The sequence below is a fragment of the Neofelis nebulosa genome, chromosome 17, assembly GCF_028018385.1.
Source record: "Neofelis nebulosa isolate mNeoNeb1 chromosome 17, mNeoNeb1.pri, whole genome shotgun sequence".
Lineage (NCBI taxonomy): Eukaryota > Metazoa > Chordata > Mammalia > Carnivora > Felidae > Neofelis > Neofelis nebulosa.
Window position 1 is genome coordinate 46,657,664 of NC_080798.1, and position 414,068 is coordinate 47,071,731.

Genomic DNA, 414,068 nt, shown 5'->3' on the forward strand with positions numbered 1-414,068 from the left:
ATAATTATATATGTTAAAATAATTTTTAGATACACATATATGTGTGTGTAGATAGATAGATAGATAGATAGATAGATAGATATAGACAGATAGATAGATAGATGATAGACACTTCCTGACAAATCCTAAAACCAGATGGTCAAAATGAAAAAAAATCCATGAAAGCTATAAATAGGCAATGAAATAAATGGAAGGTAGAAAAGAAAGTAAGCATCCATCTCAGAACTATTCATTTCAAACTGTCTCAGAACGAAATACATTATCTTCCCTTTGCCTGGGCTTCCCCTACAGATGTGGGCGTTTGTTTGCAGCACATACCTGTGGCTGCATTTCGAGACCTCATCTCCTGCATTTGGGGCCGAGTCCCCCTCTGAACCAACACACCTGACGTGAAATGGGCTCTAAAAGCAAGCTTGCTCTCGAACACACTCCTGCTTTCAAGAGGAGTCTGAACACAACGTCCCATTCCCTGCCTTCTCCCGCCCTGTTTCCCTTCCGCCATCTGACCATCTATCGACCATCATTCCCACTGTACGAGGACCTGTTTGCTTTCACTGGTTTAAGAAACATGAAGGACTACTGTAAGAGAGCCCGTGGAATGTGGGGAGGTCTCTTAACCTCCCCGTCCATGAAAGACCTTCCCACCTCTCAGCCTCTAGCTCCTACTTGCTGTCCTGAGAAGAAAAAGCTACTTTCTAGCACCGTAATGGGAGCCCAAACCCAGAGCCAGCAGCAGGAGCAAAGTCTCAAAACCCCCGGGACATGTAATCATGTTCTCCAACCTGGTGCTGGAAGTAGGCTTGTGGCTTCCAACCTTCTTGGCCTGAGGCCAGACTTTCCAGGCCTCCCTCCACCCTTCGGCTCCTTCCCCTCATCTTCTGAACCAGAAGCTTGTTAACTGTTTTCCTGTGCTTTTATTTCGATTTCAAGGCACCCTCTGTGTGTTAAACTTCAAAGAAAGTTTGCTCCATTGAGTGCAGTGCTGTGACAAGTGGAAGCTCCAAAGAGCCCTGTTGAAAATGGTTTTGTTAAAATGAATGGTGTTGGGACTCTCTCCCCCTCTGCCCCAACCTTTCTCTCAAATGAAATTGCATTTGTGCCTGGCTTAAGTTGCCCAATATCAATCCTGAAATTCTTAAAGATGAAAAGCAGAACAGCCACACAATATTTAAAATGTGAAATGATTACAAAATGGCACCAGGCCAATGTTTATGAATCATTGAATATGATCATAAAATCATAAAAAATAATCACCAAAAGGTAAATAAATTACCCAGCTTACTGCTTATTTTCACATAGGGTCTGACACAAAAGCTGCAGCCATGAATGATTTATACCTGTTTTAACAATAATACTCATTTTACTGAAAGATGGTCAGCACTTGGGCTGCTGTGGGCAACATGCCAGTTGTCGAAAGGTTAATGTTTCAGCAGCAATACATTAAATTATGAATAATACCGGTCCCAAAATGGAAGGTTATTAGCTCAGTATGCTTAATTAGCTCAGCTAGAACTTTGCCATCAAGTAGCAGTGCCCATTACGGCAGCTGTAGCAATGATGAGGGATGGCAGCATTGGGATTCTAATGCCAGAAGTGGGGGCAGGTAGAGGGGTAGGAGGGGAGCGAGGTGTGTCCTTTATTTTCATTTCATTCAGTGTAGCACTAAGAGAAGCGTCTCAGAAGCTGGTTTCCAGGATTTGAACTCTCCCATAGTTTCTCTGTGAAGACGTCCCGGAAAAAAAAAAAAAAGCAGGAATTACTTGAAATAGGAAAGGCACGGGGCTTGGTGTTGTTGACCCACCATGATCTGCTTCTCCACATCTGCTTGCTGCTTCTTAGCTTGAGACCTAACCTACCACTGTAACATAAGGTACCGCTCACAGGCTGGGCCCATCCATCAGCACCCATCCAACACAGACATTTGTTCAACAGCTACTATGTACCAGGCACGTACAAAGCAGTTAACGAGACGAGACCTAAGGGAGGAGACAGCCCTTAAACAGCCAACGATGTAACTGGTGCATTAATTACAGCCATGTGATTGTCACGAAGGAAAGGTTTTTAGAACGCCAACGCCTAGACTGGAATTGGGGTAGAGGTTCTTGGAGAAGGCTTCCTGAAGAAGTGCCGTTTGCTCTGATATCTAAAGGGTGAGTAACAATTAGCTAGATGGGTCTCTAGGAAAACTTCTAGGCAGAGAATATCTAAACCATGCATGAGTGTCCAGAAAGAAAGATGCTAGAAAAAGATGCCAGTGTTGCTTAAAAGGAGTAGAGGAAGAACATTGGTCTGCCAGGGCCGTAACAGTGCCATTGGGCACCTAGCTTTGTGTGGGTACGTGTGCTTGTGCGTGTGTGTCCACACCTGTCCCCACAACCCTCTCTGGTTTTTCCTTGCCCTTTCCTGGCTTTGCCCTGCCAGGTGCTCTGGTTTGAAACTCTGAGTTTCCAACTGGGAGCAAGGCCGGGACTCACCCATGATACCATGCCGGCTACACCCCGACTGTCTGCACCACGGCCCAGCTCTACTTAGTACTATTAGTAGCTTGTTTTTCTAAGCCCTAAAATTCATTTTCTTTTCCCGCCTTGCTTCCAGAAAAATAAATAAAAGTGAACACATCACTCATTTAAGACGAGGAATGGAATTTAGGTTGAGTTTTTCTTTCTATTTTTATGATTAGTTAGAATTTTCCTGGGAACGCCGCCAGGAGGGCATTATGGTGAGATAATGTCCTGTATTTAATCAGTGTTGCAATGGCGAACTGCCTTCTGCGGGGAGAGGCCGAGTTAACGCATCCTCCTCTGTCTTGTCTGCTTTCAGGATGCGGTGGGCTAGCCCACAATGAAGACGGCACTGAGAGGTGGCAGGGCTCCAGGCTTGCGTGATGGCCCGCGGGTGGACAGGATGCAGCCGTGACTCCTTCTCTTCACCCAGGACCCATCAGCTCTGAGAGCCCTGAAGCCCCCAAAGTAGCTGAGTCAAAGGGCCCCAAATCTGACCAAAGTGATTAACCTTGGTCCTGCATCCAGTGGACACTCCTGGCATCTTCCCCTGCGGCTTTCAGACGTCTGTTGGCCTGGACACTCTTCTTGCTTTCAAATGTGCATCTCGCCCCTTTGCATCTCAAACACAATGTGTGCAGGGGAAGCGCAAGGCTTCTAAGTGAACCTGAAGTCAGCAACAGGTAGGACCGGATCAGCCCCTTAACTCTGCATGTGCGCGGTTGTCCAGAGAGCCCCAGAAACGCTGCTGGAGGCGACGGCTGGTGGTTTGCAGTTTTCCGAGTTGTTCTTGTTTTCCTAGATGGTTGATCCATCACAGAAGAATGAAAGTCCCTGGCGGTGGTAAAATAGAAAAGGATATCTTTGAAAGATGTCTTAGAGAGATGTCTGAAAGGAAGGAAGAAAATGAGAACCCAGGGAAAAAGGAGAACAGATTTAACCTCAAGGAAGGGAGCACAGAGAATAGGTAAATGGATGCAGATTGACCTTTCTCCGCAATTAGCACAGTGGCCAGGAAAACAGGAGCGTGTGGGGCACACAGAGCCTTTCACATTTACTGTTGTCCCTATGAAGTGTGGGGTCTGCGGGAGCCGTCTGTTCAGGTAAGGGCAGTGGAGAGAACAGGATGCCCCAAGCAACCCATAAATAGCAGGGTGAAGACAAAGTGTTTATTACTTAGCCTCATGAAGCCCATATAAGTGCTCTCCCAGGGTGCGAGAGAGCAAGAGCATGTGTGAGCTGGCCCGCGTATGTCCCGGGAGTGGGAGTCCCAGAGCCCATGTTCGCGCTTGGCTTGATTCTATGAAGGCGTCTATTTGATGGAACGTACTGGAACAGTTCATAGCCAGCCCAGCAAACCTTGTGTAGAGACAGAGCTTTCTTTTTCTCTTCCCTTTTCCTGTTTGCAGTGAGAATGAGGCCTTTCTCTTCTCGGCCCTTTGCTCTCCCCAAAGTTGTCTCACGAGGTCATTGCCAGCTGACAGGCTTCCTTTCAGGGCAAGGTTTGGATGGAAACAATACTCTGTTTTCTAGGGGGCTGGTGAGGCTCTGGGCCTATTCCCGACTAGGCTGCCCTAAATTGAAATGGGTTATTGTTTCAGTAGGGCTCTCGGTTTCTACAGACAGCTCGATCTATGTGATGCAGGAATTTATCCTTGTATGTGTGTGCATGTGTGTGTGTAGGGACTACCATATATATACATACCATCAATATCGAACAATAGAAAGGTGTTGTTTTTTTTTTTTTTTTTTTTTTTTTTAATTTTTTTTAACGTTTTTTATTTATTTTTGAGACAGAGAGAGACAGAGCATGAACAGGGGAGGGTCAGCGAGAGGGAGACACAGAATCCGAAACAGGCTCCAGGCTCTGAGCGGTCAGCACAGAGCCCAACGCGGGGCTCGAACTCACGGACTGTGAGATCATGACCTGAGCCGAAGTCGGCCGCCCAACCAACTGAGCCACCCAGGCGCCCCTAGAAAGGTGTTTTAAGATCATCGTGTTTGGCTTCAAGCCAGGTTCAGCCACTCACTAGCTGTGTGTCCTTGGGCAAGTTACTTCCCTCTCCTTTCAGGCATTAGCATCCTCAGTTCAGACTTTCTGTAAGGTATCTTCTCGTTCATTTGTTGACTCTGTGATTGCACAATACTCTATTACCATGTTCGACAATGAGCTTAAAACCACTTTTTTAAAATAGCTTATACATCAACAGAACCAGTTTTCTAACAGCCGTCAAGGATATGTGCTGAATGTTCCACTGAATCTCCTGAATACTGAATTTACTGGTTTGCAAAGGTGAATGGAAAGTAGAAGAGATCTGTGTTGTCAAGTTCTAGGGTCTTGAAAAATCTTTATTGATGTACTCAGGGTTATCATCTATAATAATCTTTGTCACCAGTGGATAATGTTTTGAGAATTAAGAAACACTTTCAAAAACTATACACTGGGAATTTCTGAATGAGACACTCCCCCCCATCCCCCTGTGCCGCTAGCTCTGCAAACTCTTTCATCTGATGAGGAACAGCAAATAGATCAAAGCAATTCACCGACACTAAGTTTGACTGTTTTTTATCATTATTAGTAATGATCAAATATCATAATATCAAATCTCAGAGGCCTCAGAGGAAATGGTAGGATAGTGACAAGACTTTGCAAGGCCCAGCCTCTAGGATGCGGGGAACCTTCTGGCATAGCCAACCTTGTGCTGGCTGACTTTGCAGAAGTGTCGCCAGCACAGAACTATGTGCTGGCCTTCCAGGAAGGTAAGTCAGTGGCTTAGCCAACAAAGAGGGATTCCCTGGGATTCTGCCAATAAGTGCAGTGGGAATCACAGCCCTACAGCCACCAGATGCCATTGCCAACTCCTTTGTAGATCTCCATGAGGTGGTCTCTCCCAGGCTGGCTGGCCAATATCTTTTTGGAAGAGCTTGACACTGTTGCCTGCCTGGTTAGTGGCCTTACTGCTTTTTAAACATTCCTACCTTGGGGGGCCTAGGTGGCTCAGTCGGTTAAGCATCTGACTTCAGCTTAAGTCATGATCTCACAGTTCATGAGTTCAAGCCCCACATTGGGCTCTGCACTGACAATGCAGAGCCTGGATGTAATATTCTCTCTCCTCTCTCTCTCTCTCTGAAAATAAATAAATAAACTTTAAAAAGAATTATAAAAAATAAACCTTCCTACCAACTTTCTTTCCTTCCTTCCTTCCATAAACATTTATTGAATATATACTTTGTGTCAGATGCTGTTCAAGGTACACAGTACTCATATACTAAAACAAATAGTCCCTGGGCTCAAAGTACTTTCAGCTTCATGAAAGAGATAATCAAGTAGACAAGTAATCACCAATAGAGTTTATTTAAATAAAGTTATATACACTGAACTTGGAGAGCACAGAGTAGAAAGGCCTAACTTGGCCTAGAGGGGGTCCTAGAAAAGATGTTCCTGATAGATATCATTCCCAGCAGAGGAAACACGGCTTATTTGGGAATCATGTGTAGACATTTTATGAATCATATTTAGGATTTGGGGAGGAATCGGGGCTGAAGATGAGTTTGGGCACCCCCAGCCTCAAAGCAACCACAGCTGAGGCTCAGGAATGCTTCTTCATCCTTCTGCCCTGCAGACAACTCCCCAGGCCTGGACATTGTTGGGAGGAATCTCCACATCTTGCCAGTCATTCATAAAAGACATGATGATCATTGTTAAGACCTGCAGGTCAGTCTCCCAGAGTGACATCCCACCTCAGGTTCAGTGACTACAAGGATCGAGAGCCCTGCCTGGCATATTCATCCTATCTAGAAATGAATCTTGATTCACTGGGCTTCTACTGTCAGAGACTATACCTGATTTATGACAGCTAGTGCAGTGTCGATGGATAGTGCAGTCACTACATCCATGATTTAATCACAGTGGAGCCCTTGATGTTTCTTATATTAGACCCTTTGTTCAATGATACAAGTGGTTTCATGTTGGGCAGACTCTCTCCTGTTTAATTTCTCCTTGTTAAAAGATGTGCATTTGTTAAAGAGATGCAAGTGTATTATGTGAAGACGTAGTGCCACGTTTGCCTTTGGAAGTAGATGTATGGTTGTGCAGACTACTGAAATCTGGCCCCAGGGGTACGTTATGTCCATATGCAAAGGCCCTACCCAGCCCAAAGCCTTCCAATGAGCCTTACTTTTCTGCTTCTGGCTCTCTCTGGCTACTCCCCACCCTCATACTCCTACCAAGGAGATTAAATAGTATGACCTCCCTTAGAACCCACATAGGGCCAAGATTCTTCAATGACTAGCCAACATAACCAACAGTGTAGGGATAGGGAAACCGATGTCTTAATATCCTTGATCTCCTCAGTCAATGTATTTGACTGCCTTGACCCTCAACACCTTCTTAATGATGCTTTAAACCTCATTTGATTACCTGGATTTGTGACCCCACAATCTGCTCTGACTTGCCATACCTGCCTGGTCCCTAAAGCCCTTAGTATGGAGCCAGAATTTTCATTTGCTCCAGTAATACCTCCCTTGTTCTTCTCCACACTTGGATTTGATACAAAGACAGACTTCATTTAGGTGATTCTTGTGGTGTTCTAGGCTATATTTAATCTTAGAGATGGTGAGTACAGGTATATGAAAGAAAAAAAAATGAAAGTCCAGCTTAGCTGATAAACTTTTTTGTTCCTTACAGTTTAAAACATTCCCCGATCTTTGAACCACATTAAATCTCATAATGTATTAGAATTTGGTGACACTATCTTTTACTACTGGAAAGAGTCCAGACTTACATGAACAAAGTAATCTTTTCCATGAAAGAAGACATATGAATGCCACTTGCTTATAGAGTCCCATGGGATTCTCGTCTGTCATCCTCCATTTTTAATTAGAGTTGTAATCATCTCTCAAGAGGCATCTGGAGGCTTCATTAAATCTATCAGCTTCACTATGATATATAAAACTGGTGGTGTTTAAAATCTTGGTCAAATAAAAAATAGCAGGAAGTGGGGCAAAATGTATCTGTCATCTAGGAAGTTCAGGTAAAGTGAGTTTCTCTTTCACTCTACAGGACTCTGACTTTTATGTAGTCAGCACCAAAACAGCACCCTTTCCAGTTGGTACATTTGCTTCGTGTCCACCTCACATTCCTGGAGGCTTAAGTCTCCAGTTACATCATTAGCAGCTGTGGTTCAGGGCTTTTTTTATGACCATGAACATGGCTCACTGATGCTTCTTGCATGATTCTACTGAGCATGCATTCCTTCATGTGTTGAGAAGGAGGCTGCCTTCTGAGCAGAGTTCACTAAGAGCCTTCCCAGTAAGCCACTCTGAAGTAAAACCCATAGCAACTAGGAGTGTTCCAGAACCTTTCTTCTTCCATTCAGCCCGCTGGGTGGGTCTTTCAGCCTTGATACCCTCCCCTCACTGTAGAACTGCAAAGTATCTGATAGTGTTTGTCACTCTTGAGTTACTTCACATGCACAACAGGTAGTCCCGTGACCCTTTGAGATGGATCAGTCTTTCCAGGTTTGGCACTACAACCATAGCCCTAGACCAGGGGTTTTCATTAATGGCACTGAGTATTTTTAACTGAAAATTGTTTTATTTTTTTTTTTTGAGAGAGAATGCATGTGAGCAAGGAAGGGGCAGAGGGAGAGAGAAAGAACTGTAAGCAGGATCTGTACCCAGCATAGAGCCTGACACGGGGTTCGATTCCATGGGGATTCGATTCCATGATCCTGTGGGATCATGACCTGAGGTGAAATCAAGAGTCGAATGCTCAACTGACTGAGCCACCCAGTGCCCCTCATTGAAAATTTTCATTGATATAATTACTATTGGCATTTTGAACCAGATAATTCTTTGTTAGTGGAGGGAGGCATTCCTGGACTCTACCCACCCGATGCCAGTAGCACCTGTTCCTCAGTTGTAATGAGCAAACGTGTCTCCAGGCGTTGACAAATATCCCTTGAACAGGAGGTAAAGTCACCCCGTAGTTGAGAATCACTGCCCTATACCTCATGTGGAACAAGTAAGTAGATGTGGGGCTATCTGGCTTTCCTAGTAGAGGAATATTCTGGAGTATTTGTGGAATCTTCCCTGGCCTCCAAAAAATAGGAAAGACAAAATGTGACCATGAAGAAAGTCACATGAGCCGTAGAAACCACAGGACTTTTCATCATTCGTTTACAGTTGTTCACTCTGCTATTTTATGTATCAGAGAATTACTCAGATGTGTTAGCAGTTGTGATGTAGAGGGATATCTAGCTATCTCATATCCTATTGATCTACTTGGTGCCATCATGGGGGGTCTCGTTAGAATGAAGCCCGTAATATGTTTGCATGTTATGCTCACTTAGGTGGCTCCGTTAATCCAGGGTTTTCCTGAAATGCACTTTCCTGTGTCTCATTTGGTCATTGCCACACATTCTAGTAAAGTTGTGATGTTTTAGAAACTGTGTCATCATTTCTCAGTGTTTTCATTACCTTTCGTTTCAAAGAATGCCTTTATTCTAACAAGCTCATTTGAATGGGCAGTGACTAAAAGAAATAATTGGGCCTGTGGAGATCTGTCCAGGCATACCACTTCCTTCGTGCCTAAGAAGCCTAGTCTCCTAGTATTCACGGCAGAGTCTGCTTTCATCTTGTACAAAGAGGTAAAGTAAGTTAGTGGGAATGAAATGTAAAATTCATTCATTCATTCAAAGAAAAGTTTTCAAAGTAGGACATTGTGCTAGTTACCATGAGATATTTAGAGACACATAAGACACAACTTCAGAGTTCAAGAGCTCTTTTTCTAGCAGTAGAGTCAAAATGTGGACAAGAACATTTGTAATACAATGCCTAAGTGCCATAGGCATTCAGAACAAGGTCACAGACAAAGGTGGCTTCTGCACACTACACTCTATTGTCTGGCCACAGATTCTAGAAGGCATGTGTAAATGGCCCTTGAGAATACTTCACTTTCTTCTTCGACATGACAGTGGATCAGGAAAATATGGGAGACAAAGAACAGTTGGGCTTTACCCAGGCATTTGGCAACATGGTAAATGACAATTTGTCCGTTTATCTTATGGGGAATAAGGTGAAGTAGGAGTTTCTTAGTAACCAGTTGACCATTGTTGGTGTCACTGTAGAGGGAGATTCTGAGTGCTGCGATATAAGGCTTTTCATCTTAATCCATGTGTGATTGTCATGAGGTCATACGTTGCAGAATAAATATTTCAACAGATTTTGATAGGCCAAGGCAATGAACCAAATCTAACAGGACAAAATATAACGCAAGAAAATGGAAAGTTTTGTCTTGGATCCAAAAATCCATCTGCACAAATATGGGGGCCAGGTGCAAGCTTGGCAACAGATGTTGAGGAAGCATTCCCCCCCACCCCAGATTTGGGGTACATTAAGAATCATCTGGCATTCTTGTTTAAAATGTGGATTCCAAAAAAATAATAAAAATAAAGTGAAATGTGGATTCCCAGATGTCACCCTGAGATTGCCAGATTCAACAAGTTTGAGGTGGTACCCAAGAATCTGCATTTATCAAGGATCCTGGGTCATTCTGAAATAGAAGCTTCAGTGGGCCACACTCTGTGAGCCACTATCTTAGAGCTTTAAGTTGATAGCAGGAGGATTCAACCATTGTATTGAGCAAAGTGTAATTAGGAGAACAAAGGAGGTGATGACCTTGCTCTCCTGTACTAGGTGGAGGAGCAGATATAGATAGTTTACATTTAATCTTGGGACATGACCCTTTAAGAAGAGAGTCAAACTGAAAAGGAGGAGGTGAAAGAACTCAGAATCAGGTCTTGTAAAGAGCAGCTGCAGGAACTGGCAGTGCCTAGCTCAGAAAGGTCACAGAGAAGAGGACAGGACAGGACAGGAGAAAGGTTGTCTGTGTCGGGAATTAAACATGCTCTATGTCAGCAAGTGCCTCACAAGGTGACACAAGGACCAGTAGGCAAGAGCTACAGGAAAATCACTTTATGCTCAAAATAATGGCCATCCTTCTCCATGCTGTCCACAAGGCTGGGGGTGTTCAATCGTGGACCGCGGAATGTGATTCAATGATTCTTTTAAGAAGTTGAGGGGCGCCTGGGTGGCTCAGTCGGTTGAGTGACCGACTGGCTTAGGTCATGATCTTGCAGTTTGTGAGTTTGAGCCCCACGTCCGGCTCTGTGCTGATGGCTCAGAGCCTGGAACCTGCTTCAGATTCTGTGTCTCCCTCTGTCTGCCCCTTCCCCACTCATGCTGTGTCTCTCTCTGTCTCTCAAAAATGAATAAACATCAAAAAATTTAAAAAAAAGAAGTAGTGAATAGGAGGGTTGAATCTGTGGTAGAATCAGGGGAAGTTTGGTTTGTTTTATTATTTTCTTTAGTAGGAGAGAATAGAGCATGTGTAGGTTTTCAAATATAAATGGATTGATTAAACAAAGATAGGAGAGTGGTGGGGGCAGGCATGCCATGGTGACAGGAGTAGGGAGAGATAAATAAAGAGTAGGGGAGTGGGGTGCCTGGGTAGCTCAGTTGGTTAAGCATCCAACATTGGCTCAGGTCATGATCTTGTGGTTGGTGAGCCTGAGCCCCGGGTGGGGTTCTGTGCTGACAGCACAGAGCCTACTTCACATTCTCTCTCTCTCTCTCTCTCTCTCTCTCTCTCTCTGCAGACCAAGGCACTGTAAGGTAACATAATGCACACGTTGATGAAATTCATTCCAATTCCAATCATGGTTTCAAGAAACAAGGGTTTGAAATCTGTTACCCAGAGTTAAGAAAGAGTGCCATTGGCGGGGGCTTGAGGAGTGTGGAAAAGGTGTGGAGCAACAGCTTCAGGGAATTTGTTCAGCGGTCAGCAAGCATCCGTGGCTGGCTGTTGCACTGTAGAATGTTGTACAGAGTACAGTCCACTCGAGGTCCTTACGCCCCCCGCCGTGTTGAGCAGTCTGGAGGCTACAGTGAAGAGCAGGAAGCTCTTGGACCGGGAATCAGCAGAGTGTACCCCAGAAGGACAAAGGAACTTGAATTTCAGGTTCACAAAGATTGGTAAATACCAAGCTGTATTTGTCAAGAGGCCACTTCAGAGTTTAAACAAGCATCTATCTCCATTAAACTTAGAAACCCCCAAACCTGGAGATACCCAGAAGTACCCAAGATATCTGAATTTCGTTTCATTGTGCTTTGTGCTTCCATCTTGGTCTTCACAGAGTTGGAGCTCTGCTGACTTAAGGTTGTGTACATGCAGTGTGTGTTCTAGAAGTGTTGAGTTTTTATGAAACTCTGAGATTTTAGGAAGTGTGAAGACCGCATGGCCACTATAACTTACGTGAAAAGGTGTAAAACTATGAAGTTTTTTACGTACTTTCTCCCATTTTTCCCATTTACTTCCTAGCAGATTTTCAATGGATTTCTGGAAAATAATGGCTTTGACTTGTAGAGACATACAAGATAGACACAATCTAAAAGTTTACCATACCTGTCTTTGGCCTTGAACCCATTGAATTTAGAAATCCATTCAGATCATATCTACATCCATGGGAGAGATCTGGAAACAGGCCTGTCGAAGCAGAGGTCTAAGCTTTGACTGTTTGCTTCCTCATTGTTTTCTCATGATCAACTTTTAAATATTCCTTAACTACTTGTAGAAACACCTCTCCTTTAAGTAGACTTTTTGCAGGGCCAAGTTTTTGTAAGGAAATCTGTTATTGTTGGCTAAAATCATGGGAGAGTAACTTCATTTTTAAGAACTTGGAAAGACTGAAAAGAAGCAAGATTAATGCCTCTATTTTTAAAAAGCAAAGAGGAAGTTCGTAATGTCCTAATCTGGAACTTTACCTGGAAAAAATGATTGCCAAATCACTTCTAGAATAATCTGCAGCGAATACAGTGTTGGGAACTTATATCACTTGACAGAGCAGTCCTGTCAGACTGATTCATTTCCTTCCATGAAAAAGTAACAAGATTTTAGTAGATTGAGGGGAAATGATAAATGTAATCTATATTTTATTTAGCAAGATGCTTGAACCTGCTCCATCCAACATTTCGGTAGATAAATTCAAAAAATTGGGGCATTGGCATTAGCTGTCTAGGGGGCAATTGAGTTCCTATCTTGGGGTCTGGATTTAATAGCACATCCTTTTTGTAACAGAGGAAAAGTTACCTGATCTGCTTTAAGAGGAAGAAATAGAAATGTTAGTAACTTACCCCAAAAGGATCCTTTATGCTCTGAAAAATGTATATCTGATATGTTTGTCATTCATGGTTTTGATTATTTAGATATGCTCAGACGATGGGTTACGAATACATGTTTTTTATAAAATGAAATAGATGCTTGCTCACAGTCATTCATATACCCTGCTTGTACGTCCTCCTGAAAATTCCCCGAGAACTTCCTGACAGAATCGGTTCTCAGGCCTCTCTATCACCAAAGAAGGGGGAAAAAAATAAGAGGAAACAATAACTCTGAAAGCAAGTGAGATGTGTGGAAATAAATCTGTCATACTCTGTAATTCCAAAAGGGAAAGATACTTCTGGAAATTCTATTCTGGCCTCGGAAAGAATCTGTTTCTAGAAATGGTGGTAGTATTATGTTGATGATTATTCCTTGGATTTACATATCTCCTGTGCTGCAGGGAGCCCACGCACCTTGATAACTTGTGTCATTTTTAACTATTAATCTTCACAAAACCCTCCCTGAGGAAATCTGGTGGTTTCTTGCATTCCTCATTTCAGTAACCATATGCCCCAAATTAGATATATCAGATACCTGGATATGGAGAAAATTTGTCCTTGATAATATATCTTTATCTCTGCCCCATTTCCCAGTATTGGTTTTCCCCGCTAAGGGAAAGTAAAACGGTCCTACGGAAACTTTCATAAGCCAAAATGGCATAAAGCGAAGCAGCAATTACCATTAATTTATATGGAAACATCTTTGAATGTTTCCAGACCCCCAAACAACCTCTCTTAGGCTTTTCTGTTACCTTAGGACACATCATGGTAACGGACGCCCAAAATAAATTGAGATAAAGCACAGATGCTCACAGACACAGTTCAAATCTCTGGCAGCTGGTGCTGAAATGCCGGGTGTGGTTCTGGAAGGGGCTTGGTGGCTGCTTGGGGTGTGCGTGGTCTCTGTAATGGCTCACTGCAAAGCAAATGCTGAATGCTATTTTCACTTTTTGCCCTGTTTTTTTGTTTTGTTTTTTTTTTTTTTGTAAAACAAACTTGTCTTCGGATTTCTTTCCATTCATAAAAATAGGTAGTAATGTAGGCTTTTGTGAAAGTGATGTGGAGTAATGTGAACTTTTGAGAAGCGGGGAATACCTGCACCAATGGAGTGAGCCCAGATCCCGTAATACCTAGAAAGAATGTGTTGGATTTGTGCAAGGCTATCTAGTTTGTATAGCCTTTTTCATAATAGCTTGTTCTTCACGCTCCAACCTCACCTGTGCGGACAGGTGAGCAGTGGCAGGATAATATTCACCAGTCTGCCATGTATTAAACACCTGCCAGGTGCCAGGCATCATGAAAGACACTTTATATTAACCATCTCACTTGATCTGCCACCAACCCTGTAGGGTGTGTATTGTTATCTCCATTCTCCATTTTACAAGGAGAAAGCACAGTCCAGCATTAAATGACTTACTGGAAGCCATCGGGCTCTTGGTGGCAGAGCTGGGACCAGAAGCCAAGTCTTTGAAGATCTTTACACATTCTAAGTTTTAAGAAAAGACTTTGATTCCTCTAGGTAGTTACACAGTTCTTTTTTATTTAATTTCCTACATGTTAAAAACATTTTTTTAACATTTTACTTTTATTTTTGAAGGAGAGACAGACAGAGTGTAAGTGCAGGGGGAGCAGAGAGAGAGGGAGACACAGAATCTGAATCAGGCACCAGGCTCTTAGCTGTCAGCACAGAGCCTGACAAGGGCTTGAACCTACAAACTGTGAGATCATGACCTGAGCGGAAGTCAGATGCTTAACCAACTGCACCAACCAGATGCCCCCCGCCAAATTTTTAAACATATTTATTTATTTTGAGAGAAAGAGGACATGTGCAAGTGGGGTACAGGGCAGAGAGCGAGGAGAATCCCCAGCAGGCTCCACGATGTCAGCGCAGAGCCGGTCTTGGGGCTCAGTCCCATGGACCTGTGAGATCATGACCTGAGCCAAAATCAAGAGTCAGATGCTTAACTGACTGAGACATCAAGGCACCCCTACTTTCCTACGTGTTTTAAAAACTGTGGGTTGATTTGTATATTGTGTATCACTGCAAGGTGTGTCCATCTCTGGCTTGTGGTCCTTCATGCTTGGCTGTAAGGCGTGTCTTTCCTGTGCTACCAGTGTCATCTCTCTGACATCCCTCCCAGAGCAGATTAGGAGAGTGGTTCTGTTCTCTAAGTACCAGCAAAAAACTTTTGTTTTCTGTGGTCATTTGCCATGAAAGAGATAAGTGTTAGGTATCTCAATCAGATTTTTAAAAGTACACTGATGATGAAAAGTGATTGTCAATCCACCTTGTGTTATTGTTATACCACTTTGGCCCAGCCCACAGGCTCAGCAGTTGAGATTACTTCCTTTAATAAATAATCATGGAGTAAATGCTTAGAAAGAAAAGAAAGGAAGGAAGGAAGGAAGGAAGGAAGGAAGGAAGGAAGGAAGGAAGGAAGGAAGGAAGAAAGAAAGAAAGAAAGAAAGAAAGAAAGAAAGAAAGAAAGAAAGAAAGAAAGAAAGAAAGAAAGAAAGAAAGAAAGAAAGAAAGAAAGAAAGAAAGAACCGGATCTCGGAAAAACACTCAGTGAAAGTCCTAACTGTATTCATTCATTCTGAGTTTGTGGAGCATATCTCTATACCCACAACTGTTTTCATCCTGGAATCATTATTAGCAATTTAGTGTCATCATCATTGTCATCCTCCTCATCGTCAACATTATCATTATCCTCCTCTTCACCACGGGCACATCACTGAGTAGCAATTAGCACTGTGGGCATTTATGGAGATGTGTACAGAGTATACTCCATATGGTGCCTATCCTTGGGGAAGCAGGTGGGGTAACACATAACATGAATCCAAATATATTCATAAATGCATGTGTGTTTCCACATCATCACAGGTATTGAATAGCGAAACAAATGGATCTTATCAAACATTATTTTGGTGTCTGCTAACTAATCCAAGAAACCTCCCCAGAGAGCTGAATATGAGAAGCTAGGTGAGGTCACTTCCAGCATTGGGCCTCCTCAGGAGGAGGTGAGCCTGAGCTAGACTCAGGGACGGGGAAAAGAACTTCCTGCACACCCTTTCCCAGATCCCTCCAAGGTTGAAAGGCAGCATATCAAAAGACCTCAACTCCTTCTATGGTTTTGTGTGTGTGTGTGTGCGCGCACGTATGTTTTGTTTTGTTTTTTGTCTTGTTTTTTTGTTTGTTTGCACGATTCCCACCACCCTGTATCTCATCCTGGCTTTAGTTTGACAAACAATGATAATAACTGGATAGTGTAGAATTCTTAACAGAGGCATCTCAAACCCACAGCTGGGAGTTTGGAACCTGTGCTCCACCCTATTCTTTTGTGCTTTTACTTGGGCCAGGGCCCCATAAATATTCATGGAGATGGTAAGAATGACATTGAGACTCTCCTTACCACTTTATTTGGGTTCTAAAACCACAAAAATCATTTAATTGACCAACAGAACTATCTACCTAATTGACAACTCAAAACAGCGAGTCCTTGGCCTATAACATTTGGAAGTTTAAAATTAGAACTTGCACAAAATATTTAAAGCCAGGAGAAAGTTCTCGATTCCCAGCATGTCTAAAGAGGATTTAGATCTTGACATGCCTGAAGAGACATGTCTGTGACTGGAGCTTCGCAAAAGCCCCCCACCCCGACCCCTGGCTGGCTGTGTACATTGACCTATGAAAAGGTCTCTCTATAAGGTGACTTCATAATATCTGAATTCTCTCCTTCCTGGCTGCCAGGGCCATTTAAATGTGCACTGGAAATGTTTTTCAAGAAGTAGGAATGCATGTGAACATTGAAGAACTATTATTTTAATGTTGAAGGTCCTATTCTTAGATTTTACTAGGGTCTTCCAACAGGATGCTATATTCCTGATTTTCAACATAACCCAATGATAAATATGCCCATTAAAACACTCTTGTCATGGGACACCTGAGTGGCTCAGTTGGTTAAGCGTCTGGCTCTTGATTTCAGCTCAGGTCATGATCTCAGGGTTTGTGAGATCAAACCCCATATCAGGCTCTGAGCTGACAGCATGGAACCTACTTAGGATTCTCTTTCTCTCTCTTTCTCCCTCTTTCTCTGCTCCTCCCTCACTTGTGCTTTCTGTCTGTCTCATAATTAAGGGAAAAAACACGCATGTCCTCCTCGTAGAGTTCTACCTTTATGAGTGTTAGGGACTATGAGTTCACATGTAAGTAATGATTAGTTACTGATCTCACTCTTTTTAAAAATGTTTTTATTTTAATTCCAGTTAGTTAACATACAGGGTTATACCGGCTTCAAGTATGCAATATAGTGATTCAACACTTCCATACATTACCTTGTATTCATCACAAGTGCACTCCTTAATCCCCATCACCTGTTTCACCCAACCCCCAATTCCCCCACCCTCTGGTAACCACCAGTTTGTTCTCTATAGTTAAGAGTGTTTATTGATCTCTCACTCTCTTTCTCTCTCATACTCCCCCCTTGTTTGTTTGCTTTCTTCAGTTCCACATATGAGTGAAATCATATGGTATTTGTCTTTTTCTGACTGACTCATCTCATGTTATACTCTGTAGCTCCAGCCATGTTGTTGCAAATGGCAAGATTTCATTCTTTTTTAGGGCTGAATAATGTTCCATTGTATATATTAATGACCTCACTCTTGCATGACTTCACATGCCTCCCTCTGCCTCCCTGCCCTACCCCAAACTAAAAGGTGTAGGAGCCCAGGAGATGACGGCCTGGGTGGGAGATGGGAGCAAAAGAGCTCTGAGAGCCTGCTTTCTGCCCCTTTGCCCGGGCCAGTCAGTTCCCTTTGAAGGCACCCGTTGGTTTACCCTCTGGCCTCACAACCTTGCAGGCCACTTCTGAGGCAGTTTCCAGGGACATCGTATCTCCACCTTTCCATTAGGATAAATAAACTGTTTGGGACTCCCGTGTCTTTATTAAACATTTCCTCTAAACTGCATGCTTTGGCTCTGAGCCCACGTGCACCAAGCAAGCTGTCCGGGAGCAGCCGGACCCCAGAGCCCTGCCACTTGGTTCCTCCTATAAATAGCCCTCCGAACAGGCAGCAGGCACCTGCGCTGACCACTGCCCCCTCCTCTCTGCCTCCATGGTCTTCCCAGCTCTCCAGGTTGGGAAGACGCCGAGACGCCCCCTCAGCCCCAGACGGAAGGAGTAGCGGCAACTGCAGCGAGGTGCGTGTGCTCGGTGGCCCCGCCAAGGCCAAGAGCCGCTGGGACCCTGTGGACCGGCCATGGGGAAGGGAAGGCACCCCATCCTGCAGCCGTGAGGAAGCGTGGGAGGGAAGCTGGAAGAACGAAAGCTGCAAACAAATAAATAAAGAAGGCATGTTTGACCATACCCCCAACACCTAAATCTCCAAGTCCACTGGAGCAGGAAATTGAGTGGCTGAACGGAGCGGCCTTGCTCTGCCCTCCCCCCACCCTTGGCCTGGAAGGTTTTCCAGGCCTTCCAGAGGTTTTTGCTTTGTTTTCTTTTTCTTTTTTTTTTTTTTAAATAAATCTCCAATCTATACAGAAAGAGGAAGTTTGTTTTTAAAACAGCGAAGATTCAGTGGCCACGGACGTGAAAGAGATTGAAAGAGGAAGAAAAAGGCTTGTTGAAGAGAAGGAAAAAGGGTTCCCAGAAGTCTGCGTGTGTGTGCGCGCGTGTGCGTGCGCGCCCGAGACGGTCTAAGAGGCGGCCTAGAAGGAGAAAGAAAACAAAGGAAAGTGTGACAGAGAAAGACAGAGAAATAAGTGGGAGAAGGCGCGAGTGCGGGGGGAGGGGCCGGGCGCCGCACGAGGCGCAGAGGCTGGACGCCGGAACGCAGGCACGGCCGGCGGGAGGGAGGGAGGCGCACATGTGTGAGAGAGAGACAGTGATGTCAGCATTTCCTTCTGGATTGGTCACGTGGGCCTTGCCAGGTAAACAGACTGGAAATAGACTCCATAAAGGCAGAGCCTGCTGGGGGAGGGTGGAGGCGCTGGCGCTTCACCCTTTCCTCTCTGCTGCGCCCTGACGGAGCTGGTTTTCGTGTTTGCGACAAGGTGGTCTCCGAGTGGAATTGCCTTTTTATGAGCCAAGGACTATGACTCAGGGAGGGAAAGCTATTTGCTTTTATAATTAGCTCTAGGACTTTTGAGACGCTTTGATTTCAAAAGAGAATGGAGGTGGGGATGTGTGCACGTCTAAGCTCAGATGCTGTGAGAGTGTCTTGGGTAGGGGATTGCTTATCCTCATTTGTCTCCTTCCAAGGGGGTGGGGGTCAGATGGGTCTAGATCCAGGATGGCTTGGAAGGCCGCCGCCCGCCGTTTACAATAAAAGGATCGGATGCTGTGATGATCCATATTAGGAAAAAGGAAATGCTAACAGGCCCTAGGTGAATATATTCTCCTAGGATACAGCTCCGAATGTGACCCTGGTACCACAGGGAGGAATGGAGACCCAGGAAAGTGATGAGGTGACAAAAAGTCCTACCTGTGACTCAAGCAGTTTTTTCAAAGGGATATAAAACCAATCCCCATCCAAACCGTGGCAGGAGTTCAGGGCATTGTAGAATGGTGGAAGCATGTCTGGAAACTTTATCTGAAAAGCAGAGTAGATGGAACAGGTGATTTTTCCACCTGGAAAGCTCTAGAGTCCAAAATGGTGAGAGGCTTTTTCTTCAAATTTCCTGGAAATGGGGCCTTTGCCTCTCTGATGAAATAGCTTCTTTAGGTTGTTCTTTGAAGGATTCGGAATTGAAATGAACTACCTCATTTTGGTCATAATTTTCTACGTCCTTGTGGAAATTTGGCCAAACCTGTGAGGAGAGTGACGAACTATCCCAGTTTCTAGAGCTGAGGGGATTCCTGGGATGCAGTTTTAAATCTGGAACAGTCTTGGGCAAAGTGGGGCTAGTTGGTCAACTGTAGTGGGAGGCCCAGTCTAGTTATAATAAGATAACTCATGTCCATCCTGTTCCACCAACAAACAGAGCAGCAAACCCCTTTCATTCCCTATCATCTTTCTTCCACGGTTCCCCCACCCTCATTTCTTTCTCTTAACTGTCCCTGAGCCGTTTATAGCAGAGATGACTGCAAGACAAATTTGAGTGGATGTGACTCTGTACATGGACTTGGGAGCTGGCAGAATACAGCGGAAACTGAAGAGTTGGCTTTTGTTGCACCTGGGGAAAAAAGAGGAGGGGGAGGGGACTGGGCATCCTTGCCTCCTGTCCCTCCCCGCCCCCAACCTTCCTTGGGCCCTGGGAGGAGGAGGAGCCCATCAGCACCACAAGTGTACTTTCAGCCCTTGGATTGAAAGATAGATATTTGATACCCCTCTCTGCTAACAAAATACGTCACTCTGACAAGATCCCAGCCCAGAGTTATTTTTGTGGCATTATGTAATTGGATTGCCTGGTCAGGAGCACTTCCTTAACAAGGCTTCGGCAACCCCTCGGTGTGGGCCTGGCCAGTCCTGCCCGGTTACCCACTCTGCTTCAGCCCAAGACGAGACAGCTAACCGCAGCAAAGAGATGTCAGCCTATGCCACTGACCTAACTGCCCCATCCCCTCGCTGCAGAAGCCCCGGAAGGAGGACTTCAGTACCTGGTCACACATGCCATGGCCAGAGTTGGCTGAAGACTCTCCCATAGCCAAACCTCAGTACCACAAACCGGGCATTTTTGTTCTGAGGGGGCTGCGGGCCTGCTGCTGCAATTCATGCCACACAGGCAGTCGGAACCTGAGAGCTCCAGGAGCAAGCCCCAGCGTGACCAGGCGCCCCTCCGCAGGCCTGCCATCTGGATGTCACTCCCCTCTCTTCTTCCCCAGCTTTCTGAATTTCCTCACATTTATTCCTGAGTAATTGGTCATCTGATCATCCCTTCCTGTTAGCCTGCTGACTCACAGAAGTTAGGAACTTGTCTGAGCTTCAGACACAGTAAGAAAATTGACAAAGAAAAACAACAAGAAAAAGGCCTGGTGCCATCTTGCCCTGGTATGGCCCATTGCGGGCCCACCATCGCAAGGGTACACTGGCAGTCGTTTCGGGGTGATATTATGTTGCTGTCACCCTGGGGTGGGGGCTTGTTCATCTTTTTTCATTGTCATTTCTGTCTGTGGCCTTTAGAGAACATCCTCCATGACTTTCTGTGATGTGTCTCCCAGCCCGGAATCCATATCTAAACCAGAGAAACTTTCCCGGAATATTTTTCTTTCCCCCTTCTCAGCCCATGTGCACTACATCTCTCCTCTTATTTTTCCTTGAGCCCCTGCTTCTCCTGACCTTGACAAGAAGCAGACGGTGTAATAGAAATAGCTTTAAAGCCAAATGGTGCCGCGTTCGAATTCAAGCTGAGCCACTTAAATGGCTGTGTGATCTCAGTCTCTCTGAATCTGATATTCCTCATCTATAAAATGGGACTAATAATACCAGTTTCCCAAGGCTACTGGGAGTATTAAATGTGATTCATGTAAAGTGTCTGCCAAGGGACTAACACATGGTGGGTGCTCACCAAATGTAGGGTTTTCAACAAAGGTAAGGAGGAAGAGAAAAGGGCGAATTTGCCAGGCTCCTAAGAGCTAACCTCCGTCCCCCTTAAGACACCACTGGTCTCCTCCTGGAATGCCCTCGTTAAGGGTGCAGAACTGAATCTCACCATCATTGGGGGGATGGGGTCAGGAGGGAAAGGGAAAGGGTTCCTGCCATAGAGACCCCCATGGGTGTTCTTTCTGGGGAAGCTTCCCAGTCTGAAAATCTCTCCTCTACCTGCCTCCTTACAGTCAGGGTCTCCCTGTACGCCCTTCCAATGCTGGCCACTAAGTTGAGTGTATTAGCTCTGGTTTCGCCTGCACCAAGTTGCAGGGGCCACCAAGTACCCAGAACAAAGGAACGAGGGACAAGTGTGGTTTCTCTCAAAGTGCCCACATGTGTGAACCTTGCATGCCTGTTGCAATGTAGATAGAGGTCATTCCAACTCCACAGTAGGAACTAGTTGGAACCCATAAGTCAGGGATCCCTAGACCAAAGTGAGGTCCAAATAGCCACAGGCAAAATGATGGGGGAGAGAAGGAAGGAGACGTTCCCTGGAGATGGGTGGAGGTGAGAAGACCAGCGCCCCGGGGCACCTCTCACTGAAGTGCACAATCTGTGAGGGGCTCTGACGTCAGCTGTACCTGCAGGGGCGAGGGCGAGGTGGGGGAGAGCCTGTGGCAGAGTGCATTTGTTCCACTTGGCAGGAAGCCCTTCCCTGAAGGCTGTGAGTTTAACCTTTAGCATTCAAGTGTCGGGGCTGAAGTGTTGTTCGGAGCACTTCTTCCTGCTGCAGCGCTCCCAAACCAAAGAGAGGGAGGGAGGTCTGCAGAACTAAACACGCAGACACGGCACTCCTCAAGCCAGGCCCTCGCTAACTCTAAGTATCCAGTCCCACCTTCTTGGCTAGCCCAGTGTCTGGTCAGCCTTAGTGGTGAGCAGGGCCCCAGGTCGGGGCAGGGGGGGGGGGTGACTCCCCATTCCCAACTCTCCCTGGGCTGGCCTGAGCTGGAAGCGGCCCCCAACTGCCCCCTGTGGTCGCTGCTGCTTGCCCACTTTGGCGCCCCACAGGTACCTGTGTCCTGAAAGAAGCTGGGAAGCCCAATGAGGGCAGTGGACAGGGAATCAAACCACCAGCTGCCAGGGGTGGGGAGGAGGATCAAAGCCGGAGGCAGGCACTGGGCTTGGGCAGCTCAGCTCAGGCCTGAGCTGCACCTTCGACTTTCCTTCTTCTTCCCGGGCCTGCGGGTTTTTCTGGGGGTGCCCCGCAGGGGCGTAATGGAATGCTCAAATTGTTCCATGGGGGCCAGTTGAAGGGGTGAGGGGCCTTGCTAAGCACGTACCTGTGCTGGCTTAAGCTCCCCAGCTGGCCTCTCCGGGGGCCTGAGAGCCCAGGCTTCCTCTCAGGAGCCCAAAACGGCAGAAGAATAAAGATTTCCCAAAATGGGGCTGGGTGTGCCAGACATTAAGGACATATGCCCTGGCTAAGTGAGCTGTGGTCAGAGTCTCAGGAAAACTCGCGATCTTTGAGGTCATGGTTCCTGGGGAGGTGGGAACAGCGCCTGGTGTCCATGATGCTGAGCCCAGGGGGCAGGAGACTAGATGTAAAAAGGGCGTGTCCCATGCCAGGACCAGAGGAAACTGGCATCGAATATTCCCGCTGGCCCGCTGAGCCCTGGAATTAAACAGGGAGGTGGCCATGCTCACAGGGGACCACTGCCCTGTGTACGGTCCTGGCACAGGTTGGTCCCGCTGGACATCTGTGGGGAACCCAGCTGGCCAGAGCCCCAGCCCGCGCACCCCCGGGGTTGGCACCCACTGGATTTCTCCAAGACTGCGGGGCTGCACCCTGCCCTCCACCCCCAGCCCTCACCAAGCGCTGGCCCCAAATTTCGTGTCATCCGCGTGCAGGAAGATCGAGTTTGCCTTTTTCTCTATTTCTAAGAATTGGAAACAAACGAATTGGAAAAATTTTGCCTTGGAAAAATATCTGTTCGATGTCGTTTGGTGTTTAAATTGTCCTTGGAATTTTTTTCAGCTTCATTTGAAAAAGAAAAGGAAAGTTGATGCGTGCCCCAAACCTTGTTTCTCTTTAAACCATCCCCCTTAGACGTGCAGTCTGTTCCTGCAGATGTTTTCTGGGGCGAAGAGAGTGAAATGGAATGGGAGGGAGGATGAGAACTGGGAATCTCTGATTTTAAATCCCATTACTGGCTTTGAGGAGAGGCACAGAAAAAAAAAAAATCAGGAAAAGATAGTTCGTCCCCCACTGATTTTCTTCACTTCAAAGATTTCCCTCGCCCCTTAAATCAGAAATATTATGGTGCTAGGTATTTCTCAAGAAAAAAAAATGCACATGTTTCTTCAGAATACATACACGGTATAGGTCCCTTTTTACATTTCTCAGCAAAAAAAAAAAGGGGGGGGGGGGAAGGCACTCAATTCCCTGGCTATTAAACAAGCCATGCCTGCAAAAAATGCAGGCATCGGGGACTGCTCAGCCGCGCATCCCTCCATTAGCGCACGCCTGCGTGTCTGCGTGTCAACAATGCACGTGCTACCACGGCACGGACTCCCCACGCCAGCCCTCATGGGCGCCACGCAAATGGGCACCCGGTCTCATTTTCCCGCTGTCAGCCCTACCCCCAAGCCCGCTGCCCGTGCCTCTCCAGGATCCCTTTTTTTCTGCCTCTGGCTGGCAAGTCAGAAACCTCGATCTTTTCCCCCCAAGTTATGCCCTTGGAAATCCCCAAAGCGAACACAGCCCGACTGGGGGGCTCTTGCCCTCAAGTTGTTCACTTTGTTGTGTAGAGATAAGCCTAGTTCTCTTCTTCACCTGCCCCAGGCTGTAGATGTAGTGCAAACTTCTGGTACCAGGTCACCAAAAGGCAAGCCAGTGCTTGCCAGTAGTACAGGCTGTGTGGAACCCAAGAGAGCCACCAACTCAGAGGCGACTCCTGCCCCAAGGTTGGATTCTCAGATTTCCATTGCAAAGGAGCCGAGGAAACTGGAAATCTGACTCAAACCTTGGAACTAATTGCCCTGCATTTTCACAGTGCACCATGTATTGGAAATGAAGGGCAGGCTTCATCACTTGGAACTCTTTCAGTGACCTGAGCGCTCTAAGTTTGGGGCTAATTCTTTAAAGGTTTTACTTCTGAGATATAGGGAAGGAAGAATGAAAGAATGAAACATACCCACAATCCTTGTATTGGGGATGACACTCAAGAGTAGGTTGTGGTCTCTTTTGAATCGGGAGTTCAAAAGAAAAAAATAAATAAAAAGGCTTGTTCCCTCCCCCTTGCCCCAGGGATGAAACCTCTCTAGATTCGAGCAGCCAATTTGGTTTGATATCCGTGGTTTGGAGGCTGTGGCGGGGTTAGGGGTGCAGGGGCTAGGAAGACAGACCTCAGCTGCCTACTGGACCAGCAGGTCTACTCTTGGCCCTGGAAGCAGAAGCGGAAATCGGGGTGATTCGCCCTCGCTCTGACAGCTGGAGGGAGCGTCTGGGGCGCGCGTCACCGAGCCTCCGCGCAGCCGTGCCCAACATGCCTTGTATGTGGACCTCCTTGCTCGCTCAGCTCCCTATCTACTCTTAGCATCCCCCACCTGCCTCGCGTCCCCCAGGGATCTAATTCTCCGTTCTCTCTGTCATCTCCAGCCAGTTCTTTTCCCACCAAAAACTCCTTTTTCTTGGAGTAACTTTCCAAAAGAGCTGTCGTTGTCCTAAAGTCCAACCTCGTGGGGTGAATTTGGGAAGCTCTTTCTCAGTTGAAGCCCCTTTAGTGGACACCACATATACGCCCCCAGGGTCCCCAGGACATCACCTGGGCACTGAGCCCCACAACCTGGTGCTTCCGTGCAGCGCCAAAACAAAAGGGGACTTCAGACGCTTTGCTCTTTGCCAGTGAAACATCTCACAAGCAAATCTGAATTTGGGTGTTGGTTATCTTTCAGGCTTGAAAAATATTTTGACAAAAGTATTCTCCGGGCTGCCCAAGTTGGGGGAAAGAAAGCTTTTGACCGAGAATATGGGCAGAAAGCAAGAAGCTGCATGTAATGGATACCACTGTGTACATCCGCTCAGGACGATGAGGGACTATGAGGAGCATGACCCGAGTCTGCGAGGCTGGCGCCAACATCCCAACTCCCCCCACCCTGCCAAGGGCACCCCTGTTTTCCACAAACGGGGAGCAGTTTTTGCCCAGACCCATCTGCTCCCCCTCTGGTGCATTAAGAGCAAACTTTCTGAGGCTTGGATAACAGTGGCTGAGCCCTAGGATACAGCTGGGGATGGAACAGTTCTGGATGCTCAGAAGAACCTCACCCCGCACCCTTAGGAGAAAGGGGAACTGTTCGATTTGTCTGGGGGTCACAAGGTGGGCTGGTAGGTTCGGGGAGGGAACGGATGGATGGAGCGCCAAGTGCCGCGCCTGGCTGCCTCTGTCTCCACTTTCTCCCTCCCTACCTCATCTTCTGCCATTTCCAGAGGCAGGAGAAAGGTGATCTCGGACTTGACCCCTAAATCACAGCTGCTGGTGGCTGCACCTCGCTCCGGGATGAACGCTGCCCCTTCCCAGAGCTCGGGCAGCTTAACCCTTTCGTTCCCTGGCGCTCAGGGGCCGGCGGCAGCGGCGCCTCTGACCCCGGAACCGAAGCAGCCCTCCTCCACGGGCGCGGTACCTTGGATCCCACCAGGAGACCACAAAAGGGCGAGACTGCAGGGTGCTGCGAGCCTGGGGCAAGGGCCGGCCAGCCCGGAGCGCTGCCAGGGAACCCGAGGAAGAGCCAGAGTTAGCGGAACGAAGAGGGATGTGTGGATCGTGTTAACTACCCAGACAGATGCACTTCAGCATGTCTGCATTTATGGAATCCATATGTTGTCGTGGCAAATGAAAGGACAGTAACACATACATACAATAGACTTAGAATAACAGTACACATTCAGAAAGGGACCCGCACATTCTTCACCCTGCAACCCCTCTCTTAGATCTAGCTCTAGAGTTGTGCGCAGAGGCGTCCTTTCAACCTCCCCCTGCCTCCTCACGGGCTTGCTTTTTTTTTTTTTTTTCCTTCTCTTCCTCTTCCTTTTTTTGTTTTTGTTTTTGTTGTTGTGTCCCCCCAACCCCCCAGCAGAAGAAAACCCAGGGTCCAGAATCTAGGCTCTTTGGAAGTGAGATCTCCTAAGATCCCCTTCACCTCTCTTCCCCCTTAAGAATGGCCCACGGCATCTTTAACCCTTGGACCAAATAATAGCTGCTCACATTGTAACCCCAGATTCTGAAAATTGCAGGGAAGCAAACTCTTACTCAAATTCACCATTCACATCTTCATCATTAAACCAACACTTCTATGTTATATTTGCAAAAAAGTAGCTTCCAACAGATCTGGAAACAAAAACGCCTAGCGAGAGAGCACACACAGCATAGCTCTGTATAGTACCTGCATTGATGTATACCTTGTATATTTGTGTGCACATATATTCACAGCACACACAGAGACGCAAAGACATCTAAAGCCATTCAAATGTATATTTATGTACCCATTTATGCATATATCTTTGTGTTTCTATCCATTCATTTGGGCGAGAGGCAGAGAAATACATACATCAATGCAATATTTAGCCTACATTCTACTTTCTCTCCCTACTGTAAATGTCTTAAAAACAGATTGGTCTAAAATTTTCTGCCCTCTTGCCAGCTAAATGAAGGATTTAGATTCTGAATTTCTTGGTCCCTTTTTTCATTTTGTACATAAAATAATCCATACAGATGCTGGATTATCGCCTAAGCATTATTCAATCATACAAGCTTGGTACCTCTCCTCCTTATAACGAATTCACTGAGTAAAATTAGCATAAGTATTTACCAGATTAAGCTGACATTTTCCTATATTGCAACATGAAATACATTTATATCCAGAATTTCCCCCAAATAGCCTATACCAGTGGAGATACTGACTTCCTCCGCACTGTTTTGTGTAACAAGCTACAAGTTCGCTCCTTGTATCATTTACATTTTTAAGAGAAAATAAATACATAGCATTTAAGTGAGTTTTCAAGATCTACAAGGAGAAATTAAAATTTGCTGCATATTAAAAAAAAACCCCAACAATTATGAAGATTCGTGAAGACAGATAAATTAGAGATAAATATACTCCTGAAGGTCTGAACAATTTTCCTTACCTGATATATTATGGAAAAATTCAGAATTTACCAGTCTTCTTTTAGTCAGCTACATTTTACACTGACCTGCACTTTGGACTGAAAGGGAAAAAAAAAAAGATTAACTGTTGCCAATGAAAAATTTAAAATAATAATCAGAAACCGGACAAACTGAAGTTAAAAATATACAATGGTTACAATAAAGATAAATATTTATTTAATCAAAGTAGAAGTTGTGTTTGGACTGTAGGAATGTTTCATCCTTCCCTTAAAAAAAAAAAAATCAAGAAAGAAAAAAGCCAGAGTCTTTGCAGGCTCCTGGAGAGTTCCCATTGTCCAGGGCTATCGAGAGCCCAGAATGGCATTAACCTCACAAAAGACACATTGTGCAGGGGACAAAAAAAAGCCCCTTCTTCTACAATAACTTTTAGCTTTTTTATTTTTAGAAAATGACAAAGGTTTTGCAAGCACTGACTGGTGAAACCTGTAGCAAGGCAGGCTGGGCTTGGCTTTATTGATCAACTGTCCCGCATGGAAAAGCAGCCAGGAAAAGTTTGAATGGCAATCCAGATTTGGCTCATAGAGAGGAAACCCCCGATTTTTCTAAATGTATTTTCTTTTTTTCTCTCTAAATAAAACAGCATTATTCCCAGAGTGAATTCACAAGGATTAGATGAGGTAACCCTGCAAAATCCTAAACCGGTTTTCTCCCCCTAGTCTTCACTAAGAACCTGCATGCTCTTAAGAGCATTGGAAAATCTCTCAAAATGAAGAATTCCTTTCTAATCAAATACATTTCCCGATTAATTCCCAAATTCTTTCTAAAATAAATAATCCAGCGAGGCTGGTAAAAAAATCTTTTTTCTAAGAAAAATAAGTTTTGGTGCGCGCTGTCTACCTGATGTTACAGGGTTCACTTCTAAAGCCTTCAGAGACATAAATGTTGTTTTTGCATTTGTTTGCAGATCACTTAAAGTGCAAATTGCATTTTATTTTATTCCAGACATTGTAATTTCAATGGTACTAGTTCATATTTAGAACTTACATAAATACATACTTGTCATTAAAAAAAAATCTATTGCATTAGCAGTGACGCTAGGCTAGGATTTGAAAGAGGGGGTAGAGAAAGAGAGAGAGAGAGAGAGAGTGGGAGAGAGACTGAGACTCTTGTTCTTCCTGCGTTTGTTTGCTTCCTTTTTGGAGGTACCGTACACCCGCCTAAGTGATGGCTTTGATGTACTGGGAATCGGTACAGTAGCAGGGTCCCTGGCTGCTGTCTTTGATTCCAGGGATCTCCTTTGGGCTCTGGTGGGATGTACTGCTCCTAGTCTTTATCTGAAATCCATCCTCTCATTTCAAGCCCTTTGGCTTCGAGACTCTGCTCCAAACTCTTGGAGGAAGCTGTAAGACTTTTTTTTTTTTTTTTTTTTTTTGGCATTAGGGAAGGGGTATGTAATTTCCCCCCTTTCTCCGCTCTAGACCTTTCCTCGCTATTTAAATATATTGGCTTTCTTTCTTACGAATTTAGTCTGAAATTATTTTTCACTGCCTTTATTACATCCCTGCTTTTGATGGCAAAATAGCTTCCTGTGTTTTGAAAACATCTGCTTTCCAGGTTTTACACGAGAAAATTGATTTTACTTTTCTCTTAGGTCCAGAAAGGTAGAAAGTTGACTTGTTTCCAAGTGCAACTTTTCCTTTTCTTGTCTTTCCTTAAGTTACCCCCCTTTCAGTTCTGTTTCACTTTCCCCCTTCTATTCCTTCTAATCATCACTCCTGCTTCCCTTCTTCTTCTAAAGAACCAGAGAAGATTGATGGCATCTTATTTCAGAAGACAAAATTAACATATCATATATATATTTTTGTCTAGTCTATGGTACGTGCTAAAGTTTTCTCCATATTTTCTTTATTTGTCTTCTGATTTGGGGGAGGTAATTTTCCTCCTTTAAAAAAAATCTCAGATTTGCAATTTAAAGTGGCCTCTATTTTGTCTCTGCTGCTTCTCTGCCTTTCACTTAAATCTTTGCTTTAAGCTGTCCCACTCCATTATTAACCCCCCCCCGCTCCCCTCCTCTTTGAAGATGCTCTCTTCCTATTTAATTTAAACACTGCTGCATTTGCCAAAAAAAAAAAAAAAAAGAAAGAAAAAGAAAGGGAAGAGGGAAAAAAAATAAGAAACAAAAAAAAAAGAATGAAAAAAAAAGGAAAGAAAAAAAATCTTTAAAAAAATCTTAGCCAGGTTCCTATTGTTGCTTCTCTGGATTTCACTTCTCGGTGTATGTGTGTGTGTGCGTGTGTGTCGTGTGTGTGTGTGTGTGTGTGCGTGTGTGTATGTGTTTTTAATACATGCATAAACTTTTGGTGCCTCTCTCCCTCTTCCTGGGCTCTTCTCCCATCCTCTCTTCCTGCTCTCCTTGCCCTGCTCATCACTTTCCCCCGGTTTTTTTTTTTTCCTCCCTTCCTCCCCTCTGCCTCCCTCCACCTCCCCCTTTTCTTTTTTGCTGAATCTTATTGATCCAGAAGGTGGCTAATTAGCCCTTCCCGTCGTGCCTGGGTAATGAAGCACATGCGCACTGAATTAATCACAGCCATTTTTTGCAGGAAACTAATTAGCAGAATAAAGATCCAAAGACTTTTTTTTCTTTTCACTCATCAGCTCCCACTTCCAGCGCGTCCCCTCCGACCGCTGCAGCCGCCGCCGCCGCCGCCTCCTCCTCCTCCTCCTCCCGGCCGCAGCCGCCGCCGCCACCGCCTGCTTTGCATCCCAATTACAGCCTAGAGCCGCTGCCGCCGCCGCCGCCGCTTCTCCTCCGTGGCCCCTGCCCGCTCCGGGGGCTGTAAACTCCCCGCCAACCATGCTGCTCGGCGGCAGCGGCGGCGGCGGCTCCGGCTCCCCGGCTGCGGCCGCCTCCCGCCCCGGGCTCCGCCGAGCGCGCTCCAGCTCCGCCGCCGCCGCCGCCGCCGCCGCCGCCAGCAGCGCGTCCTCCGCCGCCGCCGACCCCCGCCAGCCGCCGCTGCTGCCTTGATGGGCTCCGCGGCCCGAGCGCCTCTTTTCGGGATTAAAAGCGCCGCCAGCTCCCGCCGCCGCCGCCGCCGCCAGCAGCGCCGCTGCAGCCGCCGCCGCCGGAGAAGCAACCGCGTAAGTGGCAACTTTTCCCTCTTTTTTTTTTTCCCGCCGCCGCCGCCGCCGCCGCCTGCTCCTCCTCCTCCTCCCGCCGCCACCGCCCGGACGCGGGGCTCCTCGGGGCGCCCGGGCTGCTTTGCATGGGGCTCGTCCTGCCCCCTCCCGGCTCCCGCGCCCGGCCGCCGCCGCCCGCGCTCCCCGCGCCCGCGCCCTGCTCGCTCGCTGCGTCCCGCTCGCCTTCCCCCTGCGCCAAACTTTCTCTTTCTCTTCTTCTTCCTCCTCCTCCCGCCGCCGCCGCCGCCGCCGCCGCCGCCGCCGAGCCCGGGCCGCCCCCTCCTCCCCGGCCCCCGCGCCGCAGCCGCCGGCCGCCAGCGACCCCCGGGAGGGTGGAGGCGCCCGGGGCGAGGCCCGCGCGCCGAGTTTGGAGGCGCCGCGGGGCAGGGCCGGCCGGGGCGCGGGGCCGAGGGCGGGAGGGCGGCCGGGGTCCGGGCGCCGAGACAAAGGCGGCGGCCGGCGGGGGGGGGGGGGGTCCGCGGTGCCGAGCGCCCCCGCCCCCGCCGCCCCCGGCCCCCAACTTTGCCCCACCCCGAGAGGCGTCGGGGCCCCGGGCTGAGCCACCGCGCGGAGCGCGCACCCGGCCCCGAGCAGTCGCCGCGGCTGCTGCTGCCGCCGCCACCGCTGGCCGGCCGGGCGGCCGCCTTCCTCGCCGGGGCTCGACTTGCGGGGGATGTGGCCGCCCGGCGGGAGCCCCGGGTCGGAGAGGGGGCAAGGGGGCGAGGCGGCCGCCCGACCCCGTACCTGCGCGCTCTCCGCCCTGCCCCACTGGCAGCGCCGCGAGCGCCCAGAGGGGGCTCTGCCCTGGACACTAGGGGCTCCCGGGGACTCGGGGCTGCGCCGCCGGCCAGGACTAGATCTAGCCTGGCCGGCCTCTCTTTGACCAGCTGAGTTGAGAGACATTGGAGTGTTCCTTTTTTATTTTTTTTCTCTCTTCTCTTCTCTTCTCTTCTCTTCTCTTCTCTTCTCTTCTCTTCTCTTCTCTTCTCTTCTCTTCTCTTCTCACGAATCTGGGATTGTTTACGTTCCATTCTTTGCTCTCACCCCTAGTCCTGCTTCACTCTTTTCCATTAATGTATTTTCGTGTACGTCTTTTTGCATATCTCTTGGAGAGTAGATGTGAGTGTATTTTATGCAGTGTATTTAAATTGTGTATGGATTCGTGGGTTTCTTGTGGAGCTATTACATTAAAAAATACATTTTACTTTACAAATTAATCTGTTGCTCAAAATCTGAGTTTTGCAGAATGTTGTGCAATTCCTTCGACTGTGGCAAATTCTTTGATTACAAGTGCTTTCAAAAATCACCCACTCTTAACTTTTTCCCCTTGTTGCTTCCAAGTAAGGCAAATATGACAATCTTTATTGGTCTCAATTATTGAAACTTGATCTAAGGACTATATGGAAGAAGGAGGCTGATTGCCTTTTTCTGGCCTCCAGTTCTAGTGACTTTTAAAAGGGGGTTTGTTAAGCACCTTTGAAGAATATGACATACGGTGATCGCTTAGCTATAATGCAAATTGCAGAGCATAAATTTACTTTGGAATTAAAGGAAAAAAGACCCAAGCCCTTTCAGTGGGGACACTTGAGGATTTATTATGTTTTTTAAAAAATTACTTTTCCCCCCCTACTTTGGGAGAATGGCTAGTTACAGACCAACTTATTTGGAGGTCTTCAGAAAGAGGCTTGGGAAACGGAGAGGGGAGAAGATTGATCACAATCTGCATAATCAATAGGGCAGCGTGCTGCAATCGTGTACCTACATTTACTGTAAATTTCTACAATATCTGCAGCGTGGGTGCTCCACTGCCTTGGTTGGCTCCTTAGAGCAGATTTAGAGGCAGTACAAACAGAATTTAGTGTCAGCCTCCGGAACAATATAGGGGAAGTCCAGTCGATAGTGGCTCATTTAAAAACTCCTTCATTTTGCTGTACATTTTTGAGGGGAAAATCTGTTTACATATGTGGGTTTCAGGTACTGAACCCCTAAGGTGTAGGTATCCTGTAGGTTGAGGGGAGTGGAAAGTATTGGTGGGGGAGTAGGGGGTGGGTATTCGATCATTGAATTATCACCTTGGGGGCCCTCTTCTCATCGTATAATGTTGGGTATCTTTAGTGCAAATAATTCAGGAATATGAATACAGTAGAGAGTAATACACCAGAGATTGAAGCAGTGTCAAAAGTAAGAATTGCTGTGTGTGCATTTGAGAGAGAGAGAGAGAGAGAATACAGACTCTTATAGTCAGGCTTGAAAGCTTGGTGGTAGGTAAATCCATATTTGGAGATGATTTTGAAATAGTCTAGCAAATGGTGCACGAACAGGATTTCGTAAAAAGTGTACATGGAGTCAGTTTTGAAAGGATTGTGGTTTGGGGAGATGAGGTGTAGGCAGGAAAACCCACTCTAGGCCTGCAGCCTTCTGTCTGTGTATCCCTCCCTTCCCCCTCCCTGAGTTTTAGTTTTTAATTACTTAATGCTGAAACGCACAGGGCTTATATAAATATTTGCAAATGCTCTTTCCTATTGATTTCTCTGAATAAACTGCCCTGCTCAGGTCCAGAGAGGAGGCAATTCAGATCTGTGGACTTTTTAAACATATAAAGTCTCTGGAGGAGTGTTCGCCTGTGCATGTGCATGCATGTGTTTATGGGTAGAGTTATAGATATGAAGATTTTGGGGGGCTTTAGGGAGAGTTCAGGCTGTGGTTAGTGTTAACTGAGAAAGCTGGGCTGGAGCTGGCCCCATGGCCTGGCATTCCTGACAGATGTGTGTGTGTGTGTGTAAGTACATAGTGCGTGGGTGTCTACACTGGGGAAGTCTGAATGTGGATGCACTTATACTCCCCCATCCCCCCCCCCATTACATGCGGAGAGTTTTCCAGGGCTCGGTGACTGCCTTCTCCTCAGGGTCACATTGAGTTCGAATCTGACCCAAGGTGCAGGAATCCTGCAATGGGGAAATAAAAGAATATACAGAATGGGGTCAGGTCAGCTGCTCAGAGGCCAAAACCCCTACAGCTGCTTTGATTTTATTTTTTTGTGTATATTTTAGGCTCCTCCTGCCAGGTTACAAATTGTGCCTCCCCCTCTCAGGTGTTTGCTCTGTAGCTTAAAGGCACCAGAGCCTATTCCTGGGTTGCTGTCTGCTCCCAGCAAGAACAGAAACCCCACAACACCGAATCCAAAACAAAACAAGAAGGGGGGTGTGGGGGGGGCAAGAAGAAAAACCCTATTGAGTTCAGGCAAATAAGGTTGGGTCTCCAGATCCGATTACAGAGCTGCTTTGAATATGCAAGACAGCACACAAGACCAGTCATTCCAGTTACAACAAACTATTAAAAGAGGGAGAGAGAGAGAGAGAGAGTGAAAAGAAAAGGCATGTTTAGGTCGTAATTTGTTAGTACAAGGAAAAGAATCCCACATAAAGCTCCCCTTTCCCCCCCTCCCTTTGCTGGCTTCACATAGAATTCACTCACCCTTTTCCGATTCGTCTACTATATAGGTTCTTTTATTAAAATCTTTTGGGTTTAGGAAGATCGCTGCAAGCAACACATTTTCTGTATTTTTTTTTCTCTTTATCTTCGAGGAGAGTTGGCAGGGGTTCTGTGGTTTGCAGTTACACAATATGTTATCATGTTTTTAATCACTAAATCATTGCAGTGGTTATAGATTTACAGTCTTGGGGTATTACAGAGAGGAGCAACGGCGGCTATATATATGCTTTTAAATTACACCAATGTAAACTGCGTGCAGTAGCTGCGAATATGGTTGGCCGACTTCAGCACCCCCCCACCCCCCCAAGCATCTTAGTACTTTTCCCTCTGTGATTTTTTTTTTTTTTGTATTGTTTGGCTTTCGTAAAGTAAGCTATCCCCCACTCCTGTATTCCTTGTCTTTCAGCCTCCCCCAATTTTCACTGCAGGCTTCTAACCCCAGATAGGCTAGAATTCAAACTCTTTGAAATATACTTTGGATCACAGATTATAATAATAGCAATAATAATAAAAAGAGTGGATTTCCTAAGAAATCCTCTTGGTTTCCATACCGACCTCCTGTGTAGGGATGGAGAGCTGATCGGGAGACAGGGGTGGGCGAGAGAGGGAAGGGAAGGCAGGCTTGGAGCTGCTTGCCTGCCTGGAACCTCCAGTGTCCTGTCACTGTGAGCCCACTTTCAGCTTCTGTTTTTCATATTATTATGTAACAGAATCCTTGGCAGCATTAAAAATTCAGTATTACAAGCTGATTGTAATGCTGCCTCATTAGACAGCACTGTCTGGCCTTGTATTAAGTGAAACACAGAGCATGGCTTTTAGATTATAAACACCAATAAATATTAAGGATCAGCAGAGGGGGGAACTAGTCAGCTGGGTTTTTGGCCCCTTCTGGTTTTCTATCTCCTCCCATCTTCTTTCCTTCATCCCCCTTCCTCCTCCCTGTCCACCCTCCCCCTTTGGTAACTGTCATCTGTTTTCTTGGGATGCTGATGTGTCGACCCTGGTGACATTTTAGGAGGGCTTTTTATAGAGTTATCTTGTATACACAAAAGGTTTGGAAGTTTGTTTTGTTTTGATCTGCAATAAACAGGCCCTTCACTTTGCTGATGTCATTTCCGTTCATATTTGAGTTGTTTATTGTGTTTCTTCGCAGGGCCCTCTCATCCCTACCCCCACCTCGCTTTTTCAGCCAGAGCCTGCGACTGCCTGGGGAAGGGGGGGACGCGTTCCTAAGCTGCCAGGTCTGGGTTCAAAGGCTGAGGGTTGCGTGTCACTGCCTCGTCCTAGGGTTCGCCCGCTGGGGAAGATGTTTCCAGCTTAGAATCTGGTTAAACACTCCGACATCCACTTGCCCTGGTATTTCCATGGCATGCAGTGATTCATCCCAGCTTCCTTTCTTTGAAGTGCCCCCCCTCCTCACACCCACACACCTTGTCTCTGTCTTTAATACATCCTTATTGTCCACTTCTCCATGCACCCCCCACCCACCCCCCCCCAAAAAAAAACACCAACCTTGTAGTGATGACTTTGATTCAGTCGCAAATCTGAAGCTGGCATTAGCGACTTCATGCTGTGAAAAAAGAAAATGTTTTCAGGCGGTGCCCCACAGCCTCCCGACCATCACCTAGCCCTGATCAGTCTTTTTTTCCCCCTTTTGCGTTTATTTTTCTGCTCCCTGCCTTTTTGTAGACATAAAGGCAGTTCTGGTGTTACTAAAAACGGCCACAATGTCCAGTGTCTCTTATTTCCATGTGATCTACAATTGGAATCCCCCCTCCCCCCCCCAAAAAAAAGTAGGGTGGGGAAAGGAAGGAGGGAAAACTTTGTAGGTCCCTAAGGCTTTCCTCTAATAGGATGATGGGTTTTAGGTTTAAAAAAATATTATTGTTTTGTTCTTTTAGGTTTAGAAATAATAAGGGGAGAGGGAAAAGCAGTCATTAGGAAGTTCACTGAGCTGCTTTCCAACTAAGACGGGTGAAAAATGAACCTGCATTGACACTTGGCTCCATGTGAAAGCCCCAGTAACCTCTCCCCCCTTCCGTGGCCCTGGCCTTTTGTTCCTGGAGAACGGAGCTAAGGTGCTTTTTCTCCCAGACCAAAGGCAGCAGGCAAGGAGTCCCCTTGTGTGCGCATCGCCTTTAGATGGCCTTCTCATGGTTATTGTCAATGCAGACTCCTGCAAACAATTGCTCCAGGGAGACACAAAAGCAAAAACATTTGTCCTATTTTTTTAACCTCTTTGTTTTAGATTTTTTTTTTATCCATTCTTTAAATTTCACAGTTTCTATTTGTCTGCAGAGAGACAATCGAAACAGCATGAAGCACATTTTACCGTAGGCCTCGCTGACGATTGGAACAGCCTCAATAGAAATCCAGATTCTAAAACACTGGCTGACTTGGAGGATATGTGAAATTTCAGCCCGGGCTCTTAAGTCAGATTAGCACAGATTGCAGACAAAAACGCACTAAAATGGCAAGATAAGAAAATGGGATTCTAGAATCATTTGGGGGGGGGGGGCGGGGGAGTGTGAACAGGGTTGTCTTTTGTTTATCCCTTAGTGTCCTGCCCCAAGAAGTGGTTGCTTCATAGGAAGGAATGGCCAACCCAAATGAAATTCTTCACTGAAACAAAAATCTGATCTTGGTTTGTGTGCTCCTGGCATATTGTTTAATTGATTGTTTTAACACATGTGTAGGGAAGCTGTTGGTACATACTATGGAATTGAGGCTGTGCTGAGATTTTGTGGTTTTTATTTTTTCAAACTCCAATTTATAGAAAGAGACCTTATTTCCGCCCCCTCCCCTTTCCTCTCCTGTTTCCCTTTTCCTTTCTTCTCCCTCCAACCTGCTTCCCTCCAAGAATTCAGTGGTTTGTATCAGAGTGCAAAGGGATGAGTCCAACAGTGGGAATGGCCCCTGAAAAAAATAGGAGTCCACCTCGTTTTCCTAGCCCCCAAACAAAGCACTTCTCTACCGTAATGTATGGACCCTGATTGCGATGCTGTCCTTAAGCATCTGTCTGCCTTTTCATTAAAATTCTCAATTTCAAGGTTTAGAAACACAAATGTAAGAATTCCCTTGGGTATAAAAGTCTTGCATGGCAAATTCTCTTTGCCCTTTTAGAAATAATATTTTTGTTAACAAAAAAAAGGGAAGAAAGAGAGCAAGCACTTCACCTAATGCTTTAAAGCTGTTGTAAGGCAAGTCTTTTATTTTTGGCTTTCTTAAAACTTGGGCTTTATAACTTAAAATTAATTTGGAAAAGCTCCTTCCAATCACGGTTTTTAAAACATGGTTACTCGTTTGTGTCTTTCTTATGTGTGTGTTTGACAGATGTAGGGTCTGAGTTGGGGAGGGTGGGTAAGTTAACTAGATAATGTTCCACCCCTGATTTGGGGGTAAAAATTTAATCTCTGGAATTAGCATTGTAGCGATAGTTGGAGGCCTTGAGGTACGTGTCAGAGAAATGTGAATCAAATGATCTGTGTAGGCCTTGGCACGCCAGCCTCCCGTGGTTATGAAGGTGAGTGTGGCTGTTCTGAGGAAAGCCTGCATTCTCTGTCGCACCCAGGAGGGCCTGGTCACCTGGTGGGTACCTGGCCCCTGAATATAACTGCCTAGAAACGATGGGGTGAATTCAGGGCATGGGGTGCAATTTAACTTCAAATATTCTATTGTTTGTGTCAGGGATTTTTGTTTTTGCCCTCTCCTGGCTTTTTCTTTGTTAAAACCTCAAGGTTATTGAAGCAGTAATTTTAAAATCAGTGTGTCTCTATATTTTAATAAAAATACAGCGATCTGGAAAAATACACAAATCTCCCCTAAATCCAGTGTGCTGTGAAAATAGAGGCTAGGTTTAGCTGGAAGTCAAAATGCTGACATTCACTGTATCTTAGCTCAGAGATCATATTTACTTTCGCTGAAGTGTATGTAGAGACAGGGAGAGAGGGAGAGAGGGAGAGAGAGAGAAAGAGACAAGCCAGTTTGGCTCAGTTGGGATCACTGTAATTTACCAGCCAGCTAAGTGTTAGGGGGCTGGCCTCTGGCTTGGAGAGTGGGTAAGGGGAGGAGTGGGGAAGAGGTTAGCATTCCCTGATTTATTTTTAAATATTTATCCTTTTGGCTGTTGCCAATTACGGTTTGCAGATGAGATGAGACTAGTTACAGAGAACTGCCTTTTCTGAGAGCGGGTTTATTTGTCAGCAGTGTCCAAGAGCCATGAGAGTGCCAGATTGTCTCTGCTGGGTAGGTTAACTACAGATACCTGCCCTCAGAAGAGCCAGGGCCTTTCGGAGCCAGAGGACTGAGTTTGCAACCTGTCTTTCAGGGAAACAGTTGATTGCATAGACAAGTGCAAAAGTTTCAGACTCCCTCTGAAGAGGTATTGTTTTGTTAATGATGAAAATCAGTTCTGGTGGAGGTAATGCCCCCAGCTTTTTTGGTAACCCTTTATCTTGATGCTCCAGAGGCCCTAGATTCCCTGCCTGTGGACTAACCTGTTACAATTTTGCCTGTAACAAAGGCAAGCTTGACCAGCTCTTACCATGTTTGTAGCTGGTGTTGGATTAAGATAAAGGAAAGGGACCCAGGGTTACTCCCAGTTCCACTTGTCAGGCCTCTGAGGTGCAGGAGGGCACATTGCCCCGTGTGCCCCTTGGGATGCTGGTAGTATCCTTCAGATCCCCCCAGGGCCTTCTGCCCAGCACCTCCACATCCTTCCAGATTACTTTATAGCTGGTTCTTTGGCATTCTCGCTTTTCTTTTATTGAAGATATTTATCTGTCGGCCCACCAGGTTCATGATGTCACCAGATTATGAGGTCGTCCCCTGTTAATAAAAGTTAAGATAAAGGAGCAAAATTAGATTTTCGGGGAGTGTAAACATTTTCTTACTGTCTTCAGCTCACGGGCTCCGGGTTGCTCCCAGGTAGGACATAGGGGCCTGGAGTGCTTGTGTTCCTGGAGACATTTCCAGAGACATCTCTCTGTTGTGAGTGCCACATTACTTGCGTTATTGCTAGCATCATCATCTTCATGTATTATTCATAGTCACTTTTTCAATTAAATTATTAATTGGTTTTCTTTAAGGTGTTCTCAACTCATGTGGCTAATATAAATAATAGTGTGTTTTGAAAACACCACCTGTTCTTGGGGCTTAAGTCAGGTGGTCTGGCAACAGCTCGGCCATGATCATATCCCGGTTTGCAAAATCATCCTCCACTTTCCTTTTTTGCTCTCCAGCACCCTCCCCCCCCCACCCCCATACTCTCTCATGTGTGACAGAATTTGGCCTGTGCTCTCCTTTGTGCCTAATCGGACATGATTCCCTAGAGGCAGTCTTTTCTCCCAGGGCCCTGGCAGACAAAAAAAAAAATTTTTTTTTGGAGTCTTTTTTTCTGGACTAAAATGTAAAATGTAGAGGGGGGTTGTCTGTCCCCAACAGGTTGGCTATTTACGTTAATTTGAACTCAAATTACATTGTGTAAAATGCCTTGTGCGTGGAGACCTGATAGTTTCAATCAGCCGAGCATCCTTTTCCTCCTGCATCAGTGTGCTTAATGCTAATACAATTCCATACATACAGCTCTTTGCCTCCTGAGCTTATTATATTTCTCACACTTGCATGGTTCATTATTGTGCAGTTGGGGAAAGGACTCTTAAGGTTGTGGGGCCAGCCTGGGTGGGTGGCTTTCAGAAAGGGAAAAATAGGTGCCCTTCTGTGCTGGGGGAATCAGGAATTAAATCAGACTGAGCGCGGGATTCTGACAGGGAGGACGATGACTTCCGGTGAGATTTCTCTGGTGCTGCCTTTGCATATGAGAATGGCAAAGGCGAACCTGGGGAGAAAAGTGTCCAGTGGTTGCTCTGACCAACTGGGGTGTCCCCATTAAATTTGACCTGGCAGTTGAATCTCCCTGTGAAGGGCATGATGTATGCCTTATCTGAAATTGTGTGTGTGTGTGTGTGTGTGTGTGTGTGTGTGTGTTTTAAGGCAAGTCTTGTAAAAAGACTGTAAGCTTAATTGCAAGCTGTGACTTCTTTTCCTGACCCCCCCCTCCCTTTCTTTCTCTCCCATGAAAAACTCTATCCTTCAACTCTCAATGGAGATCAGGGGATGTTTTTCTAAGTTTCTGCAGCTGAAAAACAGAAGTGCCCTGTAAAGCAGTTAATAGGATGGGTGTGTGTTTCAAATAAATTCCTGTCCACATTGGCTAATGTCCCCATGCTAGAGTGGCCTGGCTGTGACGTGGATGGGGCCCAGAGACCCATGGCTCCGGTTCTGAGGCCTCAGGCTCTCTTTTGTGGCCGAGGGCGCGCCCCTTTCTTCTCGCCCGATTCTAGGCCAGCCCCTGACTTTTGATGAGAGAGAGGGGTCAGCGCCTGGGAAGGACCGGGCTTTGTTCCCGCCGGGCCCATTCCCAAGGCGGCGCAGGCCCAGCCGCCCAGGGCTCCCGTCCCAGGCGCGCGGCCCGGCCTGCCCAGAAGCCAGTACCCGGAGCGCGACCGAGCGCTCGGGCCTCGCGCGCCCGGGCGTCCCCGTGTCCCTGCGGGCGCGGCCGCCGCCGAGTACCCGGCCTGCGCCCGGCACGACTGTAGATGTCAGGCTTTGCCCGGGGAGCCGAGCGGCGGCGGGGCTGTGAGTTTCAAATTAACCTTCCGCTTTGTTGCTGTGTAATGTGGATCCCCGAAGGCCCCCCGCCCCGCCCGCCCCCCTTCCCCGGGCGGTGAGCCTGCAAACTGCGAGTTGAGCTTCATTTACATAAAGCGATTCCGGGCGGGCGGTGAGCCGGCGGCGGGCAGGCCGGGGACCCGGACGCGAGCGCCGCGCCCCGTGGGTGAATCCCCGCCGCGCGACCGGGGGACCCTCCCTCCCGGGGAGGGGCGACCGCCAGCCCCCCGCCGCCACCATGCGCCCCCCTGCCCTGCCTGCGGCCCCCGTGCACCTAGACAGAGCCACCTCGGAGTCCCGGGGGCGGCGGGAGGTGGGGAGAATGCCGCCTGGGGTGGGTAAGTTCGGGGCTCCGGTGCCGCTGGAATTTCCCATTGTCGAGCGCGCCGCGGCCCCCGGACCTGCGAGTGCCTCCTCCCTCCGGAGGTGTGCGGAGCCTTTGTGTGCCAGGTGAGTGGAGCCTCCCTCCCCAGCCCGCCAGCCGCCCGGTTCGCACCGCCGGCCTAGAGCGGCGGGCAGGTGCTGCAAGTCTTGGCTGAACTTCCCATTCTCTTGGGGCATGTGGGGGAAGGGCAGGCTGGATGCACTTGAACTCGTAGATTCCAATTAGAACCTACCTGGCGTGAGAGTGTCTAAATTCTGCTGGGTACAGAGTGAAGCCCTTCCTCCTTCCATCTTTCCTCCTCTCTCTCCCTCCCTTCTTCCCTCTTTATTTTGCTTTTGGATTAGTTCCTGCCTTCTGAATACTTGCGGTACTAGTGTCATTTAAAAGTTTGGGTTCCTCCGCGTTAAAATGCGCCCTTTTCAGGCACAAGGGAAGTCACTGGTCAGTTTGAAACAACGTGAAGAATGTGCTTATTGTGGAGTAATTAAAGGGAGAATCAGAGGTTTGGAGCTGGAAGGTACCTTTGGGGATCCACTTGCCCACCCTCTAATTTTAGTTTGTTCGCACTCTGGAAAAACATTTCCGTGGGGGAGAGGGGTGGAGGAGAGGGAGAGCTGTGATGTTTGTCCTGTTAAAGGAGAAAGATTGCCCAAGTTAGGTCAATAGCAGGGGAAAAAAAAGTAATCATTGTAGACTAATAGAGGGAAAAGAACTTTCTGGAAAATAGTCTTTTCAGCTTTGGACATACCTGTGTTATAAGAATGGTAAAACACCTGGAGGGCAAAGACCATCACTCGTGGCTGGTGTATTATAGGAGTGCATTGCCTGGCTTAGTAGTGCACAGTATGTAAACTGGTTTAAATGAAACACATGAGCAGGTGAATCCAGGAGGGTCCTTACTGCTCCCACCCCCTGTTTGTGTCATTTAACAGGCCTGGAAGACTCTGAAAGCTACTGACAGATAAGCTCAGAGAGATTAGACAGCCCCACTTGGGCACTAGGAGAAGGCCTCCCCACCCCTCGTGGGGGGGTGGGGGCTGGGGCCTGCTTCGTGGAATCTATCAAGGCAAAGCAAGAAAAACAAACTTAAGCCTTGAAGGTAGATAGTGGGAAAGTTACACGTCATCTTATTTCATCCCATGCTTTGAGATCCTTGGAGACAAGTCACTAAATAAATAGAGTATAATTTAAAGCTTGCTCCTGCTAGCTGGGGAACTTTGTTTCTTTGCCATCAAGCAGCAGGTGCGAGTTTGCAGAGTTAGCCCCTTGAGTCCCCTCATTCCTAAATTCAGGAGGTGTCAAACCTTCATGTTCTTTTAATGGCTGTGGTTTCTGGATAGGTTTCAAGGGGAAACCCTAAAAATCATGAGTTCCAGGAGGCTGGGCTGGAGAAGGAAGCCCAAGTGCTGGGGCAGAGACTGCATTTGAGAGGAAAACAGACACCTTCCAAGGTATCCTGATTGAGAGAGGCCAAGGCTAGAACGTGGCCTGTTCCTAGTTTTCAGAACAGCTGCTGGCGGCCTGATATTCTGAATCCTTCTTTTTACCTAACCCAAACATGAAAAGCAGTTAGGGGACAGAGGTAGGATATGTGGGAAGTCAGGAGCCCACTGTTCTAAATAATTCAAGGGTTTCAGGAAATGAGTCATTGGAGAGAGAGAGGTACATACCTGGATGTTTGTGCACCTGTATTTTTGTGCATTCTATTTTGCAGAGACCTCGAAAGCCCCATTTCAGAGGGTATATGGCTTTGAAGGCCAAGAGAAACTTTTCCTGTCTCCCGTCCTTAAATTACAGGACTAAGGAGATTGTCTGCACTTCGTTTCTAGCATGTGTTCAGAGAGCGTGTGAGTGCCTCTCAGAATGGGCTGGGGTCACACTTTGCTCTTTTATTTAATTGCCCGAGTGTTATTTAACAACACGGGGCAGAGGCAGAAGCAAGCACTTTTACACTTTAAAATCAGCCCTTTTGGAATCACAAGGAATTAAATGACTTGGAGACCTTCTGTCTTTATGACATGGGTCACCTCCCTCTCCCAGCTCTCTTTTGAAATGGCTGCACTTTCTGTGGGATAGAGCTGCTGTTTTCCAGTTCTCCTGAAAACAGTTTTGATGGACAGGGAACTATTGAGAAACTCGTGGTAACTCTTCCAAAAAAAAAAAAAAAATCTGAGCTGCTTCCCCAACCACCTGAAACTTTAATTTTGGTTTCTTCCCTTCCGTCTTTTATTTGCACAAATGAATACTCAGGGAGGGTGGAAAGGACCCAAATAAAACAGCACTCTCAGCAGGCCTCTGTTTGGCTCGTCCCAACAGGACAGTGAAGTGCCTTCCTTCTTGCTGCTTTGGGATTGGATTTAACTGCCGTGTAACCTCTGTGCCAATGGACTGCCCAGTGGCAAGGAGCTAAAATAAGCGAGATTTCAGTTTTCATCATTATGACTTTAAATGATGATTACTAGACACTCCCAGGACAGGCCTGGCTCACCTTGGATGACCCACAGGTTGTTAGTTCATTAGAATAAATCTGTGATTGCAGAATACTAGCAAAGTATTACCTGGGGCTGGTGATGATTTAGGTTGGTTCTTTCAGTTCTGGTCACGAGCGGTATCCATGGAGCGTGTCCTTATTGTTGCTGTGTGCTGTTGGACAGCAGTGGAGCCTTCTTTTTTTTTTTTTTTTTTTTTGTGCTTCTCAAATGTTAATGTGAGATCTTGGAAATACTAGAAGGACCAAAACAGACCCTTACCTAAGAAATTGCTTGTATTGTAGATTTACAACAGCCTCATTAACACGAACACATAAATATTTAGGTGACGAAGCAGCATTTTGTAAAAGTGTAGGTAACTGCTCTATCCCTAGAAGGGAAAGTGACTTGTTACACCCACTTTTTAGAGTATCCAGTTTGCTTCTTAACCTGAAAGGCTTAGCTTTATCTTACAGAGGAGACAACAGTGACAGTGATTCTGGCCTAAAGAAACTTGGAAGCTTCGTCTCACACTTGCCAGTATTACAGGGATAATGCACCTGACTCTGTACCCTCCACAAGAACAGTATGTGCTGTGATTCATACTCTCATTTGTTACTAGAGTGGTTGCTCGCTCTTAGCCCCTGTTCCTGTAATGCTTGGGCCTGTTGGCCTACTCTGGTTCCCAAGGCTGGTCTAATTAACCAGGATGGGGGCGGTACCATTGAAAACACAACAGGAAGGCAGATTCCATTACAGTGAACTTCATAGGGGTATCCACATGCTCTGGTATGAGAATTTGGTTGTGATAGTGATTGCTAGAAATCACAGCCCAGCTCAGAACGAACATCCTGGGCCTGGGGATGCAGCTTCTAAAAGCTACAGTCAAGGAAATCGGGACCCAGTTTTAATCGAATCCAGACAAGGGAATGCCTTTGCAGGAGCTAGTCTCAATCAGATTTTAAAGGGTGCCTTTTCTGTCCAAAGCACAGCGTCCTGAGTCCATAGGCCGCTCAAATTGAGAAATATACAGAAGCTAAGATTGAGTCAGATTGCCCCGAGAGAGGAAGTGTGGCAAAAATCTTGGCTCATTGGCAAGCCTCTGACAAAGTTCAGATTAAGGAGAAAAACTACAAAATCAACAACTGTCAGCTTTCTTTTCTATGTGATTTAAAGTTGGCTGCCGGATTGTCGGATTGTCGCTTTGCACATATTCGAAGAGAGCCATCGGATGTTAGAGGGTCCCCTCCCCCAACGTGGTAAATGACTCCTGTATGGACAGGAGCTGGGGAATTGACAGCAGCTTTGTGTTTCACAAGCAGTGAGACAACTCCAGTGTTTTGTGTGTGTGTGTGTGTGTGTGTGTGTGTGTGTGTGTTTTTCCCTGGTTTTCATTCTTTGGGGCAGGGGATAGGATGGTGAGGACGAGGCAGTGAGTGGTCTAGCAGTGATGGGTGTGTTTCTAGAGAGTTCTTTGCCCAAGGAAGGTGCCTTTGATTCTTATTTGTAACTTTTAAAGGTGATTTTTTTTTTCCGTTGATGTTTCTTCCCCTCTTTGACTGTTAATTGCTTGGAGTTTCTTGCTTTTGCAAGGATATGGATGTGAATAAAAATGGGAAAAGAGACAGAGTTTGCTAGGTGACAAATTTGGCTTCATTTCAGAGTAAGACTTCTGTTTTGTTGGTTTTAACCTCAGACAGGGCCTCATAGCAAAATGCCTGGGCTTAATCTGTCTTTTGGGTGAGCCCTTCTCCCTTCCCACGGGAGGGCCATCACGCAGTCATGTCAACACGGGGATTAATGCATAGGAGTTTTGGTGTGCCCTTCCAGAGAGGTCTTAGCCGGCCTCCTGTGTCCTGGGGGTGGGGGATGGGGGGCTTTAGGTGGTTCAGTTGCTCATGCTTTGAATTTTGTGCCACCTCCAAGGTGTTTCCATCCTCTTCTCTCCCTGAAGTGGGACTGAGGCTTCTGTAGAAGGGAGGAGTCGGGTGGGCTCCCCTCACACCCCCTGCTCTCTTTGGGTGTTGCTGGTTTGGGACTGAGGGCATCAAAACCCCTTTGCAGACCACTCTTTGTGAAGATGGGGAGGGGCCGGCATCCCTCTCCCCATCTCTTCTGCTAATCACATAATGGCCTTAAAGGCTTTCTGAAATGATTATCTTGTCTTTAATTTTAAGTGGCTCTTTTGGGGCAACATTTGGGAGTTCATGGAGTATCTTCAGTCATCTGTAGGGAGACTCTGAACTGGGAAAACTGGCTCTGTTGGGCTCTGTGAAAAGACAGTGGAATTTTCATCTGCTGCCGATTTCACGCACTGTCCTGAAAGTGATTTTGGCCACAAACCTTTGATCTGGGAGTGAGACAGCCCCCACCTCCTGCTTCTGGAGGCAGGAGTTGGTGACTGCTCAGGCCTCCCTGCTCTGTGTATGTGAGAAAGTGTGTGTGTGTGTGCGCGCGTGCGTGTGCGTGTGCGTGTGTGTGTGGGGGGGGGGAGCAGTAGCTAAAGAGAAGGGCCGAGTAGTGGGGTGATTGGGGCCTAAGGCATGGTGAGGGCTTGTAGACTGGGAAGGAACAATGTGTAGACTTCCGGAGGGGTAAGAAGTGTGGAACAACTTGGAGATTTTGGTGGGCGGGGGTGGGGGTGGGGGAAGTGGACAAAAAACAATTTTGCTGGTTTCTTGGTTGTGCCCAATTTCATCCACGAATGTGGCTGGAGAAAAATGTTTCTGAGTGTGTTGGTTGTGCTAGGTTTTGAGTGAGAGCTGTAGCCTGTTCATGTGTCTGTTGCGGGCTGTGCGTTTCAGTACGAAACTTCCAGTTGACAGGCACCTGTACACCTTCTCACTTGAATCTCCTTAGTGGAGAAGCTGGAGCCAGATTAGCTCAGGGAAGAAAAGACCAAGGGGCTTAATTTGATACTTGATTTCAGCCCTGCAGCCCCCGCCCCCTCCCAAAGTCATATAAGTGCCTGTTCAAATATGGAAGTCTCCCTTCAGTGTATAAAAAAGCTCTTTTCAAAAGAGTTTTGACTCCCGTAAGTCTATAAAAAGTACATATGTGTAGACGTGAACTAACTTGCTTCCCACGCTTACGGTCTCTGAGTGGCCCGTTTTGGACAACTTTCTCTTCCTGACGTTTGTGTCCAGTGAAAATGTGCTAAAAAACACGTGTGTGCTTTTTTTCTCCTTCTCAGCAACTTTTCTTTCTTCTTCTTCTTCTTCTTTTTCTTTTAAACAGTTTTTCTTAACTGCTCAAGAAACAATGCAAGCCTCTTCCACCATTTCAGACCCTGCTTCCTAAAATGCTCTTTGGCGCAGGGCCTTGGTTCTTAATGTACATTTGGCTTGTAGGGGGAGTGGTTTTTGCTTTCCTTGTAACAGCTCTGTATTTCTCTGTGGAACATCTGCATCCTTGCTAAAGCGTCAAGTCAACTTTTGGACACTCCAGAAGCCTGGATTCAGTGTGTATTAGGAGGTTGATCTCACTGCAGAAGTGACTGTTTTTAAAATATCACCTCTGTCCTGCCAGATTCTTGAACGGTGTCACTTTTATATTTGATACATAATTATTGCCAGGGGACAGGCATTGATAGAGACTGTCCGACTGTATACCTGACTGTACACACACTTGTTACCTGGGCCTACCTGGCTTTTAAAATATAGCTCCAGGCAGAGGATGGCAGTAGTGAAAATAACAGGGGTTTCCCGCCCCCACCCCCCACGTTTTCAGAGGGGGGTGGTTGAGGCTGGTTTTTCCTCCGAAACTATGAAACCCAAAGGTAGAGGGGTGTTTAGGGAAAGCGGAGAGTCATACATTTTGGGAAAGGACAGTCAGTTAATTTTGCCCTTGCTGGGAAAGCTGTAGCAGTTATCTAGACAGTGGAGAAATTGGCTGATACAGACTCCAGAGTGTCTGCTTGGAGAGAGGCGCACTCTTTCTCACTGGTTGAGAGAATTCTAAAAGGAAACCGGGGAGAGGTCAGTTTAGGATAAGAGAGTGGCTTAGGAACCAGCCCTTAAAATGGGGGTTCTGTTCACGCTCAGTGTTGTGGGAGAAGCAGAGATGAAGCAAATGAGCCTGCTCTTTGGGAAGCTGGCTCTTGTTCATCTGTCTCCTCGAGCCTGGACCCCTCTGCTGGGGTCATAGACTGGGGGGCCCAGTTCTGGTCTGGCACCTCTCTGTGACTGTGGACCAATCAGGTAACCTCTCTGAGCCTTGCCTCCTTCACCTACCGCCTTACCTGTAAAATGGGCACGATACACACTTCACATTTATAGTGGGAATTCAATTCAATAAAAACAGGCTTCACAGCGCTTAGCCTGTTGCATAGCCTCCCCGCAAATGATAGTTCCCATCCCCACGTCCTCTTCCTTTGTATTTCTTTTGTTGCTGCTGCTGGCCTCTGCTACCTTTTGTTTCCCAGCACCCTGGAAGAAATAAACTCAAAGGTCCAGCATTCCTTCGGGCGCTCCCCTTATGGGCTGGGAATAAGGCCAACTCTTTTTGACATCGTGCAACTAACTGCATTTAGGAGTGAAATAGACATAGTGTCCTCATCCTCCCCAGCCCTCCCCTCACGGGCCCCCCCACCCTGCCCCCTGAAGCTGGCAGGCGGCCTTCTAAGTGAGCAGCCCACTCAATGACCCACCTAGAGAGGCCTTCCCGGGCTGGCTTGTATATGCTAATAGGCCTGACTTGTCCTGGCTTGTTTGTAGTGATTTGTGGAGGCATTTATATGCAAATACTATCAACTTGCTGAGTTAATTATCATGTGCCGAGCCCCCACCCCCCCTTCCTGCTATGCCTCCCAGCCTGGCTCTGCAAAAGGGGCTGTTCTCATTCATCCCTGCGCTCTTCCTGTCTCGGCCTCTGCTGTCGTTTGCCCTGTCCCCTTCCTGTCCCTGCAGACCCGATCACAGCTCTTTGCTGCCCTGTCGCCCATCCCTGGAACCTCTGTAGCCAAGGGTGGGCATGTAAGTGGCTGGCCCAATTGGAATCCTCCATGAATGGTGTCACTTTGCATGCAGGGCAGTCTGGTTTACATTGCTCAGAGCTATATTTTTATTATTTTTTTAAAGTTTATTTGTTTATTTTGAGAGGGACAGAGACAGTATGAGTGGCAGAAGGGCGGAGAGAGAAAGGGGGAGAGAATCCCAAGCAGGCTCCGTGCTGTGAGCGCAGAGCCCGACATGAGGCTCAAACCCATGAAACCGTGAGCGAAAACCCATGAAACCTGAGCGAAAAACCAAGAGTCGACGCTTAACTGGCTGAGCCACCAGGCGCCCCCTGCTCTGAACTTTAAACCCCATTTTTACCTACTAGCTTGAAAAACAGACCTACCCAGGCCTATCAACTCTTGACCCTCAGTCCTCAGTCTGGTGAGACAGTGACTGTTTTTTTTAACATTATTATCATTATTATTTTCATTTGCCCACATTGTTGATACCACTAAATCTTGTTACCACTTCTGAGCCTCCAGAGAAACCATTTTGTGAAGGGGTGCCCCTCCGGCCCCCTATCCCTGGAAATCTGAGTATTTTGAGAGAGACAGAGTTGACCTCTGTCAACTTGAGATGACCTCAGTTGTGGTTGCTTCCTGCTTGTACGTGGGCAGTGTTGACACTTGGGGTTGGCTCATTCTTTATTGGGTGAGCTGGGGGGTGTCCCTGACTTCTCTCCACTGGTGTTATACCCATCCCAACCCCTAAAACAAAAGTGTCTCCAGGAATTGCCCACTGTCGCCTGGGAAGGCAGAATCACCCCAGGTTGAGAATCACTGGGACAGAGATTGCATTCATTTCTCTTAGATAAAAAGATGGCGGGGGCGCCTGGGTGGCTCAGTCGGTTAAGCTTCCGACTTCGGCTCAGGTCACGATCTCGTGGTCCTTGAGTTCAAGCCCCGCGTCGGGCTCTGGGCTGATGGCTCAGAGCCTGGAGCCTGTTTCCGATTCTGTGTCTCCCTCTCTCTCTGCCCCTCCCCCGTTCATGCTCTGTCTCTCTCTGTCTCAAAAATAAATAAACGTTAAAAAAAAATTAAAAAAAAAAAAAAAAAAGATGGCGGATTCTGGCTTCTTCCTCCAAGGCAGACATGTTGGCCAGCCTCTGAGCTTGGACTTTGACTCGGTGGATGTCAGATGTTGCCATTTGCTTAATTTTATGGTCTTCTCAGCATTTAAAAATTAAGGCCCTTTCTTTTTAGGGCATGGTAATGGGCTCGTGTTTGAGGCTTTGTCATTTTCACCCTGTAGAGATAGAACTCAAGCCCCACAGGTAGTTGTACATTTTCTAGTAGTCGCATTAAGAAAAAGTAAAAAGGGGTGCCTGGGTGGCTTAGTTGGTTAAGCTTCTGACTACGGCTCAGGTCTTGATCTCACGGTTTGTGAGTTTGAGCCCCTCATCAGGCTCTGTGCTGACAGCTCAGAGCCTGGAACGTGGTTTGGATTCTGTGTCTCCCCTTCTCTCTACCCCTTTCCTGCTTGCGCTCTGTCTCTCTCTTGCTCACTCTCTCTCAAAGATAAATAAACACTTAAAAAAAAAAAGTAAAACAAATAAAAAGTAAAAACAAGCAGATGGAATTAAGTTTAAAATATATTTTGTGCGATGCACAATATTGCCATGATCTTCTTGTTTCAGCAGTTGGGACTCGCCATATTTTCAGTGCTCAAGAGGGAGTCCTATGTGGCTGGTGGCTACCCTGTTGGACAGCTCATCTTTGGCAGGATTCTGGTGGTGGCCACCATATTGGACAGCTCAGCAATATCTAGGATGATTGCAGCCCTTTTCATCCCTGAAATAAAGCCATTTTCTACTGAGTCTGGGAGAAAGTTTTTTTTTTTCTTTTTTCTTAAAAAAAAAAAGGCTTTATGTTTATTCTCTGAAAAGTAGGGCCTTGACTGCACAGCTGTAGCCGTGCATCGAGGCAGAGGGATCTGGGCCTCTAATCTCTGGGGGAAGCTCGCTTGGTCTCCGTGGGGGAGGCCCTCTGGGCAGTACCCTGGGCCCTGGAAGGAGGGTAAATATTCCGAGGGCTCAATGTACTCTCTCACACCGCAAAGACTAATGGTTCGGGTTAATTTTGTGTACAAGGTCCCTTTTGTTGGAGAAGGGGGTGAAAGTCCGCAGCTGTGACCGGAAACAGGGCAAGGGCCTACTGGGATGACCTTGTTTTAGAAAGTCTAAATGGAACCCTAATGGCAGAGATCTAAGACGGGTGATGTATGTGTGTGTTTGACTGGGCCTAAAGATAAGGTGAAGAGTATTCTAAAAGTTACTTTAGTGCAACCTCCCAGATAATCGTAGGCCTGGGGCCAGTTACAATTTATGGTGAGCTAGTAGTCAGGCCTGTGTGTTGGCCTCGTTTTATCTTTTGAGTCCAGGCTCTGTCGCTTAACTGGTGGTGCTCTGTTTGTTTATTTTATCATTTTTGGGGGGGGAGGGGGCAGTGGGGGCTGATCAGGTTTTTCAGTGAAGTGTAGGGATATGTTATAATGCACCAAGAGCTGTTTGTATTTGTGCTGCTGAGTGCCCTGGGATGCCTCACGCCTCGCTGTCCCTAATAATACTGTGTGCTGGGGTGTTGTACTGTAGAGTCTCCAGAAGCCTGGCCTGCAGGGCCACACCTCCCACAGTGCCACAAGCCTGCCAAAAGCGTGAGCTGGGGAGGAGGGTGTGGAGGCCTTAATATAGCTCCAACCCGTAGGTTTCTTTCATCTCTGAGGTCAGCCTTTTCCTATTGCCTCTCCAGTTAGTGCAACGGCGTCTCTGGGCTGTCCAGCGCACTCAGAGCACTTTCCCACTAGGCAGGACAGATGTCGGGGGGGTGGGGGGTGGTGGTGAGATGAGTAGTGGTTGTCTTCTCTCATCCCTGGTATCCTTATGGCTCTACATTGAGCCGGTCCCTAAACACTGCCCTTCTTCCGGTTTAAAGAGATCCCGAAGTTTACAAAGTCACCACTGATTGGATTGGTGCGTTTGCACAGCGACGGGATGCTCACCTTCCTACCCCTGTATTCCGTAGGAAGCACCTTGCACCACAGAATACTCCCAAGCTTTGTTCTTGAAAAAATATGTTCTTCAGCTCCTGGGGACTTTGCTTTTAATACTACATTTTAAAACCGGGTTGTGGCATTTGGCTGTTGTTAAATATTGCATGGTTTCTTGTTTGCACTTTGACAAGGTATAGTTTTTTTTTTGGGGGGGGGGTGTCTTTTTTTGAGGGATGGTAAAGGATAAAATGGGAAGTTTTTCTGAGTTGTGGACTTCCTCTACAAAAATAACTTCTTTATTGATAGATGGGAGTAGGTTTACAGATACCCTTTTTTCTTGTCTTGAGAATGGGACATGTGGTCTAAGGTTATTCAGACTTTTCACTTTACCTATCCCGTAAGCCACTGCCATCTGCTTTTAAAAAATTTATTTTTTCATTTTAAATCCTCAAAGACAAAGGGACCTGGAGGCTCAGACCTGTCCTGCCACATTCCTGAGTAATTTGGTTTTGATTAACCCAAGGAGAAAAGTTGGTTTCTCCTAGCGACCGAGGGGATCAAAGCACGGGGGTGGGGGCAGTTCCCCTAATACACACAGCCCCCCTCCCTCCTGCCTCCTGCCGCCTGCTCCCCCTCCCTGGCCTTTTCAACCTCCCCCTCTTTAGAAAGCCTGAGCAAGAGTTATTTCCACTTTCTGACTCTCATAGAGGTGGAAGTGTATCATAGAGCTTTGGATGGACAGACCAGGGAGAAATACCACCCCCCCATTCCTTTCTTCCTAAACTCCTTTTCCCCCCACAAAGCTGCAAAGCACATTCCTGTGCTAATCCTGCTGCTGAAGGAATGCAAATGGCTGTAATTGTGTGCCCCAGGACAGGCCTTCCGCGTCTGTGCTGCTTTTCTTCTTTGAGGAGGTGGCTGAAAAGTTCATTTACATGGAGAAATGAGACTGGCCTGTGATCCCTAGTGGTGGGTTGGGCACTTTCTAATAGGAAAGGGGCCGTGTCTGTGTTCTCTGTTCCTCCTCCTCCTCCTCTCCTCATTTTAAAGTGTGTGTATATTGGGGAGGGGTGTAGGTACCAGGCTCCTGCTGGGCATATTTCATGGGGAGGGCAATTAGAAGGGGGACTCTGCTCTTGACAGTAAGAAATCAGGCTGGAGTATTAGGCAGGGCTTGTGATAGGCACCACGACAAATAACTGCTTATTTTTTAAAGCACACTTTTGGTCTCAGAGATAAATTGATGGTCTTTTGGAAGAGGTGCACCATGCCACTGACCTTGTCTAGCTTCTGATACACACCTGACCCTTCCTTTTTTTTTTTTTTTTTCTCCTTACACTTGCAGCCTGGCAGTGGGTTATTTGGATACTAAGAATTTTGGGGACAATTAGAAGTTTCACTTTGGGAGTCAGTGCATTGTAGCTTTAGGGGGATGTTCAAAATAGACCAAAATATTCTGTCTCAGTCATATTCAATAACGTTGAGCTTTTGGCTGAATCTGAAGCTGAAAAGCAGGCTGAGGTTCTAGAACAGTACTGTTCTACATAGAAACACAGTAGGGGTCACACATGTAATTTCAATTTTTCCAGTAGCCCCATTTAAAAAAATAGAAACTGGTAAAATTAATTTTGTTGTTTTATTTAGCCTGGTATACCTGAAATGTGGTCATTTTAACATATGATCAATGTTGGGGGGCCTGGCTGGCTTAGTTGGTGGAGCGTGTGAGTCTTGATCTTGGGCTTGTAAGTTTGAGTCCCGTGTTGGGTGTAGAGATTACTTAAAAAAAAAAAAAAAAAAAAAAACCCAAACCGATTGTCAACATAAAACCATTAATGAGACATTTTGCATACTTAAAAAAAAAAATCCTGTGTGTGTTTTCTACTAAGTGCTTCTCAGTTAGGATTAGCCACATTTTATAGGTTCACTAGGCAAAAGGGGCTAGTAGCTAGCTACCTATTGGACTGGGCAGGGCTAACATAAAAGGATGCTGTCCCCAGCTCCTCCGAGGCATTCCACTGATGGAGCTGAGTCACCCATTGTCTCTTGTGACCAGCTGCTTCCATTTACTGGAGTTTAGGGGTATAGGCCTCAATTGTACACAGTTCCTTCTGTAAAAACTGCCCGGCTTTCCTGATGTCAGTGTGATGCTGCTGTGCGAACATTTTGTAAACTGATTCCCAGTGTACCGGTGGGAAGTGGAGGAACCCGCCTGGTTTTGAAGGTCTTTCCAAACAAAGAATACCAGCAGTGGCAGTGAGGTGGGCCAGACCCCGGTGGGAGAGGGGGCGCAGCAGAAGAGCTCTCAGGGGTGTGCATTCTGGTATGTTTATTACAACACTCTTACGGCTTTGTACGTCATCCCCTCTTTATTCGTGAGATCACAGACTGGCAGGACTGCAGGGAGCTCTGGAAACCACCTGTTTCACCGTTTCCACGGTGACTTCCTAGCTCGGGGCAGGACCGGATGTGAATGTGGGACCTCCGACGTGCGGGTGACCGGTGCACTGTGCTCTCTGACATCACGCAGGCTTCCTGGTTAGTTTGCCTGATAGATGTGGCTTGTTGCTTGGAGGGGTCTTCCTTTTGGGGGTTCCAGTGCTGCCCCAGTGTGAGGTGCAGGAACTATCAATCCCAACCAGAGTGCACTCCTCCTTTTCTTCCCTTAGTGTTTATTTTGGATTTCTGATTTCTCACATCATCTTAATGCCATGCACAGAACCCTCTTTTCTCTAGTCTAGGGCCACTGGGCATCTCCAGGTGCAGGAGGAGAAGGGGAAGGACAGAGAGTGATAAAGAAAAATCAGAAACCACCTTGCCTGTGAGGATAAGGGATAGGATAGAGACAACAAACCCCAGCCTAGACTTTTTTTTTCCTAGATAAGAACAGAGCTGCTTTTTAAAAAGGATTATTTATGTATTTACTCAGTCAGTCAGTCAGTCAGTCAGTAGGTTCCCTGCCTAACATGGGGCTTGAACTCACGACCCTGAGATCAAGAGTTGCATGTTCTACCAGCTGGGCCAGACAGGCACTCATAGACCTTTTTTTTTTTTTTTTTTTTTTTTTTGAATACTAGGCTGTTAATATTTTTGTCTTGTTCATTTATGAAGTGACTTCTTCTCAAAGCTAGGTGACCCAGGGGCGCCTGGGTGGCGCAGTCGGTTAAGCGTCCGACTTCAGCCAGGTCACGATCTCGCGGTCCGTGAGTTCGAGCCCCGCGTCAGGCTCTGGGCTGATGGCTCGGAGCCTGGAGCCTGTTTCCGATTCTGTGTCTCCCTCTCTCTCTGCCCCTCCCCCGTTCATGCTCTGTCTCTCTCTGTCCCAAAAATAAATAAAAAAACGTTGAAAAAAAAATTAAAAAAAAAAAAAAGCTAGGTGACCCTTCTAACATAGCTTTGTTATGTCCTTAACATCTGTCCATATGTCCATAACATATGTCCTTCTAACATAGCTCTTAAGAGTAAAACAGCAAAACCTGGCTTCTGCTGGTAGAAAGAGCAGTGGTAAAGCATGTCCCACAGAGGATGTGCCTTCTCTCCGAGCGGGGTTTTCTCACTATTGATCTTAGCATTCCTTAGTCGATGCATTTGATAAGAACAATTTCCCTTCACCATGGCCGTGCCTGGGGCACGCAGCCAGCTTCTGCCGATTGCACAGCCTCCTGGGGGAGGACAGTGGGATTGGTGCCCCTGGTAAGCTGAGAGGCGGGTGTGGGTTTGGGTTTTAGGGAGGGAGGTATCTGATTCCTTCCACAGGCAGGAAAAAAAACTGGAAGTGTGAGGCTGAGTGGCCCCCGGCGCCGGCCTCTGCTGGGGACGGAGTAGCGCAGCTGTCTGACCCTGGGTGAAAAGTTCAAATCTGCATTTAAAAAGAGTGCCAGGACCCACCCCCCTCCTTCCCCAGTCAAGTTGAAACCGTTCCTGTTTTAGAGGCTCTGGTTGGGCCTTGCGCTGGGATATCAAGCAGCTCCTAGTTCCCGTCTGCCCTGACCCCATGGTGCTAGAAGCCATGGAGGGAGGGGGGCGGCTTCCCCTGGGGCGGACTTCTTGGACAACAATGGTTGCTGCACACCAGGCTCACCCCCCTCCTGGAAGGAGAGGGAAGTTTCTTCTTCCGTCTGACAAGGGGCGTTTAACCCCTTTCTCTGCACTCTCTTGGCATGCCCTTTCCTCTTCCACTGTCCTCCCTCCAAGGCTACCACAGACTGTGTAAAGGTGCTGGCAGGGCTCCAAGGGGACCCTGTGTGTGTGTGTGGGGGGGGGCCAAAGTGATGTCTGGTGGCTGAGGGCCCCGCTCCATGGAGGGGATGCTCCCCTGTCTTGAGCTTGTGGTTTAAAATGCTGTGCTGGGCTTGTTTTGGCGGAGTCTGCCAGCCCCCTTCCCTCTGTGGCCCATCCCTCTGTCGTGAGCTTTTCTCCAACCTTCCACGGCCTTGAATCAATCAAGATGAGCTGCAAGGGGTCAGGGGTGGGGGTGGGGGGACTCAGGCTTGCGGGAGTTGGGGGGTGCAACATGTGGGGGGTGGGGTGGGCAGGAGAGCCTGGCTCTCTCATCTTCAGAAGTGACCTTGTTAGCCTTGTTCTCCCTGCCTCCAGGCCACAGCCCTGCCCCGAAGCCCCTCCACTCGGACTCTGATTAGTTTACTTGAGCATTTAGGTGAATGTAAACAGTTCAGCCTCTCCGATTTTATATCCCTAAAGGGTCTGAGTGTGAATACAAACGGGTATTAGGCCCCTGCGGTTTCAGTGACTTTCTCCACCCTCTCGCATTGCTAATGGACAGGTTAGAGACCTGCCCGGAGGAAGATACAGTCCTCTGCATGCTCTGGGACTAGGGGCTGCCTCCTTTTCCTTTCCTTTGGTTTTGGATGCTGAGATTTAAAAAGTGATGTCGGGAGGTATCTGTTAGGACTGAAAGTTTAAGAGAGCAGAGAGGAAGTCTTCTCTTAAGGAGAAGTCTGGCTGTTTTCACCACTTGTTCGGTGGGCGGGGGAGAGAAGTTTCCTCTTCTGTTCTGTTCTGTGCTTGTGCATTTTGACTCTTGGGGTACACTAATACTTCAGCGCTGACCAGGTGCTTTGTTTAATTTTCCCGAATCCGTCTTCTTGCTTAAAAGATAATTAGGAACTTAAACTTCTGGCTCTTCCTATAAGTAGTGTGGTGAAGGATCTTGTTTGATCAGTGGGACATATCTCATTGCTTTCTCTCTAACCAGGGTAGGACGTTTGTATTTGTTTTTTTCCTCAGGGGAACACGGGGACTCAGAGTTTTGAGGGCCACACTGGGGTCACTTTCTCCACAAGGCTCCAGAATGTACATTCCGTTAAGGGAGCTGGCGTTCCCTTTGAAATCCCAGGGCCCTTCACTTCTCCACACTTCCCCCAGCCAGTTCCAGTAAAGGGCTTCCTTCTTTATACCCAGAGGACCTTCCTGACCTGCAGGGGAAGGAGTGGAACATTCTCCCTCTCAGCCCCTGCCCTGTACATTTGCGTTCTGGTTCATGCATTCAAGGCTTGGACAGTTCTTTCTGTTCGCTGTGGTGACTCTGAGTCCAGTCATGCCATCACAGGGGCATTTTAATTAGCAGTGCCTTAGTCATTAGTGAGTTATTGTTTTTGTCTGGAAACACTTAAGTACTGTTTACTCGATGTCTCAACGAAATGCAAAACAGCAATTAAGCAGAAATTTGTTGTATGAGGCAGGAACCAAAATGGATTGTCAAAAGCAGGTTGTGGTTCCTCCCAACTGAGTAAAAATCGCTTTTTCCCTTTGGCCTCCTGATAACTGGAATGCTCCACATCCCCTGTCTTCCTGACCTGCCCCCTAGAGTTATCTGATAGAAATACTCGTGAACTTTATGTCTTCCTGTGTCCTTCCTTCTTTGGTGTGGACATGTGGGTTTGGTGAAGTGTTAATGTTTACTTTTTTCTTCTCTGGGTTTTTTTGGTTTTTTTTGTTTTTGTTTTCTTTTGGTGTTTTTTTTTTTTTTTAATTTTGGGGTTTTTTTGTTTTTTGTTTTTTGTTTTTTTGGTCTGCTACCTGGGATATTTCAAAACCCTCTTCAAATGAACATTAATTATTTGTGAAAACTCTCACATAGCTTTCCAGTTTTATAGAACTTGAACGTATTTTCTTTATGATTCTTGGGATCGGGTGCCGTTTTTAGTCTGATAAAACCTTTGTGATCTCCTGAGAGCTTTGAGACACTATTTTTACTTGAAATCTTGTATGGATTCATGCAAGAGAGGCACAGACTCTTAGACTTCTGGCTGAGGGGGAGCTGGAGAGGCATAGAGGACAGAACAACAACAACAACAAAACAACAACAACAACAACAACAACAACAAAAAGGTGGGGGGATGTGCATGTGCACTACCTACAACTTTGACAAGAACCCGAAGGAAGGAGCTGCTCCTTTGTCGAAACAAGCAAGCAGCCCCTGTTTTGGTGGGGTTCTCATCCCCCAGAACGCCAGATTTATGGATAATGGGATCACAGGAGAAGGCTGGGGAGGCTGTGGAATGGGGGGGGGGGGGGACAAGTGAACTCTGAATTCTATCATGTCGGCCTCCTTTCCGGGAGACATGTCTCTATAAAACTCTCCTCACCACATTCGTCATTGGGGACCCCGGGTTCTCACTGCCTGGGCTCTGGTCTCACGTTTCCTGTCTCTTCCTCCTCTTCTTCTTCTTCTTCTTTTTTTTTTTTCTCTTTTCCTTTCAAACAATATCTTCTGACTTCCAGATTTCTGATAAATTGATAAGAGGCATTGCGTGAGTCAATAGAGCTGTAGACACTTTGCCAATATAACCCCGGCTTTATTGATCTTCCAGTAAATTAAAGTCTTACTTAGAGGCTGCCGATATTTCTAATCTCCTGCCTCACCAATTACATCCTTCCAGCTACCTGGAAGGGGGACTGGAGCCTTAGACCCTTTTTCTGTTGTTGTTGCTGCAAGTGGACTGTTGGCCTTTCATGGAGCTGGGGGCACGTGTCTTGCTTACCCGGTAGGAGAAAGGGGAGCGTGGAGAAAAGTGAACCAGCTTAACTCCTTGTGTGCAATCTGTTTTCATGCTACAGGTTCATTACTAAAAACTTCTGGAAAGCAAATCCCATCAAGATGGTTGTGTACGTTTTAAAGCGAGTCTGTAGGCCACTCTTAAGCCTTGGGTGTGCTCTGAATTTGGAGGTCAAGTTGAGAGTAGCTGATTTTGGAGATTACCCTGGCATATTATTCTCTTACTTTTTCTTTTTTCTTTAGGAATATTTTATTATTTTTTAAAGTAATCTCTACACCCAACATGGGGCTTGAACTCACAACCCTCAGATCAAGAGTAGGATGCTCTTCTGACCGAGCCAGCCAGGTGCCCCAACTGTCTGTCAGTTTGAAAAATTGTTGATAGTTTTTCTCTTACACTGGGAGAGTATGGGAGGCTTTTTTTTTTCTTCTTTTTTTAAGAAGTGGGGTTGTGTTTGTCACTTAAAAAAAAAATGCCTCGAGAGTTTGTGGAAAAGAAGAGAACAGAAGGCGTGCCCAAGAGAGGAAAGACTGGAGACATGCACATGTACTTGCTGCTTTTTGAGGTTTTGTTTTGTCATTTTGCGTTCTTATTGGAGCATAAGAAAGAGAAAGAGAATCCCATTTCATTGTCCGTTGTAACTTTTGCCCGTGGTGCCTCCACTGTCCCTCTGTCTCTTCTGCTCACTTGTTTGAAGTTCAGTCACAGTAACAACAGCTTAAAGATGCCCCTGCAGGAACAATGGGGCTCATAGAGTTCTCTACCGCGATGCCCACTTTGTGCCATGGTGGTTGGTCTGGGCAGATCCTTCATCTGATAAGCTCCTTTCAAGTCCTGTTTATATGGCTGGCTTTGAGAAGAAATCTCCAGATGAATGCTGTGTTCCCTCTAATACTCTAGAGCAAAAAAAAATCAGTGGGAGGGATAATTCTTTCTCTTGTCTAAGACACACTTCTCACATGTTTCTATCTTGAGCAGCACTCAAATTTTTTTTTTTGAAGTAGGCTTTACCCCCATCATGGGGCTTGATCTCACAACCCTGAAATTAGGGCTTGTGTGCTCTACCGACTGAGCCAGGCAAATGACCCTCAAAAGTTTTTTGAATGAAAAATGCAGTCCTGGAGTCCTGTGTTTCTCTAGCATTCTGAGAAAGGAAGCATTGGGAAGTGCCTGTGTCCCAGTTAGTAAGAAGAACAGTGTAGACCCTGTGCCTTCCCTAGGAGTATTTCTTGTCTTCCTCTGTCTTACCTGTCAAGTGGGAGAGATGGATGGTGAGCTGGGGCCAGGTAATGTGGGAAGCTTGCCAGGGGGTTCATCGGCTGGCTCAGTTAGAAAGGGGAATGGAAGGTTCATAGGGGCCCAAGACCAGGTGTGAGGCTTTGAACGACCTCCCCTTCTTAGCCAAGGCATTGCAGAGCTTGCGAGAGGGCGGCTAAGATGGCGGCCTGCCTGAGGCAGTGAAGGAAAGCTGCTTTGGGATGGGTTAGGTCTTCGTATACCTGGGCCTGGAGACCGCCTCTCCAGGCTTCCCTTGTCTCCCTTGGGCTGAGTGAGTGAAGGAGATGTTAGACAAGGAGAAACCCCAGGAGGCTGGGATCGACTTTCCCCTTTGTTTGAATTGCATTGTGTTGTAGGAGGTGTTTAAATCTTGTTCACACCTGTCAAGGCTGAGGCCTGGCTTTGAGAGCAGTTTGTAACAAGACTTCTGTTGTTGTTGCCGAAAAGGTTTCTAGCTCACAACAGAGGAACTTTATTGTAGCAACTTGTTAATGTTCAATTAGGCAAATTCTGGGTGCCCCAGGGCAGTGGAAGGGCGTGCTGACTTTTCCTGGGTGCCCCTGCCCCTGTTCACAGGGATGGGGCTGGGCAGAGCAGGTCTGTCCATTGGCTCCTCCAGGGGCAACAGGTGGGGTCTCCATTGAGGGCGAGAGCCCCTCTGAGGCGTGGGACGTCACAGACGGTGCAGACAGCAGGTCTGATGCCAGCCCGGCACCTTCCCCTGTGTGCTGGCACTTGCTGGCTCTTGGCCCGTGGGTGGGGCGCAGGCTGAACCTCATTCACAGTTTTCATGTGGGTTGGGAGGAGGAGGGAAGGACCCCAAAACCCGTTTGTGGCAATTTCAGCATCACACTGTTCCAGGTCCTGGAGCCCTCTTATCTCTGGGAATCTGAGTCTGACTGGCCACACCTGGGTATGGTCTCTGGCCTTCCTTCGAGCACGATTCTTCTTGAATGACTGTCCAGCACCTCGATGGACAGTGTTTTCCACCTTCTAGTCGACTGAGGTCTTGGCGCTGTGGAAAGGGAAAACAGGAAGCTCATTTCTCTAATAGGAGGTTTGACTCAGAGGTACTTTCATTCTGCCACATGAACGTATTTGGCTGACATTTGTCTTCTCATGGTAGCAAGGTGGGGGGCGGGGCTTAGAGGAGGAATCGGGGGAAAAAGAAGGAGAACCTCAGGGGGACCAGGCTCCATCTGTCCTCCCCTGGCCCACTGTCAAGGTGCGAGTGGGACCCGCAGTCAGAAGGCAGCGGGAAGTGGGTATTCCCCTCCCCACCGTCTCAGGGAACCTTCTGTCCTGGCAAGGCCTGGCTGTAAAATATTGCCCCCCGTGGCAGGCTCGCTCCATAGTGTTGAGCGATGAGGAGTGCGGGGCACCCGGCAGTGTATTAAACACTAGTTGAGCACAGGAGGGGCAGTATATCACCGGAGAGAGATAAGCAAAGTTCTCTGATAGTGGATCAATAAAGGTTAGTGACATCATATCTCAAAGTGAGGGAACCTGCTTTCTGCACAGCCATTTATCAGATCACAGCCCTGGAAGGGCATTAACCCCTTTCTGGCCAGATTTTTTTTTTTTTTTTTTTTAAAGCACCTACCCAAACTCCTCCTCAGTGAGGGAGGGGCAAGGTGTCATGGCCCCAGACAATGTATTTCTGGATTATTCCTGTGCTGGTTTTGAGAATGCCTTTTGCAGTTAGCATATTACCAGCGGTGGCTTGGGCATGCACCGTGTGTTGATGGAAAGTTTCTTAACTTTGAAATTTGTGCAAACATTCTAATAAAAAGGCAGCATTTCTAACTGAAGCCCAGACCGTGCCAGCCTGTTATGGGTGTGCAGTGGTATTGCTGTTGGACATCTGGGGGCTGGGGTTTATGTTTGGTGTTTGGTGGCAAGCAGTGGGGCTGGACTAGATTATTAAAATTGCAATAAGCCGGAGAATGGTCCTGATTTGCCTTTTTTGGCCTTGTGGTACTCTAGATATTTACAAGTTGCCCAGTGGAATGGCATTGGCAGACTGTAGCCTGTAGGCCTGTTTTTGTATGGTCTGTGAGCTAAGAATGGTTTTTGCATTTTTATTTATTTTTTTAAAAATTTTTTAAACTTTTTTCTTTATTTATTTATTTTTGAGACAGAGAGACAGAGCATGAACAGGGGAGGGTCAGCGAGAGGGAGACACAGAATCTGAAAAGGCTCCAGGCTCTGAGCGGTCAGCACAGAGCCTGACGCGGGGCTCGAACTCACGGACCACGAGATCATGACAGTGACGGAGCTGAGTAGTGGCCACAGAGACTGTGTGGGCCACAAAGCCCAAAAAGTTTACCTGCCTCTTTAGGGGAAAAGTTTGCCAACCCCTAGTCTAGCTTCTTACTGCAAATCCACTGCTGGGGAGCCAGGGTGGCTTAGTCAGTTAAGCGTCTGACTCTTGATTTCCTCTTAGGTCATGATCTTAGGGTTCGTGAGTTCGAGCCCTACATTAGGCTCCGTGCTGACAGTGCAGAGCCTGTTTGGGATTCTCTCCCTCTCCCTCTCTCTCCCTGTTCTTGCCCCACTTGTGTGCTCTTGCGCTCTAAGTAAATAGACTTTAAAAGTTTAATTCAAATCTGCTGCTAACCGGCTGTGTAACCTTGGGTAAGTCACTTTCTTTGTTTCACTGGTCTGTGTGATAAAATTTTGTCTCTTGCCTGTTCCAGGGTGTTGTGAAAATCAGATGACAGTGGATGAAACATGGGTTTGCAGGATGGCTAGTGTTTGCCCAGTGCTTATTATTAAATCAGCAGACCCTCCAGTATGTAAGCCCCCCTGGGACTGCTAGGGCATGGGTCTTCCTCCTAGAGACTTGGGGCCCAGTGTGACCACCGATGCTTTCTAAGGGTTGTGTACCTTGTCTCCTTCCTGTGTCGGGTTGGGTGAAATTTCAGTTTCTTTGACTGTCTGAAAACTTAAAGGCATGCGTCTTCCCAGAGTGAACATCTTTTGCTTTGTGAGGGGCCATCAGTTGTCCTCCGCGACTGCTGAGATTTTTATCCTTAAAGAGTTGGATCATTTTCTTTCCCTCCCAATGGGTGATTTATAGATGGAGAGTCCAGGCCTTTTCCTTGACTGTTTATCTTTTTGGTTGGGCCCTGACAATATGCTGGCTGGGATATTCACATTGGCCAGGGTGTTCAGGGGCGAGATGCCAGTTCCAGGGCCCAGGGGTGGTTGGGGGAGGAGGGAGGCCGGAGATTCCAGTCCAAAGCTAATGGGCTGATGTCCAAGTGGAAAGTGTATTTTCATTGAGGAAGTGTAGGTATTAGTGGAGCCTGGATTACTGTGTGATTGTGCTGTCAATACTGCAGTATTGAGTCCGTGAGAGCCCGCACAATACAGGGAAACACTTAGCTCACTACTGCTGCTTATTGAGAAGCCAATAGCAATTTACTTGCTGACACTTGACATCAAATCCATTCCCAGAGGTGGAGCTCCTGCACAGTATCAGGGGAGCTCTCTCCCTTCCTGGGGCTCTCTCCTACCTTGGGGGTCTACCGGCGTGTGGCCTGCAGGGCCAGTGGCTGCCTCCCAGTTGGGGGAGGGAGAGAGGTGGGGTGGCAATGGGGGAGACAGTCTTGTTTAACTTTCTTAGTCGACAAGACGTTTTCTTCTCTTCCTAATCGTTTTTGTACTTGTCTTCTTTCAACAAGTGCTAAATGACCCTCTCTTCGTTCCTCCCCGGGGTGTGAATTTTCTGCATGTGGGAACTTTCTCCTCCTCTTTCCATAAAAAGGTTTGTTCCTTAAAATGGATACATGAGGAAATCATATGTGGGAGAGAGAGGCGAGGAGTGTCTCATCTCCAGGAGATGGGCGGCTGTCTGAGGGAACCGTGAAGGCTGGGAATGTGCTGTGTTGGGGGGCAGAGTTTCCCGCCCCCCATCCCCTGCCATGGAACCTAGGGCAGGGGAGCAGGGCCTTCTCATGCCCACGTTCTGGGGGCACGTGTGACTCCAGGGGTTTGGGGTTTGGGCACAGCCAACATTGTTCCTTCTGTAGCTACTCATGTGGAGTCTGTCTGCAAAGTGTCTGGCTGCTTGATTTACAGTGTTTTCACATGGCCAAGTCATTTAGATGCCTTTAGACCCTAGAGTCTTCTCCAAATAATCAGCTCACAAATCAGGGTAACCCGATTCTGGGAGGCAGAACCCAACACAGAGAGATTTGGGGGTGACCAGTCCATAGCTCCCATTGGTTCCTTGGCCTCCCTGAATGCTGGTATCATTTGAGTTTTGTCTCTGTGTTCCCATGCCTTGGGACCCAGTCCAAGCCATTTTTTAGTGTGTCTTACATAGGCCTGTTTGTGACCAGTACTTGGAGATTGGGTGAAAGGAGAATCAGACTTGGTTGGGAAGGTTCGATGATCTCAAACCCAGTCACCATGGATGGTGCTGTTGCCTGTGGGTGGGAGAGGGAAGGCGGAGGAGGAAGCCTTGTCTGTGGGATATCACGAGGCTCCATGGAGACTTACCATGAGTTCCCTGGAGTCTGCTGCCTCCAGTGTCCACCTTATTCTTCGCTTTTTCCTCCCTCCCCCTACTTTTCCCTTCCCATCCAGGTGGCTCCTTCCTCAGCCAAAGACTCGGTTATTTCATTCATGTCCAGCAAAATAGAGCTGTGTGGCAGTGGGATTAGGGGGCTCTGACTATTTTACCTTTTATCCAGTGACCTTGACTGTGTCCAGAATTTGATGGAAATATGTGGGCAGCGGCCTGTCTGTCTGTTGTTGATGGAGCACTAAACTGGGGACGGTGTTACTTGATTACGATAGTGTACATGCTTTGTTTGTAGGACAGCTTTCTCTGGGAAGAGGACAGTGCTCAAAGGAAGTCATTCTACCCTGTTTACAGGTGGGGCAGTGAAAGCTGGTGTCACCTCCAGCAAGCCTGTCCACAAGTGGAGGTGTCGCTCGAGCTTTTGTTGCTTTTTGTTAATGGTCTACCATTAGATGGGGTCACATTGCCCTTGCACCAACACCGCAGTGTACGTCATTGGAGCGTCCTTCTCCCGGTTACACCAGCTCTGAGATGGTGGGTGGTGTTAAGACTACACAAAGCACGCCTGGTGGGTTTGAGGTCTCGGACCTATCTGAGCTCTGATTCCAGCTGGCTTCAAGATGTTCACATTAACCCTTTCCAGGCCCCAGGTTTCTGTATCACAGAGGGACCTACTTGAAGGATGCCTTAGGGGTCCTTCTAGCTCTAGATGATCACAGGTAGGAGTCTGGAGGTGACTGGTCCTGTTTGCACAGCCAGAAGTGCTCTCATTTAAGTACAGTGACATTGCCCAATTTCTGGGAGAAGTTGATCACGTTCTGGCTGCTCCTTGAATGGATTGAATGATGGGGGAAAGTCTCCCATGGGGGCTGGGCTGGTTGCTGACCGTTGTAAAGATGTAGAGGCCTTGGCTATGTCCAGGACAGGTTGCAGACTTAGGATCATGTGGGTACAGGCTCATATGCCTTCTAGAATTAAGGAAGGGACTTTCTGGACTTATTTTCACCTTTGACAGACTCTCCAAATTCTGTGGCCATTACTGTGGCACTAGTGGGATAGGCCTGCATTTTAGTAAAATCTGGGGAGTTGTCCTACTTTGTTTATCTGATTTCTCAAGTTTCTGGGCTTTGGCCCTTTGTTTATCCCCACATTCACAGGCTTAGTTTGGGCCCCTGTCCCCTTGTGGTTGAATTCGTGCAACAGGTTCCTAAGGAATCTCTCATCCACCCATTTCTGTGCCAGAGATTGCAAAGTTGTGGCCCTGTAGGCAAACCCTGGCCCATGGGTGTGTTTTGTTCAGCACAGACTATATCTTAAAGTTTATTGTTTATTTTGAGAGAGAGAACGAGTCGTGGAGAGGGGCAGAGAGAGAAAATCCCAAGCTGTCCCGTGCTGTCAGTGCAGGGCCCATTGCGGGGCTCAAACCCATGAGCCCTGAGACCATGACCTGAGCTAAAATAAAGAGTTACACTCTTAACCGACTGAGCCACCCAGGCGCCCCAGCACATAGTGTGTTGTAAAATTTGGCATATTTCAGTGTAAAAATTGGGATTGGCTGCAAAAAAAGGGGAGATTTGGCACTTGTCGTTCTCAAGGGCAATGGCTGTCTAGAGCAGGATAGTGGCTGCCCCTCCTTGAAGGACCATGTGCTTTTCAGAGCACCAGGGTGGGTCCCTGTCATTCCATCCCCTTGCCCCTGGCCACCTCCTTCACGGTTGTTACCTGCCTGGCACTTATAGGTCTGTGCCTTCTGCGATGACCCTGCATACTGCCGCCGAAGCTCTATGTTGCTGTGGTTCTCTGTGGAGACGATTTTGCCTCCCTCCTGCACTGGAGACATTTGGCAATGTCTGGAGACTTTTGTGGTGGTCACAAGTGGAGGGGGGAGATGCTAGTGACATCTGGTGGGCGGAGGCCAGGGTTGCTGGTAAACCTCCTAGAGTGCATGGGATAGCTGCACCCCCCCAGCCCTCCGCCCACGAGAACTGTACAGACTGTCCAGCCGCAAACGGCAGTAATCCTGAGGTCAAGGGATCCTGCTTCTCTTCTTTTCTTGATCAGGGGCCTGCAGTGCTTCCTTGACGGCTAGCATTTTCCACCTGCCTGCCAGGACTTGTAAACCCTGCGGCCACGAGGCTGACTCTTCCCGCTCAGCTGGCTTACCCCGCTCAAGTTCCTGGGATCCGTGCTTTTGTCAGGGCCTGCGCTCCGTGCTCCTGCTCCCCTGGGTGTCCGGCTCCTCTCCTGCCCTTGACCTTTTGTCCCATCCTTCATCAGATGTTTGGGCACACTTCCTGTGTGCCCGGCTGTTCTAGGTGCCGGTGATAGATAACTCAATGGAGGGAGGGGAAAAACTCAATGGAGGGAGGTGAAAGATAACTCAATGGAGGGAAGGCAAGAAAAACCCTTGCCTTCAAGAAGCTTGCACTCCCCTCTCTCCCTCAATATGCGTAGTTAGTAAGTAAAATGCATGCTTTTACAACATGCTAAATGCTGTGGAGGAAAAGCTAAGGAAAGGAAGAGGGAGTGCTGTGGAGGATGTGGTTTGCAGGTTAAGTGACGCTGTGAAGGTTGCGTGAGAAGGGTGACGTTTGAGCCAGAACTGGAGGGCCCAAGTGATGGGGAGGCTTCTGGACAGAGGGAAGAATCCTTCAGAAACCCTGAGTAGGGGGGGTGCCCGGCATGTCTGAAGAGCAGTGGGCAGCCTGCTTGGGGCGCAGGGGTGCAGATTATCCCCTGCCCTGAGCTAGGCGGCCGTTTCAAGAGGGATTGTGTCTGCAGGATGGTGTGGCCAGACTGGAGGTGGACAGGCTCTCTCCAGCAGCTGTGCTGGGCTGAGAGCAGAAGCAAGGAGACCAGGAAGGGATGATTGCCCCAGCCCGGCCGGCGGTAGCTGCGGCCAGGGCCCTTGCGGACCTGGGGTGAGAAGTGCTGTGTTAGTTTCTGAGTTGTAAAATGTGTCTTGAAACAATAGAAATTCGTTCTTTCAGTTCTGGAGGCTAGACATTGGTGTAGCAAGACCAATGCTCCTTCTTTTTTTTTTTTTTTTTTTTTTTAAATTTTTTTTTTTCAACGTTTTTTATTTATTTTTGGGACAGAGAGAGACAGAGCATGAACGGGGGAGGGGCAGAGAGAGAGGGAGACACAGAATCGGAAACAGGCTCCAGGCTCCGAGCCATCAGCCCAGAGCCTGACGCGGGGCTCGAACTCACAGACCGCGAGATCGTGACCTGACTGAAGTCGGATGCTTAACCGACTGCGCCACCCAGGCGCCCCTAATGCTCCTTCTGAAGGCTCTAGGCAAGCATCCTTCCTAGCTCCCAGCAGCTGCTGGCAATCCTCGGCATTCCTTGGTGTATGGCTGAATCCCTCCAATCTCTGCCCGTCTTCCCTGTGTGTACCTTGGTGTGCCCACTCCGATTCTAAGGGCCCACCCAATCGAGCATGACCTCACCTTAACTTACTTGTACCTGCAAAGGCCATATTTTCCAAATAGGGTCATGTTCTGAGGTTCTAGGTGTACCAGAAATTTGTGGGGGGGACACTTTAAAACCCATTCTAAATGGTCACCCTCTGGATATATCTTAAAGGTGGGATATTGGGTGGGAGGGAAAGAAGAGTCAAGGATGCCTGAGATGACCGGAAGGGTAGGATCCTCGTGAACTTGGCAGAGCTGGCCTCCTCAGAGGCCCTCCCTCCCTTGCCCCAGAGCCACCAGCCCCACATCTTCAGTTATGACTTGTTGCACCCAGCTAAGCTCCATCGATCTTTTATTGAGTTACTCCGTGTCTACTCAATATTACTATTTAGGCCTCTGAGTCACTCAAAGATATAACTGTTTAATTCTAAACAGAAAGGAGAGGTACCATATCTGTCAGAGGAAAACTGGAAAGGAATTTAGAAGCTTCATTTTCAAAGGCCTGGAGCCTGTGTCCTTTGAAGTCATCCTCACAAGTGTTCTATAAGGTAGGCAGAGTGGGGACATGTCCTTGTCTTTAGATGAGGAAAAGTTAGAGGCTAAGTGTCTTAAGAGAATCACCTAGCAGTTGGTTTAAATCTGAATTTGACCTCCAGTAGACAGGCAAGGTACTGCTACAGACAAGTGTTAGCTTGGTGTGCCCACTCCGATTCTAAGGGCCCACCCAATCGAGCATGACCTCACCTTAACTTACTTGTACCTGCAAAGGCCCTATTTTCCAAATAGGGTCATGTTCTGAGCATGGGAACCCATGTTCCCACACAAGTGGGACAGGGGTAGATTATAGGGAGACATTGTCTACTCATCCTCCCCTGCCACCCACCTACTCACAGCCCATGATGTCTGAGAATCAGACCGAGGGAGGCCTCAGAACCACCTGCGTGCATGTTATGGGGGGCTTGACTTTTGAGGGCCTGTACAAGGGAAGGAATGGGCTACACGCCTCCTCCTGGCTTGGGCAGACGTTTCCCTATAGTTTTAAGAGTGTGTAGAGAAGAGGGACAAATTGAGTTGAGCTGCTTGGCAGGAACTCTTTCATATATGAACCCGAACCTGCAGTCACTGCTCCTGATTAGTTTATTGGCCGGTGTATTGACTACATTACCTAGAAGAATGTCTACAGGTCCTTATGCTGCCAGAGATTCTGGTGACCAAAAAACCAGGGACTGGATTTTTGCTCTGATATTTCCTAGCTTTGTGACCTTGGGAAAACTACTTGGACTCTCTGGGGCTCACTTTTCCTTGTGGGCAAAATCGAATTGCTACTGGTACCCATCTCCTGGGTTGTCAGGAGAATGAGGCCAAGAGAGAAGGTAGAATGTTTACTACCTGCTGCCTAATTGGGCAGGTGTTAATTTGGCAGTTACGCTTAATGCTTTTGTAAGTTTCCTCCCACTTCAGCTAGATTTGAATAGAAGAAGACAGAAAAAAGACTAATGACCATGCTTGTAATTTCCTGGCCTTCCCTTAAACCAGTAAGTACTTGAGTGGGAAAATATCCAGGACACATAGGGCATTGAGGAATCATTGAGTCGGACTCAACTCTGGAGGTCTGAACTGATCACTTCCACTTGATTTCAGTCTCGATAACTTTATTGCCGAGTCATGGCTGACAGGCGGTGCCAAAGTCAATACGATGGGTCTGGCTGGGACAGCTGGTTTCACAGCGGTTTGTCCCATGTGCCCTACATTTCCCATTTTCTGTGTATTTCAGAAGCTGTCCCATATGCTGAGGCCATTCTTGGCCTGTACAGGCTGTGTGGGGGTGGTTTTGCTTTCCGAATTTAAGAGGCAGACCTTTTGTTTTCAAACTTCCTGTAAGAAGTCAGAACTGCATCTTGACTTTTTGATAGAGTGATAGCAGTGTTAGCTCTCTCCATGGTTTCTCTGGACAATCTGCCTTTGATCTGATCTGAAATTTGATCTTGATTGCTAGGAAAGTGTTCTTCCAATGTAAAGCTTTGGTATGTGGTTCGTTACATTTATTTTTGAAGCACTCTAAATGAAGTATCCCGGTATCTCGGTAGAGTAATTGGTGTTGATGCCTCGTGTACTGGTAACAGTGGCCTTTCCCACGTTCTTGGTATATCCTCTCTTTCCTTACACGCTCAGCTCCCAGACCAAGAATGTGAAGGATCCATGTGAGACGTTGCAGGGTAAAGTGGATTTTGTCTTTCAGCAATGATAAGGAGTGGTGATAGTCCATTCCCATGGAATGTCTGCAGTTCTTTCGAAAGGCTAAAGGGCTCAGTACAGGACCCAAGCAAAGTCAGAACATACATTTTTAAAAAAAGTGTATGTGCCCTGCCAGGAATGGGAGACAGCGCTCTCACTTTCCTTACCAGTAGGCTAAACAAATCAACAGTCCTAGTTGTGGGTAGATGGAAGAAGAGAGCTTGAAAAGGCTATAGAGAAAGGGCATGGGGGTGGGTAAGCCGAGCACATTATGAGATGGCCTGGAGAGAGACCAGAGAAGTCTCTTCAGGAACTGGCTCACGTTCGGGTTTGAGGAGTTGCTTCCTGTGAGTATTGAAGATTCACACTCTCCAGGTTCATGCCCATTATAGCAGGAAAGTCTCCGCAGGAAAAAGTGGTCATGTGAGGGTACAGAGACAAGCAGTGTGCAGCCACCTAGGGTTGGCTCACGTTTGGACAGGAGAGTGTTGTTCCCTCCCATCGCAGTGAGGCCGGGAGCGGTGTGGGATGATGGTGGCCTTCAGTGGGCGCATTGGTAAGGAGGGCAGATGTGTGTTCAGATGCTGTGGGAGGGTGGCAGTGTCCTGTACATCACATAACGCATGTATATGCACACACACATACATGCATGTTGGTGCTGATAGACGATTCGGAGGCCCCTCCGGGACTTAGTGTTGTGCCTGAGGGCCATTTTCCTGGGCCTTAAAGATAAAGTGGAGTGAGCAGACATTTATTTGCTTGCTGTTGGCAGCTTCTGCAGCATTGGGCTGCTTCCCAAGATGAACTGGCCACAGGGTCTTTGCCTCAGAGAGCTCTTTGGAGACAGGATGAGAAAGTGCCAGATGTATTGCTGTTTTACTCTCCTGGCCAGTGACAGCTCTCAGGACTCCCGCATGATGCGTCTAAGGAAACGTAATTATGGGAATGTGATAGAATGGAGTGCTTTGTGTCTTGGGTGCCTGTTCTTAGAAAGCTAGGTCAAAGTCTTTGTGGGATTCGGAAGCAGGCACCGATACTAGGGCACTAGCACAACTGGATACTGAGTTCCTGAGGGTTGGCTTGAGGGAGGATAGCCTTTGAATGAGAAGAATTAGAGCTTTGGGGATAAAGTCATGGCAGACAAGGATTGGGGAGATGGTTTGACCGCTGAGTTTAGCATTTGGAAGTTACGGAGGGGCACCTGGGTGGCTCAGTCAGTTAAGCTTCTGACTTCAGCTCAGGTTATGATCTTGTGGCGTGTGGGTTCAAGCCCCTCATCGGGCTCTGTGCTGACAGCTCAGAGCCTGGAGTCTGCTTTGGATTCTGTGTCTCCCTTGCTCTCTGCCCCTCCCCTGCCCGTTCGTGTTCGTTCTCTCTCTCTCTCTCTCTCTCTCTCTCTCTCTCTCTCTCTTTCTCTCTCTCTCTCTCTCTCTCAAATAAATAAACATTAAAAAAATAGTTTTGGAGACAGGCTTCAGTCTCCAAGTGAAAGAAAGACTTCAGATTCTCAAGATTAAGAGAATATGGCAGCATACACCAAACATGAGTTGATTTAGTTCAGGAGCCCCTGAAAACTTCAATTAAGAAAAATTTATTGGCCATTTTTTGCCTAAAGTCAATTTTTAAAATAAGATCAAAACCCATGAAAACATAGGTCTTCCTACCTCCCTCAGCAAAAAATCCTAGAATGGTCCAACTAAAATGGAGAAGTCCTTCCCAAAGGAGGCAAGAGGAGGATCTGAAGACCTGGTAATGGGGGCCGACCCAGTGGTCATGCCTATCGAGGCGTGAGCTCTGTGCAGGCAGCGGCAGGAGGCTTGGCCTGTTTGGTTCACTGCTCATCACTATCCCTAGCCTTAGGACAGTCCCTGTCATGCTGTAGCCACTCAGATATTTGAATACATGGATGGACAAGTCCCCAGGCAGGCTCCAACTGTGGGGTGCTAAGACTCTGTGTGCAGGACCGTGTTTTCTAGCACCCTAGAATTAGAGAAGTCAGCTGATAGGTTGTACCACAGATCAGAAAGGCTAGGGTAGCCTTGTAGAAGAGAAGGCAGTATTTAGGTGTCAAGGCAGCTAATACCAGGGCAGGGAGCCCAGGGACGCGTGGCAGAGAAGGGTGTTGGTAAGGCTTTGATGGCTTGGCGAGGGGAAACTTTGGGATGGGGTGGTGGGGTGGGGGAGGGTTGAGAAAAAACTTGGAGTACTTTCAGATATCCCCTTGAAGTATTCCTTATCCTATGGCCAGTGGAGGGTGTGTTCTGGGACATCTTCCCATGCTCACTTCCCTGAATAAGAAATTAAGATCCCTACTCCCCTTAATTCGAGCATGTATGTAAACCCCAATCATGTCTTAGGATTACAAGCTGATTGCCAACCCAGCCCATGGCATTCCTTTGCCTTTTTTAAAGGCTCATTAAAGCAAAACGAGTCTTCAAGTAACTCTCTGGGGATATACAGCTGAACTTGGGGAGGGTCCCAAGTGAGCTTCCACTGTAATGGAGAGACTGTGCTCCAGAGCCACCCAGCTCTCACCAGGGCGTGATCCCACATCCGTGGGAGGCATGGAGAATATTCTCGGTTCACGCAGAGGTTAGAGAGTGGCTGTAAATGGACATTCATATAGAAGAAGAGGAAATTACTGTAGTCAGAGCTCTGGAGCAAGGGCTTTAAAAGAAGGCCATAAATTAGTCATAAGCACGAAGGAAGATGGGATTCTATTTCTAGGGCTCGTTTATTTTGAGGAGGGCATCAGAAGAGCCATAGGTAAAGAGAAGCTGGTCAGGTAGCATAAAGATTTTGACTCCTGGGCAGATTAGCTGCCTATTTTGCCAGGATTCACCTTCTTTGGGACTTTGAATATTCAAAATTGTACGTTTGTTAAGCAGGAGGCTGAACAAGAGCCCTTTGTGGAAGGTCGGCTTGTTTATTTTTTAACTACTTCACCCTGTTTACAATAGTGCTTTCTATGTGTATGCTGACATTGCGTGTTTAGATCCATTGAGTGGTCCCAGTCGCTCCTACCTAAAACATTATCGTATAATACTTCAAGTTGATTTTTAATGTAAAGGAGACGGGCCAGACTGGGAGCCTGTAGGCACACTGGTAGGTTGGTAGGCTTGGGAGAAAAGAAATAGATGGGTGTGGCAGGTTCTGAGGATGGGAGGCCTGACCTGCGATTGAAAGAAAACTGTCAAGTTAGGAAGAAGACCCCAGAGGGATCCTCCTTTGCATAGTAAGTGAGAAGAATATTCTTTGCCTAGAGGCAAATGTGAAGCACCAATGCATTCATTGGCCCTGCCACAGGACATCCTCCCCTCTCCCCCTGGCCAGTCCTTATGCTGGATGTTCTTCAAGGCGCCATGCCTTGGTTTGGTCAACAGTGGCCTATACCTGTGTGGTTTGTAAAACCTAGTCCTGGAAAGCTGGCTCCTGTGGAGGTGTTGGGCAATTGGGGCCGGCCGGCAGCCAGCTTCTGATGTGGTTGGCTGCCTGGCTCACACCTCTTAGGTGCTGGCGAGATGGCAAGATCCAATGGCCCCAGGCTACTATGGAGGTGGGCAGGATGCCACCATCTTCCAGAGCCTTCCTCCTCTCTTTGTCTTCAGGAGCCCAATGGGCACAGGCCCTGGCTTCCCATTGCCTTAGGCCGGCTGCCATCATGGCGAGGCATTGGGCAGGCCCACCCGTGGGAGCCATTGGGCAAGGTTGGCCTGGCCTGGCTCTGTCCATCTGATAAAAGGAGCTATGGATCTAGGGATTCTTCCCTTTAGATATTTTTTAAGGCCGAGTATCTCCTGTTAGAGAAGATATACATGTCGTACATGTACGTTCTTTGTACTGTTTCTCTGTTGTTTCCGTGGCTTATTGTGCATACTTGTGCATCTCAAACGTAGTAAGCTAGTGTGGGAGGCTTTTTCAGTCTACTGCTAAGAGGTCCTGCTGAGCACTACCCACAAGCCATAACTTACTTATGGTATCGAGGACCTTTGGTTCTAATTTTTGATGACAGGGAAAGAGGGCTCAGCTGGCTCATAGAGTCTAGAGGGGAGGGTTGTGTGGACCCTAATGAGGACAACTCATCCTGAAGTTCAGGAACATTCCTGCTCCTGTGTGTTCATTGCCACACTCTTCTCTTCTCCAGAGGGGTTGAATTCATTTTCTATTGATGCCGAAATACATTGCATTGAACCTGGTGGCTTAAAACAACGTAGATTCGTTGTCTAACAGTTTTGGAGCCCAGCAGTTTGAAATCACGTTCACTAAGCTGAAGTTAAGGTGTTGCCAGGGCTCATTCCTTCTGGAAGCTCTGAGGAGAGGATCTGTTTCCTTGCATTCTCTAGATTCTGGCACCCACCCATACTCCTTGGCTCACGATCACTTCCTCCATTACACCACCTCTTGTTCCCATCATCATATCTACGTCTGTCTGACGGTTCTCTTGCATCCTTGTAATAGGGACCCTTGTAGTTACATCAGGCCCACCTGATAATTCTGTCTCAAGATCCTTTGCTTGATCCCATATGCAAAGTCTCATTTGCCAGTCTTACTGTGACACATTCACGAGTTCCGGACATTAGGACATGGACATCTTGGGTGGCTGTTGGGCAGCCCACCACAAGGGTCCTGTGGAGGAATTAGTGCAGTTGGCCTAAAAGGAAGGCCCCACGTGGGCCTGGAGTCAGGTGGCTGGGGAAACTAATGCTAAAAGCTGAACCGAGCATTCTTCTGAAAGCTGGAAGCAGTGTACCTGTTCTGGCAAAGGATTTTTCCTTGGGAAGGAGGGGAAGACTTTGAGCGGAAATTTGGTAGCCTCTCTCCTCCCCAAACCGTTCAATACTGTTTTGTTAAATTGTAATGTGGTGTGGTGAGGCACCAAGAGTTGTCCTTGAGAGAGTAAGAGAGTGTAAAGGATTCCCGAGGAAGAACCCAGGCATTGTAAGACTAAGAGCAAAGTTTCAGGGAAGTCTGACAGCATTTGAGAGGTCAACCACAGGGTGCAGATGGGCAGCCCACGATGGTAGGGGGGATGGCAGCCTCCTCAGCGTTCCTTATATAGTCTCAGAGACAGGTTCTTACCCCCAAGAGTGACAGGTCTGTGACATGTTGTCAGAAATGGTTCCTGTGTGGCCTGGTGGTGTGTCCAGTCACTGGGTAATGACCTTTTGGCAGCCTCAGAGGAGAGCCTGTTCATAGAATGGGGATATGTTTCTAGAACCATCATGGATGCATTTTCTACCAGAAGGGATATTGTGAATGATACTTCATTCCTTGACCAGACCCTGGTATTAGTCTGAACTCTGGAATTGCCCTTTTTTTGGATGACGGTAATTAAATAACATTATGGAGGCATGTGTTAGGTTCAAGGTAAGGATCTTAAAGCCACAATTTTTGGAACAAGTGTAGGTAATTGGTTGCCCAGCTCATATCATACATGCCAGGATCCCAAAACTTGAGAGAGAAATGGTTTATAGCACATTCCTCTTTTTTTTTTTTTTACATCCAGTTGCCAAGATTATGAAAAAAGAGGTTCCAAGGAGAACTTGTGGGATGGAGGTTAGTTGGTGCCCTAGGGCCTATGGCCCCTGTTGGCCACGGGCTTGCGACCCTGTCACAGTGCAGAGGGGGACTGAAATGCTAACATGAATGCATTGTGGAATTGAACAGGGGTATGAGGCACTCTGCCTACTATTAGTGAGATGGGGTGCTGTTGGAGAACTGACATCAAGTTCTTGGTCAGCCCTGCCTGCAAAGCATGGTCCAGAAGTCTGCTTCTTCACGTGCAATGTTTGTAAGTGGCTTTGGCATTGGTTGTAGCTCGCATGTGCTTTGTGCTCAATGAGCGGATCGCACTTCTTTCCCTAAAGACAGTATTCAGTATTGGTGGAAGAGGCTTCCTCCTCCTTGGGCCTCCAAGGCAGCAATTGGCTTCTACTTGGTGATAGAAACCTACCCGGTGCCCCCAGGATTTATATGAATCACCCAGGGAACACCAAAAAAAAAGGGCATCCCAACAAATTGAGTTAAAAGCCACCTTAATTCTCCTTGTGTTATCCCACATTATCTTGGGAGGTTAGCTTCCGTCTTAAAAATCTGTTGGGGGGGACTTGTGATATTAACATGTTCTGTGTTAGCCACTTGATTTGAATGCTCCTTAATTTGAGTAGAGCCTGTGTGCCGGACAGTCTGGCCTTGGAGGGGGTGGTTTCCGAAGATGGACACGGAACACATCAGCCGACTGGAGACTTCTGGCTGCCAGCTCAGTTCTTTTATGAGGTGTCCAGAGTCAGCTCCCCTGAGAGGATGAGGCTGAGATGAGGTAACCTGGTTCCACAGGTCAGCAGGGAAGGTTCTGCCTTGGGGCGATGGGCCGAGTGCTCTGATAATGCAGCATCTCCCCTTTAATGCATCTTCAGTGTGGATTATACTATTAATTACTGCTGGACAAAAAGGGATTAGTGCAGCTGGCCTGCTTTCCCCTCTGCACTTTTACACTTCCCCTTTGCTAGGGAATGGCCAAAGGGCAGTAGGCTTTCCTGTCATCTGTCTTTTGTTTCAGCAGCAGTGGCTGCTGAACCTTCTGTGCTCACTAGGACAGGAATGAATGGGGCACCGTGCAGAGTCTTGAACTCCGTTTGGCACATGGGCAGTCTGTGGAAGTGGGGCTGTTTCCTTCCTCAGAGTTGGGCATTCTTCGCCAGGCTGCGCGGTGTCTGAATGCCTCTTCCCAGCAGGGAGAGTAACCCTGCAGCCTTTCAGCTATCAGAATGCTTTGCAGAGTGCTTCTTTTTCCAAGGGGCCGCTCCTCCATGGGTGCTTTCTGTGAACGTCCCAAGGTGCTTTGTCCCTTTAAGAGTTTCCTAAATGTTCAGGTTAAGGGCAAAGGATGGTTCTGCCTTCTGCTGTGGGTCACCTCTAGCCCCAGTGCCAGGGTGGGATTTTGGTAACTGTCACTGAACTCATACCTTGTAATTTGAGACCTTCTGAGTTCCTAAGCTTTACTACCCTTATCCTTGCATAGTATGGCAAAGATCTTAAGCAGTTACATTTTCTATTATGTATTATGTATGTTTTATATATTATATTAGTGATGATTTTTTTATATCTTCCCCATATTTGGGCTAGTACACTAATTTTTCATCCATATGGAATAACATTTTTTTTTTTAAACAGGTGAGGCCTTAAGTAACAACACCTCAGTAATAATCCTCCTAGGAGTCCATAACTTGGTAGCGTTTGCAGTTACATACGGTGTAATCTGTTGTGTGCGCAGGCGTGTGGCTGTTTATTGACATCCTTCATTATATGGTAACGTAATATACAGAATTTCCCAGCTGCAGAAATTAGAAAGCGGGAAACCGATTTCTTCAACATGAATTGGAAAACTGATTGAGTTTGTTTTTTCTTTTCTTTTTTTAAAAAAGTTGACATTGCATAATTGGTGGGAAGGACAGTGGCATAATGCTTATAATCACAAGTTAATTGAGTTAATTTGGGATTTATGTTCATTTTAAGTCATAATGGAGAAGTCTCTGACAGCGGAGATGCCTAATGTGGAACATTTCTGAAATGGGAGAGGCTAGTTGAGGGCGAACCTGGGAATTTCTCCTATCTTCTCAGCGGTACATTCATGAATTCAGGTTTTACCACGGTAGTCTGGTGGAAACCTGATGAAACTTCATTGTTTTGGATACTTCATTTTCCTTGAAGCTCCTTAGTTCTCTTCTGAACTAGGACATTACAGAATTAGAAATTATTTTTCCCTCCTCCCTTCTCCAGCCACAGATGTTTATCATCTTGGAGCCAAGTCTTGCTCAATGAAACTAATCTCTAAATTTCATCAAAGAAAGTATGGAAATTTACTTGGTTATATACTTACACAGTCTATCTGGGATGGGTTTAATTCCATTTATTGAGAGATGGCTTTGCTTTTTAAATTAATTTTTAAAGAGGCAATACATGCCCATAATAAAATTTTCAGAAGGTACAGAAGAGACTTCCTTTCCCTCTTTCCTGTGCAGTGTGCCCCACAATCACTCAGTTCCCCAGAATCACCTGCTGTTACATCCCTTCTAGGAGGTATATATTTGGAATAGGGCTGTCACGGCATCATAAAATACTCTTTTCACTACTTAAGTAGTGTTTTCTGCCTAAAAGATTTTTTCCCCTTTGTCAGAGTTTCTTCGTCTTCTATCAGAGATGTTTTTATCCTCTTTAGAATACTTAATATTAAAAACACTAATGAAATCCAGCTACTTGGAAATTTAAAAATATTCTCCTGAATCACTTGGGGGGAAGAGGAGATGAAATTATTGTTATGGAATCACTGAGAAATACTAAGAATTCAGCATACTTAAATGTATGGGTTATTGCCAGAGTTATATTCCGGGGCACATCCATAGCTCTGAATCTTTTTGTTATTATATAAGAAGAAATGAAAGTAATTGAATTAAGTCTTCAACTCAAAGTTGGAAAGAATAAAACAAGCCGAGTAAGATGTAGCTAATGTTAATGAATTAGAAAACAGGCAAAAATACTGAAGTGGTAAACCTAAGAGCTATGTATTTGGGGGGAAAAAATCAAAGACATACAGCGAAGCACCCTCATGCTTCGTTAACCCAAATAAACACACAAAACTAAAAATGAGTTGATGTGATGGAAAAAAAAGGAGTAACAAATTATGAATTCTATTTGAGGTAATTATTTTATAACATAAAAATAAAGTAATTTTGAAATACAGCAATTTTGAAAATCTCCCTTGACATGGCTGTTCTAGGGAGATGACTCAGAAGTCTGAATCTTGACACAAGGAACTAGAGAAGCTGAACATTAGAAAAAAAATTTCCAAAAAGAACTCTGGATGCAAGTAGTTTCATGGAGGAGTTCTTTTAAACTTTGAGGGGCAAAATAATTACCTGCTGAGTAAACTGCTTCAGAGCAGAGAAAAAGAGCGTTCCAGTTGGTTTTTACAAAGCTAGCATAACTCTAGAAACCTAAAATCATTAGAAAGATGACACAAGAAGACGAAGGACTGAGCTCAGACAGGAATATACATGCAAAAACAACATATAAAACAATTGTAGATTGAATTCAGTGGCATTTTGAAAGAATCATGACCACATAGGATTTATCCCCGAATTATAAGAAGGTCTGTTACTCGGTACATCACCTACGTAGAACAAAGAAGAAAAACACTGTATCTATACGTGTGTGTGTATACATACATACATACATACATACATACATACATACATACATACATATAGACAGAGTGGGTCAGACAGAGATAGAGACACTTGCTAAATTTCTACTCTTATTTCTAGTTTGCTTAGATTAAAAAAAATAAAAAACCTGTGAAGAGATTGCATTAATTTGATGAAGAAACCAGTAGCCCAACCCTCCCAGCTAGAAACTTACTGATGAACCAGGAGAGGCAGCAGAATGAAATTGGGAACAAAACATGGATTGCCCAGTGTACTCATTTCTTTTTTCCTGCCTTATTGAATTGGCCAGAACTTACAAACCAAAGTCAGATCATGGTTAAAAAGAAACAAAAATCATTTTCACATGTCGTTGTCTTCCTAGAATACCCATTACACGCTTAAATGGAATTAAACATAGAGTTCAGTTACAAAATAAAATTTCAGAAATCACTAGCTTTCTCACATAGCAGGACAGCTCAGAAGATATTACAGAGCCCACTCAATGGAATGGAATCAAACAGAAATGTGTTCGGTAAAGGTAGCATTTCAAATAAGAGGAATTAAAATAATAAAAATTCACTTTTTTCAGTATTTCTGAGTGATAAGCGTTATGCTCAACACTGTCACCTGAACTTAGGTCACTGGATGTGGTAGACACCACGAATGGTTCCATTCTCTCAGGTTCAGAAAGTTGAAGTAAGTTGCTCAGAGTCCCTCAGACTTGAACACTGGTCTGACTGACAGCAAAACCAGTGGTCTCTGACATTATGCTTTACCACCTGTAGTGCTATGCAGTATTGTACATGATGCAACAAATTGTTGGAGCATAGTTAGCTAACCAAGTAGGGGGAAAAGTTAAGTTCAAGCCATTCCCCACAGCATACGTTACCATAAATCCCAGAGAAATTAGGTAAAAGGAAAACTGAAATCAAGAAAGGGCTACCAGAAAGTATAGGTTAATATTGCTCTTAATATGGGACAGGGAGGGATATTAGGCCTAATTTTTCTAGCGAAAAAATTGTAAAACAGAAAAGATTGATTTACTACATTGAAAAAATTCTGTACACTGGGCACTAAATACAAAATTTGAAAGGCATTTGACAAATTGGGAAAAGATGTCGAAAGCACATATATTTGACAGTTTGCCCTAAAAATATTCAATATAGAAAGAGTCTTAGAATCAACGATAGACAAAGATAGTAGAAAAATGAGCAAAGAATATTAATGGGTAACTCCTCGAAGGATAAATTCAGATTGCCCATTCCATTCGAAGGGTCCACTGGAGAGCTCCTTGTTTTAACTTATTTGATTGCTAGAGAGATCAAGCTTTTTGTGTGTTTTTCAATGAAGAATTCGTTATAAAGCAAATACCCTGTTATGGCGAAGGGGTGCACACTTTCTGCAGAGTAGTTTGGTAGTATGTGTTAAGAAACTTTAAAATAAAGTGTGTTTAAATTTGTAGGTTTTCTCACCATAAACTTCTGATTCTCTTTACTCTGTCCTGCCTTTCCTTTTTTACCTTAGCCTATGTTACCTAATAAAATACTACATAATTTAACCTCTAATATCTTGATTGTCTCCCCTGCTAGAATAAGTTTCACAAGGGCAGGGGTTTTTGTGTTTTCGCTAATTGTTCACTAATTTCTAGAGTAGGGCTGGTAACACAGCACCTTCATTTATAGTAAAGAAATCATCTGTTGTACAAAAGAAATTTATAAATAGGCATTTATTATAGGCATTTATAATAGTGAAAATTGGAAACCGTCTAAACCTCTCACAGGGGATTGATTTAAGCTGTGGTGCATCCATATGGCAGATTCTTATGTGGCTATTTAAAACTCCTGTCTCCTGGTTATGATGTGGGAAAACAGTGATGTTAAATTAAATTAAAGGAGGCTGTGTGCATCATAGAACTTCAGTTTAATTTTTAAAATACGGGGTGGCTAAAGAATTCATATAATAGAGGATTAACCGAGTGGTTATTTCCAGGTGGCAGAAGTCAGGCCACTGTTAATATTGTGTTTTCTGAACTCTGAATAGTGAACGTCTGTTACATCCATAATAAAAGTTGGTGAGAGTGTAGCATCACTTGAATAGCTCTGGTCTGTGGCCGTGTCTGGAAGACTTTTGGAGATTATTCAATCTCAAGGATTAGCAAGAGCCGAGTTAAAAAAAAAAAATCAGCAAAAATGCTTCAGAAAATGTCCTTAGGTTACGTCGTCTTAAATATTTATCATCTTTACTGTAAGTGTCCAGAGTCTATGTGTGTGTGTACACATAATGGAAGTGTTGGTCAGTGATGTGCAAGCTTGTGGAATCCTGGAGATGTGAGAACACCTCTTCCCCGTGTAGATTTCTTGATGGAAACGCTGAGTGCTCTTCCTGGTAGGTCATAGAATTTGAGAATAAACTGAGGTTGTGCCTCAGCAAAAGCTGGGAACCAGGATTTTCCATTCTCAGATTAACCAAGAGGCACACTCTACTGCGTGTGACCCATCCTTGTGTGGAAGGACTTAGGTGGACAGGTGTAGGATAAGGTGCCAAGTTAGAGGGTGAAATGCAAGGGGATGACGGCCCGCTGCAGGACGTTAATCAGCAGCGTTGTGCCAAAAAGAAGGTCGGACTTACTGAGGGGATTTTCTTGGCCAGCAAATCAGAAGTATGTTCAGCATGCTTGGGCTGAAATTTCCCAGATCCCTAGAGTCATGTGGCATCTTGGCCAGCATTTAAATTCTGTCTCTGCTGCTTTCGGACTACGGCCCTCAGTTTCTTTTTCCGTAAAAGGGGGAAGTTAGACTAGATGGTCTCCCAGCTCTTCTTTCAGGTTTGACTTTTTTTCTAAAGGAATCTGATGTCTTTTTATTTTAAGGGATGCATTTTATTTTATTTTCAAAGTTTACTTATTTATTAAGTAATCTCTACACCTACCATGGGCTCGAACTCACAACTCCAAGATGAAGAGTCGCATGCTCTTCTGACTGAGCCAGGTAGGCGCCCCATTAGGGCATGCATTTCACATGTCTCTATGTTATCTGTGGTGATGCAGAAGCCCAGGGGTAGGGTCACTTCATAGCTCTGTGAACCAAAACCTAAGCTGGATAGCTGAAGTCACATGATGGGGGAAAAGCAGCTGTGATGGGTGTGTCTGGACTCAGCCTCAGCAAGAATCTCAGCCCTGCCTTTGACTGGCCCAAACCTTCTCCTTTTCATTTGTGAAACGGAGGGGGAAGTGTTAGTTTTCCCTTGCTGCATGACACATTATCCCTAAATGTAGTGGCTTAGTATGGCAGACGTTTATTATCCCATAGTTTCTGTGGGTCAGGAATCTGGATGTGACTTCGCTGGGCCCTTTTTCTCAGGATCTGTCATGAGGGCCTTGGCCAGGGCTGCACTCTGACCCGAGGGCTCGGCTGGGGAAGGACCTGATCTGAACTCATTCACACGGTCACGGTTGGCAGGGTTCAGTCCCTCCGGGACTGCGGGATTGAGGGCCTCTGCACCTTGTTGGCAGGATGCTGCCTTTAGTTTCCTGCCACGAGGGCTTCTCCTTAGAGCAAGCAGCAGACAATATGGCATGTAGCCTCTGTGAGGCAGAGGGGGACAGGGTACAGAAAACAGAGACTTAGTGTCTTTGTAGCCTCCTCTCAGAAGTGACCTGTTCTATTCGTAGCCTCTGAGTTAGAAGTGAGTCACTGTGCAGAGCTCACGCTGAAGGGGAGGGGTTATTACACCCCCCTGTGAATACCAGGAGGTGGAGTCAGAGGGGCCTGCCCATCAGGGTTGGTAAGGAGTGAGAGAGGAGGTGGTTTGTTAGTGTTGGGAACCTTCTAGATGCTCCGTGTTAGCTCCTACCCCCCTGCCTTCCCCTGGTTACAGCTGCTTTGCTTAAGGATGGTCTGTGGGGTGAAGATTCCAGCAGTGGGTGGAGGTGTGTGTGTGTGTGGGGAGGGTCTCACTGCCTGATCTGATTGTCCATTCACTGTCTTACACACTTAAGCCTGGAAGTGCGTGTTGGCTGGCCCGTTAGACTCCAGCTCCTCGCCCCGTGTCTGCTGGGTGTGGTGTGTCTAGCGTAACTTGAGAGGGAAATGGGCGTTTGGCTGATGACAATGTCCAGTGAGTGTTTCCGTGGGTCGGACAGCTATTTAGGGAGACGCCCGGGAGCTCTTTGGGAGCCGGCGGGTTGAAACCGCACAGCCTCCTGAAGTTGCCCCCTTTTGGTTTCTGAACGCCACCACCTGTACCTGGAGGTGTGCCTGGTGCAGCCTCTGGTTGGGGACACTCCGGTGGATAGAGCTGGGTGCCAGACATTGCCACAACCCTCGGAAATGAGTAAGAAAAAAACTGAAAGCAGCGACCTCCCCGTAGAACAAGCCGAGCTTTGTGCAGAACAGGCTCCAAATATGAAAAGACCATTGTTCCCGGATGGCTTTTTAATTAATGCTCACCACTCACACCCATCAGCCCGCCAAGAAGAGCCGCCTCCTTCCTTCCTCTCTCCGCTTGCTCTCTTCGCCTCCTGCTCCTCTCCCTCTTGCCTTGGGGACAGGTCGAGGGACCCTCGGGGATGGGAGGGTGCCAGGAAACAGTGTTGACTGGCCAGCCGACTCCGTGTGGGGAGCCCTTCACCTGCTGGGGAGCGGGCTTCTGCATTTGCAGGCTCAAGAGACAGGCCTCTGCCCTGGGCGGGCAGGGGGCGGCTCTTGGAGCAAATCCTGTCCTCAGCCCGTCGTTCTTCCTCACGGGCGATGTGTGCACTTTGTCTTGCCTATGCCAGAATTATGAACTGCTTTCTGTGCCTTTTAGTTTCCTCTTGGATGTACTCCTCTTCGAGCTCAAACCGGATGGATGAGCTTATAAGCGGTACCTGGTTTTCTAGTGTCCTCTAGACCAAATCTTGTGCTCCTCTGGATGGGGCCGATGTAACCATAGGGAGAGGGGCTGACGTGAGAGCTGCCGCCTGGGTGATGTGTCTGGTGGGTTCAGCGGGACCCTGTCCTGGCACGGGAGGCGTGCTGCCCCACACCTGACTCATATCACGTGTGCTGTTCTTGCACAATGGGGGTCTTGCGAGGGCCCAGTGCTCAGGACAGATGCACCCTCCCTGAGCTGTGGTACATCAAGTGCCCCTCCTGCCAGATCAAGGCTGAGAGTTTTCTGGTTAACTGCTGCTGAGAACATGGCCTCAACATTTTTTCCTCCATGGAAAAATTTTTCTTCCGTTTATAGCAACTCCCAGACTGGTGGATTTGTCCCGAGTCTGTTTGTGTCTCAGGATCCCGTAGGCACAGCCTCAGTGGATTATTCTGTGTAACTTTGTGTGTATAGTGCATGACATCTTGTGTGGCCAGGGCAGGAAAAATTCAACATGACCTTGAGTTTGAAATGGAGTCTGTTGTAGCTGAGAACATACCAGCATGGAGGACGTTTATATGGCTGCCACCGAGTGAACAATGTATTGTCCTGAAGATGCTGAGTTTTCAAGTTAGAAGGTTGTGAGGATTTTAAATTCAGAAACCCCCAGGGATCGAGTTGACTGGTGGACAAGCCCCGGAGAGAAGATCTGATTGAGCAGATAAGTTGTCCAGGATTCCTTGAAAATCTGTTCATTCCAAGCCCAGCCAGCTTAACTTCTTGACACATCACCCAAATAGAATCGTAAATGCCGTGGGAAAGAATCTGGAAGTAGGGGTGGGTTCTGTGAAGTCTGTGAGTGGGAAAAACAAGCATGAATTATTACAGTGAGGCCAGATTAGAGTTACGTTTTAGGTTCTCATGAGCAGAGGAGGCCACTGCTTTAGATCGCCGTGATCTGGTGGCCACCAGCCCCCTGTGGCTGCAGAGCACCTGAAATGTGGCTGGTCCGCGTAGAACCACGCTGTCAGTACAACACACACCAGGCATCTGGGGCTTAGTAGGAAAACAAGGGGGAAATATCCTAAGAAAATTTAGATGGGTTACATTGTAAAGAAGACTTTAGTCATATTGGATTAAGTAAAATATTTTATAATTTCACCTGTTGCCCCCTCTACCTTTTTTTAAAATGTGGCTACTGAGAGAATTTAAGATTATATATGTGACTCCCACTTGAAAGATTCTATTTTTATTTATTTATTTTTATTAGCGCACGAGCGGGGTCGAGTAGAGGGACAGAGAATCTCAAGCAGGCCCCACGCCCAGCATGGGGCCTGACGTGGGGCCTGACATGGGGCTTGATTCCACAACCCTGGGGTCATGATCTGAGCCGAAATCGAGAGTCAGACACTGAACTGACTGAGCCACCTGGGTGACCCTAGTTAGTTAGTATTAAATAATCTCTGTGCCCAAGGCGGGGCTCAAACTCAACAGCCCCGACATCAAGAGTCACACACTGCATCGACTGTGTGGCTCCCATTTTAGATGAAGGATGGCTAAACACCCCAAGATGTGTTCACTGTTGCTCTGGGTCAGTGAACTTTCTGGAAAGTCTAGCTAGGCTCCGAGAGTCCTGTAATGAATGCTGCAGGAGACAATCTGTGTTTGCTTTTCAGATTCACCCACCCTGGACAGAAATGGGTCAGACAGTGTCCCTCCAGCCATGGTCAGACTGTAAAATGATGGGACAGTTGCCATGGCTGGGAGAACGAGTCGCCCCACATTCTTGGGAGGCACGAGTGCCATTAGATGCGCAGGGCTGTGGGCCTCGCCATGGCAAGCCTGGGGGGCGGGCGGTAAGTGCTATTGCTCAAGTTCTGGCATAGTCCTCCCGGGTAAAGGACTCTTACCCAATGGAAGGACCTTCAGGGAAGATTTCTGTTGCTTAAATGGGCCTCTGGACCCGCTCAGTCCAATCATTCCAGGCACACAGGCCCATGGGCAAGAGAGCACCCTTGAATTCTTCAGTGGGATTGAGACTTTGCCCTACAGTCATCGATGGGAGCTACAGAGCAGTTTCACACGGAACCTGTTTGTGAAGAAGGTGTGCCTTTATATAAAGTAAAGTTAGATTTATGTTGGTGATTTCCTTTCCCAGGTTGGTGTGGGAGGATCCCTTTTTGAGCAGGGCCCAATTGTTCCCTTGCAAGAGCGCTGGATCTTGCCCTTGTGTGCCGAGAGAGGTGGGGAGGCTTTCTTGGCAACACAGAACATCTACCCTCACTCTTGGCTTTTTCACTATCAAAGGGTCAAGGGGTCACCATACCAGTTGTGAGTAATACTATCTAGAGGGCTAGCAAAATGAGGCTGACCCCAAGTGGCTTTTCAGGGTGTCTTTCTTGCGATCCTGCGTCCAGAGTACTGGTTAAACCAGTCCATATCTGGCTGATTATTATCAGTAAAGTAAACTTAACTCTCTGGCCAGAAACAGTCTCTGGCAGCCAGTAGCTTAGGTTTATCAGGTGAAACTGCCTTAGTGACTATGGTTTGCTTTTCAAAGAGGGCAGTGGCTCTTAATGTGAGAAATTGGGGCTGATTCTGCACTGGGGATGGGGGGACCCGAGCGCCCACTCCTTTTGCATACTCACAGCGAGTAATGAGTAGTGTTATGAGGCTGATCTCTTTCCACAGAGAGCTGGTGAGTGGTTAGTAGCACATTGGTGCTTAAGAATGAATGGGTAACTGCATGGGTTGTAGACTCTGACCCTTTGTTGAGAACCTGCTGGGTGGTGGCCAGTGGTCTGCACGTACTGGTTGACCAAAGATAAAAAGCCACAGCCTCTCCCCTGCATGTAAGGAAGCCATGGCTAGTTGGACTAGTAATTACCCACACCAATAACTACCTACATTTAGGGGCTTAGGAAAAGCAGGAGAACCTATGAATAAATATTCACAGTTAAGTGGAAGGCAGGGATAGCGCTGTGCCTCTTGAACAGAAAATTGAAAAATTCTGGAGCTTAAGGGCTTCAGTGGCGGGAATAATACAAATGTTTATTTGCATTTTCAGTTTGCACTGTTCTCATTTGTGCTTCTCTGACCCTCTTGACAATCTCAGAGGTAGTTTGCCCAGACCAAGACCTTTCCTGGGCTCATGGTGAGATGCCAAGGTCCTGTGAATGTATGCGATTCTCCCAAGGTCCTGCAGCGAGGGAGTGGCTGGACTCAACATGGGGTTCTTCCTGCACACCGTGCCACATCCCATGGCTACAGTTTCTGCCGTAGCTTGGAGAGTTCCGAAGACTGACGTAGCCTTTGTAGGTTTCATCCCAGAGGAGTTTGGGGGCTGGCTTTGGGGAGAAGAAGATGACAGCTGTAGTTGTGGATGTGATTGGAGGGACAAAAAAGGTGTCCATCTGAGAGGTTTGTGCCAGAGGCTTAATTTCCTTTATTTCAGGACTGGAAGTTATTTAAATTACTTTATAGACTTCCTGTTTCCTTGCAAGAGCTCATTAAGTCCACGCTGAACGGCAGCATTTGCCATAACGGAGCCACTAGATGTGCACTTCCCATTTCATCCTCTAGGACCCCCAGATTAGAGAGGTATGTGCTGAGAATAGAGAAGTGTTTGGTAAGCTGATTTATGGTGACCCTTTTCATAGACTTCCAGTTAGGATTGGACATCGATGGTCTTCCTCAAGGGTGAGGAATTTCCCAATGCTCTGGACTCTGGAGACTGTTTTCTAGGCTCGTGAGTTTCACCAATATGTAATGGGGATGAGGCAGGCTCGTCTCATCCGGCCACAGGACCAGGAACCCTGCCTATGTTTTTGGCAATTGGAGCACAGCCTTGTGCCTCTAGATGTGGCAGTAGAAGCTGATGTGTAGGCTCTGAGGACCGAGGATTTCCCAGTGATTAGGAATGTGTGTTGTATAAGTGTGGATTACCTTAACCCTGTCTTTTACTCGCTGGGAAGGCTTTTAGAGAGTGATTCCAGAATTGCATTACAGCTTTTTCAACTGTGCCCAAAGGCAGCTCTTGAAGCGATAAGTGTTTGGACGGTTTACCTTTAAACTTGCCCAGAAAATAATTTTAGGTGACCAGGAAACACCCAGCCCCACGCGCATCTATAATTGTTCCATCGGGGCAAACCTGTCCCTGCGCTCAGACCCGAATTTGTTGCAGAGTGCTAATTAGGAACAATAGCAACAACAAACAGGTGTTATGAGGGAACATGAATGATGTCGCATCAGGAGGCTGTCGCTGGCTCTGTGTGGATGTGTGGGCCAGCTTTGATGCAGGGAAGCCATGGTGTTTACCTGCTGCTCACCTGGGGAAAGGTAGAAATCGGATGGGCTACCACCTCCAGGCTTTCCTTGACTCAGTGGCTTTTATTCCTTGGTTTAAAGTTCTGTGACACACCATATATCCCTTGGGTACTCAGTACATACTCCATTTCAGCTGGTCTAGTAGGTCTTGGGGGACTCCCAGTACCTGGGAGTTGGGGGGCAGGGCATCATTCCTTACTAATGGGCAGACAAGAATCTTTCTGAAGATGGAGGTAATACGGCGACTTAAACGTAACCTGAGTCAGACCTGCCTGTCCAAGTGAATGCTGAGTCTTAAATACTCATTTACAACGTTAAAGTCTGTAATTTCTTTGTAAAGAATTCTAAAATAATAAAGATGACCTGGTTGGTGTCAATTCACTTATATTTTCTAAAAGCTTTTGAGAAGGTCCCTCATAAAAGATTAAGAGAGAACAGAACCCCAGCATGGTGTAAAGTCCCTGTTGTGGATCAAAAAATGATGAAGTGATAGGGAACGGAAGAATCCTGGCGGAGACCCCCTGTTTGTGGTGGGCACCAGTTAATAGAGGGGTGTCTGAAGAGTCTGTAGTTGGGGCTGCAGTTATTAAGTGTATTAATTGTTGGGAGAAGGAAATGGAGGGTCAGAGGGTGCAGTCGGCAGCTGTTAACCTGGTTTTAGTCCCTGGATTCGGCCCAGAGTGTCTGTACTGCCTTGAATATACACTGGGGATTGGGCGGTGCAGGGGCAGAGGAAATGAAGTTTGAGAAAGTCTAGAGTGTAATTCAGGTTGGTAGAAAATCTAGTCCACGCAGGAAAGCTACAGTGACCCCTGAACTTGCTGCCTCTCTTGAGGAAAGAGGTTCAGCACTTAGCATGGGCATCAGCCGTTCAGTGAAATGCTTTTGTAGGACCAAGCAGATAGAGGAAATTGGGATGGGGTGGGGTCAAAAAACGAAGGGTTTCCTTAGGAAGGAGGGGACGTGCCGTTATGCTGTTGGGTTCTTACTGTCCTGCTGTATAGGAAGGAGGGACGGTTCCTGAGTCTTTCCGTCCATGTTCTCTTTCGTGAAGCTGTATTTATTTTTAGAGTCCTGATGAGGGCAGCCTGTTGTACCTGGAAATGCCCGCCTCTTTCTCTGTGGGGACTCAAAACACGTTACATATGTGTTCCCAGAAGATAAGCATACAGACCCCTTAGGGTAGACCACACTTGAATTTTCTAAGTACACGGTGGGGCAGCCAAGCTGTTTGCGGAGGCAGATGATCTTGAGTTGCGCGGGCGAGGGCCGTGTATGTACTGGGGGGTGGGTGCAGGCCAAGCCGCAGTCCAGCAGCCTTCCTGCCTGTTGGTGTTTCTTTTTGCTGCCTCCTCCGTGGCTGAGATGAGAGTTCCTTGGGCACAACCGTCTGCCTCAAGAGTGTGTACTTTCCTGAATGGGCTCTTCCAGGCAAGCGATGGATTTCTTTCTTAGTTACCCTCCTTTGTTTACTAATTTCCTTTTGTAGCTGTCTCCTTACCCGGGTCCCACTTTAATTAAAACCTGGAAAGTGCTGGCCTCCCACAGAAATGTTGCTGAGTCCCTCCTTTTGGCTGTAAGCAGATGCCTCCATGTGGGTTGGGGTCCCCAGAAGGCCCCCCACCCCCAGGGAATTTTTGCAATCTTGGTCCCCCGTAGTTAGAAGCTGCAATTACTACTTGGTCGCTAATTACCCTGCCTAACATTAGATCAGTTTACAGAGGGAGCTTGGAGCCTGTCAGCAAAGGTCAGCCTGAGGTCCTCTCACTAAACAGCCCTCTTGTGATAGCTGCTCAAGGAAGAAGGCATTAGCAGGGAAGGCTGGGGAGCCCGGCTGCAGGCCGCAGGGTCCTTGCAGGGGGGATGGGAGGAGGAGAAGGGCCACTGATGACTCAAAGGGTCAGGGAGGCTGATAACCCTTCTCATGAGCTTTCTCAGAAAGCCTGGAGGGAGGTGAAGCCCTTTCTTTCAACGAGAGGCGAGAGGCGTTGCTTGAGAGAGGGCACGATAGATACGAAGAGGAAACCACGATGTGCCGGTTGGTGACTTATTGGTCGACTCTATTAGAAGGGACAGTTCAGCCGCGGCCCCTCAGAGGGGCAGCAGGGCCTATGAGAGAGCTCCTCAGGCCTGTTATATCTTCTTACCAGCTGGACTGTGTTGTTGGCTCTTTTTTCTTCTTTTCATGGGCTCTCCTAGTAAAGCCATGAACACCTGCGCTGGCATCGTCCCAGGCAGCCATCCCGGACGAATCACAATCTGGGCCTAGTTGCGTTGGTTTACATATTAAACAGGTAACGATTCCAATTTAAAATGTTCATCCACATATTGTCCGCCATCACCAGCCTAGGCTACTGGTGCTGGTAGTCCATGCTGGAAAATAACAATGGAAGAAGCGAGACTGGCAGCCTGGGTGTTTGCTCACAAGCCTGGCATTGCCGTCTTGTGGCCTGTGGGACTGTGTGGGTGAGTCTCCCTGCTTCTCTGAGCCTTAAGAGTGAGGCTTATGAGGATCTCATGTGCTAAATGCTTCACTGTCTTGTTAACCCTTATAGCCGTATGGGGCACATGGTCTCTTAAATCCATTATATGTCTCATGAACCCAACGTAGGTTAAGAACTTGCAGAAATGGTCTCTGTGCTGGGATGCCAGCTGAAGGCACACGGCTCTTGGCCTGTATTATGTCTTTCTTTTTTTTTTTTTAATCGTTATTGACTCACCTCAGAGTGCCTCTCCTGTGTCTGCCTGTTGGGCACAGTGTTAGAAAACAGTCAGTTGAAGTGGGAAGGACTGGAAAGGAAAGAACACGCGGTTTCTCTCGGGTGGATCTCTGATCTCTGGAAGCGGCCGTGGCACCGTCCTAAGCGCCCAGTTCCAGTTGTCTGTCTGGCCTGTCACTGGTTGGGACAGGCCTGGAATTCACCAGGGTGCTCCCCCTTCCCATCAGGGCGAGATCAGTATGCAGTCAATGGGGCTCCAGGGGCAGGGTTACAACGTGTAAAGTTCTTGCAGCTTCAGAGCAGTTTGGGGATTCCTTATCTGATCTTGTCACAGGTACAGTGTGTCTCCCCGCATCAGAGGCTCTGGCACCGCCACGACCCAGGAGGACACTGTGCCGTCCTGCCTGTCCGAAGTGGCTGAGGGACAGCACAGAGTGGTTTAGCATTTGTCCCTCCATCATCTTATGTGGGAGTGCTGTTCCCCACACTGCCTTTATTGACTGAGTCCGAAATGGTTGGCCCAGACCTAACACTTTGATTAGTATGACAAATGCATAGAAAGGAAAAGGACCCTGTGGTACTTGACAAGTTAGGAGGATTTGGCCAGAGGGGTCTAGTGAATGGGCTACGGGAGGTTGTCAGGGAAAGGTTTGCAGCTAGAACCTGGGCCTCTGTGTCATCCTGGGTTCCTGGCCCAGAGGAGCCCCAGGCCCGTGTATCAAAGATGCATCACCAAATTATTTTACTGAACTTCCCACCCTCTGGGTGCCGACAAAAACCCCACTCCCCCCACATAACTTCACGTTCTTGTAATTGACATATCATCTGATACCAGAAATTCATGCTGGGCGGAGCTGGAAAGGATTACTCAGCTTTTAGCCATTTAGACTCTTGGGTTATAGAACTCGATGTGCTATGTCCTGGCTCTCCCATTACCGCTAACTTGTTTTGCCAGTATCCTCGCTACTTGTTTCTTCCTTCTGTCCTGTGCAGATGAGTGACATGGTGATAGGGTGTGTTTTCTCATTTAAAACAACTAAAGGGTTGTTGACTTTTTACACGTGGACTGCCTGCTTCTCCACCGTGAGTGCTCTCAGCGCTCCGCTCTCACTGGCTGGTGGACTTCTGTTGGCGCCATAGTTTATTTCCCTTGCTACTTCTTCGTCGAGGCAGTGCCATCAGTATTAAAAAATGCAGGAAGTAATTATCAGGGGAGAATCAAGATGAAAAATTAGGATGATTTTGCAATTTAAATTTATTTAGAGTCAATGCTGATGGTTATAAGTTTTGTGGGAGAGATTATTTATTGTGTTGACACATGTATTAATGTAGGGGGTAGGAATCCTGGTTCTTAATATACATGATACCTGCCCATTTAAAGATAGACTAGGCGAACTCTGACCCGGAGCTGAGAATCAGCATAGTTGAAATCCCATCAGCATATCATGAAAATAAATCTGAAGGTCCCCATGCTTTGGAAGAAGACATTTTGAGCATTGCAGATGGGAAGTTGCATATCATGTAAACTCAGAGGAAAGGAAAAGAATGAATGCCTTACACCACGATGGTAAGTGGCGTCTGACCTGCAGGTCGTCTCTCCAGTCTTGATGGTCACAGCTTCCTGATCCAGTGGGTTGAGGAGGATCCTGAGTCCTGGTTCCAGATGAGCATGCTCTCGTTATTCAGCTGTAGGGAAGGTACGGGTCTGGAGTGTAGGTCAGAGGCTGGCCATTTGTTTCCTGCGAGGGACTGTGCTTTGTGAATCTTCAGGGTTTGAGAACTTGACTTTGGAAAGCTTCTAAATTTGTTCTTAGTGGGTTGATTTATTTTGTTGAGGTCAAATTAGAGCTAATGGCCCTAATGGTTTACAGTGCTCCTAAATGGTTCTTAGCACTTAGGCAGGCTTGGCTGGCCATTTTGGGCGGGTTTCCAAGTGTGGACCATATCATTCAGAGGGTATATTTTTTATTGAAGTTATTATTGAGAGTACAACTTATATGTGTAAGGGAGGTTCAGGGTAACAGCAAAATTAGTTGCACTCAATATTCAACTTTCTCTTGGTATCAAATGCAGGGATGTGTCTGTTCACATGGGCAGCATGGGCATATGGTGAGTGAGCATGACGTCCAGCTGAGAGCTCAGTAGTTGGTGATTGTTCTCTGCCACTTTGCCTAGGAGTATATTGTTTATGAAATGCAGTAATAGAAAGGCTTGGATTTTCTCTGACTGTTCCTGGTTGCCAAGTAGTTCTTGTAAGAGCAGGTAACCAGGTTAAACTACTCTTGGTGCATCCCTTCCAGCCATGGTGTGATATCTGTGAGTTCATGGCAAGGTCTTTGGCAAGAGGATTTTGCTTTGCATAAAACTGGCTCCTGTCTCCTGATTTCTGTGTGATTGAGAGTAGGCAGGGCAGACAGGTGTCTGCAAAGGAGCTGCGAGTCTCTACTGGTCCACAGAATTAAACCATGCATATGTATGCATTGTCAGGTTCTGTGGGCAATGATCTCCCAGGACTGTGGGGTACTGCTGAAAGGGAAGAGAATCAGGAGGTTAGGGGCTTTGCTTCCTAAACTGAGGTGGTAGATCAAGGTAGAGACAGGAGCATTGGTTAATGGTTTCTCCAGACTTTGAAAAACAAAACAAAACAAAAACACTTCCTTTAGATTCCTTCAAATCATCTTTCTTTGGCCTGTGAACTTAGAGTAGTGCCCCCTAAGTGGCTTTGAAGGCCAGGTCCAGTTAGATTGTAGGGTAGGTAAAATCTTATTGGTCACTATGGAATGAGCCACAGCTGTTATCAAAGGTTGAGTGAAGGATGGGGGGTTTTGCCTTCTGATTGCTAACGGAGCGGCTACTGGGTTGTTCTCAGAACTTGGGTTCCATTTTTCCCCTCTTGCATGCTCTGGAAACACACTTTCCATGTGTTTGCAAGCTTTGAGGTCCTGAAGCTACCTCACTTACTCTCAAGACGGAATAGGTTTTCCCTTGAGCACTTTGAAGAACGTAACACTGTGAGATGCCTCCTTCTGCTGAGAAAAATCTCCACATTCATCTTGTTCACCTTGAAAATCTCATAATCCTCAACAGTGCTGTTCATCTAAAAGCACTGGGTCCCAAGGCAGATGGCTGTGTTGGTGAGCAAGAACGAGTTAATTTCCCCTATTATTAGTAAAACTAAGCCATTGCATTGGGCATGATAGAACTTGAGCCCAGGGTAGCAGCCAAAGTCACCACTGGGTTGCGTCTGTGGAATTGCGTTCTCAAATCGGCATTTGACTGTGTTCAGTGAGTTCCATGGCCACCAAGTTCTCCAGAGAAGTTTTAATTACAAACCAAGGTGATGTGGTTTCTTAAATGTGTTGTAACAAATGGATGTTAGTCCAAGTAGCCCTGAACAGCCCCCTCCATCAATAAAACCCCGTAATTATCACATGGCGGGCTCTAAGGAGGAAATCTCAATGCCCTGAGTGTCTAGTCGGCTGTGTTTCCGGCCTCCCTTTCCTGAAGTTGGGGGCAGGGCGAGGAGGGTGTTGAAGGAGAGCCCTCTCCTCGGAGGCCCCAAGAGGGATGACAAAACCCAGGACAGCCAGGGATGCTGTCCCAGAGAGGAACATGTTAATAGCCTGGGGGTAAGGGTGGCTTTTTTTTGGTGGTGGGCCAGGGGTAGATGTTTGGGGGAGGGAGGGTGGTGAAAATGGAAGACCTTGAAATGGCAAATCTTTATTAGTTTTGTAAACAGCTTTAGGAAGCACTGGGAGCATCTTGCAGGGACCCTGCAATTATCATAATAAACAGTTTTATCATCTGCTTGGCAATCAATATTGTGGCTTATGCTGCTTTAGTATCTCAGTGGTATTGATTACCTTAACAACTGTGCTGCGGTCAGCTTCCATTAACCCTTGCTCTGCCGGCTGGACCTGGGCCTTCCATGGTTGGAAGGAAGACTGCTCTGGTCCCAGCCCAGGCGAGTGCTGGAATTTTGACAGCTGACCAGAAAGACAAACAAAGCTTTTATCTCGAGGTGCACAACAGAAGGAAGGGTTTTAAACGGAATCCTGAGGCTAATGCAACTTTTCAAAGGCATCTTTCTTACTTTCTTTTTTTAGTTTTTGGAGACAGTGTATGAAACAGTTACAGTAGTGGGTTTCAGCTGTGACTCAGGAGTTTGAATGCTAAGAGTAAGGATTGTGATCCTGCCCTGCCTCGGCTCTGTCCCGTGTTCCTCTCCACTCCACCTGCACGCTCCTCAGGGGTAGACGGACAAGTGTGGAGGTGAATTGAGAACTGTAGCATTGATGCCCTTATGCAACAGGCATTCTGGGACTCTGAGCATTTGTTTTATGATCCATATTTTAGAGAGAAACCACTTTTTTCGGGACATCTAGTTCTAGGATTCAGGTTCCACTGGTCCAGTGAGTGTCTGAAGTGCAGTGCTCAATCATAAAATGACAGAATGCCAGAGATAGAGTTTGGTGCCACTTGAGATTGTATCACTGTCACTGCCTGTGCCCCGTCTCTGGTCTGATTAATATTTATGTTCCCTTTTCTTCTGATGGAACAAAGGCAACAAGGACACTTGGCTCTAGGAAGCACCTGGGATGGAGTCCCCAGACCAAGCCAGTGCTTAGGGACTAGGAAATAGTAAGTGACAGTCATCCAGAAGCTTTTGGGACAGGATCTTGCCAGCAGTAGGGGTGGTGGTGTGTGTGTTTGTGTTGACTTCCTGTGTTGTTGTTGTTTTCTTTTCACTTCTCTGTTGTGTTTGAAATATGTATTTGTATGTGTGTACATGTGTATCTGTAAGTATGTATGAAGCTGGGCGTGAGCTTGCACACCATTTCCAGTGGCTCAACCCCTTTGGCCTAACGTTAGTGAAGTCTATCCTAGGGATCTTCAGCATTGCACACCCACCAACACAGATGCTGTTGAACCTGAGTGACACTGACCTCTAATGAGAAGCCAGCTACCACATCTAGGAGTCTGTTTGTAAAGCTGTTGAGTTTCACAGTGTTGCTGGGAAGTGGAGAAGGGGGAAACAGCGGCAGGACTTGGACTAGGAGGAGAGCGAATTGTGTTAGTTGCTGCCACCTTCCTGCCTTTCTAGCCAGGCTTCTGCCTGTGGCTTCCTTATCCTTCGTGGCTGCCCAAGAAAACCGGGAGTGGACATTGAGCGGATGGGGAGAAAGCCAGTGGGTATGTGATGAAGGTGAGGGTTGTGAGCTACGCTTGGGAAGTACAGGTAGGCACAGGCAAGGGGGTCTCAGGTGTATGGAATTCCCGGCCATGGGATAAGAGTCCATAAGAGTAAGGCAGCCAGGCCACAGAGCCTGGGCAGCAAAAAAGTAAGGCTGTAGGCTTTATCTGGTAAGGTCCAGGGTAGTAATAGCAAGACTTGATCTTCGTACCAAGCCACAGGCTTGATGAGCTGGGCTGAGCTCACAGACGGTGTGAGTGGATAGACATACACAGGGGAGGAAGGGGTCCCAGGAGTAACAGTGAGTCTTTTGTGTCCAGAGGGGAAGCTGGTGGGATTGTTTCTCCATTCGTGGTTGGAGAGTCTGCCCACGGTCATGGCTTGAGCCTTCCCATCTGACCTTACCTGTCACCAAGGGATCACTGTCATTCTCTTGTATTCTGGACCCACCCACTTCTCTCCTTATTCTCCTTCTGCCCAGGCTCCATTAGTTCCACACATCGCAAAGTTTTATTTTAAGCAAAATGGTCTTCCTAAAAATGTCCCCTAGATCAATTAGGCTTAGAGGGTGGGTAGTACTTACTACATTGACCACAGTTCCATTGCTTTCCCTTCGGATAGGGACTGTAGCTCAGAGGGCTCCACCATGATGGCAGAAGGTGGACTAGACTGCTCATAACTAGATAGTATGCAACATTCACGATAGGAATGAAGCCAGTTCCCTAGATTTTGGTTTTATGTAGGTTTGTGCACTTATGAGTTGTGGAGATGGGTCACGAAGCAGTAATACTGTGGCCACCATCACTCTTTAGATTACCCCACTGGGTCTTAACTTGAACTCTGTGTTGGTACTAGCTCTTCTAAATCTGAACTCATTTGTGAGGATCTCTTAGACATTGACAGCATTTTACTTTCTTCTTTTCACAAATAGCTTTGGGAGCTGAGTGGTCAGACTACTTCATGCAGGAGTATAGTCTGTGGGGTCGAGAGCATTTTAGAGGGAGTTGTGCACTGCCTGCTGTCTTACATTTTGTTATGGCCAGAGATCCTTGCTTCAGCATTTGGCACTTTACTAGGTGCTTTTCCAAGCCCTATAACACTCTGATCTATGTAAAATTTTGAGACTTGATGTCTTCCATCAAGGTTCTTGGCTCTGTGGAGCAACCTGGTGTTTGGCATTATTTATAACTCTGTTTTTTAGGTATGAGCAGTGAAATAATGTTTGGAGGGGGTAGGTGTATTCAGATTTTTTTTTTTTTAATTTAGAAGATGAATTGTGATTTTGAAGGGTTTGGAAAGGTGATTCTCTTTCAGGAAGTGATGTCTTCATGGAGAAAAGAACACTGGTGTAGAAACCTAGAGATGGAGTCCTGGTCCCTGATTGGCTAGTAACCAGCTAGTGACCTTGGGAAAGAGTGACTCATAGTAGTTACTGTAATGTTTGATGAATCTCTTTAAACCTATAAGATGTGAATTGTGATTCCCATTCTGTCTACTTAACAAGATTGTTGGAGGTCAAATGAGAAATGAATATAAGAGTGTTTGAAAATGTATCGAACATCATGTAAATTGCCTGAGCGGAGTTCTTTGTTCCTGGGAAGGTTGGTGCTGGGTGTGACTGTTTTCTTGGTCAAATACTTACTTACAAATACTGTGGAAAAGTCCATTGCAAGGAGTGTTTCCCAGAAACCGCATCACAGTAATAGGTGTGTATGGGCCCACATGTGGCAAGAAGCCCACTTGTCATTGGGCCATCCAACTTGCAGATGAGCCCAAGAGAGCCAGCCCAGCGGGAAGCAGTTCAGTTCAGACTTTACAAAGCAATTAAGGTGACTTATAAAACATTCATACTGAGATGAAAGACAATGAGCTCAAAAACAGTGGTTGGCAAATATTGCCTTATTTTGTAAACTCACTGAAAGTGTTTAAAATTATTTTTTAACCCATTAAATCTGTAAGTGGAGGCTTTTAACTATTAGTGGATGTGGTTTTCTTAGAGTTTAGCTTCAAGCTCTTATGTAATCTTGGGCTGTGAATTGGGACCCGTTTTGCTCAGTGATGATAGTGATAATTACCACATATGAACGTGGCTAGTACTGAGCCCAGAGTGTGAGGTTGTCTCCTTTGGTAATGGCATGGCAGTGCTTGGTACCTTCTAAGGTTAAGAGCAGGGGTGGGGTCAGCAGATGGTGATTTTAAAAGCAAAATACAGAGATAGAAAGTGGTAAAAGGACTTCTTAGGAAGTCCTTCAGCTCTTCTAAGGAAAGGAGAACCCATATTTCTTTGGAAAAAAGGCTTAGCTTGCCATGAATGTGTCAACTCAAGGCTGAGAAGCTTGGTTCCAGCCAATGCTGTGCTCTCTTTAGAAGTTGTTCCCAAACTGGGTAGACCGAGTTTCTTTCTTTTCTTTCCTTTTCTTTTCTTCTCTTCTCTTCTCTTCTCTTCTCTTCTCTTCTCTTCTCTTCTCTTCTCTTTTCTTTTCTTTTCTTTTCCTTTTCTCTCTTCTCTCCTCTCCTCCCCTCCCCTCCCCTCCTCTTTTCTTTTTTCTTCTTCTTCTTTTTTTTTTTATTTTTTTATTTTTTATTTTTTATTTATTTTTGGGACAGAGAGAGACAGAGCATGAACGGGGGAGGGGCAGAGAGAGAGGGAGACACAGAATCGGAAACAGGCTCCAGGCTCCGAGCCATCAGCCCAGAGCCTGACGCGGGGCTCGAACTCACGGGCCGCGAGACCGTGACCTGGCTGAAGTCGGACGCTTAACCGACTGCGCCACCCAGGCGCCCCATCTTCTTCTTTTTTTTAATGTTTATTTATTTTGGAGAGAGAGGGCAAGCAAGGGAGGGACAAAGAGAGAGGGAGACAGAGGATCCAAAGCAGGCTCCGTGCTGACAGCAGAGAGCCCGACTCAGGGCCTGAACCCATGAACCGTGACATCATGACCTGAGTTGAAGTCAGACACTCAACCAACTGAGCCACCCAGGCATCCCTGGAGCTTCTTTCTTTTAAAGAAAAGAAAAATGTGTTCTGAAAAAAGGAATAATACAATGAACCCATCATCTAGATTTAACAACAATACACTTTTTGTTAGATACGTTTAATCTTTTTGTTCGCTGGCTTTGATTTTAAGGCCCATTAAAGACACCGTGAGGCTTTATCATTTTTAAGGTGATTATAATATTGAATTTATATAACAAAATTAACAACCTCGTGACATCATCCAATCCCATATCACCTTTCAGAATGATCGGATTGTCCGTGGAATAGCTTTTTACAGTTGTTTGTTAAAATTAGTATCCATAGGAGGTCTGTGTAGTATATTTAGTTGTTGTCTAGGTCTCTTTATCTAGGACAGCACCCCCACCTCGAACTCCAGCCTCCGTATGCCCCCGCTTCCCCTGCCTGACCAGCCCATACATTTTGAAGGATAATGGAGGATAGCTATGTGTGGTCGCAACACCACTGTAAGTATCATATGAAGATACACCCAGGCCCCCCTCCTAGCTCTGCCACTGATGAGCTCGCTGACTTCGGGCAAACCCCCAGCACCCTCTGGGGTCATTCTTCTTGCCCATCAAAGGAGGCCATGAGACTGGTCTCCAACTCTAGCAGAGGGAAACAGGGTTATGGGTACCTCTTGCTACCAGTCCTTATCCTAGTTTTTGAAATTGAGAATTTGTTGGTACTAAATACCAAGCAGTTGGCTTGCTCTTTGTCTCTTGGCCGCTGTGAGTGGTATACCTAAAACAAGGCTATTATGTGTGTGTTTTTTTTTTCTAGACTTTTAGGAAGTTTAGAGCCAAATTTATTGCTCACTGTGTTGATTATGACTGTATCCATACATTTAAGCTTCAATTTTGGCTCAAATTTTCCTACGCTCTTGGTTTTTTTTCCCCCCTTCTTTCTTTCCTCTTTTGCCCTGGCCTCAATTTAGGCTCTGATGTTGTATTGTGCATTCTCACAAGCAGGATAAATAAGTGACTGCGTGCTGGGTATTCTTGTGTGAATCTGATTTAGTTTGTAAGCTCACGGAGGCCAGGGGTCCCCTTCTTATGTGTTCTCTGCTTTGTTGAGCCTTAGGTTAGGTGCTCAGAAAAAGCTTACTGACAGATTTTGGTTTGACCTGTTGTCATCGCTTATGCACTTAGAAGTTTTCTATTTTAGTGTTTGGAGCAGTGTTAATTCTGTGACCGTGGCCTGGTTCTGCTCTGATTCACGTTTTATATGGCAAAACAGCCAAACGAAATCTGTTGAGCCATTCAGATGGCAATGTATTTTGTTTTTGTTTTCTGTAGAAGTTGTCTTCCCGAGTAGCTTTTGCTATTTTCTTCTTTTTCTTCTTTTTTCCCCCCTGTCAGGTCTTTGGTGAGTGAAGCTGTATTTGCTGGGCCAACAGTTTGGGCATGGGGGCGGGGTGGGGGTGGGCGGAGATCTTAACTGCTATAAAACAGTAGCCAATCCATGCATTCCAAAGTTCACTTCTGGTTGTAGCCCTGGACACAGGCTGTGTTGTTGGGATGCCTGGGACGATGGAGATGGATGAATCAGAATCTGTCTACTGCCATCTCTGGAAAAACGTAGACCAGACAGTCAGACGTGCTGCATCTTAAGACCCAAGTGTGAGTGAGCAAGTTTTCTCATGGGCTCTCACTCAGCCTGCCTTCGCTGTTGGTAAGAGTCTTGCAAACCCCCAGTGAGGCATTGGTCCCAGTTGGCTCTCTCCCTCACCTCCCTGGAACTCTGCCTCCTCCACTGCCCAAGAGAGAAGACGGATAAATGTTCATCCTGGAGTGTTAGGGGAGGATCCGAGTTTGTGCGTGTGGACCGCCTAGCACAGTGTCTGGCACACAGTAGGTGCTCAAAAATGGTAGGTGCCTTCAGGATAATTTCTACGAGTGGTTGGGGGATATATGTACAAGGATTACTTAGTGGCCGTCTCTCTTCTTAGGGGTTGACCCTGGGGAAGGGATCCTTTAAGTGTTGATTTGAAGAGCTTTGGAGCTTGATTCTGAGCACTCCTATTCTGGATCCCTGGAAAACTTCTCCATAATTGACAGACAAGAGCTGAGATGCCCCTGTGGGTTGAAGGAGTCCCGTTGTTGCTCTCGCAAGCCAGCAGCGTGGAACTTCTTTTCCCGTTGCCATGTTGAGGAGAGCATTTCCCATCCTCTGCTCTGTGCGGACTTTGTCCAGAGGAAGGCGAGACCCCGGGGGTGGGGGGGGTGGGGGGGCACTTGGGTGTGGCGAGGAAGTTGAGGCTCATGGCTTGCAAGTTCTCTTCTAATGGAATTTCCCATCACTTACTGCCCTGCTGATTTCTGATCAATGAAAATGAAATTGCATCACCTCCTCAGAGGCTCCACGTATGCCTGCTGCTTCCAGCTGTGTCAGTTCCGGTAAAATAATCTCATCAGGCGTGCGAGAGGGTAATAGGAAATAAAAATAAAAACCCACAATTAGCAAGAGGCCTTGCAGCTGAGTAACACTTTCCATCCCGCAGGCGGAAAGGGCTGGGTAGTGAATGCTTGGGAAAGATTCCTTTAAAAAGAGATAGAAAGAAGGAAAGAAAGGAAGGAAAGAGGAAGGAAGGAAGGGAGGGAGGAAGGAAGGAAGGAAAGAGAAAATTCTCAGTCCATTTTCTTCGCCCCCTTTATTCCCCACTCACTTCCCCTGAACTGTCTCTCCAGAGACCCCTTACGTGTGGATGATTCAAAATTACGCACACGATTTTCCTGCCCTACTTCCCAGGTCAGTAGAATTGTTGTGTGATAGGCATATATACCCCGGGTGGTATCTGCTTTTCTTTCTCCTGCGTCGCCCACAGTTAGACACCAGAGGAATTACAGAAACCACAGCTTCTCCTATGGCCTGTGACAAGGAACCAGATGGCTGGGGGTGGGGGATAGCTGGAAGCCGAGGGAACGTTGCTGAATAGACTTTGCAGAGCTGGTTCATTTGAATTCGCACACTTGATGCTTCTGTTTATCAGCCCATTGAGAACAAGACCTCCCCCCCCCCCTTGCTCCCCGTGTTTGTCCCGGAAACTCCCAGTACTGTGTCAGGAACACGATGCTCCATGAAAGGGCATTGTTTGGTCACGTGGAAGCTGGGCCGAGCCACCTCCCTGAGGTGTCCAGTGAACCTGGGCACATGCCAACCCCAGGAGCTCTCGATAAGACTGGGGGAGACCAGACTCTGCCTCCAGAATATTCTGCCACTTAGGTGTGTGGAGCCTGTAAAGTCACCTAGTCCATCCTAAAGAGGAACTGAGGCCAAAGAAACCAGGATGGGGAATATTAAGGGCAGGCGAGGAGGTGGGGAACGTGTTGGATCACCTGCGAGGAGCCAGTAGACATGGAATCAGCTCATTTCTTGTCAACTTGACAGCATCAGAGGGAAATAAATGCTTGTGTGAAGGCTGTTTCGTGGATTCTGTCAGTTTCTCATGCCCTTCATCCCAGGATGGGAAAAATTCTGGGCTGTTGGGAGATGGTTGATCTCAAACATCCTTAATGTTCCTACAGTCCTTCACCTCCATGGGGATTGAGGGCGAGACCTCCCGAGAGGGATTAGTACAGCTGGGGAATGTCGAAGGGATACATTGAAGTGCGGGGGCAGCGATGTCCCCAGCACCGTAGGGTCTCAGGGCAGTGGCACAACTTGGCAAACCAGGTGTTGGAATAGTCAAACCATGTTTTTAAGTGTAGTGGACCTCAGAGGTCATCACTGAGTACATCTGGTCAGGAGCAGGACAGATTGTGGCAGGAGAGCAGGAAGACTCTGGAATGGTGGGGAGCAGTACCCTGGATCGGTGTTACTACAGTGAATCCAGTGGCCATGGGAAGTGTTGAGTCTGTCCTTTGCGGTGCCCCGATTGTCACTGTCCATATTCTTATTTGACACATCTGGACTCTAATGAGAGCAAGCTAGTAGGTCTCTGTATTGCTAAGAAGGATGCTGTATATGTTTTAAGGTGCTCAGTCAATATTTGTTGTGTGAATGAATAAAAATCATTAGAGCAGCTACTGAGTTTTGGGCTTAGTATTCTGCAGAGGAGCTTAAAACTAAGACAAATAGGACCAGAACCCCAGGAGCCTCTGTGTTATTGTGGCTCATTAACTGCCAGGTTGGATTGCCCTGATGTTAGCCTGACTTCATGTGGGAATCTTCTGGAGATGCAGGAACAGTATCCATAGCGTTCTCTGGTTCTGGTGCTGTCCAAGATCAGGATGGCTGGCTGGAAGTTGTGGAGGGATGAGCAGAGCTCTAGGGGCCAAAGGAGAAGCTGGTGCCTGCTCAGAACGGAAGCTGAAGTTCTTTATGTTAACATGCATTTTTCATATGTTTGTACAAATACGTTTCTCCTCTCCTCTTAGACACTTAGCACAGGGTCTTGATCTACATTGATCACATTTTATGACTCGAACTGGCAATTCGCCCCCAGGGATCAGACCTAACCAGGGTGTTCAGGAAGCCATTAAGGAAAAATATGTAACCACACTCGTTCCCAAACTCAATCATTGGGTCTTAGCAGTGCTTGGATAAGAGACTTTCAAGCATAATTAATCCAAGTACTATTTAACGTGGACCTTGGTGAGGTTTCACAGTAGCTATTGACCCAAAAGCAGCATTTGGAACAGCAAGAGGAGAAAGACCATCTGGGCCTTTTTTTTTTTTTTTTTTTTTTTTTGCTGTGTTTGAGAGGGTATAATTATTACCCACAGTCACTTAGTTCTTGGGGCAGCTTCCAGAGGGTTGAGGAAGTGCGAACTATTGGATCCTTGCACTTGAAGAAGAAATTTTCCTTTGTTGTTTTGCCTAATTCCCAGGGCCACTCTTTGAAGTGGCCAATGGTAACTGTGTCTCATTCTGTTTTTCTTGATGAAAAGTAACAGTGCACATGATGGATTTCCTAAATGCCACGTGGGATGGGGAAGGGGCTGTGAAGAATAGGACATGGCATTCAGTTTCATACCCACCCCGCTGTGTTTTAAAGCTTTGGAATTTGGAAGTGCTTGAAGTACACTCGGGGCAAACAGACTCTGCACCTCTTCAGGCTGTCTTGAGGTCCTTCAAGGTCCTGATGACTGTTCTTGCGGCTCTCCCACTTTGTACTAGGGAAGGGCATTGGCGTTTGAAAGAGCTCCTTTTACGCCCCTGGGATGTAAGGACTACCCAGTATGAAATAGGCGCCTCTCAGATCTTCAGTTGAGTAAAAACAAAGCTCTTGAGGAGGAAATTATGTGACAGAGTTAGTTGCTGGCTACAGTCTAGCCAAATACGAAGTTGGGAGAATGCTTGGCAAGTTCAGCCCAGAGGGGCATCTGAGGGCCTCCAGCCACAACACACCCTTCCTGAGCAACCCTTTGGGGTGGTTTCGCTTTTGCATGGTGATCCTTTCTTCATGCCCTTGGCAGTAGCCCCGGGCCTCAGAGCTTCCATTCCTGCTCTATTTAGTGGTCCCTCTTGCTCCCTGCTGCTCAAAAAGCTGCTTATGCTAATGAGCCAGGGGAGATGTGAAGAGCTTCTGTGCCTGCACTGGTGAGCGACCCTGTGTGGGTGCGTGCGCGCGTGCCTTCGAGAGAGAGAGAGAGAGAGAGAGAGAGAGAGAGAGAGAGTGTGTGTGTGTGTGTGTGTGTGTGTTGCCCCATTAATGAACCTTGGAAGGGCAACCCTTGCTTGTTTGCTCGTGGTGCCATTTCTGGAGCCTTGTGCCAGTGCCCACTGCCACCAGAGAGCCCACCAGTGGCTTTCTTCCTGCCGAAAGGGAAAGACACCCCTCTTTCAGAGCCATTTTGGAGATGCCAGTGGAGGGAGAATTTCCTCCCCCGAGGCCACCACTCACCTCACCTTTACTGGGCTTCCCGATCATCCCCTTTACAACAGGTGGGAGAGTTACTGGAGAGCATACAATCTCCTCTCTCCAGGAAAGTTGGATGGGGTTTTCCAGATGGTGCCGCAGACCAGAGAACAGCAGCCGTAACATGTTATTCATCTGTTCCCATGTAGATCAGATCGGCATAAAAGGAGGGTTAAGGCCTGGGCTGCTTCTACCTGCATTCCTTTCCGAGACTGCAAGTGCAGACAGAGAGTCTGCCCAAGTTGAGTTTGTCATGGGCTTGTGCAGCCGTGAACTGCAACAGGTCCTCCTGCTACTCAAAATCAGTGCTCTGCGAAGAACTCCCTAATAAGAATTCAGGAACCCTAGTAGGCTCATCATCCTATGAAACTCGTGAGCATGGCTCTGATAACACTTGCAATAGGGCAGAAATCTTGTGTGCAGTCATTAGTGTATAGCCCGTGCCTGACTCCCCTCCCCCCAAAAACAGAATTGTACTTAGGGATTTGCTTGGCTTCCTGATTTATGTTTCATGGACCAGTTATTTAAAATGGCTGGAATGAGGGCTGCCTCTGTAGACTTCAAGCCTTCTGTAATTTTGGAAAAGGAAACGAACACTATAAACCACAGAATGCTGAAATATTCAAGTATTGTACCTGAGCCTCAGAATTAGGATGATTGGGTCTTTGGTGATTAATTACAGGTCATGTTGAGATGAACACACTCCCACTGTTATTTAAGGTGTTTCCTCGAAAGAGAAGTGTGCTGTTAATCAAGTTTTTGTCTGTACCACTTGTTCAGCTTTGTGGTAGGAGATGAGCAGAAACAGAAGCCAGTTTTTGCCCTCAAGCAGCTTAAAGTCAGTTGTAGAACTAAAAGTGACCAGGTGAAATGAGCGATAGTTTAGTGGCCGTGTGGTGATGATCGGTAGGACCAATCTCTGTGTGGTAGGAAAGAGAGGAGGCAGATCTTTGTGGGCTTGAGTGATCAGAGGGGTTTTCTTGCCTGCGTGGGACTTAAAGGATGTCCAAGATTTGGATAAATCTTGGGGAAGAGGACATCCGAAGGGCTTGGGACTGCAGGAACAGAGGCAAAAATGAAGCGGAAAGACCCTTTTATTAGAGGGAGGTTAGAGAGGTGACTGAGTAGTAGCACAGGAGGAGATTCCAGAGTGTTTTAAAATCAGTGCAGAGAGGGGCGCCTGGGTGGCTCAGTCGGTTAAGTGTCCAACTGCAGCTCAGGTCAAGATCTCACGTTTTGTGGGTTCCAACCCCGCATCATGGTCTGTGCTGACAACTCAGAGCCTGGAGCCTGTTTCAGATTCTGTGTCTCCCTCTCTCTCTACCCCTTCCCCATTCCCACTCCGTCTCTCTCTCGCTCTCTCAAAAATAAGTAAATGTTAAAAAAAAAAAAAAAAACAACAACAGTGTGGAGAGTGTAAGTTTGAATATTTTGGCAGTTCGCTCTATTGGGAAAAAGCATGAGATGAATATGACATTGGGAAGGCTAGACTGATGTATCCTTTCTGTTTTCTGGAATCAAAGATGGCACCAGGAGTTCCATTCAGAGAGATGAGGGTGGTCAGTGAGGGGCACTTCCATTCAGTCTTGTTGAGCCGTGCTGAGTGTTGAGTGAGGGAAGGCTAGCCATTTACAGACATCTTGTGGTCTTCTGAAAGTATGAGGCCCATATGCAAGTGATAAGTTAGGAATGGATATTTTTGTTTTGGGAGTCAACACATAATTTCAGTAATTGAAACCACAGAAGTAGTTAAGGTAGTTGATGTACAGAGATAAGAGCGGAGTGCCAAGGGGGAGAATATGCTGGTTAAATACTGTAGAAGAACAGAGAGGAGAGGTTTCTGTGGGTTAAAGCAAGAGGGAGTCTTATGAAATAAGTGGAAAAGTGCATCCATGGAGAACTGTGGGAACAGGAAGAGGGCAGGCAACGCAGAGACCAGAGATCAGAGAGGTAGGAGGAGAGCCGAAGGAGGATGCCAGAGAAATGAAGGGGAAATCTCAGGGTGCGGTGGTTGGCAGTTTGAATTGCAGAGGAGAGTGAGGAAGTTGAAAATAGAAGAGGAAAAAACTACTGGCTGCTGAGGGGGACACTGGTGACCTTGTAGGGATACCAAATCTTGGAGACGTAGGGCCTTCTCACTCATCTGAAGTGATGTCCAGAGAACCTGACCCTGCATTCTGGGATGGGGCCTGGCATCTGTATGTGTCGTCACTGAGCCCCACAGCTGCTTCTGCTGCACAGTAGAACTGGAGAAATGCGGTAGAGCTCTCATTGAACTCCTCGCGGAGGAGGAGAAGCTCACCTGGCTTTAGGAGATCAGCGTTGGGGAAGTGAAGCAGAGGCCAGAGTCTGCTTGCTTGAAGGTGCTGAGGACAGGTTGTTGGAAGGAAGGACAGCAGTGCTGTCTGACGATGCGAGTGGGTCAGACTCTGATCCAGGAGCTCAAGGGTAGTGGAATGTGGTAGAGAGTTGAGCAAGAGATAGCCCCAGTAAAATCCTACACAGCCCTCTGACTAATCATCAAGGAAAGGACAACACATCCCTGCAATAGAAATAACAGGCAATTCACACGAGAAATATAAATTGCCAATAAGTATCTGCAGATGGTCCCTGTCTTATTAGCAAGAAGTATAAGTCAAAATGAGATACCATTTCTTGCCTGCCAAATTGACATTTTTTTAAAGGAAAATAATACCCACTAATGATGAAGGTGCAGGAAAGTTGATGCTCATATACCACTGGGCATGAGTTGGAAGGGCTTTTTTGGAATATGCCAGGGAGCCTAACCCATTGTTAGCTTTTAGGCCAGCAAGTCCACTTGCGGAAGTATGTCCTAAGGAAACAGAGATGTAACGTCTTGGGTAAGATCCTAGGCTTTACAATAGGAAGGAAGGCTTCCCTAGTTTCAAAGACCCACTTAGCTGGCATGTGACTTATATGTAAGATACTTAACCTTCTAAGCCTCAGTTTCCTCATCTATAAAATGGGCTGTTCTGAGGATCAAATGAAATGAGGTATATTTAAAAAGTGCTGAGAACTATGCCTGGCCCTACTAAGTGTGTTAGCAATGGAGCCGCTCCTTATTTATGTTAGTGATTTCATTAGCATATATACAAAGATTTACAAGAGTTTATTGTAGCATTGACAGCAAAATATTAGAAATTGCCTAAAGGTCCAGTAATAGAATTTAGTGAAATTTTATGCTATGTCCAAGGCATACAATATCTATGTAGCTATTAGTTCTGACTTAGGAAGAATATTCCATGTCCTGGGAAACTCTCATGCTAGATTCATTTAAAAGGGCGGCTCACATAAGGAGCAGTGCGATCTGAGTTTGGTCAAAGAAGATCAGTATCTCTAGACGTGCGGAGGAAAAAAATAAAAACCACCTAAAAACTGTCCTGCCTGCCAGTGACTCTCTGGCTGGTGGAATTATAGGTGATTTTTATTTTAGCTGGTGAGTCGTTCTGCCCATATCCATTTTTTTTTTATAATGAACTCACACTGCTTTAATCAGGAGAAATTATTTAAAATAAATTTAACATCATGAGATGCCAGATTGAAACTGTAATGGGCCAGATGGCACAGTTTTACCTCGTCTCCTAGCTTTTACTCTGCAGCCCAACAGCAAGAACGGAGAGATCAGAAATAGGATCTTTGGAGAGGGATTTTGAGGAAATTGGGAGGAGATGAAAAGTTGTGGGTGCTGGCAAAGAAAACACTGAAGTAATTGGTTACAGTGAGGGTGGGAAGGGATCCCGTTTAGCTGGGAAGGCAGCAGGGGCTGAGTAGAGATGGGGTGGGGGAGCTCTGCCCACATCGCAGGGGCAGTTGATGCGGTAAGGTGGTTAAAGCGGCTGTGTATGGTGAAAGGAGGTGTTGCTTGACATCTGGGATGGGGGCAGTGCTTCACGGTTTGAATCTAGGTCAGGAGAGAACTTATGAGGCCAGTGATGGCCAAAGATGCTGGTCGTCTGCCTTCAGGATATGGTGGGAAGCTGCGGCGTGAGCACTTCAGTATTTACCTAAGTTACTTGATACAGTTACTTGAACAGCTGGTTCAGTTGCCCCAGCGACACTTTTTCAGAACAAGGCAGAGCCTAAGGAATCTTTGGGAGAGTTTGACTTTTTATTACTGCAGTCATGGCTTTGGTCTTTGTTGAAATGTGTGTGCATCCACATGGTTAATAAAAAATTCTATTCCTCCAATCCCAGCTCATCTTTCCCAGAGCACACAGACTGGGCTCCTTGCCTGGCTCTCCTTCAGATCGTGTGACACGCTCTTCCTCCCCTCCATGACTCGACTGTGACCAGAATATCGCGGTAGTTACGGATTCCCTGCAGAATGGACTGAGCTAGCAGTTTTCCCTTCCAGGCTGATTTATGTTCACACTGGAAAGAGCACAGATGCACTCATTAGCAAACATGAAGTCCAGAGCCTGGATGATTCTCTGGGCCTTCCAGGCAGTGGACCTCCTGCAACACGAAGGACCGTTCAAACGTGTGTGTGCTCTGACCTTGCCATAGTTACAGAATCATTCTTAAAGCTACTGGGAAATTGCTACCAAGCGATGGAATCCCACCTTTTTAGGCTTTCACACTTCTGACTTCCACACAGTAGCAATATACAAATTGTGTTATTGTAGAAGGCATAGAATGGAATTGGATATGGTTCTTCAGTGGATTCTAAGCTACACAGATGAGCGTATTATTTATTTGCCCCTTGAATGAGTTTTCTACTTACCTCAGAATCTGGGTTGCCTTTGGGTGTTGCGGGGAGATGTGGGGATGGTTTTTCATTGCCATGTATTTGTCTGTGTTTTACTCTAGATTTAGCAGTGCTCCCCCTGTGTAGCTCCTGGGATTCTTCTTTTTTTATGGTGGCTGCCCTTGTCCTTATATTTAGAACTGCATTCACCAGGTTTGGGAAATCTGTCCCGATCCAGGATCATGCATGTCTTGGGTGAATGTCTTTCAGTGATGTGTTACTGGACATTCTGCCCAAGTTAGAATGGTCATGTGACTTCTCCAGTTAGAGAGCTCTGTCTAGAACCTCTCATCTAGGCGTAGGGAAGCTCAGTTTTCTGTTTTTATCTGTCTACCCCTCACTGTCCAGCTTTGCAGCCCGCTTCTTTCCTGAAGCTGTGCCAGCAGTGCAGTTCATAGGGGAAAAAAAGGAGATGGGGATCAGGGTGGGTTGGCTGTTCATGTGTATTTTTGGCATTGCAATGTGGGGAGTTCTTATACCTGATAGTTACTCTTTTCTCTTTGTTTTGACATAATCCTAGGTGTACAGGAGAGTTGTAATAATAGAACAAAGGATTCTCGTATACTCATTAGTCAGACCTCCTCACGTTAACATCATCTCAGATTCTGTCTATATGTATGGATGTGTGTAGGTACACACACACTCTACTACAGGTTTTTTCCTAAGCCACTTGAAAATTGAAACATCATCTGTAAATAGATCAGTGTATTTTTCCTGAAAAAAAAAAAAGATGTCCTTGTATATAACCACACCATAGTTACCAAATTCGAAAATTAACATAGTTATCAAAATTAGAAAATTAATCTATGACTATTACTGACCTCCAGACCTTATTCACATTTTGCCAATTGTCCCAGTTTTGCCCTTTAAAGGAAAAAAAAATCCAGATTAGGTGTGATGTTCATTTGTCATGTCTCTTTAATCTCCTTTAATCTGAAACAGTTCTTCAGTCTTTCTGTTTCATGACGCTGACATATCTGAAGAGCATAGGACATTTTGTAGACTGTCCTCAATTTGGATTTGTCTGATGTTCCCTCATGATTAGCTTCAGGTTTTGCATTTTTTTGTCAGGAATGTCAGGGAAGGGATGTTGTGTTCTTCTCGGTATAACCTCTCAGGAGGCACATGATGTCTATTTGTCTCATTCCTGGTGATGTTAACTTTGATCATGCGGTGAAGGTGGTATTGCCAGGTGTCTCTACTGTAAAGTTACTGTTTTTCCTCCTGTAATTAGTAAGTATCTTATGGGGAGATACTTGGAGACTGTGTAAATATCTTGTTACAGTTCAGACTCTCATCCACCAGTTTCAGTATCCATTGATTCCTTCCTGAATGGATTGTAATTATGATAGTTACCAAATGGTGATCTTCTAACTCCATGATTCCCTCTGCATTTATTAGTTGGATTTCTGTTCCAAGCAAGAACTTTCCCTAATCCTACATTTTTTTACAAAGTGCACAATTAAGGACTCTTATTTTATACGTTGAGTTGTAAACCTTTACTCTCATGTAATTTTCTTGCTCAGATTGTCCCAGTTTGAGCAAATGGGAGCCCCTGCAGCCTGCTCCTGTTTCCTTTCAGCACACTGCCTCCATTCTGAGAGCACCTTCTTACGTTTTGGCTCAGAAAGATGCTTCAGACCCATCTTGGGCTCTTCCTTGCCCCAGCCCAAGAATTGGCTATTTCTTCAAGGAGCCCTGGTTCCATTGAGTAGAGGAAGGTTACACTAGACATTTCTTCAACCGAGAGAAAAAGAAACAGAACATGTTCAGGGGTCATCTTCCCCCCCCCCCCCCCCGCCTTCAAGTATTATTTCTCCCAATACCTTAATTTTCCCTACAGTTTCATTCACCACCTATCACATCTTGGATGGGGAAGATACTGAGACATGGAACAGACTAATGGCAGAGGTAGACCAGTCAACAGATGATTATAGCAGTGCGGTAACCCCAGAATTGCAATGTGTTTCCATCTGCAAAACGCTACTGCGGGATCACAGAGAAGGAGGTTAAAGTTGACTGAGTGACCCGATTGACAAGTGGGGCATCTTCACCCTTCATGGGACCTTCATAGACTGCCTGATGGAACCTTCTGGCCACAGCAAAATCCCTTTCTCCATTCATGGAACCGGGGAGCAGTATTTCACAAAGTCAACATTCCATTTGAGAACTTTGATAATCTTGAGAAAGACTTTCATTCGTATGAAACCGAACTCGAATTCCTATTAAGTTCCCTGCGTTACTCGTAGTTAAACCCTGAAGCTAGGTAGACCACATGTAACTAATTCCCATTGTACATAACAGGCATCGTTGAGGAGAGTTGGCTTGCCTTGCATTGGGAGTTCTCTCTTCTCTTTCAGGCGGTTCCTGGTCTGCCATCTGACCATGCTCTGGTTTGTCAGGACCCCTCATGTGAGATTCTCTTGAGTGGATTGTAGCATTCTTCATGCAGAGAAAGAAAATGATGGGCCTGTGAACCCTACTGAGTTTCACCAGGTGTGGTGTAGTCCTATAGCTAGAGATCACATTTCCATATTTGGCCGCCATGTCAGCTTTGTGCTTGCACTGAATCTGTAGTGCAGTAACACCCCCGGGTATTTTTTGCATGAACTCTTGTTAATCAAGTCTCTTCCAGTGTCTGTTGGTTTTACTGATTGCGTGAACTTAAAATACAGGGCTTCAAACTTCATCTTTCAAAATATCATCTTGTTTGTTTGGGCCTGTCCCTCCTACTAGCTGAGATCGTATTTTTAGTCGTGACATCACCATCTGGCATAGGAGTTAGTCCTCTTAGCTCTATGTCCTTCACAGAGCGTTGGGTGTGCCTGGTCTCATCCCTCAAACTGGTGATGGGAGCGAAGGGAACCGGGCACAAGACAGAATGTTGAGGCACGTCACTAGACACACTGACCTTTGAGTGGATACTTCAAGTCACAGCATCTGCCAGCTGTAGAATCAGCCTGACTTTGTTATCTGCAAGACATTTTCTGTCCTGGATACAAAGATATGATAAACTTTGGTATACCTTATTAAAATCAAAAAGTACTTTGGTGCACCTGGGGGGCTTGGTTTCAGCTCAAGCTGATTGATTTCACAGTTCATGGGTTGGAGCCCTGCATCGGGCCCCATGCTAATAGCATGGAGTCTGTTTGGGATTCTCTCTCTATCTCTGTCTTATCCCTCCCCTGTTCTCTGTCTCTCTCTCTCTCTCTCTCTCTCTCTCTCTCAAAAATAAATAAATAAACTTTAAAAAAAAAACAAATCAAAAAGTGCTCTCTAATGCATTTCTCAGATCTGTGAACTTAAGTGAAGCTACTTTTCAGTTTATTTTATGTGAATGTTTTTACTGAACCTACAGCTAATTGTTAATTTCTCAGGACCTCCTTTATGAAAAAAAATTTTTTTTCCTCCTAGATGCTATCCAGTAACTGTTGAATCTGTTCTAAAACTATGGGGAACTTGCAATATGCAATCTCCAGCATATCTTTTTTAAATCTAGTATCATTATCCAAAATGATATACACACACATTACTTTTCCCCCTTTTCTTGCTTTATATTATTTCTAAGTGTTTTCTACCACTTAAAGTTCTGTTTCTTTGTGGTCTCTCCCCCACGAGAATGTACACTGAGACCTGTTGATCATTAATTCCCTAGCATCTGACACATACTGGGTACACAGTAAATAATGAATGAGTGAGTGAATGAATGAATACATTTTTTTGTTTTACAGTCTCTGGAATCTGCCTTTTTTCCTCTTCTTTTTTAAACATTTATTTATTTTTGAGAGAGAGTGCAAGCAGGGAAGGGGCAGAGAGAAAGGAGGGGCAGAGGATCTGAAGTGAGCTCTGTGTTGGCAGCAGTGAGCCTGATGTGGGGCTTGAACTCACAAACCGTGAGATCATGACCTGAGCCAAAGTCAGACGTTCAACCAATTGAGCCACCCAGGTGTTCCTGCCGTTTTGTCTTAAAAAAAAAAAAGGTCAGGATAATGAGCTGCCTGTCATTTCCTTGTAATACCTCCCCCAATTCTCATTACCCTTTCTCCTGTGTAGAGATATCCAAGTAGCTTCCACCCACTCCAAAAAAAAGGGGCATGTGTGTGAATGGGCATAGTTGTTTTTTAAATGTTTATTTGAGAGAGTGCAAGCAGGAGAGGGGCAGAGAGAGAGAGACAGAGACAGAGAGAGGGAGAGGGAGAAGAGAGAGAAAGGGAGAGAATCCCAAGCAGACTCTGTGCTAATAGAACCGTGAGATCATGACCTGAGCTGAAATTATGAGCCAGATGCTTAACTGACTGAGCCACCCAGGGGCCTCAAAGGGGCATGTTTTTTCACATAACAATCTTGGATTCCCATGATCTTAGAACAGTCCTCGGTTACATATAAAGATTGAATTTGAATGTCGGATATTTCTGGAGTTGTCTTTGGGAAATAGACATTAAAGAAAACTGTAGGAGAGTGGCTAAGGAGACAGACTTCACAGCCAGATGATGGATTTATCATTTGGGCTGTAAAACGTGCACAACTCAGTTTTCCCATCCTAAAGACAGGGATATAAAGAACATCCGTCTCACACAGTGGTTATGAGGGTGGTGTGGTATCTGTAGGCCTTCCTAGGACGCCTAATTCTAGAAGCGATGGCTTCCCTTAGGATGGTTTTAATTTTTAAAAGCTTTGGGAAAGAAAGGCACAGAGGAGGAAAGGAAGTCACCCATAACCTCATCCCCTAGCAATTACCATTTAAAAAGTTCTGATACAAATCTCCTGTATTTTCCATGTGCAGACCTATAGATACTTCATTCACTCAATATCCTCTGTGATCATTTTCCCACTCCTATAAGTAGTTTCTTTAAACAGTGATACTTTATATTGTCTTACGGAACTCTATGCAGTATCATTTATTTAGAGAGCCCCTTCTTTTACCGGATTATTTCCATCTTCTTTTTTTTTTTTTTTCCTGTTGAAAATGTTGTGATGAATAATACTGTATCTCCACCGTGTATCTTGGGTTGTTTCCTAGAATTGGGGAATTGCTGAGTCAAAGGGCATGTGTGTTTTTTGAGGCTTTTGATACCTATTGCCAGATTGCCTTCAGGAAAATGGTGCTCCGTTACTGGCCTTCCAGGAGAGCAAGCAGGCTGCTCCTGGCAGATGGTGCTCCCTGACTAGCCCTCCAATAGAGCAGGCTGCTCCTGGAGGATAGTGCTCCCTGGCCGGCGGTCCAGCAGAGCAAGCAGGCTGCTCGTGGAGGATGGTTTGCCTGCTACTTCACTTCTCTCTGGCATGCAGCATGGATTACTCGCAGAGGCAACAGTTTCTCGCAGTCTGGATTCTCCGTTTTTCTCTTCTTCCCCTTTGTTTCTTTTCTTGGTTTTCTGCCAAACAGCCTCTTGTGAAAGGACCGCCTAATTAACCCTGTGCTAATTAACAATTTAAAATTACACAGTGTGACTGTTCATGTTTAATTCTCTGGGAGCTGGAGCAACAGCAGGAACCCCTCCCCTCCCTAACAACTATATCCTGCCCCCCGCCCAGCTTCCCAGTAACTGTTGCATTGTACCAGTCCTGTCTCCTTAAAGCAGTGTCAGAAAATTGTCCTAGCACATCTTCTTGGTTGAAAGAGGGAGATGAATGACCTTGTTAGTGGTGGGGCCCGGGGTAATACGGAGACTTATCATTTTAAACAATCTTTGGTAAATAAAGGCTGATACAGGGGAGCTTCCCAGGTAGGTTCCAGGGGGACTCTAACTTGTGACAGGAGCAGGGGTGGGGGCTTTTGATGATGATGTTGGAACTTTCTGTACAAGACTACTTCTCACATGGCAGATTTAAACACTAAGAGAGAATGAGTGTGAGAGAACCAGATCACTCCTATATCTGCCATTGAACGTCTTACTGGAAAGATGTGCTCTTTTGAAATCTAACCGATGTCTGAAAACCATGCACAGACCATGTTGAGTACCATACTGGGAGGTCAGGAGTAGAGTGTGTCTGTGTTTGAAAGGGAACTTGGGGTCACAAGCAGCAGAAGACAAGCAGGCTGCAGGAAGGGTTGTAAGTTGGTGTGCGTGAGCTGGCCCTGGCACGAGTGAAGGGTGAGGGGATGGGGTGCAGAGCTGGGGGTGGGGTGTGAGGGTCTCAACGGAGGCTGCTGGTGGGCCTGCGTGTGAGTGCGTGGGGACCTGCTGGGTTCCCAGGCTGCCCTCTGTAACTGAAGATCATTGATTTTACGGGAAACCGTGTTTACAGACAGAGTGCTGATCGACCTGCCGAGTTGACTTCTGCCTCCTTAAGTAAGAACTACCTTTTTCTTATTGACTGGCTGATAAACAGAGCGAGAGGGACAGCCGGCCGGGTGGGAGAGTTCTGGAGAGCCTGAGGTCCTTGAGCTGAAGGATTGGGCAGGTTTAAGGGATTGCTTCATCTCTACCCTCAGGTTCCTTCTCTGCACCTCCCACCCCATCCCTGCACCTCCCCGGAACCGGTGGGGGAATCCAAGACCAACCCTGCCTGGCTACCTAGCAGTCCAGGCATCAAGCATGGAAAAGATGGCAATCTGGTGAAGATGTTGTGAAGCAGAGAGTGTCTCAAGCTTTAATGCCTGTCCCCAGGGGATCATGTTAAAATGCAGATCCTGATCTGGAGTGGGGCCTGAGAGACTGCATTTCACAGGCGCCCTGGTGAAGAATGACGCTACTTGTCCCGGAAGCACACCTCACTTAGCAAGGTAGAAATGGTTCTGCCTGTTGTGGCCAGCATGCATTGAAAGGAAGCCCAGAGTCTCGATCCTGAAATGGACCCTTCTATCCCACTGGTGTCTTCATGGGCTGTCGTCACTCTCTGTGAATGAGTGGTATTCCACGTGTCCTCCCTGATGGGGCAGGTGGCGCCACCACGGGGTCATCTGTCTTTTATAGGTGGCTACAGTGTCATCCTTGCTGGACACCTTTTGCTTGGGAACAGAAAAGTTAGGCAAGTTTTTGTAGGTCCCGACTGCCTAGCTGGATAGTTTGTGGAGGAGGAGGTAAGAGAGAGCTGAACAAGAAAAGCCCACCAATTAATTGGTAAACGCTTGCAGGTTTCTCTGGCCTAGCCCAGGCTGGAGAGGAGATTGGCTTTGCTGTCGATACTCAAGTCCCTAGTGAAGCATCAAAGCTGTTCTCCTTTATCAATCGTGGCCTCCCCTTCCAGCATGTTCCTGTAACTTACCAAGCATTTATGACATTGATTTTACAATCGGGCTGTTAACCCTCCCGCCCCTTCAGCCTGCCAACCTTTTTGGCCTGAGCTGTCAATCAGATGTCGTCCAGCCAATCAGGCGCATCCTTAAGAAGAGCCACCCTGGATTCTCACCTGTATCCCAGCTAAGCCTTCTGAAGTCCCATCGCATTTGCTGTGTGGTTTGGTTTCATGTAGTTATCTCTGTTTAAAATCAATGTGCCTTTTCTAAGGCACACGGAACTTTGTTGTAATGGAATTTGAGGTTATAAGCTTGAGAGATGCTGTGTGTGTGTGTGTGTGTGTGTGTGTGTGTGTGTGTGTGTGTGTGTTGAACAAAACAGGACACGTTTTTCCAAAGCTATTTCTCCAGAGACTTCGGGTAAACCTGCCTTCCCTGTCTTTTCCCGAGGGGGAGCTGTTGGCTTACTGTGCAGTCAAGAATCAAGAAATGAAAAAGAATGGGAACATAGGGGTGGGGTGGGGAAGGAGAGAGACCAAACCCGGCCAAAACCTTCCTCCGATGTGTATGAATGAGATGTTGGGTGGAGAAGCAGCCAAATGTTCTCCAGGAAGGAGGTGTAGGGGGGAGTGTGGCCTGGGATTTGCAGCTGAACAATCGGGGCCGTCCAAGAGGCTGAGTCGACTGTAGGATCCATGCCGGGATGGAAGAAATGCCCCTGTGATGATGTGGCCACAGGGGCAGAGCGATGGCGGGGGATCTGATGCCTCCCTCCCCAGGGATGCGAAGTCTCAGAGGGCAAATTCAGCTCTGTGGCACTCCAGTCGGAAGCGGAAAAGCCCCGGGGCTGAAGGACAGCTGCTTGAGCAGCTACTAATAACTACGAGGCAGGTGTGGAATGGGGGCCGGTGGAGCCCAGCTGCCGTCTCGGCTTGCCGCTAGGATCCCTGACAGCAGAAACCGCCACACCAGTGGTGACCGGGCTCCATCCAGACAGGGCAAGATCGACGCTGCCAGAGGGGGAGCCGGCCAGTTGAGAGTCTTCCCAGATACGTCAAGCTCAGATTTTGCACCATCACGTTTTTAGTCTGAAGCCAGCTCACTCACAAGCAGGCGTGCTCAGTGGGTTCAGGGGGGCGGGGTTGGAGACGGGATTTTGGAGATCTGCCATCCACTTCACAGTGTTGGGGCGGCATTGGGCCTGTTTGTAGATTTAGCTCCTCAGTGTTACTGTTTGTACAATGGGATGATGCTTCCCAGACGCACAGAGGATGAAAGCAGGCATAGGCCCTGTCGAGGGCCTGCAGAGCGTGTCTAGGCCCTGCAGGCTCGCTCTCTGAGCCCTGCAGCCCTCCATCACTTTCCTTTGAACTTCTCAAACTAGACGTTTGGCCAGTAAGAGCAACAGCATCAGCTTCACCTCTAAATCAGCTAGTGTATCCTCTTGCAGGTTTACCAGCCTTTCTCTGGGGGTGCAAAACCTTTCTCCTCTCGTCCATCCTTCCCCGTTGGTGTCCCCTTGCCCCACAGACAGCGTGGGCAGCTGGCAGTGACTTTGAGCTGGCCATCTCTATTCGGTAGGGCCGCCATTCTGCGTCCTTGGTGGGGCCTGGCGAGATAATGTGGCCCTCTTCCTCTGCTGTGGCTCGAGGCCCAGCCCCGACTCTCACACTGTGCTCGCAAAGAACAGAAATTCGAACCGGTCTCCAGGGGGAGAGGAGCCGACAGTCCGAAGACAAGGAGGGAGTCTCCTGTCTGCCCCCCCCCCCCCCCCCGTCCTCATGCTCCCCACTCATGCCACGGACCCTGGCCGTCATGCCTCGGGCTCCCACCCACCCTCTGCGCGTTCATTGGACGACGTGGGGGAGATGGCCGGGGTCCCTGCTGCCCTGGCGGTCTCTGTTGTGGGTGTGGACAGAAGCCTGTTAGAGTGCTCTGTGCGGGACCTAGCCTCGGCCCTCCTAACCTCTTTCCTTTCTCTCTCTCTTCCCCCTCTCTCCCTCCTCTCCCCCCCTTGCCTCCGCTCTTCAGGTCCGATCCGTACTGGGTGCAATGAAAGCTCTACGCAGGCCTTACCATGGAAGGCTGTGACTCGCCCGTCGTCTCGGGGAAGGACAATGGGTGCGGTATCCCTCAGCACCAGCAATGGACTGAACTCAACAGCACCCACCTCCCCGACAAACCCAGTAGCATGGAGCAGTCCACAAGCGAGAACCATGGGCCCCTGGACAGCCTGAGGGCCCCCTTCAATGAGCGCCTCGCGGAGAGCTCCGCCTCGGCCGGCCCCACCGCCGAGCCCGCCGGCAAGGAGGTCAGCTGCAACGGGTGCTCGGCCTCCTTCGCCAGCCTGCAGACCTACATGGAGCACCACTGTCCCAGCGCGCGCCCCCCGCTGCCCCTGAGGGAGGAGAGTGGGAGCGACACCAGTGAGGAGGGGGACGAGGAGAGTGATGTGGAGAACCTGGCTGGGGAGATAGTCTACCAGCCCGACGGCTCGGCCTACATTGTCGAGAGCCTGAGCCAGCTGACCCAAAGCGGGGGCGCCTGTGGCAGCGGCAGCGGGCCCCCCCCCTCGCTCTTCCTGAACTCTCTCCCCGGGGCGGGGGGCAAACAAGGGGACCCTTCTTGTGCTGCACCAGTCTACCCACAGATCATCAACACTTTCCACATAGCCTCATCCTTCGGGAAATGGTTTGAGGGCCCAGACCAGGCTTTCCCGAATACCTCAGCCCTGACGGGGCTCAGCCCCGTCCTGCACAGCTTCCGCGTGTTTGACGTGCGACACAAAAGCAACAAGGATTACCTGAACAGCGACGGCTCCGCCAAAAGCTCCTGCGTATCCAAAGATGTTCCCAACAACGTGGACCTGTCCAAATTCGATGGCTTTGTGCTCTACGGCAAGAGGAAGCCCATCCTGATGTGCTTCCTGTGCAAACTCTCCTTCGGGTACGTCCGTTCGTTTGTGACCCACGCGGTGCACGACCATCGAATGACCCTGAGTGAAGACGAGCGGAAAATTCTTAGCAATAAGAACATCTCCGCTATCATCCAAGGGATTGGCAAAGACAAGGAACCCCTTGTGAGTTTTTTGGAACCAAAAAACAAAAACTTTCAACACCCTTTAGTTTCTACGGCTAACCTCATAGGCCCCGGACACAGTTTTTATGGGAAATTTAGTGGCATTCGGATGGAAGGGGAGGAGGCTCTCCCAGCCGGCTCTGCTGCCGGCCCCGAGCAGCCCCAGGCTGGTATCTTGACCCCCAGCACCCTCTTGAACCTTGGCGGGCTCACCAGCTCGGTCCTGAAGACCCCCATTACCTCAGTCCCCCTGGGGCCTCTGGCCTCCAGTCCTACCAAATCCTCAGAGGGCAAGGACTCTGGGGCGGCAGAAGGAGAGAAGCAAGAAGTAGGCGATCCGGATTGTTTCTCCGAGAAAGCAGAGCCAGCCGAGGAGGAGGCAGAGGAGGAAGAGGAGGAAGAAGAGGCAGAGGAGGAGGAGGAAGAAGAAGAGGAGGAAGAAGAGGAGGAGGAAGACGAGGGTTGCAAAGGACTCTTTCCAAGCGAGTTGGACGACGAACTGGAGGACAGGCCCCACGAGGAGGCTGGGGCCGTGGCAGGTAGCAGCAGCAAAAAGGACCTTGCTCTCTCAAACCAAAGCATTTCTAACTCCCCCTTAATGCCTAATGTGCTCCAGACCCTGTCGAGGGGCACAGCTTCTACTAGTTCTAATTCTGCTTCTTCCTTTGTTGTCTTTGATGGTGCGAACAGGAGGAATCGTTTAAGCTTTAACAGTGAGGGCGTCAGGGCCAATGTGGCAGAGGGCGGCAGGAGGCTGGACTTTGCTGACGAAAGTGCCAATAAAGACAATGCCACAGCACCAGAACCAAATGAAAGCACAGAGGGCGACGATGGGGGCTTTGTCCCCCATCACCAGCACGCTGGCTCCCTCTGCGAGCTTGGGGTTGGGGAATGCCCCTCGGGGAGCGGCGTGGAGTGCCCCAAATGCGACACGGTCCTGGGCTCCTCCCGCTCGCTGGGCGGCCACATGACCATGATGCATTCTCGTAACTCATGTAAGACACTTAAGTGCCCCAAGTGCAACTGGCACTACAAGTACCAGCAGACACTGGAGGCTCACATGAAGGAGAAGCACCCGGAGCCGGGGGGCTCCTGTGTCTACTGCAAAAGCGGGCAGCCCCACCCTCGGTTGGCACGAGGTGAGAGCTACACGTGTGGTTACAAGCCTTTCCGCTGTGAGGTGTGTAACTACTCCACAACTACCAAAGGCAACCTCAGTATTCATATGCAGTCCGACAAGCATCTCAACAACATGCAGAACCTGCAGAACGGAGGGGGGGAGCAGGTGTTCAGCCACTCGGCCGGGGCGGCGGCGGCGGCGGCGGCCGCGGCCGCGGCGGCCAACATCGGCAGCTCCTGCGGGGCCCCCTCGCCCACCAAACCAAAAACCAAACCCACCTGGCGGTGCGAGGTGTGCGATTACGAGACCAATGTGGCCAGGAACCTGCGCATCCACATGACCAGCGAGAAGCACATGCATAACATGATGCTGCTGCAGCAGAACATGTCCCAGATTCAACACAACCGCCACCTGGGCCTCGGCAGCCTGCCCTCGCCCGCCGAGGCCGAGCTTTACCAATACTACCTGGCCCAGAACATGAACCTGCCCAACCTGAAAATGGACAACACTGCCTCGGACGCCCAGTTCATGATGAGTGGATTCCAGCTGGATCCCACCGGGCCCATGGCCGCCATGACGCCTGCTCTAGGTGAGGCTGACTCCGTGTTTGTTTGTTCTGGTGACTTGAGTTTAACTGGGGAGAACCAAGAATAGACTGAGGTCCTGTGGATTCGGCTGATGCTGATTTTCTCCAGAGTGGTGGTGTATACCCTCGAGTGTCTGACTTTCAGGTGTTTTTCTCAAGGACCCCTTGTGTGCCTGTGGGGGGTCGTATGTATTCAGCACCCACACGTGGTAATACTCCGGCTGCACAGGCTGGGATTAAAGTTGAAGGGTTTCCTCTAGTTTTTGGCTTCCGGTCAACTTCCCTCTCTCTTCCCATCTTCTCTTTCTTCATCTTTCTCAATTTGAAAAATCGCCCCAATTATCTGAAACTTCTGGGTTCCGTTAGATATTTACTGTAATCTACAGGAAACTGCCGTTCAAGTTGTAAACAGGGACAGTCCTCTCCATAAGAGCGACTCGAAATCACAGTGTACCTTATTCAGATAACCGAACGCTGGGTTCTGTGCCGAGCAGGGAGCCATCCAGATAAGTGCTCAAAGTTCTCGGGTGTGTTCACGGGGATCTCCATGAAAGAGACGCGTTCTTTTCTTTTTTGTTTTGCGTGAGTTGTCGCTGATAAGTATAGATGGGAATTAAATTGCCCCGGGGCACCATAAAGAGTGGTGTGCTAGACAAAAAATGAATACAGTCTAAAATTGTACATCAAAGAAAGCTGAATTCTAATATCCATTAGATGATGGTTAATGGAGCCTTTGTCGACCGTGAAAAAACAACCCATGTTGGAGAAGGTGAGTTGGCCGTGTCTGGACAGCAAGTCTTACCAACTGGCTTAATTGACCTAGAATCGGATCAAGAGGATAGGATTTGGATGCCAAAAGTCATCGGTCTTTGCATCAAAAGAATCACAATCATTTTTAGGGTAGAGCCTCTATAGCGAGAGATGTACAAATCACTTTTACAAGGACTAGTATGATGGGGGCTGTTGCTGCTCCCACCACCTGTGCCTCAGACAGGCACTGCCTGGTCTCTGTCCCCTGACCCGGCTAACCTCTTGGGACCAAGGTGGTGGCCTGGATTAAGCAGTATTCCTTTACTGACACAGGAATAAGTTGTTCTCAGCAACAAAGTGTGAGCAGATTACTTTTAATCTGACATGGTTTAAGTTTATGCCAGGGGCCAAGCCTCCCCAGTTGGCACGTCTTTGTATGGTGTTTTAGTGCTAATTGCTGCTGATGAGTTATATTTCATAGCATTTAATTTGTTTTTCCTGCGAATTCTTACTACTTTAATCTTATTTTCTGTTTTGGAATATTGACCTGTGGATCCTTTATTACCAAACGATTTGAAGATGTTTTACCAACTGGTTAATAATGGATGCACAGAAATCATTTATTTTATTTGTCCCCAGAGTGAACCATAGGGTTTGCACACCAAGGGATGGCATCATACTGTAAGCCTTTTTTTTTTTTTTTTTTTAAAGCCTATGGGAATTGAGGTTTTCTCATCTGGAGATTTAAAATCTTGGGGAGGCAGATCTTGGAGTAAATCAAATATAATGTAGGTAGAATGAAGACACAGAAAATGGATAGGTTCATACTGGGTCAAAGTGAGATCTTTTTAATTACCTTGAAAACCAGTAATTCTGACTAAGACTTGAATTAAGTGGTAGAAAAATATTTTGCTTTTACGCAAGTGTCTGTGAGTCTGCGGGGCATCATGCATTATGGGCATATGGCAGATGGAAAAGAAATGGTAGAATAAATCCCTGTGTTCTGGACATGTATAGCAGATCCATACTTTATTTCTTAAAGAGAATAGAGCTTTTCCTTCTAAGGGCTTTTCCCAGGTCAGCCAAGCAAAGGTCCTTGAATTTTCAGGGTTACTGCTTATCAGCCAAGGTAAGTCTCTGGAAACCTTCTGTGCTCTTAGTGCACAAGAACAGCTGAGATGGAGCTAGAGTCCCAGATCCTTTATCCTGGAAGCCTGAGTGGGTGTGGGTATGAGAGCATGTGTCCAGAGGTCCTGTAGAGTAAGTCATAGGACCTCGGTAGAAGCGGGTGTATGCAAATGTGAAAGAGCCAAAACATTAAGTCCTATATGCAACTCTGCCGATCTTTCTTGAGGCCATTTGTGAGCAGGCTGTAGGTGTTACTGGGTATTCCTGGGCTCTGCAGGGGAAAAATGTTTTTGTGAAATACATTTCTGCTTACGAAGTTATTATTCTCATACTTCTTTTGACAGAGCCTTCTTTCTTGTGATACCAAACAGATGCTGCTTCTGGGAAGGCTTTCTTTCTGGAGGGCTTTAAGGAGAGGGCTGGCACCCTTTGGTCTGGTCTGGTTGGATTTTGCTGCCATTTGTAGATAAGATATTAGACTCGAAGCCATCTGAATATCCTTCCAGACATCGCTTTTGATGATCAAGTTTAGCACAGCACTGAGAAACAGCTGGCGGGGTATCTGCTTTTCCAGGTAGCCGCCTAGCTACAGGACATCTGCATGAGGTTTTCGAGGTCCTCTGCTTCTGCCTTTGGGTCTAGAAGGTGTCTTTTAATGCACGTGCCTCTCTGACAATGTGCTCATGGGTGGGCTCTTGTGCCAGGGTGTAAATTCTAAGTATTAGACTTGGGTGCGTGTGGGGAGGTGGGGTCCCCCCCTCACAGAAGATGTTACCTCCGGTGTAGCTTCAAGAGTAAACACCGGCTGAGTTCTCACAGGGGCTCTCTTCCTAACTTCCTGAGAAATGGGTGAGGTTCTGCCACTTCCTGGAGGCTGAATTAGTTCCTTCTAGCTCTACAGATTTGTAGGATTCTGAGCCCTGTGTTCATTCCTCCAAGGTAGAGTTCTCGGAGGGAGTTTTGGCTTTCCTGTCGCCTTCGTTTCACTGCTTCTCTGTGTCTTCGATTTGCAATTTGGAATGGGAATAGGGACTTACTTCCTCTGTGTGTGTGAGGATTTCTCATTTTTACTCAGGCATCCAGCAAGTGACAGCTGAATTTCTCTGTAGAGCAATATTGATGTGCTGAGGTTAAATTTAAAAAGTGGAGAAGATTTGATGCTTCAGGTGGTTGGCATCAGAAACAAATATATGTTTGCTCCTTGTCTTACCCTCTGGGCAATTTCTGCTTTTACTGAACACAGCGTATGTTTCATGGATGCTACCTGGCCTATGTCCCCATTAAGGGATGGAGCTTTTAGGCTTCCCCCCCCCCCTCCTCTTTTTCTCTCCCGTCCTAAAAAGAATGTCTTAGTTAAGGCTCCTCTCACCAGGGGAGATGGCAGGGGAGAAGACACGCAGAAAGCTTCCTGAGCCTTCTGGAATGCACGTGCAAAAGATTTCTGCGGCTTGCTAGATTGTCCACAGGCTTCATATGCAGCCAGTCAGCTCGGTAGAACCTTGTAACTGATCTTCTCACTAGAGGTGCCTCATGTAGCATAAATAAGAAAATCATTAAAAAAAAATCTTTTATTTGATTAGCCGCTAACTTGGATTGTAATCAGTCATTAAAACAAAACAAAATAAAACAAAACCTCAGGCCAACCACATGTAAAAGGTCAAGTCTGAGTATCAGTTGGGGAGGGGCAGGGGCAGACATAATAGCTCAAGTGTGCGTGTGTTTGGGGGGAGAGGCAAAAAATAGAAGCCAGTGCTCAGCGTTCTGCTGGACTTTATGCTGCTAGGTAATGCAGAGAAGGCTGCTGTTTCCAAGCCTATTTTGTGGTATAAGTAAGAGCTTGCAGTATTAATTTACCACTGGTGAGTGAGAGCCCATCCCCAGTTTGTGCAGGGCACTGTAGAGCTGAAAAACAACCAGGGCGAGAAGGGCAGAGAAGAGCTTTCTCAGACCCTTTTGGGGGGACTCTGAGCTGACCTTTGCATTTCACTGCCCATCTGGATCCACTTCCTGAACCTGTAACATTCTGGTTCCCCTTTAGCCTTGTCCTGCACAGCATCTGTGTAGGGGGCTGGGCGGTCTCTAGAGGTTCAGCCAGGAGAAGCCTGGACCCCTGCCTTAAAGAGGCTGTACCCTGATGGGGACACCGGGCAGCACGTGGCTCTGCATGTGGTTGATGACAAAGGAGAATGTGACATGGCCCATAGCAGACCTAACATTTCATGCACCGTGGGGGCTCAGAAAAGGGGAGTGATTATATTCTTGGGGACATGTTGGAGGAGCTGGCACCGTTGACAGGCAGGTAGACTATTGACCCGCGGGGCGTGATGAGGAATAGGGAGACCGTCCCCTAAATCTCAGATTTAGAGCTGCACTCTCCACTGCGGGAGCCACTAGCCACATGTGGCTATCTAAATTAAATGAATTAAAAAGAAATACAATAAAAAATTCAGTCGCTTGGCTGCAACTTTGCCGTATTTCAAGTGTTCACCAGCCACACGTGGTTAGTGACTAGCACACCAGACCGTGCAGGTACAACATGTTTCCATCATTGTAGAAAGTCCTGCTGGGCAGTGCTGCTTTAGATAAATTCTGGGCCCGATTCTCATTTACCTTGAAGGCTTCATATCTTAGATTACAGCTGTAACTCATTTCCAACTTTGAGGGGTCTCGAGTTTCAGATTCTGTTATGTCTAGTGGATGATGCTTATTCCCATCTTTTCTTGGATTAGAGTGAGGGGCCGAACTGAAATATTCAAGAAACTGTGCTTCTAGGTATTCTTTTCCAAAGTGGGGCAAAAAACATGAAACCTTTTACAAATTTCAAAAAGTCCACAGGAAAAGATCTGAACACATAAAGACGCATAAAGTTGATTTTTTGGGGAGGAGGGTGGTGTTTCCAGGTCGTAGCACCTTGCAACACTTGAAATGGGATCTTTTTTCTCCTGGAACCTAGGCTGAGGGTCAGGGAGGCTGGGGGGTGCCTCAGCTGCATCTGTGAGCCCGGCCGCTGATTCTCTTCCCCTCTCCTTCCCCACAGTGGGCGGTGAGATCCCCCTAGACATGCGCCTCGGGGGCGGGCAACTGGTGTCGGAGGAGCTGATGAACCTGGGCGAGAGCTTCATCCAGACCAACGACCCATCTCTGAAGCTCTTCCAGTGTGCCGTGTGCAACAAGTTCACCACGGACAACCTGGACATGCTGGGGCTGCACATGAACGTGGAGCGCAGCCTCCCGGAGGACGAGTGGAAGGCCGTGATGGGGGACTCGTACCAGTGCAAACTCTGCCGCTACAACACCCAGCTCAAGGCCAACTTCCAGCTGCACTGTAAGACCGACAAGCATGTGCAGAAGTACCAGCTGGTGGCCCACATCAAGGAGGGTGGCAAAGCCAATGAGTGGCGGCTCAAGTGTGTGGCCATCGGCAACCCTGTCCACCTCAAGTGCAATGCATGTGACTACTACACCAACAGCCTGGAGAAGCTGCGGCTGCACACGGTCAACTCCAGACACGAGGCCAGCCTGAAGCTGTACAAGGTGAGCCCCGGGCTGCTTCTGGAAGGCCTGCCTCGGATCCCTGGGTGCTGGGTGCTGGGGACAGGGGACGGGCTGTGTCGCGGCGGGGCTGGTGGCTGGACGGTAACCTGGTGTTGGAAGGGGTGTTGGCATCCGCTTCCTGGTGAAGCTGCAGTGCGGTGGCAGCTTCTGCCACCTGAAGGTTGTTTTTGAGAGGCGCCCGTTTCGGAGGGCGGGTTCCGTTGACAGCAGCCCGATACTTCCCCATCGACAGTGTCTTTACAGTTGGCTTTTTCCCCCTTGAGTTGTTAGTTCTGGCTTTTGTGTACCCTCGTGCTCCTGTGTTGTCCCTTTCTCATACATGCTTCATGTTCTCCCTTTCCATCTCGTCCCCACCCCGCGCCCCTTAATCTCTTCTCTCCTAAATGCCTCTGGAGGACTTAGTTCGTTTGTGCCTTGGTTCATTCCTTCATCCATTCGTTCATTCATCCATTCATTAGGTACGTATTGAGCACCTACTGTATAGCAGGTGCTGTTCTGGACACATGCCCACCTCCATGCACAAAACAGACAAAAAAAATTCCTGCCCTCATGGCGCTTCCATTCTTTTGCAGGGAGGTGGGTGATAAATACAGTGCATAGTTGACTAGAAGGTGGCACGTACTATTGGGAAAATTGGGATCAGTTAAGGGGGCTCCTCTGTTCTTTGTTCTGTGCTCCTTTCCCTATCTCATGTTTGCATTTCCCCTATTCCCCCCTGGGCTTCTTCCATCCTCTTCCTCTCCCTCTGTCTCCCCTCCCCTCCCTTCCCCTCCTCTCCCCTCCTGGCCCCTCCTCTCCTTCACTCCCTCCTTTCTTTCCTTCTTCCCTCCCTCCCTTCTTCCCTTCCTTCCTTCCTTCCTTCCTTCCTTCCTTCCTTCCTTCCTTCCTTTCTCTCTCCCTCCCCTCCCCTTCCTTCCTCCCACCCCCTCCAGTCTTTCTCTCAATCCATAGACTGTAACAACGGTGAGGAGGAGGTGCTCAGATACTGTAAATAGTCCTTTCACTTGCGAGGCAGAATTGCTCCAGACGTTTCTATTGATTTTCACTGGACTTAAAGCCTCACCTTTTTCTCTAATCATCCCATAATGGCTTTAGTATGAACAATCAGGTACAAATCGCCATAAATCTGCCCAGCCTCCTCCCACATACCTTCCACACCCTCACTCTCTCTTTGCATTTTCCTCCCTTTTATTATCAACCTCCCCTCTTTCCTTTCATGCCATTTCCCACATCTTCTTTGGGGCCAGGGAGCGCTTCTTTTGACCCTGAGCTAGTTTTAATCCCCTTTCTACTCCTGGCGATTTTAAAGGGAGACTTCAAATAAGGAAGACCTCAGGTCCTTTCCCCATGTCCGTCTCTGTTGAGATTGATAACTGTAATTCATTTTACAATTGCTCATTTTCAGCTTGGCAAGAGTCCTGGGTAGAGTGGGTGAGAAACCATTTTAAGGAAAGGAAGAGAAAGCAGAAGTGAGGCAGTAGAAATAGAGGGTTCTAGAATCGCCTGCCGACTCCGGCACAGACGGGCTGGCGTGGTGCAGTGGGGAAGGTCTGGACGCCAAGCAGCTGACCCCCTTGTGTTATAAGTCAGCAAGAACCTCACTGGATGGCTTAGTTTTGTGTCACCATTAACAGAAGAGGCTCCTGGCAGTCGCTTTAAGTTAGAGGTCTCGCGTGGCCATAGCGCGGTACTGATTGTGGTCAAGAAAACCTGACGGGAAACCCATAGGAAAACTATTTCCAAAGGACCTGACTGAGAAAAATTAGTTTGGAGCACTCCCCATGGTCATGGAAGACTGTCTACCACTTTGACGAAGGCTATTTAGAGTTGGCAAGCAACTATCCTCTTCCATCTGAGGGGGGAAAGGCCCTTTAGATTCATTATAAAACCTACATGGTGGTGATGAACTTTCCACACTACATTCTCCAGTAAGAGTATATCAGGCCCTTGACTTTGCTTCTGAGGGGCCTGGAGCCCGGAGGATTCTCTGAGATTATACCTTTTTTTGGTCCCCAGGACACCTTCACGCATCACACTTAGCAAGTCAGGTTGAGGTAGTTTCCTGGATGGATGTAAGGGAGCCATTTGTGTGTCTCCGTTTGTGTTTTGCTGAACTGTGGACACTCATCCTCCTTGGCCTTATTTTCTCTCTCTCTGTCTCTCTTTTGAATTTAAAAGATGGAGAAGACTCCTCGTCAAAAAAGGCAGTGCAGGTGGGCCACAGATGTTGGGGTGTGGGATAGAACTGGGGAACCAGTGTCTAAAGAAGTCTCCAAACAGTGCACTTGGCTGACACAACCCCTGGGGTGAACGTTCCCCACATTCAGAGCAGAATTCTGTGTGTCAGGAGCCGTAGGTCATGAGTCTGGTCTCATTAGTCCTTGGGTAATGAATGTCCCTCTGCTTGCTGTGGCTCTGCTGTGGGGGCGGGGAGCTCTCTCACCCACCCCTGAGTGACACGGAGATGGGCTTCTTCCAACGCGTGCGCCAAGCCTTTCTGTCCTGCGGTGTGATTAAGACAGACTTGCTTTGCCGCTGAGGGGGCTCACTGTCGTAGGGTGTCACGAGTCCATAGATTTGGGGTGGGGCCTGGAGGTGGTTGAGAGTCAGTTTTTCTCTAGGCCCTGGTGTGGCCTGTAGTAAATGGAGATTGATTGCATGTGATTTTTCCTCTTGCTAATGTAATCCATTAGCCCAGCACATGCATAATCAGTTTAGAGCACAGTTAACTGGATGTAATCGAGTTCTTTACTGTCCGCTAGAGAAACAGCTCCAGATGCTGCTGACCTGGGGAGGGCACCAGGCTTCTCACACACAGCCCTCTTTACTCACCCCTTCCTCATTTCCCACCCTGCCCCCCAACCTGTCCTGGCCCCCACCCTGCCCCATCCCCGTGCCTTGGCAAATTAGACATCATTTGGTCAGGAAAAGTCCCAACTTGCTTTGTGCTGCACCTGCTCGAGCAGCCATGGTGTACTGGACTTCCTAATGGGTCTCTCAACCCTCTCTTTCAACTGAGGTCTTTATTCCCTCCTCTTCCTTTTTCATGTTGGAGGAGCTAGAACAGCCATCTCAGGAGATGCAAGCAGAGGCGTAGCTTTCTGGGTTGTCGTTTGACCTCACACCGGTCCAGGGTCCCTTCTCTTGGTGTCATAAGTGCTGGGACATACGTTGCTGTATTAACACTGAGCTGTCTGAAAGCGTGAGAGGATTTCCAATCTGGACTGAGAGAGGGTTTCTTAATCCACTACCCCAACCCCACCTCCCTAGAGAAGGGCAGAAACAAACAAAAAACCCTGCTGATATTATCACCCTTGCTTGCATGGGATTGTCAAATTGTGATTGTGTGAGAGCAGTTTTTCAATGGAGATTAACGTTCGGTGAATTCTTCCTCCCTACCTCCTAGGAGTGGAGGGGAGTTTTGGGTGGGGGGTGAGCTAGAGAGCCCCGGGCATCAGATAAGGCTCTTCCCTTTCTCTGGGCCTCCAGGTCACTTAGTGAAACACTTAGGACTGAATTCCTTCAGTGGTTTTTTGTGTGTGTCTTAAAGAGTTGTGGGCTCTGGTCTAGCCCCTAGAGGTCCTCCGCCCATATGCTCACACCTGCCGTGATGGGGCACTGTGGTTGATCCACCCGGTGGGAAGGGCCAGCAGCCCCAGTCCAGCTTAGAGGCTGGGTCCTTGGTTTCTGTCTGTAGCGATTCATCTGAGCCAGAATGGAAGCGTGTTGTGGGTGGGAAAGGTACTTGTCTCTCATCGGGGCTTGAGCTCCAGAACTTGAATTCCGCCCCTTTCTGCTTTCCCTCATAAATGGATCACTCTTGTCTTTGGGGACCTGGCCACTCCCCCACTCCTTCCACCTGTAGAGCTGTAGAGATGCGGGGTGCCTTTGCTTACCTTAAACAAGGGAGTGGCAGGTACTGACAGATGCCTGCCCTCTGCTCTTCCCCAAGCTAGCATAGGTCCTGAGTCCACTGTGTGTGCGTTCACAGCTAGTGTGGGCCCTTACGTGTTTACCTGGACTTCCCTGCTATGTGGCATCCATAGTGAGCTCCCTAAAATTTGTGGCATCTTCTGCTTGAGGGAGGAGAGTGCAGAGAGGACAGATAGAGATCGGTGTACACTTGTCAGCTGTTAGGATCTGCTTTTTCTTTTGATATTTTTCTTCACCTGAGAGTCATTGGACTGGAAATCCATCAACTTTAGCAGATGGATTAAGAACCGCCCCCTCCTGCCACCTCCCCCCCCCCCTCCAATAGTAACTCTATTACTCAGAGTTCCCAGCTGAGGTGCCTTTGATTAGACCAAGCCTGATGGTTTCATATTAACCTTAAATTATACACAGAGGAGGTCATCTCCCATGGAGTTGGGTCTGGGCCCCATGTGAGCTACCTTGGGCCAACAGGCAGACGGTGAAACACCAGCTCTACTTGGCTTAAAGTAGAGGTAAAGGATGGCACCAGTTGACTGAAAACACACACCCACATTCTCCACATAGTGGACTTTAACACTTGCCACCCTATTGGGATTCTTTGTGGTGGGAGGAAGTAGGAAACCCTCTGTCAGACTCTGAGAATCCACCTTCTCAGTTCTTCCCCAGACTCATAAACTCACTGGGGCTGTCTCCCAGCAGGGCCATAAATTCATCACAGGGTGGTCGGACAAATCAGAAGACGTAGAACAAATCTGACAAAGATTTCCTCTTCAGTCTGCATTCTTCGTGCTCCTTTATGGGTACACTTGGGGGACAGACTGTCTTAGGAAGACAGCTGCATGTTGCATGCTTCATGCTTCAAAGACTGGTAGCCTTTGTCTTGCTTGGAAAGCAGATAGTGTGGATCCTCTGGTGAGCCCTGCCTCCCTCCCTGTCCTCTCCTCCCTGGTGCGGCTACCATGTTTGAAGCACTTGGTCTAGTGTCATCTGCTTTATATCGTCACTCTGGAACTAGTGTCCTCAAACCTTGTTTTCTCATTAGGTTGACTTCTTCTTCTTCTTCTTTTTTTTTTTTTTTTGTTAAGGGCATTCTTTTGCCTTCTTCTTTCCATACCTTGGTGCCTTCATGCGAAAATGAAAGGAGGGGAATGTTTTTGTTTCCTGTGGTTGATTCAGAAGGTGTGAAAAGCCAGATGTTAGGGCAAATTTTAGCCCATTTAGTTCTCCATGCCCTCTGTCTCCTAGAGCAGCAGGGCATTTGAAGTTCATTTCCCTCACTTGATTGTTGGGCTCACAGATGTGGGCCTCCTGGAGCAGGGCTGGGAGACTACATGTGGGCCCTGTGGTCATTCCTGCAGAGCCCGGGTTGGCTCTGGTGAAATTTGTGACCACGAGTAACTTAAAGGAGACTCTAGGAAGATTGAAAGGCCACATCTTTTTAGGAGGGAGTGTTTATGCCATGACATAGTTAATCCTTCACTGCCGTAGTAATTGTGGGCAGTGTATGATGGAGGAACATACATGGAAAGTATATTGCCAGTGTGTGCGTTGTGAATGGTAGACATCTCTCTGCACAGGTTCCTTGCCCTCCCTTCCGGTCAGAACTGTCCCACCCACCTTGATCTGAATCCACCCCCCCCCACCCCCGTGAGTGTTATTTCATTCAAAACATTCATTCAGCTGATTGGCTGGCTTTATGCACAAACTTTGCCTGGATACCTGTGGTTATAGTATTATACACACCCTCATGTCAATAAGGTGAGGTCAGTGTTCTCTTTTGCCTTTTGCCTTAACAAAACTGAGATCTTATTAGATGTGGCTAGTTTTAAAAAGTCCATGCTACCATTGAACAACCATAACACTCACTGTAGCACTTTCTTTTTTTTTAAATGATATTAATATTTTTGTTTTGTCTTTATTTTTCCCTTTTTAAATCTTTTTTTGTGCATGGTAAAGAGCTGGTAAGACCCTTTTAGAATATTATTCTGAATTATTTCTTACTAGACTAGCATTCCATGTTTGTCTCAGTGTAAACTACTGATAAAATGTAGATTCCTTATTTTTATGGTAAAATAATTAATATGAGTAATCTATGTTCACTGTGGAAAATTTGAAAAATTCAGGAAAATACAAGTGAAAATAACTATCAACCTGATCCTCCTGTGCAACAGTGTATTTTTATTTCCTTCCTTTTGTGTATAACAAGCATTCTACAAAATTGGAATGGGCGTGTGTACAGTATTGTACCTGTATATTCTAATGTCTTTAAGTGTTTTTTAATAATTAAAAAAATTTTTAATGTTTATTTATTAGAGTCTTACTGATGTACAGACAGGTTGTCTGCCATGGTTCGGTATTAGAGACAGTGAGGTAGGGAACAGGTGTGTGCATCTATGTCTCTATGCTTGTGCTGTCCCAGGAAGTGGGATTGCTGGATTCCAGGATGTGATTAATGCCAACAGATACCTTTTCCTGCCTCTTCGGACAGAAGGTGACAGTTTTAACCCCTCCCTCTTAGGTAATGCTCAGATGCCCCTGCAGTGACCGCCATGATATTCTGTTTTCCTCAGATTGGCAAAGTTGTTGCAGCCTGGGTCTCTCTAATTATTACAGAGGGCGAACATTCTTTCATGTGTTTATTGGCCGTTTGTATTTCTTTGGCAGATTTCCCGTTCACAGCCTTTGCCCTTTGATTGTCTTGGTTCGTTCCTTTTCCTGATTGATCGGCAAGAGCTCCTGGTTTATCAGGACTGACGTCCTGATTGTGCTGTGGATGTTGTAGTAGTTTCTCCTGGTCCTTTGTCCCTCTGTACCTTGGTTTATGGTACAGATGTGGGGTGTCGCCGGTGGCCGTGGAGCTCAAGCCGGCACTCTGTGCTAACAGAAGTGGACTGGTTCCCTGTGGGGGTGGAGGTACCTGCCCAAGGCCATGTTGACTGAGTCTCTTTGCATTTTAACATGTAGGAAATTTTCATTTGCATGATGTCCAGTCTGTGCATCTTTTTCTTTACGTTTCTAGCTTTTCTCTTTTCCCAGGGAGACTTTCTCTTTCACATATTATGAAAGTATAAAAGTAATAACACCTACACAACGTTTATTACAAGCCGGGTACTGTCATACTAGCTTTCCATACATTAATTGATTTAATCGTCTATGGATTAGCCTGTTTTCAAGCGGGGAAAGCAAGCCAGAGGGAGGTTACAAGGGTCAAAGTTAGTGAGTGTTGCTGGAGTGAGTGTTCAAACCCAAACGGGTTGGCACTACTTAACCAATATTTTCTTCAATACTTTTTCCTTCCATTTAAGTTTTTAATCTGTAAGGAAAGTATTTTGTGTGTGGGGCATTGGGGGACTCTGTTTTTCTGTATTGTGATTTAGGACTGTATTTTCTTTCAAAGTGGACGGTTGATCGTCCAACAGTTTTTTCAATCACCGTCCTGTCCTAGCTGATGTGAAAGGCCATTTTTATCGTCCCTATTTCTCTAAATCTTACAGTCGGAACATATTCACAGAGTAGTGTTTGTCGAAAGCATTGTGGAAGGAGAAGAGGGAACAGAGAGAGACAGTTCTCTTTTCAAGGCATGGAAAGTCCTGTGGATGAAGTTTCTTCCTCAGACCTTTTCCTGTCTCTGTCCCGAATTTTCCCCAGTGTGAAATTTCTTGGTTTAATTACCTTTGTCAAATTCACTAGGTTGAAGGAGCCTCCAGGAGAGACGAAGGTTTGGGAGAGGAGCTGAGTTTCTTTTTGTTCCTTAATGGAGACTGGGTCTCACCAGTTGTCTTAAAAAAAAAAAAAAAAAAAAGACAGAGAACAAACACTGAAACTTCTAGAAGTTCCCCTTTCTGAAGTTCTTATTCAGATAACGAGGAGACAGTGTGGCTCTGTCCACATGTTTCTAGTATAAACTGTTCTCTACTGGTGGTGATAAGTCTCCTTTTGGATTCCAAAGGTGTAAGGTGTGCTGGTTTGCTGGCTCAGCCGGAGGGGCAGGGAGGCCTAATTTCAGATAATCTAGTAACTACCACTTTGTCAAAATATTTGAAAGCCTCCACCCGCCCGCTGTCAGTCCTCAAGACAAAAGCCCTAGATCTTATGAGAGGAAAATCTCAAACCATCAGCCCCCTGCAGCCACTTAGAGGAAGAAGTCACACTTGGGGAATGCTTTCTGCGAATGCCATCTGGTGTCCTAGGGGTTCTCTGTAACCCTGAGGAGGATTTTGCCGCAAAGATTCCATTGCCTCCACATTCCAGCACAATTCCATGCGGTACGATTGTTCTATAGGTAAGCCCAGTCTGGCAGGAACTCAGCGCCATAGAATGGGACAAAGGTGCGAACCCCATTTCTAGTCCCTTCAACTTGCTGCAGACCTGGTCTAAAAGGGCAAATTTGAATACGGTTAGTCCCAACAGGTGTTTCTGGTTTTGTTTTGGTGTGGTTTGTTTTGTTTTGAAAGGGAAATCGTAAAGGAACAATTAAGCATTGTCAGGAACGCTGTGAGGAGTAGGCAAGAGTTTTTAAGTAATTACATAATATGCCTGAACCGTGGTCTTTATTCTGTTCTCTACATAACTTGAAACTACAGATGTCATGTGAGTGTAGGGTGGGAAAGACTGTTAATCTGAAAAACGCTTGAGTCATTTCATATTTTAATATTTAGTTAAATTAGGTTTCCAGCCGTTTTTTTTTAAAAAGTAACCAGTATATAGAGTGAAAGGTAAAAACGTTGGACAGAGAATGTGTTGCTCACAGAAGTGGTGGAGGTTATTGCAACCAGGGGGACATTAGGATGGTGACCCTGGGGAGTACTGAAGCAATCACAATGGAAGCCTCCACATAAAGTCACCAGATTTAGCAAATAAAAATGTGGAATCGCCAGTTACATGTAAATTTCAAATAGCAAGTAATGTTTTAGCATAAGTATGTCCCATAAAATATAATTGCATATACTTACTTGAAATTCACATTTTTTATATGTTTATTTTGCGGGGGGGAAATGAATGAATAAATGAATGAATGAATGAATGAATGAATATGAATGAATCCCAAGCTGGTCCCACACTGTCAGTGTGGAGCCTGATGTGGGGCTCGAACTCATGAACCAGGAGATCATGACCTGAGCTGAAGCTGGATGCTTAACCGACTGAGCTACCCAGGCTCCCCTGGACTTCACATTTAACTGGGCATCCTGTCTTTTATCTGGCAACCCTACCTCTGGATGGAGAAAAAAATTCTCTTAGGGTGTTCTGCCAACAGGCTCAACCAGAGCATAAAGAGAGAGAGAGAAGTGGCTTCCTTGTTGGTAAACCTCTTTTTTTTTAAAGCCATTCCCAACAAAAGAGGAAAATTACAAATGCCTCTAATGATGATTTCCAATTTTTGTTATTTATAGAAAACTGTCATATCAGATTTTCACATTTTCTACATTAAATAAAGTGCTTTTCCTATAACGAAATCTGAAATTTTCTCCAGAGCTGTTTGTTAAAATTTGCTTTTCAACAATTTTTTCATTATTTCCTTTTACTGGAGTGCTTTCATGTCACGTGGCCAGACAGACGTCAGAGTGCCCGGCTAAGCCTCCCACAGCTATGCCAGATGCTTCGAGTATCATTGCTCACGCTGGTCTGGCCTCCCTCTGCACTTGATCTTTATATGGAGGTGATAGAAATTCACGGCCCTTGAGCGTGGGCTGTTGTACACAGAAGACCCCAAGTGCTTACCTTGGATAGGATGCTAATAGGAATTTTCTCAAGTAGATTTGAACTTGGACTAATCATCAAGAATAATCAGGGAACTTTCTCTAGGGCCCACGTCCTCATCCTATAAAAGGCAAACTAGTTAGAAGGTTAGAAATGTTTATCTACTGATAGTGTTTGGTTTGCCGCCTGTTAATTAGCGGGGCAGGTTCTCAGACCCAGAATGAGGGCCTCCAAAGCATATCTGGTCTCTTAGGTCAATAGTTTTATTCATCGTCTCGTTTGCCAGGACAGTCTGTGCGTTGAACTTGTGGAAGGACTTTCCCATCCACTCGCTGTGCCTGTTGAGTCTTGCCCTCTCCGGTGACAGGCTCCTTCTTGAGGATTGTTGGGTCTTGTGACCACTCCTGAGGTGACCAGGTAGTCTTTGTTTCCCTGCCCCTCGGAAGGAGGCGGAAGACTGGGCACAGGCACCGGGGCTTCTGGGATGGGAGGCGTCCCTGGACCTGTCATTTTCAGGGGCTTTCCTCTTGCTGGTTCAGATGTCAGCACTTAGGACAGCATTCCCCTGTCCAGAGTGCACAAACAAATGGGAAGAGAATTTCTCCCTCTGTGTCAGCATTTATTGAACGCCAGTTTAGTGCTGAGCTCTGGTAGGATTTTGTGTAGATTCAGGTTAATGAATCTTTAGCATGTTTTGTGAAAACCCATTTTGTGTGGGGCACCCTCTGTGAGCAGCACTGCCCGGAGTGTGGTTCACCCTCAGTGTCTGTGCTCTGGGATGGCTTCTGTTTGTGGTCCATGCTGCCTGCTTCAGAATCTTCACGTGGTCCAGAGAGATGAGCAGATAGCGGGTGTGGTTCTGAATTAGAAGATTATTCTTCCAAAAAGGTGGGGCAGACAAGTTCTATCTTTGTGGGGCTGGAACTTTTTTCCAAGGTATTCTCTTTCCTTTATATCTTCTTCCAGCCCCAAAGCTGGAAAGATGTCATAACCCACCACAGCCTGGTGCTGTCTGTCTTCTTTGACACCTGAGGAGGATGGAGTCTCGAATGACCTCAGGGCTTTTCTAACAGGATTCTGTCGCCCTTCACTGTTGGAGGAGCCCGGGCATCACCAGGCTGGTAGTTGGTGGCGTGGCCGTGATGCACACACGGAGGTTTCCCTTAGTTCGTCTTTGACTTTTATGCACATGCACCACAGGGGTCTTTGGGACAGTGGGAACGATGATGTCGGGGTTTTGTGTTTGTCCCCTGGTTCCCTTCAGCCCTTCTGAAGCCTGTGGAGGGAGCTCATGTCACTACAGAGGTCCTGCAGATGAGTTGTTGGTGCTCCTGAAGATCTAGGAAAGGCTCTGATTTTATTTCCAGCAGAGACTGTCCTACTGGAATGATCCTGTCGAGCTTTAGAACTCATATTGCTGATTTAAACTAGGGCTCATGTGGGGTGCCTGGGTGGCTCAGTCAGTAAAGCAGCCAATTTTGGCTCAGGTCATGATCTCACAGTCTGTGAGTTCGAGCCCCGTGTCGGGCTCTGTGCTGACACCTCAGAGCCTGGAGCCTGCTTTGGAGTCTGTGTCTCCCTTTCTTTCTGACCCTCCCCGGCTTACTTTGTCTCTGTCTCTCTTTCTCAAAAATAAGTAAACATTAAAAAAAGAATTTTTAAACTAGGGCTCATGTGAGCTGAATGCTTCATGTCTCAGTCTCTTTATGAACCATTGACTCATGGGCCAGGAAGGTTCTCTGAGCATCATCACGTGTTTTTCCTACATTTAGGGCACTATGTGCATATGTGTGGGGGATATAAAGGGCCACCCCAAACGCTCACCCACGGCTCTGGAGCACCCCCCACCCCAACTCCAAGGTCAGTGTCGTCTTCTCACCTCTGCTGTGCCTTCATGTTTCTGTATTACCTTCTACTACCACATTTCTTGTTTTTGAAAATGATTAAAGATAGAAGGAACTGGGGGAACATTCCTAGGCTCCTCCATTCAGCCAAGTCAGGAGGCTTGAGTCCCGAGGACTGCCATTTCCTCAGTGTCCTAGATTTTAGTCAGTGAGTTTGACTGTAGCCACCTGTGGTTTAGGAAGCGCCGTGAGGGGTGATTAGCTGCAGGCATCTGCTTGTGTGTTTGTTCACTTTCTGATTCTCAGATTAGGATCTGGCCATTGTTGGTGTTGGTGTTGTTATTATTATTTTTGCCCAAACTGGGTTCCCATTAGTAGCGATGGCCACAGCCGCCAGTATAGGAAGACCAAACAGTTTGTCCAGGGGTAAGAAGTCTGAACTTTGTCCAGTAATGTGTCCGTGCCCCGCTCTGTGCATCTCCATTATCCTGCCGTGGTAATTTGCACCTCTGGACGTTTGGTGCTTTGAGTTTATCCAAAATTCAGACTTTTCCACGCTGACGTTCTGGCGCCCAAAGGACCCCAAAAGCTCCCCAGATGCTCCTTCTGCCTTCCCACTGCTTCCCACAAACACGTCACATGCTTTTCTTCTTTGCCTGGCCTGTTCTTTATTCCTCTCGAAGTGTGGCATTTGGAATAAAATCTCACCTGGAGAAGTCTCAGCAGTGACAAAGCCCAGCTCCGCTGAGGGGAGACTAATTACACAGCTAATTAAGCCAACAGATGTCATTGCAAGTGCTCATTTCTTTGTAACGTGGATGTACACGCCCCGCATTGCCGAGATGGGCTCCTGGCCTATTGCAAGATGTCTTGTTATTTGTTGGACTTTAAGGACTGGTATCTTTCCTGCCCCGCCTTTACGCGTTAGTGACACGGCCCTGCTTTTCCAGAAAGCTCTCTCCTGCTACTGCAGCCACAGGTGGTATCTCTGCCCTGAGAGCATGTCACACCATTTGGTACCAGGCTGGTCTCTGTGTCATGTGGTAGGTAGTCCGTTTCCCCAACAGATTTTGAAGGCTCTTCCGCACATGAGCTGCCTCTACCATCATGCGGATCTCGACAGGTAGACCCCAGGAGAGGGTGCAGATTTCCTTCACTGCCTTGCCTGCCGGAAATCGAGTTCTTTGGCAATAAAAGTAGCAAAGGAGTGTTTGAAAGGTGCAGTTTTGATAAGAGTGTAGAGCAACCATGATTTTGTCAGCAAAATTGAACAACTCCTGTGTTGTGGGACACATCAAGTGTTCTCGGGAGTGGAGGGAGGGGTGTCAGGAAGCAGGAGGGAGATGGTGTTTTCATACCCACTCCCTACAGCATTAGGAAAGGGACAGACAGGTTGGAAGGATGCAGGGGGCCTGGGGGAGGCTGTGGGGTGTCGCCGGTGGCCGTGGAGCTCAAGCCGGCACTCTGTGCTAACAGAAGTGGACTGGTTCCCTGTGGGGGTGGTGGTACCTGCCCAAGGCCATGTTGACTGAGTCTCTGCTAACAACCGCTTGCCCTCAATCATGCCTGCTCCATGAGTGGATTCAGTGTCCCTTCCTAGTTGCTGGATCTGGAAGTGACATATTTCACCACTGCTGTGACGCATCACCAGTGGCTCCCATGTTGCCACATCCGTTGGCCCTGTTTGAACCCCATGTGACAGTTCAGCAGCCTCTGCCACGCTTTCTCTTCCTCCTCCTCCCTCTTGCTTGTGTGACACCAGGCTCATGGTTCGTCTAGGCCCTTCTCTGGCCCTTCTTGGCCTCCTTGCTGGTTTCTTTTCTCTTAGTGAATGTAAATACTGGTTTCCAGGGCTTGGCCCAGGTGCCCTCCTTTTTCCTACATGTGACTCCTCCTGAGTGCCTTGTTTAATCCATTGCTTTTAAACTGTCACCTTCTGGTGACACTTGAATTTAGATCTCGAGCCCTGAGCTCTCCCTTTATCTACCTCCCTACAAGATATTTCCATTCGAATGTCTGATAATCGACTCCTCAGACTAAGCATGGTCTAGAGAGAAGTCTTGATGACTGTGACCCCCAGCACCTTTCTCCTCTAGGCTCCCCCATTTTGGCAAGGGCCCCTGCCAGTCTACCATTAACTCAGGCCAATAAGCCAGAAATTGTTTGTGGACCACTCTTTCTTTCGCTCCCCAGTAGCCAGACCATCAGTAAGTCCTACTGACTCTGCCTTCAGACACCGCCCACCCCATTGCTTCTCACTGTGTCAATTCCCTCCCTGCTTCTACTTTTGCCCCTTGTAACTCACTGTACACATAGTGATTTTATGAAGAGGAAAACCAGATCATAGCACTCCTCTGCTCTGACCCGACAGCGGCCCTCCATCCCGCATAAAATAAAAGCCAAACTCGTTGCTCTGGCTTACAAACTCCTTTGCGATGTGCACTCCATGCACCGTGCCAGCTTCGTCTTGTACCACCCTTCCCTCTGCCCACTACACTTGAGCCACACTGGCCTCCTTTCTCTACATGCAGTATGCCATGCTTGTGCCTGCCACCGGGCCTTTGCACCTGCTGTTGCACTGCCCAGAATGTGCTTTCCTGACCAGCTCTCTTTAAATGTCTGGTTCTCCGAGAGGCTTTCCTGCCCACCTACTCTCAAGTCACCATGTCTTCACTTTATCTGAGTTTACTTGTCTGCATTGACAGTTACTACCTACTTTTCTTGCTTGTTGATATATTTGTCTCCCAGAAGATCAAGGACCTTGGTTGTCTTCTTAATGGCTGTATCCTTAGTGTTTAGAAAGTGTCTGACACCAGCCCAATAAACGTTCACTGGAGTGACAGAAGTACTAACAGAATGTGCCCGTGGTTTCTCCCTGACTCCAGGATGCGGTAAAACAGCCCTGTCTGAACACTTGGCTATTACAGTTGAGAGTCCAAAAGCATATGTTGGAGTGAACTGAGGGTGTTTCAAAGCTGTTCATAGCCGTGTCATGTAGCTCTGTGCAGTTACACTCCTGTATTGACCCACTGAGAAACAGTTCTGGTACGGCTCACGTCCAGATATTTTGAAAATTCCCACGTGCAGCTGGCTTTGGCCCAGGATCCCAGAATTCTGCCAGTCCGAAATCACAGCTCTTTCTACTCAACAGTCCTAGAGATTCATGTCCTGGTAGAAAAATTAATGGTGCTTTGCTCCTTCTACTTCATATTATGGTCCATTTTTGTAGTAGTCTTTCTCCTCGAATCAGTTATAAGACTCTCAACATCAGGATCCATTTATTCCCATCCAACTTTGTGTGTTTCCCAGTGTCTTGAAGATGTTGGATAGAATGTAAGTGTCAGTGGAAGAGTTAATACCCAAAGATGGCATCTTGAACATAGAAATGTAAAGACTAGGTTCAGCCCTGAAAAGCCTACTCTGGTTTCTTTAGAATCTCCTCTGCTCTGTTTACTCCCCCTCTCCCTGGGCAAATGTCCGTGTCTAAATGATGCTAATTAGTCCCAGATCTGGTTGTCCCCAAGAGAACTACGAGCCTGGTGGCAGAATATATTCCCAGTAAGAGAGGAACTCCAGTCCCCTTCTCGCTTCTCTCCTCCCACCCGCTCCGTGTTGAAGCCACACACTTTTGACCACCTTCTGTGAGCAGGACTGTGTATCACCTTCTTCGGGGCTGTGGTCCTAAGCTTTGTAAACTTGGCTGACTGTGATTCCAAAAGAGAGACATTTTACATTGATGACTCAGCTCACTATACACAGAGAGAGATTTTGTCTATATTATTGAAACAAATTTTTAGAGTTCAATTTTATCCTTCTTACATGTGCTGCATATGGATACTTCCTATTTTGTTCTGTTTCATTTACATAAAGGTTCTACTCACTGCATTGATTTCGAGATCCACTGAGGCAGTGACTCTCAACCCAGGGAGCTTTAAAAACACACGTGCAGGCCTGGCCCATCCCAGCCCATGGAGGTTCTGATGTCATTCACTGTGGGCTTCTAGTGTGCAGCCCTAGGCTTAACACCATTGCACCCATGGATTACCACGCGCAATTTAGAAAACATTGCTGGGTAAGATACAAACAGGAGTTGATCATTCAGCAGGAGCAGTGAAATGTACACACGAGAGTTATCCAAGTGTGGAGGGAGGTAGGGGGAGGGAGAAATCCCATCCACTTGGTTCGCTCAGAAATGACCTCCTGAAAGAGAGGGACGCTGGACTTGGGTAAGATTTGAAGAGGGAGAGCTTTCATAGATGGACAGAGGATAAAGGTAGATTCTTTTCTCCGTATCAAGCCTGAGACCATGTTACTAAACTGATTGGAGTAACCAGAGTTTCCTTTCTTGCACTTCTGGTTATGGTACCTTCTCAAAGAAAGTCAGCTATGGGCTAAACATTTCAGACTAATAACTCACAGGAATTGGGACCTTTTCGCGTGCTGCTAGGAAGGCGTTCTGCTCAAATGATCTGTTGAAATAGTAGAAATACTAAAAAAAATACCCCATAAACAAATACTGAACTATAGTTAATGCTAAATATGTTGAAGTATTTAGGGCTGTGATATGTACTGATGTCTGTAGTTTACTTTGAAATACCATAAAAAGGTAAGCTGCATTGATAGATGGATAAAAGAATGGATAGATATACAGCAGAATATTAGTTTTAGCATCTGGGTGGTGGATATATAGAGGTCTACTAAATGATTTTTTCCAACTCTTCTCTGTAACTGAAAGTCTTCCTAATACAGTATGGGGGTAACATACTAAAATGGTTAGGTCTTCTTTTGCTGTGAACTTGACCATGTAGAAGCTTTGTGTTCATCAGGAGTTCTCTTCTCCACCCCACCCTCTTCCTCTTTGCCTTTCCATGCTCTGGAAAGAATAACATTGATGTTTTGTCGTGTCTCTGAAGACCAGGCTCAGGTGAGTTATTTCCATTTTTTTTTTTTTCCAGACAAGGGCATGCATTTCATTGGAGGCAGGAGCATGCCCAATTGAGAGCCCTCAGACCAGGGCAAGAAGAGCAGGGGTGGTAGGGTGGGGTGGGGCGGGGGGAGTCCAGGAGGCTCTTGGTCATTCCAGAAATTTGAGATGCCCGCCAGATGACAAGCATTAGAAAGCTTCAAGATAAGATGCCCGAATGTGTGAAGGAAAACCCAGGCAGTTTTTTGAGTTTATTTTAGAGACCGCTCACGAGCTGGGAAGGGGGGCAGAAAGAGACAGAGAGAAAATGAGAGAGAGAGAGAGAGAGAGAGAGAGAGAGAGAGAGAGAGCGCGAATGAAAGAAAAGAAAAGAAAAGAAAAGAAAAGAAAAGAAAAGAAAAGAAAAGAAAAGAAAAGAAAAGACAGAAAGAAAGAAAAAAAGAAAGAATATCTTAAGCCCCAGTGCGGGGCTTGATCTCATGACCTGAGCCGAAATCAAGAGTCAGATGCTTCACCAACTGAGCCACCCAGGTATCCCCAGTGCTTGGGAGTTTTAAAGAGAGAAAGTCACTCTGGTGTCAGGCTGCCTGGGTGTGCATTCCAGCCTATCTTTCACAGCTGTGTGCCTTTGGACACAAAGCTTATTCCCTGTGCACCCTTCGCTGTAAAATGAGCTAGTAAAACAACATGCCTGATAGGACTGTTGAGTGAGTTAAATGAGATAATACATGCGATGTGTGTCTACAGTGTAGTCAGTGTATGGTGCAAAACAATGTGTTAGTCTTTATGAATACTATTTTTCGGCATCAGGTTTTCCACTCTTATGCAGACCACATAATTGAAGTTACTTTATTATTTGTCTTTCATTAACTTTGAACTTGACACACTTTGGATTTAGAGGACAGGAAGGCTAGTGTGTGTCTTTTTTTTTTTTTGTTTTTTGGTTTGGAGGAGGATGAAAGAATTACCTTTTTTTTTTTTATTTTTTTTTCAACGTTATTTTTTTATTTATTTTTGGGACAGAGAGAGACAGAGCATGAACGGGGGAGGGGCAGAGACAGAGGGAGACGCAGAATCGGAAACAGGCTCCAGGCTCCGAGCCATCAGCCCAGAGCCTGACGCGGGGCTCGAACTCACAGACAGCGAGATCGTGACCTGGCTGAAGTCAGACGCTTAACCGACTGCGCCACCCAGGCGCCCCAAGAATTACCTTTGAGAGAAGAGTGACCAGTGTGTAGGGAAATGACTTGGGCCAGTAATTAATCTTGGCCAGTCATTCATGGTCTGATCTCAAGAATGGGGGGCTTAGAGAGATCACGGAGTTGTCTTCAAGCCCCAAGTATGTTCACAGGCCTTTGTGGTCCTTGTCCTTGTTTTTAGGGAATACTTCTGTCTCTTCTCCTAAGTAGTGGAGCCAGAAGTCGTCTAGTGAGGTACTTGGGAAAACTAGAAAGTAACCCCTGTCCAGCTTTATTTCTGCTACAGTTCTCTGATCCCTTCTCTGAGAAGTACTTACAAGATCTTCAGTTGTGAGAAGACTGAGCAGTGAAGTTACTTTTACTGACATAATTTTATAATAATTGCCCTGCCTAATCTGGGGGACTTTACTGTTTGATTTAAAAATTTTTTTATTTTATCTGATCTTATTTTATCTTATTTTTTATTTTAGAGAGAGAGAGAATGTGCAAGTGGGGGAAGGGGCAGAGAGAGAGAGAGAGAGAGAGAGAGAGAGAGAGAGAGAATATATCTTAACCAGGCTCCACACTCAGTGTGGAGCCTGATGTGGGGCTCAATCTCATGACCCTGGGATCATGACCTGAGCCAAAATCAAGAGTCAGATGCTCAACCAACTGAGCCAGCCAAGGGCCCCAATTTTTTTTAATAGGACTTCCCTGCAAGCCAGCAGCACACCCATATTCCCCTTGTGTGACCAAAATTAGATGCAAGTAAGAATTTAAGCTTGGAAATTGGTTCAGAGTACACAGCACACTCAGAGAACTTTCTTTTTTTTTCTCTTATATTTCAGAAATAAGTATATATTTCTGATAAAAGCTAATGTATATTCACTGCCCCCCCCAAAGAAATTATAATCCAAATGCACAACATGGAGGGCAAAGGTGGAAAAGTGAAGGCTATGTTCAAGTTAGCCTAGAGTACATTTGGCTTCCGTGTCTCTTGGTGTTCTGTTTTTGTGTCTGTTTATGTTTGGTCACCTTGGCAATACCACAGAATATCGTAAAGGGGGAGCAGCCTCTGAACCCGAGTGAAGCTTTAACTAGTGCTGCAAAACTAGCCATACCCACCTGGCCTAAGTGAGTTCATTTATGCTGAAAACCACAGTGTTGGAGACTCGGATGACTTAACATTGCCTTAGGAGTCTTCCTTCAGTGTTTACGTCTGTGTCCCTGCTTGTGGCGGGTACCATCCCAGTCTCCATTCACAGTAGCAAACACCTTCAGTCAAGTATGCAAAACTGTTTCCATGGCAATCCTTTGTTACCCATTAATTTAGAATATTCCACAATTTTTCTTCAGCTGAAACTTTTGTTTTTTTAAACCGTGCATGGCTCCTCTTCCCTTATTTGTACATTTCAAGTTCATCTCCTTGGCTACTCAAGTTCTGGATGTTTTCCTCCCTGCCCCACCTCTTTTGAGGGCTGTTTTTTTGGGGAATGGGGCCGGGGGAGAGTTTAATGAAATAAATGGCAAAACCTGGGATCTCTGATTACAGCTGTGAGTCAGTAAGTGGGAGGAGACGCCTCCCTCTTTGATTTGAGGGAAGCAAAACTTAATGTGAAACAATCTTTAACATCTGAAATGATGTGCAAAGTATGTGCAACAGAAAAATCTCACCAAGTTCATTGCCTGCCTAATGATTAGATCAGCATGAGCGGATCTGGAAAGTATTCTTGAGAAACAGAGCAGCTCTTTGTCATTTGAATGGTGAATTTAATGGCCACTATGATGACTGAGTTTTGGCAGTGTAAGTTTCATGCCGATGTCAAGGGGTGTGTAGGCATCGTGTCCATGGCTTATGTTTGGAAACACCTATGTAATGAAATGCAAATCGATGGCCATAACATGCTAAAGTTGCAAATTGGAACACAAATGAGAAAATGCAAAACGAAAGCTTTGCATAGAAACACTCATTTCTCATATGTGGTAATTATCACTACCAAATACGATATTCTTGTGTCCAGGATCTGGGACATCATTACGTCCTACAATTACGAGTCCTTGGGCAAATTTTTACAACCATTGTATGCAAGTCTTTTGCATTTTTGACACATTCAGATGAAGGGAGTGATTCTGTCATTGACTGTGTCCATATAATCAAAACCTTTGTTATATTTAGCACTGTACAGACTTTATCTTTGTTTTCTTCCCTAGTCGGTTTTATGGGTATTTCTAAGCGTGTTGATTCTGAGCTGCCACTTGGCAGTAGCAGGTGAAGTCAGGTGCTAGTTTGGTTTGATTATCGAATAGCCGGAATTACTATGGTTTTCCTAGCTCTTTGGTCTTTGTACTGTTCTTGCTATAGTCCATGTGCAGCTTGTGTTCTGGTCATTTTGGGTGTTAGGACAAAGGACTTTTGTTGCCCTCACCGTACTTTGGACTTAGAAAGCCTGTCTGTGAGACCAGACCACACAGAGTTCATCTCTTCTTCTGCCCCACCCCTTTTAAGAATAAATTTAATTTTCCTTTTTTCCCCATAACTCCAGATAGTTTGGCAAAGATTTTTTATATGCAGAAGAATCTCAAAGGAGTAGTTTATCAGATGCCACGCCACTCCCATGGGGTGATAGAAAGAATGGGCAGGAAGCTATTTTTAATGGGACTGGGGTGTACGTGTGAAGTATGCTACATGTATACCTTTCTTGTGGAGCCTGTTTCCTTTCCTCTCTTCCCCCTTCTCGTGTTGGGGGCCCGGGAGCCCAGCGCATCCCTGTGACTACACTTGATTCAGCATAATTGATGTGGTCTCATTTCCCACAGCTGATGAGGATTATATCAGCTTGGTTTAACAGTCTCATTTTCTGCTCCCAGTGCACACTTGTTTTAATGTGTTTCAGTTAATGAGGTAGAAGAGAGAACGAGGTGTTACTGTTTATACACAGACAGTGAGCTTGTGCAGAGAGAGGCCCTGCCACAGCCCACGTGGCCCTGGGTGTCCTCAGGGGCAAGTCCCACAGAGCGAAGCCACCTTTTCGGAACATGGGCTTTTCAGGGCTAATGCAGATAACGATCATTACCCATAAGCTTTGCCAAATCGTCTTATTAATACCATTTCTCCTTTTTTGATGTGTCTTTCCTAAGCCATGATTAAAAGATGGTAACTTGGCTTAGAACTTGGGGTATCGTTGAAGGGGTTGGTTCACCTTCTCCCAAAAGACTTTGCCAACTCTGCCTGCCTTTCACCAGCCCATACCCCTAGACGGGGCCCTCCCCGAGGAAGGGTCTGGGCATTTAAAACAGCACAAGCGAAACTAATTTCAGGAGTCCCAAGGGGAACCATACCCTTGTGTGGGGGATACTGAGAGTCTGAAATAGGCACTAAGAATGTGTATTTCCGTGTTCCCTGGGTCCGAGCAGTGCTGCTGGTAGGGATGGTCAAGGAGCCAGAAGAAACTTCCAGGGGTGATTTTCTATGAAGGGGGTTCTGGTTTGGGCCATGACTTGGCTCTTGCTCCTGTGGGGTTGGAGGGCACTATAATGGAGGTGCCCATAATGCCTCTCCTTCCTAGACCTGCATAGGGTGGCCAGGAAACCAGGGCTGGGCAGGCCTTTTGCATGTATTCAAATCTTTAGCTCCTAGACATGTGAACAATAAAGGGAGTTCCAGGGGCACAACAACAAAGGAGACCTTTCCCTCTTTGGGACCAACCTGAACCGTCTTGTCAGCCACATCCACACTTGGGGAACCTTGCCAACCTCGCCCCCTCTCCTGCCATGTTCACTTAAGCTCTCTCATTTTCTTCCTTCTCTCTCTCAACATGGATTGCCCTCAATGGTTAAACCCAGTGCTTGGCTTTGGCACGGTGCCAGCCCCGTGGGGTGTTGCGCAGGCCAGAGGCCCCCAGTGCATCCCAGTTTCCCGAAGGCACAGCAGCCGTGGGTTTCAGCAGGAATTAAACAATTACTAAGTCTTACTCCTCCCCACCTTCCGTGGATTGACTCCATAAATTGTCAGCCTGTTGACATTTTAATGCGAATTATGTCATGTGGTATCCCCTTTGATTTCGACATGCCTCAGTTTGTAAATACATGAGCCACTCAAAGGCTTGTGGTTAGCATACACTCCGGAGGCCTCGGGGTTTTTGGTGGGGGAGAGAGCGCTGGAGAGTGCACAATGCTGGGAGTGTGCCTGGCCTGGAAAGCCTTTTTCAGTTACCCAGGGTGGCTGTGAGGGCGGGCTGGCCTCGCAGGGGGCCTGCTGGGAGCCCCAGTGCCGAGCCATTCACCTTCCTGTCCCTCCCAGGGCACCGGGAAGGCCACCGCCTTTGGATCTGAGTTACAGGATATTTTTACTGAATGCATCGACGGCTGAGCATTTCCCCAAAATCACTGTGCAGCTCTTTTCCTCCTGTTGTAGAGCATGATGTCACCTCCCCCATCACCAGCACCTGGAGAACAGCCGACTGACTCTAGATTTCAAAGCAAACCTGGAGGCCAAGGGAGCGTGACCTTGGAGCAGGTGTTTCCTTCCACAGGGCTCAGCCATCCCCGCGGGAAAATGAATGGGAAAGGATTCTGAAGGGTGTGCTGGGTACAGAATGAGAAGTTGCACAAGAATGGTAGAGTAAGGATGGTTAAGATGTATGGAGGAAAGGGGCACCCGGGTGGCTCAGTTTAGCATCAGACTCTTGATTTCAGGCTCAGGTCACGATCTCACGGTTCCTGAGATCGAGCCCCATGTCAGGCTCTGTGTTGACAGTGTGGAGCCTGTTTGGGATTCTCTCTTTTCTCTTTCTGCCCCTCTCCCCCTCAAAATAAGTAAACATTAAAAAAGAGAGATGTATGGAGGAAAAGGGAGAGGTTTGATATTTGCATGGGAGAGGAAGAAAGAGTGGAACCTTGAAGGTTCTGCATGTTCAGATTCTCAAAGTGAAATTCCAGGGAGGAGATTTTGAAGTAGATTTTAGGAAGCAGTTCTGTAGTGAGAACAGCTGAGAAACCCCTGTGCCAGGACCCAGCTCCAGAACCCTGTTTTCTAGCTTTTCATTTCCTTATTTGAGACTTTGCTTCAAAATGAATAATCCGAGAGGACCTGGCTTCTTGGTGATCCTTTGGGTATAGAAGGTCAGTGCCCAAAAAAGTTAGAATTAGCCGTCTTGAGATTCGATGTGTTGTGCCCTGAGGAGCTTGGCCAGGATGACCTCATCAGTAGACAGTTAAGAATGGACCAGACGAAGGAAAGTTGCTTCCTGCTTTGCACAGAAGGAGCACATGCTTTTCCCTCTTCTGAATACAGCAACTGCTGGGCCTACTGTCTGTGCTGGAATTTGGCTGACTTACAAAAATGTCATGGGATCTTTAATGGCCATGGGTGGTCGGGACCTCTTTCCCACGTGCTGAGTAATTTCAGTTTCATGTGTGAATAATGCCCATATTAAAGCAATTAGAGCTGCACATAATCTGAAAAGGAAGAAGGGACCCAGATTCGTGTTGGTCAGAGACACTTCCAGCTCGTTGATTTCTCTGGTAACTTCCATAAGTGCTTGAAAAAGTTCTTCAGTGGACTGTATAACTTAATTTATTTGGAAAAAGTGGTGATACAAACAAGTGTGTTTGAAAACTGGGGTCACTGCAGATGACTCTTGCCTCTTCTGTGGATTTATCTGGCTTTTATTACTAGTGGGAGGAAGTGAGTGGGCCGGTGGGGCCAAATAAGAGAGAGAGACAGACACAGACACAAACAGAATGCACAGTGCTTGGAGCACTGTGAAGCTGGCTACTATGAGAAATTATACTTGGTTCCTCTTCAGCATCTAGTTAGAGTTTAGTTGTAAGGGTATACATGAAATAAAATGGTAAGACGTTAAAACAGTTGAGGGTCATAACAACATAAGTCTTTGTTAATTAAAAAAAAAATTTCCAATTGATATTTTTCCAAATTAAAACTAACATTGACTGCCATGGTAGAAAATGAGTCCTAAAAAAGAAAAAAAAAAAAAAACTGAGTCCTGTGCTTTTTTAAAAAAAAATCATAAAATGCTGTTGACAACACATAAATAGGCCTCAGTTGCCTAATTCCTCATTATTGTAGTGAATAGAAGTTAACTGTTGGAAACATGATTTCAGACATAAATGTATGGTCCCTTTCAATAAATTGTAATGTATTTCTCTAACTTGCTAAAGAGTGGGGAGGAGCAGACTGTGTCTCTTTTCACTCATGTCTTCCAGAGGCCAGCCTTTGGCTGATGCCCATTCTGCCTCCCTGGACAGTTGGTCAGAAGGTGACACTTGGTTTTTCAGCCCCATAAATGAGAATTCTGGAGGATTGTAGAGTCGAAGGTGGGGGGAATCAGTGAATTTGCTTTCATTCCTTTCTTCCTTCTTCTTCAACCTTATTCCTTCAATAATAAAGGCAACTCAGGGGTGGCTGGTTGGCTGGCTCAGTTGGTAGAGCATGTGACTCTTGATCTTGGGGTCATGTGTTGGAGCCCCGTATTGGATGTAGAGATTACTAAAAATAAAAATAAAAATAAAGGCACTCAGTGTGTAATTAAAGGTAATGGAGAGACACAGGAATGGGTTAAGTGGCTACAGGTGTGGTCTGTGTTTTGGCATACCTGGGGAGTGTCATCATCAGAATTACCCTTTCCTGACCAGTGGCATGTGAACTTGACATTTGCTACTATGGTTGGGGGTGTTGAATCTGTGTTCTTACTTCTGGGGTCTGGAAGTAGATTTATATAAAGGGTAGGAGGAGATGGGATTGAAATCCCATCGGAGAGAAGGGCCCCGAGGAAGAAAACCCCGGAGATTCATTTAATAAGAAAAGAAAAATGGGAGAAGTTGGAGGGACATTAGTTGGGGGGGGTAGAGTGAATGAGAGAGTGAATGAGAAGGGTTTCTGACAATTAACTAATTCTCCTTGCTCCAACCCATGACAGAATTAATCACACATTAACACACTGACAGCAAAATTAATGTCATATGCAAATTAATAGTGCGGGCTTGGCATTCAACAGCCTGTTGGCTTTTTAAGGCTGGCGTTGTGGTGACAGCCCCAGCCCATAGATGGCTGTATTGGCGCCACCCCACCCTCTTTCTGCCTGAGAAGACCCACTGCCACTCTGGAACAGAGCGACATCCCCTCTGCTGGCTTGAAACAACTTACGTCAAAACCTGTAAGCGATCGTGCCAAGTCGGGAGTAGGAAGTGCTGGTTAGGAACCCTTTGGGCTCTAATACTTTCTTACCTCCACCATATCATCAGCGGCCATCCTTCCAGGAGAGTGGGGGAAACATTCCTAGGAAACCACGACGCTGTTGCTTCCCAGGTGTGGTCGTTAAGAGACACGTGGGGTCCGAGGGAAGGAGTGTTGAGTATACAGCGGTCAAATCTAAAGTCATTCTAGTTTTTGTTACCAACTACAGAGTGGAAATTGTTTTATGTGGCTTCCAAGAGGTTTAACTATTGAAACCAACCCTGAAAGAGAAAATGTGAGTCTCTCCTTGATGCTAGAAAATAAATAAATAACCAGAAGAAAGAATAGTCTGTTTTTGAATATTGTGATGGCTGATCTTTCGTGCCTGGGGCAAGTGCGAGCTAGCCCCGTTACAGCCCATGACTAACCCGCTTGTGAATTCTGCATCCGGGATAATTATTATTTTGACACTTAATAAGTAACAGCGTTGTGAAGCAGGCGTTACACAGAACATGAAGACGTGATCATGCCCTGGAGGCCCTTCAGGAAGGACGAAAGCAATTCAGAGTAGGATAAAAACAGTCCACTGTTTATGTTGATTTCGAATGAGTATTGGCATTTTCTTAGTGGTGCTGATTTCCTTAGCTTTTTCATTAGCTCCCACTTCATCTTCTACCAAAGCGAAGAGACTTGAGACTGATGAGGTCAGGACAGAGACCTGGGAAGCAGTGTTGCCTGCTGTGGAAGAGTTTTAATTCTGGGGTGTGCTGGTTCTTCTTTGCATTGTGTGTCTAAAACAGCCGTGGAGACCAAGTCCCTGGCCTAAATCGGGCCATGGACATTGAGACCCTGGAAAATCATTAACGTAATATTTTGATTTTATAAATGAAGTGAGGAGTTCTAATGTATCTAAGATACAAGTACCTCTGTCTGCCTGTAGCTTTTATCCTTGACATACAGACAGAGATATGCACGCACATGCATAAATACACACACATGTATAAATATACACATATCTGTATGTATATATATTTTTTCTATAATTTTGTAGATGGTGGAGTGTCTTAGATACTGCTTTTTCCATCAGTCCTTATAGTCTTCATATCTGCACAGGGACCCTGGTGTGGACAGAGTAGGGAGATACACTGGAGGGTAGGATTCAGTTCTGTTCTTTCTCTGTAGTGTACCAGCCCCAGACCCTCAACCCATGCCTTAAATACCATCTGTAAAATGGAGCCTGTTTGCCTCCCAGAGTTAACAGCATTGGGTGTTCTGATAGAGGTACAGGAGTTATAAAAACTGTACAGCACATAGTAATTGAAAGTGAATATCTTATTTTTTTCTTTTACTCACTATTTTATTCTTTACTCGCTTTTAATGTTCAACTACATTTTGTTTTTTTTAATATATGAAATTTATTATCACATTGTTTCCATACAACACCCAATGCTGAAAGTGATTATCTTATGATTAATATCTGATCGCCCAAGACAATTTCATAGGTGAAAAGCAGGTAGTGGGCAAGTGCCTGGAGTGACCTAGAATGTGCTTGGCCACACTCATGTTTCTCTGGTGCTCATTTTTACTCTAGTCCCTGCGTTGAAGGTGGCAAGTTAGATGGATGTCCTTGCCGTGACTTGGTGTGACTTGGGCCGGCCTTGATGTTGGCCCCTTCCCATACGTGCCATAAGATAAGGAGAAGTTCTCATCTCAGTTCTCACCTCCCACTTGGTGTCATTGGCATCGTGGATTGAATAGGATGTGATGGATTCAGGCTGAGAGAGAAGGAACAAGGGACAGTGGTGAAAGGGAAGGTCATTTGTCTGGAACAGGTGGGCCTGAGCTGGCAGCATGGCCTCGAAGTCCTGTTGGAAGAGATGGGAGAGGATGTGGAGCTAAAACCTGCCGAGAAGCAGGTGTTACCAAATGGGAGTGGGCTTGTGGAAATAATTGCAGAGAGAAGAACTTGGGTACAGAGAGAGTGGTTAAGATAGAGTGCTTTGGTGTCCTTGCCTGGGGTCTGAGCTCTCAGAAGGACAGTGACATGTGCACATTTGGTTATTACACCCTTGCACTGGGGAACCTAGTCTGCTGTTTGTGTCCCGTGGGGGCGGGGCCGGAGCTCCCAGGTGTGGCTGTGTTCTGCAAAGCGCAGGGCTGAGGAGAAGGAAGTGTGGCTGCCGTCATAGCCAGTCCCCACCCCACCCCCACCCCCCACACGCCTTTTGGGTGCAGCTTGGTTTTGGAGCTGGCTCCCAAATGGGAGTTGGGCCTGCTTGGGTTTTGCATCTGTGCATGTGGCCGTTTAAAATTTTCCCTAGATGGCCTTGCCTCTGACCATGCCTGAGAGGGTTGCTAGGAAACTGGCAGAGGCCTGTCTTCTTGCTCAGGACAAGGCCCCAGCCAGCTTCCTGGGGCCTGGAACCAGCCAGCATCACAGGAACACGAGAACAGAGCCAAATGCACCACCCCCTCCCTCTTTGCTCTCTGCCCCAGGGCCTCTTCCTCAGGACACCTTGACTCCTTTCTGCACGTTCAGTGACCATTTGCCACATGGAGCATTCAGGGGAGACCACACGTTGTCAGCCCTCTGCTATGCCTGTCCTGTTGGTAGTCACATGACTTTATCAGGGAATGGGGGTAGCCCACGATCCAAATGAAAATGAGATTCCCTCTAATTTTTTCTCCCAGGGCCTTGGTTAGGTCATACCTTTCAATCTCCTTCCTTCTCTCTACTACCTGTCCCACGTGTCTCCTGTTTCCCCGAGCAGGACCTCACGCCTTTTGAAGAAAACAAAAGCTGGATGTATTTTTGGCCATGGCCTCCTGGAAGAAAGTAACCCTGGTTGCATTTCTGTGAAGAAGTTGTCCGAGTTGCTAACAGCTGCATCTCCCAGAAGCCTTCTTGATCTGTTGCCCTGTTACCTTCCTGCCTTCCAAGCCCGGTGGTGGGGTGTGGCAGGAGAGTGAGAACAAGGGCTCTAATTCATGATTGGGCTCCGGAGTTAAAGAGGCCAAAGAATGCTCATGTGTTCTGCAAGGAGGGTCCTCTGACTTTTGTTGGATTTGCTTTATACCCTAAGAAAGTTGTCCTCTTTTTCTTGGGGAAAGTACTTTGCAGGTTACACCCAGACTGACACTTGTTCCCTGGAGGTTTATTTTACAGGGATTATATTCCTAATCATGAGGGAATTGATACACTTGTTCATGTGTCCTGTTGGTGAACAGGGAACTTACTGTAGTTTTTGCCAGTGCCTGTCCAGTTGTGAAGTGGGCTTGCTCTTTGATGAGACACCCCCAGGCATTGATAGGTCTGAAATGTTCTTCATCAGAGCATTGTTCCTCCTCCCTGCCTCCCTTCCTCCCTCTCTCCCTCCCTCCCTCCCTCTCTCCCTCTCTTCCTTCCTTCCTTCCTTCCTTCCTTCCTTCCTTCCTTCCTTCCTTCCTTCCTTCCTTCCTTCCTTCCTTCCAGTTTGTAAATCGGTCACTTGGACTGGTTAAAATCATTATAGCAAGTCCTTGCTGTGCATTACTATGCAGCTATTAAAAACGATGGTGTGGGGCGCCTGGGTGGCTCAGTCGGTTAAGCGTCCGACTTCAGCTCAGGTCACGATCTCACGGTCCGTGAGTTCGAGCCCCGCGTCGGGCTCTGGGCTGATGGCCCAGAGCCTGGAGCCTGCTTCCGGTTCTGTGTCTCCCTCTCTCTCTGCCCCTCCCCCGTTCATGCTCTGTCTCTCTCTGTCTCAAAAATAAACGTTAAAAAAAAAAAATTAAAAAAAAAAAACAAAAAAAAAACAAAAAAAAAAAACGATGGTGCATGTGTACTTTCTAGTTGGAAAGAAGGCTTTAACATCGTATAAAATGTTACATATTCAGATTATTCCATTTATGTCAAGTTGTGATATACTGTATGTGTAGGTAAGAAGTGTCAAGATGGTTGTTGGCCAAAAGTGTTTATCTCGGTGATAAAATTTAGTGATGCTTTTTTTGTTCCTTTCTGTGTTGCCTTAAAAAAAAAAAAGGTACCACTTCTTAAAATCTGCTAAAGATGTCATCTTCCCAAGGGTTCCCAAATCTTATTGTGTATCAGAATCATCTGGTGAACCCTATAAAGTACAGATTCTGAGGTTCTGGCCATGATTTGATTCTATGAATCTGGGCTGGGGAAATACAAGGGGTCTGTGTTTCTAGCAAGCTCCTGACTCACGTGGTCCTTGAAGGGGACTTAGAAAATACTGATGAACGAATATCTTAAAAAAATATGTGTAAGCAACGGTCTTTCACTTTCTCTGAATGTTTCTAGTTTCTTTACATAAATGAGTCTAGGGTTACTTCTAACTGGTAAAAATGCTCTCTGTTGAGGTATTGTCTGTTTCCTTCTCTGCAAAGGTGGAGACCGTTGTTTCCTGTTTCCCTCAGATAGCAGAATCTTCCTTACGATATTGCTGTTTTGTAGAATGTAAATGGTACCGTATGTATTTTGTGAATGGCTTCTTGGAACTTTGCTGAGTGTGCTTTTCTGATGCCACTAAATATTTTATACCATGTGATTTTTACCAGCTGCACAGTATACCCAGGTGTGAAGGTGCCATAGTTTATTTCGCCAAGTGCCCCTCCTCTTTTTGTCACTTGTTAGTGTGCAGGCACCTTCTCTGTTCTACGGAGTACACATCCCTAACATTTGTAACTAGTTGTTGGTATGAAGTGGCTTCTAAACTCCTTACCATCCCCATCACCTGCTTCTAACCTGCGTGTCTCCTCGGTGACCATGCTCATTATGGGATGGGGTGCTCCTCATGGGATGGGGAGACCTCACTGATTACAGGGAGTCTTTCTCCTTCCTTGATAAAGACCCTGAATCATTAAACTTCTATTCTTTTATTAAGCAGGCACATCAGACCCTTGGCTCCTATGGAACTTGTGTTCCCCTGAAACGATGAGGGTTTGGCTCGTGCCTTTGTTTTCATAGAACTGACTATTAAAGCACGTCTCCCTGTCCTCCCAGACCTGAGGAGAGGACTTAATGTAAATTGCCGTTTTTCTTTATCCTGTTTCTTCCACTGTTTCAGAGTACCTGGCAGCCCTTTCAAATGTTTCATATCTGGAAATGGAATAGTAAAGTTGTCATATGTATGCATATTTTTTTCATTTTTATTTTTGAGTTCAGAAGTAGTTCTTGTCCATTGTAAAAACAAACAAACAAAACTTCTGGGAATGTAGAGAAACTCAAAAAAGAGAATCATCCCTAACCTCACTCCCCAAAGATGGTTTTAATTTTAAACATTTTAGCATTTGTGCTTTCAGCCTTGTGACATTATTTAGTAGAATTTAAATGGTGTTGTGTATATATCTCGTAAGTGGTCCCCTTTTTTTAAGGTTTATTTATTTTTGAAAGAGAGCATGAGTGAGGGATGGGCAGAAAGAGAGAAGGGGACAGAGGATCTGAAGTGGGCTCTGCACTGACAGCACAACGCGGGGCTGGAACTCATGAACCATGAGATCATGACCTGAGCTGAAGTTGGACCCTCCACCCGCTGAGCCACCCAGGTGCCCTGAAACAGCGCACACCTGTCTTGTAAATGGCTTTTAAGGACTTTACGGTGTTTGGTTTTCTTGGGAATCCCTAAATATTTCCCTACCACGTAATTTTTCTTAGCTGCACAGCATGCCATTGTGGGAAGGTGCCATGATTATTTACCTCCTTCTCTGTTTAGTCATCAGGGTTTTTTTTTTCCTCCAGTTTTCCACTATTAAAAATAAGATTTTAGAAAGTACATAATAGAAACAAATAGGTTAAAAGTGCTCTTTTGATATCAAAGACGTGAAACACGGATTTGCTCTCTGTTACAGTTCCATGGCCTCCTCTTTTCATCATTATCTTTTATTATTGATGGTATGTTTTGAGATTCCAAAGCTTAACATTTTTGTATCATCAGATCTTTTCATTTCTGTTTCCTTCCCTTTCGTTAAGCTTAGAATTCCCTTTACCCTACCAAGATCAGGTTCACTTATATCCCCATTTAGTTCTTTTATGGTTTAATGTTTTGACATTAAACTCCATAATCCATCTGGAGTTTATTTTGGTATATATTGCGAGGCATGGATTCTTCCGTGTTTATTTTTTCTCAATTAGTTGTCCATCCCAGCCCCATTTACTAAGCAATCCACCCATCCTTGCCTGTAGTGCTTAGAAATGCCACCATATCACGCACTAAATTCATATTTGGATCTGGTCCTAGACTTTCTCTTGTTCCATTAATTTGCCCTGACTTGGGACCATACAGAACTGTCTTAGTTCTTTTAGTTTTGTACTGTTTTGTGTTAAAGTGTGATAATTCTGCTCAGTCTCCCTTTTAAAATGTTTTCTAATATCCTCTCTGTGGCTTTTAAGAGTTTTGTTTTTATTTATGTTTCTTTGTTTTGGTTTGGTTTGGTTTTTTGTTTCTTTTTTTTTTTTTTTTTTTTGGAGTGTTGATGGGTATGACTCCTGTCTCTATGTACATCTCATTAGAAATGTTAGACCAGAGAAGTCCACCTGATAATGATGATCCCCTGTAGACCTTTTCCTCCAGATTGACTTTGACACATGATCACTGTTTCTGGGTCAGCATTCCTAAGTGCAGAGACACCTTGCTATCCTAGAATCACAAATGGCAATCTTGAAATTGCTGAATCTTGTTCTGTACTTGGTGAAGTTGTGTTTACTTCTAGTGATTCATTGCTTTTGTAGGTGCTTAGAAATATCTACTCAAAGACTTCAGATTTTTGCTACATACAATGCTCCAGGCCATAATTCTCAGGGTTTGGCTCCATTAAAAATCGGGAAATGTGTCCCTCTTGAATGCTATTTTATTTTTTCTGGATGATGTAAAACATTGAAGTAGTGCATGGAAGAGAATACACTGACACGTTAAGGAGTTACCTTTATGGTGGTTGGTGCCAAGTCTATTTCTTCTTAGAACAGCCCTTAGATAGAACTGTGCTTGGCAGGCAGTAAGCACTCAGACACCAGCTGCTGCTAACAAGTCTCCTCTGTATTTAATAAAGGGAGTATATTGCTTTTAAAATTTGCACTGAGACCCTGTCTTGAGAGGAGGCAGTTCTGTGTTCCTTGAGATCTAGCTTGGTGGATAAGTTTAAACAGAGGCCGACTGTATTGACTAGGTCCACTTGTATCCAGAGGAAAGCCAGGGACCATCTCTGCTCCTCTCCTCTTCTGTGACGCTGGGTATTTATGGATGATCTGCTCTCTGCCCACTTGTGAGGTGGGATCAGCATGGTGGTAGAATAATTTGTGTGATGTGCTTCGTCAGTGCCATTTTCAAGGCAAATTTTTGCAATTGAAACAATCAGAGAACAAAGCAAGGCAGGGTTACATGGAGAAGAAATGAATGCCAGATATTTGGAGAAGACGGTGTGGGGTGGGTATCCAGGAAGGAAGCACGTATTGCTTTCTGCTCACTTCTTCATCATTTTGTTTCTGTATGCAAAGGATGATGGTTAGGACCAGTGTGAGAACTGAATCATGTGGGTACTTGGGGCGGGAGGCAGCAGCTCTTCTCCACACTTGCCTGTTTTGTTTTTTTTTTTTAAATTTTTTCCCAACGTTTTTTATTTATTTTTGGGACAGAGAGAGACAGAGCATGAACGGGGGAGGGGCAGAGAGAGAGGGAGACACAGAATCGGAAACAGGCTCCAGGCTCCGAGCCTTCAGCCCAGAGCCTGACGCGGGGCTCCAACTCACGGACCGCGAGATCGTGACCTGGCTGAAGTCGGACGCTTAACCGACTGCGCCACCCAGGCGCCCCCACACTTGCCTGTTTTTATAGAAGCAACTCATTTCTTTGTTTCTTTTTGATGTCAGAGTATGAAATCATTAGCAGTTGGGATTAAACAAGCCCATGTTATAGATCTTGGGGTCTTGGGCCAAGTTTCCCCACGCTGTCTGGGCTGTTGGTCTCTTTCTGTCTTGGCATCTGCTCTCTCTCCACAGCCAGACAGATCTGCTCCAATCCTGACCTATACTTTATTGCTGTCTGTGCCACAGTGAACCTCAGAAGAGTCGGAGAAGTAAAAGAGTAGGAGACAGTTCCCGGCTTGTCTCCATGACAGACGGGGGCTGGGCTATCCATAAGCGTCATGGTCCTTAGATTCTGAGCATCTTGCATACTTGTCGATGGGGAGGTCCTTTGAGCTGCTCAGGTGCTCTGTGTTCCTTGCCGCCCTATTAAGGTGGAGGACAGCTGCCTTCTGTTGGAAACCCCTTTGGAGCGTGTCGATTTTGTTGACCCTCTGAATGCCCCCACGAGGGTGCTTGTCTCCAGAGAAGCCTCTGTCCCATTTGGTTTTTGACATCTTGCCCCACGTCACTCTTCTCTCTCAATTATATTTCGCTGCTCCATGTAACTAGCTTGAAATTTTTGAGTTGTATATGGTGGAGCAGGAGAGCTTCGTAGACAGCATCATCTCTAGAGCCAGGAGGCATGAGTTTGAGTCCTGCCCTGCCACGTAGTAATTGTGTTAACGTGAGCAAGAGATTTCACCTCTTTGTAATTTGGGGTTGACTGTTGTCACATTGCAGCATCCCCTTCACCGGGCTGTTGTGAGGATTAAATAAGTTCACATATGCAAGTGTGCAGAATGCAGCCTGGCCTGTAGAGCAGGGTCTCTGCAGCTGTGGGCATTCATTCATCTGTGTTGTTGAGAATCCAAGTGTTTGAAACAACAACAGCAACTCTCAAGACCTTGTAGACAGACATTTTCACCAGATACTTCTTTTTGCATGGAGAAGCTTATATCTGTGACAAGATATTTTATTTAACGGCATAATAACCAGAAGCTGGAGCTTCATTCCCCTCCTCTCGACTGAGGGCTGGACTAAGTGATTCACTTCTAATGGTTACAGCATAGAATGGGAGAAGGGGTAGCTTGTCAGTAGGGAAGCCTGGCAGAAAGGGGCCCTCCTTCACTAAGTGATGGACAGTCACCTCTGATAAGGGATAAGTCCGGTTGATGTCACATACCCCTGAGATGATGCACTGGGAAGGGTACTTTCCAAAAGATCTAGAACCTCACTGTAATCCTAAGAAAACATCAGACAAACCCAGATCGAGGGGTGTTTTTACAGATGTCTGGCCAGAGCTCTTGGGAAGCGTCCAGGTCACAGAAGACGGAGGAATTGTCACAGATTGGAGGAGCGCAGCAAGTAGGTGCAATATGGGGTCCTGGTCTGGATCCTGAAACAGAGAAGGGGCACGAATGTCAACATGGGTGGGATCTGAGTCAAGTTTGTGCTTTAATGATAGTATTGTACCAGTGTCAGTTTTTTGGTTTGGATAGGTGTGCCAGATGGTAAGATGTAGGATGTAAACAGTAGGGAAGCTGAGTGGAGGGCACGTGGAGCTCTTTGCCCATCTTCTGTACATCTAAAATTATTTCAAACCAAAAAGCTTAAAAAACCAAAGAAAGACAGCTAAAAACCTCACAGTGTGTGCTAGTTTGAAAGATGTTTCATCAGTTTAAAAAGAACATGAAGAAAACAGTGGAAGCCCCATCCCCATGTCCCCTTGTCCGTGACCACGCCTCCTGAGGGCAATGACCTTTACCGGGTGGTGTTCCTTCCAGACCTTTTTCTAAGTGCACATAAACACTTTTACTAAAAAGCCTTTTTTTTTTTTGCTCCCCTTCTGATTATATGCCTCAGACGTTGCAAAACTTTTCATTTTAGCACAACTATTTTCCAAATAAATTCGTTTGTGGACGTATTTTGGCTCTTCCCTAAGACTTATTTCAAACGGTGTTTGTTGAGCCAGTGCTTAATTTTATTTTCCACTCCTTCTTCTAACCCATCAGGTCCCATTTATATTGCCTCTGCCCTTGCCAGTCTTTCTAAAGCCTCCCAAATTAGCATCATCGGAGAATTTAATTAACTTGCTGTTTACTAACCCTCTCCTTTCAAGATAATTAATGAGGATGTGAAGTGCCACTGGGCCTGACACCACCCCCGGTGGCACCTGAGCAGCCCCCTGCAGCGTGGGCCCCTTGTGGCCGGCGGGGGGTGGGGGGAGAGCTGCCTTCCCTCCCTTGTTTACCTATAGCGGGCACCCAGGCCGCGTGGCCACACGAGGTGCGGGTAACGATATGGCACATGTTTGCTTAGAATCAGGCTTTCCTGCCTTGCCTTTTATCCACTCGTTTTCTGCTTTGTTAATTAAAAAGCTTCATTTTACTTGGAATGGAATGCGTATTTTTTGTGCTATTCCCTGGACGAAGTCTACATTGCAGGGCTTGAAATTAAACTAGCTGAACGAGTCAGGTGTTCCAATTCCCTTTTGTTTCTAAAGAAGGTGGCAGTATAGCATCCCCTGCATTCCTCTGCTCCCGACCTGTCACACAGCTTTCTACTTAATCCAGGAAACTAGAGGTCACCATGGACCTCTAGTCACTGCTGTCCGAGAAGTCACTGCTGTCCACTAGAACTTGGTGATGATGGAGATGTTTTGTATCTCTGCTGTCCACTAGTGGCTGAGAGCCCCTAGTCACATGTGTTTCTGGAGCACTTGAAACATGGCATGTGTCGTAACAGAACTTCTTATTTAGCTAAACATGTGGCTCGTGGCCACCACGTTAGACAACCATTGTGGATGATCTTTTCTTTGCCTTGGGTTATCTGTGGCAGGTCTGAAGCCCCTGGTGGTTTCTGTACCCTCCCCAGCAGCTTTTTGCTTTGGCACAGAAGGTAAACTGATTTCACCCTCATATTCAGCAAGCTGTAATTAGGAAGGTAAGTTTTCCGAAGGAAAAAGATGTTACTTTCTAAATCCAAATGTAAATGACTTGGATTATCCGTGTCACTAAGCGCTTCATTCATGCAGATAATTGAGAATTGACAGTGTCCTTTTCCCTCAATTACTTCCTGATAGTTCCATGTGTTACAATGGGAGAAAGAGGGAGCTGTTTTTAAATAGCTATGTTAATGTCCTCATTAATTTTACCTTTTTCTACCAATTAGCAAATATTAACTCCTTGGCAGAATTAAGTTGGCTTCCCTTACAAAGCCACATTCGTTCTGAAGTCCCTTACCGCTTGAGCCTATGGTAGCTCAGCTCTGGCTTTGTGCTCTGTGGCATGCTCCTCAAGTGGGCACTGTGTTTCAGGAGAGTCTTTGTACTGGCTTATTCATGGGTAGCACAGTGTGGTGTGTGACCAACGCTGAAGCAGGACCCGAAGGTGTAGGCCCAACTTCCATGGCCTTCCCTCACGAGCCACATCGTCTGGTACACGTGGCATGGCCCAGGCGCCTGCAGGGGTGACACATCTGTCGTAGATGGGCACCAGTGCTGGCTTGGGAAGTGCCTGCCCCATCTTAACTAGGTAATTGTTGAGCTGAGGGAATGTGCAGCCAGCACAGCCAGATAGTCATTCATTCATTCATTCATTCATTCATTCATTCATTCTTGGCTGTGTGGGAAATTCACAGGTTTTATTTAAAATTTTTTTTAACGTTTATTTATTTTTGAGAGAGAGATAGGACATTTATTTTTGAGAGAGCAGGGGAGGGGCCAAGAGAGGGGGAGAGGCTCTGAGCTGTCAGCACAGAGTCCGATGTGGGGCTCGAACTCATGAAATGCGAGATCACGACCTGAGCCAAAGTCGGACGCTTCACCGACTGAGCCACCCAGGTGCCGTGTAAATTCACAGTGTTAACCGTTAGTGAAGAATTTTTTAAAACTTGCAGAGTTCCGTGATTCATACCTGCAGGCTCCCCCAGCTGCCACCCGTTTGCCATCTGTGACTTAAGTCTCTTCTCTATGCACTGGATGGCGAAGAAAGGCATCTGCCGCCACTGAAGTTCGCAAGGCAGTTGTGAGAATCATTTGAACTAATGAAGGCCAAACCTTTTGACATCTATGCAGGACTGGATACATGGAGACGGTGTTATTGAGAAAACATTCAGATATTTTCTTTTTCTAAATCCAGACTTCCTGACCACTCGTTGTTGGATGTCAAGGTCATTGCTAGCATTCTCCTTTCCAGAGATGCTCAGAAAGTAAGCGGATGTGTAGGAAGGTATACAGGGATGAAAGTGACCTAATTTTTCCCCTTTTCGTTTTTGCTCCCTTGGTTTTCACATCTGCATTATTTTCAGCTACTCGAGGGCATAGAAGAAGCTTATACTCTTTTGTTGTTGTTAGTAACTCCATCATCAGATTAGTTAAAAGTTGACTCAGTTACAGGTATTGTTTCGTTCTGAATAAATGTATAACCCTAACTTACTCATGCGGCATTATTCACTGTGTTTATAGGAGGAGAATGGCAGCAGTAGAGAAGGAGTGCCATGGGTAGAAAGCACACAACGCAAGTTCTTACGTTCAAAAGCATGAAAACAAGTAGTGAAGTTTAATTGTTCTGGAGTCATTTCATAATTCCCAGTTAAATGGTACTTGAGTTACTGTTGATCTTCACTTTGAAACTGCTTATTTTGATATCAAGTTTGCAAACCTTGGTCTTACTGTGTTTTGACAAGTTGGAAGGAACTTTGCTCAACAAACGTGTGTGTGTGTGTGTGTGTGTGTGTTCGTTTTCTCTTCATACTGCAAATGAGTAAATTTTACACAAATTTTTTCATCAGGAGTCAGCACATCACTGTCAGAGGGGTAATCCTACCAGTCTTTGCCTTTTATGTAAAGTTTTATTGGAACACGGTTATGCATGTTATTTTAACAATTGCCCAGCGTCACTTTTGTGCAGTGATAGCAGAGTTCAGCAGTTGCAACAGAGGCTGTATGGCCCTTCAAGGCCTAAAATAGTTACCATCCAGATACTTACAGACTCCTGGTCTAGATGGTAGAAACATATCTTTTAATAGATTGTATTTTTATGGAAACTATGGACCAAGAAATCATTCTATCCAAATGCAATTGTTGTCAGCTCGGTTGGCCCTGGTTTATTTCTGTGATCTTAAGAATTTGCTTATTAGATGTTGAATGCAATGACCCTGGTTTCATGGTAACTACACCTGCATCAGCTTCTGGCTAATGTACTGCTAGTCATTTTATTCAGTAGACTGAGTAGCTTTCAGTGTTTCTATGGGAAGGACACTGCTCATTAGTGGATATGTTCAGCCTTCAGTTTAGCTAAAATCTGAATGCTTTCTCAACCTGAAACAGTGGGTATTATTCTAAATGTTAAGTAACATAGCTCTCTACAAAGACACAGTGCTTCCTGGTCATTATTAGCTGTGCGCCATCGTCATTCCTCGCGATCATGCCACGAAGGAGGTTCTTAGTATTACCATCCAGATTTTTATCACTGAAGCAGGAAAGAAGGGTGACTTGTTGAAGGTCACGTAATAACAAAGCCCACTGGCGATTTGTGTCATCTCGTGAGTCATGTTGGCGCGGGGGAATGAGCTGGCACCGGCAGTCCCCACACCCAGAGGCGAGCCAGTCCTCCTAACAGGTTCTTTCCCTGAAACACCCATGATTTCATTAGCGAGGTAAGTGAACAGGCCATCAAGTAATTAATTCGTCTTTGTGTAGACTTAGGACCCCATTGAAATCAGATGGTGGGAGGGTTTTCTGAGTCTTCCAAGTGCCCCTTCCAACCAGTTCTCATCATCTGACCACTTTGTTAAAAATTTTTTTGCTTGGCCGTTTAAGAAGTACATTCATACCGTTTTACTCACTGGAGTCTTATGGCCCCTCAGTGTGAGGTGGTGGTGTTCACAGTTGAGGAGAGAGCCTGGTGTCAGAGACCCTCTCCTGCGTGACTCCTGATTTATGCCCGTGTTCTTTATACAGAATAACCTGACTTTTGGGTGTCCAGTAGGAGGGCACATAACCTCTGTCTTCAGGAACATTCCGGTCTCACAGGAGAATATGCCACCTATGTAATGCTGATAACCAGCACCTAAAGTGTCAGTGGGAAAAGATACGCTGAGAGGTGAAGTCTTTAATTTCAGAGAAGGAATTCCTAGAGACAGAAATCGGAAGGGAGATGGGGTGTTCAGAAAGGGGAGCAGAATTTGGCTGAGCTGGAATGGAAGTACGTACAGGATGGAATGGCATGAACTGACGACAGAACACACGCGCAAACACACACACACACGCCAGAGAGGGAGAGAGACTGCAGAGGGACTGAGAAGGAGACAAGGGTGGTACAAGGCACTGGTGGGTGAAAACCATTTTAGTAGGTGACTTTTCTTATGTACACAGAATGGTGAAAATAATGTTCATGGCGTGCCTGGGTGGCTCACTCAGTTAAGTGTCCTACTCTTGTTCTCCGCTCAGGTCACAATCTCAGCGTTAGTGAGTTCGAGCCCCACATCTGGCTCTGCGCTGACCGTGCAGAGCCTGCTTGGGATTCTCTGTCTTCCCCTTCCCTGCTCACGTGTGCGCTTTATCTCTCTCCCTCTCTCTCAAATAAATAAATAAACATTAAAAAAAAATAGTGTTCAGAGATAAATCATCCCTTCATTGCTTTGTGAGGAAACCAGAAACAAGAATATGGAGAGACAGATGGGAAATGAATGAATCCAAAGCTGAAAGAAAGACCGCTAAAGACTGTAAAAATAAAGGTTTTCTCAGAAACTGGGAATGACTGTTGGTTCCTTTTGGCTTCCTGTCATTGTGATGCAATCGGGAAAGGTCATTGAGAGATTGGTGTTTTAAGACTGAGCCCTTTAAAATGCCCACTAAAATAGTATCTGTAGTTTGTGTTAATACCTGCAGAACATGTTACTAGGTTTGAGATTTTAAAGACGTCACCTGCCAGTTGCTGTGGTGGTGAGCGATTGGCTTCGTCTTCGTACCGTGTCCCCAGGAAGAGAGCCCTGGCAGGTCTATATCCAGATGTCACTGTGCACCAGGAACACAGTAACTGCTAATGGGCAAAATGCATGCCCGCAGCATCCCGGCGCCCCAGAGCTGGAAATCGTAGCAATCTCCTTGCTCACCCTACCTCCAGCTCCGAAGCCTGCCATTTTGTTCAAAGAAATCTTCCCGCTTGCAAGCTTTTTAGATGCTGTTTTCTGGAACTTGAATTTTACTGCAGTTCTCTAGAAGGATTTGTAAATGATCATCTTTCTGGAATGAAATTGTGCCCCCTGGAAAATCTTCTACTGGGCCCTTCCCATCTCCTCACTGTTGGTTGGGCCTTCTGAAACAGAATGAACTTGGAGACTGTGAGGAGAGGATGATTTGGTCAATGTAGACTGGCTGGTGAAAAAACAAACAAAAGCCTCCCTTTTTACCATTTAAAATAAGGTTGGAGGAAAAAAAAAAAAACACAAAACCTCTCGCTGACTAGCCTCACAGCCACATTCCATTGGGAGCTTGAGAACAGAACCAGGAGGCTATGTCATTAGACCGTGTTGCTTAGAACCTCTGGGGGAGGGTCTGGTGGCCAGTGAGCAGCTGGGGGGCCTAGAGTTTGGTCATAAGCCAGGAAGGGAAAGCAGCCCATCTAAACCCAGGTGGAGAACGTTCCCTTCTTCACAGGTCTCAGAGTTTGGAAACATATGAAGGTAGATGTAACCAGTTGCTTAGGGAGTGGCAAGAATCGAGGGTCCAGGCCACAGCTGCTCAGTTGTGGAAGAAGACAAAAAGTTTGGGAAGAAAAGAAAGATAAGTGTGTGTGCATGGTTTTTTGTTTTTTGGGTTTTTGTTTTTTGTTTTTTTGTTTGTTTGTTTGTTTGTTTTATGTCCTTAGCCTGGCTTTTCCAACCTGGAGATGAACAGATGTCTCAGAAATACCCAGTCAGCCATCTCCTTTCGGGTGTCTGTGTATGGTCATGCCTCTCCATTGGATCTTGGAGACACTGTGTGTTTAGAACTAAAATTTGTACTAAATTGTTTTTGTCTGTAAAGGTGTGGTAGTGGACTTGTCAACTCGTTGTCGGAGTCCTGATGGCTTGAGTCACTCCCCACCGAGAGGCATCTGCTGGAGTTTGCTCTCTGTCCCTGTCTTCTGTGGTCTTCTTCTAGATGTTTCTCAACACATCTCACAGTCTCGCAGTATTTGTCCGTTGAATAGGAAACAAGCTTTCGTGAAAGAGAATAGCGATATTAAAGCTCTGTAAATACGTAGACCGAAATGGAAGAATACACTGATGGTGACGAGCTAAGTTGTTTTCTGGCTGGGGGACATTTTGGTGGATTCAGAGTGGGGAAGGAGAAGGGCTTCTACGATTCATATACTGAGAAATGAAGTCATTGAGTACAGCCATTTACAGTAATGATATCCTGCTGTAAAATCTTATCCAAGCGAACGGTAAATCTTAGAATAAACATGTTTATTCTCAGTCCCAGCCTCCTGTCTCGGTCATCAAGGAATGTAGAGCCCACGTGGAAGCCAAGTGAAGGCTGTGCCCAATACTAGTACCCACAGGTGGGGCTCACCTCCTGCCACAGGACCCCAGAGGCATGGAGACAAGAGTGCTAGCTCGGTGTGAGGGGGGAGGACGTCCAGGTAGGGGCGCCATTCAGCAGGTGGAGGGGGGTGTTTGGGAGGGTTTGCGCTTAGGAAGAGCCGCCGTGACCAGAAAGAGCAGGGTTGGTAGGTGAGGTGGAAAGGGCCAGGAGGCTGCTTTTATGTCAAGTGTGGAATGGAGTAGAGGGTTGAAAGCGGAGGAGGAGAGAGGGAGTCTGGTCTAGATTAGAAAGGTCGGCAAGCTGAAGACCAAGAGTAAGAGTGAAGCGTGGGAGGTTTGCTCAGACTTTCAGCCAACCATTTTCAAGAACCTGCTGTGGATCAGGAGCTGTGCTGAGGCAGAGAGGCGCAGCTTGGTCTCCGGGCCTGGGACTTGCTGTTCACAGGGCAGCAGTGAGGCAGGCAGGGGTTTGTAAGCCAGCAAGATGAGTCCGGCATGGAAGTTGCTCCCAATGGGCTTGGGGGCCCAGAGTGGGGGAGAGAGGTGCAATCTGGGCATTAGGGAAGGCTTCAGAGAGGGAGTGGCCGGTGAGCTGGGCCTTTTGCACAAAAGAGGGATCTCATCTTTCCAGCTCTTTATTTGTTTTCGTATATTCTGCTCATCCTGACACCCTTACAAAGACCCGGTTATTCTCATTTTACTTCAGTCACATAATGAGACTGTTGCCCTTTTGTAATTCAGTGGTGTGGCCCACTCTGTGATCTTAGCCCACTAATAAAATGGGCTTTTCACACAAGGGCCTCATTCCTTTGGTGTCATTTCTTCCAGAGGCTTTGCGTTCTGAAGCAGGTGGGTGGTGGGCTCTGATCCAAACCTCAGGGAAAATATGGGTTTCTAGCTACATCTTAGACACGGAACTGTTTCTGATTTAGAAAGGACCAGAAACACCGTGATTTTCTAGATCCTCCCTCCTCTAAGCTGCTTTATGTAATTCCCCCTCTAAGACGGTGACCCTTAAACGGGCTTGTGTGGGAATCATCTGGAGAGCTTGTTAAAACTCAGATTGCTGGGCCAGACCCCTGTAGGTCTGGATGGGGTCTGAAGGGGTTTCTAGGGAGTGCTGATGCTGTTGGTCCGGGATCCAAACTTTGAGAAGGTTCTGGGAAACCCAGACTCTGGGAGAAGGAACTGTCATACTCTGGGTGAGACCTTCCCTTAGCGTGGTCTTTCTCACAGACTTCCACAGGGAGGTGCTCTCCCAGCCAGGCAGCAGGAGCAGAGGCAACGCTGCGCATTGGCCTCGGGGAGGGAAGCTAGCCCTTCAGCCTCCCCATGAAGCCCTCCAGGGTATCCTTTTAAGAACCCAGGGTCCCTCAATGCGTGTGCGGCTTGCCGAGGGTGCTGGGCCACGTGAAATGGGATTCTAGACTCCTGACTTTCCACCTCTTCTCCTGTGAGGCAGTAACCATTCTCAAGACCAAGACTTGATCTCAGAAACAGATGTCAGCTATGAGGAGTAGCAGCTTTGTTCTCGTCCATCTTCAGTTCTTGGCCCCTCCAGTAGGGCTGTGAGACTTCAGCCACGTCTTCCTTCTCTCCTGCTGATTGGTGTGGGGCCCCTTCTGTGAGGGGCCCCCCTTGTGATCTGGAAACGGTGTTGAGGTGAGGGCACTCATACTGAGTGGCAGCCAGAGGAGGCTGGGAGAAACCCGGAGATCCTCCAGCCCAACGGTACTCCCATTCTTTGAGCTCATGCCCATTGGAATGATTAATTGATGTCCTCCACTCTGCTGGACAATTAAGGAAAGCAGTAGAAGGAGGGAAAAGTCTTCAGTTAGACCTAATTTGGCACCATATTGTTTTCTGTTAATCTATTTTGTTTTGTGTCCGTCTGTCCCAAGGGATGGATGTCTTGCTGCTTGCTGAAGCATGCATAACTAATGTCCTCATTAAGGGCTGATCTGTTTATCAGGGCCATGTGAGGAAGCCGGCCTGCCAAACCTAGGCGCAAGCTGGGGGCAGTTACCTCCCTCTGGGCCTTAGCCCCACCTCATTAAGCTGGTCCCGGCTATTGATTGGGAGCCTGTGTTTGGAAGAGTCTTACTTACTCCATGCATTATCTTGACAGATTGATCAGACCTGATTGAGAACCTCTTAAAGGAACGAACAGCTGTAATGGGAAAGTTGGACTCTGTCATCCGTTAGGATGATTCTGGGAGCAAGAAGAACAAGGCTGACATCTTGGAGCAATTGTATTTACAATTAACATGGCTGAAAAACGATTGCCTCTATTGATCCCCCCTTCCTGCAATTACGGCCCCATTGTTTACATTCCAGCACTTCAGTTATAAAAAGGAAATTCAATAATTATTGCATTATTTAAAGTTAAAGTGCCACAGAGTTTGCTGGCTACGCTTGCTGGTTGATTTAACGTTCAGTAAAATCCATGCTGAGCTCTCCATCTTGAGGCCGAACAATATCGGCTTTTAATGAGACCTACAGGGGGGGGGGAAGGAGAGCAAAACCCAGTGCACGGGGTGTTTGTCTGGGTTATTTATGGGGGGAACCCGAAAGCAGGGCAGAGAAAGTAGCCGTGTCATCGTTTGCAAAACCGTGTCCCCTCTTGCTGTGTGGCCGTCCCCTCTGCAGCCGGCCATCTCCTGGCCTCTTGGCTCAGACTCTACTCTCCTTCCCCGGAGAAGCTTCTTTATTCTGTCACTCGCTTGTCCCTGTCCCCCTCCCACAAGTGTCACCATCTTCTTCGACTTCCCACAAAATCCAGGGAATTTAAGGAGAAAAGGCCCAGTGCCTTAGCAGCTACAATGACCAGCATCAGAGACGTTTGTTCAGAGAGAATTTGTATCTCCTGCTTTTTCACCTTCCCATTTTCCCTTTCAAGGGAAGAATGAAATGAAAATGAAGCACCTCAGGGTGCCTGGATGGTTCAGTCGGTTAAGCGTCTGATTTTGGCTCAGGCCATGATCTCACAGTTTGTGAGTTTGAGCCCCACGTTGGGCTCTGTGCTGACAGCTGGGAGCCTGGAGCCTGCTTCAGATTCCGTGTCTCCCTCTCTCTGCCCCTCCCCCGCTCATGCTCGCTCGCGCTCTCTCTCTCCCTCAAATAAACATAAAAAAATTTTTTTTTAAATGAAGGACCTCTTCTAAGGGAGAAGTCAGCCTGTGTGTGCTCACTGCCTGCCCACCCCAGGCCCATCTCACCCTGGCTGCCCGTCGTCTTCTCTCATAATGGAGGTGATGAGGGTATTTGTCAGCAAATCATGGGAGCTTAAGAGAAGCCTCCAGGTTTGAGCACCAAATTCATGCTCTCAGCAGCAACAGCCAGAAAGTTCAGGAGCGTGGGAGGAATTTTAAAGACCATTTTATTTTTTCTGGTATTTGGTTGAAATTCTTTCGTGGGCTCCATTCCAGCAAGACATCTGGACAGGTGTGCTCAGCAGGATCCAGAGCTTACGAGGAAAAAGTGATGCCTCATGCCTTGCCATCAAGAGTCACGCTTTCAGCGACAGCCCCAGGAAATTTTAGACTGCAGGTGCAGAAGGGGGGAGAGAGATGAATAGGGCCGATTTCTACTTTTATGAAGTATCTGGAGCAGGCTGGTAGCAGGCGGCTGCTTCCGTGTGACTTGTTCATTAAAGAGGTGACTTCTTGTGCCGGCATCACATGATTTATCTAGTGCAGTTGGCTAGAATCGGAAATACTCTTTGGGGAAAGGCGGGTGCAGAGATTTTAGACTCTGGAAAATTTTCTCCTTACAGGGGAATCTCTCCAAGTATTTATTCTGATTCAGGTTTCTGTTCCATGGCAGTTGCCCCCAAGATCAGCGGTTCTCAAAATGTGGTCCCAGACCAGCAGCATCAGCGTCTCCCTGGAGATTGTTAGAAATGCAGATTCTTGGTCCCCATCCCAGACCAGGTGAATCAGAAACCCCTGGGGTGGGCCGACAGTCCAGGCATAACACACCCTCGGGTGTTCCTGGTGCACGCTCCAGTTAGAGAACTGCTCAGCTAGAACACCATCTGATCGTTAACAACCCAGCCCATGGTGTTGCACCTGCCAGTCAGAAGTGAGGAAGCAAAATCTGGGCTCAGGATAGAAAGATGATGACTGTGCCAAATACCTGGGGAGTCCTTCATATCCTTTGGAGGATTTCACATTTGTTTTCTCACGTGGTTTAGAAGATTGCCCCCGAGGAAGACAGGGCAAGTATAAACATCTTCATTTTACAGATGAAGTAATGCACCTGTTTTGACCACCGGGCACATGTTTTTTTCTGCCATATTGACTGCCATGGGATTGGAGACAGAAATAAGCAAATCCTTCAGAGCAAATCTAGGGAATCTGGGAGGTGCCTACCAGCCGTTTCAGCTGAGCCCTCCTTCCTTCACCTGGTCTACACCTGGGGATGTTGGCAGACGCGATAAAGAACATGGTTCTTGATTTTCAGTATATTGGCACCGCCATGGGCAAAGAGACCCAGTAAAACAGATCTGGTTTGGGGGCAAGGACGTGGGCTTGGGGTATGGATCCCAGCTGTGCCTGCGTCAGCAGCATGACTTTGGGCAAGTGACTGAAAATTAAGCACCTCTTACAAGGAAGAAGTCGGTCCTCTGTGTGTTCGTTATCCCTTCCATGTTACAGTTCCTATAGATTACGGTTTCTTTGCAGTCAACTGGGGATTCCTCTTTGGGGCTGAGAGGGTGGGAGGGGAGGTCCTAGGGAGTGGGGCTGGCAAGGTTGGTTGTAAGGAGGGAAATACCAAATAGGTAAATTCAGTAGACATTTATTTCGATCCCTAATCCCAAACTGTAACTAATTTGAGAAACCATGATAGTAACAGTAATAGCCTTATCACAGAGGCTTGCTCTGCGTCAGGCGCTGTGTTAAGCCCTTTGTGTTCATTATCCCATAGACTCCTCCCTACAGTGCTCTGCAGCGGTTCTCCTACTGTCGCCCCATTGTGTGCGGGAGACCCAACAGTGTATATAACTTGCCTGAAGTAGCACAGAGTTAGGCTTTTCCATCAGGCTACCTTAATCTACGGTGCACCTTAAACAACCATTATTGGCGACATTTTGGCGTGGAGTTGAAGGGAGACGTGCTGGAGTAAATGGCAGCCTTTACTTTTACTTGAGAGTTGATAACTGCAAGAGGTGGAAAGTAGTGTAGAGAAGAAATGCATCTTGATGGATGAGTGGGGAAAGGGACCATCACTGGTAGGTTAACCTAGTGAAGGGCTAATCTTCAGATATTTAAGCTTTTGGTCGGTTCTGGAGGGTGGTCAGTTTGATGTTAGCCTTGTGGGACCCACTTTGTGGTTTCACCCACCACATCCCTCTTGGAAGCTTCCGAGCTCGATGTGTAGATGCTTGTTTGACCGTCATGGAAACTCGCCCTCATTTGGCTTGTGACCTCATGCTCTGATGGGCCCCTTCCTTCGGGAAAACCCCTACATACCTGGTAAGCTTCCTCTCCTTTCTGGAGTTTCCCTAACAGAGAAATGATTTCTGTTATGTGAAGGTATCAGCATTCTGCAAGACACCATATTGTGGATTTCTTGTTGTTAGTTTCCTTCGAGGATATACTGTATGTCTCTCAAGGAAATGCTCATATTGAGACTTTTGAACCAGGAGATGTCATTCAGGTAAGGGAAGTGACACAGGCATGGGAAGTCTCGCCTTCAGCTTTGGAGCTCAAATACTGAGAATGAACACTCATGGCTTGTCCAGGGCACAAGGACTCTGGCCTAGAAACCAGAAAATAGGTCAGAGTAACGTAAACGGATTGATCTAAGGGAACATTTTTACTTCCTTTCACTTGCTCTTATAAATGATGGTTGAAGCTTGTATCTTATGGTGTCTGCAGGGCTCCTACAGTGAAATAGGACTAAATTAGCATGTGCCAAGGATGAGGGCATGAGTGGGTGAAAAGCCAACATTAAACAGAAAATACCTATATATTTAGGTTGACCTTCTGGAAGCCTTCCTGAGCATGTGACATGAGGTTTGAAACTGTAACACAACCACTGATTAAAAAATTAACTGCCTCCATTCCCAATTGCATTACACCTGCAATAATTTATCTTTTAGGCCTTCAAGGCGAATACCTGGGTATGGGGAATCTGCTGTTCCAGAATGAGCCCTGTGGTCAGTGCAGAGTAGCTGGACTGCTGTGGACTTGGCATCAAGCCCCAGGTTCCAGTCCTGTTTCTTTCATACTTTGTGAGACCTTGAGGGGAGTCACATGACCTCCCTGAGTTTTGGGTTTGTCCACGTCCAGGAGCCAAATGCTACCCACCCCGTGGGGCAGGCCCTCATGAGATGAAAAGTGTCTGTGGGTGTTTGCTCAGCAGTAGATGCTGTGAATGGGTACAACACCCACTTATATGTGAGGAATTAGTAAACTGATTCTCATCTTCCCATTCCTTCTCCCTGGAAGTGCTCATGACTTTATATCCCCTGCCCAGAGGGGAAAACTGGAGCCCTGGCCAGGCACACTGTGGTTAGTAGTTCCAGAAGCCCTTCCATCCGCCCTGCCTAGATGACATTCCGTGTTCCTCAGCAGGTGTCTTGGGGTTTGTTCTGTGTACCCGCCGTGGGGATTCTCCTCTGCTCAGCAAGAGGTGTGTGGTCTCCCCTAGGGGAGCCCGTTTGCTCAGAGGGATGCCTGGGAGCTGCTTTTCCTCATCCATCAGAGTTTCAGTTGCTCAAGGAGTAGAGGTGCACTGTGTGCGTGGAAGAGGGGTGGGCGAGCGTGTGTTTCTAGTAACAGGTGTTGCTCCCCTGAGGAAGCTTCATTAGGAGTCCTGTGTGTTTTCATTTGTGAATGTGTATGCGTGTGTGAATGTACTTTCTCCATTTCTACTTTAAAGGGGAGGCTTTGACAAAACCTGATCAATATTTTGCATTCCATGCATGAAGAACCAGATGTTAGAAGTTTCTATCACTGGGGAGGAGGAAGGAGCGGGGCCCCTCCAGATTTACAGAAATCAATGTTCTCTGACAGAAGTTGGTTAGTTTTCCTGGGAAACAAGTTACAGGAACACACTTTTTTGATTTTCACGATGAATTATTTTCTAACAAGAGTCCTCTTTTCGTCTCTTTGACTTGCAGTTGTTGGCCAGGGTGAACGAGCACCACATATTAATGGGGTAGAATCCCACAAAGTAACACGGGCTGGCCTCCTTTCTCTCCCATCTTTTTTAATTATTAATTTTCCTTTTGCGCTTGGATTTATGTGCCAGGTTCATTATCGAGGTGCTTCTGATTGCAGCGATGGCTTTTTCTTTCCGAGCCCTGCCCCCACCCCCACCCCAAGCTGGACCCACAGGGGAAGATGTGGGGCATTCGATGTTTCCATGTCCAGGGCACAGGAGTGTCGCCTTCCAGCTAAACCGAGATGGGACAGGCATTTTATTTTATTTTTTATTTTATTTTACTCATTTTGGGGGGGATGAGCATCTTAAAAGAGCTCCACCAAGATCAGAAAGTGGTTTAGGAAAAGGTCCCTGAGCAGTACGAGTGAGCCCACACTCCCCCGTTGTCAGTTTAAAGCACTGACCACCAGTGCAAGTCACATTCCTGATGGCTGTCAGTGAGGACAGTCATGCCTGCTGCATAGCGGTAATTTCAAGAAGTTGGAGATCATTGGGCTCTTCTACTTCCGTTTATGAGTCAAACTGGATACTTGTTAGAGGTCATTGTAGTTCTTTGAGCTTTCAGAAATAAATCATATTGAAAGTTTCTTAGGAAATGACTGTACATTTACAGTTCATATAACTCAGTGTTGTGTGCGCACTTTTTAAACCAGCCAGTGACATTGAGGGAAATCAAGGAAACCCTTAGGCAGGTCCAAGGCTATAGGTCACTGGTCCGAGTGAGTTGGGGTAGACCTCAGTTACCACTATTCTTTAGCTAGTTGATCTTGGTTTCTTGGTTTATTAGTTGGTCACGCTTCTTCATCATTATTAGTTTGTGGATAGATGGCAGTTTTTCTTGAGTAAGCCAGTGATTTTCACTGTTGGAGCTGGCGTGTTTTCACGATGATATTCAAGCCAAAGGGATGTTTTTCTCATGTCCCTCTTGGCGTGTTCTCCAAGTCACCACTGTCACTGTCTTAATCAATTGCAGGTTAAGGCCTGGGGTAGGGCATGTTCTGTGTGTGTGTGCATGTGCGTGCGTGTGTGTGCGTGTGCATAGTGTCTAATGTGTTGTAGACGTTTAGAAGTGAATCAGATTCAAACCTTGTCCAGTGGGCAGAGCAGCCGGTTTTCTCTGGGTCCATGTGTAGCGTGCACGCCTGAGAGCCTACTAGCCACAGCTGAAGTTGTTGTTTTGTTTTCTTTTTTAAATTGTACAACTGACCTGGGGTGGCTAGGTGACTCGGTCGGTTGAGCGTTCGACTCTTGGTTTCAGCTCAGGTCATGATCTCACAGCTTGTGGGTTTGAGCCCCGCAACTGGCTCTGTGCTGTCAGGGTGGATTCTCTCTCTCTCCCTCTCTCTCTGCCCCTCCTCTGCCTTCTGTCTCAAAATAAAAAATAAACTTAAAAATTTTAAATAAACTCTACACCTGACCTCATAGAGGTAAGAAGTTAAGATCAAATGCAGAGTAAAGTGGAAAAAGTAAAGCAAAACCTACATTCCCCTCCCCAAGGATGGGAGGACATCTGATAGAGTTGAGGGAGAGGGTTGGAGCGTTGAGGATTTGTGGGGGAGAAAAATTCCCTCCCTGTCAAGAAGAGCAAGAATTCTGAACAGGGGCAGATCCTTTATTGAGTGTTCCCCTGAGATTTGTGCCTTGGTGGATTCTTCATATATTACAGTGAATTTAATTAAATACATTGGGATCCCAGTTGAGGGTATTCTAATTAGCTGGGCCAGGAACAAATTATTCTCTCTCCTCCAAATGAAAACATCTAGTCTTTTCTGCAGGGGAAGCATGTCCGTGGGTGACGGCTTGCTCTCCTGGAGTCCTCATTGGTCTCTCCAGCCCCACCCCCTCCCACTGCTTCATATTAGGCAGGTTCCAAGGGTAGAATCCTGGGGACACAACCAGTGCCACTTGGGATGGAGAGGGCATCTGGCCAACAGGTCAGGGCATTGACCCGCTCAAGACCTGGGAAATGACCCCATGGTGTGGAGAAGGTCTTACAGGGCGGGAGGCCCTGTTGCTAGCTTTGGATCCCTGTTTGCTCCAGGTTGGACAGCTGGAGAAGTACTGAGTGAGAACTTATAAAATCTGGTAAGAACAGGATCTTTGACCTGCAGGTAGACTCAGGTTGTGATCAGAAGTTTGGGTTGTGGGACGCCTGGGTAGCTCAATCAGTTAAGCATCCGACTTTGGCTCAGGTCATGATCTTGAGGTTCATGAGTTTGAGCCTCGCAAAGGGCTCTCTGCTGTCAGTGCAGAGCTTGCTTCAGGCCCTCTGTCCCCCTCTCTCGGCCCCTCCTTCCCATCAAAAATAAATAAAAATTAAAAATAGTTTTTAAAAAGTTTGGGTTGGGATGTAACCTTTATAAGCAGGTGTTTCCTGGCAACCAATAAATAGTTTATTCTGCAGTTTTTTCAGTGTGTTGGAGAATGAACCCAGACTACAAATGCCGGCTTGGAATTTTGAATTAAGTTTTTGTACAAGCCTCTAAGAGAAGACCCTAAATATTCTCTAGACCAGGATCAAGGGGAGAGGCCATAGACCTGTTTACCTTGTTTCCTCTTATTCTTTTCTCTACCATTTGTAGCGTGTGTCCATTTCCTTTCCAAAATGGCTCCCAAATGGTAGATGGAAGAACTCCTGGTGGCACAAGAGGTTGCCATTTACCCCCAGGAGATTGAGTATAGAGTGTTTTTGGAACATTTTTATCATATTGGTTATTTTTAAAGCAGGAATTCCCAGTGTGATGTTTATGTCAATTCAGGATTTATATAGTTCTATCACCCAAGGGCCTATGGATTTAAGGACAAAAGACATTTGACATCTCAACTCCCATCCAACTCTTTTTGGCCACGTTGTCCTCTCTTCTGGCTCAGAGGTTGGAAACACCAGCCATTTGGAAAAGAGCCTTTATATCCATATTACAATTTTATGTTAAGGATTCAGTGCCTTATTGCAAGGAAATCCTGTCTCACGGGAGGGTAATGGGAATTTTGGGGTAAGGCTTTAATGATTCTTGTTCTGAGTTCATACTATATGATCTTACCAAAATCCCTCGATAAAATTCATTGCTTTGGATTCCATGGTTATTTTCCCTGTTATCTTTTATTTCATCAGTTGTTGAAGCTTTAATAAATATAATTCTTTTGGCCTTAGTGACCCAAGACAGCAGTACACGTTTCCCCATGCTGGCTCTCATACAAGTTTCCTGCTCCTTAATCCCAAGCCAGACCCCTTGCTCCCAGAAATATCTTAGTCCAATTTTTGACTTTTGGGGGGTGGGAGGACTCTATGGGGAAGCTGGGGACAATGAACGTGGGCAAGCTAATCCTTTTCCCTTTATATCTAGCCCATCAGGCCCTCCTTCTCCCCAGGGTTGTAGCCTCCAAAAAAGATAGCTTTGGTGAATTCCACCCTCCTGAAATCCTCTTCAAGGACCCTGTCTCAGAGGCACATTGAAGATAAACCATTAAAGAGGAAATCAGCTCAAATTTATTTCCAGAAAGTAGCTTTTTATTATAAGTTGTTGTCATTGCCTTAACAGTTAACATTGAGTTCGCCAGTTCTGCCGACTCCTTCTGGTTGTGAAATTGCTGTAGGATGGCTGTTACTAGTGGGGATATTGTTTTGTTCCAAAGCTCTGCACCTGAGTGTGTCAAATCGTCCATTTTGGGGGAAAGAAGGGATTGTTCTTTTGGTACCTATGAAGCCCTTCCCATTTTTGCCTATACCTTGGCCTCAGAGCAACAGTTAGGTATGGGGTGGTTTAGCCAATTTACATGATTGAAGGCCTGGGCCTCCCTTTCATCCCCCACAAAGATTTTTCTGCAACAGTCCATTGGCACGTTCATCCTTCCCTCTTCCAATAAAGCTCAAACATGCTTCTGGGATTTTCATAGTTTTCTATAGAACAAAGAATGTGTACATGTGAGCACCTGAGCCTGGAGTGTGTCATTCAGTGGGAAGTGCTGGTAGGGCCGCTCGGGTATTTTTAATGGAGCGCAGGGCATTCTAACTGCTCTGCCTTCTCAGTGTCTCAAGCTATAATCTAGAGAAGAAGGCTGTTGAAGCAGGATGAGCAAGAGTTAGCATGGCATTGGCGTGTGCACATGCAGGTCAGAAAGGAGAGGAACAGCACAAAGTGGGTTCCGAGGCATTTTTTGTGTCTTCCCTGTGTCTTCTTGAGCCAGGCTCTGGGGTCTGGAGATGGGGGTGGGGAGAAGGAGGAAAGGGCAGGTAATAACACAAGCACATAAAACACATTATCTGAGTTTGCTCCTCCTCAGGGATGCTGGAGGAACATGAGACCCTGGTCCTAGTTCCCTCTCTCCCACTAAGTAGCTGGGTGACCTTGGGTCATTCACTTAAGTTTATTGGAGTTGTTTGCCCTGCTTTATAAAGGGCAGCCAGTAGAAAAATTCCCTCTTCTCCTAAAATGAGATCATTTGAAATGAAGGAGATTATCCTCTCTATACCAGGAGCTTGTTACTTCCTCAGCTGTTAGTGAGAAGGGCCCATACCTTTCACCGTTTTCTCAAAGAGGCACACAGAGTTTGTGAGTTTTGTCCTTGGATAATCTTCACATCTTTTACAGTACACAGAAGTCTGGGGTCTGCTAACTGTTCCCATGACCTCTCCTGTTCTTGCACCTCTCACTTTAATCCTGTGTGTGTCTGCTTTCTGCCACGTTTTGGGCTTCCTTGTTCTAGAATCAGAACACACAAATACAATCAAGAGTGTAATTTTGACCATCTGATGCACTAAGCCAAGTGACCTTCAGATGTTGACAGGCAACCAGTCTGGAGAAATTTATTTTTCTGTGTTTTTTTTTTTTGTTTGTTTTTAATCCGAAGGAAAACCTAATTTTAGGTTCTCCTAATAGACTGTGGTTCTAAATATAAAAACTTGACCTGTCATTCTTGCGGAAAAGCCAGACAACAGCTTTGGCTCTGCGTTACTGACCTAGGATTCTATGCAGGGAGTGTGACCATATAGGCTATCACCTAAAGCAGAGGTTGGCTAACTTTTTCTGTAAAGAGCCAGGTAGTAATATTTGAGGCTTTGAGGCCCATGCTGTCTCTGTTGCAACTACTCAACTCTGGTGCTTGGAAAGGAGCCATCGTTAATATGCAGATCCGTGGATGTGGCTGTGTTCTGTTAAAACTTTATTTACAAAATTAGGCAGCAGGTTGGAGTGGGCCCACAGGCCATTGTTTGCAAACCCTGATCTAAATAAAGTGGGGCATTCTGGAGCATCTGAGGAAGAACCTTGGATTATTGTGCCCGGAAGACCCAGGTCACCTGGGGAGGGTCGGCACTGTCAGCATCAGCAGCCGCGTGGAAAGCCGCCGGGGAAGGGACGTTCGGGGGAGTTGGGGAGGGGAGTCTGCTGGCTGCTGGCCCTCGAAGCACTGTTGGAGAAGAAGGTACGTTGGGGAAGACAGAACAGCCCCTCCCAGGAATCTCCGCCCCGGGCTGCGGCCAGGAACGGGTGGGCTCGTGGCGGTGGTGGCTTCCAGTGGCTTACCCACGACGTGTCCCTCTCCTCTGCCCCTCGCAGCACCTGCAGCAGCACGAGAGCGGAGTGGAGGGCGAAAGTTGCTATTACCACTGCGTCCTGTGCAACTACTCCACCAAGGCCAAGCTGAACCTCATCCAGCACGTGCGCTCCATGAAGCACCAGCGCAGCGAGAGCCTGCGCAAGCTGCAGCGGCTGCAGAAGGGCCTTCCCGAGGAGGACGAGGACCTGGGGCAGATCTTCACCATCCGCAGGTGCCCCTCCACCGATCCGGGTGAGTGGTCTCACGGGCCCGTTGGTGAGTGGTTTCTGGTGGGGGCCTGGTGTGGACCTCCCGAGGGCTTTGGTTTGCTGCTGCTCGTCCTCGTGTCCCATCACTGACCGCACAGGTGGCCATCGTATTCTGGTAGGAACATTGTGTGCCTTCTTGCCTTTCTTTCTTTTTCTTTTTTTTAACTGAAGGAACTTCGCCTCACTTTCTTCAGGTGTCACAGGCCACTGCCCAATGAGCAGGACAACTGGAGATGTTGTGTCTCCCATCCCCAGATTCCTCCGGTGCTTACTCTGGATTCACTTTATTGGTCCAGATGGACATAAAGCAAGTGCTAAATTATGGCCTGCTCGCTGGTAGGGATAAGAGTTTGTGGCCTCAAGTCCAGTGTGTGAGAATGAACTTCAGAGAGGATCAGAACAGCCCGTGCTTGTTCTAAACATTTTCCCGTTGGGTTTGAGGGTGCCTCTGCGAGTCATGGCCTGGTGCTGCCTGCTTCTCCACAGGGTCGGGGCCTCCAGCAGAACCTCGCCAGCTCCTGGCTCCCACCACAGTCCCCTTTTTCCGTCACTCCCTTCCACTTCTTTGTGGTTCTCTTTCCCACCAGGACCTCACTGGTAGAATCCTCCTTCTGTGTTTTCAGCCCTTCCACTCCCTTTCTCTCACTGTGGAATCACAGGGCATCAGCGCCTCTTTAAAAACAGCAGAACAAGAGCTCTCCCACAATCCTGTGTCCTGCTTCTCTCTCTGCAATAGAATCTTCAAGGTTCTTGAAAGAATAGCCTGTATCTGTCATCTCCAGTCGGTGCCTCAGCTTACCATAGCCTGTCTCGCTGCATCAGCAAACCACCCTTGAGAGGTCACCATTGACCTTGGTTTTACCCAACCCTGTAGCTACCTGCTGGGCCTTCTTCTATTCTTTCTGTGGTCTCTGAAAGTATTGCATGGCCCCACGCCGAAGCTCCCTTCCTTGAGCTTCCAGGTTGTGTTTCTGTCCTGTCCTGGTGTTTCTCTTGGCCATCCTTCCCAGCCTGGCCCCTGGTTCGTGGTCCTCGGCCTGCCCCACCTTCTGGCATCATCTGGGAGTTAGGCCCCATTCCTTGGCTCCCAGTCCTTTAAAGCTTGATTTCTGTGGAGTTTTTAATCTTAATTTTATCTAATTTCACATTTTTATAGTTCTTAAAGGCAATAAGTTATGTAAACCTTAAGAAAAATGGCATGACCCTCCCTGTCCCCCATCCCCTTGCCCAGAGCCATGGCTTTCAACTTTTAGTTGTTTGTTTTGTTACATATTTCCATCTTTCTTAATGTGCTTTGATTTCTTTTTTTTTTTTTTTTTATGTTTTAGACATTATCTATTGGCTTTCTTCTCTAAACGGTGAGACTTTCACGAGCATTCCATTCTACAAACCACACACTCCTACTGACACACACCCATCCACAAACTCACACGTGGACACCTCAGACTCCATACACTCCCCTGCACACCACCCCTGGACCCCCTACATCACACTCCCCAGCCCCCGCTGTATACCCAGTCTTCTCTCCCCTCATCTTCCATGATGATTAAATAATAATTTGGGGTTATATTAATATTCAGTGTTTTCATTATTCTAACTCTATAAATATTAATCACAGCTGAGCCATGTAGAGTTTTATAATTTCATTTACCTTCTTGTACAACTTTTTATTTTCCCTGGTTTGCTAGGTATCTATGATTAATTCATGGCTAGCCTTCTGCCAGAGTAGACATTTCCTGGTCTCTGAAGGCCCTGCCAGATCAGTTGTTCCGTCAGCTTCGTTTCTTCATGGAGATGTCCCTCCTGAGCCCCTCCAGACCTCTCTGCTCCCTGCCCCTGTCCCTACCCCCTCGCTGCTTTTTTGGTCTCTTTACGTAAATGGAGTGAGCTGCTATATGAAAGGGGGAGCATGCGCCCTCCCTGCTGGAGTAGCTGAGGTTTCATTCTCAAAATGGAGAGGCCAGTTTCTTTCTTCAGGAACCAGGGTCATTTCTTGGGTGCCAGCATAACTTGTCACCTCTGCGTCACTGCAAGACTGTTCTTTCCCCTGTGTTTTTCAGATGTCTCTTCTGGTTCAAGTTCAAATACCGTGATCTCAGGGGCTTCCTTTTGGTGCCTGACCCTGTCCCTCCACCTTTATGCGCTTAGGAATGAGGGGCGAGGCCGATACCCCAGACTCATCTGTGCCCGAACACAGCCTGTTGAGCAATCTGCCCGTGGGGGTCCCCGTTTTCCGCCTTTTGGCCTCTGTTTGATCCTGCCACTTGGCATTATTTTGCTGTGGAGCCATTTTACAGGATTCTCCTGTCCCATCCATAAATGCAGACCTATTTATTTCAGGGTTGTTTTTTTTTCTCCCCCAGCTCTGCATACGTCATTGTTTTAATCTTCTGTTAAAAGCTGGTCCCTTTCGCCCTTCAATTCTTTCTTTCACTCTCCTCAGAATTCCCTTTTTATTAATGAGGTGCCCCAAACTAAATAGTGTACAGCTGCCATTTCACCCGGGGTCTATGGACTGGAACAAACAGTTCCCTGTTTTATAATGTAATACTTCTATTTATGCAGTCCGCTCTGGAATTGCTTTCTTACACCATTGCCTTCTGGGTTTCTCTCATTTAATGCGTATTAAGAGTTATTTTTCCCCCTGAAGTGTATGAGCAACTTTAGTCTAGATGATAGACTTCCTTTCTGTATTTCAAAATCCTTTTGTATTGTCTTTGGCCTGGAGTCATGTTTTTTGCTCTCTACCCTCTCCCTCTCCACCCTGCGCCCTCCTCCCTCACACATTCAGGCTGAGCCCATACTCTTCACTAAAGACAAAAGGGCAAATTCTTAGGTAATGTTCACGTTGACAGTAAAAGTAACTTGGTGCCATTTTAGAAACCCCTTTAAGACAACTCCTTTTAAAATATGTCCTCCTTCCCCATAGGGATTGGCTCCTAACTTCTTGAGAGAATATTTTCAAGAAAAGGTGAATTTAAGGCACTCAAAGTCATCAACTTCAAATTTATCAACAGAGACTTTATCAAATATTCCCAAACTTCTCTTCTCTCAAGTAGGGGTTAGGACATTAGTGTTCAGCTGGAACCGTCATTCGTGTAGCATAAGGAAGCCACGGGGAGGTCTTCGAGCACCTTTCGGGGACCCCTGCTTGTTCTAACTATAAACTGCGTGTAAATGGTGTGCTGTCTAGAGTTTTCTACTCTGGCCTTCTGTCAACAGCTAGTTAAATGATGGTGTTCTTTCTTCTTTCCTTTCTGCCTCTGCTGTCCACACACCGGAAAGTTGTCCAAAAGAAATAACTTCCTCCTCTGAACTCAGGACCTCCAACCCCAGTCCCCCAACACCTTCTTTCCACAGGTATCCAGACTCCCCTTGCTGCAGCTGATGGAGAGAATTCTAGAATAGTTTCTTCCCTGTGGTTGACAAAAAAAAATCTCTTCAGATTTTCCTTGTTAACTTAAAGCCAATATGTTTTCCAGTCAGTCAAGTTCGCCATGTAGCCTTCCAACCCACATGAATTTGTAAGTATGGAGAAGGACACACGGTGAAGCTCTCCTCCGCCCTTCAGAACTTTGTGGTAGCGGCCAGGATTCACACCTGTCACTGATCGCATAAGCCCTTGAGAGGCCTCGTGGCCGAACATAAAACACCTAGGCCCTGCCCTGCACCAGAGGGCTAAGTGTCAGCTGCTGGAGGTGTGCTGATAGTACACCACTGCCCCCTGCGTGGTCCTGCTTGTGCGAGGCTTTACCCTTATGCTCGTGGGCAAGCCAGGCCCTGTATCATATTGTCTTTAACCTAGTGTGATAGTTGTGTGCTTATGCTTGCCACGTCACCCCCACACTAGACAGGCAGGCAGGCACACACATGCACGTGCGCACACACTCACACTCACACACACGCGCGCGCACACACACACACACACACAATGGGACTTCCCATTTAAAAAATGGCTTGGAAATATACAGCTCAGAGAAAAGGAAGTAATTTAAACAGGTGAAGTTTCCCCTCTGCCTTCCTGCCCAGTTTTTTGGTAATGGGCTTGAGTGCATTTTCTGCAAGACCAAGTGTTCTCTGGACTTTCTTGGGATTTGGTCTTTTCATTTCATGCCCACAACCAGGTAGAGGTAGAGGTAGAGAAGGCCCGTTGTTAAGCGCTGACACACTGAGTTCTAGCTCTTCGTTATTGGCACTGGCTGTTTACTTCCCCTTAGTTGACTGGAAGCTCATGGATGATTGAAAGCTCTCATAGGTGGGTCATGTGAAGGACCACTTCCCCGTTTGCTTATTAAAAAGGCATTTCTGGCTCCCGGGTGAAGCTGTAGTTAATTTCACTATATCATTGCCCTGGGCTTCTGGAAGACAAGAGGCCCTTTGTGTTCCTCCTGTCTGCCTGCCTCTCCTCCTCCTCCTCTTCTTCCTTTTTTCTGTCTTACCCTTGCCTTAACTATTTTCTCTTGCACATAGTCCTAGAGCTCCAGACTTTGCACAGATGTAATTTAACGGTTCTCGATTGCACGCCGACTATGTTCAAGACTTTTTATGAGTCAGGAGACGCCTCTGACATTTCCTCTCCTCTCTTGATGTGGATACCCTGGTGGATATGCCAGCCCAGGCATTCGAGGCAACCAGATGATGACTCAGTTTACAGAGGGCACAGCTCTTTGGAGTTTAAGAGAATATTTTGTTTGGAGCGGAAGCTGGCATCCCCCTTCACTGACACGTCTTTGGCGCTCGAGGTCGTGAATTCCTGGGGTTGGGAGGCAGAGGCTTGCCAAGTGATAATGTGGATTTGGTGACAACCTATTCTGAAACACTCACTGGCTTCTCTTGATGGATCATTTTTTCATACCATGTTTCAGGGAGTTTTTGCTTTTAACTTCTGCAGCTTAAAAGAGTAAGAAAATGTTCTCTTTTCAAAACTTTCTCATTTTGTCCTGTTTTTATTTTTCAAAATTGGTATGAGGCTGCCTTCTAACTATGAAGTACATCTCTTTTTTCTATAAGTAGCTAAATTATATGCAATTTTAGAGTAATTTTTCTCATAGCACTGAAATATGTTAAGGCCAGTTCTGTAATTCCAAAACATTGTTTTTGTAAAACCAAACAGCTGTGTTCTTTTTTTTTTTTTTTCGCCTTTTTATGGTATGTCATGTTGTTGGGACTTGGGAAAAGGTATAGGGATAAAAATATTTCCAACTAAAGACATTACACGTAAAAGAAATCACAACAGATTGGAGTGAGTGAAATTTTATGTATTACAGAGGAGCGGAAAAATATGACTGTGTGTTAAATATATTCTCTGATAAGGACTGTTTGGACAATAGGATTATAAACCTCAGTGTGCTTTTTGGAAAGATGCACGGATAAAGAGAGATCATTATGTGTCAACGTGAAAGAGGGCATAATACCGTTAAAGGAAAAATGGAGTTTATAGAATAACATGATTTGGTTCTGTTAGTTTGATTAATTTGATTCTATTTTGTAAAAGTATTTTTCTTAAAGCTTTTAAAATAACCATTCTCAGCAAAGTTTGTAATTGGTGTCTCTGGCTGTTTCATGGGTGGGATCTACTTAACGTGGAATCTAAGAGAGTGTCAGGCACATGGCAGGACTCAGATATTGATGGCACGTATACACACAGATACTAACTCAATTGCTAAGAACGTACCAAAGAGTAAATCTTGGTTGTCTTTTGTCGTAGAGACACTTTTCTGTTTGTCACTGTAAAGCATACATAGTTTGATTACTGTCTGATTCTCTTGCATTTTGCATCTACATGGCGAGGACAGGAGTAGTTCTTAGGGTATATACACCGTCTTGTTTTTCTGTTGGAACAGATTTTCTGATTTGCCTTAATTAGTCCTCTAACAATCTACAAAGGTCAGCGCCAATTGCCTGTTCATTTACATTTGTAATTGTGATGGCTTCTGATTACATATTCCTTGTCTTAGTCCTTCCTGTAAGTATATGCTAGTGTGCCCTCCCCTTCCCTCCTCCCACATCCCGCACATGCATCAGCCCAGTGTGGACGCCGAGGATCTGACTCTTCATACAAGAAACCTTTGTGGGGATGGTCCAGCCTTCCCTTGAATTTCAGCGTCTGTTATGGAAAGGCATCTTGGAGAGGCCGTCGCTTCTAAGTTAGGAATATAATGAAGCCAGAGTCAGGGAAATTATGTCGATGCCAGGCAAGAAATCTGAGAGCCATTATCTAGGAGCCTTCTCGAACTGGGTAATTAAGGGCAATTAAACTTTCCTGCTTGCTCTCTGCAAAATATGCTAATGATCTGGTCTTTTGGAAGGTGGACACGTCTAAATGTGGTTTTATTGCCGTCCCATGTTCTGGTCTGGAAGGGTCTCTCCGAAGAGGGTGAGATGTCATGACACCAGTGGCTTGGGCAGTGGGTCCAGAGTCTCCAACCTCGCATGTAATCTCTTTCCTCTCTGTCTTTTGCAGGAGAGGCTAACATCCACATCCAGACATGGACCTTTCAGATATTATCCAAAACCTGGCTGCAGTAGCCTGAGTTGCAGTGATGCTTATTCATTCGCCCTTTCATATTCTAGATCTGCCATTCACTAGTTGATTTATTTTTATGAGCTGATCAAAGCTACCAGGGATTTGTTTGTCTGTTTGTTTTATTTTACTATATAAATCTGGAGCATATGTTGCCCTGTACAATGGGCTATACGTGTGGCTACACATTGTGGGCCACTTAGCCTTGTTCTTGGTTGGGGGCTCTAGGTTGTCTTCCATACTGTCCTCTGGGGTAGGTAGTAGTGTGTGTCCTCATGGCCACCTAGTGCTGCCCACTCTGGGAGGCAGCAATACCATGGCCACTCTCTTCTAGGGAGGGTGGTAACAAGGAGCACTGCAAAAAGGAAAAAAAAACAGGGACCTGCTGGTGGTTACTGGAATTAGGAGGGGTGTGTGTGTGTGTGTGTGTGTGTGTGTGTGTGTGTTAAGTCAGTATTGGATGGTGCCCTATTGAGGGATATGAGCATGCTAGAGAGCCCAGAAACACAGGAACCCCCGGGGGAAACTTAGAATATCATATCACACCAAGTGTTATTTTAGCGAAACCTTTATGCCAAGTCACCTTTGAAAAGGGGTATCTAAGGAACTTGAAAGTTTGAAACTTGACCTTCAGGTGAACAAGGATTGTTAGCCAGTGAGTGGGTGTTCTTGCTGGGTCGGTTGGGGTTTGGGGATTTCACTGGAAGGGAGGGGCCTGGTGATGACCACTGTAGCAGGACACAGTGGCCCTGTGTGTGCGTCCCTCACCCCAGCCTCGGCACTTAGTACCTCTTGTATTGCTCAGATGTAGTTTTCAAGAGAAGTAATGGCTTGTGTTTGCTTTGCCTTTAGAAATGTGCAAAGGATCCATATCTTGGGTTACTTATATTCTATATTAAACTTGTTCCTGACCTTGGTTGGGGGCCAGGGAGGAAAATAGAACATGCATCTCTTTGCTTACAGAAATAGCTCAAAGGCTTCTCAGACTTACAGATGTTAAGGAACCCCCTTCAAACTGTGACCCAATTATGAGAATTATAGTTTCATATGATTTTTTTTTACACATTGACTAGAAATGAAAAGTGTTGTGTCTTTCCAGATCAGTATAAGCACTGTCCTTAGTTCCGTGGTCGTTGGGTTTCTAGATCCCTTGAGAGCAAAGTGAACGTCTCCAGATCCATGCCTGCCCATCTAGTATGGTAGTCATGGCCATATGTGGCTATTTAAGTTTAAATTAATTAAAGTTACATAAAAATTTTAAATTCAGTTTTTTGGGGCACCTGAGTGGGTCAGCGGGTTAGGCAGCCAACTGGATCTCAGCTCAGGTCATGATCTCATCATTCGTGAGTTCGAGTCCTGCATCAGGTTCTGCATTGATGATGTGAAGCCTGCTTGGGATTCTGCCTCTCCTTCTCTCTGCCCCTCCCTCGCTTGTACACGTGCACGTTCTCTCTCTCTCTCTCTCTCTCCCTCTCTCTCCCTCTCTCCCCCCCCCCCCCACACACACTAAATAAACTTAAAAAAATTCAGTGTCTCTGTCATACTAGCCAAATTTCAAGTGCTTGGTATGACATGTGGCTCATGGCTAACTCATTGGACAGTATAGATTTATAGAACAGTTGAGAAAGTTCTTTTTACATAACTTATATTTATAGAATAGTTGACAAAGTGTTGAGGTCCTCACTGGGATTCCTTAGAATTATGGCAGGCCCAGGCTGGGTTTGGGCTGCACTTTTTATGAAGTTCTTTGGCTTCCATTTTAAAGAATATGGTACCCACCCACCACCTGCTTTCTGCCAATTCTGGATGGGGTATAGTCTTTATTGCTCTTTCTCTCTCTCTTTTTGCTTCCTTTTCTTGGTTTTTCTCAGTGTGAGAGGTATGCTTCAAATAAGCATGTAATAAGCCTATTAGCAGTGTTGAGGGAGTTTGATCGGACTTTCTAAAGATGCGTCTTGCAGAGTGCATGTTAAAGGGCTTTTTATAGTTCATATCTCAAGACTATCTTGAGACCTTGGGTGTATATGTTAACAAAAGGAGCTATTGATTGCTTTTAAAAGATCCTTGACCTTTGCTCTAATTAGAATATTAAAAATTGGACAGTGTGTGATTTTTCTTGGAACAGACCTGTTGTTTTAACTTAAAATTTGATCCCAAACTGTCGTCTTCTCATGAAGTCAAAAAAAGAATCTGTGTTCTTTTCTTCCACTGTTTCCATTGGTTTAAAGTCCTGAGCTCAGGACAGAGTTTTTCTTTCTGGACTGCCTTACTTGGCTTAGGGCTGCCATGACAAAATATCATAGACTGGTTGGCTTACCCAAGAGAAATGTGTTTCCCCCAGTTCTGGAGGCTGAAAGTCCCAAGATCAAGTCATCGGCAGGTTTGGTTTCTCCTGAGGCCTCTCTCCTTGGCTTATAGATGGCTGCCTCCTGTCCTCATGTGGCCTGTCCTCTGTGTGCACCTCCCTGCTATCTGTCTGTCTGGATTTAAAAGGACACCAGTCAGATTGGTTTAGGGCTCCTTTTACTCAAAGAGCCTCCTTTTATATGATCAGTGTTTCAAGGGCCCTGTCTTCAAACACAGACACACCTGAGGAACTGGGGGTTAGGGCTTCCATGTATGAATTTTGGGGGAACACAATTCAGTCTGTAACATGGGCTTTCTGAGGACATTTGAAGTCTGTTTCATGTTCCTTCTTTGACATGGTCCTTTTGGGTGTGGGGGGAAGGGTGGGATGTGGAGGTGGACGCAGAGGTGACCCGATGTTGGGGAGACCCTCCACAGCTCCCATCCTCTGTCCTTGTTGAGGCCCCTGGCAGGTGAAACAGGGCCAGCTCCTTGGAAGGGGACTCCAGAGGAAGGCAGAGGTGCTGGAGGCAACTCGTCAGGACAGAGTCGGGTCAGAACACCATGCCCGCTGAGCTCATCTCTCCGTGATTTTTTTCTCACCAGTCCTGACACAGCCTCCACTCACACCTCCTCCTGGGAAACCCCAGGGAACAACCAGCCAGCCCTGTGTAGGGACATTTTCGTGCCTGTGAAACGTGACACTCTCAGCATCAATAGAACTTGCCCTTGTTGGGCGCTCCAGCAGGCCAGTTGTGTAGAAGGTGTAGAAGGTTTGTGTGAGAGGGATTTATAGCCATACTGACTCCTTACTGTTGCCCACTGGTACTTTCATGGACAAGCAGAACTCACCGGATTTGTGGATAGTGTTGGGTAGCCCTGGTTTTTTGTTTTTGTTTTTGTTTTTTGCTTTTGTTTTGTTTTGTTTCTCTGGTTGGGGTAAATGCCCCCAGATCCAGAGCCTTACCATATTCCACATCCTGTTACAGTAGAGAATTCTGTGTGGTGTAAATTGGTTGGGCTTCCATCCAAAGGTTTTGGGTTGCTGGAAGTACCTGAAGGAACTTTTATTCTTTGATTTTGCCTTACTCTGTATTGAATGCTCCATGCTTGACATTATCTAAAGGTCCCAGGGCAGACGTTTTCACCCTTAATAACTTCCGCTGAGGGCCTATTCCCATGTGTCTCTAGGGCTGGCACATCCTCAGTCCCAACCCTGATCTTTCTGAATGTGAGCCTGGGATGCAGGCCTCAAAGCCACCTTCCAGATGGGCCTTCCTTGACTGCAGGAGCATAAAGCAGAGACCGGTCACCAGTTCACAGCCAAGTGTAGATGTCTCACGTCTCTAGGTTTGCAGTGTTCTGGACTATTTGTGCTTAGTGCCACATGTGACTTGTGGCTGCCATATTGGATCCTGCAGATAGTAGATATTTCCTTCCCTGATGAAAGTTCTCATGGACACTGTAGCTCTAGACAGCAGCAAAGCTGGGAGTTGGAGCAGAGGCTCAGGGCAATACTCTTCCCACTGTGCCTGCCTTCCTTGCTGTGGGTTGACTGGCTCATCCAGGGGATAAGTAGCTCTTTGGCCCCAGGACAGGGCTTTTCATACCTAGAAAGGAATGTGGTTCATTGCTTAATTCTCAGTATAGAAGTGGAGAAACCCATGAGACTGAGGTGAGAAAAGGGACAGCAGTTATTTGTGACATCAGAGTGCAAGCCTTGGTCTTCTCTGAGACTTGGCAGTGGTTTGCATGGCTTTGCTAACACTCACGGTCTTCTGTGCTTCTCTTTTCTGAGTCAGTCCCCAAAGCAGTGAGAAACCCCAGAGAGTGGAAAGGGCAGCTTTGACCCAGTCACCTGGGCCAGGGGTCTTTATTTGAACGGGTTCTAGCCTGTCACCAGTACAGGAACCTTGTGAGGCACTGCTGAGATGAGGATGTGGTCTGGCCATCAGCCATGCAAACTTGTGTCCACCCTGGACGTTTTTATGGTCATAGCTGGAATTTTGTAGTATACATTAGCTGGAATGGGGGTTGGTAGGTCTGGAATTATTAACAGAGCAACAACAAAGACTATATTGGCAGTAAAAATCAGAACAAAATAAAAATGGGGCCATGATTCTTGAAAAAGGGTGGGATAGGGAAGTACAAAGAGGCTGGGCAGGTGCTAACGACTTTGGAACTGAAGAGGTAAAGATAAGGCATCCATAGAGGAAAGACCATGTTTGACCTTTCTTGCTTTGAAAAGAACGTTGGCTGGCTGGTGAAGATGTCACTGATTTGAGTCCAGAGGTGGAGCTCTTTAGTCCTGCAAAGATGGACATGTCCTTAGCATGGCCAGGCACCACTCTAGGCTCTGGGGAATCTGCCAGCAGGAGGAGAACACGGATTCTGGACTTCTCCCTCTAGTTGCGGGGTGGGGGGTGGGGGTTGTGGTGGTCAGACACCAAATAAACAAATACAGAATGTCAGGTGTGCAAGGTTCTATACAAATAAATAGAGCAAGGCAGGGTGGGGTGAGTTGGTGGAGTTGTTTTATATAAGATGCCCCGGAAAAAGTCTCTCTGGGGAGGCGACATTGGAGCTGAGCAGAGGACAGCGAATGTGAGCAGTCCTGGCAGAGGTCCAGCAAGTGCAAAGCCCCTGGGCTGAGGGTGGGCAGAGGGCTGGGGAGGAGGCAGAGGGCTGGGAGGTGTGGTTCAAGCAGCCCAGTCCCCTGGGGGCCTTGGCATTGTGTGGGGGGATTTGAATTTTCCTCCCCTCAAGATGGGAAGTCATTGGCAAGGTGTGAGCAGCGGAGGGGACAGTATGACTTACACTAATCAGGTTGTTGTGGAAATTTGCATGTCCACCATAGTCCAGATGTAGGGTGTCTCCCTCTCCATCACCCCCAAGTAGAGTTGTCCCTCCAGGCAGGGAGGAGAGGGGTGACTGCAGTTATCAGGGGGCGCCACTGACCCCTGAACTGCTTGCTTCAAGGCTTCTGCCTACCACATAGCACTGTGGAGTCCTCTGCTTTAGCCCAGGGGTCAGCAGCTTTTTTTCCAAAAACAAAATCCTTTCCTGGTGACTCATTGCCTAAGTGTGAAGCACAGGAAAGACTTGTCCTTTTGACTTGAGGATGCGTTGTCTCTACTACAATGTAAACACCACACGCAGGAATGAGAAACTGTCTCTGGTCAGGGTATGTGTTAGGATGACCAAGGCAGAGCACCCGAGTCTTTCGTCTCCTCCTGTCCTGCACCTTCTTCTGATGGGCGTTCACATTCCACAGGACTTGTTGTATAAGATTGCGATGTGTATCTCTAGGACAGGAATTTCATTGCATTGCCTACCACTGTAACCCAAAAAGAGCTCAGTGCCCTAACACCTTTGATCCTCAGTGTCCCCAGTGCTGCGTGTCCAGAGGTCATTATCCCATTCTGGAAGGGCCGGTGACCCAGCTCTGACTTGCGTGTCTAGCCAGCCTTTGACAGACAGGCCTGATCTAATTCTGCAACCATTTTATTCTCCACGGACATGTGCCCAGATCTCAGGCGGATCTGAAGACTTTCTTCCAACACATCAGAGCAGGGAGATTTGCACTATGGTGTACTGTTTTCTCTGGGCTTTATTTTAATCAGGAATGTGGACTGGGGTGTGTGTGTGTGTGTGTGTGTGTTTCCCGTAGATGGTGTACAAACACAGGGCTTTTAGTCCCTTTTGTAAGACAGGTTTTACATAGCTAATTGGGAAATAGTCTTTTTCCTTAATCGTTTTAGGGCCACTCCAACCCCCTCAGGGTCTCTCTCCCCTCAGGATTGTCAGGCTCATGTTGAAAGACCTCTGGCGGTGGGGAAGGATGTTGGTATATATCACGGATATTCGGAAAGAATTTTTCAGCCACACCTGGCTGCCGTGTGTGAGGACAAATTTAATTTATTTTAAAAATCTGGCCACAGGCAGCCTTTTCTGTTTGTTTCCTTTGGTTGGGGTAGGGGATGGATTGGATTGCATTTGCTTTCTTCCAGATTTGACCAGCCGGCACAAGAGAGATTATCTCTAAAGGATATGAAAGGTTTAATCATTTTAATTTTGTTTTTATTAAAGTTTATCATAACTTTTTTTTCCCAACGTGCCCTGCTAGGACAGAAGGGAGAGAAGAGGAGGTGACATAAATAGACAGAAACCCTCAAGCATTTGGTTAATAAAACTCTCTAATGGGTGGCATCACGTGGGGAGGAAGTGGTTGGAAGTCAGGGGACAACGGGCTGACCAGGGAGTGCTGTGACAGCTCTGACATGTGGCTGGCATCTCATGAGCTCCCCTCCACCTCTAGTGCTCCCTTACCATGGGCAGCTCATGGCTTTCATGAAACAGAAAGAGAGCACGCGGCCACTGTTATCTCACCCCACTTGGTTCCCAAGTGGACTGGATCCCCAAGCCAGAAATCTAAATTTATAGAGAACGATAGAATTTTCTTCTGTTAGACTCTTCGAACCCCTTATCAAAGCAGTGCAATATTTGAACCCAGATAATCTGAAGACTCACTTTAGGCCAAAACCTCTGAGGTTGTGCCACATGCGCTTTATGAAATATCCCTCATCTTTAGTGTTTGAACAGGAACACTGTCCCATAAATGAGTAGGTAGGACCCCAGTTTAACAGGACTTTTGGCCCATTTTCCCTTTGGGGCAGTAAAGTAAGCTTGTTTCAAAGTGAATTCATTTGTCTGGCATCCCCTGGATGTGGGCTGGAGGCACCCCAGAGTCAGCGCAGTCTACCCTGTCCTCCATGGCTACGAAACTCTGCAGAGGCATGAGTGCTGGGTATCCTGGTGCCAAGACCAGTCAGGCCGGGGCACCCCCTGAGAATGGTGAAATTGCATTCACCGTTCTGTTCTCACGAAGGCCGGAAACTTGCCTTGCACACTTCAGCCATTTCTTTAAGCATCGGGATTAAAGCATTGTCATCTCGTTAAACCTGACTTAAGCAGGTAGTTCCCTGAGCCCTAATACATCCCAGGCTTGAAGTTTTGGATACGTGAGGGTTTATAGTACTTTGTCTGCTGTTTTTATGGGGCAAGTGGGTTGGTCATCAGTACAGAAGCAGCTTTTCTAGGGGCAGCTGTGATTCTAGTTCTTTGAACCAAGCAGAAATTGCATCAAGGCTTTGACCCAGCTGGTTGTGTGAGTGAATGTCCTGGTCCCTAGCAGGCCGTGTAGTCGGTCATGTATTACATCAAGGCTCCTTTGGGGCCTGGGGACCCCCTGGGCTTCTGGGCTATGGTTGGTAGTGCTGGGGCTTCCAGCAGGAGCTGTGTTGGGTGAGGGCTGAGCTCAGACCCAGCCAGGTTTCTCCTAAAGAGACTGGGAGCCCAGACCACGTTCCAAGCTTGCAGGCATCTGCCCCGCCCTGCTGGCTGAGTTCCAGGTGGGAGAATGTGCCAAGCCGACAAGCAGCCTGTAACTTTGGAATTCTTTTATGGGAGTTACTTGAGCCAGTGAGGGGCAGCTTTCTTGGTCACTCTCAGTTGCAGGAACAGTAGAAACGAACAAACGCCCACATCATTCTGAGTGAGCTTCTTGAGTAGGGCTTGTTATCCACAGGTTAGGCAACCCTTGGTGCCAGTCCCTTCTGCCGGACTGCTGTCTCACGTTGCTCACACAATCTGGATTGTGTCGGAGGGCTTGGTCCTGTATTTTTTCAAGTTATGTAGACGATGAAGATAGTAGAAGGCGGGGAAACAGACAAAAATATTATTTTATCGCACAGCATTAAGCTGCGACTTACGGAGAGATACGCCAAGAGTGGATTAAACGAATGAGTTTTCATTTTCCTTGACATAACTGACTTGAGAGTAGGGCAGTTGAATGCAGGAGGGAAGGCATCCACTGCACCTTCCTTCCCTCTCTCCACGCAGCCATCCTCACCGGCTCCACGTGGCTGTTCCATCACGTTCTTTAAAGAGGTTGGCACAAAACCACACCCACTTGCCTCCTCTTGCATCTCATTGGCTGGAACTTGGTCACATGACCCTCCCAGTACTGTAGAGACTGGGTGATGCCGTTCTTAACAGGGCTATTGCCACTCCAAATTATGAGTGTTCGGTTAACCCAGGAAGAGCAGTTATTATGAAGGCAATTAGGAGTCTCTGCCACACATCTTTTAAAAGATAAAGAGGGGATGAAGTAAACTGTTATGATTATGTGGTGGAAATCTGGGTAGCCATTAGGAATAATGTTCTTGATTAATATTTAAGGATATGGATGAAACTCACTAGGGAAGCAAGACACAAAATTGTATGTAATTGTCCTCATTCCCTTTAAAATGTATATAAATATACTAAGATGTTACCACTGATTGTGGGTGATTTTTATTTCCTTCATACTTCTTTGTATTTTCAAGATTATCAACAATAGGCACTTACTGCCTTTATAATCGGGGGAAAATGGCAAACTTTAAGTGTAAGGAGTGGAGAACTTGGTAATTACTACCTCATATCTGAAATATGCTTGATGGAAAAAATAAAATGAGTAATAAAGGGGAAAATCTATAAACATGTAATGATAATGGAATGATGATAACCATAGTACTATGGATTCATCAAGAACAGATCCCATCATACTAATAAGATAAAATGAAATAACGTACATGAATTCTCATTGAAAAAAGAAGTTGTATTGTACAAATGCAAACTTATATTCTGGGGACTGTAAATGTACTTCAGAAACATTCACCGCTCTCCCTAAGCATTCTTTCAATGTTACTCAGTGGTAACTATTTCCTCCATTCTTGCATTGGAAACACTGGGGCATGTGGAGCTTTGCAGCTGTTTGTTAAGCACCTGTTAGTTGTAAATGCTCATTTCTGGGAGAGATTATAAAAGAGTAGAAGAAATGATCCCTGCCTGTGATCTTTTTTGGGGATATGAGACACACACCCACATACAAGATTAACAGGATTCAAGATGACCTTCTGTAATTACGAGGTAGTAGGGCAGGGCAATAAATATCCTGGACAGTCCAAGGTGTGAGGAATTCTTGAGCTGAATAACTGGGGAAGCTCCAAGGAGTAGACCTACCTGTTCCTGGAAGGATGGATGGTAGGAGCAGGCTGAAGAAGAGGACCCAGGGGTGTTGGAGTTCAGGAGTTTGGTTGAGGAGTTCAAGGGGCAGTGAGCAGGTCATTGTAGCTAGCGAAAGGATGTTGGGCCAAGATCAACAGTTGTAGTCCCATTTTCTTCCATCTTTTGTATCTAGCTTTCTCTGCTTTCCCATCTACCATGCCAGTCTACTTTTTTAAAAGAAAGACAGAATTACAAGTGTGAATATCATAGATTTATTAAAAACAAAAACACAGAAACTCCTGTGTTCCTAGGACCTAATCAAATTTAGAGCCTCAAGAGAAATTTTTGCATGTGTTAAACCTTCACATGTGCTGAATCTTGACTAAAACAAAGACTAATAAATAGGAATAATACATTGATTTCTGAGCTGTTTGTGTTGAGGGGAACTCCAAATGCTGGTGAGAGCTCTGTTTTTATTTAATATTTTCATTAGTAGCGTGAAAACAACAAATAGTAAATGAAATTTCCATGGAATCTAAAATATTTATGTAGTAATGTGTATAATTGGAAATACTTAACAATAGAAAAATTATATAATTGCACTAGAGGTGTTAGGAATCTTAGTGTATTTCATTTTAAATTTGTACTTTCAAAAATATTTTATTGTGAAAGAATTTTAGGCTTACAGTAAAGACTAAAAAGAATTCTTACATGCCTTTATCCAGATTTCCAAATTTTAACTTTTACTACATTTGCTTTATCAAACTCTCTGTTTCACACCCTTTCACTCCCTACTTGTGTAACGGAGAGATGCAGATACGCACATTGTTGTTCTGTACCATTTCAGAGTAGATTTCAGACATGGTGCTCTTTGGTCTCTCAATAGGTTAGTGTATATCTTCTAAGAACAGGAACACCATCTTAAGCAAGCACGCAGAGATTACCCAAATCAGAAAATAGCATTGATACCAAACTTTTTGATAATCTACAGATCTTGCTCAAATTTTCCCAGTAACGCTATTTCCATGAAAGAAGATCCCAGATCACTAGCAGTATTCATCTGCCCTTTCTAACATCCTTGAATCTGGAATAGTTCCTCAGTCTTTTGTTTTTCTTTTACAACCTCAAAATATTTGATGAGTACAGATTCATTATTTTGTAGGTGTCCTTCACTGTAGGTTCGTCTGGTGTTTCCTTATCATTAGAATCTGGTTTTGTGTTATGGTAGAAATTCCAGAAAAATGACATGTTCTTCCTAGAGCCATTCTATCAGGAGGGACATGCTACTGATTTGTCTCTTCATTGATTACTTACTTTTAGTGATATTTGATAGTTGATGGTGAACCTCATGTAAGGTAAAAGATGAGGGAGGATCTGGGCTGGTGGAAGGGTTGAGATACTTGCTGCTGTGGATGTGGTTCCATGTGGAAGAAATAGGGAGAAAGCAGCTAAGGTGTCTAATGTGGGTACCGAGGTGGGTCCTGATGCTCTAAATGGGAGACAGCAAGTTGAGAAGCCAGTGTGGGTAAGAAAGGAGCAAGAAGAGGATGTTACCATTAAAACCACAAATTCTTCCCTCATCTCCCACTCTTCTAAGTGAATATAACGCTTAACTAGTACCACAGAGTCTTGCACATAATTATAATTAAGTGCTGTTTATCTCTTACTGTTCAGAAAGGTTTGACAGCCTTGTTTGGCTGTTTAATACTTTCTTACTGTTCATCCCTGGAATCTTAAACCTCTGTGGAGCAGCGACCGTGTGTTATGCTACTTCTTTCACCAGTACCTGATCCTGGATCTCTCCTGTCGATTAGTAGCTCAACCAGTGAGCTACTTGGGTGCCATCTTGCTGGATTCCTATGGATGCTGCAGTGGGCTCTGAGCCTTCTGTCCCACACACTTACTCTGCTCTGTTCTTGTTGCTATTGTTGTCTTTTTCCTGCCACCACAGTCATCCAACCCTTTTGATGATTAGTGAGCACTAGCCCAGAAAAACCACCTTGAACAAGTCGGTGCATGGACCTGGGTTATGGTTGGGAGAGCTGCTGCCTTGAGAAGAAAGTGCCTGGTCATGTACAATGTCACTTCTCTTTGGTTTCTTTTTCTTTTTTAATGTTCACTTATTTGTTTTGAGAGAGAGAGCGTGAGCACGAGCAGGGGAGGGTCAGAGAGAGGCAGAATCCCAAGCAGGCTCCGTGCCCAGTATAGAGCCTGACGCAGGGCTCCGTCCCATCAACCGTGAGATCATGACCTGAGCTGAAACCAAGAGTCAGAGGCTCAACCAACGGAGGTACCAGGCGCCCCCCCTTCTCTTTTGTTTCTGCAAAAGATCCTACTCTTCCTGGATCTGTTACTTTTTACCTTGGCCACAAAGTTGACAGGAAGTGACCACATGAGCAAAAACAGATATGCCACCTAAATACATGCGGATTCCAGGTTTAAACAGGTGTGTCAGCAATAAATAGAAGAAGAGTCCAAATGCTTATTGACTTCAGAGGGCACTAGCTCGTGGGGTCCTGGTATATCTCCTGACAGCCTTCAGGCTTGGGCGTGTTTTGTCTTCCAAAAGGTGTTTCCTGTGTCCTTCTGTCCCCTGCATGGAAAAGGTGTGGGCACACACAATGTACAAATACCACTTTGTCTTCCTACTCTGAATTACACCAAGTACACCTCTTTATTTGATAAGGTGCACATTTCTAGGGTTCTTTTATCTGGGTGATGCCATTCTAGACTTTGCCCTTACTCTGCTTAAAATTGCTGGTTTTTCTGCATTTAGTGTAAGTACCCAGGGTAATCACATAATAGGCTACTCTGCCATCATTTTCTATGCAGAGTAGAATTACTCCTCTCAGCAAGGTCACAGATGATAGACTTCAGATATGTTCCAGGCTGGTGCTGAGAAGGCCAACTGGATGGTCTCATGCTGGGTTAGTGAGACTCAACCCTGGATCCTCCAGGTCATTTCTGTTCAGCCCATTGCTGGGAAAAATTCATGTCAATGAAGTGCATTTTTAATTAGTGTATGTGCAGCGCTCCTCCAAAATTGAGAAATCAGTAAATGCTTATGACGTTTAAAAATGCCATGTTGTATGGGCGGGGGTGGGTTGGGAAATCGCACAACCCTGAGGATAAGATATTCCCCTCTGCAGAGATAATGACCTTTCATGTTTTTGGAGAACTTCCTTCCAGAAAGACTAATTTAGGGAATGTGGATATTTACTGCTTCTTCTGTCATTCCCAGGTCATTTTTTGGCATCAGCTAGAGCTGTGACTGTAGGTTAATGTGTCTGTGCCTGTGTCAGTGATGGGTAGGGCTGCCCCGTTGGGTTCCATGAAAAAAACGTCACTTCTGTGACTTTGAATGTGTTCAAAGAGGTGAAATTGCTTTGAACATCCTCTAGAATAAAATGGAAAGGCCCATGAATGTCTTCATACATTGTTCTGTGACCCAGTGTCCGTCCCATTTCCTTCTGCGGCTCCTGAAACTCTGAGGATAACCTTCTCTGGTTCTTTTCCTTCCTTTCACATGCCAGTGAACATTGGAAACTCTCAGATCAGTCCTGTTTGCAAGAGCTTTTATTTATTTGTTTTAATTTTTTTTTTCTTTTAGAGAGAGAGCACACAAGCAGGGGTGAGGGGTGGTTGGGGGGGGGTGGGGAGAGAGGAGACAGAGAGAATCTTAAGTAGGCTCCATACTCAGTGTAAAGCCCAATGTGGGGCTCAATCCCATGACCCTGGGATCATGACCTGAGCCGAAATCAAGAGTTGGATGCTCAACCAACTGAGCCACCCAGGCACCCTGAGCTTTTTAAAAGTTACATAGGAATTTAGGGGCACCTGGGTGGCTCAGTTGGTTAAGCATCCAACTTCAGCTCAAGTCTTGATCTCATGGTTTGTGGGTTTGAGCCCCGTGTTGGGCTCTGTGCTGACAGCTCAGAGCCTGGAACCTGCCTCAGATTCTGTGTCTCCCTGTCTCTGCCCCTTGCCTGCTTGTGCACGTTCTCTCTCTCTCTCTCTCTCTCTCTCTCTCTCTCTCTCTCTCTCTCTCTCAATAAATAATGTTTATAAATAAATAAACATTAATAAAAAAGTTACATGAGAAATTAGATCCCAGCCTTTCTGAACTGGCTGACCTTGGTCAAGTTACATAACCCCGAGATTCATGACCTTTTCAGGTAACCTGATGAATGAAATGATCCTTCGCCCGAGAAAAAAATGCATACATATGACAGATTTTGCATGTTTACTTCAGGATCCCAACTGCACACCTCTAAAGTATTAGATCTTTCATCTGTGGAAGGAGATGGCCGTGCACATCTTGGAGGTCTGTCTCATTAATTCTCCTGTGGCAGTTAAGTGAGAGAATGTACGTTAGCATGACACCTGGCACATTCTTTCTGAACCTTGGTCTCTCTCCTTCCATTTCTTTCCCTCCTCGGTTCTCTCTCTTCCAGGCACTGTGCCTTGACCTACAGTACATTTGCCAAGGGAGAAAAGTTAGTCTCAGTTCACTTTTGGATCATTTGTTAGGACAGAGCCCTGCCAGATTTTCATTTTATCTGTCCACAATGATTTCTTTGTTCCTTTTTTTCCCCTCTCGCCACTTTGGGCTTCTCATGGCCGGAAGCATCGCATTATCTTTCTGGTCTGAAGTTTCAGTACACCCATTTCCTTCCTGTGGGAGGGGTCTCATGTTGGTTGTGCTTGGGGAAGCCCTGGGTCTGCCTCTCCCACTCATGGCCACCCTGGGGTTTTGCACAATCTTCAAGGTGGCATTTCCTCTATCCTTGAGGGCAAGGGAAGCCGCACTCCAGCTTTCAGGCTTCAAACAAGCATGTCCTTGGCCCACAGCCACACAGCTCCACAGAGGGCCTTTCCGGCACATATCAGGGCCTTCATCAGTGGTGGATTTGGGAAGAGCCAGCCCTGATGGTGGAAGACTTTGTTGTGGGTCGGAGGTAACCCTGATCACAGTGGTGACCTGCCTCCTTGGCCAGTCAGAGGCAGTGAGAGGCCCCTTCCACCTCAGCATCGAAAAGCCTGCCCTCTCGCTGTTCCTTGGACCCCATCCTATAGACTCTGGGTCTTGGCTCCTGCCCTCGGCACATTGGGTGGGGGCAAGGCCTGAGGTCATTTTTAACACTCATTAGAGAGCAATCAATGCAGCAGTGCTCACAAAGGTTTGTCACAGCCCAGGTGGCAGACATGACCCGGAATGGAGCCACCTTCAAGGGGAAGGCTTATCTGAAGCACCCATGGCCTAACTCAGGACCTAGTGTGCTTGTTTGTGGGGTGAGCACCCACCTGGATTACAGTGATAGGAACTCAGTGAGATTCTGCCACAAATGCCTTCTTCCCCTTGGCCTCTTCGCCTTTTGGCCTGCCTGGTCCATGGCCCGGTCCTTGGTCTTGTCATTCGATTCCAGCCCTGCTTGGATACAGGTAGTCACCTGAGAATACCTGGTGGTAGGAGGCCTTCAAGTCATGGGTTCATTTTGAGAATGTAAAAACTTTTAGGTTCTTATGCTAATGTTCCATTTGCTATTTAATATAGTTGATTAAGGTCATTCAGCTGGCTTTCACTGGCCTGAGGGTAGGAAAGAATGCAGAATCCACTTTTTAAAATAATCTGATAGGCAGACAAATGTTGGCCTCACCTGATGCCTGCTCAGACTCTCCCAGCTGGGAATACACTGACCCCCCCCCCCCCCGCCCCCCACCATCGTCATTCACATCCGCCATGATTCCGGAGACTGTCATTCTTCAGCGAACATCATCACGGCCCACAAACTGAACACCACTTCCACTGGGTCCCCGTAGGCTCCATCTTCAAACTCTAGCTGGATGTTTCCAAATAGCTTGTTGCCGTGTGGATGATTGATGGCTTTCATTCTTGGTACGGATGCTGACTTAGGCCACAGGTGTTGGAACTGGGGTTTGGTAGCCCTAATGTGCACCGTCAGTGTGACTTAGGAGCAATTGTTGGCCAAGAAGAGAGGGTCAAGGGAACACGGGCCACCTGAGAGGTAAATGCCTTGCTACCCACACGATTCGGCACTTCATTCACAAGTTTATAGGAAGCTTTCAGAGTATTAAGTACATGCCTTTTGATACGTGACAACCCATTTCCAAGATCTAATGCTTAAACTATCGGAGTGGCACAGGAATACTTTGCATCTTCCTAAGACAGGGGGTAAGCACACCTTCACAACTGCTTACAAGTACACTGCATACAAATACAATAGGAATTTGAGTTGCTACTAAATAATGTTGTGGTTGTGTCTGTACATATGCCTGTATATTTTCTAGTGTGTATTTAATGAAGCTTCCTCTGTGCCAGGCATCTTCAGAGCCGTGCAGACGTGGTGGTGAGCATGGGGTGGCAGACTGAGGGCCTCGCTGGTGCAAGGGCCCTGGGGCAGGAGAAAGGCCGGTGTAGCTGGCATGTCCTGGGGAAGAGGAGGCAGGTAGCATAGTTCACTAGACCTACCTCTGTCAGCAGGCCCAGGGTTGGGGGTTTGGATGCTCTGAGACGAGGAGTGGCCTGACATGGCTGGATTCACCTGTGGGAAGCACAGTTTACACCTTGTCCGCGTAGAGGTTTCTCTCTCAGGAAGTGAAGACACAGAAACTGAGTCAGAAAATAGTTACCTCTATTCCTGTGTGAAATCTTTAAATCATAAAGGACTTTCACATTCCTGTATCTTTTGCATCTTGGTGATTTCACTTTTTCAGAGAGAATTTTCTTCCAGTCCTGGACTCTGGTTTGCAGCAAACATCTGGAGCTGCCGTAGGCCTGGATTGTCCTCCTGCTCTCCTGGGACTGAAATTCCTGAGGGTGTAAGGGATTCACTGGTCTAGTGAAATGTATGTGTGAGTGGGGAAAGTTCTCTCTTTTTACAGATTTTGAGGACTGGTCTGAGATCCAGGGAACGACCTGTTCTTGCATCGGGGGCCTCAGGGATGCCCATGTGGCAGCGCTTGAGCTCACCCACAATAGGGTGTCCGCCCTCATCCTGGGGATTCGGTTTACTCTGTGCTGTTACTTATGTGAGAGTTTCCGCGAAATGCTTAGAGGAAAGATCTAGAGCCCCTTTATCTTGGCTGATGTTATTCTTTATAGAGAGACTTAACTGTACAGAAGGGGGGCATGCTGTATGACACCTGCAACAGGACAGCCCTGTGGCTGCAGGGCATCTTAGGTACCAGGGTGCTTCCAGAAGAGCAGTGTAGACATACAGAGCGAAGAGTGTCCCACGTCTGCCAGCTGGACAGCTGGTGGGTTGGCAGAAGGGAAGGTACGAGAGCAAGGCAGAAGCGGACTAGTTGCCATAGGCCAGGGAGAACAACAAGGTGGAGAAAAGTGGAGAAGGTAGTGTTTGTAACTTGGGGGAACTCTGAGAGCCCGTAAAGCCAATTTCATGCAAAAAATAAAATTCATGATCTTTAGACATTAGACAAGGGGTGAACTTTCGAGAGGCGGTAGGGGAACAGCCAGGCTCGGGTAAAGATCTGGAGAGAAAGGGTGGTTGAGGGTTTAGCCAAATCCTTGCCCTGCATTTTGGAAGAAAATTCTCTCTGAAAAAGTGAAAGGGAGGGAGGAACACGGGGTAGCAGCTCCAAAGGTGATCCAGGAGTTTGTAAATTATGAAGGCGGCAGAGAGACAGATACTTGTTAAATGATGAAACGAAAAGTGTACTTTGCAAGTTTTTTTTTTTAATAGCTGATAAACATGTGGATCAGCAGCTTCCCATGGGAAAATGGAGACATTCAAAATGATTCCTGATGGAACAGGAAAGGGGTGTCTGTGCACCATCCTGCACCTGCTCCTTCAGGGGCGACCCACTAGAACGGGCTCCATGTTTTCCTCCCTGCTCTCAACAGAAAGGAGTTTTCCTGGATGGGGGAATCTGAATGTATTGAAAACACTGGGCAATGAGAGCAGTGTTCTGTACTTGAGCTTGACCCCCTGGGAGGGAGGATCTGGTCCAGAGAGAAGGCAGTGCAGGGCTGCAGCTGCCGGGGAGTGTTGCCTCCCAGCCACGCATGGGGCCACAGACATCCATCACCCCAAGAGGCACCCAGGTAGGAACTCTCCACCCCTTCAGAGACACCCAAGTCATGGTCTTTAAAACAAGCTCTTCTTGGAGGTGAGTCAGTTGAACGTCTCATTTTTGATTTCAGCTCAGGTCATGATCCCAGGGTTGTGGGATCAAGTCCCACATTGGGCTCTGTGCAGAGCGTAGAACCTGCATGAGGAGTCTGTCTCTCTTTCTCTCTCTCTCTCTCTCTCTCTCTCTCCCTCTCTCCCTCTCCCTCCCTCTCCCTCCCTCTCCCTCCCTCTCTCTCCCTCTCTCTCCCTCTCTCTCCCTCTCTCTCCCTCTTTCCCTCTCTCCCTCTCTCTCCCTCTCCCTCTCTCCCCCTCCCTCCCTCCCTCTCTCCCCCTCCCCCTCTCCCTCTCCCTCTCCCTCTCCCTCTCTCCCTCCCTCCCTTCCTCCCTCTGACCCTCTCCCTCCTTGCACTCTCTCTCTCCCTAAAAAAAAAAAGAAGAAGAAAAAAAAAACAAGCCCCTCTTCTCCCTGTTTTTGTTTATCACCTATTTCTGGAAACCGGCCTTGGGATCTCATGGCCCGGCAGCACAGCTGCTTTGGAAAACGTTGTTGGAGTAGGCTCCTCCCTAAACAGACTACCCTGGCTTCAGGAATATGAACCGGGATCGGCCAGACAGGTGTATCCTTATGTTCATAACCAGAAGTGGCTACAACCAAACTGTTACATTTTGTCTAACTGGTGCCCTGCTGGGCAACTCTGTAGACCAAGGAATGCTGTTGGCAAAACTTGTTGCTGCCCAGAACTCTGCCTAAAGATTGAGCTTGAGCCTTTGTTTTTATTCTGTTGTAACTTGGAGGAATTTAAAGCTGTATTCTAAGTTCCGGGATGTCTTTTTTCTCCCTCTATGTCTATGTCAGGCAGAAATAAGTAAGGTCTTGTGACCTTACTGTCTTGAAACCAACAGATTTCCAGAGATTTTGACCATAGGGAAGCTGGGGAGAAAGCTGAGGGGCAATGAAAAGTAGGATTTTGTGCCTTGCCTCCCTTTGGCCTCACTGAGACGATCATGGTTGTTGCAGAAACCCACACCCATGGACAGCCCTTTGACCCATTTCCACCCACATAGAAGGGAATCCAGAGAACTTTCCTGCCTTCTGGACGTGAAGAGAACAGCTGAGTTGGTAAGAGGGGAAAAGAACGAGAATTGGCTTAACCGTTTATTTATCTGAGCTGGTTATTTCTAGAAAGAGTAAGTCAACATCATCCTTTCGGTAGAAATGCCCTTCTGTGGATTGCTGAAAAAAAGGAAAACAGCTGAAAGATGGAAGTTCTGTTCCCTTTTTGGAAACATGCAGTTGTGTTGCCTCGTTGGAGAAGCCCAGTCGACGCGGGGAGGGCTTGCAGACACAGGCGGAAGCCAGCGGGGAGAGGATGCGGAGGTGGCCCGGGGAAGCCCCTGCAGTGGCCAGCCTGGCCCGCCTGCCAGCTCGGTGGACACAGGAGCCGAGTGTGAGAAGCAGGCAGAAGCTGAGGCCGAGCCGGGCACGGCTTTCTAGATTAGCTCTCTGCAGCTTCCCTGTTTGGATTGGCCCGAAGCTGGCACAGGAGGCCTAGCCAGCTTTCCGAGGGGAAGCCGGTCTGCCAGCCGGGCAGGGACGGTGCCTCCCAGCGCCTCTGCCCTCCTACCTTGCCCAGGTTGCGGCAGCTCGTGCATAAATGGGGCAGCGCGTCCACGTCTCTCCTTCCCTCTGCACAAATTGGAAATGACTAACCTTGCCATATTTAGTGCAGCGCTAACGGCCACTCGCCTCTGAGGGGTAATCATGCAGGCATAAATTCGGAAAGTTGCTAAGCTATGAGCAGTCTTATGAGCATTAAAAGTGTCCTCTTTGCCAGAAAGGTCATTCATAACTTGGCTACCCTGCTGATGTACAGTCAGTGATATTGATTGATTAATGTATGAAAGCACTGGATCCATTTGCTTCTATGAAAGAGAATAAAGTGCAGTCGACTCTCTCTTTATTTTCACCTCATCCTTTTGTTTGAAGGACATTTTTCCCCTTCTTTTTGTTTTGCCGGCTAGGTTTAAGGGGGTTACAAAAAGCCAGTTTCTGCCAAGTAATGTGTTCACAAAGAGAACATTGATTCACATCAGTGTCGCTTGAATTACCCTTAAAGGTTTGCCAAGGAGTTGCTCTTATATTAACCTTCTGTTCGTGGAGGAAGAAATAAATAAATAAGTCATAAAGTCAAACTCGTTGCTTTGGATTTCATTCGGGGCCTGATCTCAAATAATTCCTCCCGTGGCTGACTGTGGTGAAGGACATTGCCCAGAAGGTCCCCGGTTAGGTTTTGGGGTGTGAGGTGCAGGACGCCAAGGGAGGGGAGCCCACCCCCACCCCCCGCCACCCCCTGCCGCCTGTGCCCTCCTGGGGACCAGATCATGGAACCGACTGAATTTACTTCCAGCACAGAGATTAGTTCTGACTGGCTGCCTCGCATTCAGGCTGAGAAGCTGCAGTCCCTTTTCTTGCTCTCTTAGGCAGTTCACACAATCAGGTGGTGGAAAGGGCAAGGGAAACCTTTCTTTGTCTGAGAGATGAAGGATTCTGGTGGGGAAGGCAACTTTGTTTTTCAGCTCCGATGGAACGAATTCGTTATACAGTCTTCTGAGTCCTTAAATCTCCCAGTTCTCTACAAACTTAGCAAGGCCATAGCCTGAGGATGGGGAAGAAGGACTCCTTTGCATTTTCAAAGCTCAAATGAAGTTTGTTTAGTTGTTGCTGTTTTAACTTTTCTGTGAGCAGATAGTCTGAAGACTTTCCTGTTGAAAACCCAAAATGGTGTTGGTGGTCTATGAAACCTAGAGTGTATTGATTACCCTGTGATTTGGTAAGCCTTGAGTATTCTCTGAGTTGGAGCATTTTGCAGACTAATGGCATTCTGTTACTAAGGTTTTCTCTTCAGTGATTTTCTTTTCCGGAAGATAGCTCAGTGCTAGGCACATACGAGGTCATTGGTCAGTGTTAGCTGACTGGCCATCTTGGATTCTTCAGCATTTGACACATGGCAACTTTCAGAGTCCGAAGCATTTGGAAACAGTGTCCCTAGCGTGCTGGGAAGCTAGGGCAATGTGGACTTATGGCGCCCAAAGCTGTGCTTAGCTCCTGGGGGGCACAGCCTGCACATACCAGTGGGGAGGTCTCCAGGTTGGCTGTCCCAGGTGTGGAATGCCCTTGGGAGCCTTGGAATGAAAACTGGTCGCCCTGCCTGTCTTTTCCTATAAGCCGGACCCCATGCACCTGGCAAAAGCTATTTGACCTGGGTGTGAAGGTGGCCCAAGCTGTTCATTCAGCAGCGTCCAGCAGAAGGCCAACACACAACACAGTTCCTGTAACAACCAGTTTCATATCAGTTCACAGCTCATGAACAGGGAGGGTGTTGATGGCTGAGAGTCCCAGAGGAATCTGTGCTTTGGAAGCATTGTTGTCTGTCTTCCTGGGAGTCTGGGCTGTCAGAGCCTTGTGTACCTCCTGTCTGCCCATGGCCCAGGGGGTATAAAAGCAGCAGGTGAGGAAGTAGGTTGGTTTTTCCCCCTCCCATGGAAGCTGGCAGGTGTCTAAGCTCCTATGAATTCTTCTTGGTTAAAAGGGGCTCTCGGTAAACTGGTTGCACCTGGCCGATGCTTTGATGGAGAAGCAGCTTTAATTGGGAGACACAGGAAGCCCCCTATGCCACACCCCTGGCTTTTGCACAGCACTTTGAATAATATCTTGTGTTTGGCTGCGAACAGTACAGGGTTACTGGTGGCTTATGGTCTGACCACAGCGCCATTGCTCCCGGCAGCCTCACTGGCTTCTTCTTAGTTCTCGGACATGCCAGGGGAGCCACAGACAGGTAGAGTGTCCAGCTTTGCAGTTATATGTGTACCACATCACCAGTTGCCCTCCCTCCACACCAGCTGGAGCTCATTGCCCAGCTAACCCTGAGACACAGGTGACATGTTGGCCCATATGGGGAGCCAAACAGCTTTATGTGATTGTTTAATTAAAACCTTGGTTTTCTAATTGCAGTCTCAACACAGGTGCCTTTTGTTAATGAAAGACAATCTCCGTGCTTGGTGCTCTGGCTCAAGGCATTTCTTTCCCCTTTTTCCCAACTTGAAAAGTGCCATTTTTGTTCCCACCATCGGGCAAGGGGCGCGTCTTGCCGTTGGGGGAGACGTCCCACTATTCCTTTTCCTTTTGTCAGCCCGTGTCCGTGTCTTATCTCGGCTGTGGTCGCCTCTCTGATTTCATATTGCAGGGAGTCAAATTTGTAAGCCCCTCCACCTGCTGGAGTAATCAGAAAGCCCGAAGAAAACCACCATGTTTCTCCGACGTAAGCATTATTTTCCAGATTCCTGGCGCAAGAGGTGAAATGGATATAATGTTCACTTTGAAAGGGGGAAACGTCCCCTGATTTCCACATGAACCCCGGCACCTCCATCTCCTCCGCCTCCCTCTGCTGAGGCGATAGGAGTCAGCTCAAAGGAGATGCTGAGAGTGAATCCATTTTCTCTTCCTCTGTCTCCACAGAATAAATGAGAATTTGCCCGATTTAATAAAACGGCTTCGTCTCTCTGCCATCTTCCCCATCTCCAGAGTATTCCCTCCGTAGCGGCCTGCTCTCCTATAATGGATCTCCGTGCCGTATCTCCTCCTTACAGGCTGGTGGCTTCACAGGCGATGCTCTCACTCGCTCCCACGCACACGCTGTTTCACACATGTGCGTGCGTGCCACCTTTGGGGGATCCTGAGGACTGAAGGTGCAAAAATTTGTCACCAGATCTCATTTTCCCCATTGTCAGGCGTGATGGTTGTAATTGATGTAGAGGTTGGTGCGGCTTGCCGTCCGTCTGCCATCAACTCAGCCTCCCGGAGTTGACGCAACCACAAGGTGGAATATATTTTGGGGAGAAGGGGGAGAAGTAGATGGTGGCACTCGCTCTGCCCCAGCCCTTTCTCTGTGTAATTGGAACATAGTTATCACTGGGTATGGAGGAGCATTTTGCTGTCTCCCCATTGCTCCCGGTTGGACTGATGGGGGTTTGTTGTTTGAATTTGGAATGGTTTTTCCTTTTGAAACACCACCCCCCCTCCTAAATTTGTGTTTTAATTTCTATTTCCTGGTTGATTTTTTCCCCCTTTCCATTCTGACACTAATTATGCCAGCCGCGTTGGGAGCCCTCACTGCTGGGAGGTACCCAGATAAGGGTTAAGAAGGGTTTTAAAAACAGGCTGAACTCCTTCTTAATGAGGCTCAATCGGGCTCTCCTCCGGGTGGTTTTGTTTTGCTGATCTGTCAGTTTTTCAAGGATTTAATTGCACTTTTTTCGTGTTAGTCTTTGAAATTGGCCTATACAATCTTGCTATAAAATAACATTAAAAAAAAAAAAAGAAAAAAGTTAGTGGCTTTTGTCCCCTCCCCCCTTTATTGTCATTGGGGGATTTTATTTTTCACTTTCTCTTTCCAGGACCATCTTTTTCCAGTCACTCTTGGGAGCTGGCCGTAGTGAGGAGCCCAGGGTGAGTGGCAGGAGGGGCCTCGGAGAGCCTGGATCTCCCCGTTTCTGAAGCCCTTCCGTCTCTCTGGGGCTTCAGTAACACAGCTCCTCGTCTTATGGCTCCTCTTCTGGGTCTGCCCTTGGCCAGGGGTGGGGAGGGACCGGTCCGTGAGGACAAGCTCCGATTTGTGCTTTAGGCCTGGAAGCAACCGATTCCGTCAAGCAGTGCCAGACCCGCTAAGCAGCGTCTTGAGTCCTCAACCATGGGAGGTGAGGAAAAGAAAGAGTCTACAAGACAGAAGGCAGAAGTTGCCAGGCAGGGGAGGGGGAGGGAAGCAAGGCCATATCCTTTATGCTATTATCTTTATGGCATAGAAAAACATGCTCGAAGCAATCAGCATGAAATTCTTAATTGCTTCGCTTACTCCTGCTCCCCTCATGGGACAGATTGTGCAAGTGCTGGAGCTGCCAGGACCCTCACGTTAGCACACTGTCCCTGCTGCACACACTATTTTTAACCAGTGCTTTGTTTTGCAAAGACGCACAAAGCTTTCTCTCTCTCTCTCTCTCTCTCTCTCTCTCTCTCTCTCTCTCTTTTTTCCTTCCCAAGGATGCTAATAAACAGCAGAGGCAATAAAGAGCTTCTCTAGCCACCCTGGCAGCAGCCACGCTTGGTGAGACTGTGAGCCTCTCTCTCTCCCCCTACCTCCCTGCCTTCTGCTTCCTCTCTTTGGATTTCGTCATTCCTTCTTCCCCTTTCGGCAAAAGTTTTGGCTTAAAAAAATTTTTTTTTTTTTAAATTTCTGTCTCTGCATTTATCCTGTGAACAAACAAAGTTCCCTTTTCCCCTTCCCCTCTCTCCTGATTCTGATTTACATCCCTCTCCTCCTCTCTGTTCTGATGAGTATCTTCCTCTTGGAGATTTCCAGTCCCCTCTCATGAGGGTGTAAAATCCAAGAACCAGATCTCAGAGATTTCAAAATAAAATAAAAGTAAACTCTGCTTAAAAAACACTTTAGCAGGAAAGCCAGGCTAATTGTAAATCAATGGGTCTTAAAATGCAGCATCGATCTCCAGTTAGAAGTTTGAAGGGGAAAGCAGTAATTACTGCACCAGAAGGTAGTTTTTTCCTCTTAGTAAGTTCTGGGCAGAAAGAAGGCTCATTAGGGCCGCTCTTCGGAATCCGAGTAATTAGTTTAAAAAGTACTTTTGTGGTGTTATTCCCTTGGCTAGAAATTATTGGAGTCTTCACAGATTTATAGTTCAATTCTGATAAGATTTGATTTATTACCGTGTTTGGTTTGGTGTGGACGAACCTTGATACGTAATCACCCAGGTGAAGACTCAGGGAAGCGTGGACCGGAGCTTTGCGAAGGAAGAGTCTTTTTAGAGTAGACAGGGTTTGATTCTCTAATGATTTTTACTGCCCTGGATAGTGTTGAGTGGGACCGACTTAGAACCCTAGCATGGCATGGATGTTAGAACATCCAAGGCCAACCTTGTTATCCCTCAGATGAGCAAAAGGAGACCTAGTAGAAGAGGCGACGTTCTTGTCCAAGTGCATGTCGACGTGATGGTTCAGTGGCAAGATTGGACATCTCTCAGCCATCTTGTGTCACCCAAGGTGGGTCTGCTAGAGAATAGGTCCCATGAAGGCAGGAATGTGTCCTCCTTGTCCAGTTGGATTCCCAAAGCCTAGAACCTAGTAGGTGTAACTTAATGGGTATGTTTAATGAGTTGGTGAATTCAAAGATGAACAAATTAGACAACCCCTCTTTTCTGTCTTGGAGAGAGAGCTTGCAAGCTCTTGTCTTTGGGAGAGACTATCATGGGAGCTTTCTGTCTGGTTAGAGCATCAAGACAAGGACAACCGCCATTCCGAGCACTCGCCTTTGCACCAGAATCAGGCAACCCTTTCTTAAAGGGACTTGATTTTTGCTTGAAGAGCTCATTCTCCCGCTTCACTTTTTATTGTAAAGCAAATACACAACCTAAAAGAGTACTTTTAGGTTCGCTGTCATCTTACCATGATAGAACCCTCTCCATACCGGCATGCTATCTTCCGTGTGCCATGTAATATCAATAGTGAATTAGATGTGTGTGAGGATGCTTGGTCAGCTTAGGCTGTGAGTTTTTACTTTCTTACTCGAAACTTTAAATTATCCACATTGCTTCTAAGAGAGGCTCTCCAAAGAGGGCGCTCTGCTTTTCATCTAGAGCAGTGCGTCAGGCAAACAGTGCTTTGTAAACTTTATTAGCAGAGCTCTCCTTTCTAAACAAATGAGATCTAATTTTCACCCAGTATCTGAATAATTTTCTGGAAAAGCTTTATAACTATAGTTAATTTAGGAGTTCAGAGTTGTCACATTTGTATATTTAAAAATGAGAATAAAGCAGAGTTGATCAACATTTTGATCCAAATTAAGAGTTCTGGGGGTGCCTGGGTGGCTCATTTGGTTAAGCATCTGACTTAGGCTCACGTCAGGATCTCACAGGTCGTGGATTCGAGCCCGACGCCGAGCTCTGTGCTAACAGCTCAGAGCCTGGAGCCTGCTTCAGATTCTGTGTCTCCCTCTCTCTCTGCCCCTCCCCTGCTTGCACGCTGTCTCTCTCTCTCTGTCTCTCTCAAAAATAAAATTAAAAAACATTAAAAAAATTTTTAGAAATTAAGAGTTACAGAAGGTAGTTCAATAGGATCAGCTAAACTTCTGTTTTGTGTTCTGTTTCGGTTCGGTTCCACTATTATGCAGATCCTTGTTCGCGCGGAAGTAGTTCCAGAGGGTACCTGTTTTTATAGTGTTGTGTCTCAAGTCTCAGAAGAAGTGTCTGTGTCTCAGTCTCAGAAGAATCTTGAACTAAGTAGGGATGGCAGAAACTTTTACTCTGAGGTCTGCACAGAATCTAGTTAACTTGGCCGTAGAGTCCACGGCCTGTCCTCCAGTGTGTTACTTGGACTTAGGTTTTCATTATTACAACATTTGGTAATCACCCGGAATTTTATAAGCAACTTAAAAGAAAACTGGAATCAAACTTTGCAGGACCCCTGCAAGTGTTATGGGGCTCCTGAGGGAGCGGTTCAGACACCATTACCCTGTGAGAGCTGCACCTTACGAGTGCCCTGGGACTCCTGTCGTCGGAAGACCCTGTGGCTGCTCTTGCTGAAAAAACCACTGTGGTGCCGAGTGGCTGGCGGAGGGCCCCTCGTCTGGGTATCTCCCTGTCACCTGTGTTGGATGACCACTGCGTGGTATGCAGCCTTGCACATGACTTTACGGGTTGAGGAGGCCTTGGCTTCCCCCGTGAGGCCTCTTGCCGCATCCTGAGAGGGTGACCCCCGGCTGCGGCGGGCCTCTCTGGCCCCTGCCTTGGTCTGTTCAGGACTTGCCTCTGCCCTGTGACTGTGGAAGTACTGATGTGGTCCGCATGGAAAGACGTCACTTTTTATTTCTAAATGAGAGGAAATACTTCTGTTTATCACAGGAGCCCCGAGCTGTGCTTCCACATGCTGAGAGTTATGTCCCTGAGCCATGGCCTTGGTCACCCTCCTGTGCTCCGTCATCGCTCTGCCAAAAGCAGCTTGTGTTCCCTCCCTGTCTGCTTTTCGCCAGTTCTGTTGCTTCTCCCCTCTCTCCTTGAATCAAATGTTTGGGCTTGCAACGTTTATTAATAGCACCAGCACTGCTGAGTAGAGTAGTGATTTTCTTCCCTTTTTACATTTAATTTATTTTTGGCTTTTAGAAACAAATCTGAAATAATATTTGAAGCTTCTCCCTTTGGGGGCCACCTCCAGGTAATCCTTTGAAAGCATGTCTTGGGGTCAGGCATTCCCCACTTACCCTCCCAAAGCCACAGGGCCATCAGCTCACCCCCTTTGCCATAGCGCTAATGCCCTGGTGTTTGCTGCTCGTCGGTCAAGTCCAGCTGTAAATCCTTGGTCCTCTGGATCCACCCACACACCCAGTCCCTCAGCCTTTTTTAAAACAACTTAACTAAAGACATGTTGCTGCCTAGAGAAATTTTTCCCAAACTGTGCCTTTATAGGGATATAAGTGCTGTTGAAGAGATTTATTGTATGCATTTCAACAAACATTAGCCCCTGTTTGCACAGATTTACTGGGCACATGATGGTCCCTAATGTGAAAAGTCCTTTTTGGTACTGGAGCTTGGGATTTCAGATGAGCAAGTGATGTTTTCATATAGGACCTGTCAGAGGCATTGAGTGAGGCGGATGCCATTAGGCGTGGTCAGCAGATGTGAGGGTGCATTGAGGAGGTTGGCAGGGTCTGGGAGGCAGAGGGCTAATAATGCCTGTGGCTTGTGTTTTCAGGCTTGTGTGGTTATTGTCCAGGGGCCAGTCTGGGGACTGAAAAGGTTCACCTGTTGCCTCCACCTCTCCTGTTTGCTTTAACAGCCCCCAGGCCCCTCCTGTCTTCCTTCTAGCTTCTGTATCCTGATAGGGTAGCATTTTTGTCACTGGCAGAACATGGAAAGGTGATTTTCAAATGGAAGGGTGGGTGTGATTTTTTTTTTTTTTTTTTTTTTGATGAGTCCCAAGTGGCAGAGAGACCACCTGGAGGTCAGTTGAGAACTGGGGACTCTAAGTAAAGGCACGCTTGACATGGCTCTGTCTCCTACCCCTGAACAACTAGGGAAGCGAATGGCAGCCTCTGGCCAGGAATTGATTGCATTAATTGATATGCCAATAAGAGAGCTTGTTATATCAGCCATTGGTTAGGAGGCCAGCTAACAAGTCCGCTGATCAATGGCACCAATAAAGATTTCATCCATTAATGAGCAACATGGTAATTAATGTTATCCATAAACCAATTAGCCTGGCTAGCTAATGTGCCAGCCTGCACGATGAGCGGCAGTGCCGAAAGTGGGCAGGCCACTACCCATCTGGCATGGAGTTGGGTCTTCAGGTGGCTTCATGGGGTAATGAGAGAGCCTGAGACTCTGGAAGGTTTATTCCACTGGAGAATGTGAAGAAAACTTGGAGCATTCAGAGCCCCTGGCAGAGACAGAAGAAGACAGAGTCCTTGCCGGGCCCCGGGCTGGAGCACAGCTGTGCCCTGCTTGTCCCCAACACCTGCTGGGAGGACAGAGCAGGACACACTTTTCTCTTCCAACTCCTGTCTGCCCAGCTTTCCCACGCAAGCCTCTCAGGGGCTGTTAGGGGGCCGTAATGGAATGACTGAGTTCCCGGGTCACTCTGGTCCCAGCTGGGCATGCTTTCCCTGGGGACACCCCCATCGATGGCTCACATGAACTGCCTTGTGCGCTCCTGGAGGGCGGGCCGTGGCCTCTTCTGGGAACCATGAACGAGTGGTAAAGTAATTAATATCCCTCCAGCCCCCTGTCCCCATGTTTCATTTAGGAAGAAAAAATTTGTTGGAGGAAAGAAAGAAGGAGAAACAGATGATTTGAAGCTGTGCCTTTTTCCTCCCCCCCCCCCCCCCCACCAACCCTGCTGGTTTTTTTGAAATGACATCAGTGGGTTGTTTGCCAAGCATAACCTGGCAGCCTGGCGGCTCTGCCTGACTGCCTGAGATTTCTGGGGACCGTGCAGCTCGCCAGCTCCAGCCGTGGCAGCGTGCCAAGGTGACGTTCCGTGACTAAGCAGAAACGAGGGAGAGGGAGAGAGGGAGGAAAAAGGTATGTGTGTTTGGGGAGCTGGGGGAGAGAGTGGTCCCGGGTCTGGGTGTGGCATGGGGAGACATGGAGGCATGGCCTGGGGCATCGGATCAAGAGGGCGGGTGTCAGGGGACCGGACTTGGCAGGCCAGGGAGTGGCCCTGTGTCCCTGGGTAGGGGAGGTCGGCGGTGGGGGGAGTTCCAGGGCAACAGCCACAGATCCAGCCTGAGAGATTGCTGACCGAAGGGGTCTGACTTAGGAGGGAACAAAATGAGCCAAAGTGAAGGTGACAGCCCCGAGGGCCTGGAACTATTGAGAAGGAGGCTTAGGGAAGCTTTTTTCAGCACCAGGCCCGATACTCCTCAACGGAGTTTCCTTTGCATTGTTAGGTATTGACCCTCAGAGACCCCTTGTGGATTCCCTAATTGAAAATTAATACTAGATCAATGCCATGGGCAATTTGCATATTGATCATAAACAACTTTGAAGGCACCGAGTGTGCGGCAGATCAATAGGGCTCCTGAATAGGGCTGCAGAGGGAGCACCTCCCAGTACAATGCACTCCGAGAAAGGTTAATGATTTGGGAAGTTCCTAACTGCTCGGCGCTGGGAATGGCCCCCACGCCGCACAGCATCCGCAAGAGCAATTAGTACGGGCGGGCGGAGCCACCTCCCCCCACGGCCCCCACCCCTGCCCACCCCCCACCACTGCAGGGGAGGGCGCCTGCTGGTGTGTGGGAAGGGGCCGGCCATGAGTGTTTTTACAGTTGCCTTTTTTGGTGATGGATGAAGTCTTGGGGCAGTTTATTCTGGGAAGTGTACTGTAAAAGGGAGCAACGAGGTGAAGGCTCCGGTAATTGCTCTGGCCCCTTCCCCAAAACACAGTTCTCCTGATGATTGGAGTGGAATGACCTGGAGAAGGGGCGACAGCTCCTCAGGCTCCTGGTCACTGTGGAAACCTGAATTCATGGGCGCTTTAAGCTGTGCTGGGTTTGGCCCATTGTGCATCCTGTCCCATTCAGCTCCTGGTTTTCTGGATTTTGCTTCCTCGCTCATCACCTGCACTCCCCTGCTTGGTGCCTTCTTGTCTCTCTCTGGCTTTTAGCCTTACCTCTCTGGGCAGTCCTGGCCGCTCCTGTGGATCCCCAGCAAGCCCAGAAGGGCCTCCTCCTCCTGGCCCCCTTCCTGGCCCCTCCTGGCTTCTTTGTGTTTTCTTCGGGGCCCCTCCCTCTCTCCCTTCTGGCTGAGATCCAGCTCCTCTTGTCTCCTGGCCAGAGAAACAGCGCCCAGAGCAGCTGACCCATGGGTGCTCCGGATTTACCCGTTAATGTTTAATAACAGAACCCAGAACACTTGAGGGCTCACCCACTTACTCTGCCTTGGAGGCCCCAGGGTACTCTGAGACAGCTGGTTTGCGGCACGGGGCCAAGTGCTGCCTGAGGAGACCTGTGATGCCAGTCTACCTGTACCTCGCTACCTGGCTGCACCCCGAGACAGCCCAGGGTGGCGGTGCGGCAGCTGGGAACGTGTGTGTGCGCGCACGCGCGCGCGCGCGTGTGTGTGTGTGTGTGTGTGTGTGAGACTAGGGGGAGACCCCTCTTCTCTTGTGGCCAACGGAGTGGACTTCTTTCCACAGTGGCCCATTTAAGAAAAGTAAAGCCTCCTCCCCCACCCTCCAGATCCATCTTGCACTAGGAAGAGCTGGCATCGAAATAGCAGCCCTGCTGAGCTTACGTAGCTTTATATGATTATTAAGTTTGCAGAGTGCGTTGAAGTTCATTTATGTGGAAAGGCAATAAAGTTTCCAAGAAGGGTTGTGTGGAATGGTGGGTGACAAATTTCTGAGTTGGAGCTGTAGCCCTGCTGAACCAGGAGTTCCTCACCCCAGCTTCTCAGGGAGGGGCTTGGGAGCACAGTGGTGGGGCGGGTCCTTCTGGTGCATGGGTGTCAAGGCCGGCCACTTGCTGCAGTATGGCCAGTGGCAGAGGATGCTCAGGGTTCCCCTGCCTGTCTTTGCATTTGTTCAACTCAAGGTCAGCTCCTGCCCACCCCCTAGTAAAGGAAAAGGCACAAGGAAGTTTTATACACCATACACACGCAGATTTGGGGAAGTACCGTAGCCTCCGTACTGGAAAGCTCTTCGAGCCTAACTGTGTGAAGCTGAGCAGGATGTCTCACCCACGCAGCTCTCTGCTAAGGGTGGGAATCCATCCCAGCCTCTACTTACCAGGCAGGATGGGGAGTCTGAGGCCACATTTGCCCAGAGGAGGGGCTGCTGAACTGAAGCACATTGTTCTGATTTTCATAGAGGTTCTTTAGGTGTTAGCAGTGCCTCTGGCCTGACAGTAGCCAGTAAGGCCTGCAGGAACTCGTCCACGTGACCTGTCTGACTCATCTCCTGGCCCTCCTTTCTGTCTTTGCTCCCACCTTGGGCTTTGGCACATGCGGTTCCTCTGTGCCTGGAAGGCCCTTGTAGCTCACACCCTCACTCCTTCGGGTCTGTGTTCAAATGTTGCCCTCTCCAAGCTTCCCACAGAAAATGACTCCTAGGGGCGCCTGGGTGGCTCAGTCGGTTGAGCGGCCAACTTCGGCTCAGGTCACGATCTCACGGTCCGTGAGTTCGAGCCCCGCATCGGGCTCTGGGCTGATGGCTCAGAGCCTGGAGCCTGCTTCCGATTCTGTGTCTCCCTCTCTCTCTGACCCTCCCCCGTTCATGCTCTGTCTCTCTCTGTCTCAAAAATAAATACATGTTAAAAAAAAAAAATTAAAAAAAAAAAAAAGAAAGAAAATGACTCCTAGCATTGCCTTTTTCCTTTTCCCTACTTTACCGTCCTTCTCTATCAGCATCTGACTTACAGTATGGTCATTTGTTCAGCAGCTTTTTGTCTTTCTTACTCCCCCACCTTCTTTCCTTCTTCTCCACCTTCTTCTTTACCCCTGCACTTTGAGAGCAGGGACTCTTCCTGTCTTGTTCCCAGCTGTATTGTCATTGTCTAGAACAGGTGCTCCGTGAACATGTGGTAGGTGGATGGGTGGGTAGGTACATGGATGGGTAGATGGATGGATTGATGGGTGGATGGGTGGGTAGATGGATGGATAGCATGAGAAGAAGTTTAAGTTCTCTTGGGAAGGCCATGCAGTAGCTCTTAAGGTGTTCGTGAAGAACATGGGCCTTGGCTTTGTTCTGCCACTTCTAGGCTGTGTGACCTTTGTCACTAATTTAACCTCTCAGAGCCTCAGTTTTCTCATCTGTGAAATGGGAATAATAATAGAATTTACTTCTGTTGTGTGACAGTTGTATTCCACAGTTACTATTATTACATAGTAATAATTTAGACAAATGGCATCTTTCTAAGCACACGGTACTGGTTTTTATGATCAGACTCTTTGCAGTGAAGATTTCCCAGGCAGCAAAAAAGGGAAGTATAACACGTTTTCTACTGACCAGTCCCACTTTGCTAGACCCTTCCTTCTCCTCCTTGCAATCAGGGCCTTTGTGATTGGGTCAAGAAAATGGCACCCAGGTTTCGAGGCTCCTGGGGCAGGACGGGGGTGACCTGACATGGATCATAGGCGCACACGGGGTTGGGGGGATTGGAGAGCCAATGTCAGCTTGATTCAGGGCCCAGCAGGCAGGTGCGGGGCCATCCCCATGCATGTGATTACTTCATTATGGAGCCTTTCATTGACTTGGCTGCACTGTGCTGATGAACTGAGACTGGGGACAAGAGCTCATAATTGAGGGAAATAAATTCCCATCACAGGCCTGGCTGCAGCCAGGAGTCAGCATCCCCCCCTCTGTGTGTGTGATGGGGGTGGGGGTGCGTGCAGGTGTTCACGCCTTCCCTGCACGCTTCTCCCCTTCTGTCCTTCTCTTCAGAACCTCACGGGCTTTGGCTGTAGGCCCACTGAGCAGTCTCTTTGCAGACCTGCCTCTGTTTCCCCTGCGTGGAGCTGCTCTTCCAGTAGCAGGCCTCTTGCACTTGGACGTTAACCCTCTTTTCATGCTCTCCCCGGGACTGGAACCACTGAACCTCCATCAGTCCCGTCACACACCTGTTCTACCTCTCACTTAGTCGTCACCCTTGTGCATTTGTTTGTTCACCTTCATCTCTGTGCTCTCCGTTAGATCTCTGTGAAGGCAGAGGAGGGCAGGCCCTGCTGCTGCCCTTCTTAATTGACATCCCGTTTCATTCATCTGGGAGATGAGGCAGGGGAGGGGGTGGGGCAGAGTTTTCCCAGGCAGGTCCCCTTGCAGCCCGTCCGCCAGACACGAAGCCAGACCTGATACCAGCGCCATGAGTGCGCAGCAGCATCTCAAGGAGCAAATTCAGCAACCAGAGTCCTTTGCATTCCACTAAACCAAAAACCACACAACCAGCCACATGGTTTAACCACCACACACACACACAAATGTTGTACTGCGATGCATTTTCTCGAAACCAGGAAATGAGTGGCTCGGGTCACCAGAGCATCTGAAGTTGGTCATTACTAATCAGTTGTTTACAGCAAAGAGATTTGTTTTCTCTCCCCCAGTGTTTTCTAGGCCTTCAAAACATTTCCTGGAATCTTGACTGAAGTCCGTGTGTGCTGTGGGCTGGTGATACACATAATGGCTGGGCTGGGGAGGCAGGTTGCCTCAGTTACAAAGAAGCATGGGTGGAGTGAAGGCAGAGTAGAAAAGAAGTAGAGAGCCCTCACTTGACACCTTCTGACCTCAGCCGGTGGAGCTGAATGCTAGAGAGCCAGGACTGAAATTGCAGTCACTTTAGATTATTTGGAGCGAGGAGAGGCAGGGAAAAAAGGGTCTGTTGACTACAGGAAGCTGAATTCTTCCTCCACTGAAAAGCTTATTAGTGGAAGGGGAAAAAGCAATTACTTGGCTTTTGCTGGTTCTCTGCAGCAGGGACCAGGGGCTGCACCGGCCCCTTGGACCTCACCCTGATCTAGAAGCTCTCTGATGGGCTCTGCTCCCAGCCATTCGGGAGGAATCCTTTTGGGACACCCCCTTTCCAGAAAGAGCAAGAAGGGAGAGAGGGAGAAAGCAGGAACGAGAGAGCATACGTGTGTTTATGTGTGTAAGGATGAAAGAGCGAGGTGGGCGGGCTGCATTGCGCCAGAGCCATGGCTCGTTCTGTCTTTAAACGTGACGGTTTTATTTTGGGTACCACGTTGCCACTGGGCAGGAAGTTAACAGGATACCACTTGCCTAAATACACGGATATCTGGGTTCTTAGGAGATGGTTTTCGGTTTGTTGAGGTCTTGGCGAGCCCATTTTTATCCTTGCTATTATGTCTTTTGTCTCAGAATGTCAAGAAAAACTAGGTCTTGCTCTGAGCAGCTGTACCACTTGCCTCAACGTCAGAGCTTTTCCATGGGACTTTGTTGGTTTCTTTGCCCGGCTGGCCATTGGAGCAGCATGTGACCACCTGTCCCCTTCATCCTCCTTTGGATTTCCTCGCCCTGGGGACATCCAGCCCCCCACCCCTCTCCAGGTCCTGGTCTCCTGGTCTACAGAATCAAAGTGCTTGTTGTCCGCTCCCCCAAATCCCTCAAAACAAAGGCCGGTCCCTCTGATGACTGAGTTTCTGCAAACAGCCAGTATCTCTCTCTCCTAAATCTGTTTGCGTGCTTCTCTTCCATACTTGTCACCAGAATTTTCCAGTAGGTGAGTCAATTCATAGACTCTCTTCAGACAGAAATTGACCTTTCCCCCACCTGCCATCGTAGATGCTGAATTTAAAGATGCAAACTTTTTTTTTTTTTTTTTGGAAAGTTGCTCTTTGATGACTGTCTAAATCCTCTTATTTCCCCTCCTCTTCTTACTTTTTGTATTTAAAATTGTTGCTTGGTAAGTGAGAACTCATTCACTTTTTCTCTTCCTAATCATTGGGCAGTCTCATCTTCAAGATTGTATTGCCTTTTAACTAGTTTTTTCATTGCTTCTTACCTTCCTTGCCATCATTCTTGGCCTTACAAAGTGAAGCAAAACCATTGACTTGTTGCAGGCTTTACTTCCATATTCTGTCTCTGCCCGGGGTTCATATTCCCTTAGAAAGAGTTGTCTGCTTCTGGAAGTGTGGGGACAGTTCCGACGTAAGGTATTCCCTGACAAGAGCTTCTAGTAATTTTTCCAGGTGCAGCATGTACACAGAACAGTGTAGACATCCAAAATTATTTCCATAAAGTATGACTGTGTGCTGTCAGTTTCTCCAGATCCCTTATTCCTAACTGTCCCAAGTACCAGTTACTTTCTGCTCAGATCCTTGATGACCTTCTCATCTCATGGAGATGTTTTCTTTCTCTTTAGTTTCACGTATTGGTTGTTTTCAATTGTTCCCGCTATTAAAGAGTCTAGAATTTAAGTTCTTTTATTGAATCGTTTGTCTTGATGATTATGACTGCATTTTTGGGCTTTAAGATGCATTACACGGGGTGCCTGGGTGGCTTAGTCGTTTGAGTATCCGACTTCAGCTCAGGTCATGGTCTAGCGGTTCAGCCCTGCGTCGGGCTCTGTGCTGACAACTAAGAGCTTGGAGCCTCCTTCGGATTCTGTGTCTCCCTCTCTCTCTGCTCCTCCTCCGCTCATGCTCTGTCTCTCTCTGTCTCAAAAATAACAAATATAAACATTCAAAAAAATTTTTAAAGATACCATTACAGTGTTAACTTGGAGTGCGTAATGGACTGCATTCCCTTTCGGGGATACTAGCCTGTTCTTAGGTGGAAGACACCTCTCACAGGAGGGAAGGCTGAGTAGAGGGACCCAATCCTGAGACTGAGGGTAAAACACAGTTAGTAGCTCTGAAGATTTGGAGATGGGTTACCATAGCCAAAATCACCATGAAAGGGCTGGTGTGCTGCTGGTGGGGGTATTTTGTAATATCCAAAGTTTAAAAATGCAGAGGTTTTGTATTCAACCACTGGCATAACTTTGGAAGTTACTCAAAAAGAGGAGGAAGATCCAAGAATTTTCTTTCTCCCTTTGGGCACAGAAGAGCTGTGCAAGGTGCATGTTAAAAATGACAACTTAGCAGTCCCATCTGCTTTTTCTCACGTGGATGCAGGAAAGCTTTTGAACATAAACCCTTGGATTTTCTCTGTACCTCAGCTTCCTGCTTCACTTTCCTTGCAGTTTCCGAGGAAATGTTAGCACAAACATGCTGCTGCTGCTGCCTGGTTGTTTCAGACTGAAGTGTGCTTGGGGACTTGATGGTTTTGGAGAATGGCCCAGTTTTTTACTTTCCAAGTGTAGACACATCCTTAAATGTCTCAGGTGTGACCGTAAATGCTTCTGGCAGAGGCAGGCCCTTCTCCACTTGTACCAGGCAATGTATGCGTGGTAGGCACCTAAAGACCCAGGCCTGGGCCATCTCCAGGGTTCATAAGTGTCGGTAGCATTAGACTCTGCAGCTGGCAGTGCCGTTAACACCTGCGGTGACCTTTGTGCACGTGCAGGTCTGTCCAAGGAAGAACAGGTTTAGCCGGTGCTTTCTTGGGTGCCGGGTTGCCTGAAGTTGGCCTGACGTCTGTTTCCTGCATTTGGTTTGGAAAGTGTCAGCCTTTGTTTGTGCTTTATTTTTATGAATCAGCTTGTTTTACCAGCTGTGCACATAAGTGGCTGATGATCATGCAAAGTGAAGTTCACTGACAGGCAGTCCATCACTCTCCTGTCCTCGGGTGGGAGCACACTACTATTTCTGCAAGCACCCTGTGCTTCACAGGGGCCAAGGCTGATTTCTCAATAGGCTGCAGGCCCTTTGGACACTGTGAGCATTAAGATTGAGGCCATCAACAGGCTGGGAATTCAGCCCCTCATTCGTTTTGGTCTGTGACTTAGACTCCTGGAGTCATGGCTTCGTATTGTCTTGATGGTGTGCTGTTTGTTTTGATGGCCAGGAACAAGATACTTACCTGTTTGTCTTTCAGTTTTCTTTTTTGCATATCTTCGCCCCAAATATTCCATCATTCCTTTGGACACTGTCAAATCACATCTCCCCACTGTCATAAACACCTTGGGCCTGTCCAGCCACCCTTCTGCCTTTCGTTTCCTTGCTGTCATTCCTGTACAGATAGCATCCTTCAGCGTTTGACATTCCCAGTACAAGAGCCATCCCACAAGGTCTCACTTACACCCATTAGGTTCTAATCACCATCATCTAATACCACTCCTGGTACATCCTGTTCGTTTCCCACACACCTTCATTTGTATATAGATGCTTAAGTACACTTACAAGCCTTCCTTGACATTTTTTTCACTCGTGTATTTCCAACATTTTCCAATTAAAAATAAATAGGAATTTGTTTTTTTCTTTCTTTCTTTCTTTTTTTTTTTTTTTTTTTTTTTTTTTTTTTTGCTTTAAGCATAAGATCTCTCCCTGACAAGCCAAGTGAGTTTCAACTCAGAAGGGTGGTTTCAGTCTTTTTAGTGGAAACTGTTAATTTTTTTTTATTTACACTCTTTCTATCACTCATGTGTGTTTATCTATCCTGTCTTCTCCTCTCCAGCCATGGAAGCCTGGCAGTGTTTATTTCAAGCAGAGTGTTACTGAAAGACAGATGCTTGTAGGGACTGCTTATGTCTCACACCTGGAATGGTAAAAAGCTTTCAGGCAGATCTGTTTGGGTGAAAAATGTCCTTTTCTGTAGAGGAGGGGGACTAGGAGGGAAGTGGGACCTCCCCGCCTCATCCCATGTGAGGATGTTCCCACTTCTGACTGTACTTCCAGATGCCTTAGATGGTGCTTCCAAGTCCACAAGATAGTCTGTTCCGAAGAGCAAACCTCTGAGTCCCCTTCTTCCTCCATCAAAGCCTTCCTCTTTTTACTAACCTTGGCTTTTTTCACCTTTGCCCATCAAATAGTCTGTTGTTAAGACCCTGTGACTTACTCTGTCCCCTCCCCCCGCTCATTCTCAGTAGCATACTGAGTTAGACTCATTATTTTCCTCTACTACTTTGTTTTTAACAGAGGGGGAAATAAAACACCCTTCTTGGTTTCAAGAACCTTCTATTTTGCATGCCTCTTCTTTCCAGAACATTCCAGTTTGGTGTGAGGTTAAACTGTGCAAAATACTGTTTGAAAGAAGGGAGAAAAAGAGAAAGGAACTTGTCAAAATGCATTTGTTAGATCATGTTTTAAATGAAGTACAATTGAAGGTAGTTTTTGTCCAAAGAAAGGAAAAACCCCTGCAAATCCGCTGAGCTCCCAGAGAGCGCGCCTCCTTTGTCGTCGCCCTGACATTGAAGTGTAATTTTTCATGGTTATTTGGACTGGAAAATGGGGGGGGGGGGGGAGAAGGGGAGAGATGGGTCTGCGATTATTTCCCATAAATGACAACACAATCCCATCACGCTCCGCTACAAACATGCTCAGGGAATTTGCCCTTTTTTACATTTCATGTGTGGAAGCAAAGCGCCAGTCCTGGCCCTGGAGAAATCAGGGGAGCTAATCCCTGCTGAATTCAGTTTCCTCAGAGTTCTGGGACAGAGCTGGATTTCCCGTGGAGTGTGGATTCCGAAACCATTTCAGGGTTGGGTTTGTGTTTTACAAACTGGAACTCACATTTTTCAGTTATTAAAAAAAAAAAAAGAAAGAAAGAAAAGAAAAGAAAAGAAAAGAAAAGAAAAGCAAGAAAGCAAACTCTTCCTGTGAATAGCCACCAGGCGAGTCAGCGGACATATTTAGTTCCGTTGTGCTCTGTCACCGCACATTGGCTTTTATCCTTTTCTGCGTTTCTGCAGGGGGCAGCCCAGGTGCTTTTGCTAAGAACACAGATAAATGGAACTTGTTGCAATCCTGGCTGTAGGCGGTTCCTCCCTTTTTCTCCTCCCTTGACCCCCACCCACCCCCTTAATTTTAGCGCGGTTTTGACAGACTGTTCCGATTGACCAAGTGGCCTCGCCCAGGAGAGGGAAAATGGCAGGACCTGTCCCTCGCCACACAACGGCAGCATTTTTCACTTTGTGCTCTGGCTTTCTGTGTGCCGTTTGCTTAGGAGAACAGCTCAAAGAGGGGAAATTTTCTCTGGGAGGCCTAAACAGGCCCTGGCAGCGATGGACCCATAAAACGTGCTCTCCTGTCAGTGCGCAAGGTGGAGGTGAAGTTAAGTAAGAAGCAAAGGGAGAGCCTCCCCCAGGCTTGCGTCCTTGTTGCTGCTGACCTTGCTCTACCCAGCAGGGGCTGCGCAGGGCTGCAGCATGCCCGGCCTCCCCAGCCTCCCTCCTGCCACACAATCCCCATTTTTCTTGTTTCTATAAACAGTGGCACGATCTTCAAATATACAAAAGCATAAATGGTCTCTATTCTCCAATTATTCATTTTAATAATACCCGGAGTTGCCTTCAGAGCGTTGATTCTTTTAGCCTGCTGCCAGAAGGCAGGGTCGTGGGGGCGGTGGCCAGGGAAACAGGGTCAAGGGTGGAGCAGTGAGGAGGCCGAGGTCCTCCAGCACTGGGTTTTCCTGCAGAGCTTCTCCTGAAGCCCCTCTTGAAAGGCTGGCTGGCCCCCCGCCACCTTCCAGGCTCTGTCCAGAAACTCCAGGCCCTGCGGCCCCAGGTGTATTTGGTAAGTGAACACCTAGTGGTCAAAAGAATTCTTGTGGGAAAATGATCACTTAAAGGATTTGTGCTCATCCCTGGGGGGAAAGGGAGTGTATCTCCAGTGGAGCGCATCCTCCACTTCCTCTACTGCTCACATCCCCCTTTGTCTCAGGGGAGTGACGTCCACGTGTAGAAATGTCACCTTTAGAAGGCAGTTTTGTTTAAAACAACCAGCTAGCGCTTTGGCCACATTATTTTTTAAAAAGGGACCAGGGTGGGCACATTCCCCGCAGCAGCACCAGGCTGTCCCCACCCCGATAGCTCTCCCCAGTTGGTAGAGAAGGGTCCTTGGCAGGATGGCCTGGCCTGGCTCGGAGCTTAGGGTGGTAAGCAAATGGATGATGTGAAGACAAGGGCCGCCAGGAGGGTGCTCTGTCCTTTACATCCTGTGCAAGGCAGGGACCTCAGGGAGGCCTGGGCAGGCAGGAGTGCGGGAGGCCCGTTTGCCCGTTGTCTGTGTGGGGAGCCTACTTTTCACCTTGGGCTCTGCTACTGCACTGGAGTTCTGATGTTGGCTGGAAAAGAAAGGGAATCTTCTCTTGAGAAGGTGAATAAATGAATGCTCCAGCCTCGAAGCCCCTGGGGGCCTGCTGTACCCCCTCACCCTCATTCTTTGCCCCTTTAAGCTTTCCTGCCTGGACTGTGATGGGTTATATTTCAAAATGTTGCACTTGCCAGTGTCAGTATGGATTTCTGGACCCTTCATCTGGTGATTTGGTATTTCCCTCAGTATCCTGTTAAGATGTAGAAAATGGAATGGACACATTTTGCCTGCAATTAAAAGTAATACTTAGGTGATTACCCACAAAGAACTTTGAAGGAGGTTTTACGCTTCCTGTTCCATGTGTCCGCATGAAAACATGCAGTCACCTTTATCAATACGCTAAGTATAAGGTGTGTTAAGAGAACGATATGCATTTGTGGTAAGCAAAACCACCTTGATCTAAGGGGGGAAATGTTCTGGGGCTGCGGTATTTGTCAACCAGAAAACCTCATCACTCGAAGCTGTGTCTTGTGCAGTTTCCAGCCACACCGTCAGGCCTGGAAAGATACCATTGGAATAAAACCATGGAATAAATGTTTGAGGAAATATGTTTGGGAATGATGCAGAATGGATTGCTGCATCCTGTATCTGGGTGTTCTGTGGATTTGGGAATAAGCCTGGGGCACATGGAGAATCACCTGCTGGTAGGCCCCGTGGTCACCATTCAGTGAGATCCCACTCACCAAAATGGCACAGAGGGAGAACGGCATAGTTAGGAACGTTGCTGCCATTTACCTCTTCTTCCTTGGCTTTGAGAGGCAAGACAAGACTAGGGGTGAAGAGCTGGGAGCAGCACGGTTGGATGTCCGTCAGCATTGTCAATCACATCCTGTTACAAGTTACTGTTTTAGCAGAATTTTAACATGCTAGATCTTATTAGAAACAAGTGGTGTAGACCTTAGCAGTCCTCTTTTACATAGTGGCATTTGATTTGACCTGTGTTTGCAAAAGAAAGCATGCATGTTCTGTAGAGTATATACAGCCAGTAGAGGTTTCTTGTGGATAACAAAAGGCCAAGAGGATTGGGTACGCTGGAGGGTTCTGCCCTTGTTTTCCAATTGTACCAACCAACCTTGCAAAAAGACAGCAGATTGGCCACAGTGTCCTACGCCGAGTCAATGGCCACAGGGTCCAGCACCTGCACACGAGTTACAGAAATAAGAAGACAAGACACAGTCATGGAGTCCCTCCTGCTCTCCGCCAAGAGAGATCCCAGCCTAAGTGGCTGCCACCTTCCGTGGTACTCCTGCTGGCCCTCATGTTGCAGGCCTTGCTTGCTTCGCGGTTGTCCTTGGTTAATTAGGTTGAAAGTGGAGAAAGGAAAAGCTTTAACCCTATCTTCAAAGTAGGCAGATTGGTTATTTTGTTTTTCAAAGAAGAGGTCCTATATACAATTAAAACTTGTTTCTGGTAAACCTCATTCCAGGAAAGATGAGCTTTTAACAAAAGGCTTTTGACAGCTGCAGGCTATTTCATTTTTTTTAATGCCGAATGAAAAATCAATACATTTTTCTGGGTTATACATATTCAGAACAGGCCTGATATTTCCATTATAATGGAAAGTGGGTGTCTGTGCACATCTCGCCTGTCAGAGCTGCACCACCGCATTTTCCAAGCCACTGCTAAATATTTCAAACCTGATTTGATTGTGGTTCATGACAGCTAATGTTTCTCAGCTCTTGAGCCTGCCGACAGGCAAATGCACTTTATTTCACCCCCACCCTCAAATATGGCTCACCCCAAAGAAAAAGGAAAGAACAGTTTCATTCTTCAGGGATCCCAGATTGTTGTATTATTTAAGTAACGTGATCGCCTGAGAGCCTTGGGTACAGACACCCTGATTCTTAGGAGAATTTCCAAAATTCTGTCACAGTGAGGCACTATTGGGAACTTTGTCAGGTTTGGGGGAAGGTTTGAATTGTTCTACATTATCCTGTTAAGAGTTAGGAACAGAGGGACTAGTCTTAGCCATTGATTGACTCCCCTTCCTTCAAGTCTGTAAGCAATTGGTAAAAAACACCCAGTGGACGCAGCTCCCGGCCCCAGTTATTTGGTGAACGGTATTGGTTTTGGGGGCAACTGGCAAGTTTTCTCGGGTATCACATTTGGGAAGTGCATGCGGCCGGGGTGAGTGCAGACTGTATGATGATGCCACCTCTGTGCTTGCTTCTGCCCGGTGCTCCTTTCACATACCCGTTTCCAGGTTGTTCATAAAATTGTTGCAAATCTCCACGGGGCTGCCACTTGGCACGCACACCTCCTCTGGGAGCAGGTTTCACCCTAAGCCGGGGAATCTCGCAGTCACCTTCGCCAACATGATACGTAGAAGGTGTGTTAAGACAACCGTTCGCATTTGTGGTAAGCAAAACCACCCTGACTGAAGGGGAACTTTCTGGAGCTGCAGCATCATCGCCTCAAAAACCTTAGCTGCCCCCAAGAACCCTTCCCTCTTAGAATATATGTAGCTGCTGAAATTCTTACACCTGAGGGCTCTGTCCTTAGCCAGGAGACATGAATGAGCAGGGCTGGGTTTGGCCCGAGTGCTAGTAAGTGCTGTCTGGGAGAAGCCATTGTCAAAAGGAGGTAGTGATGGAAATAGATTTTTTTTTAAAGACCTTCAGCCGATGGAGGCTGAAGTTTTATGTGGAGTTTGAAGGCAGAAGAGATACCAGGAAGACTTCGCAGTTATTCAAGATTTGCTTGTGTTTTCCTAGCCGTTTAACATGAAAATACATTCACATAGGAGGGGTGCCTCGGTTTGAGGGCCACTGTGGGGTGTATCCATCCAAGTCGCTTTCTGCTGTAGCGGGTTTAGAAGCACCTTCTCTGAAGTCTTCTGAAAAGCAGACGTTCTGTCTGGGTTGCGCTGGGCCTGCTGCCCCCTGGCAGGAATGGGGGTGGGGGGGCGCAGGGAGCAGAGATGACCTCCTTACCCAGGTCCTGGCTCTGCCCTTGAAAAAACATTCCTGGGGTGTTCTGCTTGGTTCTGAAATACCGCTAGACTCTTGGAGAATAGATGGTTTTGATTTGTCTGTTGCAGCCTTAAACATGGCAAAGTGGCTGCTGGGTATCTTAGAGAAGGGCAGCAACTTCGTCATCGGAGGGAAAGACAGGATTTTCCAGATAAAACCAGATCGTCAGCCCTTCAAGTCTTCACTTGTTCCCACCATCTGTCAGTAGCTGGTATTATATATATATTTAAAACATCGACGCCTGTAATGACCCCGGCCCTTTGCCACTGAGCTCACGGGTGGAAAATGCAATCTGTGATCTGTGAGAAACTGCCACCCCCTGCCCCCAACCCCATGCTCCGTCAATGCGTGGGTGTCAAATACACATTCCTAAAGGGAATACAGGCTGGATAACCAGTGCCAGCAGCGCGGAGTGTGGATACAGCTCTCTGTTAAAACGCTGGATGCCATCGTGCCCCTGGTCCCCCATGTGGTTCCAGTGCAGGGGGACGAGGTGAGGCCTGGGTCTTAGTGAGTGGGCTTTCTTTGGGCTTTCGTAACCAATCAAACAGACCCTGCCTGCAAAGCATTGTGGGTCTGAGCTGTCCAGACAAATTCGTACTTTGTATCTCTGTTTTTTAATCATTTTTCTGGCTTTATTGGTATTCAGAGCTCACAGTTTTCTGGTTACTGTCAGCCTGGGCTTTCATCCATTTTAAAGAGCTATTTTTCTTCTTGCTGTTGATGATGATGGTATAAAGACAGATGGTGTAACTGCTTATGAATGTCCTATTTTATTTCCCCAGGACCAGACAGTTCACTTGAAGACGTATATTATTTCCACATGCTCAGGTTGGGCGGCCCAGACGGTGTCTGCTTCCTGCAGCTAGCTGCCCTTCCTGGCCTCGCCATGCAGAGGGCGACACCTGTAGGTCATAGGTGGAACTGCAGTGAAGTGCCTGCTCAGCTGAATGGGACCTGGTTTTCCGCTGGGGGTGACACTGGTCCTCTTGCAAAGGAAGCTGTTTCCTAATAACTTCTTCGAGGAGTTTCTTAATCATTTCTTCTTCCACCAAGCATATAACAGCCTGTTAGTGAATGAGTGACAAATGATAGTAGGAGCTGAAAAAGCAGAGGATTTGATTTTTAAATCTTAAAAAAAAAAAGGTGGAGGGAGGAAAAGAGAAACAAAATAAGTTCCTGAATTAACCTCTGCCTTCTAGCTTCCCAGTGGAATTTAGCTGCCTTCACTTTTCTCCTTGTAGTAGGATAGGGAGGGAAGAAAGCAAAGAACTGAGGCTTAGAGAATGAGGGCTCCAGGAGTATTCACAAAGCACTGTGCGGTTTCCTTGTTCAGTGCATCAACAATGTGCTTATTCTTCACACCCTCTGTCTTCTGAATAAGATGTGTTTGGAGAGGCTAAAGAAGTGGGGTCAGTGCCAGAGTGACCGTGAGTTCTTAACTCTCTGCTTGGATGGCTGCAGCGCACATGATGGTGAGGAGAAGGGTGCTGGCCTTTGGAGGTGCCTCCCAGTGGGCAGATTCGTTCCTTCTTCTGTAGAGAAGCACTTCAGGCACTGTTCACCACATCAGGGTTTTGTCTATTTGCTAGATGTCAGATTGTCTACATCAAAGGTGAAGTGTGTGTGTGATGGAGAGGAGGGGCCATTCAGCCATCTCTTCATAATCAAATTTGATTAATGTCTACATTACTAGACATAGTTTGTATCACAGCATGTACTGGGACAAATGAGTATATTTTAAGAACCTTAGCTCCTTTGGGTAGACCCAATTTAAGATTGATTGACTGAATTCTAGTATCACCATTCAAAGATGAATTTTATAATCACAGTGTTGAACAGTTTTATCAAAAGTGTAAAAAAGTGCATTGGACATTCTGCCCGGACACAGTGCATCTGTCATACTGTGTAATTTACGTGTTATTCTCTAATAATGCTTGTATGTAAATTTTTTTCTCTCCTACACGATGTACAGTATTAATATGGCACTGTATATCAGATTGACTTCAAACCATGGTTGCTTGATTTTTCTCTGTTTGAACTAAGAGTGGGTATGGGGAGACTTGATGTTACCTTGCCTATGCAGTATGACCAAAGGAGACATGGAAATTACATAAGGAGGCCTATTATTTGCAGATGAAAATAAGCACTATCTTATTTCATTTGTGTTCCTCATGACTGCCTCATAAATGCCCTTTTGGTGGTAATGAAGAAATAATGTTCCCTGACTCCTCATTCAGTTTTCCATTCCTCGGACTTCCATTGTCTTTTTGGGAAGAATTAGGAAAATCTGACTCTAAACAGATACTTTCTTCCTCAAGTGCTTTATAAAGCTTCTGGGGTCAATTTACTTTTAATTCCTTTTACTTCCTTTGTGTGATGAAATTTAGAAGCTATTTTCTGGAGGTTTGGGGAAGGTAACACCTTGAAACATTGAAAAGCAGGGTCATGCCTCCAGGGACCTAGGGTGACCTTGGTCTGAGCCCCAAATCCAGTACCTAGTCCCTGTGCACCCAGTCTAGTGCCAACCCCAGTGATTAATGTGGGCAGCCAGGTTCTCATGTTTCTATACCTAGGAAGGTTTGCTCTTCAAAATCTGCTAATAATTTTGTCGTTCACCCACCTCCGTTTGCTTTGCCTGCCTTATTCATTCATTTAGCCTATTCTTTTTTTCTTTTTAAGTAATGTCTACACCCAACATGGGCTCGAACTCACGACCTCGAGATCCGGCTGCTCCACAGAGGGAGCCAGTCATGTGTCCCTCGTTTAATCCATTCTTAATGAATGTTTTGGATAATGATCCTGAGGGCCAGGAAAGTAAGAGAGAAATGTCTCGCTTCCTTTGCCTCAGCATTTAGAAATCTCTCTTCTTCCTCCCGACTTGAGTAACCTTGTGTTTGAAATGACCATTCTTCTGTCTCTATCAAAGCATTGTGTGTTGAGCTGGAGAGAATTTCCATGGCTAGTTTTAAACCATTGGTGGGTAAAGAATGGACTGACTTCAAAAGGAAAATAATGATTCTGTTACAATTTTTCCCCCTTTCTCTACGAATCTAGCACCTTGCCACTGGAGCCAAGCAAGAGCTACCATGTGGTTCCTGTTTTGCATTTTCGGGTGGAAAAGACACATGCAACTTAAGGCATTTAGATGGAGTTATTTCTTCAACAGGATTGAGAGTAATACCTAATGTCCCCATGTCTAGAGCGAGTCATTCTCTTGCCAGTGAGTAGGAAAGGGAAGGCCCCACTTGCTTCCCTAGACCTCAGCACATCCGGAGTGCAGTCAGCCTCTTGAGGGCCATACGGAGAGAGGAGGCACAGTCGTTGGCCTCTGTGTGCTGTGCTTGGTGATTCTTTGGAGTAGGAGCCAAGAATCCTTCATCTTCTGTCTACTTTTGATCCTTGACATTTTGCTTTTCTTCTGTTTCAGAAGAAGCCATTGAAGATGTTGAAGGGCCCAGTGAAGCGCCTGCTGACCCAGAGGAGCTTGCTAAAGACCAGGAGAGTGGAGGCGAGAAAGACCAGAGCAAGTGGACAGGTAGCATGTGCGCTGCCCTCAGGGCCCTGACATCTGTGTCTCCTGGAAGACGGGGCCGACGGGTCAGGGAACAGATGCATCCTTAATGTGTCCAGAAAAACTGTGTTGGCTCTGTGCAGCGAGAGAAGGATTTGGGTTTTGTTTTTTTGAATGGTCAGCATCATTCTCCTTCTGTCTGGTTGTATTGAAGAATTTTTAAAGCTTTTTCTTTAAATGGCCCAAGAGCCAGCTTGTTTATTGAGCATCCAGGTGTCTGGCTCTGTGCCAGGGGCTTCTGTGTTTTTGAGGTCACATTTCTCCAGTGTTGCTTTGTCCTCGATGTGACTCTTCCTCCATGGAAGGTCCAGTCCCCTAGTCCTCCTGCCCCTAGGCCCAGTGGAAGGCTTTGTCCTGCAGACCTTGACTGGGATCACTCCCAAAACTCTGAGGGGTCAGCAGTGAAGGGTGGGCTCCGTCTTGCATTCAGGGGCCTGGATGGGCTCTGCACATTTTGTGTCCTACCTTGTCCCCAGGGCCAGTGCCCACCCCCTGAAATGCACCCAGAGTGGGGCAGGCAGTGAAGCCAGGCAGAAGGACATGTTACCAAAAGCAGAAGAAGTTGAAGTCAGGAAAGGAAGTGCTATTTCTGGAAAACTTGATGTTGTGAGAAGGGGAACAGGCATCTCTCGTGATGATGGGGTTGCTGTATTGGAGGAAAGAAGAGCAGAGACTGAGAAGAAAAGCTTGGGTGTTTTGAGAAGTAGCAAAGTTGTTTCTGAGAAGACTTCTCAGGACAGATAAGTCTCCCAGAAACCACCACAGTTATTAGAGGAAATGATATGACAGGGAACAGAAATTATTTTATTTGGTCAACCTAATTCTTAAGGCCTTTTGTTATTAATATTGTAATACTTTGTATTTTTTCGAGAAAATATTTACCTTCTGGAATCTGTATTGGTTGGGCCTTTGTTACTTTTCCAGGCACGGCTGTTCTTAAATCATGTTCAGTGTTGGCCTTCACTATTTAAACAAGATACAGAATCTTGGAGAGAGGCCAGGGAGAGCCATGAAAATGACTGAAAGCTGAGAAATATTGCCTCTGAAAAGAGGCTGAAGAAATTGGGGCTATTCAGTCTGTAAAAGAGAAATTTGAGAGGCAGCTTAACAGCTTCCAAATTTGAGGAGGGAGGGGGCGGAATAGGCGATGTGCCTCTACAGTGTTTCCTGGGGCACAGCAACAGGACCCAGCAGAGTGGGTGAACGGGCACGCTGGGTGGACTTCAGTGTCCATCCTGCTCATCGTCCCCTTTCGAGCCGGACTCTGTGGCGGCCAGGGGCCTGCGCTCCAGAGGCGCTGAGGGAGGGGGCCGAGCACCCTGGGAAGAGTTGCAAGGGCAGACGGGGAGGCAGGGCACGGATGTCTGTTCTCCAGGGCCTCGACTGCAGAGGATTGTCTGGTGTTGCTTTGCACAGACCAAGATCCCAGTTTCTGCTGCGCTGTTCGGGCGAGATGTACATGGGCTTTGCAGACAGCAGTTAAACGTACCTGCTCAGAGGTGAACCGGGGAAGAGGATTTCACACGCACAGTTGGAAGGCCCAGTCACCTTCCACACCATCTGTCCTTTGTTCTCACAATTTGGGTCCCTGGCTTCTAATCCTGGCTCTGCCACTTACTAGTTATGTGACCTTAACCTTTCTGTGCCTCAGTTTCCTCGCGTGAGACGGAGATTAAAAATAGTGCCTACTTTCCCTAGGATCTCTGTGAGGATTGTTTGAATATGGGAATCTTAGAACACTACCTGGAAAGCAGGAAGCTTTAGATTAGGCAGGTGGTTGTTGTTGTTGTTGTTGTTGTTGTTGTTGTTGTTGTTGTTTTAATAATTTAGATAAATAAGATGAGGAAAGCTAGTACAGTTTTTCTTCAGGTCCTTTCATGTGAATGTGAAACTCTTGCCAGGAAGCATGTGGCTGCTAGGAATTTTGAGAAGCTGAGGGGGAACAACATATGAGAACTTAGGAGGATTGTGCAGACAATATTTGGTGTGTGTTTCCTGCATTCTGTGTGCTACGGACACAGTAAACAACAAAAAGTAACTGCCACGTGCAGGATTCCTGCTGTGCGCCAGGCTGTCCCAAACACTTGGTCTGGGCTTCTCTAATTCTTACGCTGGTTTAGGGCAAGCGTTGTTCAATTAAATGACATTCAGAGTGTTTATAAATTCAGTGGGTGTGTGTCTACACCAAGCTAGTGGACCCGCTAGGCAATGAGGAGCACCGTAAAACTGAACGTGCTTTTTTAAAAAAAAATTTTTTAATGTTTGTTTATTTTTGAGAGAGAGACAGAATCCGAAGCAGGATCCAGGCTCTAAGCTGTCAGCACAGAGCCCGACACAGGGCTCAAACTCATGTGAAGTGTGAGATCACAACCTGAGTCGAAGTCAGACATTTAACTGACTGAGCCACCCAGGTGCCCCAAAAATGAACATCTTTAATAAGGCCTCACTTTCTCATTCATTCATTCACTCATTCATTCATTCATTCATTCAAGCAGCAGGCTGTGCTTTTTCTCCAAAAGCCAGAGAGGAGAGAGGCAGAGGGAGGGAACGGATGAGTAACTCAGAGGTACACCTTATGAGTTGCAGTAGTAGTAAAGAGGGAAGCGAAAATTCTTCCCTGACTCCTGCAAATGATCCTCTTTTGACCCGAAACATAATTTTGTCTATGTTGTCTGAGTGTGTAATGACAGGCTTTATTAAGGTACTTGAGCCGATTTGATCTTGGAATCAATACAGGTGCCAGCAACCTCTTCTTAGCTTTCTTTGGGATCCTTACTGTTTTATAAAAAAAAAAAAAAATCTGCGTTTGTTCCATTTATTCCCCAAATTGAGCTGTTCCTATCTGATTAAATGTGATGGGGAGTGCTTCCTCCCAGCAAATAAATAAATAGTGATTTCACAATTTGTACTGTTGATTAGTGGCCACTCACGGTGCAGATTAATAATATTTCAAATGAGCCTGGATAATTGGCATTTTCTCAGCTATTGATTATGTAGTTTGGGGTTTGTGCAGGAATGGATAATCTTTACTAAAAATTTTTAGTCATTTATTTTTATGGTGGACTAGGATTCCAGATTTCCTTTTTGGTGTCCGCTGGTCACCCTCTTTGGGTTTCTATTACTTAGATGTCAGGTCTTTTACCTCAGTTGGCAACGAAGCAAGCAACATAGTGACTTGAATCATTGTAGCGTCAGTCCCACGGTCAGTGGCTGGGTCCCTTCCCTGTGCAGGACCCCGAGCAGAATGCCACCGATCGCAAGTTCCATGAGATGACAGGTCTTGCTTTCAGGGGACATAGTCCTGAACAGCCAGGGCTTTTAGGAACAGCCATAGTCATCAGAACAGTGTTCCCGTAGATCATTGCTGTCCCTTGGAACTTCCTGGGCTGATAAAAATGTTCAGTGTCTACACTGTACAATGCAAAAGTCACTAGCCACTGTGGCTGTTAAGCACTTGCATTGTGGCTAGTGCCCGTGAGGAACCAAATTTTAAATTGTGTTTAATTGTAATGAATCGAAATGTGGCTCTTTAAATATGGACAGTGCAGCCACAGAAACTCAAAAGGAGTTAAAACTCGCCCTGAAAGTACGCATCACAGGCACACTGAGCTTTTAAGTGTGTGCCAGGCACTGTTCTGGTGTGTCACAACTATCCTTTCCAGCATGCATGCCGGGAGTGATGCACAAGTGCTGCTGATGTCTGCAGCCCTTCAGTTAGCCAGGTGGGGCGGGGGCTCCTGAGGCCAGGGTCAGTGGTAGCTTCATCTGTTGATGGTAGTTTGCCATCATTTTCTGTGTGCGCCACGATGGGAAAGAGACTTGGGAAGCCCTACACATGTTTACACATGTTATTTGGCTCCCACCCTTCACTCTGAGATGCTGTAAGTGACCCCGCCCTATCTCTCTCCTCCCGCCACTGTGCAGGGAAGTCTCTCTCCCCCCTGCCACTGTGCAGGGAAGGAAACTGAGCCTGGGAGAGCTGAGCTCATGCGGGTTGCCAAGAGGCCCACAGAGAGGTTCAGATTTGCAGACTGGCCCTGCTGTTTGGGGCAGAGCCTGAGTTCTCTCTCTCTCTCTTTTTTTTTTAAGTTTATTTATTTTGAGAGACAGAGTGAGAGTGTGTGTGTGTGTGTGTGTGTGTGTGTGTGTGTGCATGAGCGGGGGAAGGCAGAGAGCGAGGGAGACAGAGAATCTCAAGCAGGCTCCATGTTATCAGTGCACAGCCTGATGCAGGGCTCTATCCCACGAAACTTGAGATGATAACCTGAGCCAAAATCAAGAGTTGGACGCTTAACCGACTGAGCCACCCACGTGCCCCAGAGCCTGAGTTCATACCAGGCACTCTGTCCCACCTCTCTAAGAATGGGATTTTTCTGTGTCATCATTTGATCTTGCTTCCATCTCCATTCTGAGTTTGGACAGTAGCATTCTCCTAAAGTTGTACAGCAGTAATGGTAACATGAGAGTCACCTGTATGTGCAAAATGAGTGGGATTGTTCACCATGAATGTGCCTCCTAGTCAGTCCACATCTTAGTCTAAAAGCAGGTTGGTGAAGTGGAAAGAACTCTCTAGATTTGGAGTCAGGAAGCCCAGCACTCAGCAAATGACCTTGGCCTCTTGGAACCTTGGGTATCTCATTTGTAAAACATGGGTGGGTGACACCCACCACCACACCTGGGTTCCGTGATGAGGGTCGTGAGGGTTCCATGATGGCAGGTGGTGGTACACGTATGTACAAGCCCTTGGTAAACCCTCCGGAGGTCACATCTACTCATGGTGAGTGTAAAGCACTCTTGTGGGCCAACAGAAGGTGCAGGAATGTTCTTTGAAGCTGAGTCTCTTCTCTAATGCGCAGCAATTTCCACCGTCCAACTTTGTGGTTTTCTCTTTTGAAACATGAAAACGATCCCTCTTTCTCTTTTAGCGCTATGGATTTAAAAGTGTGTGTTCTAGATTGAAGAGCCCCCAGTGTCAGCAACTGAACAATAATTAATGCAGTGATTATCCAATCAACCATTAATTGCTATAAATTAAGTGATATACAATTAATGTGATGCTTTATCACCAATAATTAGGGGAAAAAATTGAACTCTTGGCAAAGAGTCGTAGTAAGGTGGTTATTTAAATCCTGTAGCCGCCATGGTTTCCAGCCACAGAGCACTAAACTGGGTCTAGTTAAACTAATTTGAGACGAGATGACCAGGGGGTGTTGGTGATTTAAAAAACAAAGATGGGGCAATAGCTCCACTGAAAATGACAACATGACAATGCTTCAGCAATCCCCCACTGATGTCCATGTCTGTATTTTTGTAAAATTTTGAGTTAGAGTTGTAGTTTGAGTGTTGTTTTCTAGGGGAATGGCTTGAAGGGATTTTATTTTATTAATTTTTTTTTTTTTAAATCCACGATGCTCACCTAACACAGAGCAATTAGTGCAGTGGAGCGTCCCTGATTTGAATCTATGGAAGATTGCTATTAAAGGAGGTATTAGCAGCACGGCAAGGTCTGGGCGACTGTGAGGGAAAAATGTGTTTATGGAATATGGTGCTGGCAGGCATGATTTCAATCGGGTTTGACATGTTTAACATAAATGTATAGTGTACGGCTCTTGCTGCATATGAATAATTCCTACAGACCCACTGCCTTTCTAATTACTGAGGTTGAAAAAAAGCAGGTCAGGCACATCCTAGTGGAAATCTATTACCAGCCCTCCCCCTATTCTCCCTGTTGTTTATAGCTTTGTATAAATAGGGATGCCATTGTATGGGGGAACTTAGTGCCTCAAGTGTAATCTGTGACAGAGTGGAAAGGGGCTGAAAAAAAATACCTTTTTATTTTCCTTTTTTTTTTTTTTTTAATTGAGTCCATTAAGACAAAAGAAAGTACATGCTGAGAGGAAGCAGTATGTGTTTGGAAAAGCACTTACCTGCTAGGAGTCAGAAGCCCAGGGCTCAAGGCCAAGATTAGCTGCTCGACCTTAGGTCTCTGGTCTTCAGTTTCAAAATCTGTAAAATGGCAGGTTTGGACTGAATAGGTTCTTGCAGTTCTGGAACTCCACAGTAGGGCAGAAACTTGGAGAATATTCATTTCTAAAGTTGGGATGCCGGTAACTTAGATTTCCTCTAGTCTCTGACTAATGGAGATGGCATGGGTCAGGAGCCTGCCTAAGGGGTTCACACGGGCCCCTTAGGCTTTTTCCATGAGGGTCAGACAGTACCAGGCCTCCTTTCTTGGTGGGCTGTTAGAGTACCACACTGGTCCTGTGTGACTAGGGTCCATCATGCTGTGTTGGCAGAGCCCTGTGTGATGACAGCAGGGAGGAGCCCTTGCAGATTCGTATGGGTACCTTTGAGTGGCTCCCCCATCCCAGCTCTGTGTTGGGCTGGAAACCAGGCTATTCTTCACCACCACCCTCCACAGAAGTTATTTCAGCCTAAGTCTATGTCCTTCTGGCATTTGGTTCCATTTTTCTACCTCACCCAAAAGTAAATTTGTCATTGCAGTAGGGTGTGTGTGAGGGAATGAATGCTGGGAGCCTGGCTCGCATGGCTTCTTTGTGGTTCACATTCTTGCCAACGGAAACCATTTTTGGTTTTACGTTTCACACACGGATGGGAATTGTGCAGCTATGTGGGCTTTTCCAGAGTCCTCTGTTCCCCTCCCCCACTGCCACTCCCCACCCTTTTTTTTTTTTCCAGGCCACTTTCAGTATAACTTGGCTGTTTAAAGTCACTGCAGGCAGAATTCTGCCTCACAATTGGAAACAAACCATTCAAACTATTTTTATGTTGGAAAGCAAAAATAGATATAGGGTGTGGTGTATATCTGGACTCGCCTGAATTCCAGTAATACAGAGGTCTTGGCTTTGAGAATTTATATTGTAAATTGTAAGAGGGGGAAAGGGACCACATCAGTTGAGAAAATATTTTTTCACGTAGTAACAAAATTAGCGAAGATAAACTAAGGCAGATATGGAATGAGCAGAAAAGTAAAGAACTCACTTTCTTCGAGAAGGGATGCCATACATAATCACATAGCTGTGGCATAATGTGATGAGAATTCTCATCAAGGTATGGATAAAGGGTAGTGGAAATGTAGATTAAGGAGCAAATCATTCTTTCACCACTACTGAGAATACCTTCTAGAGTGTATTATTCTTGCAAAGTGGCTGTGTGAATCATCTTGCTTTGTTTCACTTTTAGCATTTGTGCCAATGAGGGAAGCACCTCTGTTATTAGAATCATGATCATCATATAAGAAAAAAAATTGCATAGTGCCTTTCTCAGGGGATATCCGAGCATTTTCATTAGGCTCCCACAGACTTTCTGGCCTGACGTTCTCTGTGTTTTGCAGACTAGAGAAGTATGGCACATAGATGGTGAACATCTAGTTGTCAGATTTGTGATCAAACCCCAATTTGCCTTGTGGGTCAGGGATATAGTCCCCACATCATAAAGCTAAAGAACACATAACGTAATCGCTTTCTCTTATTGTATGAAGATTGGAGAAGACTTGAAGATCCTTTTTCTGTAGTTGTCGAACAGGATCGTGAGCTCTTTATGATCTGAGCTTGTGGTATTCATTCATTGTTGTTTGTTTGCTTAATATATTAGACTTTATTTTTTTAAGTTTATTTATTTTGAGAGAGCGAGCGTGCACGTGTGCACACTCACAAGTGGGGGGTGGGGCAGAAGGAGAGAGAGAATCCCAAGCAAGCTCTGCACTCTCCGTGCAGAGCCCAATGTGGAACACAAACTCAATGAACCACGTGGTCGTCACCTGAACCAAAGTCAGACACTTAACCGACTGAACCACCCAGGTGCCCCTAGACTTTATTTTTTAAGAGCCGTTCTAAGTTTACAGTAAAATTGAGAGCGAGGTACAGGGGCTTCCTATGTACTCTCTGCCCTCACATATGCATAGGTGCCCCCATATCAACATCACTCACTAGAATGGTACTTTTTCTTTTAAACCAGTGATAAATCATTAATATATCAAAAATCACCCACAGTCCATAGTTTATCTTAGGATTCACTCTTAGTGTTATACATTCTGTGGATATTGACATATGTCCGTCACTATATCACACAGAGTATATCCACTGCCCTAACAGTCTTCTGTGTTCTGCCTCTTTTTCTCACCCCAGTGTAGCTAGCATTCATTCATTTCTCTAATCTCCGGCACTTAGCAAGTGCCTGATACTGTTTGAATGTTTCATTAACAATCAATTTGGTAAAATAGCATGACTACAAACACTCTCAAGTCCAAGCTATTATGTTCTACTCTTTAGACGTCAAACCCATGGGTTAATAGGATCGTTGCTCCATGTTAATGTACAGAAAAGGCAAATTTAGGGTGTCCATGCTTCTTTAAAAACCACGCTTCTCCCCTCATGCCATGGCCACATATGGAACCATATTATTTCCCAGAGATACTTCTAAAAACGAAACCATAGCAACAATGTTTGATCTCTTACTACGTGCTAGACTCTGTGGTGGGCTTTGTATGCCTGATCTCTTGCCTCACAGAAACGCTGTGAGTAGACACTGTTATCCTACTGACAGATGAGGAAACTGAGAGCTCAGTATAGTCAAGTAAAATGTTCGAGGTCACACAGCCAGGTTGTGGAACCAGGGTGTGTGTGGCCAGCACTGCAAATCACTGTGCTTTGTTTCCTAGCAAGGGAAGCTGATGCTTTTGTAGAAAGGGAACTAGGTCTTAGGAAACCAGAAAGAGACATGTGGAAAACATGAGTTCTTAAGGAGTCCCTAAACGTGCACTAGAACCACATCTTGACCCTTTTGCACAGATCATTTGTCCTAGCCCTTTGGAGCACTTTGAACAAACTGCACATGGGGACTCAGTACTGAGAGAAGCATTGACATAAATCCCCCTCTCTCTGTACTGTGCAGAATTACCAAAGGAGACATTTCCAGTCGTCTTGGTACTTTAAACCCACAGGAGAAAGTAGAGAATCATTGCCATTTCCCAGCCTTACAGGCAGGGGCCTGAGTGATGTCTTTCTTCCCCAAGTACAGATTCTCACACTCTCATGCTGAACCTGGACTGGCAAAACAAAAAACAAAAACAAAAAAAACAATCCAACAAACAAAAATAAGAAACAAACCCTGGACAGCTGGGCAGATCATGGGGGGAAGTTGACTCGAAAGGGTACTGAGAATTTCATTTCAGAGTTCTTGGTGTCTGTCACCATGCTGCAACTGGATTTTATGTGTTTATTTTCACAGGTTCACTTTCATTCTGAAAATGCATTAAGTATCTTAGGAAAATAGGTTTGGAATAGAGAAAAAACTGGAAGAGTATTGTTATATTTCCAATCTTTGGGAGACTGTGCTGTGCTGGGGCTCAGAGACCCTAACTAACCTAATTAATGTTCAATTTGATGGGGACTGGATGAACTTCTGTTAATTAACTTTGGCCTGGTCTCTGAATGACACACATTGCCCCCTTGTTTTGACCTACATTTCACACCTCTGGACTATTTCCTCTTGTCAGTTCAAGGGTCTCTGAGGTCCTTCCCATTCTGGTTTTCTCCAAATCCGTGGTCTTCATAGCCCTGTAATTAAGCCAGGGGGCAGAGTGACAGTGCAGCCCCTAGCTTCTCCTCTGACCATGGCCATTCATCCTCATGGGACGCTGTGACCACAGCTGCCCATGGCTTCTCTGCACAGCTCAAGAGGCCGTGCCAGAAGAAGCCAGGATACTTTGGGCAGGTGGGGGGGACTCAAAAGAGGCCAGAAGCAGGCAGGCTGACTTATATCTTAAAGTGAGGAGTCAGGGCTTGGCCCTTTGGTCCCCAGCTCCTGGCACACAGGCTAGGCTCATGGTGGCAGCCCAGTGTCTAGAAATTATTAAATAAACTGACAGCAGATGTTGGTCTAAACGAGGCAGGGGCTGGTGGCTCTGTTTGGACTGGTGGTTCCTTCACAAACCTGATACAGAGGGAGCAAGGTATCTTAAAATCAAATTGTGGGATGGCCTTTTGGGAGCTCAACTCAGTACAGTTAAGCAGCCTTATGCATATTTCAACAAGGAATTAGTGGAACAGATTGATGCCTCTGATGTAGGGCTTAGCACTATTTTCTCCCCAAAGATGCAGGGTGAGAACACTAGCCATCAGTCCACATGGGCCCACCATCCCTCCCTGAGTCTGCTTACTGGGAAAGCAGAGACCCCACATGGTGTAGTCCTCCCTTCCCAGATGGCTGACGTGTACACAGAGGGGCCAAAATGGATCTCTGCATCCTTGTCAGGGCTGAAGCAAAGGGAACCCTTGGCTGGTGTGGCCTGCAGGTGCCAAGACCCAGCATGCCAGCACTGAAGAGATGCTTCCTCCTCCTGCAAAGTGGAAAGACCCCATAGGTGTCTGCCCTCTTTTCCCAGAGGTTTTCCGAGACACATGGAAAGAACGAGAGTGCCATATGCAAGGCGATCTGTCATTATTTTGGATTATACTACCAACAGAGGATGTGGAAGTTATTCCTTCTGAATTTCTGACTTTGAAAATGTGTCTACATTTGTTTTAGAGGGGGCATGTTCCCTGAGGGACATCCATATTTAATCTTTCACTTTTGGTCTGAGGAGGGAAACCTGTAGCTTTGAGACCAGGCCTGGTTTTCTTCCATGAGCACAGATGATGAGAGTGTGTTGTTGGCAACAGTCATTTGGAAGTGGACTGACAGATCCACCCACACCTGCCAGGCCCCTCGTTTAATTCTGGTCCCCATCAATTACAGAAAGCTTTGACTCTGATGGCAGTTCTCAAAGTATGGTCCATGGGCCATTAGCATCACTTAGAAACTCACTAGAAATGCACATTCTCTGAATCAGACATATTTGAGGATGCGGGTGTGTGTGTGTGTGTGTGTGTGTGTGTGTGTGTGTGTGTGTGTAGCCTGCTCTCTCTCTTTTATCAAACCCTCCCAGGGACTTCTGACTCAGACTTGGGGCTGCGATCTTGTGACATGCATGAGGTTTTGAGAACTATGTCTTCTTTAACTGAATGGCAGGTCCTGAGCCCCTGCTGGGTGCGAGAGGTACTGAGCTTTCCTGAAAGGCAGAAGTGCCTAGAAGAGCCATAAGTCTTGAGTTTTGGCAGATATTATCCTGGATAGCAGGAATGGAAGTGGGACAGATCATGACCTGGGCCGAGGTCGAGTCAGGAGCTCAACCTACTGAGCCACCTAGGCACCCCTTTTCCTGCTTCTAATTTTTTTAAATGTTTATTTTTGAGAGAGAGAGAGAGAGAGAGAGAGAGAGAGAGAGAGAGAGAGAGAGAGAGAGAGAGAGAGAGAGAGAGAACGCGAGCGAGCGGGAGCGGGGGAGGGTCAAAGAGAGGGAGACACAGAATCTGAAGCAGGCTCCAGGCTCTGAGCTGGAGAGAAGCTCGGTCAGAGAAACAGAGTCACAATGAAAAGTGACTGAATGCCTAGAAATCTTTCTCTGAACACAGGCTAAAAGTAACACGAGGGAAGGTGACACATGACCGACCTCTCTGGATTGTTCTTGCAACCTCCTGTGAATATACAGTTATTTCTAAATAAAGAGCAAAATAATAATAATAACAACACCAAGAGCTTCTGGATTTCCAAAGTGCTGGCCTATCTAGTTCACATCCAACCTGGAAGAGAAAAATAATTAGCGGCTCCCAGAGTACAAATTACACCGATCTGTAGTATTACTCAAATTTTCCTTGAAGCCCTTTATAGAAACAGAAAGACGTGTCTTATACGTTGATGATACCTGTATGTCTTATTCTTCCCAACTAGGCATATTCTTGTATTTCTTGAGTAGGTGGTTGTACTTCTCGAAAATGCTTTCTAGAGATGTACACAGGCAGCACAACTTGGAGTTACAGAGAATGAGACTGTGCTCTGAATTGAAGGTTCTTAACCCCACTGGGCCAGAGTTTGAGACTTGTCCCACACCTCAGGCAGGGAAAGGAGAGGAGCCCAGGTTTGCTGTAGCCACAGCAAGGAGACCACCCCCTGGGTGTAGGTACCAGTGCATGCCTCTGCTTCCTCTTTGAAATCTTTAAGTGCTTGGTCGGCGGCAGAATGAGACCATGCATGTTTAAAGACCAAGTTGGCAGCAAAGCAAATCCTTTAGAGGAACTGCTGTTCTCTGTATTAGGGGAGGAAGGGAATTTAGCCAGATCTCTGGTCACTTATCAAGTACGGTAGTTCCATAGGAGATGCGAGTATGAAATCCTAGCCTGTCCTCTGGGGGAGGGAATTGCAGGGAAATGCCAAGAGTAGCTCCACTTTCAGTGCCAGTGTAAAGATCACAGAGCCCAGAAACACAGATTACCCTGTGAAAACATTGAATTTTTGTTGTCTAGAGGAAGTAGGAGGCTCATGAGAAGCTGAAGGAGAAGAGCTAAGGAAAGAGCACACTGTACCTTTCATTTCAGTGTAATTATGAGCTGAAATGACCATTTTCACATCTAGTGAAGCTTCTGAGTCTAGTGTGCCGGGGTAGTTATCCCAACTCAAACATTGATATGGAGTTGTGTGAATTTTTTCCCCCTAGTCAATGGAGTTGGATAAAAGATTGCTGTAAATTTCTGGGGCAGGTGGCAAGCTGGTTTACGGAACGCAAGGCGATGAGAACCTCTGGCTTACGGAAAGTAGCATGAATTAATAATCATTTAATTGGCTCCTCCATTATGTTGCTGGTTTGGGAGATGGAAGTTTAGATGGAGGGGCTGTCAGTGGCACTTTAGCTAAGAGTTTGACAGTTGAGACACGGAGGTGGCGGCTGCCTTTGGCCTCTCCACAAGGAGTGAATGTCCAGCAGCAGCCCAGGCCCTCAGTGGGCTCACCTTGGGGCCCCCATAAGGAGGAAGATAAGCACTTTGGGGTATACCATCTCTATTTGCCACCCCACCATGAAGGAGAGAAATGCAGAAGAAACTTCCCAGAAACACGAACAGCTCAGCGCATTCCCAGGATCTCCCCAAGGGAGGTCTTTGGCCAAAGGGAGGCTGGCCTGCAGCACAGAATATCCATCATACCAACAGCCCCATTGGTGATGAGATGACTTCTGCTCATGAAATACAGAAACTACTTCTGAGTACTTTGGTTTTGGGGGAGGGCAAGTCCATGTCTTGGCTGATGATTGGAGGAAGCAAAAACTTCATTTCCAGTTTTTCTTCAGGTTTCTTTTTCACGAGGCCACTTCATGCCTTACCTCTCTTCAGAGCTGTACGGACAACATCACCAGGTGTGAAATGGGGCATTATGAGTCCACTGATGGTCTATGGTATTGCAAGTACATCTTTTAAATTTTCTGTGGCCAAAATTTCAGTGACTCAGGCTTTAATTTGTTAGTGAGGACTGGAATTGGAAGACTGGTTTTATCAGGTAAAGTTACAAAGGCTGTGTTTTCTACCATACTTGGCCATTCTATGAGCCTCCTAAGTTTATACTTTTCTAACCTCTTTTTTAAAGTAAGTCACTTCCTATATGAAACTGCTTGGCTTGTTTTATTCTGTCTGCTTGGAACATAAAATCTCAAGCAAAACTTGCATGATTACAGGTTGGCACTCCTTTTCTCCCAACTTCCTCTAATTAGTATGACAAGAGGGGTGACTTTTTAAATAATTACTTTGAGAGTTTAAATGCTTCCCAAAGAAATATTTTAAAAGCAAAGGGTATCTGGAAGTTGATGTCTCCATGCATACGTTATTTTCCCCCTTAAGGAAAGCCCTTTCCCCCCCTTCCTTCCTTAAGGAAGCCATGTACTGACTACTGTGTTTCATTAGGAATGAAATTATTTTGCCTCACATGTAGAGGAACCTAAGAGAATAAAATAGAGAGTCATGAATCAGGTCTGCCTCTCTCGGTATTTATCTTTGTCATTTGTAGTGTCCAGCCCATCACAGTTTAAGGGAAAATGGTGGCTTCTGGCCCAGAAAGCCAAGTTTGAAGTTTGTGTACTCCATAAGAAGGACATGCCAGTCCTTTCTGTCCCTTATCAAGCAAGTTGGGTAGCAAAGCTATAAACTCCTAACAAGCAAGTGCTTAAACCCCTTAGAAAGTTAGCCTGGCTAGGAATGCACGGCTCACATCCTATCAGGTCGTGGAAGGGTTTGACCCACCATTTCATTGTCGCTATTCCATCTGCCTAGCTTTATATAGAGTATGTAATCTATAACGCGTGCATTCACATGGCTCCTCACCACATTTCTATCCCCTTCCAAGTGCCAGGAGCCCAGCATGTTACCCGTGAAAGATTCGTTGAGATTTAACACATATTTTTGTATGATAGAACTGCCAAAATGAGAAAATTGCTTTAACCAGCAAAGTAAAAAAATACCACCTGATGTTTTGCACAGTATGGATCCAAATATCAACTTTTTCACGGACAGTTGAATTTAAATGCTGAACTATTTAATTAGAATATTAAAAATAATATAACTTCCTGACAACCTTAGAAAATGGGAAAGTGGTCCATTTTATTCTAGTCTTCTTTCCTAGTACCAATTTTTTACATAGTTATATCATGATGTAATGCATATTTTATCTGATTTTTCTTCTGATTAACATTCTTGAGAACTTTTCCACATTGGTTCACAGCTCTTATTTTTAATGTCTTCTGATAACCAGTAGAGTAGCTATACCATTGTTTACTTGACCATGCCCTGTTGTAAGAGACTACATTGCTTCCAGTTCATTTTGTCATTATTGTAAAAACCACTACAGGTAGTAACCCTTCAAGTTGTTTGGCTTTCTGTTGCCAGGATAAACCAAAGGTTCCAGGCACTGTTTAAATTGAAGTGCGTGTATTTCCAATTAACTACTATGATGTCATAGTGGCCTTAAAGTGACCAGTAATTGATTTTTTAAATAATGTTTCCTAGACTCTCTCCTAGAATTTAAGTTAAAGTTTAGAAAAGTCTTCAAAAGCAGAAAACCGCAATACTTTCTCTCTTGGTATTCATACAACCTCATTTACTTAGGCCTACAATGTATGCTAGTGACGAACTAAAATAGAAATTGATTTTAAGACTCTGGCCCTTTTGAAGTAGTTCAGTGGGAAGCAGCTTGAGAAATCGTCAGACTGTCTGTGGCCTGTAGTAAACCCTTATCCAGCCTGCTGATGGAGAACTTGTACAGCTGTTGGCACATCTACAGAAATTGTATAAAGACATGGGTGCCATGTCTTGATAGGGATTGACATATTAATATTGGGGGTCAAGCTAGGAGGGAGCTGCTGGACTAGTTAACCTCTTAGGAGCAGTCCCATATCACCCAGGGAAACACAATGGGATTGTAACTGGGTGTTAATAGATTCTAAGAATGGCACAGCTTTATCTTTAGGAAGTGAGCTAGTGAGCTGCAGGTGGCTAATGTCTACCACTAGACAGATCTGATCTAATAAACATGCAGGCTGTCCAGGATAGAAGGAAGCTGAGCTCCAGAAGTTTTTACACCAGCAGGTGCAGCATTTTCATATTACAGCATGGCTGGTGTATTACTGGGGAGAAAGAGGTATGAGGGAGAGAGTGCCAATTTTATTTTTTAAAGCACTTTATAAGGATTCCTTAGCTTGAGCTCACAAAGGAAGCTTTACAATTCCAGAGAAGTTAAGGAGTTTGAAAATTAAAAAAAAAAAAAGTAATAAAAGTTCCCCTCTCCATGCAGGGGGAAAGGATAGTGGCTTCTGAAACCAGAATGCTCACCTCTGCAACCTTGTCACAATTCATCATTCATTCAGCATTGAAAGAAGAGGGTGGGCTCTGGTCAGACAAGGAAGCTAATGCCACACTGGGCTACCCTATGTTTGCCCTTCAGCTCCCAGTGAGTGGGATGAGTTGGGTGGTCTCATCCTTGGTGGTCTCCTCCTTAGGGCTCATCCACCCACACGGCCTCACAACTGCACATTTGACCACCTTTCTAAAGGGTGTTAGTGGCAGACTGAGGGCATTTACAAGATGATGGCATGGTCTTATAAAAGAAAAATGTTGTTTCAGGTTGGGCAGAGTAACAAAAAGACAGGGAGTGGGTGTTTGGAATGGAATCCGTATCTTGGTTTGCCTCTAATGGAAGGAGGAGCGGGTGGCAGCTCTTTCCTAACTATAAGTGCAGAGCCTAACTAATGCCTACAGGTCGGAGGTGGAAATAGGGAAGGGGTTGGGGAAGGGATGGCTGAACCAAATAAAGTAAACACCTAATGCCTCCTCTCACCCCATCTGTAGAATGCTTTTGAACTGTTAATATATAGAGGATAATCAGTAAGCAAAAATGAAAAATGATGGAGAATGAGGAACTTTCTGGGAGTCAGGGGGCACTTAATTCCCTGACCCATTAGTTAAGGACTCCTGTTGTGGTAGTGTTCAGGCAGGGGCCCATCACACTGTGAGGTCGAAAACCTGCGACACAGGGTTCCTTTGAGGGGCCAGGGGATGGGAAGTGGGCCATGGGGGAACCGGTCTAGAATGTTACAGCACCTAGTTAATCGGCAGCCATTCCATCACATTAAATATCCAGCCGTCATGTATTACCTTTCAAGTGAAAATGAATAACTCCCATTAAGAGCAAAATGGGTTTGAAGTCGATTCGAGACAGATTAAAGTACTGTTATGAATGTGTGTGTTGGGAGGAGGAGGGGTCTGTGTATAAAATGCTTGTCCTTGTACTTTTTAAATAATAGATGCCCTACAAACTTATGCAGACCAGGTTACCAAGATACTGGGGTTTAAAGGTCACAAGATGTGCATTCTGGGAAGACTATCAACTTCCTGGAATATTTCCTGCATTTAGCAATTCTTTCTTCAAAATTATTTGTGGCCTTATGATTTTAATGAATAAAATTGATTTTCTAAAATTGTTTATTAAAAGGCACATCTATAATGAGAGCATCTTGGTATCCACGTCAGAACAAATTTCAAAGCTGAGCCTAAAGTAGAAACACAAGCTAGGTAACTAGACTGGGTGATACAGACAGCTTTTGCACTTAAGGGTAAAAATTAGGCTTTCTAAACCAAGGACCTCAATAGCAAGTCAAATTCTTTTTCAATGAGGGGAATGGGTATATATTTCTCCCAACCATTTTCAGGATTTTAAAAATCATTCGTAGCAAAATTCTGAAAAAGGAAATTCTGTGTTCACAAGTGAGAGAACCATCCTTAGATACTGACCAGGTTTTAGAATGACCACATCCACTCCTGGTGAGATTTGTGTTTATGCTGGAGAAGCACTGCTGATCCTTGTTAAACCTTTAACCCAGTGGTTTTCTCATCAAATTCTTCCAGATCCTTTTCTGTATTTCAGAGAACTCCTTCCACCCACGTTTCTGTACCTATTGTTTGCTTCTTAAGTCTCATATGACTCTCCTCATTAATTAATGTTTTGGTTGTTTTTTTGGTGAAATGGGGCATGGTTTGGGCAAGCAGAGAGGAGACTTTCCCTCTTACCACCTACTCAGAATAAACGCTTGTGTCTGGAGCATTGGCTAGATTATATGTTGGATTCATGCCCTACGTCTTTCACTCTTCAATTACTTTTTCCCCAAAAGCAGGTTGCTAAACTCAAACTTGATTTTTCCCCCCAAGTATTTATATGCGGATATCCATGTGAACCTTTCTCAGGTCACATGTGTCATGTCTCCTGTGATGTGCTGTGCTGTGATTCCAAGAGCTGGGAAAATAAAGTTGAGCTCACATAGTTGAGGACTTCTGTGAAAGCAGAGTATGTCTGGGTACTCAGGTTGACTAGCCATTTGGTAAGACTCCCTACCCACTCTCAACCCGACTGCCCCCCATAGGCCAGCAGATTGTGTCTTGATTGGGGGGAAGTCATAATACAATGAATTTAGCTTAATCCAACTCAGAGCCTTTTAGTCCCTTTTTTTTTTTTTTTTTCTCAGCATTCAGTTGTTAAAGTAGTGACAGAAATTCATGGGGGAAAAAGGAACACTTGCTTCTTTTCCAGTGTGCTTGATAAGTCAGTCCGGATGCTCATCCTACTTGAGTTTTGGTGTTTCAAGAAAATCCTGTGCTATAAATGAATGTTGATTTTCACCCAACACAAACCCTCTGGGAGCTGGCCTGGTCTGGCTGCTGTATCGCATCTTCTGCTTTTCCTTCCAGCATCGTCCAGCCAAGCAGAGAAGGAGCTGACAGATTCTCCAGCGACCTCCAAACGCATCTCCTTCACAGGTAGCTCAGAATCTCCTCTTTCTTCAAAGCGACCTAAAACAACAGAGGAGACCAAATCAGAGCAGGTGAGACGGGAAGGGGCTCTGCTGGTTGGGGGAGGGGGAGAGCATTCTAGACACCAGTGGGGAACACACTTTTGGGTGGGTGGGCTTGGGGCAGACACAGGCACTGGTGGGAACTGAAGATTCAGCCAGAGGGGTGGATGTATCCCCCACAGATGTACCAGTGTCCCTACTGCAAGTACAGCAATGCTGACGTCAACCGCCTCCGGGTGCACGCCATGACGCAGCATTCCGTGCAGCCCATGCTGCGTTGCCCCCTGTGCCAGGACATGCTCAACAACAAGATCCACCTCCAGCTGCACCTCACCCACCTCCACAGCGTGGCACCTGACTGCGTGGAGAAACTCATTATGACGGTAAGGCAGCCGGCAGCAAGACCTGTGGCTTCTCTTTCCCGAGGTCAAAGGTGATGCAGTAACATGGAGGAGATTCTGTTTTGTTGGGTGAGAAAGCCAGTGTAGAGTTGGAAATATCAAAAATGGCCCTAGACCTCTGTTCTTCTGTACCTGCCTTCGACTGGGTACGACCATGGTGTGACTGTAGCCCAAAGCATTGAATGTGTATGTGTTTCTCCACCTTCCCTTATTATCCTTCCTCCTGGTCTGATGCAGAGATTAGCTAACCACTTACATAAAGATATTGTTATTTAGACTCTGCAAACCTTCAATAAGTTGGTCATGTTCTAGGTTGCTGTTAGTCTCATTTCATCCTCACAACAGCCTTGTTTAAAAAATAAAGGTTTGGACATGTTCACATTAACAGCTGAGGAAACTGAGGCTCAGAGAGTTTAGCTGACTTGATGCCACTTGTAAGTGGTAGGGTTGAAATTTGAACCCACATTTTCCCGCTCTAGGGGTGTGACCCTGTAATGTGGGCACTTCTCAAGCCAATATCTGAATTCTCGGAGCAGTAGAATGGTCAGTGGGATAGCATGTGTTGACTCATGGACGAGGGCTTTGCATTTTCAACACGCTATTGCTACACCTGCAGGTTTTAAAAGCATGGCTCTAAGTGGCTACTGTAGCTCGGCCCAAAAGGTTAGCATAAAGATTTAATTGTAATGTGAAAACTTTCCAAATTCCACAGGTGATACTAATATCCTGCTTTTCTATCTGTGATGGGGCTGCTGTACAAGCCCATTCCTGATTACTAGAGGAAAAGCTACCAAAGAGAATTATTCTCACCTCTAACTTATTTCAACAGTGGAGTAATAGGTTAATTTGATGGCCTTTTCATGTACAGATTCCCAGGGAGGTAGTCGGTTCAGAATTCCATGTTATAACGTGCAGGTTACAAACATATAACCTCTAGGCATTTCCTATTCCATTTGGTTATGCAAGATGAATGAATAATGTTCTAAGTGATGTTTAGTCGTGGGGAACATATAATTAATGCATCAAGAGAACTTTAGCAGCTAATAGGAAACTTGAAGGTGACCCAGCATAAGTTTCATCTCAGAGATCTTTCAAGTATAAATTCCCTTTCCGTGGGTGTTTTCAGATAGACTGGTGAACACTGTGTAAAGATTCTCTGTGAGTGGAGACCGTTTTTTTGGATGGGTAGGTTTCTGTGTTACAGGTATTGGCATTCTCACCAGCCTTGGAAATAACAAGGGGATTTTCTCAGGCCTCATCACACTTCCCACTGATGGCCTGGAACCATAAGAGCCTGAAGGAACAGAAAGTGATATGGGAAGCATTTTTAGTACTTAATGGCATCTTTCTTCTCCTCAGGTGATAATTTTTCCTATTTGATATAAGTCTGGTCTAGAAAATATGAGCCTATAATAATCTGTATGACTGGTTTACATTAAACAGTAGGTTTCCTTTATACATCCCTAGGGACTATAATATAAATTATATTTCAAATATCCATTGTTTGTCATATTTTTATAACAGTGAAAGTGAGGTGCATTTCACATAAGTGAGTCTGGTGGTCATTATGAATCTTCTTCATTTACCAACGGAGCCTTCAAGGACAACATGTAACTACTGTGTTCCTGGGGTACCAATCCCTAAGATAATTCTGGATGTTACTCACTAGCACCTTCTCAGCAGTGATTCTCGACCTTTTTAGAGACTCCAATAAAAGTGATTCTGTAGACTTACTGGGTTATTCTATGCACAGTAAAGTTGGACAACCACTGTTAAGACCACCATTGAGTATTCTGCATATACAAAACTGTGTATACTGCCAGGGAGCATAAGAATACCTTAAAATTCATACATGGAACCAGGTTTATAAACCCTGTTCTAGAAGAATCCCTGACAACATAATTATATAGGAGAAGCATGATCCCTAAAAGGGTTGTACTTGGTACTTTGTACTGAAACCCCTGTGTACCTTATCTTCCCACAGCAGACAATGGAGATTTTTTCTATAGAAATGTAGGCTTTTTTTTAAGTTCTTTTTTTTAATTCCACTATAGTTAACATTGTTATATTAGTTTCAGGTGTACAGTGTAGCAATTCAACAGTTCTATACATTATTCAGTGCTCATCATGATAAATGTATTCTTAATTCCCTTCACCTATTTCCCCATCCCCCACCTCCCCTCTGGTAACCATCAGTTTGGTCTCTATAGTTAAGAGTCTTTTTCTTGGATTGCCTCCCTCCCTCCCTCCCCCCACACCTTTGTTTATCTGTTATGTTTCTTAAATTCCACAGATGAGTGAAATCATGTGGTATTTGTCTTTCTCTGACTTATTTCGCTTAACATTACACTTTCTAGACCCATCCATTTTGGTGCAAATGGCAACATTTCGTTTTTTGTTGTTTTTTTTTTAATGGCTGAATAATACTCCATTGTGTATATATACCACATCTTCTTTATCCATTTATCAATCAGTGGACACTTAGGCTGCTTCCATAGTCTGGCTATTGCAAATAATGCTGGAATAAACATAAGGATACTTATATCCTTTCCAATTAGTGTTTTTGTATTCTTTGGGTAAACACCCAGTAGTATGATTACTGGATCATAGGGTAATTCTATTTTTAACTTTTTGGGAAACCTCCATACTGTTTTCCACAGTGACGATACCAGTTTGCATTCCCACCAACAGTGCCTGAGTTTTCCTTTTTCTCCATGTCCTCGCCAACACTTGCTGTTCCTTGTGTTTTTGATTGTAGCCATTCTAGGAGGTGTGAGGTGGTATCTCATTTTAGTTTTAATTTGCATTTCCCTGGCAATGAGTGGTGCTGAACATCTTTTCATGTGTCTGTTAGCCATCTGTATCTCTTTGGAGAAGTGTTTGTTCATGTCTTCTGCCCATTTTTTAATTGGTTTATTTGGGGGGGGGTTTAGGTTATATAAGTTCTGTACATATTTTGGATACTAACCCTTCATTGGATATATCATTTGCAAATATCTCCTCCCATTTAGTAGGCTGTCTTTTTAGTTTTGTTCCTTCACTGGAAGGAAGTGAAGCCTTTTATTTCGATGTAGTCCCAAGAGTTTATTTTGTCTTTTATTTCCCCTGCCTCGGGAGACATATCTAGAAAAATGCAGCTATAGCCAATGTTAGAGAAATTACTGCCTGTGCTCTCTTAAATAATTTTTATGGTTTCAGTTCTCACATTTAGGTCTTTCATGCATTTTGGATTTAATGTTTGTATGGTGTAAGGAAGCGATCCATTTTCATTCTTTTGCATGTTGCTGCCCAGCTTTCCCATCATCATTTGTTGAAGAGACTGTCTTTTCCCATTGTATATTCTTTTCTCCTTTGTCACAGATTAATTGATCATATAACTGTGGGTTCATTTCTGGGTTTTCTATTCTGTTTCATTGAACTGTGTGTCTTTTTGTGCCAGTACCATACTGCTTTGATTACTACTAACTTGAAGTATGGAATTGTGATATCTTCAGTTCTTTTTCAAGAATTACTTTGGCAATTCAGGGTCTTTTGTGATTCCATACAAATTTTAGGATTGTGAAAAATGTTGTTGGTATTTTGATAGGGATTGCATTAAATGTGTAGATTACTTTGAGTAGTATAGACATTTTAACAATATTTGTTCTTCCAATCCATGAGCATGGAATGTCTTTCCATTTCTTGGTGTCGTCTTCAGTTTCTTTCATCAATGTTTTAAGTTTTCAGAGTACAGGACTTTTACCTTCTTGGTTAAGTATATTCCTAGGTACTTCATTATTTTTGGTGCACTTATAAATGGGACTGTTTTTACTAGAAATGTAGACATTTCTGAAAAGTGTGCAAATTGTGGGAAAGGTTCTGATTATAGGAAGTCACTTTGCTAGCAGCAAGAGAAAGTTAGTGGATTCAGAAACAAAGTTGAAAGTTATGAGAAATATAATCATATGAGGGTTTTACTCTTAAAGGTATATGTAAAGATGGTTTAATACCCTCTGTCTGCATTAGAAGATGGAGTTATTGCCTGGCTGTCAGTATTGAATTGGTTTTTCAAGCTCTGAGGATGGTTTGCATTGAGGTGATGAAGTATTTCCATTTTGATCCTTTAGTTCAGCAGGAAAAGATGAGCAATCAGGGTTAGAGGAGAATTGATGGCTGTAGCTTAGGGGGAATCCATAATCCTGTTTGAGGACTGAAGTTTGCCCTCCTGAATCAAAACAGATACCACTGTGCTTCCTCTGAAAAGTTTGGTGTTAAAATGGAATTTGTAATTATTTTATAACCAAGTGATTATAATAAGCCTGTGGTGACAATCATGCTCCTGGAGGGCATTTTGCTGTAAATTTATTAAAAAATTGGCCATGGGAAAGTATTGGTTGGACTTTCTGACTGTATGTTTGTTTGTTCCTGGTCAGCTGGAACAGGAAACTCTGAAAACAGCATGATGAGAAATGTCCCTCAAATCAGAGCTCCAGTTTAAAATTTTTTTTTAATGTTTATTTATTTTTGAGAGAGGGAGACACAGAATCTGAAACGGGCTCCGGGCTCTGAGCTGTCAGCACAGAGCCCGATGTGGGGCTCGAACCCACACAGTGTGAGATCATGACCTGAGCCGAAGTCAGAAGCTTAACCAACTGAGCCACCCAGGTGCCCCAGAGTTCCAGTTTTCAAAAGCATATCATTAAGGAATGGCCAGTGTATAGTCATTCATCCTCCAAAAGGAGAAAGTTATGTCTGCCTTGTCCCCAAGTGGCCAGGATGAATGGTGGTAAGAGGAGTGACTTTCCTTCCTTGTCAAATGGTTTGACTATTAGCTGCAGTTGGCTGTAGAATAGGAAAAGCTGGCAAAATCTACCACACAGACAATTCTTGATAGACGTTGGGTATGTCCCGGGTATCTAAAGCTATAAATTCGGATAAACATTTTCTGCTTTCTGGGTCCAAGGTCACAAGATTTGGCTTGAATTGGGTTTCAGTTCTTCTAAAAGTAAATTTCACTCTGATAAATGGAAATAGATTACTTTCTACACAATGTCTTTCCGTTCAGTTGTAAATGGAGAGTGTTTTGAGGAGGCTTCATTTAATAATACCTTATCAGACAGCTTTCAGGAACCTGCAGTGTCTAATATGTCTGTTGCTATGGTAACAGCTGCTTGCTTATGCTCTGCATGTCATATCTGTGTCTTCCATGGGCCCCCTTCTTACCGATGAAGGGGCTTGAAAATATTCTCCACTGGGAACAATCGCAGCTCTGGTCCTCCACTATGGAAACTGCACCCGCAGCACTTCATTCTGCTTGGCCTATTGGAAACAGACCTCCAAAGAGTGTTTTTATACACGTCATATCAAAGAAGCAAATCTATAAAGCCTAAGGGTTTTGAGACAAGTGCCCCTCCAGACCTGACTGAGCAGGCTGCTCCCAGTGTCGGCTCCACAGAACTCTCACCTATTTACAGAGAAGGTAGAGATTTCAAATTGGTGGAGGGGATGTAGGAGCTCCTGTTCTGTACCCTCCGTTTCCTACTCTTTTGGGGGAAGGAGGGTTGAGGCTGAGGGGGAACATGTTCCTGGCCCCTCCATAAGAATGGGAAAGACCACCTACTATGCATTTCAATACTCTTATGCTAATTGATCACTGTCCTTCTAAGTAACAGGACACACCACTGGGCTCCTAGAGCATTAATATGGGGAAATTGTTTTTGTTCCTTTGTCACTTACCACAATATGACCTCATAGTGGAGATGGGGATAGGCTCCTGAGCAGCCCAGGAACTTCTTTTTCTCTAGCTCTTCATCTTATCTCCCTTTGGTAGTTCTTAGTTATCCAGTATTTTCTGTTTGTGCACAGGTTTCCCTTCTGTGCTCCTGGCCCTGCACCCCATTTTTCTCTCTCCTCCCTTCCTGTCTCCCCTGCCCTCTGCGCCCCCTACTCCCCCTACTCAGGAGCAATAGTTTGTGTCCTGTGGCTTCTTTCAGTCATTGTCTGTCTCCCTGTGCATCTATGGGCCTCTGGGACAGGCTTGCTGTCTGCCCCCCCCTAACTGGGGCGGCAGGTGGCCACTAGCCCTGGGGCTTTTGCACCTGCTTGGGTACCAGCTCTCTCACTTTGTCTCTATCTCAGAGGAAGGTAATGAAAATAATCGGGCTTCATTAATTCCAAGCCCTGTGAGATGATAGCCATTTGGAGCCTGTTTGCCAATTAGATGGTCTAAATTAGAAGTGACCTTGGTATACTGCCACTGCTTGCCTCTCTGAGTCTAATGAAGCTTTCCTCTCCAATCCATTCTCCTTCTCAACTTTCTTTTCTGTCACCCTGTGTGTGTGTTAACTATTCCTGTGTTTCCTGTTCTTCTAGTCACCTTTTTATTTTTGTCTTTCTTATTCTTAGTTTTTAAACTCTGGTTAGGGCTATGTTATTTTCTGGCCCACATGAATGTGAACATGGCCCTACAGTTTTTCCTCATGAGTTTTAGGTTCACACACACACACACGCACACAAAGATAGACAACCACATAGAAAACAATTTAGAAAGGAAACAAGAAAGAGAGAGAAAGCAGGCCCTCTAGCCTCTGTGGGCCAGTGCCCAGCCTGGCACATTTGGGAGGGAGTAAAGGAAAGGAGAACAATTCTGAAGCCCTACTGCCAGGAGGTGCTCTGCATTGCTGGCTGCAGAAGTGCAGAGACCAGTGGACAGGCTCCCGTGGTGGCCGGTGCAGGAGCAGTGGGCAGCCTGAGTCCCACTGCAGCCTGCAGACATACCACTAGCTAGAATGCTGAGCTCCCGAAGCATCTGGGTTTGAACTTCAGTATTAACAGAAGCAGTTCCTTACTTACAAGGATGCGGAGACTGGCCAGGTCTGCATCAGGAATGCCTGTGTCTGAGGCTATCCCACCTTCTCCTATCTGAGGTGGTTCATTCTAATGATTTTTACTGAAAAGTGAAAGATTTGAGGGTTCCTTAGGAGTCTAGGTTTTGTCAAACGTATTTTTTCACTTGGAATAGTGAACCTTTTAGAAAGATCCCCGACTTAGGTGAGCAATGCCAAGGGTGTAGGGATAGTATCTTTGCTTTCCAGCGTGTAGAACACGTTGGTTGTATTGGTCTAAGTCAGACAAGGTGGCCTTGAGTGGTAAATTTGCATGGATAGTCCCATGAGAACTTAGCATGGTATATACCCCTTGGCTGTTCAGGGTGCTTTATTTGGCCATTCCACATCCATGATCTGGAGAAAGCAGGAAGCGAGAGGGCTCCTTATAACTCTAGCTTCTTCTACCGAGAAAGAATAAACACCGGTGGTCCCTCCCAAATGTCATAGTGGCAGCCAGACCCACATCCAACCCTCTGGGTTTTATAAGGAGTGTCCTTGGGGCTTTAGGGTCCACTCACCTGATAGAAACTTGAAAAGAATCAAGTCATAATCCGAAACGATGGTGAACCAAACAGAAGTAGGAACTAGGTATTTATGAACCCATGTCACCTCTCCTGGTAGTTCAAGGACAGTTAACTTGAGTCCATGGATTTTTCTCTAGGGAGCCTGTGATTTCCTGAAATTATCTGTAGTAGTTTCTGTGTGAAAGTATGTTTTTAGGCATCTGCAGCCTTCCTCAGATTTTCTAAGGTTATGATCTCTGAAAGGTTATTTATTCTGGCTTGTGAGCTTCTTGGGCACAGGGACTTTGTCTCACCATATCTTAACAGGCGTGCAATACAGGGACCCTGTACAATATCTAGTGAATGATGGTCAAATGGATGGGTAAGCAGAGTCACTTGAGGTCCTTCCTTCTCAACAACTAAGTTGTTTTGAAATTGCTTAAGCTTGAAGACTTTCAGTGTCAGTGTGGAACTCTTTTATTTCTATTGTTGTTTATGAGAATTGCCTCAACTTCAAGATTTCTGGCATCAGAGCAGAACTCCATATTTCTCTTGTATATATGAGACCTATTTACTTAAGAAGATTTCACAGCCACTTTTCTGTCACTACCTCAGTTCCAAAGGTGATTTTTTCTTGCATTCCCATCAACTCTGAAGACTCTCAGGAACGTATGTGGTATCTAGAAGATTACCATGGAATTGCCTGTTGCATGGCCAAGGCCAGGCTAAAAGTATGTTAGCTAAGTTGACAGTAAATTATTTAAAAAAAAACACACACAAAATCTATCAGTGAAATACTATAACCTAAAAAAAAAAAAAGTCTGTTTTAATAGTCTCTGGTCCCCTGTATACATAGAGTATTTGGGACATAATTTAACATATTCAGTGTTGATGGATGTATAGATTATGAGAAAAATCAATCTACATGGATGGAATAGTGACATGGAGAAAGTATAGTTGTTTGTACCAATGTGCTGTCATCTGGCCAAACCTGAAACTCTTCGTTTGGCTTTTGAATCTGGAGTAGAAGTAGGAAGAGGGAGATTGGAGGGAGGGAGGAAAGAGAGCATATGCATGCATGTGTTTTGTCTGCAGGGGAAGGTGGTGCCATCCTGTTATTTGAGGGTGTCTGCGGTTTGGGCACATCTGGGATGGTTCTGGTTATGCTGCAGTCAGGTTGTGTCCTCTCACACACCTACATGCTCCAGTGCACCTAGCAAAAGGGAGGGTCTTCACAGAACAGTGCTCAGCACACCTGAGGGACTGCCTTTCCCAGTGACTTTCAGCTACCCATCAGAGGTGTGGCTAGGAGAGTCTGAACCTTCCACGCCACTTGGTAGTCATATAGGACCAGAAAACAAGGGGGTGGGGGGGATGCCAAGGGAGATGTCGAAGGAACTCTGCCTTTGGCCACCTCTCCTTTTCCTCAGTGAGCTGTTGGCAGGACTGTATTTATGGCTCTTTACAAAAAAGCATGCAGAGTTTGAGAAGCTCTGGAAAGTAGGAGGAGAGAGACAAGTGAACAAAGGCACAGAAACTTTAGTGTCTGAGGACTGCCTTGGGGCCCTCCAGTAGCCTGTGCAGGAAGGAGGCTTCCATTCTCCATCTCTGTGTTGAGACATATGTGCAGATACACCCCACCAGACTTTCTAGATCCTCAGGATTCCCTTTAGGGAGATTCCTCTTTGCCTCCTGGGAATTTCTTGCCCATCAAAATTTTATATACCAAATCTTTTTTTTCCCCCCAGAGAATTTGAGGACACTACAGATGAGAAGATGCAGGTAGATAAAAGTAATTACTAAACACATATGGGGCAAGACTTACAGGTTTGGAGGCCCAGATTAAGATGCAGAGGAGCATGTGAGGTTGATGATTATATTTCGGGAAGAGTTAATTGATGGAAGGTGAAGGCAGACAAAGAACCTCTGCTTACTGCCTTCTTGAATCCCAATCAGGAATTATGATTAAAGTCGCGGCGAGACAACAGAGGGCTGATGAATTGGTGTCTTTTTTTTTTCTTTTTTGCCGTCATTCACACTTGATTGACTTCAACCTTTCAAGTGCAAAAGTCTCTCTTTTCCATTATTATTCATAGCCATCTGAGTTTTTCTAATTAAAGTGTATGAAAACAATTACTGATCCGTCGTACTGAGTCTGTTAGAGGGGATGTCTGCCTTACTGTAATGCGTATAAAAAGCCCACAGTTTTCTATAATGATGTGCAGCTGAGGTGTTAGATAATTTTATTCTTTTTTACTCTGTAGGGCTTTTTTTTTTTATTTCTCATGATTCATTTTTCATAATTCCTAAAGATCCCTGGAAAGGACTGATCCTGCAGCTACAACCGAGAAAGGAGGTGGGGGGGGAGTCTTTTTTCCTTTCCCTTTCTCCCCCTCTTGCCCCCAACCTCGTGCTCCCCCTTGGCTGAAGACTATAAATTAATCGGTGACCTTTCACTTCTTGGATTCCCGCTGGACTCCCCAACCACACTGGTCAGAAATGCTTTCTATTAAAAAGAAAATAGATGGAATGAGTTTGGCAATCTCTGCTCCATTCCTAACGATTCATCAACAGCTAGCCTTAACCAGCTGCCGACGAGCTTTGTGTGAGGGTGCAGATGTCTGGGAGCAGGAATTCTGTGTCACGCACATTCACCTGCCTTGCACCTGCTCTTCATAAACGTGAGCTTTCTCAGAACCCTTCTCCATAGCGCCTGTTGCTTAATTTCTGCACCTTATCAGCATCTGAACTGCTGAAATTATTCTAATACCCCGAAAGGTATTGAGGTGTTCCCTTTTTGGTGTTTATGGGGTTGTGTGGGTTTCCCCTAGGACTGGAGCCTGTCACGATGTTTCTAGGGAACATGTCAGCAGCTATTTTGAGCAAGGCCAGGATCTTTAAACCGTTAAAAAATTAATAATTTATTTAAAATATTTAATTTTGAACAGTAATATAGGTGTTCCAGTCTTTGCAACAGCAAGTAAAGATCCTGAGATACCTGTGTTTCATGGGAAGATAACTCCTTCAGGTAGGGCTGGATGCCATGTAGAAAGGCTAGGGGTGTGACTCTAGTTTCTGTTCAGCTCATTTCTTAGGCTGACATCAAACAGGAGATAATTTCTAATTCATGTAGCAATATCTTCGCCTACTACCTTTCCACCCTGTAGCAGGCAAAAGGATATTCTGTTTAAATCAAGAACATTTTATCCTTACATTGGATTTGAGGGCTGCTTATCACATTAATGTCGGGTAAATGATAACTTATGTAGACAAACTTCCAGCCAGATGGCAGAGAAGCCTAGAGAAGTGTCTGAGGATCTGATCTAAAATTACAGCTCTTTTGATCCAGGCTGATTCTGCAATTGCTATATTAGTAAACAATAGCCACGGTCAAGGTGGTGCTGCCCTGGTATAGAATGCTGTGCAAGGCACCCTGTGTGGTTGGGACACTGGCCAGAGCTTCCCATTGATTCTGAGTACCTCGAGCAAAGACTCCAAAGGAAATCCTGGCTGAAGTGAGTCATAAGAAATGCTCTTTTGCACTTGATCTAGCTTCTAAAGGGTTACAAAATGTTGTTTCCTGGAGGATCTGCCAATGTGTCTGCGTGTCCTTAGCCTTCTCTTTGTTCTGTTCTCTTCTTCTTACCCTTTCCTTCGCTCTCATTCCCCTCCTCTTCTTGCCTGAATACATTTTGAAAACAGTACTACAATGCTCCCTGCTTCAAGATTACAGTATACTTTACTAGGTATGATTTAATTAGGGCCCTTATTATGTTTTCAGCAGCTTAAGGTGGGCCTTTCAACTTATCTACCTAATTGGTTGCACAAGAAGTTTCACAGCCCATGACAAAACATTGTCAGTGATCAAAGTCAAAATTCTGCATAAAGGAAAAATATTAATAATAAGATTATTCTTCAAGTGTGCACTGCTAATTATGTCCAGAATGTAACCGTAGAAACACTTTTGACTGATGTGAGCTTTGTCTAATAAACATGAATCTTCAGTGAGCTATGAAAAGTGACACTTCCAGCTTTACACTGGTGAAGGCTAATTTTGCTTATTAAATAATTTTTACACATTTCCCTGTTTTGTGTCTCTTTCCTCTCCATTTGGCTCTCCTCATTTCTCTGCCTCTTATTTCTCAGGTGACCACCCCTGAGATGGTGATGCCCAGCAGCATGTTCCTCCCAGCAGCTGTTCCAGATCGAGATGGGAACTCCAATCTGGAGGAGGCAGGAAAGCAGCCTGGTTAGTGTCATTTTTTACCCATAGAAATGCAAAGAAAATGACATATTGGGTCAAAATTTTCACTGAGCAAGAGTGCCAAGAATCCTTTACAATACTCCTAAGGTTAATGTAATTGATCAAGAGATGAGGGGCACTTATACTCTGACTCCTGGCATGTATTTGTACACTGTTCAAATTGTTTAAAGTGAGAGAAAATCAGGTGAGAAGCAGTGGGATTTTGGTGGACACATGTCCCCTTAGACCATACATTTAGGAAGTAAACAACCAGAGACTCAGTCAATAGACCCAAGCATGACTCGCCATTCTAAGCCATTCAGCATTTGTTCTCTGAGGACTTAATTATTAGGGAGTTTTGACCCCCGTGAGTGATTTTGGGGCACTCGATTTGTTGTCTGTTGAGGAGCTTCCTTTGCACGAAGTTCTTTGAGTCTTCTGGGATTGCTTTAGGACCCAGTGTAGAGATGCATTTGGAAAGAACGTTTTTTTAGACATGGATGTTGGTGCCCATGGTGGTTCCAAGCTAGATGGATCATTAGACCTCCATTTATGAGGCTCTCCTACATCTTTCACCTCTTGTCAGCACCTAAGATTTAAGTTGGGAAGACTTCAGCCACATTATTGGCTGGCCCACTTCCTCCCTTGTGATTTTTCCATATTAGAAGGTAGACAGCTGACTTTATAAAATAAAGGGTCAGGATATGTATGGGTGTAAAAAAAATTGTTACATCTTTTAATAGTTGGCCACTTGAATGTAAATAGAGGTGACAGTCAAAAGTAATATTCCAAAATTTCTTGTATTATAATGGGACAGCAGTTATCTTAAATTCCCCCAACCTAGGATGGCATTAATTCACATATTCTACAGTTGAGGTCCATGTAAAAGGGGAATCCAGTCTAAGATCAGTAACCTTCAAACCCATGCTTGAGAAATTCAAGATGCTGAGTCAAGCAACTGAATGTTGTATAAGAGATCTATGATACAATACATTCTTATTATGAGTGAAACTTTTGTATTTCCTTTTATTCCCCTCTGTTCGTGTGCACTTGCTTATAATATGTACTCTTTGCAGGAGCTGTATGGAGACAGTCTGTGTTCTAATTGGGTATTTCCTTTATGAGAAGATTCTATTTGTGAGGACTTGCTAGGTAGATAGCTCTAGGAGCCATCTTTGAAAGAAAGCTTTCTTTATCATTGGGATTGGTATGTATTTATTTATTTTTTACAGAAACCTCAGAGGATTTGGGAAAGAACATCTTGCCCTCTGTAAGCACAGAGCACAGTGGAGATTTGAAACCTTCTCCTGCTGACCCAGGGGCTGTGAGAGAAGATTCAGGCTTCCTGTGCTGGAAGAAGGGGTGCAACCAGGTTTTCAAAACTTCTGCCACTCTTCAGACCCACTTCAATGAGGTTCATGCCAAGCGGCCTCAGCTGCCTGTGTCAGATCGCCATGTGTACAAGTATCGCTGTAATCAATGCAGCCTGGCTTTCAAGACCATTGAAAAGCTCCAGCTCCATTCTCAGTACCACGTGATCAGAGCTGCCACCATGTGCTGTCTTTGTCAGCGCAGTTTCCGAACTTTCCAGGCTCTGAAAAAACACCTTGAGACAAGCCACCTGGAGTTGAGTGAGGCCGACATCCAACAGCTTTATGGTGGCCTTCTGGCCAACGGGGACCTCCTAGCAATGGGAGACCCTACCCTGGCCGAGGACCACACCATAATTGTTGAGGAAGACAAGGAGGAAGAGAGTGATTTGGAAGATAAACAGAGCCCAACAGGCAGTGACTCTGGGTCGGTACAAGAAGACTCAGGCTCAGAGCCAAAGAGAGCTCTACCTTTCAGGAAAGGCCCCAACTTCACCATGGAAAAATTTCTAGACCCCTCTCGCCCTTACAAGTGTACCGTCTGCAAGGAATCCTTCACTCAAAAAAATATCCTGTTAGTGCACTACAATTCTGTCTCCCACCTGCATAAGTTAAAGAGAGCCCTTCAAGAGTCGGCAACTGGTCAGCCCGAACCCACCAGCAGCCCAGACAACAAACCTTTCAAGTGTAACACTTGTAATGTGGCCTATAGCCAGAGTTCCACTTTGGAGATCCACATGAGGTCTGTGTTGCATCAAACCAAGGCCCGAGCAGCCAAGTTGGAGGCTGCAAGTGGCAATAGCAATGGGACTGGGAATAGCAGCAGTGTCTCCCTGAGCTCCTCCACCCCAAGTCCTGTGAGCACCAGTGGCAGTAACACCTTTACCACCACCAATCCAAGCAGTGCTGGCATCGCTCCGAGCTCCAACTTACTGAGCCAAGTGCCCGCTGAAAGCGTAGGGATGCCGCCCCTGGGGAATCCCATCGGTGCCAGTATCACTTCCCCTTCAGAGCCCAAGGAGGCGAATCGGAAGAAGCTAGCAGATATGATTGCATCCAGGCAGCAGCAACAGCAGCAGCAGCAACAACAAGCACAGACACTGGCCCAGGCCCAGGCTCAAGTTCAAGCTCACTTGCAGCAGGAGCTGCAGCAGCAGGCTGCCCTGATCCAGTCTCAGCTGTTCAACCCCACCCTCCTTCCTCACTTCCCCATGACCACAGAGACCCTGCTGCAGCTCCAGCAGCAGCAGCATCTCCTCTTCCCCTTCTACATCCCCAGTGCAGAGTTCCAGCTCAACCCTGAGGTGAGCTTGCCAGTGACCAGCGGGGCACTGACGCTGACGGGGACGGGCCCGGGCCTGCTGGATGATCTGAAGGCTCAGGTTCAGATCCCACCACAGAGCCACCAGCAGATCCTACAGCAGCAGCAGCAAAGCCAGTTGTCTCTGTCCCAGAGTCACTCGGCCCTTCTGCAGCCAAGCCAGCACCCCGAAAAGAAAAACAAACTGATTGTCAAAGAAAAGGAAAAAGAAAGCCAGAGAGAGAGGGACAGTGCTGAGGTGGGAGAGGGCAATCCAGCACCCAAGGAATCACTGCCAGATGCCTTGAAGGCTAAAGAGAAGAAAGAGTTAGCACCGGCAGGTAGTTCCGAGCCTTCCATGCTCCCTCCGCGCATCGCCTCAGATGCGAGAGGGAACGCCACCAAGGCCTTACTGGAGAACTTTGGCTTTGAGCTGGTCATTCAGTACAACGAGAACAAACAGAAGGTGCAGAAGAAGAATGGGAAGACTGAGCAGGGAGAGAACCTGGAAAAGCTGGAGTGTGACTCCTGTGGCAAGTTGTTTTCTAACATCTTGATTTTAAAGAGTCATCAAGAGCACGTTCACCAAAACTACTTTCCCTTTAAACAGTTAGAGAGATTTGCTAAACAGTACCGAGAGCACTACGATAAACTGTACCCCCTGAGGCCCCAGACCCCGGAGCCCCCACCACCACCTCCCCCACCCCCTCCTCCACCCCCACTTCCCTCAGCACCGCCTCAGCCAGCTTCCACGCCAGCCATCCCTGCATCGGCCCCGCCCATCACTTCACCGACGATTGCACCGACCCAGCCATCTGTGCCACTCACCCAGCTCTCCATGCCCATGGAGCTGCCCATCTTCTCCCCGCTGATGATGCAGACGATGCCACTGCAGACCTTGCCGGCTCAGCTTCCCCCTCAACTTGGACCTGTGGAGCCTCTGCCTGCGGACCTGGCCCAGCTGTACCAGCATCAGCTCAATCCAAGCCTGCTCCAGCAACAGAACAAGAGGCCTCGCACCAGAATCACAGATGACCAGCTCCGGGTCCTGCGACAGTATTTTGACATTAACAACTCCCCCAGTGAAGAGCAGATCAAAGAAATGGCAGACAAGTCTGGGTTGCCCCAGAAGGTGATCAAGCACTGGTTCAGAAACACCCTCTTCAAAGAGCGGCAGCGTAACAAGGATTCCCCTTACAACTTTAGCAATCCTCCTATCACCAGCCTGGAGGAGCTCAAGATTGACTCCCGGCCCCCTTCTCCGGAACCGCAGAAGCAGGAGTACTGGGGAAGCAAGAGGTCTTCAAGAACAAGGTTTACAGATTACCAACTGAGAGTCCTACAGGATTTCTTTGATGCCAATGCTTACCCAAAGGATGATGAATTTGAGCAACTCTCTAATTTACTGAACCTTCCAACCCGAGTCATAGTGGTGTGGTTTCAAAATGCCCGACAGAAGGCCAGGAAAAATTATGAGAATCAGGGGGAGGGCAAAGATGGAGAGCGGCGCGAGCTTACAAACGATAGGTATATTCGAACAAGCAACTTGAACTACCAGTGCAAAAAATGTAGCCTGGTGTTTCAGCGCATCTTTGATCTCATCAAGCATCAGAAGAAGCTGTGTTACAAAGATGAGGATGAGGAGGGGCAGGATGACAGCCAAAATGAGGATTCCATGGATGCCATGGAAATCCTGACACCCACCAGCTCCTCCTGCAGCACCCCAATGCCCTCACAGGCATACAGCGCTCCAGCATCATCGGCCAACACAGCTTCCTCTGCTTTCTTACAGCTCACGGCAGAGGCTGACGAACTGGCCACTTTTAGTTCAAAAACAGAGGCGAGTGATGAGAAACCAAAGCAGGCTGAACCTCCCAGTGCACAGCCAAGCCAAACCCAAGAAAAGCAAGGACAACCAAAGGCAGAGCTGCAGCAGCAAGACCAGCCTGAGCAGAAGACAAACACAGCCCAGCAAAAGCTCCCACAGCTCACTTCCCCTGCTGCATTGCCACAGCCTCCTCCACAAGCACCCCCACCTCAGTGCCCCTTACCCCAGTCAAGCCCCAGTCCTTCCCAGCTCTCCCACCTGCCCCTCAAGCCCCTCCACACGTCGACTCCTCAACAGTTGGCAAACCTACCTCCTCAGCTAATCCCCTACCAGTGTGACCAATGTAAGTTGGCATTTCCATCGTTTGAGCACTGGCAGGAGCATCAGCAGCTTCATTTTCTGAGTGCACAGAATCAGTTCATCCACCCCCAGTTTTTGGACAGGTCACTGGATATGCCTTTCATGCTGTTTGACCCTAGTAACCCACTCCTGGCAAGCCAGCTGCTCTCTGGGGCCATACCTCAGATTCCAGCCAGCTCGGCCACTTCTCCTTCAACTCCGACCTCCACAATGAACACTCTGAAGAGGAAGCTGGAGGAAAAGGCCAGTGCAAGCCCTGGAGAAAATGACAGTGGGACAGGAGGAGAAGAACCTCAGAGAGACAAGCGTTTGAGGACAACTATTACACCAGAACAGCTAGAAATACTGTACCAAAAGTATCTATTAGACTCCAATCCAACTCGAAAGATGTTGGATCACATTGCGCATGAGGTGGGCTTAAAGAAACGTGTGGTACAAGTCTGGTTTCAGAATACCCGAGCCCGGGAACGGAAAGGACAGTTCCGGGCTGTGGGCCCAGCCCAGGCCCATAGGAGATGCCCCTTTTGCAGAGCACTCTTCAAAGCCAAGACTGCCCTTGAGGCTCATATCCGGTCCCGTCATTGGCATGAAGCCAAGAGAGCTGGCTACAACCTTACTCTGTCTGCAATGCTCCTAGACTGTGATGGGGGACTTCAGATGAAAGGAGATATTTTTGATGGAACCAGTTTTTCCCACCTACCCCCAAGCAGTAGTGATGGCCAAGGTGTGCCCCTCTCACCTGTGAGTAAAACCATGGAGTTGTCTCCCAGAACTCTTCTTAGCCCTTCTTCCATCAAGGTGGAAGGGATTGAAGACTTTGAAAGCCCCTCCATGTCCTCAGTTAATCTAAACTTTGACCAAACCAAGCTGGACAATGACGACTGTTCCTCTGTCAACACAGCAATCACAGATACCACTACAGGAGACGAGGGCAACGCAGATAATGACAGTGCAACGGGAATAGCAACTGAAACCAAATCCTCCTCTGCACCCAATGAAGGGTTGACCAAAGCGGCCATGATGGCAATGTCTGAGTATGAAGATCGGTTGTCATCGGGTCTGGTCAGTCCAGCCCCAAGCTTTTACAGCAAGGAATATGACAATGAAGGTACAGTGGACTATAGTGAAACCTCAAGCCTTGCAGACCCCTGCTCCCCGAGTCCTGGTGCAAGTGGGTCAGCAGGCAAATCTGGAGACAGTGGGGATCGGCCAGGGCAGAAACGTTTTCGCACTCAGATGACCAATCTGCAGCTCAAAGTCCTCAAGTCATGCTTTAATGACTACAGGACACCCACCATGCTAGAGTGTGAGGTCCTGGGCAATGATATTGGACTGCCAAAGAGAGTTGTTCAGGTCTGGTTCCAGAATGCCCGGGCAAAAGAAAAGAAGTCCAAGTTAAGCATGGCCAAGCATTTTGGTATAAACCAAACAAGTTACGAGGGACCGAAAACAGAGTGCACTTTGTGTGGCATCAAGTACAGCGCTAGGCTGTCTGTACGTGACCATATCTTTTCCCAACAGCATATCTCCAAAGTTAAAGACACCATTGGAAGCCAGTTGGACAAGGAGAAAGAATACTTTGACCCAGCCACTGTACGTCAGTTGATGGCTCAACAAGAGTTGGACCGGATTAAAAAGGCCAATGAGGTCCTCGGACTGGCAGCTCAGCAGCAAGGGATGTTTGACAATGCCCCTCTTCAGGCTCTTAACCTTCCTACAGCATATCCCACGCTCCAGGGCATTCCTCCTGTGTTGCTCCCCAGCCTCAACAGCCCCTCTTTGCCGGGCTTTACTCCATCCAACACAGGTGGGTTCTGCTCTAGGTGATTCTTACAGCATTAAATAGCTGCCCCATTAGTATTTTGTTCTGTGGCTACCACCCAAACCCTAAGAATGTTGGGCAGATAGGAAAAAGCTTCCCTTTCTACTTCTCTAACAGCAACAAAACTTCTGGTCCCCTTCATTGAGTCTCCCTAGTGCTGTGGTGTACATGGTTCTATGATGTCCCAATCTCAGGGATGGGAATCCCCCCCCGCCCCGGTAGGAATGGTCTTCTCTGAAATCATTCTTATTTCCTGTGTTGAGTAGCACCACCAGGGTGTGTGCTATAGTGAAGAACTTGAGGGTCCTGGCATCCTAAATCCTGAGGTATTTTCAAGAAAGAGGTTTTCATCCTAAACCCTTCCAGTCAGTCTTTGTGAAAATGCCACTGCCATGTAGATATTTGTTGAAAATAGAAGACATTTGAGTATCCTAGCTAATTCTGAATTGTGCCCTTTGGAAACTGGTTCAAGAAAATTTAAATCAAGTCCTTATCCTTACCTGTGGTTCCTGCCCATTTTTAGAGAGCTGTTCCGGCAGAACTGCTATCGGGAAGAAGCTCTTATATATGGATCCTTACTCCTGGTCTTCTTATCTAGCCAGAACGACAGTGGCTCTATCAGTTCCTAATGAGACTCCCTTTGTACTCGAATGCACTGGCCAGGAATCCTGTATTGGGTAGTATGGTTCTGAATCTTCCAGAGAGACAAAAAAAACATTAATGGTCATTTTTAGGGGTCTTCAGTCACCCCTTCCTTTTGCCCATCTCTCTTTCTTTGCTCCCCATAGTCCCCTAATTCACACATATACTTGGTACTCTTATTTTTCTTCTTAATAGGGAGTTTGATAGTTTGTTTCTCCTCCTTTGTCCTCACCTGTCTTCTCTGGAGCCAGCTCTCTTTCCTAAATTGGACCTCCAGGATCCTGTGAAACTTAGGCACAAGTCAGGAAGTTTCCCCCATGGCCTACATTGACCAGTGGACCTTTACCAAAGGAGAGCCCTTCAGAGTGCCTCCTTGCCTTCAAAATGTGTCCCTGTTCCCAGGGGTTGAAAAAGTGAAAGCATTAAGATGTGTAACTCATTGCTTATGTTTGTTAGCAAGTAATGTCGCAGAGTTATGCTAAAGCCAACTAGACATAAACCAAGAATCAAGCTATGGGAAGTGTCTAGGCACTGAATTACCCTTGCAGCCTAGGACCTTGGCAGAAGAGCTTGGGATGGCCCAACGTTTCGTAATAATGTGAAAAGCATTAGAATCAGAATGTCTGATCTATTCCCCTTGTTTTACAGATGAGAAAACTGAGGGCCAGAGAGGTCAAGACCATTCAGCAAGCTAGGGTAGGAGCCAGAGCTCCCACCCAGGCCTCCAGGCTCCCAGTGCTATGTGCTCCTTCCACAACACTCAATATGACCCAGTCAGTCAACAGGTATATGTTTAGTGCTGCTCAGGTTATGACCACTAAGAGTGGACTCAAGATAGAAAAATATGCTGTTAATTATTAGAGGCAGCCAGGTGTGTCCCAGTTACCACCACCTAACAGTACCACAGCTCCCAGGAGCACTGGATCTGGAATGGGGGAACAAACTTGTATTTATATGTCAGGCCCAATGGTAAGCTGTTTCCAAATGACCTTTCATTTATTCCCTACAACAATCTATTGTAGAAGGCTGAGGTTCTGCACAGTTAATTGGCGTAAGGCCACACAGCAGCTCTGTGTCAAACGTAATCCATATTGCATCAATTTGACTCCAGAGTTGGGTGACAAGTACCAGGGGGATGCCTTACTTGGTTCTAATCTTACAGATGAGCAAAAAATGAGGCCACAGAATTATTCTGAGAATATATTTAGCAGAGCTTAGTAAATATAGAAAGCATTCCGTAAATGATCCTTAAAATTCTTTCTCTTCTATTCAAGATACATTAGTTACATTAGGCCTTCTAACCTGGATCCTTCTTCTGAAAGCCTGATGCCATAGAGATAGGAAATCTCTAGCTGTTTTTGCATTGCCTTGCTGATCTTTTGGCTCTGACTCCAACCTAAAACTTGGAGCAGGCCTGTTGCCTGTAAGTAGACAGAAAGAGCTGCATCCTAAGTTGTCGACTTCATAATCCATTTGCTCTCCATCTTGTTTGTGCCAGTTTAACCAGTGAATCTTTACGGGGTTTTCCTGAGTCACACACAGCTCTCTGGTTTCAGTCCCTTCTGTGCATTGAGGAAACTGGATGACTTAATTTCAGTCGTCCCTTTCTGCTTTTCTGAAAGAATAGATTAATGCTATTCTACAAAGCTGAGGGAAGCATCTTCCTTGGCTTTCCAAACATTAATGGATCTTTTTCTGGGATTGACAGCTTGAGGCAACCTTGTCCTCTTCGTCTGAAATTTGAGAGTTTTTACATGCTGCCCCACTGTGAAGTCAACATCGTCTTCACCCAGGTGTGCACTTCCATGTGTTTTTTTCTTACAAGGCCCGTGTTGTGCTATAGAACACCCAATCCTAGCTTTCTGGCAGAAGTTGGTCCAGAAGAAAAAGTGAGGAGCTGTGGGTTTAATTTTACGTTTGGTATGCTCTGAAGCAAAGGGATGAATACCGTCTAGTTTCTGAAGTGTGCTGAATGTAATGATCTGAGGTCCACTGCCTGTGAATTCTTCTCAGCATCTCCTCATTCACCACACCTGGTCTCCCTTCCTCACAATGCTGTCCTCTTCTACCACCACCTTGATGTACCAGTAGCAGTGCTGTCTTCCGTCACCCTGGAACAAAAGACAGACTCAAACCAGGAGAGAACTATGGGTGAGGGAGGATATTCGGCTCTGGGTTGGGTAAAGGCTTCACGGGTAGAGTGTGACTGTGGATGGGGCTGTAACCCATGTGGGCCTGGTGACATGGTCAAAGACCTTTCCTACTCACAAGCAGGGCTAGGTTGCCATGTCTTAGGAAGCGGTGGGATCAACATTTTGGGCCCTACCATTTCTGATACTGCTTTTCTCCTCTCCCTGTGGCTGGTTTCTCAAGCAACTGCAGCCTTTGTACATGTCATTCAAATGAGCAGGAAGACAGCATGCTCCATTTTTCCAGCAAATTCCAGAATCCTATTCATAGATGGTTACATTTTTCAAAAGATTTGTTAAAGCAGAGTAGCTGAACCAAGGTAATGGGACCGTTTTCCCTAAATGGATTGTTTTTAGTTCTTCCCATAGCTCTTCTCTTTGCCCTCTTAACATGCCCATTCTGCTACAGCAATGGAGGTCAGAGACGAACATGTGTTTGTTCACATGGGCTTTGGGCTTGGGCCAGGTTTCTTGCTTTTGCTCTCTTCTTTTCTTCTCTCCTGTACAACTTCTGGTGTGGTCACTTAGCTGTATTATTTCTGTGGAGCTTTCATGAAGGCCTTTGGTTCAAATGGGTCCCAGCTGGAACCAGCTGGTTTGGGGAACTCACCAAAGAAAATATGAATTAGTGGGTGTGGCACTTGTGGTAGGAAGGCGTTAGAAGTTGTTTAGCTGAAAGGGAAAATCGGGGAGCTGACTCAGGGTCAGGTACTGATCAGAATACAAGGTGAGACACCTCTATTGAAAATGGTGGTTCTGAGAGGATCTTTAGGATTTAAACCTTGAGATCTCAGACTTTGTGCCAGTGACACAGATAAGACATCTTGAGCTTCAGCCTCACCACCCCAGACTGACATGTGGTTCTGTTTGTTTCAGCTTTAACGTCTCCTAAACCGAACTTGATGGGTCTGCCCAGCACAACAGTTCCTTCCCCTGGCCTCCCCACATCTGGATTACCAAATAAACCGTCCTCAGCATCGCTGAGCTCCCCGACCCCAGCACAAGCCACCATGGCGATGGTCCCTCAGCAACCCCCCCAACCCCAGCAGCAGCTACAGGTGCAGCCGCCGCCGCCCGCAGCCCAGCCACCAGCTGCACCACAGCTCCCACCCCAACAGCAGCAACAGCAGCGCAAGGACAAAGACAGTGAGAAGGTCAAGGAGAAGGAAAAGGCACACAAAGGGAAAGGGGAGCCCCTCCCTGTCCCCAAGAAGGAGAAAGGAGAGGCCCCCACAGCGGCCACAGCCACGATCTCAGCCCCGCTGCCGGCCATGGAGTATGCAGTGGACCCTGCACAGCTGCAGGCCCTGCAGGCAGCCTTGACTTCGGACCCCACAGCGTTGCTCACGAGCCAGTTCCTTCCTTACTTTGTACCAGGCTTCTCTCCTTACTATGCCCCCCAGATCCCCGGCGCCCTGCAGAGCGGGTACCTGCAGCCTATGTATGGCATGGAAGGCCTGTTCCCCTACAGCCCTGCACTGTCGCAGGCCCTGATGGGGCTGTCCCCGGGCTCCCTACTGCAGCAGTACCAGCAATACCAGCAGAGTCTGCAGGAGGCGATCCAGCAGCAGCAGCAGCGGCAACTGCAGCAGCAGCAGCAAAAAGTGCAGCAGCAGCCCAAAGCAAGCCAAACCCCAGTCCCCCAGGGGGCTGCTTCCCCAGACAAAGACCCTGCCAAAGAATCCCCCAAACCAGAAGAGCAGAAAAACGCACCCCGTGAGGTGTCCCCCCTCCTGCCGAAACCCCCTGAAGAGCCAGAAGCAGAAAGCAAAAGTGCGGACTCCCTCTATGACCCCTTCATTGTTCCAAAGGTGCAGTACAAGTTGGTCTGCCGCAAGTGCCAGGCGGGCTTCGGTGACGAGGAGGCGGCAAGGAGTCACCTGAAGTCCCTCTGCTTCTTCGGCCAGTCTGTGGTGAACCTGCAAGAGATGGTGCTTCACGTCCCCACGGGCGGCGGCGGCAGTGGCGGCGGCAGCGGTGGCGGCGGTGGCGGCGGCGGCTCGTACCACTGCCTGGCGTGCGAGAGCGCGCTCTGTGGGGAGGAAGCTCTGAGTCAACATCTCGAGTCGGCCTTGCACAAACACAGAACAATCACGAGAGCAGCAAGAAACGCCAAAGAGCACCCTAGTTTATTACCTCACTCTGCCTGCTTCCCCGATCCTAGCACCGCATCTACCTCGCAGTCTGCCGCTCACTCAAACGACAGCCCCCCTCCCCCGTCGGCCGCCGCCCCCTCCTCGTCCTCCGCTTCCCCCCACGCCTCCAGGAAGTCTTGGCCGCAAGTGATCTCCCGGGCTTCGGCCACGAAGCCCCCTTCTTTTCCTCCTCTCTCCTCATCTTCAACGGTTACCTCAAGTTCATGCAGCACCTCAGGGGTTCAGCCCTCGATGCCAACAGACGACTATTCGGAGGAGTCTGACACGGATCTCAGCCAAAAGTCCGACGGACCGGCGAGCCCGGTGGAGGGTCCCAAAGACCCCAGCTGCCCCAAGGACAGTGGTCTGACCAGTGTAGGAACGGACACCTTCAGATTGTAAGCTTTGAAGATGAACAATAACAAACAAATGAATTTAAATAAAAAAGATTAATAACAAACCAATTTCAAAAATAGACTAACTGCAATTCCAAAGCTTCTAACCAAAAAAAAAAAAAAAAAAAAAAAAAAAAAAAAGGAAAAAAAAGAAAAAGCGTGGGTTGTTTTCCCATATACCTATCTATGCCGGTGATTTTACATTCTTTTCTTTTTTCTTTCAATATTAAAAAAAAAAAAACAAAAAACAACAAAAAAAAAACAAAAAAAAACCCACCTTAACCCTGTTACATTGTGTCCTTTTGAAGGTACTATTGGTCTGGGAAACAGAAGTCCGCAGGGCCTCCCTAATGTCTTTGGAGCTTAAACCCCTTGTATATTTGCCCTCTTTTCAATAAACGCCCCATGTTGATAGCACAGAGGAGCCCGGCATGCACTGTATGGGAAAGCAGTCCACCTTGTTACAGTTTTAAATTTCTTGCTATCTTAGCATTCAGATACCAATGGCTTGCTAAAAGAAAAAAAGAAATGTAATGTCTTTTTATTCTCAGGTCAATCGCTCACACTTTGTTCTGTTTTCAGAATCATTGTTTTATAATATATTATTTTTTCAGTTTTTCTTTTGTTCCAGAAAAGATTTTTTTGTTAATTTAAAAACGGGCAGAAAGTATTCGAGAAAAACAATGTGAACTGCTTTAGCTTTCTGGGGATTTAAAGGATAGCTTTTCTGCTGAAGCCAATTTCAAGGGGAAAAGTTAAGCACTCCCACTTTCAGAAAAAAAAAAAAAAAACCCCACACACAGAGTGTTGAGGACTTGTAGCTTAAAAAAATAAGTTTTAAAAACTGACTTTCTGTATTTATGATAGATATGACCATTTTTGGTGTTGAGTAGATTGTTGCATTGGAAATGAACTGAAGCAGTATGGTAGATTTAAAAGGAAAAAAAAAAACCTTTTGTGTACATTTAGCTTTTTGTATGGTCCAGCTGACAGCTCCTCATTTGATGTTGTCTTGTTCATTCCTAGCAGATAGATTGCAATCCGTTGATTCGCCTAAGCTTTTCTCCCCTTTGTCCCTTAATTCCACTTTCTCCTTCCTCCTCCCACCCTATAATCTCCCACTTAAGGTAGCTGCCTTCATTTCTTCGAGGGAGCTACAGAATTATTTTATAAAACTAAAGAATTTCAAAAGGTTCTAGGGGTCATTAGGATCCTCACAGATTATTTTTGGTTGGGGAGTTGAAACTTTTTAAAGGCATATAATTCTAGTTACCTATGTCTGTAAGCCTTGTGCCATTTATTATTTACCTTCCTCTTTAGCTTTCCCTTTTATCCCTTCTTTTCCTCCTTGTTTGGTAGATGCTTCACATATTCTTAAACTAAAGCATTTGTTTCGGTTTGTGTAATTGGGCTGTATGCTTTTCTTTCTAAAAAAGTTTTTGGTTAGGGGTTTTGTTTTTGTTTTCTTTCCTCTCAGAAAAAGAAATTTCATGCTTTAAATAAAATCCAAAGACACACCCTTTCACTGCTGATGCAGAAAAAAGGGAAAGGGTTCTTGTTACTTGAGAATTTGTTTCTGATTTAAACAAACAAGACTTAGTTTAATAAAAGAAAGAGTAAAAACAAAAGATTCCCAGGTTGTTATGTGCTTCTTCTGCAAGCAGAGAGGCAGCTGTTAATGACAATTCCATATACCAAAAGACACATTTTTTTACTTCAAAGTTTTGTCCTTGTGTTAGGCAGTCTGAGCGGCGAGTGATCCAGAGTGCAGCCAACAAAGAAGCAGATAGCAATGTACAAAGAGCAAAAAAGGAACCGTATGCGAGGCACTTGTATTTATGTTAATATATGTATTCCTGTAACACATAACACAACGTAACATACACCCTTTCTCATCTTAAAACAACGGTCTGAACTTTGAAAGGAAAACTTTGTGCTGCTAAAACGTAGATTTTGGAGACAAATAGATGCTTTGCTGTTTCACTTTCATAGCCAAACATCAACAGAAACAATCTCCCCTTACCCCAAAAGTGTGAAATCCTTTTCCCCTTCATTCTCTTCCTTATGTTTCAAAAGGGAACTTTGAAGACTGTGAATGCAGGTTCCATTGGTCACCTTTCGGGCTTCTTTCCCCAGTGCTGAAGCCACTCAACGACTTTGCAAAAGACTGGAGCATTCCAAGATCTGAAAATGGATTTCTTTTTTTCTTTTTTCTCTTTATCTTTTTTAGCCGGGACTATTTTATTTTTATGAATTTGTTTTTGATTTAATGAAAGAGTAGATCCTGAACTGTTGTACATATTTCTAACTAGGCTGATGCACAGTGCAAATTCCTTTTTTTTTTTTTTAATTTTTTAAGTAGAAATACTAAAGAGTACCATCTAACTATTCATACCAGTATCCAGTTGTAGCATAAGGTGTCAAAAACAAGTACACAAAAACATTTGCTGTTTTAACAAACTGTTTTCTTTTAACAAGAATTCTTGTATTTCTCCCTGTGTTTGAGATGAACATTTTTAAATTTTAAAGTTGTACAGTTTTTTGTTTTCCATTATTTTATCTTGTTTGTAACTCTATGAAATATATATATATTTTTTGCCATTTAACTGTTGTATGTTACTCTGTGTCTGTATCATATAGATAAAAAAATTGTTTTTGTTTTGGGTTCTCTATGTGATACCAATTAACAATTTAACACTAGCTTTACCTGTCAAATTCTGCTAGGTTTTTTCTGAAAACTTTGTTTTCAAAAATGATATTGCTTGGTAATAGTGCAATTTCTATCCCTTTTCCTCCTCCCTCAACTTTAAGTTCATTTCCTTGAAATTTTGCTACCCCCCTCCACAATGTTTTTTGTTTTTTGTTTTGTTTTTTGAGCTACTATGCCATCCTCCCTCTGTGAGGCAGAGTGACTGTCAGTGTTTTGTTATGCCATGCCTTGACCTGTGGGTGTATTTGGTAACAGCGAGTGGTTGGGTAGATTGGCTAAGCATGCTTCCACCCACCAGTGTTTCTCAGAGGGGTTATGTGATTGTTTCATCTTGGAGTGGGTTGCACACTCAATGCTTTCCTCTACAACTCTACCATCCACATACATGTTTATTTAAAAAATAATTCTCCACATTAACTCAGAAGTAGCAAAGCAGTCAGTGATGGTGACAATTAGAGGTCAAGTATGAGCTAGTTAGATGTTTGTGGGTTGACATCCACTTTGGCTGTGACCGGTACCATTTACAAAGCATGAATTCACTACAATGCTCAACTGTTTAGATTGGTCTCACTAGGAGAGTTTAACTCCTGTCTGTTGCATAGTAGGTAGCTGAATAGGATATCTCAACTCACTTTTTAAATTAGTTCTTCACCTCTATTGACACTTCATACTTTGGTTGTTTTTTTTTTCCAAATATTCCAAAGTGTGGGTTGGCACTACACACCATTCAGCCATAGCACCATGTGAACCCACCAAATGGAACTTATTTCAACCATCTTTCCTCCATCCTTCCAAAAAGAAACTTAAGAAGGAAATACACACACACACACACACACATACACACACACACACGGAAAAGTTTAATAAATCTAGGAAGTTTTTTTTTTTTAATTAAAAGCTATTTAAAGAAATGAATGTGGCCAAAGTTTTACATGATTGAAAATAAAGTAAAACAGACGGCATGTGTTTAAACCTGAGTTTATCAGGCATGGCAGGAAGTTGCAGGAGAGAGAGGCAGTGACCCAAGCCAGTGCACTTGATATTCATGGACATATATTTTTTTTAAATAAATTAAAACATTTTAAATAGAAGCATAAATTGAGTTGGTTGTTTGTTGGCGCTGAGATACTGCCCACTGTGAAACAAAGCTTTGACTAGTTTTTTTTGTTTGTTTACTTTCTGGGGGGGTGGGGGGAGGGATGGGGGCAAGTTTGGGTAGGAAAGAAAGCATAAATGAACGTGACCCTGAGGTGAAGAGGTATATGAACAGCCTTTGCAATGTACAAAAAACAAAAAACAAAAAAACAAAAAAAAATAGAGCAAGTGAAACCAAAAATGATGTTCTTGGTGTTTTTCTATAATGTAGTCTTGTTAGCTTTTTTGTTACTGTAACAATGCTGATCTCGAACTGTACCAAAATACATGGAGACTAACAAACAGAACCACATGGAACTTTCAAACTGAAAAAAAATTTGTCACAAAAACTTTGTTGTCATAGTTAAGTTGATTGTAGATGGTAATTGAATATACTCCTTTGAAAATATTTCATCAAGTATGTTTCCTGCTCATTGTGATACATTAAAAAAAATATGAGCAAAAGTTCTTGTCTTATGTCATCAGATTTTGTGTGTGTGCATGAGTGATAAAGAGACTGATGACTGGCAGAGAGTGTACAGATGAACAGTATCTTGAGGTTGCATGTACTTATTCCAAGGTACACAAGCTCCTTGGTATTTTTAAGTGTCCTTGTATTTCCCATCTCCTGGTGCTCATGAAAGTGCAGCAAGTTTTGGCCATGATGCTGAGTAACTTATTTCACTGAGAAGGTAAGCCTGACAGCTTGGATAATTATCTGACCCTTGAGAACCCTAACTGTGTGTGTGATAATATATATATATATATATATATATATATATATATATATATATATATATATATATATATATATATATATGAAAGTTATAGACACTTGGCAAGTTAAGCTTGCTGATGGCCAAGAGAGAGGTAAGTTCAACCTTTCTGAAATGGGAAGTGGATCCAGTGTTTATGACAGAAGGATATAAAAGGTAAGGTGAATTAAGTTGAATTCACTACATTTACCTTTCCTAGTAAAGGATTTTGCTAAACCCTTTTTAAAGCAGAATTTGAGGTAAGAACAGTCTGCAAAACAGTAATAGCATGGGGTCACTCCTATATACAAGAGAATACTCAGTCCTCTTATAAAAAACTCTCATAGCACAAAATGTCTGAAATCCATTAATAAGGAGTATATCCAAGATCAGGCCCAAAGGCCTTCCATTCATCTCTAATTTATAGCCATAGCTGATAAATAATTTACAAAATTCTAGCAGCTGGGCTTGGACAGCACTGCCGACTAGCTGTGTCCTTGCAAGGTCTGCAGCATCTGACCTTGGCCAACAGGGGTCTCTTCCACTCTAGGAGGTAAGCTATGAAATCCTCTTCTATTGGCTCTGACAGCCATTGTCAACCAAGTCTTTTTAGTTCCTGGAACAGGCATTCAAGAAGAGGCAGAGACCCTAGTAGCTAAAAATTGCAAAGAATTCTACAATTGGCACAGGCCTTGCTGGTGGTCAGGGAAAGTTGGTTCCCCTGCCAATGCTAGAACCTCTATGCCAAACAAGTCGTGTCACTATACCTAATAAAATCCTGAGCTTTCCCCAGGCATTGTCCCTTTCTTTTGGGTGTTCCTGCAGGAGCACACTGCTTGTATGTTGGTATGTTTTCTTGGTACACGTTTATGTCACTGATCTTTATTTTGACCCCATGAAAAGGTAAAGTATGATAAAAATCATTCAGACCCAAAGCCACGTCTGCCTTTCTAAGCTATCATTATTTTAGGATCTGGCAGGATCACATTGAAACATTTTAAATGGAACTATTTTACACAGAGGTTTTGCTGCCTCAACTCTTTAGAGGAAGGTGACTACAATTCAAATTCTTCTACAGATAAATTTTTAACAAGAAAATAAGACTAAACCTTAGTGATGGTTGAGCCCTTTGTATAAGAAAATCTCTAAGCACCTGAATTACATTGAAAGAGGGTTGGGCAAGGGACTCTGTTACTAGAAAAGCTTTTTCTTAAGGGAAAAGAAGGCTTCCAGTCTGGCTTCAATGCCATGCTCATGTGGATATTAATCTCCTTAGAATTAATAGTTTTTCCCCCCTGGAAAATGTGAAACGGCAACATCTTAAAACGGCTGATAGGTGTTAGGTAGCTGTTTCTAATTTTGCTTTAAAGCAATGTCTGTAGTGCCTAGCTCCTGTTATAGACTAATGACCTTCCAAATCTCACTTTTAACAAGTTTAGACTTTAAGTTACAAGAGCACAAGCAGTTTAAGAGTCAAGTTGAAGGATGAGAAGTTTGCACCTGCTGCTCTGCTCTGCAGCCTTAATTACAGCAGGACACATGTGCTTACTCAGTCTCTGTACATTACTGCTGGGGGTGGACCAGCCAAGGCTCTGGCAAAACTTGTAAAGAAATTAGTACTCTCAGGACCATTAAAGTAGAGGCAGCTTTCCATTACTTTTTACTTCACAGAAAAAGTGGGTATTTTCTTTCCTTCTTTTCCTTCCTTCTTCCCTCCCTTCCTCTTTCTTTCATCCTTTTTAAAATTAAAGGCACATGTTTTTAAGATGTCTTAGCCAATTAGTTTAGATTCCTCACAGTATATCTTCTTAAGTTTTTAAATTACAGGTGCAAAAACAAATTTGTTCTTGATCTTTATGACTGCTTCATTTCTTATCCTATGTGGAACAAAGGCTATGTAATCCAATTTATATGAATCCCTTAACATGGGAATGAGAACTTACAGCTGAACAGTTTTACTCTTGGGCCAAGATCCTTTGGGCTGAGAACTGAATGCAAAGAAGCAACCAAGAGTACCAAGTGAGGAAGATACCAGTAAATATTCTCTGCCTATGTAAGACCAAAAACTTCTAACACTTGATCTTGCCTTCCTATTCCCCATGCACTGCTCTTTCTTAAGCCTCCTTGTATGTTGCTCTCTTTTACACCCCCTCCGTAACAGCTAATATTTGTATTGCACTTAATACTTTTGTAAAATTACTTCTTGCTTGTTCATTAAAATGATCTATAAGGTAGGCAAAGTGGGTGACATCCCAAGTGTTCAAAGGGAGGTAATGAGTGAGGAGAGAAGGCACTAATCATGTGTTTAGCCTTTGTCCAGTGCTCCTTCTTACCCCCACACCATTTCTTGAGAGACCCCAAGGAAGAGTGGCTGGGAGTATGGGCTCAGGGAGTCAGACTGATGGGGTTCATTCTGGCTTGACCACTGTGAACACGATTGTGTTACTCCCACTGTAAAATAAGGATAATGGTACCTACTTCACAGGGTTGTTGCAAAGATTATGCAAAAATGTTTTGAACACTGGTACATACTTAGTGCTAAATATCTGTTGCTACTATTTTTGTCAGTTTTAACTCTCCATGTGTCTATTGCCGTAGGTCCCTTGGGATTGCAGCTTTCTAACTCTTGCTTTAATTCACAGAGGATTTAGGGGATGCTATTGTATAAATCAGATCCATCAAGCCTTTGCCATATGTTTATATCTGATGCTTCCCTGTCCATACATATCTCAGAGGATCCAGAGGCCCTTCAGGGAGATTTTGCTCAGATCTATACAGGAATGCCGTACACACGGTTTCATTTCAGTGTCTCAATGCCCAACTTCTAGTGACTAATTTGGTCAGAAGAAAGGATGGCTTTAATTTGCAAAAGTAGACATAGTCCTACTTTACCATGTCTTGACAGGGGAACAGCTTAAATGGGGTTACAGAAAAGAGAAAATGAAATAGGTTGTGATGTTTTGCCAACTGCTACTGCCTGTTTTGAGGTGGTTCAGACATGCAGGTTAGGAGCTGTAGCATCTAAAATAAGACCAAGTCAATGAACTGTCTGTGAAACAAAACTGAAAGAATACACACAAAGGAATGTAACAAGAGGATCTTCCCACTCCAAAACACAGGAAGAGTCTTAAAAATACTATTATTCTAGTAACCTACAAAATAAACATCTGGAGTAGGCATAGGAACAAATGAATAAAAAAATTAGCACAGAGAATAGATCTGAGTAGAGTGTTTCTATGATAGCCTCTGCATACAAGAACTCATCAGTGATACAGGCTTTAGATGGCTATAGCTCTGTGAAATGTCTCCAATTTTAGTTAAAAAACAGTGATAGTACTGGAAATGAGAGTACTGATATTGGTATGAGAGGGCTAGTAAAAGCTATGGAGGATGACTGGTGGGTGATTTTTCCTCTTCTGTGAGGATAATGACTTATGAATGTATTTTGGCATATTGCATATAGTTAAGATTTCATCATAGGGTACCCACTTTTGATTTGTCATATGGTTTTAACAGTGAATAGTTTTCAAAATATGAGTTGTATTCAGCTGATTGGTTTTTTCAAAACTGTAAAGATGTTCCATTGTTGCCTCATCTCAATTGCTTCCAACAAGAAATCTGCTGTCATCATTTTTTAAAACATTTTTCCCCTATAGATCCTTTTAAGATTTTGTTCCTTATCACCAGTTTTGTCACATCATGTTTTGGTTAGGATGTGCCAAAGTGCAGTTTTATTTGTGTTTCTTATGCTTGGGGTTTGTTGAGCTTCTTGAATCTCGGGTATTACTTTTGGTCAAAAATGGAAATTCTCCAGCCATTATTTCTTCAAATATATTTTTCTTTCTTCCTGCCCTCCCACCCCCTGCCCCCTGCAGGAACTCCAATTATATACGTGTTAGGCCATTTGAAGTTAACCTGTAGCTTACTGATGTTCTGGTTTCATGCGGGGAGGGGATTGGGGAAAGGGCAGGGGGTTACTCTTTTCTCTGTGTGCTTCATTTTCCATAGTTTCCAATGTTAACGTCTTCAAGTCCACTAATCCTTTCTTCTTATATGCCATTAATCTCATCCAGTGTGTTTTTTCATCCCATATGTTAGTTTTCATCTCTAGAAATTTGAGTCTTTTTAAAAATATCTTCCATGTCTCTACCTAACTGTTGAACATAAAATGTACAGTTGTAATAAATGCCTTACTGTCATCCTCTTCTAATCTTAACATCTATGTAAGTTCTGGATCGGTTCAATTGAGTGATTTTTCTCCTTAGTATGAGTTGTTTTCCCACCTCTTTGCATGTCTCTTTGACTGTATCTGAGTCATTATGAATTGGGTTTTTGGGTAGATATTTCGGTATAGCTATAATTTTCCAGTTTGTTCTGGACTTTGCACTTCAGTTACTTGGAAATAGTTTGATTCCTTTGGGTCTTGTTTTTAAATTTGGTGAGGCATGACGAGAACCCTATTTACTACTGAAAATAACCCTTCTGAGAACTCTACTTAAATGTCCCATGAACTTTAACCCATCTATGTGAGCATCAGGTGCCACTCCCTCTTATCCTTTGGGCTACTTCTTTCCCAGCCACAGGTAGTTTCCTAACATGTATGCTCTGGTCAGCACTTTTCCGAACACTTGTGGGGGACCCTGTAAAAACATTTGTGGGGAGACCCCAGAGGTCTCTCTTTTCTGGTATTGTGTCCTATAAATTATGGCTGCCTTGGTTTCCCCAGGCACAGCTTTATCTCCTTAAGTCACAGAGTCTGCTGGGTTCCACCTAGGTTCCAAACCCTGTATTGTGACCTAGAAACTCTCTCAAGACAGTGAGATGGAATAATCATAGGGCTCATCTTGTTTGTTTCTCATCTCTCAGTAATCACTGTCCTTTACTGTGGGATGTTCAGTGCCTCAAGAATCATTCTTTCATGCATTTTGTCTTTTTAAAGTCTGGTCTCTGTTACTCCCATCTTAGCTGGAGCAAAAGTCAAATTTTTTTAGATATATGCAAGTAAAGTCCTGTATACAAAGGTATATAGTGCTACCTACAGTTAGGAAATTTCCTAAAAGGACTGAATTAACATAGGAGTCTTATTTCCCCAGCAGACTTCTCTGAACATGACATGGTACTGATTCACTCTTAGGATAAGGGTTGTAACTAATTCATCCTGTTGCTTAACCACAATAATCACAGGTGGAAGAAGGGCAGATAAATGCATGAATTCTTCTAGCCACTTTTTGCTATACCATAATGCCAGGTAGAGGGAAAAACCAGCCCATGAAAGCAGAGGTATTTCTGATGGCAAAACACTGTTTTAGGTCTTCCCCATTACCTTATGAATAGTGACAGCCCTTATAGTTTAAGTCTTAAAAAAAAAAAAAAAAACAAAAAAACATTTCACAGTCTTGCCTCATTCAGATCATTTTTTAGGACATCTAAGTATGCCTCAAGGAGATCCATTAATTTGGAAGTGTGGTTCACACTCTGAAATGAACTCCTCATTGCACTATACAGAGAATAAAAATTTGGCCCGAGCACTGAAGTAGTTATTCTTGCTAAACTCAAATCATAGGTGGTTTTTTTTTTTTTTTTTTGTATGTTTGTCCTTTTGGCAAAAATGTGTTCCTAATTAAATTAGGCATATAATACATCCATAATATGTAAAATTCTTAAGTTGTTAACTCATTACTTGCTTTCCAAACTCTCAAGATTTTTCCCATGGTACCTTTCCCATTGTACTTATTTGCAGATAACCTGCTCCACTAAAACCAGCCCACCTTCCAAACACACCCTGTACTTTCCCCTCTACATTTACAAGTTTAACTAATGTCATTTATTCCATGACATCTCATCACATCTTCCCAGACCCTTTTCTGACCCCTTATAGTAGCACACATAATGTCTTTTAGGCAATTTATATGTACGTGTTTTATCATTAGATCACCTTCTATCTGACATTTATATTTAATGTCTGAATGAGTAAATTAAAGAATGAATAAAGGAAAGGGTAGTCACATTCATCTTTATGCTTTTTTTTTATAGAAAGAGAGATCTTAAATGAGTACAGATCAAATGATACATAATTAGGAAAGAACACTTTAAAATTTTTTCAGTCCCAAACCTGTAAAGTAAGGGGGAATATTTTCCAGCAGATAGTAACAGAGAATAGAAATCAATGAAAAAGTCAAGTGGTACGGGATTAAAAACTGTATTAGGCAAATGATTGATTTTTAAGAGAAAAAATAACTGTGATCAAAAACAGTCTAGGAAATTAGAAGTACTAGTTGAAACCCTTTGTAGCATTCCACAACTTGAAGGATGGTATTAAGTAGTTGTTTGAAATAAACAAATAAACTTTAAAAAAATGAATGAGATTAGGACACAAAAACATAAAGAGGGACGATCATGTAAAGACACTGAAGATGAGGGCCATCTGCAAGTCAAGGACAGAGGCCCTTAGAAGAAACCAATCCTGCCAATATCTTAATCTGGGATTTCTAGCCTCCAGAATTGTGAAGAAATAAATTTACTGTTTAAGTCTGCCAGTCGTGGTGTTTGTTATGGTAGCCCGAGCAAACTAATGCACAAGGTATATAAAGAACAGAAGTACATACCAAACTAAAGCACAGAGATACAATAAACAAAAAATAGACTGTGGGAAACTCTCTAGGTTAAACTATTCTTTATCAAATAAATTTCAAAGAGTAATCTGCAATTACTCTTAGAAGAAGGTGGAAAGAAAAATACCTATGCTTTAAAAGATACCTAAAAACTGTATTAAAAACAAAGTGGCAATATGGATTCATTTGGAGGCTCATTCACATTATTTTTAAAATTATATTTGAGAGAATCATAAGTTTGATCATGGCTAGGAATTTCATAATATTAAGAAATCATTGGAGTGCCTAGGCAGCTCAGTCAGTTAAGCCTCTGACTCTCAATTTCAGCTCAGGTCATGATCTCATGGTCATGAGATCAAGCCCTACGTCAGGCTCTGCGCTGATAGTGTGGAGTCTGCTTGGGAATCTCTTTCTCCCTTCTCTCTGCCCCTCCCCTATTTGCGAGTGCAAGGACGCGTGTGCGCTCTCTCTCAATATAAACAAATTAAAAAAAGTAATCATCATTAAGGGAAAGGGTGTATAGAAATTAAAACTCAGGGTCTCTAAAAAGAGGATTCTAACAGAAGACACTGTTCATAATAAACTAAGACCACAAGAGCCTACAACCTTAGGGTTTGGGTAATCCAGAAGTAGAACAAGCCTCTCACAGATTTACAGTCTAAGTTCAAATTCCCTAGGAAGCCCATGGAATCTCAAGCTTTAAACCTGGTTTTTAGGATGGATAGGAGCCACAATTACCTGGCAGAGCCAAAGAAGAAATCAAAAGAGAAATCAAAATGTTCCTTGAGATACATGAAAATTGAAGTATGATATATAAAAAAAAAAACTTACAAAGTGCAGCAAAAGCAGTTCTAAGAGGGAAGTTGTTAGCAATATATGCCAACGTGAAGAAACAAGAAAAATCTCAAGTAAACAATCTAACTCTATGTGTCAACAAATTATAAAAAGAACTAACTATACCAAAGGTGGTATAAGAAAGATTATAATAAAGATTGGAATGGAAATAAATTAAATAGAGACTAAAAGGCAATAGAAAAGATCAATGAAACTAAGAGCTGTTTTTTGCAAAAGAGAAAATTGACAAACCTTTAGCTAGACTCAAATAAATAAAATGAGAAATCAAAGAGATGTTACAACTGATACCAGAGAAACACAAAGGATCATTAAACTACTATGAACAATTATACACCAACAAGTTGGACAATCTACAAGAAATGGACAAATTCCTAAAAACATACAACCTACTAACACCGAATCATGAAAATAGAAAAATTGAACAGATATATTACTAACAAAGATATTGGATTAGTAACCCAAAACTTCCCAACAAACCAAAGTCTAGGACCAGATGGCTTCAGTGGTAAAGTTTACCAAACATTCAAAGAAGAATTAATACCAATCCTCCTTAAATTCTTCCAAAAAAACCCAGAAGAAATAGTTCCAAACTCATTTTACAAGGCCAGCACTACCCAGATACCAAAACCAGACAAAGACACCACAAGAAAAGAAAATTACAAGCCAATATTGCTGATGAACATAGATGCAAAATGCTTAACAAAATATTAGCAAGCCAAATTCAACAATACATTAAAAAGATCATACACCATGACCAAGTGGAATTTATTTCAGGGATGCAAAGATGGCTCAACACCCATAAATCAATCAATATGATACACCACATTAAAAAAAATAATAAAGGGAGGGGCACCTGGGTGGCTCAGTCGGTTGAGTGTCTGACTTTGGCTCAGGTCGTGATCTCAGGGCTCCTGAGTTCGAGCCCTGTGTTGGGTTCTGTGCTGACATCTCAGAGCCTGGAGCCTGCTTTGGATTCTGTGTCTCCCTCTCTCTTTGCTCTCCTCTCTCTCTCTCTCTCTCTCTCTCTCTCTCTCTCCTCTCTCCCTCCCTCCCTCCCTCTCAAAAATAAACAAACATTAAAAAAAAATTTTAAATAAATAAATAAAGGGAATAAATCATATGGTCATCTCGGTAGATGAAGAAAAAGCATTTGACAAAATTTAACATCCATTCATGATAAAAACTCTTAACAAAGTGGGTATAGGGGAAATGTACCTTAACACAGTAAGGGCCATATATGAGAAGCTCACAGTTATATTTAATGGTGAAAAACCAAAATATTTTCCTCTAAGATCAGTAACAAGACAAGTATGCCCACTCACTTTTATTCAACATAAGATTGGAAATCCCAGTGAGAACAATTATGAAAAAAAAAAAAAAGAAAGAAAGAAAAGGCATCCAAATTGGAAAGAAAGAAAACTATTGCAGATGACATATTATACACAGGATATCCTAAAGACTCCACCTAAAACCTGTTAGAACTAATAAACCAATTCAGTAAAGTTGCAGGATATAAAATCAGAACTGCTTAATTTCTATATCCTAATAATGAACTATCAGAAAGAGAAATTTTTAAAATCCCATTTTTGATGATATCAAAAAGAATAAAATATCCAGGAATAAATCTAACCAAGGATGTGAAAGACCTATACACTGGTAACTATAAAACACCGATGAAAGAATTAAGGAAAACACAAATAAATGGAAAAATATGCCATGCTCATATATTGGAAGAAAACTGTCAAAGCATCCATACTACCCAAAGCAATCTATAGATTCAATGCAATTTCTATCAAAATTCCAATGGCTTTTCACAGAAATAGAATGAACAATCCTAAACTGTGAATGGAATAAAAAAGACCACAAGTAGTCAAAGTAATCTTGAGAAAGAACAACAGAGCTGGAGGTATCACGCTCAATAATTTCAAACTATACTACAAATATATAGTAGTTATGATTGCATAGTATTGGCAGAAAAATAGACACATAGATCAATGAAAGAGAACAGAGAGCCCAGGAATAAACCCATGCTTATCAGGGTCAACTAATTTATAATAAAGAAGGTGACAATATACAATGGAAACAGGACATTATATTCAATAAATGGTGTTAGGAAAACTGGAAAGCTACAGGCAAAAGAATGAAACTGGACCACTATCTCACACCATATACAAAAAATGGAACTCAAAATGGATTAAAGGATTGAGGGTAAGACCTACAACCATGAGACTCCTAGGAAGAAAACATAGGAGGCAAGCTTCTCCTTGACATCAAACTTGCCAATGATTTTTTTTTTTTTAATTTGACACAAGCTTTGACAAAGCAAAGGCAAAAAAGCAAAAATAAGTAAGTGGGATTAAATCAAACTAAAAAGTTTCAGTACAGCAAAGGAAACCAACAAAATACAAAGGCAATCTAGTGAATGGGGAAAAAAATGTTGCAAATTCCTTATCTGATAAAAGCCTAATATCTAAAATATATGAAGAACACATATAACTCAAGGGAAAAAAAAAACAACAATATAAACTGAATTTAAATGGACAGAGGAACTGAACCTTTTTCCAAAGACACAGATGGCCAACAGGTACAAGAAAACATGTTCAACATCAGTAATCATCAAAGAAATGCAAATGGAAACCACAATGGGATGTCATCTCATAGCTGTTAGAATGGCTATCATCATAAAGACAAGAAGTAAGTATTGGAGAGGATCTTGAGAAAAGGGAACCCTTATAAACTGTTGGTGAGAATATAAATTGATGCAGTCACCATGGAAAACAGTATCAAGTTTCCTCAAAGAATTAAAAATAGAACAATCATAAACCAGCAATTCTACTTCTGGGTATTTATTTGGAGGAAATAAACCACTATCTTGAAGAGATATATGGACCCCCACGTTTAATGCAGCATTATTTGCAACACCCAAGACATGGAAACAACCTAAATGTCCATCACTTAGTGTATATTTTAGTAAGGGTATATACACACATGTGCACGTACCAACTCCCCCACACCCACAGTCACAATGGAAAGTTATTCATTTGTTAAAAAAAGAAAGAAAACTTCCCATTTGTGACAACATGGATGAAACTTGAAGACAATTATGCTAAGTGAAATAGACAAATACTGTATGATTTCACTTATATGTGGAATCTAAAAAACAAAAAATTGAATGTATAGATACAGAGAACGGACTGGTGGTTGCCACAAGGTGAGATAAAATGGGTGAAGGTGGTCAAAAGGTACAAACTTCCAGTTGTAGTTAACGATATTGTGTTTTTCAAAGTTGTTAAGACAATGTTGAAAGTTCTCGTCTCAAGAAAAAAAATTTTAACTTTGTGTGGTGATCAATGTTAACTAAACTTATTGTAGTAATCCTATTGCAATATATCACATATCAAATCATTATGTTGTATACCTAAAATTAATACAGTGTTATATGTCAAATACATCTCAATAAACAAATAAGTAAATAAATAAATAAATAAATAAATAAATAAATAAATATTGTAGGTATAAAACAATAATTGTGAAGTTTTTCTAAATATATGAAATTAAAATATTCAACATTAGCATTCAGGTTAGAAGACAGTAAAGAGAGTTAAAAGCTTTTTAAGATCTTGTATTGTCCAGGACATAAGTAGAAGCACTGATTACCATTTGAGTTTTGTATGTTAAGACATGTTAATGTCTTTTCAAAAAAATTTTTATGCATTTATACATTTATATTCAATACTTAAAATTACAAGGCAAATGATGAGTTGAATGTTCTATCAGTTCAATAAGCTGTCTATTAATTGAGACATTTTTGCCATAGTGGAGAAATGAGCATTCAGAAAAAAAGACAAACATTTAAGTTTTTAACTTTCAGGATTTGCAAAACAGAATTTATCTACTAGCCAAACCTCAAACTCTACTACCTTTTAAAAAAAATCCTTGAGTGCTAAAGACTTATTGAGTCAGACTTACAGAGGTATATCATACATACAGTAAAAATCATTTTTAGGTGTACAGTCCTATGAGTTTTGACAAATGTATATACTGTATATACAATACCAAAATCAATATATAGAATTATAAATTATTACCTTCCAAAAGCTCCCCCTCCTTTGTTGTCAGTCCTCTCCCAATCCCCAGATGAGGGACCACTGATTTGGTTTATTTCCCTTACAGCTTTGCCTTTTACAGAATATAATATAAACTGAACTATACAGTACGTAGCCTTCCTTTTATGTCTGGCTTCTTTCACTAAGCATAAGGCTCTGGCAACTCATCTATGTTACTAGGTTTATCAGTAGTTCTTTTTTATTATGAAATAGTGTTCCACTGCCTGAATATACCATAGTTACTTATCCATTCACCAGGTGATGCATATTTGGGTGGTTTCCAGTTTGGGACAATTTTTTTTTTGGGGGGGCAATTTTTAATAAAACTCCTATAAATATTCATGTACGGATCTTTGTGTGGACACATAGATCTTTTCTCCTGAGCAAATACCTAAGCATGGAATTTCTTGGTCATATGGTAAATGTAACATATAACTTTATTAAGAAGATGCCTGTGGTGGACAGACTCTAAGATGGTTACCATTTATCGCAGCCTCCTGGTATATATGTCCTTGTGTAATATCCTTCCCTTGAGTGTGGGAAGAACCTGCTTCTAAACAACAAAATACAGCAAAGGTGATAAGAATGTCACTTTGATGGTAATATATATAATTTTAATTTTCGTCTTGCTAGCAGACTTTTTCCATGTATTCTCTTCCTTCTTGGTTCTGATAAAGTAAGTTGCCATATGGAATGGTCCATTAGCACGAAGGTGAGAACAGCCAAGAGCCAGCAATGAGCTGAGCTCTCAATCTCACAGCCCACAAGGAACGCTATTGTCCTGTCAACAATGGCATGAGCTTGAAAACAGATCCTTCCCTGTTTGAGCCTCAGAAGAGACCTAAGCATGACTGACAAACTGACTGCAGGTTTGGTGCAGACCATGAACAGAGGACCCAGTAAAGCTCTGCCCAGAATCCTGACTCATAGAAACTGTGATATAATACACGTGTGTTGTTTTCAGCTGCTAAATGTATATAATTTGTGGCATTTGATAACTAACACACTGTTTTCTAAAATGATTATTCCATTTTATATTCTCACCAGCAATACATGGAAGTTCTAGTTGCTTTGAACACCCACTATACTTGGTAGTGTCAGTTTTTGTAAATTATGACAATATTAAAAGACATGTCTACTAGTATCTCATTGTGATTTTGTGTTTCTCTTATGACTGATAATTTGGACTATTATATACATATGCTTATCTGCCATCCATCTTTTCATTTTATTAATATTTTATATTAAATAGCAAAATCTTTAGGGTCTCCTGGGTAGCTCAGTTAAGCATCTAACTCTTGATTTCAGCTCAGGTCATGGTCTCACAATCCTAGGATAGGACTCTGTACTGGGCATGGAGCCTGCTTAAGATCCTCTCTCTCCCTCTGCCCCTCCACCACTCACGTGGGTGCTCTCTCTCTCTCTCTCAAAAAACCAAAATCTTTAAATTTCAAGTCAAATTTGTCAGTTTTTCTTCTGGGCTATATACTTTCTGTGACTTAGCCAGGAAATCTATGCTGATCTAAGGTTACAAAGACTTTCTCCTATCTTTTCTTGTAGAAGTCTTACTATATTAGGTTTTACATTTAAGTCTATGATTCATTTTGAGGGTTTTCTGTATAGTATGTGAAGCACGGATTGGGGTTCATTTTTTAGTACAGAGGCACCCAATTGTTCAAGTACCATTTGTTGAAAAGACTCATTTTTCCATTGTATTTTCTTGGCATCTTTGTTGAAAATCAATTGATCATATATGTGTGGTACTATTTTTAAACTGTTCTGTACCAGTGATTTCTATATCTGCCCAAATCAACACAACATTGCCTTGATTACTGTAGTTTCATAATAAGTCTTGAGATCAGGTACTGTAAGTCCCCTAGCTTTGTTCTTTTTTTTAATTGTCAATTCCTTATTATTTGATATATAGGATTCAGTATCATAACAATCAAAAACTCAGTAGGCTTTACTGTAGCACTCAACAAGCTATTTCTAAAATTTTTATGTTGCTATGATCCAAATGTTTGTGCCCAGCCCCCCAAATTCATGTTGAAAACCTAGTAAGAAACATAATGGTATTAAGAAGTAGGGCCTTTGGGAGGTGATTAGGTCATAAGGGCAGAGCCCTCATGAATGGTGTTAGTGTCTTCATAAATAAGGTCCCAGAGAGCTAGCTCATTCCTTTACCATGTGAGGATGTAGTGAGAGCTCTGCAACCCAGAAAAGCGTCCTCACCCAGCTATGCTGGCACCCTGATCTCAGATTTAGCATCAAGAAGTGTGAGAAATAGGGGGGCCTGGGTGGCTTAGTCGGTTAAGTGTCCGACTTTGGCTCAGGTCATGATCTCAGGGTTCATGAGTTCGAGCCCCACATCAGGTTCACTGCTGTCAGTGCACAGCCTGCTTCAGATCCTCTGTTGCCCTTTCTCTGCTCACCCTCTGCCATTCATGCTCTGTCTCAAAAATAAACAAACATTAAAAAAAAAGAAATGTGAAAAACAAATCCCTGCTGTTTTAAGCTACCCTGTCTGTCGGTATATGGTTAGAGCATCCTAACAGACAAAGACATATGGAAATAGAAAAGACCAAGAACCATAGTGTTCTTAAAGAAGGTGGAATATCTCATTCTGTTAGATACTGAGACTTGTTATAAGGCCAGATATTGAGCCTAGATACTACAGACTAGATACTACTACTAGATATTAAGACTTGTTACAGTAATTAAAACAGTGTGAATAGACACACAGGTTGTCAAATAGAACAGAGACATAACAGAGAGCCCAGAAATAGATGCACACGTATATGGGTATCAATTTATGACAAAGCCTGCAATTCAGAGCAGGGGGGAAAGAATGGTCCTTTCAATAAAAGGTATTAGAAAAACTGAGTATCTAGTTATGAAAAAGTATGAAACTGGATTCCTACGTAGCATCAGTTTTAGGTGGATTATAGACCTAAAATCTCTTCTATATGTCATTAAGAAAACAACAGACAAGTAGATAAGTAAACAAAAAACTTGAACAGACACTTCACAAAAGAAGAAATTCAGAATGCCAATTAACATGTAAAAAGATGCTCAAATCTCATCAGTAATTAGGGAAATACAGAATAAAAGCACTATGTGATAATATTACATATACATCAGATTAGCTAAAAACCTGATGATACCAAGTGTTGCCATAGAATTAGAGCATCAAGCACTCCTATAAATTAATGTTGGGAGTGTAAATGGGACAACGTTCAGGCATTATAAAAATGGGGATATGCCCTAACATCCAGCAATTCCACCCCTACTTTAATACCCTAGAGAAATTCAACAACAGGTACTTGTATGCAATATAAAAATGTCCTTCCTAGAAGCACTTTTTTTATAAAGGCCCCCAACTGAAAACTTCTTTATTTATAAATATTTACACAGTGCAACATTAAAGAAAAGCCTGTAATTTCCATAAAAGTTAAGACAATGGTTACCTCGGCTCTAAAGATGCTGATCAGGGCCATGTGGATAAAGGAAGATGCTTCTGGAGTTCTTTCTATTCCTTTATACGATTTAAACTACACTTTTAAGCTTTAAGCCCTTTTCTGTATGTGTGTTTTCCACAAGAAAATAAATTTATATATAAGATGTAGAACAGGTTGCATAGTATGCTAGCATTTGTATATAGAAATAAGTAACAAATATATTTAGTATATTTTTATTTGTAAATAAATACATACATGTGAGTGTGTGTGTGTGTGTGTGTGTGTGTGTGTGTGTGTGTGTTATCTCTGATGGATTCACAAGACATTAATAACAGTGGTTGCTTTTGAAGAATTGGGGGCCAAGGGTGGAAGAGAGACTTAGTATTCCCTTTTTGCTGTTTGCACTTTATACCAAGTGTTTTACTTTTACAAGATAGGTTTTAAATGTTATTTAAAACATAAACAAAAAAAAATTATATGTTATACCACATGAGCCTAATGTTAAAGTGGGACAAAAAAGAGAGACCGTCTATCTCAGATTTATTCCAGTAAAGAAAAGATTTAGATACAAATGCTGCTTCCTGTAGCCACAGCTTACCTCTTTGGAGTAAGTTTGGAACCAATATAACCCTGGTTATAGGTGTTTTGGTACACTAACACCATAGTAGAGTTTTATACACTAGTGATTAAGAAATCACTTTGGTCCTAGACGAACAAGAGAACCTAACAGCTGACTTGACAAGGTTTAAAAGTCAGGGGATGAAGGCACTTCTCTCCCATCAACCTACCCACATCACTTGAATATAATGGCAAAGCAAATCCACTAAAGCAAACGCCCACAATCATGAGGTAGCTAGCACATTTACTCAGCTTAAACAGTTCTAAGATTTTTCTAAAAATGTTCCGCTTCAGGGGCACCTGGGTGGCTAAGTCGGTTGAGCTTCCGACTTCGGCTCAGGTCGTGATCTCACAGCTAGTGAGTTCGAGCCCCATGTCGGGCTCTGTACTGACAGCTCAGAGCCTGGAGCCTGCTTCTGCTTCTATGTCTCCCTCTCTCTCTTCCCCTAACCTACTTGCATTCTGTCTCTGTCCCTCTCAAAAGTACACATTAAAAAAAATGTTTTTTTTTAATATTCTGCTCTTTTGGGTTTGCTGTAAATAAGTCACTAGGTGCTTTTTAAACACTCAAGGGAAAAAAAAAACTCTTCTAGATGGCAATACTCACAGGAGGAAAAACTGAGATAATCAGAAGGAAGCTCTTATTTAGCAATATGGTTAGTAATTTAGTAAAATTTTGGTAATTTCAGTAATATTTTAGTGCTATGAATATGAAAGAAAGAAAATTCTATGCAATAGTTAAAACTCATTCAACTGAGAATACTTCACGTAATCCTCTTTCCTAAAGGCCCATTTGTGTATCTTTTGTTTTGATCACCAGGTCATCCCTAGGTTTTATTGTCTTGCCTACCCCTCAGCTAGCTGTCTCCCAACCTTTCTAGAATGAGGGCTACATGTACACACTCCTCAGCTTGTTTTTCTTTCTTTCTCCTTCTCTTTCCCTTCCTACACTTCCCTTCTTCCCTTCCTTCCATGTTTGTGATTTGGGATCCCATTTCTAGTGAATGATTACAAATGCCCTTCCTTATAGTACACTCAGGAAATTATAGGACATCTTTTCCTCTTCTATGTATTTTCACAAACAGTTCAAGTAAAATAGTCATGTTGCTCAAGTCTCTTTTACTTTGTTGAAATGGTCTTTTGGTAAAATATACTATAATACAGTATGGTAAAGATAAATGAAAGAAATTTACTGAAGGGAATGAAACATTTTCTGAAACTTAACATTTTTTTAAAGAATAATTTATGTCATAGTTTTTTTTTTAATTTAAAGGTCCATTAAATATAAAGACTGGCTATATTAACACACAAGGAATTATGATTCTCTAGCAAGAGTTTACAAATTATTTCCTACATTTCATTATCTAAATGCAACCATTACAGCTAAAACTTATAAAGGTAAGTACTCAAGATCAAAGCATCCTAGTTTATTCAGTTTTGGGTTTGGACATAGCACTTTAATGCCACGTATGCTCTCCTGTACTATATGCCAAGAAGTGAATCACTGAAGATTCTTGGCTGAAACTGTTGTGAATTCTAGCAGTGGTCCTTCCTCATTTAGAGAAAAGCAAGAATGAAATGCCAAATTTATTTTTATAAGTAACCACCTTTCCTTATCTTCTCTACCATAACTATGAGAAATTATAAAAGTGTCAATCTAGAATATAGCCTTCTCTGATTACCTAAGATGACAAGAATGTAAACCCTAATGCCAATAAGATACTCTAACGTGTAAACAAATGAGTCTTTCAAGAGTCTAAGAAAGATAGTTGGAGGAATGTCAATAGGAGTACCAGGCAAGACATCTAGTCTGGGACATTTGGGACATCCAGTCTGGGTTAATCTGAAAGCACTCCTAATAGAAGAAAATATTTTTAAAAAGAAAACAACAACAAAAACAAGCTAGTAGATATACTAAGGATAATGGAATACTGTGTCTAATCATGTGGTAGTTTTGCTAGCAGTATCTAGTTGTTTACCCTTTTCGGATAAAAACTTCCGTGAGTTCTTGTGTTTTGCCAGGACACCCATCTGAAGTCTTATAGGACATCACTGAAAAAAAAAACTACCTTGGTCCTTGTTAACAAGTGATCTTAATAGTTGCTAAATACAAACAGAAAAGGACTAATTTAGACCTTACTACCTTTTGTTTACTTTTTGTTTAGGGAATTTTTGAACTTCTAGAATAAATCAACCACTCAGCACCTTTTAGTTTGTGCAGAGATGGAGAGTAGGGCAGTGGAAATCCTTTTAAAACAGGTGTTTCCAGAGAATTCTGAATTTCTGTGTTTATAATTGTAGGCAAGGGAGCTTTGATTTTGAGAGATCGTAAAACTTGACAAAGAGTTTGCAAGCTGCCACATCCTAGTGCTTGAGGCTCCCAAAAAAGCACATCTAACCATCCTCCAAAAAAGACTGCCCTCTGACGCATCTGAAGGAAAGAAGACAATCATGTTGAGACTCTTCATGAACTGGGACTCTATTTGGACAACCACATGACATCTAGATTGTTGATACCCTTTCTGAGGACATAATTCTGTCAGCTATACAGGAACCAAGTTACCCTGGAAATACAGTGAAATAAACCATAAAACTTTTCTGTTTATCAAGCAGAGCAAAATGATACTGCTTTCCTTAAATCTGGTTGGTTTCCCTTTTCTCTCACCTAATCAGCTCTTCAACCTGACTCTCCAAGTTGGAGCTTGAACTGACTGGGACCTTAAACACTTCGTTACTGTTTGTGTTTTCTTCTAATAAGCACATTACTTTACTCCCTTTTGAGGGAAGGTCCTGGTATAATGAGTTTATGCCTCTGTTACCTCCAAGAACCCTTAATTACTTCCACCACTTTCTCCATGTGTTTCCTTCACCAACTGCGTGAATCAGAGGCAGGCTGCTGGTTGTCAGAGACTGGAAAAGTCACTGGCCTTCCTTGTTGGCAAGGAACTGAATTCAGCAGTGTCTATATTCATAGACAGAGTATCCTGTCTCAGAGTTTGTGCAGCACCTTCTGTTTTTAGTTTACTGGTGATCGGGGCACATCACAAGAACTTGGGAGTGCAGCTAAAGCCAAATCAGACTTGACAGAAAATTATTAGCAGGGTACAGAAGGAAAAAAGATCTCCCTTCCTTTTTGTAATCAGGTTAATATGTGCATGGAATGTTTCACTTGAAAAGGTAGTGTGTTTTGGCAAAGCTGGTTTCTTAAGTAGAATTTCAGTTCCCATTATGCAAGGCTATCCATTGCTGCTCTGGCAGGGCCTTTGATCAGTGAACTCAGTGGGGGAGAAGGGCATAGGCATATTAATAACTTCAACATGTGGCCCTTCAGCCCAGCTGTACCCTAGTCTTGGAAAAAGGCCAACTGGAAAGGGTTTTCTAACACAACCTATGTATGCACATTTTGCAGAGGGGTAAAGAGAAGATAGGGGTTCAAAGAAGGAAATAAAAAATCTGGTTTTATGGTAGTTCTTTCTCTTGTCCTTGTTCCCTATTTGGAGCATTCTGCTACTACATATTTGGATCCTATGGAGTCTGGCTCCATCCACAACTTTTACTATCTTTGTTTCTTCTGCTATAATGTTATAAAGACTAAAGCTGCTGGTTTAATTTACATACCAGCTCAGGACAAGGTTAAGGAGAGGCAAGAGGCTCTGTAAGAGTCTATAAGGATGAGAGATTAATGGGAACCAGGTGCCTGAAATAGGAGCCCAGGGTCCATTTTGCCAGGACTGTATCTTTTGCCCTTTACCCCCTGCATTGGTATTTTTTACTGTTTTATTTTAACAATCACAGGCTTTAGGCCTCATTAAATTACTGCCACAAACTAGAGCCCAGCCTGCTCTTTTTCTGTGTTTCCTTATATTATTTCATATCATTCTCATTTCATTTCCTTCTTCTGGGATATTCATTTGCCATGTATCCCTGTCTGGCCCTCAAGAGGTTCCTGAGCAACTTTATATTATAGTCATGGAGAGCAGGCTTGGCTCATCACAAGTGGGTTCTCAATGATGACCTCAGCTGACATTCATCTCTTGTTCTCTCTCTTCTCTTCCTCCTTCAATTTTATGATATTGTTATCATTTCCTTGATCCAAACCAGCTATGCTTTTTTTTTTCAATTTTATAGAAAGAGTGTGCGAGTGGGGGAGACGGGCAGAGGGAGAGAGAATCTCAAACAGGCTTCACGCTCAGTGCCGAGCCCAACACGAAACCAAATCCCATGACCCTGGAATCATGACCTGAGCTGAATCAAGAGTCAGACATTCAACTGAGCCACCCAGGCACCCCTAAAACTTCTATGCTTCTAACTGCCTGATACTAACTTGTAACAAAGGATTAGCAGGGAATAATCCCAGGGGTGGAATGATACCCAATGATATGTGTCTGTTAATATACAGTTTTGACTTCTTTAACAAAAGCCAGCATACCAGTGGCTTAAACAAGACAACAGTTAATTTTTGTGTCATATAACAGTCCAAGTTTGAACAGGGTGGGGCTGAAAAGTTGGCTCCATTGTTTCAGGGACTCTGACTCCTTCTATCCTGTTACTTTCTTATTCTCAACACCCAGGTTCCATCATGTAGTCCAGGATCGTTTCTCCAGCTCCTGTTCCCACATTCCCATGTGTGTCAGTAGGAAAGGAGAAAAAGGAGGGGACGACATGCACCTTCTATTTTAAGAGTGTTAAGTTGTACTTACTACTTCTCATATTCCATTGTCAGAACCTGATCAGTTAGCCACACTTAGATTCCAGAGAAACCGAGACATGAATTCTTTTGCTGCTAATCTTGTTACAGAAACCTGCTTACCATGTTGTTTTAGACAACTATGGAGATTGTGAAATTGTGAGATAGCTATAAAATGAACTAGCACACATAAGCTGTCTTCTTAGAAAAGGTAAAAATTAGAAGAAAGTAACAGGTGACAATATCATGGTCATGTTTTTTGTTTGCTTCTGAATTACTGTTCTCTGATCACTTGCACTCAATTGTTCACTCAACAAGGTAAGCATGCCATGTATTGTGTAAGTCTCTGGGCCTATAAAATCACCTTCAAAAGTCCTTGCCTTTTATGTTCTTCCCACAGGTACATGAAGGAGTCAAAAACAATGCTAATGTATATGAACATGGGACCTCAGTGGGAGTCTCATAAGGAGTGTGTTCAACAGATGAAAGGAAAAGAGCTAAGTAGAAATAAGGTAATAAAAACTATGTCAGTATAAAAAGATTAAAATTTATCCTGAAAAAGGCAATGGTGAGATACTAAAGATAAATTATAAGGAAATAACATGAATAGATTTCATTTTGAAGGATATAATTCCTCTATAAAAGATATACTTGATCTATTTGACTACATGAAAAAATTTTTAAAAGTCTACTTGACATAAACATCATGAAAAAAATCAAGAGATAAATGACAAAGTGAGAAAAATATTAACAACACATATGACAAAGGGCTAATTTCCTCATATAATTAAAAAAAACACCCAAACATAATAAACCTAAAGACTAGAAATACGAGAGAAAAGTGCCCCAAAATATGACAGCTCCTTCGTAAAAAAAAAACAAAAACAAACAAACCTAAGTTACCAATGACTTTCAAATATAGGAAATACATTCAAACTCTCTTAAATTAAAAAAAAAACAAAACTCGACATATTACATCTAAAGTTTGCTAATATACCTTAATGGTGAAGATTGCAGAAAATAGTCCCTCAGGCAAAAAGCATTAGTCCAGGGGCACCTGGGTGATTCAGTGACTTAAACAGCCAACTTCAATTCAGGTCATGATCTTGGGTTCATGAGTTTGAGCCCCGAGTCAGGCTCTGTGCTAACAGCTTGGAGCCTGGAGACTGCTTCAGATGCTGTGTCTCCCTCTCTCTCTGCCCCTCTCCCACTCACACTCTGTCTTTATCTCTCGCAAAAATAAACATTAAAAAAAACATTAGTCCAAAGTAAAAATAAGTCCTTTATAATAATGATGATGCTGATGATGATGTATTCCCCACTGTGACAAACAGGCTCTAAAATAGCTCCCAATGATCCCTGCTTTCTGGTGATGGCCTTGTGTAACACTTTCTCCTTGAAAGTGGGCTGGACCTAATGATTCTATTCTAAACAAAAAAATATGGCGAAAGTGATGAGATGTTATTTCCAAGATTTACTTACAAAGGAACTCTGGCTTCCATTTTTCTCTCTTTTTTACTTTCTCCCTTAGTAACTCTGAGGGACACCAACTGCTGCACTATCAACTGTCTTTACAGAGGCCCATGTGGCAAGAGCTAATATCTCTAGCCAACAGCCAGTGAAGAGCTGAGGCCTGCCAACAGCAAGTGAGTGAGCTTGGAAGTGGATCTTCCCACAGTTGAGCCATAAGATAACTCAAGCCCCAACCAACAATTTGCAGCCCTGTCAGACTCTGAGTCTGAGGACCACCTCAGCCATGCCTGATTCCTGACCCATAAAAACTATAATAGATGTTTCTTGTTTGAAGCCACTAAGATTTGGGACAATGTGTTACAGAGCAATAGATAACTAATACAGGTTTTCATATCTGGAAGTGGGGTTCTACTTTGGCTTTGGAATCAGGCAGTGGGCAGAGGCTGAAAGCATTTTGAAGGGCATTTTTTAAAAAGCTTAAACTGCCCTGAACAGAGTATTAGAAAAATGGACTTTGAGGATACTGCCATTTAGGGCACAAAAGGAAGTGAGGAACATGTTATTGCAAAGTAGAAGAGGGATCCTAGTTATGTAGTAGCAGAAAGCTTAGCAACACTACTGACTTGAGTAAAACAGAAAGCACAATATATGTTGAAAGACCTGCGTGACCTGAGATTCCCAAACAAACTGCTAGAGTTACTGCTTAATTTTTTGTTATTGTTGATAATAAAACAAGAGAGCAAGATACACTGAAGGAAGAATGGTTAAACAAAAAGAAATCTGTACTGGAGAATTAAGATGGTATAGCAGGAAGCACCAGGAACTCATCTCCCTACCTAAACAACATTTGTAGGCAGAATTTGTCTAATAATTTTGAAACTCTGGAGTCTATTCAAAGCCTTGCAACTTATAGGATAAGTCTTGAATAGTAAATTAATTTTGGTCAATGTCAACTCCTAGAAGCAGCCACCCATTGCCCACTCCCTAGATGGGTGGCAGGCATCCATGTATGTGTTCAAGGAGCAGCTTGCACGCAGCTTGACAAAACCAGGATAGGTCCCTGTCTTCCAAATACTGAGGACCTAGGATCACTGATTACTGCTTCTTTTATTTTTCAAATAAAAATAAAGTTTTTATTTGAATTCCAGTTAGTCAGTGTTACATTAGTTTCAGGTGTACAATATAGTCATTCTACACTGGCATACATCACCAGGTGCTCATCACAAAAGTGCACTCCCTTAATCCCCCTACCCACCTCCCTTCTGGTAACCATCAGTTGGTTCTCTATAGTTAAGTCTGTTTCTTGGTCTGCATCTTTTGTTTTCCCCTTTGCTCATTTGTTGTATTTCTTAAATTCCACATATGAGTGAAATCATATTGATTGCTGCTTCTAACTGCAAAGGTACAGACACAGGGATAGGCAGCCAATGTTGCCATCATCACTACCATTGCTGAAAGCCCACCCTCTCCAAATGAAGCAATTTCTAGGACATTTAAAGTGTGTGCATATTTGCCCGGGCTTCATTTTTCTCTTTTTACCCTTGTGGGAGTCATACATTTAACACTATGATATGCAAAAGCAACCACATATACAGGGGGAACTTAGAAAGTCACTATACATACACAGTGAAAGGTACAGGCTCAGAAAAGCCCTGAGTAGACCTTAAGTCTATACCCCAGGCTGATTGCTGGCACAAAGACAGCCTACAATTAAAACAAAAACAAACACACAAACAAAAAGACACAGCAAACCTTGGGAAACAAAACAAACATGTTTAATTAAATCAATACAACTATCAAACAACAGAAACTGTTTCTGACAAAGATCAGACTTTATCACAATTGTCTTAAAGGTGCTACAAGATCTATAGGAAGACACAGAGAAGGTCAAGGAAATGATGTAGGAACACAGTGGAAATATCAATGAAGAGACAGAAAACATAAAAACATACAAAAAGAAATTTGGGGCTGGAAAGTATAATAACTGAAATGAAAAATCCACTAAAGGGATTTGAAATCAGATTTAAATATGCAGAAAAAACAACTAGTGAACTTGAAGAAAGGACAACTGAAATTATCATTTCTGATGAAAAGAAAGAAAAAAGACTGAAGAAAAGTGAACAGGGCCTAGGGTATTTGTGAGACACCATCAAGTGGAAAAACATCTGCATCACAGAAGTCCCAGAACAAGAAATGACAGAGAAAGAGGAAGAGAAATTATTAGAACATTCACTGAAGAAACAATCATTGAAAACTTCCCAAATGTGATGAAAGCAATTAATACAAATATTCAAAAGGCCAAACCACCTCCAAATAGGATGAACTCAGATGCCCAAAGCAAGACAAACTGTAATCAAACTGCCAAAATTCAAGGGGCACCTGGGTGGGTCAGTGGGTTGAGCATCCGACTTCAGCTCAGGTCATGATCCCACGTTTTATGAGTTCAGGCCTCACATCGGGCTCTGGGGTGACAGCTCAGAGCCTGGAGGCTGCTTCAGATTCTGAGTCTCTCTCTCTCTCTCTCTCTCTCTCTGACTCACTCTCTCTCTTTCTCTCTCTCAAAAATAAACAAACATTAAAAAAATTAAAAAAAAAATCGAACTGTCAAAATCCAAAGACAGTGTTCCAGTCCAACACAGTGACACAGAAAGACCCTGAACTCACTTCAGCCATGGAACACACCAAACTATACCTATTTATAGAACAATTTTTCCTGAACAAGAACTGAGGGCTGACTGAAAAGCTTCTGAATAACCAAAGGCAGAGAACAGCAAGAGAACAAATAGCAGGGGAGGCAAAGATATGCCACAATATAAAAGAGTAACTAGTTTAGGAGAAACAGTCATTTCACCTAATCCATACAAACATAGAAAGTCAAGCAAAATGGACAGAAATATGCTCCAAAATGAAGAACAAGAAAAAAAAACAAAACTCGGAAAAAGAACCAGATGAAACAGAGATAAGCAATGTGCCCAAAAAGTAACTTAAAGTAACTATCATAAAGATACTCACCGGGCTGGAGGAAAGAGTGGAAGAACTCAGCAAAACCTTCAATAAAGAGATAGAAAATATTAAATAGAACCAATTGGAGTTGAAAAATAATTGAAATAAAAAACATATTCAAGTAAGTCAACAGGTTAGAGGATACAGAAGAAAGTATCAATGATATGGAACACAAGGTAATGGAAAGCACACAAGCTGAACAGCAAAAAGAGAAAAGAATTTTTTTTTTTAATGAGGATAGATTAAGAGATCTCCTGGAAAACATCAAGTGAACAAACATTCGCATTATAAAGAACCCATAAGAAGACAGAGAAAGGTGTAGAAAACTTATTAGAAGAAATAATAACTGAAAATTTCCTAAACTAGAGAAGGAAATAGACATCCAAGTCCAAGAACCACAGAGAGTTCCAAACAAGATGAACCCAAGGAGATTCACACTATGACACACAATAATTAAAATATCAAAGCGTAAAGAAAGAATTTTTTAGGGGTGCCTGGGTGGCTCAGTCGGTTAAGCGGCCGACTTCGGCTCAGGTCATGATCTCGCGGTCAGTGAGTTCAAGCCCCACATCGGGCTCTGTGCTGACAGCTCAGAGCCTGGAGCCTGTTTCAGATTCTGTGTCTCCCTCTCTCTGACCCTTCCCTATTCATGCTCTGTCTCTCTCTGTCTCAAAAATAAATAAACGTTAAAAAAAAAAATTTTTTTTAAATAAAAAAAAAGAAAGAATTTTTTAAAAAAGCAAGAGACAAAGAAAAAGCTATCTAAAAGGGAAAGCCTATAAAACTATAAGCCAATCTTTCAGCAGAAAGATTGCAGGCCAGAAGAGAGTGGCAAGATATATTCAAAGTCATGCAAGTAAAAAACCCACAAACAAGATTACTCTACCTGGCAAGGGTATCATTCAGATTTGAAGGAGAGATAAAGAGTTCCCAAAGAGAAGATAAAGGAGTTCATCACTAACCCTGCCTTACAATAAATATTAAAGGTATTTCTTTAAGCATAATGGAAATGGCCATAAGTAGAAATAAGAAAATTATGAATAAAAAGATGTAAAATAAGACAACATATACATAAAACATGGAGGAAGGAGTAAAAATGGTAAAGAAGGTGGGGAAAGAAAGCTTTTTTTTTTTTTCTGTGTGTGTTCTTTTTTACAATGTGTGTGAACTTAAATGACCATCAAGTTAATACAACCTATATTTACTTAGGATGTCCTAGAAGAACCTCATGGTAACCACAAACCAAAACCTATTATAGATACATAAAAATAAAGAGAAAGAAAGCCAAACATAAAATTACAGAAACCCATCAATCACAAACAGAATAAGAAAAAAGGAATAAAGAAGAACTACAAAAACAACCTAAAAAACAAATAACAAATGTCAGTAAGTACATACCCATCAATAATTAATTTAAATGTACATAGACTAAATTCTCCAATCAAAATATGTAAAGTGAATGAAGGGATAAAATATCAAGACTGTTGTTTATAAGAAACTCATTTCACACCTGAAGACAAATACAGACTGAAAGTGAAGGGATGAAAAAACATTCACTATGCAAATGGAAGTGGACAAAAAGCTGAGGCAGCAATACTTATATTAGAAAAAATAGACTTTAAAACAAAGACTATAACAAGAGGCAAAGGGCGTTACATAATGATAAAGGAACAAATCCAAGGATAAAACAATTATAAATATCTATGCAACTAACAACAGAACACCTAAAAATATAAAGCAAATATTAGTGGACACAAAGAGAGAAATGAATGTAATACAGTAATAGTAGGGGACTTTAACACCTCACTTACATCAATGGATAGATCATCACACAAAAAATCAATTAGAAAATAATGTCTTTTAAGACACACTAGCTCACTTGGACATAACAGATATATACAGAACATTCCATTCCAAAACAAAATACACATTCTTTTCAAGTGTCCATGGAACATTTTCCAGAAAAGATCACATATTAGGCCACAAAATAAACCCCAATAAATATGAGAAGACTGAAATCACACTATGCATTTTTCTAATCACAACAGTATGAAAGTAGAAATAAATCACAAAAAAAAGCTAGAAAAAACACAAACACATGGATAATATACAACATGATACTAAATAACAGACGTATCAACTAAGCAATCAAAGAAAAAATTTAAAAATACATGGAGACAAAAGAAAATGAAAACACAATGGCCCAAAATCTTTGGAACACGGTGAAAGCAGTTCTAAAAGAGAAATATATAGTGATACAGGCATACCTCAAGAAATAAGGAAAAGCTCAAATAATCTAAACTTAAAATTAAAGGAAACAAAATAAATAAAAAACAAAGCGCAAAGTGAGTAGATGAAAGGAATAATAAAGATCAAAGCAGAAATAAATGACATAAAGACAAAAAATGATTTAAAAAAATCAATGAAACTAGCAGCTGGTTCTTTTAAAAGGTAAAAAAAAAAAATTGACAAATCTTTAGCCAGATTCATCAAGAAAAAAAGAGAAAGGACCCATATAAATAACATCAGAAATGAGAGAGAAGTAACAAATGACACCACAGAAATACGAATAATTATAAGAGAATACTATGAACAATTACATGCCAAAAAACTGGACAACCTAGAAAAACAGACATATTTGTAGAAACACAATCTTCCAATACTGAATGAATTTTATTCATTCAATGAAAAGAAAATCCTGGCATACAACAACACAGGAACTTTGAGGGCATTACTGTAAGTGAAATAAGTCAGAGAAAGACAAATACTGTATGATCTCACTTGTATGTGGAATCTATAAAAACAAACTCATTGAAACACAGAGCAGACTGGTGGTTGCCAGGAGCAGGGGTAATGGGTGAAGGTATTCAAAGGGTACAAACTTCCAGTTATAAGATGAATAAATGAGTAAGTCCTGGAGATTAAGTACGGCATGGTGACTATAGTTAGTAACACTGTACTATATACTTAAAGGTTGCTAAGAGAGAAAAATCTTGATATTTCTCACTACACACACACATACATATACATACCACACTCAAAATGGTAACCATGTGGGATGATGAGTGTCTTAACGACCTTATTGTTGTTATCATTTGACAACATATATACATACCATTGTACTATCTACCTTAAACTTACACAATATTATAGGTCAACTATCTCTAGAAAAAAAAAATGGAAGAAGACATAAATAAATGGAAACATATCCCATGCTCATGGGAAAATGAGCATGATAAAATGTCTTTTATCATAAGACAATGTTAAAATGTTGATAATATCTAAAATGATCTTCAGAGTCAATGCAATCCTTATCAAAAGTCATAAATCCCAATGATGTTTTGCATAAATTTAAAAATATCCACCCTAAAATTTATATGGAACTTCACAGGACCCAGAATAGCTAAAAATATTTTTAAAAAGTAAAATAAAGTTGGAGGATTCACACTTAACATTTCAAAATTTACCACAAAGCTGTATCAGAAATGTGGTACTGGCATACAGACAGATACATAGACCAATGGAAGAGAATAAAGAGCCCAGAAATAAACTCTCAGATATATGGTTGCTATAGACTTAAGTGTATCACACTCCCTTCATTTAAATGTAGAAGGCCTAACTGTTCATATGACTGTATTGTAAATAGGGCCTTTAAGAAAGTGATTAAGGTTAACCAAGGTCATAAGGGTGGAGCCCCAATCATTTAGGTTTGTCACCCTTAAGAAAAAAGGAGGAGATACCAGACCTCTTTCCCTACCATGTGAGGAATCAGCAAGCAGACAGGAGTCTGCAAGCCAATTAAGACAGCTCTCACCAGAACCCAAGTATGCAGGCACTCTGATATTGGATTTCCAGCCTCCAAAAACTGTGAAAAGATAAATCTCTATTGTTTAAGCTACCTACCTAGTCTACGGTACTTTACCAAGCATATTTTATGATTCAAAAAGAATTTTTAAGGAATTCAGAACTTGATGATTTTGAAAATTTGCAGCCTTTCCAGCTTTAAAAGATGCGACCGTTAAGAAATAACTTCTATGAAAAGTTCATATAGTAACATTGCCATAAGAACTTTGGTCTAAAGATGACACCAAGGGTTTGACTGTAAAAACCTGTTAGACTATGAAAGATAAAAGGTACTGCCTTCAGAGTACTATGTGGAGTCACACAAAGGGCCTTTTTAAAAGATTAAGGGTGTGCCTCACAGATCCTCTCAAATAATAGGGTCTCTAAGAAGGTCAAGAGCTTTTTCCTACTGACATCTAGGAGCCTAAGGTAAAAAAAGACTTATCTAGAAGAGTTTTTTGGTTGTGACTTTTAGATAATGGAGTGGACCCTAATGAGATTCACAGGGGTTTCACAAATTTTTTTCAATAATTTTATCAGTAAGGACTGCCAGCTTGAACTGAAAGTTCAGGACCAAATGAACAGTAAAATTTTAAAAAGCCACTAGACCCCCTCAAATTCTACTGGCAGGAAGAACAGGTTGAAACAACTTCTTGACTGTAACATGTGACACTTTTCTTAAAAAATAAAGGATGACCCTGAAGGTAAAACTGGGAGCCCAGAGAGCAGAACCAAAACCTATGAAGTATCATTCCTAGGTCTTGAGACCTAAGCAAGGAACTACTAAGAATGGCCCAACTATATTTCAGATTTTCAATGGACCAGGGACTCTTTTGGGCCCCCCATATACCCCCTTTTCACACAAAAGTATCCACAGTGGTTATCCTATGCCTTCCTTACTATTCTATGTGGTTTGTGTGTGTGGGTAGAGCCAAGTTTTATAGATTGAGAAGAACTGCAAGAATTGTATTTAAGGAACTATACATGAGGAGCTTCATCTAAAACCGGGTGTGATTTAGATAAGGTTCTGAACTGTGAGCAGATGCTGTAACTGGGTGCGACTCTGGGGGATCTTGGAGGGGGGAATGAGTGTATTTTGCATATGCCAGGGACATGAGTTGTTGGAGACACAAAGAAGACTATAATAAACAGCCTCTAAAACAGTCCCAAATGACTCTTGCTTTCTTGTGTTTATGCCCTTTTGTAATTCTCTCTTCTTTGAGTGTGGGCTATCCCTAATGACTTTCTTCTAACCAAAAGAACATAGCAAAGTAATGAGATGTCATTTCTGAGATTAAGTTACAAAAGGACAATGGCTTCCATCTTGGTCACTGTCTTACTTTCTTCTTCAGTCACTCTGAGGGACACCAACTACCATATTGTAAGTTGCCCTGTGGAGAGGCATACGTGGCAAGGAGATGATACCTCTTGGCCAATAGGCAATGAGAATTGAGGTCTCCTAAGAACCAGGTGAGTCAACTGGAAGCAGATCCTCCCGGGGGAGCCTTAAGAAAACTTCAACCCTGGCTGACACCTGAATTGAAGTCTTGTGAGAAACTCAGAAAGCATAAATAAACTGTGCCTGGATTCGTGATGCACAGAAATAATAAAATAGCAAATGTTGGTTAATGCCGCTAAACTCAGTGGTAATTGGTTATATAACAATAATTAATACACCCATAATGAAGATCTAACAACCAGTAACATTAATATTAATACATATATGTATGGTAATCTATATTAATATGTATCTATTATATAATAGACATAATATTGATATAGTAATATTAATATGTATCTATTACACATACTATACTTATATACATATGTACATAATAGATTGTCTTTTTAAGAACGTTGGAAAATTCACCAAAATTAATCATATATTACCCCTCAAAAAATTGACACATTTGTTTTATACAGATAAAACTCTGATCAAATGGGAAAAATACCCTAGAAATATTTTTACAACTTTCTTAACCTTTAGAATAAAAAAGAAATCAAAACCAAGATTACATAATTCTTTAAAAAATTTTTTTCTTCAGAGAAAAATATATAAACTTATATATTTATGTTAACTTATTAGGTATTCACATAATGAAAGTTTAAGTTCCCAAATCAAGAAACTGGAGGGCATCAACATACCATTTAGCTAAAAAGTATTCTAAACAAGAAAAAGGGTATAAAATATAAATAATATAAAAAATAAAAATAAGGAAATAACATTTTGTCATATATAAGTCCAGTCATTATGCTATACACCTTAAACTTATACAGTATTGTGTATCAATTATATCTCAATGAAATGAATGGGAAAATAACAGATTCAGGGGAAATATAAAATTAAGAGATTACTTTAATTCTACGTATTCAGAATATCATTGAAATGAATGGAGTTTTAGAAAAATATAAATCATGAAAATGTACCTCCGGGGAGGGAGAAAATTTTAACAAATTAGGTAAGTACCATGGGAAAAAAAAATTTTAATTACCAAAGAGCTACCTTTCTCCCTCAAAATGTACCAAGCCAAAAAGTTTTCAGTAGTTCCCTTTATACTAATGAAATGACCTGAAAACTATGAAAACAATTCTACAGCTAAAGATACAAAGAAAAAGCCACATAGAGGACAGAGATGAGGTTGGTAACCCAACTCCTGACACTGGTGACCCACAAACAGGAGGAATATCATAGGTATGGGGGTCCTCCAGAGGAGTAAGGGGATCAAGCCCCCATCAAGCATACCCAGCCCTGAGGATGTGTAATGAAAAGATGAACCTTCATAACATCTGGCCTTGAAAATGAGCAGGGTTTAACTCTGAGAGAGCAGGAGGGTTATAGGAAACTGAGACTCCAATCTTAAACTACCAATGCTCTGTATCATGCTAAGGCCCAGCCCAGAGGCAACAGTCAGAAAATAACTTGGGTTATTCCTGAAGGAGACTTATTTACTAATTATAAGGCATGTGCCTGAGAGGAAAAGCTTGTAGCAACTTTCTGCAGGAATAGAAATGCTGGCAGACACAATTTTTTTGTTTTTTGTTTTTTGTCATCCTTCAGATTAGCTAATTGGATTCTGTAGGAAACCAGTTCTGAAGTCTCTAACTTGCTAGCACTGCTCACCCTTCTCTGGCATTCCCATGCAAACTTACCCCACCCAACTCGCCCATTCAGGCAGGCACCCCTCCAAAGCGGTTGCCCCACACCTGGCAGGCAGCCTTGGTCCGGGCTAGCATCTCCCACACCACCACACGTGGTGGGTCCCAGTCAGAATTTACATCCCTCCAAAGCAACTTCTGCCCCAGGGAGGTAGAGGGGCCAGCCCCCTCCCTCCCCACCAGCACACCCACAACAGCTGCAACCAGACCTCCACTGGGGAACTAATTCCATCCACCACAACACCAGCAGCAGCTGCAGCAAGGCCTCTCAGCCAGTTGCACCAGTGGCCAGGGCCAGCTACCAGTGTGTCTACAGTACTCTTAGCAGGTCATTGCAACCAGCTGGGCTGAGGACCAGCTCTGCCCACCAAGTGCACTCACACCAGTTGCAGCCCAGTCACAACAGGAGGGCACATGCAGCCCACACAGGAGATACCCCTAGAGTGTGTAGTTCTGGTGACCTGGGGAGATTAGCCTACTGGACCCCAGAGGATGCCTTCGGTACAAGGCCACTACTTGTAAAACTGGGAAACACAGCTGACCTATCTAATAAAAAGAAACAAACACAGAGAATCAGACAAAATGAAAAGACAGAAGAGGATGTTGAGGTTCTGAACTGTGAGCAGAACATATGTATGTTCCAAACAAGAGAACAAGACAAAACCTCAGAAAAAGAACTAAATAAAATCAAAATAAGCAGTTTACCTGATAAAGAGTTCTAAATGATAGTCATAAAGATATTCAATGAACTTGAGAAAAGAGTGGATAAACCCAGTGAGAACTTCAACAAAGAAACAGAAAATACATTTTAAAAAATCAAAGTTGAATACAATAACAGAAATGAAAAATACAGTAAAGGGAATCAATGGCAGATTGAGGAAAGCAGAAGAATGGATCAGTGATCTAGAAGACAGAGTAGTGAAAACCATCCAAACTGAACAGCCAAGAGAAAAAAGAATTAAAAAGTAAGGACAGGTTGATAAGAGGCCTCTGGGACAACATCAAGTGTACTAATATTTGCATTACAGAAATATGAGAAAGAGAGAAAGGGCAGAAAACTTGTTTGATTAACAAGAACAAGAATCATCCCTAACCTGGGGAAGGCAAGAGACCTCCAGGTCCAAGAAGCACAGAAGAGCCCCAAACAAAATGAACCTAAGACACAAAATAATTAAAATATCAAAAAATAAAGAAATCATCTTAAGAGCAGCAAAAGAAAAGTAACTAAGTACTTACAAGGGAAACCCCTGAAGTCTATTAGCTTATTTTTCAGCAGAAATTTTGCAGGCCAGAAAGGATTGACATGATATATCCAAAGGGCTGAAAGGGAAAAAAAACCCTACAACCAAGAATACTCTACCAAGCAAGGTTATCATTCAGATTTGAAAGAGAGATAGTTTCCCAGACAAATCAAAGTTAAAGCAATTCATCACCATTAAGCTGGCCATAAAAGAAAGGTTAAAGGGACTTCCTTCAGCAGAAAGAAAAGGCCATAACTAAAAGTAAGAAAATTACAAAAGGAAAAACATTTAAGTCATTAAAGCAAACATAATAAAGGTAAGTAGATTAATCAACTATAAAGCTCGTATGAAGGTTAAAAGACAAAAACAGTAAAATCAATTAATTTACAATAATTAGTTAAGGTATATGCAAAACGAAAAGATGTAAAATATAACACCAAATATATAAAATGTGGAGGGGAAAGTGGTGCTTTTAAGAATATTTGTGAACTTGGGGGAGAGGCCAAGATGGCAGAATAGCAAGGAAGGTTTTTTGTATCTCTCAGCTCTGAAATGCAGTCAGATCAACACTAAACCATCTTGCACACCAAAAAACTAATTTGAGGATTAACACAACAATCTGCACAACTTGAACCAGAGAACTTGACAGGTACACAGGGCGGAGAGGTGAACTTGCTGGGAGAGAAGCCATGGAGGGCAGGGAGCTATTTTTGCTTGTGGAGAGAAGATGGACACAGGTCAGTGGGGGTGGTGGGGAGAGTACGGGAAAAGCACCGACCCCCCCCAAAGCAGCTCGAGAGCAAGTGGAAAAGTGGAAACAGCCACAGGGAATGAACAAAAAAGGGAGAAAGGAGAGGGTTTAAATTCTATTAAGCCTCTATAAGCAGGGGGAGCACAAAGTCTGAAACTCCACAGCTTGATACTTGGCAGTGCTCTGGTGGGAAGGGCAAATCCCCAGGAGCAGAGAGCAAGGTGCAAGGTGTCCTCAGGCCACATGGTTCCCTTGCTGGGAAGACATTTGGTAGAGGCTGTGTGGCCACCCCACAGGGAAAGATTCCAGTGGACCTGGGAGAACAGCCACATTTGCTGCTGCTGGAACAAGAACATTAAGGGGGAAACCTCATGCCAGAAGTGTCTTTTGGTTTTCCATAAACCACGAAACGGTGCTGCTACAAGATCACGTGAACTTTTTCTGGGGTGGGCTGGCACTTAGCTGCAGTCTCTGGACATCACCAACAGCACAGTCTCACAAACGTTCCAGGAGGTGGCCAGCACCCGGCCATTACTCAGTGAGACACTCCCCCAGAGGGTCAGAACAGGTGAAAGCTGCAGTCCCTCAGAAGCAAGAGGTTGGGAAACACAGCCCAATTTGACATAAAACTCAGCAAGGAGGCACTGCCTGGCAGACTGATGGCTGACGGCTTCGTCACAGACAGTGTAGGGAGTGGACAGAAGCCAGAGACAAAGGAGGGGGGCTTAACTGCCAGTCGTGGAGAGCACAGAGTTCTGATACTAGACACTGGGGAGATGGGTGACAACATTTTCACTCTTCCTGCACATGTGCATACACGCCTGCACGCACCACAGCAATCCACCCCAGTAAGCCAAGCAGCGCCATCTAATGGAGAACAGAGCCATTACACTAAACCCCATCCAACTGGGCCAACAGTGCTCTTAAACACAAGTCTCTGCCTGCTTAGTTTATGGTCTATAAAGTGCTTCATAACTTGAGTTCTACAGGAAACCAAATGTAATTTCAATCGTACTTCATTTGATTCACTGGTCCTTTTATTCAATTTCTCTTTTTCTCTTCTTGAATACAGAAAGAGAAAAAAAAATGTTTTTCTTTTCCATTTTTATTAAAGATTTTTCTTTAATTTTTACTACTATATTTTTACTTTTTTGTAAATTTTTAAGTTCTATTTTATTTTCATCACTTCATTTTATTCTATTTTACTGTATTCATTTTTTCAAATTTTCAAATATTTTCTTTTTTCCTTTTTTCTTTCTTTTTTTTTCAACTTTTTTTTTAATCTTTCCCTTTTTGCTCTAATCTATCAAGCTTCTTTCAACAACCAGACCAAAACACACCTAGGATTATAGCATCCTTTATTTTATTTCTTTGTGTTGTTTTTAATTTTTTAATTTTTTTTTTACTTTATTAATTCCTTTTCTTCCTCCAAAATGACAGAACGAAGGAATTCACCCCAAAAGAATGAACACGAAGAAATGACAGCCAGGGACTTGATCAACACAGATACAAGCAAGATGTCTGAACCAGAATTTAGAATCATGATAATAAGAATACTAGCTGGGGTTGAAAACAGATTAGAATCCCTTTCTGCAGAGATAAAAGAAGTAAAAGCTACTCAGGATGAAATAAAAAATGTTGTAACTGAGTTGCAATATTAAATGGCTGCCACGGTGGCAAGGATGGATGAAGCAGAGCAGCGAATAAGCGATGGAGAGAACAAATTATAGAGACTAATGAAGCAGAAAAAAAAAAGTGGGAGACTAAGGTAAAAGAACACAAAATAAAAATTAGAGAAGTCAGTGGCTCATTAAAAAGGAGTAACATTAGAATCATAGGGGTCCCAGAAGATGAAGAGAGGAAAAAAGGGGTAGAAAATTTATGTAAGCAAATCATAGTGGAAAACTTTCCTAACCTGGGGAAAGACAGACATCGAAATCCAGGAAGCACAGGGGACTCCCATTAGATTTAACAAAAACCGACCATCAGCAAGGCATATCATAGTCAAATTCATAAAATATTCAGGCAATGAAAGAATCATGAAAGTAGCAAGGGAAAAGAGTCCTTAACCTATAAGGGAAGACAGATCAGGTTAGTAGCAGACCTATCCACAGAAACTTGGCAGGCCAGAAAGGAGGGGCAGGATATATTCAATGTGCTGAATTGGAAAAGCATGCAGCCAAGAACTCTTTATCCAACAAGACTGTCATTCAAAATAGAAGAAGAGATAAAAAGTTTCCGAGACAAACAAAAATTAAAGGAGTTTGCGACCACTAAGCCAGCCCTGCAAGAAACCAGCCCTGAGGGGAGAAAAAACGAAAAACAAAAACAAACACAAACAGATCAAAACCAACAAAGGCTAGATAGGACCAGAGAACACTACCAGAAACTCCAACTCTACAGGTGACCTAATGGCAATAAATTCCTATCTTTCAGTACTTACTCTAAATGTCAATAGTCTAAACGCTCCAATCAAAAGACATAGGGTAACAGAATGAATAAGAAAATAAGATTCATCTATATGCTGTTTACACGAGATGCATTTTAGACCTAAAGACCCTTCAGATTGAAAATAAGGGGATGAAGAACCATCTATCATAATGGTTGCTAAAAGAAAGTTGGAGTAACTATACTTATATCAGACATTCTAGATTTTAAAATAAAGACTGTAACGAGACGAAGGAGGGCATTATATCATAATTAAGGGGTCTATCCACCAAGAAAATCTAACAATTATAAACTATTTATGCTCCAAACATGGCGGCACCCAAATATAAAAATCAATTAATCACAAACATAAAGAAACTCATTGATAATAATACCATAATAGTAGGAGACTTCAACACCCCACTTACAACAATGGACAGATCACCTAACAGAAAATCAATAGGGAAACAATGGCTTTGAACGACACACTGAACCTGATGGACTTCACAGATATATTCACAACATTTCATCCTGAGGCAGATTACACATTCCTCTCAAATGCACGTGGAACATTCTCCAGATCACATACTGGGATACAAATCAGCCCTCAACAAGTACAGAAAGATCAAGATCATACTGTGCATATTGTCAGACCACAACTATATGAAACTCAAAATCAACCACAAGAATAAATCTAGAAAGATAACAAATACTTGGACACAAAAGAATACCCTACTAAAGAATGAATGAGCTAACCAAGAAATTAAAGAGGAAATTAAAAAGTACATGGAAGCCAATGAAAATAATAATGCCTCAGCCTAATACCTCTGGGATGCAGCAAAGGGAAGTATATAGCAATCTAGGCCTTTCTAAAGAAGGAAGAACGGTCTCAGATACACAACCTAATCTAACACCACAAAAAGCAGGAAAAAGAACAGGAAATAAAATCCCAAACCAGCAGAAGACAGGAAATAATAAAGATTAGAGCAGAAATCAATGCTATCGAAACAAACAAACATAACACAAAAACCAAAAAACAGAACAGATGAAAGAAACGGGGAGCTGGTTCTTTGAAAGAATTAATAAAACTGATAAACTCTTAGCCAGTTTAATCAAAAAGAAAAAGGAAAGGACCCAAATAAAATCAAGAATGAAAGAGATCACAATCAGTACTGCAGAAATACAAACAATAAGAGAATATTATGAGCAATTATACACCAATAAAATGGGCAATCTGGAAGAGATGGACAAATTCCTAGAAACAAAAAAACGACCAAAACTGCAACAGGAAGAAATAGAATTGGAACAGACCCATCACCAGTAAAGAAATCGAATAAGTAATCAAAAACCTCCCAAAAAAACAAGAGTCCAAGGCCAGATGGTTTTGCAGGGGAATTCCACCAAACACTAAAAGAAGAGTTAACACCTATTCTCTTGAAGCTATTCCAAAAAATAGAAATGTAAGGAAAACTTCCAAACTTTCTATGAAGCCAGCATTACTTTTATTCCAATACCAGACAAAGACCCCACTAAAAAGGAGAACTATACACCAATTTCCCTGATGAACATGGATGCAAAAATCCTCAACAAGATACTAGGTGACAGAATCCAACAATATATTAAAAGAATTATTCACCATGACCAAGTGGGATTTATACCTGGGATGCAAAGCTGGTTAAATATCCACAAAATAACCAATATGATACATCACATCAATAAAAGAAAAGACAAGAACCACATGATTCTCTTAATAGATGCAGAGAAAGCATTTGATAAACAGCATCCTTTCATGATAAAAACCCTCAAAGTAGGGATAGAAGTTTCATACCTCAAGATCATACAATCCATGTATGAAAGACCCACTGCTTAATATCATTCTTAATGGGGAAAAACTGAGAACCTTCCCACTGAGGTCAGGAAAATGACAGAGATGTCCACTCTTACCACTGTTATTCAACATAGTATTGGAAGTCTTAGCCTCAGCAATCAGGAAACACAAAGGAATAAAAGGCATCCAAATTGGCCATGAGGAAGTCAAACTTTCACTCATTGCAGATGACATGATACTCTATATGGAAAACCCGAAAGAGTCCACCAAAAACCTGCTAGAACTGATCCACAAATTCAGCAAAGTCATAGGATATAAAATCAATGCACAGAAATCGGCTGCATTCCTATACAACAATAATGAAGCAACAGAATGAGAAATCAAGGAATTTATCCCATTTACAATTGTACCAGCAACCATAAAATACCCAGGAATAAACCTAACCACAGAGGTGAAAAATCTATACACTGAAAACTACAGAAAGCTTATGAAAAAAAACTGGAAAAATATTCCATGCTCCTGGATTCGAAGAACAAACATTGTTAAAATGTTGATACTACCCAAAGCAATCTACATATTCAATGCAATCCCTATCAAAGTAACACCAACATTCTTCACAGAGCTAGAACAAATAATCCTAAAATTTGTATGGAACCAGAAAAGACCCTGAATAGCCAGAGCAATCTTGAAAAAGAAAACCAAAGCGGCATCACAATCCCAGACTTCAAGCTATACTACAAAGCTGTAATCATCAAGACACTGTGGTACTGGCACAAGAACAGACATTCTCAGACCAATGGAACAGAAGAGAGAACCCAGGTATGGACCCATAAACGTATGGCAAACTCATCTTTGATAAAGCAAGAAAAAATATCCAATGGAATAAAGACAGTCTCTTCAGCAAGTGGTGCTGGGAAAACTGGACAGCAACATGCAGAAGAATGAACCTGGACCACCTTCTTACACCATACACAAAAATAAACTCAAAATGGATGAAAGACCTCAATGTAAGACAGGAAGCCATCAAAATCCTCAAGGAGAAAGCAGGCAAAAACCTCTTTGATTTGGCCACAGCAACTTCTTACTCAACATATCTCTGGAGATAAGGGAAAGAAAAGCAAAAATGAACTACTGGGATCTCATCAAAATAAAAAACTTCTTCACAGCGAAAGAAACAATCAGCAAAACTAAAAGGCAACCGACAGAATGGGAGAAGATATTTGCTGATGACATATCAGATAAAGGGTTAGTATCAAAAATCTACAAAGAACTTATCAAACTCGACACCCCCAAAAATAATCCAGTGAAGAAACAGGCAAAAGACATGAATAGACATTTCTCCAAAGAAGAAATCCAGATGACCAACTGACACATGAAAAAAGGCTCAACATCACTCATCATCAGGGAAATACAAATCAAAACCACAACGAGATACCACCTGACACCTGTCAGAATAGCTAACATTAACAACTCAGGCAACAACAGATGTTGGTGAGGATGCAGATAAAGAGGATCTCTTTTGCAGTGTTGGTGGGAGTGTAAGCTGGTGCAGCCACTCTGGAAAACAGTATGGAGGTTCCTCAAAAAACTAAAAATAGAACTACCCTATGACCCAGCAATTGCACTACTAGGCATTTATCCACGGGATACAGGTGTGCTGTTTTGAAGGGACACATGCACCCCTATGTTTATACCAGCACCATCAACAATACCCAAAGTATGGAAAGAGCCCAAATGTCCATCGATTGATGAATGGATAAAGAAGATGTGGTGTGTGTGTGTACACACACACACACACACACACACACACACAATGGAGTATTACTCGGCAATCACAAAGAATGAAATCTTGCCATCTCCAACTACACAGATGGAACTGGAGGGTATTATGCTAAGTGAAATTAGTCAGAGAAAGACAAGTATCATATGACTTCACTCATACGAGGACTTTAAGAGACAAAATAGGTGAACATAAGGGAAGGGAAACAAAAATAATATAAAAACAGGGAGGGTAACAAAACAGGAGAGACTCAAAAATATGGAGAACAAACTGAGGGTTGCTGGAGGGGTTGTGCGAGGGGGGATGGGCTAAATGGGCAAGGGGCATTAAGGAATCTACTCCTGAAATCATTGCTTCACTATATGCTAACTAATTTGGATGTAAATCTTAAAAAATAAAAAATAAAGTTAAAAAAATAATAAAAATAAAAGTAAAAAAAAAAGAGCATGCCACTAAAGAATGAAGGGCAATTAAAGAAGAAACCAGGCAATTAAAGAAGAAATTAAAAAACACATGGAAACAAATGAAAATGAAAACACAACAGTCCAAACCCTTTGGGATGCAGCAAAGGCAGTCCTAAGAGGAAAATACATTGCAATCCAGGCCTATCTCAACAAACAAGTAAAATCCCAAATACAAAATCTAACAGCACACCTAAAAGAACTAGAAGCAGAGCAGCAAAGAAACCCAAAGGCCAGTAGAAGAGAAAGAATAAAGATCAGAACAGAAATAAACAATATCGAATTAAAAAAAAAAACAGAAAAAATGAAACTAAGAGATACTTTTTTGAAAAAATAAACAAAACTGATAACCCCTAGCTAGATTTCTCAAAAAGAAGAGACTCCAAATAGATAAAATTACGAACGAAAATGGACATCACAACCAATCTATCAGAAATACAAACAATTATCAGAAAATAGTATGGAAAATTATATGCCAACAAACTGGACAACCTGGAAGAAATGGAAAAATTCCTAGACACCCACACACTACCAAAACTCAAATGGGAAGAAACAGAAAATTTGAACAGACCCATAACTAGTGAAGAAAATGAATCAGTTATCAAAAATCTTCCAACAAATAAAAGTCTTGGGTCAGATGGCTTCCCAGGGGAATTCTACCAGAAATTTAAAGCAGAGTTAATACCTATCCTTCTCAAGCTGTTCCAAAAAATAGAAATGGAAGGAAAGCTTCTGGACTCATTCTATGAAGCCAGCATTACATTGATTCCCAAACCAGACAGAGACCCCACAACAAAGGAGAATTACAGGCCAATATCCATGATGAACATGGATGCAAAAATTCTTGACAAGATAGTAGCAAATTGAATTCAACAGCTTATGAAAAGAATTATTCACCATGATCAAGTAGGATTCATTCCTGGGCAGCAGGGCTGGTTCAATATTTGCAAATCAATCAATGTGATACATCACATTAATAAAAGAAAGGATAAGAACCATATGATCCTGTCAACAGATGCAGAAAAAGCATTTGATAAAATACAGCATCGTTTCTTAATAAAAACCCTCAATCAACTCAAGAGAGAAGTAACATACCTAACCATCATAAAAGCCATATATGAAAAGCCCACATCAAATATCATCCTCAATGGGGAAAAACTGAGAGTTTTCCTCCTGATATCAGGAACACGACAGGGATTATCCACTCTTACCAGTGTTGTTTAACATAGTGTTGGAAGTCCTATCATCAGCAATCAGACAACAAAATGAAATAAAAGGCATCAAAATTGGCAAAGAAGAAGTCAAGCTTTCACTTTTTGCACATGACATGATACTCTACATGGAAAACCCAAAAGACTCCACCAAAAGGCTGTTAGAACTGATAGATGAATTAAGCAAAGTGTGAGGATACAAAAATCAATGTACAGAAGTCGGTTGCATTTCTATACACCAATAATGAAGCAAATGAAAAAGAAATCAAGAAATCAATCCCATTTACAATTGTACCAAGAATCATAAAAATACCTAGGAATAAACCTAACGAAAGGTGTAAAAGATCTGCATGCTGAAAACTATAGAAAACCTATGAAGGAAACTGAAGAAGACACAAAGAAGACACAATTCCATGCTCATGGATTGGAAGACTAAATATTGTTACAATGTCAATACTACCCAAAGCAATCTACACATTCAACGCAATCCCAATCAAAATTGCACCAGCATTCTTCTCAAAGCTAGAACAAACAATCCTAAAATTTGTATGGAACCACAAAAGACCCTGAATAGCCAAAGTAATATTGAAAAAGAAAACTAAAGTGGGAGGCATGACAATCCCAGACTTTAGCCTCTACTATAAAGCTGTAATCTTCCAAACAGTATGCTACTGGCACAAAAACAAACACATAGATCATTGGAATAGAGAACCCAGAACTGGATCCACAAATGTATGGCCAACTAATCTTTGACAAAGCAGGAAAGAGTATCCAATGGAAAAAAGACAGTCTCTTTAACAAATGGTGCTGGGAGAACTGGACAGCAACATGCAGAAGAATTAAACTGGACAACTTTCTTATACCATACACAAAACTAAACTCAAAATGGATGAAAGACCTAAATGTGAGATAGGAAACCATCAAAACCCTAGAGGAGAAAACAGGCAACAACCTCTTTGACTTCAGCAGCAGCAATTTCTTGCTCGACACATCTCCAAAGGCAAGGGAATTAAAAGCAAAAAAATGAACTATTGAGACCCAATCAAGATAAAAAGCTGCACTGCCAAGGAAACAATCAACAAAACTGAAAGGCAACCAAAGGAATGGGAAAAGATATCTGCAAGTAACATATCGGATAAAGGGCTAGTATCCAAAATCTATAAAGAATTTACTGAACTCAACACGTGAAAAACAAATAATCCAGTGAATAAACGGGAAGAAGACATGAATAGACATTTTTCCAAAGAAAACATCCAGATGGCCAAGACACCCATGAAAAGATGCTCAACATCACTCATCATCAAGGAGATACAAATCAAAACCACACTGAGATCCCACCTCACACTTTAGTCAGATATAAAGTTAACAACTCAGGAAACAACAGATGCTGGTGAGGATGTGGAGAAATGGGAACCCTCTTGCACTGTTGGTGGGAATGCAAACTGGTGCAGCCGCTCTGGAAAACAGTGTGGAGTTTCCTCAAAAAATTAATAATAGAACTACCCTAAGACCCAGCAATAGCACTACTAGGAATTTATCCAAAGGATACAGGAGTGCTAATTCATAAGGGCACATGTACCCCAGTGCTTTCAACAATAGCCAAATTATGGAAAGAGCCTAAATGTCCATCAACTGATGAATGGATAAAGAAGATGTGGTTTATATATACAACGGAATACTACTTGGCAATGAGAAAGAATGAAGTAATGCCATTTGCAGCAATGTGGATGGAACTGGAACATATTATGCTAAGTAAAATAAGTCAGAGAAAAGACAGATATCACATGTTTTCACTCATGTGTAACTTAAGAAACTTAACAGAAGACCATGGGGGAATGGAAGGGGAAAAAAAAGTTACAAATAGAGAGGGAAGGAAGCAAACCATATGAGACTCTCAAATACAGAGAACAAACTGAGGGCTGATGGGAAGGTGGGGGACAGGGGAAAATGGGTAATGGGCATTGAGAAGGGTACTTGTTGGGATGAGCACTGGTGTTGTATATAAGCGATGAACCATGGGAATCTACCCCCAAAACCAAGAACACTGTACACACTGTATGTTAGCCAATTTGACAACAAATTATATTAAAAAGAAAAGAATATTTGTAAACTTAACCATCAACTTACACACACATATATACATATACATACGTATTATAAATGTACTTATATATGTTTATGTAGATATATATATTTGTATTTATATAAATATACACATACAAAAATATATATATGTATATATACACGTGTGTGTATATATATATATATATATATATATATATATACATACACACATACATATATATTTACATATAAAAATATATAAAACTTCATGGTAACCACAAACCAAAAAGAAAGTAATCCAAGCACAGCAGTAAAGAAAATCTTCAAATCACAACGGAAGAGAGCAAGAGAGTAAAGTAACAGAATAGAAATACATAAACAACCAGAAAACAATGAACAAAATGTCAATAAGCACAGACCTATAAAAATTATTTTAAATGTAAATGGACTAACTGCCCCAACCAGAAGACATAGAGTGAAAAAATGGATAAAAATCAAGACCCATCTATATGCTGCCTATAAGAGATTCACTTCAGTCTGAAGGTCAAACTGAAAGTAAAGAGATGGAAGAAGATATTCCATGAAAATGGAATGAAAAAAAAAAAAGCTGAGTTAGCAATACTCATATCAGAAAAAAATAAACTTTAAAACAAAGACTGTAACAAGAAACAAAGAAGGGCATTACATACAGATAAAGGGATCAGTGATAAAGGGATATAAGCGAAAATATCTATGCACACAAGAGCACCCGAATGTATAAAGCAAATATTGGTAGACAAAAAGAGAGAAAATTATGGTAATACGGTATTAGTAGGGGACTTTAAACCCCACTTACATCAATGGATAGATCATCAAGAAAGAAAATCAATGAGGAAACAGTTTCTTTGAATGACACATCAGTCCAGATGGACTGAGGTATTTACAGAACATTCCATTCCAGGGGGTCTGGGTGGCTCGGTCGGTTAAACCTCCAACTCTTGATTTCGGCTCAGGTCATGATCTCATGGTTGTGAGATCAAATTCTGTGATGGACTCCACACTGAGTTTGAAGCCTGCTTGGAATTCTCTCTCTCTTCTCCTCCCCTGCTCTCATGCATGTGCATGCTTGCTCACTCTCTCTCAAAATAAATAAATAAACATTAAGAGAAAAAGAATAATTCCATCCTAAAACAACAAAATACATATTCTTTTTAAGTGCACATGGAACATTCTCCAGGACAGACCACATGGTAGGCCATGAAACAAGTCTCAATAAATTTAAAAAGACTTAAATCATATTAAGCATCTTTTCCATCCACAGGGTATAAAACTAGAAATCAATTAAAAGAAAAAAAAGTGAAAAAACACAAACACATGGAGGCTAAATAACATGCTGCCAAACAACCAAATTGGTCAATATAAAGAAATCAAAGTAGAAATCAAACACATAGAAACAAATAAAAAATGGAAACACAATGGTTAAAAATTCCTGAGATAGAGCAAAAGCAGTTCTAAGAGGCAAGTTTATAGTGATACAGGCCCAGTTCAAGAAACAAAAAATATCTCAAATAAACAATCTAACCTTATACCCAAAGGAACTAGAAAAAAAATTAAAAGCACAAAGTTAGTACAAGAAAGGAAGTAATGAAGATCAGAGTAGAAATAAATTAATATAAAAGTGAAAAAAAAAACAAAAAAAATTCAATGAAATGAGTTGTTTCTGTGAAAAGATAAACAAAACTGATAAACCTTTACCCAGAGTCAACATGAAAAATAGAAGACTCAAATTCTGAAATGAAAGAGAAGTTACAACTGGCACCACATATATACAAAGGACTATAAGAATTATTATGAAATATTATATGCCAAAAACAGAAGAGATTTATAAACATAGAAGAAATGTATAAATTCCTAGAAATGTACACTATTCCAAGAACCAGAAAGAAATAGAAAATCTAAACATACTGAATACTAGTAATTAAATTGCATCAGTAATCAAAAAACCTCCCAAAAACAGAAGTCCAGGACCAGATGGCTTCATAAATAAATTTTACCAAACATTTCGAGAAGAGTTATCACCTATTGTTCTCAAATACTTCCAAAAAATTTAAGAGAAAGAATGCTTCCAAATTCATTCTATGAGCCCAGCATGACCCTGATCCCCAAACCAAAAGGGAAAATTACACCCCAGTATCTCTGATGGAACAAAGATGCAAAGTCCTCAAAATACATTAGCAAACTGAATTCAGTAATACATTAAAAAGATCATATATCACGATCAAGTGGGATTTATTCCAGGGTGCAAAAATGGCTCAATATCCACAAATCAATGTGATACACCACATTAAAAAATGAAAAATAATAATCCTACGATCATCTCAATAGGTAGAGAAAAAATATCTGACAATATTCAATATCCATTCATGATAAAAACTCTAAATAAAGTGAGTACACAGGGAATATACCTCAACATAATAAAGGCCATATAGGACAAACCCACATCTAACATAATACTTAATGGTGAAAAGCTGAGCTTTCCCTCTAAGATCAGAAAACAAGACAAGAATGTCCATTCTTGCCACTTTTATTTAACATAGTACTGGATGTCCTAGCTGTGATGATCAGACAAACAAAGAGCATCCAAATTGGTAAGGAAGAAGTAAAACTGTCACTATTTGCAGATGACATGACACTATATATCCAATACACTAAAAACCCCATCAAAAAACCATTAGAACTAACAAATCAATTCATCAAAACTGCAGGATACAAGGGGCCTACGTGGCTTAGTTGGTTAAGCGTCTTACTTCGACTCAGGTCATCATCTTGTAATTTGTGAGTTCAAGCCCTGTGTCGGGCTCTGGGCTAACAGCTCAGAGCCTGGAGCCTGCTTCAGATTCTGTATTTCCCCCTATCTCTGTCCCTCATTCTCTTGCTCTTGCACTCTCTTTCTCTTTCACAAATAAATATACATTTAAAAAATAAATTTTTAAAAATTGCAGGATACAAAATTAATACGCAGAAATGTGTTGTGCTTCTATACACTAATAATGAACTAGCAGAAAGAAAAATTAAGTAAACAGTCCCATTTATAGTTACAGCAAAAATAATAAAATAATAAATTTAACCAAGGAGGCAAAAATCCTATATACTGAAAACTATAAGACACTGACGAAAGAAACTGAAGAGGACACAAATACATGGAAAAATATAATGTGTTCACAGAATGGAAAAGTTAATATTGTCAAAATGTCCATATTACACAAAGCAACCTATAGATTCAATGCAATCCTTATCAAACTATCAATAGTATTTTTCACAGAACTAGAACAAATAATCTTATAATTTGTATGTAATCATGAAAGACCCTGAATGGCCAGAGCAGTCTTGAGAATGAACAAAGGTTCAGGTATCACAATCCTAGATTTTAAACTATATTACAAAGCTACAGTAATCAAAACAGTATGGTGCCGGCACAAAAATAGGCATATAGATCAATGGAACAGAATAGGGAGTCCAGAAATAAACTCATGCTTATATGGTCAATTGATCTAAAACAAAGGAGGCAAGAATGTATAATGGGGAAAAAATAATCTCTTCAATAAATGGTGCTGGGAAAACTGTACAGCTACATGCAAAAGAATAAAACTGGATCACTACCTTGTACCGTACACAAAAATAAACTCAAAATGTACAAAACACCTAAAAGTGAGGTCTGAAAACATAAAATTCCTAAAGGAATACATAGGCAGTAAACTCAGACATCAGTCTTAGCAACATTTTTCTTGATATATCTCCTCAGGCAAGGGAAACAAAGGAAAAAATAAACTATTGGAACTATACCAAAATAAAAAGCTTTTGCACAGTGAAGGAAACAATCAACAAAACAAAAAGGCAATCCACTGAATGGGAAAAGGTATTTGCAAATGATATATCTGATACAGGCTAGTAATATTCAAAATATATAAAGAACTCATACAACTCAACACCAGAAAGAAAAAGCAAAAAAAAAAAAAAAAAAAATCCAATTTAAAAATGGAGAAAGGACCTGAAGAGCCATTTTTCCAAACAAACAAACCAAAAAAGACATACAGATTGCCAACAGACACACAAAGAGATGCTCAAATCACTACCATCAAGGAAATTCAAACAACAAAACAACAATGATGTAACACCTAGCATTAGTCACAATAGCTAGTATCAAAAAAGAAAGAGAGAGAGAGAGAAGAAGGGAAGGATGGAGGAGGATGGAAGGAAGGAAAGAAAAAAGGAGAGAAGGGAAGAGAAGGAAAGAAAAGAGAAAAGAAAAGGAAAGGAAGGGAAGAAAGGAAAAGAACAAAAAGAAAGCAAAGAAAAAGAGAAGAAAGAGAAAGAAAGAAAGGAAAAGAAAAGAAAAAAGAAAAGAAGAGGAAAAAGAAAAGAAAAAAGAAGGAAAGAAAGATGGAAGGAAGGAGACAAAGGACAAGTGTTGGCAAGAATGTAGAGAAAAGTGAACACTGGAACATTGTTGGTGAGAATGTAAACTGGGGCAGCTACTATGGAAAACAGTATGGAGAGTTCTCAAAAAATTAAAAATATAAATGCCATTAAATCTATTAATTCCACTTCTGGGTATCTTCCTGAAGAAAATGAAAACATTAATTCAAAGAGATATATGCACCCCTATGTATACTGCAGCACTATTTACCATAGACAAAATAAGGAAGCAACATAAGTGTCCATCAATAGATGAATGGATAAAGAAAATGTGATACATACACACATATACACACATAATGGAATATTAATTAGCCACAAAAAAATGAGATCTTGCCATTTGCAAAAACACGGATGGACCTAGAGGATATTAAACTATGTGAAGTAACATAAAGATAAATACGATTTCTCTTACATGTTGAATTCAAAAAAACAGAATGAACGAACAACAAAAAACAAAAAGAGACTTATAAGTACAGAGAACAAACTGGTAGTTGCCAGACAGGAGGGGGCTGGAGGAATGGGTGAAATAGGTTAAAAGGATTAAGAGATACAAACATACAATTACAAAATAAATACATCATGGGAACGAAAAGTACAGCAGAGGAAATATACTCAATAATACTGTAATGACTTTGTATGGTGACAGATGGTAACTATACTTATCATGGTATTTTGTAATATATACGAATCTTGAATCACCATGTTGTACATCTGAAACTAATAAAATACTGTATGTAAACTATATTTGAGTTAACATTTGAATAAATGATGAGGATGATACAATTCGAAAACAAACCAGCTTCTGATATGATACTGGGACCTGACAGATCGAACATTTGACCATTGGATAACTAGTGACCAGGTATTCAGAACTACTGAAGTCAAGTCATAAAGTTAAGTAGGCTTGCCAGTAACCCATTATATGACAGAAATAGCAAATATAGGATAATCATGACGTAGACCAGAGGGTACACAGAAGCTATATGAACAGGTGGACCAGACTCCTATATCATCCACCATAGTTAACAAGAGACTCTCCCACAGCTCATATCTGTGGCCTATGTACAACACACCTATATACAATATACCTATGTAGATTCTATGAAGAAGGTAAATAAATTTTAAATACTGATGGAATGAATGGGTTAGACTCAAGCCAAAAATGGATGGTGGCTGCATTACAGCCTCATTCAGGAGTGGCTTTGAAACAGAGTGGAAAGAGAAAATCTTCCCAATAATCAGAGCTTCAGGCAGTGGTCATCTACTATGTATGGAAGAAATAGCTTGTGGTAAAGATATGCATGGACTCATAGGCAATGACAAATGGCCTAGCCACTGGTGAGGGACCTGGAAAGTAAAAGATTGAAAGACTGGAGACAGGGAATCCTGAGGCAAAGGCATATGGAAAGGCCTATGAGAATAAAGGCATGAAATATGAAGATCTTTCTGTCACATATTAATATTCACCAGAAAGAATCATGGAAGAAGCATTAACCAAGTAAACAAACTGGTGAGTTACTATTAGCCTAGTCCTGTCATTGGCCATGCAATACAATGGATTTATGAATGAAGTGACCAGAGGGGCAAAGACAGGGGCACAGACTCCTGTTAATCAAGGCTTATATAACTACCATTATCTCTAAATGTCCAGTTTGCCAGCAAAAGACACCAAGGTTGAACCTGCATTATGACAACAAGCCTTGGAATGGGAAGTTGATTATCTGGGGGTCCTTTCATCCCAGAAGGGCCAGAAGTTTTTTCCCACAGGAATTGGTACCTATTCCAGAAAAGGATTTGCCTTTGTCTCAGGACCTCAGCCCCTACTATCTAGGGGATTAAGGAATACCTCATCCATAGATATGGAATCCCATACAACATAGCATCCAACCAGTTTACAATAAAGCAAGTAAAGACGTGGGCCCATGGGATCCACCTGATGAACCATCTAGAAGTTGCCAGACTAACAGAGCACTGTAACAAACTGCTGAAGGTACAGATAAAGTACCAGCTTAGAGGCAAAACCCTTAAAGGATGGCAAGCCATCCCCAGGTGATGGTATACACATTGAATCAGAGACTTTTATGTGGTGCTTGTGTGCTTCTCTCCTCAACAGGACACAACCACCAGGGACCAAGGAATAGAAGCAGGATGGGGTTCCACTTACCATCACTTCCAATGACTTATCAGGGGATTTTCTATTTCCCAGCTCCATAATTCTGGGCTCTACAAAGTTAGAGGTCCTGGTCCTCAAAGAAGGAATACTCCCACCAGGGGATACAGCAATAACTCCTTCAAATTGTTATTTTTGAGCTACAGAATAAAGCTGCCACATAAGCACCCTAGGCTCTAAGAGGAGACATACTTTGTTAGGGGATAATGACCAGAGACAGAAAAAGGAACTAGGGTTTCTGCTACACATTAGGGCAAAAAGGAATATGTGTGAAATTCAGATGACACAATTAGGCATCTCTTAGTATTTTCTTGCCCAACGGTGACTGAATCATCAAAGGAAATACCTAGCCTGAGAATATTATGGTTAGCAAGAACCCTGAGCCCCCCACTAACGAGAGTTTGGGTTACCAAGTCACTGAGACATGCAGAGGTAGTAGTGGCTAAGAATGAGAGGAATTTATAATAAAAGTAGAAGATGGAGAGACAATGAGTATGTGTCTGAGACAAACTTGGAAGAGTGAGGCTGTAGTTCATCCTGCTAATTTCCTTATTCTATGTTTGCCCTCTGGAATAGAGGCCCACCAGAGTCCTATAGGAGCTGTTACTTAGAGGAGTAGATCTGCATCATACAAGGGTTGAACTGTAGGAGAATTGGAGATGTACTGCTCAGACCTTCCTTTATGAAAGGATTTGCTCAGACCCTCCTTCATGAAAGGATTTGCTGCCCAGGTCTGAGCAGTATGGTTAGTTGACAACCTCAAGTTGTTAGTGTCAATAGGGTGTACTTTAGCTTTTGAATCAAGATCATGCTTTTCTCAGTGTAGAAGCTGGAGAATGACTGAACAAAGTAGCAGTAGCTGAAGACACATTCTTCTCAGGGCTGTCCCAGCAATGACTAAACTAGGTGGAGGTAGCAGGGCCTAGCTAATACCTAACAAATGCAGAACTTCTCTAACAGGATCTTTGCTCAGGAGCTCCTCATTGGGCTGACAAAGACTGAGTCAGACTTGCAGACTAATCCCTCTCCCAGCCCAATTGAGCTTTTTCCTTTTCCTTTCACAGGTATTATTTGCACTCCTAAGTCCATTTCAGCAACTGCTTCCCAGAGAACCCAACCCAAGTTACTGAGGTAAGCCTGATACTTTTTTTCATTATAAGGGACATAATCTTTTTGCCTAACTAATAATGTAGAATTAATTCATCATTTTTTGGAATCTAGTAAGTTTACTAAGATAAACTTTTGGGTTTTTTGACTATTTTGGGTCAATTTTGTTCAACATTCAGCATGTGGCCCTTTCAATATGTATAGATTGAGAACTTTCACTTTGAGAATGTTTCTTGAATTATATCTTTAAATATCTGTTCTGGAGAGGGAAGATGGCGGCGTAGGAGGACGCTGGGCCCACCGCGCGTCCTGCTGATCACTTAGATTCCAAATACACCTGCCTAAATAACTCAGAAAACCACCAGAGGATTAGCAGAACGGAGTCTCCGGAGCCAAGCGCAGACGAGAGGCCCACCAAAGAGGGTAGGAAGGGTGGCGAGGCGGTGCGCGCTCCACGGACTGGCGGGAGGGAGCCGGGGTGGAGGGGCAGCCTGCTGGCCAAGCAGAGCGCCCGAGTCTGGCTGGCAAAAGCGGAGGGGCCGGACGGACTGTGTTCCAACAGCAAGCGCGACTTAACGTCTGGGAGGTCATAAGTTAACAGCTCTGCTCAGAAAGCAGGAAGGCTGGAGGACAAAGGGAGGGAGAGTTGCTGAGCCCCCAGAAGACAGAGCTCAGTTTGGTGGGGAACAAAGGCGCTTGCCAGCGCCATCTCCCCTGCCCATCCCCCAGCCAAAATCCCAAAGGGAACCAGTTCCTGCCAGGGAACTTGCTCGCTCCACGCAAACACCCAACTCTGTGCTCCTGCGGAGCCAAACCTCCGGCAGCAGATCTGACTCCCTCGCTGCCACAGGGCCCCTCCTGAAGTGGATCACCTAAGGAGAAGTGAGTTAAGCCTGCCCCTCCCGCCCCCGTGCACCTTGCCTGCCCACCCCAGCTAATACGCCAGATCCCCAGCACCACAAGCCTGGCAGTGTGCAAGTAGCCCAGACAGGCCACGCCACCCCACAGTAAATCCCACCCCTAGGAGAGGGGAAGAGAAGGCACTCACCAGTCTGACTGTGGCCCCAGTGGTGGGCTGGAGTCAGACATCAGGACTGACTGCAGCCCCACCCACCAACTCCAGTTATACACCACAGCACAGGGGAAGTGCCCTGCAGGTCCTCACCACTCCAGGAACTATCCAAAATGACCAAACGGAAGAATTCCCCTCAGAAGAATCTCCAGGAAATAACAACAGCTAATGAACTGATCAAAAGGATTTAAATAATATAACAGAAAGTGAATTTAGAATAATAGTCATAAAATTAATCGCTGGGCTTGAAAACAGTATACAGGACAGCAGAGAATCTCTTGCTACAGAGATCAAGGGACTAAGGAACAGTCACGAGGAGCTGAAAAGTGCTTTAAACGAAATGCAAAACAAAATGGAAACGACGACAGCTCGGATTGAAGAGGGAGAGGAGAGAATAGGTGAACTAGAAGATAAAGTTATGGAAAAAGAGGAAGCTGAGAGAAAGAGAGATAAAAAAAATCCAGGAGTATGAGGGGAAAATTAGAGAACTAAGTGATACACTAAAAAGAAATAATATACGTATAATTGGTATCCCAGAGGTGGAAGAGAGAGGGAAAGGTGCTGAAGGGGTACTTGAAGAAATTATAGCTGAGAACTTCCCTGAACTGGGGAAGGAAAAAGGCATTGAAATCCAAGAGGCACAGAGAACTCCCTTCAGACGTAACTTGAATCGATCTTCTGCACGACATATCATAGTGAAATTGGCGAAATACAAGGATAAAGAGAAAATTCTGAAAGCAGCAAGGGATAAACGTGCCCTCACATATAAAGGGAGACCTATAAGACTCTTGACTGATCTCTCTTTTGAAACTTGGCAGGCCAGAAAGGCTTGGCACGATATCTTCAGTGTGCTAAACAGAAAAAATATGCAGCCGAGAATCCTTTATCCAGCAAGTCTGTCATTTAGAATAGAAGGAGAGATAAAGGTCTTCCCAAACAAACAAAAACTGAAGGAATTCGTCACCACTAAACCAGCCCTACAAGAGATCCTAAGGGGGATCCTGTGAGATAAAGTACCAGAGACATCACTACAAGCATAAAACATACAGACATCACGATGACTCTAAACCCGTATCTTTCTATAATAACACTGAATGTAAATGGATTAAATGCGCCAACCAAAAGACACAGGGTATCAGAATGGATAAAAAAACAAGACCCATCTATTTGCTGTCTACAAGAGACTCATTTTAGATCTGAGGACACCTTTAGATTGAGAGTGAGGGGATGGAGAACTATTTATCATGCTACTGGAAGCCAAAAGAAAGCTGGAGTAGCCATACTTCTATCAGACAAACTAGACTTTAAATTAAAGGCTGTAACAAGAGATGAAGAAGGGCATTATATAATAATTACGGGTCTATCCATCAGGAAGAGCTAACAATTATAAATGTCTATGCGCCGAATACCGGAGCCCCCAAATATATAAAACAATTACTCACAAACATAAGCAACCTTATTGATAAGAATGTGGTCATTGCAGGGGACTTTAACACCCCACTTACAGAAATGGATAGATCATCTAGACACACGGTCAATAAAGAAACAAGGGCCCTGAATGATACATTGGATCAGATGGACTTGACAGATCTATTTAGAACTCTGCATCCCAAAGCAACAGAATATACTTTCTTCTCGAGTGCACATGGAACATTCTCCAAGATAGATCATATACTGGGTCACAAAACAGCCCTTCATAAGTTTACAAGAATTGAAATTATACCATGCATACTTTCAGACCACAATGCTATGAAGCTTGAAATCAACCACAGGAAAAAGTCTGGAAAACCTCCAAAAGCATGGAGGTTAAACAACACCCTACTAACGAATGAGTGGGTCAACCAGGCAATTAGAGAAGAAATTAAAAAATATATGGAAACAAACGAAAATGAAAATACAACAATCCAAACGCTTTGGGATGCAGCGAAGGCAGTCCTGAGAGGAAAATACATTGCAATCCAGGCCTATCTCAAGAAACAAGAAAAATCCCAAAGACAAAATCTAACAGCACACCTAAAGGGAATAGAAGCAGAACAGCAAAGGCAGCCTAAACCCAGCAGCAGAAGAGAAATAATAAAGATCAGAGCAGAAATAAACAATATAGAATCTAAAAAAACGGTAGAGCAGATCAACAAAACCAAGAGTTGGTTTTTTGAAAAAATAAAATTGACAAACCTCTAGCCAGGCTTCTCAAAAAGAAAAGGGAGATGACCCAAATAGATAAAATCATGAATGAAAATGGAATGATTACAACCAATCCCTCAGAGATACAAACAATTATCAGGGAATACTATGAAAAATTATATGCCAACAAATTGGACAACCTGGAAGAAATGGACAAATTCCTAAACACCCACACTCTTCCAAAACTCAATCAGGAGGAAATAGAAAGCTTGAACAGACCCATAACCAGCGAAGAAATTGAATCGGTTATCAAAAATCTCCCAACAAATAAGAGTCCAGGACCAGATGGCTTCCCAGGGGAGTTCTACCAGACATTTAAAGCAGAGATAATACCTATCCTTCTCAAGCTATTCCAAGAAATAGAAAGGGAAGGAAAACTTCCAGACTCATTCTATGAAGCCAGTATTACCTTGATTCCTAAACCAGACAGAGACCCAGTAAAAAAAAAGAGAACTACAGGCCAATATCCCTGATGAATATGGATGCAAAAATTCTCAATAAGATACTAGCAATTCGAATTCAACAGCATATAAAAAGAATTATTCACCATGATCAAGTGGGATTCATTCCTGGGATGCAGGGCTGGTTCAACATTCGCAAATCAATCAACGTGATACATCACATTAACAAAAAAAAAGAGAAGAACCATATGATCCTGTCAATCGATGCAGAAAAGGCCTTTGACAAAATCCAGCACCCTTTCTTAATAAAAACCCTTGAGAAAGTCGGGATAGAAGGAACATACTTAAAGATCATAAAAGCCATTTATGAAAAGCCCACAGCTAACATCATCCTCAATGGGGAAAAACTGAGAGCTCTTTCCCTGAGATCAGGAACGCGACAGGGATGCCCACTCTCACCGCTCTTGTTTAACATAGTGCTGGAAGTTCTAGCATCAGCAATCAGACAACAAAAGGAAATCAAAGGCATCAAAATTGGCAAAGATGAAGTCAAGCTTTCGCTTTTTGCAGATGACATTATACATGGAAAATCCGATAGACTCCACCAAAAGTCTGCTAGAACTGATACATGAATTCAGCAAAGTTGCAGGATACAAAATCAATGTACAGAAATCAGTTGCATTCTTATACACTAACAATGAAGCAACAGAAAGACAAATAAAGAAACTGATCCCATTCACAATTGCACCAAGAAGCATAAAATACCTAGGAATAAATCTAACCAAAGATGTAAAAGATCTGTATGCTGAAAACTATAAAAAACTTATGAAGGTAATTGAAGAAGATTTAAAGAAATGGAAAGACATTCCCTGCTCATGGATTGGAAGAATAAATATTGTCAAAATGTCAATACTACCCAAAGCTATCTACACATTCAATGCAATCCCAATCAAAATTGCACCAGCATTCTTCTCAAAACTAGAACAAGCAATCCTAAAATTCATATGGAACCACAAAAGGCCCCGAATAGCCAAAGTAATTTTGAAGAAGAAGACCAAAGCAGGAGGCATCACAATCCCAGACTTTAGCCTCTACTACAAAGCTGTCATCAAGACAGCATGGTATTGGCATAAAAACAGACACATAGACCAATGGAATAGAATAGAAACCCCAGAAATAGACCCACAAACGTATGGCCAACTCATCTTTGACAAAGCAGGAAAGAACATCCAATGGAAAAAAGTCTCTTTAACAAATGGTGCTGGGAGAACTGGACAGCAACATGCAGAAGGTTGAAACTAGACCACTTTCTCACACCATTCACAAAAATAAACTCAAAATGGATAAAGGACCTGAATGTGAGACAGGAAACCATCAAAACCTTAGAGGAGAAAGCAGGAAAGGACCTCTCTGACCTCAGCCGTAGCAATCTCTTACTCGACACATCCCCAAAGGCAAGGGAATTAAAAGCAAAAGTGAATTACTGGGACCTTATGAAGATAAAAAGCTTCTGCACAGCAAAGGAAACAACCAACAAAACTAAAAGGCAACCCACGGAATGGGAAAAGATATTTGCAAATGACATATCGGACAAAGGGCTAGTATCCAAAATCTATAAAGAGCTCACCAAACTCCACACCCGAAAAACAAATAACCCAGTGAAGAAATGGGCAAAAAACATGAATAGACACTTCTCTAAAGAAGACTTCCGGATGGCCAACAGGCACATGAAAAGATGTTCAACGTCGCTCCTTATCAGGGAAATACAAATCAAAACCACACTCAGATATCACCTCATGCCAGTCAGAGTGGCCAAAATGAAGAAATCAGGACACTATAGATGCTGGAGAGGATGTGGAGAAACGGGAACCCTCTTGCACTGTTGGTGGGAATGCAAATTGGTGCAGCCGCTCTGGAAAGCAGTGTGGAAGTTCCTCAGAAAATTAAAAATAGACCTACCCTATGACCCAGCAATAGCACTGCTAGGAATTTATCCAAGGGATACAGGAGTACTGATGCATAGGGGCACTTGAACCCCAATGTTTATAGCAGCACTCTCAACAAGAGCCAAATTATGGAAAGAGCCTAAATGTCCATCAACTGATGAATGGATAAAGAAACTGTGGTTTATATACACAATGGGATACTACGTGGCAATGAGAAAAAATGAAATATGGCCTTTTGTAGCAACGTGGATGGAACTGGAGAGTGTGATGCTAAGTGAAATAAGCCATACAGAGAAAGACAGATACCATATGGTTTCACTCTTATGTGGATCCTGAGAAACGTAACAGAAACCCAAGGGGGAGGGGAAGGAAAAAAAAAAAAAAGAGGTTAGAGTGGGAGAGAGCCAAAGCATAAGAGACTGTTAAAAACTGAGAACAAACTGAGAGTTGATGGGGGGTGGGAGGGAGGGGAGGGTGGGTGATGGGTATTGAGGAGGGCACCTTTTGGGATGAGCACTGGGTGTTGTATGGAAACCAATTTGACAATAAATTTCATATATTAAAAAAAATAAAATAAATAAATAAATAAATAAATAAATATCTGTTCTATTTTCTTTTTGCTCTCTTCTTCTTAGGCTATAGTTATGCATGTTTTAACTCTTTTGTATATCATTTCAATTATTCATTTTTATTTCATGCTGTTCAATTTTCTAATATCTATCCTTTGTTTTTTGTTTTTTTGTTTTTTTTTTTTTTTTTTTTTTTCAACGTTTTTTATTTATTTTTGGGACAGAGAGAAACAGAGCATGAACGGGGGAGGGGCAGAGAGAGAGGGAGACACAGAATCAGAAACAGGCTCCAGGCTCCGAGCCATCAGCCCAGAGCCTGACGCGGGGCTCGAACTCACAGACGCGAGATCGTGACCTGGCTGAAGTCGGCCGCTTAACCGACTGCGCCACCCAGGCGCCCCTCTATCCTTTGTTTTTATGACTACTCTATGTTCCTTTAATGTTCCCTTCATCCCTTTGTTTTCTTCTACTTCTTTCCTGAGTAATTATAGCCAGTGTTTTATTTCCTCCTGTCATTCTACCATCACACTTCACTATATCTTGTATTTATGCTTTGTGGTCTTCATTCTAGAAGTGATTGCTTCTTTCTTCATCTTTTTTTTTTTATTGAAAGTATTCCTTATTTATCTCCCTGAACAATGTAAATATATTTAAACTTCCAAGAAATTGATTCTGTTTGGAATAAATTCATACTTTGATTGTTTATTTGGTTGGTTTCTCTCAGACAAGTAAATGTTTTTCTCTGGAACTCTGACCTATTTTGAGGTTTATCCCTCCACCCCTTTCTCTTTTCCAGTGTTCAACCCAATCCTGGGTTAGGTAGTTTTATGTTTACCTCCATCCAAATCCTGATATCCCAATCAAGAATGGGGTCTGATAATGGTATGTTAGGATTCCAGTCCCAAGTAGACATGGTTGATATCCCTGATGCTGTCCCAAAGCTCACAGGCAGCTTGGTTCTGTTTTGGTTATGAGAATATATCTTCCTTCAAATGTATCCTGCAGTTTTCTGAAAGTCACAGCCCAACATGGTCACCAGAAACTCTTTACTCCCCAGCCTTTTTTCATGAGAAGATCCCTTACTATTTATAGTATAGCCCGTGGATTCATGTGGTTAAGAGGTATTCACATTCCTGATTCAAATGGAGCACTTAAAGTACTCCCTATCTCATAAGAGCTACATTCTCAGCAAATATTGCCCTTTTGTTTTTTTAAACCCACAACACTTAAGGCCATTGTCTTCACCTCCACTCACTATATCTGATCCACAGAGAGATTTATCTGTTTCTGGGTTTACCTGTGTCTTTTGGTGTTTTAATATTTTACTGAACATGGCTAAGTGTTAAGAATATTTCATATCAAAACTTATGAAGTCATTGTGATGGAAATTCCCTAAAGGCGGCATTTAATATATTAATTATTTTAATAAGTTTTTAGACAGGGGCTCTTGGGTGGCTCAGTCAGTTGAGCATCAGACTTCAGCTCAGGTCATGATCTTACAGTTCTTGAGTTCGAGCCCAGTTAGGAGTTTGAGCCCCACGTGGGTCTCTGTGCTGACAGTTTAAAGTTCAGAGCCTAGAGGCTGCTTTGGATTCTGTGTCTCCCTTTCTCTCTTGCCCCTCCCTGCCTTTGGGCTTTCCCTGTCTCTCAAAAATACAATAAACATTAAAAAAAATAAGTTTTTGGACAACTGAAAGAACATTTGGAGAAGAAAGAATTTGGATACCTGCCTCGTTGTTTACTAAAATAAATTCTTTTTGGATTAGAGATATACACTTTACAATGAAGCCACCAAGGTATTAGAAAGATTTCTTATAAATGACACAGAAAGTGGTAAATGTAAAGAAAAAAAGTGAATAAATCTGTTTTAAAATTAAAAACTATTGTTCATCAAAGATCCCATTAAGAGAGTAAAATAACAAGCCACAGACTGGGAGGAAATTATTTTCAGTACACATATCCAACAATGGACTCCTAACTAGAATATTTTTTTTTTAAATTACAGATCAGTAAGATAAAAAAATTCAATTTAAAAAAAACAGGCAAGAGACTGGAACAGGCACTTCACAAAACAGGACATCAAAGAGTCTAATAAACATAAAGATGCTAAATATCATTAGTCAACAGAGAAATGCAAACAAAAGTCACAACAAAAAGTCATCATTTACTCACCAGAATGTTGGTAAGGATATGGAGGAACTGGAACTCTAAAACACTGCTTTTCGAAGTGTAAGTAAAACCACCTCAGAAGACAGGCAGTGTCTACTAAAGCTAACTGCCTATCAAAGGTCTATCAAAGGTCTATCAAAGGTCACAGAGATGAAATCACAGACCTTCCCAAAGTCACACAGGAAGGAAGTGGTGGAAATTATATCTATCTGATGTCTAAGCCTTTGTTCTTTATTGCTACCCTGCTCTTACACCATAACCTATGTCTTCCACAAACATACCAAGGCCTTAAATAAACTTTATTTCTTTTTTTGGTTCTAAGTTATTTGAATTTGTTTAAAATGGAAAGCATTATCATCCATAGCCTGGATGATATCATAGTCAGGCCCTTGGGTTGATTGTTGGGATTTACTAAGCACCTTAAGAAGCCTAGAACTAAAATACTGGATGAGGATCAAGAGAAGCAACAAATAAAATCTTAGAGGTTGTTATTTTCTTATTTCAAGCTCAGTAAAGTCCCTCCCAATATACATCAGAATTATTCTTTTAAACTGGTTTGTCTTGCTACCCTTTCTCTTGATTGTAATCCTCATTGTTTAGAATGTCCTCACTTCCTGCCCATAAACAAAATTCAAAGACATGGTCTTGCGTAGTATTTAGTTTCTGATGTCATGGGTCTGTCATCTCAGAGTCCTGTGTGGCCTCGTGTTTGTGAGTCTTCTAAACTTGTTATGCTTTATTAGTTAAGAATCATACTTGAAATCAGTTACCTGGAATTCATCCCAGGTTTTTTCTTCTAGAAAATGCTTTTTTACTCCTGTTGCGTAAGTAAATCTACATCATTAAAGTTTGTAATCCCTGTAGTCAAAACTTTTTAAAGCTTTTCCAAATCTTTTGTCTTTTAGATAATGTTAAACTGCTTTCATTGCCAGTCCATGCATGTCCAATAAAACAGAAGCACCAAACCTGGACATCTAAATATTCTTGTGGTAGTTGCCACATTGATTTGATGAGTCAACATGTCTTAGTAATATCATATTGGAACCTAAAAGGCATATATGAAATATTTCCATTAAAAAGCAGTAGCTTGGAGGGGCACCTGGGTGGCTCAGCTGGTGAAGCATTCAACTCTTGATCTCAGTTCAGGTCATGATCTCAGTTTGTGGGATTGAGCTCCGCATCAGGCTCAGTGCTGGTGGCGTGGAGCCTTCTTGGGATTCTCTCTCTCCCTTCTTCTCTGTCCCTTCCATGCCCCATCCCCTCTCTCTCAAAAAAATAAACAAACATTTTTTTAAAAAGCAGCAGTTTAGAAACCAAAGAAGTTCAATTTGTGCTGTTATTAAATAATAGTAATATTCACCCTGGGCTGCGTTCCCTCAATCCTTTTTAAAACATTTTAGGACTCTCTTTTAAAACATTGAAAAATTTTAGACAGTACCTAAGACAGAAAGATGACTCAAATTTCAATAAAAAGCATGAATATTTCAAACAGTTTGCTGGAACAAAGTGAAACAAAGAAATCTCCCCAGATGTCAACCTTTCCCCTGGAGATCAAGAGGCTTGGGTATGGACAGGAGCAAGTATAGGAGTATACTTCTGAGTTCAGAATCTGCAGGAGAGCATTTTCTTGATTGATTAAAGATGCCAAAAACAAAAACAAAAAACAAAAAACAAAAAAACAGTCTAAGAATTAAAGCAATCTGCCCAAAGGAGAGAACCGGTTTGTAATGATTTTTTCCCTTTTCCTTAAGTCATTTTATGATAATTCTGCAAATGTGGAAATGTACAGGCTTCTTCACCTGTACAATTTTCATTTCAGATTCAGACTCTGAGACTGTGAAGGACTTTTCAACATGAACAACAAGCAATGAAGACTAAACATCTTAAAGATTTATTTATTTATTTATTTGTATGCTTATTTATTTAGAAATAGAGAAAGGCGAGTGGGGGAGGGGCAGAAAAGAGAGAGAATCCCAAGCAGGCTCTGTACTGTCAGCCCAGAGCCTGATATGGGGCTTAAACTCATTAACTGTGAGATTATGACCTAAGCCAAAGTCAAGAGGTGGATGCTTACCAAATGAGCCACCCTGATGCCCCAAACACTAAACACTTTAAATAGAAGTTAATGTTGATTCAAATAAGTCACAAATTATTTCAATTATTTAATAATATATGTATGTTTATATATGTATATTATGATAGATTGCTTTTTATCAGTTTGGTTCATATTGTGCTATGTGGTCCAGGGCTCACATTCATTTTAAAAAACTATGGCTCAGGGGTACCTGGGCAGTTCAGGTGGTTGAGCATCTGACTCTTGATTTTGGTTTAAATTATGATTTCATGGTTCATGAGTTCAAGCTCTGCATTGGTCTCTATACTCCCTGACAGTGTGGGGCCTTCTTGGGATTCTCTCTCTCTCCCTACCTCTCTGCCCCTCCCCAGATCATACTGGTATGCACTCTCTTTCTCTGTCTCTCAAAATAAATAAATACAAACATAAGTAAAAATAAAAAATTAAAAACTATGGTCCAATTTCCTTTGTTCCTTTTGGTAGTTGTCTTAGTTTACTCAGGCTGCTGTAACAAAATGCCATAGACAGGCTAGTTTATAAATAACAGAAATTTATTTCTCAAATGTCTGAGAGCTGCAAAGTCCAAGATCAAGGCACTAGGCAGATTTGGTGTGTACAGTGGGTGCGAGCCCACTTCCTGACTCATGGGCAGCAGTCTTTTCACAGTGTCTTCACATGGCAGAAGGGGTGAAGGATCTCTCTGGGGTCCTGTTTTTAAAGCACTAATTCCATTCCAGAGCCCTATGACCTAATCACATCTCAAAGATCTTACTTCCAAACAGCATCACACTGGAGAGTAGGTTTCAAAACATGAATTTTGGGAGGACACAAACCGTCTAGTCTATGGCAGTTTTTTAAAAAATTGTCCTTTTGCTCAAGTTTCTTACATTTTCCTTTATTTCTGGGACAGCTTTGCCTTAGCTGAGGGTTCCACTTTTTGTCTCCAAACCTGGGTGTTAAAGGGTTCTCAGTAAAATTCTGAGTCAATGGCATTTGGATGGAAGCAGCAAGAAGAGAGAAGGCAGTGGATATAAGGTTCTAAGGTAGGACTGTGATAGTCAGGGATATCCCAGAACCTATCTGCCTCTACTTTGGGCCACTGTGGACAAAAAACTTCCAACTGGACCATTACCAGTTTTGTCCTCACTCATTCCTACAAAATAATATATAATAGATATATATTATAAATATATATATCATATATAAATTATATAAAATAATATATAATAGGGGTTTTTTTTTTAGAGACAAGAAGAAAAATGTATTTTTTAGAAGCACCACTTGTGCTGAATGTTATTCCCATTGTTCTCTTGATCCTCATCACAGTCAGAATGGGTGTTCTAGCCTCTCCCATGGCTGGCAATTCCCTGTAGTCTGGAATTCTCTTTGCCCCAGAAAGTAATTAGGTCACCTCTTTTTTATAAATAAGTAGAACAGTGAATTTTTGGCATTCACTAAATTCATTTTGGCATTCACAATATTCACTATTAAATAATTATTAAAACTACATGTCCACCGCCATACTACCCTGAACGCACCCAATCTTGTCTAAAACTACAAAACACCAGTTTTCACTTTTTTATTTTATTTTATTTTATTTTATTTTATTTTATTTTATTTTATTTTATTTTATTTTATTTTAACATTTACTTTTGAGATAGAGAGAGACACACAGCATGAACGGGGGAGGGGCAGAGAGAGAGGGAGACACAGAATCGGAAGCAGGCTCCAGGCTCTGAGCCATCAGCCCAGAGCCCGACGCGGGGCTCGAACTCGCAGACCGCAAGATCGTGACCTGAGCTGAAGTCGGACGCTTAACCGACTGAGCCACCCAGGTGCCCCCCAGTTTTCACTTCTGACCTAAATTAGAATCCATGGGAGGGACACAGGTATCTTTACTTTTAATAGGAATCCCAAATGGTATTTTCATTAGGTAACTTTAAGATACACTTCAGAAAGTCATGGTACTCCTGAATATACATACAGCAACCACATAGCTTATCATCCAAACAGGACCCTTTGAAAATAAAAGCAGAGCTAATAACAATTCATTGGCCCAACTGGCAAAAACTGGCACTATTCTGGGCAAATCAGGACATGTGGTCATTTTATAGGTCATCATGTTCATTTCCATCTAAGTCTTATATTTATTTTTGTAACCATTTTATGGAGATATAATTTACATACCGTGCAATTCATCCATTAAAAATGTCCAATTCAAAGTGTTTTTTTAGTATATTCACAAAGTTTTGATATCATCATCACAATCAATTTTAAACCATTTTCATCATCTGCCAAAGAAACCCTGTATGCAATAGCAGTCACCCTCACCTTCCCATGCCCCTTGCCAGCCCTAAGCAACTGCTCATTTATTTTCTGTCTCTATAGATCTACCTATTCTTGAAATTTCCTGTAAATGGACTCATGCAATATTTGGTCTTTTATGATTTGCTTCTTTCACTTAGCACAATGTTTGCAAGGTTCATCCATGTTGTAGCATGTACCTGTACTTCATTACTTTTTATTGCCAAGTAATTACCAATTGTATGCTTATACCACATTATATTATCCATTCATCAGGTGATGGACATTTGTGTTGTTTCAACTTTTTGGCTATTATGAATAATGCTATGAAATTTGTAAGTTTTTGTGTGGGACCTATATTTTCATTCCTCTTAGGTATGCACCTACATTATTATCCCCACTTTTTTTCATCCCTACCTAGGAAGATGCTAAATAAAGAGCTTTCACAAGTCTTGTAGAAGAGCGTGATTTCAGAAAGAAAAAAAAGAAGGGCATAACATTATGTTGCTTAGACGAAATAGCTATTTTAAAAATACATTTATACCCTTTCTAGCAATAACCCAAGTACTTGTTCAGAAAAGGGAGTGACTGAGAAAGAAACACAGGTGGGATAGGAACCAACCTTAAAGATCAGCAAAAGTCCCTGCTGGGCTACCAAGGATCCTTCTTTCAGAATTTAAAATCATTCATCCAAGAACAGATGGACTAATACATTTCTTTAAAATGCATGACATAGGCAGGCTGAGTTTTTAGAAAAATGTGTTTAGCTGAATAAAGATCTATAGATAGGTGAAATGGTCTTATGTAAGGAGAGAGATAGTAAAGTTAATTGTGTTAAAGCAAAATCAATATCTACAGAAGACAAAATTAGAAAGGTAACTGCTGATTTTCCTTCCCTCTTTATTTATTTATTTATTTTTTCCTGTCACTAGTCTGGGCAAGTTTGGAACTCTAGGAAACATTACATTATAAAAATGTCCAGGTTTTCATTCTAATGGGTTCCAGGTTTTCCTGCTATGGAGACGAATCTAGCAGACCGAGGAAATCCTTATTTATTTGTCCCAAAGGCCACACAGAACTCTTTCTTCTCTGGTGCTGGTTTCTATTCATTCATTGCCTCTTCTTAGGTTCTTTTGCTGCCCATCATTAATCTTTCAAGCTACAGCTGGGTGGGTTCAGAACAAAACCATCAGAGGAGCTGAAAAATGAAATATTTACCTGCACCAATGGGGGAAAAAAGGCCTATCAACCTTGTCTATTTAGTGCAATCACATTTTTATTTTATTTTATTCACTTTCTAGATATAAGACAAGATACAGATATACACTCACATATATATATTCTCTCTCTGCATTAATAAATTATTTTTTTTTTTTTACTATCTATCTTCATTTGTAATGAGTGCAATATATAGAGCTCAGTTAGTTACCATGGAGACACTGGTCCTCTGTTTCTTATCACAGAGCCACACTATCATCTGGTGTCAGCCAAGGAGGGATGACAAAGGCCTCCCCAAGAGCCTAGCTCTGCAATTACTGAGCAATCAAGCGCCTCTTTTAATAGAGCACATCCAGGTATACATGGCTCCTTGCTCAGCACTGTCTTCTCTTCCTCTCCTTTAAACTTACATATCAGGATGTAGTTACCCAGTATAGATATCTTCCTCTATTAGATGGCCTGTTTATTCAGGATTTCAGTGATATTCTTTAATTTATATAAGAGTACACTAGCTACCACCCTCTTTACTTTTAAATGTCCCATATTTTTAACTTCAACAAGTATTTTCTTCTGAGGATATATAGTGATCTCTCTTTTATGTGTTAATCTGTTTTTAGATTTTTAGGTTTGTCATTAACTGATGAAATGAAGAAGTGGATAAATGAAAATCAGTCCCTAAATTTCCTCAGAGTCTAGACTTTTCCCTAACTTCTCTCACCAAATTATTGAAGCTATCAACAAAAAATTTAAACACTTGAATGGCTGGCATTCACTCTTATCTTCTTTCTGGTGATGATATATATGAGAGCCTAAATGAATCAAAAGCATATAAAAGGAGAAACAAAAAGCCTAATTTTTCTTCAGGGATTATTAACTTATTTGGACATTGGCATAACTCCTCCAGATATGATCTGGATGCTCAGAATGAGACATTCTAAACTCACTTGGAAATCTGGGGTGAATGGAGGTATATGGAGGTAGGCTCTGAGGGATTCAAATTGGCCTGCTATTGTAGACAGGCTTCTTACTATAAGAGCAAAGTTTTGCCCTTGTAGTATCTATAATGTTATATACAGTTGTCTTTGATTCTGCTCAAAAGGTCTAGAAATTTTCTAACATGCCCTTTTCCCGAAAGAAGATGTAATATCCAGGTGTTTCAAAGCTTGATGATGGTTGGGGTATAGAGGTGGAAACAGTCAGAAACAAAATGTGTATGACCTAGTCACTGTATGAAAAAAAAAAAAAACACAACACACAGTCTAATTGGGAAAACAAGCCTTTAAACTTACGTACGAGGCTCAATAATAGGAGTTAAATAGCAAAAAGTATGAAACAGCATAGTAGAGGGAAGAAAAGAGATCAAGCCCAGAGCTAGTAAGATTTACCAGAAGAGTTAAGATTTAAGATTGGTCTAACATCTCCAAAGGCAAGGGAATTAAAAGCAAAACCGAATTATTGGGACCTCATCAAGATAAAAAGCTTCTGCACTGCAAAGGAAACAATCAACAAAACTAAAAAGCAACTGACGGAATGGGAATAGTTATTTGCAAACGACATATCAAATAAAGGGCTAGTATCCAAAATCTATAAAGAACTCACCAAACTCCACACCCGAAAAACAAATAATCCAGTGAAGAAATGGGCAGAAGGCATGAATAGACACTTTTCCAAAGAAGACATCCAGATGGCCAACAGACACATGAAAAGATGCTCAACGTCACTCCTCATCAGGGAAATACAAATCAAAACCACGCTGTGGTATCACCTTACACCAGTCAGAGTGGCTAAAATGAACAAATCAGGAGACTATGGCGAGGATGTGGAGAAACGGGAACCCTCTTGCACTGTTGGTGGGAATGCAAACTGGTGCAGGTGCTCTGGAAAACAGTGGGGAGGTTCCTCAAAAAATTAAAAATAGATCTACCCTATGACCCAGCAATAGCACTGCTAGGAATTTACCCAAGGGATACAGGAGTGTTGATGTATAGGGGCACTTGTACCCCAATGTTTATAGCAGCACTTTCAACAATAGCCAAATTATGGAAAGAGCCTAGATGTCCATCAACTGACTGGTGGATTAAGAAGATGTGGTTTATATATACAATAGAATATTACTTGGCAATGAGAAAGCATGAAATCATGCCATTTGTAGCAACGTGGATGGAACTGGAGGGTATTATGCTAAGTGAAATAAGTCAGGCAGAGGAAGACAGATACCATATGTTTTCACTCTTACGTGGATCCTGAGAAACTTAACAGAAGACCATGATGGGGGAGGGGAAGGGGAAAAAAAAGTTACAGAGAGGGAGGGAGACAAACCATAAGAGACTCTTAAATACTGAGAAGTGAGGGGTGATGGAGGGCTGGGGGAGAGGGGAAAGTGGGTGATGAGCATGGAGGAAGGCATTTGTTGGGATGAGCACTGGGTGTTGTATGGAAACCAATTTTCCAATAAATTATATTTAATATTAAAAAAAAGATTTAAGATTGGTCTTAAAAGATGGATGAAAAGGAAAAAGGATTCTAAGCAAGGAAAATAGCAGAAGCTAAAATGTGGTGGTGGGAATGGCCATGGTCTTCTAAGAGGACCATGATAATGTTAGCATTACTCAAGTAAACCATCCTTGAGTTTAAGAACACTTTTGGAATCAGTTCAAGTGATGTTGTTAGTTTCCTATTATACCACCTTCCCCAAGAGGGTTCTCTTCCCTTTAGTAGAAAAGAGACAGACAGACAGACAGACAGACAAACAAACATGGAGAGAGGGAGGGAGAATGGGATGCAGGGGAAGGGAGGAGGGAATGGGAAAGGAGAGGAAGAAAAAGGAGCAAAGAGAGGGAGGCAAGGGGGAGGGAAGGAGAACTCAAAATGTGCATTCAAAATGGCACAATAAAGAAATGAATAGCAGAGGTTGCCAATTTTGCGGGGGGCGGGGGGGCAGGTGGAGAACAAAGTGGATTTTTGCAGGCAGAGTATGAACAGATTCTGTGTTATATGATCCCCGTATGCCAGGAATGTCATTAATTAGATAAAAATGAGTGGCTGGATACTTGCCAACCGTAGCTCAGGAGATCAAGGGCTACATACTCACACATTTTCACCTATGCTCTGGAATCCTTGGTATAGCTACACAGTATGTATAGGCTTTGTCAGGAGCTTGACAGGAGCCTAAATTAATGCTAGGTTTTTAATAGACCAGTGACTCCTGGCATTTTTGTTACCAAAAAAGATGGTTTCATAAATATACAGTTTCTTTCAGCCAGACATTGGAGAAAAAAAATATTTGATCAGTGATGTAAGCTGGGGAAAAAGTCAACTCAATAAACTCAATAAAAGTTTATTGGAGCTACTTGAAAAAGTTTACAGAAAGGTTTACTGGGAGGTGACTGGAAGGAATGAAGATATTCATGAACATAACATAAAACATAATGGGAAGTGCTCCATAAATACTATCTATTCTGTGTGCGAAGCACCATGCTAAACACTTCATTTACATGATCTCATGTGATCCTCACAAACTTATGAGATAAAGAGTAATCACCTCCACATATCATAGATAAGAAAACTGAGTTTCAATACAGGTTAAGTAACCTGCCCATATTTATATATTATTAAGTGGCATGGACCTGAAGGAATACAATGACCAGAATCCATTATAATAAAAAAGGCAGAATTTGCTTCAAAAGATAGGATTACCATAATATGTATTTATTCAGCATATTCCTTTCCTCCATTTCCCTTGATAAGGGCTGTGATAAAAAGGCATATACAAGTTATCTGTATTTCCTCTATAAATTTTATTAAAAAGTTAACAATTGGAGAGGATATTTCCGGACAAAGTAGGAAGAATGGAGTCACAGTATTCAAAGGTAAAACTTTCTAAGGACACTGGGGGAAAGTCAAGTAATTCTGTTGGTTAAAATGGTTCATCTTGTCTCTTTAGTTATGAAGAAACCCATGCAAAAAGAAAAATAAGCATTTACGAGTAAAGATATTTTACTGTGTATCCTCCCTCACTCATTTGTCATTCTGTGCCTATAAGATTACAAGTCCCAATGAGCTTTAGTTACCTCATCTCCTGGCTTTCTTGACATTCTTTGAATAAGCCAAGCTTGTTCCTATCACAGGGTGTTTTTGCACTGCTTGTTCCCACCACCTGGAATTTATGGCTGACTTCTGCTCAATACACATAGCTCTATTCAACTGTCAGACACTCAAACTGACCTTCCTGAATAACCCATTTAAAATATTTCTTCTTCCCTGCCCACAACCACTGTCTTCCTTACACTGTATCTCAGCAGCATGTTTTTTTCTCTTCATGGTACTTAACACCATTGGAAGTTCTCTACTGTTTTTTATGTATTTTTGTTTTGTTTACATATTTATATATAAAATGTTACATTTTGTTATTATTTTTCTAGTACTTAGATGTGTAGTTGGTACATAGTATGCACTTGGTAAATATTTACAGACTGAGCACTACCTGCCAATAGGAATAGGGCAATCCTCTATTTGGTAATGCTTCACAATTTATAAGGTGGTTCCATATACTTCAATAGTCAATATCCCACTGGAGGTGAATATCAACTGGTCATATCAAAAACAGCAACAAATCAGAGAATTCTGTTTGCTAACAGGAGTTTTATTTGCATGAAGGCCCTCAGGTCAATTTAAATTCTTGGCATAGGTGGATGCCCAGTTATTCTCCAAACTCCTCTCATAGCACTGATAAGAAGGACTTTCAGAAGAATGCAAAAAAGCAACAAAATGTGCTATTTTGATGAGTTTTTAAGTTTCTATTGACATTCCCAACAAATAATAGTTCTTGCTTTCATTTGCTGGAAATGCCCTGTAAACACAGGTTTTTATTTCTGCTTCTTTGACTAGTACAAGTAATGATGCTCTGAACAGTTAGAATCAACAGGACGTGCTATATACTATTTGTGTCCCCCCAAATTTCATATGCTGAAATCTATTCCCCCACTGGGGTGGTATGTGGAGGCGGGGCTTTTTTTGAGGTGATTAAGTCATGGGGACAGAGTCTTCATGAATGGGATCATGTACTTATAAAAGAGACCCCAGAGAGATTCCTTGCTCCTCCTCCAATGTGAAGACAGAGAAGATGGTCATCTATGAACAAGGAAGCAGGCTCCCACCAGACAATAAATCTGCTGGCATCTTGATCTTGGACTTTCTAGCCTCCAAAATTCCAAGACATTTCTGGTGTTTGTAAGCCACCTGGTCTATGGTATTTTGTTATAGCAGCCTGAACAGAAGACATCATAGTTAACAAATGAAAAACTGCAATCAATGCAGGTAACTTTTTGTTTATAACCCAGAGATATACTGAAATTTTCTGGCTATTAGGGGAAAGAATGACATCCATGGCTGAGAATTCAATTTCATATTCTTGCATGTTCATACATTTCTTTTGACCAGTTTATTAAGAATTATGAAATACTCTTAATGAGTTCCATCCCATTCCAGTTTCATTGGCCTGATATTACACTGAAGAATCAGCAGTCTGAATCTATTTCCTGAATCTCCTATGACAGAGCTTCGCAAGAACCAACATATTTGAATTTAGCATAAGATACAGGTAGCAATGGCTAATTCTAACCTGAGAAGTTATTACATTTGAAAAACACTAAATTATTGACTTCCTAATTGCCAAACGATTTTTGTTTGCTTTCATTTGCAAAATGAGGCTCTGTTAATACGTATCAATATAAAACCCTATGCTGGAATTGACAAAGAGATACCAGTTCCTTCCAATCTCTCCAATGTTGAGTCTTGACTTTTGCTAAACTGATGACTGAAGATTTTTCCTACTGAGTCTTGTCTTTTCAACAAGAGGCAAGAGACTACATTCATAATGACTTCCATCCAGGTTTGTGCTCTTAATTCATCATGGAGTTCTATTATATTTTCAGGATATCACACATTGTTTCAAACCTTCTTTCCCTTATGGGAAGTGAAAACATGTTTAGTGGTTCCTTGGATATACCTGGTGGAAAAGAGCCCTACTCCTCCTGTAGTCTCCAGTCACAAAAGTCCTTTCTCACTGACTGCAGACTACTAATCATTCTCTTTTTGTGGTGTTATTATTGTACAAATGTATATCATGTTAGGTATTCATTAATTGATAGTTCTTGAAGATTTGATTATTCAAGATAAAACAAGTGTTAGTGAGAATGTGGAGAGAAAAGGAACTTTTGTGTACTGTCGGTGGCCATGTAAATTGGTGCAGTCATGGGGGAACACAGTATAGCGGTGGGGCGCCTCGGTGGCTCAGTCAGTTAAGCGACCGACATCGGCTCAGGTCATGATCTCGCGATTCATGAGTTTGAGCCCTGCATTGGGCTCTGTGCTGACAGCTCAGAGCCTGAAGCCTGCTTGGATTCTGTTTCTCCCTCTCTCTCTCTGCCCCTCCCCCACTTGTGCTCTGTCTCTCTCTCTCAAAAATAAATATTAAAAAAATTTAAAAAAAAGAAAACAGTATAGAGGTTCCTAAAAAAATTAAAAACAGAGATACCATATGATCCAACAATTCCACTACTGGAATTTTTTCCCCAAAGAAAACAAAAACACTAATTTGAAAAGATACATACAGCCCTATTTTATTGCATTATTTATAACAGACATTTGTATTTACAATGGACATTTGGAAGCAACCTAACACACACACAGACGAATATTATACAGCCATAAAAAGAATGAGATCTTACCATTTGAGACAACATGGAAGGATATAGAGAGTGCTATGCTAAGTGAAACAGGACAAAGACAAATACCAAATGATTTCACTTAAATGTGGAATCTAAAAAAATAAACGAATGAACAAGTAGACGAAAATCTCTATAGAGAACTTAAGGTTGCCAGAGGGAATGGGGGAGGGATGGATAAAATGGGTGAAAAGGAGTGGGAGATACAAGCTTCTAGTTATGGAATGAATAACTCATGGAACTAAAAGGTACAGCATAGGGAATATCGTCAATGATACAACTGCATTACATGGTGACAGATGGTAGCTACGCTTGTGGTGAGCACAGCATAACATATGGAGAAGCTGAATCACTATGTTGTAGACCTGAAACTAATGCAACAGTGTATGTCAACTATACTCAAATTAAAAACAAAAAATTAAATAATAAAGTGAGTTTCTCATTAAAAAAAAGATTTACGTCTATAAATGGTATGTTTATCTTGGAAACATTTCTAGCAATTCCACCTTACAAACTTGCATTATGGTTCCCTTGCCTGAAAATGGTATTTTGAATAAAATACTATGTTCAATGCATCGTATGAAATTTTTCTAGGAAACCCTGTGGCCTTTTATCACCATCCCAGAGCTGCTGCATGGTAATAAGTGAAAGCTGATCAGATTAGCATGTAGGGCAGTATTTAGTGAACTGCAAGTAAGTAAACAATATGGTAAGGAGACCCTTAAAAGCCCAGTAGAATACAGAAAGTGTAGTGCAAGAGTGCATCTTCCAACAGCTACACAAAATCTTTCAGGCTACTCAAATGTAATGTAAGTCCATCCCCAGCTTTAGTAGTACCTAAAGTTAAAAAATCCTGGTTTTCCTACCCTCCTTCCTTTTTTTTAATGTTTATTTATTTTTCAGAGAGAGAGAGAGAAAGAGAGAGAGAAAGCAAGTGAGCAGGGAGGGGCAGAGAGAAGGAGGGAGACAGAGAATGCTAAGCAGGCTCTGCTCAGTCAGCACAGAGCCCAGTGTGGGCCTCAAACCCACGAACTGTGAGATCATGAACTGAGCCAAAACCAAGAGTCCAAGTTTAACTGACTGAGACACCCAGGCACCTCCTTATTTTCATTTTAATAGAATATAAAAATAATAACAAAGAAAATCAAGATATGGCAGTTTCCAAAAGGTATCTACATCAGCAGGACATTGCAAGTAAAATAAGTAAAAGATTCTTCCCACTTCCCCTTCCAGATCTCTTTCAACTAACAACTCTCTGATGTTCAGTTTATGCACAGTACTGACAGGATCATCCTACCAAACCGCAGCTCTTATCTCTTCACCCTCTTGCTCAAAAACTTTCAGTGGCTTCCAGGAAAGATTCTGCACTCTCTGGTCTTCTAATACTTCCACAGTGTTTGCTATGTGCTGGGCATCATTCTAGGTGTGTTGCATATGGTATCTCATTCTTCTCATCAACTCTGTGAAATAGGTAAAGATACTATTCCCATTTTAGAGATGAGGAGCTAAGGCACAGAGTTCAAGTCACTTGTCAAAGGATAGTTAATGTGTATCAGTACTGAGATTTATATGCAAGGACCCTGGCTCCAGAGTTCTCTCCCTTTTTCTTTTCCTTCTTTACCTACTATTCACCATTCTCTAATTAAACCAAGTGCTTTTATGCTTTGGAGTCTCTGCTTACAATTTTTTTTTTTCTGCCTGCTATACCCTTCTCCCACATTTTCCTATCCATATCCATCAAAATCTATCTGAAATACTACCTCCTCCATGAAGCTCAGCCAGATACCTGCTCTACTTCATAGTATACTTCTCTTATAACTTATAACATTGTATTCTGTATTCTATAATTTGTATATACATTTCTAAATGTTAACTCTGGAGGAACAGAACCATTTATTTTTCACGCCCCCCCCCCCCTGCCTTCAGCATTCAGTTACTGTTACTAACACAAGGAAGAGTGGCAGGCACTTGCTATAATTGAGAATAAATGAACTACTAACCAAAGCAATCTTGAGAAAGAAGAGCACAGCCATATCCCCCAGATACTCCAAAGCTATAGTAATCAAAACAGTATTGTACTAGCACAAAAACAGACGCGTAGATCAGTGGAACAGAATACAGAATCCAGAAATAAACCCATACTTATATGGCCAACTAGTCTACAACGAAAGAGGCAAGAATGTACAGTGGGGATAAGATAACCTCTTCAATACATGACGCTGGGAAAACTGGACAGCTACATGCAAAATAATGAAACTGGACCACTTTCTTACACCATGCACAAAAATAAATTCAAAATGGATTAAAAACCTAAATGTAATATCTGAAACCATAAAACTCCTAAAGGAAAACATAGGCAATAAACTCTTTATTTTTCTACGTGTGTCTCCTCAGGCAAGGAAAACAAAAGCAAAAATAAGCTATTGGGACTGCACCAGAATAAGAAGCTTTTGTACAGCAAAGGAAACCATAAACAAAATATAGTTCACTGAATGGGAGAAATTTGCAAATTATATATCCAATAAGGTGTTAATATCCAAAATATACAAACCATTTATACAACTCAACACCAAAAAATATTAAAAACCCAAATAATACAATTAAAAAACAGCAAGAGGAACTGAACAGACATTTTCCCATAGAAGATACACATATGGCCAACAGACACATGAAAAGATGCTTAACATCACTCATCATCAAGGAAATGCAAATCAAAACCACAGTGAGGTATCACCTTACACCTGTGAGAATGCCTAGAATTAAAAGACAAGAAATATCAAGTGTTTGTGAGGATGTGGAGGAAAGGGAAAACTTGTGTATTGTTGGTGGGAATGTGAACTGTACAACCACTGTGGAAAATAGGATGGAAGTTCCTCAAAAAATTAAAAATAGAAATACCACATGATCTAGTAATTACCTATGTTTACTGCAGCACTATTTACAATAAACAATACCTGAAAGAAACCTAAGTTTCCATCGATGGAGGAATGGGTAAAGAATAGGTGGTACATATACACAATGGAATATTATTCAACCATAAAAAATGAGTTCTTACCATTTGAGACAACATGGATGGACCCAGAGGGTATTACATTAAATGAAATAAGTGAGAATGAGATTGAAAAATACCATATGATTTCATTTATACTTGGAATCTATAAAACAAATGTACAAACAAAAAGCAGAAATAGACCCATAAATACAGAGAACAAACTCATGGTGGCCACAGAGGAATGACAGAGGGGAGGATGGGCAAAATGGGTGAAGGGGAGTAGGAGATATAGGCCTCCAGTTCTGGAATGAATAACTCCTAGGGATAAAAGGTAGAGCACAGGGAATGTCGTGAATGGTATTGTAATAGCACAGTACGGTGAGAGATGGTACCTGCACTTGTGGTTCACAGAGCATAACATACAGACTTGTCAAATCACTATGCTGTACACCTGAAACTAATGCAACATTGTGTGTCAACTATGCTTTAACAACAACAAAGAAAATGAACTACTGACATGAAAAGAGGAGTATATTCAAAAGACTATATACCACAGGTTCCAAACTCTGAAAGCATTCAGAACTGTTGTGGAGTTTTTATGGATTCATCAACTATCAGTGGTTACTGAGTACCCACTACATGCCAAGCATGGAAATATGAAAATACAAAAAAATTCTAGTGTATTTCACACACACTCACAAAATCCATCTAGCCCTCTCATATGTTTTAGGAAAGCAAGATCTCTTAATGAGAAAATATAAGTGAAAATTCTCCTGTGCTATAATTCTCTAAAATACGTACCAACAGGGCATGGGTCTCCCGTCAGTGGGGATAATCAGGGGAAACCCAAAGAAAAAGTTCTAAAAACAATGAAATATAACTTATACACTCACAAGGACTTCCAGGAAGAAAAGTTTAACGCTTTATACATTTAACATGTAATAACTACTATGTATAGAATTTATGGGAATTTGAGATTCCTGGGTAGAAGACGCTACAGTCGTAGTTCAAAGTCTGAACAAAGATGATAGCTCTGTCTGCCATCAAAAATGCAGCTTTACTCTATCTATAAGGGGGTATGTTTGAAGCTGTGCTATTTCCTAGATCTCTATATGATAATATCCTCAAAAGAGAAGTCTAGGTTTTTAAGAACGACAGATTTTTCTTCTGTATTTCACAGATGTCTGCTTCTATTTTGAGCCACTCTTCTTCTTATTGCTATGGAATAAGCCCAGTCAAAATGTTCTTTTTTCTTCAGTTTTTATTTAAGATGATCTTCTACACGATTAATTATAAAGGCCATAATTATACTATCACATCTCTGTCAAAGTAACAATTTATTTTTATTTTTATTTTTTATTTTATTTATTTTTTAATTTTTTAATGTTTATTTTTTTTCCAATATATGAAATTTATTGTCAAATTGGTTTCCATACAACTCAAAGTAACAATTTAAGGTTAATGTTTGGCAGTATTTAAATCTAAAACAATATAAAAACTGTGTGTATGAATAAGGTGAATTTAATCATGCTATTTATTTCCTCTGGAGTGTTAAAGTTTTGGCTGTCAATTGTTTATACTATTTTATTTTTTTACTTGAGAGAGAGAGAGAAAAAAGAGTGAGTACATGAGTGGGGGAGATGGCGAGAGAGAGAGAGAGAGAGAGAGAGAGAGAGAGAGAGAGAGAGAGAGAGAGAGAGAGAATATTAAGCAAGATCCACACTCAGCAAGAGGCCCTTTGTGGGGCTGGGATCATGACGTGAGCCAAAATCAAGAGTTAAATGCTCAACCAACTGAACCACCCAGGCACTCCTATTACATACTATTTTAAAGAGAAATAGTTTATAAACTGTAATAAATAGTAAATGGCTATGCCAAACGAAGATCCTTTTCTGATGAATTTATAAAGGTAGCAACTATTATAATACCAGGAAAGGTAATATGAGAACAGGGTAATATAATACAAGCAAGGTACACACTAGCAAGTAATATTCATTCATTTGTGTTTATTTATTATTTATTTTGTGAGACAGAGATAAGGTGATAGTGCAGGCTAGCAGAGGAAGGGCAGAGAGAGTGGGAGAGAGAGAATCCCAAGCAGGCTCTGTGCTGCCAGTGCAGAGCCCAACATGAGGCTCAATCTCACAAACTGAACCGTGAGATCATGACCTGAGTCGAAATCAAGTTGGACGCTTAACCGACTGAGCTACCCAGGCACCTCTAGCAGGTAATATTTATAGTTAAGATATTTGGGGAGGCCTTATTACCTCCAAAAAATCACAGAGAATAAGAGCTTTTTTTTTTTTTTTTTTAAGATTTTAGAGGATGTGGTTTAATGTTGACCTATACATAACATTGAAAAACCTGAAGCAAATGAGGGAAGAGGAAACAAATAATCAAGAATAAAGAAACAGCATGGGAATGCAAGCTGGTGCAGCCACTCTGGAAAACAGTATGGAGGTTCCTCAAAAAACTAAAAATAGAACTACCCTACGACCCAGCAATTGCACTACGAGGCATTTATCCAAGGGATACAGGTGTGCTGTTTCGAAGGGACACATCCACCCCCATGTTTAGAGCAGCACTATCGACAATAGCCAAAGTATGGAAAGAGCCCAAATGTCCATCGATGGATGAATGGATAAAGAAGATGTGGTGTATATATACAATGGAGTATTATTCAGCAATCAAAAAGAATGAAATCCTGCCATTTGCAACTACGTGGATGGAACTGGAGGGTATTACGCTAAGTGAAATTAGTCAGAGAAAGACAAAAATCCTATGACTTCACTCATCTGAGGACTTTAAGAGACAAAACAGATGAACATAAGGGAAGGGAAACAAAAATAATATAAAACCAGGGAGGGGGACAAAACAGAAGAGACTCATAAATATAGAGAACAAACTGAGGGTTACTGGAGGGATTGTGGGAGGGGGGATGGGCTAAATGGGTAAAGGGCACTAAGGAATCTCCTCCTGAAATCATTGTTGCACTATATGCTAATTAATTTGGATGTAAATTTTAAAAAATAAAAAATAAACTAAAAAAAAAAGAATAAAGGAACAGCAGACCAGATTAAATAGGAGATAAAGGTGAAATGGAGAGAATAAAGAAAACAGATCCATGATGGGCCTCAAAATAAGATTTAAGCACTTATATATGCAAGGTCTTGTGCAGAGTATTTACATATGTGACACTGATGCTATCATCATCTTCATCACATTAACTAACACCTAACTTCATGTATACTTTGCATCAGGAATCATTTTCTGTTCTTCTCATATATGAACTCACTTACTCCGGTATTTCAGAAAAGGAACTAAAACACAGGTTAGTAATACCTTCATAATTTTGGTGAATTCTATAAGGGACATAGAGTCTCTTTAACATATGAGAAAACTTGAATACCACAGATTAGATAACAAAATTAAAATAGCTGATCAGAGCTGGGATTTTAAACCAATAATTGCCCGATTCCAAAGTTCTAAGTATGTGGCTTGAAAGAAGAAAGACAATAACAACAATAGGCACAGTAAGACAGCATATTACATGCCAGGCACTGTTCAAAGTGTTGAGTATTAACACATTTAAATCCTCATAATAACTCTATGAAAATAGATACTACTATTATTCCCATTTCACAGGTAAGGAAACTGAGGCACATGACCCTAATGCACTAGGGCCATTCAGCTGCCAACTGGGGAACTGCGACTCGAACTCATCAAGTCCAGTTCCAGAACCATGCTCTGACCACAACACTATACTGCCCCTTATAATTAAAATATATAATGGGAGCAATTGCTTGCAGTACTGATGAGAATGGTCTCACAGATAAATATACACTGGCACTACTCTATAATATTTATTGAGCACTTACTAAACACTTCTGGTGGAAACTGTGATGTGCCACCCAGATTCCCCTTCAGGAACAGGACTTATTTCACCAGCTTATTAGAGTCCTCAAAGAAGATGGCCCTTATCAGCTCTCAGTTGAAAAAACTTCCCTGTGGGACTGGCTGAGGTCTTTGCTGGGAATGCACTACAGCTTATTTTCCAGAGGTGTTGGTCCCAAGAGCACCCCCTAATAAATGATAAACATTCTGAATGCTAATCTCCACCTGAGAGTCTGCCTCCCTAGTAACTCAACCTACAACAACACTTGACATAATCTCATTTAACTCCTACCATCATACGAATTAGGTGCTATTACTTTATATTCTCGTTTTAGAAATGAAGACACTAAGGCTTAACTTGCCCAAGGCCACAGAGCTGGTAAAGGATGAAAAGAGAATTTGAACTGATACTGTCTAATTCTGGAACCTATACCCAACTTCTACAGGATTTTGTACAGAGAGCAAGGCTTCAGTAATTGAGACTTATTATTAGTTCAACATGTATTTAATACTGAGGAGAAAAAAAAAGGAAATCTAATATTTTGTTTAAGCATAGGTAACAATCATGGAAGTGGAATGACCCAAAATATAAACTAGGTAGCCTGAAAAGGAAGCCTAGCCAAGAAAATAGCCAAACAATTTTCCTCTATGCTTTCTACAATTTATTTCTTGAGAAGATAGAACTGAGGACAAAGAAAAGTTCGCATTTCATAGGGGAGAATAAAATGTTCAATTAAAGATAAACCCTTATACATTAAATCATCTTAAATTCAAATAGAAAATACTTCATTCTCCAATATGCAACGTTTACCATCTGATACATCTGCCCAGCATCTTCCCTCATATAAGAGAAGCAGAAAACATAAAATACCAGCATATGGCCCTGACTTTACTGAAAAGTTACAGGGTCTGATATCTGTCCACAACAGTCTGAGAGAAATAGGAAAGTGTTAAAAGAAGGGATAGAGAGGAGCAGTTAAATTGTCATAGAGCCATAGTGTTTGCCTAAGTTAGACTATTCACAGATTTTCTTTAATGCTGTAAATTTCCAGGCACTATTAACCATCTTAATTTTCTCACTTTTTCCAGAGGAGATTCAAGAGATAAACAAATCCCTTGACTCAGATGTAAGCTTAAATTGTGGACTCCACTTTTTAAAATTATACTTCTTTTTTCCAGGCACAGATAATTTCCTATATTTCCAACAGAAGGAAGGGAAAAATTGCAACTAAAAAAAAATCCAAATATTAAATTCATCCTGTCAGTGCTCATACGTCCTAGGTACATTCTTGATTTCACTTAAAACCAAAAGTAAACCTAAAATATATCCAGAACATAAGAGGGCCTGAAAAACCAAGTTCAGAGAAAATGGGATGCAGTTAGCAAAGATTACATGCATCAGTGAACTGTACTAAATTGAACACTTTTAAATGCCAGAGATTTTCTCTGTGAAACTGTGGTGTTTGAAAGAAAAATCAATAATGTTGGAAAAGAGAAACCCTCTTCACACATCTCTAATTAGTCATAGCAGAATCTGGTGGATTTCCATATTACAACTGGATCAAACTTGTGAAATTGGTTTTGATCCCAGACTCATTCAGTACATCTTCCAGGAGGAGCCCCACTCAAGACAATCAAAGGCTTTTCAACCTTGAATGATCCCCAAGATCACTCTTTCAGTTTGCATCCATCCTACATTATGTTCAGCGTCTAATGTTGCCTACAGCAAATCTCCCTGGAATTATTCTGAAAGAGCTCCATTTATAAGAACAGGCAAGGGATCTTCAAAATGCTCAGCTTCAACTGTAGCTTGAGCCTTCAAAATCTATAATAGTAAGTAAAACCAGGCATAAAGAGGCAAAGTTCTTCAGATCTTTTTTTTAATAAATCGAATAAATATTGGCCATATTGTTTATATTTAGGGCATGAACTCCTCTGTAAAGTCCTTGCTCAAGTCTAATGATGGACTAGGTAAAGAGTTTCTGTATTTTTCTGAATAATCAATACCAAAGCTGCTGATGCAAATTTATTTGAACCCCAGGGAATACACCCTTTGAAGTTCTGGGAAAATTTTAAACACAGTGTACAAATCAATAAGTGGACAAAAACATCTCTTTCAATGTGTTCATTTTTATTTGGAGAGGAAATATTTATCTTTAAAGATAATCTCTCTTTCACTCCATCTGTGAACCCTTTTCCCAAATCATTTATTCTACAAAAGAAACTCATGACAGCTTAACATAAAATACCGTTTTTTAGCCATAATTAGAAGTAGTGTAGATGTAATGTCTCTGAACAGGAAGACTTCATTTCTCAAGCCTGAAAGACAGTCTTCCCCCTTCTGCTCTTCTGTAACAGTCTCATACTTTGCTTTTTTCCCATCCCTTCACATCCAGTTTTGGAGCTTCAATTAACCAGAATGGTTTGAGGGCATTTCCAGAAGGGATTCTACTGGCCTGGTTTCATGGTATGTGTTACTTTGAATAGGACACATCTAGGAGATTAAAAATATACTTTTTTTTCATTATTGTTATTTTAACAGTCCACTAAGCAAAAATACAGAGCATTTTTTTCCTCTCCCCATTCTCCTCTATCCCTTCTTTCTCTTTCTTCCCCTGTGGAGTTCAAATTAAAGAAAGGTGAAAATTGAAGCTGTTGTAGGCAAGGGGATTGCAACATGCATATTTGATTTTTATGATGGATCTAAATTGCTGAATAAGGCCATGGAACAAAGGGAGACTGTGGCTTCCTGCCCATCACATGCAGCCACTGAATGCAGAACAAAAGCTTTGGCCATTAGGGGCTCAGCAGGGAGACACATTATATAAATGACTTTGTCTTTTCTGCCCCCTCCCCCCTACTGGGTGCACTGGACAAGGATGGGTGTGTGTGTGTGTGTGTGTGTGTGTGTGTGTGTGTGTGTTATGATTTGCCAGGGCAGAAGATAAGAAATTCTGGGAGCAGCAATGGGAAGAGAAATGTACAGCACATTATGATCCAAAGAAGCCATGTTTTATTCACTGGACCAGTGTGGCTCTCAAGTGCTGTGGTCACAGCACCTCTTAAGACAACCACTCCCCTGAGAAACTTGCCAACTTTTCAGAGTAAACTGTAGTTTTCATTTTGCTATTTTGTTTCTTTCATCAGGAATGATAAAACAATAAAAAAAATTGGAAAAATATGAAAGCCTAGAATTCCACGATAATTACCAGATTTGCTTCAAGAACAAATTGACAAACACACAGTTCACTGTGGCACTAGTTTCCTCAGAAACCACTACTCTTACTCTTAATTCCTCCTTCTAGATTCAAGACTTTTCTTTTGGCAGGAAAAGGGAAATATATATATCAATAATGATCCTAAGCTATCCTATAGTGCAATCAACCTACTTTTAAGAGGTCCCCTGGGGTAGTATCTTGAATAGGTGCTACTGTTCTATCTGGCTTAAAACATCAGCAATTCTACACAAACACACTCAATAATCTCTGCATATAATTTGTTTAGTAGAAGGACTTTAGTATGCTTCACAAAGTGAATTATTTTATTACTTCTAATATCACTGAAAGAGGTAGCGAATAAGAGAGCTTCTCTTTGCGGACTCTAACTGAAGCATAGAGTGGTTAAGTACATTGAAGGTGACACACTGAGTTGGGGCCAAGCTAAGACTGAAACCCAGGTCACTGGATGCTCACTTCAGTTCTATCTCTATACGTTTCATACAAACTGTAGCAAGATGCTCTGACACTCCTACAAGTGATATAATAGAGAAAGTAGTCCCCCCAAAATAAATGAAAGTCAGTCACATGCTGCAGAATCCCAACTGAGGTTCTTAGAGAGAATGTTCCAAAGACAAACTCAACATATGGTTATACACATCCTTAATCAACCTAAGAATGAATGGTGTAAAGTAATCTAAGTGACATGCCAGGAGACAACAGCCATTTGTCACTTACCATCATTACTCTGTCTTAAAATGGACAATTCACTTAAAGTAAGTTAGACTCAGAGCTCCTGGATGGCATCCAACTCGTGATTACAGTTCAGGTCATGATCTCACTGTTGTGGGATCAAGCTCAGGGTCAGGCTCCACACTGAGTACGGAGCTGCTTGGGATTCTCGCTCTCTCTCCCTCTTCCCCTCTCCCCTGCTTGCATTCTCTCTCTCTCTCTCTCTCTCTCTCTCTATCATTTTTTTAAAAAATTAGGTAGACTCATGAATTATATGAAAGCTGAGAAGTCTTAAAGGGCAAAGTTGGTTGTCACTGTAGAGTAATTCAGTTTTGAGCTACAGAGGCCAAGAAGCTAACTCTTTACCAGTTCTTTTGCATCTCACTTTAAAATGCTTAAATTCCTTTTTGGTAGATGGAAAAAAGTCTCTCAATAAAGACTGCTTAATGGATTGACGTTGATGTTTATCAATAGTTTTAAGCAACTAGGATGAATAGATGATTAAGGGAAGTCCTTAATGGCCAGAGGTGGGTGGATGAGAATCAGTATGGATAAATAAACAGAGGAGTACAGTGGAAAAGAGACTTCTGTACACTCACTTCTTTATCCATTTATTCAGTTGTCAAGAATTCACGAAGGGCCTACTACAATTCCATGTGCTACAGACTGACTGTAAGACATGTCCCTGCCCTAAATAATAATCTTATGTGTGGTTGGGGGTTGTGAAGATATTAAGCAATTATACAAATATCAACATAGGTTAGTATGTGACAAGAAATAAGAAGACAAAGTGTGGTGTTCTGTGAGAATGTTAACTGGAAGGAAGTACCTCATCTAGAGGATGTCAGAGATGGCTTTAATGACATTTAAGAGACATTTAAGCTGAGAGACATTTAAGAAAAAAAAATATGTTCTCTAACCAACTACATTTCACCTTCTGAAATATGTCTCAAGGTATGAATTAAAAATGTCAAGGAAATTATGTGTATTTTTAAGTTCTTGTTAATTTGCTTAAAAGTAAAATAAAACACTAATTTGGCTATAAGTCTTAAGTAATTCAAATTAAGTTGGTCCAGAGTACAAGCCAAAGGCCACAGGCTATAAGTGCACTGTTTAATACGGTAGACACGAGGCACATATGGCTACCTCAATTTCAACTAATCAAAGATTAAATTCCTCAGTTATACTAGCTACACTTCAAGTGTTCAAAAGCCACCATATTGGACACTATAGCTAAAGACTATTAAAATTAAAATTAAAATGAAACATTCAGTTCCTCAATTACACTGGCCGTATTTTGAGTGTTCAGTTTCAAGTGAGTAGTGGCTAACATAGTAGGCAGCAGACAAGAACATGCATCACTGCACAAAGTGCTACTGGAGAACACTGCAGTACCATCTGGCACCTTGTTGCCTCTCTAACCTCATTTTCCACTCTTCTCACCTTGCTTATGTCACTCTAGCCATGTTGGAACCCTTGCTGCTCTTTGAGTATATTAGGTATGATCCTGCCTCGGGGCCTTTGCACAGTTTGGCCCCTACCTTCCTCTCCAGCCCCACCTTGTATGAGAGTCTTCAGCTAATTTTTCTATCCTTAACCATGCCAGCCTTCTTTCTATCTTCATCATTCTCAAGGTGTCTCTTGTCTCAGGGCTTTGCACATATTATTACCTTTCCTTGTAAGGCTCCTCCTTCCCTACTTTAACTTTCCTTCAAATATCAGCCTACTTATTATTTCATCAGGAAACCCTTTTTTGATTAGGTAAAATTTTCCTCATACAAACTCACACCTTTTTTTGCACAGGACTTATTACAGTGGCACATTTACATCTATTTATGTCATTTTCTTATTTATGATGCTCTCTTCAGATCCACTGAGAGCTCCATGAGGGCAGGGACCATATCTGTTTTTAATCATCACTGTGTTCTCAAATGGTAGCAGAATGCATGGAACAAATAAATATTTATGGTTAATTATGAAAGAATGAATAAATGCTATGGAAAAGTAGCCAGTGATCAGCTTAAAATGTATACCTTGTACTGCTTCTTCAATGCACATGAAATACCCAAATGTCAAAATAAGATTATACACAGTGAAAAAAATGAATGTCAGGGATTGTAATAATTTCAGAGGTGTGAAATACTTCTTTCAGATAGATAAAAAGTACTGTTCCCCCAAAGGATGATAGAATCATAGGTATAATTTACATTCTTGTTGCTTATCTGAATTTTCTAATATTTCTCCATAATCATGTATTGGTGTTATAACAATATTATATTTTATTGCAGTATCAAAAATTATTCTGCTCCAGTGCAGCAGAAGACCAAAATACCTGGGAGGCACAGTGGTAAATAAGGTGCTTTTTTTTATTCCTCCCAGACAAACCAAAGTTGAATTCCTGGTTTTGTCTTTTGCTGGTTCTGTAAACCTGAGCATGTTACCTCACCTCTGTGAACCTACCTTTCAAATGAGATAGCATACACTATGTGGGATGGTTGTAAAGGTTAAATGAGATAATGTATATAAACCATTCAATAAATGGTAGCTTAAAATCCACGTGCTAAAATGACCATTTTAGAAGTCCAGATATGCATAAACCTCAAAAACTCTCCTGGTTCTTAATCGTTAGTTTAAAAGTAAAAGATTTTAGCTCACATATTCTAAGTTTGCTCCTAAGGTTACACCATCTTTCTTTTCAATGTGACTGTTCTACATACTCTAAGCACTGAAGTTAGTTCCAAAGAATTACATTTATTCACTTATTCAACAAATATTTTCATATGCCTTCTGTACATCAGGCCCTGCTGTGTTAGGGATAATAAGGTCAGCCAAACAAATATTCATACAACTCTTTCCGTTTTAATAGTCTACATGATTCGTGGACCAGCATCTAAGATAAAAATTCAGTTACCAAGTGTCACATAAACTATTTGCATTAATCCATTAAGAATTATTTGGATAAATGATTTTTAACCAGTGCTTTTTATAGATGTGTAAAAAACTACTTTTATAAAGACATTCTCTTAGCATTATTTATAATATTGAGTATTCAAATGCCCAATAGTGGATTAGTTACATAAATGATATTAAATCCACATAATGGAATACTATGTAACTATTAACAACGCAGTGGTAGAAGCATATTTAAGCATATTTACGGGATAGAAAGACTTTTACATCATGTTGGTAAGTTTATAATGTTTCAAAATTGTGTGCTATGTTTATACAAGCAAAAAGACTTGAAGGAAAACATTAAAAAGTCATTTTCTCTATTAGTTGCTCACAAATGTGGCTGCATATTATAATCAACAGCGGAATTTTTAAAATATATTGATGCAGGGACACAATTAGAAATTCTGATTTAAATAATCCTCCAAGGGGCCTAGAAATCAATATTTAAAGAATGCATCCTTGGTGGGGCCCCTGGGTGGCTCACTTGGTTAAGCTTCTAACTCTTGATTTTGGCTCAGGTCATAATCTCACTGTTCATGAGATGGAGCCCCATGTCGGTCTCCACACTGAGCATGGAGCCTACTTGGGATTCTCTCTCTCTTTCTCTCTCCCTCTGCCCCTCTCCCCAGCTCATGTGCTCTAAAATAAATTTTAAAAAAAGAATGCATCCTTGGTGATTCCAGGCTGCACCTAGGATTGAGAAACACTTTTTCCTAAGTAGTGGGACAATGTTTTACTTTGGTATATGTTTTCTGGTTATATAAATGAACATCACATATTACTTATACAATAAAAAAATTATGCCACAATGTAGAACACTGTTACTATTATTGTATGTTGCCAAATAGTAAGTTGGATATGTAGTTAGGTTTCCCAACTTTTTAATTCCTGAATTTAATTAGTTATGCTCTTTTTTTTAAATGATGAGTCTTACCTGGAAATAAGTATCACTTTTATTTTTATCATTTCAAAGAACCAACTTTTAGCTTTGTTGATTTGTTGAATGTTTATTATTTCATTAACTTCATTCTTATCTTAATTTTTTTCCTTCTAGTTTCTTTTCGTTTCAATTTGTTCTTTTTTCTAAATGCCTCAGATGGAAGATTTCAGCTTTTCTTCTTTTCTAACATATGCATCTAAAAGCAAAATTTTCCTTGTAAGCATGCTTTGGCTCTACAAGATATGTAGGATTTTCGTTATTATTTATTTAAAAATATTTTCTATTTTGTTATTTTTTTCCTTGAGACATGAGACATTTAATAGTGTATTTTTAAATTTCCAAGTATTTGGGCTTTTCTAATTACCTTTATGTTATTCTTTTGTAATCTAACTTTTGGTGATTTGAGAAAATATTCTGTATGATGTCAAACCTTTGAAATTTGTTGATAATTTCTTTATGGCTAGACCACAGTCAAATTTTTTAAATGTTCTGTGTACACTCAAAAATAAAGGGCATTAAGTAGTTTTAATATGTATTCTAAAGTTTTACATACAAGATAAATAAATCAGGCTTGTTAACTGGATTAAAATTTTCCTTCTCTTGATTTTTGTCTGCTTGCTGTAAAAGTCATTGGAATGGTGTATTAAAATCTCCCATAATTATTAATTTTCATATTTTTCCTTTTTGTCTTGTAACTTTTTGTTTTCTATATTTTGAGGCTATGTTACTAGGTATATAAAATATTCATAATTATTTCAGCTTATAGGTGAATTAAGTATTTTGTCAAGAAATAGCACTGTTTACTGCTAATATTTTTTAGTGACAACTTTATATGAGGATAGATTTCTCATATTTGTTTTGCTTAGTATTTAAATGATTTGGTACATTGTATTATTGACCTTAGTTCTTTACCCCTTCGTATATCTATGTCCTTTGCCATGTGACTGCCGTTCCTTCTTCCAGAGATACTATCTTCCTGAGCTTTGACGTTGGGTTCAGTCACAATACTCATTTGGACCTTGAGACGTTAGTAGCTACACTGTATTCAGAGCCTTGAAATGTGCCTGTTCAGCTGAACTTGCCCACCCAGGCTTCTGGTATTACCATAAGAATGTGCCCTGACTAGATTGGTGGGCCAAGGAAAAAGAGTAGACCTGTACCTACACAACAATTGCAGCCTAGACCAGTTCATCCCAGATGCATGAAAAAGAGTAAGTTATTTTGTTGTAAGCTACTGAGTTAGGGGCATTACTGGAGCAAAAATGAACAGATATAGAAGAGGTAAGCTATAATTGGGGCGCTCCAATAGCAAAAGACTAAAATATAAAATCGTTTGGAACCAGGGAGCAGGTAGTGAGGAACTATAATAGGAAGCTGTAAATGGCAAGGAAACAGAAGAAATAAAAAAAATGATGACTCATATAATGGCAAACATTTGATAAAAAGATTGCACATAATAACCTAACAGAAAATGTTTAATAAACTTGTAGAATGAGGGGAGTAAATTTTGACAGAAAATGTTAAATGCATAAACTGTTTCATTTGGTAAGATACAACAACAAAGAAATGACTTCTGAAAAGGAGTGGTCCATTTGCAAGTAAAATTACAGAGATTATAAACTGCCCAGACATTTCAGGACTGGAAAATAAAACTTTCTCATCGAATAAGGCTGTAGCCATTAAGGAACAGCTTCAGCGAAAAGACCAAACTTAGGGCAGTGGGTAAAGACCAAATCAAGGGTATGGCCATTAGACCTTTACTTAAGACATTCAGAAGAAATAAGGTAGTACCTTGCATATCAACCCACTGAGGGAAAAAAAAAAAAAAAGATGACATACAGAAATAAAAAAGGCATAGGTCCATAAAAATGTGATGCACTCCATGTATTTATTAATTTAAGTGTAGAGAGAAGGGCATGTCCCCAAAAGAATCATGGGTGTAGTTTTTGGCATACAGCGTTGATTAGAATGAAATATCAAATCTCCAGCAGTTTTTAAGAGACATGAATCAGAAGTACTGCTAGTTTGAAACAAAGGAAACTGATATTCTGAGGTCAAAAAGACTTCTGGATACCACTACACACCTATTAGAATGGCAAAAATACAAAAGAGTGGCAACACCAAATGCTGGCCAAGTGCTGGTGAGGATGTGGAGTAAAAAGAAATCTCTTTCATGGCTGGTGGGAATGCAAAGTGGTACAGCCACTTTGGAAGACTGTTTGGCAGGTTCTTACAAAACTATCCTTACTATGACCCAGCAATCAAATGCAATGGTATTTATTCAAAGGAATTACACACTCATGTCCACACAAAAGTTTGTAGCATGGGTATTTATAGCAGCTTCATTCATAATTGCCAAAACCTGGAAACAACCAAGATGTCCTTCAGTAGGTGAATGAATAAACAAATTTTGGTACTTTGACACAATGAAATATTATTCAGCACTAAAAAAAAAAAAAAAAGCAAGCTATCAAGCCATGAAAAGACATGGAGGAGCTTTAAATGAATATCGTTAAAAGAAGCCAATCTGAAAAGTCTTCATTCATACTCCATGATTCCAACTATATACTGGAAAAGGGAAAGTTATGGAGACAGTAAAAAGATCATACATGGCCAGCTGTTGGGAAAAGGGAGGGATGAGTATGTGGAGCATAGAGGATTGTTAGGGCAGTGAAAATACTCTGTATGATAATATAATGCAGAATAAATATCATACATTTGTCCAAACCCATAAAATATAAATCAAGAGTGAATCCTAATGTAAAGTATGGACTTTGGGTGATAATGTGTCAGAGTAGGTTCATCAACTATAACAAATGTACCACTCTGGTGGGAGAATTTTAATAATAGGGTAGATTATAAGGTTGATATATGGAGAAGGAGTATATGAGAAATCTCTGTACCTTCCTCCCAATATTGCTATAAACCTAAAACTGCACTAAAAAAAATAGTAAAGTCTTAAAAAAAAAAAAAAGACTTCTGGGGAAGAGGATTCTGGGAAGATAGCAAAGTAGGAAACATTCACATATCAGAAAACTGTCTCCCCACTGAGACAACAATTACTCCAGCAGAATCTGTCTGACGTAACTATTTTGGAACTCTGGAGACTTTGAAGTTTGTAGCCTTCCAGGGGAAGTCTTGGACAATAAACAGTAATAATTTCTGCTAGCTCTTAATACAGTAGCAGCTACCCATCCCTCACTCCCTAGCCTCATGGCAAGTAGCCGTGCACATGTTCCCGGAGCAGCTTGTATGCAGCTGGTTTGAGTCACAATGGGCAACAAGATCTTGTCCTTCAAATACTGGGCCTCTGGGCTCTGACTGCTGATTGCTGCTCCTGATAGTAGAAGAACGGATATAGAGTCAGGCAGCCATTAGCCCCTCCACCTCCACCTGAAGTGACTTCCAGGAGATTTAAAGAGTTTACACATTTTTGCCCCTGCCCCCTTAATGTTCATGTCTTAATTCCTGTGGAAGCCAGACATTTAAGGAGTAGGATATTCAAAAGCAACTGTAGTATATAGGACATTTAGAACGTCAGGCAAAGGCCCAAAGAAAAGTGAAGGCATAAAGGTATAGAACAGATCTAAGAAGACCTTAAGTTTAAAACCCAGGCTGATGCCCATCACAGAATCAGGCAACAACAACAACAACATCAACAACAACAACAAATGCTGGGGGAGAGGGAGAATATGATTTCGAGAGTTCCTACATTTTAAGATTCAGTTTTTGTCCAGTTTTCAACATAAAAAAAGTCTTAAGGCATGCAAAGAATCAGCAAATTATGTACATGCCCCTAAAATTAACAGAATACATCACATTAACGGAATGAAGGAAAAAAAACCTATGTGATCGTCTCAACTGATGCAGAAAAAACACTTGACAGAATTCAATACCTTTTCATGATAAAAATACTTAATATACTAGGAAGAGAAGAAAACTATCTCAATATAATAAAAGCCACGTAAGAAAAACCTACAGCTAACATTATCCTCAATGGTGAAAGACAGGTTACCTTTTCCTGTAAGACCAGGAACAAGGCAAAGATACCTGTTTTTGCCACTTCTATTCAACACAGTACTATAAATTTTAGGCAGAACAATTAGGCAAGAAACAAAAGGCATCCAACTTGGAAAGAAGTAGATTTATCTGTTTGCACATGATATGATCTTGTATGTATAAAGCCCTAAAGATGTGACCAAAAAAGTGTTTTAGAATAAGCAAATTGAGAAAAATAACACACAAAATCAACACTCCAACATCAGTTCCATTTCTTTACACTAACAACAACCTGAAAAGGAAATTAAGATAATTCCATTGACAAAAGTATCCAAAAGAAAACAATGCTTAAAAACTTTAAACAAAGAAGTAAAAGATTTATACAGTGAAAACTACCAAACACTGGTGAAAGAAATAAAAAATGACATTGGTAGAAGGAAAGACATCCCATGTTCATGGATAGGCTATTTAATATTGCTATGATGTCAATGCTATCCAGAGTGATCTACAGATTCAACATAATACCCACTGAAATTCCAAAGATGCTTCTTGCAGAAAGAGAAAAATCTGTCCTAAAATTTGTATGAAACCTCATGGGACTCCTAATAGCCAAAACACTCTTGAAAAAGAACAAAGTTGGAGGACTCACACTTATGATTTCAAAACCTACTGAAGCTACAGTAACCAAAACAGTGTTATGCAGGCATAAAAACAGACATACAAATAAATGGATTAAAATAAAGATCCTAGAAATAAATCCTTGCATAAATGGTTGTTCTGGACTGAAGTGTATGATCCCAATTTTATATTTTAAAGTCCTAATTTCCCATGTGACTGTGTTGGAGATAAGGCCTTTGAAGAGTAATGATTAAATGAATAAAGTCATAAAAAAGGATCCGTGATTTGTAGACTTAGTGCCTTTATAAAAAAAAAAGGAAGAGACACTAACCCTCTCTTTCTCTGCCATGTGATGACACAGCAAAAAGCAGCCCATTTCAAGCCAGAAAGAGAACTCATACCAGAATCCAAACATGGTAGCACCGTGTTACTGGACTTCCAGGTTCTACAACAGTGGGAAATTAAGTTCTGTTGTTTAAGCCACTCTATCTGTGGTGTTTTGTCATGGCATCACAAGCTCACTAATGTAATGGTCAAATGATTTTGGCAAGGGTGCCCACAACTATTCAGTGGAGGAAGGGATAGTGTTTTCAATAAATGGTGCTGGGGAAACTGGGTATCCACATGCAAAAGAATGAGGCTAGACCCTTACTTAACAGCATATCCAAACCTTACTCAAAATGGATCAAAGATGGAAATATAAGAACTAAAACTATACAACTCTTAGAAGAAACATAGGACAAAAATGTCACAACACTGGATTTGGCATAGATTTCTTGGAAATGACACGAAAGGCAGTGGCAATAAAAGTAAACAAACTGGACTTCGTGAAAATTAAAAACATATGCATCAAAGGACACTATCAATAGAGTAAAAAATGCAACCCCAAGATAGGAGGGAATACTTGAAAATCCTATATCTGATAAGGAATTAATATCAGAATATATACAGCACTCATATATTAAGTATTCTTTTTATGAAATCTGTCTCTAAAAAACCCCATTAACTAAATCATCTGTGTAAATCTCTTTGTATTGGGTGTTGTTTCTCTTGATTTTCTATCAGATAGTTTCATCTTTTCCCGTACCTATTTTTTATTTTGATTGAACACCAGTAAGTATACATAAAAAATTGCAGAGAAACAGTTGGACAGCTTCAGACAATTTTATCTTCCTCTATAAAAATTTCTGGGAATGAGTAAGACTACAAGCTACTGTGGATCACCTAAATCAGTTCAAGATTTGAAATAATTTAAAGTTGGTTTTCAGTCCCTGACTAGGCTGGTCTATTTCAGGTTCATCCTTCCTCTTAGAGTTAATCGATTGTTATACCCCTCTTTGTGGGCCGTGAACTCTAGCTTTTCCCACAGGCTTCATGATTCTGATTATCTCCATTCAACTTTCTCAGTCTTTTAGCCATCTTTATTGGAAATGGCAGATACTTGGATCTACAAGAAATGGCAGACACCTCTAAGGGAAAAACACATGCAAATGCCAGAATCCTCTCTCTTGAATGTCCTCTAATTTGGTCTCATAGGTTTTTCACCATACTGTTAGTATTACAAGGCCCCAAAACAAATTTTTGTTTCTGTTTAAAAACAGCTTTTCTGATTGTCTCCGTAGGAGAGATGGTCCAAATTACTTAAACACAATTACTAGAAGCCAAACTCCACACTCTTTTATGTGTTACTTATATTTTACCTCAAATTAAATTGTAGATACTCATATTTCATAATGGAAATATCTGTCTTTTAAGCAGAAGTTCCTAGTTTATCTACATATTTAAAATGTATTTAGGTAAAAGGAAAGATGATATGAAGCAAACTTCTACAATTTCAAAATGATCTTTTTCAAATGGATAAGTAAATATACTGGCAATTTTGCACATAGAAAACATATATTATCTTCCTGATCTTTTATTTAAATGTAATTTTTTTTTTTTTAGTTTATTTATTTTCAAGTAATCTCTATAACAAACACAGGGCTCAAACTCACAACCCCAACATCAAGAGTCACATGCTGTTCCGACTGAGCCAGCCAGGTGCCCCATGTAAAGTGTTATTTTAAAATGATCAGAAGCACTTTCTATGTGTAAAATATGAAATGGAAAGAACCAAAACAAGAAAAATCTCATCTTATTAGTAAGATCAAGATGTGTTACAATAGGAAACTATCCAATAAGAGAAACCATTTTATTTTTTATTTTTTTGTATTAATTTGGGATCTGTTCTTTAGTGAAATTGTTAGATAAAAGAACTCTAAGATCAAGATAAATGGTAAGGGTAAAACTTAGCCTAATGAGGCTCACCAGGTGGCTCAGTTGGTTAAGCATCCAACAATAGCTCAGGTCACCATCTTGCAGTATGTCAGTTTAAGCCCTGCGTCAGGCTCTGTGCTGACAGCTCAGTCAGCACAGAGCCTGGAACCTGCTTCAGATTCTGGGTCTCCCTCTCTCTGCCCCTCCGCCATTCTCTTTCTTTCTCTCTCAAAAATAAACGTTATTAAAAAAAAAAAAAAAAACTTAGCCTAATGAATCTTAGTTACAATTTCCTAATGGTGAGCTAAAATTTTCATGTTTAGAAAGAAATGAGAAATAATGTTACTCTCTTACACACATAACCCCCAGTGGCATGTTAGACAGCTTATACTTATATTGAAATTTTACATGTTTGTGGCCACTTCTCATCTCGAGTTTGCTTAGCAAAACCATACATATTAAACATACATCTTAAACGTGACTGAGACATTAATTACATTAATCCTTTAATGTCTAAAAATAGTTTTATTAATTCCTTTTTTAAGATCTTCAAAAAATGCAACACAATTTTCTTGTATAGTCCTACCAAAAGGAAGAGAAATATATAATTGTATTCCTTTCAATTATATGCTAGCTTTTATACTATTATTGCTTTGCTAGGTAGCAATATTTTAATCTATTTTTTATTTCCCTATCATTTATTTCTATCCATTGCTTAGTCAACTTCATAAATATTCTGCACAGTCTTTGATCTTTTAACCTATCTAACCACAACATTTTCCAGCATTCTATTCACCCTCTCAGAATCTTCTTCATCTCTGACAAAAAGGTGACCTTCAATTATGCTGTCCAACCCTCATGGGATTTTGAGTCATTGACTCAGCCTGCCTCTTAAAACCAATGTTTTTTTTTTCCTTTCCCTTACCTGTAAGTGACCCTCTTTGTATAACTTTCTGTGAAACATTTTACAAAAATTGATTCCAAACTGCATGTTACAAGGGAAAAACAAAGCCAAAAAGGCAAACCAACAAGGTTAAAAAGGAACCTAACCACTCAGGGATTTGGGACCATAATGACAGTCAACTCAAGTTATTCAAACCAAGCATATTTTGTTTGGTATGAACTGTATGAATTGGGTTTTTATTTCATACTGAATTCTAAAAATAATCATATCATGCTCTCTTCTTTATCCCCAAGTTATTATTCAAGTCTATAAATTAACCCTTCATAAGAAATTTCTGGAAATTTACAGCACTGAGTTTGATGATGACAGAAGTTTAAAAAATATGTTGTTTCACGCACATTTCAAATTATGTACATAATTTTCTTGTACTTTCTGGTACTCCCATTCTCATTCCAGTCCAATTTATCCTTCTGAATATTAAAGTTAGGGAATCTGTCCATCAGTTCCTCTCATGCAGAGAAAGACTGTATTATTCAACCATATCTGAAGGATGCTTTCCTCAAGATTTCCAGTAATAGGCTCTCCTCATCCTCATGAAAATAACTTACAAGGTGGAGAACTACAGTGTGGAGAACATTAATGAGTTCATGATTGGTAGTCTCTCCTAGTTATGGTGTGAGCTAGGTATGAATACATAATGCTTGGGTGAAGGTGGGGGTTCAATAAATGAAATCTTTATTATTAAGTGAAAAATAATTGATATTTGAGAGAATTTCATGCCTGAGGGGCAGTTAATATTAATGTATTTGGTTCACATTTTTTATGGAAACACTAAGAGAAAAAAATTCATGGGAATGTTAAAATCAAAAAGCAAAATGTTAGGAAAAACTTGCCATATTAGAAACCCATTGCTATAATCATAAAATCTCAAATTTTTTCATATTTTCTTTCTCAGGCTCAACAAAGAGCCTAAGATTTGAATTAAGGGCTTAAAGATTTTTTTTCCTCCATGTAAAAGTGAGTAGATAAAGGACGTTGAGAGAAACAGGACTGTTTGATGATCCTCTCCCACAATGCCACCTCAAACATTAAAAAATCTAAAAGATGGCTCACCAAATAATGTCTGAATAAAAAGAATCACAAGTTTGCAAAGCACTTTAGGCACTTTAATTACACTTTTTGTTTGCTGCATATTTTTTCCTTTGTTCAGGGACTTGCACTGGGAAAGGAAGCTGTGCCCCTGAGAAACAGTTCCCAGAATGCACCATGATTTGTGCTGCATTTGAAGCCTCTGCTCATTAAGGGCACCTTTGAGTTTCTTCTTTGTTTTTTAAGAGGGCAGAATCCAGCAATAACTCAAATGCTCAGACCTCTCCCCGGACATCATTTTTCTTACAGTCCAAGAGGAGCTGATTCAAGGTCAAAGGTCATAGGCTGTGCTCCCATTTGCCAGCTGGCAGTAAGCTCCAAGGACACAGGGTGCAAGAAGCGTGACGATTCCTGAAGATGCTCATTCACAAAGCATTGAGAATATCCCCACGGATACCTCAGAAATACTCATTTTATGTCAGTTTGGTGGTTTGGAGAAAAGGGGGTCAATTTTCTGGGGTAGCTTTGCAGAGCTTCACATGCTATGATCCCATCTCACTGAGGCTGACTTTATTTTACACTAACACAATAAAGCTTAAGAGAGGATAAGAAGTTTCTATTATTCTGCTCTGTGACTCAGAACAGAGCAATACTGACTACTAAAAGGCAAACATCTAGAAACCTCAGGTGAGGGAGAAACAGTGTCTAGTATGAACACTCTCTAAGAATAAGAAAACTTGCAGAGGGAAACCATGATATTGAAATGTTGATCTACGGTAATTTGGGGTGAGTTCTTTCCTCAAACTTACTCCTCAGTTTTTGTGGACTGGTCCCATACCACATTCAGAATTTGACTGTTTTTCTTTTCCTAAATGGCTAAACTGAGATGCTGTGTGTAAGAAATGGAAAGTGACAAGATATGACCGAAGCATTGGAAATCAATCCAAACTAAATGTGCTTCTTAACTATAAGTGAACAGTTGAAAACAATCCTCTTTTATAGCCATGGAGATAAATACTCTGTTTTTATTAGGAAAAAATTGCTTTGGACTGAATAAAGTCATTTGATTAACAAGTCAAAGCAGATAGTTTATTGATGTTTCAGAAAGGAGTTTACAAGGTCTAGTGAAAAAAGAGACCTAGCTCTGAATTAACAAATTACCCTGGTATATAGGACATTGACAGTTCACTGCTAATAGATTTATGGGCTACTGCTGGGTGTTTCATCCCTATTTGGTTTATTATGATAAAATATTGGGGCATGGGTAACCTATAGCCTTATTGCAATATACCATATTGACCTTTGAACTTTAGGACCTGACAGCAAAACTATGTATTAGATTTTTAATTTGTCTTAATCTAATAGGATCAACATCAGTGTTGTGTGGTTTATTTTGAAGAAGCCATTCAGTTTAACTAACACATGGTATACTGACTTGGGATTTGCTAGAACTCAATAAATTAGTTCTCAGAGGTTATAAGAGTCACATGTTAAGATCCACAAGTCACTGGTGAAATGGCATGTGGTTTGAGTAAACAAAGTATCTGTAAGGAATCTCACTGTTCAATTCAGAAGTAAATATTTTTTTTTGTCTCATGGGCAATTTCAGAATCTTTGTATTTGAGAATGGATCTTTTGATTTCAATAAATTTAATTTTTATATCTAGAAGTTCTCTTTTAAAATCTGCCTGGATATTTGATACTGTTTCTCTCATTTTCCATTCTTTTCATATCTTTAAGTGTTTAGAAGAATTATTTTATCATCTTTACCTGATAATGCTATTATTGAAAATTCTTGGGCATCTCATACTGCTTTGTTGTATCTGTCAACTCTTTGGATGGAATGCTTTCTGTATTTCCTAATTTGGGGTTATGAGTTCACTTTTAAGTGGGATTCTATTTGTGGGAATCCTTGAATAGTTATGTTCCTCCAAAATTGTTGCTGTTGCTTTGTATAGGTGCTACATGGATCTTTCCAGTCCACGTTGATTTTTATGTCAATTTCTGATTTTAGGAAGTCCTAAACCATGTAAACAACGTAAATTTGACCCCAAACAGGAATGAGGGCAGGCCTCTGGCTATGGATATGTAAACAAAACTAGACATTTCATTTTTCTGTTTCTCTTTCTCTCTGTCCCTCTCTCTTTACCCTCATCCCCTTAATCCAGAGCCCAAGGCTAGTGAGACAAGTTTTCTTGAGCTCTTACAGTCCCAACGGAAAGACTTTTTTTTTTTAGTTCTGTCCTTTCACCTGGGATGTAGTCTTTGGAGGATTTGGAATCTCAGCTACAATTCTTTGCCTTTCATAGCTCCAAGTCCTACATAGCACTTAAAAATCACAGACCCTTGGTGCTGAGACCAACAAATTCGTACAGGCAGCTACCGTGTTAACTCACACTTAATCAATTTCTTTATCTTCTTAATTTTAGACTACTTAGAAATAATTTTCTTTACTTTTCTGTTACCTCAGTTATACTTTCAGAAATATTTTTAAGGGGAAGCTGGGTGGGCTCAGTCAGTTGAATGTCTGACTCTTGATTTCGGCTCAGGTCATGATCCAGCCTATATATCTCATAATTACAATCTTCTATTCAGTCTATCTTCTATATTCTGGGTGTAGGGTTCAATATTTTGTCATATGGAATGACACACTAACAGCCCTTTAAAAAACTCCCATGTTTGAAATACAGGGACTGCTTTAAACAGCCAGTTTTAGGTAAATTATCAAATCATCAAATTTTCATGATAAACATTTAGCCTGACGTGGTATTTTCAAAGGGATTTTACATGGATCATTCCAAATATTAAAATTATTGTATTTAATGAGCTCACAGCTAGATTTAAGAAACCTGGAGGCCTTTAAACATTTCCTCTTTTCCATAGGAGTAATCACCAACCAATGAATACAACTAATGCTTCACTCTTCTGTGACTCCTACATTCCCTGCTGCCATAATGCTGGATGTGATATGCTTCAGCCCAATATATATATGTCAACATACATTGGCACTATAAAATATAATGAAAAAGATGTGATAATGGTTTGAAATTTATACTTTTGAAAGTTATCTATCCTCTTTCCAGATAGAGAAAAGATCGAAACAGGGATGAGGAAGAAGCCAACAATGAAGAAAACAACTGATGAAATAATACGTTTGTTATAGTTTTTCTTCAAAGATCATGGATATGTTTCAGAAAATATGGTAATCCTATAGCATATTATTCAATATAAAATACTTAAGTTACTTTTCTCACTTTGTGATTTTGGAATAGTGCTTACTACAAAGATGAGAGAGAAATCGCTTAGTGATAAAGTAATTCAAGGGCCCTATAAAAACTGTTTTCAAATTACAGGCAGTAAAGTTATTGTTGCCTTACCTACATAGTGAATGGAGACTATCAAGAACATTTCTCTCAACTCTTCTCTCAACCTTAAAATCTTGCTTTCATCATACCATGGATAGAGACAAGGATGTCTTTAGCAAAAATGTCATTTCAAATTTTAGTTTTGTAAATACAGGAGCAAGATTATTGAATTGAATGGAAACAGTATTACATAGATATTTCTATTCTCACCCATTTAATTACCCCAAAGGACTTTTACTTAGTAATTTAACTTGTTATTTGGAAATGGGGTTCTTATTCCAAAGAACTTTGATACTTAACTCATCATCTGATGATTTCTGTTTATGGTTCAGAGTCTCTTCAACACACACACACACACACACACACACACACACACACACACCCTGCATACTTTATACTGATGCTAACAGTCAATTCTGCCATTATTTAAATTTATTATTTTCTGCTCAGCTCCAAAAAAAGAATAAAAGAAGGGCCATTTAAAACACATGTCTAAGATATTGCAACACTTTATTCTGAAGCTAGAGGAAGAAATGGAAGAGTAGTTCTGCTTTTTGAAAGTTATACTATACACTATTAACTCTGGTATAAGAACAAAAAGTCAGTCCTAGATTGTGATAAACTGTGTAGTAAAATAAAATGAATTAGTGACATTTTCCATAGGAACTTAAGAGAAAAAGGCAAAGTTATTCTGAATTGGTGGAAGTAAAATTATACGAAATCAGACAGTATGTGTCTCATTTGCACCAAATTTTAGTTGTGCAATGGTGTCAAACAATATTTCAATCTGAAGATTACGTTGTCATAAATAAGACATGAAAGTGGACTGTGGACAGCTGGATACAGAAATTCTTATGACTTGTTCCACAGCCCCCTTTCTGCCCACTTTACTGTAATAGGATCTGCAAAAATAATGTGAAAGGCTCTAAGATAATTTAGTGTCTTCTCTTAGCCTTCTTTCCTCCATCCCCTTTACACTTTCCACAAGCACTAGGTACCTCCAAGTGAACTAATCCTACTGTAAAGTATTATTTCTGGTCTTTATTCTTAGTTATCAACTGTCCTCAGTTTTAATTACATGCCTTCAGATGAGCTCTGATGGAAATTACTATTCTTGATTTTTGACTTCTCTTCAGACTTTACTTTCTATCATTTATTTTTTAAGCTATTTTCTTTCTCTCTTTCTGTCTCTGCCCCATGCCTTATCTCCCTTTTCTCTCTTTGTCTATGAGAGGAGTATATAAAAATACAATTCTAGAAACTCAGTTTTCACTCTCAAAATTTCTCTCAAGAATCCTTACTCTTTGGAAAAATAAAGCTCAATTATCAATAATATACCTTTAAATACCTGGGTAAATACACTTATTTTTTTGTAAATGGAAACTTTTATTCTACACTTGAAAATTATAAACCTGAAAATGAACCTAGAGTAAGAATACACAAGACTTGATAAGTGATATAACCCAGCCAAGATAAACCATAGGATAAGAAGATATTTGAATATCGAGGAAGCTGGACATATTGCTAGGTGACTCTGGAACAGAATCTGGTTCCTACGGTTCAAGGACAGAATACTGACAATGTGCGATCAGTCTACAGAGTTAGCTTTAAGCAATGGAGAGATGAAAACCTAAGTGTTTTGCTTCAGTGAAACCACCTCTAATGAGATCACAGGCAAGTTTCTGTAAAGTAGTAAAGCATTTTGAATTTTGTGTATCTTTCAGATCTGAAGTGATTTTCATGGCTAGGCTTTATCAACCCCTTCTTCCTTTTAAGCAATCTTTAAGAGTTGTGATGTACTTATAGAGGAATACATGATAGGCCTCGAAGCCAAAGCAACCCAGTTTTAAGAGCAAGAGTTGTGACAGAAGGCAAAGGCATAAGTGCCAGCCTAAGCAATGCACCGAATAACTTCATTAAGTTTAACCAAGTCCTCCAAGTAGATCTGGGATGAACCCATAACGCTTTTCCAGTATCTGCCACTCTCAAATTACCCATAAATTCTCTTTTATAAGTTGCCCATGGCTTGTCTTTCACCTTGAGTTTTTAACCTATGAAGATAAATGAAATCATTTTTAAAGGTGGGAAAAAACTTGTGAGTTTGTAACCACAAGTGAAGCAAATTTATGATGTAAAGGAGGGTTGCAGTGGAATATATTTTTGAAAATGATTGAAATGAATATTATGAATGAAATGAAATAAATAAAGAACTGCATAGCAAATAAAAAAAATGGGAGAATGAAATAATATGCTAATCATCAAGGAGGTCGGACAAAGGAGACAAAGCAAAATGAAATAATGTTCAATAGAGGAATGAAAGGAAATCAGAAAGAATTAAAAATAGATTCAGATGGAAGTGGGGTAGGACAACTACAAAGAATAACAAACAGGAATTGGTAGGAATGTTAAACTCTTCAGCTTGGCTTTCTGTGAAAAGGCCAATAAAAAGAAAATTAAAACATTATACAAGACACTTATGAATATTTAGGGGTACCTGGCTGGTTTAGTCACTAGAGCATATGACTTTTGATCTCAGGGTCATGAATTTGAGCCCCAGGTTGGGCATAGAGTTCACTTAATAAATAAATAAATAAATAATCTACAGATTTGTATGAACTCAAGTCTCAAGAATGAAAAACTATGGAAACCCATAATTGATCTTGGAGTCCAGAGTTAAACCCAGTATCAAGACACAAACAAGCAAAATGATGCTACCTCCACATTCTCAAGGTAATAGATGGTAATTTGAAACCTTGTGTTAATACAGCCTGGCAGTGGTTCATATATAAGGAGCTAAGAGAAAGTTGACTGATTACCAGCAATTTTAATTTTTCCTAAACAATTCATATTAAATAAACCACATGGACTTTTCCTAAAACTTAGGATTTACTTCATGATGACAATTCAGACTGGGGAGAGCAGAAATATTTGGTATCTCCCCAGGCAAGGGAAACAAAAGCAAAAAGAAATCATTGGGAATATCTCAAAATAAAAAGGTTTGCATAGGGAAAGAAACCATCAATAAGACAAAAAGGCAACCTACTGAATGGGAGAAAATATTTGCAAATGGTATGTCCAATAAGCGGTTAATATCTAAACTATATGAGGAACTCATAAAATTCAACAACAAAATAACCCAATTAAAAATGGGGAGAAGGCTTGAATAGACACTTTTCCAAAGAAGACATACAGATGGCCAAAAGACACATGAAAAGATGCTCACTGTCACTAATCATCAGAGAAACACAAATCAATACCACAATATCACTTTACACCGTCAGAATGGCTAGAATCAAAAACACAAAAAATAGTAAGTGTTGATGAGGATGTGGAGAAAAAAGAAGCTTCATGTACTGCTGGTGGTAATGTAAATTGGGCAATCACTGTGGAAAACAGTATAAAGTTTTCTCAAAAAATTAAAACATAGAAATACCACAATATCCAATAATTCCACTACTGGGTATCTACCCAAAGAAAACAAAAAACTAATTCAAAAAGGTATAGGCATCCCTATGTTAACTGCAACATCATTTATAATAGCCAAGATATGGAAGCAACCCAAGTATCCACTGATAGATGGATGAGTAAAGAATATGCGATATATATACACAATGGAATATTACTCAGCATAGAAAAGAATGACATCTTGCCATTTGCAACAGTGTGGATGGATCTAGAGAGTACTATGCTAAGTGAAATAAATCAGGCAGAGAAAGGCAGATAGCATATAATTTATATTATATGTGGACTCTAAGAAATAAAATAACTAACAAATTCATAAATACAGAGGACAAACTGGTGGTTGCTAGAAGGGATAGGTGAACTAGGTCAAGGGGATTGAGAGATATAAACTTCAATTATAAAATAAGTCATGGGGATGAAAAATATAGCACAGGAATTATAGTCAATAATATTGTTATAAGGTGACGAACATACACCACTTATTGTGGTGAACATCTCTTAATGTACAGAACTGCTGTATTACTGTGTTGTACATCTGAGACTACTTTAATACTATATGCCAACTATGCTTCAATTTTGTTTTATTTTATTTTATTTCATTTTATTTTTATTTTATTTTATTTTTTCTTTACTTTTGAGACAAAGAGCATGTGAGTGAGCTGGGGAGGGAAAGAGACAGAGAGGGACAGAGGATCTGAAGTTGGCTCTGTGCAGACAGCAGAGAGCCTGATGAGGGGGTTCAAACTCACAAACTATGATATCATGACCTGAGCCAAGGGCAGATGCTTACTCGACTGAGCCCCCCCAAGCACCCCCATGCTTCAATTTTATTTTTTTTTTAATGCTTGTATTTATTTTTGAGACAGAGCATTGAGTGGGAGAGGGCCAGAGAGAAAGGGAGACACAGAATCTGAAGCAGGCTCCAGGCTCTGAGCTGTCAGCACAGAGCCTGACAAAGGGCTCAAACTCTCAACCACGAGATCATGACCTGAGTCGAAGTCAGACACTCATCCGACTGAGCCACCCAGTCGTCCCCCCAATCCCAATGCTTCAATTTTTAAAAGAGTATTTGGGTATCATCAGGCATTTTGCAATACCTAATTATTATTTTTAAAGCTTCTTGTGACACTGAATAAATTCCAAGAAAATAAATTATGGCATGGTTTCTATATGACGGGGTCTGTAAGGTGACAGTGAAGTCTATTTCATTTTGATCATTTATTGCCTGACTACATGCAGTTGTGATGAATTCAGTGCAAAAGAAAGTGAACGTAAAGTTCAACATACCATAGGCTAGAATGTGATTAATAAGTCTGGAAAAAAGAATAGTGAACTATGGTAAAAGAAATGATAATAGAAAAAACAAAATAAATGGAATTAAACCCCACATTACCTCCTGTTTTCATCAGAGTCTAAAATAAGCATTAACTCATTTAAGTTAATGGAACACATACCCTAACCCTAGGTTATAGACACAAGAAAAAGATGTGACTTTTTGAATTATTCTTATCCAACTTTTGGGAATTGAGTTAGCTTTGAGGGAAAAGGAGTCAGGAAGAAAGAAGAAAACATTTAAGATGGCATTTAGAGATATTTTCAGTACTCAAGCAAGCTTCAGCAATCTATATGGGAACACTAAGTTAAAAGATACTGCAGATTCTATTATAAATATCTATCTAAATGTCAACATCACTGCAAAGGAAAGTAAGACTAACAGTGAATTCAAATTATGATGAAAGGATTAGAGAATAAATACTAGATGAAGTTTTCCAAATGGCCTAAATGGTAGTTCATTTTATATTCATGGTTTAGAATACTTTTTTTCCTACGTAGTATAGGAAGTAGATTACAATGATAGAAAATAAGAATACAGAGATCTCATTCCATGATTAAGATATGTGAATGACAATAAAAGAGGAAAATATGGACATGTAATGTCATAATTATGATAATTTAAAAAAATTTTTTAAAGAACAGCTCCTAATTTCCCCCCCCCCCCATTTTTAACTTATTTAATTAAATTCAAGTCAGTTTACATACAGTGTAGTATTGGTTTCAGGAATAGAACCCAGGGATTCATCACCTACATATAACACCCAGTGCTCCTCCCAACAAGTGCCCTCCCCAAAGCCCATCACTCATTTAGTCCTTCCCTTCACCCATCTCCCCTCTAGCAACCTTCAGTTTATTCTCGGTATTTAAGACTCTCTTATGGTTTGCCTCCCTCTCCGTTTTTATCTCATAGTCAAGGAACTAGTCTCAGTTTCTAAGGACAATACAGATATTAGGGCCTAAATAAAAATCAAGAAATGGTAACAAATGGCATCTAGGATGACAAGGATAGTGAGGAAAATGTGGCTTTCTAAAGAAATTAAGAGCTAAATGAGCAAAATTAGATGTTTAATATCAACAGTAAGTTAGATTCTCCTATGCTTAAGTCAGTGGACATGATCAGTTTACTATCTATTGTAAAGTGACTTGATGTGACCATAGAAATGACAGCTATGCCTCTGACAGATGTGTTAGAATCAGGTTATGACAGGGTCACCACAAGGAATATGAAGAAGGCAACTCTTTGGAGTTTACTATAAAAATGTTTAAGAAAATACTGACCAGTATGAACTATTTCAGGTATAGAAGCATCATGCCCCCTTTTATTTCTTGTCACCAAGTTTTTCTTAGAATTAATGATAAATGTGCCTATGTCTAGCCTTTTAACCTCTCTATAGTTCTGATGTTCAGGGTCCTGTATTTTTTGAGAGTTAAGGCCAGGCTGTCCAATAATAAATAATTCAATAACCAAGTATAACACCTAGGCAACTAGAGCCTGAACTGAGGGAGCAGTTTTTGTTGTACTTTATACATTCTTGTTGTATATATATGGAATTTGCTCTATTTTATATAAAAGAGCTGTATCTCTACAGTGGAGAGGTTTACTGAAAAATGAGGATAGATGATATTCTATTTAATTTTGTAAAGATTTTGAGACAACCATATTGTGTTTGTATTCTACAGGCATTCAAGCAGCCAAATAATTAACACAAAATATCCTCAAAGCATGCAGAGGGACCTTAGAATTTATTTGGTCCAGTCTCCCATCCATTGTCCTTAGTTTCTTAAAAATACTGTATTGTTGAATATCCTTTCCCCAACCATATGAGGTGTTCCTTCCTTCATCTCTGCCCTCCACGACTTCATACATAAAAGGAGGAGGTTGAGACAAGATCTCAGTATTTCTTCTAACTCACTGATTTTCCTAAGTATTTTGCTTATTGGAAACTACTGGGCATAACCATTACATGTGCCCTTAGGATTATAGTTGTTCAGTGCAGAAGTTAAAGAAATAGGTATTCTTAAACCATAAAAATAAAAATTCATAAAGTTTTTAGTGTTGAGAAATTTTTTGCAAAAGCATCTATTATGCAATACTTAAGCATATACAGTTATGCAGAAAAGAGATTTCTTCATACATTATTCTGAATGACTCCTTGCCAACAGGTGATAATGTCTTGAGGCTTCCTGATGTATGCTGTGATCACCAGAATAGTGCACTGCTATTAGAATTCTGATCTCTGTGTTTTTCTCTTATAGTTGTTATTCAGTTAGGTCTCAATTGCAAAACACTTCTCAGATGTTACTCTAGTGTATACTCTAGGTGCCATTAGGAGCATATACATGTATTTACAAATAAGGCTTGCATCACTGTGATGCAGATGCAACATAAGCTTCAGTCAGCTGTAGTAAGTAATGAAGGGAGGCTATATTAATTTAATCCTAATGAAAATAGGAACTTATTACAAAGAATTTGTAAACTTAATTTGGGAGACAAGGGAGAACGTTAAAAAGAGGTAGGTAAGGTACTTTGAGGCTTGGTATAACTTGTATGTCTCAGCAAGTGTCACCTATGTGGGATACGAACTAGAATCAGCAGTTATGAATGGAAGGACTGGTAAATAGCTCAGTTAATTTGCTGAAGATAAATATATTTGTTGGCAGTGTTCTAAGGCTTAATCATTTTTATTACTATTTCCATTTTGTCGATGGTGGCTCAATACCAACGTGACACAAAATGAGTTCTGTCTTCCAGTTGTCATTTTACTAGGTATGAAGAACAGACCACGTTATTCTTTCTTTGTGGCATGTAGTATATGTAACCATAATCTTCAAAATCACTGTATCATAAATTCCTATCTACTTTGTTATTCATTTTTACCCTCAGGTCTTTTTGACTATTTGATGACTTTCAGATTTCACCCATTCTAGATACCCATTCTGTTTTATTGTTTTTTCCTAAAGTACTTTCTACTTTGGAGGGACAGAATCTCATTTTGTTGTCTCTACTCCTTATTTCTAAGTTCTCTGGATACCTTTATATTGCTTTGCTGCCCTTACTGGTATTTGCAATTTAATATCATCTGTGAATTTCATTAACATGCTTTTTACTCCTTGTTCTACATCATTAACGTAGCAGCTATATAATATAGGACATAACACTGATCCTTGCAGCACCTAGACATATCCCCCAACTTGATACATTTCTGTTTATGGTTTATCAATATTTTTTATGGTTCTCTAGCCAGTTTTGAATATATGTGATTCTGCTGTATATCCAGGACAATCTGAATTAACTGTGCACAGACATCATGATACACTATACCACAGCTTCACTAATATGAAAACTACTACAACCACTATATTTTTTCATTTACTAATACTTCTAAAAAACTCATTTCCAGATTAGCTTAACATTTGTAATTCTAGTGATCTACATGTACCTACTTCTCTTTTTAGATTTGTACCATTATTTTCGCGTAATGAATACAGATCATAGTTATTTTTTCAACACTCCTTTTTTAACATTTAGTTTTGTAATAATTTTAGATTTAGAGAACAGTTACAAAGATAGCAGAGTCAGTTCCCTTTATTCCTTCCCGCAGCTTTCCCTATTATCTTTAAAAACCATGGTATATTTGTAAAACTAAGAAATATATAATGATATGAAGTAAACTACACACTACAAACACATTACACAATCATTTTTCTCCTAGTGATCATTTTCTATGCAAGGATCTAGGATACCACGTTGCACTTGGTAGTCATGTCTCCTTAGTCTCAGATGATCTTTGACAGTTTCTCAAATTTCTCTTGTTTTTTTACTCCACTGACACTTTTGAAGTGTGGTCAGATATTTAGTAGAATGTTCCTCAATTTGGGTTTGTTGGATGTTTTCTTGTGAAAAGACAGAGGTTACATTTTCTTAGGAAGATTCCTACATAGGCACAACACTCTTCGCACTGTATCATACTGGGGGTATATGGTATTAGCAGGAATTATCACTGGTGATGTAAACTTTGATCACTTGTTTAAGGTGGTGTCTGCCACATTTCTCCATCGTAAGTTAGAGATTTGCTTTTTCCATATTCTGTTCTATGCATTCTAAGTGGGGTTATTATAACACCCTCAAGCGAATAAAAATTCATTCCTGGAGGTAAAAAAGTAACTCTTCTTATGCATAAAACATGGATATATAAATAGTACATAAACAAATGTGTAGTATATTTATGTTATCAAAATTTCATCTGGGGTGGGGGAGCATTATGAAAAAATGTATAAAAAGGTTCCTGTGTCTATGTGGAATGGGAGATGATTTTTAAAAGGGGGAATACTGGCAGATATTGCTGTATTCATTGGAAGCAAGTCACTAAGCCCATCCCACATTGGAAGGCAGGAGAATTAAGCTCTACCTCCAAAAGGAGAGAATATCTACATATACTATTTGGAATTTTTCTCTAAGAACATTTTTTTTTTCCTTTAAGTCATCATTTTGGTTCATTTTCAGTCAGTAGTTTGGGTCTGTTTCTGTTCTTGTTTGCGTGTTCCAACAAGCAGACGCCAATCAGACAAGCAAAAGATTTGGGGACTTACTTATAATAGGTGATGAGAAGGTAGCAAGGGATGGTAAGAGAGACTTCAGACTGTGATGTAGGTCTAGTACCTGTAATGGAAAAAGGGAAGGAAGGAAGCCTGGGTAGGAGGAGTGTCAGACTGCAGCACAGTTCTAAGTTTTGGCCCAGCCAATGGGAAATCTTTGAACCAAAGTATCCCAGTAAAGGATTCCTGCATGACATTGGAAAGAGTCTGCCTTACAACTCCTATCATATGCAGCCATTGCCTAGAAAGATCACTTTGGAATCACTGCCTTGGTATGAACTTGGGAGTGGGTCTAAAGGGCAGCAGCTGTGGCCATCAGTAAATCATGTTCCCTGCAGAAGGAAATCTAAGCAGTACATCTTCATGCCCATCACAGTACATAGTTGAATCAAAAGTCCAGAAATTATTTTTGAAAGAATATTACCTAATTCTTTCCCCATTCTAGGAAGTATTTTTTTACTTCTTGCTTTTCTAAAAATAGCTGCATAAATACAACTATTGTTAGCAATTTCTTAGAAATTGCTTAGAAATACTTATAAGCAATTTCTTAGAAACCATACTTTTATTTTCCTTTTTAAAAATACTTTAAAAATGCGCTAATGACTTATGGCATTCACAAACAGTGAAATATCTTAAACTAGATAACCCTCCTAACAGTAACAATTACAAACTCTAAGATATAAGAAAACAACTATTTGAAGACTATTTGAAACAATAAATAGCAGGTAGAAACTCAAGGGGATACGGCCTTTGAAATAAGGGAAGCCAATAGGTGACATCCATGGTTTTCTAACTTTTTCAGTAAGGTTATTTCCCAGTCTGTGTGGTGAACAGGGAATAGAGCTTATCAGAAGGAGTAGTCTTGGTGGGGCTGAAGAGTGAGAAGTTAGAGCTTCAGGCTGCTGGAAGACCTGAAAGTTCAAAGAGGAAGTCTCCAAAAAGGGGAAACCACTGAGGGCTGGGTGAGGCTGGGAGGGTATCTCCAAAATCTGCATAATGCATCCCCACAAATCCTTGGCTGATTCCTGAACTTTGCTTATCGAGGGTGAGAGCCAAGAAATCAAAAGGGAAGCATAGCTACAAGTCTGAAACAGCTAAGCAGACGGATCTATTGGAATATTCAGAACATTCTACCCTGAAAGAGTAGAATACACATTCTTCACAAGTGCACATGGAACATTCCTTAGACATATGTTAGGCCACAAAACAAATCGCAACAAATTCAAAAAGACTGAAGTCATAGCATGCATCTTTTCTGACTACAACACTACAGAACTAGAAATCAACCACAAGGAAAAATCTGGAAAAAAACACGAATACATAGAGGTTAAATAACATGTTACTAAACAATGAATGGGTCAACCAAGAAATAAGAGAGGAAGTAAAAAAATACATGAAGACAAATGAAAATGAAAACACAACAGACCAAAAATTGGGGGATGAAGCAAAAGCTATTCTAAGAGGGAAGTTCATGGCAATATAGGCCTAGCTCAAGAAGAAAGAAAAATCTCAACCTAACCTTATACCTGAAGGATCAAGAAAAAGAACAAACAAAACCCCAGACCAGTAAAAGTAAGGAAATAATAAAGATTAGAGCAGAAATAAATATAGAATTTAATAAAACTGTAGAGCAGATCAATGAAACCAAGAGTTGGTTTTTTAAACAAATAAACAAAATTGATAAACCTCTAGCCAGGCTTCTCAAAAAGAAAAGGGAGATGACCCAAATAGATAAAATCATGAATGAAAATGGAATTATTACAACCAATCCCTCAGAAATATAAGCAATTATCAGAAAATACTATGAAAAATTATATGCCAACAAACTGGACAACCTGGAAGAAATGGACAAATTCCTAAGCACCCACACACTTCCAAAACTCAAACGGGAAGAAATAGAAAACTTGAACAGACCCATAACCAGTGAAGAAATTGATCAGTCATCAAATATCTCCTGACAAATAACAGTCCTGGACCAGATGGCTTCCCTGGGGAATTCTACCAGACATTTAAAGCAGAGTTAGTACCTATCCTTCTCAAGCTATTCCAAAAAACAGAAAGGGAAGGAAAACTTCCAGACTCATTCTATGAAGCCAACATTACTTTGATTCCCAAACCAGAGACCCAGCAAAAAAAGAGAGCTACAGGCCAATATCCCTGATGAATATGGATGCAAAAATTCTCGACAAGATACTAGCAAATCGAATTCAACAGCATATAAAAAGAATTATTCACCATGATCAAGTGGGATTCATTCCTGGGCTGAAGGGCTGGTTCAACATTCGCAAATCAATGAGATACATCACATTAATAAAAGAAAAGATAAGAACCATATGATCCTGTCAATCGATGCAGAAAAAGCATTTGACACAATTCGCTATCCTTTCTTTAAAAAAACCCTCGAGAAAGTCGGGATAGAAGGAACATACTTAAACACCATAAAAGCCATTTATGAAAAGCCCACAGCTAATATCATCAATGGGGAAAAACCGAGAGCTTTCCCCCGGAGATCAGGAAGATGACAGGGATGTCCACTCTCAGCCCTGTTGCTTAACATAGCCTTGGAAGTTCTAGCATCAGCAATCAGACAACAAAAGGAAATCAAAGACATCAAAATTGGTAAAGATGAAGTCAAGCTTTCACTTTTTGCAGATGACATATGATACATGGAAAACCGATAGACTCCACCAAAAGTCTGCTAGTACGGGTACACGAATTCAGCAAAGTCGCAGGATACAAAATCAATGTACAGAAATCAGCTGCATTCTTATACACTAACAATGAAGCAACAGAAAGACAAATAAAGAACCTGATCCCATTCACAATTGCACCAAGAAGCATAAAATGCCTAGGAATAAATCTAACCAAAGATGTAAAAAATCCGTAGGCTGAAAACTATAGAAAACTTAGGAAGGAAATTGAAGAAGATACAAAGAAATGGAAAAACATTCCATGCTCATGGATTGGAAGAATAAATATTGTTAAAATCTCAATATTACCCAAAGCAATCTACACATTCAATGCAATCCCAATCAAAATTGCACCAGCATTCTTCTCGAACCTAGAACAAGCAATCCTAAAATTTGTATGGAACCACAAAAGACCCTGGAAGACCAAAGCAGGAGGCATCACAGACTTTAGCCTCTACTACAAAGCTGTAATAATCAAGACAGCATGGTATTGCCACAAAAACAGACACATAGACCAGTGGAATAGAATAGAAACCCTAGACCTAGACCCACAAAAGTATGGCCAACTAATCTTTGACAAAGCAGGAAAGAATACCCAATGGAAAAAAGACAGTCTCTTTAACAAATGGTGCTGGGAGAACTGGACAGCAACATGCACAAGAATGAAACTAGACCACTTTCTTACACCATTCACAAAAACAAACTCAAAATGGATAAAGGACCTGAATGTGAGACAGGAAACCATCAAAACCCTAGAGGAGAAAGCAGGAAAAGACCTCTCTGACCTCAGCCATAGCAATTTCTTACTTGACACATCCCCAAAGAAGATGTAATATTCAGGTATTTCAAACCTTGATGATGGCTGGGGTATAGAGAGATGGAAACAGTCAGAAACAAAATGTGTATGACCTAGTCACTGTATGAAAAAAAAACCAGTCTAATTGGGAAAACGAGCCTTTAAACTTACGTACAAGGCTCAATAATAGGAGTTAAATAGCAAAAAGTATATAACAGCATAGTAGAGGGAAGAAAAGAGATCAAGCCCAGAGTTAGTAAGATTTACTGGAAGAGTTAAGATTTAAGATTGGTCTAACATCTCCAAAGGCAAGGGAATTAAAAGCAAAAATGAATTATTGGGACCTCATCAGGATAAAAAGCTTCTGCACTGCAAAGGAAACAATTAACAAAACTAAAAGGCAATCGACAGGATGGGAATAGGTATTTGCAAACAACATATCGGATAAAGGGCTAGTATCCAAAATCTGTAAAGAATTCACCAAACTCCACACCCGAAAAACAAATAATCCAGTGAAGAAATGGGCAGAAGGCATGAATAGACACTTTTCCAAAGAAGACATCCAGATGGCCAACAGACACATGAAAAGATGCTCAACGTCACTCCTCATCAGGGAAATACAAATCAAAACCACACTCAGATATCACCTTACACCAGTCAGAGTGGCCAAAATGAACAAATCAGGAGACTATAGACTCTGGAGAGGATGTGGAGAAACGGGAACCCTCTAGCACTGTTGGTGAGAATGCAAACTGGTGCAGGTGCTCTGGAAAACAGTGAGGAGGTTCCTCAAAAAAATTAAAAATAGATCTACCCTATGACGCAGAAATAGCACTTCTAGGAATTTACCCAAGGGATACAGAAATGCTGATGCATAGGGGCACTTGTACCCCAATGTTTATAGCAGCACTTTCAACAATAGCCAAATTATGGAAAGAGCCTAAATGTCCATCAACTGATGAATGGATAAAGAAATTGTGGTTTATATACACAATGGAGTACTACGTGGCAATGAGAAAGAATGAAATATGGCCCTTTGTAGCAACATGGATGGAACTGGAGAGTGTAATGCTAAGTGAAATAAGCCATACAGAGAAAGACAGATGCCATATGGTTTCACTCTTATGTGGATCCTGAGAAACTTAACAGAAACCCATGGGTAGGGGAAGGAAAAAAAAGAAAAAAAAGGAGGTTAGAGTGGAAGAGAGCCAAAGCATAAAAGACTCTTAAAAACTGAGAACAAACTGAGGGTTGATGGAGGGTGATGGGTATTGAGGAGGGCACCTTTTGGGATGAGCACTGGGTGTGGTATGGAAACCAATTGGACAATAAATTTCATATTTAAAAAAAACCCATGAATAAATTTAACCTGTATTCTGAACACTGTAAAACACTGATGAAAGAAATTGAAGATGACACAAACGGAAAGATATTCCATGCACATATAATGGAAGAACAAATATTGTTAAAATGTCCATACTACCTAAAGCAAACTACAGATTTAATGCAACCTTTATCAAAATACCAATAGCATTTTTCACAGAACTAGAACAAGTAATTCTAAAATTTGTATGGAACCACCAAAGACACCAAATAGCCAAAGCAATCTTGAAAAAGAAGAAAAAAACTACAAATATTGCAATCCTCAATTTCAAGATATTTTACAAAGCTGTATTAACCAAAGGAATATGGTAATAGCACAAAAACAGACACAAAGATTGACAGAACAGAACAGAGAGTCCAGAAATAATCCCACAATTACACTGTCAGTTAATCTTTGAGAAAGGAGGCAAGAATATGCAATGGGAAAAATAAAGTCTCTTCAACAAACTTGTGCTGGGAAAACTGGACAGCTACATGCAAAAGAATGAAACTGGCCACCTTTCTTCACCATACAACAAAAATAAATTCAACATGGATTAAAAGGCCTCAGTGTGAGTTAAGAAACCATTAAAATCCTAGAAAAGAACACACGCAGTCACTTCTCTGACATATACTAGAGCAATTATTTTCTACATATGTCTCCTGACGCAAGGGAAACAAATGCAAAAATAAACTATTGGAACTTTATCAAAATAAAAAGCTTCTACACAACAAAGGAGCAACAAACCAAAAGAAAACCTACTTAATGAGAGAAGGTATTTGCAAATTATGTACCTGATAAAGGGTTAGAATCCAAAAAATATAAAGAGTTATAAAACTGAACACCCAAAAAACAAATAACTCAGTTAAAAAATGGGCAGAAGACATTAACAGACATTTCTCCAAAGAAGACATCCAGATGGCCAACAGAAATATGAAAATGCTCAACATCACTCATCAACAGGGAAATGCAAATTAAAACCAGAATGAGATATCATTTCACACCAGTCAGAATGGCTACAATCAAAAACAGAAACAAGTGTTGGCGAGGTTATGGAAAAAAATGAACCCTTTTGCACTGTTGGTAGGAATGCAAACTGGTGCAGTCAATGTGGAAAAGACAATGGTGGTTCCTCAAAAAATTAAAAATAGAATTACCGTATGATTCAGTAATTCCACTACTAGGTATTTACCCAAAGAATAGGAAAACACTAATTTGAAAAGTTATATGCGCCTCTATGTTTATTGCAGCATTATTTACAATAGCCGAATTATGGAAGCAGCCCCAGTGCCTATCAATGGATGAATGGATAAAGAAGATGTGGTATACACACACACATGCATACATACACATATGTAATGATATATTACTCAGCCATAAAAATAGAATCAAATCCTTCCATTTGCAACAACATGGATTGACCTAGAGAGTATAATGCTAACTGGAATACATCAGTCTGAGAAAGACAAATACTATATGATTTCCTCATATCTGGAATTTAAGAAACAAAGAAAAAAGAAACAAAAAAATCCCCAGAGTCTTAAGTATAGAGAACTGATGGCATCAGAGGGGAGGTGGATATGGGTATGGGTAAAATTGGTGGAGGGGGTTAAGAGTACACTTATGATGAGCACTGAGTAATGTACAGAACTGCTGAATCACTATATTGTATACCTGACACTAATATAACATGAATGTTAATTATACAGGAATTAAAATAAAAATAATAAACATTAAAAAAATAAAATATCTTAAAATAAAAAGGATATCCTCATACATGCTACAACAAAGAAGAACCTTGAAGACATTATGCTAAATGAAATAAGCCAGTCTCTCTGTCTCTCTCTCTCTCTCTCACACACACACACACACACACACACACACACACAAACACACTAGCGTATGGTTCTACTTATATGAGGTACCTATAGCAGTTAAATTCATGGAGACAGAAAGTAGAATGGTGGTTGCCTGGAGCTTGGGGGAAAGGCAAAGGGGAGCTGTTATTTAATTGGTATAGAATTTCAATATTGCAACATGAAAAGAGTTTTAGGAATTCGGTGCACAACGTGAATGTACTTAACAATACTCAAGTACACACTTAAAAAGATTAAGATGGTAAGTTTTATGTTATTTTACCACAATTTTTTTAGAAGTCAGTTAACTATTTATCTATTTTTTATTTATTTTTGAGAGACAGCATGAGCGGTGAAGGGGCAGAGAGAGAGGGAGACATAGAACATGAAGCAGGCTCCAGGCTCCGAGCTGTCAGCAAAGAGCCCGATGCGGGCCTCAAACTCATGAGCCGTGAGATCATGACCTGAGCTGAAGCCGGACGCTCAACCAACTGAGCTACCCAGGCACCCCCAAAAGAGTCAGTTAACTGTTTACAGCAAAATATATGTTGGAGCTTATAAAAAGTGTAGGTGTAAAACATATAACAAAATAGTACAAAGGATGAGAGGGAAATAAATAGAAGACATCACTGTAAGGTTCTTAAATTGTAAGTTAAGTACTATAATACTATTGCAAGGTAGACTGTGATAATTTAAGTACATATATTTAATTTCTAAAGAAACCAATAAAATAACAACACAAGTATATATGACCAAAAGAGTCAAATGAGGAGATAGAATAGAAACCAAAAAATATTTCATTAATCTAAAAGAACACAGGGGAAGAGGAACAAAGGAACACAGAATACAGGGGACATATAAAAAACAAATACTGGCAGATTTAAATTCAACCAAATCAATAATTTAATATAAATAAACACACCAATTTAAAAATGTTTTTAGAAAAATATTAGCAAATATTAACAGTCCTATTGGAGAATCCTTTCTAAAAATAAGGTTTTAACAACGAAATTTGCCTATAGATAAGATGCCTCACTCTTCATATAATTTTACCATATGGCATGGTTATGAATAAAGGAAGTCTATATTAATACCTGTTCTATTAGTTACTTATGTTACAGATGTTTAAAAAATGCTTCCAATGAGACATACTACAATAGCACTTCTCTATGACAAAAAGAAGATTGTATAAAATCTAGAAAATGTTTAACAAGTGAGTTGTTTTTAGGGGGGTTTTCTTCTTCCATCAATTTCACCCTTTTCCTTCTAAATCATGTCTCACTGTTTTCTTCAATTGTTTCTATGGTCTGTACCTTTTCAATTTTACAGAAATAGAGAGTAAAAAAAAAAACTATCTCAATTTCTTAAGTTTCTTATGAAAATTATTTACATATCAAGTTCATAGTAGCAAACAGTTTATTTAAATGGAGCTATGGAGGAAGGAATCAGGGAAACTAAAAGATTTCTTATACATATTACTAATCACACTCTTCTCTCTTTTTTTAAATTTTTAATTAAGTTTATTTACTTTTGAGAGAAATAGAGCAGCACGAGCAGAGGAAGGACAGAGAGGGACAGAGAGAATCCCAAGCAGGGTCGGGGCTGCCAGCACAGAGCCCGACGCAGAGCTTCAACTCAAAACTGAGATCATGTCCCGAGCTGAAACCAAGAGTCAGACGCTTAACCGACTGAGCCACCCTGGCGTCCCACACCCCTCTCTTTTACAAACTCACTGGGATAATGAAAAATGTTTTCTTTAATTCCTTCACAAAAATATTGTAATATCATAATTCCTTCTCATCTTGGTGTGGCTGATACAGATTACCTAATCCAGATGGAAAGTAAACAGAAAAACAACTGTCTAATGGATTTTTTTAGCATAGAAAGAAGGTGCAACTATGCTATTTATTTGCTTCCACCCCAAGATAAAATTCACCTTAAGAAAGAAGCTATACACAAAATAAAAAATAAGAATAAAAATAAGAATAAAAATAAATAAAAGAAAGCAAATATAGTTACCATGCCATTTATGTTTTTGAGCCTTTTCAGGAAAACCTGATATTCCTAGGTACTTGCCATTTTTAGCGGTGACAATTTAGTAATCTTCCACAGTAGTAGAAACATAATAGAATGAAACATTTAAATGAGTGAAAAAAGAATGGAATTGGCATTAGTTGTCTAATAAACCAATGACAATGATGTAACTCATGGATGACACTGGCAAGTAACTGAGCTGTTAGACATCTGAATCTCCATCTGAGGATTAAAAAGAAATAGCAAATATTCTATTATGCAGATAATAGCCATGGCATACACCTCTTTCCCCCAGTTAAATGACGCCAATTTTGTGTTAGCATCCACTCTTTAAAAAAGTGACACAACCAAAAAACTCAGGGATGAATCTCGATTTTTCTTTTTAACTTTTTATTTAAATTCCAGTTAGTTAACATACAGTATATTATTTTCAGTTGTACAATATAATCATTCCACACTTCCATGAAACATCCAATGCTCCTCACAACAATTGCATGCCTTAATCCCCATCACCTATTTAACAATCCCTCCACCAACCTCCCCTCTGGTAACCATCAGTTTGGTCTCTATAGTTAAGAGTCTTTTTTTTGGTTTGCCTCTCTCTCTCTCTTTTTCCCCCTTTGTTCATTTGTTTCTTAAATTCCACATGTGAGTGAAATCATACGGTATTTTTCTCTGACTCATTTTGCTTAGCGTAATACTCTCTAGCTCCATCCACTTCAGTGCAAATGGCAAGATTTCATTCTTTATATGGCTGAGTAATATTCCACTGTATACAGATATACCACACCTTCTTTATCCACTTGTCAGTTGATGGACATTTGGGTTCTTTCCCTAATTTGGTTATTGTTGATCATGCTGCTATAAACAGCAGGGTGCATGCACGGCTTTGAATTAGTATTTTTGTATTCTTTGGATAAACACCTAGTTGTACAATTGCTGGATCATAGGGTAGTTCTATTTTAACTTTGTGAGGAACCTCCATATGCTTTTCAAGAGTGGTTGTGCCAGTTTGCATTCCCACCAACAGTGCACAAGGATTCCTTTTTCTCTACATCCTTGCCAATTCCTGCTGTTTCTTATGTTGTCGATTTTAGCCAATCTGGTATTAATGTGATCTCTCATTGTAGTTTTGATTTGTATTTCCCGAATGATGATGATAAGCATCTTTTCTTGTGTCTATGGGCCATCTGATATCTTCTTTGGAAAAATGTGTATTTCATGTCTTCTGCCCATTTTTTTTAAAATTTTATTTATTTTGTGAAAGAGAGAGCATGAGCAGAGGAGGAACAGAGAGTGAAGAGAGAACCCCAAGCAGGCTCTGCACTGTCAGCAGGAAGCCGATATAGGGCTCGATCTCACAACCCATGAGATCAAGACCTAAAGCGAAACCAACAGTTGGATGTTTAACCAAATGAGACACCGAGGCACCCCTTCCCATTTTTTAACTGTGTGGTTTGTTTTTTGGGTGTTCAGTTCTTCCTATCTTTTGGATACTAACCCTTTATCAGATAGGTCATTCACAAATACCTTCTCCCACTCAGTAGGTTGTCTTTTAGTTTGTCTGCTTCCTTTGCTGTGCAGAGCTTTTTATTTTGATGAAGTCACAATAGCTTGCTTTTGCTTTTGTTTCCTTTGCCTCAGGAGACATATATAGTAAGAAAGTGTTATGGCTGGTGGCGCCTGAGTGGCTCAGTCAGTTAAGCGTCTGACTTCAGCCTCAGGTTATGATCTCAGAGTTCCTGAGTTTTAGTCCTACATCAGGCTCTGTACTGACAGCTCAGAGCCTGGAGCCTGTTTCAGATCCTCTGTCTCCCTCTCTCTCTCTCTCTCTGCTGCTCCCCCGCTTGTGCTTGCACGCTCTCTTTCTCAAAATTAAACATTAAAAAAGTTTTAAAAACAAACAAAGAAGTTGCTATGGCTGATGTCAAAGAGATGTCTGTGTTCTCTCTAGGATTTTGATGGTTTCCTATCTCACATTTATGTCTTTAATCCATTTTTAATTTATTTTTGTGCATGGTGTAAGAAAGTGGTCCAGTTTTCCCAACACCATTTGTTGAAAAGACTGTCTTTCTTCTGCTGGATATTCTTTCTTGCTTTGTGAAATCTTGGCTTCTCTAAGCACACCCCTGGGTAGTCCATAATCCCTTTCTCCTCACCTGTGTTCATTTAGGAAGTGAGTATCTAACTCAGTAAATGAATACTGGAGGCAAGTGTGTTAGAAGGTTTCCAAAAAAGATTTTCTTGTTCTTAAAAAGAAACCTATGTGGAGAGATGGTGTTTTCTTTGGCTGGATTAATTGAAGACTAAAACTATAGTGGTCACCTGTGATGCTGAGGAAACCTAGTCTGAAGACAAGGACCAACATTTTGAGGATAGCAGAGTACAATAATGAGATTTGAATTCTCATCATGCCACTGAGCACTTGCAATGACCAATGTGGGAGCTGTCCTTTCTTGAAATTTCCTACTTGAGAGTAATTTTTAAGTAATTTTGAGGCCAAAAATGTTATTGCAATTAAAATTACTCTTAATGTATTTTTAGTAGGTATCTGGTATTGTGCTAAGTGCTGTAAATCGATTATTTCATTTAATACAATAAACCTATGAGATGGCTATTATAATGCCCATAAACCAAAGAAGAAACTCTGTCTTACAAAATTAAACTACATCCCCCACAGTCACATAACTAATAAATAGCACAGTTGAGAATTCAAAACTTTTGTACTTCAAAGTTAGGCTCTTAGCTACTGACTCAATCTCATTTTATCATTAATTCCACATACCACCCCCCCAACACACACACACCCCAACATATTATAGGGTGTGTACTGTGCTAATTTCCTGAAAATTGTATTTGGATAAAAAAGTTTTTTAGAGGAAACAGTATCTGAGATTGTACATGACAGGAAATATTAAGCCAACTCTAAAAATAGGCTTGGGTAATAATATTTTCTATTTAGTAAATAATATCCTCATTAAACAAATAATATGCTTTACTTATTTCAGTAGCTTTAGTTTTAGTGTGGCTTGGAAAGCAGGACACACTGCAGAGATCTGTGTTGTTGGCTAGAGGTATGAATCACTTTTGTCAGGTCAGTATCCAGTGGGATATACTTGAAGGTCACCTTCGAGTAATGGGAATTCTCAAGAGCATAGCAGCAGCCACATGTTCAGGGTGACTGTTAATTCTAATTGCAATTATGATATGCTTAAGGGCCTGCTTAGAAAAGACCAATTACTAAAAGTAAACAAATGTTTACCGTGTTTTTCACGCAAGTAACATAGCGCCATGCTATACATAGGAGACTGAAGAGAAACACGAGCTAAGAAACATTAGCTATCCTGAAGCAACATACACGTTCTTGTTTAGGAATTGAGATTAACATCCATAAAATAACAAAACAAAACCAAATGTAAATAAGTATAATATTAAACACTTATTTTATAATAGTGAAAATAAAAAGTTCAGAAAAGAGAAAAAGATCTTCAATTGTCAAATGTTTACCTACATACCACCTTACAAATTTTAAAAAGCTTTCATGTTAACTCATCTAATATTCAAAAAATTGCATAAAGGCAGGAAAGGTAAATGATATTTAATCAATAGTGACAACTACCATTAATGATAATTTCCAATGTATTAGATATTGTGTAAAGCACTTTTCATTATTTCTTATTTTATCTTCATATGAATCCCACGTAGTAGGGAATATTGTTCCCATTTCCAGATGCTGACAGTGAGTTAAATGAACTACTTGAGAACACACAATACTTCCCACAGTTGGTACACAACACTAGCACCAAAGTTGATGCCATTACCCAAGTTGAGAGTTCAACTACTGAATTTTGCCAATACTATGAAAACTCAAAAACCTATAAATACCTCGTCTATTAAAAAAAAAAACAAAAAACTTTCCCTTAGTTTGAAACAGAGCAAAGCCTAACTATGGTGAGTCTAACCTTACTTGAAACATCACCTAACTCACTGTGAAGAAATATTTAAAATATAGCTGTTTAAAAGAGCCAAAACTTAAATCATCACACAAAACCTACATTCGCCTTTGGGGTTATTTCGGTTGGGACCAAATGAAAAGGAAAGTTTCTAATCTCTCTTGATGCTAATTGTTAATGAGAAGATGATGCCAAACAAATACAGAGGTTTGTTGCTGTTGCAGTTTATCCTATCCTATCCTATCCAAAAAGGTAACATTAATTATGTTTTTACAACTATTATTTCAGTAATGTTAAAGGTGTAATTTGAATCCCTTTGCCTGTGGAATACAAATTTACTACTGTTTCCCCTAGTCTTCCAGGTTTATTATGACCTAGATATTCCATAATCTAAACTCTCAGCCTCCTGACCCCAGTTCAGCCAAGCCTAAGCATATCCCAAAAAACTATGCCAGTGTCATCAGATTCTTCTGAGAATAATTTGCATTTGAAAAAATCTCATTAATTTATAAAAGTAATACTAAAATATTAGAATATTCCCAATGGATGGTCACATTTTGTTTTCAAAGGAAAAAAATCTATGCAGAAAACCTAAATAAGATTAAACATTAAGTTAAGAATCAAAACAAAGAAAACCAAAGTTTTCTCATTCATTTGTAAGTTAGAACAAGGAGTCTCAAAAACAATAACCACATTAAGGTCTTATTCCTGTACACATACAACATAAAAGTTAACAACTACATCCAGTATGATTCAGTGGCATTAAGTACATTCACGATGTTGTATAACCATCATCACTATTTCCAGAATTTTTTCATCATCCCAAAAAGAAATTCTGTACCCATATAGTAATAGCACATGTGCCTCTCCCCCATCTTAACCCTGATAACCTCTAATTAACATCTTTACAAATCATCTAACTTTTAGAATTATATCACCCTTTTATACATGGATTATGTCACTTAATGTTTTCAAGATCTATCCATTTTGTAGCATGTATCAGAACTTTATTCCTTTTTTTGGCCAAGTAATATTCCATTATATGGACATACTAGATTCTGTTTAATGATATACCAAATTTTGTTTATCAGTTACTTTGTTGATGGACAATTGGGTTGTTTCTACCTTTTAGTAACTGTGAATAATGTTTTGAACACTGGTGTATTAGAATCTGTTTAAGTCCCTGTTTCGGTATACACCTGGGAATGGAGTTACTATATTTAATTTTTTGAGGAGCCGCCAAACTGTTTTTTACAGCAACTATACCATTTCACAGTTCTACCAGCAATGTAAGAGGGTTCAAATTTCTCTACATATTTGCCAACACTTGTTATCTCCTTTTTCTTTTCTTCTACTTCCACTGCCCTCTCTCCCTCCCTCCCCTTTTTTTCTTTTGGTAACAGCCTTCCTACTGGGTATGAAGAGGTATCTTACTGCGGTTTCAATGTAAATTTCCCTAATGAATAGCAGAGCTGAGCATTGTTTCTATGCTTATTGGCCATTTGTATGTCTTCTTAGAGAAATGTCTATTCAAGCTTTAGCCCATTTAAGAATTTTGTTTTTTAAATTGAGTTGAAGCAATTCTTTTTTTTTTTTTTTTAATTTTTTTTTCAACGTTTTTTATTTATTTTTGGGACAGAGAGAGACAGAGCATGAACGGGGGAGGGGCAGAGAGAGAGGGAGACACAGAATCCGAAACAGGCTCCAGGCTCCGAGCCATCAGCCCAGATCCTGACGCGGGGCTCAAACTCACGGACCGCGAGATCGTGACCTGGCTGAAGTCGGACGCTTAACCGACTGCGCCACCCAGGCGCCCCAAAACAATTCTTCATATATTCTGAATATTACACCCCTTTCAGATATATGGTTTGCAAATATTTTTTTTCCTGTTCTGTGCAATCTCTGTTCATTCTATTGATGGTATTTTTTGAAACATACAGGTTTTAAATTTTGATGCAGTCCAATGTATTTTTTTTATTGCCTATACTTATGGTGTCATATATAAGAAATCACTGCCAAATCCAAGGTCATGAAAATTGGTCCCTATGTTTTCTTCTAAAAGTTACATTCATTTAGTTCTAAAATTCAGGTCTTTAATCCATTTTGAGTTAATTTTTGTATATTGTATAAGGTAAAGGTCCAATTTTGTCCTTTTCCATGTGGATGTCCAGTTTTCCCAGCACCATTTGCTATAGAGACTGTTCTTCCCCCACCATTGAATGATCTTGCCCCCATTGATGAAAATCATTTGACCATAAATGTGATGACATAATTCCGGGCTCTGAATTATATTTCATTTGCCTATATGTCCACCCTTATGCCAATGCCAAACTTTTAATTTTTGTAGCTTTGTACTAAGTTTTAAAATCAGGAACTTTGTATCCACCAAATTTGTTTTTCTTTTCAAGATTGTTTTGAATATCAAGAGTCCCTTGAAATTCTTTTTGAATTTCAGGAAGGGTTTTTCAGTTTTAATTTAAAAAAAAGAAGGCTATTTTTCATAGGGATTCAATATAAACTCCAGATTGCTTTGGGTAGAATTGTCATCTCAACAATATTAAGTCTCAACCCATGTATATGGAATGTCCTATTTAGGTCTTATTTTTTTCAGCAATCTTTTGTCATTTTTGGCACACTAAAGTCTTATGCCTCCTTAAGTTTATTGCTAAGTAAGTCTGTAGTCATCCAGGGGATGTTTCTCTTCCAGTATCCCCACAAGTCAGGCAGAGACCTAACAGAGTCTATGTAAATGCCTGCATCCAAATGAGAAAAAAGAAAGCATCTCTAAATCTTTTGATAGTAGCCACAGCTGTGGAAGCCACTGCACTCCAAGGGGGCTGAAACAAAAGGAAACACCTTTACTGGTCACTCACAGGATAACCAGACTGATCAAAATGCACCGTCTCCAGGGGCGCCTGGGTGGCGCAGTCGGTTAAGCGTCTGACTTCAGCCAGGTCACGATCTCGCGGTCCGTGAGTTCGAGCCCCGCGTCAGGCTCTGGGCTGATGGCTCGGAGCCTGGAGCCTGTTTCCGATTCTGTGTCTCCCTCTCTCTCTGCCCCTCCCCCGTTCATGCTCTGTCTCTCTCTGTCCCAAAAATAAAAATAAACGTGGAAAAAAAAAATAAAAAAAAAAAAAAATGCACCGTCTCCAACACTTGGATGATGAAGTCAAGACTGCCTGCCCTGGCAGTAGCGAGCTACTCTAGAAGTGGTGACTACTATCACCACAATCATGGCAAGGCTGAAGAAAGGGGGGTTGGTAGCTGTCATGTCACTTTTACTGAATTTAAAAGCCTCTCCTTTCATTAAGCACTTCTCTGGTTGTTTAACTGCCTGATTGGGTTCCAGAGTTCCAAGATGGTTGACTGTGAGAGGTGTTTTTCCCACTTGAATGGCTATTTTGGTGAGGAGAGTAAGCCATAAAACATCCATAATTTTTCACAACGTCATGCACTTCATAAATTTTCCCTTATTCACTGATTTGACATTAAAATCCATGCAAGATATATAACAAGGTTAATTTCCACAAGAAAACATTTTCAAAGGAAAGGCAGGCAATGGTCATTGAACAACATTTAAAGAAAAAATATGCTATCTAGACACACAGAACCACGTGTGCCAGGGTTTAAAATTTGAGGGTCTTTGCCATTGCTTGTGGTTTTATTCCTCCAGTTCTTCTCTTGCTATTTATAGCCCAAGAACATTGAAAGAGATCTACTCCTCCACTAGATAAAAGGCTTGTGTTTTATTTTTAAAATGATTTTATTTTGAGTGGGGCTGAAGGAAAGATGGCAGCAGAGTAGGAGGACTCTAGGCTCACCTCATCCCAAGAATACAACTAGGTAACTATTAAAACATCAAGGGGTGCCTGGGTGGCTCAGTCAGTTGGGCGTTCAACTTCAGTTCAGGTCATGATCTCACAGTCCATGAGTTCGAGTCCCACATTGTGCTCTGTGCTGACAGCTCAGAGCCTGGAGCCTGCTTCCGATTGTGTCTCCCTCTCTCTGGCCCACCGCGCTCACACTGTCTCACTCTCTCTCTCAAAAAATAAATAAATACTTTAGAAATTTTTTAAAAAACCAAACATCTGAAGTTCCCCAGAAATGGACCTGAACACTGGCACAACAAACTCCACAACTACAGGTAGAGAAGAGGCTACAGTGAAGAAGGTCGCAAGTGCAGAGACATAGCTTGGGAGAGAAATGAAGAGTGGGCATGGTGGTGAGGAGGGAGCCATCATTTCAGAGAAGGGAGAGAGAAAAACTAACACATAGGGGAGTCCACAAAGGTAAAATGAATTCCCATAGCAATTGTCTAGCAAAGCAATAGGGGCCAAATTTCATTAGTTCTTGCAACCAGTGTGAATTAAAGCCTGGAGTTTTAAAAGTCAGCAGGCTTGGTTTGAATAGAGCCTGCAGGACACTGGGGATACCTGTGAAGATAAAGCACGGCCAACAGCCTATGGACGTACATGGTAGACACAGCAATCTCAAGAGTGCCTGGGAGGGTTATTTGCTTTTCTCAGAGTGTGCACCAGAAAGGTGCCATTCATAGATCACTCTGTGAACAAAGGAAATGGCAAGCACCATTTCCCTCTCCTGCCTCTCAGTTTAAGCACAGGGCCACATGCAGGAACCAGTGCAGAGCAGACCCTCACTATGTAACTTGCTTACATCAAGCCTTGCCCTCCAAACTCTGGGGGATCCCCCTTTCTAGTCAACTTACCTCAGTCCAAGCATGGCAGGCCCTCTCCCCAGAAGACTGGCCCAAACCCCTGCCCACACCATGTTTCCCAGTCCAGGAGATTTGAAGGGCCTCGGTTCCAGTGGCAGCAGCAACAGGTCTCATTTCACAAGCAGATCAGGGCACACCTAGTTAAAATTTGTCATATTCAGGCCAGGGACCAAACACTGCCCACAACAAGAAAAGAGAGCCTCTGCAGACAACTGGACTAAAGGATAAAACAGCTGGGACACAACAGCAGAACAAATGCAACACACCTTAAACACACTTGCTGAGGAACAGGGAACACCACTACACAGTAGGGCACTATAGGACCTGTTCTTCATAAGGCCATTACCTGAAAGAACAGGAGACATAGATGACTTTCCTAACATATAGAAGCAGGCACAGAGATTTAGACAAAATGAGAAGACACAGGAATTCGTCCCCAACTAAAGAACAGGACAAAGCCCTGGCCAGAAACATAAGTTAAACAGATGTAATTAACATGGCTGTTGGAGTATTCAATGTAATACTTAAAGAGAATCAGTGGACTTCAGAAAACAATGGAAGGCATGAGTGAGACCCTTAACACAGAGATAAGGAATAATTTATTAGAGATAAAGGGCTCAATAAATGAAATGAGAAACATGCTTGATGGAATGAACAGCAGGCCGGAAAAGCAGAGGAAAAAATTTATTACCTAGCATAGAGAGTAACGGAAAGTCACCCAGCTGAACAAAAGATAGAGAAAAGAATTATGCAAAGTAAGAACAGACTTAGGGAATTCACTGATTCCGTCAAACCTAATAATCTTCATATTATAGGAGTCCCAGAAGAAGAAAGACAAAGGGGGGCAGAAAATTTATTTCAAGAAATAATAGCTGAAAACTTCCCTAATCTGGGGAAGGAAACAGATATCCAGATCCAGGAGGCACAAAGAACTCCCAGTAACAACAAAACCGCATCAACAGCATGATATATTTTAACTGGCAAAATATGGTGATAAACATTTTAAAACCAGCAAGACGAAAGAAAATAGTAACATACAAGGGAAACCAAATAAGACTATCAGGGAATTTTTCAGCAGAAACTTACCAAGCAAGAAGGAAGTGGCATGATATGTTCAAAGTGCTGAATGGAAAATATCTGCAGCTGAGAATACTGTCTCCAGCAAGGCTATCATTCAGAATAGGAGTTTCCCAAACAAAGAGATAAAGAGTTTCCCAAACAAAAACTAAAGTTCATGACCACTAAACCAGCCCTGCAAGAAACATTAAAGGAGACCCTTTGAGGGGTACCCAGGTGGCTCAGTTGATTGAGCATCAGACTTTGGCTCAGATCATGATCTCATGGTTCAAGAGTTCAAGCCTCGCATCAGGCTCTGTGCTGACAGCTCAGGGCCTGGAGCCTGCTTCGGATTCTGTGTCTCCCTCTGTCTCTGCCCCTCCCCTGCTCGTGCTCTGTCTCTCTCAGTCTCTCAAAAATAAATAAATATTAAAAAAAAAAATTTAAAAAAGGGGGGGGGGAACTCTTTGAGTGGAAAGTAAAGACCAAAAGTGATATATCAAGGTAGGAACCATAAAAGCAGTAAAAATGAATGTTTCTGTAAAAAATTCAATCAAAAAACTCACAAAATAAAAGGATCTTAAATATGACACCATATGCCTAAAACAGGGTGAGGGGAAGAAAAAAAGAATGGGTTCAAATTTAAATAACCATTAACTAAATAAAGGCAACTATACACAGATGCTATATACAAACCTAATGGTAACCACAAATCAGAAGCCACTAATAAGCAAAGAGTAAAGAGAAAGAAATCCAAATATATCATTAAAGAAAACAAGTAAACCATGAAAGAAAAACAAGGGTCAGAGAAAATCTTCAGAAACAACCCCCAAACAAGTATTAAAATGACAATAAATACATACCTATAAATAATTACTTTAAATGCAAATAAATACTCCAATCAAAAGACATAGAGGGTGACAGAATGGATTATAAAAACCAAAACCCATCTATATACTGCTTACAAGACTCATTTTAGACCTAAAAACACCTGCAGCTTCAAAATGAGAGGGTGCAGAAACATCTAGCATGCAAATGGATGTCAAAAGAAATCCAGAATAGCAATACTTACATTGAACAAAGAAGACTTTAAAACAAAGACTGTAACAGGAGACAAAGAAGGACACTACATAATCATAAAAAGGACAATCCAACAAGAACATATAACAAGACATAAATATTTATGCCCCCAACTTGAAGCACCTAAATATGTAAAACAGTTAAAAAGAAATATCAAGGAACTGACCAATAGTAATACAGTAACAGTAGGGGAATTTAACACCCTAGGAATTTAACATCCTACATCAAGGAACAGATCATCTAAACAGAAAATCAACAAGGAAACAATGGTTTCGAATGGCACAGTGTACCCAATGGATTTAACAGATATATTCAGAGCATTCCATCCTAGAACAGCAGGATACACACTTTTCAAGTGCACATGGGACATTCTCTGGAATAGATAACATATTAGGCCACAAAACAAGTCTCAACAAATTCAAGAAAATTGAAGTCATACCATGCATCTTTTCTGAACACAATACTATGAAACTAGCAAAGAACCACAAGAAAAAGTCTGGAAAGACCACAAATACATGAAGGTTAAATAACACACTACTGAACAATGAATGAGTCAGATAGGAAATAAAAGAAATACAAATTACATGGAAACAAATAAAAATGAAAACACAATGGTCCCAAACCTTTAGGATGCAGCAAAGGCGGTTCTAAAAGGGCAGTTTCTAGCAATATGGGCGTACCTCAAGAACAAAGAAAAACCTAAAATAAATAACCTAAAAAGCTAAAAAAAACAGCAAACAAAACCTAAAACCAGCAGAAGGAAATAATACAGAGTAGCAAATGATATAGAAACTAAAAATTAAAAAAAAACTTAAAACCCCACAACAGAACAGAAATCAATGAAACCAGGAGCTGGTTATATGAAAAAAAAAAAAAAAAAAACAAACTAATTGATAAGTCTCTAGTCAGGCTTGACAAGAAGAGAAAGTACCCAAATAAATAAAAACACAAATGCGAAAGGAGAAATAACAACCAAAACCACAGCAATACAATTACAAGAGAATATTATGGAAGACTCTATGCTGAAAAATTGGACAACTGAAAAGAAATGGATAAATTCCTAGAAATATATAAACTACTAAAACTAAAACAGGAATAGGAAATTTGAACAAACTGTTAGTCAGCAATGAAATAGAATCAGTAATCAAACAACTCCCAACCAACAAAAGACCAGATGAACTCTACTAAAAAATGGAAAAAGAAAAAAATAGAGGCCAACATTACCCTGATACCAAAACCGGATAAAGACACCATAAAAAAAGAGAACTAAAGGCCAGTAACTCTGAAGAACACAGATGCGAGCATCTTCAACAAAATACTAGCAAACTAAATCCAAGAACACATTAAAAAAATCATTCACCCTGGAGGTGCCTGGGTGGCTCAGTTGCTTAAGTGTCTAACTTTGGCTCAGGTCATGATCTCACAGTTCATGGGTTTAAGCCCCACATCAGGCTCTGCACTGACACTGCAGAGCCTACTTGGGATTCTCTCTCTCCCTCTCTCTTTGCCCCTCACTTGCCCATGTGCTCGCGCACGTGTACACACACACTCTCTCTCTCTCAAATAAACTTAAAAAGAATTCACCATGATCAAGTGGGAATTATTCCTGGGTTGCAAGGGTGGCTCAATATTTGTACATCAATCAATGTGATATATCACATCATTAAGAGAAAGGATAAAAACCATATGATTGTTTCAATACACGCAGAAAAAGCATTTGACAAAGTACAACATGCATTCATGATAAAAACCCTCGACAAAGTAGGTTTAGAGGGAACATACCTCAACAATAATAAAGGCCATATATTAAAGTCTCACAGCAAACATTATACTTAATGGGAAAACAAAGCTTTTTCTCTAAGGTCAGGAACAAGACAAGAATGTCTACCCACACTACTTTAATCAACATAGTACTGGAAGTCCTAGCCACAGCAATCAGGCAACAAAAATAAATAAAAGGCATCCAAATCAGTAAGGAAGAAATAAAACTTTCACTATTTGCAGATGACCGAATACTATATAAAGAAAGCCTGAAAGACTTCACCAAGAAACTGCTAAAACTAAAAAACAAATTCCATATAGTGGCAGGATAAAACATCAATGTACAGAAATCTGTTGCACATCTATATACCAATACTGAGGAAGAAGAAAGAAAAATTAAGTAAATAAACCCATTTATAATTACACCAAAAATAGTAAAGTACCTAGGAATAAACCTAGCCAAAAATATGAAAGCCTTGTACTCTGAAAATTATAAAACCGTGATGAAAGAAATTGAAGATGACACCAAGAAATGGAAAATCATTCCATTGCTCATGGACTGGAAGAATATTTTTAGTGTCTATAATATCCAAAGCAATCTACACATTTAAGGCAATCCTATCAAAATACCAATAGACTTTTTCACCAAACTATAACAATCCCAAAATTTGTATGGAACCACCAAAGACCCTGAATAGCCAAAACAATCTTGAAAAAGAACAAAACTAGAGTTAACACAATTCCAGACTTCAAGTTATACTGCAAAGCCACAGTAATCAAAACAGTATGCTACTGGCACAAAAACAGAAACATAGATCAACAGAACAGAAAATCCAAAAATACCCCTACAATTATATGGTCAATTTATTCTCATATATGCTTCGCTAATAAAGGCAAGAATATGCAATGGGTAAAAGCCTCTTCAGGGGTGACTGGGTGGCTCAGTTGGTTAAGTGTCTGACTTTGGCTCAGGTTATGAGCCTACCTTGGATTCTGTGTCTCCCCCTCTCTCTCTCTCTGCCTCTCCCAGACTTGTGCTCTGTCTCTGCCTCTCTCTTAAAAATAAATAAATATTTTTTAAAAATTAACTCTTTAACAAAATATGCTGGGAAAACTGGACAGAAATAATGCAAAAGAATGAAACTGGACCACTTTCTTACATCATACACAAAAATAAATTCAAAATGGATTAAAGATCTAAATGTGAGACCTATAACCATAAAAATCCTAGAAGAAAATACAGGCAGTAACTTCTCTGACATGAGCTGTAGCAACTTTTTCTAGGTATTATTTCCCAATGGAAGGGAAACAAAAGCAAAAATAAACTCTTAGGACATCAAAATAAAACTTTTCTGCACAGTGAAGGAAACAATCAACCAAACTAAAAGGCAAACTACAGAATGGAAGAATATATCCGCAAATTACATATCGAACAAAAGGTTAGTATCCGAAATAAATAACTTATAAAACTCAACACACGAAATATAAATAATCCGATTAAAAAAGTGGGAGAATCCATGAATAGACATTTTTCGAAAGAAGACTTAGAGATGGCCAAAAGACACATGAAAAATGCTCACCATCACTTATCTTGAAGGAAATGCACATCAAAACTACAATGAGGTATCACATCAGTCAGAATGACTATAATCAACAACAAAAGGAACAAGTGTTGGCAAGGATATGGAGAAAAAGGAATGCTTGTGCACTGTTGGTGTGAATGCAAATTGGTGCAGCCAAAGTGGAAAACAGTATGGAGTTCCTCCACAAGTTAAAAATAGAACTACCCTGCAATCCATCAATCACACTACTGGGTATTTACCCAAAGAATACAAGAACACTAAGTCAGAGATATATGTGCACCCCTATGTTTATAGCAGCATTATTTACAATAGCCAAATTACAGAAGCAGCCCAAGCATCCACTGACTGATGAATGGATACAGATGTTGTACATACACACACACACACACACAGGAATATTATTCAGCCATAAAAAAGAATGAAATCTTGCCATTTGCAACAGCATGGATGGAGCTAGAGTATAAGGCCAAGCAAAAGAAGTCAGAGAGAGACAAATACCCTATGATTTCACTCATGTAGAATTTAAGAAACAAATGAGCCAAGGGAGAAAAAAAAGACACAAGCAACAGACTCTTAATTACAGAGAATCTGATGATTACCAAAGGGCAGTTGTGTGGGGGGAATGAGTTAAATAGGTGATGGGGATTAAGGAGTACACTTTTTGTGATGAGCACTGGGAGATGTAATGGAATTGTTGAATCACAATGTTGTACACATGAAACTAAGAGAATGCTGTATTTTAACTGGAATTAAAATAAAAACTTAAAAACTGTATTTCTTTTTGATACAATTTACATGTAAATTTTATTAATAAAATTTATCTCAAGTAGTTACAAGTATTATTCCATTTATGTAACATTCTCAAAGTGACAACACTGTAAACATGTAGACCAGATTAGTGGTTGCTAGGGCATAGTAACTGGGATCTAGGTGGAAAGGCTGTGGCTATCAAAAATGTAGCATAAGAAATCCTGTGGTGAAAATAGTTTTGTACCTTGACTATAATGGTGGTTACACTAATCTACACACAGATAACTGCATAGAATAAATGCACACACGCACACCAATTAGTGTATGTAAACTGGTAAAATCTCAGTAAGGTCATTAGGTAACAATTTCTTGGTTGTGATGTTATACTATAGTTACATAAGATATCATTACCATTGGGGGAAACTGGGTGAAGATGTACAAGGAACCTCTCTGTACTATTACTAGCAACCACACATGAATCTAAAATTTCAAAATATAAAGTTAAAAAAATAACCTTTGTGACTTAGATGACAGATATTGTATGATGGGTAAAAGCACTGGCCTGGGAGTGAGAAGACTTTGCTTCTTTTTGACTCTAAGTTACTCAAACTTTCTCTCATCTGAAAAGGGACTATCTCACAAAACTGTTGAAAAGACTATATGAAGAATGTATTTCAAAGCTCTATGAAACTGAGATAAATAAGTGATATTACTTTTAGATTTTTGACATAACAATACCATTTGCCATTTACTGAGTGTTTTTATGTGCTACGCATTGTTACAAGACCCTCTGATTAACTCCCCGTTTTCTAATAATATTCTTGTTAACTCTACCTTGTTCTATGAATGTCCTTAACTATATAACTATTACCAT

At 43.3% G+C, this 414,068-nt stretch overlaps 1 protein-coding gene and 3 long non-coding RNA genes across 9 annotated transcripts; 2 read left to right on the forward strand and 2 right to left on the reverse strand.

Annotated features, from left to right (window-relative positions):
* The first annotated feature begins 30,438 nt into the window (after positions 1–30,438).
* On the forward strand, positions 30,439–280,928 carry ZFHX3 (zinc finger homeobox 3). 6 transcript variants are annotated; one of them, XR_009255864.1, is made up of 11 exons: positions 30,440–30,550; positions 119,204–121,959; positions 126,872–127,368; positions 181,261–181,492; positions 234,202–234,309; positions 252,462–252,595; positions 252,748–252,948; positions 264,482–264,584; positions 265,811–271,243; positions 272,549–272,685; positions 274,966–275,077. XR_009255864.1 is itself a non-coding variant. In XM_058707417.1 (10 exons), exons 2-10 carry the CDS (start codon positions 119,250–119,252, stop codon positions 276,624–276,626), a joined length of 11,079 nt encoding a protein of 3,692 aa, XP_058563400.1. In that variant the 5' UTR covers positions 30,440–30,550; positions 119,204–119,249; the 3' UTR covers positions 276,627–280,928. The 6 variants fall into 6 exon arrangements, 5 of the variants coding, with proteins under 5 accessions (XP_058563404.1, XP_058563400.1, XP_058563403.1 ...); XM_058707417.1 differs by lacking the exon at positions 272,549–272,685 and having other exon boundaries at positions 274,966–280,928; XM_058707420.1 differs by lacking the exon at positions 272,549–272,685 and having other exon boundaries at positions 234,205–234,309; positions 274,966–280,928.
* On the reverse strand, positions 33,360–38,940 carry LOC131499419 (uncharacterized). Its single transcript, XR_009255866.1, has 4 exons — positions 38,625–38,940; positions 35,594–35,651; positions 34,064–34,190; positions 33,360–33,534 (listed from the first exon to the last, which is right to left on the reverse strand). It is a non-coding gene; the product is annotated as an uncharacterized LOC131499419 (long non-coding RNA).
* Positions 206,440–207,732, forward strand: LOC131499420 (uncharacterized). Its single transcript, XR_009255867.1, has 2 exons — positions 206,440–206,659; positions 206,754–207,732. It is a non-coding gene; the product is annotated as an uncharacterized LOC131499420 (long non-coding RNA).
* On the reverse strand, positions 273,087–276,552 carry LOC131499418 (uncharacterized). The gene is made up of 3 exons (XR_009255865.1): positions 276,440–276,552; positions 275,970–276,121; positions 273,087–274,011 (listed from the first exon to the last, which is right to left on the reverse strand). It is a non-coding gene; the product is annotated as an uncharacterized LOC131499418 (long non-coding RNA).
* Positions 280,929–414,068: the final 133,140 nt, after the last annotated feature.

Bases quoted from the DNA above. Each gene is read 5' to 3' on its own strand.
- ZFHX3 (XM_058707417.1), top strand. From the start codon at position 119,250: ATGGAAGGCTGTGACTCGCCCGTCGTCTCGGGGAAGGACAATGGGTGC. The intron at 127,369-181,260 runs GTGAGCCCCGGG...TGCCCCTCGCAG, and splicing joins CCAGCCTGAAGCTGTACAAG to CACCTGCAGCAGCACGAGAG. The intron at 271,244-274,965 runs GTGGGTTCTGCT...TGTTTGTTTCAG, and splicing joins CTTTACTCCATCCAACACAG to CTTTAACGTCTCCTAAACCG.